The sequence below is a fragment of the Triturus cristatus genome, chromosome 7, assembly GCF_964204655.1.
Source record: "Triturus cristatus chromosome 7, aTriCri1.1, whole genome shotgun sequence".
Lineage (NCBI taxonomy): Eukaryota > Metazoa > Chordata > Amphibia > Caudata > Salamandridae > Triturus > Triturus cristatus.
In genome coordinates, this window is record NC_140590.1 from 1,082,088,407 (window position 1) to 1,082,665,122 (window position 576,716).

A 576,716-nucleotide genomic window follows, 5' to 3' on the forward strand; every position below is an offset into this window, starting at 1 on the left:
GTTTGCATAGCAACGGCCACCGTAAAAGATGTGGAATTACCGGAGGAATATACCAGTTATGCCGATGTCTTCAACAAGACGCAGGCGGAACGCCTCCCCCCACATAGGCCTTTTGATTGCCGGATAGACTTGGTGGACGGGGCGGTCATCCCCACCTGCAGGGTGTATGCGTTGTCGGAACCAGAAACGCTCCACCTAAGGGAATATCTAGATCGCTACCTGGCTCTGGGGTTCATTAGGCCTTCCCGCTCCCCTGCGGCGTCGCCGCTCTTTTTCATAGCAAAGGCAAATGGGGAATTGAGGGCGTGTTGCGATTACCGGATGTTAAATAAAAATACAGTAAGGAACAGGTATCCTTTGCCACTAATCAGTGTCCTGTTGGATCAAGTGCGAGAGGGGGTTATCTATATCAGGCTAGACCTCCGTGGGGCATACCATTTAGTGCGTGTCAGACAGGGGGACGAGTGGAAAATGGCGTTTAAGACCCGTTTTGGGCTGTATGAATACCTGGTGATGCCGTTCGGGCTCTGTAATGCCCTGGCGGCTTTCCAGTTCTTTTTAAATGAGGTGCTGAGAGAGTATATGGACATCTTTGTAGTAGTCTACATTGATGATATTTTGATATACTCAGCGGCAGTGTAGGAACACTCACGGCATGTCATCTTGGTATTGGAGAAATTAAGGGCCAACCGCTTGTTTTGTAAACTCAGCAAATGCGAGTTTGGGGTGACCACGGTAGAGTTTTTGGGAGTGATTCTGAATCCAGAGGGATTAAGTATGTCTGAAAGGAAGGTACAAGCGATCCATGATTGGCCCACTCCACGTTCAGTGCAGGATGTTCAGTGCTTTTTAGGGTTTGCTAATTACTACCGCCGATTCATACAGGATTTCTCTCACATTGCGGTACCCATAACCCGGCTGCTTCGTAAAGGAGTGCCTTTCACATGGATGACGGAGGCCACGGCGGCGTTTGAACTTCTGAAAACAAAGTTCACATCTGCTCCTATACTAAGACATCCGCAGACAGATGTTCCGTTTATAGTGGAGGTGGACACGTCCGAAGACGCTATAGGGGCCGTTTTATCACAAAGAGATAAAGTCACTGGTCGGCTGCACCCAGTAGCGTATCTATCCAAGAAATTAGACAAAGCAGAGCTGAATTATACCATTGCCGAGAAAGAACTCCTGTCGATAAAGAAGGCATTCCAGGAATGGCGCCACTATCTGTGGGGGGCGCGACATCCGGTAACGGTATATTCAGATCATAGGAATCTGCTATACATGAAAATAGCTTGTCACCTAACGCCAAGACAAATGAGATGGACGCTTTTTTTTGCGGAGTTCGATTTTAATATCACGTTCAGGCCAGGCACAGACAACCGAAAGGCAGACGCTTTATCCAGACAGTCCATGGGTGAAGGGACCATAACACCAGCACCGGTAGCTATTATCAATCCCGCCAAAGTGATCTGTATCTTGCGAGCCGACAGGTTCTTGGAAGAGATACGAGTCAGCCGTTCCACCGAGAATTGGAAAAGATGGGCCGATAAGGATATGGTACGTTCCATCAAAAGCGGTCTTCCTTTTTACAGAAACCGGCTGTTCCTTCCTACAAAGATACTACGAACAAAGGCGTTTCAATGGTGCCATGTCTCTCCTTTGGCTGGTCATCCAGGGATCCGAAAGACAACGGAGGCAGTGACCAGGCATTTTTGGTGGGACTCTCTGACCAAAGACATCCGTCTCTGGGTTACCTCATGTGAGGTGTGCGCCCGAAATAAGGGAGAGCGCTGTAAGAAAAAAGGGAAGTTGCTTCCGCTACCCACTCCGCAAAGACCATGGCAGAACATAAGCTTGGATTACATCACCGGATTGCCAGTCGATAGTGGTTGCTCAGCAATCCTTGTCGTGGTGGACAGCCTGACCAAGATGGGTCACTTTATCCCCTGCCAAAACCTACCTACGGCTGGACAGACAGCTCAGCTATTGTTGACACATGTGGTACGACTACACGGTGTGCCGGCCGGGATAGTTTCTGATAGGGATCCACAGTTTATAGCTAGCTTCTGGAAAACATGGTGCAAGGCTTTACAGATCGAGTCCGCAACGTCCACCAGCTTTCATACGCAAACCGACGGACAGACCGAACGCCTCAATCAGACGTTAAAACAATACCTGAGGTGTTATGTGTCACAGTCCCAGGAGTCGTGGGTTTCCATGTTATGATTGGCAGAACTGTCTTACAACGACGCACTGCATTGCTCGATAGGGGTGTCCCTGTTTATGGCGAATTTCGGGTACAACGCCAAGACTCTCCCGGTGGCTCTCCCTGTGGAGGTGGGCAACCGACCTGCCGTCCAGACTTGGTTGCGGGAGCTGCAAGTTCTTCACCGGAAAACACAACAAGCCCTACGGGCGGCCAAACAGATGTACAAGAGTTGGGAAGACCAGAAAAGAATCGCGGGTCCTACATACGCCGTGGGAGATCGAGTTTGGTTATCCACCAGATACATATGTTTCAAGTTACGTAGTGTATTCCACCCCAGGTACATTGGTCCATACGAGGTGGTGCAGCAAATTAATCCTGTGGCGTACAAACTCAAGCTGCCTGGCTCTCTTAGGATCTACCTGGTTTTTCATTGCAGTCTGCTGAAGCCCGCAGGGGCATCCAGAAGGAGAGCCCTGCCACCGGTGTGGGGGGACGGGGGTTTTGAATATGAGGTGCGGAGCATCCTCAACGCTCAATATCGTAGGGGCAAGTTATGGTTCCTGGTCTCGTGGAAAGGCTACACCACGGAGGATGATTCATGGGAGCCCTCGGATGTGGTGCACGCACCGGCGGCAGTGAGTCGGTTCTACGCCAGGAATCCGGAGAAACCTGGAGCTAGGAGGCGCTTGGGGAGGGGACCTACTGTGAGGAATCAAGGTCCGAGGCGCCTACCCAGCGTCTAGGAACTACATGTCCCATCAGCCCTAGAACCAGGAAGTGGGTGTCTATATTAGGACGCCACGCACGGCAGGAGGCGTGTGTTATTTTGAATCCAGCGGATCAGAAGACAACACCGTTTATCTTGGCTTCGGTGCCACGGGGGAAAAGGATATCGTAGAAGGAGTCATTGAAGCGGTATAATCAGGTGAGCGTTCCGCTTATGCTCGGCTGAGCAAGAACCCTCGAACAGCAACGCCGCAGCCGCGACCCCTACCTGGGTGCTCGCCTTTCCTCCACGGCACGTTAGACGGCTCGGACGAGTCGTCTCCCGTTCTTATTGAGAAATCGGTGCTCGGAGGAGCACGATATCTGGCAAGGCTCGTAGGAGCTGACCTCAGCCCGGCTCAAGCGCGGGTGAATCGGAGTACTCCTGAGAAGCTCCGGAGAACAGTGCTCGGAGGAGCACAACATTCTGGCTTGGCTCGGAGGAGCTAAACTTAACCCGATACAAGCGCGGGTGAATCGGACAACTTCCTTAATATAGCCTTTACTAAGGAGAGCAAGGCTCGGAGGAACACAAACAGAAGGGGTATTCTGGGATCAGTGACTGTCTCGGCTGGGATAGAATACCAACTAATCCTAAATCGGATATAGGGAACTTAGCGTGTTGATCCTCACCCTTGTGAAGGAGTGCTACTTCGTGTGTACAATAAGGCGGCGGTGTACTCGCCGTGGAAGCCATCCTTCGTTACTTTTGAATACTTTTACATTGAGGGGGTGTTTTCAACAATGGGAGCAATGGTCTGAAGGAAGACCTCAGCTCCTCCTTATCAAATCACAATCCCCAATAAAGATTGGTTCTGTTGGATGCTCAAGAAGAGCTTGTGTAAGGGGTCATGATTGAGTACTACTGGGAGCGGAATCTCAGATAGTGATTTACTCTGCATACTGGAACTAAGGGTAATAATATATACTAGTGAGATCTTATGAGAGTAGACTGTATATATGAGCCTTGTGTGAATATGTCTTCTTTATCTTTTCAGATTCTTGTACCTGCTGACCCTTCCCTCATCCTTTCCCTCGCCTGATCACCTCTGGGCTCCATAACTCTTGGTTGGAGTCCGGGGATATCAGGAGGTGGACATATATAGCATCGCCCGGATCCTGAGGAGCTCTGTAAGCCTAACAGTGGCTGCGTGTCTGCCTGTGTGCCCTAGACCCAGTGGGTGTGCCTTCTACCCCCTGAGTGTGCGTGACTGGAGGTGTGCACTTGCCCTTCCCTGTTGGTGTGCTGGTTGTGTCTGGTGTGGTGCCTGCCTGGGAATGTGTGTGTGTGCTTGGGACAGGCATGGGAGTGGGAAGTGTGGATGGTGCAGGGGTAGGTGGGGGGACCAAGCGCTGCAGGAGACCCACTGCTGCATCAGTGACGAGTCCATGGAACTCAGCAACATCCGTTGGTCAGACATCGCTGATGACATGCCCTCCATGTACGACACCATCTGTGTCAGCAGTGTGGTGTGGCCATGGAGGACAGTCAGGCTCGATGTCTGCCTAACCTGCAACTGCCGCTGAATGTCCACAGACTCGACAGTGAGGGCAGCAAGGGAGACAGGGGCAGGGGGTGCGGTGTCTGGCATGAAGGAGACACGTTGTTGCCCTACACGGACAGAAGGGACCGGAGCAACTGGGAGGGCGGTGATGGGAATGGAGGGGGCGGTGACAGTTGTAGTGCTGCTCCCCTCAGGGAGTTCAGCCTCGGACCTGTCAGCATCGTAGTCTGTGTTGGAACTACCCAGGTCCTCCGTTGCACTCCCCTCGCCCTCCATGCCACTTGATGCTGACGACTCGCCAGGAGTGGTGGCATTGGTGCTGGATCCCTCCTCCACGTCCATGCAGGTATCTCCCTCGGTGGCCCCCGAAGATGCTGTGGGCAAGGTGAAGAGACAGGAAATAATCAGTCACCTGTGTACATCTGACACATGAGACCAAACATAATAGGTCACAGTGCATATCATGAAATGCATCATGAGTAACATCTAGATGACTCCGCACATATGTAAGCCCTGCACTCCCCAGTTGGTTCACGCACCATGCCACCTTAAATAAGGAAAATCAGGACACAACAGCAAATAACTGGAGATCAAATTATACAGACAAGCTAGTGTCTGGGAACAGTGGAGCACAGCCAGACTATGAAGGCATGCCACCCCTTGCTCACTGTGAACGAAACAGTATTGGTGCACCCAATGCCAAATTACAGACGCCAATGCTGAAGGTGTACCCACACTCATAGACCTGTGAGTACTTTAGAAAATCCAAAGAAATACTTTCTGATTCATTGGGAATCACAAAACTTCACACAATTGACAAGTTTGGAATCTGTGAATGTTCCACTTTGGGAACTGAACACACATGTGCATGAATATCAGAAGTCACACAAGGAGGTGCACACAAAACTACATTTACATTGTATGAGCTGCCAGCCTAATGCCAAGAAGGCATTGTTAAGAATAAATGTGGTATCAGGAAGTACATATACATGGCACCACGGTGGTCCGGATGACTGGACACCGGTGAGTTGGCATCAGCAACAACCAAGGACTGACCCTAATGCAAACACACTGTGGGAACATGGACATGTATAATTTGTGAACAAATTTTGGACAAAACTGTGCCTTTGTGTGAAATGTGCCAGCGTGTTCCCCCAAAGTGTAAAGGTGGTTTCTTGTGCACTTCCTTGGGAGACATCTGTAATGCAGGCACATTATTGCCCTTCACAATAATCAAAGTGAAGCATCGAAACTATTGGGACATGTTGACAAGTGTAGTGAGTGCCAAGGTACAAGACTTCTTGAATGACAACTTAAAACATGCCAACTGTCACATGGCCATCTGTACCATGATGACACAGTTGGCAACACATCTGACCCACTACCTGTCATGTGGATTGGCAAACATGTCCAGACACAGGACAAATCCATTAGCCAATGGCCCTGAAATAGTGTTGGAATAAGGAGCACCTGCACTGAGGAGACACCCTGATAGGAACGAAGAATGTCCACACAGATGTCAGCACACACAGACCAAACCACATAGCATTGGGAGCACACACCGGTGCCAATAATGGATGAGCTCGAAACATGTATTGTAACTTTTGACACATGCTGCAAAGCACAAACGTGACACCCTGCACAACATGTCTGGGTCACTGCATGTTGAGTGTCAGTCCAGACAATTAGCACACACAGGTCAGACCTGGCAAGGAGACATAAGGTTTTGACATTTATGCCTTTCCTGCACAAACCCCCCATACATGAGACAATGTGATTGAGACAGAGCAAGTAGTTACACCTCTCAATCTGTGTTTACTATAAGGGGAATCAAGAACTCCTAAATGTATTCAACATCACCTCGTGAGGCAGACCACACATATATCTGTGACAAACAACCATCAACTGATAGTTGTACATAGACACACAGGCACTGCCCAGTGTGAGTATGCACAAGCCTAATGGGGCCACCCTGTACAGTGAACACATGTAGCACACTTTACGTTAATACAAATTAGGGCAGGGAACAATGCCACAGAGGCCAAACTATGCTGAACACACAGAGACTGGCCACAGTGTGTGATGCCACACATGATTCCTAGGATAAGGTGTCTCATGGGACAGTAGTGGGCACACTTCTCCATGGTCCTGGAATTATCTGACTGTAACTGGAGCAACCGTCCCGGCCCTATGCATATCTCCCACTCATGCACATCATGTCTGAGGCCACTACATTGGTCATCCATGCTGCAAGGGTGTGTATTTAAAACCTCACACTACTATGTGGAGCCTCAGGACAGTGCCAACAATTATGGACCCCCAAATAAGTGGACTGGACAGGGCACAGGCAAGGTACCAACACATGTCACAGACCACCCCCACACATGATGCAGAAAGCATTGTGCACCGTGATGAACTTGCAGCCTAGATGACCATGTGCAATAGTGATTACACACAGACCAGGGAACACATGTCAAGGAGGGGAAGGGAGGAAGAACAGCAGCGGTTCACTAGGGGGAACAGGAGATGCACTGCACATATAAACCCTGGCAGTGTTTCCATGCAACTGAGCACTTCCAAAAGCTTGTGACACACAACAGACATACATGTACCAACCCCCTTGATGCTGCTGCTTCTCCTGTAACCGCCTATCCATGTCAGGGAAGACCACCGCCAGGACACGCTTCATTTGGTGGGTCAGGCACCGGCGCCCGCCGTGTTTTCGTGCTGGTGAGTCCCCCAGCAGGACCCGGGCGATCCTCCTGGTTCAGCACCGGATGTCCTGCCAGCGTTTCCTCACCTGGGCCAGGCGCCGACTGCGACCCTCCACGGAGATCACGGCCCTGACGGCCCGCTTCCATATCTTCCCCTTCACATAGGCGGTTACCTGTGAGGATGACAAAGTGAGAATAGATCACTACACCTGCTCCATGTCACAGAGACACACATTAGAACATCTTTGATTTGTTGAACAGGGCATAGCATGCTGCAAACTAATAGCACCTTCGTCATAGGGAAATTCGCCTCGGTGTAAGCCCCAATGCACTACATGGCATTGAAAGTACACAGGTGGCATGAGGGGTGCAACACACTCCGTGATCATGGCACACACTGTACATCAAAAGCAACACAAGGCTGATGGACAGCACCTCCAAGCAGTCACATGCCCCAGGCCACTGACCCAACCTCAGCAGAGTACACAGACACACACAGGCACAGATAAATCACCTGCCAGTGGCAACAGCGGATACAAACATCACTCTGCACATGTGCCACTTGCCTGGGGGATGTCACAGGCGTTGGGCTAGCCCAGCTAGTCAGACACACAGCACGGCTTACTTCTTACATCAGATGGGTTGAGCAGTTGCCTCCTCCATGCAGCTGTGGTGCAACACTCCACATAGACACTCACCCACATGACAAGGAACATTCACACACATCAATGTCCAGGTGGCGTACACATCATTTGGTCACTCTCACCACAGCTCCACTCAACTCACACACATCTGTGAGTACAGTCACCTGTCACACCGGGGGAACACTGAATCACCTCAGGACTATAGAACAATAATGGCCAAGAGGATCAGCCATGCTGAATGTGCCATGCACCATGCAGTGAATGTCACAGTAAGCACAATGCAAGTGAGGAGTGCACACATGAACCACATCATGCTCTGCATGACAGACATAAGCCATTCCTCTCCCCCTGGGACCCACTCTAAACAACATTGCATGTCTGTCACACCTGGACACAATGCCAGAAGTGCCAGTCACAAAAAGAAGGGGCACAGTCAAAGGGAGCGGAGTCAGCACTCACCTGCTGCCCTGGTCTACCATACAGGCTGGGGAACTGTGGGAGGATGACGTCCAGCAACGCCTCATTCTCCTCCTGGGTGAAAGGCTGGGCCCTCTCCACAGTCCTTGACATGGTGCCAGGAGAAGCCAAACAGCAGCAGTGGTGTCGATGAAAGGTTGTGCAGGCAAGTGCCCTCTCATGGGTCCTGGCTGACTTATATCTGCCTTGCTGGGCTATTTCCTTTACAGGTGTACCGAGTGATTGGTCAGACTCATTAGCATCCTACGTTTCCTCCAATCCCTTTGAACATACACCAGTGACAGCATTAGCATTTTTTCAAATTTGATGCATCATGTAAAGTCAACAACCACTTTGCAACAATGTATCAGCTGGCCAACTGCTTTTTCCAGGCCACATCATGGAAAATGTTGATATTGAAACTGGGTATCCATGACAACCAGCATGCATTTAGGCCCTAATACTTGTCCCTTATGTGTCCCCATTGTGATTTTAAAATACCCACACCGGTACGGTGCGTTTCACACGTACCCCTAGGGCACCACTACTCTAGTGACACGGCCCGTACACATGTGTGTAGGGGTCCCATCCCTATGGGAGTGTTGCCGTAGGCATACGCCATAGTGATACGGCCCGTACACGCGTGTGTAGGGGTCGTATCCCTATGGGAGTGTTGCCATAGGTGTACGCCATAATGATACGGCCCCTACACGCATGTGTACGGGCCGTATCTCTATGGCGTACGCCTAGGTCAACACTACCATAGGGATACGACCCCTACACACGTGTGTACGGGCCGTATCTCTATGGCGTACGCCTACGGCAACACTCCCATAGGGATACGACCCCTACACACGCGTGTACGGGCCGTATCTCTATGGCATACGCCTAGGGCAACACTACCATAGGGATACGACCCCTACACACGCGTGTACGGCCCGTATCTCTATGGCGTACGCCTACGGCAACACTCCCATAGGGATGGGACCCTTACACACACCTGTACGGGCCGTATCTCTATGGCGTATGCCTACGGCAACACTCCCATAGGGATACGACCCCTACACACGCGTGTTCGGGCCGTATCTCTATGGCGTACGCCTAGGGCCACACTACCATAGGGATACGACCCCTACACACGCGTGTACCGGCCGTATCTCTATGGCGTACGCCTACGGCAACACTCCCATAGGGATGGGACCCTTACACATGCGTGTATGGGCCGTATCTCTGTGGCGTACGCCTAGGGCAACACTACCATAGGGATACGACCCCTACACACTCGTGTACGGGCCGTATCTCTATGGCGTACGCCTACGGCAACACTCCCATAGGGATACGACCCCTACACACGCGTGTACGGGCCGTATCTCTATGGCGTACGCCTACGGCAACACTCCCATAGGGATAAGACCCCTACACACGCGTGTACGGGCCGTATCTCTATGGCGTACGCCTACGGCAACACTACCATAGGGATACGACCCCTACACACGCGTGTACGGGCCGTATCTCTATGGCGTATGCCTACGGCAACACTACCATAGGGATATGACCAGTGTGTACACGTACGTGTGTACGGTCTGTACACACACGCATACTCCTACCCAACCCCATATAGTGATACGACCGTACACATGCCCTCAGAGCGTGTGTACGGTGCGTTTCACAGCTTACACTGGTGATAGGAGGCGTACAGGAAAGAAATGGAGGTGTCAGACTCGCACAAGGATGGACATCAAGTCATTGTCAGTGCAGTCCTACATGTGTAGGGCCTAGGTGTGTCAGGCAGTGATGTGGCACATGTCTCCTCATGGTTTAACCCAATAGTTGTGTGATGACCTGTGTACACATGTCATGTGTGATGGGGCACTATGTGGGACACTTCCCCTTCACACCTTTTACATGCGTGCATGTAGTTCAAACTTGTCATGCACTGCATCAGTGGCATGGCACAGTCACCAACACCCGCAACTGTCCCCTGATGCCAGGTACACAGATGATGACACCTGACATCTAACTATCAGCATGCCCCGATGTGACTATGTCATGTGTGTGTCATGTGTTCCCATGAGCTTGCTGTTGGTGTTCCGTCAACTGCATCTGCTGTAGCTGCATCCAACATGTGTCTGTGTGTAGATGCCCATGTCACACTATTACGCACACCAGGACACATGTGGAATCACACGTAACGTGTGTCTGTATGCATCGAACAGAGACTTGCGAGCTGAGGACATATTTGCGTAGTCTCAATGTCTGTGTGATCAGTTTTGACATGTACCCCTTCATGGCAAGGTGTGTGGTATGTCCTTTTTCGATGACATGTGACCTGTGCGTCTAGCTTGCTGCCAGCTGTCTGTATGAGATGACATCCTTCAAATGCACATATGTGGATGTATGTCACTCCTGTAATTTGTCTGGCTGTTCACTCACACTGGCCCACAGCTACTTTCATGGCATGTCATGTAGACCTTGACAATCCACGTTTGTAGCTGGCTCTTGGTTGGAGTATCACCTGGCTGGCATACGTGTGCAGATTGTATTGCACAGTACAGACTCTGTATGTAGCATATGTGTATTAGCTGTTGAACATGTGCTCAGTTCATTGACATTGGTGTAGTAATGTACTCAATCTTCGTTATTCCTTCCAAATTTCTGCAGGGCACCGCCTCTCCCCCGACCAATGCCAGACTTGGGTGCCATGAGGGAACGTGACTGCATATGCCGCTACAGATTTCCCCAACAGTTAATTGAGGACCTGACAAACAGGCTGGCACCACACCTCCAACCGCGACACAGTTATCCGACTGCGCTGACCCCCAAGATCAAGGTGATGTCAGCCCTACATTTCTTTGCCACCGGTACGTTTCAATTCACCATAACTGATGTGGGTGGCATGTCCCAGACCATGTTCAGCCGTGTCCTGCATGATGTTTTAGAAGCCATGTTGGAGCACCTGGATGAATTCATCCATTTTCCAACTCGTGAGCAGTTGACAGGTATCAAGGGTGAGTTTTATGCCCTGGGAGGGATGCCCCATGTAATTGGGTCCATTGATGGGACACATGTGGCTTTGGTACCACCACAGGCACAGGAGGTAGCCTATCGAAACCGTAAACATTATCACTCCATTAATGCCCTTGTGGTGTGTCTTGCTAACATGCTGATTTCCCATGTCTGTGCACGTTTTCCAGGGTCAGCACACGATGCCTACATCATGAGGCGTAGCAGGGTGCCAGAAATGATGCGGCAGCTGCACAACGAACGAGCATGTCTTGTTGGTGGGTAGACTCTGTTTGTCCAGTATTTAGCGGTGTTTTTGTATGTGACGGCATCTCCTGACCCACTTCTTTACATGATGTTTCCATGTAGGGGACTTTGGCTATCCCAACATGCCATGGCTGGTGACGTCTCTCCGCAACCCCAGAACAGCTGCAGATCACCGTTACAACAACGCCCATGGGCAGACCAGGCGAGTGATTGAGAGGACAGTTGGCCTCCTGAAGAGCCGATTCCGTTGCCTCCACAAGACAGGCGGGTCCCTCCCATATGCACCGGTGAAGGTCTGCAAAATCTTCCTCGTGTGCTGCATGCTGCACAACATGACAGTGGAGAAAGCTGTGCCACTCATCCTGGATCCCGATGAGCAGCTAATACGCAACTTCTTCTCATAACGGTGAGTCCCTGGGTCTGAGTGTGCACGCTTGGAGCCTTGTGTGGCATGTGTTGCAATGTGTGTGTCCAGCTGACTGTATGCTAAGTGACTTTGAGGTGTGTTCTGATGTGTCACTCGAGTGCTGATGTCATTCCACACATTTCAGCTGACACACTCATTTGACAACTAGCATGGTGTCAACCTTAGTCATGTAGAGTACATGACCATGCATGCGGATGACTATGTTTTTCTTGACTTCTTGTGTGTCTGTCATCCCCAGGTAGTTGGGCATGCTGTCTGCTCGTGGCATCGATGTGCTCCTGCTATTCCTCATGAGTATTGCAACGTGTACTGAATCAGCGTTACATGCACGGACATGGTGAAATGTCTTCTTTGGGTAAGGATTGCAGCAAGGCATTTTGGGTGTGGTAGTTGTTTGGAATATGTGGGCACTGCTCCTGTGCAGGTTTTGTTACTATGCATACATGTCGACTCACCATGGGGCACATGACATGTAGCTTGACTCACATGAATTGATAGTCACACTTCGGGACAGTCATCTGTTATGGGATTGTGGATTTTGATGAAGGCATCAATGTGTGTACAACTCCCCTCGGAAACATACGGGAGGCTACGGGTGGACATATTGCGGGACATACCCATAAGAGGCTCAATGGGGAATTTCAGCCTCTCCGTGTGCAGCAGGGGATGTTTGGCTCACCCCCTTCACTTGTGTGCCAGTCCAGTGGATTTACAGCATCTGTGGTGCAAAGGGGGTGTCCAGTGTAGGTCCCACATGTTAATCCAATAGACCTGTGAGTCTGTTAATATTGATGCATTTCCATAGGTGTGAGCCTGAGTAATAAAGGTGTTTCTCAGCCTCCAAGGTGCCTCATCTCTGTCAATGCAGGTCTCTTGCCACTGTGCATGCGGCATCTCTGGCATGGTTGTCAAGGATTGTGCATATGAGTCTATGTGTAGATTAGCAACCTGCATGCTGTTCTTCATGTATTTGATTCTCTATTGTGCATGAAGTCCATGGCTGTGTATGTGTTTTGGCATGTTGGTCACCACAACGGGCTGTCAACACCTTCTGGGTTGTGTTTCCTGTGCGCAGCTCGGCATTCAGTTTCATGATCCGGTGTCAGTCATCTTTGGTGATTGTGCATCCTTTGTCTCTGGGTGTGCCATTGAAAACCGGTAACTCCTTCCTTGAATACACCTGTTGCAGTAGTCCTTTCTGACATCGTAGTCTTTGTGTGGAAATTGTGGCATAGTTCCCAGGACATGCCACCTGCTGTTGCAGCCACTGCAGCAAGGGCACACATAGTTTCCAGATTTGGCAACACACACACATCAAAGATGCTCCTCACTTCCTCCCTCAACCCATTCATTTGGCTGTCATCAGCTTGTCTGTGCCACAGTGGCGGCCACGCGGTGCCAAAGGCTAGACCGTCTGCACATGCAACGTACACATTGCACGACCCTCAGGTCCTTGCATGACCCACATCACACTACAGTCTGATGTTGCAGCCACCCTCCAAGCAAGGTCTTTCCACACATCTCCCGCCTGCTCTCAGGCATACACTAAGCGCACACACAACACCTTTGCATGATGAGTGTGCAACTCCGACTGCCTACACAGCGCTGCCACGCCTTCCAGGCCCTGTCACATCCACCAGGTCATGTCCCTCCTACTCCCCACCGGCTCTGTAACCCGGCAAGGCCATGGGAGTGGGACTCAAGGCTTCTGCATGTAGTATGCTGTCGTCGTGAGGCACATGGCACAGGTATCATCTCTCAGCGTGTCAATCTACAATGTGTCCAGGACCCCCCTCTCCACTATCACATGCGCACACAACCTCATCATCAACTCGTATGCCATTGACAGCCAGGTGCTCCTCACCCTCACCAAGGACGCAGACATTTCCAGTTCCAATATTCAAGATTGCATGAGATCCATTGATGAATGGCAGAACAGCAGCCACCTGAGGCTGGACTTGTACAGGACTGAGGTCAACATCTGAGGGTTGTCCCCTTACAGCTGGGTCAACTGCTTGTGTCCCACCCGCAGAAGCCCCGCACAAGCACCCAGTGTCCACGCACACAAGATGGTGTGCATCATGGATTGCTTGCTCACATTTGCCATGGTAACCACCAGCATCTGTACCTCAGACTTCAACACCCTCTGCATTATGCACATGATCCCCAGATAGATCCACTCCAAGGAAAGACGGACCATCCCCCAGGTCCACGACAACATCCGTGTCAAATACTGCCCTGCCCTCTACGGAGCAGCCACATCCAAACTCCCGGGACACTTGTCCACATCCAGGCTGCATCTGCACACCTCAGCTGCAACTTCCCGCGCCCCAGCCACATCACCGTCCAGCAGAGATAGCTGCAATGGATCACTGTGTGCTGCAGGATGACCTTCAGACTCCCCACCCACACTCAGGAGGCAGGCCACAACCCCGACCCAAAACCAACCTTGTACCACTGTCTTCCGAGACCCCGTAGTGCCATCTCCGTGCATCCAACCTTGACCTGGCCACCATTCTTCAGATCCACCGTACTCCAGCATGCAGGACATAGTTCTCCCACCTGGGAACACATACCTGGGACTCCCTCCCCGGGAACCTCCAAATGAGGCATGACCTCTACGCCTTAATGTTACTCTTCCAAATAGGTCTGTCCGCACAGTATTGCAAGCACCCACTCAGCAGCTTGAGGCCATCACAGGTGAGTATTGTGCTCCATGTCTGCATTGAATGATAAATTGTGACCCATGTGTGTCCTGTACCAGACTCAGATCCCAGGGTATGGATGGGTGGAGTTAGTTCAACACTCAGGCAGAGTTTTACATTTACACACACATATGTTGTGGACTAATGCCAAATGACAGCAACATCTCATGTCAAAAAAAAGATTTTATTTTTGGTGGGGTAAGTCTTTTGGTAGATGTACTAAGGTGCTCTACCGGGTGCATAGAATCCAAAGTTCACAGGGGGAGATGGCATCCTTGTCAGTTGGAGTCATCTGAGTCCAGACCACAGTGTTGGTCATCATTGGTCAGACTGTGACCAGCAAGTCCATGTGGCAGAGAATGTCATTGGGTGAGGTGCTGCTGTTGCGCCAGAGGGCCAGGTGCCAGGCCAGGTGACCTGGGAGATGTGGATGGTCGGCTGACTCTCACGGTCTTTTCTGTGGACGACCCACCTTCCTGAGGGGACCCTCAAATGCAGGCCTTGACGATGTCTGTGATGCTCCGTCGGATGAATCCTCCGCCTCCTCCCTCCCTGTGGCTGGTGGTGGTCTTTGCCTGGTGTCACAGGGAGGGTTGCCCATGTTGTCGGCGATCTGACGTAGTGAACGGCTCATGTCCGTTTGCACTGACAGGAGCGCAGCCAGTCGTGCCTCCATCTGTCCTTGGTGTTGTTGTTGACTGGCATGTTGCTAGGCCTGCAGGTTCTTCATCTCGTCGAGGGTCCCCTTCATCTCTATGAGGCTCAACACTACCTGGCTGATGCCCCTGGTGTCACGTGGGTATGTGTCCAGGATGTGGCGTATGTGTGACATACCGGTTCCCTCAGCTGGCTGGTCAGGTTCTCGCCTCCGCCTGCCTCCACTCCCACCACCCCTGCCCACACGAGCCTGGCCTGCCGTTGTGGGCACATCGGGTCTACGGGACCCCTGAGGGATGGCATTAGCGGGGTCGTCTGCCTCCTCCTGGGTGCCCGGAGAACCTTGTCCCTCCTGGTCAGACTGGCTGTGTTGTTCAGTGCGAGCAGGGCTCCTGGGTGTCTCCTGGGATGTGGCAGGAATGGGGGTGGTGGTTGGCACTGATGTACCTGACGCAGGTGCTGCAGGGGCTTGGCCCCAGAGGGGCCTGGTTGGTCGGGGTCATCCATGGAGTGGTGAGAGTCGTCGCTGCCGGTGGGATCATTTTCACGCTGAGCCTGGGACTGTGATTGTTCCCCCCCGTTGTTGGGGGAGGTCGATGACGTTGCCCTGTGTGTGAGAGAGAGACAATGTTAATGCTGTTTCATGCCACATCCATGTTTCATACATATTCAAGTTGTCACAGTTCCTCCAGGTAGTTGGATGTGCCTAGCATTCCTCTCAATGTCCACTTGGAGATGGGTATGTTGCGGGGGACGGATTGGTATGTTCTCCTGAGTGTTTGACCAGTAGAATTTTGGCTCGGATGCTTATTTGGCTATGGATTGGTCTTGTTGTGTCACATGTCCATTGTGAGAGTGGGTAAATCTGTTGCCTGCCCTGGGGGTGTGTGCTTGTGTGAGGGGGGGTGTGTGACCGGGCCTGCTGTTGGGTGTAGTGTGATTTGTCATTGGGTCTCCCAGGTAATGTGTCTGTCCCCTCATGGTGCATGCTGGCATGACAGTGTGAGAGTTCCTGTGCTAGATATATGAGCTTGTGGAGTTGTTGTTTGAGTGTACAGTGGTCACAAGAGGGCCTTGTGCTGCCTACAGCATGGCCAAGTGTCAGCTACCTTGTCAGTACTTTGCCAGTCCCTGTGCATTGGGCATGCTGCATGGGTATGTACCTAGGCCATATGGGCTGTGGGCATTGGTGTCTGCTTCTGAGTTGCACAATGTGTTGTGTGAGCCCCACCCTCCCAGCATCCCGGACATCCAGTCTTGGGTTTATGGTTGGTGTGGCCTGGGACATGGCATTGCCTTTATTTGTGAATGGGGCATGGAGACGTTAGTGGCATGAGCGTGGTTTTTGAGTGTGGTTGTGTGCGGTGAGGGCTTGGGGGAAGTTGCGTGCATTTGGTGTATTTGTGGTGTGGATGCCATTCCCCCCATGTTACGTGAGTTGTTTGTGTACTCACCAGGCTCTGCGGCTCCTTCGACTCCGTGTACTCCCACCGGCGGAAGCATGGCCATCACCTTCTCCTCCCAGGGATGGTAATGTACGGGTCTGCGGGGCAGCCCACCTCCAGTGATGTTACTCTGGGAGTATTCCTCGTTCCTTTTCCTCTTGACTGCCCTGCGCAGATCGTACCACCTGGATTGGCATTCATGCCTGGTCCTTCGGATGGGTGCAACAGCATTCACCTTATCGACGATCCTCTGCCACAGGCTTGTTTTTTGGGCTATGCTGGTCTGTCTGACCAATGTTCCAAACAGCTGTGGCTCGACTCTGATGACTTCGTTGACAAGGAGGTCCAGCTCCTTGTGAACTTTGGATTCTTGTCTGTGGGCATGGTGTGGGGTGTGGGTGTGGATGGTTGTGGGTGTGTGGGTGTGAATGTGACGGTGTGTGTGTGAATGTGAAGAGGGGGTGTTTGTGAAGGAGGTTGTGTGAAGGTGTGTAAGTTAAGGTGTAGTTAAGGTGTAAGTAAGGTGCAGTTGTTTGTCTGTGGGGTCTGGCAGCAGTGGGTCTGTTGCAAAGGCTCATGGGTTGTGTGTGTGGGCCCTTTTTATTGGTCCTTTTGTGGGTGTGGCTGGGTTTGAATTTGTGGTGGGTGTGTTATAAGAGGTGGTTGTGATTTAGGACCTCTGTTTGCCTGTTTGGATGTGCCAGGTCAGTCATAGAGATGTATTTTGTCATGTAGACGTGTTTTGTGGTGTTGTGCGAGTCGAATTGACCCTCCTTGGGCTGGTTTACAGTGTCCTGGTTCTGTACGAGTATTTTTCGCGTAGCTAAGGTCCGTACATATGCGATGCTGGGTGAGGGTGCTGGGGTACGGTGTTGGGGTACGGTGCGTACAGGTGCGGGGCTGTGCTACGGTGTTGGGGTACGGTGCGTACAGGTGCGGGGCTGTGCTACGGTGTTGGGGTACGGTGCGTACAGGTGCGGGGCTGTGTTATGGTGTTGGGGTACGGTGCGTACAGGTGCGGGCTGTGCTACGGTGTTGGGGTACGGTGCATACAGGTGCGGGGCTGTGCTACGGTGTTGGGGTACGGTGCATTCAGGTGCGGGGCTGGGCTATGGTGTTGGGGTACGGTGCGTACAGGTGCGGGGCTGGGCTATGGTGTTGGGGTACGGTGCGTACAGGTGCGGGGCTGGGGTACAGTCCTGGGGTACGGTGCGGAGGGGGGTACAGTGCTGACATACGGGGGTACGGTGACATATACGGGGTGAGGGGGGCTGTACGACTCGTATCCGGGCACAAGTTTACCCATGTACATGTGTGCTACAGCGTTCGCTCCGTACGGGGCCTTTTACATGCGGTTGTGTATTCGGACGGGCGGTACGGATCGTACTTGCGCGCTCGGACTTCTGTTTTACGATTTGCACGTAAAAATGTCCGGCTCCCTATCGTACACTTTTCCCGACGCTATTCGGACGTAAAAATTTCCGGCTCCCTCTCGTACCCTTTTCCCGACGCTATTCGTACGTATTTTTCACGTACGAATCATACTTCGCAGTTTGTAAGGTACTTGTATGATTCGTATGTGAAAATATACGGATACGAGTCGTACGCAATTTTTTTTAACAGGATCGGAATCGGCACCAAAATGTTAGAAACATAAGAAAAGTTATACATACATATATATACATAAACCTGTAATATAAATATTAAAATAAAATATATATATAATACATTAAAATATTAAAATTAATATTTATTTAAAACTATATATTTTACACTAAATTACCTATAAAAGTAGGGAAATGTTGGATAGTGTAGCGGATAAAATGATTATTCACACTACAGAAAGCGCAACAGTAGTGAAAGTGTTGGATAGAGGGTGGGTAAAAATTACTATTCCCACTCCAGCAAGTGCAACAGTAGGGTAAGAGTTGGATAGCGGGTGTGTAAAAATTACTATTCCCACTCCAGTGAGTGCAAAATTAGGGAAAGTGTTGGATAGCGGGTGGGTAAAAATTACTATTCCCACTCCAGCGAGTGCAACAGTAGGGAAAGTGTTGGATAGCGGGTGGGAATAATGTACTATTCCCACTCCACAAAGTGTCACAGTAGGGAAAGTGTTGGATAGCGTTTGGGAATAATTTAGTATTCCCACTCCTGTAACATAATAAACATTAATTAACAAATAATTTACCTCCCACTGTATTCCCCTTAAACATCACCACCAATATTGTAAAATATTACACAATTAACTCTTAATTAATTAATTTAATTAAATAATAAAAATTAACAAGCACATTATAAACAATGAAAAACAAAAAAGTTTACACAATTAACTCTAGGAAACAACTTTAAATAAATATTGTATATACAAAATATTTACAATTTTATTAAAATTAAATTACTTCCCACCATACTCCCCTATCAACCCATAGCCAACTCTTAAAAAAATTACACAATTAACATATTTACCAATTAATTACTAATAATTAATATCAAATTAGTAACTAATTCATCAAATTTCTTAACACAATTAACAATATAAAATATTAATTACATAAATATTAAATAATAAGATTATTAATACTTAATTATAATTAAATTACTTCCCACCCTCCTCCCCTATAAAACCACAACCAGCTCCTCAAGAAATTACACAATTAACATATTTACCAAATAATTATTAATGATTAATATCTCATTAATAACTAATTAATAAAAAATTGTAACACAATTAACAGTATACAATATCAATTACATAAATATTCATTAATAATATTATTAATAATTAACTATAATTAAATTACTTTCCACCCTACACCCCTATAAAACCACAACTCACTCCTCTAAAAACTACATGATTAACACATTTACCAATTAATTATTAATTATAAATAACCAATTAGGAATTAATTAATAACACATTAATCAACACAATTAACCATATAAATTATTAGATACAAAAAACATTAATTAATACAATTATTAATTAATTAATTTAAATTAATTTGCTTCCCACCCTATTTCCCTATAAACCCACAACCCGCTACAGAACTAAAATACGCAAAAATTAATTTACATAAAATGAATTACTTGTAAAAAATTCAAACATACATTACAAAAATAAGCTATACTTTTAACACATATGCTAACATACAAGACACAAAAAAAATTATATTATTAACAACAATATTTTTACTAACGTTATTACTAACATCGCTTTTAAGTAAAACAATATTTCTTACCTGCTTGTCGATATTCTGGTTGATGATATTCTTGATGGTTGATATTCTGTCATATCGATATTTAAACATTGATATAATGGTATATTGATATTTAGACATCGATATCATGTCTGCATACCGGTACATACACATGCCATTCCTACCTTTGATGCATGTGCCCCGTAATCCCTTTATTGTTGTGTACTGCTAATCCAGTTGGAGCTCTTACAACACAAGATAAATGTGATTCTGTAGTTTTGTGTAGATAACTGGTCAAAACGTTAATTGAGAAACGTTTTCCTGTTCCAGCCTGACCACTGATGTACATTAGAGTAGGTTTAAATGATGAACATTGGCATTCTTTTTTTCATGTAGCGAACCATGTTGTATCTGTTCTTTCACTTGTAGATATATTTCTTTCTGGTCAATATTTAGTTGTTCTTCTAACTTTTCCAAAGGAATATTATCCTGTTGTGCTTGTTGCATTGCAGTTTCTACCTCTCATGGCTATTGCTGCTTTATTTTCGATAATTGGTTGTCCCAGTGGATCTTGACTTAGTGGACCATAGATAGTTGACTATCTTGAGAACTGTCTCTAGCTATTTCAGCTGCAATAGTACTTTCTTGTTCAGTCTCCTCATTTAACATTTGTAGGTATGTAGGGAAAATTGAGCATTGAAGGCTATGTTTACATGCATTAAAAGAACCTTCATAGCAGTCGAAATCTCCAAGTAATTCAGTTTCACTTCGCTATGGCTTGAACAGTTGCAGAATGCTTAATAGAATAATTCCCTCCTATGTGGACTTTTGCAACTGAGTTTTCTGTGGTTAATAAGATTTCCTTTGGCATGTTTTACTAAACATCCATCACATCCAATTACTGCATATTTATCTCCTTTCATATTTTCTTTAGCTTTTCTTTTTAAAGCTGTAATGTTGAAGTATTTCATACAGACATAGGTTTTCCAGATGTGGACTCCTTTTGGGATAGTATGTATCTAACGTATTAGTTTTAATAATAGCTGTACTTTCTTGTTCAGTCAGTGCTAGGTATTGGATTTCTTGTAATGTTTTCAATCCTCCATTTTGGGGTCCATTCCGATTCCGGCAGCAAAACGAACCGACCGAAACGGCCCCGGGCCGAATACCGACCGACACGGACCAGCGCCGTACGACCCGCGCAGTACGATGCAACGCGAGTGAATTACAACCGACACGTACGGAATACAAGCCGCACGACTGAGCCGGAGGGAAAATAGTGATTTTCACTCGACACAAACCCGGAATCAACCCGACCGACCCGTACCCGTGATGTACGATTAGGGCAGTACAATGCAATGCGTGTAAAACCAGACCGACTCGCACGGAGACCAAGCCACACGATCGACACGCACAGACAACCCGGCACACAAGCAATACAGACCGCCGCGAATGACGCCTACCAAACACAGAAGACAGGCAGCGTGAACGAGGCGGAGAAGCCCGCACGAGACAACAGCAGCGTCCGTTTCCGTCACATGAACATCTCCTACATGCCTACAAAACACAAAGGAAAAAACACTAAAAAGGACCAAACAAGCAATGACTAAGCCAATAAATACTCAACACAAATTAATTGGACAAAGACACACCCAGAACTACAACTATATAAAGGACTACAATCACTACAATCATCCTTTGCAAACAGGAGACACAGCCAGCAGCAAACACCAGTACACAGCAACCACAGACACACTCACAACTCACACATCACACACTCACACACCATCAGCACCTCATACAAAAGCACACACACATACACACAGCAAAATCAACACCAAACCAACATCACTTGCACCCTCACACACACATCCCTCACCACCACCACCCATCACCATGCCTCCAAAGAAGAATCCAAAGTTCACAGATAGTGAGTTAGAAGTGCTGGTAGACGAGATCATCAGAGTAGAGCCACATTTGTTTGGTACATTGGTTCAAAGGACCCCCATCTCACAGACAACCAAGATGTGGGCGAGGAATGTGGACAAGGTGAACGCACAAGCACCAACGTTGCGCACAAAAGACGATATCCAGAACAGGTGGTATGACGTGCGCAGGAGGGTCAAGAAACTTATCGAGAAAGATCACTCCTTGAGTCAGCGCACCGGCGGTGGCCCTCCTGCCAAACCAGTCTACTTCAGGACCTGGGAGGAGAAGGTGCGGGACATCCTACCACCAGAGAGCGTCCATGGCCTAACAGACATCCCAGAGACTGGTGAGTACACAAACAACAAACCCAAGATTGTGTGGCAAGGGGACAGTGAAACCAGGCACCCCAAGCAAACCTACACTAACCAATAAATAATCAACCGAAGATTTGTATGCCAGTCACACAAACACAATACCTGCCATCTCAGAGTGACTGGGGACTGTGTCATGACATGCACCAACCTACAAACACATACAGCAAGCCACTGGCACTAAGCCAAATACATCCAGCAACACAGTTTGCCACCACAAACACACCACCTCACAGTGCACCTGTCAGGAAGGAATAGTGGGGATGCAGGTGAAGTGAGTGTAGACAAAAGCATGATGGGGCCTGTAGCCACAGATAATGGTCCCCCTCCAGATTGGGCCATCAAGACCTCTCTGAAACATGCCCACATCACAGGGAGTAGAAAATGACTGACAAGATGGCTGACACTGGGTCCTGCTGTGGGGAGCACAAGGCCCTGCTAGGGCATGTGTGCAAATCAGAAGCAGGACACCACTGACTGACATCCTGTAAGACAACTTGCGTGCCCTACAATGGAAGCACGTGTCATGATGGGAAGGAGGACTGACAGCCCTGACCATACTAATCAGCATGGGGAGACACCCCCCCAACACAAACTCCACACACCTCACCGGGTACAATGCATTGACACACACCTCATTGAAATATCAGCAAAAGATCCCCCGTACTGGGTGCTGCTGTGTGAAGCACAGGGGCTCACTTGGGACTTGTAGCCAAACAAACACCAGGATTTCACAGTCAGCAATCTTGCCTTTGCTGTCACACCCCCTCACAGGGAAGCAGAGTCAAGAGGGAGGAAGCATGGGCATGCTGGGAAGGAGGGTGTAGCCAAGAGTATGATGGGACTCGCAGTCACAGACAGCCTACACCCACCCACATGGCATAGCAAGATCAACCTGAACCATACTTGCCTCACAGGGAGTGGGAAGGGACTGACAAGATGTCTGACACTGGGCTCTGTTGCGGGGAGCACAAGGCCATGCTGGGACTGCTAGCCAAACAAACACCAAGATTTCAAAGTCAGCCATCTTGCTATTGATGTCACACCCCCTCACAGGGAAGCAGAGTCAAGAGGGAGGAAGCATGGGCATGCTGGGAAGGGGGGTGTAGCCAAGAGTAAGATGGGACTCACAGTCACAGACAGCCTACACCCACCCACATGGCCCAGCAAGATCAACCTGAACCATACTCGCCTCACAGGGAGTGGGAAGGGACTGACAAGATGTCTGACACTGAGCTCTGTTGTGGGGAGAACAAGGCCATGCTGACAAATGGCCAACAGCAAGATCAAACTCTGTCTGTGACAAGCTGGGAAAAAGCAGTGTACAGGCAGGCATCTGTTATAAAAGTAGGAAATGTCATGTTTGTGAACCAACGATGCATGTAGAAACATAAATCACATTGTGTGTCTCTTCCGAACACAGGTCGTGCTGGGCACCCACTGACAAATGACGAGGATACCCAATCCCAGACTCTGTTGGACACTGAGCTCTCTTTTCTGACTCTCTCACTGTACTCTTCGGATGACGGCAACCAACCTGGCCCCTCCGGTGTGAGCCAATATGCAGCACCAGCAGCAGCAACATCTGCCCCCCCTGTACCCACGTCTCCACCATCTGGACACTGACAGGGCACCCCCGCCAACATGGACAGACCAAGGACAATCAACACCCACAGCACAGGGACACAGGACCCCCCGGAAGCTACAGCCAACACCACCAGCAACACCACCCAAGGGGTCCCAGGGTCACCTGTGCGTACCGCCGCTTGTCCTGCCCATGTGGAGAGGGGTGCTGGGAGGGGTGGGAGGCACAGGGCACGCCTTGCAGAGGGGTCTGGACTGCATGATGACCCCCAACTGGCACGCATCATAGATGCGTACCAGGATAGCACCGGAGGATTTGGCCAGGTAGTGAGGATCCTCAAGGACATAAAACAGGAGCAGGTCACCCACCATGTCCGCATGGAGGCAAAGTGGGATGCCCTTACTGCGGTGCATCGGGACATACTACAATGCCTCCGCCAGATCAACACCAACCTGTCCCCATTCCCTTGTGTGTCCACAACATCTGTCGCAAAACCATCTGCCAGCGACACAGGAAGGAAGGAGGACTCTGGCGGAGAGTCCCCTGTGCCGCAGAGGCCTGCACATGAGGATCCACCCTGGAAGAAGAGGGGTCGTCCGAAGAAGGACATTTGAGAGGCAGATGTCCCAGCACATCCCCCAGGGCCTCTAAACCTGTTCTGGACAATGTTCTTTGTGCGCAACCCGTTCACCTTGTCCAATGGCACACAACTTGCCCAAATGACATGGAGGGTTCATGTTGGGCCAATGTATCAGATGACTGTGGACTTTACTCTGGACATTTCATCTACCAGCACTTCCAACTCAGATGTGAACTTTGGATTCCTAAACCACTGTACAGCACCCACCATCCTGTGCACCTCACTCACACATGTTTGTAAATAAACTCACCAGTACACCATACTTGCCTCTGTTGTGATTCAAACTTGTCATGTTCAGGGCGAAGTCGATCTGCCACACAACACAGTGCATGCCAAATACTGCAACAATGTGACCAATGTAAGGTCAGTCATGGGGATGTGACACATGTGAGGGAGACACACCACTCTGGCAACACAAAACATACTCACCATGGCCATGTGACTCATCACACACAATGATGTTGACCTGAAACACATTGGCATGCACAGACACAACACCAAGCACAGTCAGTGGTAACAAGTCCACAGGTGAGGTAGGCAGATATCACTCAGATGTGGGAAGACAGACAACGCACATAACAAAGCGTAGCCCAGGTTCATTACACATCATCAACACGTTTATTCCCCAAAAGTTGCATGGTAATTCTACGTAACAGTGGACACACACTCACAATGTTTTGGAGAATGGAAGTCAAGGGATGTGTGGTACATCAGTTGATGGGAATTGTCAACTTCCACACTGGTGTTGGCTTCTGGGTGTTGGGGGTCAGTGTTGACCACACAACAGGCAAAGGACCCTGGGAAGGACAGACAAGATACAGTCAAAAGCACAGACGAACAGGAGAGAAATGCAATACACATGCACAAAACATGTTGCAAAACACCTACACAAACACTAGTTAGCAATACTACCCTATTGTGGAGTACACACCACCTGAATGGACACATCACAGTATGCATCCAGTCAAGTGGCACACAGACACACTGAGACAGCAACAGAGCTGGCTCAACACATTCCTGGCTACCTCCATACATTGACGTAACAAACCCTGGAAACTCACTTTCAGGTGAAGAAGTTGTTGATGAGCTGGGAGCGGACATCACCATCATCTTCATCATCACTGGCATCTTGGCCCAGGCCGGGATCATCCACAGGTGCCGGACGTTGGTCGTCGTCATCCTCATCCAGGATGAGAGGCACCTCCTTCCGCACCGCCATGTTGTGTAGCATGCAGCAGACCAGTATTATTTTGCACACCTTTGCAGGCTCATATGGGAGGGCCCCTCCGTTCTTGTCCAGGCAGCGAAATCGGCTTTTCAGGAGGCTGAATGTCCGCTCATTTACCCTCCTGCTCCGACCATGTGCCTCATTGTAGCACAGCTCAGCTGGTGTCACAGGGTTCCTGAGGGGTGTCAGCAACCACGGCATGTTGGGATATCTGGAGTCACCTACACACACAAAAATTAGCAAGTAGATGAGTTTGGTAGGAGTGCAGAATACAACACTGACAAACACACACAATAAGAAACAGTCAGTACACACCGACAAGCCAGGCACGCTGAGCTGGCATCTGTGACATCAGCGTTGCAATGTGACTACTCCTCATTATGTAGGCCTTGTGCGCCGAACCAGGGAACCGTGCACACACATGTGTGATTGACATGTCAGCAAGACAGACCACCAAAGCATTGATCGCATGGTAGTACTTCCTGTTATGGTATGCCTGTTCATGTGCCTGTGGTGGTATCAGGGCACCATGTGTCCCATCAATAGATCCGATGACGTTTGGCATACTCCCCAGTGTATAAAAGGCATCCTTAATTTCAGGGAGTTCATCTTGGCTCGGGAACTTGATATACAGGTCGATGAATTGCAACATCCCCTCCAAGACATCACGTAGCACCCGACTAAACATCGTTTGCGACATACCACCAGCAGTAGCCACAGTGTACTGGAATGTACCAGTAGCAAAGAAGTGCAGGGCTGCCATCACCTTCACCTCTGGGTCAGTGCTGTAGGGTATGTCCGGCCAGGTAGCAGATGTGGCGCCAACTGCTCCGCCAACTCCTCAATCAGTGGCCTGGTGAAGCAGTACCGTCTGATGCTGTGGCGTTCCTGCATGGCTGCAAGGTCTGGGAACAGACAATGCACAGCTGGTGCCCTGCAGTCCAGAGATGCACAAAGGACGATTGTCAGTACATCCCCCCATGTGGCCATGACCATGATCACTCTCACATGCTAGTACATGACATTACACAATGTACTGAGGTGTGTGCTGTTGGTCATGGACACATATGTCACCTACAAGATGACCACCTCACATCTCAATTCCACATGTCCACATGAGTCCCATGTAGTGCAATGGGCTAATCATCTGGCTGTGTCACCCAACCTATGTGCTGCTGCAACGTTCAAAAAACCCACCCCAGTGACTAATGAGGACTCATGTCTCCCAGGCATCACAGATCTTTGCCATGCAGAAACCCAGGCTCCCTGTATTGCCACATCAACACAGCAATGGACATGGCATAGCACGTACACACCACAAGGCAAGCGTAAGTCCCACAGGTAGTGGCCACTGTTGTTCATGCCGGCCCTACATGTACGTCTCTTAGACACACACCCCATCAAGGTTGATGCATATACCACAAGGATGTGGAGACTGTCACCCATTGGTAACATGTGATCAGACACATCTGAGACACAACATGCACACAGACTGTGGGTGCACATCAGTATTTGGGCTACAGGTCTCACTGTGACATACATGCCATCACCCCCAGGACTCAGGGTGTATGTGACATGCCCCAAACATATCCAACCTGAGACTGTGGCCTTCACTCATGCCCATTACTGTCCAATTGCACATCACAGTGCTAATGTGCAAGATAACCGCCTGGGAGTACCAGACAAAAAAACTGCTGTGGCCCCCTCAAACACCCAGGGAATGCAGCCTCACATGCCATGGGACACTGTGTTGTCAATGCTATAGTGTGCCAGGTGTGTGCAGGTGTCCATGGCGAGTATATGTGTGTTGCATCCGTCTAATAGTCACAGTAATGCGGTCCGACGCAGGTGACAGTGCGTACGCATTGCACGGATCATGTCCGAGCCATGCGTACACCTTGTCATTGAATGCAATGATGTCCAGCGCAGGTAACAATGCGTACGCATTGCATGGGTCATGTCCGAGCCGTGCGTATGCCTTGTCATTGAATGCAATGAGGTCCAACGCGGGTGACAATGGGTACGCATTGCACGGGTCCTGTCCGAGCCGTGCGTACGCTTTGTCATTCAATGCAATGAGGTCCGACGTGGGTGACAATGCGTACGCATTGCACGGGTCATGTCCGAGCCGTGCGTACGCCTTGGCCATTGAATTGTATGAAGACGGGTGCATGTGTATATTCAAAATACGCATTGTACAGTTAGTTGAACGAACCGGGCGCACCCATTGGCTTAGGACTGTCATGGAGACGGATGCGGATTCAAAACTTGTACGCGTTGTGCACTGGAAATTCAGTTGGATGCCTACAACAATGTTGCAATTTCAAGTGTTCCATGAAGGTGAAGATTTGAACGATGCGGAAGGCGTGTACGAGTCGTACTTTTAAATGGATTGGCCAGATTCATAGAATGCAACCGTGTTGGACCTATCACTTTGGACACATGGCACAGAGTCTGCCTCTGCAGCACAGATTTAAGGCTGGCTGGACCCCAGGGAGCTCACTTGCCTGCACTACATGCTACTGGACCACATCCCTGCTACCACTGCTGCTGTCTATGCATCCTCTGGCTCCTGCTATGACACGTACACTGGAGAGGGCCCCAGCCTTCACTGAGGAGGAGAACCAGGCCCTGCTGGACAGGCTCCTTCCAGAGTACAGAAAGCTCTATGGGACACCAGGGGAGCAGGTGAGTGTGCTGTCCACTGCGTTCCTAATTAAGCATGTTGTCTGACTAGCAGTACTAGCAGTGTGTACAGCAGTGGCAAGCATTATCACTGACTACTTTCATCCCCCAAAGTGTGTAGGGACATGTACTGAATATTTTTCCTGCTGCTAAAGTGCATTTTTGCCATCTTAAACTATCCATGCATTGTTAACATGTCAGACATGCATGTGAGTTTTCATTCCCCAGGGTTGCACTACCAGTGTAATTATTTTCCCTTTGTGATGATGACATGTATATCTAATTGTGTGCTGCACAAATCTGGGGCATGTGTGTTAATGTACTTTTCACTTTGTCCTCCTCACAGGTTGATGCCCACCAGAAGCAGGAGATCTGGCTGACCATCGCCCGGGCTGTTCATTCAGTGGGGGTCTACAAGTGCCGCATCCGCAACTGCCAGAAGAGTTGGCAGGACCTTTGGGGCTGGACCCGGAGGATAGCTAGAGTCCAGCTGAAGCTGTCACCTCCATGCAGGAGGGGCAGACACCGGACCCTGACTCCCCACATGCTCCGGATACTGGCGGTGGTGTTGCAGGACCTGGATAGGCAGCTGAAAGCCAGACAGCATCAGGAAGGGGGTAAGTCCATGCCTGATCTGTGTACTATGTCTGACATGCAAATAGCAGTATTTTGTCCGGGTCACACTTCCACATTACGTAGGTCTTGTAGTCCCAAAATCAGGTCACTCATCTGTGCGATGCACCCTCCTCATCTGTTCCACAGGTGTGGCCTCTACAGTCTTTTGATTGTGTCACTAGGGAACTGTGTCCCTGCAGTCAGCTATGTATCAGGTACCAGTCAGTATTAGTTCCCGTGACTCTGTTGTGTGTGTCATGGGTGGGTCAATTGTTTACACAATGCCAGAGAACTGATATGTGAACTGTGTGTTCCCTTGAGATGTGTACCAATTGCTACTCTGACTCGCAACATGTTTCTGGGGTATTCAATACAAAACCATGCAGCAGGGTACTCCAATTTTTGGACATCAGGAGTAGGTATCGCAAGTATTCCACAATTGCTTAGCCACCTGACTACTGTAATCCCACTCCTGTGTGTGAAATTGCAGGTTGTGCTTCGTGACATGTGCCCTCAGGTGTCTGCCTCTGTTTCATTAGGGTGTGGCTTGTTGCTACGTACAACTGGGGTGTCTATGATTCCGAGGGTCAGCATGACATCTGCAATGTGACTGTGGGAGACAAGACCTGTGTGACATATAGGTATGTGAGCATCTGACAGAGCACAATGGTGTATGCAACTGTGTCCCTCATGCAGCTGGGTTATATACATGGCAGACTGTGATGTGTTAATGTACATGGATTTGTGTTTGCTGAGACTCATATGTCTGATTTCAATTATGTGGGGTCTTCTGGGTCGTGGATATTTTGTTTGCATGGGATGGGCAAGTGCGCCGGTCATCTGCAGAGTCATATTTGCCCCTGAGCTAGGATTGTGAGTCAGTGCATATTGTTGTTGTCTGGATGCCCTGCCCCTGTGACAGGAGACAGTGTTGACTGACTTACAGGGCATCCCAATGCCATGGCATTGAACTTGCTATGAGTGAGCCTGCGTTGTGTTCAAGTGTGCACCATGCACCCCATTGTGGCCTTGCCCATCAGGACATGAGTACATCATAGTGTGTGTTGCTGGCATGCATCCCAAGCATGTGAAATGAGTCTCTGCCCATCCCTTCATCCGGACACCTGTGCTGAGTCAGTCGCAAGAGATGTGCTGTGGGTTTAGTGACATACTCCTACATGTTCACTTGCATATACAACTAATGTGTGTGTGGTGCATGTTGGCACATTGGGGTATTAGCATCCAACATGCAACAGACATATGTGTGCAAGTCAAGGAGGGATATGTGTGCCATGGTTGATGTTGGAAATGACAATTGTCTTATTCTAAACAGTGTTGGCCCTTTGAGCTGTGTTCAGCTGATGATACCAGTGCTTGCCCTGTGATGTGATGTACTCACTGTGGTGTGTGCAGTCGGTGCAGGTGACTGATGTTGTTCTCTTACTTCCTATTCCTATCCAGATACATCCACGGCCACTGGTGGGGACAGCTCCACAGAACAGGAGGAGCCACAGAGCCTTACAGGGACAGAAGGAGAGGAGTCAGGTGGACCCAGTGGCACGGAGGGTGAGTTGAGCCACAGAGAGGAGTCGTCAGCACCATCCCCCCCGGCTGAAGGCCACAGCAGCTCTGAGGATGACTCCCCTGTGGAGGTGGGTGTCAGCAGCCACCAAACCTCAGCTAGTGAGGCTGTCTCTGCCACCACCACCTCCTCCCATTGGCTCCCATCCCAGCGGTCCCTGGGGGCTCCTGTGTTCGTGAGCATGTCTCCTTTGTGCCAGGCACCGCACCCCCTGCCCTTGTGTGCCCTGCTGCCCTGAGTGAGGAGTCTGTGGACTTACTTCGACAGATGCATGTGGGGCAGACGTTGATGCTGAAGGTCTTCCATGCACACACAGGTCTGTTGACACAACTGGTGTCATTCATGGAGGGCATTTCCTCGGGCATGTCTGCCCTACAGAGGACCAACCAGTCCGTGGCCTACTCCCTGACGGCAGCAGTGTCCCTCCTCCAACAGTCCCACACCCCTCCTACCCCTGCAGCACCCACAATTCCTACCACACTACCTGTCCAAAGCACAGAAACCCCCAAACCAAGGTCTAGACGTGCACACAAGCAAGCGCATGGGACTGATCCCACACTCACAAGGGCTGGTTTGCTGACACACACACAGTCATCCACAACCACTCCACAGTCCTCCGAGACCTCTCCCTCCCAGCCCCTTCCCTTGCCTCACCTGCAACCCCATCCCCCTAGAAGCTCTTCCTCTGTGACCTTGGCATCTTCCCCACCGACCCAGCAGATCCTGATTACGAGGGAAAAATGAAGTCCCCACACACAGAAGGGAGTGCCCCTCACACCCGGACACCCTCCCCCAGGTGCAGTCAAACCGGGACACCCACCAGCAAGTCCCCCCGGCGCAAGAAGAGCAAGACCCCCCCGCCAGCACGCAGCTCCAAGGCAAAGTCTCCGTCCTCCATCCCCCAGGCCACCACTCCAGAGGTTCCCATGCCACTCCCTGCCCTGGGTTCCCCCACACACAGATACACCATCCCCAAAATGCTAAGGCCATCCCCCCAGCACTTGCTCCTCCACACCTGGTCAGACAGTTGCTGCCACTGATGTGGGGACCGTGTCACCACCCCCTGCCCTGCAGACCTCACCTGTCCCCCATTTCGCTCCCATGGATGTAGGCACTGCTTTGGAGTCCACGCCCACCCCGTCTGACTTGGGCACTGCAGTGGTGAGCCAATCCACTCCATCTGACCTGCCCACTGGAGTTGTGCCGGCACCCACCCCATCTGGCTTGTGCCCCACAGTTGTGACAGCACCCACCACTTCAGTCATCTCCACTGCAGTTGCAAGTGTCTCCCCTGCATCCCCCACCTCTTCACTGCCTCCTTCTGCTGCGCCCTGATCCTGTCCCTGCGGTGCCTGGCCTGCCCCCATGCATGCCCCTCCGAGGGGATGACCCCGGTTCGTAGCAGTGCAGGCAAGCAAGGTGTGACAGTTGTCACTCTAGTTCACTCCTTGGCAATTTGACATGGACTGGCCATTGGCCTTTTGTTTGCACAGACGTTTCGAATTTCATATACTGAATTTGTGACTCTAGTTCACTCCTTGGCAATTTGACATGGACTGACCATTGGCCTTTTGTTTGCACAGACGTTTTGAATTTCATATACTGAATTTGTGACTCTAGTTCACTCCTTGCTCTTTGGACATGTACTGGCCATTGGCCTTTTGTTGGAACAGATGTTTCACTTTTCATATGCTGAATAAAGCTTTTTACTTTGACCCTGTGAACTTGATTTAGCTGTACATCATGTTGAGGTTGTTTTAGATGCCCTTGCACCTGTAATGCTTGGTTTACAATGTTTCATACTGATGTGTTGCTGTGAGGAACTCCCTGTGGTCCATGAGATATGTATCCTATTCTGGTGGGTATTCTTGTCATCCTTTGCAGCTACCTGGGTGTGTCTGGATCAACTATTTGTGTACATCTCTCTGTGAGCATTTAATTGGCATGGTCACATCTGTGGCTTGCACCCCTGCACATATGATGTGCTTCCCATTGTCCAAATTGTCACCTCCACATACTTCGTGCTCATCAATACTGGCCCTTCAGGTGTGGGCATCATTGTAATAGGAGAAACTGGGTCCTCTCTGCAACTTGCTAGACATATGTTTGGGATATGTGCAGCTGACTTAGGGGTGACTCCCGTACCCAGGCTGTTGTGACCAGAGCCTTCAGTGTGCGGTAACTGATGGCTGACTGACCAAGTGTTCTTCAGACATGAGTGGGACTTGCGGTGAATATGTTTGGCACAGCTGGGCTCCCATAGGAGTTGTGTCCCCTCATGTTAGTGTGTTGTCCAGTGACATGGCCTGGGCCCATGGTGTGTGTTGTATGTGCATGTGTGTGTGTCCACATCCCTGTTCATACACTGACAGTGTTCCCTTGATATGTTCCTGTTGTTGATGCTTGCTGAGTGGTACTGGGTTAATCCCACTACTTTTCCAATGGGCTACCAGATGTATGGGTGCATGACTCACTACTGTTAATTGGTGTATCAGAGCCCGCGGTGACGCATCAGGCCTAGGATATCCTGGCCTCAGACCCGGACTGGTGCAGAGCAGCCGGAGGGGTTGCACCTCGTTGCTGGTGCTACACTGGGTAGGGCATTAATATAACGCGCCAGTGGGGAGAGATTGCGGCTGCTGGGAGTGCTAGCAAGTCAGTGAAACACCTGGACAGATCGAAGAGGGCGGTCTGGTGGGGGGGCATTTTCTTGTGACCTTTGCAAGCAGGACTTACCAGGCACACTCCGCAGAACTCAACACGGGACGCTGACGCTGTGTGTCCCCCCGCCGCCACTCCTCATCATTGGCCGCAGTTGGAGGGGACTACAGCTCCCGTCATCCTTTGCAGCAGCATCCCGCCTCCCTTCCGGCCAGTAGCGCGCCCGGAGGCGCTTCTTAAACAGCGGCTCCCTCTGCGTCGCGGGACGCGCGCGGGCGGCGCCGGTCTGAGCCCGGGCAGAGGGCGGGCCGTCTGTGGCCGTAGGAGGCTGGGCTGGGCCACATCTCTTTCGTTTGCATACTGTAAGTAGCCCGATCCTGTGAAGTTGTGTGTTGCTGGGACTGAGTATACCAACTTTTGTGACAGCCAAAAAACAATTTACAAACTCCTGTGTGAGCTTCAGAAACTGCTATTTACACCCATATACCGTTGTACAGCTGAAAGTTTTCGGGACTGAGTAATTTGAAGTGTATAGTGCCTTGGTCTGAGGATGGGGAAGCGGGCTTGCACTGTGAGACAACACGATCCTACCCCTTCAACAGCATGTCCAAACCCATATCCATAGATAGAATGTTGGAGAAAGCCTTAGGTGTAGTGGCCACTGAAATAGAACGCACTGAACGGCGTCTCTCTATCACTCCAAATCTAGAGCAGATTACTCAAGTTTCTGATTCTCTAATCACCACACGATCACTAGAAACAGAGCCACCCAAAGAACATTCCCTAATTGAGGTGATCCAAACCTTAGATTGTCCAAGAGAGGAGGCTCCCCGCTGCTTTGGTCGTAAATGTAAAGAAAAAACCAAACACATTACGAAACCATCCACAAAAAAAAGCAAGGGACAGGCCGTGTCCTTGGAGAAGGGGAACCAAGGTAGGCCTATTGAGGCTGATACTGCAATTGCAAATGTTCAACCTGAGTGGGTCACTGCTCTGAGGACGAATCTGCAATTGCAGATAAGACTCATCATTAAAGAAGAACTAACCCCTGTATTAGCAAGGTTGGATAGCCTGTTATTAATGTGGAATGCACGGGCACAAAATCAAGAAACGTCAATCAATATAAATAATGAAAGGAGTATGGCGAATGCCCCGGACCCAACGAGTAATAAGCAATCTGGGTCGACCTTAGCAACTAAAGCCCCTTCCAATATGATCCCACAGGGAATAACTGTTGACGACAGGGTGGGTTCTGTCCTTAATGTGGGTTGTAGTCTGGCCCCAACCAACTTGGCGCCCCAGGTTCGACCGACAGCGCCATTAGAGGTCACACGTAGACGGGGGCGGGTCGAAACTCTTCCAAATCAAGATTACAATGATTTTGTTCCAAATACTCAAACACAGGGTCCTCCAACTATCAATCTACCACCCGAGTCTGCACCTTATGTTCTGATTCTAGCAGGAACCCCTGCTTTAAGGGAGGGTACATTCGAATCTCATGAAGAGCTAAAATATAAAACCATCCATTGGCTTGCTAATCACAGTAATTTTAGCTATGAGTTTACCCATGAGATCTTGACCACAAGAAGGGTGGGATGGATTGGTAAACACCAAAAGGACATACAAGGAGACTGTGTAATAATTAATTTTAGGAATTCATGCATCATTGAGCACATTCTAGCGACAGAGCACGGAAAAAACAGGGGGTCCATTATTTTACTTTCTCTGGGATATTTTTACCCCCCGATAAGGCCTCTCCACCAAAAACATCTATTCCAGTTAAAAAGGAGAGCGCCTTTTACAAAGATGGATCCTCCCAAACCGGCTCAATTGTTTTATAATTATCCAATTTTTAACATCCCCACCAGTAATAGGTATAGTTCCCTTGAAGGCGTGGATTGACATGGGGACCCAGACACTATCACCAATGTGGGAACAGATACGACAACACCCGATTTTGAGCCCCTGGATAGGATAATAGGGATGATTTCTATGACTAGGGAAGAACAAGTTAAAGTGAGTCAGAGCGGCTCCAGTAACTTAAGTTTTTCTTCCCTGTGTTGTGAACTTTCTGAACCCATAGATCACCTGAGTCACCTTGTTTGTAATCCTATTGCCAGTGTAGAACCATCAAATGTTCCGCCATATAAAATAGCTATGTTACCGTATAAGAACTTTTCTATAGCCGAAATCACTAGGGTTTTATGTTGGAACATAACAGGATTGACCAGTAAACTTGATGATCCTGAGTGGGGCACGTTCATTGATGGGTTTGAAATCTGCATGTTCCAAGAAACCTGGACAAGAAAAGAGGTTTTCAAACTAGGATATGCCAGTTTTAACATCCTGGCATCCTCGAGGGGAAAAGGAAGACCCTCTGGGGATCTTATTATTTGGGAACGTTCCCATCTGGGGTGTTCTGCAACCGTAATAGACACAGGCTCTAATGATATTTTATGTGTGAGGTTACAATTTCCGGCTAGACCCCCTGTTGTTTTAATAAATGTATATTCACGTCCTTCTACAAAAGGCATTGAATCCAATACTTTGGAGGAATTAACTACCTTCCTTGGTACTATTGATACTAACCAGTTGATTATATTAGGTGGGGATTTAAATTGTCAATTTGAACCGCTGGAAGGTTTGCCACTGGATGGTCTGTATGAGGAGGACCAGTTTTTAAAAATCCCAGAGTCAGGATGCCCCAAAGTTAAAATGTGGTCCCCTTTGGCGATCCAGATGAGTTGTCTCACTATGAGGCATAGTTTTCGTGCCTGTAATGGGAGAGCAACATCTGTGACATCGAATAGCTATACATTCTATAGCAAGAACAAGGGGTCTATACTAGATTATATCTTAATCAACTCATATTTTTGGGACATGATGCTGGATTTTAAGATAATTCCCCGCACTGACAGCGATCATTCCGCCCTTGTGGTGGAACTTATAGCGCTGAACACAGGGAGTTTGCTGGACATGGGTAACCCCCTTGACCCTAGGCTTGTAGTCTCCTACTGTAGAAAGAGAGTGAAATGGTCTAATTTTATCCAATCAGAAACAAAAATGGCCACTTTATACGATGCCTTGCTCCCAGTTTTTATAGATGCATCCAACCTATCGAACTTGACTAAAGAGAGTTTAGACCTTCAGCAGGCCCAATTAAACTTTGATCAACTAAGCAAAATTACTTATGATTTAATTTTCCCGTCAAAAAAACGGAAAAAAGATAAGCAGCCTATCCATCATTGGTATAATAGCTCCTGCCGTAAAGCAAAAAAGGTATTGGTATCAGCTATTAAAAATAAAGATCGTTCTTCAATAAGGATGGCTAGAGCACGCTACAAAATAGTTATAAACCAAACAAAACAAAGCTGGGAAGTAGAAAACTGGGCTACTATGAAAATCGCTTTGGGTGACAGAGACATGAGGACCTTCTGGGGAATAGCCAATTCAGGCACACCTACTTTACGCAGTGCGGTCGAACCAAATTTAGATGAACAGACCTGGCGGACCCACTTCGAAACCTTGTATGCCAAGGAACCTGAAGTTATCCACGCTCTTGGCTGTGATCCACCAACCTCTGGCCCAGCGATTAATGAAGATTTAAATCCTTTATTTGAAGATGATCTGATATTGACCATCTCTATAAAGGAAATAAATACCGCATTAGCTAGTATAGCTCCGGGCAAAGCCCCAGGGTTGGACAAGATACCCGGTGATCTATTTAAAAGCGAATCTGTTATTTGGGCTCCTTATCTTTGGATGCTTTTTAATTCAATTATGCAAGGCATGAAGATTCCTAAAAGCTGGTTAGGTGCGGAAATAATTCCGATTTGTAAAAAGGGTTCCCCACTTCTCCCCACCAATTACAGACCCATAAGTTTAATAGACATCCCCCAAATTTTTTTTTCGAAAGTTCTCCTCCTCAGACTACAGTCCTGGATGGAGGAGAGGGACATCTTGTCTATCCTCCAGGCCGGGTTCAGAGAAAAATTATCAACTCTGGACCAAGTCTTAAGACTGCAATTATTATACTGGAAAACTGTGTGCCTGCAGGGGGGTAGTCTCTTTTTAATATTTGTTGATCTAAGATCAGCATTTGACCTGGTCCCAAGGGAGAAATTATGGTCTGTTTTAGGTAGGATGGGGGTTCCTGTTTATTTAATAGATCTTTTTAAACGTTTGCATGAATGCAATTACGCCCAAATTAGGTATGGGAAGGATGGAAATCTCACTGCTCCTATTCCAATCAATCGTGGAGTTAGACAAGGTTGTGTTCTTGCACCAACCCTGTTTAGTCTCTACATCAATGGCCTAATTGATACCCTGTCAGCAGCAAAAGACCTAGATGCCCCCAAGCTAGCCACTCGTAGAATTTCGGCCATGATGTTTGCCGACAACACCCTTTTGGTTGCCAAATCATCTATGGGGATTCAAAAGGTTTTGGATGAATTTGAGGAGTTTTGTAGGGATCGTGGTTTAGAAATAAACCTTCAAAAAACCAAATTTATGGCATTTAATTGCCCAAAAAGTACACGTCCCAATCCATGCCTAAACGGTAAACCCCTTGAAAGGGTGTAATCTTTTGTGTATCTGGGACTTACAATAACCAAGTCTATGGACTGGGGGGCACACATTACAAAATCTACGTTAAGACTAGCACAAACTTCAGGAGGAATCATGAAGGTTTTCAATAAGTCCAGCAAAAGAAATGTTAGTCCAGCTGTGGAAATTTATAGGGCTCAGGCAAGGGGTGGAGCATTGTATGGTGCAGAGTTATGGGGCCACCTAAACGCGCCAAAATTATTGCAGGTGGAGAACCAATATTTAAGACAGCTATTTAAACTGCCCCGTAGTACCCCTCTGGTCCCGCTTCGCCTGGACACAGGCATAACGCCAATAGATGAAGTAGTGGGACTTAAACCCATTATGTATTGGCGACGCCTGTGGACAACCCCCGAGCTTACATCATACAGGGAGGAGCTCTCTGAGGTACTAAGGTCATGTGGTTCCTTGAAAATTCCATGGTTTGACCATATAAGACTTCTCCTAACTAGCCTGGGCCTTGGAGATTGTTGGCTTCATCCCGAGTCTGCTTGTTTGTTAATATCAAAGGATCAAATGAAGGCTTGTTATACTGACTATAAACTAGCACAACTCAATAATTCCTCTTGGACAGGGAAATGTACTAGTGCCTTTTTAGAAATCAAAGCTTTTTCACGCTTTGAACCGGCAATTGATCTCATTACTCCACCTGCAGCCAGGAAGCTCTTTTTACAATTTAGATACGGGGTACTTCCGCTACGTTGTTTTACATCTAAATGGAGTAAACAAAACCCGACCCATTGTCCAATGTGCGATCACCCTGAGGAAACAGAGCTCCACGTTTTTTTCTGTTGCTCTGGGCACCAGAAGGCAAGCAGCCGCTGGTTGGCCCAGATCTGCAGGAATCTTGGCACCAGGTCTTGTTTTGAAGCATTTAGGATACTGAAATCTGATACAAGTATCCCAATAGTCTATTCGGTGGCCGGTTTTTTATTTTCGGTATGGTGCACTAGAAGGGCCCATTTGAGAACCCAGAATGTAAATTGATTGCGTTAGCAATTGCTGTATTTTTATCTCTTATCTACCTATTCATGCATTAGTTTTAATTATAGGAATCTTTCTTCCTATTTTTATTGGAAAATTGTTTTTAGTTTAATTTATATATTTATTGTTCCATGAACTCTCTAACTAAAACCGTGATACCTCTGTCCAAATTTTATGATGCAATGTTTCGATGATTCTCTAAATTTGGAATTGTATGCATAACTGTATTGTTTTTATTTATTTACATGTACTTTCTAGGACATTTTGTCCGAAATAAAGTTTTTGACACACACTACTGTTAATTGGTGTATCATCATTGTGATTTGTCAGTTCTGAGTGTTGATGATGTTCTCAGACACAGATGAGACACAGTGAGGGTTCCTCAAGGCACTTGTTTGTTCGCAATATCACGTAGTTGCCCCTAGATGGTAGTTTTCAGTGATTGAGACATTTTTATGTGTGTGTGACTGCTCCCACTTGTCGGGTTCACGGCAGCAATGCTGGCAGGTGTCAGCATGGGTGCCTTGTGCTCCTCCTTGGCATCTGCATAGTCCTGGGACTGTGGCAGGAATTGTGAAAGTCATATGAGCTTTGAGGTCATGGCCATGTACCGCATACTGTGCAGTGTGTCTGTCATTCCCCAGGGTTGTAAACAATAAGGGTGGGCGTAGTGGGCGTAATGGGGCTACGTGAAGCAGCACGTAGAGTGCCCAAATCTACGCACACTACGTGCTTCGCGTAGCCCCACTACGTGCCACCCGCCTCCCGCCCGCCCTCCTTTTAAATCAAACCCCCGGATTTACAATAAATACTAAATTAAAGAAACTTACCTGAAACGCGGCATCTCCGGGGCTCCCTCTTCCATTTCAAACTTCTTCTGACAAATGCGCATGCGCGGGCGTCCGCGCATGCGCATTAGTCAGAAGACGTTTGAAATGGAAGAGGGAGCCCCAGAGACGCCGCGTTTCAGGTAAGTTTCTTTAATTTAGTATTTATTGTAAATCCGGGGGTTTGATTTAAAAGGAGGGCGGGCGGGAGGCGGGTGGCAGCGGCAGGCAGCTACGCTTCGCCCTGGGTGTGCGTAGCACTAGCCTGCTTCGCCTACTTCGAAAACTGCGAAGCAGGCAGCGCTACGTACACTACGTGGGCGAAGCGTAGTGTCTCGCCCAGGGTTAGTAAACAGTCCTTGTGTGATGTGTGTGTGCACCTTAGTTCCTGCCAACATTCCTGTATTTGTCATGTGGGCATGTGCAATGTCACCTGTCCATGTGGGCTTCACAGATACACATTGTTGCAGTTCAGGTGTGTGGTGTTGAGGGTGGACTGATGTGAATGTTTGCATGGATGGTCCCCTAGCTCTCGTTTGTCCATGGATGAGGGGCCATTCTGAGTGATTTGTGTTTGTGTAGTTGTGATGTACGTTTGTGGCACAGGACACATGTCTGGATTTCCCAGTTTGTCATCACAGTGGAGGTGTCATGCATGCTTGTGTCACACCAATGTCTTGTCCCTAGGGATTGTGCTGTTGTGTGTCAGTTTCTTGCTGTGTTAGTTGGTGTTCATTCCAGCTAGTGTCACATGTGTCTGTTGTGCTTCCTCTCATCTCCCAACACCTGATTGCCCACTGAGGGTGTCCCAATGAGTGTTTACTTTTGTATGGCATGGTGTCCACATCTGTGTCACTGTGGTTCAGCCCCCCCTCATGTGTTGTGTAGTTGCCTGGAGACACTGAGACACACACACACACACATGTTGTGTCCGATGTGCAGTGTGAGTTTGCCCTTTTGTGTTTGTGCATCTGCACCAGTGCATTGGTATTGCTGTTGTGGGCCTTTGTCTGTATGCTGTTTCTGTGATTTTGGATGCTGTCCCTGTGAGTCATTTCACATCATTGTGCACATTCATCCTGGTTGTTGGGTGCCATTGCTGGCATGGAATGTGAGTTAGTGAGCTGACACCTACAGTCTACACATGTTGTTTTGGTTGGTGTGTCTATTTTCGAGATGTGTGCATGCTTGGTGATGGTCACTTCTGCTGTTGTGTCATTGTACGCTGTGTGCATTGTCAGCTCCCATGTGTTGTGCTTGTCTTCACATGGCCGGAAGTGTTATGTTTTCACAGCACTGTTTGCCTCAACACATCTCTGTGTGTATGGGACACATCCACTATTTTCCCCCAGAAGTGTGTTTGATGTGTTGGGAGCAGGAATCATACATGCTGTTTGTTATTTGCAGTTTTGACCATGATGAAATTTACCTTTTGGTCACTGAGTTGAGGGGGAGTTGGTCCCCATCACCACAATGCTCCACATCTGCTGCATTGTGTGAGCCCCCACTTGACTTCTGTTCTACACAGTGAGGGGGTGTTCTTTTTACATTGCCACAGTGTTATGGTGATGCTTGCCTTGTGTATATCACACTCATGTGTTGGTCACACATGTGCTGTTACTTACATTGTATGCTCGTAGCCATATTCACTGTTGTGGGCATTTGTCACAGCCTACACACTGTTGTCATGATGTCGTGGGGGATGCATTTTGCGGACATACCTGATGTTTGCTTATGCTGGATGTGTTGTGTATCACCCATCCTATGGCTGGGGGTGGCAGGGGTAATGGCCAACAGGTCCCCTATGGGTGTGGGTGGCAGGGGTGATGGGCAACATAAGCCCTGTGAGTGGGGGTGGCAGGGGTTATGGGCCACATAAGCCCTATGAGTGGGGGTGGCAGGGAGTGATGGGCAACAGGTCCCCTATGAGTGTGGGTGGCAGGGGTGATGGGCAACATAAGCCCTGTGAGTGGGGGTGGCAGGGGTGATGGGCAACATAAGCCCTGTGAGTGGGGGTGGCAGGGGTGATGGGCAATATAAGCCCTATGAGTGGGGGTGGCAGGGGTGATGGGCAACAGGTCCCCTATGGGTGTGGGTGGCAGGGGTGATGGGCAACATAAGCCCTGTGAGTGGGGGTGGCAGGGGTGATGGGCAACAGATCCCCTATGGGTGTGGGTGGCAGGGGTGATGGGCAACATGAGCCCTGTGAGTGGGGGTGGCAGGGGTGATGGGCAACATAAGCCCTATGAGTGGGGGTGGCAGGGGTGATGGGCAACAGGTCCCCTATGGGTGTGGGTGGCAGGGGTGATGGGCAACATCAGCCCTGTGAGTGGGGGTGGCCGGGGTGATGGGCAACATAAGCCCTATGAGTGGGGGTGGCAGGGGTGATGGGCAACAGGTCCCCTATGGGTGTGGGTGGCAGGGGTGATGGGCAACATAAGCCCTGTGAGTGGGGGTGGCAGGGGTGATGGGCAACATAAGCCCTATGAGTGGGGGTGGCAGGGGTGATGGGCAACAGGTCCCCTATGGGTGTGGGTGGCAGGGGTGATCGGCAACATAAGCCCTGTGAGTGGGGGTGATGGGCAACATAAGCCCTATGAGTGGGGTTGGCAGGGGTGATGGGCAACAGGCCCCCTATGGGTGGTGGTGTTAGTGGTGTTGGCCATGCAACTCCTATGGTGGGCTGTTGTTAGTGGCCAGGATATGTATCCCCTGTGTGTGTGTGCCATTTTGCGGGTACGTGTTGTTTGTTTATGTGGTAGGTGTCTGACTTACCGTCTGCGCCGTCATCGTCGGTCCCTGATCCGGTCATAGATGTAGAATACTGGTATGACCTGCGCGATGGGATTCATGATGTGTTTGTGTCGTACATGCTGCTTGTTGCTCCGTCTCGTACACGCAGCAAGCTGTTCCGTCTCGTAGCCGTGTATTGATTTGTGGCGCGAATCGTAGCTGATATGCTTGCTTTCCAGATGCTGTGACATGCCATACGTGATGACCCATCCGGCGCGTAGGAAGTATGCATCGTACTTGTCATGCCAGAAACTGCTATGGATACTGCTTCCGGGTGACACGGTTCCTCTTTGGGTGTTACGGCTCGGACGGAGAATGGGTCTTGATTCACAGCCTACGTGTCGGTCGTGTTTTTGGCAGTTATGCGCATCGTACTTCCTATACAGGACGGACTGGCTCCGGGTACGTGTCGGTCGCAGGGTAAGGCTACGGACAATTGTCCGTCCGGCCATCGAAATCGGCCCCTTTGTGTGGAGGCAAGAACTAAACTTACCCAAATGATTCCACTTGACTTTGAATATAAACTGGCAGAGCTCAAGCGATCCGAACATTCATAGGATCCAATCTATCGATGGGAAAGCATTTTCAAGCTAAAGCTGAAAAAATTTCTTTGTAAGACTCTTTTCTTGTGAAATTTCTTCCAACATATTTTTCATCTCTGTCTTCTCAGATTTGGTTATATACGATGAAACATAGCGAGCAACAGCAATTTAATTATCTGCAACATATTGAATATCCATGTTTGCATTCCACATTTTCAAAATCACCAGATTACAGTCATTAATATACTTTTAATCGTTTGTTCTTTTTAGGTTTTATGTATTTTTCAGGGATTTCCAAGTTATTGTATACCTTACTGCTGACAAAAAACTATTTACTCTTCGTTTAGAAATTATTGGATGTGGGAATCCAAAACAACATTTTGAATAAAATTTCCCTTTAGACTTGTATTTTTGTTGACAGTATTTTCCACATTGATGACTTTGAAACCGTAAAACTTGCTGTCTCAAGCTTTTTTCTCCTCCTTCTCTTGGAGTGGAACAGGTAACATACTGTTCGATGAAAGACAAAAATCTTTCATCCGTATCAGTTCCAAATTTTGGAGCATTCTTGATCCATAATAGCATGTGTATATGAGGAGCACCTCTAGCTTGGTACTCTTATCGCCAAAAGAAATCCGTAACTTCTCCAAGAGGAGGAATATTTTTTTATTGCAGATAAATGCCATCATACTTTGAAACCTATGGTTATCATACCTGCAGACATTTACAGGGTACAAGCAACAAAGTTCTCCAGGTGTCTTCAATTCAATATTTCTTACATTTGAATTTGCTTCTTGTAGAAATTTAAGTAAATTTTCCTAGGCATATTCAGCACAGCTAAGGGGCCGATTCCAATTCTGACCGCAAAACGAACCGACCGACATGGCCCCGGACCAAATACCGACCGACACAGACCAGCGCCGTACGACCTGTGCAGTATGATGCAACGTGTGTGAACTACGACCGACGCGTAGGAAATACAAGCCGTACAACCGAGCCTTAGGGAAAATAGTGATCCGGCCGGAAAACCGACACGATTATCACCGACCGACACGAACCCGGAATGAAGTGGACCGGCCTGTACTCGCGATGTAAGATTTGCGCAGTACGATGCAATGCGTGTAAAACCATACCAACTCGCACGGAGACCTAGCCGCACGACCGACACGCAGAGACAACCCGGCACACAAGCAATAGAGACCGCCGCGACCGACGCGTACCAAACACAGAAGATAGGCAGCGTGAACGAGGCGGAGAAGCCCACACGAGACAACAGCAGCGTCCGTTTCCGTCACATGAACGTCTCCTTCATGCCTACAAAACCCAAAGGAAAAAAGACAAAAAAAGGACCAAACAAGCAATGACAAAGCCAATAAATACCCCCCAAAAAAACATGGGATAAAGACACACCCACAACTCCAACTATATAAAGGACTACAATCACTACCATCATCCCTTGCAAACAGGAGACACAGCCAGCAGCAAACACCAGTACACAGCAACCACAGACACACTCACAACTCCCCATCACACAACTCACACACCATCAGCACCTCATACAAAAGCACACGCACATACACCCAGCAAAACCAACATAAACCCACCATCACCTGCACCCTCACACACACATCACTCACCACCACCACCCATCACCATGCCCCCAAAGAAGAATCCAAAGTTCACAGATAGTGAGTTAGAAGTGCTGGTAGACGAGATCATCAGAGTAGAGCCACATTTGTTTGGTACATTGGTCCAAAGGACCCCCATCTCAGAGAAAACCAAGATGTGGGAGAGGATTGTGGACAAGGTGAACGGCCAAGCACCAGCAAGGCGCACAAAGGACAATATCCAGAACAGGTGGTATGACGTGCGCAGGAGGGTCAAGAAACTCATCGATAAAGATCACGCCCTGAGTCAGTGCACCGGCGGTGGCCCTCCTGCCAAACCACTCTACTTCAGGACCTGGGAGGAGAAGGTGCAGGACATCCTACCACCAGAGAGCGTCCATGGTCTAACAGACATCCCAGAGCCTGGTGAGTACACAAACAACATACCCAAGATTGTGTGACAAGGGAACAGTGAAACCATGCACCGCAAGCAAAGCTACAGTAACCAATAGATTATCATCCCAAGATGTGTATGCCAGTCAGACAAACACAATACCTGCCATCTCAGAGTGACTGGGAACTGTATCATGACATGCACCAACCTACAAACAAATAGAGCAAGCCAGTGGCACTAACCCAAATAGACCCTGCCAGACATTTTGCCACCACAAACACACTACCTCACAGTGCAGCTGACTGTCAGGAAGGAATAGTGGGGATGCAGGTGAGTGTAGACAAAAGCATGATGGGGCCTGTAGTCACAGATAATTCTCCCCCTCCTGATTGGCCCATCAAGACCTCTCTGAAACATGCTCACATCACAGGGAGTGGAAAATGACTGACACTGTGTCCTGCTGTGGGGAGCACAAGGCCCTGCTAGGGCTTGTGTGAAATCAGAAGCAGGACACCACTGACTGACATCCTGAAAGATAACTTGCACGCCCTACAATGGAAGTATGTTTCACGATGGGAAGTAGGACTGACAGACCTGACCATACTTATCAGCATGGGGAGACACCCCCCCTCAACACAAACTCCACACAACTCACCGAGTACAATGCATTGACACACACCTCATTGAAATATCAGCAAAATATACCCCGTACTGGGTGCTGCTGTGTGAAGCACACGGGATCACTTTGGACTTGTAGCCAAACAAACACCAGGATTTCACAGTCAGTCATCTTGCCATTGATGTCACACCTCCTCACAGGGAAGCAGAGTCAAGAGGGAGGAAGTATGTGCATGCTGGGAAGGGGGGTGTAGCCAAGAGTATGGTGGGACTCACAGTCACAGACAACCTACACCCACCCACATGGCCCAGCAAGATCAACCTGAACCATACTTGCCTCACAGGGAGTGGGAAGGAACTGACAAGATGTCTGACACTGGGCTGTGTTTTGGGGAGCACAAGGCCATGCTGGGAAATGGCCAACAACAATATCAAACTCTGTCTGTGACAAGCTGGGAAAAAGCAGTGCACAGGCAGACATCTGTTCGAAAAGTAGAAAATGTCATGTTTGTGAACCAACGATGCATGTAGAAACATAAATCACATTGTGTGTCTCTTCCAAACACAGGTGGTGCTAGGCACCCTGCACCAAATGATGAGGATACCCAGTCCCAGACTCTGGTGGACACTGAGCTCTCTGGTCTGACTTTCTCACTGTCCTCTTCCGATGACGACGACCAACCTGGCCCCTCCGGTGTGAGCCATCATGCAGCACCAGCAGCATCAACATTTGCCCCCCCTGTACCCACACCTCCAGCATCTGGACACCGACAGGGCACCTCCACCAACACGGACATTCCAAGGCCAATCAACACCCACAGCACAGGGACACAGGACCCCCTGGAAGCTGCAGCAAATACCACCAGCAACACCACCCAAGGGGTCCCAGTGTCACCTGTGCATCCTGCCGCTGGTCCTGCCCATGTGGAGAGGGGTGCTGGGAGGGGTGGGAGGTGCAGGGCGTGCCTTGCAGAGGGGTCTGGACTGCATGATGACCCCCACCTGGCATGCATCTTAGATGCGTACCTGGATAACACTAGAGGATTTGGCCAGGTAGTGGGGATCCTCAAGGACATGCAACACGAGCAGGTCACCCACCATGCCCGCATGGAGGCCAAGTGGGATGACATTACTGCGGTGGATCGTGACATACTACAATGCCTCCGCCTGATCAACACCAACCTGTCCACATCCCCCTGTGTGCCCACAACATCTGTCGCAACACCATCTGCCAGCGCCACAGGGAGGGAGGAGGACTCTGGCAGAGAGTCCCCTGCACCGCAGAGGCCTGCACATGAGGATCCCCCCCGGAAGAAGAGGGGTCGTCTGAAGAAGGACATGTGAGAGGCAGATGTCCCAGCACATCCCCCAGGGCTTCTAAACCTGTTCTGGACAATGTTCTTTGTGCGCAACCCGTTCACCTTGTCCAATCGCACACAACTCGCCCACATGACCTGGAGGGTTCATGTTGGGACAATGTATCAGATGACTGTGGACTTTACTCTGGACATTTCATCTACCAGCACTTCCAACTCCAATGTGAACTTTGGATTCCCAAACCACTGTACAGCACCCACCATCCTGTGCACTTCCCTCACATATGTTTGTAAATAAACTCACCAGTACGCCATACTTGCCACTGTTGTGATTCCAACTTGTCATATTCAGGGAGATGTCGATCTGCTACACAACACAGTGCATGCCAAATACTGCAACAATGTGACCTACGTAAGGTGAGTCATGGGAATGTGACACATGTGAGGGAGATACACCACTATGGCAACACAAAACATACTCACCATGGCCATGTTACTCATCAAACACAATGATGTTGACACAACACCAACCCCAGTCAGTGGTAACAAGTCCACAGGTGAGGTCAGCAACATTTTTATTCCACACTAGTTGCACAGTAATTCTACGTAACAGTGGACACACACTCCCAATGTGTTGGAGAATGGAAGTCCAAGGATGTGTGGTACATCAGTTGATGGGAATTGTCAACTTCCACACTGGTGTTGGCTTCTGGGTGTTGGGGGTCAGTGTTGACCACACAACAGGCAAAGTACCCTGGGAAGGACAGACAAGATACAGTCAAAAGCAGAGAAGAACAGGAGAGAAATGCAATACACATGCACAAAACATGTTGCAAGACACCTACACAAACACTAGTTAGCAGTACTACCCTATTGTGGAATACACACCACCTGAATGGACACATCACAGCACGCATCCAGTCAAGTGGCACACAGACACACTCAGACAGCAACAGAGCTGGCAAAACACATTCCAGGCTACCTCCATACATTCACATAACAACCATGGAAACTCACATTCAGGTGAAGAAGTTGTTGATGAGCTGTGAGCGGACATCACCATCATCTTCATCATCACTGGCATCTTGGCCGAGGCCGGGATCCTCCACAGGTGCCGGACATTGGTCATCGTCATCGTCATCCTGGATGAGAGGCACCTCCTTCCGCACCGCCATGTTGTGTAGCATGCAGCAGACAAGGATTATTTTGCACACCTTTGCAGGCTCATATGAGAGGGCCCCTCCGGTCTTGTCCAGGCAGCGAAAGCGGCTTTTCAGGAGACCGACTATCCGCCCAATCACCTACTTCGACCATGTGCCTCATTGTAGAGCAGCTCGGCTGGTGTCACAGGGTTCCTGAGGGGTGTCAGCAACCACGGCATGTTGGGGTATACGGAGTCACCTACACACACAAAAATGAACAAGTAGCTGAGTTTTGTAGGAGGGCGGAATACAACATTGACAAACACACACAATGAGAAACAGTCAGTACACACCGACAAGCCAGGCATGCTGAGCTGGCATCTGTGACATCAGCGTTGCAATGCGACTACTCCTCATAATGTAGGCATCGTGCGCACAACCAGGGAACCGTGCACACACATGTGTGATTGACATGTCAGCAAGACAGACCACCAGAGCATTGATCGAATGGTAGTACTTCCTGTTATGGTATGCCTGTTCATGTGCCTGTGGTGGTATCAGGGCAACATGTGTCCCATCAATAGATCCGATGACGTTTGGCATCCTCCCCAGTGTATAAAAGGCATCCTTTATTTCAGGAAGTTCAGCTGGGCATGGGAACTTGATATACAGGTCGAGGAATTGCAACATCCCCTCCAAGACATCGCATAGCACCCGACTAAACATCATTTGCAACATCCCACCAGCAGTAGCCACAGTGTACTGGAAGGTACCAGTAGCAAAGAAGTGAAGGGCTGCCATCACCTTCACATCTGGGGTCAGTGCTGTAGGGTATGTCCGGCCAGGTAGCAGATGTGGCGCCAACTGCTCCGCCAACTCTGCAATCAGTGGCCTGTTGAAGCGGTACCGTCTGATGCAGTCGCGTTCCTGCATGGTTGCAAGGTCTGGGAACGGCCGTTGGACATCTGGTGCCCTGCAGTACAGAGATGCACAAAGGAAGATTGTCAGTTCATCCACCCATGTGGCCATGACCACGATCAATATCACATGCTAGTTCATGACATTACACAATGTACTGAGGTGTGTGCTGTTGGACATGACACATATGTCACCTACGAGACCACCACCTCACATCTCAATTCCACATGTCCACTTGAGTCCCATGTAGTGCAATGGCCAATCATCTGGCTCTGTCACCCAAAATATGTGTTGCTGCAACGTTCCAAACACACACCACAGTGACAATTGAGGCCTCATGTCACCCTGCCATGCAGAAACCCAGGCTCCCTGTATTGCCACATCAACACAGCAATGAACATGGCATAGCACGTACACATCACAAGGCAGGCATAAGTCCCACAGGTAGTGGCCACTGTTGTTCCTGCCGGCCCGACAATTACGTCTCTTAGACACACACCCCATCAAGGTTGATGCATATACCACATGGATGTGGAGACTGTCACCCATTGGGAACATTTGATCAGACACATCTGAGACACAACATGCACACAGACTGTGGGTGCACATCAGGATTGTGGCTACAGGTATCACTGTGACATACATGCCATCACCCCCAGGACTCATGGTGTATGTGACCTATCCTAAACATATCCAACCTGACACTGTGTCCGTGACTCATGCCCATTACTGTCCAATTGCACATCACAGTGGTAATGTGCACAACACACAAAGGATTCTGCCCCATGTGCACGTGCACAGCCTGGGAGTGGCTGCACAAAGTGCCGGCCAAAAAAACAGATGTGGCCCCCCGAAACACCCAGGGAATGCAGCCTTAGATGCCATGGGACACTGTGTGGCCAATGCTGTAGTGTGGTAGGTGTCCACAGGAGTCCCTGGCCAGTATATGTGTGTTGCATCCGTATAATAGTCTCTTTTTTTTTTTTTTTTTTGGTCCTCATTTTCCGCCCTTGATTGCTAAGTGGGGGCGCAAGAAATTGCTCCTCACCAGACAACCATTGGGGACAGAGAGAAGGAAGGTATAGCTGCAGTCGGGTACCCATTGCACACAGTCTCGAGGGCGCCCTAACGGATACGCAGCGCCTAGAATACCTCAATCATTGGACCATGGGGGGGAAAAAAAAAAATATTGCCCAGAACCGCAGTTACACCCAATTCAACTGAAGCCAGAAACTTCTTTTGGTAGAATTCCCAACTCTCGTTAGATCAGTTTTAGAAGTTTGCAAAACTGCGGAACGCCAGTCACACTCAGTAGGAGGAATCGGTTCCTTCCAATTCCTGCAAATTTCCCTATGGGTCAGTAATATGCAATAAAAAAGAAGGTCCTTCGCCGGACTCCAAACTTCAGGAGAAACCCCAATAATTACAAGAGATGAAGTTATCGGGACATCAAGGCCCAAAACCGATGAGAGTGAAGTACTAATCGCCTTCCAATACGGGGTCAAAAGGGGGCACTCAAAAAACATGTGTATGTCTGAGGCAGCAATCAGACCACATTTAGGGCATGCCACTAGGGCACCATTAGAAAATTTAGAGAGTCTTTGTGGCGAGTAATAGGCCCTATGTAGGGTAAAAAGATGGTTCCTACGGAGCCAAGCAGGTTTCACAATGTCCCACATGGTTTTAAAAGATGTAAACCACAAATTCTCGATATTCTGGTACATAATGGTAGAAGCCCACAACATATCTGGCAGTTTGAATTCGCCATCCAGCTCTTCTAATAATAGCGCATACCATATTGAGACCTCCTTTCGGGCTGGTGGTTTGTCCAGTAGCTGTGTCACTAGGTTGCTAGCTCCTCCTAGCAAACACCTGTTCCTAGCAGAGATCTGTGAGTGTGTCCAGCTTGCAATTTGAAGGAACTTGAACCTGGAGAGGCCCGGTCCTATTTTAGATACTAGAGCCTCCCATGGAAGCAAACTCCCTTCCCCCAGATCCCCCCAAACCTCCAACCCCGCCTCCCTTAGAGGTAATGCAAGGCTGTCCATCAACCAAGCTGGATAGCCTGGTGATTCCCACAATGGTGCCCTACTAGTGAAGTAATCAATCTTTAACAAACATCTGAGTTTACTCCACGTTTTTGCCATGTCTCGCAGCACCTTCAATTTCACTTTTTTTAAAAATTTCGGGTCACCAAATTTAAACAAGAAGCCCTGCTGGGTCGCCCCCTCCTCTCTAAGCAATGCTGCAAACATACAACCAATGACTGAGTTTGAGGGCATTTTTAGCAGCATCCTGGCATGGGAAAGCTGAAATGCCCATGCATATAGTTGAAGATCAGGTGCCGCCAAAACCCCCTTCTCTCTACGCCGCCTAAGTTTTTTCCAGGCAATCCTGGGTGTGTGGTCATTCCAAATAAAAGAACTAATATGACTTTGAAGTTTAATAATTAAGGAAGGTTAAAAAAAAGAGGAATGGTGTTAAACAAAAATGATATTTTTGGTAATATGGACATTTTTATTAAGACCAAGATCGCATGAGTCTCCTACATTCTTCAGCGACAGTAGTAAAGTTTAAAGATGCAATTTCATTTATATCTCTGACGATATTAATCCCTAAATACCATAGACTGGCGCTCAATTGTACCCCCTCCGTGGATACGGGATCATTCCAAACCATGATGTCCGTTTTGGAAGCATTAATCTCGTATCCAGAAATGTTCCCAAAATCAAGTGCCAGTGCCGTACAGAAGACAAGGATATCATCCGCGTACAAGGCTACCCTCTTCTCCCAACCCCCAAACATGAAGGATTTGATATTACGCTCATCCCTCAATCGTTGAGCGAAAGGTTCAATGTATAGATCGAATAAGAGGGGGGAGAGAGGGCAGCCTTGGCGCGTTCCACGCGATATATTAAATGGATCAGACAGCTCTCCGTTTATCAACAAAGAGGCAGAAGGGCTTTGATATAGGACTTTCACAGTTCGAATCTCTCTCCGATGTTAAACCTACTCAAGACCTTCGACAGGTAAACCCAATTCACCCTATCGAAGGCCTTGGTTGCATCCAATGTGAGAATAGCTAATGGGAGAGACTCTGTCGTAGCCATATCAATGGCTGCAATGAGATCATATATCAGCTCGTATAGTTGACGGCCCCTCACAAAGCCCTTCTGGTCTGGATGCAGTACCCCAGTCACTACTGCTCCCAACCTGTCTAACAGAACTGACGTAAATATTTTATAATCGGAGTTTAGAATGGAAATCGGTCTATACGAACCACAACTAGAAGCTGGCTTTCCTGATTTCAATATTAAGGTTATGGAGGCACTGTTCCAAGAAGATGGAGGAGGTATACCTTCCCGAAGAATCTGATTAAACAGTACTGTAAGATATGGGAGGATTTTCGACTCCAAGGACGTGTAGATTTTAGATGGCAAGCCGTCCGGACCCGATGCCTTACCTTTTTTACATTTTTGGATAGCCCGCTTAACCTCTTCCTCCGTAATCTCACGATCTAGAGAAATACTCTGTTCAAGAGACAATTCTGGAAGTGATATATCCTTCAACCAGTCTTCCACTTGCGCTTCCTCGATATTCTTATCTTCATGATATATATTACAGAAGAAGTCCCGAAATATTCGTCTGATATCTTCGTCAGAAGAATATGTTTCCCCCCCAAAAATGACTGCATCGATATTGTTTCTTATCTGGTCAGTTTTTATTTTCCAAGCTAATAGCTTCCCAGCTCCCTCTCCATATTGAAAGTGGGCTAATTTACTCGCTTCCCACCTCTCAAGCATCCGTGAATTCAAGACAGAATCCAATTCACCTCTCAAAACAACTATCTTATTCTGTCTTTCCTGTAAGATGTTAGCCGGGGTGTCCGGATCTAGCCATATTTCAGTCTGTATTTTGCCCATCTCATCTTCCAAAGAGGTTACTAACTCCCTATACCTCTTTTTCTTATATGTGGCCTTATTCCTTATCATGCCCCTTAAGAATGGTTTGAACGCATCCCAGACGCACTCGGGGTAGGCTGAGACAATATTATTGTCCATAACGTTCTGAACTTCAATTTGAAGAGAGTCAATAATTTCTGACGAAAAAAGTAGGGATCGATCAAAAGACCAGATTTTCGTAGGGCTTTTAAGGAGCCCACCTAGTTCTAAATAGACTGCCGTATGATCCGAAAGATGAAATGGGAGATATAATATACTTTGTGTCGAGCTGACCAGTTTTTGGCTGATCAGAATTTAATCGATTCTCGTCTGATGGTGGTACTTATAGTTTCGAAATGAGATTGCTCTTTGTTGCCCAAACTTTACTCTCCAAATGTCTATATATCCTAACTGCTTCATATTATCAAGCAGGAAGGACCTAGTTCTAGATAAAGCTACAGCTCTACTAGACAAAGATTTATCCAGTAGGGGGTCTAAGACTATGTTAAAGTCTTCTGCAAAAATAGTTGGCTCTGGAAACAGAAACAGGTGAGAGAAAATAGTTTTTAAAGCTGACAGGTCATCACAATTGGGGCCGTAGTATCCTACAATAGTAATAGGTGATCCGGCTATGAATTCTGATACGATAACCCACCTGCCACCTGGGTCCACCATCTTTGAGACTAATCTAGCCTTTATGGATTTCTTAAAAAAGATTGCTACGCCCCTAATGTGTGATGTTTGTGAGGTCGATACCGAAAAGTCGATCCATCTATTCTTTTTAACTACTAAGAGTTACTCATTTTCCGTCAAATGAGTCTCCTGGAGTATAATTACCTGCGCGTCTGAGTCACACAAATATTGCATTATCTTCCCCTTCCTTGGGCTAGTGCGCAGACCATTTATATTCCAAGAGATGAACCTCAAGTTACTCATAATTGAAATGACCTCTCCCCATCAACGTCACCATCCTCATGTTAAACAGAGTCCTATTGCTACACTCACTCTTCATCCCTGCAATTCTGCTACTGTACCCCCTATTATAACTATTATCACTTATACAATGACTAACCCCCGAAAAATGAGAAAAAATAAGAGCGAAAGCGAGGAATTTTTTTGTTTTTACCCAATGCACACCCCCCATGTGTCCTCCCCTACCCCCCCTCCCATGGAAAACCCCAACCATTACCCTACCTATCTGGAGGATCCAGAAGGCAGTGCAACCACTCGCTTACTCCCGTCCATAATCGGCTAAATCTAGATGCCATCTGTTGGTTTCGTGCTAGAGAAATATGTGCCAACAACTATATATACTACTGAGTATCTTCCCACAGCATCAATATTACTTCTCTTTACAACAGAATTTTTCCATAATTACACTACACCTGTCCCTGCCCTGATGTTCCCTTATCCTTCCCCATAGTCATTAATAGCTCATCTGCCGCAGGGACCGATGTTATATTGTGCGTATAATAGTCTCACTAATGAGGTCCGACGCGGGTGACAATGCGCACGCATTGCACGGGTCATGTCCGAGCCGTGCGTACGCTTTGTCATTGAATGCAATGAGGACCGACGCGGGTGACTATCATGCATACGCGTCGGACAGGCATGGTCCGAGACAGGCGTACGCCTTGGCCAGTGAATCGTATGGAGACGGGTGCATGTGTATATTCAAAATATGCGTTGTACAGTTAGTAGAACGAGCCGGGCGCACCCATTGGCTCCGGACTGTCATGGAAACGGATGAGGATTCAAAACTTGTACGAGTTGTGCACTGGAATTTCAGTTGGATGCCTACAACAATGCTGCAATTTCAAGTGTTCCATGAAGGTGAAGATTTGAACGATGCGGAAGGCATGTACGAGCCGTACTTTTAAATGGATTGGCCAGATTCATAGAATGCAACCGTGTTGGACCTATCACTTGGGACACATGGCACAGATTCTGCCTCTGCAGCACAGATATAAGGCTGGCTGGCCCCCAGGGAGCTCACTTGCCTGCACTACATGCTACTGGACCACATCCCTGCTACCACTGCTGCTTTCTCTGCATCCTCTGGCTCCTACTATGGCACCTACTCTGGAGAGGGTCCCAGCCTTCACTGAGGAGGAGAACCAGGCCCTGCTGGACGGGCTCCTTCCACAGTACAGCAAGCTCTATGGGAAACCAGGGAAGCAGGTGAGAGTGCAGTCCACTGACTTCCTAATTATGCATGTTGGCTGACTAGCAGTACTAGCAGTGTGTACACCAGTGGCAAGCATTCTCAATGACTACTTTCATCCCCCAAAGTGTGTGTGTACATGTAATGAATAGGTTTCCTGCTGCTAAAGTGCATTATTGCAAGCTTAAACTATCCAGGCATTGTTAACATGTCAGACATGCATGTGATTTTTCCTTCCCCATGGTTGCACTACCTGTGTAATTAATTTCCCTTTGTGATGATGACATGTATATCCAAATGTGTGCTGCACAAATCTTGGGAATGTGTGTTCATGTACTTTTCACTTTATCATCCTGACAGGTTGATGCCTACCAGAAGCAGGAGATCTGGCTGACCAAAGGCCGGGCTGTTTGTTCTGTGGGGGTCTACAAGCGCCGGATCCGCAACTGCCAGAAGAGGTGGCAGGACCTTCGGGGCTGGACCCGGAGGATAGCTAGAGTCCAGCTGAAGCTGTCACCTCCACGCAGGTGGGGCGGACACCGGACCCTGACTCCCCACATGCTCCGAATACTGGCGGTGGTCTTCCCAGACCTGGATAGGCAACTGAAGGCCAGACAGCATCAGGAAGGGGGTAAGTCCATGCCTAATCTGTGTACCTTGTCTGACATGCTAATTGCAGTCTTTTGGCCTGGTCACACTTCCACATTACGTAGGTCTTGTAGTCCAATACTCAGGTCCCTCAATTGTGTGATGCACCCTCCTCATTTGTTCCACAGGTGTGGCCCCTACAGTCTGTTGCTTGTGTCACTAGGGCACTGTGTCCCTGCAGTCAGCTATGCTTCAGCTACCGGTCAGCATCTGGTCCTGTGACTCTGTTATGTGTTACATGGGTGGGTCAATTGTTTACACAATGCCTGAGATCTGACATGTGATCTGTGTGTGCCCTTGAGATGTGCACCAATTGCTGGTCTGACTCGCAACATGTGGCTCGGGTATTCCAAACAAACCCATGCAGCAGGGGACTCCAATTTTGGGGCCTCAGGAGTATGTATATCAAGTATGTCACACTTGCTTAGCCACCTGACTACTGTCCAGGGTCAAACACTGTTTCATGTAGACCTGGCCAGTCATGGCTCCTTAAGGGCATTTAGAAACACTCTGTAATCCCACTCCTGTGTATGAAATTGCAGGTTGTGCTTAGTGACATGTGCCCTCAGGTGTCTGCCTCTGTGTCATTAGGGTGTGGCTTGTTGTTATGTACAACTGGGATGTCCATGATTCAGAGTGTCAGCATGACATCTGAGATGTGACTGTGAGAGACAAGACCTGTGTGACATATAGGTGTGTGATCATCTGTCAGCGCACAATGGTGTATGCAACTGTGTCCTTCATGCAGCTGGGTTACATCCATGGCAGACTGTGATGTGTTAGTGTACAGGGATTTGTGTTTGCAGAGACTCATATGTATGATTTGCATGATATGGGGTCTTCTGGGTCCTGGATATGTTGTTTGCATGGGATGGGCAAGTGCGCCGGTCATCTGCAGAGTTAGCTTTACCCCTGAGCTAGGATTGTGAGTCACTGCATATTGTTGTTGTCTGGATGCCCTCCCCCTGTGACAGGAGATAGTGTTGACTGACTTTCAGGTCATCCCAGTGCCATGGCATTGAACTTGCTATGAGTGATCCTGCATTGTGTTCAAGTGTGCACCATGCACCCCATTGTGGCATTGCCCATCAGGACATGGGGACATCATAGTGTGTGTTGCTGGCATGCATCACAAGCATGTGAAATGAGTCTCTGCCCATCCCTTCATCCGGACACCTGTACTGAGTCAGTAGCAAGAGATGTGCTGTGTGTATAGTGACATACTCGTATATGGCAACTTGCATGTACAACTAATGTGTGGGTGGTGCATGTTGGCACATTGGGGTGTTAGCATCCAACATGCAACGGACATATGTGTGAAAGTCAAGGAGGGATATGTTTGCCATGGTTGATGTTGAGAATGACAATTGTCTTATTATAAACAGTGTTGGCACTTTGAGCTGTGTTCAGCTGATGATGCCAGGGCTTGCCCTGTGATGTGATGTACTCACTGTGGTGTGTGCAATCGGTGCAGGTGACTGATGTTGTTCTCTTACTTCCTATTCCTATCCAGATACATCCACGGCCACAGAAGGGGACAGCACCACGGACCAGGAGGAGCCATAGAGCCTGACAGGGACAGAAGGAGAGGAGTCGGGTGGACCCAGTGGCATGGAGGGTGAGTGGAGCCACACAGAGGAGTCATCAGCACCATCACCCCCAGCTGAGGGCCACAGCAGCTCTGAGGATGACTCTCTTGTGGAGGCGGGTGTCAGCAGCCACCAAACCCCAGCTAGTGAGGCTGTCCCTGCCACCGCCAACGCCACCACCACCACCACCACCACCCTCCCATTGGCTCTGAGCCCAGAGGTCCCTGTGGGCTCCTGTGTTCGTGAGCATGTCTACTTTGTGCCAGGCACAGCACCCCCAGCCCCTGAGTCCCCTTCTGCCCTGAGTGAGGAGCCTGTGGACATACTTCGACAGATCCATGTAGGGCTGATGATGCCAGGGCTTGCCCAGTGATATGATGTACTCACTGTGGTGTGTGCAGTCGGTGCAGGAGATGCTGAAGGTCCTCCATGCACACACAGGTCTGTTGACACAACTGGTGTCATTCACGGAGGGCATTTCCTCAGGCATGTCTGCCCTACAGAGGACCAATCAGTCCGTGGCCTCCTCCCTGACGGCAGCAGTGTCCCTCCTCCAACAGTCCCACACCCCTCCTACCCCTGCAGCACCCACGATTCCTAGCACGCTACCTGTCCCAAGCACAGAAACGACCAAACCAAGGTCTAGATGTGCACACAAGCAAGCGCAGGGGATTGATACCACACTCACAGGGGCAGGTTTGCAGACACACACACAGTCATCCACAACCACTCTGCAGTCCTCCGAGACCTCTCCCTCCCAGCCCCCTTCCCTTGTCTCACCTGCAACCCATCTCCCCAGAAGCTCTTCCTCTGTGACCTTGAACTCTTTCCCACCGACCCAGCAGATCCTGATTACAAGGGGAAGAGGAAGTCCCCACACACAGAGGGGAGTGCCCCTCACACCCGGACACCCTCCCCCAGGTGCAGTCAGACAGAGACCCCCACCCGCAAGTCCCCCCGGCGCAAGAAGAGCAAGACCCCCCCGCCACCATGCAGCTCCAAGGCAAAGTCTCCGTCCTCCGTCCTCCATCCTCCAGGCCACCACTCCAGAGGTTCCCCCCCCACTCCCTGCCCCGGGTTCCCCCACCCACAGATACACCATCCCCAAAATGCTAAGGCCATCCCCCCTAGCACTTACTCCTCCACACCTGGTCAAACAGTTGCTGCCACTGATGTGGGGACCGTGTCACCACCCCCTGCCCGGCCGACCTCACCTGTCCCCCATTCCGCTCCCATGGATGTAGGCACTGCATTGGAGTCCGCGACCACCCCGTCTGACTTGGGCACTGCAGTGGTGAGCCAATCCACTCCATCTGACCTGCCCACTGGAGTTGTGCCAGCACCCACACCATCTGACTTGTGCCCCACAGTTGTGCCAGCACCCACCACTTCAGTCAGCTCCACTGCTGTTGCAAGTGTCTCGCCTGCATCCTCCACCTCTTCACTGCCCCCTTCTGCTGCGCGCTGATCCTGTCCCTGCGGTGCCTGGCCTGCCCCCATGTATGCCCCTCCGAGGGGATGACCCCGGTCCTTAGCAGTGCAGGCAAGCAAGGTGTGACAGTTGTCACTCTACTTCACTCCTTGGCATTTGGACATGGACTGGCCATTGGCCTTTTGTTTGCACAGACGTTTAACTTTTAAAATGCTGAATAAAGCTTTTTTCTTTCTCCCTGTGAACTAGATTTAGCTGTACATTATGTTGATGATGTTTAACATGCTCTTGCACCTGTGATGCTTTGTTTACAATGTTGAATACTGATGTGTGGCTGTGAGGTACTCTCTGTAGTCCATGCGATATGTATCCTATTCTGGTGGGTATCCATGTCATCCTTTGCAGCTACCTGGGTGTGTCAGGATCAACTATTTGTGGACATCTCTCTGTGAGCATTTCATTTGCATGGTCACATCTCTGGCTTGCACCCATGCACATATGATGTGCTTCCCATTGTCCAATTTGTCACTTCCACATACTTTGTGCTCATCAACACTGGACCTTCAGGTGTGGGCATTATTGTAATAGGAGCAACTGGGTCCTCTATGCAACTTGCTAGACATATGTTTTGGGTATGTGCAGATGACTTAGGGGAGACTCACGTACCCAGGCTGTTGTGACCAGCACCTTCATTGTGTGGTAACTGATGGCTGACTGACCAAGTGTTCTGCAGACATGAGTGATACTTGCGGTGAATATGTTTGGCACAGCTGGGCTTCCACAGGAGTTGGGTCCCCTCAAGAAAGTGTGTTGTCCAGTGACATGGCCTGGGCCCATGGTGTGTGTTGTATGAGCATGTGTGTGTGTGTCCACATCCCTGTTCATACACAGACAGTGTTCCCTTGATAGGTTCCTATTGTTGATGCTTGCTGAGTGGTACTGGGTTCATCCCACTACTTTTCCAATGGGCTACGAGATGAGTGGGTGCATGACACACTACTGTTAATTGGTGTATCATCATTGGGATTTGTCAGTTCTGAGTGGTGATGATGTTGTCAGACACAGATGGGACACAGTCAGGGTTCCTCAGGGCACCTGTTTATTTGGTAAATCATGTACTTGTCCCTAGGTGGTAGTTTTCAGCGATTGAGACATTGTATGTGTGTGTGACTGCTCCCACTTGTCGGGTTCATGGCTGCGATTCTGGCAGGTGTCAGCATGTGTGCCTTGTGGTTCTCCTTGGCTTCTGCATTGTCCTGGGACTGTGGCATGGATTCTAGTGGTTACGTGAGCTTTGAAGTCATGACCATGTACCGCATACTGTGCAGTATGTCTGTCATTCCCCAGGGTTGTAAACTGTCCTTGTGTGATGTGTCTGTGCACCTTAGTTCCTCCCAACATTCCTGTGTTTGTTATGGGTGCATGTGCAATGTCACCTGTCCATGTGGGCTTCACAGATACACATTGTTGCAGTTCAGGGTGTGTGGTGTTGAGGGTGAACTGATGTGAATGTTTGCATGGATGGTCCCCTATCTCCCGTTTGCCCATGGATGTGGGGCCATGCTGAGTGATTTGTGTTTGTGTATGTGTGAGGTACGTTTGTGGAACAGGACACATGTCTGGGTTTCCCATTTTGTACGACATCTGCCTTTGTCATCACAGTGTAGCTGTCATGCATGCTTGTGTCACCCCAATGTCTGGTCCCTAGGGGTAGTGCTGTTGTGTATCAGTCTCTTGCTGTGTTAGTTGGTGTTCATTCCAGCTTGTGTCACATGTGTCTGTTGTGCTCCCCCTCATCTCCCAATGCCTGATTGCCCACTGAGGGTATATATGAATCAAAAGGAGGGAGAAAGAAGGGGTTGCAACCCACTCAGCTTCTTTTACAAATGTCTAAATATCAGGTTGAGAGTGGATCACTGGTCCTGAAAGAACCAAGGTTAGCATCAACAGTTCCAGGGACTGTTAAGAAACCCTCAATCACGTTTATCGCAGGTGGTATTGCAGCGGTATGTTCGGTTATCCGCTTGTGCTTAACAACGTGACAGCATCATCATCGAGTTACTGTGTGCTTCCTCCACCCGGAGGTTTTTGCCTCTGGTTTTTTCAGTAGTGATCGTAGTAGTGAGAATGTGAAACCGTGTGTGGTGAGGTGATCCAAATGAGTGTAAGTTAAAAAACTCGTAAAACCAGTCAATAATTTTAATAAAACTGGGTTTGAGTTTATTAAAAACGCTTTTCGTGCAGAGACAGACGCTTTAGGGTCTGGTGCACTATGTGAAAATGTCCAAAAGAGAGGTCGACATGTTTCAGCCCTATCTCGTGCCCCTAATGGTCAGGTGGGCTTTCATCAGGACCTAGTGTAAGTGTGGAGGACCCTAATATTCATGGGACTCCTTGAAAAGGATGGAGTGAGTTGTCCAACCAACACAAATATGTTCAATTTGAACCTGTTTAAAATTAGTAAAAAAAGGGGGGGGGGAGAAAAGAAAGAAAATGATGAAGACTGTATTCAGTCAAGATGTATGCTGTAGCTGTGTTCAAAATTAGAGCATCAGCCGTTGTTGCAACTGAAAAATGACAATACTTTAATTGTAATAATGCCAATCGACACACAGGCTCATATTGACATTAAGTAACGGCAAAATTAGCCCTCTTTTTGTATTAAAAGCAAGTTGCAAGGAGAAAAACAATAACACAAACCAATATCCATTTTGTCATGAAATGATAAACACAAGGACCATTCGCGTTAGGCGTATAAGGCGCGGTGTGACGTCCTGGTATCAAGCTGTCGTTTCTGATTGAGTGGTGTTATACTCAGTAGGGGAAGAACTGGTGAGATGCATCTATACAAGACACAATACTCTGCATTGCGGATATCGCTTAGTGAGAACAAATGAAATAGCGTTGTAAATGCCTGTATAGGTATTCCTATGTTACGCTGCAGTTAACAACGGGGAGTGTACTGGGGGTGTTACCATGAGGGGTATTGGATCATAATGCGCACAGCTGTGAAGCTTAAAACGTTTGACTAATAGTTACGCTATTTTTTGGAACCTTAACTCCGTGAAAATTCATTCAGGCGTTTTTTCATTCAGTCAGAAGATAAAAGGGAAGAGAATACCTTGTTTACTCAAGTTGAGGATACCATCGGGTACAAGAGGCTAAACCCCGCTCTTGAAATAAGGAAAGAACAGAGAAGGTATTAAGAAAAAATTATACATTACGTTCCTTCGCTGGCGTCCTCGTGTGTGTTCAAGCCGGTACCTTGCGCTGGGGAGTTTGTGACTTGTTCTGCCGCCGCCTCTCTTTCCCCAGTATGCAAACCAGTAAAGCCGGGTCAGAATTTAAAGAGGCAGGGCCATCACACGAATAAACAGAAAGGATGGACAGAGTTATTACTAGCTTCTGTTTAAAGAGGACTTCGTTGACAAAAAGTTTCGCTAACAAAAAAATTGTAGCAACGTATGGACTGCAAAGTGATTGAACTCAAGTAACATGAAATACATCCTGTCATCACTCGAAACGGAGTGTTCATATCGCTCCGCAACTGTCTCAATAAAGTTTGATGTGATGCAGAAGTGCCTTCCGAGTATATTTTTTCTTCCAAAAACATATCATGGAGCTGTACAATGGGGCTCGAAGCTTTTGTAAAAAAAGGAAGGAAAGAAAGGAGGGGTGTTGGTCTGGATCGTCTAACGTTCCTTTCAGGGTAAAATAGTACATTTCTCGACCTTTGATGTGGCCAAGATCATTGATAATGGAAAACTATCATATGTGGCGATGCTCATGTAACCAGATAGTGGGGGATGGTATAAAGTTAATTCTGGTGTTGTCGTAAGCTTCATCAAAATAATCAGGTGCATCCTTTATCCACGGTGTGGTTCATGATTCATTTTTTACACTACAGTTGTCATTTGTTAATGCTTAACCATGGGATGTTATCATTTAATCCATGTACATGAGTACATAAACGGTGGACCCATCTTTGTTCTTTTTCGAACAGGATGTTTTCTGCGTTATGATTTTTGACGGTAAGTGTTTCCAAAATTACCCACTGTAGGTGATTGATTGTGTGTCCTTTCTCCAGATAATGGCTACTCATTTTGGTAGTACTCTTTTTACATTTGACATTGCTCCTGTGTTCGCAGAGTCGTTGTTTGACTCTGCGGCATGTCATCCCAATATAGCGTAGTTCGCAAGGGCATGTAATCATGTAGATCACATGGGTAGTATTACAATTGGTATGTGTTTGGATTGTCCATTTTAGATCTGGCAGTAGTTGTAAGGTTTTGGTTGCCGTAGTGAGATGACAAACGGAACACGTGCCACATGGGTAATGGCCAGTTACTGGTGTATTGCTCCAGAGACTCAGGGTCGTTTCCAATCTTGGTTTTGGTGGGGGTCTTGTGTGTACCAGTATGTCTTTTAAATTCCGGGTTCTCTTGTTTGAGAACCTTGGTTTGGGCCATTTCAAGGCACCTGACATTAAGATTTTCCAATTCTTGTTGATGATTTTCTTAACGTCGTTGGATACCGGACTGTAAGTGCTGACACAGGCGACCAGATCTTTCGTAGGTTCTTTCACAGTTGTTTCCATCAGTGTTTCTCTCTGTTGGTTTCTAGCACTCTTTTGACATTTCTTGATGGTACGTAGAGGGTAATCTCTGTTCTTCAGTTTCTCGCTAAGATCTTTCGCTTGTTCTTTGTAGTCCTGAATATTGCTGCAGTTGCGTCTTAGTCGGAGAAACTGACCATACGGAAGGTTCTCCCTCATTGGGCGGGGATGGAAGCTTTTAAAGGAGAGTAAGCTGTTCTTAGCAGTGGGTTTGAAAAAAGTCTTTGTCTGGATGGTATTGTTGTCAATAAAGATGGTGACATCCAGGAAGTCGAGTTTGTTTGGACTTGCTGAATAGGTAAATTTCAGCCACTCATCTCTGGTGTTCAGCCACTGATGGAAATCGATGAGGGTTCCCATGTCACCTTCCCAAATCAACAGGACATCATCGATGTAGCGTTTCCAAAAGATATTCCGTTTGAGGAATGGATTAGTAGGACTCTGTACGAAGTTAGCTTCGAAATCGCTCACGTATAGTCCGGCCACGCTCGGCGCGAAGGTACTCCCCATGGAAGTACCATGGCATTGTCGGTACATGGTATTATTATACTCAAAATGGTTCTCGGCAAGCGCTAGTCTGCAGCATTCCAGAATTAAATGTCTAGGTGTCTTATGATTCCACTGCTGATTGAACAGTAACTCTTCAAGGGTATCCAGTGTTTTCTTCTGTGGGAGACTGGTGTACAGACTTTCAACGTCTAAACCAACTAGTAGCATTCTTCCTTCTGTGAATTGTTGGTCTCTTAGGAGGTTAAGGAGATCTTTTGTATCCTTGAGATAGGTAGTCGTCTGTTGTACTAGTGGTTTTAGATAGTGGTCCGCAAACTGTGACAGAGGTTCCAGGACAGATTCGATCCCAGAGACAATCGGTCTTCCCGGCGGTGGTCTTCGTTCCTTATGAATCTTGGGAAGGGAATAAAAATACGGCATCCTAGGTGTTCGGGCTACCAGGAACTCTGCTTCGCTCTTGGAGATCCAGTTGTTCATTTCAGCTTCATCAACCATCAGTGTGATGGTTCTTTGTAGACGTTCTGTAGGATCTGTTGTAATAATCTCATAGAACTTCCTGTCAGATAAAAGGTCCGTACATTGTTGATCATACCCTTCTCTGCTGAGCAGTACAATCCCTCCGCCTTTGTCGGCAGGTTTTATTACCAGGTCACCATTTTTCCGTAGTGTATCCAAAGCTAGTTGTTCAGCTCTGAATATATTCACAAATGGTCTCTTTGTTTGGTCTTTGAGACCTTCTACTTCTCTCATGAGGGCTTGTTCGAATGCCAGGATCTCCACTGGGACTTGATGGTTGAGAGGGCAAAATCTAGACTTTCGGCGTAAGGTGGTATCGCCGTCTCTCATTGGTTCTTCTTGTTCCTTGAAGAAGGCTTTGAGCTTGATTTTTCTACAGAACTCCGCCATCTCACATTGGAGTTTGAAGATATCCACGGGAGGAGTGGGGACATAGCTCAAGCCTTTATTTAGAATGCCTTTTTGTTCTGTTGTAAGGGTAATATCAGTTAAGTTAAAGACGAGGTTGTCGCGCTGGTCCCTGGTTTCGCATTTGTCATGGTCCTGGTGTGTACTTGGTGCTGTTGATCTTCCCAGGTTACTCCTTTTCTTCTTGTTCTGTTGTTGGTCTGGCCTCTCCCTAAAAAAGGAGGTCTGTGTGTATAATTTTGACTCATATTCGGTGGAATTCCCATCTGTGGGGGGCCAGGGTAGAAGGGGGTGCTCCAGCCTTGAAAGCTCGGATTGAATGTCTGGAAGGAGGCTGGATGTGGCGGGGCACTGAAATATGGGTTATACCAATTGTTAGACCTTCTTCTATTCTGGCGTCTATATTGTCCTCTATTTCTCTATTTCAAATGGATTATCTTTTGGAAACGCTACATCGATGATGTCCTGTTGATTTGGGAAGGTGACATGGGAACCCTCATCGATTTCCATCAGTGGCTGAACACCAGAGATGAGTGGCTGAAATTTACCTATTCAGCAAGTCCAAACAAACTCGACTTCCTGGATGTCACCATCTTTATTGACAACAATACCATCAAGACAAAGACTTTTTTCAAACCCACTGCTAAGAACAGCTTACTCTCCTTTAAAAGCTTCCAACCGCGTCCAATGAGGGAGAACCTTCCGTATGGTCAGTTTCTCCGACTAAGACTCAACTGCAGCAATATTCAGGACTACAAAGAACAAGCGAAAGATCTTAGCGAGAAACTGAAGAACAGAGATTACCCTCTACGTACCATCAAGAAATGTCAAAAGATCTAGAAACCAACAGAGAGAAACACTGATGGAAACAACTGTGAAAGAACCTACGAAAGATCTGGTCACCTGTGTCAGCACTTACAGTCCGGTATCCAACGACGTTAAGAAAATCATCAACAAGAATTGGAAAATCTTAACGTCAGGTGCCTTGAAATTGCCCAAACCAAGGTTCTCAAACAAGAGAACCCGGAATTTAAAAGACATACTGGTACACACAAGACCCCCACCAAAACCAAGATTGGAAACGACCCTGAGTCTCTGGAGCAATACACCAGTAACTGGCCATTACCCATGTGGCACGTATTCCGTTTGTCATCTCACTACGGCAACCAAAACCTTACAACTACTGCCAGATCTAAAATGGACAATCCGAACACATACCAATTGTAATACTACCCATGTGATCTACATGATTACATGCCCTTGCGAACTACGCTATATTGGGATGACATGCCGCAGAGTCAAACAACGACTCTGCGAACACAGGAGCAATGTCAAATGTAAAAAGAGTACTACCAAATGAGTAGCCATTATCTGGAGAAAGGACACACAATCAATCACCTACAGTGGGTAATTTTGGAAACACTTACCATCAAAAATCAGAAAACATCCTGTTCGAAAAAGAACAAAGATGGGTCCACCGTTTATGTACTCATGTACATGGATTAAATGATAACATCCCATGGTTAAGCATTAACAAATGACAACTGTAGTGTAAAAAATGAATCATGAACCACACCGTGGATAAAGGATGCACCTGATTATTTTGATGAACCTTACGACAACACCAGAATTAACTTTATACCATTCCCCACTATCTGGTTACATGAGCATCGCCACATATGATAGTTTTCCATTATCAATGATCTTGGCCACATCAAAGGTCGAGAAATGTACTATTTTACCCTGAAAGGAACGTTAGACGATCCAGACCAACACCCCTCCTTTCTTTCCTTCCTTTTTTTACAAAAGCTTCGAGCCCCATTGTACAGCTCCATGATATGTTTTTGGAAGAAAAAATATACTCGGAAGGCACTTCTGCATCACATCAAACTTTATTGAGACAGTTGCGGGGCGATATGAACACTCCGTTTCGAGTGATGACAGGATGTATTTCATGTTACTTGAGTTCAATCACTTTGCAGTCCATACGTTGCTACAATTTTTTTGTTAGCGAAACTTTATGTCAACGAAGTCCTCTTTAAACAGAAGCTAGTAATAGCTCTGTCCGTCCTTTCTGTTTATTCGTGTGATGGCCCTGCCTCTTTAAATTCTGACCCGGCTTTACTGGTTTGCATACTGGGGAAAGAGAGGCGGCGGCAGAACAAGTCACAAACTCCCCAGCGCAAGGTACCGGCTTGAACACACACGAGGACGCCAGCGAAGGAACGTAATGCATAATTTTTTCTTAATACTTTCTCTGTTCTTTCCTTATTTCAAGAGCGGGGTTTAGCCTCCTGTACCCGATGGTATCCTCAACTTGAGTAAACAAGGTATTCTCTTCCCTTTTATCTTCTGACTGAATGAAAAAACGCCTGAATGAATTTTCACGGAGTTAAGGTTCCAAAAAATAGTGTAACTATTAGTCAAACGTTTTAAGCTTCACAGCTGTGGGCATTATGATCCAATACCCCTCATTGTAACACCCCCAGTACACTCCCCGTTGTTAACTGCAGCGTAACATAGGAATACCTATACAGGCATTTACAACGCTATTTCATTTGTTCTCATTAAGCGATATCCGCAATGCAGAGTATTGTGTCTTGTATAGATGCATCTCGCCAGTTCTTCCCCTACTGAGTATAACACCACTCAATCAGAAACGACAGCTTGATACCAGGACGTCACACCGCGCCTTATACGCCTAACGCGAATGGTCCTTGTGTTTATCATTTCATGACAAAATGGATATTAGTTTGTGTTATTGTTTTTCTCCTTGCAACTTGCTTTTAATACAAAAAGAGGGCTAATTTTGCCGTTACTTAATGTCAATATGAGCCTGTGTGTCGATTGGCATTATTACAATTAAAGTATTGTCATTTTTCAGTTGCAACAACGGCTGATGCTCTAAAATTTTGAACACAGCTACAGCATACATCTTGACTGAATACAGTCTTCATCATTTTCTTTCTTTTCTCCCTCCCCCCCCCTTTTTTTTAACTAATTTTAAACAGGTTCAAATTGAACATATTTGTGTTGGTTGGACAACTCACTCCATCCTTTTCAAGGAGTGCCATGAATATTAGGGTCCTCCACACTTACACTAGGTCCTGATGAATGCTCACCTGACCATTAGGGGCACGAGATAGGGCTGAAACATGTCGACCTCTCTTTTGGACATTTTCACATAGTGCACCAGACCCTAAAGCGTCTGTCTCTGCACGAAAAGCGTTTTTAATAAACTCGAACCCAGTTTTATTAAAATTATTGACTGGTTTTACGAGTTTTTTAACTTACACTCATTTGGATCACCTCACCACACACGGTTTCACATTCTCACTACTACGATCACTACTGAAAAATCCAGAGGCAAAAACCTCCGGGTGGAGGAAGCACACAGTAACCCGATGATGATGCTGTCACGTTGTTAAGCACAAGCGGATAACCGAACATACCGCTGCAATACCACCTGCGATAAACGTGATTGAGGGTTTCTTAACAGTCCCTGGAACTGTTGATGCTAACCTTGGTTCTTTCAGGACCAGTGATCCACTCTCAACCTGATATTTGCCCACTGAGGGTGCCCCAATGATGGTTTACATTTGTATGGCACTGTGTCCACATCTGTGTCACTGTGGTTCAGCCCCCATCATGTGTTGTGTAGTTGCCTGGGGATACTGTGACACACACACACACATGCTGTGTCAGATGTGCAGTGTGAGTTTGCCTGTTTGTGTTTGTGCATCTGCACCAGTGCATTGGTATTGCTGTTGTGGGCCTTTGTCTGGATGCTGTTTCTGTGATTTTGCATTCTGTCCCTGCGAGCCATAGCACATCATTGTGCACATTCATCCTAGTTGTTAGGTGCCAATGCTGGCATGGAATGCGAGTTTGTGAGCTGACACTTACAGTCTACACATGTTGTTTTGATTGGTGTGTCTATTTTCGAGATGTGTGCATGCTTGGTGATGGTCATTTCTGCTCTTGTGTCATTGTACACTGTATGCATTGTCAGCCCCCATGTGTGGTGCTTGTCTGCCAAGAGTGTGTTATGTTTTCACAACACTGTTAGCCTCACCACATCTCTGTGTGTATGGGACACAACCACTAGTTTGCCCCAGAAGTGTTTAATGTGTTGGGAGCGGGGATCATACATGCTGTTAGTTATTTCCAGGTTTGACCATGATGACACTTCCCTTTTGGTCACTGTGAAGAGGGGGGATTTAGTCCCCATTACCAAAATGCTCAACATCTGCTGCATTTTGGAAGCTCACACTTAACTTCTGTTCTACACAGTGAGGGGGTGTTCTTTTTACATTGCCACAGTGCTATGGTGATGCTTGCCTTGTGCATGTCACACTCATGTGTTGGTCACACATGTGCTGTTACTTTCATTGTATGTTCGTAGCCATAATCACTGTTGTGGGCATTTGTCACAGACTACACACTGTTGACATGATTTTAGGGGGTATGTATTTTGCGGACATACCTGATGTTGGAGTACGCTGGATGTGTTGTGCATCACCCATCCTATTGCTGGGGGTGGCAGGGGTGATGGGCAACAGGTCCCCTGTGAGTGGGGTTGGTAGGGTTGATGGGCAACAGGTCCCCTGTGAGTGGGGGTGGCAGCAGTGATGGGCAACATAAGCCCTATGGCTGGGGGTGGCAGGGGTGATGGGCAACAGGTCCCCTGTGAGTGGGGGTGGCATGGGTGATGGGCAACATCAGCCCTATGGGTGGGGGTGGCAGGGGTGATGGGCAACAGGTCCCCTGTGAGTGGGGGTGGCAGTAGTGATGGGCAACATTACCCTATGGCTGGGGGTGGCAGGGGTGATGGGCAACAGGTCCCCTGTGAGTGGGGGTGGCATGGGTGATGGGCAACATCAGCCCTATGGGTGGGGGTGGCAGGGGTTATAGGCAACAGGTCACCTGTGAGTGGGGGTGGCAGTAGTGATGGGCAACATGAGCCCTATGGCTGGGGTGGCAGGGGTGATGGGCAACATCAGCCCTATGGGTGGGGGTGGCAGGGGTGAAGGGCAACAGGTCCTCTGTGAGTGGGGGTGGCAGTAGTGATGGACAACAGGTCCCCTGTGAGTAGGGGTGGCAGGGGTGATGGGCAACAGGTCCCCTGTGAGTGGGGGTGGCATGAGTGATGGGCAACATCAGCCCTATGGGTGGGGGTGGCCAGGGTGATGGGCAACAGGTCCCCTGTGAGTGGGGGTGGCAGTAGTGATGGGCAACATTAGCCCTATGGCTGGGATGGCAGGGGTGATGGGCAACATCAGCCCTATGGGTGGGGGTGGCAGGGGTGATGGGCAACAGGTCCCCTGTGAGTGGGGGTGGCAGGGGTGATGGGCAACAGGTCACCTGTGAGTGTGGGTGGCAGGGGTGATGGGCAACAGGTCCCCTGTGAGTGGAGGTGGCAGGGGTGATGGGCAACATAAGCCCTATGGGTGGGGGTGGCAGGGGTGATGGGCAACAGGTCCCCTGTGAGTGGGGGTGGCAGGGGTGATGGGCAACAGGTCCCCTGTGAGTGGGGGTGGCAGTAGTGATGGGCAACATAAGCCCTAAGGCTGGGGGTCGCAGGGGTTATGGGCAACAGGTCCCCTGTGAGTGGGGGTTGCAGTAGTGATGGGCAACATCAGTCCTATGGGTTGGGGGTGGCAGGGGTGATGGGCAACAGGTCCCCTGTGAGTGGGGGTGGCAGTAGTGATGGGCAACATTAGCCCTATGGGTGGGGGTGGCAAGGGTGATGGGCAACAGGTCCCCTGTGAGTGGGGGGTGCAGTAGTGATGGGCAACATAAGCCCTATGGCTGGGGGTGGCAGGGGTGATGGGCAACATCAGCCCTATGGGTGGGGGTGTTAGTGGTGCTTGCCATGCAACCCCTATGGTGGGCTGTTGTTAGTGGCCAGGATGTGGATCCCCTGTGTGTTTGCCATTTTGCAGGTACGTGTCGTTTGTTTATGTGGTAGGTGTCTGAGCCGTCGGCATCGGTTCCTGATCTGGTTATAGATGTAGAGTACTGGTATGACCGGCGTGATGGGATTCATGATGTGTTTGTGTCGTGCAAGCTGCTTGTTGCTCCGTCTGGTACCGGCTGCAAGCTGGTCCGTCTCGTAGCCGTGTATTGAGTTGTGGCGCGAATCGTAGCTGATATGCTTGTTTTCCGGATGCTGTGACGTGCCGTACGTGGTGACCCGTCCGGCGCATAGGAAGTACGCATCGTACTTGTCATGCCAGAAACTGCTATGGATACTGCTTCCGGGTGACTCGGTTCAGCGTTAGGAGATACGGCTCGGACGGAGAATGGAGCTTGAATCACAGCCTACGTGTCAGTCGGGTTTTTGGCAGTTGTACGCATTGTACTTACTCTACAGGACGGACCGGCTCCGGGTACGTGTCGGTCGCACGGTACGGCTACAGACAGCTGTCCGACTGGCTATCGGAATCGGCCCATAAGTGTTACAAACCATGTGGGTGTACCTAAGTTTCCTAACATATATTTAAGTTCACCGTGATGACAATGCCAATATTCATTGGTACCACGTTGACATGACATTAATTAACTCTGATTCTAAATTTACATCTCTTTGTTGAACTTTGTCCATGAATTCTTTTGCAGAAACATGTGGAAGATGAACTCCTGCTTTTAATATGTGGTCCACTGCATATGAAAGTGCAGACAAATCACTTTCAAACAGAAGATGAAATATATATGGAATGCACTGATGAAATTTTGGAACTTTAGAGTACTATCTTGTCGAGCGGTATTCTGAAACTGGAATCCGTACAGCTTGTTCATCCAATCATCCACCTTCTCCAATGGGGACCAACTGTGGAAAACAACAAGCTTCTAAACCTTTTTCCCATACACTCATGGGAGTTCCCTTCCTTCATTTAAAATAATTCAATACTGTTTCCTATCACTTATTTTGAATGTAGAAGATGTATAGTGTAATGTTCATAAATCTCTTCACTCCTAGACTTACCACTTTTTCTATTTGGCCACTTGAAATTTCTCTCTCATCTTCTAAACATATTACCTGTCCATCAGCACTTACATTCTTATAATAAATATTATTCTTTACCAGATATATTGTAGCCTTTATTAACATCTACAAACTCTTGCCATATTTTTCGACTCTTTGGGGCCGATTCCGACATCGGTCAGGAGCCGGTTACGGCCCTGCAAGTATGATGCGACCGAACAAGGTTCGGTCGCACTCGTATACTTCACAAAGACAGTTTCCGACTGCCTTTTCGTGCTGGAAAGACCGGCACGAAAAGGCAGTGAAAAACTGCCATCGTACTCCCTCGGTGGTAAAGAGGCGACCGGGGGAGTACTGAGGGATTTCCGGACGGCGGAAGGGCTCTCCGAGCCTGTCGTCAACCATCCGGAAATCCGAGTCGGATTCCTTTCCAACCGAGCCCATCGGAATGGCTCGGTAGGAAAAGGAATCTGCCCGGCACGTTTCGATTCGGTCGAAAGTGCTCTGACCATCGTTCAGAGCCCTTCCGGACAAAATCGTATTCGGCCCCTTTGTTGGTACACCATTAACTAGAATAACTACGGGCTCCTTTTCCTCCCTGTCTGCACCATCAGTTTACATTTTTTCTTAAAATCTAATGGTACATACACAAATCTTCCTTTCAGACCTCTTAGTAAATCTGTTGGTGGCAGCTTACCTGTTTTATGCTCCACACAAACTATAGCCTGAAACGGGTGCACCGCCTGAATAAGAATGTGCTCATACGCATTCAAATCTGCCAGTTCCAGAGGAACAGCTACCTACTCTAAGTTGTTATGTACTGCTCTAGCTGGCATAGCGGTGGCGATCTGCCCACCATAATCCACTGTCTGCCACCCAATTCCCCCACCATATTGCTTTTCCGCCCGGTTGATGAGTAGACACCGCCGTCCTTATTAGGATACATTTGGGGATTTGCCTTTCCGTGGCAGCATTCCTGCCACAAAAAGGCATGCGGTCCTTGACATTGGGGGCCCGTAGCAGGCCCCCAGGTATTTTGGGGGTGGAGAGGGTGCACATGGGGGGTACCAATGGTACCCCCCTGCGTTTGAATGTACAACGTGGCAGGCACCGCGCGGTGCCTGTCACATTATGTATTCAAATGCACAACTTGCATTTTTAACCTTGCGGTGGGTGCTGCTGGCGGGATGCGGGCGGTCCCATTCCCCAGGACTATCAGCCCCAAAGTTTGGTTTTTCAGTTGAAACTATCTTAAACTTTGTAATTTCTTCTGCAAACTCATCAATAAAAATATTGTCCACCTATTCTTTAGCACCTCCACTTGTCAAGCTCTCACTTTCTCTACACTCCTCTTGCGACCAAAAAAACTAAACTGAATATCATCACAAGCGTTTTGTGCATCTGATACTGAACTGTGCAAAAGAGCTGTGTTCATTTCACTTAAACTTAATGCACAACTTTTTACATAGTAGAGGCTCCATACTAACTTCCGCATTTCTGAGTGGTGTACTGCTAACATTCTTGAATGAGGAAAAGTACTTTGACACACTTTTCTTGAAAAACAAGCCAGAGTATGACCCTGCAAGTTAGTATATTTTCTTACTTTACATGGATCTAGTCCTTGTAACATCTTAATCTTCTATTTAAGACTTTTTTTGGCATATTCTCATAAAAGAATTCCTGTCGTATACTGAAAATACTACTATGATCCCCTTAAACTTCTTCAGCTATTACTTCTTACACACTCCTAACAACCATCTTTTCTTTTGGAATGGGACAACCGTCTTTCATCTCATAGCATCGACCGCTAGTATCAACTGCATGAACTAATGTGTTCTGTTGAAAATAGCTTTCTTCATTGAAGAAAGGCTCAGTACTAGAAGTGTGCCTCCATTCACCAGTTTAACTAAAGTTACTTCTATTAACCAATCTTTTTCTTTTGCTTTTCTCCTTCATAAACAGCATTGTTTTATTCAATGTTTTCATTCTCCTTAACCCCTTCGGTGCTCATGACGGAACGGTACCGTCATGAGCCACGGTTGAGCTGTGCTCATGACGGAACCGTTCCGTCATGACCACGCCCGCGCAAGAAACCGTCAGCACAGCGGCGGAATTTGCGCAGCATGGAAGGGGTTAATATTAATATGAATAATTTTCGCTTTATTTCAAAAGCTTTATCAACTACACTTTCAATCTGTTCCTTTTTCTTATAAGCTGCGGGTCTTCTTTTATATTGTTTACAATCTTTCAATACATTTTTTAGTAGTCTACTTCTATACATTCTCTTCCTTATGTCTCTATGTTCTTTTAACCATCCTTCAACATGCATTGTTTTCCCATAACATGATTTTCTTTCTTTTATTATCTCCTTTTTTCCTTTCCTTCTGATTTCTTGCTGAACTTTTCTTTTTCTTTTCAATATTTTCAAATTGTTTCACATTCTGTAAAATTCTTTTAACACACTTTTTAGTTCTATTACCAGAACTCTTTTTCTTCAGTGTAACATTTTGCCCTTCCTCTAATTTCCTCTTCTCTCTTTCCTTTAAATAGTACTGTTTTTTTCTTGTCTTTTCTTTTGATCTTTTTTTTCCCATTCTCAATGTTTTTTACCAATAAATGTAAATATCTGAAAAACAGAGATAAGTTTCAATAGTTTGTTATATAATTTTATATGTTTGAGATATTTATATATTAATAGTTTGGAAAGGTACACTTGAAGTAGGCAGTATAAGTTTATGTGTCTGCTTAAAATTAGAAATGTAGTTAGTCAAATGTATAACTGCATGCTCTTGTGAGTAAGGTATGTGTCTACTTCTACATCTATTGTCTCATGTATATACCAATACACATTCATGCCCTTGTATCAGCTCTGATGCTCAGCCCCAGGAGCTCCATAAAGCTTGTCCAGGGTGTGGGATTATAATTCCAAAGCTTCTGTTTCACACCTTAGAGAGGGCTAGAAATTCCGCTGTAAAGTTGGGGAATGATTTAGACACTACAACCTGGAAATGTGCCCCGATGAATGTCAGATCGTTGATTAAACATAGCACACAGAGTGCTTTATTCATAGAAGATGAAAACATCAAGATAGCTTTTATTACGGAGTCCTGGACGGATAATGCTTCTGGCCCGGACCTGGTCAAGGCGACTCCCCCTAATTTTGTTTGCTACACTTTAAACAGGCCAAAGGGAAGAGGGGGAGGGTTCCCGGTTATGTACTATTCTTCCCTTTTCTCTTCCTTTAGCCCGAGTGAGGTGGAAGGCTGCGAGGCGTTAGACTTCTCCTTCTGTTTATCTCCCCAGTATACTTTTCAAGGCTCACTTGTCTATAGACCACCAGGCCCTAAAGGCCGCATCATTGAGCAGGTGGGCAAACTTATGGAAACAGGTATTATGGCTCAGTCCTACACTATCTTAGGGGATTTTAATTTCCATTTGGACATTTTATCAGAGCCAGAAACAGCCAAACTGCTAGACTTGATGAAGTGTAGTAATTTAGAGCAATTGGTGACAGATGCGACTCATCAGGCAGGATATATACTTGATGGCATTTTCTCTAATAATCTACATTTACGAGTCACTAATATCATTACGCTACCTTGGTCGGAAAATAAGGTGGTTTTATTTAAACTTAATATTCCTGAGCGCCACCCTCAGAAGCCAGGTTAAAAAAAACAGGAGAAAAGAGCGTGGAATAAAGTTGTGGCCGAGGAATAAGACCGTAGTTACACTGCCCGTAAATTTAGAAAATGCAACATGTTCCTATACTTGCTGGCTAGAAACAGCAGGTAACAAGCTAGCTCCTAGAAAAAAGTTCTATCCCAGTAGACGGCAACCCACCGCTCCTTGGTACTCACAGGAACTCAGGGAAAAAAATTGAGTTGTAAACATCTGGGGAGAAGATGGAGAACGAAGTACAAGGATAGTGATAAGGAGGAGTATAAACGGGGTCTTGCCATATATAAACAGCAGAATCATCAGGCAAAGTTTCTATTTTCTTCCATGAAGATCTATAGGGCTAATAACTCAGCTAAGGAATTATTCAATACAGTCACTAGGCTGGCCAACCCAGTGGCCATTACATTTACACCTAGTCAGGAGCTCTGTGAAACATTGGCCAGTTTCTTTTATGCGAAAGTGGATGCTATTTTCTCCACTTTCACTAATGTAACCCCTAAGACTATGGCGGGCCAAATCCTAATTTTAAGACTTTCGGTATTCACAGAAGGCATTTAGGAGTCCTAAAGTTAGGAGTCCTAACTATACTACTACTAAACTGAAAAAAATCCTAATTTTAAGACTTTTGGTATTCACAGAAGGCATTTAGGAGTCCTAAAGTTAGGAGTCCTAACTATACTACTACTAAACTGAGAAAAATCCTAATTTTAAGACTTTCGGTATTCACAGAAGGCATTTAGGAGTCCTAACGTTAGGAGTCCTAACTATACTACTACTAAACTGAGGAAAATCCTAATTTTAAGATTTTCGGTATTCACAGAAGGCATTTAGGTGTCCTAAAGTTAGGACTCCTAACTCCTGTGAATACCGAAATGAGTAAGTGCCTTCTGTGAATACCAAAATGGTAGTAAGTTTAGGATTTTGTCTTAAGTTAGTTCTGTGAATCGGGCCCTAATACTTTTGCCAACATATCTTGAACCTCACTTTTCATTTGCACCTTCAGTTTTCAAGAACTGCCTAGAATCTTAGGCCTAGCCAAATTTAAAACAGCAACCCTTCCCATATCACTGTTATAAGTCTCACAATGTTTCTCGAAGCATGCATGCATGTGTCTGTACATTTTGCTAGTAGCATCATATATAAAAGAAACATACAAATAGATGTATGCCTATGTTTTATACATCTAGCATCTAATCCTCTGTCACTGTTATGTGCAAGCTTCACTACTCAGGGTCTACTCAGAGTATTGGGACAACCAAATATAAAGCAGAATCCCATTGCATGTCTCTCTTGTAATTCTCTCCTAATTCCTGTATCCATGTATGCATGTGTCTGTGCCTTTTGCTAGTGGAATCATATATCAGTAATCCCTCTACCAACATGTCTTCAACCTCACTTTTGAGTTGCAGCCTCACCATTCTACTACTACTCAGGGCGTTGGGCCTAGCCAAATATAAAGCAGCAACCATTTGCATGACTCTGTTGTAAGTCTCAGCATATTCCTGTAAGCACACATGTCTGTGTCTGTACCTTTTGCTGGTGGTATTATATGTAAAAGAAACATACAAACAGACATACACCTCTGTTTTATCTGTATAGTATCATCTGATTCTTAACATGTATTAGAACACATGTGCAAGTAGTGAAATACCTCAGTCACAAAACAATGCAGACCGTAAAACTTGACAGACTGCACATCACATTTAAAACACACACCTAGATTTATGTGCTGTACTTCAAGTGTACCATTCCACAGACTCATACAAAGTAGTAATCAGTAATCCCTCTGCTAACATGTCTTAAACTTCACTTTTGAGCTGCAGCTTCACCATTCTGTGACTACTTAGGTTGCCAGGCCTATCCAAATATAAAGCAACAACCTTTCACATGTATCTGTTGTAAGTCTCACAATATCCCTGACACCATGCATACATGTGTCTGTACCGTTTGCCTTCATATATAAAATAAACATACAAATAGACGTATACCTGCGTTTTATATGTCTAGAATCTTCAAATACATAAGGTATGACAATACATGTGCATGTAGTCACAAAGCCATGCAGACCTTAAAACTTCACAGACTGCACTTCTCATTTCAAGCAGACACCTAAACGTTTGTGGCATATGTCAAGTGTACCTTTCCACAGACTCATTTAAAGTAGCCTAATCAGTAATTCTTCTACCAACATGTCTTAAACCTCACTTTTGAGCCCCACCTTCACCATTCTGCAACTACTTAGGGTGTTGAGCCTAGCCAAATATAAAGCAGTAACCATTTGCATGTGTCTGTTGTAAGTCTCACCATATTCCTGAAAGCATACATGCATGTGTCTGCATCTTTTCCTAGTGGCATCTTATATCAAAGAAACATACAAATAGACGTATATCTGTGTTTCATAAGTTCAGCATCTTCAGATGCATAACAAGTATGAAAATACATGTGCAAGAAGAGACATCGCTCAGTCAGAAGACCAGGCAGACCTAAAACAAGACAGACTGCACTTCCTATTTCTAAGAGACACCTAAACTTATGTGGCATACTTCAACTGTACCTTACCATGCACTCACAAAACTACCATAGTCACTAGTCCATCTACCAATGTGCAGATGTTAGTATGCACAAACTATTTCAATCATCATTTCAGTACAATAAAAATAACTACAAAACACTTCTATACATTTCATAACATACTTCAAACATCACACTTCTATAGCAATTGCAAAACTTTGAAAATAATGCTTTTCAAATCTAAAAATATCAGTACAAAGAGTGAAGCACTACTACATAATAGATAACACACCTTAGAAATGTGTAACTCACCTCTGTAATGGTATTGCAGAATATGAAATATCTGTAAGTCATAAAAGATTTTCTTTCTCACACAATAAATGTAATGCTGCACTCACAAGGTAAACCCAGTAATGGCAAACTTTCCCTCTCTTTTTCCACACAGAATAAATGTAAGTTGCAAATCAAATGGCTTCCTACATTATTTCAAATTGTAAAAAACATTTCTATTGGTTAGACATATTAACCCTTTCTAAATGTTTTCTAAAACTGCCCAAACTGCTTCTGTAATTAACAGGAATCACGACTCCACTGCGGTGCCGAAGTGTATTGCCACAATTGAGCCACGAAGCCTTACGAGAGCTCCAATAATACTAGTATTTTTTTTAACATCACACTACTTCTAAACATAGTACTGATTTGGGAAAACTTACTGCAGTAGCATATCACTTATATATAAGTTGGCATTTTATATCTTCAAGCCACAGTTAAGTTTCAACACTTTCCCCATTCTGCTTAATCCTATTTTCCATAGTAACACTTTCTGCAACATTTAACTTCACTCTTAACACCATCACTGCACACTCACTGAACACCATCTGCTCCACTGTAATCAGACGTCGCAGCACACCTGAGGCACACTTGGTGCCTTGGGTGGGGCCCGATGATGAAGCATGCCACCAACTAGGTTCATAAAAACTAATATGTTTTTCTGACACACACTACATGAGCATCACTAGTATAGCTAGTTCTTTTTGATTATTACCTACATTCCATGGGGAAGTGAATTAGCTACCTCAGTTCCTCACTCTCCCTCTTGATATATATCATTCCTATTAAGTCCCCTTGAATTCTTAAGGTCCTGGTGGCCAAGTAGCCCAGCAGGTACATCCAGTAAACGCCACAGAGCTGTGTTTCAGAGAGGTGTTCTGAGGCCACGCCCCTATTTACACAACGCTGCAAACACGGCTTCTGGTGCACTGCTGCTCATAGGATGAAGTTCACTTATGTCTTGCGATCCTCAGGACACAAGAGGACCTCATCACCCCACCAGCAGTGCCCTAGAAGCCGTGTTTGCAGAGTGGTGTAAAAAGGGGCATGGCTTCGGAGCACCTCTCTGCAACGCAGCCCTGTGGCGTTTACAAGAGGTACCTGGTGGACTAGTTGGCCCTCAGGGACCCTCAGGATTGAAGTAGAATTAATCCCCCAACTTAAAACGTGCCACAGGGTGCGTTTGCACTGTGGTGCAGGGAGAAGTGCGGGTCCTGCTGTGACAAGTGTGCAAACGCGCCCTGTGGAGCGTTTTAAGTTGGGCGATTAAGTCCCCTTGAATCCTGAGGGTCCCTGAGGGCCAACTAGCCCACCAGCTACCTCCAGTAAGCGCCACAGAGCTGCGTTGCAGAGTGGTGTAAAAAGGGGCGTGGCCTCAGACCACCACTCTGCAATGCAGTTCCCTGACACTTACTGGAGGTACCTGGTGGGCTAGTTGGCCCCCAGGGACCCTAAGGATTGAAGGGAACTTAATCCTCCAACTTAAAACGCACCACAGGGCACGTTTGCACACTTGTCAAATCAGGTCATGCCTCCTCCCTGCACCACTGTGCATACACACCCCCTGGTGCGTCGTAAATTGAGAGATTAAATCCCCTTGAGTCCTAAGGGTCCCTGAGGGCCAACTAGTCCACCAGCTACCTCCAGTAAGCGCCACAGAGCTGTGTTGCAGAGAGGTGTAAAAAGGGGATTGGCCTCGGACCACCTCTCTGCAAGGCAGCCCTGTGGTGCATACTGGAGGTACCAGGTGGGCTAGTTGGCCCCCAGGGACTCCCCAGTATTGAAGGGGAATTAATTCCCCAACTTAAAACGCGCCACAGGGTGCGTTTGCAGAGTGTTAATGGGAGGGGGCTGGGCCTCTGGCATGATGCCGGTCTTTCTTTTTTTGTTAGAAGGGGGCTGTGTGGCCCCCCTTCTATTTACTTTTGGGCTCTGGGTACCCCATCCCCCCAGGTCCTGACTCCTTTTTAAAAATAATAATAATCTAAAGGGGTAGGGGCCACGCGGGCCCCCCTCCCGTTGCCAATTTCAGCACCGGGGACTCCATTCCCTGGGGCATGGCCACATATATTATTTTTTTAAGGAGGGGGGCTGCTGAGGCCTCTATTGGCCCCGGGGTCCCCATCCCCCAGGGCCTGCCTTTATTTATTTATTTTTTGGGGGGAGGGGAGCCACGTGGCCCCCCTCCTTGGACACTTCTAGCCCCAGGGACACCATCCCAGGGGCCTGGCCACTGCGTTGGGGACCGTAGGGGGGAGCCCCAATGCCCCCATGGTCCCACCGGCTCCCCGCCTCCTACGAGAGCCGGCATTGCTTTTCCACATGGGGAGCTGCTGACATGCAGCTCCCAGTGTGGAAAAGCAATCTGTTTTGGATTTTGGAAGTGAGAGCAGTAAAACTGCTCTCGCTTCCAAAATCCAAACCAGAGTTTGTGGCTCTTGCCCTGTCATTGCAAACAGCAGTGTCCCGGGGGTGGGCACCTCAGAACACTGCAGGAGCCGGCAGTGGGGGGTGGCGCACTCCATGCCCCTCTCCCTTCAGCCCCAGGGAGGTGGTGGTTCCAGGTGTGTGTGGGGGGCTCGAGCCCCCCCACAGGTTTACTTTTTAATAAAAAAAGAAGGCCCAGTGGGTGGCTGTGGGGGCCCGTGTGCTCCCTGCAAATATTTGAGAATAGCCCCGGGGTAGTGGTCCCCGGGGCATGGGGGGCACTTGGAGGCCCCCCACAAATTAATCAAGTCACGGGGGTGGCGGTCCCCCGGGGCTGCGGGAGGGCTACGTGCCCTCCCGCATATTATAAACAGCCCTGGGGAGGTGGCAGTCCCCAGGGTTGCAGGGGCCCCTGCGTGCCCCCAAATTGACAACTTATAAATTAGGACAGTGTCCTGGGACCTGGCCCACTCAGGGGCTTATAGAAAACGAAGCGCGGGAGCCCGCACTTGTTAAAAGCTGTTCTAAGTTGAGACATTAAGTCCCCTTGAATCCTAAGGGTCCCTAGGGTCAAACTAGACCACTAGGTACCTCCAGTAAGCGCCACAGAGCTGCGTTGCAGAGAGGTGTAAAAAGGGGCTTGGCCTCAGAACACCTGTCTGCAGCGCAGCTCCCTGGTGCATACTGGAGATGCCTGTTGGGCTAGTTGGCCCTCAGGGACCCTCAGATTTGAAGGGGAATTAATTCCCCAACTTACAACTGGCCAGGGGGCGCGTTTGCAGAGTGCTGCAAGGAGGGGGCATGGCCTCCAGTGCGATGCCGGTCTTTTATTTATTTTATTTTTTTAAGAAGGAGGGCTGTGTGGCCCCCCTTCTTTTTCTAATTTACTGGCCTTGGGGACAACATCCCCCAGGGCCAACACCCTAATTTTTTTTTGTTGAAAAACATTATTTTGGCCCTCCCAGGTCATGGCCTTTTTAAAAAAAAAAATCTTTAGGAGGGGGCTGCGTTGCCCCCCTCCTCAGGCCACTTATGGCCCCGGGTACCCCATCCCCGGGGGCCGGCCTTTGTTTTTTATTATTTTAAAAAACATATATATTTATAGAAAAAACTAGGACATGCTGGACAAACCGTATGTACCTATCACCATGACGATTTGCGTGATATTCATTAAAAGGTGACTATGCATAGAATGAATCCACATGGAATGTATTTACACCGCTAGTGAAGCTCTGACGTGTCTGACGCCCTACCGTGCCTAATCCTGGCGCCCCCGCCGGTGGGTACTCTCCAAGTAGACACCCTTGTCGTTTATTTATACAAACATGGGTAGCTATTGACGAGCACATTTAATATACACGCACAACAAACCATTCAAAGGAGATTCGACAAAAATTCGACCAAACTATGCAAGAAACCCCCCTCACGGTTAATAAAACACACATCCACCGCCGGATGTGTAATACTTTTTATTTTACTCTCTGGAAAGGAGACGAACCTCACTTGAGAGTCACAGCGTGCTCCTGGCTGAGCCCAATGCTGTGTTACACCCACCAGTGCCCGCAGAGTGCCTCACACCTCTTTGTTGTATTCCACCAGCTAGTGCGTATGCTATGACACTCTCTAGCCCATGTGCACTGTAACACCACCCCGTGAATATGTCATGCCACACTTGCCTTCGCACGGGTTATATTGACCCATCTAACGTGCCTTCCTCGATGCCTATGTTATACCGCACAGCGCTATGCCATACATATTACAATCTGGGATCCATATCTTTGTCACAGTGCATATGCAACGTTACACTCCCCAGCACATATTTTATATTACAACTTTAGAGACTAGTTAGGTTACACGACTCTGCCCTGTGCATATTACACTCCAAGGCGCATATCACATAGCACGCGCTAGTGCCTGTGCTATCTCGTGCTCTCCAATGAATCTGCCATTGCGCACAATGTATTGCATATTATATTTCACGCCCGGTTCATCTTATATCACACTTTTTGGTGCATAGTTTATACCATATACTATATCTAGTTTTCATTGTCAATCGTGCTCTCAGGACTATGTTCTATATAACACTGCGTCCACCTACCCTTTTCACGGGCATTACATTTTGCAATGGGGGGTGGAGGGTCAGGGGATGTTTAAGCCAAGTGAGCCCGGAGTCACAGTCACAAACGTCCTCTTCTTCCTGAATAAAAGTGAGATTATGCTGCATACTTGTTCATATTTTAAGTAGTTCGCACAGACACACATTTTAAAAACAATAAAGTTCCTAATACCCACCTTCTCTGAACAGTTAGCTTGCTTCCCCATCCACCTCCTCCCTATCCTCTGTGGTCTGAATCCATGGACTAGCCTCCTCCCTCCTGCCATGCATGGTCTCAGACATTACATCATTCATGACCATGTCATGAATGATGTAATGTCTGAGGTCATTAGCAGTACATTGCAGGGGCGTAAGTTATAGTTAGCTCAGGTAACTATAACTGCTGAATTTCACTGGTTGGGTATGAGTGAAATCTGAGTCTAACTATACCGTCCCTGTAATCTTTATTTTTTTCAGCAAATTTCTAGGTTTTTTTTAACGTTAAGTAAGATGCATATCACAATGGATGGTGGGGGGTTGGAAGCAGGGCCTGGCATTGTGCTGCACCCACCCAAGCTTGCTGCTCCTGTCTTCCCTCCTCCTAGCCATCCATTGTCCAAGTCCATGTCCCTGCTCTCTTATTACAGCCCTGTGTGACGATTGTTCTGCCACTGGCCTTCCTGCCTTCTCTGAACAGTTAGCTTGCTGCCCCATCCACCTCCTCCCTATCCTCTGTTGTCTGAATCCATGGACTAGCCTCCTCCCTCCTGCCATGCATGGTCTGATGTGCTGCCACTGTCCTCCATTTAGCATGATGTACCAGTCCACTCCTCCTGCCCTCCATTGCCCAATTCTATGGCCCATCATTGACCTCCTGCTTAGCCTCTGTGCTTAGCTTGCTGCCCCTATTCTCCGTCCCCCTGTCCTCTGATGTCTTTGTGCATGCCCCTGCTCCATCCTTTTTGCCCACCATGTTCCTTGGACCTGCCACTCCTATCTACTCTGAGTGTTCTGTTGAGCTGCCACTCCCCTCCCACCTGCCTAGCATTGTCAGATGACTGTAACCTGTCCCTGCCACCTCCACCCTGCCTGTCCACATGCCCTGCCCCTATCCCCTTCCTCCTGTCCTCCATGGTCCATTTTACTGCCACACCCTCCTGCCCTCCCTGGTCTGTTGTGCTGCAACTGCTCCATCTGCCTGCCCCGCGCGGCTGTTGTGAGGCCCCTTCCCCTGAACTCTCTTGTCCGTGCCCAGGTTCTGACCCTCCCTTCTATCCTTCATGGTCCTTTGTGCATGCCCCTGCACCCTCCTTCTTGCCCATCATAGCCATTGTGCTGCCACTAACCCTCCCGCTTGCCATGCATGGTCTTCTGTGCTGCCATGGCCCCTCCCACCTTCCCTGTGTGGTCAGCTACCTGCCCCTGACCCCCTCCCACCTTCCCTCCATGGTCTGTGTGTATGCCACCATAGTCTCATTGTTGCTCTCCATGGTGTGTCTTGTTTATAGTGCCCATCCTGCCTGACCTCCATGGTCATCTTGCTGCTCCTGCCCTGCCCCCTTGCCCCCAGCCCTCTGTTTCCATGTGCAGACCCCTATTCCCTCCCTCCTGGCTTGTCTGTTCCATTGTAATGCCCCTGATCTGTCCCTCCTGCCCTTTATGGTCTGTATTGCTGCAGCTTTCTCTCCTGTCTGTCCATTATGGTCAGCTAGCTACCATTGCCTCTTTCCCCTCTGTTCTCTGTTGTCCATGTGCATGGTCCTGTCTCCTCCCTATTGCTTTCTATGGATTGTTGTGCTGCACTCCCGTCCCGCATGCGCTGTGTGGTGTATTGTGCTGCTGCAAACCCTGATGCCTGCCCTGTAGGGTCAGTTTGGTGCACCTCTCCATGTCCCTCCTGTCCTCTGTTATCCGAGTCCATGTCCCTACCCCAATTCCTCCTGCCTACCATGATCCAATGTACCATACTTGCGAACACTTTGAACTTGGTAAGAGGGAGATTTTGAAAAAAAACTGGGGTATTGATTTTCCCCTTTGAGTTACATTGAAAAAGAGGAGATTGTAGACAGGAGACAGATCAAATAAAGCCCATTTGAGCTTAAAAACATTGGAAGTTTCCTGGCTGAAACGGGTCTGTTGGCATGTATGGTTGTACTACCACTGCCTCTTCCTTCTGCCCACAATGGTCTATTATATTGCCACAGCCTCTCTTGCCAGTCCTGTATTGTTGGTTTGTTGCCCCTGCCCCCCTTTCCACTGCCCTCCATAGTCTGTTGTGCTGCCACTGCCCTTCCTGCCGGCCCAGTGTGGTCAAATTGTTGCCTCTGCACCCTCCTACCTGCCTTCAATTTTCAGAGTCCGTGCCCCTGGCCTCTGCCTATTAACAGAATCCTAATGAACAACTAGATTGCTAACATTCTATATTTATTACAAAAGTGTGGAATGCCTGACATCATCTTGATGTAATCAAAACTGTAATACCTAGAGCATTTCCTTTAGAAATTACATATGTGAGAGGCTCTTATTTGCATCAAAATTATGGTTAGTGCTCTAAAAAACTAAAATGAGGACATATTTTCTGAGTTTTCAAATAGCGACAAAGAACTTTAAAATTATTTGTAATCTTTATGTTTTTAATCCAGTTGACCACTTGATTAAATGTTGCACCTAGGGGAGAGGATGTGGTGTTACTTCCAGAGCTGCAGACTTTGCAGCTGGGGAACCAGGTTGGAGTTTCTGCTTCAGCTCAACATTCTGTGATTCTGGTCAAATCACTTAATCTCCCCATGTCTACAACCAAAATAAATGTGATCTTGTGTGATGTAACCAATGCTCATGTAAAGCACTCCAATACCTGACAAGTCTGCACTATATAACACTGCAAATACACAAAAAATAAGTGTTTTGCACACTTCTGTCATTGGGCTACATGTGGGCTACATCTGGGTGATATTTGTGCTGCATTTTGGCTCTTTTGTCTCTGGTGGCCATCTTGGGAGATTTATTTGTTATGAAGTTTCCTAATTTCTTCATTTACTGCAGTCTCCTCAGTAGGAAATGCTTTCAGTTTTTTACATTGATTCCATCAAGAAGGTTTTCAGATATGTCACACATTTGCCATAAATTCTGAATGTTAGCACTCTAGTTGCTCATTAGATCACTGTAGTAAAGCTACTGCTCACCACGGAAGTCTGCTGCTGGTATTAAAAGTGCATGTTTCAGTCTGCATATCAGAATTTTTTTATGAAATAGAAGAGGATTTGAGAAGTCACTCAAAATGTGCCCTAATTTTTCTTTCTGCAGAACTAATCATAATTTCTATGGCAAAATGAACCCCCTCATTTTGTTCCTTTGTAAATTAAATGTTTTAAGTGTTACCACTTTATTCCAATCAAGATGGCTTCAGGTGTGCCATACTTTTGTCATAAGTAAGACTGTTAGCGCTCTAGTTGTTCGTTAGAACACTCTGGGACATTCTGTCATCGGGCTATACTTGGGCTACATCTGGGTGATATTTCGGCTACATTTGGGCTCTTTTGTCTCTGGTGGCCATCTTGGGAGATTTATTTGTTATGAAGTTTCCTAATTTCCTCATTTACTGCAGTCTCCTCAGTAGGAAATACTTTCAGTTTTTTACTTTGGTTCCATCAAGAAGGCATTCAGATGTGTCGCACATTTGCCATGAATTCTGAATGTTAGCACACTAGTTGCTCATTAGATCACTGTAGTAAAGCTACTGCTCACCAGGGAAGTCTGCTGCTGGTATTCAAAGTGCATGTTTCAGTCTGCATGTCAGAATGTTTTTATGAAATAGAAGAGGATTTGAGAAGTCAAAATGTGCCCTAATTTTTCTTTCTGCAGCACTAATCATAATTTCTATGGCAAAATGAACCCCCTCATTTTGTTCCATTGTAAATTAAATGTTTTAAGTGTTACCACTTTATTCCATTCAAGATGGCTTCAGGTGTGCCATACTTTTGCCATAAGTAAGACTGTTAGCGTTCTAGTTGTTCGTTATACTTGGGCTGCATCTGGGTGATATTTGGGCTATATTTGGGCTCTTTTGTCTCTGGTGGCCATTTTGGGAGACTTATTTGTTATGATGTTTCCTAATTTCCTCATTTACTACAGTCTCCTCAGTAGGAAATACTTTCAGTTTTTTACTTTGATTCCATCAAGAAGGCATTCAGATGTGTCACAAATATGCCATAAATTCAGAATGTTAGCACTCTAGTTGCTTATTAGTTCACTGTAGTAAAGCTACTGCTCACCAGGGAAGTCTGCTGCTGGTATTGAAAGTGCATGTTTCTGTCTGCATGTCAGAATGTTTTAATGAAATAGAAGAGGATTTGAGAAGTCACTCAAAATGTGCCCTAATTTTTCTTTCTGCAGCACTAATCATACTTTCTATGGCAAAATGAACCCCCTCATTTTGTTCCTTTTTAAATTAAATGTTTTAAGAGTTACCACTTTATTCCAATCAAGATGGCTTCAGGTGTGCCAAACGTTTGTCATAAGTAGGACTGTTAGCGCTCTAGTTGTTCTTTACAACACTCTGGGAAGCTGCAGTAGAACACAAAGGAATCAACTGACAGTCTCTGCCCTTGTTGGATGTACATGTTTTACTGAGAATGTCAGACTTCATTCTCACATGACTGAGAAAGATAATGTGAATTTACAGAAAATATGCTCTCAGTTTAGCTTATAGATCACCTTCCAAACCTCTGTGGGAAAAGCATGAGAAAATAGTTTTCTCTCAAACATGATTCATGATATCACAGCAGAAGGCTTTTTCACATGGTAAAATCACCTTAGAACACACCACAATTCCTAAAATGAGTATGGTACCATCAACAAATGTTTTATAATGTAACTAAAGTCTAAAACCTTCTATTAACTGCAATGCTTTTAATTAGGTGCTATCATGTATATTGGTCCCAAGATGGCTGCCAATACTTCTTGGATGAAGTGCTGACAGACAATCCGATCTCACTATGAGATGTGTGGTTAGGCTCCACCCAGATATATATGTGATTTTACTTTTGATTTTCTCAGGAACTACTGAACGGATTTACACCATTGTAAATTCCATTCAGCACTTCGGGCTGTAGCTGCGTCAACAGGTCCTATGGGAAAATGCATGGGGAAAACGCGTTTTGGGACCCCCCTTTTTTCTCGGCCCCCGCTTGACGAATCACCGTGAAATTTACAGGAAAGGAGCGGACCGGAGCTGGCCAAAAGTTTGGAAAATATCGCGAAGATTCTTCAATCGACGCCAACGTTATTCCAAATAGAATGTTGCGGATTTCCTATGGAAAATAGGTCCTACCTATAACTACCTACTGGCGACTGCCAGTAGGTAATATATATATATATACCAGCAACCACTTCCAGCACTTTCTTTCAGTGAACATGGAAAACAATGACCCACAATGAAGCTTGAAATGACAGGTGAGTTTATTTCTCCTTTCTCTCACTCCTCACATGACGCGTTTCGGGCATCCAGTGCCCTTGATCACATGGTGAGACAGCGGTACGTCATTTTTGTTTTATACCTTCTTTTTTTCTCATTGCTACACCAAGTGATAATAGACAGTGACAAAATACTTAGAGTATGGGGCTTTTTTCTGTGTAACCATGTCTTCGGTCTTTGTCTGAATCTATGGTATTTACACACAGTTACATAGTGAATGCATTTACATATAGTACCCGAGAGATATTATCAACATATTGCATGCAAATTGCACAACGTTTTTTTACCCTGTGCAAATTACGCAACAAATATATATTAATTACGTTATGTGTTCCAATTATGAGACGATATTATTAACTCTCCAGGGTTAATGCATGTCCAATGTACCCAATGTACAAACACATGTACAAATTCCAGCATAAGTGTGAAAATTGTGCAAAATACGCAGCCAACATGTGCAAAATACGCAATATATATAATAACATTGAATCTCCAAGGATATCAATAGTGCAAATTACGCATGATATAACATGTGCAAAATATGCAAATATACGTGCAACTATATATATATAAAACCTACTGGCGGTCGCCAGTAGGTAGTTATAGTTAGGACGTATTTTCCATAGGAAATCCGCAACATTCTATTTCCAATAACTTTGGCGCCGGTAGACGAATCTTCGTGAAATTTTCAAAACTTTTGGCCAGCTCCTGTCTGCTCCTATCCTGAAAGTCTAGGGTGATTCATCAAGCGGGGGCCGAGAAAAAAGGGGGTCCCAAAACGTGTTTTCCTCATGCAATTTTCCATAGGAACCTTAAGCTACAGCCTGAATTGCTGATCGGAATTACACCAAATTTGGCAAAAAGGTAGCCCTTTTGGTTAAATGGTGGAAATCCGTTCAGTAGTTCCAGAGAAAATCAAAAGTAAAATCACATATATATCTGGGCGGAGCCTAAGGAGCCTAACCACACATTGTGAGATCTGATTGGCTGTCAGCACTTCATCCAAGAAGTATTGGCAGCCATCTTGGGACCAATATACATGATAGGACCTCATTAAAAAAGCATTGCAGTTAATAGAAGGTTTTAAGACTTTAGTTACATTATAAATCATTTGTTGATGGTACCATACTCATTTTAGGAATTGTGGTGTGTTCTAAGGTGATTTTACCATGTGAAAAAGCCTTCTGCTGGGATATCATGAATCATGTTTGAGAGAAAACTATTTTCTTATGCTTTTCCCACAGAGGTATGGAAGATGATCTATAAGCTAAACTGAGAGCACATTTTCTGTAAATTCAGATTATCTTTCTCAGTCATGTGAGAATGAAGTCTGACATTCTCAGTAAAACATGTACATCCAACAAGGGCAGAGACTGTCAGTTGATTCCTTTGTGTTCTACTGCAGCTTCCCAGAGTGTTCTAAAAAACAACTAGAGCGCTGACAGTCCTATTTATGACAAACGTATTGCACACCTGAAGCCATCTTGATTGGAATAAAGTGGTAACTTTTAAAACATTTAATTTAAAAAGGAACAAAATGAGGGGGTTCATTTTGCCTTAGAAAGTATGATTAGTGCTTCAGAAAGAAAACTTAGGGCACATTTTGAGTAAATCCTCAAATCCTCTTCTATTTCATTAAAAAATTCTGACATGCAGACTGAAACTTGCAGTTTTAATACCAGCAGCAGACTTCCGTGGTGAGCAGTAGCTTTACTACAGTGATCTAATGAGCAACTAGAGTGCTAACATTCCGAATTTATGGCAAATGTGTGACATATCTGAATACGTTCTTGATGGAATCAAAGTAAAAAACTGAAAGCATTTCCTACTAAGGAGACTGCAGTAAATAAGGAAATTAGGAAACTTCATAACACATAAATATCCCAAGATGGCCACCAAAAACAAAAGAGCCCAAATGCAGCACACATATCACCCAGATGTAGCCCACATGTAGCCCAATGACAGAAGTTTGCAAAACACTTTATTTTTTGTGTTTTTGCAGTTTTATATAGTGCAGACTTGTCAGGTATTGGAGTGCTTTACATGAGCATTGGTTACATCACACAAGAACAAATTCATTTTGGTTGTAGACATGGGGAGATTAAGTGATTTGACCAGAATCACAGAATGTCGAGCTGAAGCAGAAACTCCAACCTGGTTCCCCAGTTGCAAAGTCTGCAGCTCTGGAAGTAACACCACATCCTCTCCCCTAAGTGCAACATTTAATCAAGTGGTCAACGGGATAAAAAAACATAAAGATAACAAATAATTTAAAAGTGCTTTGTCGCTATTTCAAAACTCAGAAAATATGTCCTCATTTTAGTTTTTTAGAGCACTAACCATAATTTTGATGCAAATAAGAGCCTCTCACATATGTAATTTCTAAAGGAAATGCTCTAGGTATTACAGTTTTGATTACATCAAGATGATGTTAGGCATTCCACACTTTTGTAATAAATATAGAATGTTAGCAATCTAGTTGTTCATTAGGATACTGTTAAGAGGCAGAGGCCAGGGGCACGAACTCTGAAAATTGAAGGCAGGTAGGAGGGTGCAGAGGCAACAATTTGACCACACTGGGCAGGCAGGAAGGGCAGTGGCAGCACAGCAGACTATGGAGGGCAGTGGAAAGGGGGGCAGGGGCAACACACCAACAATACAGGACTGGCAAGAGAGGATGTGGCAATCTAATAGACCATTGTGGACAGAAGGAAGAGGCAGTGGGAGTACAACCATACATGCCAGCAGACCCGATTCAGCCAGGAAACGTCCAATGTTTCTAAGCTCAAATGGGCTTTATTTGATCTGTCTCCTGTCTACAATCTCCTCTTTTTCAATGTAACTCAAAGGGGAAAATCAATACCCCAGTTTCTTTTCAAAATCTCCCTCTTACCTAGTTCAAAATGTTCGCAAGTATGATACATTGAATCATGGAAGGCAGGAGGAATTGGGATAGGGACATGGAATCGGATAACAGAGGACAGGAGGGACATGGAGAGGTGCACCAAACTGATCCTACAGGGCAGGCATCAGGGTTTGCAGCAGCACAATACACCACACAGGGAATGCGGGACGGGAGTGCAGCACAACAAGGGAGGGGACAGAACGATGCACATGGACAACAGAGAACAGAGGGGAAAGAGGCAATGGTAGCTAGCTGACCATAATGGACAGACTGGAGAGAAAGCTGCGGCATAACAGACTATAAAGGGCAGGAGGGACGAATCAGTGGCATTACAATGGAACAGACAAGCCAGGAGGGAGGGAATAGGGGTCTGCACATGGAAACAGAGGGCTGGGGGCAAGGGGGCAGGGCAGGAGCAGCAAGATGACCATGGAAGTCAGGCAGGATGGGCACTAGAAACAAGACACACCATGGAGAGCAACAGTGAGACTTTGATGGCATACACACAGACCATGGAGGGAAGGTGGGAGGGGGTCAGGGGCAGCTAGCTGACCCCACAGGGAAGGTGGGAAGGGCCGTGGCAGCACAGAAGACCATGCATGGCAAGCGGGAGGGTTAGAGGCAGCACAATGGCTATGATGGGCAAGAAGGAGGGTGCAGGGGCATGCACAAAGGACCATGGAGGATAGAAGGGAGGGTCAGGACCTGGGCACGGACAAGAGAGTTCAGGGGAAGGGGCCTCACAACAGACCACGCGGGGCAGGCAGGAGGAGCAGTTGCAGCACAACAGACCAGGGAGGGCAGAAGGGTGTGGCAGTAAAATGGACCATGGAGGACAGGAGGAAGGGGATAGGGGCATGGAATGTAAACAGGCAGGGTGGAGGTGGCAGGGACAGGTTACTGTCATCTGACAATGCTAGGCAAGTGGGAGGGGAGTGGCAGCTCAACAGAACACTCAGAGCTGATAGAAGTGGCAGGTCCATTGAACATGGTGGGCAAAAAGGATGGAGCAGGGGCATGCACAAAGACATCAGAGGACAGGGGGAAGGAGAATAGGGGCAGCAAGCTAAGCACAGAGGTTAAGCAGGAGGTCAATGATGGGGCATAGAATTGGGCAATGGAGGGCAGGAGGAGTGGACTGGTACATCATGCTAAAAGGAGGGCTGTGGCAGCACATCAGACCATGCATGGCAGGAGGGAGGAGGCTAGTCCATGGATTCAGACAACAGAGGATAGGGAGGAGGTGGATGGGGCAGCAAGCTAACTGTTCAGAGAAGGCAGGAAGGCCAGTGGCAGAACAATGGCCACACAGGGCTGTAATAAGAGAGCAGGGACATGGACTTGGACAATGGATGGCTAGGAGGAGGGAAGGCAGGAGCAGCAAGCTTGGTTGGGCGCAGCACAATGCCAGGCGCTGCTTCCAACCCCCCACCATCCATTGTGATATGCATCTTACTTAAAGTTAAAAAAAAACTAGAAATTTGCTGAAAAAAACTAGGATTACAGGGACGGTATAGTTAGACTCAGATTTCACTCATACCCAACCAGTGAAATTCAGCAGTTATAGTTACCTGAGCTAACTATAACTTACGCCCCTGCAATGTACTGCTAATGACCTCAGACATTACATCATTCATGACATGGTCAGTTACATCACTCATGACATCACTCATGACATCTCTAATGAGCTGTAAATGGAATGGAACTATAACCGCTAGAACTTTATTTAGGGATAGTGTGTGTTTATTAACACCCCTTTTTTTCCTTTTCTTTCGTGTAAGAACCATTATAATACGCAACGTGCCCAGATTAATATGGCCGATAGCCTTTCACTTTAAAGTAATGTGTAGTCCATTGTTTATGTTGATGTTTGCAATTCTAAGGATGTTTATTATGAATAAGTCACGTTGACGAACATACAAGTATGGCGGTCATGGGGAAAGATATGCTGAAATGACATTGTGTGCATATTAACACTTGTTTTCTTTTCTTTATCGTATCAATTCCTGAATTGTCACATCGTGACCAGGCCAATATGGCCGCCAGCTTTTTGGATTAAAGTAATGGACTGCTGATGACGTCACATATTACATCACTCATGACATGGTCAGTGACATCACTGATGACATCACTGATGACATCTCAAATGACATCACTGATGACATCATCTACGTGATCATCTGATGCACCTCCTCTCACCCTAAAATACAGATTACCATTCTCGAAACCAAAGACACACCAATACTAGTACAACTACAATATTCTGTGCACTATGCATGCAGACCTCTAATCAGCTACATAGCTTTGATACAGTCTTTTAAATACTCAGTTAGTACCTATGCAGTCTAGGAATCCTTCTGTCTGTCCCATGCACTTCTCCATTCAACCATCCAGCACTATCCCTGTATCCTATCACTCTGCCAATACCTAAGCACTAATACATTCAGCATGCACTCTCTTTGCAGCACTGACATTACTCCAGTTATTAGTCATATACTTAAGGAATGGCCTAGCCTCTAACACAAGTGCAGGTACAATATTTTGTACACTATGCATGCAGATCTCTAACCAGCTACATACTATTGATACGCTCTTCTAAATACCCAGTTAGTACCTATGCAGTCTAGGAATCCATCTGTCTGTCCCATGCACTTCTCCATTCACCCATCCAGCACTATCTACGTATCCTATCACTCCACCAATACCTAAGCACTTATAAATTCAGCACGCACTTTCTTTGCAACACTGAAATTACTTCAGTTATTAGTCATATACTTAAGGAATGGCGTAGTCAAAAACACAAGTGCAGGTACAATATTTTGTACACTATGCATGCCCACCTCTAACCAGCTACAAACTATTGATATGCTCCTCTAAATACCCCGTTAGTACCTATGCAGTGTAGGAATCCTCCTGTCTGTCCCATGCATTTCTCCCATCACCCATCCAGCACTATCTACTTATCCTATTACTCCACCAATACCTAAGCACTTATAAATTCACTATACACTCTGTTTGTAATACTGTAATTATTCTAGTTACTAGTCATGAACTTATGGAATGGCCTAGCTACTAACACAAGTACATCTATAATATGTTGTGCACTATCCAAGCAGACCTCTAACTAGCTACATACTATTGATACACTTTTCTATATACCCAGTTAGTACTCATGCAGTGTAGGAATCGTCCAGTCTGTCCCATGCACTTCTTTAATCACTTATCTACCACTATCTACTTATTCTATCACTCCACCAATACGTAAGCACTTATAAATTAAGTGTTCACTCTGTTTGCAGCACTGTCATCATTCCAGTTACTAGTGGTATTCTTATAAAATGACCTAGGCACCAACACAAGTACACATAAAATATTCTGTGCATAATACCTACAAATCTCTAAGCAGATACATACTATTGGTCCACTCCATTAAATACTGAAGTAGTACCCATGCAGCGTAGGATACCTCCTGTCAGTCTCATGCAATTCTTCAATCACCCATCCAGCACTATGTTCTTATTGTATCAGTCTGCCAATACCTAAGCACTTATGGGGCAGATTTACAAGCACCCTGTGCCACCAGTACGTCACTTTTTGTAATGTAGTGATGGCGCCAGGCACTCCTTCATATTTACAAGGAGAGGAAAAGCCACCCTGCGTGGTATTTACTCTCCTTGTAAATATAACCTGTTCATACACAGAACTTTGCATTGAAGGGACGTCCCATAGGTGTTGCTGTGGGTGTTCCCATGCAACACCCATAGAATAAGACATATCTCCAGATTTATGAGAAATCGTAAATCTGGAGATGTGTGTAAATGCTGCGCCATCCTAGAGTTGGTGTAGCAAGGCGCAACGAGGACAATTGTTTTCATTTCTCCTCATTTTTTCCTCTTTCAATGCATGCTGCATTCCACAGCATACATTGAAAGAGGAAAATGCCTTTACTGATTGTTTTTGTGCAGGAAGGTGTCCCTTCCTGCACAAAAACAATCTCCACATGACACAGACATCCTTGCACCATTGCGCAAGGGTGCCTGTGTCACCGCATGGCTGCAGTTTGTGCAGCAGTGCAGAGGGATGCGCAGAGTTGCAACATATTCATGTACATATTTCACATCCCTGTACTTCGCAGCTAAAGAGCTTGCAGTGTCACGCTGCAGTACTTCATCATAAATCTTCACCTATAAATTCACCATACACTACTAATGCAGTCTTTCGGTCAATCATTCTGTATACATATATTCAACCAAACTTCACACATTACCTTGCAATTATAGTTCTTTCCTTAACCATATAAAGTAGCTCTGATAAGAACTTTTTCTTCTTCTTTTTTCTTTTGTATTTTTTTTTAACAATTTTTATTTTTTTTGGTTTTTTCAAAAAATTAACAAAAAAAAGAACAAATAAAACAGGAAACATTTGGAATTACTTATCATTCAAAAACAAAATTAAAAAATTAACAACAATGGTTGCGTTGCGCAGCACAAACTGCATCCACCGACTGCTCGCCGAAGCTTATAAGTTTCTTACACTTCACGCAGTGTTGCTCGAGAAAGACAAATTCTGGCCTAATGTCCATTGCAGGTGTTCCTGAGGACGTTCCAGATGTACTTGCCACAGCAGGTGAGGGGTTCACAGCAGCTCGCCTCATTTCCTCCCGAGCAAGATTGAGAGGATGTGTGGTCCGGAGATGCTTCTACATAGAAGCAGTGCCACAAGAGTATTTTTTTTCACTGCCTCTTGACAGGACTCGGTCACAAATTTTGCACGTCACCTTTCTCGCATTTACTTTCTTCTCTCCAGGTGGAAAACTGAAGAATTTCCTCATAACAGATTCTGGCCTCGGTGGACGTGGTGCCTCCTGCAAGAATTCTTCTTCAGAAGATACTTTCTCCTGCTGCTGCTGCTGTCCAGATGCCATTTTGTTTGATATTTTTTGAAAAACACTTAAAAAAACAAGCAAAAAGGGTTCTTGTAGGAAAAGAGATGTCTCTCTAAAGATGCTCCATCAAGAATGATTAAAATGGATGGGACAGTGGGAAATGTTATGAACCAATGAAATCTCTTTTTGAGGTCACATGGGATCCGCTCACTCTGCGCTCACGAAGCACGCACCCGACACGACTTTGTGTGGTGTTGTGTGTATAATTGTGTAAGTGAGTAAATGTAAGTGTGATTAATTTTTTTCATGAGTGAGTAGGATGACTGCATAACTGACTAAGATGACTGCTGATGTGTCAATGTCTATATATGTGTATAAGTGCATTTGATAGTGTCCTATTAATTAGTGACTGAATGTATAAGTGATTCTGTTGTTGAAAGGGTATTTGTGTGTGTAGACTCAGGAATCAGTGCGTGGGTACATAGTAACTGGTATTGGTGTGCCAATGGTTTCAAATATGGTACTCTGTATTTTACAATGCATGATGAAAGGTTATACTAGTGTATGATGAGGTGTATCAGATTGTCACGTGGATGATGTCATCAGTGATGTCATTTGAGATGTCATCAGTGATGTCATCAGTGATGTCACTGACCATATCATGAATGATGTAATATGTGACATCATCAGCAGTGCATTGGAGGCGCCCGAGTTATAGTTAGCAGAACTAACTATAACGGAGGCATTTCTATGGTTTTGTACGAGTGACATGTCCAGCTAACTATAACACCCCTGAAACCTATATTTTTTTCTGTGAATTTCTAAGGTTTTTTAAATGCTAATTTCTAACTATAACATCTCTGAAACCTATGTTTTTTTCAGTGAATATATATATATATATAGCTCGGTTATAGAATGTAATGATTCCAGGAGGAAGAGCAGGATTTTTGTTTGGAACACGGATGTTCTATCTGGTACAGGAGGAATCAGCGTCCATGAGGGAAATTGTTCGTAGCTCATTGCTCACGCACAGCTTCTCATCAATGCTGATGTAAAGCACATAACTAGGTGTTTGTTCCTCATATGCATACACCAACTAATAACATCAAAAAGGTGTGTAATCTAGTAGGGTGAGCTTTTGCATTTATCCCTGCTGAATTTGTAGATTAAAACAATCAATCATGGTTTTTGTAAAGCTGGACAACTCACCCGATAAGGTCTCAAGGCGCTGGGAGGGAGGTGGAACTGCAGTTCAGTCAAAAATCCAGGTCTTGAGGTCCTTCCTCAGTTGAGGCAGCAACAGTGATGGTAGCCGGGGCCAGTTGGATGGAGCGGAGATGTCTGTGGGAATGTAGAAGGAGAGGTAGTTATTGAGGTATGCAGGTTCAGCATTGTGGAAGGCTTTGTAGGTGTGCATGAAGAGCTTGAAGCTAATCTTTTTGTTGATAAGTAGCCAATGAAGGTCTCTGAGGTGACCAGTGATGTGGCTGTGGCAGGGGATGTTCAGGATGAGTCTGGCGGCAGCTTTCTGGATGTTCTGCAGTTTCATTAGAAGTTTTTGGGTAGTGCAGGCGTGAAGTGCATTGCCGTAGCCGGGTCTGCTGCTAACGAGCGCATGGGTAACTGTTTTCCTGGACTAAGTGGGGATCCACTTGAAGGTCTTCTGAAGCAGGTGGAGCATGTGGAAGCAGGAGGACGAGACAGCATTGAGTTGGCGGTTCATTGAGAGCACAGAGTCCAGGATGATACCAAGGTTTCTTGCATGGTCCATGGGTGTGCAGGGTTCCGAATGCTGCAGGTCACCAGGAGTCATCTAAGGCAGAGGGGGAAGATGCCCAGGAATAGGGCGTCAGTTTTGTCAGAGTTGACATTGAGTCAGCTGTCCTTCATCCCGGTGGCGACTGCCTGCATCCCTTTGTGAAAGTTGCTCTTGGCAGCTGTGGGTTTGTCTGTGAGGGAGAGAATCAGCTAGGTGTTGTTTGTATAGGAGATGATGTTGAGTTCATGGCTTCTGATGATGGCTGCAAGCAGTGCCATGTAGATGTTGAAGAGGGTGGGACTCAAGGAGGATCCCTGAGGCAATCCGCAGCTGTTATCTGTGGATTCTGAGTAGAACAGTGGAAGTCTGACTTTCTGTATTCAGCCAGCGAGGAAGAATCAGATGCAATCTAGAGCTTTGTTGTGGATTCTCGCATCGTGGAGTCTTGCGCGAAGGGTATGGTGGGAGATGGTATCAAAAGCGGCTGAGAGGACCAAGAAGATGAGGGCTGCAGTCTCGCCTCAGTCGAGGAGGGTGCGGATATCATCTGCAGTGGGGAGGAGAGCAGTCTCAGTGCTGTGGTTGCTTCTGAAGCCTGACTGGGAAAGTTGCATGATGTGGTTTGTTTTGATGAACTCAGAGAGTTGGGTGTTGATGGCTTTCTAAATGACTTTGGCCAGGGAGGTGGGTAGAGAGATAGGCTGTAGTCCTTGACGACTGTCTGGTCAGCGGGGAGTTTCTTCAGCAGGGGGTTGATCTCTGCATGTTTCCAGTCTTCAGGAAACATTGCTGACTCAGTGGAGCATTTGATGTTGTGGCAGAGCTCAGGTGCAATGGAGTGCCGGCTCTGTTGAAGATGTGATGAGGGAAGGGATCAGTTTGGGCTCCGGAGTGGCTGCTCTTCATGATCTTAAGGGTGTCGTCAGAGGTGAGGCTGGTCCAGTTGGGTAGTGTCTGCTGAGGTCTGGAGCTATTGGGTGTGGTGGCTGTGGGTGGGGTGGATGGGTTTTGTATTATGAAACTGTCATAGAACTCCTTGATCTTGCAGTGGAAGAAGGTTGCGAGGTTGTCACAGAGGTCTTACGAGAGGAGAAGGTCTACTCTCTCTGCACTGCGTTTGGTGAGTTCTTTGATCCCGGTTGTAGTGATAGAAGCACTCTTGTGGTCTGACACCCTATGATGACCTTTGACTGCCATTATTTTAACTGACTTTGGTGTGTTATTTTATCCTAGCCTGAAAGTACAATGTCCTGCATATGTCTGTTTCTCTTAAAAGTTTCTTTCTTGTCATCTTGCAGTCTTTCAGTGGGAGCTGTCACAGAGTAGTACAGCCTTGCCAAGAACAGAAGGTGTGGGATGTGCATTTGAAAGCATGAGAGGGAGAGAAAGGTGTGGAATGTACTTTTTGGTCGTGAAGTGCAGTGTTGTGAGCAGTGATGCACAAATATGCTCGGTGTTGTACATCGAGAGATGAAGTATGTGAATCTATAAGCAGTTGTGCACAAATGTGTATTGTGTTGTACATTGATAAGTTCTATGAAGTTCTTACTATTAGCTTTGACATGGCCTCATGTCATCCTGTTTTCTGACTCTGCCTTGCTCAGCTTTTCTGTGTGCACAGCAGCGCTTGCAAGTTGTTTGGGTTAATCACGTTCAAGGATTGTTTTGTGAGTGATTGTTTAATGTACCCTTGAAGGCTTTCATGAGCTTCCTCAAGATAAAGGCTGGAACATGTGATATTGGAGAGGGAACGTGGGAACTCCATCCTGCCATTGGAATGATTTCTTGGAAGCTGGCCAGTTCTGGTAAAATTCCTGTGGCACGGGGGGAGGTTTCTCTCAAACCTTCTGGTGTGTTTTGAGATTATAAAGCTGAGGGTTGTTGACTTAGAAACCTGGATTATGGAATCCGAACGGGGACAGTTGAATCCACTTCGGCGGGACCCTGGTTGCTGAGGCTCTTAACCACGGCTGTTAATACCCCGGTCAGGAGTAGGCTAAGATGCAGTGTTTGCACCAGGTGAAGTGTTGAGTTTTGATTTTTGCCATTGTGATGATTGGCCAGTGGCTTCGATCATTTGAGGTGCTTGAGCTTTGATTATTGCCATTGTGATGTTTGGCCAGTGGCTCTGATGATGTGAGGTGCTTGAGCTTTGATTATTGCCATTGTGATGTTTGGGCAGTGACTTTGATCATTTGAGGTGTTTTCTTTGTGATGTGTGAGTGAGTTGAGGTGCACATCCAAAGTAATCATTTGATGTATCTAGTGCATATATATCTTTCTGATCTCTTGCAGGACGTCCAGCATATTATATTTTCTTCAGTGTTATCTCATATTATTTGCTGCTTGTTTATTCATGGTATTGTGTTATTATTGCCTGCATATAAACATATATATCTCTTTGTGTATTTGAATGTTCTGCATTTGGCATCGGGGAAAGCCTTTCTGTTAGGGAGCATTGTGTAAAATAAACCCCAAGCCTTATTCTAAAAAGAGAGTCTTTGCATTTTGTAAAATAAAACCCTTTTCTAAAGGTGTTAGTTGTGTTAAATGTATTTTGCTTCATTGGGTTGAGCCACCGTGAGGGAGATTCTGTATTATCTGATAAGCGAAACAAAACACCACTGAAGAGTTCTTTGCTGTTGTGTGCGTTGATGCATTCATGTATGGCTGCTTTCTTGACTATTCTGATGAGGTGGTGGTATGTGGTGACAGCAGTTTTGAAGGCTACGTAGTCTGTCATGATCTTGCTGTCACTCCATCTTTTCACAAGCCGTCTGCAGGTGCGCCTGGACTCTTGGAGGGAGGGAGAGAACCAGCTGGCTTTCTTGGAAGACTGCTTGCCTGAGGCTTTCCTGAGGGAAGCCAGTGTGCCGGCGTATTTGGAGATCCAACGGTGGAGGTTACATGCTGTGGCTTTGGAGTCTGTGGATTTCAATGGTGGGGTTTTTCTGAAGAGGGTGGTGTTCTGGTTTTCGGTGACCTTGTTATTGCTTCTGGGAGGATAGTGGTGTTGTATGGTGGGTTTGGTGAAGGAGAAGTGGATTCAGTGGTGGTCGGTCCAATGTGGCTTGGAGTTGTGACTGGCGGAGATGTTGTTGCTTGCGGTGAACATGGGGTCTACCGTGTGCCCTGCTGAGTGTTTTGGAGAGGTGACCAGTTGTTTGAGTACTATGGTTGCAAGGTTATCCAGTAGGGTTGAGGTGTTGTGGTCGTCTAAGTTGTCCAGGTGGAAATTAAAGTCGCCAAGGAGGATGTAGTCAGCAGAGGTGAGAGCGTGGTGAGCAATGATGTCGGCTATGGCTTTGCTGATGGGGACCAGGGGCAGGGTCTGGGAGGGCTGTGGATGCGGGCGCCATAGAGGGTGGCATTCAGGTTGGTCTGGATCTGGTAGTGGAGGTGTTCCATGTCAGGTGAGTGGTCACCGGAGTTGTATGTAAGGTGGAGGGTGTTTTTGTGTACTATGGCGATGCCTCCTCCCAGCTGGTTGGCACGGTACTTGTCGGGGATGGTAGTCGCAATGTCCAGGGCTGATGTTGGGTTCATCCAGGTTTCGGTGAAGATGGCAATGTCAGGGGAGATGGAGTCAAGAAGGTCCCATATCTCCACGGCGTATCTTTTGAGGGAGCGGGTGTTGAGTAGGATGAAGCTGAGATGGTCGGTCCGGTTCTTGAGAGTCGTGCGGTCGGTGAGCTTACTGTGTGGAGGCAGGAGAAGGCATATTTTGGGCAGGAGAACAGTCATTGGGTGTTCTTCGGTGATGCGAGATGGCAGGAGATGGAACATGTGAGGTTTAGAGCATGGAGGGTGCTGGCGTTGTAGCAGGAGAGGCTGCAAGAACAAGGGTCCATGGTGCTGGGCAAGGTCCAGGGACACAGGCGGGGACGGGTTCAGCTGGGCTTGCCTTTTGCATGCCAAACACATGCCCTCTGTGCACCAACCATGAAGTAATGATAGGAAGGAGGGAGGGCTGGACAGGTGGGATGCGGTGAAACAGTGCTGGGAAGGGGTCGGGCCGCAGGGAGCGAGCATTGGTGAGAGTGATTGAGAGGAGCAGTTACCAGCTAAAGATACACACAATCCACATACTTACCTGGGCCCATAAACATTCATACAAATGCTAGTAAGCTCTGCTCGGATCAATTTAGTGTGATGATACTTGCAAGGTAAATTTATCTTACTAATTCTTACCAACTCTTCCTCCGTATATAATTTCCTCTGATCAATGGATCTAGTTGTTAGCAGTATAGGTGTAATACCATCTAAATATACACTTCAAAAGACCACTGACTCAAGAGAGTTTTAAATGTTTATATAGTAAGTTTCATGTGAGCCAAAAAATGCAAAGTACAGTTTGAACACCGTTTTCTTAAGGAAGGAAAATCAATTTAAATCAGAGATTTCAGACTAAGTTATAATAATTACAGTACCTGTAAAAGGAGAAGAATAGAGCGAGCAGTACAATGACATACTACACAGAATTATATTTACTTAGAATGGTGTGGAAACCAACCTCTTGGCCTAGGGGCAGGACTGGATCCCCTGGGACAGGTCAGGAGACCAAAGGATTCAGGACAGGATTCAGGACAGGATAGGTGACCTTTTCTAGATCCGACGCCTGTATCGCACTCCTCTCTAACACTCTCTTCCTCCTTGATTCGTCCACGATGTTCATCTAACTGCTTTCCTACTTCCCTCCTCGATTCTCCCGCAATGTTCTTCTAATTTAGCTTTGGTTCTAAGTTCTGTAGTTCGGTTCTTCTTTAGGATCTGCTTAATTCTTGGACAGCATCTCGGTGGTCTCTCAGCATCTCTGCAGTATGAGCCTTGTCTAACTAACTAAACTACCTCAATTATACTATTCTGATGTTAACCACCAGCCCTAAATGTTTCAAGTTCATGAAATGCTTAATTCTGATTGGACAAGCAAGGGGAGATAATCATCACACCATGCTAAGTTTTAATAATTTTCTAAAGCTTATTGTTTAATGTTTACTTTCCAAAGCTTTATTTCCCACGCGTATTCACATCTTAATCAATACATTGTATACAATTTGGTTTCTGTTCACAGGACATTACGCTTGTTCCCAGTAACATGTTGCTGTTTTCTTTTGGATGGCATTCAAGGCTTTGCATCGCGGTTCCTGGTTTGTCATTGCTGCACATGTGAACTAGCCACAATATACACGAGCTTCAGTCACTCTTGGAGGCCCAAATACAAACTAATAGAGAGGTTGAAGAAAAGAATATTAAAATAAAAAATAAATGCTTTCACTGTATACCACCTATCTCTACTCCCATTTACTTATTATAATCTTTCGCATTAGCATTTAAGTAAACTTACATGATTTAGTTTCAGCAAATCATGCGCATTATCATGTGGGTTTCAAGAGGCCATTTTAAGAGCATCTGCGCAGCTGCAAAGATTTCCCTCCAAGCGATAGTACGTCATACTACTTAGATGCAGTAGACGCATGCGTAATGCAGAATCCAGCATTTAGCAGCCATTTTAGAGACACACAGGTTACTTATTAGTAATACACATAGGCAAGCTTCCCTTAGATTCACATGTACAAATTCTGGTGCAGATTAGTACTTACAAACACAATTATTATGGAGTTATGAGTTATTTGAGGGAATTGCTTCCGAGGCAAGTCTCCTTTTATACGAGTCCTTGCTCAATCAATCCCCTCTCTGATGGCATTTTATTCCATCACTAATTTTCCCACCACCAAATCAGATGCCAACTTTAGCACATTTCAATTCCTTCTTTTCGATATTAATCTTCATCTTTTTGTATGGATCTCCTTTCATTTCCTCTAACTGTATCTCATTACGTTTTCTCTTCTTTCCCTTTTCTTTTACTGTATATCTTTTTCTTTTCTTGCAACACTTGAACAATGTCATTATTGCTAAAACTAATAGTGTTATCCCTAATACTGGTGGTATTATTTGACCTATAAGACTATTACCTAAGTTAGAAAAACAGCCGCCTATGGTTTTAATACTAGTTGTTAATTTCTTCCATACACTGTCAACTTCCAGTGGTTTCAAATATTCCTCTAATTTCGTAATGTTTTTAATATATCTTCCAATTTCGACACTTTTGTCAGGAATGTAAGTGCAACAATGTTGCGCTTTCAACATTTTACAGACTCCGCCCTCTTTTGCTAATAATATATCAAGAGCAAGTTGATTTTGCAAAACCATAGATCTAATCGCAACCAATTCTTTATTAATCATAAAGAACCCTTCAGCAGTATCAGTCGATAGACGATCAACCACTCTCGATAATTGGCAAATCCTGCGTGAGTTCAGAATTACACCCACTGAAGGTATCAATGCACTGAATATATCACCTACTATTTCTGAAATACTAGCTCTCTTCATGCGTGTTAGTTCCTTTTCGTTTTCATTGCTACCAGTGATTCTTTTTACATGGTACACTTTTGGGAATACTATTCCAAAATAGCAACTCCCGTACCAATGATCAGGCAGCGTAAAATATGCTTTGTCTCCACAAACATAATATATTCCAGGAAATACTGGATCTGTTTCACCTTTTAGTCCCATCCCCCAATTACAAGAACATTATGTTCACATTCACTGGAACCAATAAATACATTGTTATATTCAGTCTTTGATCTATGGAGGCAGATCTTCCCTTTCTTTTCAAAGTCTAGGGACATAGCAGCATGAGTCTTGCCAGTTGTATACACATTTTGTTTCTCAGCCCATTGAGGTATCTGAGGTTTCGGTTCAGAGGCCCTTCTTTGGAGGTCCTGTCTCCTTTGCTCAACTAAATTCAAAAATATCTTTTGTTCTTCAAGTAATTTACATGTTAAATTGTGCTTGTGTGCTTCAGCTAAATCTATTGTTTTTATAGTTAGAAAATATTCTCCCATAAACTCTGCATCCCTTGTACTAAGAACTTGGTTCATGGTATTTCACATAGGAACTTCAGAAAAAATCACATCTACATTAGAATAATAATATTGTAACTTTCCTGTTCTATAAAACAAACTTGCTAACATGTTACAAGAAATACCATAGGTCAAGGGAATTTGATGGTATATTACACCTTCCGCTACTGATGCCGGTAATTTCATACATACATAACAATCACCCACTTCCATAGTGTCTACATATTGCACTAATAGATTTGTGAAAACATTTAAAGCAGTGTCATTACTTGTCACAGTATGGTGTACATCTAACTCATCTGGTGCTCCTAAATCTACTCTATCTCTTTCAGTCTTGGACTCATTCGGTGCTCCTAATTCTACCGTATCTCCTTTAATGTTATCTACCCTTTCATGCGTACTTGTGTTATTCTTTTCTTTTGTAACCATCAAATAAGGAATGGCTACTGTCAGTACTAACCAAATTATGAGTACTAAAAATATATTACATATACATATTTTACAACATTTTTGTACACAATTTCGTTTCGGTTTTCCAGCAGCCCTACCATCAGCCATCTTGGCTAAAAAGATCTCTCTTCTTTAATTCAGATTAAGATTTTAAATATAATTTCTTGGGAAATTTTCAAGTTGGTCTCACTTCTTCGGCAATCTGTTCAGCACTTACTTCTCCATCACTTTCTTCATTTAAATCTAAATTCTCGAAATCTTCAAGAAATACATAGGTCCATTTAGGACCTTTGAACTTATTGTTCAATACTCTTAATCTTTGACTTTGTCATCTGGGCTGTTCAGCAGATGTCCCAGACTGACTAGAAATTTTGTTTACTTGGTCAGGTTCTAGATTAACTGTTTTTAAATGAAACTTTAACCTTTTCACAACACTTGGCCAGTTATCACCCCTTCTGACCCTTTTTGCTTGTACTGCACTGTCACTGTCTTCAAGTGTTCTTTTATTTTCATTAAGTTGTGGCACACTTTGATCATTTTCGGTTTCAGAAACCCTTTCTGTCTGACCCTGTCCAGGGCTTGTTTTTTAAATGTCTTTTTCTGCCTGGATGCATTTTTCTTCCCTGTCTTGGCCATGTTCAGGGTTTATTTCAGTTTTGTGTTCTTCTTCTGCCTAAACTTGTTCTTCTTTTCCTGTCTGGTCCTGCTTAGGTCTTACTGCACTTTGAGTTTCTGCAGCCCGAATGTGTTCTTCTAGACCTATCTGTCCCTCCCCAGACTCGTGAATTGTTTCATCCACTTTCCTTATCTGATCCTGCTCAGATTCTCCAATAATTATATTTTTACCTTCCTGAGCTTCTTCTTCTATTCCTATCTGATCCTCACTAATTTCCTGCGTTTCTTTTTTTTTTTCTTCTTCTTCTTTTTTATTTTTGAGGTTACATCTCATCTTGAACGAGGAACATGGCGGCAGCTAGCTAGACGGCCATGGCTCGGCTCTCCCTCTGGATTTTTTTTTAATCAACCAACAATGGGTTCTTGCTAAAGGAACTTATCCAACTTGTTTTTTCTTTCTACATTTCCCCCTCCTTTTTTACCTTCTGGTTATGCGTGTGGAATTTGCTTTCTCTGGTTTCGGGTGCCTGGGCAGCCCCGCAGATCCCGGCAGTGGAGCTAGCAAAGTCGGTGACGTGGTCGGCGGTTGGTGCTGGGAGGAGGCGGCTCGGATCCACCGGAGACTTGGCTTGGCTTTCTTTCAGTTCCGAGTCGTAGGTGGTAGAGCCAGTACCAACACAGGTGCGTCCTCAACCCCCCGGGTCTGTGTTGCCCAGACGGTGCAATCTGGATACCAGGTAGGGAGTCGACATCAGAGCCTTACTTTGTACGAGGACGTCATCCCTACAAAACATGAAGAAGGTAAGAAAAGGTATTTTTTACTGTTTGGGGACATTAAAGATAAAAAGCTAACATTCTCTGAGTGGGACCTCGTAAGTCTAAAAACTTCTAAGGTGGAAGAGGCCCCACTTAATTGTATAGAGATAAGGGAAGGAGGGAAGACAGGCGGGTTAGCTGCTGTGGCTGCTGTGGATGCCCCCGGCGCATTCCACATCAAACAGACATTATTAAACCTATTTTTCCTCCGCATGTCTCCCCCACGATCTCCAAAGTAAAAATATCTACAAGACAGCGCAAGCAGAGGGGGGTTACTATGGATGATAGACTCGACTCCAAGCGCAAAGAGGTGGAAGTAGGCAAGAGGAAAGGAAGGGGCAAGAAGGCGTCATCGTTAAAAGTCAAAGTCACCCCCTCATTGAAATCTTATTATAAAGTCATGTCCACCTCTATTGCCTCAGCATGTGATCCCTTAAAAAACGTGATTCAAGACTGCCCCACGGAAAAAGCATCTAGTTCCCCGAGTTCCCCAAAGGCGGGGTTGAGTAATACTCCAAATATAACAGACACAGCCTCCGACAGGGACACTGGGGTGAGTCTCAAGGGGATCTCAGTAACATTCCTAGCAGTGAGCCTCTCGAATAGATATTCCGTACTGGCAAGGGACGAAACTCCGGAATTGTCCCAGAAACCTTCCAAGACCTCCAACATCACATAAGACAACACAACAACAGATACTACAACAAGCTCTCTGGCTGACATATTATTGGCATGAAGGTTGAAATGACAAACAGATTTACTGTGTCCGAGACTAATCAGTCCGAAATGACCAATAGATTCTTAGTCTCTGAAGCAAATCAAGCAGCCATCCAAGCCTCCTGTGAAATACTGGCTAAAAGGCTAGACGAGGTCGCATTAAGAATAGATGCAATTGAATCAGAAATCCCCAAAATTAAAGACACCATGCATACCACCTCAGTGGAGTTAGCTAAGTTATCGGCCCAGAATAGAGAACTCAAAGATGATCTTGAGCATTTGGAGAATCACTCCAGGAGGAATAATTTAAGACATTTGAATGTGCCCGAAGCCCTGGAGGGTTCATATATAAGGGGTTTTGTGATTTGCTTATTAAAGGGGATAGTATTGAAGAACTTACCAGAAGTAGATCTAGCGCGCGATATACAAAGGGTACACCGCGACCCCTTTTAAAGGAACACTGCTAGACAAAAACCTAGGAAGATCTTGTTTAACTTCCTAACTCATTCTTTTAAGGAGCTGATTTTATCATCTGCCCTTAAGGAAGGCACCATAACCTCCAACGGATGTAGTCCCTTTTCTTTTCACACAAAATCTGACATCTCCCACATGACTGCAACTCGACATTGGGAGCTGGGGAAAAGGCTAGAGGAGTTGAATAGCATTGGGGCAAAGGCACAGCTCAAGTTTCCTGCACAACTTCGTGTAATGTGGAATAACCACATACATCAGATACGATCTATTGAGGAGGCAGACACTCTCATTGCAAAAATTAAAATTGAGCTGGGGGAAAGAGAAGGGGGCCATTGAGATAAAGGGGGTGCATCAGACATCATCAATAGCAAGAACCTAGATCTAATGTATTTTTCAATCCCAAGGGAAGAGGCAGGCCGAATAGGCTTTGCCTATTGGAAGGGAGGGTTCCTCATGGGAAGGGGGGTCACTGGGTGAGGAGTGAGGGGGGTGGGAGGGTCACTTTGGGTGGGGAGCAGAGGGTAAAATAAAAAAAAGGAAATGAATCTTATCTCACCTCAGATTTAAGGAAACTTCAACTTGCACACACCTTTTTTTAGGCCCACACACCCACATGCACAACTGCGGCATCTCCTAAAAGATTTCCGACAAAGAGCCCTCTCACAGGGCACGTGGGGGACATCAGCGCCACCCCCACGAGGAGCAGTTCCCGATGATGAAGCATGACACTCGCAAGAGTATGTGAGGGCACTATTTTCAAAAAGATAAATTTCCCCACCTTCATCAGATTCTCACCACATGCATAAAGACGACTATTTATTCTTTTTTGTTTTTTCTTTGCTTCCTTTTCTCTCTACGCAACCAAAATAGGTTGTTACTTGCCTTGTAGGAACAGTTACCCTTCAGTGATTATATGTTAGTATTCAAGAGCACTGGTACTGGACCTATCTTTTTCTTCATCGCTCCCTGTCCCCCCCTCTTTTCAGTGTTTTGTACATAAAGGCACCTTTCATATCACACGATGTCAAGGTGCAGAGCGGATGCAATGGTTTGTCTGGAGCCTTAGAGTTGTCTCCAATGGGCACTATGTGGTGTCCTCTATCTTTAATTTTCTTTGTTTGTTAGTGCTCCAGAACTGTATTAGGTAAAGCATAAGTATAGATTCTGTTCCAGATGTTTATGTGTTGTTGTTCAATTGAAATGTCATTTGGGGAAAGGTCCAGGTCCCTTGTGTACTCAGCATGTTGGCTGGAGTTCATATGCAATAAACTATTTCAAGACTCCTTGGACTTAAGTCTGCTACGATACTGTTGTATCTTGGGCCACTAGGCCCGCATGCTGGACAAGTAACCACACAGACACTGTAGTGGGGTACTGGAACTGGCCTCGGGCACGTGCGCCCGGCCCCTTTTATTGACAGGGTCACCTGACTGGTGACGCCTGTGGTCGGTGGGTGTAGAGTGTATGTTACATCATAAGCAGAACACTAGAACGGTGATCAGCCAATCTCTACATCCCTCCCAAACATTAATTAAAAAAAAAAAGTCCAACCTGGAAGTAAAACAAATAGACAACACATAGCACTAAGGGAGTCTCTTCAGGCCAACTGCCAGGCAGCGCTGGAGTTTTGGCCCGCATGGTCAGGATGCTTTCACCCGCCTTGGCGATGTTCTTTATGCCGGCCTGGTCTTGCGCTGTCGAAGTCTATGTACAAGATTCCAGTGTTGGTGCATCTGGAGCTGTGGTGGAATCCACTCTGAAAGATCTCTCAGGTGCTCAGGTCCCAGTGGACGACAAAACCTGCAGCTGTTGGAGATTATCTCTGTAAGTGAGGCCTTCCTCTGGAGGTGGCGTGCTTGACGACCCTTCTTACTCCCAGCTGCTGAGCAATGTCCGACTTGCCTCTCTTGCCTGGACTCCTCTCTCACTGGACCCTCTTGGAGGACTTTCCTGCTGGCTGCCATGGGACCATGTGGACCGTGCGGGGCTTTGTGTGAGCCGCGCGAAGGCATCGCTGAGAAACTGCCAACGGACTCACAGGCAAGTCGCTCATGTAGCCTCCAATGGTGGTGTCTTCATCTGGGCGTCCTCGCCATTTGGACTAGAGTTCTGCGCCTTCCTCTGACGATCTTGTGGGTGACCAGTCTTCAACCGCGACCTCCATGTTTCCTGCGCATAACGTGGAGCTGCGGCCGACGCATCTCTCCTGCTCAGACTCCCTTCGCACAGGATCTCCGTCGAGGCCCTTGCCCCCTGGACTGCCATGTGACCACGTGGGCTGGGTGGGCCTTTGCGTAGGCCTCGCTTACTGGTTGCTGTGGAACTCCCAACAGGGCCACGGCCAAGTCGTGTGTAGTCTCCAAGGGCGGATCTTCCAATGGCCGGGTGTGCTCGACTTCGGCAGGCTGTAGGTTGACGGGGTGCACAGAAGGTTCCTGGGAGATTCGCCTCATTGACCTCCGGTTGTTTAGGGCGTGTGTGGATTCACTCGGGTGGTGCGGTGCTCCTTGGCGATGATGCACCTGGATGGTGATAACAGAATGTTTTGTTTTTTCAGTGGGCAAACAGTGGGCGATCTTCTGTTGGGGTGACTCCGTTGTCTTCAGGCAGGTGCACTGTGAGGTGTGGTGCTATTGATACCAAGCAGCTGGTGACAGGTGAGAGGACGGTCGAACTGCGAAGCGTGGGGCCAGGACACAGATCGCGCTTGCTAGCAGCTTACGGTAGGTCCTCCTGCGGAGCTGCCTCCAGTGACGTCTCTGCACCCCAGTGGCTGGCACGTGCTGATGAACACCTTCCTCGGTGCTGGTCTGAGTCCTTTGTCCTGTCGCTCTTCTCTGTTCCATCTTGCGCACCTGTGGTGGTTGTCATGCCAATGTTCTTTCCTCCTATGTGGAGTGGCATCATGCCACGCTCTTCTCCTTCTTCCGACCAGGCTTTCACGTGGATGTGGCGTCCTGCCACCTGTCTCATGTTTGCTCCACATGGACATCTCACTGGTCACGTCGCTCTTGTGACGGTCTTTCCTTTTCTTTTGCGGACCTCATGCAGGCCTGTCCTCTTGGGGACTTCCAGTGGCACCATCCCCTCCTAGGGGATTTCACGGTGTCCCTCTTCTCTTTGCTCGAGGGCGTCATGCTTGCTCCTCAAGGCTGCGCCGTCGTGGCGGCTGCTTCTTCCTTTCTTCCGGTGCGCTTGTCCGGACTGGTCACTTTTGCGTGACAGGCTCCTTTGTCGCTGTGCGCTGTGACGTCTGGTCAAGTGTCGCCATGCTGTCGGAGCGCCTGTTGCTGTGTCGCCTGCCACATGGAGTGTGCGACTCCTCTCTTGCCTGTCGTGGGTCACTGCCGACTCCGTCCTGAGGCAGTGCGAGGGAGGACACTCTATGTTTTCTTCAGCCCACTGCGGGGCTTCGTTGAGGCAGTGGAGATGTAGAGGATCTCCCTCCAGCAGTGCTTCTTCGTTGCGACCGTCTGGCAGGTTAGCTTCTTCATTGCGACCGTCTGGCAGGTCGGCTTCTCTTTTGGTGCGCATCCGACTGCTCCCTTTGTTTGCTTCACCGGACGCGCTGGCTGAACATTCTCTTTGGTCTGTCACTCCTGGAACAGTAGCAGCTGTCCCTGTGCTGCAGTGCACTTGCTTGGTGCTGTGTTCTCCTCTTCAACCTCGGTGCAGTAGAGATGTGGTTGCTCTCTGTACTGCGTTCAGCAGTGCTTCGCTGTGGAGAGGTCTCTCTCTCCTGGGCATCTGCCTGTGCTGACCCACTTCTGGGTGCCTGTTTCGCGCACCTCGGACCTCATACCCTGCATCGTGTGCGCTCTCTTCTGGCACTTGGTGTGCCTGAACTGGAGCCTGCGGTGGTGTCCGTTCACCATTGAGGGTGGGTGGCACAAACTTCTACGCTTGTTATGGCATCAGTCGCTACTGGGGGTTGTGTGTGCACAGCGCATGTTCTCCTTGTGCCCCTTCATGGGGCCTGGCTGATTTTTGGTCCTATCACCTTCACTGGACCTTACTTGACCCCTTGATGCTTCTCTTGGCCAGGGCAGCTCTGGGCTTCTAGGCAACGTCCTAGGTGTTCTGTGCAGAGCACTGGATGTGGTAGGGCAGCTGTGTGCATCTTGTGGTGCTTCTCAGCTAGTTTCTATACCCTTGTATAGGCATCATTAGGGTGTTGTCCTGGTGCCTGCTAACTTGGGACAGACTCTTGATGGCTCACAGGGTCCTTTCCTCTGATTCTGCCATTGGTGATAGTGTGCATTTCCTTCAGTGGTGTTCCACCTACCGGCTCTCTCTCCTCCAAATGACAGTCTGATCACAGGGAGTGTGTTTCTGTCTTCACCCACTGACATGGATGCAGAGTTGAGGCAGGGAGTTACTCAGTGTTTGGGAATGTGGCTGCCCAACATTTTCGGATCTGTACTCCCATGCTTACAATGTTGGGGTGCAGTACTTCCGATGGTCACTAGGTGGCACTGCAGCGATTCTCATCACGGACCCCGGCAGTCTTTTCTTGAACTGTGGGCGTCTGGTGACATGGGAAATGCCGGTCCGTGTGCTGTTGAAGTGTCATTGTCCTGCTGCTCAGCCCTTGGCAGTTGTTATGTATTTCACTGGGGGCCTGGCTCCCCCAAACACGCTTCTAGCAGCAACAGGCTCCTCGAGTTGACAAGCGCAGACTTCACAAGCAGGCTATCTTTTCTTTTTTGGGGGGTTGCTGACAAAACCAGCGCAGTGCTGGGGCTGCTGGTGCAGTTTTCTTCAGTGCGAGCGCATTGTAGCCACACGGCCACCAGGTGGTGCTGCAGGCTGACTCTACACAGTCAGCGGCAGTCTTTGAGCGACACAGCGGGCCTATACGGCCACGAGAATGCTGGTATTGGGCTAAGTGCTGCACTGTTGCGGTTGCAGTCTTTCGAGCTGGTGCGGCCTCGCCGTTAGCAGGGACACACAGCGGGACAGTTCTCTCAAGGCCACAACACGTCTTCGGGTGGCAGACCCCCCTACAGGACCAGGTGATTTGCGCTTGGGCATTAAAAGTTTAAGACAGTGCCGCATTGCTTTGTGTTGCGCTTGTGCACAGTTCGCGGGAGCGGCAGGGGTTGCCGCTCCGATGCTCTCCTCCTCTCACCATGCGGCTCGGGCCGCTACATAGTGGTTGGATAGTGCTGCTGCTTACTTTAAGTGCTGAGGTAGCTGTTTATCGTAGCATGGGGAGCTGTTCCTGCGGGCACTTTGGCCGCTCCACTACAGCTGCAGTCTCTTCTTTCCGTTGCTGGCACTTGAGCGCAGCCTGCTCGCCCAGCATGGGAGTTTTGGGTTCAGGAGTGGGGGTCCAACTCTCACGGTGCGGGTCACTCCTCGCACGCTAGGTTGTTATTGTGTAGGCACCTCAAGCATCGAGGGCCTACGATGCTAGGTGCGGCACCTTATCCCCTCCCAATCTCTGTCCCTAGGGCCAGTTGGCACGGCGGCGTTGCATGGCATGCAGGTGGGGGTCTCTGACCTTGTTGGTGGATGCCGGCAATGTCACTCTTCGAGAGGCTTTAGTCTCGCCTAGCACCAGTTGCTGTCGGGCTGTCAGTACATGCGGGGATGCCAGAGTACCTGGCTACTCTTTTCCCCACCAGGAAATAGCTGTGAGCATACACGTAGGCCGTACCGCTCGTCGCCATTGTCGTATCTTGTGCCACTAGGCCTGCATGCTGGACAAGTAACGACACAGACACTGTAGTGGAGTACTCTAACTGGCCTCGGGCACGTGCGCCTGGCCCCTTTTATTGACAGGGTCACCTGACTGGTGACGCCCGTGGTGGGTGGGTGTAGAGTGTATGTTACATCATAAGCAGAACACTAGAACGGTGATCAGCCGATCACTAGAGATATAACAAAATTGGCTTCGATCTGGGATTGCCTCATACCTCATCGAGGCTTACTGGACTTCAAAGTATTTTTTTTTGCTTTTAACATTTCCCAAGGGCCCAGAGACCACCACGTTTCCTGCCTACATGGACAGCAGTTGTAATCTCCTGATTTTCTACCAAAGTGATTCTCCCTTCATAGCGACTTATTTTTATCATGTTTTAACCGTTTTTGAGAGATTTAGCTCCTTTAACGAACTACATGCTGTTCCGGCGCTTGTCAGATATTCTCAGTATTCTGGCAGTGCGCGCTATTCTAGCTCGTGTCAAATCTTCACAAAATCGTGAAACCTTCGGAATTTTACTGGAGCGCTGTATTTCCTTCAAAGTTGAAGAAGTCTTATTATTATTTTTTTCTCATTCGAGTGCCTAACGCCATTTACATAGCTCTAAAAGCTAACGTGGAGAATCACATACAGTCAGTGCGACTGCTCCAGTATTTGGTCAAGGGGTCCTGGCATCGATACTGAAGATTTATTTCTAGCGGTTACTAGCGCTAAATACACACTTTATCCTATGGCATCATGAGTGTTGAATGCCATGTATATTTGTGGTAACTAAGGCTTTTTTGTCTTGTTTTTCTTCCTTGTGCTGCACTTCAATGGAACCGAACACACATTTGAATTCTTACCTTTTATTGATGTAATCTTTGCCAAGCTCTTCACCCTCCGAATGTTCTTGTGTTCAGCAGTTTCAGGTGGTCAGTTTCATCCTTGGTAATCCACTTTCTATGATTTCCGATCAAGATCACCTACAATGCTTTCTAGGCTTTCTAGCAAGTGATACTTTAGCTGACACTGCCATCTACTGTCTGTTTGTTGGAATTGCTCAGTGATCAAAATACTTTTCTATGGCTGGTGTTTTACAATGATTAGTACATTTCCTTGCGCTGATTTTACTGTGATTGGCACGCTGCTTATTTTATTTTTTCTCCTTATGATTTTCTTTTATGACCAATGTTAAATTTTGCAGTCAAATCATATTTCTTTTTCATGATATAACATCTGTATACTGTGGTTTGGATTTTCTTTCTTTCTCTTCTCCTTGTTCATTCTCTTTTTTATTTTCCTAGTCTTGTGTTAATACTTATTGGTCATTATGCAAGCAGTTACACCTCCTGCTCCAATTTTACAGGAACCGGGCAATCCTTCTTTAAAATAGAGAATTTCATTCGGCTCTTTCAATGCCTGCTTGGGAGCCATTGATGGGTTAGAATTTAAACCTGACAGAAAACGTAATTTGTTATACTATTATTTAGGTATGGAATGCCAAAATGTGTCATCTACCTGAATATGTGTGCAGTGATGACTAGGACTACGATGAGTTTGAGGTAGCTGTGAAACAGTTGGAAATTTATTTTGAAGGGAAGATCAATTTGGTTGTACGACGTCAAAATGTTTTGAGTAGAGTACAGGCTCCCAATGAATCCATTAACACCTAGTTACAGCTCTCAAGGTGCTTGCTGCATATTGTGAATGCGAAGAGTTTACTTCCCAATTCATTAGGGGTCAAATTGTTTCCAGATTTCATGCTAAAAAAATACAACAAACATTATTGGCCAGCAAAAACATATCTTTGGATGAAGCAATAGACATTGCTAAAGTTTTGAGTCCTCTCCTGAGGATTCTGAACAATTAGAACAGGATCAATCAGAAAACTGTGTAATTAAAATACCACAAGTTAATCCAAACAATTACCGCATACAGCATGCATCTTTTCCTAAACAGTCAGGTGCTCAACAATCTACTGTGGGGTTCAACAGAGGCAAAATGCTTGCTCGTTGCATGCACCTATTAGTTATCGGTGTAGTTCACTTTCCCATGTGTTTAATTTTAACAATTGTCCAGCCATAACCCATGTGTTGGAAATGTAAGAAGATTGGGCATTTTGGGAAAGTATGTAGAGGAGGAATTAAACAAGTAGGTGGTATAAGTGTTACTGTGGATGATGAAGATGACATAGCCAACAAAGTAGAGAAATTAGTACTATCTGTAGATTGTATTGAGGTTAACAGTTTCATAGCAACAAGTACAGTGATCCAAAGTTTCCTATTGTGATTGATGGCATTGAAATTCCTTTATTGTTTGATTTTGGAGCCAGAATTACTATTATTTCAATTGATACATGCAAGGAATGTTGGGCAAAAAAGGCCTTCTGCCTTCTGATGTCCTAACAACAGCATTTGAGGGCAGCAGAATTGATTTGGTGAGTTACTTCTGGGCAAATGTATCCTTGGAGAGAAAAAACCATCAAGGACATGGTGTGTGTTGATCATAGAGGAATTAATGTGCTGGGTTGGTGGCATCAGGCAGATTTCAATTTATTGATCAGACCTAGACACAAGCATCCAGTAACACTGGTCAATTTTGTAATGGATGTTGTCCTGAAAAATAAGTTCAAAGAGTTTTTTTTTTTTAGGTTGGCAAAGTAAAAAATGTTGTGCACAAAATAAAAGTCAAGCAGGGGGTGATGCCTGTAAAGCACAAGCTTTGAAATGTACCTCGTAGCGTGAGGAGTGAACTTTCTGCTATTTTACAAGATAATAAAAATGATGGAATAATAGAACCTGTTGATGCTACTTTGTGGCTTTCTCCGATTGCTATAGTGAAAAAAAGTCTGGAGAGCTAAGGTTATGTGTACATTTGAGATCAGTAAACAATGTCATATGGGTTAAAAATGTTCTACTACCACGCATTGATGATCTCATTAATGCTGTTGGTCAGTCCAAGTGGTTTTTGAAACTGGATCTTAGAGCGGCATATCATCAGACTCGGTTACTTTCTGGGAGATTGTAAATTCTCCCTTCTTGACGGGCCCAAAAGGCAGTGGAACGCTTGAGTCGACCATCTCTGAACAAGAATGGGTCAGCCACTTCTCAAAAATATTTTCAGCCCCAACAGATCAATCCCCACAGACGTCAACTTTACCACCGGCCAAAACTAATCTTGTAGCGATGAACTTCAATCTTGCGGAGGTACAGCAAGCACTGAACGGTAGTAGATCAGGAAAGGCCCCAGGACCAGACTCGGTTCCTATGGACCTCTACAAATCAAACATCGACTTATGGGCCCCCCTGCTACTAAACGTTCTAGTGGCTCTGGGACAGGTAGGACTGCCAACATCCTGGTCAGACTCGATTCTAGTCCCTATTTTTAAAAAAGGAAACAGGAACTGCCCTACGTGCTACAGACCTATATCCCTACTAGACTCCTTTGGTAAAGCAGTAGGTAGAATTCTATTAGTACGACTACAAACTTGGGCAGAGACAAATAATATTTTATCTGACATCCAGTTTGGCTTCAGAGCAGGAAGAGGCACCACAGAACAGGTTCTTAACCTCACCCTCCTGAGAGGGAAGTATGTCCATGCAAAGGGTGGCAGCCTTTACATGGCATACGTTGATCTATCGGCAGCCTTCGACTGCGTAGACCATAACAAGCTCTGGGCCATAATGACTAATCTGGGAACTGATATAAACCTAGTCAACTATATCAGAGAAATCTACTCGAATACTACAACAAGAGTTAGATTTGGTATAGGGGGCCAGCTTACTTCATCTTTTGGCATTGAACGGGGAGTCAGGCAGGGCTGTGTCCTGGCGCCTTTTCTTTTTAACATTTACACCAATGGTCTAGAAGCAGCATTGCTAAAAGGTAGCCAGGACCACCCGCATATCCAACTGCGCCCAATCCCCGCCCTTCTTTATGCGGACGACGCAGTTATAATAGCCCGCACCCCTCTGGAACTTCAAAGGACCTTGGATAGATACACAAATTTTATGCACTCATTGGGTTTAAATATCAACGCCAAGAAAACCTTTACAATGACTTCAGGTAAACAACTGCGTAAAAGGAAAAACATCTACTCAAACGACTCTGAAATAGAACACACTACAACCTATCCCTACCTGGGAGTCATAATAGATAACAAATCCACCTGGAATAGTGCCGTAGAGAATAGAAACCTACAATTCTTAAAAACAACAACGGCACTGAAAATGTTTGCTCGGAGACTGGGAAAAAGAGCATCCAAAGAAATGCTTGACATTTACAATTCAAAATGTCTCAGTGTGGCGATCTACGGGGCAGGGATCTGGGGCAATGCACGAGTCTCCTCAATTCAAAAAACAGAGAACTCCTTCCTGAAATTTCTGCTGGCAGCCCCGCGATCCACTTCAACTTTTAACATTCACAGTGAACTGGGCCTCCCATTTGTCACAGACGTAATACGAATGCAGCCAATTCTCCTATGGCATCGCATCTGGTCCACACCGGAACTAAAATTTACACAGACACTTATTTTAGATTGTATGAAATTGGAATACGGATCACGCATTACTTGGCTCACCTATGTCAAAAATTTTCTCACTGACTTGGGACTCGAACACTTTTTTACCAATCCCCTAAATACTAAACAAATCTCCAGAAAGAAAATACGTGACATATGTTCAACCCACCTAACAGACCTACGTCTGGCACTTGAAGCAAACAAAACTACTGTGCAACCGTTTCTTCATATCCAGACAACAGATCAAATAGAGCCTTATCTGAACTCCGTCTTAACCAACTACGAGAAATTCTTATTGACCAGACTGCGTTTGAACATATTCCACCGCCTAATTACATTCCCTGTGACAAACGATTGGTCAGCCCAATTGGCTCTATGCCCCTGTGACGACTCCTCTGTTCAGTCGACCCTGCACACAATTATGTTTTGTAGATTTTATACCGAGGCAAGAAAGCTATACCTGATTCCTGTTTTGAAACACCTGGGCTTAACCCAATGCAGACCAGCCTTCATGACTCTTCAAATGTTAGAAACAGAAATGTTGGCAACTAACGTGGCAAAGTTCCTAAAATTTTGCGTGCGACACAGAGCAAACCTATAAGTGAAATTTTATCCAGACGGCCCCTCGAGCCACTTAACTATTCCCTACGATGAACTGGGATTAGCCCCCCTCGCATCCTAAACCTGCATTAGGGGGGTTCTGTTTCTCGAGCACTGTCTGTACATTTTTACATTTTTAATGTTTTAAAATACTTGTAAGGAATTGTTATTAACCAATCTATATGTATATTTGTATGTGCTTTTATGGTATGCAATTTCCTTACCGAATAAAGCTTTTCATTCATTCAAATGAACAAAGTCGCCATCTCACAGTCTTTGCCACACCTGATGGTACATTTCAGTTTTGCTGCATTCCATTTTGGCTGGCCTCAGCTGCTTCTGTTCTTCAGAAAGTTATGACCCGATTGTTTGCTGATGTGTCTAATATTGCTATTTTTCAAGATGATATTTTAGTTTTTACAGAAACCACAGAAAACACAATGAGTGTGTAGAATTATTTTTTATCAATCTTAGATATCAACGGAGTTACTATGAATGAAGACAAATGTCATTTTGGGGTAAATGAAAAAGAGTACTTAGGACATGTGTTAACTGCAAACGGTGTTAAACCCAAACCATGTATCATTGATGATATTATCAAAGCTCCACATCCTACTGACAGAGAACAACTAAGATTTTTTTTAGGTCCGTGTGAATTTTACTTCAAGTTCGTTAAGGATTTGGCTGCAATGACTGAATGTTTTAGGTCTCTTCTTAAAAAGAATGCTAACTTTGAATGGTGTACCAAGTGCGAGCAAAGTTTTGAATGTATCAAACGTAGTATATTAGCAGCTCCATTCTTGCCACTGTATCTTGAAGGAAGATAGGCATTTGTCACTGTAGATGCCAGCTCCTATGCCATGGGTGCTGTTTTGTCTCAGTTGGATGGTAACAAGGAGGTAACTGTAGGTTTCTCATCCAGGAGCATGAAAGAGGTGGAAATATGGTATTCCTTAATAGAAAAAGAGATGTTGGCATGTGTTTGGGGGGTAGAGAAATTCAAATCCTTTCTTTGGGGCAGAAATTTTGCATGAAAACAGATCGCAGACCATTTGTGGATATTTTGTCAGGAAAAAAAATTAAGTCTACAGCAGGATTGGCTAAGTTCACTACTAAATAGTTAGAGTTTAATCTTTGTGTGGTTCACATTACAAGTGCCAGAGCAGATTTCTTGTTATGTCTTCCTGTTACTGATCAATCTGATGATTGTGAAGATCATGAGGAGATTAGAGAATGTATTATTGCTAAGGTTGAAGATTTGGTGATTTGCTCAAATATGGAGACGTGGCGTACTCAATTGGAGAATTATCCCATTCTTAGTCAGGGTATACATTTTGTGAAAACAGGTTGGCAGAACGAAAAAAAGTCTAGAAATTGATTTACAACATTTTAGTGAAGTGGCCAATGAATTGTCTTTAGAAGGAGGACTGTTAGTAAGAGGAGAGTTATGGTACCCAAGGAAATGTTTCGTCAGAGGAATTTGGAGCCAGCTCATGTTGGTCATTTAAGGATGACCACTACCAAACGTAGAGTAAGGAATGATATTTGGTGGCCTGGTATTGATGGAAATGTGGAGATTTTGGGGAAAACTTGTGTACAATGGTGTTGTAGTAACAAACATTTAGTAAATGGCATTCCAGACATGATTCCATTTATATCTCTTGAAAAGGTCTGGTAAAGAATTGCTGTTGATTTTCTGGGACCATTTAATTTGTTATCACACAATATGAAATATTTGGTAGCAATGATTGATCATATCTAAAGGTGGGTGGAAGTACGTGGAGTGACTGAACCTAATTCTAATGCTGTTATACGATTTTCGTGTGATGTTTTTAACAAAGACGGTGTGCCTGGAGAAATTTTGACCGATAATGGTGTGTAATTTACTTCAATTGCTTTATCGGAATTTCGGAAAATGTATGGTATTAAACATCTAGGCATGCCGCTCTATTATCGTCAAGCAAATGGCAAAGTAGAGAGATTCAATATAGCAAAGTAGAGAGATTTAATAGGGTGTTAGTGGAATATGTGCAAAGTGCCATGAAATCTAGACAGGATTGTGAAGTAGTGGTCAGAGATTTGGTTTGGGTTTACAGAACTACTCCTCATTCAGTCACAGGAAAAGTTCAATTTGAACTTATGAGGGGGAGAAAGGTTACTTCTTTATGTCCATCTTGGAAAATGGTAATGAAAGACCAGAGTTGTGATGTCATGGTGTCTTGTGGAGAAGCTAAAAGAATGAGTGATGATTTTAGTATTGTAAGATTTCAGAGAAGTAAAATTCTTAAAAAGGTCATCCAACAGGAAAATTAAGTTTGGCATAGGAGATCCTGTATGCATCAGAGAACCTAGGGGCATATTTACAAGCAGGCGATAAAAAATTATCGCCGCTTTTGCGGCCGTTTTCGGCCGAAAAGCGGCGATACTTTTATCGCCTAATTAGCAAGGCCACGCTAACGTGTGAAACCTTGCTTTAGTGTGGGGATTCTTTACGCCCAGCTTTGCATCTCTAATGAGATGCAAAGTGGGCGTTCCTGACCTGACATGACAGGAGTAATGTCGCTAAGCGACATTTCTCCTATCATCAAGCCCCATGCTATGAAGCATAGCGTCAGGAAAAGTAGCTATAACCCCTGTTATCGCTACTTTCCTTACGCCTGCTTCAGGACTGACTTAGCCATGATATCCTATGGAGGGTGGAAATCATGGCTAAGTTTGGGAGTCCCTATCAGCAAGCTAACGCCACATTGCGTGAGATTATCGCTGGGTTTCCAGCGATAATCTCACGTTAGGCAGTTAGCGTGAGGATTTTTATTGCTGAGGAGATAAGCGTTGCTAATAGCACGCTATCTCAGCGATAAAAATCCACATTACCCGGCGATAATTATCCTCACGCTAAGAGCGCTGAGCGATAATTATCGCTGGGTGTTGCTGATATGCCCCCTATTCTGCTAAAAAAGGGTTCCGCAAAGTTTTGAGATCCTGTCAGCATCATTGGCATTAGAGGAGATGGTATAAGTGTTTCTTATGGCCAATGGTGGAAAATGGAGAGAGTCGCAAAAATTGAAAAAACTGAGATGATGGGTCTGGATTCAGTGGTAGCTGTCTGTGAACAGGAGTGATAGGGCAGGAGAAGGGATGAAAAAAAACAACATTAAACTACCTTCTTTGCCGAATGCCTCCACCACACGCCTCTCGCTCGACTCCCCTCCAACTTCTTCTCTGCTGGAAGAAGCACGGAAGCACCCAGGCTCCCGGACTCTGTCAGCCAATCACGACGCTGCAGGAGCAGTGTCGTGATTGGTCAGAGTGGGCTGTTTGGCCGCCCATGCAGTGCCTGGGAAGGCTAGGCATGTTCTCCACGGGGCTGTGCAACACTGCCCAATGGAGAACATGGCAAGCATGCATGCCGGTTTTGCTGGCCCTAGAGAGCCGGTCAAAGCGTCATGTGCACATAGCAAGGGAGTGCAAACAACTCCTACTACCTCTGCGGTGAGCCATCCCTGCCCGGCTGACCTGGCTGAAGTTGCAAAGAAAAATAAAATGATAATAACTTCTTTTTCATATAATTGTATTTTTTATTTCCACTGCTCAATGAGCAGTTGGGCGACGCTCCTCCGCCTTAGCGGAGGAGCTGTCTCTGTCTGGATTCTGGTTTTAAAAGTCACAACAGCAACAGTCAAAATGATCAGAAGTCTGCATTAAGAAGAAGCACCAGAGTGTGCAGATTACCTAGAAAGTATTTGGATTGAATCAAATATGCATTAAGTGGTCTACAGTCATGTACATAGAATTCTGCTGATTGACCATTCAATGGTTGTTGCTTCTTTTGTTGTGAAAAATATTTTTTCTGTTTATTTTGTTTTTCTTGTTTTTTTCTATTTTCCCTCTTTGTTCTCTACTTTTCTGTTTTGTTAAAAAAAAAAAGAAAAGAGAAAGATTTGTGGTATGCTCTATCTTTCATTTCCCTTGATTGTCAGTGCGCCAGAACTGTATTAGGTAAAGCACAAGTATAGATTCTGTTCCAGAATGTTTATGAGTTGTGCTGCAATTGAAATGTCAGTTGGGGATAGGTCCTGGCCCCTTGCGTACTCAGCATGTTGGCTAGAGTTCATATGCAGTAAACTATTTCAAGACTCCTTGGACCTAAGGCTACTTCAATACCAGACACTACAACACAAGGGCATCGCATTGTAAGTGCCTAGCCTTGAACAGAGTGTATAGACAACAAGGCTGCAATGCTTACTAGGAATAAGATGCACATACAGTAGCTTTTCAGTACATTATTGTGTTAATGTAAAACATGTAAAAAATCACCATTAGAAAAATATGTCAAGCTAAAACATGAAAACTAAAATGGAGACTCAGCACGGGCCCTAATATACTTCACTACAATTCTACCTCCTCCTTAGGTTCCCTTCATGATCTTGAGTGTCTCAATTAACCGCTCCACAAAACCATTGGTTTGTGGGTGGAATACCGTGGAGAAGTGTTAGATCGCACCAGCTTGCTCCTACAGCCCTTTCATATAAGAGGATATAAAGTTGGAACCCTCATCAGAGATTGCCATCCTCTGAAATCTTATCCTAGAAAAGATCTGCAGTACAGCTTTCACTGCCACCCGTGCAGTCATGCTCTACAGAGGTACTGCCTCCGGATACCTGATAGCATGATCCACTGCAACCAAAATATACTTGTTGCCTGACTGGGAGAGGTGTCAAATGGACCAACAATGTCTACTCCCTTCTTCTCAAATGGCACACTTACAATTGTTAGAAGCACTAGCGCTGCTTTGTCCTCCCTCCTGACTTACCACGCTTCTGGCAAGTTGGACAGGTTCTACAGAACCTTACTTTGTCTCACCTCTGGCTAGTAGAACAGTGTAGGAAAGTGCCTCTTTTTGCATGGTTACACCCACTTTTTGCCTAAAGGTTGATGTACTTCGATTGAGTGTGCCCTGGGCTCCTGCCAAACAGGTACCGAGGGCCTAAATTCTTTACCTAAACTGTACTGTTGTAAAACCCAATTGGCAACTCTCTGGCCACATGTACGTCCCTTACAAAAGGTATCACAGGTACCAGGGGCACTGTGACCAGAGAAGGCCTCTAACGGCTGCAGCACCTATTGTGCCACACTTAGAGGACCTGTACCCTTACAAACACACACACTGCCATTTCAGGCTGCGTGTTTTTGTGCAGAACAAAGTGAAGAGGCTACATGGCACACATCCTTGTGTGCCATGCATACAAACCACTGCCCTGGTATAGGTATGCCACCCCTCTAGCTGGGTGCACTATACCACTGGTGAGGGTACAGGTGTATGAGCCATGTACCCCTACAGTGTCTAAGTCCATTCTTAGACATTGTAAGTACAGTAATGCCTTAAAGAGTATGTGGTCTGGGCGTTTGTCATTACAAACTCCACAGCACCATAATGGCTTTACTGAAAACTGGGAAGTTTGGTATCAAACGTCTCAGCACATTAAACCCACACTGATGCCAGTGTGGGATTTAATGAAAAATGCCCTCAGAGGGCATCTTATAGATGCCCCCTGAAAAATGACATAACTCTAGAGGCCTGGCTAAGTGGCTGCTCACCAGCTACCACCACCAGACAAGTTTCTGGACCTGCGGGTCGAGAGCTTGCCGCGCTCGGGGTCCTGAAACAAAGCACACCTTGGGTCGAGGTGCCAAGCCTCCTCCTCCAGGATGGTCTGGCTCCCTGAAAAGGATGCTTCAAAGGCCTGCCACCTTTGTGAGCTATCACAGCCCTTTACTGCTCCCAGCAACTGGCCCCTACCGGTTCTGACCCCCACTTTGGGCGGGAGAATTGGCAGGAAAACCAAGATAGGAAGAGAGGCGTGCCTACCTTTGCCGACCCCACCACTCAGGTGGAGGAGGCGAAGTGAAGCACAACTTTCAGTCCCTGCCATCTTGCAGATGGGGGGACCCAACCAACCAGAGTGAGGCTTATGTCCCCTTCCACTGGAGGAATGGCATAATAGGGGGTCTACCCACCCAAGGAAGGGACCAATTTGTCTTGACCTGTACCTACCTGTAACACCCCTAAATTTAGTATTTAGGGGCTGGCCTCCTGCGAGAAGAAGAATCAAGAAGAAGCCTGAAGAAGACGGACCGAACAGCCATGCTGAAAGAAGAAGAGGACACCCACTGACCGACTCCGTAACCGAGGCGGTCCAGAAAGACCAACTGCAACTGTCTGACCGACACCATCTCCGAACACTTGCGGTCACATGGCGATGACTCCCAATGGCCTCATCAGCCGCTGACCGATTCTGAAGGATCCTCGACCAAATCTGCAGCATTAGCCAAGACCGCATCTGTTAGACCTGACATCCTTGGCGTGGGTTTTTCCCCTATCTTTTGCCTCTGCTACATGGATTTTTTGATGCTGTGCTGGATTTCGTTTTGCTGGTTTAGATGCTTTGGACACTCTGCCACTGCTAATCAGTGCCAGAGTGTAAGTGCTCCCTGTGTAAAATATCGTATTGATTGGATATACCTGATTGGCATATCTGTATCACCATGAAGTCCCTAGTAAAGTGCACTGTGTGTGCCAGGGCTGGTGATGACAGATGCTACTCGTGGGTCTGCAGCGCTGATTGCGCCACCCACCTGTGTAGCCCTAAAACAGTGTCTCAGGCCTGCCGCCGCAGGCCTGCCTGCAGTCCCCCGGACTGCCATGTCCTCCTGGCCAGTGTCCACACTGGCCGGGCCTAACCCTTCCCTTTTCGTACACATCAGTCATCCCTATGGAAGGCCCAAGGTACCCCCCTGGGCAGGGTGCAGTGTATGTAGAAGGTAGAGCATGTACTAGTGCAGGTAACATGTTCTGGTAGTGAACACCGGCCATTTTGTGTGTTCACTACTGCAAGGTTATCTTGTTCCATAGGCTAACATGGGGGAGGCGGGTGCCAATGGCTATCCGCCTATCTTCTCATAGGAACAAGATAAGACATGAGTGTTTGATATCCCTGAGCTCAGCATTTAATAACACATCTTTTCGGAGAGGTTGTTTTTAAATCCTGAGTTGGAGAGTAGTACTTTTTAGAAAGTAGCTGTTCTCTTGTCTGACCCTTCTGTGTGCCTGGGCGCGCTTGTGGATTGACTGTCTGGTTTGAGAGTGACAGGGGCTGGGGATCCCCCGGGAGGTTGGCTGAGTCAGCCCTCTGCTGAATGGAGACATTTGCAAGGAGAGTGGAGGGAGGAGATAGCACCTGGGATTGAATAGGGCTGTGCCTGCCTGCCACTCTGCTGGCTCCACCTCCTGCTGGGCGGCTGACGACTCTGCCCCTCGCTCTGAAAAGAATGTAGAGGCCAGGAAAACAAAGTGCTCCAGCCACACCCAGAAATGGATCAGACCGGGCTCAGGACCCACTTGCACAAAGACTTCAAAGACTTTTAGGGGTATAAGTACAAGACCCCTGACAACAGATTTTTAGATTCGACCATCGAGAGGAACTTCTGCTGAAAGACGGACCGCTGCAGAACTAAAGGAAGATTGCCGTGCTGTGTGCTCTAAAGGCTGACCTGTTCGGGCGTACAACTGAAGCTGAGGAGGAGAAGGGGTCCTGCTGTGTGCTGATCCTATCCACTTGACCAAATAAGACTTTGCTGTGTGCTGTGTCTTCAACTGAATCTCCAAGGGCCTGAGAAGAGCTGGCCTCCTGTTTCGCAACCCAGGGATAGAAAGGTTGCCAAGAACTCAAGACTCTGCTGTGTCCCACCTGCGCTGCTGTGTGCCGCAGGGACCGTGGACTGTTCTACCAAGCTTCTCAACATCTGCCTGTGAGGTGGGCTGGCTGCTCTCTGTCTTGCTGGAGAGTACCGCACCGATCCGGGCCTGACGCCGGTTGCCGCATCAAGAAGATCGACGTGCTCATCGGCACGTGCCTTGCCGCGACCCGGAGGCCTGAAGCAGATCGAGAGTCGTATTTCCCTGCTCTACGAAGCCGCGCTGTGAGTGGCTGACGCCGGTGACGTCGACATCGTCACTGGGGGCTCGTCGAGGGAGTTGGGGAATCCTTGCACCGAACAGCCCGAGGAGCGCTTGTACAACGAGTGCAGCGACACCGCCGGAGCAAAGTAGCTGCCTAAACATCGAGAGCCTACCAACTGATTCATTCTCAGTGAGTATCGAATCACTCAAGAGACTAGAGACTATCATCTTACGATCCCGACCAACCAAGAAAGCGAATATTGTGTAAACCTGTGATGCTTGATTTCAACTGCGGAAACTAGATAAAGATATATTATTTTTGATATAACTCACCTGTGTGGTCTAAGTTTGTGGTGTGCGGAGGGGGGATCATTGTGGTGTCTACGTGCAAATACCTTACACATTGCCTTGGGGATAAGCCTGTCTGCTCGAGCCAAGCTACCTAGGGGGTGAGCAGGGGTTATCTACCGTGTGTGTCCTTGTACCCTGACTAGAAGCAAGGGTCCCTATTTGGCCTAAGGTGAATACCTCTGCCAACTAGAGACCCCCAGATCTAACATTGGTGGTCAGCGGTGCGGATTAGAACCAGTATTTGCACTTGACCTGCAGTGATTCTTCGTACATCACTAATCTAGTAAGCAGTTGCATCGCACGAAGCTTTTGCGAAGACTATTCTTGGAGGATCAACGAAGCATCATGTCTCTGAATGGAGTAGGTGAGGAGTCGGAATTGCAATTCGAAGTGAAAAAGTTGCTCGAATATAAGAAGGAGCAACTAAAGCAATTCTGCAAGCAGCTTGGATGCCCAGCGAAGGGCAGCGCCAACAAGACGGAGCTACAGAAAGCTCTAAGGGCCTGGTGGGAGGCCAAGAATGGCGCAACCGAGGAAACTACTGAAGGGGATGGCACACCGGAGCACGGATTTGGATCCGATGATCTGCCAGTGAATAGGCCAGCGTCTAGGGCTGGCAGCGCCCATTCCAGTAGGAGCCTCTCTCCAGAGGAGCTGGAGGAAAACCAGAGGGTTAGAGCCCATGAGATTGAACTTTTTAAACTCAAAGCTCAAGCGGAAGAAAGGAAACTGCACCTTGACAGTGAGAAAGAGGCGGAGGAGAGGAGGAATGCTCTCGCTTTGGAAGAGAAGAAACTCCAGTTGGCTCATGAGTTGAGCATGAGGGAGCTGGACATTAAAGCCAAACAAGTGGCGTCCAGTCCGAATGGTGGCAGCGCACAACCAGTACAGGCGGGCAAAGTATACATACCGAAAGATTTGGTGCAGAATTATCAGAGGGGTGAGGATATCTATGCATGGTTTAGATCCTATGAGCTTGCCTTAAAGATGAATGAAGTACCTGAGAAGAGTTGGGGAGCAGGTTTGTGGAAGCATTTTGAGGCCTCTGGGAGGGATGTCTTAGCACCCTTAGAAGCAGCAGGGACCTTAACCTACCCCACTATGAAGGAGGCCTTATGCCTCAGGTATGGGCTTACACCAGAACAGTACCGCCAGAAGTTTAGGAACTTCAAGAAACTTGATTCGAGTACGTGGGTGGAGTGTGTGAGTATGTACACGTGTGCACTGGAAGGTTGGATAAAGGGCAGCAAAGTTACTGATTATGTGGGGTTGTGTCACTTGATTAGTTGGGAGCACTTGAGTAGTCTATGTGTTCCAGAGCTGCTGAAGTACTGGGTATTTTAGACCCAGCGGTGCAGGGGCACACACCCTATGACTTCTGGGTTTCACCCTGTTCCGGACCTACAGAAACACAGAGTCTTCTGAGTGAAGTCAAAGATTCGCTGCAGACCAATGACAGGTATCCTAGAAGTACAACAGCGTGTATGTTCTCAGGAGACTGCTGAAAATCATAGGAACGGACTTCATCTTAAATACACTTTTCCTTGCCTCAAGCATACATTCCTAGGTTTTATGATACGGCAATATACAAGTGTACATTACAAAGAAAAGGCAGAGTCATGATGACCATCCCACATTCCAGTTCGGCCAGCCCACAATGATTTACACAGTAAGATTCAGATCCCATGTTTGATGTGAAGAGACCCCCCAATAAACATGAGCATCTCCTGTTTTGGGAAACAAGTCATAAAGCAGGAACAAGCAGGTGTGGAAGAGATTAGCCGGGGGATTGTGTAGAATGAAAGGGCTTTATGACGGATCAAACCCTGATGCTAATCACAGGTGGAAGGAGGAAGGGGAGCTCGTGAAACCGGTTTGACCTGGGGCAGCAGAGCCAGCTGCCCAGGTCACAGAGAAGTCAGAGGGAAAGCCCATGTACTGTGAGGCCCGTATTTACTCCATTATAGCCTATGTGAGGGCAATGACAAGATGGCCACTGCTTCCAAAATGGAACCCGCGTAGTGGAGCAGAATAACGTGTACACAGTGCATTCACAGCTAGAACGATGTATAAAGCACTCGTACATGCCGCATTTACCATTTGCGGTTCGCTAATACCAAGATAGACAGGGGTAGGGCCCTGTTCCCTACGCGGTCCCGAATATCAAAGTACGACAGACCCTCCTTTTGCCCTTACATAGGCAATTACTATACTCATCTTAATCCGAGTCTAGGTCAATGTCCGCAAAGTCATGGAGATGTTGCTGTAGCATCATCCTATTACTTAGCTCGTCCCTCGATACAGGTTTCCTTACACATAAGGTAGTACAGAGACCACATATCGCGGGAGCACACTGTATACACAGGCAGAACAGGAAAAGAATGGCTAAGATCATTCCAACGACCATCAGAACTTTCCAACCCCAGGCAGATATCAATTCCCAGAACCATCCCATCAGTGACCAATCTCCCTTATCCACGTGTATGGCTTCAGATATTTTATGGAGTTTGGAGATGGCTTGATACACTGTTGGAGCATTATCTGGTATAAAAATGCAGCAACTGGATTGGATGACCTTGCATACCCCACCGCGGTCTGCAAGAATAACGTCTAGAACCATGCGGTTCTGCAGAGTCATAAGGCGATCCGCTTGGAGCTCAGCTGTCAGATTACTAAGGGCACCAGCCGTTACATTGACAGTGGATTCAACCACACGAGTCAGCTGTCTCAGGTTCCTACTATTGACCATAGGTCCCCAAAACGGCAGGAAACCCAAGAAGAAGTCTCCTGCTTCCTGACCGGCAGTATCCTCCTTACTAATCACACCTCTCACAACTCTGGTCTTGTGATAGTCAGAGGCAGCAGTAAAAGTCGGCGGTAGCAAGTTCGCAATATAACATGTGCCCGAGAAATCAGGGGGCAACCATGTATATGCTCGGTCATGACAGATGAAATATGTGCCCTTAGCAGCCAAAAACGCAGGGGAAAACTGTGACGAGAAAGTGTACGTTTCAGTACAGTCACTTCTTCCCAGTTGAGCTCTAGGATTCTGACCATTACCCTGTAAGCAGAACCGACCCATGTGGGGTACGACCCAGATTGGAGATGAGATTTTTCGCTGTCTTTCACCCAGACTAATACTATACCCCGTCGCGTTCCATCCTACATAAGGTCTCAACTCTTCTTTGGGAATAGAGGAGTATGCATTAATATCCCTGCTCATATCGGCAACTCCTTTCATCAAAGCCTTATTATTGGTGATGGGTCTGATGGAACGCGGTTGGCGAGGGGAGTATGTATCTAGAGCATAGAGAAACATGGTTTGGAATGCCCATGACGATCCATTGTAACTGTACGGTAGCACCAGGTAGGGAATACCTTTGTTAATGGTATGGGGCATTAACCCACACACCCAGCAATTGGTCGTATTCATTACCAGTTGGTGCTGGTGCAAGAGCTGGATAAACGAGTTATTTACGAACTCTGATCGTCTGGTCTGTTCGTGCTCAGGCAAAGGGTGAAAAGAGTGAGAGGAGGCAGTAGAAAGAGATATAGGCTGTTGAGTGGGTTCAATGGGCTTTTGAGCGGAGAAAAACACAAATCCTACAATAAACATTATGATACTACACAATGTAAAAAGGCACGAAAAGACAAAACATTTACTTTTTACAATTCTACACATCCTTGCGTTAAAGTTCATTTCCTCAATCGGTCTCTCCATCTTAAAAAACTCCATCCTCTACTCGGGCCGCTCGCGGTGGATGAGTTTCTTCTGCTAAAGAGTACGCCTGTCAGTCCAGGGAAACGCCCTAGACCAACCAGAACCGTCGACCTAGCGTCTTCGGCCTGTACCCCAAAGTCTTGGCACCGCGACCCTGCGGCAGAACCCGGATGGGGGTTCGAAAAACAAAAATCAAGAAAGTCCTTCAGATGGGAGAGCAAAAATGTCAAAAGGGAAATAATGAGGAAATCTTTATTTGTCCATGGGCCTAGGTCTCAAATTATAGCGGAAACAGCCAGGTGCTGTTTGGTTTTGAAACAAAAGTTCGGGCTCAGTAGTGTCCAGTCGACTTGATGGTGGCACAGCTTCCTGCAGAATATTGTCACTCTCTTGGTCTGAAACTGTGTCTTTTAAGCGTGCGTCACTGAATGGTACAAAGCGAGGTACAATGTCTGTCTCTGAGTCGGCGATACCCTCCTTGACCCACTGGTCATATGGCAGAGGCAAGGGGACTACTTTGCAGTGAGTACCATGAATCCAGTGCTTCTTCCCTTTCACTCGCACTGCTGATCTTGTCGAAAGAAGAACAAGATGAGGGCCGATCCAGCGAGGCTCGTCGTTGCTCTTGCGCTGGAAATTTCGGACCAGGACCCACTAGCCAGGGTTGATAGGGTGTCCAGGAGGTTCAGAGGCTTGGGGAAGAGTATCATGTACCTGTTGGTGCAAAACACGCAGTTTAACAGTCAAATCATACAGGTAATCGAGCAGTACTGGATGCTCTATTTCACTGAACTTCGTAGGTCTCGGTACACCCCATACGTTGGCGGGACGGCCAAAAACGACCTCGTAAGGACTAAGTCCCACTCGTGAGTGTATGGTCATTCTAGTAGACAGGAGTGCTAGAGGCAGAGCGTCAGGCCATTTAAGACCGGTGCTCGCCTGGATTTTGGCCAGCTTGAGCTTTAAGGCTCCATTGTAGCGTTCTACTAATCCAGCTGATTGGGGGTGATTTGCAGCGTGGAACTTCTGCTTTATCCCTAGCCCTTCACATACATTCTTCATCACTTTACCCACAAACTCACTTCCGTTATCACACCACACCATTCTTGGCATCCCAAACCTAGGAAAAAATTCCTTCACAAGGGCTTTGGCTGTGGATAGGGCAGTGTTATCTTTCAGAGGATAAGCCTCAATCCATTTTGAGAAAGCGCAAACAACCACCAATACATATTTCAGGTTGTTGCATCTTTCCATGTGAATAAAGTCCAGCTGCAAAACTTCAAATGGACATGATGGGGGTGCAAAGTGACCAGCCGGAGTTGGGGTTCCCCTACCAGGGTTGTACTTCAAGCATACTATGCAATTCTTGACCACATTCTCTGCACACTTGGGAATCCCAGCATTCTGCCATACTGGAGCTAACAACTTGCATATACCTTTCGTACTGATGTGTGCCATTCCATGTGCCATAGTAACTACTGGGAGCACATATGCATCAGGCAACAACCATCGCCTATGTTCTGTCAGATCAATCCAACAACCATTCTCATCCAACTTACCCATGCTTTCTCTCCACTTGCTTAACTCTTCCTCTGTGGCTTCAGCTTGAAGCGACTTCACACTCTCTATTGTGTTCTCACACATTCCCACATCATTAACCCATCTTGCGGGACCTGCAACATACATTCTAGTCTTCACATTCTGTGCTGTTTCTCTCGCGGTCTTATCAGCAAACGCATTCCCACGTCCAACATCATCCGTGACTTTCTTGTGCGCACTGCATTTCATGATCGCAACTTGCAACGGTAGGGTCAGTGACTCAAGGAGATCATTTACCAACTTGCCATTCTGAATTTTAGCTCCATGCGACGTCAGGAACCCACGCTCTTTCCACAAACGCCCAAAATTATGAGCCACGCCAAAGGCGTACTGGCTATCTGTGTATATGTTCACTCTCATTCCTTCAGACAACACACATGCTCTCGTGAGGGCGATTAATTCTGCTGCTTGGGCCGAATTATGTGGCACTCGTGCAGTTTCCACGACTGTGTGTAAAGTCGTGATAGCATATGCAGCAGTCGTGTCACCATTAGGGAGCTTGAAACAGGACCCATCTACCCATAAAGTGCCATCACACTCAGTCAGGGGAGTATCCTTTAAATCTACTCTCCCTTTCGTCTCTTCTTCTGTCCTGAACAGACAGTCATGCTGCTCAATCTCATCTGAGTCTGCTGGAATTGGCAACAATGTAGCTGGATTCAGCGTATTGCATCTCTTTATGCGTATGTGATTAGCTAACAGTGTAAGTTCATAACCCGATAGCCGCGCACTAGTCAAATGTTGTGTCTTGGTCCTATTTAATAATGTGTCTACAGCATGTGGAACCATAACAATCAATGTATTATCCATTACCAAACCAGCCGATTGTCGGATAGACATCGCTGCAGCAGCTGTCGCTCTCAGACAGCTTGGCAATGCCCTCGCTACAGGGTCCAAGGTTGATGAAAAATATGCGCATGGGCGCGGTCTGTCGCCAAAAGGCTGTGTTAACACTGACAACGCACATCCGTCTTTCTCGTGAACATACAATGTAAAAGGCTTACTGTAGTCGGGAGTACCCAACACAGGTGCTGAACATAATGCATTACGCAATTCCAGAAAACTTTTCTGGCACTCTTCAGACCATGGGATAGGATTCGGTGTGCCTTTGCATGTTAAGGCTAACAAAGGTTTTGCCAACAAAGAAAAACTAGGGATCCAATGCCTACAGTATGAAGTGATGCCCAAGAAAGCACGCACTTCTCTCTGTGTCTTTGGCACACTCAACTGTGCAATGGCTTGAATTCTTTCTGGGGTCAGTTTCCTTCCCTCCTTCGATAAGAGATGACCTAAGTAGGTCACTTCTTGTCGACAATATTGCAGCTTAGAGAGAGACACTTTGTGATGGAAAGCTGATAAATGGCGCAACAGTGACAATGTGGCTTCTTTACAGATCTTCTCAGTATCCGCAGCGATCAGTAAATCGTCCACGTACTGAATCAGGATAGCGCCACTAGGTAAAACAAGTGCATCAAGCTGCGCTTTCAGAGCCTGACTGTATATTGATGGACTCTCACAGTAGCCCTGGGGAGCGCGTTTGAAGCGGAAGCTTCGGCCTCCCAGACTAAAACCAAAAATATCTCTGCTCTCTTCTGCAATTGGGATACTAAAGAAAGCATTCTTTAAATCGATCACTGAAAACCATGCAGCAGAGGCTGGAATCATCGTTAACAAGGCAGTTATATCGGGGACAACCGGAAACTGTGGCACAACAATCTTATTAACTTCTCTGAGATCGATCACAAATCTGTAAACAGGTGGCTGTGAAGGATCCGTCCGTTTTAAGACAGGTAAAATCGGACTATTGCAAACGTTGCCTCTTGTTTCCTCGATCACACCCTTCATAATCAAGTCGCTGACAATGTCTAACAATGCTTTCTGCCCTTCATTAGAGATCTTGTACTGGGGAATACGTGGCAGTCTGACATTAGCCTTTAAAGTCACCAAATATGGCGGTATCTCCAAGAGGCCCACGTCATTGGGACCAATAGCCCAAAGGGCATCCGGAAGGGATGACAGTTCAGGCGGCATTGTATTTTTAGACAAGTACATCGGGGAAATCACTTTCTTGCCTAATGTAAGTTGTACTCCTGAAGGAGAACAATACAGTGTAGCGTGCAATCTTTTCAACAAATCTAATCCCAGTAAATTCTCACCACAACCTGTTGTTAGGATCAGGGGTGCTTTCAGCTCGCAAGGTCCAACAGAAAGTGACATGGGACTAGAAATCGGGTTCCTTACTGGGGCGCCAGAAAAACCTACTGAAACATTTATCTCGCCAGACAAAGGTGCGCCAGGGAGTTTTGAATGCATAATTGAACTCTTTGCAGCACCAGTGTCTAGCAGAAAAGGCTCCGTTACATTTGCTGTAGTCACCTCAACATACGGTCCACTCTGATCCACTGGCACTGAAACAACTCCCTCTCTCTGTCTATGGCTGTCCTAGTAATCATTACTTTCTGCATCACCGTCCTCTGCATAATAATCACCATTATAATACTGGGCCGTATTACTAGTCGCGTTAGCTTGCTGATCAAAGCTATTGATGGTACTTTGAGGCGGCAGAGGACGCGCGTTCTGGGGAACACTCCCACGCCCTCGGCCTCTAGGAGCTTGCTGACCACCCCTACCTCTTGCGCCATACGCATTACCGTTCCGCTGCATTAATTTAGGGCAACTATATTTATAATGACCTTCCTCTTTGCAGTATGAACATTGGTTGGGACCTACAGGGACACGTGGTTGATAATACCCGTTCATCTGCTGATTGTTCTGAAACTGTTGGGGTTGGTGATAGACACCTTGGGGTTGCCTATAATTATTCTGACCTCCACGTGGCGCATAGGCCTGCTGTAAAAGGACCTTTGTCTTTAGTTCCTTCGTTTTCTTCTCCGTTCTATCTTTCTCGTCTTTATCTCTATTTTCATAATACTGTGCAGTAGCCAGTATTTGCGCGGAAGAAGAAACAGCCCAAGAACTTTCCGAATCTTTCAACTTCTTACACAGGTCAGGAAGTAAATTCTGCACAAACTTATCCACAAACAACCGTTGGCCGCCCTCAGTACTCATATCCTGCCCACTGTGGTCAATAAACGTTTCTTCAAACCTAGTAAAGAAGTCTGACACTGTCTCATCTTTCTTCTGCTTGCATGCCGATAACTTGTCCCAATTTACGCGCATCGCAGGCATTATTGTCCTCATATACGTGATGATTCTACCAGGCAGTTCAGCTACTAAAGGTTCTGGTTTCGCACCACCCGTTTGTCTAGCATCAGCAGCAACAATGTTAGCCCATGTATCTCCTAGTTCTGCATTATGATCTACATTACGAATTGATCCCCATAGAGGCTGTGGAACAACATTGCCAAACAACATGTCTATGTCGGCCAGATTCATAATGCATGACCCTGCCGTCTGTGACAACTCTTTATAATAACCTGCTGGGTTTTTACGGGGATCAGGCAAGGACTGCTTAAGCGCTAACACCTCAGAGCGCTTCCATGGAACATGCACCCAAACACGCTGGAAATGCGCTGCCACAGCGGGGTTACCACCGACAGCTGCAACCGCTTCCTTCCATACCGGGGGAACTTCTCTCATAGGGTATTGTCGCGCTTTTGCCTTTTTCCCCACAAGGACCTCTTGTTCAAACAATGACTGTTGGCAATCGTCATTCCTAAAGGACAATACAACCGCAACTGCTTTATCTACTTCGCGGTCCACAATTATACCAGTTCCAAAATCGAACCTCACTCTACACAACTCCTGCAGGTTCGGATTTTTACCACTATCCTCCAATTCTTCACAGAGAATTTCGCACATTTTCTCAAACACATATCTCTGTTTAGGGGCATCCCATTGATGGAAAGTGTTGACAACTGATTCCACATCATACAGTGAAGGGAAAACGATCCATCTACGCGCCATATGATCTATTACCTTTTTCTCATCGGGGTTAGGCAATTGGCTGCGCAACTGCTTACGCTGTAAACCAGGAGTTGCACCAGATGACCCAAAGAGAGGAGACATTAATGTAGTAACCACGTTAGCTAAGCGCTGTCGCGTTGAAGGAGAAGTTGAGGCGAGAACAGGGGGAAAAACAGAGGGAAGAAAAGAGGATGTAGAGACAGGTACTGGAGTGGTGGAAGGAAGAGTGTCAGGGGAGGCAGTTACTGGATTAGGCAAAGTCGCAGGAAGTGCGGGGGCAGTGGGAAGCACAACTGGCGGCGTTTGAGAGGGCTGCGCTACAGGAATAGGAACTGACTGCAAAGCAACTGGCGGTTGCGGCAAGGCTTGCAGTATATGCACTGGAGGTGGCATATTTACAAGCTGGGGAGGCGCCGTGGCAGTTTGAGCATACGGGGGTGGCGAACTCAATAAATGTGACATCAGGGGATCTTTCTCCTTTTCTTCTGACTCACTCTGCTTAGAATGTGGCAGAGCTGGGTAACATTTGTCAATTCCTAACTTACGCTGCCTGTGCAATTGCTCATTCATTTGCTCCTCTTCATTGTCTTTAAATTGTACAGCTGCTTGCATTACTGTCATACCTTTCTCTCTCTTATTCTTTTTTGCTAACTTAATTTCCTTCTGTTTGGCTTCCTTTCGCCATAAGCGGAAAGAGTCAAACATCGCCGGCCGGGCTTTCTTCTTAAACAATTTAATTTCCAAATTATCTAAAATATCGGTATCAAAACTACCATTTTGGGGCCATTTTAAAACACCATCTTTCCTGGTGTAGTGGATCCACACTTCGTTATATGCAATGGGGCCTACGCCATGTTTTACATAGAGCTCATAAGTTGGAGTTCCAACCGGAGGAACCGGACATGATTCCTCTAGCTGGAAATCTTTTCCACAACCCAAACAGAATAATCTACCAAATATTCCAGAACCAGGCATCTTCGCTCACTAGTCTAGCTCCAAACGTCAAAGGATTATCGATTACGATATTCTCGTGAATACACGAGTCCTCTGGTTTTGGCGTTTGCAAACTCCAAAGTACCAATTTACCAAGTCAAACGATCCCGAAGGATACCAAAAAACAAATAGGAGACGCTCCACTTATACTTAACTGAATATTGCTGATCGATGGCGTCACCAGAAGACTCTCTCGATTGTTTCGCTCTCTCAAAACTCGTCAAGGGTCCAAAACAGGTCGATTAATCAGGGCAGCAGTCCTTCGTAGCCGTCGGGACGCGGAGAACCTCGCAGAAAAGACTTTCGGACCACGTCGACATGCAGGGGTCGATGAAGTGGCGGCCTTCCTCCGGAATTTCCACACGAAGCTCCTCACGAACCTCTGGCTTGGACTGGTACCGCTGAAATCGTCCCGAGTTGGGCGCCAAACCGAAGTACTGGGTATTTTAGACCCAGCGGTGCAGGGGCACACACCCTATGACTTCTGGGTTTCACCCTGTTCCGGACCTACAGAAACACAGAGTCTTCTGAGTGAAGTCAAAGATTCGTTTATTGGCTGCAGACCAATGACAGGTATCCTAGAAGTACAACAGCGTGTATGTTCTCAGGAGACTGCTGAAAATCATAGGAACGGACTTCATCTTAAATACACTTTTCCTTGCCTCAAGCATACATTCCTAGGTTTTATGATACGGCAATATACAAGTGTACATTACAAAGAAAAGGCAGAGTCATGATGACCATCCCACATTCCAGTTCGGCCAGCCCACAATGATTTACACAGTAAGATTCAGATCCCATGTTTGATGTGAAGAGACCCCCCAATAAACATGAGCATCTCCTGTTTTGGGAAACAAGTCATAAAGCAGGAACAAGCAGGTGTGGAAGTGATTAGCCGGGGGATTGTGTAGAATGAAAGGGCTTTATGACGGATCAAACCCTGATGCTAATCACAGGTGGAAGGAGGAAGGGGAGCTCGTGAAACCGGTTTGACCTGGGGCAGCAGAGCCAGCTGCCCAGGTCACAGAGAAGTCAGAGGGAAAGCCCATGTACTGTGAGGCCCGTATTTACTCCATTATAGCCTATGTGAGGGCAATGACAAGATGGCCACTGCTTCCAAAATGGAACCCGCGTAGTGGAGCAGAATAACGTGTACACAGTGCATTCACAGCTAGAACGATGTATAAAGCACTCGTACATGCCGCATTTACCATTTGCGGTTCGCTAATACCAAGATAGACAGGGGTAGGGCCCTGTTCCCTACGCGGTCCCGAATATCAAAGTACGACACTGCGCCAGCATCTTTTAGACAGCAAGTTAACTGATCCCAGTGAGCTTGCTAAAGAGGCAGACCGCTGGACTAGCACCAGGGTCAACAAAGGGGTGGTAAGTATGCCAGCCAAGGGTGGACAGGGTCCCCAGCAGAAAGGTGGGGAGGACAAGGGTAACAGTAAGGAGTTCTCTAAAGGGCCCCAAAACAGTTCCCAGGAGAAGGAGTCCCAAGCCCCCAAGCCGAAGAGGTCTTGGCCCCCTAAGGGCAACAGACCACCGCCTACTTGCTATGCTTGTAGGGAAGGTGGGCACATCGCCCCTAAATGTCCCAAGAAACCCCCAGCACCAGCTGCTGCTCCAGTCCCAGGGTTAGCTAGTGTAGCTTTGGGAGGGGATTTGATTTCCAGTAGGGAAGAGGGATTAGCTATGATGACCCTTGTCTCATTAGGAGACCAAGAGATGGTCCAGGATACCTTGATACCCGCTAACACTAAGAAATACGGGCAAAAGGTGACCATCAATGGGAGGGAGATAGAGGCTCTGAGAGACACCGGGGCTAGTGAGACATCTGTCAGGTGTCAGTGGGTGTCTGAAGAGCAAGTCATTCCCAATGTGCTCCGCCCAGTAGTGGCAGCTGACACTTCAGTGCGCCTCTGCAAGATGGCGCGTGTTCCCTTTACATGGGGGGGAGTCTCTGGTACCTTGGAAGTCTGTGTCAGTGATGCCTTGCCGGTAGATTGTCTGTTGGGTAACGACCTGGAGAGTTCTCCTTGGAAGGACGTAGAGCACAGAACTCACTTAGAGATGTTAGGACTGCCAGCGTGGATCTGTGTATCCACACGTGCAATGACAGCCAGTAAGGGTGGATTAGTAGAACCGGAGCCTGGAACAATGGCCCAGGGACCTGTCAAGAGAGGAAGGGGAAGAGGGCGCGGGAAACCGGCCCCCACTGTTCCCATGGTCCAGGAGGAAGCAGAACCTGAGGGGGATGCCCTGGAACCTACAGGGGAGCAGGTGGCCGAACTGGGAGAGTTGCCTGAGCTGACCCATTGGCAGCAAGAGGGTGGCCCCTCCAGGGAGGAATTCTGCCAGGCTCAGAAGGAGTGCCCTTCTCTCGTCGGTGTGCGGCAGCAGGCTGCAGACCAGGCAGCAGGCCTAGGGTCCAAGGAACATTTGATTTACTGGGAGGATGACTTACTGTATAGTGAGCCTAAGTTCGCTGAGCCCGGTGCAGCCCGTGTGCTGGTGGTACCCGAGCGCTTCAGGAACTTCTTACTGGGTCTGGCTCACGACGTGCCTCTCGCAGGACATCTGGGGCAAGACAAGACCTATCACAGGCTTGTCACCCACTTCTACTGGCCCCAGATGAAGAAGCACGTCGGTACCTTTTGTAAGTCTTGCCAAACCTGTCAAGCCAGTGGTAAGAGCGGAGGGAAGTGCGTGGCGCCCCTCCAGCCGTTTCCTGTAGTGAGCACCCCTTTCGAGCGGGTGGGCATTGATATCGTAGGGCCCCTGGATCCCAAGACCGCCTTAGGCAACAGGTTTATCCTGGTCTTGGTGGATCACGCCACTCGGTACCCGGAAGCAGTCCCTCTCAGGACAATCACAGCACCCGTGGTGGGCCGTGCATTGATGGGGATCTTTTCCCGTGTGGGGTTCCCCCGAGAGTTGGTCTCCGACCGGGGTACCAACTTCATCTCTAGGTATATGAAGTCTCTGTGGGAGGAGTGTGGAGTAACTTATAAGTTCACCACTCCTTACCACCCTCAAGGAAATGGGTTGGTTGAAAGGTTCAACCGCACCCTGAAAGGTATGATTATGGGCCTAGCGGAGCCCATGAGACGGAAGTGGGACGTCTTGTTACCATGCCTGTTGTTTGCCTACAGGGAGGTGCCTCAGAAGTCCTTAGGGTTCAGCCCCTTTGACCTGCTGTATGGCCACCCTGTTAGAGGACCTCTCACACTGGTGAAGGAGGGGTGGGAGAAATCCCGTGGGAAAACCCCCCAGGATGTGTTCAGCTATGTGCTGGCCATCCGCAACCAAACGCAGCGCTTCAGGAAGCTCGCTCAGGAGAACCTAGAAGCCAGCCAGGAGGAGATGAAAAGATGGTACGACCAGAATACCACTCTGGTAGAATTTCATCCTGGGCAGAAAGTGTGGGTAATGGCGCCGGTGGAGCCTTGTGCCCTCCGTGACAAGTGGACCGGGCCATATGAGGTGGTAGAGCGCAAGAGTGAGGTGACCTACCTGATCAACATGAAGACTCCTAGGCAGCCCCTTAGAGTCTTGCATGTGAACCGCCTCAAACCCCACTTCGAGAGGTCTGAAGTGACGATGCTCATGGCTACAGACGACGGTGGGGAGGAGGATAGTGATCCTCTCCCAGACCTCCTGGCAACCATGGAGCAAGACGGGTCAGTGGATGGTGTGGTCCTCTCGCCCACCCTGACCCCAGAGCAGCAGAGAGACTGTCGCCAGGTGTTGGGTCAGTTTGCCTCCCTGTTCTCCCTGACACCAGGTGTTACCAATTGGTGCGTCCATGATGTGGACACTGGAGATAGCCTGCCTGTGAAACAGAAGTTTTACAGAGTAGCTGACAAGGTCAGGGCCAGCATCAAGGAAGAAGTTTCCAAGATGTTGGCGTTAGGGGTAATTGAGCCCTCTAGCAGTCCCTGGGCTAGCCCAGTGGTCCTCGTTCCCAAGAAATCTGCTACACCCGGTGGCCCGTCAGAACTTCGGTTTTGCGTGGACTACCGCGGGCTCAATGCGGTCACCAAGACTGATGCGCACCCCATCCCCAGAGCTGAGGAGCTCGTGGATCGGTTAGGAGCTGCCCGGTACCTCAGCACCTTCGATTTGACTTCGGGGTACTGGCAGATTGCCTTAACTGACGGGGCAAAGGAGAGGTCGGCATTTTCAACGCCAGAGGGGCACTTCCAGTTTCGCGTCATGCCCTTTGGATTGAAAAATGCCCCTGCCACCTTCCAGAGACTGGTCAACCGGGTACTGACCGGGCTGGAGCAATTCAGCGCCACGTACCTGGATGACATTGCTGTGTTCAGCTCCACTTGGGAGGAACACTTACAACACCTCTGTGAAGTGTTGAGGGCGCTGCAGAAGGCAGGCCTCACTATCAAGGCCAGTAAGTGCCAGATAGGGCAGGGATCGGTGGTGTATTTGGGACACCAGGTGGAGAGCGGCCAGGTGGCGCCCCTACAGGCGAAGATCGCTACCATTCTGGCTTGGGAACCCCCCAAGACGCAGACAGAGGTGAGAGCCTTTCTAGGACTCACCGGGTATTACAGACGATTCATCAAGGGATACGGCACCATTGTTGCCCCCTTGACGGAACTAACCTCTAGAAATCAGCCCAGGAAAGTGAATTGGACCGAGGCCTGTCAAACTGCTTTTGATGCCCTGAAAACTGCAATGTGCACAGCACCGGTGCTTAAGGCGCCTGACTTTTCGAGTGAGTTCGTAGTGCAGACAGACGCTTCAGAGCAAGGCGTGGGAGCAGTACTCTCACAGATGGACGACGAGGGCGGGGACCAACCCGTAGCTTTCATTAGTAGGAGGCTACTTCCCAGGGAACAGAGGTGGAGCGCTATTGAAAGGGAAGCATTTGCTGTGGTCTGGGCCCTGAAGAAGCTGAGGCCCTACCTGTTTGGGACTCACTTCCGTGTTCAGACCGACCACAGGCCCCTCAGATGGTTAATGCAGATGAGGGGTGAGAATCCAAAACTGTTGAGGTGGTCCATCTCCCTACAGGGAATGGACTTTACGGTGGAACACCGACCCGGTACAGAGCACGCCAATGCTGATGGTCTGTCCAGGTTTTTCCGCCTTAGCGATGAGAACTCCCAAGAGGGTGGGTAGTTCTCCCCACTTTCAGCTGGAGGGGACACGTGTTAGACCTGACATCCTTGGCGTGGGTTTTTCCCCTATCTTTTGCCTCTGCTACATGGATTTTTTGATGCTGTGCTGGATTTCGTTTTGCTGGTTTAGATGCTTTGGACACTCTGCCACTGCTAATCAGTGCCAGAGTGTAAGTGCTCCCTGTGTAAAATATCGTATTGATTGGATATACCTGATTGGCATATCTGTATCACCATGAAGTCCCTAGTAAAGTGCACTGTGTGTGCCAGGGCTGGTGATGACAGATGCTACTCGTGGGTCTGCAGCACTGATTGCGCCACCCACCGGTGTAGCCCTAAAACAGTGTCTCAGGCCTGCCGCCGCAGGCCTGCCTGCAGTCCCCCGGACTGCCATGTCCTCCTGGCCAGTGTCCACACTGGCCGGGCCTAACCCTTCCCTTTTCGTACACATCAGTCATCCCTATGGAAGGCCCAAGGTACCCCCCTGGGCAGGGTGCAGTGTATGTAGAAGGTAGAGCATGTACTTGTGCAGGTAACATGTTCTGGTAGTGAACACCGGCCATTTCGTGTGTTCACTACTGCAAGGTTATCTTGTTCCATAGGCTAACATGGGGGAGGCGGGTGCCAATGGCTATCCGCCTATCTTCTCATAGGAACAAGATAAGACATGAGTGTTTGATATCCCTGAGCTCAGCATTTAATAACACATCTTTTCAGAGAGGTTGTTTTTAAATCCTGAGTTGGAGAGTAGTACTTTTTAGAAAGTAGCTGTTCTCTTGTCTGACCCTTCTGTGTGCCTGGGCGCGCTTGTGGATTGACTGTCTGGTTTGAGAGTGACAGGGGCTGGGGATCCCCCGGGAGGTTGGCTGAGTCAGCCCTCTGGTGAATGGCGACATTTGCAAGGAGAGTGGAGGGAGGAGATAGCACCTGGGATTGAATAGGGCTATGCCTGCCTGCCACTCTGCTGGCTCCACCTCCTGCTGGGCGGCTGACGACTCTGCCCCTCGCTCTGAAAAGAATGTAGAGGCCAGGAAAACAAAGTGCTCCAGCCACACCCAGAACTGGATCAGACCGGGCTCAGGACCCACTTGCACAAAGACTTCAAAGACTTTTAGGGGTATAAGTACAAGACCCCTGACAACAGATTTTTAGATTCGACCATCGAGAGGAACTTCCGCTGAAAGACGGACTTCTGCAGAACTAAAGGAAGATTGCCGTGCTGTGTGCTCTAAAGGCTGACCTGTTCGGGCGTACAACTGAAGCTGAGGAGGAGAAGGGGTCCTGCTGTGTGCTGATCCTATCCACTTGACCAAACAAGACTTTGCTGTGTGCTGTATCTTCAACTGAATCTCCAAGGGCCTGAGAAGAGCTGGCCTCCTGTTTCGCAACCCAGGGATAGAAAGGTTGCCAAGAACTCAAGACTCTGCTGTGTCCCACCTGCGCTGCTGTGTGCCGCAGGGACCGTGGACTGTTCTACCAAGCTTCTCAACATCTGCCTGTGAGGTGGGCTGGCTGCTCTCTGTCTTGCTGGAGAGTACCGCACCGATCCGGGCCTGACGCCGGTTGCCGCATAAAGAAGATCGACGTGCTCATCGGCACGTGCCTTGCCGCGACCCGGAGGCCTGAAGCAGATCGAGAGTCGTATTTCCCTGCTCTACGAAGCCGCGCTGTGAGTGGCTGATGCCGGTGACGTCGACATCGTCACTGGGGGCTCGTCGAGGGAGTTGTGGAATCCTTGCACCGAACAGCCCGAGGAGCGCTTGTACAACGAGTGCAGCGACACCGCCGGAGCAACGTAGCTGCCTAAACATCGAGAGCCTACCAACTCATTCATTCTCAGTGAGTATCGAATCACTCAAGAGACTAGAGACTATCATCTTACGATCCCGACCAACCAAGAAAGTGAATATTGTGTATACCTGTGATGCTTGATTTCAACTGCGGAAACTAGATAAAGATATATTATTTTTGATATAACTCACCTGTGTGGTCTAAGTTTGTGGTGTGCGGAGGGGGGATCATTGTGGTGTCTACGTGCAAATACCTTACACATTGCCTTGGGGATAAGCCTGTCTGCTCGAGCCAAGCTACCTAGGGGGTGAGCAGGGGTTATCTACCGTGTGTGTCCTTGTACCCTGACTAGAAGCAAGGGTCCCTATTTGGCCTAAGGTGAATACCTCTGCCAACTAGAGACCCCCAGATCTAACAGCATCCTACACCCGGCCGCCTCTGTTCTGCTGGTGGTGTAGTTCTTCTGTTGCCCATTGGACCCTACAGTGCTGACCTCAACACCAGGAGCTTTTTGTTATACCTAGTTGGTGGCCTGCTCGCCTGCAGTCCCCCCTCTAGTGACCATGCCTAACCTGTTGGCTAACGTGTGGTCTCTGCACTCAGCACCCTGCAGCCTCTGTGCCACTGGCGGTGTGACTCAAGTGCCCATCTGACCAATTCTTACTCACTGACCCGCAACCTCAGTTTCATACTCCCAGGGCTAAGTATTTACCGTGAGTAATACTGCAAAACTGTACTTACATTGCAAAGCACATTACATCCTTTTCCTTTCTCCTAGGAAATGTACCAGCCTAGCATCTAGAGATACTTGGCTGTGTAAGAAAAGTAACTGAAAAGTATCACCAATTATTGTAGGGTCAAGTATCTTGTCTTTAACCAATCCAATTGCATTCAACTGCATTTAAACTGTATTCGACTGTCCCCCTCTGAATAGCTCTGTGGATCATATCGAATTGACTTTGGTAGATGTAAAATTGGTACACGGTTTTGTTGCTTTTGAAGCAATTTTCTGCTCTCCTATGAGAACTTGCATTCAACTTAAATATCAGCCTTCGAACATGACAAATAATACCTTTCCTGTGACCATGTATTCTGGCCAAGATTCGACCCTTGCCAGAAACGATTGACTGAACTAGTCTGCCCCAAGCTCTGGACTGTAGTGTAAGCTAGCCCTGCTAAAGACAATCTGTACTAGTTACACTGGACAGGAAGCCCCCGAGGACCCAATTATATCTGGGGATCAGCCCTTGAGGGGTGCTTCTTTCCCTATACTTTGTCAGTACCCGCCACGAGTAGAACCATTGTCCCCAGGGCCTAGTTTGCCTAAGATCGGCATGCAAAGGGACATGCGCCAGTTTCGGCTGGCATCATGGAATCTGGCTCGGCTGTGGGCTAAGATGATTTTACTGCATTGGATCAAATTTATGGAAATATTTGACAACTTTATACCACAAGAAACCTGGAGTACCATACCATTGCATATGCCAGAATAATGAACCTACATCTCTCCTGCTTTCCAGTGCAAAATATGCCGTGCCGCTGGGGGACTGTTAATATAGGTAAAGATTGAACTAAACTGTCAGGTTTGTAAGCTCCCCTGCAATAACCCTGACATTCTGGGTATCCAACACAAAGGCAAAATAGGTAGTACTCTTGATATCTATAAGTTCTATGCGAGCGGTACCAGGGGAGGTGGCAGATCGCTTACTCCTCAGGCTCCTGAATTGTTTTTGGTGGGGGGGTGTTTTCCGTATCCCCTGATTATAGCAGGCGATTTTAATGTCACATTTGAACCTCTGGGAGGGGATGCTGTTTGTGAGGAGAGGGAAGTCGATGGTCTTTGGCTGATCCCACAACTCGACTTGCTGCCAATTGGCAAATGGTCGCAAGTGGGCCTCCAACTAAATGCCATCACGTTGGGATATGGACTGAGGGCCACTAATGGGCGGAGCAAGTCAGACAAATCAGTAATCAACTCCTTTATTAGATCTATGGGACTAAGCCACATCAATTATTTCCTACTCAACCCGAGGCTATGGCCTTTACTGATCGACATGATCGTGGGTACTAATATATACAGTGACCACAATCCCCTGTGTTTGAGCCTCAAATCTCCATGGGAAGACGTCCCTAACAGCTGTAGAACCCATCTATTAACTAGAGATCTGCTCCCATCGAACAACAATCGGCACCTTAAATGGCGAAAGGTGGCTCTGGACGAGGCCAAGCTCCAGTGCCTCAATCAGAAACTGATGGAGAGTCTGGTGGACTTTAAAGCCATCCTCGAAGAAGCGAGGGGGGAAGAAGATATAACACACAGACACTCCAGCTTCTTCATCCAGCTGGCTGGGCATTTTAGAGATTCCTCGCCCTCTCTCAAGCGTAATGCCACGGCATCGCCTCAGACTCTATTGCTTTCCCAAGAGTGTAGGCAGTTAAGACGGCAATTGGCTTCTGCCATTAGATCCCACTAAATGAACCTAGTAAGAGTGTTGAGAAGGCCCTACAAAAAAGCACAACACAGAGCAAAAAGGGAGTGAGATGAGAATAGGTGGAGGCTTATTGGAGATGCCTGTGCGCGTAAAGACTCTAAATGGTTTTGGCATTTAGTGACACGTGGGATGCCAGGTAGCCCTTTCACCCAGCTAGGAACATTGCAATTTCGGCCAGGTATGACCATTTTAAGCTTCTGTACTTGGGCCCATATGATACAGGTTTAGAAACATCTCAGACAGACTACTCTTCGATTTACACCAAGGAGCTCTTTACTAGTAGTGAAATCCAGGCTTCTATTAAATCAATTGTTCAAGCCAAGGCCCCTGGCCCTGATAGTATTCCTGGTGATCTGTTTTTGCATGATCTTGACAATTTGGTAGTATACATCCAGATTATATCCAAAGCTATTGCAGGGGGTGCCCCAGTACCCCAGTCCTGGAGGGGTGCTGAGGTAATCCTAATCTTTAAAAAGGTGACAGATCCTCCCCAAGGAACTATAGACCAATTAGCCTCATTGACTCAATCCTAAAAGTGGTGAGTCAAGCGCTAGTGGCCAAGATACAGGTATGGATTAAGGAGAACAATATCTTATCCCCATACAGAGCAGGTTTTAGAGCAAACATGGATACAATAGATCAGGTGTTTCAATTCTTTCTACTCTGTTTGATCTTGTCTCCAGACAAACATTTTGGCAATGTCTAGCAGAAATGGGGATGTTGCCAGAGTTACTGTCCCCAGTAACTCTCCTCCATGCAGCAAACTTTGCCAAAGGACAGTTTACTGATTCAATAGATGTCTGAAGGGGTATCTGTCAAGGGTGTGTTTTGGCCCCCACAGTCTTTTTGCTTTATATAAAAACTGTTGTGCAACATCTGCAGCAGGACCACTCTGACGCGCCAATGTTGGCGGGGGGAGGGTTACAATGCTGCTGTTTGCGGATGACACCCTGTTGGTGTCAAAACCTCCTGGGGGGGCTAAAGAAATTGCTTACGTGATTCACTGCTTTCTGTTGTATTTGTGGTTTGGAGAGTAATACCTCTAAAACCACATTTTTGACAATAAACCCCCATAAGTCATATAGGGGTAAACATGCTCTGGGTGTCACCTTGTTGGAGAGAGTCAACACCTTTGACTATTTGGGAAATACTGTAGCTGATAGTATGTCCTGTAAGCCCCAAGTAGCTAAATCCACTTTGAGGCTTTCCCAAATAGCCGGGGCTCTGAGTAAAGAACAGAGCTTTTCCTATAGCAAACCAGTGGCGGGACCTCTCCAGCTATGCGAATCGAAAGTAGTGAATGCAGCCCTCTATGGTGCAGAGTTGTGGGGTTTCAAAAGGTTAGACAATCTTGTCAGAGCTGAGAACAAATTCTTGATGAGCACAGTTCAGTTGCCCCAGAGCACACCTCTACAGCCCCTAAGGCTTGATTTGGGCAAAAATAAAATTGCCAACAGGGCTATGTTGCACCTACTGCTGCTTTGGCGGGGGGTCTGGTCTACCCCAGACATAACCTCCTATGCTCGGGCTTTAGCTTAAGTTATTTTCCTAGACAAGCAGACAAAGCTAGGTTGGCTAACCATCAATAAACTTCTATTAGCCAGCATTGGGCTAGAGGAACAGTGGGCAAATAGGGACCTAGCCTCAATTCCCAGTAAAGACCAAATTAAACTGCAGTACTAGGGATGAGTCGCCCAGACGGCGGCTACTAAGCTAAATGGTGGCCAGTTAAGCTTGAAGTGTACAGATTTTAAATATGTTGCCCTCTTAGAACCCTACCTAGATATCATCCAGAATCCTTTGGACAGGAAATTATACATGCAGTTTAGGTTCCGCACTTTTCCACTACATGTATTCACTAGATCATGGTGCAACCCTACGCCATCAACACGTTTCTGCCCTTTGTGCACCACCACCCCAGAATCTCCAGTGCACGTTTTATTTGCTTATCCAGCCTACTCGCGTCCCAGAGCACAGTGGCTTACACCATTATGCAAGCCGCTAGGGACGCACGACCATGGTGATGCCCTATGTATACTTAGATCCGATACCAGCCAAGTGATAGCTTGTGCACTTGCTAAGTTTCTGGGTTGCTTGTGGGGCATAAAGAGAAAGCTACTGAATAGTGGAGGAGAATGATTATTATTTACTTTATCTGTTTTAAACTTACCTAACGCATCTGTGGCATAATACCTTGTGATGGGAATATTCAGACATGAGATGGCCTCTAGGCTGCATAGAGGATCTAGTCAGAGGTCTAAGCCCCCTTTTTTATTCCTGGGTTTACAGTGAGAATTTGATACTATTAGTTACTTTTTAAAAATATTAACTGATAGAACGAATTGTATTCTACATTTTAAGATCGCTGTGTATTTTATGTTCTATCTTGATCCTATTAATTTGTAACACAGGAGCAAAATTGTACAGGGCACTCCTAGGTTCCTATGTCTGAATAATGTATGCTGCTGCTACTATTGGACCATATCTTTTTACGGTACCAAATGGATTGCGGATTTTAATATGTGCAGCTATTCTCTGACAATGTTTTTAACTGAAAAAAAGCTAAAATGATGGTATTCGACTGCACTATTCTTGCAAAGTATTCTCAAAATTAACTATACCAGGCTTGGCTTGGTTCTAGGAAATAAAATAACTAAATAATCTTTTTATACAAACAAATTGGTCTGAAGTTCAGGCTTTGAGTTTGTGCCATCACTTCTTGCTTAAGTGTGAACAACAAATGCTTTGCACTACCCTCTTATAAAGCGTTGCTGCTCACCCACACTACCACAAATAGAGAGTAAGGTATTTTCTACTTTTACCTCTGCCAACCTTTGGGGTTCCACTGGACTCTGTGCACACTATACCTTACTTTGCTATAGTATATACAGAGCCAGCTTCCTACAAACAGAGGGTCCAACCTAATACCCAAGTGTCCTGCCAAGGGCGCTTCGTGGGCCAGTAACAACAGGAAATTCCTACGTACTAATAGAGCCACTAGTTTTTCCCTAGATCCTGGGTCAGGATTCACCGGCTTACTATAGAGTAGACCATCCTCCCAGAACACCCAGTGTTTACCAAGCACTCCTTTGCTGACCTATTCAAGGGCTGCATTCGGAAGTCCCCCAAGCATAGGGCACACATCCTATGCTTTGTTAAAACATCCAAGGTTGGCTCTTCAGCAGCTAATAAACTCTGTAGCTCTGGAAGCAACCCAGACTCTAGCACCTAATCCTCTTCTGGAGCCTCATTCTCTTCTCCCTCTGGAGAAGAAGTGATTGCCTCCAGAGCTTGGGCCTTCCTGAAGTCTTCCCTTTCCTGCAAACAACCTTGTCCTGGTTCCTGTAAATCGGGAATGGATCTGGTCTCATCCTGAGACATACAGCCTGGTCTCTGGTCAACACAGCTGATGTGGTCCAAGACAAAAATGATTCTGGTCCTTGTCCAGGAGATATCCAGCACCTTGCTTTTCCATTACCCCAACATTAACCATGGCCGCCTTGTCGTTCAGCTCAGTCTCAACTTAGGCAATCGAGAACTCCATGCCCTCTCCATCGGCTGCCACTTCTGTATTGGTACCAATGAGAATCTCCTCAGGATTAAGGTACTTCCTCTCAACTATAGTGTGGCAAGATCCAGTATCTCTAAAGTCAGGCATGTTCCCCTCTATTTGTACTAACTTCCTGCACAAAACCCATCGTGCGAGTACGAATGGAATTCAAAGCACCTGGGTCCCTCTCCCAGAGGCCCATTACCATTAAGTTTAGCACAACCCTGCCTTCTCTGGTTCCTTCACTCATGTGTAGGATGCTCGCTATCACAGGTGCAGGTGGTACAGGGTCTTTTACCTGACAGTCCCTATTGTAGTGTCCCACCTCATGGCATGTATAGCAAGTCCACAATATGTTTTACCGTGGTGCACTCCTCTTAACTGTTATATGAACCTTTCCTCAAAATCAATTACTTGGTGTGTGTCCCAGTCAATAGCGCTGTGTCTGGCGAGCGCTGGAAAAGAAAACCATCAAAAGTTTGCCAGGTGCGGATAGACCGCTCCCAAGCTGACGGGCGCACTAAACTTCAAACCTAACATGTTTTTCATCCAACCTTCAAATTTTATGTGCAATATTTACAAAGAATTTGCAACTTTCAATCAATTATCATCACTTTTTATTGGTTGTGATCTTCCTTGTTATTCTATATCCTTCATGGTATACAGTGTTTAGCAGTTTATTGTGTAATCACTCCAAAACCCAATGCATTTCGGATCATCAAAGACCCTTCATCAGGCGCCTTTCAATTACAACATACAACATAAATGAAACAGAAGACAGCTTCATCTAGGCCTCAATACTAAAACAGGTACACAAGAATTAGCTCAAACAAATATATCCAACGTTCTCCCATGTAATTGGATTAAGCTCCAGGGTTGGTCTGGACCACCAAAAATTGTGTGATGAAAGAGAAAACCATCCAGTTATATTCCAGTTATAGCAAGTCACCTACTTGGACTTGGAAGAACCTTCCTGTCCTCCCTTCTCACTTCTCATGATGCTCCTTCCTGGACACACCATTTCCACTTCCCCAGGGCCCTTTGCAGGTCCCATAGGAATTACCCTGGCCCTTGCCCTCTGGTTTGGAACCAATCTGTGGAGAGTTCTTCTCCCCCTTTGGCTTATAAATGTGCTGTTATAGCCCCTTGAGAACCCTGTTAGCTAATGTATAGAGGCTACAGGAGAAGAGCCCTTAACCTGAGCCAGGATGGTAGAGAGGTATTCCTTGGGGGTATACGTCCTCCCAATTCTTAATACTAATCCAATATGGTATCCCACCTGATATTGAGACTGTCGGGCACTATTCTCAACTATTGGGGCACCATCCACTCAGACGCGGGAAAGGAAGCAATTCCTTTTAGTTAAATAACCCTCACACACTCTAGTAGTGTCATGCTTCATCACCGGGTTCACCCTGACTCCTAAAGGTCAGGGTGGACTTAACCATATTTCAGGGAGCACTTAGGAGATATAGGCCAGGGGGTTTAAAGATTAAAACTCATCCTTCGACTCCAGGTATCCCTTTATTCTCGGAGTCGTAGGGGATATTAAAAGTGAAAAAAGACGGGGTCGTAAGGAGGTAACAGTCCTATGACCGGAATGCAAATATGGCGTCTAAGCAGATGGTGCCCCGATAGTTGAGAATAGTGCCCGACCGTCTACATATCAGGTGGGATACCATATTGGATTATTAACCCTGTTAGCTAACCACTTGTCAGTCAACACTGCAAACTTTCTCTGGATCCCTATCAGTCAGATCGGCAGTGTTAGACCGGACACATTTGGCGTGGTCTATGTGCCTTCACAAGCTTGTTTTTGCAGAACCTGTTTTGTTGGCATGAGGACACTATGCACTTTACATCTGATAACCAGTGCTTGTGCTCTCTCCTCAAACATGGTAAAATTGGCATACTACTAATTGGCACATTTAAGTTACTTAAAAGTTCCTATATATAATGTACCCAAGACCTGTAAATTAATGTTACCAGGGGGTTGGCACACTCATTTATTTTGTACACACTGAAGTAGCACTGTAAAACACGTGTCAGGCCTGCCACTGCAGCCTGTAGTGCAGTTTTAAACTGCCATTTCAACCAGGCAAAATAAATCTTGCTCAAGGCCTAACCCTTCCTTTTAATACTTATAATTCACCTCTAATGTATGCTCTGAAGTCTCATAGGTAAGGGTGCATGTAATTTAAAATTAGGATATGTGTATTTAAGTTTTACATGCTCCTACAGTGAAAAACAACTAACGTAGTTATTCACTCTAGCAAAGCTAACTTTCCCATAGACTAACCTTATTACCTCAATAAGAGATAACTTCAGTTTGGGACTAGATGGAGAAATTCTTCTCCCACTCATTTGGGTAGAAATGTAAAATCCTTTTTAATGGTAAAGTCAGATTTTAAGTAACTATTCTATAAATGCCACTTTTTTGAAATTCTTGTAAACAACAGTGGTCCCTAGAGAAATAGGGATAAAGACACAAAGATGAATATAGACCCAAACAGTACTATATTGCTTGGACAGAGGTCTAGTATTTAATTTTAACAATTCATAGAGATAAGTACAAACGAGAATACAAGGAGTGGGACACAAGCCTGCAACCTACTACAAGAACAGGAACAAAACAATTAGGAAACATACATGGAGGCTCAGGCAAAGCTTACGGTTTGTTACAGAAAAGAATTTGCAATGTGATAAACAAATCCCAAGGAACACCTTTACATATTAAATTGAGTGAACTTCTAGAAATTCGGCATTTAACTGCCTTAACCAAATGTGCCTTTCTTCCAGGATCAAGGGTCACATGACAGTACTGGCTCTCCAATGGTGTGATGTGTATTCCTTCACACCGGGAACAAAAGCGCCTTGGAAATGGGGAAGGGTGTTCTACTCTTGATCAGGATGTCCTTATAACCCAGCCCTTCCGGAGCTTTTATGGTTATCTGAGGGCTGCGCCCACTGTCTTCCTGATGTATGAAGCTGGCTGCTCTGTCTCAAGAAAATGCAGCTGACACCTGGGCCCACCTGCCCTTTGTTACCCTGGAAAGTACAGCTCAGAGGTGGCATGTAGCCCTCCTGACCTTTACATGTGGGCACCCTAGTGAACAGCAGCACTGGGCTGCTGTTTACTTGACTTGGAACTATGGTTAAAAAGATGTTAAATAAACATACAAGCCTTTATTTAAACATGAATTGAAGTTAAAGAAAGGAAGTAACTAGGTTGTCCTGCAGTGGTTAACTTTAGGAACACTGTCATTATTAAACAGCAAAAGCGTAAAAATATGATAAGATCTCTTCAAAAATCAAAAAGCATATTTCATTAACATGCAAAACCTTTTCACCTTAATACATCAGATTATTTCAGTGTATTAAGGAGTATTTTCTTTTTAAGTGATAGTTTTCAAACATTTAGGGGCCAATTACGATTCCGGATCATGTCGGACGGATTCCTTTCTGACCGAGCCATTCCGATGGGCTCGGTCGGAAAGGAATCTGACACGGATTTCCGGATTGCGGAAGACAGGCTCGGAGAGCCCGTCTGCTGTCCGGAAATCTCCCCGCATTCCCCCAGCCGCCTCTTTGCGACCGAGGGAGTACGATGGCAGTTTTTCGTGCTGTTTTTTTTGGCACGAAAAGGCAGTGGGAAACTGTCTTTGGGGGCCCCCAGTAGGGCCCCCTTGGGTGCGTGGCTGCCGTATGGTAGCCTGGGGGCACCTATGTATCCCTGCACCCGGTGGCAGGCACCTTGGGGTGCTGCCCACAGGGTGCAGGTATGAACTGCACCCCTGCTTTCAAGGATGCAGGCATGCATTCCGCATGGAATGCATGCCTGCATTGACTTGTATACGAGTGCGACCGAACCCTGTTCGGTCGCATCGCACTAGCAGGGCCGTAACCAACGACAGTAGGTCGGACAGACCTGAGTCCGTCCGACATCGGAATCGGCCCCAAAGTAGTAAACTAAGAGGCAAGTCAGTAGCTATGTGCACGCTTTGGGTAGCCAGTGTGCCTATTATACAACATTATAGTTTACTAAATAAAACACATGGGAACATTTTGTACAGCGCAGATCCTGAAGTCTTGCATTTTGTGGTTCTCCTATATGCGATAATGAAGAAAAAGGAGGGAAAGTGAAATAAAACAATTGCCTAGAATCACACTATTTGGGAAAGTGGGGAAGCCAGGATTAATCCCAGGGTTTCTGGTTACACATTGTGCAATTCAGCCACTAAAAGTAAATGCTTCACTTCCCCTAAACCTGCCATGATTTCACAAGCCCCCTCCTCCCAAAACGCCTCCTTCATGACCTCCACTGTGCTAGCATTAATGCAGCCCTCAGTCACATCAGAAACCAAACTTTGTGTCCCCTGGAAAAAAGTTTGCGAGTACTCATGGCCTAGACAGTTTGCATCCGAACTTAGGGGAACGGGCAGAACTAGCCAGAATCCATTTAGGGGTGGACAAAGAGAGGACCCTCACACACAGGGTGGCGCTGGATATAAAAGTGGGATCCTCGGAACCTCTCATCATGACACTCCTGTACATGAGGAATATTCCAAAGAAGTACTGACCTGCTGTCTGAAGACTGGACCTCCTTGCTTTAAACCCTGGATCTCCAGAAGTGACACCAAGGGTCAGTGGTAACCTCCTGTTTGGACTACAGGGACACAACAAGCTTCTGGAGGCCTTCCCTGCAACTGCCTAGCTGACCAGCCATAACTGGACCTTCCTGAGCTCTACCAATAGCCTCTGCTGGAGTGAGGCCTGATCCCTAAGAGATGCCCCATCAGGAACAGGACCCTTGGCTGTCATCGGAGTGTACTCCTCCTACTTCAAAACTGCAAAGACTGAGCTACAGGTAATAATCCTAAAGTTTTGTGCTCTTCTCGACCGCAAGCAGACCATAGGTGTTAGCAAAAATCCCTGCATCTCCCACAACGAATTTCTGATAATGACCTTTGCACCAATGAGAAGCTCCAGCAGCAACATGCTCTTTGTGCAGACAACGATCTCCTCATGGCTCCAGCCAGTGCAAAGCTCTGGCTAAGACTCCCCACGTGGGCTTTTCTCTGGGATAAACCTGGTTCCTGTATCTGAACTGTGCTCCATTGTGGCCAGCCTCAACTTGTGACCTGGAACTGCTCCAGTGCAACCAGAAAACCACAAGTGGCTTTTTCGCTTTAGTGCTGTTTGGCACTATTTTCACCTAAAGCTTTAAAAATTCATTAGTTTGGTTTTACTAATGGGATATTTGCTGTCTTGGTGTTATTTTACTAAATTTTACTCTATTTTTCTAAATTGGTTCTGGATTTTTCTTGTGGTAAGTTTTCACTCTGATACTGTTCGGACACTGCATGAATGGTTTATACATTGCTACTGAGTTACGCCTGACTGCTTTTGTGCCAGGTAACCAAAGGGGTAAGCACAGGATTATTTTGCAGCTTTTGTGGTTCACCCTGACAAGGATTGTGTTTATTTCTCGAGTGCGCTCACCTTTCTCTCAACTTATACCTCAATGTCTTACAGGCAGGTATTGCCTAAGTTGTGTGAGAGCTCTGCTTTGAGTCGCACAGTCACCATCAGCTAGTTGAGTAACTTAAAGTCCCGGGCCTCCATCCCATTCACCCACTCATTCTGATCATGCAATATGCGTTGAATCCATCTCTCAAATGGAATGCTACCTGCTTTATTGCATTCCTTGAACCGCTAAAGGTACTGAGCTGACTTCAGGCCAGCCCTTCGAATCAGAGCTTCCTACATTCACTCATAGGCCATCTGGTCTGTCACAGTTATCCTTCCAAAGATGGCTGGCCCTTCCAATTGCATATTTCCCAACATCGTTGACTTTGTCACCCCCTTCATCAACAACACTAATATCTACATCCTATTAGGAGATTTTAACTTCCACCTGGAAGATAGAAACAACATCAACCGCACCATACTCCTCGAGAGCCTAGTGAACCTGAGATTGATACAACATGTCACTGAGCCTACATACTCTGCCGGACACGTCCTCGACCCTGTCTCCACCACTTTCTACGACATCGAATTACTTGCAGCCAAAAGTAACCAAGCCTCTCATCTCTACCTACCATGCCACCATCCAATTCAAAATCAGCATCCCTCACCAAACAAAACCCTTCACCACAAAGTTGGCCAGACGCAGCTGGTGCAGCATCTCAGAATCCAGCTGCTCGGCACCCTGTGCCAGCACTAGCCATAACCTACCAACAAACTCAATAGCAACATCAAACATTTCAGCGAGTGGATCACAACATGCGTCGACTTACTTGCACCTCGTAAACACAACACACATAGGAGGACACAAAAGCAGGCCAGCTAGGATACTGAGGAACTCAGTGCAAAAAAACAACACTGCAAACAATTGGACAGAAAATAGGGAATGAACCACCATGAGAACAACAAAGAGACATACAGAGAGTTCCTGAGAGGCTACCACCTGCAAATCAAAGAAACCAAGAAGATGGCCCTAGCAGAAGGCATAGACAACAGTTCCAGTAGCAGCAAAGAAATCTTTGGATTCATCAAAGACTTCCACCACAAACTGCATTACTCCCTCACAAGAATTATGTGACATCCTCTCAGACTTATTCAGCAACAAAATAAAAGCTATGTATACCAACTTCGATCCCAAACCGAACCCCTGCTTCCTCGCCATAAGCTTCCACAGTAAAACCCTGACTGTCTGGGAAACTTTCACCGTGGAAGAAACAGCCAACATCATAAAGACAATCCACTCTGAGTCTCCAACGGACCCCTGCCCCATCACATCTACAATATGGGTCAACTCCCCTATGAGCGAAGTCCTTCCCGCATCCTGAACAACTACATCACCTCCAAAACATTACAGAATGCCTGGAAACATGCGAGGATCAAAGCACTGCACCAGAAACCTTAAGTAGACCCCACTCAACTAGCAAACTACAGTCGGATCTTCTTTCTATCAATTTTTCTTTCTACCCTGCCCAAGCAAGGTCTTGCAGAAAGCCATCAACAAGCAACTCGCTTACTACCTCAATGCTCACCAGCTCCTTGACACCACGCAATCCAGTTTCCTGCTTAACCACAGCACCAAAACCGCCCTCATCGCTGCCACATTTGACATCAGGCTGATCCTCAAATGTGGAGATACTGAGGCCCACATACTGCTTCGGCGTTTGACACCTTGTCCCACTCCACCCTGATCAGAAGACTACATGAAGCATAACTCACCGATGGGGTGTACCCTGAACGATATCCTCACAAGGGGCTCAGGTCATGTGTTCATATAAACCACTCTTCTCCAATCAAATTCTTATTCATGAACTGCCAATCACAGCGTGTTCTCCCATACTGACTCTCACTCTGGTGATGAAAATCGACAGCAAATGGCAGTGCAATGCTAAGTGATTTTAGATTTGCTCAAATCTTTTGATTACCCCTGAATTCATTTACCTCCATCAAGCCCTGGGGATGGTCTCCATGAATCACTAATAAGGGTACCAAACATCACAACAATATGAGCAATGGAATGCGGTACAGAATCTGGATAAAGGAGGAGATTCAAGTTCTATTTTATAAAATCATTAGCGGTGGATATTCTACCCTTTAGCCCTTTGGGCTTGCTTCATTTAACTATCTAAATATATACATATATATAAAATACAACACACATGGACAAACTAAAAAAAAATATATCTATATATACCTATATCTCAAGGAATTTCGCCAAGAATGCTCCTGCACACCAACAATCACACGGAGAGCAGGAACAGACGAACGCTGACCCAGGATGCAAGTGAGTAATTTTTATTTTAGTCTTACAGCAATGCCTGCATGACGCGGTCAGCCTACAGGAGGCCTTGATAACATGACGCCGAGGCTAAGCAGGTTTAATTTAAAGTGCAAGTGCAAATGAGGAAAGTGCAATGATTGGCTGGCGCATGAATAGCACAATAGACATGGAAGAGATATATGCAAAAATACATTTACAGACAGTAAAATACGTCAATGCATAGAAAATCAACATCAGACTGACAAGCATATGTAGACAGTTGGTTAAAATATTCCTTAAAAACAGAGCTTCATTTAACTATCTAAATATATACATATATATAAAATACAACACATATGGACAAACTAAAAAAAAATATATCTATATATATATATCTATATCTATATATATCTATATATTTTTTAGTTTGTCCATACGTGTTGTATTTTTGTATTTCGACTTTTTAGAAGGAAGTGATGATAGGGTTCAATTGTTCCACCCTAAGAGGGACATGAATAGGGTGCCTACATACTAAAACTTTGTTCTACATTAATCCTTTCACTGTCAGGCCTCCTCCTTGCCACTCCCTTTTTTGGCTATTTGAGGTAGTTTTCAGTTAGATCCCCATAACATTTTGTCAACATAAGGTATCCACACCAAAATTGCGTTCTTTTCTTCCAACATCCTGCGGATTCTCAAGGTACCCTCGGTTTGTGGATTCCCCTGGAGAAGACTGAGAAATTAGGCAAAATACAGCTACAGTTAAGAATTTGAGGGAAACAAGTGCTGCAGAAGAAAGCATTTGATGTTTCCCCTGCAAATGGTGTCAATGAAGGGTTTATGGTGCTAAAATCACCATCTTCCCAGCTTTCAGGAACAGACAGACTTTTGTCAGAAAACCAAAATGTTCTACACAGTATTGGCATTTTACTGGAACATTGCCTATTTTTCCTATTTTTTGTGCTTTCATCCTCCTTCCAGTTAGTGGTACACATGGGTGTGAAACCAATAATGGATCTCGAAAAGCTAGACATTTCTGAAAAGTAGACACAATTCTAAATTCAGCAAGGGTTCATTTGTGTCGATCCTTCAAGGTGGCCTATAGATAGTAACAGTTGAAATAAAATAATATTGAAAGTGAGTTGAAAAAAACAGCCATTTGTGCATACATTTCACTTGTAACTTCTTCTAACTATGGTAGACTTTTTAAATCAATATACCGTTACATCCACAGGACCCTTCTGGTTGTGGAGATAAATAGGGCTGGTAGGTTCACAAAGAACCTGAGCTATCCAGAGCCAATAATTGAGCTGCACCTTGCAATGGTTTTTCATTGTGTGCCGGGTGTACAGCAATTCATTTGGTAAAATATAAAGAATACCCAGCAAACCTCAATTTTAGCAACAAAAACAAGTTCACATTTTCCCTCACATTTCTGTGTGGGAAAGTAGTGGGATCACCAGACTGACACACATTTCCTACCAGTCACCGTTCCTTCAGATCTTCTGATAAAAATGGTACCTTACTTGTATGGGTGGGCCAAGTGCATGTGACAGGGAAGGGCCCAAAACCTATTGTGTATATATGTACGGATTGTGATTGGTTAGCAGGCTATTGGCCAATCTCGTATTCTTTTCATGTCTCCCATCGTTCACTGAACCAATATTTCAGAATTTCAAGACAAGACCGGAGGCTAGCATTATGCTTATTACTTTTATTGCCAGCTCCTTGCAGCACTTCAAAGTATTACATCACTAACATCAAAACTCTGGAACTTAGAATGTCCAACAATATATAAACCGTGTCACAGCAGCCATCTTCCTCTTTTATTTGCTGCTCCTTGCAAGATAAGTATGCTGTTCTGTGTTTAGTTTTGGAAGATGACTTTAAGTTAGAGTTTATAAAGTGTTTAGAAATAATGTGGAAATATTGTATTATTATGATAAGTCGTTTGTTTAAATTATTTGGCTGTATTTGGTATTGATTAATGTTTAATTTGTGATTTATTTGTGTTTTTTTAATTTGGACGAAAACCCAATTTATGGGTTTTAAGTGCTTTTGTTATCAGGTAAGTCCGTTAGGTAGCTTATGCTGGGTTTTTTCTGTAGATACAAAAACAAGGGTTGTTTTCCATTGCACTGCGAGGGAGCGTCTTTAAATTCAGTTTGCGGCGTGACGGAAACGTTCTGTATGAGCCGTGTACTTCAATGGCGGCTCGGTGTGTCACAGAAGACACTGCGTAGGCTGAGGTGCGTCATCATGCATATGTGTGTGGTGACACATCGCGGCCATGTTGGTAGGCGTCTAGACTGCTCATCGATGAGCTGAAGTAACACTCAGATATCGGGTAATAGTGCGCTTGAGTGTTGACAGTTTAACTGCCATATCATCATTTTAGTCAGCCGACAGTCTTGATGGTGACGCGCATGAGTGGGTAGAACTTTTATCAAGTAGGTAGATGATAGTTTAGAATTAGTTTGGTGAAGTATTTGGAGAAGGAATTTAATACATTAGCAATAGTAGTTGTTTATGAGGAGAATTATGGAGGTAGTTGAAGGTGCGCAATCTTCAGGTTCTCAAGATGCTGATTTAAGGAAATAGTGCACGAGGAGGTAAAGAGTTCAATGAAGGAGGTTTTGCAGAGTTTTCTAAGGAAAAAAAGAGAGCGGAAGAGTGTTCAGAGGATGACTATTGGTCAATGGAAGCTGAAGAAAGTAATGAAATGACAGGATATGGAAAGAGAATGAAAAAACAAAGAATATAGCAGTGAGTGTTACATATTTAATGAAAGGAAAAGGGGAGCCTAGCGCCACAAAAGGAGAAGGTGTCCTTCGTGGCACAAAAGAAGGTGTCCTATGCGGCATGAAAGATCTTGAAGGTGTGCAAGAGGAATTCTTGGAGCAGGAAAGTGAAAATAAGGAAGATAAGTTCATATTAGATGATTACTATGATGATGGATGAGATATGGATAAGGATAAGGTGGAGAACGAAAGAAAGGAGAGGAGTTTAATTAAGGATCCTCAGGGTGAAGACATATTTAGTCCAGAGTTGATAAGGCATCCTAGGAGCGCAGACTTCTGGCCATTGCCTCACGTGGCAGAATTTTTGAAGCTTTGGATAAAGAGGCCATTGGAGAAGGAGGCAAGAGCTGAATATTCTCGTCCTGTGCTTGAGGGTACATGTTGCATGACTCCAGATCTTGGTCCTGATTTGATACATTTTTTATTTAAATTGGGGCGTGAACCCAGGAAAGGTTTAGAGAGAGCTCTCAAACAGTGTCAAGATAGATTGTTGGATGTTTTGGGGCTTATGGCCAGAATTCTGGACATGGCAGAAGAGGCAAAAATGAAGAGTGTGCACGTGGACATTGACCTTTTGAGAGGTTTGTCACAAAGGGCAATTTGTTTGCTAGGTAATGCAAACACAGCTTTGTCAGTGGAGAGGCACAAAGCTATCCTGATGAGGATTAGTCCAAAGTTAGGAGTTTTCACTAAAAAGGAACCGACAAAAGACCTGAAGGGTTATTTATTCGGAGAAGGTCTGGTGAAAGGAGTAGGGAAGTATGTGTCTGCTTTCACCAGTCTGGATAAGGCACAATCTTCTTTGAGAAGAGTCTTTGGAAGAGGTGTTGTTGACCGGGCCGGGGCAAGGGCCCTTTTCCCTGGCCGGTCAAACTCAAGGGCTCAGTACCAATCTCATGGACATGCCGCTTTCAGGGGTTTCCAGTTCGTGTCTGGATTTTATCCCCAAAGAGGAAGAGCAGGCAGGATGCATCAAGCAAGGGGACAAGCGCAGTTTGCACAAGGATCCCAGGGTAAGTATGAAGACTGTTTTTGGTTCTTCCCAAGACGGGGAAGGTTGAAATGGTTTGTGGAAATTTGGAAGAAGAAAACCAAGAACAGTTGGGTTATTCACACTGTGAAAGGTTATATGTTGGAGTTCCAACAAATGCCAGTACAATTGAAGGAACCAAATCAATTGGTTTTTCACGAAGAACTACAGAAAGTAGAAGGGGTAGAGGTTTTGGAGATGTTGCAAAAAGGGGCAATAGAGAAAGTATCAGAGAAAGATCGATGTTACGTGAATACTATTTTTTTGTTGGAAAAGAAAAAAAAGGTTGGAGACCGATGATGAATTGGAGAGGGTTGAATCAGTTTGAGGTTTACAGGTACTTCAAGATGGAGGGTATCCATCTTTTGAGGGATATCCTGCAAGCAGATGATTGGTTGATGAAGTTGGATCTGAAAGATGCTTGTTTCACCATTCCAATAGCGGAAGGGAGTCGCAGGTTTCTGCAATTAAGGTGGATAGGTCAACTGTATCAGTTTATGTCGCTTCCATTTGGTCTAGCTTCGGCACCAAGGTGTTTCACAAAGGTTTTGAGACCTGTAGCAAAGTTTCTCAGAGAGAGAGGAGTGCAGATGTTTATGTATTTAGACAATTTTTTGATAATATCTTAGTGTCAGGAAGAGTTGAGGAAGCAGTTACTTCTGACTGTTCGACTATTAGAAGGTTTGGGTTTCTTAGTAAACAGAGAGAAATCAGTTTTAGTTCCTAGTCAATGTTTGGAGTTTTTAGGTTTTGTGGTAAACACCGTGGAGAAGACTCTGAACTTACTGGAGAAAAAGGTAAAGAAGATAAGGTCACAAGTGAAAGGGTTGTTGAGAAAGGAACATGTCATCCTGAGATCTTTGGCAAGAGTGATTGTTTTTTTTTCTTCATCTATTCAAGCTACGTTTCCAGGGCGACTTCATTACAGGGCTTTGCAGATGATAGCAGTGGCTCTCAGGAAGGGGTTCTGATATTGAGATCAGGTTTTAATCTCAGCAGAGGCTCTGGAGGAGTTTGTTTGGTGATTGGAGAATCTGGAGGCATGGAATGGCCGAGCTATATTTGTAATATGCCCAGATTATGTGTTGGAGACAGACGCGAGCCTCTTTGGCTGGGGAGCATGTTTGGAGGATCAGGAGACAGGTGGGAAATAGTCCTTGGAGAAGAGGTCGGAGCATATAAATGGTTTGGAGATGAGGGAAGGTCTTTATGCATTGAGGAGTTTTGGAAGGAAATCGGGAAGTTTCAATGTTTTGCTGAAAATGGACAACGTTTTGGCGGTTCGATATATAAACCGCTTAGGTGGAAGCAGATTGAGGAATCTGACTCAATTGGCCAAAGAAATTTCGAATTTTTGTTTAGAAGAGAACATTGGATGGCAGGCAGAGTATTTGCCAAGTCAGAGCACTGTTGTAGCACACTGGAATTCAAGGTATCTCTGGGATTATAGCGATTGGAAGCTGAATTTTCTATATTTCCAGAGAATTTTACAGGTTTGGGGTCCATTGGAGGTGGATCTGTTTGCGTCAAGGTTGACTTTCCAGTTGAAACTTTATTACAGTTGGATACCGGATCCGTTGGCAGAGAAAGTGAATGCGTTCCAGCAGTATTTGCTTTAATACAGAGAGTGTTGGTGGTGAGGAGACAGAGATGTTGGCTAGTGCTAGTGATGCCATTTTGGGCTGGTCAGGCATGTTTTCCAGGTCCTTTGGAGATGGCGATAGAGGAACCATTTTTGATTCCGGATTCAGAGGACATGAAGGGGAAGAGAGAGTTTTTCATCCTCTGGTTATGGAAGGGGCTTTGAGCCTTCTTGTTTGGAGGATTTCAGGAGAGGAAGGCAGTTTGGAGGACTTTTAGAGCAGGCTCAAGAGTTGCTCAGGGAGTCTTGGGCATCAGAAACAAGGAAAAGATATGTGGGAGCATGGAGGAAATGGGTTGATTGGTGCTTGGAAAGGAGTTTGGATCCTGTGGAGGCATCTGCTGTAGAGTTGTCTAATTGTTTATCTTCGTTATGTGAGAGGGGTTTGAGTTACAGAACTATTAACTATTATAGGTCTGAAATTGCTGCAGGGCATGGCTTGGTAGGGTGCTGTTCTATAGCTACCATGCCACCATCCAATTCAAAATCAGCATCCCTCACCAAACAAAACCCTTCACCACAAAGTTGGCCAGACGCAGCTGGTGCAGCATCTCAGAATCCAGCTGCTCGACACCCTGTGCCAGCACTAGCCATAACCTACCAACAAACTCAATAGCAACATCAAACATTTCAGCGAGTGGATCACAACATGCGTCGACTTACTTGCACCTCGTAAACACAACACACATAGGAGGACACAAAAGCAGGCCAGCTAGGATACTGAGGAACTCAGTGCAAAAAAACAACACTGCAAACAATTGGACAGAAAATAGGGAATGAACCACCATGAGAACAACAAAGAGACATACAGAGAGTTCCTGAGAGGCTACCACCTGCAAATCAAAGAAACCAAGAAGATGGCCCTAGCAGAAGGCATAGACAACAGTTCCAGTAGCAGCAAAGAAATCTTTGGATTCATCAAAGACTTCCACCACAAACTGCATTACTCCCTCACAAGAATTATGTGAGATCCTCTCAGACTTATTCAGCAACAAAATAAAAGCTATCTATACCAACTTCGATCCCAAAACGAACCCCTGCTTCCTCGCCATAGGCTTCCACAGTAAAACCCTGACTGTCTGGGAAACTTTCACCGTGGAAGAAACAGCCAACATCATAAAGACAATCCACTCTGAGTCTCCAACGGACCCCTGCCCCATCACATCTACAATATGGGTCGACTCCCCTATGAGCGAAGTCCTTCCCGCATCCTGAACAACTACATCACCTCCAAAACATTACAGAATGCCTGGAAACATGCGAGGATCAAAGCACTGCACCAGAAACCTTAAGTAGACCCCACTCAACTAGCAAACTACAGTCGGATCTTCTTTCTATCAATTTTTCTTTCTACCCTGCCCAAGCAAGGTCTTGCAGAAAGCCATCAACAAGCAACTCGCTTACTACCTCAATGCTCACCAGCTCCTTGACACCACGCAATCCAGTTTCCTGCTTAACCACAGCACCAAAACCGCCCTCATCGCTGCCACATTTGACATCAGGCTGATCCTCAAATGTGGAGATACTGAGGCCCACATACTGCTTCGGCGTTTGACACCTTGTCCCACTCCACCCTGATCAGAAGACTACATGAAGCATAACTCACCGATGGGGTGTACCCTGAACGATATCCTCACAAGGGGCTCAGGTCATGTGTTCATATAAACCACTCTTCTCCAATCAAATTCTTATTCATGAACTGCCAATCACAGCGTGTTCTCCCATACTGACTCTCACTCTGGTGATGAAAATCGACAGCAAATGGCAGTGCAATGCTAAGTGATTTTAGATTTGCTCAAATCTTTTGATTACCCCTGAATTCATTTACCTCCATCAAGCCCTGGGGATGGTCTCCATGAATCACTAATAAGGGTACCAAACATCACAACAATATGAGCAATGGAATGCGGTACAGAATCTGGATAAAGGAGGAGATTCAAGTTCTATTTTATAAAATCATTAGCGGTGGATATTCTACCCTTTAGCCCTTTGGGCTTGCTTCATTTAACTATCTAAATATATACATATATAAAATACAACACATATGGACAAACTAAAAAAAAATATATCTATATATACCTATATCTCAAGGAATTTCGCCAAGAATGCTCCTGCACACCAACAATCACACGGAGAGCAGGAACAGACGAACGCTGACCCAGGATGCAAGTGAGTAATTTTTATTTTAGTCTTACAGCAATGCCTGCATGACGCGTTTCAGCCTACAGGAGGCCTTGATCACATGACGCCGAGGCTAAGCAGGTTTAATTTAAAGTGCAAGTGCAAATGAGGAAAGTGCAATGATTGGCTGGCGCATGAATAGCACAATAGACATGGAAGAGATATATGCAAAAATACATTTACAGACAGTAAAATACGTCAATGCATAGAAAATCAACATCAGACTGACAAGCATATGTAGACAGTTGGTTAAAATATTCCTTAAAAACAGAGCTTCATTTAACTATCTAAATATATACATATATATAAAATACAACACATATGGACAAACTAAAAAAAAATATATCTATATATATATATCTATATCTATATATATCTATATATTTTTTAGTTTGTCCATACGTGTTGTATTTTTGTATTTCGACTTTTTAGAAGGAAGTGATGATAGGGTTCAATTGTTCCACCCTAAGAGGGACATGAATAGGGTGCCTACATACTAAAACTTTGTTCTACATTAATCCTTTCACTGTCAGGCCTCCTCCTTGCCACTCCCTTTTTTGGCTATTTGAGGTAGTTTTCAGTTAGATCCCCATAACATTTTGTCAACATAAGGTATCCACACCAAAATCGCGTTCTTTTCTTCCAACATCCTGCGGATTCTCAAGGTACCCTCGGTTTGTGGATTCCCCTGGAGAAGACTGAGAAATTAGGCAAAATACAGCTACAGTTAAGATTTTGAGGGAAACAAGTGCTGCAGAAGAAAGCATTTGATGTTTCCCCTGCAAATGGTGTCAATGAAGGGTTTATGGTGCTAAAATCACCATCTTCCCAGCTTTCAGGAACAGACAGACTTTTGTCAGAAAACCAAAATTTTCTACACAGTATTGGCATTTTACTGGAACATTGCCTATTTTTCCTATTTTTTGTGCTTTCATCCTCCTTCCAGTTAGTGGTACAAATGGGTGTGAAACCAATAATGGATCTCGAAAAGCTAGACATTTCTGAAAAGTAGACACAATTCTAAATTCAGCAAGGGTTCATTTGTGTCGATCCTTCAAGGTGGCCTATAGATAGTAACAGTTGAAATAAAATAATATTGAAAGTGAGTTGAAAAAAACAGCCATTTGTGCATACATTTCACTTGTAACTTCTTCTAACTATGGTAGACTTTTTAAATCAATATACCGTTACATCCACAGGACCCTTCTGGTTGTGGAGATAAATAGGGCTGGTAGGTTCACAAAGAACCTGAGCTATCCAGAGCCAATAATTGAGCTGCACCTTGCAATGGTTTTTCATTGTGTGCCGGGTGTACAGCAATTCATTTGGTAAAATATAAAGAATACCCAGCAAACCTCAATTTTAGCAACAAAAACAAGTTCACATTTTCCCTCACATTTCTGTGTGGGAAAGTAGTGGGATCACCAGACTGACACAAATTTCCTACCAGTCACCGTTCCTTCAGATCTTCTGATAAAAATGGTACCTTACTTGTATGGGTGGGCCAAGTGCATGTGACAGGGAAGGGCCCAAAACCTATTGTGTATATATGTATGGATTGTGATTGGTTAGCAGGCTATTGGCCAATCTCGTATTCTTTTCATGTCTCCCATCGTTCACTGAACCAATATTTCAGAATTTCAAGACAAGACCGGAGGCTAGCATTATGCTTATTACTTTTATTGCCAGCTCCTTGCAGCACTTCAAAGTATTACATCACTAACATCAAAACTCTGGAACTTAGAATGTCCAACAATATATAAACCGTGTCACAGCAGCCATCTTCCTCTTTTATTTGCTGCTCCTTGCAAGATAAGTATGCTGTTCTGTGTTTAGTTTTGGAAGATGACTTTAAGTTAGAGTTTATAAAGTGTTTAGAAATAATGTGGAAATATTGTATTATTATGATAAGTCGTTTGTTTAAATTATTTGGCTGTATTTGGTATTGATTAATGTTTAATTTGTGATTTATTTGTGTTTTTTTAATTTGGACGAAAACCCAATTTATGGGTTTTAAGTGCTTTTGTTATCAGGTAAGTCCGTTAGGTAGCTTATGCTGGGTTTTTTCTGTAGATACAAAAACAAGGGTTGTTTTCCATTGCACTGCGAGGGAGCGTCTTTAAATTCAGTTTGCGGCGTGACGGAAACGTTCTGTATGAGCCGTGTACTTCAATGGCGGCTCGGTGTGTCACAGAAGACACTGCGTAGGCTGAGGTGCGTCATCATGCATATGTGTGTGGTGACACTTCGCGGCCATGTTGGTAGGCGTCTAGACTGCTCATCGATGAGCTGAAGTAACACTCAGATATCGGGTAATAGTGCGCTCGAGTGTTGACAGTTTAACTGCCATATCATCATTTTAGTCAGCCGACAGTCTTGATGGTGACGCGCATGAGTGGGTAGAACTTTTATCAAGTAGGTAGATGATAGTTTAGAATTAGTTTGGTGAAGTATTTGGAGAAGGAATTTAATACATTAGCAATAGTAGTTGTTTATGAGGAGAATTATGGAGGTAGTTGAAGGTGCGCAATCTTCAGGTTCTCAAGATGCTGATTTAAGGAAATAGTGCACGAGGAGGTAAAGAGTTCAATGAAGGAGGTTTTGCAGAGTTTTCTAAGGAAAAAAAGAGAGCGGAAGAGTGTTCAGAGGATGACTATTGGTCAATGGAAGCTGAAGAAAGTAATGAAATGACAGGATATGGAAAGAGAATGAAAAAACAAAGAATATAGCAGTGAGTGTTACATATTTAATGAAATGAAAAGGGGAGCCTAGCGCCACAAAAGGAGAAGGTGTCCTTCGTGGCACAAAAGAAGGTGTCCTATGCGGCATGAAAGATCTTGAAGGTGTGCAAGAGGAATTCTTGGAGCAGGAAAGTGAAAATAAGGAAGATAAGTTCATATTAGATGATTACTATGATGATGGATGAGATATGGATAAGGATAAGGTGGAGAACGAAAGAAAGGAGAGGAGTTTAATTAAGGATCCTCAGGGTGAAGACATATTTAGTCCAGAGTTGATAAGGCATCCTAGGAGCGCAGACTTCTGGCCATTGCCTCACGTGGCAGAATTTTTGAAGCTTTGGATAAAGAGGCCATTGGAGAAGGAGGCAAGAGCTGAATATTCTCGTCCTGTGCTTGAGGGTACATGTTGCATGACTCCAGATCTTGGTCCTGATTTGATACATTTTTTATTTAAATTGGGGCGTGAACCCAGGAAAGGTTTAGAGAGAGCTCTCAAACAGTGTCAAGATAGATTGTTGGATGTTTTGGGGCTTATGGCCAGAATTCTGGACATGGCAGAAGAGGCAAAAATGAAGAGTGTGCACGTGGACATTGACCTTTTGAGAGGTTTGTCACAAAGGGCAATTTGTTTGCTAGGTAATGCAAACACAGCTTTGTCAGTGGAGAGGCACAAAGCTATCCTGATGAGGATTAGTCCAAAGTTAGGAGTTTTCACTAAAAAGGAACCGACAAAAGACCCGAAGGGTTATTTATTCGGAGAAGGTCTGGTGAAAGGAGTAGGGAAGTATGTGTCTGCTTTCACCAGTCTGGATAAGGCACAATCTTCTTTGAGAAGAGTCTTTGGAAGAGGTGTTGTTGACCGGGCCGGGGCAAGGGCCCTTTTCCCTGGCCGGTCAAACTCAAGGGCTCAGTACCAATCTCATGGACATGCCGCTTTCAGGGGTTTCCAGTTCGTGTCTGGATTTTATCCCCAAAGAGGAAGAGCAGGCAGGATGCATCAAGCAAGGGGACAAGCGCAGTTTGCACAAGGATCCCAGGGTAAGTATGAAGACTGTTTTTGGTTCTTCCCAAGACGGGGAAGGTTGAAATGGTTTGTGGAAATTTGGAAGAAGAAAACAAAGAACAGTTGGGTTATTCACACTGTGAAAGGTTATATGTTGGAGTTCCAACAAATGCCAGTACAATTGAAGGAACCAAATCAATTGGTTTTTCACGAAGAACTACAGAAAGTAGAAGGGGTAGAGGTTTTGGAGATGTTGCAAAAAGGGGCAATAGAGAAAGTATCAGAGAAAGATCGATGTTACGTGAATACTATTTTTTTGTTGGAAAAGAAAAAAAAGGTTGGAGACCGATGATGAATTGGAGAGGGTTGAATCAGTTTGAGGTTTACAGGTACTTCAAGATGGAGGGTATCCATCTTTTGAGGGATATCCTGCAAGCAGATGATTGGTTGATGAAGTTGGATCTGAAAGATGCTTGTTTCACCATTCCAATAGCGGAAGGGAGTCGCAGGTTTCTGCAATTAAGGTGGATAGGTCAACTGTATCAGTTTATGTCGCTTCCATTTGGTCTAGCTTCGGCACCAAGGTGTTTCACAAAGATTTTGAGACCTGTAGCAAAGTTTCTCAGAGAGAGAGGAGTGCAGATGTTTATGTATTTAGACAATTTTTTGATAATATCTTAGTGTCAGGAAGAGTTGAGGAAGCAGTTACTTCTGACTGTTCGACTATTAGAAGGTTTGGGTTTCTTAGTAAACAGAGAGAAATCAGTTTTAGTTCCTAGTCAATGTTTGGAGTTTTTAGGTTTTGTGGTAAACACCGTGGAGAAGACTCTGAACTTACTGGAGAAAAAGGTAAAGAAGATAAGGTCACAAGTGAAAGGGTTGTTGAGAAAGGAACATGTCATCCTGAGATCTTTGGCAAGAGTGATTGTTTTTTTTTCTTCATCTATTCAAGCTACGTTTCCAGGGCGACTTCATTACAGGGCTTTGCAGATGATAGCAGTGGCTCTCAGGAAGGGGTTCTGATATTGAGATCAGGTTTTAATCTCAGCAGAGGCTCTGGAGGAGTTTGTTTGGTGATTGGAGAATCTGGAGGCATGGAATGGCCGAGCTATATTTGTAATATGCCCAGATTATGTGTTGGAGACAGATGCGAGCCTCTTTGGCTGGGGAGCATGTTTGGAGGATCAGGAGACAGGTGGGAAATAGTCCTTGGAGAAGAGGTCGGAGCATATAAATGGTTTGGAGATGAGGGAAGGTCTTTATGCATTGAGGAGTTTTGGAAGGAAATCGGGAAGTTTCAATGTTTTGCTGAAAATGGACAACGTTTTGGCGGTTCGATATATAAACCGCTTAGGTGGAAGCAGATTGAGGAATCTGACTCAATTGGCCAAAGAAATTTCGAATTTTTGTTTAGAAGAGAACATTGGATGGCAGGCAGAGTATTTGCCAAGTCAGAGCACTGTTGTAGCAGACTGGAATTCAAGGTATCTCCGGGATTATAGCGATTGGAAGCTGAATTTTCTATATTTCCAGAGAATTTTACAGGTTTGGGGTCCATTGGAGGTGGATCTGTTTGCGTCAATGTTGACTTTCCAGTTGAAACTTTATTACAGTTGGATACCGGATCCGTTGGCAGAGAAAGTGAATGCGTTCCAGCAGTATTTGCTTTAATACAGAGAGTGTTGGTGGTGAGGAGACAGAGATGTTGGCTAGTGCTAGTGATGCCATTTTGGGCTGGTCAGGCATGTTTTCCAGGTCCTTTGGAGATGGCGATAGAGGAACCATTTTTGATTCCGGATTCAGAGGACATGAAGGGGAAGAGAGAGTTTTTCATCCTCTGGTTATGGAAGGGGCTTTGAGCCTTCTTGTTTGGAGGATTTCAGGAGAGGAAGGCAGTTTGGAGGACTTTTAGAGCAGGCTCAAGAGTTGCTCAGGGAGTCTTGGGCATCAGAAACAAGGAAAAGATATGTGGGAGCATGGAGGAAATGGGTTGATTGGTGCTTGGAAAGGAGTTTGGATCCTGTGGAGGCATCTGCTGTAGAGTTGTCTAATTGTTTATCTTCGTTATGTGAGAGGGGTTTGAGTTACAGAACTATTAACTATTATAGGTCTGAAATTGCTGCAGGGCATGGCTTGGTAGGGTGCTGTTCTATAGGTAGAGAACCGTTAGTTTGTAGGGTGAAGAAAGGCATTAAGTTGAGGAGACCCCCAAAGCCAAGATACAGTAGTTTGTGGGGTGATAACAAGCTTTTTAGTGTGTTTGAAGGATGGCATGCTAATAAGTATTTGAGTCTAAAACAGTTATCTGATAAGCTATCAAGTCTTTTGTGTTGGATCTTTTTCAGGAGAGTTTCTGATGTTAGAGCGTTAGATATTAGTAACAGGTGTTATAGTCCAGACGGGGTAAATTTTACAATTACAAAAAGGACTAAATGCATTTCTTCTTCAATTTTTTATCCAAGATTTGAGGAGCATCCTAAGTTGGATGTGGTTAGATGCCTGAGAGAGTATTAGGGTAAGTTGAGTGAATTCAGAAATCATGGAGATGGTCAACTGTTGATTTCTTATGTGAAGCCTTACAGGCCGGTGACTACAGCTACTATTGCTAGATGGGTGAGATTGTTTATGTTTGAAGCTGGTGTGAGTCTGCAAGAATATGGTGCACATTCGATGAGAGGTGCAGTGGCAAGTAAATTATCTTGTCAGGTGGTCGTTTGGAAGAAATTTTGTGTGCAGCAGATTAAACGGGCGCTGATGTTTATGCAAAGTTTTATTTAAGGCCTTTGAGTCATGTATCATCTGTGGTTTTATCACAGCTTTGCACATACACAATGCTAGCCTCCAGTCTTGTCATGAAATGTAGATTCTCCAAGTTTGTGTAGAGAGAATAAGGATTTCATTAAAGACACTGAGGCTAGCATTATAGATATGATTTTAGGAGGGGGTGTGGACTTGTTAAGGTATGTTTTGGTTATTAAGGAAATCTCTATGAGGATCAGCTTATTTATGGAATTTTTGGTTTGTTTCAGATGTCCAGTAAAGGAGGTCACAAAGATGTTTTTGTTCATGTGAATAAGTTGATGTTTGCGTCCAGAGCAGCTTAAAAGCGGAAGATGGCTGCTGTGACAGGGTTTATATATTGTTGGACATTCTAAGTTCCAGAGTTTTGATGTTAGTGATGTAATACTTTGAAGTGCTGCAAGGAGCTGGCAATAAAAGTAGTATGCACAACGCTAGCCTCCGTGTCTTTAATGAAATCCAGATTCTCTCTACACAAACGTGGAGAATCTTCATTGTCTGCCATCTTATCAGTATCTTGCTTTGTGACTATGTGTGCAAAGCTGACTTACTATATCATGACTAACAAAAAATAAGGGTTTTAATGATTTCTGTAAGGCCAACAATCCGAAGTGCTCTCTCAATTCCAGCCTCCTGCTTCTTAGTCCATTTCCTTCCATCTAAAAAATATACAAAAGTCAGATATTGTGATGCTCGTTTTACTTTATTGAAGAATTAACACAATAGACAGCAGAATCATAAGAGGTTTCTACAGAATAACATATTGGGTGAGAAAAACTGAAGATGAGCCCTGGTGTGGAAAGTTGGAAAGGGAGAAGATCCAGCAATTGGTGTTGATGCAGAATCTGTCAGTGGCTTGAAGACCAAGGTTAGCGCTCCCCTGCAAGAGACAAAATCAGACAACAGTCAGAAAACTACTCATGGTAAAAGGCAAATTCATAAACCTCCCACTGAACAACTCACTGGTGGACAGGTACCTTAAGTCTTTTGGGGCATCCTGTGGTAATATTTGCTGAAATTTCTTCTGTGCTGCTTGAAGTGGTTTAATTATAGTGGAGAGATGGCTCAGAAGGTCATATTCTGAGATCACATAGAGAAAGTGACCATATGTGCCAGTGGCAGTAGTGCTGGAACAATTTTCAGACTGGGGCTGCTGCCATTAATATCACATCACTGAAGTCATAGGGATTGTGAAAAATCCAAGCGTTACACAAAAAATAAGTGTAGCTAACTTGCCATGCCCATGCAGTATTAGTAGGGGTGGGGTACGTATCTGGTGGAGCATTTTGGAGCATGGGTGTGTTAGTGCTCTGTCGTATACAGACCACATTTTCTATTGACATGCCCGCTAAATTTGCACAGATATACAGTGTTATCTGGAAAAAATATATAGCACACAAACGATAATGTGTGGATATCGGACTTCAACAATATTTATCATTTGCTCATTACTAAGTAAAGTGTCTTGATTTGTTTTGATCCTATTAAAATATTTTTTTTATCACACTTAAGAATTACCAATCTTATATGCTTCATTTGTGCTTTCCTAATTGCTTATATATTTTGAATTATGTGTATAGTTCATTTACAGGTATTTAAATGTTGTTGTGTGTTAATAAAAGCTGACATCCTGAAGCTCTTCTTTTCACTTCCTGTACCGCAGCAAGATTGTCACTTTGTTCATTTTTGCAAAATCGTCTCCCTTTGCAGTCAGAGAAATAAAAGTAAACACCAGTTTCCGAATACCACAGAAGACATAGCCTGACATTTAACTTCGAAGCGTAAACAAATCTGACAAGATGAACACAAAATTCAAAGGCATCTTTATTGCTCAAAACCCCTTTTGAGCTCCAGCATGGATATTTCTGGGGTGCTACAGCACACTTTCCTCCCCCCCTGTACCCCTACTTGTAGCGCCTATGGCCTCTACAGTATGTCACCAAGGGCCATATTTATGAAATGTGTGGCACTACCTTGCATCACAGGGAAAGGGCAATAATGCACAGTATTTATACAAGACAGTGCATTCCTGTCCTTCCCCCTGCTCTGGCGCCAGTTTGGAAACCTAGCACCAACGCAGGCCACCTTGCACCATGGTGCAAGGGTGCCTGTGTTGGAGGCAAGATTGTTGATGTGCAAGAAGGGGCAGCTTTCTACACAAGATCTATCCTGAGAGGCTTTTTTCCTCAATTCTATGTGTGCTGCAGAATCCAGCACACATATAAAGAGGGAAAAACGAGGAGCAATATAGATATTTCTCCTTGTTACGCCTCTCCTGGGGAGGAGTATCTTTTTGGCGCATTTCTAGATTTACAAGTCCCTGTAGATCTGGGAATGTGTCAAAAACCATGGGAGTTACGTGGGACCCACCATAATGCCCGTGGAATGCCTCTCTTGCGCAGAGTGGGGCAAAGCAGAGATTCTCACTGCATTGCATTGCTCCAGATTTTTTAAGTAATCCAAAGCCGCGCAAAGTGACTTTGTTTGGCTTCATAAATCTGACCTAGAGATTTACGTCACGCATGTACCACATTGCATGGTGCAAGCATGATGCAAAGATCTCATAAATATTCCCCCTAGTGTCTCAGGGCTTAGAATGGTTGCTGTTGTGGGGTGCTATTATGAGGTTTTACCTTTACAGGATAGTTTCTATTCCTGTGAATTAATGACCTCTTTTATCAACATTTGATGTGCCGCATGAGTTTGGGCACTGCATTGGTGCAATTTTGTGCAGCTGTTTGGTGATAATTGGATTATAACAATGCTCAGTTGGGCCTCTAATTGGACTAGAGGAAGTGATGGCTAGGCTATGGTCAGGAAGCAGGAATTTGCAAAAGCTAATGCTGGGATTAGCAGTAGATGTTCACTTTCTGTTTTCTTTATCAGCAAACCTGGTGATTGGCAGGCTTGTTTTGGTGTGCTTGTTTGACACAAATGCACAGTTTTTAAAACAGATTTTATATTGCTATATTCTGTTAGGTTTCACTTATAGAAATTCAATACCACCATCTAAAATGACGATCTATCATGCGTCTCTTAGTGAATATGAACAGCACCGTTTTTTACAGTGGCAAAAATTAACTAGTCTCTGAAACATTCAGAAAAAAATATGTTCATGGGTGCTTAATAGAATGTATACTACTGGTGATGTACTAGATTTTTTCATATTTCATTAGTCTTCTGTACATGGCCGTATAATATGAGGAAATAACTATTTTGCCATGTTGGCTTTGTGCAGACTAATATCATATGTTGCTGCCAACCTTATGGTATTACTTCATTTCCTGTTTTAGTGTTTTTTCTTACAAAGTCCTCCAATGCTTGCATTCCCCCATTAACTTAGCACACATTAAAATTCACACTTTATTCAATTCCTCTCCTTCACCTTTTTTGATAGATGATTATATGTCAGTCTATATTCACTAACTCCTGAATCCTGTATCTGACCGACTAAGATTAGCTGCAGTAGATCCCTCATCTTGAGGGTATTCAGAGACCTAACACTGGGTGAGGGAGGATCTCTAATGAAAGCATGTCTGTGATTTATCTTGGGATATTCTAGGCAAATTACTTTTTCAGGACATGGTCAGTGGAACTGACCTCACCTCCTCGATCTGAGCCCCACTCCTGCAGCAGCCTTGTTACTGACACACTGTTTTACTATTGGTGCCCCTGGGAAGTCATAGAACTGGTCAGTGTCACAGTTTGGGTTCAGTTTGTTAACACCTGTCCAGCTGCTATTATTTGCAGACTAAAACAGAGGCATCCAGTGCTTGATTTGTAAAATAATAAGATTTCAAAGCTCTGCTCAGAAGACTGCAGCCGGCGCCATTAAACGTCAGCACGACAGACATCAAGTCTGCATAGTCTTGAACTCACCTTATGCTTCTTTAATCCATTACCAGCCACACCCTGAATACTTATTACACTCTTGCAGGTTTCTACTTTCTACCTTAGTTTTTTTTTTTTTCATGAAAACAACAGTGTACCATACATTCAGCACAACCGACCAATTTTCCAGTTGTGTCCAGCTAGGATCAATACAAAGCACCTATTTACATTATAACAAATAAATAACAGGTTACTGATGAAGCAGTACATCCGAGTCTCATGCCGGATCACTCGTCATTTTAGAAGAATTTGGACTGATCTCAGGCCCCACCCAGCAACCCCCACACCAGGCGTGTTTGATTTCCATATTTATTCATGTCAGGTTCTCATCCGGGACCACATCGGGCACTGCAGAACCTTCCACTCCTCCCCGCTCCTGGGCACAATCAACAAATGGTCCCCAAATGTCTCGTGGTCTTGAGGCGGCCGGCATCAAATTCCAGAAAACACTCAGTTGAGAATGGCCATATGTCACATCTTTTATCCAATCTTTAGCCAAGGGTACCCTTCCCCTCCCCCAGTGCACGGCCACTTGACGTTTAGCGAACAATAAAAGGAGTGCATGGAGTTTGCGTTTTTTCACTGGTGTGTCTTTAACGTAGCCCAGCAGGCCCAGCAAAGAGGACGGCGACAGAGGCAACCCTATAATCTGATTGATGGATGTGAATAACGTGGACCAGAATGAGCCAAGAGCTGGGCAGTCCCAGGCCATGTGTAAAAAGGAGGTGGGAGTATATCCGCATCGCCAGCAACCCTCATCTTCCTTAAGCCCCATACGATGTAATCCTATTGGTGTCCTGTAATACCTGTGGAGGAATTTAAAATGAACCAGTCTAAGCCGATAGTTAGGGGACAGCTCGGTTAGTTGACGGCAACAGTATGTCCATTGCTCCTCCGTGAGTGCCAAAGGTAGTTCAACGTTCCACCTCTGTAGCGCACTTGGCCGAAGGTGTCGGCCTGCATGTGTGTATATAAGCGTGTAATTAATTTGCGTGGTGATGGGGAACGCAGCAGGTTTTCCAGGGCAGAAAGAGTGGGAGGGGGCAGGGAAGTCTTCATGTAAGGCACGACATGCAGAGCACAGTTTATGATAGAGAAACGTCTGCAAATGACTCACCCTGACCTTCAATCTCAGCTGGAGGCTCTCGGAATGTGTCGTTGGGGTATAAGTCTGCAAACGTGTGTAATGTCAGTTTCTGAGCCATCGTTTTGCTGGTCCCGTCTTTGACCCTGGGCAACATTGGGTTTTGCGCTAGTGGTATAGAGGGAGCGTATAGTATCCCAGCACCCGCCCATCTTCTCAGCCTGTCCCACGCCCAACACAGTGTCTCAGCAGTGTCAATGTCCTCTCTTGATCGTCTATAGGGCTGATACAATGCTACCCTTACAGGCACGGGCCTGACCGCGTCAGTTTCAACCGCAACATGCGGCTGAAATGGTGTAGGTTGAACCCAGTAATGGAAAAGCAGTGCCTGCGCACATAGAGCGTACAGCTTTACATCTGGGGCTCCCAGACCCCCCTGCGACAACGGCAGTGTCAATAATGCCCACGACACCATGGCTTTGACTGCCAGCCCACACCAGCGATATCAAAAGGGAGCGTACCTGCTTTCTACCTTTATGACAGTTTTTCCATCTTTCTCTTCCCTCTTTTTCCCCTTTTGTGTGTTTTCCCCTCTCTTGCTCTCAGAAATATATGAGAAGACAAAATGAGGGCCTGTAGGCCCCACCAGCAACCATCGGCTCAAAATAAGCACTGGAGACAACATTTTACAGTAGAGTGAACTCAAGATTTTTCTCCTATACCTCTGATACGTCATCTTAATGGTAATGCATCTGATTTTCTCTGGCCCTTTCATGAGTTTCCTAGGCGTGGTTGACAGAGTACAGTGGTGTGATAATTACAATAGCTAACTTTTTCCAGTGCTGTGGAAACAAAAGGATAAGGTGTTTCACAACTAGGGACAATCTTGCATTTAAACTCTGCCTTTCTGCTCAAATAGTTCTAGCAGTAACGATTTCCCTAGTTCGAATAACTCCACCAACTGATTGGTGGTTTATGGCCCGATGTATACGATCTTCACCTTGCACCTCAAGTGGCTTCTTTCCTCACTCAATTAATCCATACTTCAATCACTTAATACCTCTATGTGACTTTAGCAAGGTAGATATCCACGACAATTCAGCCTCCCAACATCTGACAAACTCTCAGGCCTACTTCAGGTAGGCAGATGTTCTTACTTCACACGAAAACGTTATGCATGTCATGCCTTCCAGCTGTGAAGATTCTGTGCTGCAGGAGTTCCCAGCCTTAATAGGCAGTACATTCGGAGCCATCAAACTATGGCTAGACATCCGCAGGTAACTGTTTCCTGTGTGAGAGTAATGGCCTTCACGTAGGGATCCCCAGAGGTCGCAGCTGCGACACCTGGCTTTCTCCTTGCAACCCCCTGCACTGCTTATGTGACTCCTTGCTTCAGAGGTGGCAAAGTGAGTGCCTGGAACACAGAGCTGCTCGTCATAATGGACGTCTGTTGGGACTCCGCTTTCCTGGTTTCCTGTCAATTCTTTTGTTACCCAGATAGTGAAAAATATTATTCATTATTTGTTTGGTAAAAATGGAGTAGAATTAGCTGGAATAGAACTCCTATCTGGCAGCTAAGGTAAGTAAAAAACGCTTATAAATTCAAGTTGTATGCATGCTTGCGGGTGAGAGTGTGTTTATGTAAAAAAGAGTGTGTGTGAATGTGTGTGTGTGTATGTAAACGTGTGTGTGAGTCAAAGTGAAGGTCAAAGGCCTATGCTGTCACCTTCACTACCCCTGGCATTTTGATGAATTGACACCCAAGGAGAGAGATAAATGGTCCCATTAAGTGATTTAGGAATATTGTCAATCTGTTGCCTCCTATCGAAATCTCTTACTACAATGAAGGATCACAAAAGATGCTTCTTGGTTTTCTGTTTTGAAAATTTGAATGCATGACACACACTTCTTGAAATTTGCAAAATTAAAAAATATACATGTATGCACATTTTCAAGTCAGCAGACTATCCAACTTTGCACACCTGTAATAACTGCTCATACTTTCAGAAACAAGGAATTATTTTAACCGAATCTTCGGTTCATCTTTTTGAGAAAAAATAGGAGACTATCATTATAAATAAAATTGATATATGTGATTGGGGTAAAGTACAGTATGTAATAAATGTGATTACTGATTAATGTTCAAGAATACTGCCTTATAGTCAATGTCCCCGACAGCCGGATTGTTGCAGCCACCCATATGCTTGGTGAAGCTTCTGCATGAAGTAACTAGAGGGAAACTGCACTTCCTGCAAATATTCAATGACATGAAATATGAAACAGCTCAGAAGAGAAAGGTGTCCTTTGTAGATCATTGTTCAAATTTGTCTTTTAGAGGAAGTCTACAGTAAAATAATCGCCTCCATTCTTAAACAATGCGCTCTTCTGCGGGATTCCCAATTCCAGCTCGTCAGCGATTTTTCAATATCATTCACGAACAAAAGGCCGCAGAATCAATCTCTTACCACCATGGCATTTGAGGATGCCAGAATCGATGTCTTAAAAACATCAATAGAAAGAAAAAAACAATTGGCGACATGTGACCTCCCTGACAGCTGCCACTATATCTAGAGATTGGCTTTGAAAGAGCCAGCAGATGCACATACATTGCTCACCAGTTATCTGCACAGTGGTGGTCTCAGTTGTATTTTCATTTGCCATCAGAGGGAAAGAGAATACTGGCAGAATTATCTTTACATAAGGGCTTGTTATTCCACTTGTGATACAAGATGAAATTGACCTTACCTTCTCTTATATCTCGAGGCCTCAGGATATTTTAAGAGAGTACATGTGTAAGCTTCAATTACAATCTGAGAGCTCTGCCATATCATTGCCCTAGGCTTGCTTAAGATTGAGATTTTTGTTTTCATGCCCTAACTCACAGATACTTTTGATCAAAACGGGATTTTATGCTGTTAAGGCTCATGAGGAGGGGGTCGTAGGTGCTGGTTTGTATATGTGTAAAAGCGTGCTTAATGTATCTATGGTGTAATATTGACGAGGGCATAATGGTGCTGTTACATGTATTGTGGGCATTCATGACTTGATGCTGCCCTCCCCTGGAGTAATGCAGGTCCTGACAAAATGGTGGCAATTGGTTGCATACTAACAACATCATTTGTTGATGAGCCCTACCGCTGGCACCAGTGCTTAATTTGTAACATTATAGGTGCCCATACCCAAAGTTTGCTTAGAAGTCCGCGGCCGGCACTATTGAAGGTCAGGTGCCGAATACCATGGCTGCATAGTTTTGATTCCACTTTATAACTCTTTTTTCCACTACTGAATACTCCCTCACTCTTTGTCCTACTCTTTCAGAGTCCCTGCTTTCCTCCTTTGTCAATGTTTTTCCATTTTTCGCTTCCTCCTTCTTTCCCCTCTTGTGTGTTTTTCTCTCTCTTGCTCTCATTGGAAGTCTAATGAGAAATATAATTGCTGGTTTCCATGAATAAATGCCGGGGGCCCACCTGCAACCAGTGGCCCAAATTAAGCACTGGCTGGCACATTGCTGGTCCTAAGAAAACTCTTTCCGACATAGAGTGATGCATAAATTATGCAAAAAAAAGAAGCAGAGAACTCTGGGTAGTTCTCAAGTTTAGGCGGAAAGCAGCTCCAGTATAGAGCACTCTCAACACCAGCGACACTCTAAATTTTCTCACCTCAAATGTCTGCTTTTCTATCAAAGTCTTTAAGCGTAGGATTAGCGCAGTGCCATCCACGCCGAGATAGAAAGGGTCAAAGTGTTTTACCATTTCTTCTTTTGCACATTGCTGGTCCTGACATAATGGAGGTATTTCTTGACATAAATTGCACTTCTTTGGCATAATGGTGTCCCTCCCTGGCATAATTCTGCTCCTGATATAAAAGTGGTCATTCTTGGTATACTCTGGACATCTATAATGTGAGAGTGCCCCTTGGTATTATGCTGCTACTGGGCTAATAGTGATAATTCTTATCATGCTTCGCACAATTGTGGCCTGATGGTGCCTGGCCCCTGTGTGATGCTGGCCCTGGCATAGCAGTGACAGTTCCTGGCTCATGATGGGCATACACAGCACAGGATGTTGAGGTATCAGCATGCAAGGCAAAATCTATCCATGTTTGGCTCTCGAACATGATCAACATGATAATCTGACAAAGGGCCACCAAAAGTCAATAAAAAGGAGCAATATTTCCTAAAAATGGTAGGATTTTGTTTTGTGTAATTTCGTTTTATCGAGTGAAAAGTTTGTATGTGGTAGTAAAATGCATGCATTCTTTATAAACAGGTTAAGCCCTTTCTGGGGGAAATAATATGTACATTCTGATATTTCACTGATAATCATTATTGCTTTCGATATCCTCGCCTGTAACGTTAGTGTAACAAGTCTGTTCTCTGAACCTCTAATGTACCCCTATCTAGAGCAATAGTACTGCTGTTTGAGTCTGTCAAATCTGACTAGCCAGCCATTGTCCAATTTGTATATTTTTACCACCCGATCCCTATCAGGGACATTCTCAATTAAGAAATGTGTCTACGGATTTCTTTGGAAGGAGCTGGATGGAAAAATGGGACCGAGGGAAATGCAAAAATGAAGAAAGAAGTTATGAAAAATATTAAGGTCGAATTGCACTGCATTTTTCAAACTGACTGGATCACCTATGATTTTTTAGCTCTCTTATGGAATTTTTGGCACTACTATCTCAATCATTTCCTGCAGCGTGTGAACAACGATACCCACTGAGAAGGTCAGCTTAGCTTGGGGCACCGTGAAAGTATTAGAACGTTTTATTAGTGCTCTTCAGAGTATATGGCTTTTTTGCTCAATTCTGTGAGAATGGCGCTGTATCACGTTCTAGCTGGCCCCTTTTTTAGGTCGAATCTATAGCGGAAGTGCGCATGCGCTGCTCGCTTTGCGAGGCATGCAGTAATGGAGTATGGGGTGGAAGCTCCGCCCACTCTCTGCCCATGTTTTAATTGGCTCGTGTCATTGTCTTTCGTAAATGCTGCCTTCCGATTGATTATGAGGCTTGTTAGTCCCTCCTTATTATGGCCATGTCATCATTTGTACCCACCAATGGCTACTTGCCCCTTTAATTCGAGTGTTACACCATAAGGTATGTGGTATTTAGACTGTGATCACGACTTTGTACTGCCTTCTCGCCCCCTTCTCCCCCTTACCCCCGCCAGCACTCCCGTTGTCCGTTCTCCCCCCGTTGTCCGTGATGCAATGCAATAGGTCTTGCGTATATGCGAGTCCTATTGCATTGCAAATGCTTGTTTCTGTATCAGCCTGTCACAGATCCAACCCTCTCTGGGAGGAGTCAGCCTCGCTTATCGCTCAGTGCAATTCTGGGCGTACCTTAACTCCCCGATACTCTCAACAATCATTAGGTGTTCCTGATCTCTGCATCTCCATCGTAAGCACAAACATGTAGGACTATCAAGGCTCACTTCTTACAGGACTTGCACTGTCCGCCACGTGGGCTGAGGTTCTGTTTTATCCTGAGGACTTCTTGTTTCTACTCACTTTTTTGGCTTATTTCTTGTGACCTTTTTGTTGGAAATTCTTTAGAACTATAGTGGTTAGTTAGGGCTCATAATGAAAGTGTCAGTGCTGGCTGTAAGCAATGTCAGGGCATGGAAAATGCACTAACTGGATAGTAGAACTGTAGTGACATTTTGTAGTGTAAATGCCATCCTGTGATGCCTATGATGCTTATAATAGTAACATTCAAACCTGATTTACTGATGCGGAGGGCATTAAAGTGGATGAAATGTGAGAACAACTACACAGCTATTGTAATTTGTTCAAAACACAATAAAATATGTTTAGGAAAAAAACCTTTGGAACACAAGCATGATGTTATCTAGTCAGGCATTTGAAATCAGGGTCTAGGCTCCAACTTGGGATAGTAGAGACATATGCAGTATCCAGGAATGGACATGAAAGCTCTGTCTTCTCTTCAGTCCAATAACTGGTCACAACTGGGTACTCTCCACTTCCAAAATGCAGATTTCAATTCTGATTCATGCAGTCCGGCATACTTGACTGGACTGACTCTATAACTTGCTCTCAGTACCTCAGTGATCACAGTTTACCATTCCTGTCCCACATAAGGATGTCCACCATTTTCGTGCATTTTAAACATTCCAGTCTGCAATGGAAGCCTCTAAATGTGTTGGAAAACCTTCCCTGAATATTGAATGTGCAGCAATGTCTGTTATCACTGCATTCAAATGTAGGTGATACACTATAGCTCCCTGAAATACAAAATATCCTCCTTCTTGGGCTTAGTCCCACAGAGGGCATCAAGGACTCTTTGAGTGGAATGTAAATGTAGGAACTCTGGAACTCAGACACAATCAGATGGCTCAATAAAGCCTTGTAAATAAGGCAAAGCCCCTATCGCCACAGAAACTTCACTAAAAGTGACGTTCCCATGTCGATAGGGGCTTGTACATATGCGCCCAAATGTCTCAAATTTCAGCATGTGGTGGTGCTATTGTGCTGCGCACCGAGCCATCTTAGGTGCAAATTAGCCACACCTTTTCGGCATTCATCGTACCCTAGACAGGGCGGAGCGGCGGACTTATCAAGATCACGCAACACACTTCCCCTGGATCTCCAGAATATTACACGTACTGGGGATTCCATTTTATGAGTTAATCCACTATTAGGACAACCGTTTTTCATATATCGTTCCAGAAGGGACTCTAGAAATAGTTTGGACCTTTTCTTTTTAAATTGAAAAAGTCCAGTAGGACGAAACACTTGTCGGCTGCTGTTGGACAGGCCACACGAAGGGCTCGCTCCCTCCCCGCATGACAGGGCCCCAGCCCCCACCGGCTCCCCCGGCCGGGTCAAGCCGCCATCTTGGGCCCTGCACCACGAGGCCGCGTGGCCTCCACCCGACCCTAACCCTGGGCCTGGCCGGCCCCGACATCCCGGCACCACCATCCACCCAGGAGGTGAGCGGACCACTTGGCAGGTCAATGGGAGAACGAAGCGTCAAGGGCTCTTCCCCCCGCCAGGTGCCGATCGCCTCCAGCTCCCCCAGGTGCTGGCTCCACCCCCTGCTGGGTGTCTGGACACCTTCATCCCGGGCCCTCCGACCTCCAAGCGCGAGGGTCCGGACATCAAAGGGCGCCTGCCCTATAACTGGGGCAGCTCCGGAGCAGGAAGGCAGTTGTATCCTGGAGTCGAGAGACACCGAGAGAACTCAGCCTTGACGGACTACTGGCGCTGCCGTAGCCCTATCTTGCGAACTATCGTCCTGCCTGCTGGCGCTGCCGCGGCCTTCTGCAACATCCATCCTCGTCGGGACCTGCTGGCGCTGCCGCGGCCCGTTGTATCGACCATCCTCACCGGGACCTGCTCGCGCTGCCGCGGCCCGTTGTAACGACCATCCTCACCGGGACCTGCTGGTGCTGCCGCGGACCGTGTACCGACCATCTCTACCGGGACCTGCTGGCGCTGCCGCGGCCCGTACCAGCTAAACCACCAAGCTCGAGGATTGTGAGCTAATCATCATTTCATCCGAACTACCAGACTGGTAAACAGACTGTCCCGCTACCCTTTCCCTATCCTGAGAGACCTAAGTCGAGGGGACCCCTGAGTCCAGACCTCCTTGTACTATTTCATCGTACCTTAAGAAGTGCATATAAAGAACGCTAAATCTTCTCCTTGTGTGGTGTCTGTCTGTGGGGGGGAAGTTATTTATCTGTACGATCGCTGGAGACGGCTCTCCCCGGAGACCTCTCCCCTTGTCCTCGGCCGACCCTCCCGGTCCGTCTAACATTGGTGGCCAGCGGCGCGATCCGAATCAACGCGTAATCGTACAGAGAGTAGCTCACCCCACGACAAAACCACGATGTCAGCCAAAGATAGCGGTTCCACTGAAAGATTCCAAATGGATAAGTTGGAAGAATACAGCCACCGCGAACTAAAAGAATTCTGCATGGAACTAGGCATTGCTACCACCGGCCTGAGTACAAAAGATGATTTGAAGCGCGCCCTTGAGTCGTGGACAGAAACTGGGATCGCCGGGCCCTCCGACCGAAACAGTGTCACACCGGAGGGGAACGCCACGGCTCCCGAGGAGCGGGGAACGGGCCTCTCGCAGGAGGAGATCCAGGAAAGAGAAAGAACCAGATTACACGAGTTGGAAATGGCACGACTCAAGATGGACGGTGAACTCAAGTTAGCCGAGCAGAAACTAAATCTAGAGCATATGCGGCTCCGAGAAGAACGAGAAGAAAAGCAGAGACAGAGAGAGCTTGAGGAAAAGAGAATAACACTCGAACACGAGCGCAAACTGGCGGAAATAGAACTTCGGAAACAGAATAAAGAACCGGGGGTGCCTGAGCGACCGCACACCCCGGGGCCAACCGAGAAAAAAGTCCACATCCCCAAGGATGTTGTCCGAGAGTATGTCCGAGAAGACGACATACAACAGTGGTTCAAAGCCTACGAGATCGCCATGACCTCCCACCGGATCGACCGGAGTGATTGGGGAGCCGGACTATGGGGGAGGTTCGTCAACGAAGGTCGCGATGCCCTGCTGCAGCTCCCAGATCACCAAATGTCGTCCTACGACCACATGAAGGCTGCCCTCCTCACCCGCTACGGCCTCACACCCGAGATGTACCGCCAGAGGTTCAGAGATTGCACCCGGATCCCGGGTAAAACTTGGGTGGAGTACGTTAACTATTTCAGCCGAGCCTTCGAGGGTTGGATCAAGGGGAGCCAGGTCACGACCTACGAACAACTCTTTAACCTTATGGTATGGGAGCACCTGTCGAACAACTGTTTCGTCGAGCTCAGGCAGCACCTCCTCGACAGTAAATTGACTGACCCCCGGCAGCTCGCCGCCGAAGCTGACCGATGGGAAAGCACCCGAGTGGGCCGGAGAGGGCCACACGAGCAGAACCGAAGCAACCAAGGCCAGCACCGTCCTCGAGGAGGAGGAGGCCAGGGCCGAGGGAGAGACACCATCCCGGCAACGCCCGTGGCCAGCACCCCGCCCCCGGCTGGCCGGGGCAACCCCCCGATGCGTCCTGGGTTCCGAGCCAACGTCACGTGCCACCGATGCCAGCGAGTCGGCCACTACGCCAATGACCCGAGCTGCCCGCAGAACCAAACACCAAGGCCCCGCCAGGTAGCTGCCGCCGCCCTGGGGGAAGAACGACTATCAGAGGAACAGGAAGAATATGAGCCGGCCCGGCCAGAATGGGAACCGGCCGCCATGGTTCTAGCGTGCCTCGGGGGAAAAGACATGGTCCCGCGGGCTCCCCTACCCGCCAACACCCGGAAATACGGTCAGTGGGTGACCATTAATGGGCGTCGGGCCGAGGCCTTACGTGACACGGGCGCCAGTGTGACGGCCGTCCGCTGTCACCTGGTGAAGCCCGAGCAGATCCTGCCGAACATTCTCTGCCCCGTCCGCTCAGCCGACAATTCCGAAAGTCTGTGTCAAATGGCCTGCGTCCCATTCGAATGGGGAGGGGTCTCCGGCCTGTTGAAGGTGGCGGTCCGGGATGATGCCCCCGTGGACTGCCTCCTGGGGAATGACCTCGAGAGTTCCCCGTGGGCCACCGTCGAGAGAAGAGAGCACCTGGGGATGCTGGGCCTCCCGGACTGGGCCTGCATAACCACCCGGTCCATGGCCGCCCGTGCTGTCCCCCGATCAGAAGAACCGGAATGGCCAGCACCTCCACCCCCGGTCGCCCCAGTAGAGGACAACGACGAAGCCAACCCCCCAGAACCAACGGCCGAAGGAGTCGCGCAACCCCAGGACCTTCCCGGCCTGGCTCAGTGGCGTCAAGAAGGGGGGCCCACCCAAGAACAGTTCCGCCAGGAGCAAAAGACCTGCCCCGCCCTCGAGGGACTCCGACAGCAAGCCAGCACCTAGAGCGCAGGGGACGCCACCGGAACTCATTGGGTCTATTGGGATAATGACCTGCTATACAGCGAACAGAGAATCGCGGAGCTAGGGGCCGGTCGGGTGCTGGTGGTACCTCTCCGCTTCAGAGACTTCCTACTCAACCTGGCCCACGATGTCCCCCTGGCTGGACACCTGGGCCAGGACAAGACTTACAGTCGCCTAGTGACCCACTTTTTCTGGCCGAAAATGAGGAACGACGTCCTGAACCACTGCCGGTCCTGCCCCACGTGCCAAGCCAGCAGGAAGAGTGGCCGTAAGCTGAAAGCCCCTCTGCAACCCTTCCCTGTGGTCACCACCCCGTTCGAGAGGGTAGGAATAGACATTGTGGGGCCCCTGGACCCCCGCACGGCACAAGGACACAGGTTCATCCTGGTACTGGTGGACCACGCCACCCGCTACCCCGAGGCGGTGCCCCTACGAACCGTGACGGCTCCGGTGGTTGGCCGGGCCCTAATGGGGATCTTCTCCCGGGTGGGCTTCCCCCGGGAAGTCGTCAGCGACCGAGGCACGAACTTCATCTCCAAATACATGAAGTCCCTCTGGCAACAATGCGGGGTCACCTACAGATTCACGACCCCCTATCACCCCCAAGGGAACGGACTAGTGGAGCGTTTCAACCGCACTCTCAAAGGGATGATTGGGGGATTGGAAGAGCCCCTCCGTCGCCAGTGGGATGTACTACTCCCGTGCCTCCTCTTCGCCTACCGAGAAGTTCCCCAGAAGTCCCTCGGCTTTAGCCCTTTCGAACTCCTGTACGGGCACCCTGTGCGAGGGCCCCTCAGCCTAGTCAGGGAAGGTTGGGAGTTGGCCCCCCTAAAGACCCCTCCAGACGTCTTCAAATACCTCCTGGCCCTACGCAATCAGATCCGGCGCTTCAGGGAGATGGCCAAGGCGAACCTCGAGGCCAGCCAGGAAGACATGAAGAGATGGTATGATCACAATGCCTCCTCCGTCGAGTTCGAGCCTGGTCAACAAGTGTGGGTGATGTCCCCCACCGAACCATGTGCCTTGCAAGATAAGTGGACGGGGCCCTTCAAGGTGGTCGAGCGCAAAAGCCCCGTCACTTACCTCATCGACATGGGGACCTCCCGGAACCCCCTTCGGGTCCTCCACACCAACAGACTCAAACCACACTTTGTGCGCTCAGAACTCAGCCTCCTGATGGCTACGGACAGTGGGGCAGAGGAAGACTCCGAACCCCTCCCGGATCTCCTGAAGACTCAGGAGAATGACGGTTCCGTGGATGGGGTCCGGCTCTCCGATGCCCTCACCCCGGAGCAACGCCAGGGCTGCCAGAACCTCCTGCTGCGGTTCGCTACCCTGTTCTCCCTCACCCCCGGGGTCACCCCTTGGTGTTTGCACGACGTGGACACCGGGGACAGTCCCCCTATCCGACACCGGGCCTACCGCGTACCAGATCGGGTACGGGCCTGCATACAAGAGGAAGTGGCCAAAATGCTCACGATCGGGGTCATCGAGCCCTCGGACAGTCCCTGGGCCAGTCCGGTTGTATTAGTCCCCAAGGCCGCTGCCCCCGGCACCACACCTGAACTGAGATTCTGCGTCGACTACCGGGGCTTGAACGCTGTCACCCGGACCGACGCTCATCCTATCCCCCGAGCGGACTTATTGATCGACCGGCTGGGGGCCGCCCGCTACCTCAGTATCTTCGACCTAACAGCGGGCTACTGGCAGATCGGTCTCACACCCCGGGCTCAGGAACGGTCAGCCTTCTCTACCCCCGATGGCCACTACCAATTCAGGGTCATGCCCTTCGGCATGAAGAACGCCCCCGCCACGTTTCAACGCCTTGTGAACCAGGTCCTGGCGGGGCTCGAAGAGTTCAGCGCTGCCTACCTGGACGATATCGCTGTATACAGCCGCCACTGGTCCGACCACCTCCTCCACCTCCAAGAAGTCCTACAGGCCCTCCAGCGGGCCGGACTCACAATTAAGGCCGGCAAATGCCAAATTGGCCAAGGGTCCGTGACCTACCTTGGGCACCAAGTGGGAAGCGGGCTGGTGGCCCCGCTGCAACTTAAGATTGCTGCCATCCAGTCCTGGCAGCCCCCCGTCACCCAGACCGAGGTCCGAGCCTTCTTAGGGCTCACCGGCTACTACCGGCGGTTCGTGAAGGACTACGGCAGCATCGTGGGGCCCCTCACGGGTCTCACGTCCAAAAACCAACCAAAGCGGATTAACTGGACCCCTGATTGTCAAGCGGCCTTCGAGAAGCTGAAGGCCGCCCTGTGCACCGCCCCTGTGCTCCAGGCCCCCGATTACGGTCGGGAATTCGTGGTGCAGACAGACGCCTCCGACCACGGCATCGGAGCGGTTCTTTCCCAATTGAACCCCGAAGGTCATGACCAGCCGGTGGCCTTCATCAGTCGACGTCTCCTGGCCCGAGAACAGCGCTGGAGCACCATCGAGAGGGAGGCCTTCGCAGTGGTGTGGGCCCTCAAAAAGCTCCGGCCCTATCTCTTCGGTACCCACTTCCGGGTACAAACCGACCATCGACCCCTGCAGTGGCTGATGCAGATGCGGGGGGAGAACCCAAAACTATTGCGCTGGTCCATTTCCCTGCAGGGAATGGACTTCACCGTGGAGCACCGACCGGGCCAAGACCACGCCAACGCAGATGGCCTGTCACGCTTTTTCCGTCTCGACGAGGAGAGTCCCCAAGAAGATGGGTGACTCTCCCCGCCTTCAGCTGGGGGGGACGCATGTTGGACAGGCCACACGAAGGGCTCGCTCCCTCCCCGCATGACAGGGCCCCAGCCCCCACCGGCTCCCCCGGCCGGGTCAAGCCGCCATCTTGGGCCCTGCACCACGAGGCCGCGTGGCCTCCACCCGACCCTAACCCTGGGCCTGGCCGGCCCCGACATCCCGGCACCACCATCCACCCAGGAGGTGAGCGGACCACTTGGCAGGTCAATGGGAGAACGAAGCGTCAAGGGCTCTTCCCCCCGCCAGGTGCCGATCGCCTCCAGCTCCCCCAGGCGCTGGCTCCACCCCCTGCTGGGTGTCTGGACACCTTCATCCCGGGCCCTCCGACCTCCAAGCGCGAGGGTCCGGACATCAAAGGGCGCCTGCCCTATAACTGGGGCAGCTCCGGAGCAGGAAGGCAGTTGTATCCTGGAGTCGAGAGACACCGAGAGAACTCAGCCTTGACGGACTACTGGCGCTGCCGTAGCCCTATCTTGCGAACTATCGTCCTGCCTGCTGGCGCTGCCGCGGCCTTCTGCAACATCCATCCTCGTCGGGACCTGCTGGCGCTGCCGCGGCCCGTTGTATCGACCATCCTCACCGGGACCTGCTGGCGCTGCCGCGGCCCGTTGTAACGACCATCCTCACCGGGACCTGCTGGCGCTGCCGCGGACCGTGTACCGACCATCTCTACCGGGACCTGCTGGCGCTGCCGCGGCCCGTACCAGCTAAACCACCAAGCTCGAGGATTGTGAGCTAATTATCATTTCATCCGAACTACCAGACTGGTAAACAGACTGTCCCGCTACCCTTTCCCTATCCTGAGAGACCTAAGTCGAGGGGACCCCTGAGTCCAGACCTCCTTGTACTATTTCATCGTACCTTAAGAAGTGCATATAAAGAACGCTAAATCTTCTCCTTGTGTGGTGTCTGTCTGTGGGGGGGAAGTTATTTATCTGTACGATCGCTGGAGACGGCTCTCCCCGGAGACCTCTCCCCTTGTCCTCGGCCGACCCTCCCGGTCCGTCTAACAGCTGCATTGTTTTGGACACATATTGTATGAGAATTTATCTTCAAGTAAAAACATTGAGGAAGACTCTGACTCTTGTGGACTGGATCTGATCATTTCATCATAACTTTATCAAGAAGAGCCTTACCACCATAAACTGTACTGTGTGTGCTGGAGTGCAATTTCTTTTCTTCCTTGAAAATAAGGCGAAGCCCCTATCGCCACCTCAGCATCACTGAAAGTGACGTGGTGGCAATAGGAGCTTGTAAATATGCCCCTTCAGCTCTTCTTGATGGTCATGGCCTCTAGAATGTCAGAGCATAAAAAGATTCTCTCCTGCACAGATGATGCTTTGATTGTGGTCTTCACTATGCAGTAGACTAAGATATGCTGGGGAGCAGTTGCACTCTGGTGATGGGGAGCAGTTGCACTCTGGTGATGCACATGCGCTTGTCATTGGTTGTCATTTCTAGAACTGAGTTAAGGTAGGTTCTCAACATTGCTAGTAGTCTATCTCCTTCTCTTCTGCTCACTGCAATAGTAGACTTCCTAGCCACAAAGCCTATGCTTGGTTCTACAAGAAGTGATAAACAGAGTCCTTCCCGTGGTTCACTGCTTCCTCTGTGCTCATGCTCATGCACAAAGCTTCACTGATGAATCTATTGTAATGATAACCTGGTCTCAAACAACAGCTTGCATGTCCAGGCAGACAATACCAAGTTAACAAGCCATTCAGATGCTGACCTGCAATTGCAAATTTTTAAGGAGCCAGCCTAATCTGTATGCCTTTTTAGCTGCGCACATGTATCCTTATTATATGCAGTGTTTAACATCTAAATTGATAGTAGAAACCCCATGATACTCCCAAGGGGTGTAAATTGGCATGTCTTAGCCTGTCACAGACAGTTGCTTGGAATGCAGCTCATATTCCTGAGCTAAATACATGGTATGAGGGATGGGCAAAGAAAACATCACTTTGTCGCAAGCTTAGATACTAGATTGCACTTGATCAAGTGAGGGACACTCCTTGCCAAAACCCACAAGGCCCTGCAACAGCCTCTTCCTGACTTGAAGAGATGCATATTCTGTTCTGGTGCTATGGGATGTGTGCAATCGTAATCATGGAGCCAGAGAGACTATGAGCAGTATGGAATGCTAGTTCCCAAGGGAATGTACTCACTGTCTGAGGAGGAGGAGCCTTCTCAAAAGCGATGCTGATGCCCACAAACAATTACATCTGGTAAGGTATAATCCAGCCCCACTCCATATTTTCCCTGTGAGAGATATAGACACTGTTAGAGCAGCACCTCTATCATGAGTACAAAAATCTCATGAATACTGCACAATGAATTCCTACTTTTCAGCAGGAATACCAGTGGAGCTCCTCCCCCACAGCAGTTACTACCCCCATCATTGCTTCCAAGGTCTTCCAAGGTTTGCTGAGCTTTCTAAGCTTTGCTGCTGCTCGGCACCCAATGAGTCTTGCTGCTTGCCATGACACATGCTCCACTTGCTTTCAGACTATGCTTCCTGTTCCCCTAATATTTATAAGAGTGGGGGGGTTGGCTCGTTCGTGGCACCTAGGCTGAGACTCTTTTACAAAACTATTAACAGTTGCGGTGTCTAGGTGCTGAAATCAATTAATTATTTTTTACTGTAAGAACCACATTTACCAATATGGTGACCTTCGTGATTTATTTCACACTCAGTTCTCTGTTTGGAAAACAGTTACACACATTTATCGCATGCCTTTTTTGATGGGCGACCTTTTTTTCTTTTTTTCCCATATAAACATTTTACAATGGTGATTGAACATACTCAAACAATAATATTTACAAGAAAAAACAATACAATTGTGAAAAATGGCCCTGTTCCCATAAGGCAGAGAGAGGATGTGGTCTCACGGCTAGACTGCCGAATTTGGAGCTGGGAAACCAGGGTTCGAGCTTAGGGGTCGGCTCAACATCCTGTGATTCTAGGAAAATCACTTAATCTCCCCGTGCCTACCACAACCAAAATAGAAATGTGTCCTTCTATAACTTAACTGGTGCTCATGTAAAGTGCTATAATACCTTTTGCGCTTTATAAATCTGCAACAAAAAAAAACACTCCTCGACAAGAATACAGTGCTTAATTTATGAAAGTAAGAGTGCCGGTGCCCAAAGCTCTACTCAGAAGAACTTGGCACACTGAATACCAAGACTTTTAGTCTTAAAATCACCTCTTGCCTCTTTAATTAACTACCAGACATTCTATGCCTCTTCCTCTCTCTCTTGTAAGTTCCGGCTTTCACCCCATTTAAAGGTTTTGGCACCTTTCTCTTCCTCTGTCTTTCCAATCTGTGTGTTTTCCTGCTCTTTCATTCTGTAATTATCTGATGCAGAAAAATAAGTGCCGGTCCCCATTACTAAGTTTTGGTGCCCCCGCCGGCAACCACCTGCTCAAATTAAGCACTGCAAGGATGCATCACACAGCAAGCTCTGCTCAATGGGAAACAGCCTTTACAACTCGGACAGAATTACGCATTGCCATTACAACGCAGGCACTACAATGAACGCATTGTTACCAAGCATTCCATTACAACGCAAGTCATTACAACGACTTGCTTTAGGAAACGCATTGTTGGATTTTGAATCCAACACCTTCCCTACTGTTGCACAGACTGGAGTTGGAATAGTAAATTATACTATTCCAAAGTCCAGTGCTTCCCTAAGGCAAATCGTTGTAACGACTTGCGTTGTAATGGAATGCTTAGTATTTCCCCACGTTGTAAAGGCATGCATTGTAAAAGCATGCGTGAATACATCATATACATCATATATCTGTGCTCAATACTGAAAGCATTCCATGAACCACACAAACCCAGCTACTGAGGACTCAAGTCCAGGATAGCATGGTCTCTCAACAGCATTAGCACTGCCATATACCCTCAAGTGAAATTTTCCACAAAGATTGGGGAGGCCTTAAATTCCCAAAAGCATACCAAACATGCAGCGCCCAGGCCTGAAAAGCATGTTTCCCTCTCAACCGTTCAAACATATGTAATTCTTCCAAGTGCATAGGAGACAGAAAGCTCTCATAGTTGTGTTAACTGTGAAGCTTTTGCATTAATACAACTCTACTGAAAATCAAATGCTAAAAAAGTATGTACTTTGGCAGTTCAATGAACTTGTGGTAGGAGCTGATTCCCTGGGATCTGAAGCAATATGAAAACCGCCATGATTTAGAGTTTGTCAGGAAGGCTATTTTGTCACAGCATAGTACCTCCTCCCCCAAACCCTCAGTCTACCTGCCCGATTAAGGGCAGGCTGACTGAAAGCATGTTGTCGACAGACCCAACTGGTCCTTCATTGTTGACATAATCCTTCGAGGACCCCACAGAGTCCTGGCCGTCACAGGTTAACCACCCGGCCTCCCGGCCAATTTAGGGTGGGCGATGGGATGGCGTTTTTTCCTGCTGTGTGTCCCAGGATACAGTAAAGAATACAAAAATAATGATTATTGTGGCAATGGCTTTTCATTTTTTTCAAAAACAAATTCCCACTTTGAGAGTTTGTTTTTGAAAAATTAAAACCTGTGTAAAGGTTTGATGTTTGGCCGTCGTTGTCTCATTTTTGCACCATTGACAGGAATCACTGTTATTGCTGAAGATTGTCCGTGGGGGTGGTGAGCAACTCTAAAGTTGGAAGGTGGAGTTCCCTTGGGTTGGCGGGGGCAATGTCAGTTGGAAATGCAGATTTCCATAGTTTTACTCTACAAAGAGGAAATTGTTTTCTGTGAGAAACATCATCTCACATTTCTTGTGAAATTTGTGGGTTCTCCCTACCTATTTTCACTCAGTCAACATGGGTTGCTGTATTTTCAGGACCAACTTCACAAGTTTCTTCACAGTGATAATGATCCTCAACATGTTTGTCAATGTTCGTAAATGTTGCAGTTTGTGCCTGATCCGTGCAAGTGCAAAACTCTTGATTGTCTCCCTTTCTTGCCCCAAGCACTAAACTTACAAGCTGTGTCATCACTATTGTATTTGTAGTTTAATATAACTTTAAAATGACATCTTTATGATTTTGGAAATTATGATGCCGACTTTGGAATCAAACATGTGTTTTTGGTACCACTAGCTTGCACTTAGTCCCACTTTCATTATTTGGTTGCAATACAAAAGTCGGTAGTAGTGTTTTTTGGAGGGTCGCACTTCAGAAAGGTATACAATCAGACTGGACAGTCACAAATATGGTTAATTCTCATATTTATCCCAGACAGTAGAACAATTATTTATGGTGCCACTAGGGGTAGAAAATGTACCCTACTACCTTGGGTACACAAATGCGCAGGTACTGCCAACAGTCACTGTACAGACAAACCTAGTTATACCTCGGCACTCTAGATATCAAATCTTTTCTCATGTACAACCTTAATAAGCTGTCTTCACAAAACCATGTACTGAATATATCACTGGTCAAACAACAAAGATAGGTGGTTATTTTCTGTACTTTTGAGACGAGTTTGGAGGCCACCGCTGCGCATTTGCTCTAATCACTAATATGGGCCTAATATAGCCCGAGCCGGTATTCCCGAATATGGATGCGACTCTTGAAAAAGCAGAATCTTAGAGGGCTTTTACACTTTTAAGTACCAAATACTGGAATGCTCATTAGTGCACAGGAACAAACACCATTGGTATCTGAATTTGGGCTTCCACTCGAGAATACGCTTTGGACATCCTTCAAACAGTCATATTTAAGCACCTTTGAGCTACATATCCACTTAATACATGAAGAAGCAGGATCGGTCATTATCACGAACATTATTTCTTGTCTTGAAAGCCTTGAGAAAGTCACTGGATGTGACGAAACACGTGTCGGCTGTTCTCGCGTATCTTGATCAGGACTGTACAACTGTGAATTTTCTGTACAACTTTTCCCCCATCTATATGTTCTCTGCAACAGGGGTCTTTTTGCAGTCTTGATTGAATTTGTGATGTCTCAAAAGTAAAGAAAATCACCACCTATCTTTGAAGTTTGACCAGTGATATATTGATTACATGGTTTTGTGAAGACAGCTTATTAAGGTTGTACTTGAGAAAAGATTTGATATCTAGAGTGCCGGGGTATAACTAGGTTTGTCCACTTTCATTATTGTTGCACTTTCTGCTAGTGCACAAACTAATAACTGAATTATTTTGATTGCCAATGCTATCAGTACTGATCCTAGTTACTCAGTCACTGTCCCATGTCCCAGTACCACCAGTGCCAGTTGCTGAATGTCAACCCCCAGCAATGGCAGTACTATAAATTTGGTTTTAGTAACTAATGTTGGCAATAGTTCCCCATCAACCCCTTTCAAGATTTAGAAACGTAGGTGTTCATTTAAGCACAGGCTGCAGGCCTGCTTCACCTCTGTCACCTCATATGAGGCAGTGCCACATAATTTTAACACATATATCTCCTGCAAGAGAAATGGCTCTCATTTACATAACAAGGGCCCTTTCAAGGAAAAAAATAATAATCTGTAATGGCAGCTCCACCATGCAATTTTGACATGATGGACCTGTTATCTCTTATGTTATTCCGCGATACAGACTTTCAAAGTGGGAGTTCATTTAAAAAAGTAACTTAATTATTATCCCCCCCAAGTGTTGTTTTTTTCCTGCTAGTCAGACGGATATTTCATGTTTTTTTTGTGTCCATGACTATCATGGTTTACCCAATGGTGCAGAACAGAATGAGCATTAGTGGAAATATCATGAGAAGACTTTAATTGGAAAATCTTTCTCTGTGGCATTTCCAAGGCTATGATGTCACAAGGTGGACCCAAAAGCAACTCTGCCATCTTGAACACTGACTTTCCCCTCATTCTAAATGAGGCATTAGTAGGCCGGGGTAGGTGGTCAGGACAACTTTGTCTTCTTTGTAGATATTCCATTACTCCTATCTTTAACAACCGTCCCTAAATCAACATCAGTGCAGGACCATGAAGGCATGGTTTAGTACATTATTGCCAGATGTTCTTTGAAACTAGGTGCAAAAATCTGTCTCAATTACATATTGAATTCTTGTGACCACCATTTAATTTTGTGAACCAACCTATGCACTAATAGGCTGGATCACAAAATAACAAATCACAGAGGGTCACAGGATAACTTATCTAATTCATATTCATTAGGTAGGTCAGAATTTGCAACCCACTGTGACTGGCTACAATCATAGGGATGGTGGACTGCATGGGACACTAGACCAACATAATGGTGATTTTTTTCCAAAATGCGAAACTTGTTTGAAAAATAAATATCATGTGTTCCATAATGGGATGGGACTGCCTTTAAAAAACATAAGTTTTCCATTTTGAAAACTTCAGTGAGAGCAGGCAGGGCCTACTCCCCCTAAAGGTGGGGACCCTTTCCCTTTTGCTAATCACTTACCACCACAAACTTGGCCTTGGTGACTGATCGACAATTTGAAACCATAGTTAGTGCTGCAAACAAATGATATATATTGATAACTAAACTCAATTTGGAAGGAACACTACTAACGTGCTCATTTCAAATCACAATTTGGGTATGATTTCTAAACTGGTTTTGGGATTCTAAATTAGTTTTAATGAATTGCACAATAGGGCTAGTATGGATTTTTAGCAGTTGCAAACCCAGTATTTTACAGAATTGGAGGTTTTGAGATTGCAAAACCCTATTAACATCTGACTCTTCATCACCAGTATTGCCAGTACCACCATTACTTGTTGTGGGACAGGCTCAGGTATTGGTACATGGCAACAGAGCTGATTTGGTTGGGTGTAGAAATCTCAATAGGTTGGTAAAGGGGTATGGAAGTTTTAATTTATAAAACTGAATGGGCCCTGACAACAGATTGTGAGTCTGTTAACTCCTGGGTTGGTTGGTTTCTTGAAAAGGAGCTAGTCCTGCCTGTGTCTGGATGGCTCTTGGGACTAGGTCAGGGACACTGTGCCTATTATCTTTAAGGATGAACTGGGCCAGACTTTGTGGACTGCATGGATGAAAAAGGAGACTGCTTGACTCACCCTTAGCTCAATGGCTCCTCGGATTGGCTCAAGAATACATACATTACCTTTAGGGCTTGAGTAGATGTAGGTGTTGATGCTAGGTTTGAATTCTTGGATTTTTATTAGAGGTATGTGGAGAATGTCGTCTCTAGGCCCTAATACAATCAGGATGGCACAGATGAATGGAGTTTCAGTGAACCCAGAGAATTGACTCACAGTCAGACCATTGATCGTTCAAGTGAATGGCGCAAGGTACAAATCCAATCACGTTCAAGGCTGGGTTACTCCGTAGACAAAAGCATATATACAGAGCATGGGTCCTGAGTATCTAGATGTTTTTGGGGATCAACCCAACTACAGAGAGATTGTTATTGTAAGTATGTTGTTGGCTCAGAGGCTCGACAAATAGATATTGAGCCTGCCTCCTCTATTACCTGGTGATTTAGGGGCTTGACAGATATATTTATGGCTTACTATCTCAGAGTATGGATGAGCTTGGAAAATTGGAATGGGGATACAAAGTCTGTCACTACAAATGTTGGGTATGTATAGGGACACAGACTGTGATTTTACGGATTCGAGCAGCCTAAGGAATAATCATAGGGTAGAAAGCATCTCATGTCTAGACAGACATTTGACAGACTACTTCGGCGTTTGTCACCTCTATGGCTGGCTAGCTCGAAAGTCTTGCAAGTGTGCTGTAGGAATGAATTTCATAGAGGACTGACGAACACTACGGATATAAAGCCTTTCTCATCCTGAGTGAAGGGAGCAGCTTCATATTGCATTTAATTTCTTGAGTTCATGAAAATGAAGCACAAGGACACAGAACATATCATCTTTAGTGCTGGGTAGACGAAGAGGGCTGACCCAAACAACAACATTTTGCACATAAAAAGCGAAATATGAGACAACTTCATAGCATGCGTTTTTGCCTCGAATATTATTTTCACAAAATTGTCTAAAGTCAATCATCTTCTTTTCATTCACTCTGCAGGCGTTGTGAATTGCTTTCCGATTACAGTTAAACCTGTCCTTCACTGTAACACCTTGAATGCAGTGTTTCATCAAAAAGTGGCCGGCCTCTACTATTGTGTGAATGCTGCTCTCCACTCTTCACAGTGTCTTCTGAGGGACTTTTACAGAAGGAGGAAATCGCAACCCCTCCACCTGACCAGACAATTGCAGTTTTTGAGAAGGGGTTCTCTTCATCAGTGCTCTTTGCTCACAAGTGAGGATTAGCTAAACACAATTGTATGTCAGTGGTGAAGCCTGGTGGAGGTGAAGAATTCTTCTCTGGTCGATCCACCTTCTGCGTCTTTCATTTACGGCAATCCATTGAGACCCCTTGGAAATATGGCTGGGGGAAATCTATCCGAGCTGAACACAACATCCCTGTAATACATTAGTTGATAATCTGATCCCACCCAAGCTGGCCGCCGAATCAAACTTAGACACAGCCATTGCCAACGCACTAGACGAGCGAGGTCACAGCAGAGTGACTGGCGATAATATAAAATAAGGACAAAGCACGCAGAGCGGAGGCGGAGATGAGACAACTAGCGCCAGTTGGAATATAAAGACAGTATTGGACCGAGAGGTGCAGGACAAGGTAGACCAAGTCAGCGGGAGCCAAACCAAGAAGAAGGAAGCCAAGACAAACGCTGACGAAAGCCCTGAGGAAAATCCTGCGGAAACGGGACAGTAGACACAGGCAACTGACGCAGAGGAGTCAAGCTGTGGTCAACGAAGGGAAGAGGGAGACCACTCTGGAAGTACCGTCGAGAGGACGATACGGTGATCCGAGACACCACAGCCCAGGAGGACCGTGGTAGTAGCCAAGTGGTCACTTTTCTTCTGGGGTTGGTAAAACAGTGGTGGAAAGGTGTTCAAGGGCACGGAAAGGGGAGTTAAACTCCCACACACTGTGTGAACCCCACACCCAAAACACCCCACTGACAGTCACATCCACCTGAGCACTTAGACACAGATATAGGTATCATATATACTGATACGGGGTTGTTTTTATTTCCTTTTGAGCCTCTACAAGATAATCCCATGGGGCCACAAGAAGACTATAGCCACTGGAAAATCAGAAACCTTTGACAATCCCATGGAATTTAAGACATAGACGATGAAAATGAAGGAAGTGCTGACCAATCTCCCCCTTATGTTTCCTTTTCTGTACGATTATCAGTAACTTTTTTTTTCTTTCACAAAGGAGATACATAACTGCAATAAAAACAAAAAGTCTTAAAAGCACCTTTTGCCCTTCAGTGTGTCCTTCTGACCCATTAACCAATCACATTCCCATATTTCGATCCTGGAGCCAAGCTTTAAGCCCCCTTGGCTTTTGTTATATGTGCTCAATAAATCAAACACCCAGTGAAGACCAGAAGCCTAGGGGCATATTTATGGCTGGGCTTGCGTCGCTTTTGCAACACGCAACATGCTGCATATGTGACGCAAGCCCATAATGCAATTTATGAAGCCATGCAAGGCCACTTTGTGTGGCTCTGAGTGGCTTCATAAATCCAGGATAACGCAGCTCAAATCACTGCGTTGCATTAATGTGCCCTGGGAAGGCATTCCATGGGCGTTGCATGGGTGTTCCCACACAACTCTCATGGGTTTTGAGGCATTCCCAGACTTACCATTGCTGGTAGACCTGAGATTGCGCCAAAGAGATACACCTTCCCTGTTGAGGCATAATAAGAGAAATATCCTTTTTTCTCCATTGCCATTTAAAGTGTGAAATATTCGAACTAAACAGATGCAATAAAATAACCTGATTTTACCATTACTTGCTGGATGTCAGGGACTGCTTCACTCTTAGACCCCAAGGCTATCCTAAAAGTAAGTAAAAACACTAATTACTTTACTATACAATATATGTTCAAGAACTGTTACTTCAATCAAATTTAGGTGATACACAGAAATTAGTTTTCTATTTACACTCAGGAGGATAACAGTATTTCTGCAAACTCAGTACAGGTTCCATGCCCTCCACTTCCTTCCCTACCTCCTTGTCATGGCAGGTTTGGTTTGTAATCCTTAACATCTCTAGCAGCCCACGTGCACCACGCCCACCTGGGACGAATGGACCTGATCCTCATCTAACAGTGTCTGTAAGTGACAGGGTGAGTTTAAGTGTGAATTTGTTTAGGTGATTGAGCTGTGAGTGGACAGAAGAGTCTGATGTCATAGAGACATCAGGTAGGAAACAATAATGCAATATCACCCATGAGAATTTCCATATCATATATGAAATCATAGCTGCGCTGTGAAAGATATGAGAGTATCATAGCGCCATATATGAGCTGTGCCCCGGAAAAACATCCCAACTTTGAAGTGACATTTTGGGAGGTCCCAGTTCCCAGTGGCTGTGCCCCAGAAAAACATCCCAACTTTGAAGTGACATTTTGAGAGGTCCCAGTTCCCACTGGCTGTGCCCCGGAAAAACATCCCAACTTTGAAGTGACATTTTGGGAGGTCCCAGTTCCCACTGGCTGTGCCCCAGAAAAACATCCGACCTTTGAAGTGACATTTTGGGAGGTCCCAGTTCCCAGTGGCTGTGCCCCGGAAAAACATCCTAACTTTGAAGTGACATTTTGAGAGGTCCCAGTTCCCACTGGCTGTGCCCCAGAAAAACATCCCAACTTTGAAGTGACATTTTGGGAGGTCCCAGTTCCCAGTGGCAGTCCATTGCTGGTTCACAATCCAGGGCCCAAGTGGGATGTCCGGCTGGGCTTCCATATACATAAGCCAGGGCTCTCAAAGGAAAACTATGAAATTAGAGGTGAGGGCATAACACAAGTGCAAGGGGGCAAGTGCGTGTTAAAAATGGGGTGTGGCCATTTTACGGATAAATTACAGATGAAAGTTCACGAGGAGACAACAGGGATTGTAACAAATATGAGGGAAAGTCATGACTGCAAGAGAAGAGTTACTGATTGCTGCTCTGACACAAAATGTTTATTTGGAAAATGACAAAGCCTAACAACTGTCAAAAGGGTGAATGAGTGAGAAATGTATATTTTACGGAGGGCATGGAGACACAGAGGAGGGCAGGAGAGAAGTTATATACCCCCCTTTGCGACTATACTAATGCACCCTATATATAGTGACACTACTAACATTTTTGAACATTATAGGCCCAATTTAGAGTTTGAGGAGCAGGGTGCTTCATCATAATTACTGAGGAGTACCCTCTCCCACAAACTCTCAGACCGCCCACCTCAGTTCAAGGCCACTTGAACCTCACGTTTTCTGTGAGCAGAGTCCTTGTTGGCTCTGGCAACAGAAAATGTTCTCTGGCGGCCTGACAGAGTGGAGTTGTTGGAGGAAGGGCCTCCCACCGTCCACCCAATTTAGAATGAACGGCGTAGTACCTTTTTTTTTTCTTGTCTGTCACCATGAGTAAAAACCTGGCAGCGACGGATAGAAATAAAAAATAATGATACTCCAAACTCTGGGAGAAAATTCCCAAGGACAGGGTGTGATTAGTTTTTTTATTTTTTGGAAACAGACTCATCTTTGGAGAATTTGTTTCTGAAAAACAAAAACTTTATAAAAGTTGATTGATGGCCGTTGAAAGGGGAGTCGAAATGGGTGGCAGCCATCCTCCAATCTTCTTAGACATTGAAAGGAAACCTCATGTCTGTAGTTCCTTTAAGATAAAGAGGACTGCTGCCACCCTCTACTGTACTCCGTCCACCAAACTCTCAATCAAGCCCTGTCACTTCTTCATTACGATTGAACTAGATTACACACAAACTATTGTTTAAAATGACTCAACCTGTAGCGAAAATATAAAAAATAGTATCTCTCTTACCAGCTGAAGCGATAGATGTGCAGGAAAGAGCAGGAAAAAACATATTATGCGATTAGTGATGAATGCGTTTGAGATGCAGTACTAAAAATAACAATGAAGCACATTTTATTTTGAAACCTCCACCATGCTGCCTTTTGCTTATTTCTGCCCCTCTGCAGACCTTAACTGGTTAAATATTCAATAACCATGTCCACTGTAAACATATTTGGGAGCGCTGCTATGGTGAAAGCCTGAGGGACCGTAGGAGGTGGCAGCAGACACAGCAAGGCAATTAGCGGGGTGCTGCCAGATGAGGGTCAAAGACAATGGTTAATTTGTAAAAAAAAAAATATGAAGAAGTGCCGGGGCTCTTGTCAGGAGGCAGCGTGCACCAGTCCATTTCTCTTGTAAGCGCCGCCTAAAACAGAGCTCCCATGCCTACCAAAAATGAACGTTTCCTTGCTCCAATACCTTCGGATCGAGTTTGCGCTATAAGCTCCGATGTTCATGATTCAGTGCCGGTGCTGAGCACCAGAAACCACCGGCTAAAATTAAGCACTGGTCAAAGAGGTCACAGAATTCCAGATCGAGATTAAGGGGCCTAAAGGAGATGCTGGTTGCAATATATTCAGAGTGCATGTATTAACAAGCGTTTGCAATGCAATCGGTCTCGACTATGGGACCTTATAAGAATTTAGCCATGGAGTAGAAAGTATATAAATAGGGTGATTGAATAGTTACAGTTTGTGCACAGATGGAACTAACTTTAAAGCGTATTAAAAAAATCCACATCCTGGCTGCACCAAAATAATGGTATGAAAGATGTTAATGGTGCGCGATATATAATGTCATCAATGGTGTCATTTTTTACCTATGTCATCATGTGTGAGGCAATGAGTGGTGCCTTAGGGCGAAAAATTGTTGTGGATAAGCTTATGTTTAGATATTTATAGTGAAAAATGTGTTAAATTAGCTCCCGTGTCTCTGGCAGGATGTAAACGTCCACTCATACTAGTGAGGGCTATTCTGCATTCGAAAGCTGAAGCAGCAAACAGTGAATCAGTGATTGGCAGAGTCAGGGTTCCAAGCAGTAGAACAGATTACGGCCCAACTGCCACTCACAGAGCGCCCTTGTCACTCCTGCCCCCTGTAGAATCTTCAGGCGCCTTCTCTTGATACAAGAGCATCATGGGAGCTCCCTTTGCTGCTGAGGATGCATGCATAGGGGTGATTTACTCTGCATCGTTACACAACACAGAACTAAATGAACACATACAGGCTGAACTAAATTAAAATCACAACTAATACATTTTGTCAAGAATAGATAATTGATACATTATAAAACGTTGGTCAATAAATTCGAATTTCGGTGAAAGATTTTATTAATAGCAATCAAAGCAGATGGGAAGGCGGACTAGCGAACACTTGGTGTCCCGCTTACTTCAGAAAGGGATGTCAAATTCCTGTCCTTCTCGACTGTAATTTTTATTATCCGCCATAACACAGATTCACTTTATAATCCACACTCTAAACCGCAGGCACCTATGCTGAACCGACCACATTGGGCAGCTTAAGGCTGTTTCAAAACCAGTGACAGCTGTCTGTACCAACCCCATCTCTGGCAGTCCATCATTGGCAATCAAAGAAAAGTTCAATTGCAAGTTTTATTCTTATTTTTTTATGAATTGGTTTTATCCTTGGATGTTTTAATTATAATAACATTTATGTATGTATTTAACTGGATTTAGATCTGTGTGTTTTTTATGGGGCAGATTGTTCCTTTTGTTCATTTGGAGTACTTTTATATATACTATCCACAAATTTATTTTTAGGGAGAGTTTTCCGGATATCAAATGGATTATTTGTTCTATAGCTCTCTACCCCAGCCTTCTGGAACTATGTCCAGTATTTGTTTTTAAATCATTGTGGGCAAAGGTTTCATTCAAACATGTATTTATTCAATAGATTTATGATATGATGGGATTTAATTAAAGTGTAATTTGTCTTTCATTTTCTGTGGACCTCATTTGAGATCCAAATCTTTATAAAGAATTGAATTAAATTGACAAGTGGGTCCCCAGTAGACTTGATCCATTAAATCCCAGCTAATTCCCCTGAGGAAAACTAGGCACGGGCCGTGCCTGGGATGCATGAAGCCCGCAGCCCACCAGCCTTTCCCTAAGCTCGCTACATTGCTTCAGCTTCTGAGCTCAGCATTTTTTATGTCAGCTGTAGAATTCAGCTGCCTGTGACAGAGGCACGGACAAAGGCCCACCAATGCCAATAGACTTGCTATAGTGCTGCAATGGAGATGCACATAGTAGTTTTAAAATACAAAATGAACGAAAAATGCACAGCGTATTTTACATACCAGCAAAAAAAGCTTCACCATGTGAATTTATTAAGAGTGCGGGTTGGCTTGCATCATATACAAGCACACAGAAAACATGCTGCCAAAATTAACCTAAAAATATTGTAAGCTCGTGTTGTTTTTAGCCCCCTCATCATAGGTAATCATGTGCATTGTGATGGCCATGAGGAAAGATTAAGCACACGGCAAATGAAGCGAAGTAAACAAAATACAAACACACCCCACTGCAAGGGAGGCCAACAAAACAGCAAAAACAAGTTGTGTGAACAGGGAGCACTTGCGGTGACCCGTGCAGCTGGGAGCAGCGACATGGGAGGAAACATAGCTGTGTATAAGGCTGCAAGGCCCATATAGAGAAGGGAGGAGGGGCCGTCAATCGCTGTACACTATGATGGCCAACTAAAATGTTCTCTTAGTGAGACCGTGGGAGAAAAAACTAAGCACACAAAGGAGGGACATTTACAAGAATGCACCAATAACAAGCCAGCATTTCTGAATGCCACAGATAACAACCAGTGGCAATCAGTGGGTGTGTCAAAAGCCCACAGAAGAGATACAACAGGTTTTGCAGACTACGCAAGCGCTGGCAAAGCGCTCAACCTAAAAATGACAGTCAGGTACATGAGGAGAAGGGAAATAAAAACTAAATGATTTGCTCTTACCAATTTTTTCTGGAGAGATATAAAAGGGCAGGATAAAGAGTACAATCACACAATTAGTCACTGTATATGTACAAATTACACATAAGTAGGCAAACAAAATATTGAGGCAGACTCTTTTTCAACATTTTGGAAGCTCTGCTGCCACTGCGATAGTGCAATGCTGGTTCACAACACAGTCCCCAGTGGTTATGACTGCAGGTCTACCGCATGAAAACTTCCAAGCCCTGCTCACCTAAAAACCACAGTAACTGTGGAGGTGTTAGTGAAGCAACTAATGAGAGGGGAATCTACGGTGTTACCAGACAAGATAGGAGAAGGACACATAACCCCTGGAGTTTCAGGTGGGTTCAAGTGAAAGGCATAATTGCAAGAGGAATTTGTCTGGGTTCAAAGTTTGGTCGATGGCAGTTCAGGAGAAGGTAGTTGGCTCCTTAATAGGGCCTTCTAAGTATGGGGTGTGGAAGGTAGCACAGAGCATCAGAAACACTAACAGAAATGAAAAAATAAGAGTAAGGGAGGTCGGAAAAAAAAGTAGGGAGAGGGTTTGTCAAGGGATGTGGGTGAGAGCTTAGATGGGTAAGGTAGAGAGAAAGATAGTGGCAGAGAGACAGATTAGAGACGGAGAGGGGGTTTGAAAAATCTAATTGTTTGGGTAAATAATAGAGTGCGCTATAGACAGAAACAGGAGAAAGAAAGATGGTGGTGGAAAAGTGAACAAATCAGATATTTATATGTGCATATATATATATATATATATTCACTGAAAGGAACATAGGTTTCAGGCACGTTATAGTTAGAAATTAGCATTTAAAAAACCTTAGAAATTCACTGAAAAAACAATAGGTTTTAGGGAAAGTTATAGTTAGTTGGACATTTCACTCGCACAAAACCAGTGAAATTTACCCCGTTATAGTTAGTCCAGCTAACTATAACTCGCGCCCCCGCAATGCACTGCTGATGACGTCACATATTACATCACTCATTACATGGTCAGTGACATCACTGACATCACTGATGACATCACTGATGACATCTCAAATGACATCACTGATGACATCACTGAGGGGTAGCGGCCTCGGGGCTGGGGGGGCCTTTGAGCCCCCCCACCCATTTATTTTGTAGCCCCGGGGGGTGGCGGTCCCCGGGGCTGGGGGCCCCTCTGGGCCCCCCATCAAAATTCATATTTTTTACCCCCGGGGGCTAATTATTAAAGAAGCGCAGGATCCGCGCACCCTGCGCGCATTTTGCCGCTTAAAAAAATAAATACATAATTTTTGGGGCCCTGGGGGTCCTTGTGGGACACCCTAAGCAGGTCTAGAGGGTCAGGGTATTTCTACCCTGCCCCCTTTATACGTTTTGCACACTTGTTCCACTGATTTCTTGAGCCTCGCTTATACCGAGGCACAAAATGGCTGCCAACACTTCCTGGTTTGGTGTGTTGACAGCCAGGTGACAGCCAATTAGCATGCAGCTCGTGATCGGGAGGGTGCGCGCTGGGAGCGCATAGGGTGCGCGGATCCTCCGAGGCCATAGTTATATATGTGATTTTACTTATGATTTTCTCAGCAACTACTGAATGGATTTACACCATTTAACCGAAAAGCATGAGTGTGAACCAAGGGCTACCTCTTTGCCAAATTTGGTGTAATTCCGTTCAGCAGTTCGGGCTGTAGCTGCGATTAATGCATGGGGAAAATGCGTTTTGGGACCCCCCCTTTTTCTCGGCCCCCGCTTGACGAATCACCCCGAGACTTTCAGGGTAGGAGCTGAACAGAGCGCCCCATTAGTTTTGAAAATTTCACGAGGATTCGTCAACCGGCGCCAAATTTATTCAAAATAGAATTTTGAGATTTCCTATGGAAACTAGGTTGTAACTATAACTATCTACTGGCGACCCCCAGTAGATAATATATTATATATATATATATATATATATATATATATATATATATATATATATATATATATATATATATATATATATATATGTATATATATATATATATCACCACAAGAACTCCTCCCAAAAGAAAGAGCAGAGGCCACATCGGGGAACAGAGGAAGCTTCTTTATTTCAATTGTTTGGCGAATGCATTTCGGCCTGAATCGGCCTTCGTCAGCGCCGTGATGTGTCAGGGGGCTTTTTCACTCCGTGCCTAAATATATCTTGCCGCACTGCGATTGGTGCAAAGTCCGCTCCTCCCCTCAGATGTTATGCTCACCTGTCACAGATCCCAAGTTGCTGTGAGGACTGCGATTCCCAGGGTGCATCAAGCAGTTCCCAGGTAAGTGGTGCATGGGGTTGTGCTTAGAATTGTCCAAGTACTTCGCGGAAGGCAGGATATTCCTCACAACAATGATAGTCCCCTGCTAATTAAAGTCCAAGATGCCGCCTCGGGTCCCCTTTGACTGCTTCAGCCCTCTTGTTGAATTTCGAGTAGGCGGGGGCAAATATGCCGATGCATTTCACCCGGACCGAGGTTAATACCCTCGCTGCACCGCTGCGTGTTCATCCAACGCTGAAGGCGGGCCTGGATCATTCAATACCTTGAAATGAAAAGAATGCTGAAGCAGGAGCCAGTAACATCCAGGCCGCTTGAGAAACGGGTGCCTCTGAAACGCGTCTCTGGTTGACGCGTATACCATCACCTCAAGAACTCCTCCCAAAAGAAAGAGCAGAGGCCACATCAGGGAACAGAGGAAGCTTCTTTATTTCAATTGTTTGGCAAATGCATTTCGGCCTGAATCGGCCTTCGTCAGCGCCGTGATGTGTCAGGGGGCTTTTTCACTCCGTGCCTAAATATATCTGGCCGCACTGCGATTGGTGCAAAGTCCACTCCTCCCCTCAGATGTTATGCTCACCTATCACAGATCCCAAGTTGCTGTGAGGACTGCGATTCCCAGGGTGCATCAAGCAGTTCCCAGGTAAGTGGTGCATGGGGTTGTGCTTAGAATTGTCCAAGTACTTCGCGGAAGGCAGGATATTCCTCACAACAATGATAGTCCCCCGCTAATTAAAGTCCAAGATGCCGCCTCGGGTCCCCTTTGACCGCTTCAGCCCTCTTGTTGAATTTCGAGTAGGCGGGGGCAAATATGCCGATGCATTTCACCCGGACCGAGGTTAATACCCTCGCTGCACCGCTGCGTGTTCATCCAACGCTGAAGGCGGGCCTGGATCATTCAATACCTTGACATGAAAAGAATGCTGAAGCAGGAGCCAGTAACATCCAGGCCGCTTGAGAAACGGGTGCCTCTGTAACGCGTCTCTGGTTGACGCGTATACCATCACCACAAGAACTCCTCCCAAAAGAAAGAGCAGAGGCCACATCGGGGAACAGAGGAAGCTTCTTTATTTCAATTGTTTGGCGAATGCATTTCGGCCTGAATCGGCCTTCGTCAGCGCCGTGATGTGTCAGGGGGCTTTTTCACTCCGTGCCTAAATATATCTTGCCGCACTGCGATTGGTGCAAAGTCCGCTCCTCCCCTCAGATGTTATGCTCACCTGTCACAGATCCCAAGTTGCTGTGAGGACTGCGATTCCCAGGGTGCATCAAGCAGTTCCCAGGTAAGTGGTGCATGGGGTTGTGCTTAGAATTGTCCAAGTACTTCGCGGAAGGCAGGATATTCCTCACAACAATGATAGTCCCCTGCTAATTAAAGTCCAAGATGCCGCCTCGGGTCCCCTTTGACTGCTTCAGCCCTCTTGTTGAATTTCGAGTAGGCGGGGGCAAATATGCCGATGCATTTCACCCGGACCGAGGTTAATACCCTCGCTGCACCGCTGCGTGTTCATCCAACGCTGAAGGCGGGCCTGGATCATTCAATACCTTGAAATGAAAAGAATGCTGAAGCAGGAGCCAGTAACATCCAGGCCGCTTGAGAAACGGGTGCCTCTGAAACGCGTCTCTGGTTGACGCGTATACCATCACCTCAAGAACTCCTCCCAAAAGAAAGAGCAGAGGCCACATCAGGGAACAGAGGAAGCTTCTTTATTTCAATTGTTTGGCAAATGCATTTCGGCCTGAATCGGCCTTCGTCAGCGCCGTGATGTGTCAGGGGGCTTTTTCACTCCGTGCCTAAATATATCTGGCCGCACTGCGATTGGTGCAAAGTCCACTCCTCCCCTCAGATGTTATGCTCACCTATCACAGATCCCAAGTTGCTGTGAGGACTGCGATTCCCAGGGTGCATCAAGCAGTTCCCAGGTAAGTGGTGCATGGGGTTGTGCTTAGAATTGTCCAAGTACTTCGCGGAAGGCAGGATATTCCTCACAACAATGATAGTCCCCTGCTAATTAAAGTCCAAGATGCCGCCTCGGGTCCCCTTTGACCGCTTCAGCCCTCTTGTTGAATTTCGAGTAGGCGGGGGCAAATATGCCGATGCATTTCACCCGGACCGAGGTTAATACCCTCGCTGCACCGCTGCGTGTTCATCCAACGCTGAAGGCGGGCCTGGATCATTCAATACCTTGACATGAAAAGAATGCTGAAGCAGGAGCCAGTAACATCCAGGCCGCTTGAGAAACGGGTGCCTCTGTAACGCGTCTCTGGTTGACGCGTATACCATCACCACAAGAACTCCTCCCAAAAGAAAGAGCAGAGGCCACATCAGGGAACAGAGGAAGCTTCTTTATTTCAATTGTTTGGCGAATGCATTTCGGCCTGAATCGGCCTTCGTCAGCGCCGTGATGTGTCAGGGGGCTTTTTCACTCCGTGCCTAAATATATCTTGCCGCACTGCGATCGGTGCAAAGTCCGCTCCTCCCCTCAGATGTTATGCTCACCTGTCACAGATCCCAAGTTGCTGTGAGGACTGCGATTCCCAGGGTGCATCAAGCAGTTCCCAGGTAAGTGGTGCATGGGGTTGTGCTTAGAATTGTCCAAGTACTTCGCGGAAGGCAGGATATTCCTCACAACAATGATAGTCCCCTGCTAATTAAAGTCCAAGATGCCGCCTCGGGTCCCCTTTGACCGCTTCAGCCCTCTTGTTGAATTTCGAGTAGGCGGGGGCAAATATGCCGATGCATTTCACCCGGACCGAGGTTAATACCCTCGCTTCACCGCTGCATGTTCATCCAACGCTGAAGGCGGGCCTGGATCATTCAATATCTTGAAATGAAAAGAATGCCGAACCAGGAGCCAGTAACATCCAGGCCGCTTGAGAAACGGGTGCCTCTGTAACGCGTCTCTGGTTGACGCGTATACCATCACCACAAGAACTCCTCCCAAAAGAAAGAGCAGAGGCTACATCGGGGAACAGAGGAAGCTTCTTTATTTCAATTGTTTGGCGAATGCATTTCGGCCTGAATCGGCCTTCGTCAGCGCCGTTATGTGTCAGGGGGCTTTTTCACTCCGTACCTAACTATATATATATATGGTTGAAAGTAGACAGAAAGAGAGAAAGGAAGAGTAAAGGAGGAGAAGAGGAGAGAGTGGCAGAAATGAGTGATGCAATGTACCAAGACCAAGAGAAATAGAGAGAGAAGAAGAGATGGAAAGGGCAGGAAAGATAAAGAAAACGGGTGCAGGAGTGACAATGAGAGCAGATGTGGGAAATAAAGAAAAAGGGGTGATAACATACAGAGGTGGGGGTCGAATGCAAGACAAAGGAAAGAGCTCCAATTATGATAACAATTGGAGGAGAGCAGATAATGAGAGCAAGAGAGCATGAGGGAGAGAATGAAGAGAGCGAGAGAAAGAAACAGATGTGAGAACGAAGGAGCTGAGGGGAACAAAAATAAAAGATGAAGAGAGAGAGTGTGAAAGCATAAATGGTGAAAAGAGAAAGATGCAGCGAATAATGAAGGGGAGAAAGTGCATGTGTCATTGAGTGGCTGGGATACGTTTGTGGTGTTTAATAGATGTATTGGCAGTGACTGCCTTTTGTTCTTTCATGGAGAGCATCGCAGTGATGATAGAGTATCTTGGTCCTCCGGATCTGACCAACCCCCAAAACCCATATGGCCCTATCAGACAGTGCACAGTGAAACTCTGCTGTGCTTAGTGTATCAGCAGAGAGAGGTGAGCCAGGGACCATAATTGAACAGCTAGGGTGAAGCCCATTCATCAGTGTTACCAATTCTCTATGCCCCAAACATGCTTTCATCTTAAAATGACTGTCCGTACATACAGGTCTCTAGTTTCCCTCAAGGAGCATTAATATTATAGTTCGTCAAATACTGACAGTATTCCTAACACTTCACACACACAGAGCTCATTGAGATAAATTGAAATAAAAATGTGAAGAATATTGGTTCTGTCTGGTACAGGAATGATTCTTGGTTTCCTAAATAATAACAAAAAAGCAAACAACAGTACTCAAGCCTTTCAGTAATAATCAATGAAAAGGAAAAAGAAGAAAGGACAAAAATCATGAATCAAAAAACACAAAACAAAAAAAACACCTGAATTGGATCAATCAAAGCCTGTATTTAAGGATGAATCCATGTATTCTGTTACATTTTATGGTGTTGAAATGACATTAGAAGGCTGTCAGATGCATGAACATACAATTTGTTACAACGCCACAAGTGATGTGGTGACAAAAGGTGCAAAAAAAGTGCTAAATGTAAACAAGATATATAAAGTGCTGTACGAATTGTTGAAAGTGGTCATTCAAAGGATATCCATGCCTTGGTACATTAAGCTCCGCGCTGCTTGGGATTTTAAATTTCAATTTCACGTGGGGCGGAGGGAATAGGGTCAGGATTATCGCAAGCACGTTGATGTTTCGACCCAAAGAAGTGCGTGATTGACTGACATGCATGGCGGGTCTTCCTCAGGACAAGGCGATACAAGGAACAGCCAGAATTAATGAAAAAAGGTCTTCAGGGAATGGTCCACCGTGGGTTGGACTCAAAAGGCAATAACTGAAGTAAGGTCCTTGATGGTGATAAATCGCATCAGTGGGGCAGCATAGTTCCATAGCTCTCTGGCGCTGCACTGAAAACCTGAAGACATTTCTTTCATTAATTCTAGCTGGCCTCTATTTTTCTGACCTCATTTGTGCTGGCTTTAGGACTCTGTACTTTACCACTTTAAACCAGTGCTAAAGTTCTTGTGCTCTCTCCCCTAAACATGGTACATTTGGCTTAACCCCAATTGGCATATTTGATTTTACTTTAAAGTCCCTAGTTAAGTGAACTACAGGGTAAGTAAATTAAATTCTACTAGTTGGCCTGCAGCACTCATTGTGCCACCCACTTAATTAGCCCTCTAGCCAGGACTCCGGCCTGCCATTGTAGAACCTGTATGTGCAGTTTTACACTGCCACTTCGACCTGGCAAGATAAACCTCTTACCAGGCCTAAACCTTCCCATTTTATACATATAAGTCACCACTAAGGTAGGCCCTGTAAGACCTACAGGGCAAGGTGCGATGTATTCAAAAGACAGGACATGTACTTTTACGTTTTACTTGTCTTGGGAGTGAAAAACTCCCAATTTGTTCACTACTGCAAGTCTTAGCCCTCTCATAGGATAACATTAAAATTACCGTAGTACATATTTTAAGTGCAATTATAAAGAGATAGACTTTTCAGGTTTGGTGTCACGGAACTCATAATTTAAAATCACGAATTATGGTGAAGTTGGATATAAGTTACAGTTTAGGAAATGACACTGTTAGAAGGTTGACAATTACTTACTTTAGCTATTCTGTGCCTGCTGCCTGTCACTGTATACACATCTGGGGTGAGTACACAGCTGGGCTTTGCACATTCCCTCTAGACAGCCAAACACAAAGGGAGTTTATGTGTGACTGGGCAAGATGTGAGAGAGAGGCTAGCATTTACAACTGAAAGTGCTGTGTCCTGTCCCTACACAAATGTCTGTATACCCCACTGTAGTGAGTCTGGAGCGAGGGCAGAAAAGGAGGACCTTGTCCTCTTTAAAGCTTTCTTTTAAGTCACCCCCACTTTAAAGTCATAACTGGGTATAAGTATTGGACCGCTGACACCATGACTTCAGTACACATTTGGACCTGTGACTACGCTGCCAGGACGAAGAACTGCTGTGCTGCTGAGAGGAATGCCACTCTGCTGGACTGCTGCTTTGCTGGACTCTTGCCTTGCAGAGCTCTTCCGTTGCTGAGCTGCCCTGCTGCCTGCTGTTCTCCTGCCTGGGTGAGAAGGAATGGACCTGCCTCACTGCATCCCAGAATGACTCCAAAGGATATCTTTCTATGGAAGGCTGTGATGGGGATATAATCCTGCAGTGGGTGAGTTGGTGTGGGGAATTTTAAATGGTTGCGTTACAGAGCAATTCAACCAGAAGATACTGTATGAACCTGTTACAACTGATTTGCCTCGAAGTTTACTGAAAACTTTACCTCTGTATTGTTACAATGTTTTTGATATGCATCTCTGTTGTTTGTTCATGATATGGATGTTATTTGAGGCTTTACGAGTATCTGACTAGTAGGTTTGAATTATGCTGATGTTTTTATGGAGAGACAGACCTAAGGATTTGGAGGAGATGATCGAAAATGGATCAGGTAGGAAGAGAGATAAATTGATTTTTTAGAGAATGAATGATGAGTGTGGGATCTCTTATGTTCAAGAATGGTTGAGCTTTCAGGAGAGGTCTAGGCAGAGCGAAGACATGATATTTACACATTCAGATGGATTTAGAGTTACAACATCTAATTTATTGGCTGTGATGAGAATAGCTCTAAGGGCTGTTGGGCTTCAACAAGCATAGGTATGGAACTTATTATTTTAGGATTGAGGCATCAGCAGAAGCAGCTAGGTTGGGTCTGTCATGGCGTGAAATAAAGCAAATTTCGAGATTGAGTTCAAAGTGCTGCAAAATGTATGTCAGGAAATAGTGGGGCTGTTGTTTTTTGTTGATATCCTGATGACATGTGTTAATTTCCTGTTTCTAGGATGTGTTTGTGGATATACCATTGCAGAAATGGTGACGTGGCTCATGGGACATTCGTTCATAAAATGTCCAATGCAATTTGCTTTTCAGCAGTGTTATGGCAGAGGCCTTGGACTTCCTATCAGTTACCACCTAATGTTTTGGTGGGGCAAGAGTGGTATCAGGTTGGAAGGGTTTATTGTTATTGTTAGCTGAACTATTTGCAAACAGAGGTTGTGTGGACATGCTTTTTATTCATTTGGGTGAAAACAACCTAGGGCAAATGTACGGTTTGTTGAAGGATGATTTACAACTGGTTACAAATATATGATCAGTTACTAGTGTTGTATGGACTGAGTTTGTTCCGCGTAGACACTGGTGGGGTGCCTTGTAGCATTCGGCTGTAGATACAGCTAGGCGTAAACTTAAAAGGGCGATGAGAGTTTTTTGCCCGTCCATTGGGGTTACAGTTGTGGCTCACAATCACATCAAGGAAGAGGGGAAGTATTTTTTTCAGTCTGATGGGCTTCATCTGCAGAGGTTTGGAAATGTATTTTACATGTTGGAGCTGTGGTAACTGTTAGCGAACATTTGGCAGGAGAAACCATGTTCCGGTTGAAGTTCTGTGTTTTTGCTATTTTGAGTTCTGTAGGGTGGGACAGGAAAATGCCTTACAAGGGTTTTCCTAGGTGGCTGAACTTATGGGGATAATGGAGTGTCAGGTGGGGGCAAATCCACCCCTGAAGGGGATGGGGAACCCAGAGGAAGGGAAGAGGTTCTTTGAATATGTGGAGCAAGACAAAGGGGAATTTGTTTGGAGGTGATTGTTGGGATAGTGTGAGAGACAGAGGGATTTGGGAATGTATAGAAAGGGCTGCAAATGAAGTTGAAAGAGTGACCTTGTGGGATATAGGGAGATGTTTGGGGCTATGGTGCATAAGTTGAGGACTTTGAGGAAGCGGGATGTCAGGTTTTTATTATGTATTAGCGAGAACAGTTTATCTGTTCTGCAGTCTGAAAGTAATTACATGATGACATCTACTAGCCTGTCTTAAAGGGGCCTTTTATGCTATAACAGGCTGGTAGTTGATTTGTATTGCACGACTGGTACATTGAAACTTTCATTGGACTCATTACAGCTTTTTCATAAATACATTTTGTAGTGGCTGCTATGACTATGTTTATGACTTTTATGGATATATCTGCAGTAAAGTTAAGACTATGGGGAGCTCAGTTCCAATGCACAGAACATCGGCTGAGTACGGGCTAATGTGCTTCTCCCAGAGCACTGCTTTACGTTTCGACAGAGTAACACTGGAATTAAAGAACAGTAGTTTCACGTGGCGAGGAAGTAAGTTGAGCACTGATTTGAAAAGCACTGACCACTGTCTGGTGAGGGGACCTATTTGACAGTCATCTCACACCAGCTGATACCATGTTAAACAGTAAGAGGGTGGGAGCTCGCTGCCTACAATCCCAGCACTCACTTTGCCTTAATGCATCATGGCATAGTTTTAAGGTGCAGTTAACTGAAGAAGGATTATGTGGTTATCAGAACAGATAGAACTGTCTCGAGGAGCAGGCTAACACCAGAGGCCAAGTAATCGGTATTTGTCCAAGAAAAAGCTAAATGTTGTCAATCTCAAAGTAGACTCCTCTCAAAAACATTTTTTTTCCAATAACTAATCAAAGTGTAAATTGTTGGCTACTCCTTTGAAAAAGGGAAGGTGACAGGAATATAGATGCAAAAAGAAAAATTGATGGGCAGAATGCAGAATAATGTCATACATTCACCCCAGTACAGAGATCTGGGACTAAATCTATCGTTTTTTTGCTCACCATGCCATCTCAGTTTGAACCCAGCCGTATCCAGATCAGTCTTCACCCTACACTCAATGGGAACAGTCCAGCCCTAACTGCCAGGCCAGGTTCTCCCTGGACTGGAAACAAGCATCATAGGTCCGGTTTCAGGGTTTCTACCCTCATCAGCCATGATAGCTTGACTCTAGTGGCATGGAGAGCCTGAGGACCCACTTCGGGCATACCCGTCCAACTCTGGGTTACAAATGCAAAAAGAACAATTGATGGACAGAATGCAGAACAATGTCACCAGTCCTAGGATGGTTGTTTCTGGTCCAGGGAACCTGGCTTGGCAGTTTGTGCTGGACTGTTCCCATGAGGCTTAGGGTCAAGACTGATCTGCATATGGTCAGGTCTAAACTGGGGTGACATTGTGAGCAAAAGAATGATGGATTTAACCCAGATCTCTTGACTGGGGGTGAATGTTTTGCTTTGTTCTGCATTCCGTCCATAAACTTTGTGTCTTGCTTTCCCAAGGAATATAGACAGGGCATAAGTGTGAGTAATTGGGAACACAGAGACTTGGTGTGGAATGCCCAACATGCAGATCACTGATGACTGGCATGAAGTGAGCTGTTCACCCAATGAATTGTGCAAAGCCACTGTCCAGTGAAGTGACTGTTCACACAGTGAAGAGTCCAACTCCACTATGCACAGTGAATCTCGATGTAGTGCATGATCTCTGTGACAGGTTCATACAAATTCAAATTACTTGTCAGGCTTTAAAGTAGTTCCAAGGCTCCTGTTCTCTATGATTTGCCAATATACATTTGAATTTGCTTTCATCTTTAAATGGCTCTGTACATGGCATTGGCAAGTATCAAACATTTTCTTGCCAGCAGCATTAATATTGTAGTCTGTTGCATGTTCATTGAATTATTAACAATGTAAAAAGAAATGTTCTTAGAGAAAGGCACTCAAAGTAAAACACAAGTTGAGAAAGTCTGTTAGAAGGCACTGCATTGTCTTACCAAAGCCTCGTCAATATTATCCTAAAGATATTTAAGAAACAGGAGAGCATAAATGTACATAATTAGTCATTGTATTAATACACATTGCATGCAATAACACAAATAAAATAAGACACAAGAATTCCTGTTGGCATTTAAAAACCTCCCACTTCCTCATGTGACAGCCCAGTGCCATTTTACATAGAGGACCCTGCATCTATCTATATCTGCAGTCCCACCACCTTGTAATTAGGATTGCTAAATCTCAGCCTGCAGGTCCTTAGTCAATCCACACATGAGGTGCCTTTAAAAGGCTGTCCCCGTTCCCTCCTCTAGCCTCATTAGCTCAATGAGCATGGTGTAGCATCAAGCTCCCATGATACCTCCTGCGCTCCAATCTATACCTGCCTTAAAGTTCCCTTCAGACTGGAGTGAGATCCCCAGCCCTGAAAGTGTCTGCGCGACTGAGCATTTGGGTCCACCATTATTCAGAAGTTGCAATGCATTAACTTACCTATCTGTCATTCTGTCAGCAAGATTGCTGGTCCTCTTTTGTGGTGCCTGCACCCTAAGTGTTGCATTTACCTCTCAATTATGACTTTCTCTCTCGGCATCCCAGGAAAAGACAACATTCTGTCTTTTTAGGGGATTATGGCCGCCGCAGAACTAGGGGCCATTCATTGTGTTTCTGGTCGAGCATGCGAGACCTCTTGTATATACTTTAGTATATACCTATATGTGTATGTACTTTGTGGGATCTGGAGATCAGTCATAGGACTTGTCTACTTCCGCTTAGGGACTTTTTTTCTGTTCAACTGCTTCTATTTAACTGTCGTGCTAGAAAAAGGCCAGTAGAGGTCAGTAGAATACCAGGATTGCTTTCTGCTTGTTCAACTGTCTCTATTTAACTGTATTAATAGAAAGCGACCAGTAGAGGTCAGTAAAATACTAGAATTGCTTTCTGCTTGTTCAACTGTCTTGATAGAAAACGACCAGCAGAGGTCAGTAAAATACCAGAATCACTTTGGCATTCTCTAGATTCCAGTCCATGGAAATTGTCTTCCACGAGCACCCATAGACAATAATTTTTTTTCAAATCTTGGATTTTCAGTGATATGACCACCGAAGGCCCTGATTGTATATTAAAAACAGAGCTTTGGACTATACCATTTCCTACTGAAAGGCAATATTTCTCTCCATGTGTTCCCATACCTGGTGTGTCACTCAGTTTGGTGCTTACTTTCCCTCATGTTAAAGAACAGTAGATGTTTGAGCACCCAGGCTAATGTGCTGCATAACTAAATACATATAAGGTCCCAAAGGCAATCCTGATTGGATTGCAAATGCTTGTTTCTTCTGCAACTCATTTACACCCTAGTCCAATTACTCCACTATTCCATATTGTGAGTAGTGAAAGTCATGCTGTCTTTCAAAAAACTTTGCAGATTGATCAATTTCAATATACCTCACAAACCCGCACAATACTTAGTGCCCCATGATTCATTTTGTCCTGCTAACCTTCATAGATAGATAGATGCGATTATTGTGTGATTAAATAAAATTGTTACAAATTTCAATCGCAATTATAAGATAAACTTACAAAGATATGTTAAAAACAAAACTATACTGTGTAGTGTTTTATTAAAATGGTGCCGTCAATTTTTGTTTCGGTAGTAACTGGTCCAGGAAATTTTTTTACATTTTTTTTTTATTGGTATGTTTTGCAAAACATAAACAGTGCAAGTAGTGTGGCAACATAATTCAGCATGACGTAACGGATGGGGAAGATGAACGGAAAATCACATTCCACAGTATGCAGATTATTAAAATACATTTCCGTGTTATGATATTTGACACTGGTTGAAAACATATACTGAGATCACAGCGGCTTGTAGAAGAGTTACATGCCTCGTTTAGGATATGACAATGCACCCGTACACGAAATCCATTAAGATACAACACATAACATCGCTAGAAATGGTACAAACCTAAGAGTTCGACCTCAATTTTAGCAAGTTCTCAAGGGATCCCAAAAATCTTGTTGACGGAGTGTCGGTGGCACCAGTTTTGCTAACTTCCTCGACCATTCCTCACAAAGGGCCATGTCCTTCTGCCACTCCCTAAATTTCAGGGCAAGTCTGCTACCCCCATCTCATGGCCACTCTACTCTTCCTCAAAAGTAACCCAGTGGCAGTGAACTTACAAGATGATTTAATAAACTCTTTGACATACTCCAGCAACACCACAGTGGGAGTGAGGAAGCAGGCCTGTCAAGTCATCTCGAGTAAGGCAGTTGTAAGATGAGACCGTAAACTGGCCAATGCTGGGCCCAACCATGCTAAAGGAAAGAAACTGTTCCCTCAATGCCACCCCACCTGCAAATAGGGTCAACTTCGGGATTACATTGTGCAAGATCCATTGGGGAGCGATACATTCTCTGTAGAAACTTATAATGAATCAATCTGTACCTGCCATTGGGGGAGACCTCTTTAGTTTGCTGGCGGCAGAACCCCCATTGCTTACCAGTTATATCCTGTCCTAAATTGCCCACACAGCCTGGCGAGCCCTGGGAATCCCCAGAATCAGACAGTCCTTTACTTCTGCATACAATCTTGATATGAGTCTTCATGATGGAGGGCTGGTTAGGATGATATTCAACATCAGCCTCTCCGGGGACTCTTCTGGGAACAAATCCAAAAGGCGTTGAACTTCATGTGAAGTTTTGCTGTAAGTTAGGACATCTAGCATAGTAGCTGGGACATATGTGCAAGAAATAAATCTACCAGTGTTACTATGTGTCTTTTCCCCATGGACTGTATAAACCCAGGAAGGTCGTCCAGTTGTAGCCTGTGGTAATGTCTAATGGGTATGTGCTTGGAGTAGGGTAAAGGTATGTTACACAGGTCTGCTAATCGTTTCCATGCCCAATCTGTGCACCGCACAGTCTGACTTTTCTAAGCTGGCCTGTGGAGTTGGGTGTAGGGGATCTTTGGAAGGGGGATAGGAGCCACCAGACCTCTCTCTAGAACAACATGGGGGTATGCCTGCAATTATGAAAGCTATGGTGGATGAACTGTACTTGTGCCACCAGATAATAATCTTCAAAGTGGGGTGCTGCAAACCCACCATGTCAACATGGCAGCTGTAGTGTGCGCCAACTGATCCTGGTCAGCCTGCCCGCCCAAACCAACTTGATCATGAGGGAGTGGAGTTGTGTGAAGAAAGGTTTGTTTAGAGGCACCGAAAGTTTTGAAATAGATATAGTAACTTAGACAGTACACTCATGTTCATTAGAGCAACTGACCTGCCATTAACAAGGGGAGGGTTATCCCCTTGACGATGTGATGGTGTAAGGCCTCCATGCACCTCCCATACTTCGCCCTGATTATAGTAGGAATGTTAGCATGATAGAAAATACCTATATATTTAGTCAGTTCAGTCCGCCATTGTAGCTGACAGGGCATGTCGAAACTGGTTCAGGTATAATGTCAGTTAACTATGAACTCTTATCTCTGAACTTCGCCTGCATTAATCTTGAGGTGCTTCGCCCATTGATAGTATGCCCACCAACTTTTCCCCATCATGCAATAAAGTGCTGTTCTCTTGATTCAGTTCTTTCAGGGGGCATTTAAGAAACAAATTTGGCTCCCAGTCAATTAACTACTTCCTGGAAGCAGCATTCAATGGTCTTGTTACAACATCTTATGTTTAGGCTTCGGAAACTTGGAAGTAGCTGGCATCGTCTTTCTGTCTTCAATTTCTAGCAGATGCATACAATGTGGCTGAGTGGCACATAATAATTAACGCACTTTGATTCATGTTTGCTAGGAAAATAGCTTTTAACCCATGTGAAGTCAAACTTTTTGACCTTTTTGACCTATGGTTTGGAACTCTTATTTGCACTGAGCTATCCCAGCAGAGAACAAGCATTTGCAATGCAATAGGTCTCACAGTTACGCGAGTTTGGGGTATTGGCATTGTAAATGGCTATGCCTTTTATTTTGGTTTTGGTTTTTAAAACGTAAATAAAAGACATTGTTATTTACAGTGGCAATAGCTTAAACTCGCGTAAATGCGAGACCTATTGCATTGCACATTCTTATTAATATGCTGAAGAAGCGTGGTGGCAGAAAAGGAGTAGTAGGGGTTTAGCCTACTCTGCTCTTGCAGGGTTAGAAAATACACCATTCCACCCAGTGCCTAATTTGAACCGGTGGTTGCAGGTGCATGCGCGCTGACTCAGGCTCGACCTAAGTAGTTTACAGAAATATTGAGCTCTCGTAGTTATCCCACAGGAACACTGCCAATTAAAGTGTCTTTTTGTTATGGTCACCCTGTGGGAACAAATTTGCAGTCCATCCTTCACATTTGTACAAACACACGCACACTTGCAAGGAGATCCGATTACATGACCCACCAGTGATAAACATGTTGAGGAACTTGGAGTTAGGAGAGCAAACCCCGGGCTCAACCATGCACATGGAAATCAAAGTGCGATGCAAAAGAGAAAGACTTCCTTTTGTAGTCTGCTTTACATGACAGCTTCGAGGCACAGAAGCTGACGTCAGCGCATATGGTTTTGTTTCTTTCGATACACTTTGGGCTGCCATCTTTTCATAGGCAGACCCGTCTCTGCAGCAAGCAGTCAGCCTCTTTTGTTGCTGTGCTGCGCGGAGATCCTGAATATTAAATTAAGCAGGCGCTGTGATCACGCGCCGAGCCCGTGCATATATTAAACAAGTGACGGGGTCCTTGTAAAATGAAAGTGCGCACGGTTTAAATTGTCATGGACAGCAGCCTATCGGAGACCCACTAAAGGCATTCCACTGCCCCAACATCAGCATCTCATGACCAGCGCACCGCAGGCATGTCACTGACAAAGACTGAAGATCAGCTGCTTCCATGTGAGTTATAACATAAGGGAGAATTAAAACACCACGTATATTACCATTAGTTAGATTTTCGCGCGAGGTTAAGCCCCACGATAAAGCTTTCTCGCTCTGTGGAGAATAGGGTATGTCTCAGTTTACACACGGAATTACCATCCACTAACTGAAGGGGTTTTCTTGCGGTGCATGCAATATGCTTATTTGTATAAACTGCCAGGCTCTGAAGAGCTGACTGTTAGCAAGATTCACCCTCAACAAAGTATTAAAGACACAGCAAGATCCCCCTCCCGCTCTGCCGAAGTGTCGATTATCAGCAAGGGATACAAATGTGGTGAGGATAGTATAATGCCTGGTTTCCATAAGGCATGCAGTCCAGGCCGGTCCTTGTTGAGAAACCAAGAAGATTCTGAAGAAAAAAAAAAGTTGCGGTCTCGAGCTCATGGACAAAAAAGAAAGGCAACATTTTTAGATGTCTAGACTGTAAACATAAGACGTTGAGAGGCAGTCGAAGAGGGAGCTCTCTCTCTCCATCAAGAAGTCTCTAGCTCTAGGGAATGAAACCAGAATTTAGATAACCAAGATATCTATCAGTTTATAGTGTGTACCTGTGCGGTAAACATGCAAACATACCCGTTTTTTCTCTTGTAAGAAAAAATTTACATTAGGTTTCCTAAATCATACAAGCATTTGCAATGCAATAAGACTCGCATTTACGCGATACCTATTGCATGGCAAACGGGAGTGCGGGCGGGCAGGCGAGAAGGAACGAACAACGGGAGTGTGGGGGTGGCAAGAGGGCACGGACTGCGGGAGGGGGGGCACGGGAAGAAAGCAGTGCTCACAAGTTAAAAAAACATACTAGGCAACACTCAAAGTAAAGGGCCAGTAGCCATGGAAGGATACAAATGATGACATGGCCGCAATAAAGAGGGACTAACAAGCCTAAAACCAATCGGAAGGCAGCATTTAAGACACAAGTCAACGAAATAGATGGGCGGAGAGTGGGCAGAGCTTCCACGGAACTTCCACTCCCTTCCAACCACCCTCTTTCATGAAAATAAAATTTGTCCTGACTTCTGCCGGACAAAGCAATCTGTGGCTCCACCTCCCTCTCCTCCACCTCTTCCTTTTCTGCCAATTCCTTCTGTCTGGGGCCAGGCCCTCTCAGTTCTTATAGATCAAAAATCTCTGTAGTTAACCTCTCTTCCCATTTCTTTTCTTTCCATATGCTTCTCACCACTAATTTAGGACAGGAGTTTAGTAACAATAAACTTGACACTGAAATCATGGAACTTTACACCTTGGAATCAACCCCCTATGTGCAATCCTCACATTGGTCAGCTGTCCGCCTTCCGAACCCCACACTGTCAACTACCACTGCTCATCCTCCTTCAATCTATGATATCCCAGAGCCGAGGAAACCTTACCTCCCCAGTAAATGACAATATCCTTCAAACTTTGTCAAGATCTATGTCTCCTGCAATCCCTCTAATGAATCTGAGCACTACAGCACCCTAAATTGTGCTTACTTTAGGTCTGCATTCTCCATCTGCACTAACATCGCTGTTGTTATCCTGGTCCATATTCTTGATATTTTCTTCTTAACTGAATCCTTACTCAACCACTCTTCTCACCCTCTCATAGACATTCTAACACCCTTTTAACTAGTCTTTCTCTTCTAAGAATCAATAAGAGAGCGAGGAAGAAAAAGGAGAAACAGTTCACTTCCCCTAGGTATAAGTATAATTAATCAGCAAGAACTGGTCCCCAGAGATAACAGGGAAAGGTATGTGTACGTAAATACTGATTAGTTCAGTGGAAAACCATTAGGTTTTTTAGGAAAGGCCTCACCCACCAACCTAGTTGGTGGCATGCTTCATCATCGGCCCCCACCTGAGGCACCGAGTGTTCCCCAGGTGTGCTGCGATGCCTGAACTACAGCGGAGCGGGTTTTTTTGTAAAGTGAGTGTGAAGTGCATGTGTAATTTAAAAAACAGCTGTCCCAATGGTCCCAGATATCAAGTAGATTAGTTTAATGATGGGCCATGGGCAGTATTAAAAGGAAGGCGAAGGATGGTTTAGGAGGTATCAATGGCCACCACCATCCTGTGGGGTCAACATGTTTCAGCCAGTGCCTAGATACTGGTGCTGGCTTTCATCAGGACCAAAGTGCAAGAAGTGAAGAATACAGGGTCTAGCAGAATGTTTAGAACCGTCTATAGGGGGTATAGATTTTACGAAATAAAAGAAAGTGCTTGGTGAATTGATGTGTAAGGCCATTAGAGGGCAATGGTGGAAGTCAGGAAAACCACGTGCCTTAAATTAATTTTTTATACTATCCTCTTTTCACACTTTTTATTTTATGTTTATGGATTTCTTATATAGCTTCTGTAGTAGTAGTAACATAGCTTTATTTTGGTTACGAACCTTATAAAGCACAAGTAAGCATCTAATAAAAAAGCAAAAAATACAAGATCATGTTATCTAAAAGCAATTAGCACCCTTTACAATCGTTCCCATGTTTCTTTAGAATGTAACAATGAATTCAAAAATCATTATCGATTAACAAATACAATCGAACTTGCAGAACTATAGCTGCTCTATATAACTGTAGGTGGTGGTATTTTTAACCAAACTATTGTCCCAGGCCTAATGGCGAAACAATGTATTCCCTCACCACTTTTTTCACTGCTCCTGAGCAGTATCTAATCAAACATTCTGCTTTGTTACGACACATATATGTTTATAAAGTTTTCTGTAAGCCCTGCTTGTACTGATATATTTTTCTTATTCTCTTTATCTTGTCCATGGCTGTTCTCAGTTCCAGTCTCCTGTTCTTCTGTCCCAACACACCTGTGGCGTTTGCTGCACCCCTTTTCCTTTGACCAGATACCTGCTCCTCGTTTACCACTCCTCCAATCAACTACATGCATTTGCTCACCCATGCTCAAGGCCTCACTATTATCACAGTGCCAATGTTGCCACCCTGTGCTATCTGAATAACACAGGGGCTGAACATGTTTTCTCCTGTTCTTTGTGTTACAAGATCATCTTGCTATTCCAATTCCAGATATGTCTGAAGAGGACATGTGTCTCTCTCCCACTTTATGGTTATTACTGTTTGCTGCCATTTTACTTTGCTCTTTAAACCTCACCCTTGATATTGCTTCACAAGACCAATGAACTACTGCCAATTTCAATTCAATGGCGATGACTTGTTACTTTCAGCTGTGAAATGCTTTCAATCTGTGTACTACAAGTGTATTTGCTTCTGCAGCTACTATGATAAATTCTGTACCATTTTAAAATGTGTTTGTTTTGCCTCCAGAATCAATATTTTCACAAACTGTAGGTATTGGTCTTTTACAAATACTACATACAACACGAACATGAATGGATGTATTGCTACATAAACAACAAATAAATAAAATAATACAATTCGGAAACCAGGGATGTATCTTGCAGGCCTTCTCAATACATTCCTCTGAGCTCTGCTTTCATATTAAAATAAAGAATTCATAGTTAATGACGACAGAAAAGGTCCCAGGAGCCAAGGTACATAATTACAAGTGCAAGGGATTTAAAGTTGGAGAAGCCGCCAGTTGAGTGTAGAAGGGAAGGACTGAAGGAGATGGCGGTTAGAGTTAAAACTACAAGAGGAGGGAAATAAAGGGAAGCGATAGAGGGGTGACAACACAGAAGAAAGGTCATTGGCTCCTGATATTAGGCAGCAGAGGTCTAGGTGTTAGACGATCAACAGAAAATGTAAACAGCACTAAAAGGAGAAAGAGGGAGAGAACGCGAAAGAGAGAGATAAGAAACACATGGTCGATGGGCACTTTTAGTGGGGCACTTTTGATTTCTTTTACAGATATGTTGTCAGTGACTGTGTTGCAATAAACAAATATATCAGCAGTGACTATCTTTACGTAGGCCCTAGTTATGAATCGAATGTCAATATTAATAGACTGTCATTTCAATTTTGGCTAGTAAGGAAAGGTACTGGCCAAATAGGGAATTACAATTTATGTGACAAAACCACAATTCCTATGTTGCTCACCTATACTTTTCCCGTCTTAAAATAGGGTGAAAATAGGTTTTAGGAATGAGGAATAAAATGCTGCATTTAGAGCAGAAAGTCCAATTCTTGCTATGTTTTACAATTTGCCAGAGAGGAAAACTCTGCAGTTCTGGGAGCAGAACTTCTTAACTTACAATCCAACCCTTTGTCATATTTAATATAACCTGTTACATCAATAGCGTTCCTAACGTAATTTATATAAAACATTAGATAGGAAATGCAACTCTGAATGCAGTAAGAGAACAGAATGTAAGCATAGGAAGTATATCGTTCTTACCTGAATACTTCTTAATGCCTAAATTAATTTAGAAGAGCAAAAGAGAATGTATGGATTCAATTAGTCAGCATAATAAAACAACCTCCATGTCGATCCTTACATAAAACAAACAATCGCGGTTAAATGAACGAAACTTTGACATTTTAAATGTTCCAACTTCCTCTGGTAGGGGCCTATTTCTATTCTACCTGAATGGCTACTTTATGGCACCTAATTAACAAATGTTTCATTTTGTGCCAGCAGTTGATCACTTGTCATGCTACAATTGTAACATAACACATTTGTTTTTTTATAATTTCGGGGTACTATTGTGGATTTTTGCTTGATCGAACTTGTAGGGCCTATGAACCATTAGAGATTGATATCTCAGGTAACATGTGACACTTTCAGCCTGTCTTGCTTTTTACCCAAAAGTAATTTTCATGCTGGTTGTTTTTAGACCATCAGTAAAAAGTTGTGATACTTAATTTTTTTTATCACTTATCATCTCAGTCTTTTTCATCTTGGTCCTTGCTCCATGATGGTGAGTCCTCACTCTGAAGACTTGCAACTTATTTGCCCTTACAAGTCAGTTCCTTCTCTTCAAACCTAAATAAACTATGTGTTTTAAATGTCAAATTCCACCCACTTGTATATATGGAGGTTACACCCCTCCCACCTCCTGAATTATACCATTTTTGCAAATGCATGGCCAGAGGGCAGGTGCAAAGGGAGGGCAGACAGGGCATTGAACTGTAATGAGGATGACTGATTTCAAGGTGATGGAGGTTACCAGTAAGCACTTGTAGCATTACCACCTTTACTGCTGTCTCATAACTGTCTGCACACTGTGAAGAGGTCCTAAGTACCAAGAGTCTCAGGTATGCATCTGACCCAGAAACGAAACAAGGCATCATGTGGCATGCCAAGGCCATAGTCACTAAACCAGAGAGGGAGAGTCATTCATATATCCAGCAGCAGGGCTGGAGTAGGCCGAGGTCGAGTTCCCACCTAAACCAAACAGCACAGTTTTAATACACCAGCAAGGCTGGGAATGATAAAAACCTCATTGTTATCAGACAACCAATTGATCAAGTGCAAAAGAATCGACTTATGATCGAAGTTAAGCTAATAAGCCAAAAAGGAAAAAACACAACATGCATCAACCAGAAATGACATGCAGCACCCAAGGACTCAGGAAATAACTACATGCCCAACCATAGGAATCCCATGGGATGCAGCGGGGAGAAGAGGAGCTCGGAGAATCCAGACTCCTCCAACCCAGGCAATTGCAGAGGATCAAGAACCCTCAGCTGGAAAGGAACCAGGACTAATGATCCACAAAAGAAACCTATAAAATGTGTCCTCATTTGAGTGCAACTCTAGGAAAATAGCTACTAGCCCAAGAGACTCTAACTCTCACTACTAAATAATGAAGACGATACTGTAACCATCATCAAAAATCACCCCGGAGCACACTGGGCCATTCGGGCCTAGCTGGTCCAACTTCAGATGAAGACTACAGGCCAAAATCTTCTTTTGCTTTTCCTCAAAGCAACTACTGCCTGAAGAATCTCATGACACCCATCTATCTTGGATAAGGCCTTTTCTGATGCAGATCACTTGTTGATATAGGTTTATGGGTCACCATATATCCAGTGTTCCTTACCTGCGTGACCTCTATCATTCATTTAGCAATTTTTTCTCCATTTAAAATATCATCTGTGACACTGAAAATTCGAGACCATTTCAAAGATTGTATGATTCTGATGGTCTTTCCCAGAACGATTTTGGATCATTGTTGCCAATCATTGTTTAAGCTAACATTGAGAACTTTTGTTCACACTGTTGTTATCTGCCAATTCCTAGCCCTCGCAGATCTTCATAATGAAAAATTGTGCTGGTAATTTTCTCTCAGAATGGTGAAACCCTGTTACACATCCTGTTTCCCCATGCATTACTGTGACCGTATTAGGGTCTCTTACCATCATTTAATTGTCTGCTATAATCCTTTCCTATGCCATAATGTGTCTCATTGTAACACCAGAGAATCATTTGCACAACTTTTGGCCACACAATTGTGCAATACAAGACCCAGCTTCTATAACCATTAGACTTGGAAAAAAGAAGCTTAAAACCTAAGGACTCTTTGAACATTCAGAGACTTTAATTTAAAATAACTACCAGAACTTCTGTCAGTATGTAAAAACTACTGGTCATCTATTCTACACAACTGATATCCCTGTCTGAATAGATGCACTCCAACATTCTATATTAAACTAAGTCGACCACATTAATCCCTCGTAGAAAGAAACATACCTGTTCATCATGCTCAATACCATCAGCTCTGCACATTAATATCAACAACAGCAGCAAGATCATGATACAAGGCAAGCAATCGATCCATCTAAAATGTGAGTACAATTTTATTGATGTCTAGGAAAAAACTAGTTCCCTTCTCAATGGACACTCTGCCACTACTTCAATTCCCTCAGTCGTTTCTCATTGCACCCTCACTAAAGCCTTCCAAGCCACCACATCCTCCAACATCCCTAGCTTACACCCTCCCCTCTCCATTCCACTACCACTTCTGAGACCAAGGGCCGTGGCTGGCCTGCCATTCTGCCAAGGGAATGAGGTAAATTACTCCATCCCTATGGTGGAGAGGCTACACACCTAATTTATAAATGACCGCCAAGCAGGCTAACATTCATAAAAACATTGCCAGGAACTGCAGTGATGGTGGTTCATGGTAATGCATATTATTCTGTGCTACGGGGCTGCAGCATCAGAAATAATCCATTTATTTTTTCAAAAAGAAAATTCCTAATGAAATCCAATAATTGGTTCACAGACAAAATGCTGCATCTGAAATGCAAATGCAGGGCTCTTAAAAGACAATGGAACAAAACAAAACTCCTTACAGAAGAGATGGTCTGCATAGTACATTCAAGGGGGTACAAGATAACCTGTATTAAAGCTAAAAGGCATTCTTTCGATTTCGCATCAATGGCACTAATAATTCACTTAAATATTTATTTGCATATTCAAAGCGATGGTGACTCACAACTTTCTGTTAAAACTCCAGCTGCCTTCCTTTGAAACTTGTGACAACTTATTTTTCTATTTCACTAATAATATCTCAGCTCTAAGAGAGAAATATCCACTTCAGCTCATTGTCTCAATGACCCTCTGATACCCATTGCTCCTGCTCTCTCAGACTTTACTTCAACCTCAGAGAAGTAAGTGAGAAATAAACTTAAATCATTTAAGAAAACCTCCAAGCACCACGACCATTTGTCACTGTGTAAATATTTAACTTTTCCTTCACCATTGGATCCTTTCCTTAACCCCCCCAAACATGCTAGCAACATTCTCATCCTTAAAAACATTTGAAAATCCAGTGAATTTGACAAACTATAGACTATTTCTGGACCCCCCTTTGTTGTCAATGCATTGCAAACTGTTGTCTGCCACCCACTCTAATTCCACCCTGAAGAAGATAACATCTTCATTACCTTCCAATTAGATTTCAAAGCACATAAGGATACCACAACTATGTGAAAAATATTAGGGAAAACCTTCTTGACTCCATGGATAAAGGCTTTCCTTGTGGCTTTATACTCCTGTATATGTTGGCAACATTAAACATCATTGAGCAACATATCCTTCTCAAACAGCTCTCAATTTTTGCGGCATGACTGGAGCTTCATTTTTATACGATTACTACCACAAACTCACACTGGATACTTTAATATCCAGATGAATCAGTATTACATGTGGTAAGGCTAAGGCTTTTTTCTAACGTTTTTTAATGTCTACGTGCATCATCTCATGAAGATTCTCACCCCCTATGATACTGGCTCCCATATGTATGTGGACGACACACAACTCCTTTGCAAGCTTGATGGCAACTTCATTACCCAATCCACAACATTGAATTGCCTCTACCATGTTCATCACTGATGAAGAAAAAATGTTTTTTTTAAATGGGGACAAATCTGAGATGCTCCTCGTGGACGGCCAGCCCTCACCAACTGCACCTCACTTAACCTGATTCTCCCTTCCTCAAGCTGTGTCAAAAACACATATTCATGGAGTCTTGTTTAACAGTGTGCTTTCTTTTATACAACAGAAAAAACTGTCTCTAAATATTCCATTTATTACCCATGTCTGCTGCTTCATGCCCTTCCTGTCCTCTTCATCCTCTGAACGTTGCTATTAAGCTTGCTGTTGTGATGTCTCACCTTGACAATTGCAATAGCTTGTGTAAAGGTCTGCTGAATAAATCAGTCAGCAAACTCCAAATGCTCAAAACAAAGCTCTCCAACTACTGTTTGGCCTAAATTACCATGACCTTATTAGGACCATTCTCAAAGCCTTCCACTAGCTCCCTGTACAGGCCAGAGCAAATTTCAAAGCACAATGCCTTTTAACAAAGCTATACACAGCAGGTCCACTGACTACTTGTCCGAGCTATTCTTCTGCATAATTCGACTGCAAGTCTACAATCTAGGAGCCAGAAATTAGTGTTAACCCACTAAGTTTGCCATCAAACATTTTGCAGATGATCATCTCATTGGAATTCACCGCCATTATATATAGAAGACTGAACAAATGACTCTGTGAAATTCAGGGCGCTCTAAACACCACTTTTCTACCTCACTTCCACATAGGTGCTTCCAGACAATCAAAGACCTGGGTCTGTTATTGAGATGCCTAAAACCATCCACTCCATCATGCCTTACCCACTACAGAACCTTAATCTTAAAGAAACCTTACAACAAATGTGTGCTTAACATATTTATTTAAAACTGAATAATATAGTCGTGAACAACGCAACAACACTTGCACCACAGGAATGATCAATGTATGCACAATTGCTGTCCCTCTGCTAGATTTTGATCTGTTGGGGGCAGTCCACACCTGTTGCTTGTCCCATATCTACCAATTTGCCAGCGCCCCAGGACCAGCACTGGAAGATGGTCTTCCTGACAGTAGCCTCTTCCATTCTGCTGAAAGTATCTCACAGGACACAATCAATTCTTGATCCAGGGCAGTGAGATTCAAACTTTAATATATCAATATCTCAATGGTTTGTGCATATCAAGTTATTTACCAGGCCTTAAAGAAGAAGTCATGTTTCAATTTACTGTAATCATTTTGTTTGACTAATTTCCATTACGAACTATGCTCTTCCACATCTAAATAATTCAGCTCATTTTAGTGTCATACTCTTCACCAACAGGTTTAAAAGTAAAATCATTGATATTTTGTTGCAGGCTTATTGCAATCTGAACACACATAACACTCAAAGGTTTTACTTAGGAAAAGTTTGAAAGCACAATAAAAGTACAGAAATTCTTTACGGAAACAGTACATCTTTCTTACCGGTTCAGCCAGAATTGTATCCTATTGAGATTTAGGAGACAAAAGCAAAATCCATTTATCATTAGTCAGTGTTCTGATGCACACTCCAGGTGGAACATTGAATGAAATATCCACACACACTCATCTAGAGATGGACCAAAAACGCAACCCCCTATGGTCTGACTAGCACACCACTGTTTCTTGAGAATTTTATAAATTACCTATGTGACATACACCATCTAAATACCTTCGCCATGATGAAATATATTGACAACGATTGATGAATAGACACAGGCGCCACCTAAGGTGGCATCAGTCACTGACTCCTCTAAGATTGATACTGGGAGTTCACTGCTGTGTGGAAGGTCTAGGTGGTGCACCATGGCAGCCACTACCAATTTGCATAAAGCTCAGTAGAGGTGGCTAGGGTTATTTAAAGATGTATTCCAGCTACCCTGAATTCCTTTTACTCAGTCCACCTTGACTGACAGTGGGGTTTGCATAGAGGCATGCCATATACATATCCGTCTCTGCCCACTCTCACCTTCAGATCATTTTATTAATTGTGTTGTTGTGAAACTAAGCTCACACAGGCCCTGCTGACTGGATGGTGGATGACTGCTGAAGGTATTATTTCAGCAGAGACAAACCAAATCCACATGTGAATACTTCTTGCATGCAATAAATGATTTTTATTGACTTTGAACTATGAACAATGTTTGAAATTTGTATAGTAATCCTTTTTGCTAATGTGCATTACACAAAATGTCCTGTCACCTCCAAACCATTCTGTTTATGACTGGAGCCTCTACCTGCTGATTTTATTCAGTCATGTTTTTGAGATTCTTAACACACTTGACACACGGGGGGGGGCGGATTTCAAAAGGTTCAAACTTCAAGAGAATATGACAAGACCTGCATGTACGAAATATATTTTTCTTACCGACCACGGATCGATGGTGGTCTGAGAAAAGATTCAGAAGAACAGAATAGAATGCATAAATTGGATTATTCAAAGCATTTATAAAAACAATCATCATTAACATATAAATACATTAATAACCGTACTGCTAGATGTTTAAAGCTCATACTGCCCCATAAGCAAACTGTTCACTATACAGTGACCTGGGATCTGCTCTTAGACATTTAAATACCATGGAATTCCATTTTTGAAAGTCAGCCGAAGTGTCGTCAACATTGATTGGTTTCATATTTGTATGGATCAACTGAGTAGTTAAATCGTGCCTTCTCAGAGATCATTCCCTACACACCTTATATTATTATTTTTTTTAATTATTATTGAGCATAGCAAGGACAGAACATTATTGTTATAAATTTGGACATTAGGAAAAGTGGTGATACACATTCTTAAATATTCTTAAACATTTTTCGACATTTGTAAACAAGAACCCTTAAAAAAATACCACATAAGTCCAGTAGAACCATCAATTCATTAAAAAAGCTATCCAAAACGACCCAAAAATCTAGCCACAAAAATCTAAAATACATTTCCTCCTAAAATTATTACACCGGCTACCTCTTAACAAACATGTTTACAAACATAGGGGCATATTATCAAGACAGGCGATAAAATTATCGCCGCTTTAGCGGCAGAAAACTGCAGCTAAAGCGGCGATAATGGGCTTGATAATATGCTCTATGGAATTCCAATTGAAGCCCATGTTAGATGTGAAGGACATCTAACATGGGCTTCAATTGGAATTCCATAGAGCATATTATCAAGCCCATTATCGCCGTTTTAGCGGCAGTTTTCTGCCACTAAAGCGGCGATCATCTTATCGCCCGTCTTGATAATATGCCCCATATTTACTAACAAAAGGAGCATTTGATTAAATATTTCTGCCCTCATATTGTTCTTTTCTAAAAAGGAAGGAGCCGGGGACAAATAGACCCTCCCCTTGCTACGAGGCCCTAAAATGACATATGCATTATTGCCTACAACGGAACTCATAAACATAAATAAATGATAAAACGAACACACCTTTTAACTGGAGTTGTCTGTGGTGGTAGGTGATATCGTCCTCAGCTGAGTAGGTATAACCTATGTATTGGCTGTTAGTTGTTCAAGCTTGAAAGGATCTGATTCCCACTGTGTTAGCCTACTCTGTAATTCATTTCTTACATAACATGGCACAAAGCATCTCTGAAAACTGCAGGCATGCTGTCACTCAGAAACTACTACAAAATGGCCTCACACTATATGGTGTGGACGTCAGCTTGGTGGTAGAGGCACATGAAGCATATAGAACAGATGTATTTTACTCCTGGGTTACATTCCCAGCCGCAGAAAATGCAACGTGGGTATTTCACAAATATGAAGTAGGTGAAACACCAGATGAGTACACTCCATATGTGGCCATAGAAGTCCCTCTAACATACCAAGAACATGCAAATTGGTTTAAAGGTGCCCTACCCATACTACAGAAAACATGAGACCGGGCCCACTCAGCAATAAGGGAGTGAGATGGCCAGTCCTAGCCGGATACACACTGCATTCCGGTACAATAATTTGACCACAGCTCCGCAGCAGGGATTATACAATAATTTAGTAGCAATATACAGATGCCTTACACAGTTCGTAATGCGAACATTAACAGTTACCCCTGAGCGGGCAGTTCAAGCTGCACTGCCACAATTGGTTACACTAGGTATTAGCCCACAAACATTGAATGCAGTTATGGGAAAGGTTCCCACCAAGAGGGAAGAAATTCCGTTCTGGATTGCACAAAAAAGAAATCAGCTTTAAGCAGTATTTCCCCATATAGGCCAGCAGGAAAAACACAGAATACTAACCATTTGTTTGCCAATGGGGATGAATCCCCCAGTAGAGGACTGCGCTACTTGGGGTATGGTCTTTGCTGTAGTATATACCAGAACATATGGTACCCCTTCACTAACAGTTCTACCTGACGTATCCAGAATGAATGTATGACGTTGCATTGCATACATTTACAACTAATGCCTTTATAATGCAGTTTTTACATCGTAACATCCTTTACAACACATTCCATTACATCGCATTATACCTTTACAACGCATACCATTATAATGCATACCATTACATCACATTTAAGGTAAGTGTTGGATAGTATTGGGGTAATAATTAGTATTCTAACTCCAGTGAGTGCAACAGTAAGGTAAGTGTTGGATAGTGTAGGGGTAACAATTACTATTCTAACTCCAGTGAGTGCAACAGTAGGGTAAGTGTTGGATAGTGTAGGGGTAAAAATTACTATTATAACTCCAGTAAGTAGTAGTGTAGGGGTACTATGCGTTGTAATGGTGTGCATTGTAATGAAATGCGATGTAATGGCTGCGTTGTAATGACATGCGATGTAAAGGATGTTGCGATGTAATGACTGCTATGTAAAGGTAGTGCGATGCAATGACTTGACTGCGTTGTAAAGGTTGTTTCCCGAATATGCGATGTTACAATTCAAACAATTACAACGCGTGCCATTACAACGCGTTTTTTACATCGCAACTACCATTACATCCCATGATTTAACAATGCATGTCATTACAACGCATTTGTAAAAACTACTATTACAATGCATATCATCACAACGCATACCATTACAACGCATACCTTTACAATGCATAATACTTTTAGGGTAACAGTGGGATAAGTGTTGGATAGTGTAGGGGTTAAAATTACTATTACCATGTAACCCAAAACCCATACCCACCCTAAAATTTAAAATCTCCATTACTTACTTTATAATGCGCTGTAATGGCATGCGTTTTAATGGTATGGGTTGTAATGGCATGCGTTGTAGTGACATGCATTGTAATGGCATGCGTTCCAATGGCATGTGATGTAAAGGCAGTTGCGTTGTAAAGACTGCGTTGTAATGTTTTTTTCCTGAGCCAGAATGGATTCAGAGATTCACAAGGTTGCACAGTGATGCACAAGTTGCTTTGGAAATAGGTGGCGAAGCTGAAAGAATGATTGTCACTGGCTCATGTCATTCATACATTGAGTCAGCAACATGTTAGCGTTCACATTGCAGGGAATTTACTGGCTGCAGTTGCTGCAATCATTCGTTTGAGTACGAGGATAGACATAGACATCTTGGTTGCCCTCAATGTTGCGCACAATGACCCACATCTGCCAAAAGGATTTGCACTAAACCACTCCTACAAGTTAGATGAACAAAACACACTGTATGCTCAGATTCCAGGAGTGGGGGACAGAGTAATATTAAACAGTGACTGCAAACTCGAATTAATTCTAGATGCACATGAGAGTCTGGCTTCTGCACATGCAGGGGTAGTTGATACAGTTTCATTATTGCAGCAACCCTACTGGTGGCCAGGTCTATTCAAACAGGCCAAGGACTTGGCATCAGCACATGAAGAGTTCCACCATGGCACGTCCACCTCAGATGCCTGTGCTGATTTCAAACAAGCCCCTGGCTTGTGTTTATTTAGACCATTGAGGGCCCCCTATCACCAGACAGGGCTTACAAGTATACCTTGGTGGCAGTGGATTCCTGGTTTCAATTCCTTTGGGTCTGGCTACAGTGATCGACTGATGCCTGAACTATTTTAAAGGATCTGCGAGTCTTTATCAGGACATATGCAGTTGGCACTCTACATTTTGACCGTGGTCTGGCGTTTAGCTCAAGGGTTCCAATGAGGCCACGGAAAGTTTTGGTGTGACCCTGCTTGCCTCATCTCCATACCATCCCAAGGAAAACAAGGTAGTGGAGAGAAAAAACTGGGACTTAAAGTAGTCTTTAACAACAAGGGTCTTAGAGCCAGATGTATCAAGCGTTTTCCTGTTCGCAAATGGGCCAATTCCCAAAACGCAATTTGTAAAATAGGTAATCACAATTTTTGCGATTTCCTATTTTGCGAATGCATTTAGGGAATCACAATTTGTGATTCCTTGAATGCAATGCAGAAAGCAAGAAACATTTGCGACCTGGCTTTAATGAATCGCAAATTACCACCAACTTCTATTTGGTGGTAATTTGCAAATTCCTTTGAAAAAGCACTTTTTAGCATTTTCCTTAGTGGCATGTGGCGCACATACATGCCCCCTTGGGCCTGTATCTGGGCCACATGTGCACACATGCATATTTCAGGGGTGCAACAGGGTGTCCTTTTGGTACCCTTGCACCCTTGCAATTGCATGCGCAATTTGCGAGTACCTATTTGGTTCTCGCAAATTGCGAATGCAATCCTATTCATTCCTAGTGGCCTCTAGTCCCATGGGAATGAATGGGAAGATATTCCTTAATACACTATTAAGGAATATGTAGGGTTTGCATTTTTTTTTGTGCAAATCCTACATTCATTGCATTTTGCGATTCTTAAATAGCGAATCGGTAAAATTCACTATTGATTAATCACAAAAGCAAATCTTGATACAGCTGGCCCTTAGGCTCTGGTCGCTGTTGGGTCCACCACCTTTATGGGGCCCAGAGGGCTTTAATAAATATGCTAAGAAAATCTCCGGGTGGTCGGCCCCCTTATGACATCCTGTTCGGGGTTAAGTTGTGGGTCCCAGACCTCGACAATGCCAGCACAGTGGCGGCAGCAACACATTTGACATCAATTAACGTTTGGCTGTTTTACAGGACTTGAAAGACTTCCAGGACAAACAAAGCAACGTCGAAGTAAAATGCACCACCACTGGTGAGGTAAAGGTAGCTCCAGCAAGATCCGTCTGGATCCCAAAAGTCAGGGATCTGGTCAGAGAAAAGATTGTGGACAAGAAAAAATGAAGGCCATCTTACAGAGTGACTGTTCCTGTGCTGGCTGTTGAAGGTTCACAAACAGTACTTCTACCACCACTGTCCTGATGTTGAGACAAACAATGTGTCTCAATTGATCTGATCCAATCACGCTATGTGGCCAGTTCTCAACAGTAAGCTGTGTGGACTTATGGGTAGCTACCATTCTCCTCTCGCTGCCATACAGGAGGTTCAGATCGGAGCCTTAATTACAAATGAAGCTTGCTCTCTTCAACAAGAGACAACAGTAAACAAGAATGAAGTATGTCTTTTACCTGTTTCAAAAACAACACCAACTGTGCAGTCAATGAGTACAGAAGCACAGATTTCAATACGGAATCCTAAAAATAACAAGGTCTATGTCAATGTAACACAGATTGAGTCTTCATTAAGTTCGACACAGCCTGCTGAGCTGCCAAAGACAGACTGGACAGCCTCTGGATATTTAATCGACTTTGATGACTTCTCTTCTGACGCATCGGAACTGCCTTTGCCCCCTCCACCCCTACCTTTTTAACCGAAGGTGGGTGTCTTCTATCTTTGGTTGAAAAGAACATACTTTGTTGCACCTTTGGATTGCAATTGCATTACTTTTCCTGATACTCTGTATTGGTTCTGTGACAGTGTTCTTTTTCGGAGACTTGTCCATCATGAACATTTCAGCTGTTCCTGTTCTGGATGAGATTGTATGGGATAAGGTATCGCTTGATATTTATGGTTCCACATTTGTTTTAAATTCCTTTAAGTGACATATTACTATTTCTGATGATTGGAGCATTGATACAGTTTTTATGAGATGTTTTGTATTCAGCATTACGGTGATCATTTTCTACAGATAGCTAGTATTCCTCGTGAAGTTTTTTAACTTTACACAATGCGAACATGGCCCTACACCACCAAGGGGTAGTTCAAAAGTATTTTCACAGAATTTCAACTATTTTTGTGGTTATGATACATCTGACCCAGCCTCGTTTTATTATAGGCTTGCACCGTCACCTGCAAAGAAAAATATGTTAACAACACAAAGATGATTTACTTTGCTTCTTTCCTCTCCCAACTGTCTGAAATAGGGTTTGACTTTTGGAGGGACACAATAGATGTGAAATTAGTCTGGAGGACTATAGATTGGCAAGTTCAGGGAACCAAAGCTTTATTTAGAGCCTGTTTAATATGACAAAAAATGATATTTCTGAACAAAACTGTGCAACAGACAATGTGTCTTGGCCTTGCCAAGATAAAAGATTTGAACACACCACGTTTTCCCACTCGCAGCACTCGCATCCCTTAACACCATATGATTAGAATACTATTGACACTACGCTACATGAGTAAGCATAACTCATCAGGTCCCAATTGGAAGGTATGGTTAGTTTGTCCATTAGACTCAAACACATATCAGGCTCGATTCCTAGGTAACAGCAAGGGATTTACAGCAAATAGGCCGACATGCGATATGTGCAGACTGAACAGTCGGGCATGGTAACAAATTACAGTGTTGGGAAGTTGAGTCTTGATTGGCTAAAAAGCTTGCCACTGTCATAGGAAATTGCAGGGTAGGTCGATTACACTGGACACAGTGATCATCCAAGTAAGTGCTCTACACTCTGAGCAGGCCATTCCCTCTCCCACAGAACACTTGCCTCATCTTTTGATTTCTCGCCTTGTACGTACCTCTGCTTTCGACCCAAAGTGCAAAACATCCTTGATTTTAGGGTAAGAAAATATCCCTGCACTCACCTTGATTCACTTTACATGTGTTTTGTGTGTCTTTGTCTGTTTGTAAAAGTCGGATTTTTATATTGTTGATTACGTAAACCTCACTCATCTAAATAAGTGGGATGTGTGACACTACGATATGCATGACAGGAGCATTGAATTTGTACTTCTAGCATGCTTAGATTCACGCATTTCACATCAATGTTATTAATTGCTCCCTGCAACCCCCCCCCCCCCCCCCAGGGCCTGTACAAACCCTCACAAATTAACATCACATGATCAAACTTGTTTTTATCTTTCAGGGTGGATTGGGACACCCCATTTGGGATATTTAATGTAGGCACTTGCTTGACTTACTTACCTACTTATTTGCTGTACAGTAATCATTTGATACCCATAAGCCACGCACCTAAACCTGTTTAAAGGTAGGAATACCTATCATTGTTTTCTGGTCCTGAAGAAATGGCATGGATCCCTCTTAAACTCCAGAGGCATGAAACATGTCGACCTACACACACTGATAAACTGCCATTCTTCATAATTAGAAGCTAGCAATCTACACATAATCATTTTTAATCCATACCAAGGGGACTCCTGATTACATTTGACTCATGTTACCCCTTAGGTAGTTTTAATTTACCATTCCACTCTCCCCATACACCCACACTCATCATGGCTATATTTAAACAATCTCTACCAAAGCGCCCTCTCGCGGGGCCCATAGGGCACAGCAGTGCCGAGCCCATGAGGAGCTAAGCCTGATGATGAAGCATGACATCTTCACGGTTGTGTGAGGGCACTACGTTCTGATAAGGAAGATCCCCTTGCTATTATCCATCCTGATACATATTTTTGTAGAAACAGTTGCCCTCCAAGTATTTGCACTACAACATGGACAGTCCCATCCTAGGTCAATCCTATTGTTGAGCTAAACACTTCAGATACTGTGTTCTGGCCACATGCCATGGTGAAACATTAACTTCACAAATCTGTTTTCACCATGCTACTTTTCAGAACAACAGATAGCTACGGCCCGGAAAAATGCAAAATACACAATGTTATATCTTGAAAAACTAGAGAGATTTCCTTTTACCACTGCTGAGACAGCATCCTTGGATTGGATAATTCATGGGAAAATTACACTACCAATCTCGACTTTACACTTTCAGTACTGTCTAAAACACCATCAAGTGCCCAGATATGTAGCATTGGGTGAAGGGTACATACACGAACAATGGGAGCTTCCGTTCACATTCCGGTGTTGGAACAAGGATACTGACGTTTTTGTGAGTGTCTCTGACTGCGAGAATACTTTAAGTGAGTCCCTAGTTTGCAAAGACGTTCCTGTGCATGAAGCATGTAATGCATCTGTGGCAAACTTGTCTTTCTACTTGAAAGGTTCTCCAGCAGCCATGACACATCCGAATTTCAGATTGCTCTCAAATGGGAATTACCTGATGCTGAACAGTCAAGGTTGCTGTGGGAAGCAACCAGAGGTTGCCTATGTGGTGACCGTATCTTCCATTCTTACTTGCTGTACGCAAGTCCTGTTTCCGCCTGCCCATTCAGTTAGGGAGGATACGCTGTGGCCTTCAATGAATCTTACCACTGTGCATTTTGACGCCATGACCAAACGAAAGCCTTATTATTTCAAAAAGATGTGGCCTTAAATTTGGCCAAGGAGATGTTTAATCTTCAGGTGGTGCATTCCTCTTCGGAGATACAGGCAATCTCCATACCAACTTCCCACAACATTTTGGAGAATTGGTTCATCGCATTTTTAACATGTCTAGTACGACTGGAATAGCAGGGTTTTTCGGGATCATTGGCTCTGGGTTGGTCAGCATCTTCCAGACGGTGTTTGAAGTTATTCCATCCTTTATCTACTCCCTCCTCTAAAGTACATTTGGAGAATTTCCACTGGTCCTGCTTCTAATTGAAGAGATATTGCTTTCAATATTTTTTCTCCACAGTGGATGTCCCAGTTGGAGATCAAATGGAGCTGGCACTGCCTCATGTCCTTTTGTGCTGTGAATGCATGGTGCATAACTTTGGCACACCCTTATTTTTAAGAACTTGATGAGCATTGGTTCCTGCCATTTCGGCCTGTTTGGCTTCATTGCATACAGCCTGTGTTCCGCTGCCTCCTGTGCACTTACGAGTGAGCCCTGGACCTGTGCATGGCATCGCAATTGGTTGAAACTTCGGACATACATGTACTGGTGGACCCACTGAAGGCCCATCTGTGGAGCTGTCCCTTGCGATTCCATTGCTCCTGGTTTGACCATGTGTTATAGTTGAGCAAGGGGCCTCATCAGAGAATAGAGCACACAAGTGCGAGTGTCGTAACCTCTCTTCTTCCTGCCGTGCTCCTTCCCGAACCCCGCAACATATGAGTGGCATCGCCAGACAATACAACTTCGGACAGTTGCATTGCTGGGAGAGGCCTGCACCCCAGCTGAAATTGTCCTGCCGGTGGTAAAGCACAAAGAGAGGCCCAACTTGTGCCCCTTATGCACATTTGTTTAAACTGAGATGAAGACCCTTTATGGCCCTAAAACTGACTTCAGTCAGTCACCGTCAGCCCCAGAGGACTTGCCATGCAGATAAATTGCTAATTGTTTGTACGTAATTCGGAGAGTGCTTAGACTAACACTATCATCACAGCTAACCTCTAGAGGGTCTAATTGGTAACAAAAGCGAAAACAATGCGATTGGTAGAAGTGGTTTCAAGTCCTCACCTCTTACAGCAAGTCTATGTGGAGGTATCTATCACTCAAACAGCAGCAGGTTAGTTGGGTTGGTGCTTTTGTGGTATCAAGCACTCTACTACAAGTGGTGCCAGCACACATTGGTCAAAAGATCCTCTGTGTAAACAATATAAACGAAGATACCAAAGCACTCAATGGGAGTCCAAACACATTCAGTCCACAAAGTAAGGATTCTTGTAAAATTTGAAATCTGTAATTTGTTGCAGACAGGAGCCAAGTAACCGTGATCATTGGTACAAACGTGTAGCAAACAGAAGAAAACAACTGACGTGTTTCGTCACAAAGTGACTTCTTTAAGGCTGTAAATGTGTATAAACATATGATCACTCAGGTGTATCTTTAGAGTTACATGCATGTTTCAAGAATACAAGTTACATTTGTACTCAGGTGCCCTAGAATGGAAGGGGCTCTTTTCCCTGTGCTCCCAAAACATTTTAAAATAATTAAAGAATTTTGAAGCATGTGGTGAGCAACGTTAAATCCAAAAGTGTGTAAAATAAGTAGAAGTGAGGCTGGTCCAATCAAAACCCATGGATAAAGATGAGACACCTTTGAAGTGATCACCAAATTTGCAGTAAGTGTGAAATCCAAGTTTTGTAGACATCCAGTCCGACACAGTAATTACTGCCACCAACATCCACCCAGTCCATAAATAAGAGAAAAATATGCCCAGTTAGACTTAGAGGAAAGAGTTACGGAACTAAGCAACTATTAAGATCCTAGTAAGCAATTCCAAGTAGAAAGATTTGGAGAGCCAAAGAACCTGAAAAGTAATAAATATGTTTACTTCACTGCAAGAAAAATGAGTTAAAAGTTAATGTATGAAGTTTGCTACATTGCAAAAACTTACAAGAATCGTGCAAGAAAAAGTCCATAGCCATCAGATTTCAATGGATCGGTTTTTGCATCCAATTAGTGGAGAAAAATGTATTTCATAAATGTAGTCTTGTACTATTCAAGAGCCACAGGTAACTGAGTGATGTAGGTAAGTGAAACATAAGATTAATGTCTCCCTACAGAGTGGGGTAATTTAGGTTGAGGGAAATTCTTAATATATCAAAGAATCAACCTGTGGTCCAAAGACGCAAAGTTAGATTGCCCTCTGTACCTATCAGATGCACTACAGTGAAACTGGCTGGGATTCCAAAGACCATGACGATGTAAAAAACAAGAGGTGGGGAAAGAGAAAATAATGTAAGTCAAGTGCACGTCTGTGGGGACACCACATTATTAGTCTTACAAATCTCTCCTGTGGGCCATAAATATCTGTTGATGGTCCAAAATTCATACGTGATTCACGATGTAACAGCAATGGGTCAAATACAAGTACTTAATCATAAGTTGGGTTGCACCTACTATAAGTAAAATTGACAGTGGGTATAGAGAATAAAATGTATATTCAAATCTGGGCGATTAATGTGGTATAAGTATTACCTATCGAACCAAAAGGAGTATGCACTTGTCAAAGCCTGAGTAGCAGTGAAAAAGACAAGTTGGGGACCTTGATAAGCTTCTGCCTGTGAAATAAAAACTTGTAGTTATCTCCTCCACAGTGTAAAGTATGGTGAATGTCACCATTGTACATATGGTGTTATAAGTAGCAATAAGATGCCAGAGTCTCAAAATAATTTATGGCAAATGCCAACTCAATACAGTTAAATAGAGATACTTCTTCACCAGTCAATGAGCAATAAGCAATCCTAAAGCCTTCTAGTTTGGCTGTCAAAGCTTGTAACAAAACAGAGCACTGTAAAATTGAAGAAAAAAAAGTAGAACCCCCTTTGTGTGCTAAATAAGCAGTCCAAGGTGGCGAGTGCCGTGTCCATAAAAGCCATAATGGATGTAGACGGTTTATGCACAAACCGACAAGTACAGCGCATATATTTAAACCATCCTGAAGGCCAACGTGGTGTCATGTATAAGCCTTGTAGGCCACATGATATGGCTGATGAGGGACTGTCATGTTTAGAAAACATAAAAAGCAGTGAGCAAAAATTATACAATCTCAGTAATAGAACCCCCCCTCCCAGGTCCAAAAGTTTATTATGCTCGGAAATGCAGAGGGCATTATTGGCAAGAAAATAATGAAATCGCCGTGGTCAGTTATCTTTCAACGTGAAACGTCTGCGCGCAGTCTCGGAGTCCTGAAAGTAACGATTGTAATGTAACATAATGCTGAAGTACTTACGTGATCAGTGATCAGAAAGTAAAAAGGGACAAGCACTCCCTAATGATTTGCATAGTCATAAGATCCACCATTATGGCCAGTTGAAAATAGTATGCAGACTCCAATGATTCAAATCTGCGCAGCATTTGAAAAAAGTGTTGGGAGTCAAGGAATGAAATCAAATTGAAGTAAAAGAAAAATGGATGAGAACAAAACGAATTCCCAGGCAAAGTAAGATCCACAAGATAACATCCACTGTGTTAGGTAAAATTGTAAAATAATAGTATATTGAAACTGTGGAAGTATTCACTGGGGTCCCGCTCAAAATGGGTAAAAAGGAAAAAAGGATAATAGTTTGCAAAATACTATGAAGCCTGGTAACGTTGGGTTATAGGATCCCAGTAATAAGGATAGAGCCCTAGATTCGGCCATATTGGAGTGGCTCACAGAAAGTGCATTTCATGGTAGTTATTATGTACAACAGATGTTAGAGACAGAAATATAGAGCCAGCCACTCCCTGTGGCCCCAGACATTGTAGTATAAAAGGTTATCCAAAGTTAGTATTCATTTTCCAAACAGTGTTTTTTCTAAGTTTTTATAACAATATGTTTCTTTGGGTTGATAAGGTGTCATACCACTAACAGTTCAATTCTAAAAAGTGCATAACATTGTATGGGCAATTGTGAGTGACAGAAAAATATGATTATATACGAGATATTAAAATCGGCCATGCCTTGTGGCCATAGACAGTAAATTCTCCAAAATTAATAATTGTATTCAAAACAATATTTTTACAAAGCTCTTTTAACAATATGGTGGTTTATGGTTAGTCAGGTATTGTACCGCTAACAGTTAAATTATGAAAGCACACAATATTATGTAAAGAAATCATACCCTGCACAAAGCATAATGCCTGACATAATAAATGATCCTGACCAGTAAAGTTTACAAGATTACCACATATAACAATTTGGGTTGCCTTACAATTGTTTATCAACTAAATAACTGGCAAAAAGACAATTGAGTTGTTGACATGAGAAGCTTCACATATCTACTCGTAGGGTCTCTAACTCATGAGTGCCCTGTGTAATTGGCTACTGATGGCTGAGAAATATTGTTAATTTAATCTGTGAGAAATAAATGAAGTTCCCTGTTGTTGTTACGGCGCCTATCCACAACCCTAAGTTTGGTGATCCATTTGGTTTCTGCTCTCCTTAAGGTCATGTTCCTATCACCACCTTTAGGGTCACATTCAACATGTGCTATACCATGAAATGTAATTCTAACACAAAAAACAAGAAGGGGGAGGCACAGTGTTAGAAATGGTGGTCTCTAGTTGGCAGAGGTAGGTACCTTTGTCCAAATGGGGACCCTTGCTTCTAATCAGGGTAAGGGGGATACACTTCTAAAATAACCCCTGCTCACCACCTTGGTAGCTTGGCACGAGCAGACAGGCTTATCTCAGAGGCAGTGTGTAAAGCATTTGTGAACACATACAGTAATACAGTGAAAACACTACAAATGGACACCACACCAGTTTAGAAATATAAGTAACCTTTATCGGAACCAAACAAGACCAAAACAACAAAAATCCACAATACAGTATTAAAAATATGACTTTTAAATGGTAGAAATAGTTCAGTTCAAAGCAAATTGTAGATGCAACACTTTTCACACGCAGTACCTTGCATGCGTCGCACACACAAACAAAAAGGGTCACACGGAAGGAGATGCGTTGGTTCCTTACACTGATGGAAGGCGATGAATTGGTTTCTTGCTCTGGGGGAGGTTATGCATTGGTTCCTTACTGCTGGGCAGGGGAGGTGATGTGTCGGTTCCTTACCGGACAGGAGGTGAAGCATCGTTTTTTTACTGCATGGGGAGGTGATGCGATGGTTTCTTATTGCGTCCCCCAACGATGTGACACACTTGGCGCCTCGATGTGGGGCGACGATCTGGGCCAATGCATGGGTTCTTGCAGCCGCACAGCAGGCCTTGCATCGGAATCTGTGCGGTGATCTTGGACTTCTGAAATCGGTACAGTCGATGCACCGTGCAGCACTTTCTCGAGCCGTGGGCAGGCGCCACAACAATTTCTGTGGCTATGCGTCGGAAACAGGTGCGGATGCATCACGCTTCTCGAAGTTGCGTTACTTTTTCCAGCTCCCAGCAGCAAACAGCCTCCAGAGGTCGAAAACAACAGCAAGCACCTCTTAGCAGGTCAGAACTCCCAGCAAGAAAGTTCAGGGGAGCTGGTGGTGAAGTCTTTGTGACCCTGAGACTTCAGAACAGGAGGCAAGCTCAAATCAAGCCCTTGGGGTTCTTCCTCAAGCAGGGGACACAGCAAAGTCCTTTCTCGTTTTGAAGCAAGTGACCAGACTAGGGCCACCCGGGTCGCCGGTGACCACCTCTCAGCCTTCCATACCAAATGAAGAGTCAGAGAAAAGAGTGGAGAATATACACCATTAATCAACTATTCTACACACTCAGAGCAGGCCCCGTCTGCACAGCCTCGAGAGAGTGTTACAGAGGACACTGAGAAACTGTAAGCATAAAGATACATTATATGCACTGCATGGTCAACTAATTGCGCGCCCACAGTGGAATTTTCCAAACAGATGTGACTGAGCAACGTAAAGACAAAAAAACTTCTTCTCTTGTATCTTGAACATTTTCAAAGCCATTCCACCCTGCGTTGCGATTAAACTGCTAGACAGGTGGGAAAGGGCCTTTACTGAGAGGGAAAGTTACGCAGTGGCACTAACAGTTCTTTGTTGCAGAAACAAAACTTGGCAAGGAGCATTTCACGGAATTCAGCAGGATTAGTTTCGAACAGCAGGAAAATGGCATCTAAAATAAAATGGCGTAGCAAATGCTAACTTACACATTGCATTAAAAAGCATCAGCGAACATAATCTAAAAAACCCTTTTAGCATGAGCTAAAGACATTTTCTATTGGGAAAGTAGATAAGACTGGCCCATATTCAGAGGGTAACTGTGACATCATGATTATTTGATACAGCATCATAAGTAGACATGTGATCTAGGTGGAACGATGGGCACTCTTATCTATTGTCATTGGATAGTGGAACAGCTCTTAGGGATTTCTCTTCAAATATCCCCTCATCGATATTCATAAGGTCATCAATATCATTCTGTAACATCATGGAGGAATTCGTAACAGAGGCAGATATCTTCTGTTTGGGTGTTAAAACAGTGACTCAATAGGAACAGCAAAGCGGGAGACATTGGATGAGAATACTGCTAGGAAATAAACTATGTCCTTCAGGATCCAACCCCAATTACCAAAGAAAGACTAACTCCAATTTCCGCTTTCCATGCCTTTGATATTATCAATGATATCCTTAATGTGCTGTGTTATGTTCTTTTCCAAGTTCTCTATACTCATAACACACTGGTCGCCAATTATCATGCAAACACCACCGCTCTTGGCCAACATAAAATCCACTGCATATCTAGTCTGTTCCGAAAACCCCTGCATGCTTTCTAGCTGAATAGTAATATCTATCAAGGCTGCCACCGTAGTGCTGGATAGAATCTGCAGTTTACATCCAAAATACTCTCTAGCTTTCCTACCCCTGGCCATAGCAATGCCACCTAAGGTAAATATGGAGGACAGTATGTATCCAAATGTTATACTGTTGCTATAGCTATTAACTTCCAAGTCTGTTACCCCTTCACAAAATTCTTTTGTCAGTGTCCTTTTTACCCATCTTGTTTTAGGTCGGACATTTTTACATGGTATACCCAAAGGCAGTACCATTCCGAGAGCCACATTATCAGTACTGTTGTAAACATTTGAATAAGTCCCATTGGGCAGAAAGAAAAACCCTGGGAGGGCATATATCGGCCCCTTATAATTCACTGCAGCATATCTAGTATTCATTCCAGAAGTATTTGGATCTAATTTATTTACTAAGGAAAGGGTATTTTTAAACAGTAGTGTCCCAGAACAATTAATGTACAAAACATTGCATGTAAAATTCACTATGGGACAACAGGCAGCATAATAATCAGCTTCTTGAGGTACTGTTAATTGTTCATAATGCCAACCCACGAGAGTAATATTCTGTTCTTCCATTTAAAATTTCTCACAGCCAGAGGAACCCTCACCATTTGGCTTTTGGTGATATAGACATGGTCCGGGGTAACCAAATCCGTATGTTCCTTTTACCTCCACAAACTGTGGTGGCCGAGTGTACGTGTAGTTAACAAGGAACAATGGGTACGCGGTCCAAAAGCTGGTATCAGACTGGATTGGATAGCAAACGGTCTCCTTCCCAAAGAATCACTTATGAGTATTCACAAACACATTATTCATGGCAGCCCTCCTGTTGTGTTTTATGATGAGGTGTTCAATCAAACTAAGTGTGCGTACACTATGTGTATCTTACATGAACGATGATACCCAACATACTGGTATTACCACAGTTACCAGAACAGACACACATATAGTCTTACTTTGAATAGACCAAATCACGCTGCGTCGTCTGGGGGTAATTGGCTGATCCTCATCATTAATTTGTCTACCAAAAGGATGCATAATGGAACAAAGGATAAAGCACAAAAAGTATAAGAAATGTTCCCAGTGTCCTTTAGTGCCTCACTGGTACAGGCTCCTATCGTCCATCAGTTGGCACTCTTTTAACCGGCGGTGGAGCTTGCTCCGTCCTAAGCTCTTTCCTAATTAATCCCACGTCGATGAAGGTGGTATACTTTTCGAGGAATACTTTCCTAACTAATGTTCAAACAACAAGCACAAAACGTAGGCAACTCCTTCATCTATCCACTCTCTTGTTGGTACTGCTACTTTCCTACCTTATGCAGTTTATCCCTTGTCTTTCTTTTCCTTTGACTAGGTGGTCCTCGGCCGAGGACGTAAGTTGTACCTAGCAGCTCCAGGCACTGTATGATCACAGAACAGAGGCTCCGGGATAGTTAGTATTTCTGGTGGGACAGCCTTGTTCAAAACATAGTCGTTCTCCTTGTCTGTTGGTGTCCAAATTAACTTTGCATCACTAAAAGGCACAAATCTGGGCACCTGCTCATCTTCAATGTCTCCTATTCCCTCCTTGTTCCAGTGGTCATAAGGCAATGACAAAGGTATTCTTTTGCAGTGGGTCGCGTGGACCCAATTCTTTCGACCAGCAACCTTTACAGCCATCTGTGTAGCCAGAAGGACTTGCGCAGGACCTTTCCACCTGGGCTCCAATATTTTCTTCCTGGAAAAAATTATTTAATAAGTACCTTTGCTGTTGTGATAGCGGTATTGTCTTTAGTAGGGTAAGCCTCCACCCATTTACTGAATGCACATATGACCACTAGAACATACTTGAGATTATTGCAACACTCAATTAAATCCATTTGAAGGACTTCAAAGGAGAATGTAGGTGGTGCAAAGTTACCGGATTGTGTAGGGTTACCTTTCCCAGGATTGTGCATCAAACAAATCATAAAATGTTTCACTAAGTGTGCATCAATTTTGGAAATATTGTCATTACACCAAACCGGGGCCAATAGTTTACAAATACCTTTTGCACTGATTTGAATCAGGCCATGAGCCATAGTAACCACAGGGAGTTCATTTGCATCAGGTAGCATCCATTTCTGCTTTCCTGACAAAACAATCCAACACCCTTCTTCATCTAAACGTGCTTTTCTCTCTTGCCACACAGCTAATTCTTCTATCATGGCCTTGCTTTGCATCTCTTTCACACTCTCAACTGTGTTTTCAAACATAGTGTTCTCGGGAACCCATAAAGCTGGGCCTGCAACAAACATTCTCTTCATCCTACTCTGAGCCGTCTCTTTGGCCGTCTGATCAGTGAACACATTCCCTCTGCCTACGTCATCTGTCACTTTCTTGTGGGCACTATACTTCACTATAGTCATCTATTTATTTATTTATTCAATTTATACGGCGCAACAGCTACCCAAGGGTTTCCCAGGGCCTGGACGGAACTGGATGTAGCCAACAGTACAGAAAAGGAATTATTGATTAAATAACCAAGTTTTTAATGAACGGCGAAACTGGGTGTAGATGGTTTCCTTGCGAATAGCAAGAGGAAGGGAGTTCCAAAGGGTAGGACCGAGAAACAAAAAGGATTTGCCACCCATTCTGGCAAGTTTGAACCTAGGCACTGAACATTTTTCAAGAGTGACAGAGCGGAGATGGCGAGTAGGTACGTAGGGGCAGACAAGAGTGTGCAAATATTCAGGTGCTAAGCCCCACTTGATCTTAAACATGTAACTCAGTGCTTTAAATTTTATCCGTTTATCAACTCTGAGCCAGTGTAGATCTCAAAGGTGGCCAGAGATGGGAGAAAACCTGGGGACCCTACAAAGGAGTCTTGCTGCTGAGTTCTGCACCAATTGCAATCTACGGGTCACAGCCTTGTTAGCTCCCAGGGCATGGACTACTGTTTTCTGGGTGGCATTAGGTAACATCCAAAGGGATCTTCCTAAGCCATTTTAGAATGGTAAAACAAGTGGCTGTGACCATGACTGCTTGATGGTGCATCGTCAGGGAATCGTCGATATAAAAACCCAGGTTACGGACATGATCTACTGGCCGCAGAAGTGCACCCATCTCATCAGGCCAGTGGAGCGAGCCCCAAAGGTCTTTTTTTTTCCCAAGGATTAAGACCTCGGTTTTATTACCATTAATCTTCAGATAATTTTGGCTCATCCATGTTGCAATTTGTCGGAGACCCATTTGAAGACCAGAAGAGGAACAAGAATCAGAGTTGGAAAGTGAAAAGATGATCTGAGAGTCATCTGCATATGTAAAGAGAGTCAGACCAACTTTATCGGCAATGTCCGCTAAAGGCCTGACGTATAGATTGAAAAGCAAAGGACTTAGTACAGAGCCTTGGGGTATCCCAAAGGGCGACGAGAGGACATTAGAGCTGTCTGAAGCAGAAAAAACCTGAAAGGTACGATCATCCAAGAAGGAGACAAACCAATCCAGGGCTGAGCCACAGATACCGAAAGACCTCAACGTGTTTATTAGTATAGGATGGGAGATGGTATCAAATGCCGTGCTCAAATCTAACAGTATGGGCGTGACTGTGTCACTGGCATACAGGTGAAGGCGTAGTCTCTAGTAAGTGCTAACACAGATAGTAGTCGTATTATCAATTGTCTGTGTTGTATTTTAGTACCATGCGAAGTATGGATCCGTCTCTCCACCCACATTCGCCCAAAATTATGTGCAAGCCCAAATGCATACTGGCTATCTGAGTAAATATTGACAACTAATCCTTCACTCAATTCACAAGCTCATATAAGGGCAACAAGTTCTTCTGCCTGGGCAGATTGATAGGGAACTTGTGATGTCTCTACGACTATGCGCAATCTAGTGATAGCGTAAGCTGCAGTGGTGGTGCCCTCTGATAATTTAAAACAAAGGCCATCGATATATAGTTCTCTTTGGGGATCAGATAAGGAAACATCAGTCAAGTCAGTCCATCCTTTTGTCTCTTCCTCTGTTCAGAAAATACAATCATGTTTGTCAACTGCATCATTCTCGGAAGGGAGGGGTAGTAACGTGGCTGGATTCAGAGTGGCACATCATTTGATTGTAATATGTTTGGCAAACAATGTCAATTCATAGCTGGTAAGACGTGCACTGGTGAGGTGCTGTGTCCTTATTTTATTCAAAAGGTGTCCATACCATGAGGGACCATAACTGTGAGGTCAGTATCGAGTATGAGTCCAGCCGATTGTCTGATGGAAGAGGCCATGGCCGCAACTTCTCGCAGACAGCTCAGGAGGGCCCTTGCGACAGGATCAAGCAAAGCAGAGAAATAAGCGCACGGTCTCTGTCTTTTGCCAATTTTTTTTGTCAAGACCGAGAGAGCACAACCATCCATCTCGTGGATGTATACCATGAAGGGCTTGTTGTAGTCAGGCGTGCCTAGTACTGGAGCAGGGCAAAGCTCAGTTTTTATTTCTTCAAAGGATTGTTAACAATCTAGGGTCCAAGGTAAAGGCTCATGGACGTTTTTCGTTGTTAATGCAAGCAGGGTTTTGATTTGTAAAGAATAATTAGGGATCCACTGTTGACAGTAGGAAGTGATGCCTATAAAAGCACGCACATCTTTTTGATTTTTCTGACAGGGCATTTTATTAATGGGACTGATGCGTTCTGGCGTTAACCTTCTACCCTCCTTCGACCGAAGGTGACCTAAATAGTTGACCTCCTGTCGACAATACTGAAGCTTTGAAAGAGAAACCTTGTGACCATGGTGTGCGTGGTGTAACAATAATTTCACCGTACTATCTTTGCAACCTTGTTCAGTATCAGGAGCAATTAACAAATCATTGACATACTGTACCAAGCATTGCCTGGAGAAAGTGAGAGTGAATCCAACTGACCTTTCAATGCTTGACTATAAATGCTAGGACTTGCAGTATAGCATTGAGGAGCTGTCGTAAATAAAGTATTACGCACTCATAATTTCTATAATATCAATATGATCATGCATAAAGCAAGAGGCTGAGTCTGTGGTATCAGGTTCAAAAGGGCTTTATTCCAATAACTCGAGTTATAGGGAGAATAGTTCCATCACCACAAGGGATCAGGAAGGGTCTTCTGTTCAGAATTCTCAGAGTACAGTATATATACATTCAATATTACACGTAAGCAGGAGCGCTTCAGGCAGAGCAAGAGAGAATGAGATAAGAGCATGTGGGTGTGTAAGTAGGCGTGAAGGTGGGCGTCCATGTGGGCGTCCACTTGATGATCATAGGTGAATGTCATAGGTGGGTGGATGCCTAGAAGGGGTTGCGTGATCAGCTGGAACTTTACTGGAACTTTGCCTTACTTGTGCGCAACTCGAGCATGACGTGTAATTGACGTGTGACTGGGGGAAGGCTGCTGTGCAATCGGGAAGTCTGGAAGTGAGGCCTTCAGTGTCAGGACGACCAGCACATCTTGTATTATCTGATATCTAAAGTCTGGAGCAGGGACTGATTTGTGACATAGGTTGCCCATCACCAAGAGCCAATGTGGCATCTATTTCTTCATTTACTGCGTAGGCCTTACATGGGGGCTATGGGCTTTTCACTGACGTGAGCTTTACAATCACACAAAAAGAGACAGAAAGGCTAGGCTCTATCCTTTGCAGACGGGTCGTGTTTATTCCTCCTTCTCCAGGCAGGAATGTGGTTCAGTAGGAGTAAGCAGATAACCGTACTCAATACTGTCTCGGCACCTCGGACAGGGCCCCTTTGGCTGAGGCCCAAGTGTGCAAGGCCAAGGATACGCAGCTGCAGCTCTTAGAGCGTCTGAGGCCTGAAACCTCTTTTCGGCTCTGGCTGAGCCACAAACATGGGTTTTCATGAAAATACAGGAAAACATGATGCAAAACGTGTAGGCCTCAGTGCAGATTTGTCGTTTCTCTCATGGGAGACTGGATGATGGCAGGCCACGTTATAGCATAAGCATCATGATAGACAGGCCATGGAGGGGAAATGCATGGGTTACATGCATGTGTACATGAAGCGTTGGGGGGGCACATAGGGGACATAATTTTTATTTCCTCAGAGCTCTGCAGAATTGGAAATGTTTCCCAGCTAGTGAAAATCTGAACAAATTTCTGCTGACTGGGTGTATGGGGATGCTAAAGAATGCATTTTTCATATCAACAAAAGAGAAAAACGTAGCAGTAGATGGAATCATTGTTAAAAGTATAGTGATATCAGGAACCACTGGGAAATGCGGGATCACTATTTCATTGATCGTGCGCAAATCAATCACAAAATGATATACATCACCAGCGCTGTTGGTAGAGTCTAGAGGCGCCCTTTTTAAGACCGGAAGAATAGGACTATTGCATGTGTTATCTGTTGTCTCCTCTACAACCCCCTTATGTATAAGGTCCTGAACAATATCAAGGAGAGCTTGATCTCCTGCCTTTGGTATTTTATATTGGGGAATGTGTGGGGGTATTTAATTGTCCATCACTCGGATAGAAACTAGGGGTATGTGCATAAAGCATATATTAGTGTCACCAGTGGCCCATAAAGTGGGTGGTCCTTGACCAAATTCAGGTGGATGGGGAACATCTTTAGATAGACATTGTTGAGTAACCACGTCAGGCTCCATGGTAATATAAACACCATCTGGTGAACAATATATGGTACCATGCAACTTCTTTAATAAGCCCAAGCCCATCTAATTTTCACCACAATTAGATGTTAAAAGGAATATAGGGAATCCACAGTAGAAGGGCCAACAGTAAGAGCAAGAGGGCGCGAGATGGGGCTTAGAACCGGTACCCCTGAGATATCCACCGAAACATTATTATGGCCAGACAGGGCCGCCCCAGGGACCATGTGTTCGGAAACAGAGCTCTTTGTGGCACCTGCGTCAACAAAAATTCCTTAGTAGATCCTTGCAGATCCACTTTGACATAAGGGCCACGCTGGTCTACAGGTATGTCAACTGGTCCCTTTCCCTGTCCTTGGCTATCCTAGCTGAAAGATATCCCTGTCACATCATGAACGTCATAATCGTCATTGTAGTACTGTCCTTCCCTGTTGTCGTAGGATCAATTGTCGGTACGGCCAACAGGGGCAGTAGTGTGCTGTTGTCTATTGTTCCCACGGCCCCTGTTGCCCAGACCCCGTCCTCTACTGGACAATTTGTTTTCCAAAAGTTCAGGGCACTGGCTGTGCCAGTGACCTTCTTCCTTGCAGTAAGCACACTGATTTTGTCCCAAAGGTGTCATTGGTGGCTGTCTAGTGCGTGGAAGTTGTCATTGGGGTCCCCGCCCTCTAGTGTTACCTCGATATGCCTGTTGCAATAATAGCCTTGTTTTCAGATCCTTATTTCTTTTATCTGTTTTTTATTTTTCTTCATTGTCTCTATGCTCATAATATTGGGCCATATTCAAAATCAAAGAGGGGGATGACGTGGACCAGGTGCTTTCAGATGCTTGAAGTCTAGACATTATTTCAGGAAGCAGATTAGTGACAAACCGATCCACAAATAAACGGTCTCCCCATTCTGTAGACATAACTTGCCCTCTATAATCCATAAACGTCTCTTCAAATCTGGTGAAGAAATCAGAAACACTTTCGTCTTTCTTCTGCCGACAAGCAGTCAGTCTGTCCCAACTAACCTTCTTAGGAGGAGTAAGTGTTTGTATGTATGTTATTATGCGACCGGGTAAGGTAAGTAACTCAGTACCTAGTTTGTACCCTGGCTTTCTGTCTTGATCCCAACCCCTAATTGCGTCCCATGTTCCACCCAACTCAGCAGTGTGGTGTGGTATTTGTTACCAAATATCAACTGGGACTAGTAGGCCAAAAAACATTTCAATATCTCCAAGAGTCATCACACTGGAAGAGGCGGCTTCTGTCAATTCTTTATAATAAGCAGTAGGATTGTTCCTAGAATTAGGCAAGGAAGTCTTCAGGGCCGGAACCTCACTTCGTTTCCATGGGGTATAAACCCATTGTTCCTGAAAGCGGGCAGCCACAGCAGGTCTGGTAATCACCCCATGTTGATCCGTCATTGCAGGGATTTCCGGGTGGTAAATGGGGTGAACTTCCAGCATTGGGAACTGAGTTACGTGAGTGGGACTCTTATCATGTAGTCTGCCTCTATACATAATTAGAGTGGAAATATTCCTGAACACTTGGGCCGGCTCCATGTTAATTACATAAGTGCCTTCATTAATATCAAATAGTATTTGGGGTGCTTCCATTTCGATGTGTGTGCGCTAAAGGTCAATTAGTGTGGCGGATATATTTTAAGGGCATGTTGCTGTATAAAAGGGTCAAAGTCTGGCATTGATTGCCATATGTCCTCAAGACTATAAATTGGGTTGTGAGACCACCATAATGCCTGTTCCGCTATTACTCTTTTCTCTTTATCCCCCACATCAGAGCACATTAAAGGACCCAACCGTTCCCTGAATCCAGTCAAATCTCTATCTTCTGAAGCACTGGTGTGTCAGCAACTAGTTTTAATGAAGGATGAATGACTGTAACTGGAGTAACAGGAATTTCTGCAGCCATTTGTTGGGATGGAAGGGGAGGAGCAGGGGGTACGTTAACTGGGGCGGAAGGGGTAGCGGCTTCAGAGACTTATGCACCAGGTGCATGTTGTTGTTGCTGATGGGGAACAACGGGATATATGGTGGCAGGTGTCGGGTATCTAATAAGGTCTCCATAAAAGTATCACTATCTTCCCGAGCTATATAGGACTTATCAATATGCAACCAAAATCTTCTGTCTTCGCGTTCTATTCCTGTCTCCTGCTTGTCTTTATTATGAGCTACAGCCTTTTGTGTAAAGGTCTGCATTTGTCTTTTTCTGGTATCTTTCTTTATTTTTAATCACCTCTGTCTGGCCTCTTTCTGCCGAGTACGAAGGGAGTCAAACATGGACTGTCTACTACGTCTTTTAAATAACTGTTCCTGAAGAAATTCTATCTTCTGTTCGTCAAAAGAGCCTGTCAGAGGCCATTGTAACTATGCATTGTCCCTCGTAGATTGTGCCATAACGTACTAAACATAATAGGGCCAAGGCCATGTTTCACATACATATCAAAATTAGGACTACCTTCAGGAGGTACAGGCTGGGATTCTTCCATCCGAGCATTTTTAGAACAACAATAACAGCACAAACTCTGAATATTACTGAAACCAGACATTGAAAAGAAAAGAGAAACAAGATTTTTACTTTACCTGGCAAAGTATTTGCAAATATTCAGAAGGTAGGATTATGCTGTTCCTCTGCTGTCAGGGTTACAGAGTCAGAAAAGACCAGAACCAACCATGCCCCAGCAGGGGTTTAGAGTTGGGAATCCATATGTTGAACTGTAATGCCCTCACACACCCTTTCAGGTGTCATGCTTCATCATTTGGGCTGCTCCTCGTTGGGTCGGCGGCCTTTGGTAGGGGCACTTTATCGGAGATCTTTTATCCAACAGCTGTATGGTGAAGTGCGGGTGTGGGGCCAAAACAGTGTAGATGTAGGAAGGTGCTTTAAAATAGGATTCGAAATACCTAGAAGGACATACTTTTATTCTGGGGGGTCTCCTACCCTAAGTAAAAACATTTAACAAGGCACTCGCCCGAGTATAATGTCTCGCGTAGTGGTGTCCTTGTTTAGAAAGTGTGAGTCAACATGTTTCTCGCTTATAGTTAATTATACTAGCGATTCTTCAAGACCGGAAAGAATAGACTTTCTACACCTAGAATTAGTGGTACTAAATTTACTCACAGTAAAAGTGTCTACTTATTAATGTGGAAAAAAAACCCGTCCCTCCTTTTTGTATACAAAGTATTTGCAAACACTTTTCACCAAAATAATCCTAATGCTGAACCAAAACCCATTTACAGTGGTACCACAAACTAAAACAGACTCACCAGTTATCAGGCTGTCACGATGCCCCAGCTGTTGACCTGCCGGGGGAGGAGGACTCCGATATGTTCCCACGTTACCTCTCGCCCCTCCTTTCTTTTCAGTCCTCCACCGCATCAAAGGTACTGTGGGCCTTCAAGGACCTGGATATTCAGAACTCTAGCCCCGCCCAACAACCCGGATCTCGGAACCCTATTGGTGGAGACGGACCCACCTAGGAGGCCATAACGAGGCCAGAGGAGGAATTCAGGGCGCAAGCTGACCGGAGAAGCGAGAACCTGCGGCAGCAGCTAACCGGTCTTCCCTGCGCGATACCGGACGCCGGATGTCAGCCGAGTGGACCAGGCGAGAGCACCGAGAAGGAGACGGACCTCTCTCTAGTCAAGGGGGTGCCAGACCCGATTCAACACTGCGAAGAAGCCAGCCACGTTCCCGGAGGAACGTGGCTACAGCAGGTACGTGCTCGCCTCAGGGCGGTGTACTCCAAGGAGCCACAGGGCGGGAAGTCAGCTAGAGGGGTGGAGGGAGGCACGCAAACACCCCGCTAGCGCCTATACACCATTCCTGCTGTTGTGCCTCGCTGCTCTATCCTACACTGGTGACGGATGGTGGTGTGCTCTCTTTTCCCCCTCACCTCCCTTCTCCTTTTGTTGGACAGGACTAAGAAACTGACAGCAGTTCTCTTTTTTTTGTTACATTCCCTTCCCCTGCTCCTTCACGACGTTCTCAAGTGATGTGAAGACTCACAGCCGGAATGTCTCTACTCGAAGACCCACTGACGGAAGTGGTGACTCCCTCATTTGATTTGACTGTCCCTCATGTCATTGGCCTTTATCCAATAAACTTACCTCTGAAGCACCTTTCCTCTTGTACCTGTTCCTTGACTGGCCCACATATGGTGGAGAATGCGGGCAGACTAGTTCCATAGACAGCATGGAAAACCTATTGCAACAGACAATTACTGGACAGCAGAAGCTAGAATGGGCCGTCGAGAAACAGATGACGTCGGCCCAGGCCAACCGCGAACTGTTTCAATCTTCTATGACCCAACAGGTAGAATGTATCCAGAAGTTTGCCATCGACCAGCTCCAGCTGACTACCCAGTTGCAAAATCGTATCGGGGGACAACCAACCAACCCCCACATTGCCTTACAAATGTACATCCCCGGAGAGGATCCTGATGTGTTGTTGACTAACTTTGAGCGGGCTGCACATGCCTGTGGATGGCCTGTCGCTAAGTGGCCCTTCTTTTTGGCATCTTTACTGAGCGGAAAAGCCCAGGCCGCCTACCAAGTGGCCAATCCTACGGGAAATACTCCATATGCTGAAGTAAAAGCCATTATTCTTGATCATCTAGGTGTGGATTCCGAGGCATATCGGGTACGCTTTCGGAAGGAGAATGGAATGCCCGGGGACAACCCTAAGACCCTGTACCTCAAGCTCAAAGCCACAGCCGACAAATGGCTTAAACCCCAGGAACGGTCCAAGGAAGAGATCATGGAAATGATCTACCTGGAGCAGTTCTTGGAGTCCCTCCCGTACCCTACACAACGTTGGCTAAAACAGCATTCGAATTTAACGGCCACACAAGCAGTGAATATTGCCACCACTTTTGCCCGGACCCAGCCCCGTTCATTACCCATGGATACCAACAAACAACGTCTGGCCCCGCCTTCTCAAAGAACCGAGAAAAGGGCCCCAAGACCAATACCTGAATCACCTCGCTCTCACTTCCACCCTGAGACCCCAACATCAAAGGGACCGCAGTGTTTTGATTGTGGGGAGTGGGGCCACATGCCCGGTTCTGCCCCCTAAAAAAACAGACACAGGAACCCATGGATGTTAGCTGTATCCCCCACACAGTCCTGTATACAGAGGAAATGGGACTGTGTTTTTACGTGAGTGTGCAAGTGAACGGGATGCCTGTAAAAACTCTACTTGACTCGGGTGCCGTCAATCAGTTGTCTGAGAATCCCTGGTATCTTCCTCTGTTCTTAGAACCACTGAATACATGCCCATAAGATGCGTCCATGGGGATGTTCATGCCTACCCGGTCGTACACCTCCCTATCCTCATTCCCGGTGGGAAGACCCTACAGGCTAGACTCGGGGTGTTACCATACCTCCCAGAGGACTTGATATTAGGGATAGACAACCCACTTATTATACACCTGCTTAAAATAAATCTACAGGACCCCAACCCCTCCTCCTCAGAACAGGTCACTCTCCTCACCCAAGCTCCTTGACTCTCTGACCGGAGTTTCCGGTATTGTCAGGAACATGACCCCACCCTACAACACGCCTGGACACAGGCTAAACAAACCCCTACAACACAAAACCCGGTCTATCCCCTATTCCACATCATGAACAGTCTTCTCTATAGAACAGAAAAGGATAAGGCGTCCCCCCAATTACTAGTTCCACAGACCTTTCGAGACCAGTTTTTTTTTTTGCGTATACACACCTACTGGCCGCACACCGGGGAACACAGAAAATGACCCAAATGATCTTACAGAACTTTTATTGGCCTGGGGTATACTCCCAAATTTCCAAATATTGTCAGGAATGTGAGGTTTGTCAACGCAAAAACCCCTACCGACCTCCCGCTGCTCCGCTGCAACCACTCCCTATCATAGGGAATCCCTTCAAGCGCGTCGGAATGGACCTGATAAGCCCCCTCCCCCGTACAAAGAAAGGCAACCTGTACACGCTAGTCATTTTAGATTATGCCACCCGCTACCCTGAGGCCTTTTCCCTGAGAGCACCCACAACCACCAACATTAGTGATCGCCTTGTTGAATTGTTCTCACGTGTCGGATTTCCTAAAGAAATACTTACCAACCAGGGAACCCCCTTTGTCTCACGTTTGATGTCTCAAGTTTGCAAATCTCTCGACATCTCACACATAAAGACCTCGGTATACCACCCACAAACCGATGGGCTTTGCGAGAGATATAAAGCCACCATAAAACTTTCTCTAAAAAAAAATGCTAGCCTTAGAAGGAAGAGAGTGGGATATGCTCCTCCCTTTAGCCGTCTTTGTAATCCACAGGGCAGTTTGGGGTATTCACCCTTCGAGCTTCTTTTTGGGAGGCATCCGCGTGATCTTTTGGAGATCACCAAGGAAGCTTGGGAACAAGAAAAACAAGTAGAAACACGTTCTTTCCTTGATTATACCTCGGCATTACGTACCCGCATACATAAACTAAGCGAGTTCACGGACGCCAACCTTGAAAAAGCTCAAACAAAACAACAGCTCTTTTATGATAAGGGGAAGAGGTGGAGACATTTGAAAGTAGACGATTGGGTTTTGGTGCTCCTACCCTCTACCATATCAAAAGTCCGTTTGTTACATTCCCTTCCCCTGCTCCTTCACGGTGTTCTCGAGTGATGTGAAGACTTACAGCCGGAACATCTCTCCTCGAAGACCCACTGACGGAAGTGGCGACTCCCTCATTTGATTTGACTGTCCCTCATGTCATTGGCCTTTATCCAATAAACTTATCTCTGAAGCACCTATCCTCTTGTAGCTGTTCCTTGACTGGCCCACACAGGCGTACAGGTAAACCTATTCTCCACTGCCGACTCTTCGGACCAAACAGTCAGTTCACATGTTCGCCATTCAGGACTCCAGTCGGGAAGCATATCTCTTTGTGCATGGATCCCTGAGCCGTCAGTCTGACCTGGTGATGTCCTCGTCCTCCCTTCCATCTGTGGAAAATGGATGGGTCACGCCCAAAGGAGCCCCTGTTCAGGCACCAATTGAAGGAAGTGACCCGGCTAGGGCCACCTGGGTCACCATTAACCACCTCTCAGCCTTCCATACCAAATGAAGAGTCAGAGAAAACAGTGGAGAATATACACCAATAATCATTTATTCTACACGCTCAGAGAGGGGCTCCCTCTGCACAGCCTCGAGACAATGATACAGAGGGAACTGAGAAACTGTAAGCATATAGATACATTATATGCATTGCATGGTCAACTAATAGCATGCACATTTTCCAAACAGATGTGGATGAACAGCGTAAAGACAAAAAAAACTTCTACTGTCATATCTTGAACATTATCAAGGCCGTTCCACCCTGCGCTGCGATTAAACTGCCAGACAGGTGGGAGAGGGCCTTTACTGGGAGGGAAAGTTATGCACTGGCACTAAAAGTTCATTGTTACAGAAACTAATCTTAGCAAGGAGCATCTCTTGAAGTTCAGCAGGATTAGTTTCGAACAGCAGGAAAACGGCATCTAAAAGAAAATGGTGGAGCGAAGGCTAACTTATACATGGCAGTAAAAAGCATCAGTGAAAATAATCTAACAATTTCCATGACAGCAAGTAGCCACAGTTCTTCTCCTTGGCAGAGGTTCCTCTTGATTCCCAGAAGTGATCTAAAGTTCTGGAGTCTGGGCCCTAATACTTATACAGCAAAATCCTTTGTTCCCTGGTGGCAGAGAAGCCTTGTGCCCAGTCAAAACCAGTTCTGTCCTCTCTGGTGCAGCTTCCTGGCAGGAGGTGGAGACAGCATTGTGGAAGGCAGACCAGGTCCATTCAGGTGAAAGGAAATCCCCCCTACTCTAAATGCAGCCCAGGTCTATTCAGCCCAGCCCTGACTTATCCAGGCTCTCTGGAGCCACTGGTCCCCCAGCCTCTGCCATTCCAAAGCTAGACATGCAGTACACACACCTAGTAGAGGCACACTGGATGGCTAAGCAAGAAAATACCTACTTTCTAAAAGTGGTATTTTCAAACACAAAATGTAAAAATCACCCTCACTAAAAGATGCATTTTAGCATTCTGAGTCCAGGCATATCAAACTTTATTTAGCTATATTGTTCCCAGGGGTAGTTATTTTATAAAATGTTATAGGCAAACTCCCTATTCTATCCTATGGGAACAGATAACCTTGCAATCGTGAAAAACGAAATTGGCAGTAATTCACTATCAGGACATGCCACACATATCAGGGCATGTCCTACCTTTCACATACACTGCACCCTTCCCACAGTGGTACCTTGGGCTTACCTTAGGGGTGACTGACATGTAAGAAAAGGGATGGTTATGGCCTGGCAAGTTGGTGCACTTGCCAAGTCAAAATGGCAGTACTAGACTGCACATAGGCACTGCAATGACAGGCCTGAGTTACATCTACAGGCTGCTAATGTGGGTGGAACAATCAGTGCTGCAAGCCCAATACAAACATTTGATTTACAGGCCTTGGCACACACAGTGCACTGTATTAGGGACTGACTAGTAAATTAAATCAGCCAATCATGAAAACACCAATGTATAACAACAATTTACAAGTGAAGCACTTACACTTTGGCACTGAACAGCAGTGGCAAAGTGCTCAAATCATCTTGACCAGCAAAACGAAGATCAGCACACAGCAGAAATACAGGAGGCAAAGGCAAAAATACAGGGGAAACCCACGGCAATGATGCCAGGTCTAACACACAGCAAATGCTCTAAAAGGGGTAACCACCAGGTCAGTGTTCTGCAATCAGAAGAAGTGACAATGACACCTAACTCTGTTCTAGATACAAATGTTGTCCAGACTTTAACAGATAATGTATCAATTGTCAATCTGTCATACTATACTTTGTCCAATCAATAGAACGCTGTGTTATGAAAAGGTTTAAACTTTGGTCGAACATCCATGCCAGACTTTGCACAGATACATGTTGACTTGCTTAAATGTACTAGGTACCTTAAATTAAAGAAGCTTTTTGATGAGCAACCAACCTATGTCTTAATTTTGATTCCACAGACACTGGAATGTCATAGACCCATACAAGACACACATCATCTTCAGCTACTCTTATTGCTAGATGACACAGGCAGCCCACCACCCTCTATGCTTAATCTACTTTCTGATTTAGACATCTCCTCCAACCTCAATCTAGGCACTCGGTTAAAACTCAAGTCTACTTTTATTCCTAACTTACCATCTGACATCCTGATAGACATATTTGACAATGCAGTCACTAGTGAACTATACATACTGGAGGACAAATGTCATAAGGGACAAATATATAAAAACAATCTGAGAAGGGAGGAACGTGTGGCACTTGACACTCTTTCTAAAGTTCCAAACATTATCATAAAGGAAGCAGACAAAGGGTGGAACATAGTGGTTATGAAGGACAGTGAATACATGAAAGAGATTGATAGACAACTATCGGGTGGTGTAGAGTCCATTAGATTGAATAACAACGCACTGAAATACATAACTAAAAAGATTGATTTCTGGTTGGTCCTTTGCAAGATCTTTGTCTTATCAGTGACATGGAGTTCAAATTCATGTTTAATCAATCTCCATGGACGCCATGTATGTACGTACTGCCAAAGATTCATAAAGCAGGGGACATCTCACCAGGCAGACCCATAATTTCAGTTGACAGAACCTCAACCGAGCGGATCTCTGAGTACGTAGATGTTTTTTTGCAGCCACAAATCGTACATTTTATGGTTTAAATATTTTTATTAAGTATTGTGCAATCATAAACATTACACCCACATACAACCACCAGCCAGCGGGGAACGTACTTCTATGGTTTATATCGTTTATCGAGATTTATCAACAGTCGACATGTTCTGTATTTCAGAGAGCTGTAACATAAACCCAGGCCTACGGTCGTCATGCACCATAGCTGGAGGGCAAAGCATGTAGGAACATGTCACAAAAGAGTCAAACACAACCAAAGGAAAGGATAAACTTATTCTAACCCCCCCCCCCCACTGCCCCCACCCCATTCCTTGTCCACGAAAGAGATACACCCAAGAGATGCCCGAGTCCTGCTATGGAGATTAAGGTATCATGATCCCTTAGGTTGCGGGGTAGAGAGCCGCAAGCGGCGTAGATATCTGGGACAGGTGATTTCCCAGAATTCAGAGGACAAAAATGGCTGCCACAGATCATCGAACATGGATCCCTTTCCTGCTGCAGTTAAAGTCAACTTTTCCATTCCCAGAACATGCCAGAGCCGATGTAGCCAACCCGTGAGGGTAGGAATCTGGGGGGGTGTGCTAGTGTGTAAGAAAGTTTTGTACTGCCGAGCCTAGCGCTATTGCGATCAGGCGGCCTCTGTGAGATTTTAGAGGGTAGGTCAAGGGGTTTGGGAGGCCAAGCAGGACATATGCTGCGATGCGCGGTATTTGTGTGTCTAAGTGCTTGTCCACATCGTCAAGCACTTCAGTCCAATATGCCTGACGATGGCTGCATTCTCACAGTAGGTGTACCAGGGTACCCGTATTCCCGCATCGCCGCCAGCACTCCGACCCACAGGTGGGATCCATCGAGTGGAGACGCACGGGGGTGTAATACCAATAAGTAACCAGTTTTGTGAGGGTTTCCGTCAGTCCCATGTGGTACGCTGAATGACGGGCTCTGTGATATACCCCTTCCCATGCCTTATGGCTAAGTGTTCTACCCAAGTCCTTTTCCCACCTCACACGGCTAGCATTGTATGTGTGAGTGTTCCGGGAAGCAACATCTTGTATAGGTCCGAGATGAGTTTGTTATCTGATGCGCGAGTGAGAAGCCATCTCTCATAGGCAGAAAGGAGCCTATTAGCAAACGGCTTAAGTGTGGAGTGCAGGGCCCAGTGTCTGATCTGGGACTATCTAAGCCTTTCAGTTTCGGGCAACCCATATTCCTTTCTAAGCCGCTGAAACGTGATGATCCCATCTACGTCAAAGAGATGACCTAAGGAGCGACATTCTAAGGACCTCCAATGTGTAAATGTGGCTGTGTCCATGCCTGGCTGGAAGTCGGGATTATTGAGCAGAGGAGTAACAAATCGTACATTTTGCCATCCTACATACAGGATTCCAAGGACCTTCTTAGCAAACTGGTGGAAATAGAATGGGTGGATAAATTTGAATTTGTAATGTTGGATGTCAATTCCCTATATATGTGTATCCCATTGGAAAAGGGAATACAAGCTCTCGCCTCGACCATTTTGGTTTGAGATGCCACACTATATGAACATACTGAGATGATTCTTGATCTAACCAGACTTATGCTTGAGAATAAGGCGTTTCTTTACAACAGCGACTGGTTTCGACAGGCCCAAGGAGGCTCCATGGGTTCCAAATTGTATCCCTCGTATGCCAACCTCTATAAGGGCAATTAAAAAAAAATACATGTGTGGTCACATTTCCCACCGGAGATTGTAGAACACATAATATGTTGGAGAAGATATAAAGACATTATTTTTGTCATCTAGACAGGCAGTTTGACTCAGCTCACTCACTTTTTGAACTTCTTAACAACACTGTTACAACTTGACCTTTACACGTGTTAATCCCAGGCAAATAGAATTTCTAGATGTTACTCTGTATACTAACGGGACCAAAATAGCTTCAAAACCTTTTAGGAAACCCACTGAATGTAATTCTACTTTACATGCAGCGAGCGCACATACCTATGCACAAATTAATGCCATTCCTTTGGGAAAAATGAATTGGCTTAGGCAAAATAGTAGTGATGACCTGACTTTTATGAAAGAATTGGACCAACTGGAGCACCTTTTCAGCCAGAGAGGTTATTCTGACATGAATCTAGCCAAAGCAAGAAAGAGATTTATGAAAGCAAAACGCAATTCCCTTCCAAAACGGAAATCTAAAGTATACAATACTGACCTGATACTGACCCGGATAACTAAATACTGCACACAAAGTCATGATGTGTATAAAATCCTTCACTAGCACTGGCATATATTTAAGTTGGATTCTACCCTGATGAAATACATATCTCCCAAACCTAAAGTTACATATAAAAGGGGGACCACACTGAGAAAAATCTTGTGCCCAAGTTACATCATTCCCAGCCCCCCAAAGGGATTGGTTCGTTCTTCCCAGCCAAACCAAAAGGCTTCAATAAATGTATGAGATGCAACGTCTGTCAATATGCAGCTGAGAAAAAAACATCTTTTCAATATAACACGGCGATTAAACGCTATATTCAGCGGTTCATAAACTGCACTACCAAATATGGGGCATACTGTATTGTTTGCCAATGCCAAAATATATATGTGGGTATCCCTTACAGACCCTTGAAAGAATGCATACAAGAGCATATAAGAGCCATAAAAAATAACAATGCAAGTTACCCTTTGGCCACACACTACAACATGGCACACTCAGGATCTGAGCTGATTAGGATTACATTTCATTGTATAGCACATGTTGAATGTGACCCTAGGGGTGGTGATAGGAACATGACCCTAATGAGAGCAGAAACCAAATGGATCACCAAACTTAGGGCTGTTGATAGCGGCCTTAACACCGATAGCGAACTGCATGTATTTATCAAGGATTACATTTACAATATTTCTTAGCTATCAGTAGACAATTACACAGGGTGCATTGGAACTCATGAGTTAGTGATCTTATGAGCAGATATGTTAGGTTCTCATGTCAACAACTCAATGTTCTTATTGCCAGTTACTTAGTCAATACACATTTATAAGGCAACCCAAATTGTTGTATGTGGTAATATTGTACACTTTACTCTTCTGGATCATTTATTGTGTCTGGCATTATGGCTTTGCGCAGGGAATAATCTCTTTAAATAATATTGTGTTCTTTCAGGATTTAACTGTTAGGGGTACAACACCTGACTAACCATAAACCACCATATTGTTAAAAAGCTTAGTAAAAATATTGTTTTGAATATAAATATTTATTTTGGAGAATTTACTATCTAAGGCTGATTTTAATATTTCATATTTATTCATATTTCTCACTCTCTCACATTTGCCGATACAATTTTAGGCACTTTCAGAATTGAACTGTTAGTGGTATGACACCTTACCAACCCAAACTATCATTTTGTTACAAAAGCTTAGAGAAAACACTGTTTTGAATATGAATGCTAACTTGGATAACCTTTTATATACTATACTGTCTGTGGCCACAAGGAGTGGCCGGTTCTATTTTTCCACATTTTCCCAGATTTTCTGTCCCTCACACCTGTTGTACATAATAACTAGCATGAAATGCACTCTCTGTGAGCCACTCCAATATGGCCGAATCTAGGGCTTTCTACCTATTACTGGGATCCTATACCTCTTACCGTACCAGGCGTCACTGTATTTTGCTAATTGCTATCTTTTTTTCCCTTTCCATTCATTTTGAATGTGACCCCGGTGAATACTCCCATGGTTTCAATAAACTATTATCTTATAAATTTACCTTACACTGTGGATGTTATCTTGTGGATCTTACTTGGCCTGGGGATTCATTATGTTCTCATTCATTTTGCTTCTATTTCATTCCTTGAGTGCCAACACTTTTTTTCAAAAGCTGCACACACTCAAGCATTGGAGTCTGCATACTATTTTCAGCTGACCAAGATAGCAGATCTTATGACCGCGTAATTCATTAGGGAGGGGTGTCCCATTTTTCTTTCTATCTACTGATCACTTAAGTACATCGGCATTATGTTAGTGTCCGCTCCATTCTTCCGGGACACCAAGACTGCACGCAGACGTTTCTTGTTGTATGGTAACTGGCCACAGCAATTTCATTATGCTCTTGCCAGTAATGCCCTCTGCATTCCCGACCACAATTTGTTTTGGACCTGGAAGGGGGGGTTCTATTACTGAGATAGTATGATTTTGCACACCGCTTTTTATGCTCTTTATTTTTTGTGTCATGACAGTCTCTCATAGGCCTTGTAATAATTACACATATCATGTGGCCTTACATTGCATACACATGGTTTAAATGTATTCGCTGTACTTGTTGGTTCGTGCACATACCATCTACATCCATCATGGATTTCATGGACACGGCACTCACCTTAGCACACAAAGGGGGTACTACATTTTGTTTCTCTTAAGGGTGTATTTGATTTGTCATTTTGCCACATTTATTTATAGTACTCTGTTTTATTACACGCTTTGACAGCCAACCTAGAAGGGTAATGGGTTGCTTATTGCTCATGGAAACTGGTACTGGAGCAACCCAATTTATTATCAGGTACTTGTCTTTTACCCAATGCTGTCACATATGAATTTTGGACCATCAACAGATATTCATGGTCCACAGGTGAGATTTGTCAGACTAATAATGTGCTGTCCCCACATTCATGCTCTAGCACTTACATTATTTTCTCTCCCCCCCCCCCTTATCTTTTACATCATCATGGTCTTTGAAAATCCCAGCTGTTTTCACTGTACTGCACCTGATACGTACAGAGGGAGACCTACCTTTGCGTCTTTGGACCACAGGCCAGTTCTGTGATATATGAAGAATTCCCTCCCCAACCTACCTTAGCACACTCTGTAAAGGGACATTAATCTTATGTTTCTCTTACCTCCATCACTAGGTTACATATGGCTCTTGAATAGTAGAAGGCTACATTTACAACAGAACATTTTCTTCACGACATTGGATGCAAGAATCGATCCATTGAAATCTGATGGCTAGGATCTTTTTCTTGCACGATTCTTATAAGGTTTTGCAACGCAGCTGACTTAATATATTAACTTTTAACAGATTTTTCTTGCTGTGGAGTAATCTTACTAATTACTCTTCAGGTTCTCTGTGTGAACCAGACATTGGCTCTCCAAATCTTTCTTCTTGCAAATTGCTTACCAGGATATTAATTCTTACCTAGGTCAGTACTTCTTTCCTCTGAGTCTATCTTGGCATGTTTTACTCTCATGTATGCACTGGGTGAATGTCGGTGTGGGTGATTACTTTGTCAGACTAGAAGTCTAGAAACCTTGGATTTCACACTTTCCACAACGTAGGTGATCACTTCAAAGTCATGTCATCTTTATCCATGGATATTTATGGGACCATCCTCACTTCTACTTACTTTACACACTTTGGGATTTAACATTACTCATCAAATGATTTAAAATTCTTTTAAAATGTTTTGGGACCACATATGCAGGAGCCCCTTCATTTCTAGGTCACCTGAGTACAGATGAAACATGTATTCCTGAAACATGTATGTAACTTTAAAGATACAACTGAGAGATCATATGTTTATACTCATTTTAAGCCTTGAAGAAGTGATTGTGACAAAACACCTGTCAACTGTTTGCTCCTGTTTTCAACACATTTATACCGATGATCACAGTTACCTGGATTCTGTCTGCAATAAATAACAGGTTTGAAATGCTACAAGATTCCTTACTTTATGGACTGACTATGTTTGAACTCCCATTGAGTGCTTTACTATCTTTGTTTAAACAACAAAAACATGGTAGTATCTAATTTAGATGCTGGGGCCTTGACGTTTGGTCGTTAATGGTAACTTTGTGTGCTCCACTTATGTTACATATGTTTTGGATGGATTCTAAAATGTATGTGCATAAAAGAGCAGAGACGTAAAAAAGCCGACTTTGAGTCGCCAGTCACAGTTTCAAAGTACCTGCCAGACTAAACTTCAGTTTGCTAATCATTCACGGGCTTCTTGAGTCACCGAGTGAGGAAAGCTTAGTTTGTGTACCACATGGAGAGATGGTGCTATTTAGCAGTCCTGCTATAATTCAAAACCGGGAATTTGGTGTTACAGGACCAGTGGTTAATTTGAAGAAAAATAAGGGCCGGGCCCCAAGTTTTGCTCAGATGCCATTGGCCACTGTTCTCGAAGGTTATGGTGCTGAATACCGAGGCTGTGTAGTATTGACTGCACCTCAAGCCTCCATCTTCCACCACCAGGCACTCCCTGCCCCTTTCTTGCAGGTTATTTTTCCTCCCGCTTACTTTGTCACTTGTTTCATGTCTTTCTCTTCTTCCTCCTTTTATCTTTCTGTGTTCTCTTCTCCCTTTTTATCTGGGTCAAAGTCTGATGAGGAAAAAGGCATTCACAGTCTTAAAATAAGCACTTTGCATTACTGAATTGACGCTGCTCACCATTTCCCCAGATGTGCTTGAAAATCTAGCCACTTTATTTTATAGGGATGAATTGGAAGTAGGCCGGGTTTTCAGGTGAATATAAAGAACATTCATTCTTCTTTTGGCAAAGTATTCAGAAAATCCCTCTTAAATACCACTGAATGTTCATGTTTTTAGGCTAGACCAGCAAAAATGAGCACTGTCATAATATTTTTTTTTAAATGGGAGGCTGTGGAAGTTGGTGAGTATTTACAGAGAAAATCCCCAAAAGTATTCTTGCATGCTTCTGAATTTGAAGATTAGCCTGAGTGATAGGATAAATACAGTCTTTTGCTAGCCTTGCTTGCTTTATATTTAGAAAAATCACTTCAAATTTGAGTTACAAACTGAGTTTGAATTACAGTTGACAAACGTATTTTTGTGTTTTTGCCTTTTTGAAACTGCATTTTCCCCAACACATTACAGTGGGATTTGTAATATTCCTCATCATTGTAAATCAAAAATATCCCATTTTGTGTTTGAATACATGATATTCTGTTACTGGGGAGGGCAGCTGTTAAGATTCCCACAAGCCGTTATATCATAATTTGAAAATAAAATAATTGAAACCCATTCAGGATTCACAAATCATAATAAGGAAAATGATATCTTGTTTTTTAAGGCATCCAAATCTTGTGTATCCACGTGTCATGGTGACCACTGTTAGAATAAGCCAATTCAAAGGCACACCTTCACTACCATTGGAATGATAAAAGGCTGCAAAATCTCATCTGGCATTTGACCCTGTTACCTATTTCAAATGTACTTTTTTCAGACCCTTGGAGGAATAAAAGTCAGCCCTGCTGGAAATGAAACACGTGATTATAGGTCCCTGCAAAAGATATATTAATATTGCCACCTGCCTCATTGATGTTACATGCGTGGACATGCTTTGCACGAACATGTTTGTCACAAATACATTAACCCACTTAGCTAACTTGCTGCCATCAGGGTTTTGATATTTAGGTTACCAATAGATCTTTGCAGTAGGTACAAAAACCAGTCAAACTTTAGAACTAGCATTAGAACTTGTGCAATGCAAGTTACAAAGAAATCTCTGCAGCTGACTCATAAACTCATGAGTTATCTGACTTGGATTAATACCATTGGCCTCCAAGTTTCAGAAAGAAACCAGAAGCTCCTACATTAGCTCCTGAGCTATCTACCTGGAATTTAAACATGCGACCCATTGTTGCATCCAGGTCTCAGCAGCAGATGCCTTTACGGACAGAGCTAGACTACTGGATTTTAAATTTGGGACCTGGAATTTACATTTAACCAAGGTGTGTGCAAAGCTTAACTCCCGGCCATCTCAAGTATAGTCCCAGCACCTCTCCGCTACCCCTCAGGGCCATCTTTAACCCTGGTGGCGCCCTGTGCGACAATGTTTGTTGGCACCCCCAAAGACCACCTCTGCCACGGATTCCCTCACCACTGCCCTTTAACAGTGCCCTTCAAGTCTCCCGAACCACTGTCTCTCGGATTCATTTAGTTTTATAGCACCACTCATACCACTGTAAGGTGTCAGAACACTTTGCATCTCACACACACACATTGCACAAAGACAATCATAGGTGTGTAAATCAGTGTATAGGAACTGTTACAACTGACAGGACTACAAGGTGTAGTGTAGGAGAGACATGTTAGCGATGCAGGTAGACAACATAGTTTAAGAGTCCATATTTTGGAAAAGCAAAAATTCTGAATTTAAAATGTAACACCATTGTTAGGGGTTTTCTTTAATAACAACCATTGTATTCTACCCAAATGAACCATTTTGGCAAGATTAGGATAAGGAAACACTGGGCAAAAAAAACATATAGTGCTAACATAATACTTGCAGTTTACATGCAGCTGTTTGATGGCAGTTAATAGCTCAATCTTCTATATTACGATTTTGCCTCACAAACGACAAGTAACAAAAGGAGCTCTCTTGCAGAAGAGTAACCCTCTGACCTATTTACATTACATGCACTTTGTTATCTGCATGGTACACATTCTTAGCAACAGTCATTTTAACCCACTGTGCTACCTTTGGATGAGTTAAAACTTCCACTAGACAGGAAGACATTAATCACCGGAGTTATGTTGACATTTTAATTGGTGCCTGATAATTGCTGGAGGCCAGGAATGTGGCAGCAGGTGCTTTTCAAATGACAATGTACTTGCAAAAATGGCACCCCCACCCCGTCAGCGCACGGTGCTGCTACCCCTTTCTCCATATATCACCACTCTTCTTTCAAACCCATCTATTTTTGCCCCAATTTATAGCCTCCTATCCCTCTACAGCCATTGTCTTCCTCGGGCCGTCTGTTTTCCTACACCCATCTTAGTCTTTTACTACCTGCCACCTTCCGTACTTCCCACTGTCCTTACTTTTCCAGCCTCCTTTTCTGATCCATACATCAAGCTAAACTCCCATCAAATGCCTTATTTTGCATCCCTTTCCTACCTCTATTATGTCCTTTCCATCCAGCTTCCTGTACACTCCCAGAAGCTTTCGTCTCATTTTCCCTCTTCCATTTCCAGAAACTTTATTTTCTGTTTGTTCCCCTCTCCTCTCCGTGCTCACGGAATCCTCTCTTGTGGAGAGCTGGAGCCACACATAGATGTACTTGTGAGTTGTTAATCAGTGCTTATTGTTAAACCTTGAGACCTGGTATGGCAAAGAATCTGGGTATGTGGTAAAAATCAATGCATCCACTCCTGGCAGCACCGGAGGCTCAGACATGCACCGGGGGGGACGACAAATCATTGTATCCACTCCTGCTTCTTACTTTAATGTTCCATATTATTTCTAAAGCAGCTTTAATGCTTGCACTAACACCTTAGAATATGAATAAAACTGTTCCTTGTTGACTACCTCCCCGGTGACTATTCCCACTGCTCCCCTAAGAGGTACAAACATAACTTACAACAAAAAACAGCTTTTTGTTAATAACAAAGTTGAAACCTAATGCAATTACCAATGCTTGTTCTAATTGTAATAAACCACCTGCTAGCTACACACTTATTAATTGCTGACTTGCTGAATTAATACTTGATCTGACAGTGCAACTCTTTCCAGAAATGGATAATTTACTGATAGCCCTACACTGATACATTTGCAGATCTGGAAAGGAAATGTTATTTTGAACTGAACATCATCAAGACAAACAAATACTCTATGAGTTGAACTGCAAATACCACATACAATGACATCCACCAACCTCCCATGAATCAGCACAGTTCGCCTGCGATGTTTGTAGCAGGCCTAAGTACCTTAGTACTTGGATAACCACGGAGGTGGAAGTGAGACAACTCCATAGTCCACTACAGTATAGGTGAGAGAAACCAATATTCAATGCGGGTTGGTGGATATACACCCCTATACTGATAAAAGGGAGAACCAGTTGTGGTGTTAAAATCTGGTTTGCGATGTCAACATAATCGGCGCCACCTTGTCCCCTCTCAGACCCGTACGCTCACTTAAGCAGTAGCCATTTTGAAAGCGCCATGGCCCCTCTGCCCCTCGCCGATCACCAGCGCGTTCCCTTGGCGCTGCGAACACCCCCCCGCTCTCTCGTGCATTGACCATACACCCCTCCCCAGCGCGACCCTACCTCGGAAGCGAAAAACCCCCCCGGGGCCAGCACCTCCCCGTCCTTTGATGAAACCCCTTCCTCTGCCCTGCCCCGCTCCCAAGCCACCACCTGGTCCTGCAGCTGCCATTTATTGGCCCCCTTCCTGTAAGCAGTTGCCCCGATTCAAAGGATCTCCGACTAATCAAAGGCCTCCCACCCCGTGCGATCCGATCAGATACCCCGTTCCGGGAATCGACAGAGTATCCTGCTGTGGAATAGCCATCACTTACTGTAGATATGTGTGGGAACGAGCTTGAAGTGGGGATTCCAAGGATGTCTTTCCGTACATCAAAGTCTCAACAAGAATGTGTCACGTGTAATAAAGCAATAAACCTGTGTATAAGAGGCCAGGCCTCAGAGATGTGGTTAGAGCACCTCCCGAAGACATTCTGTGTGCGTGTCCGAAATGACAGGCTCTCCTCATGAGAAATAAACCCTGTTCTTGCGTTCCAGCTTCCAGCGCCTGTCTCTTTATTTGGTAACTATTTGCTATGGGAAATTAGAGGCGTCCTTGCGCCAACAGCCTGGGCGTTCAACAGTAACTGCCTGCTTTTCCACAGTGGACCCTTACTTAAGTGTCAATGAGGGCCAGAATGTTGGTGATATTTTTCAAAGAAAATCTGAATGTGTCAATAAAGACCTCAGTATGGCACATCGACATTGGGGAAACAACCTTTACAACGCAGTCATTACATCACACTACATTTACGACACAGTCATTACATTGCAACATCCTATACAACGCATACCATTACAATGCATAGTACCCCTACACTATCCAACACTTACCCTACTGTTGCACCCCCTGGAGTCAGAATAGTAATTTTTACCCCTCTACTATCCAATACTTACCTTATATGCAATGTAATGGTATGCGTTGTTAAGGTATTATGTGATGTAATGGAATGCGTTGTAAAGGTAGTTCCTAAAAATGCGATGTAGTGGCATGCGATGTAATGGAATGCGTTGTAAAGGATGTTGTGATGTAAAAACTGCGTTGTAAAGGCATGCGTTGTTAATGTATGCGTTGTAACGTCATACATTCTCAACATTGCCATGAGAGTCTTTATTTGCAAGTTGGTTTGGCACCTAGCCCTGGCTAACCAGGTTGAAACACAAAAATGAATGTAGGTTCTTGTATAGGATTTTGTCTCAGAGGTTTCCAGCGAATGGACTCTCATGATAATCTAAATTCCCTCCTAACCACTGGTCTGCACAACAATACTCCTGCATGGTAATCAATTCTTAATAGAAGCACAGGAAAGTGCAGAAAATGTAATGTCCTCTTGAGGACAGCACTAGAGAGTGGGTGACACAGAGGTAAGAGGAATAGGGCCCACCTGCTCTATCCTGACTTGGAATGTGAATTAGCAATGAGAGATTCATATCTTAAAGATAACTTTAGCTGAAGAGGTCCTTCTTTCTTATAACATTGTTCACAGCTTTAATGTGCTCCCCTACAGAGATCTGTGAATAAAACACAGGCTTAAACCTGCTGCATTTACTGAACCTGCCATCATTTTGAAGCGGGTAGAAATGATTAAGAATGAATTAGGAAGCAACAGTGGCTGCCATTAAACTCGGCATGCTAATCCATCCTGGAATGTTAAATGTGACTCTAGATCGGAATATCAGTCACTATGGTCCTTGCAAGACGCTCAATGTCACAGAAATGTGGTGAATTAACGTGAAGTTATAGGCAGCCCTAAAGTTTGAAGAAAGTCTAAATGGTCAAGAATAATCTTTGGGACAGATGGAAGAGTGTCTTATAGGATAGCCAATTGGCCAAAGACTACTGACAATTTGATTTCTGAACATGATGCACCTAAATTAATAGCAGTGCTCTATGAGGAAGTCAAACAATATGAACACATTTCTTTCTATTTCCTTTGACAGTGATACACAGTGGTTTGGAGGACTTACCAATGTAGGGCAAAGGACGTACTTGTATACAACATCCAGGAGATCTTTGATAGGGGGGATTTCGTTCTGAAAAAAAATAAATGAATAAAAGAGAGATATAGATACATCTTCATTGTGTTCTATAGAGTGAAATCATCCGAATATGTCCCCACTCTTCACCATCTTCCAACCCCGGTGTTCATTACTGAAATTCAAGAAGCTAGCCCCCTACGTCTGAAGTACTATCACTGAGACTGATCAATTATTTCACCTTCCAATAGATATACTTTCATCTACAAAAATTACACGTAGTTGCTTTCCATAGAGCTTCATTCCCTCGATGCTTAGAGAGCTACACTGTCATAAAATCAGAGTCATTCCAAGATGTCACTTTGCAGAATGTCAGAGAACATGTATCAAAAATAACCCAAGGGGGCTCAGTATGTGAATTCATTCTCTTAATGGTGGGGGTACTTTATGCTACAAAGATAGTTCACAAATCAACCCCACTCACCATTTCCGCCTGTTGTAGTCTTTTATATTAAAGCTTTTAGCCCTTTCTTACGGTTCACCATAAAATGTAGCCAAGATTTTACTATTTCTTCCTCCCAATTTTAAACCCCATGTGCTTTTAAAAGAAAATGCATTTATGCAAGCCCCATGGATCCTTTTTACTACTGGCTAGATGCCCAATGAATTAGAAGTGACTACTTCTATGCTATCACTGTGTTTCATAAGAAATATATTTTATGAAATTATGCACTTAATATTAGCTTAATTATTATTGCAGCAACTCTACTTTGAAGAAGTTGGAAACTGTTACCTGCCAAGAAAAATGGATATTGGTTTTAAGTATTCTGAGGACTGTAATTATCCGGAGGAAAACTTTTCAGTAATACCTAAGCTATATCTTTAGTATCAAGGAAGATATAGAGACATTGTAAATGGCAACAAGAATGCCAATGTAGAAAAACGTTAATCAATAATTGGACTCCCTTGAGGATATTAACAAAATGAATTGGATGCTCTTTATGAGAGATTGAATTACAGCAGAAATGTCCAACGTTAGGGAGACCAGTAGAATGGTGTAGAGGTATATATACCCAGTCCTGCTCCCAAAGAAGAAGGCACGCACACGAAGATGTCAGGATTCGGCTTATATATTGCACCCCGAGCTCAGAGAGACGCGTTTCGCCTTCACAGTAGGCTTTCTCAATCTATTTGGCGCCCAAAATGCATAGATATTTAAAGCCCTTCCCGCTAAGCGCAGGCATCAACATAGAAAAAATACTCTTTCGTAGAGATCTTTACATTAATAACAGCATCAATGCAGTATTATAAATGCTTATGACATCACTGATAAATGAATGTGCAAAAAATAAAAACACATCATTGTACATTTCACAGCTCATTGCCAAACCAACATAATATGCGCCTTTTATCTTTCAATAGGCACATAAACATAAACTTAAAGTCGCCTGCCATGGTGGTCAGGCAATTAAAACACGGCGCCAAACTCTCACATCGTATCACCAGCCTTATTATTATACATATATATATAGGAGCAATCAATTAGAATCATGCTGCACAAATACTCAAATGTAACGGAGATGAGACAAGATCGATTTCACATTTCGAAGACATGAGTCCACCGGAAATCAGCATTTGTCACACATTGGGATAAAGACATCCTCATATCCTCCGAAATTTTCACTGGTCGGTTTTTCAAGTCTCCAACAGCAAAAACAGAATAATGCTGACACTCGCACCATGGGGCCAGAGTAAGCACAAACTTGTGAAATGTCATCTTGAATGACTGCCGCCAGGTGCGTACTGAGCTTGCTGGGGGACTCCCACTCCCATAATGCATCATGGAAACTTTATAAATGTTAGTGGCGACCACATGAAAACAAATTTCAATGCTAGGCATGTGTCCCAATTGTAAATTCATGTCAATATTATATTAGTCCGGTGGCCAAATGCCAAAAAAAAACCCATAAAAATGAGTGTCTCAAAAATGAATGTCTCCAAATAAATGGTAACAAGCAGCAAATTTTGTCCATTCCAACCAGGCACAACAACTCGAGGTAGAAGGAGACCAAATTAACAAAGTAGTATATATATATAGATAGATTTTTTTTCTATTTTATGATGGATTCATGTCCTTTACATGACACAGATTATTTGATAGTTTAAAAATTCAATTTACATAACAAGCTGACAATATTTTACGAATATTACTAAAATAAGGAGAAAAATAAACATTTGTTTCTGATATAGAGCCAAACTACGAGTGAGTATGTCACTTATGCATGCCGTTGGGCTCTCAGGGCAGTGGCCATCTTAATATTAGTGTCATTTCTTTTTACATAAAAAGGTATGCACTGGGCTGAATATTACATTATTTTGTCTTGTATAATGCTTTCCGAGCTCTTGCTCCACACACGTCCACCTTGAGAAGCCTGTAGCTGCTTTCTACTCTGAGTGTCAAGTGCAGAAAGGGGTGTACCTGCCCAAGTTGCACAGCCACAATAGGATGGACCCCAGGACATCAGTGACACAACCTAAACCACAACCGTTGTGGCCTGGTTACCCTTCTCTGTTCTGTAATCAATAGAATGGGGTCTTACATGCTCCCCTACAAGTGATGGCTGCACTCTTTTACATTGCAACTGGAAGCTAAAGAGATGTTCCCAGTATGATGTGTAGCAAGTTTGTGCATACCAGTCACTGGTACTATCGCTTAATATTAGGGTGAAATCTTACATCACATGCAGTTTAGGCACTAAGAAAGTTCACGTGGACTGTCATCATCGTGGGTATTTATTGAGACCATAGTAACAAAGCAAATATCAACAGACATGTCAGAGTGAAAATACAAATGTATGTATAGAAACCACATGCTCTCTGTGATTTGCCATGTGGAAAATAAAGGCTGTTCCCATTGTTCCTTTTTAATTTCAACAAAGGACATCTGTTCTATTCATAATTCTTTTGTATCCTGAGACTAATGGAGGAGATGTGGAAAGCTGTAGGACACCTAGAAAAAACCTAATGAAATGTTGCCTACAGGAGCAGGCATTAGTGTCTGATGAAAAGGACCTTTAATATTGGTCTAGCAGCCATGGAGTGCTGCAAGGAACTTGTAGTAATGGTTTAAGGTACTGCAGCTTCATATGGTAAAGACTCTTGTGTCTGACCGGAGGGCACTCCAGTAAGGGCCTGAGTTACTGTAGCTGAATTAGGAAAGTGATGGTTCCAATTTTTCAAGGGACCTTGAACATGTGCCTTCAAAAATTGTGAGACTTGCTGGCTTTGCCATTTCTTGTTTGCAATTGTTTATTTTCAGAACATACAATTGCAACAAATACAAACACCCAGAACTTTATCTAGCCTCCTATCTATCCTTGCTCCGGACACTCTAACGAAGAAGAGTAAAAAGTTGTTGATGGGGTTCTCTTCAATGGGAAGCACTCATGCTCTATTTTGCAAACACTGATTTTACACAAAGTAAATGTTCAACAGCTGTTTCAGGTAACATTCATGACATCAGTCTGCTACCGTTTGAAAACCATTTGCTCTAGTCATTTTTTCCAATGTTTACAAAGGGGTACCACAGAAATTATGGTGCCTAATTTTCACAATTGCTAAAAATATTCACAGAGTTGTATACTTCTGCCCCAAGCCTCTGGACTTAATTTACATTAAGAAGCTGTCAGATAGCTTTCACTCAGGGCTTTCAGGGAACCCCCCCAAAAAAACAATTGTGCCTCCACCAGCCGGGTCAGGTGAGGCGTGTTCAACGGTTCTACCCTCTTGAGTGTATTGGTAGGCAAACAATGAAGCCCTTCCTCTTTCAGGGTTCATCAATAGGACAAACCAGAGGAGCGATAATCTATTGTTTGCAATGTTTGTTTTATTTAGGGCCCCCACAAACTGTTTCCAAAAAGGAAAATCAAACTTTATGAACAAAGAACAAAATGTTCCACCCCCACTGCACAGTGCATGAGGGACATTTATCCTTACCTGCAGCACTACTCACTCTGTCCGTCGAATGGGGTAATCTTGCCCGTGTCCAGGTAGCACCACAACACCCCAAATAAGGACTTTCCTGGGTCTAGGACAACAATTTATAACTGTCTGTCTGCATTCTATCTGCTGCTATCTGCTTCTTCTCAACGTCTTGTGCTAGGACCGGAGCTCCATCACATTAAAATACCTTCTTTTAGTGTCTTTAAATCACTGCTTAGTTCTGTAAGCCAGCGATGAGAGCAGAGTTGTAGATACTGCAGAAGTGAGTTGTGGTCTTGGGGTGGCAGCCTGTGGACTACCTGTCACATCCCCTGTGCATGACAGTGGGTAATCAAAGTAATCCTGAAAATCCCACGATACTGTTGCACTTCCGGCTGGGCAATCAGGAATCCTCAGATGAATTACAGATGCAGGTCCTGAAATAACTGCATCAGTAAAGTTCTCTAGAGTCTGAAGGGACACAAGGGTACTAGGCAGAACCTTTTATTTGGGGGTTGACTCTCAGAGTAGAGAAGTAAAGCAGTCAAAGCTTCCTCTTGGAGGGCGATGAAAGGTTAGAAATACACAAATGAGCCCCCCAATACGAGTCTTCTTTTAGAAATAAAATGTGACTTTAATTTACATTTAGGTAAAATAGAATATCAATTTATGATATTTCATGAAACAGTGAGATCTCCAGGTGGGGGATCTAGATTCATTACCACAGTTGTCATTGACTGCACTGCTTACAGCAGGGCTACATGACCGTAAGACGACATTGTTTGGCACAAAGGCGGACGCTACAACTGAATCCAAAATGTAAACCACCCAAACATTGAGTCCTAACTCAAAATAGCCTATGAGTGAGAAAGTGCATTTTCTTTCCAGGCGAAATGTAAAGGGGTTAAGTCTTCAGGCATCAACCCCTCCTTCATGAATTCCTGCCAGGATTTTTGAGGAAGTCTCATGTGGAGGAGCACCAGATGGCCTTTGATGGTTAAACACAGTCAGGGGTACTTCTTGAAAGCTACCAGTGAAGGAAAAGCACCTTCCTCCACTTTCAATAAAATAAATGATTCAAACTCAATGTTCCTAAAGTTTTCCCATCCTCTGACGTATCCTCAGGTTAGGGTGGTATCTTTTGCTGCTCAACTACCTTTTTGTGGCAGGGCCTTTGTGAGAGGTATTTCCTTATCTTTGTTGTTTCTCCCAGGCCGAATGCTAGACAGAAGTGACTCTCTCCAGGAAACATGTAGAGATGGGCCCAGATATGATCATATCTGTGACTCTGCACTTCGGCAGCAGGAGCACTCTGGTATGGGCATAAGGTCTACATTCACAGAGGGCAAAAGGTTTTCACAGCAAGAACCTTGATGATGGACCCTTGCTGTTCTTGAAGATGAGGTGGGGGTTTGATTCCTGCTTCTCTCAGTCAGATCTACTGAAAATCACTAGTTTTCAAGGAGGTGGCAGCATGGTGCCAAGTTCTCGTGTGCAATCCTTTTTCTATGCATGTTCACAGTGTTTCCAAGAAGTCAAATAAGAATTGATATATTGGTCTCAGACACCAGCTTATTTCATATAAGCGTGGAAGTTAGCAACAAGTCATCTACATACTGAAGTGGCAAGCTGTATTGGATATTTAGAAAAAATCAACTAAATTCTACTGCCTCTATCTGTATGTCGCATGGTTCATTGATAAGGAGGAACCTCATAATTAATAATAATAATCCACATTTGTAAAATGCGAACAATCACCCGTAAGGGTCTCTAGGCGCTGGGGGCTATCGGGAAGATTAAGCAAGCTATTGCCCAGAGTCACATGGTGCTGGGCTAATCTGCCGCCAGCGATCGAACCGTGATCCCCAGATTCAAGAGTCAGTCACCCTGGCCGCGGCGCCACAACAGTGGCTCAGGATCCATGTTGATACAAAACATTATAATAGACACACTCTTTTGTGGAGTCATTCCTGATTGGATTTCACCAATCAAACACAGTTGTGGGACTACAGTTCTTCCACCTTACCTGGCCAAGGAAGTGAGAGGATTGATACTGAGCACATTGCAGCTGTGATCAAGTGGACAAGCCACTGACTTTCTTTGTTATGGTTCAATTTCTTGCAGACCTCAACCTCATTTAATGAAGCCAATATGATTAGCTCAAAGGTTTCTTCCTTGCTACACTGTGGACCCAAATCAGAAACTCCAACACACTGGCCTTTGCAGGGTATTGTGAGAGAACAGCTACGTGTAAATTCCATAAGGGCTTCAAGTAGCTTTCCATATATTTGGACTTCAAATACAGAACCCCAGAAACATTTACCCCATTTCCTTGTGAACTCACAACTATAACACATTTGGAGCATCCATTTATGATGGACTGTGTGTATTTTAACAAGGGACAGTCAGTAGGGCGCCTCCCCACCTTTAGTGAAGATATACATGTCTGTGCCCTCAAATTGCAATCAGCTGCTGCTGCCTCCAGTCTCTCTCTAGCTTGAGCCTTTCACAATATTCTGCTCTGATACTAGTGCCTGAGTGGTTTCACTGTAGGTGCACCCCTTTTCCTACGGAGTCTAGCTCTCTACTGAGGAGAAACCATCAAAATCGGTCGGTCATAACAAGAAAACTAGGCCTCGGCGAAATTCCAATTATGCCAGCATAATTCACATACTTTTGGGAATTTCGCTTTACGCTTGTTATGCGAAATTCCAGAAATTAAGTCATTATTCAAGTTGCATAATCACACTGCAGTTCATAGTAAAAATACAGCATGGGAGCACCGGAAAAATACAAAAAATATCTCTCAGTGGTGGATTTGGATTTTTTTACACGTAATTTCTACAAAATGAAATGCAGTTATGAAAAATGACTGCTCTAGACATAACCAAGAGGAGAGCATAATAGGAAAATATGGCAGGGACTTCAAACTCAATAACCTGCCATACATGGACCATTTCCTTGAACAGAGTCAATGACAGCAGCAGATATAAAGCACCAAACAAATTTGTAGGGTTCCTAAGGGGCAGATTAATCTAGAGGTAGAGTTGATTGGGATCTGTAAATGGTCAAGGGTGTCTGGCAGTTGAAGAAATGTTTATGAACAGAAAATAGAGCCACTGAACTCAAAAGGCCCACAAAAGACCAGTTAATACAGCCAAAGAAGGGCTGCAGATTTCTGCCAATGTCAGACTGCAAACTGAAACTGATTAGAAACCTATGAAGTGTTTGCTGCAGTCCTTTGCAGGTTTCATGTCTTTTAGGGATATCAGTATTGCATCCTATAATACCAAAACAGGAAAGCTAGAGGGATGATAAAGGTTGGAAGAATGGTATCTTCCAACTTTAGGCTAGCAGATGCAAGATAATTCTTCGAAAATTATATTATAAATCTGCAAGAAATATGGCGTACTGATGATTATAGGCTTAGCAAATTCATGTTATTGATGATAAAATGTAGGTTCTCAAAGAAAGGTAGTTCTATAGGCTTCTTGAGTTCTCTGCTAAAAAACACTCTATTTGTGGCTGGTCAAACTAGACAAAAATAGTTTTGTAGGTTGCTGCTTCTAGGTCCACTTCCTAGACCTACCACTACATTGAAGCCACTGCATATCAACACAATGTATATAATGTTAGAATATAAATAGCCACTAGATCAACCACACTACTTGAAGGAACGAAGTTGAGGGCAGTTTGGAGCAGGTAAAAACTCTTTATTAAGGAAGTCGACCATTTAGCCCTCACGTTGACAGCAAAAGCAGCATCATTTTTTGGCAGTGCGCACTCTAGCCGTCAAGAAGGCCCTATGCTTAAAGTTAGGGCTGATTCGTGGATGCTCCAACTCTAGGTTTGTTTTGCACAGTATCACTATTGTTTTTACAACTGATTTTAAATAACTGTGTTGAAGTTGATTGTACACTCGCACTTCTTTGCACAACTTGAGGGCTTCTAAGTAACAAAGTACAGGGCGGTTAGGAGTAGCTAAAAACTCTTTAATACGGGGGACATCAATTTTTCCCTCACGGTGACAGCTAGAGTTGCCATTTTTTGAGTGCTCTTTAACTGTCAAGAAAGCCATATTCTTAATGCTGGGGTCATTGTGCGGATGAGCCAAAGGCCCGCAACAGGCAAGCCCGTCTGTGCCCATCAGCATGCCGACAGTGGCCAGCGACAGCCACCCTATCAGTAGTCTACCCGGAGGTATCCTGCATATTTGCTACCCAAGGGACCAACTGTGTGGTATAGCCCCGCACAAAAATGCACTTCACTAATCCTATCACTCATATTGAAGGACAGCCATTCCTGTACTCAATGTGGCTTTCAAGCAAATCTTTCCCCTCACACCAAGGAGATCGTCCTTGTCCCTCAAGTTAGTAAAAGTAACGCAAAGTTATCAGCATCCTTGATTAATCTTCATCCACGGCAGAAACGTGCTGCCGACATTTTTGATTTGCTCAGTGAAGAGCACCCAGAAATGCTCTTAATGACTGAAACCTGGTTGTCTGAGACTTCTAACCCCTCTATTGGGACAGCTATACCTAAAGGCTACAAAATACTCAACAAGCACCGCCTCAGCAGAAGGGGATGAGGGGTGGCCTTAGTAAGGAAGGGAAAATATAACTGATATTGGAGACATAGATTGAGCAGAATTGCTGGACTTCTGTCTCTCCCTATCCCCTTGGAAATCTATTGAAGGGTATTATTACTCTACTATCCCCTGGCCCTGCCGGACCCTTTCTTAACTCCCTGGGCAATACTCTAGTGCACCTGCCCTTAGATACACACACTTCATTTTACTGGATGGCATTAGTTTTCAAGTGGTCAAGCAGGAGATAACAAGGTGTTGGCACTAATAGACACTGTGATATCTCTTGAACTTTCAACTTACCCAATATGTGTTTAGTCCCACATATAAAGCAGGTCATGTGCTGAACCAAATGTTTTCCAATGTCATTCTGCAGACTTGTGAATCTGCCCCTCAAGTCTGGACGGATCACTATTTGATTAAATTCAGCTGGTCTGTCTTATTGAAAGCTCAAAATCCGATGGCCAGAGTTCCATATGTGTCTAGAGCATGCCATAGAGTAGAGCAGTTGGAGATCATTCGCTCTCTGGAAGGATCAGTCGCGGAAAATGCCAGCCTGCTAGACAGCTGGATTCGAACTACGACCAATAATCTGGCGCCTGCCTCTTCACATGCACCCTCCTGAATTAAGACTTTAAGTCGCTGGTTTACAGACAGTCTCAGGAGAGAGAAGAAATGTTGTAAGACTCATGAAAGACAATGGCAGACAGACTCTAGAGCCAATGACTAATTCATATACAAGGCAGCCCTAAAAAAGTATGATCCATTTGAACAGCCGTGGTCAAAGGAGCTAAGAAACTCAATGTTTAAGAAAATATATAGGTAGCAGAAAATAAATCAAGGGCATTTTTTAAAGTGGTAAAAAGCTTTATGTCCACGGTGGCCTCTACCAGAGTCCAGCAACCATCAGTTGGATGGTGTGAACAGCAGGCCACCTATTTTCAAAATAAAATTTCAATTATTCAAGTGAGTCTTACCTCCTGCACTTTGTCAGGAGAGGGCTTGATGGACTCAGTGCATGTGAATACGGTCACTGTAATGGAGTCCACACTATCAAGTTTCCACTACATTCCCTTGGAGGGGAAAATGGCAACCATACATAGCCTTCAATCATGATCTCCAACAGATCCTTGCCCTCGTAACTTGTTAGCGCTATGGGTTTCCACCTTCGACCCACTGGTTAACAAGGTGCTCAATGCGTTGCTGTCCTCGGCATCAGTACCCCTTTCCTGGAAGCAGGCAAAAATTCTGATACTTCTAAAACAAAAGCACAGCTGACCCCAGAGAGCAGTTTAACTACAGGCCAATATAGTGGCATCTCTGTGAAAAGTGCTGGAAAAGTTAGTAAATCAGCAGCTTTCCTAGTATTTGGAAGACAATGACTTGCTTCATCCTAGCCAGTCGGGCTTCAGACCAATTTAGTATGGAGACCAGGCTAATGGATGTTACCAAATACATCAGAGATACCCTGGATGCTGGGGGGAAGGCAGTGCTGACCATGCTAGATCTGTCAGTGACCTTCGACACAATTTCCCACTCCAGGCTTTCGGTGTGTCTCCAGCCTACTGCGGCAGTAGGACAGGCCTTGGACTGCCTTGCATTTGTTTTAATGGCAGAGGACAGGAGGTATGTGTTCCCTCATTTCTCTTCTAAGTCATTGGAACTTACAGCAGGGGTGCCTGAGGGCTCCACTTTAAGCCCCACACTGTTTAACATTTATCTCATGCCATTAGCCCAGCTGGCAGAAGCATTGGGGTTAAAAGAGGTCTCTTACGCTGATGACACACAGCTGCTGTTCTCCTGTGACAATGGAGAAGAGATTGCAGGCGAGTGTACTAAATCCTTCCTATCGGCTGTATTTTACAAGGTGACTGTTAGATTTGGGGGTCTCTAGTTGGCAGAGGTAGGTACCTTTGACCAAATAGGGGCCCTTGTGTCTAGTCAGGGTAAGGGGGTACACTCCTAAAATAACCCCTGGTCACCCCCTTGGTAGCTTGGCACGAGCAGACAGGCTTGTCGCAGAGGCAGTGTGTAAAGCATTTGTGAACACATACAGCAATACAGTGACAACACTACAAATGGACACCACACAGGTTGTATTATCAAAAATAAGTATATTCATCAGCGGTGCGACAACAGCTGCTGCGGGAGCAAAACGCTTTTCCGGTGATGCTACGGCATCTGCTACGATGGGGACACTCTTCTCCGGTGATGTAAGGTGCTTCAGCAATGCGATGGCGACAGCGGTGGCACACTTTCTCGGCGATGCAACAACAACTGTTGCAGCGGCGACACGCTTCTTCATCTTGAGTCACGCTTCCAGCTTCCAGCAACACGCAGTCTCTCAGAAGGCCCAGCTCAACAGCAGGCACTTCAGATTCCCAGCAAGGGAACCCAGGGGAGCTGGTTGGTGAAGTCTTGTATTCTTGAGACTTCAGGCAGGAGGCAAGCTCTAGTTTAAGCCCTTGGAAATCTACTTACAAGTTGAGGAAAGTAGCAGAAAGTCCTTTTCTCCTTTCTTTGGCAATCAGGTAACCACTGCAGGCCAATCCTCAAACAGCACACAGCATAGGGATAGTCTCCTCCTGCAGTCTCTCTCTCTGGTTCTCTCCTCAGCAAATGTTCTTCTTGCTTCCTGAAGTGATCTAAAGTCTTAGGGTCTGGGACCCAGTATTTATACTCATATTGTCTTTGTTCTCTGGAGGCAGAGAGGCCTTTGCCTAGTCCAAACCAGTTTTGGTCAGTCTTGGAGCACTTTGTTTACAGGAACCCTTCTTTCCTTTGGCAGTGTGGGCCAGGGACATCAGACGCACCACAGGAGGTGGAGCCAGCATTGTGGAAGGCAGGCACAGTCCTATTCAGGTCCCAGGTGCAACTCCTCCCACCACTCTACATGCAGATCTCTCTATTCAGCCCTGTGCTGACTCACCCTGTCTCCTGGAATCTCCCAGCCCCTGTCACTCAAAATCCAGACAAGGAATACACAACCTAGCAGAGGCAGGCTTGGATAGTTAGGCAAGAAAATACCTACTTTCTAAAAGTGGTATTTTCAAACCCAGAATGTTAAAACCAACTTCACTAAGATATGTATTTTATCATTCTGAGTGCAGGCATACTAAACTCGAATTTCTACCATGTTCCCTGGGTCAGTTAGGATTATAAGGTGTTATAATCAAACTGTCCATTCTGGCCTATAGGGGAACAGGTAGCCTTGCAATAGTGAAAAACAAGAATGTCTGTAATTCACTATTAGGACATGCAACACACACCAGGGCATGTCCTACCTTTTACTTATAATGCACCCTTCTCTTGGGCCTACCTTAGGGGTGTCTGATATGAAGAGAAGGGAAGGTTTAGGGACTGGCAAGTGGGTGCACTTGGCCAGTCAACATGGCAGTCCCAGACTGCACATAGGCTCTGCAATTGCAGGCCTGAGATACACTTTACAGGCTGCTTTGGTGGGTGGCACAACCAGTGCTGCAAGCCCACTAGCAGCATTTGATTTGATTAGTTCTCTTTAGATGGTAAATGCGACACTTAGCTTTCAATGTACCTTTGGATGCGTAATGCGACACAAACAAAAGAGTTGCAGGGAAGGTGACGCGTCGATTCCTTACATGCAAGAAGGGTGATGCGTCGGTTCCTTGCTTCGGGGAAGGGTGATGCGTCGGTTTCCTACTGCTGCGTAGGGGACAGTGGTACGTCGGTTCCTTACCGGAGAGGAGGTGATGTGTCAGTTCTTCACCGCGTGGGGAGGTGATGCATCGGTTTCTTACTGCGCTTCTGTGGCGATGCAACTAGCAACGCTGCGATGCGATGACGACCCGGTGCAATGAACAAAAATGGTGTCTTCTTGATGTTGCGACAACGAAGGGGTGATGCATGCATGCCCGACAACCGTGCGGCGACTCAGTGAATCTTCTTGAGCCGCGACAGGCCCTGCGACATGCATCTCTGGTGTTGCGATGGAGTCTGCTGAGGCGGCAACACTCTTCTCCAGTGATGCGGGGCGCTTCAGCGATGCGATGGCGACCGCGGCAGTGGCGGCACACTTCCTCAGTGATGCAACGATAGCTGCTGTGGCAGGACACGCTTCTCCGGTGATGTGACGGCGACACTCTGCTCTGGTGATGCGAGGTGCTTCGGCGATGTGATGGTGACAGCGGCAGTGGTGGCACGCTTTCTCGGTGATGAGACGACAACTGCTGCAGCGGCGACACGCTTCTTCGTCTTGAGTCACGCTTCCAGCTCCCAGCGACATGCAGTCTCTCAGAAGGCCCAGCTCAACAGCAGGCACTTCAGATTCCCAGCAAGGGAACCCAAGGGAGCTGGTTGGTGAAGTCTTGTATCTCTGAGACTTCAGGCAGGAGGCAAGCACTAGTTCAAGCCCTAGGAGATCTTCTTACAAGTTGAAGAATGTAGCACAAAGTTCTTTCTCCTTTCTTTGGCAATCAGGTAACCACTGCAGGTCAATCCTCAAACAGCACACAGCATAGGGATTGTCTCCTCCTGCAGTCTCTCTCTCTGGTTCCTCTCCTCAGCAAAGGTTCTTCATGTTTCCCAGAAATGACCTAAAGTCTTGTGGTCTGGGCCCCAGTATTTATACTCATATTCTCTTTGTTCTCTGGAGGCAGAGAGGACTTTGCATAATCCAAACCAGTTCTGGTCAGTCTTGGAGCACTTTGTTTACAGGACTCCTTCTTTCCTTTGACAGTGTGGGCAAGGGACATCAGACGCACCACAGGAGGTGGAGCCAGCATTGTGGAAGGCAGGCACAGTCCTATTCAGGTCCCAGGTGCACCTCCTCCCACCACTCTACATGCAGATCTCTCTATTCAGCCCTGTGCTGACTCACCCTGTCTCCTGGAATCTCCCAGCCCCTGTCACTCAAACTCCAGACAAGGAATACACAAACTAGCAGTGGCAGGCTTGGATAGTTAGGCAAGAAAATACCTGCTTTCTAAAAGTGGTATTTTCAAACACAGAATGTTAAAACCAACTTCACTAAAAGCTGTGTTTTATCATTCTGAGTTCAGGCATTCTAAACTCGAATTTCTACCATGTTCCCTGGGTCAGTTAGGATTATAAGGTGTTATAATCAAACTGCCCATTCTGGCCTATAGGGGAACAGGTAGCCTTGCAATAGTGAAAAACGAGAATGGCTGTAATTCACTATTATGACATGCCACACACACCAGGGCATGTCCTACCTTTTACTTACAGTGCACCCTGCCCTTAGGCCTACCTTAGGGCTGTCTGATATGAAGAGAAGGGAAGGTTTGGGGACTGGCAAGTGGGTGCACTTGGCCAGTCAACATGGCAGTACCAGACTGCACATAGGCTCTGCAATGGCAGGCCTGAGACTCACTTTACAGGCTGCTTTGGTGGGTGGCACAGCCAGTGCTGCAAGCCCATTAGCATCATTTGATTTACAAGCCCTGGTCACCCATGTTGCACTGTACTAGGGTCTGACCAGTAAATTAAATAATCCAATCATGGAGTCACTAATCCATACATCAATTTACAATAGGGAGCACTTGCACTGTGGCACTGATTAGCAGTGGCACAGTGGCCAAAGCATCTAAAACCAGCAAAAACATATCAGGCAACAGCAAGAAAACGGAAGGGAGACCCACACCAATGGTGCCAGGTCTAACAGTGACCGTCAATCAACTAAAGTGCAATGCAAAAAAAACTGACACTCTATACTTCTGTCAAAATTTCGCTCAAATTGGCAGATCTTCTGGTCAGAATATGCCCACCTTCCAGGCTCCTAGGGGGGAGTAGTGAAGAATCTGGTGTCAAATTTGACAACTGTCTATCTTTTCAACCACAAATTAATACTGTGGTAGGCGCATGCTTCTGTCTGTTGCGCATTCTAAAGAAGTTTTTGCACTTCCTCTCATTCTCTGCTAGAAAATTGGTCATCCAAGCACTCATAACCGCAAGGCTGGACTGTGCAAACTCCCTGTATCTGGGACTTCCCAACTATCTGATAAAAAGACTTAAGGTGGGCCAGAACACGGGAGCCCACATTCTTCTTAACCTACCACGAGAATGCATTGTCCCCCTACATTTGCGCTCTCCTCTGGCTTCCAATAAGGAAGAGAATCCTTTGTAAAGTGCTGATCCTAGTCCACAAAGGGTTCCATTACACAGATGCTGGCTACCTAAGGTGTAAGAATTCGTTTTTACTTCCACACTAGGAACGTGCGATCAGCCATCAACCTTCGTGCTAGGATTCCTGAGATTCGCTGCACCAGTGCAGAGGGGCAGGCCTCCTCTTATCTGGGTACTTCAGCATGCAATAAGCTCCCCATCGAGTTACGCTCAGTAAACTCTATGCCCCTGTTCTGAAAAAGGTTGAATACATGGCTTTAGAGGCCCTGTGAAATCTTGTAAAGCTATCTATGAGCAGAGCGCCGGTACACTCCTTGAAGTAGCTATGGGCTATATAAATCTCATTCTATTCATTCACTCACAACTAAATTGATCCTAAAACTAACCATAGTATTTCTCTTTTCACAACCATTAACATAAAAGCTTACTGTAGCATACACTTAACTAACCAAAATATACCTGTTATTTTTTGTCCAAGCTATTCCCAACCTCACATCACACTGTAGCTCAACCTTACCTTATAAAACACTAACTCTAAGCCTAACCTACCTTATGTATGATCCCTTTGGATCACTTTAGGCCTTATTCTAACCTGCCACTACTAATAATCCAAAATCTAACCCCACCCTGACTATTGCAATTACCATTAAACTTAAGTAAGTAACTGTGATTTTTGGATGTGGTGCTTTAGATGAAGTGGTAATTTGAGGTTTTGGACTCAATATGTTGTGATGTACAGTGATGTCCAAATAATATCTAGAAGAACTCTGCCTTGCAATGTCCCAGTATGGAGACATTTATGTTAGTACATGTGTATGCCTATCCCTGTATGCAAACTAGTTGTTTAATATTTATGGGTCTAGTTAGGAACTTAAGAACTGCTATTGGTGAGCTGGTAACACAGGCAATTTTAATCCATGAATTGTTGAGGATATTTTAACTACATAGGCTAATGCCCCATCAATAACATTATCAATAAATTAAGCAAAAGGACATATTGCAGAGGTACCAAGGTTGCAACTGTAAGTACCATCAACCCAAAAAAGCTAACTGAACAGCCTTGGCCCTAATAAGCTTATAGTTAAAGTCACTTGTCATATGAAAGATAGACATCTGATCACTGTTCTTCTTGAAAGCTATTGGGGTCCTTTGCAGGCTGAAAGTGATCACGACTCCTTGATAATATCACAGAAAATTTCAAGAGAAGGAGAAAAAGTGATACATATGGCTAATATCCTAAAGTTAGTAGCAAGTGCATTAAAAATGAATCTGCGGATGAATCCTTATAGAGCCAATTGTCCATGGAGAATGATTACAGAGGAAAATGTATTTTTTTGGTGTAATCTCCTTATAAAGTGCATGTGAGCTAGGCGTTACATTGTCATTATAAACAATGGAGCAGGCACATGATTCATAGTACGTTTACTGTGGCCCTGGCTGTATTTATATTATCAATATGTCCATAAATCTAGCATGCAGATGATGGAGCCCGTCAACTGTCCTGCTAAGGCCTGGTCTGTCCAGCTGGGCTGGAGCAGCAACAAAATAATAACAAGTGTCGGCATAGCCGATAGGTCTCGCCTATCCAAGAGCTATTGACTGTGCTAAAGTGTTTTAGCCATGTTGTACAACGGCATGGCTGCTATTTTTTGGCCATAAGTTAGTGGCGTAGAGAAGAGTGGCATGGAGTGGAGTGTCTTAGATTGTAGTGGAGTACAGTAAAGCAGAGTGTTGTAGAGTGGAGTGGCGTAGTTTGTCATGGACTGTCATGGAGTGGAGTGTTGTGAAGTGCTATAGAGTGCCTTGTTGTAGAGTGGAGTGGCATAGATTTGATTGTCTTGGAGTAAAGTCAAGTGTATTAGAGTAGAGTGGAGTAAAGTGGATGGTCGTGGAGTAGAGTAACGTGGAGTGTTGTGGAGTATCAGAGTGTTGTGGAGTAAAGTGGAGTAGAGAGGAGTGTTGTGGAGTAGAGCAAATGGGAGTGTTGTGGAGCTGAGTAGAGTAGAGTGATATAGAGTGGAGCAGAGTGGTCTAGAGTGGTGTAGATTGGAGGGGTATAGAGTTGAGGGGCATATAGTATAGGGACATAGAGTGGCATAGCATGTTGCAGAGTGGAGTTGTGTAGAGTGGAGCAGAGTGTCGTAGTGGGGAGTGGCATAGAGTGTCATGGAGTGGAGTAGTGGACTAGAGTGTTGTTGAGTAGATTGGAGTGGTGTAGAGTGCAGTAAAGTGGCATGGTGACGGGAGTAAAGTGGTATATAGTGGCATAGAGTGTCATAGAGTGTCATAGAGTGTCATAGAGTATCATAGAGTGAAGTAGAGTGCAGTAGAGTGTGGTAGAGTGAAGGGGCGTAGAGTGGTGTGGATTGATATGGAGTGGACTGGAGTGAAATGGAGTGAACTCGAGTGGAGTGTCGTAGAGTCAAGTGTGGTGGTGTTGAGTGGAATAGAGTGGAGTGGGATAGAGCGGAGTGGGATAGAGTGGAGTGAGAGACAGTGAGGGGACATAGAGTGGCATAGAATGAAGTGGCATAGAATGGCCAACAGTGAAGTAAAGTGTTGTAAAGTGTCAGGCTAGGGGGTCGTAGAGTGGAGTGTCATAGAGTGAAAGGTCACCGAGTGGAAGAGCGGAGAGTGGAAGGGCCTAGAGTGGAAGGGTATAGAGTGGAGGGGCATAGAGTGGTGAGGCACAGACTGGAGTGGAGTGGAGTGTCGTAGGATGGAGTGTCATAGAGTGGAGATGCGTAGAGTGGTGTGGAGTGTTGTGGAGTGGAGTGGAGTCGACTAGACTGGATTGGAGTGTACTGGAGTGAACTGGAGTAGGGTGTCATAGAGTGTAGTGTCACAGAGTGGAGTGGCCTAGAATGAGTGGCATAGAGTGGCGTACAGTCAAGTAAAGTGTTGTAGAGTGTCATAATAGAGGGTCGTAGAGTGGAGGGTCATAGAGTGGATGGGTGTAGAGTAGAGGGGCATAGAGTGGTGAGGCATCGAGAGTCGTAGAGTGGAGTAGAGTGGAGTGACGTGGGGTGGAGTGGCATAGAATCTCAAGGCATAAAGTGTTGCAGAGTGAAGTAAAGTATGGTAGAGTGGAGTGGCATAGACTGTCCTAGAGTAGAGTAGGGGAGTGGAATGAAGTTGTGTAGAGTGGAGTCGAGGACCGTACAGTGGAGTTTTCGGGAGTAGAGTGTCATATAGTGCCAAAGGAGTGGAGTAGAGTGTCTCAGAAATGGAGTGAAGTGGCATAGAGTAGAGAGGAATGGAGTTTCATAGAGTGGCTTAGAGTGGAAGGACATAGAATGGAGGGTGAAGAGTGTCATAGAATGTTATGGTGTAGATTAGAGTGTTGTAGAGTTGATTGGCGTAGAGCGAAGTGGAGTAGAGTGGATTGGAGTAGACTGGAGTGGTCTAGATTGGAATGCTATAGAGTGGAGAGTCATTAGATTGGATTTCTAGAGTGGCGTGGAATAGAGTAAAAGTAGGATAAAGTGGAGTGACGTTGAGTGGAGTACAGTTGCCTAGAGTGAAGTGCTATACAGTGGCGTAGAGGGAAGTAAAGTGTCATAGAGGGGAGTTTTGTAGAGTGTCAGTGTAGATAGATGTAGATTGGAGAGTTGGACAGTGGAGGGTCTTAGAGTAGAGGTAAATAGACTGGAAAGGCATAGAGTGAAGTGGCATAAAGTGGAGAGGCATAGAGTGGCATAAAAAGTCACAGAGTGGAGGTGAGTGTCATATAATGGATTGGTGTAGAGTGGCATAGAGTGTTGTAGAGTGAAGGGGCATAGAGTGACAAAGCATAAAGTGTCATAGGTTGGAGAGGTGTAGAGTGGCATAGAGTGGAGTAGTGTAGCGTAGAATGGTGTAGGTTGGCATAATGTTGTGGAGTGACAAAGAGCTGAGAGACACAGAGTGGAGTAGAGTGTCATTGAGTGTAGTACTGTGTCATGGAGTGGAGTGACAAAGTATGGAGAGGCATAGATTGAAGTGTTGAAGAGTGACACAGCAAAGAGTGGTGTGAAGTGTCGTAGAGTGCAGCAGCACAATGTAGGGTGGTATAAAGTGTCATAGAGTGGAGTGGCATAGCCTGGAGTGTCATAGAGTGGAGAAAAGTGGAGGGGGGTACCATAGAGTGGAGTGGCATAGAGTAGCAAAGAGTGGCATAAGTGGTAGTGTCGTGTCATGGACTACAGTAGGATAGAGTATAGTAAAGTGGAGTGTGGTAAGATAGAATATCGTAGAGTGGAGGGGAGTAGAGTGGCATAGAGTGTAGTGTGATAGAGTGAAGTGTCGTAGAATGGAGTGGAGGGGCAAAGAGTGAGGGGCACAGTGCATAGAGTGTCATATAGTGTAGTGGTGTACAGTCTAGTAGGGTGTTGTAGAGTGGAGTGGTGTATAGTAGGGTGGATTTAAGATGTGTGGAGTGTAGTAGTGTGGAGTGGCACATGATTTGATAGAGTGGAGTGTTGTGTTGTGACGTGGAGTTTCATAGAATGGGGAGTCATAGAATACCGTATTGAAGAAGTGGGCGGAGTTTGTGGAGTTGCACTATGCAGAATTCCGCAGAGTTGCATAAAAACTCTGTTGAAGTGCGTGGAGATCCGCCTTAGTCACCTCTCACCATGCAGTGTTTCCTTAAAGGAGCCCTGGAGTGTGTGAGCAATTGAGGCCGCCAAGGAGACATCACTAAAGGGAGAGGCAGGATGGGAGGGGGGAAGTGGGTGAAGATTGCTATCTAAGAGAAGGAGGGGGGCTTTGAGAGCGGTAGATGCACTACTTGAAAAGAAAGAATGGGCCAATATATGGGAAGAGCTGGGCTTCAGTGCTTTCATTCACTGCAATATCTGGTCTTTAGCCCTTTTGTACTCCCTGAATCGCTGTTCGTTGCCGAGGGGCTGTTCTTGCCAGTGCCCTCATGACCCTGGAGCACGGCAGACCTGTCAACCTTTTTTTTAAATTGGATATTGTTCATTAATTTTCAAAAATGTGTACAAATGTAAAACTTTGGCAATAATATGCTCAGCGTTGCACATACATTTACAGCTTTGGTCGGGTGCCAAGCAAAAACAACAATATATAACAATTATTGATATTATCGTTCCTCGCTGCGAGTACCATATATCCAATTATATGAACAATGCACTAAGAATACTGTCCAGTGTCCGTTAGATGCCCACACATGCCTAATATGTGGTTCTATTGCTTGACCCACCAGACCAGATCGGGGATATATCTAGACATACGTAGATGTCCATGCAGCACCAGCGTATGTGTGTGGGGCGGGGGTGTGTATGTTTTTGCTAAATAGGGTTCTGCGTGCTGGAGGATGCTCTGTCCGTGTGCCAGAAGGGGGTCTCCTGATGCTTGTGAGCACCTGGGGCCAGCGGTGCGAGCAGCGTGGCACGTGGACCGTCTGTCCCTGACAGATAGCTGCAGGGCTCTCAGGCTGCATGCATCCTGATGCTCCTGCCTTCTCTCTGGCAGAAGAGGTGCAAAATACCCCGGGAGGACAACTGGGGCTGGTTGTCTCCCCTGAAATCTCTGCCCACAGCCGGTGTCCCTTAGTATACGTAGATGACATAATTCCAGCTGCATGTTGGGATTTGCTGTTTGTTTCCGGCTGGATCCCGCTATTGAAGCTCAACAGCCCGTCAAGACTGAGTGTAATCCTGCTGTGTGTGCGCCGATGTTTGTAGCCTGGGGCTGAAAGCACCTCTATGAATCAGCACTGAACTCAGCTACAGGAAATGACTACTGTAGTTAAAGTGCAACTTGTGTGTTTCTGTATCCTCCTTTTTGCCACAACTCAACACTGACATTTGAAACTTCTGCCTCTCAGTTATATGTGGATGACCCATAGCTGTGTGGCTCACTTGGAAACACTGTCTTTGACGTTCTTGATTATGAGGGGTTGCAATTACACAAGATGCTACCATCCGATTTCTGTTGAAAACAAACACCAGCTATCCTCGTAGGGGTGGGCAGCGGGGGCAAACTCCGCTATGCGGTGGAGTAAGAGTTTTTGGCCGGAGTTCACCGCCCACCCCTATTGTAGAGTGGAGTGGTGTAGACTGTGTGGCGTAGAGTGGAGTAGAGTTGCGTAGAGTGAAGTGGCGTACAGTGGCATAGAGTGGAATAGAATGGCCTAAAGTAAAGTGACTAAGGGTGGAGTAGAGTGGTGTAGAGTGGGGTATAGTAGGGTGGTGTAGAGTAGAGATTAGAAAGGAGAAGAGTGAAGTAGAGTGGCATAGAGCAGAGTGAAGTAGGGTGTCATAGGTTGGAGTGTCATAGTGTGGAGGGCCATAGAGTGGAGGAGCCTAGAGTGGAGGGCATAGGAATGCAGGGGCACAGAGTGTTGTAGAGTGATCTGGTGTAGAGTAGAGTAGTGTACAATACCTTGGAGTGGTGTAGAGTAGAGTGGAGCGTTGTAGAGTGTTGTGAAGTAGAGTGGAGTGTTATAGAGTGGAGTGTTGTAGAGTGGAGCGGGATAGAGTGCAGTAGGATAGAATGGAATGGCGAAGAGTGGAGTAGAGTGGCCTATAGTGAAATGGCATACAGTGAAGTAAAGTGTTGTAGAGTGACAGAGTAGAGGGTCATAGAGTGGAGTCTTGTAGAGTGAAGGGTCATAGAGCAGAGGGACAAGAGTATGAAGGGGCTTAGAGTTGCATAGAATAGTGTAGAGGTGTAGAGTTAAGTAAAGTATCATAGAGTAGAGTGTCATATAGCGTTAAAGAGTGTCATAGAGTGGATCACTGAAGAGTGGAGTAGCACAGAGTCGAGTACAATGCCACAAAGTGGAGTAGAGTTAAGTGTAATAGAGTGGAGTGACATAGAGTGGAATAAAGTATCATAGAGTGGAGTGGCGTAGTGGAGTGGCGTTGAGTGCAGTATCAAGACGTGGAGTGTCATAGAGTGGAATATCCTTGAGTGGCATGTCCTATATTGGGGTGGAGTAGAGTGGAGTGGGAAAGAGTGGAGTTGGATACAGTGGAGGGGTCTGAATTGGAGAGAAAAGTAGAGTGGGATACAGTGGACTGGTGTGGAGTGGAGTGGCATAGAGAGGAGTAGAGTGGAGTTGAGTACAGTGTTCTAGAGTGTTCTAGAGTGGAGTGGCTTAGAATGGAGGGGATTGGAGTGGAGTGGATTAGAGTGCAGTGGTGCAGAGCGTAGTTGCATAGAGTAGAGAAGAGCAACATAAAGTGAAGTGGCGTAGAGTGTCGTCGAGCGTCAGAGAGTGGAGTGGCGTAGAATATCATAGACTTGAGTAGCATAAAGTGTTGTAGAGCTGAATGGCGCAGAATGGTGTAGAGTGCAGTAGAGTGTCATAGAGTGTCGTAGACTGGAATGGAGTATAGAGTCATAGTGTGGAGTAATGTCATAGAGTGGAGTATCGTAGAGTGTAGTGTAGTAGAGTGGAGTGGAATAGAGTGGAGGGGGGATACAATGAAGTGGGATACAGTGGAGTTCCGTGGAGTGGAGTGTCACAGAGTAGAGTGTCGTAAAGTGGAGTGTTATAGAGTGTTGCAGAGTGGAGTGGCGTTGAGTGTCATAGAGTAGAGTGTCATAGAGTGGTGTGTTATAGAGTGGAGTGTCGTGGAGTAGAGTGGAGTGGAGCAGAGTACAGTAGAGTGGAGTGGAATAAAGCAGAGTGAGATATAGTGGAGTGGGGTGGAGTGGAGTACCATAGACTGAAGTGTTGCAGAGTGGAGCAGTGTAGCGAGGAGTAGAGTGTCCTAGAGTGAAGTTGCATGGAGTGGCATAGAGTGGAGCAGAAAGCCTTAGAGTGAAGTGGAACAGAGTGGAGTAGAGTGTTGTAGAGTGTTGTAGAGTGGAGTGTCGTAAAGTGGATTGCTTTAGAGTGTCATAGAGTAGAGTGACATTTAGTGGCATAGGGTGGATTGGCATTGAGTGGTGTAGAGTGTAGTGCCGCAGAGTGGAGAAGCGTAGAATGGAGTAGAGTGGAGTAGAGTGGATTAGAGTGGAATGGAGTAGAGTGGAGTGGTGTAGCGTGTCATAGTGTGGAGTGGAGTGGGGTAGAGTGGAATGGAATAGCGTGGAGTGACATGGAGTTGAGTGTCATTGAGTGGAGTGTTGTAGAGCGGAGTGGCAGAAAGTGTATTAGAGTGCCTTTCATTGGTGTGGCACAGAGTAGAGTAGAGTGTCAGGGAGTGGAGTGAGGTGTCGTAGAGGTGAGTGACGTAAGGAAAGTGGCATAGAACGCATTACCACAACCCAGCAATATTGTTACATAAATCCTCTAACTTTGAAGTCAGAAAAAAAAGTAACCATCAAGCTCTCTCGGAAGACAGAGCTTGACATTTGACCTCTGTCTTTGAAAGCACATCAAATGTGACTTAATAACACCAAAATGTACAGGTATGTTTACAGAAAGCAAGCACTCGTGGAAGAATAGAAGGAGCCAGTTAGAGAGGTGCTAAACTGGCACAGGGGAGATAAAGACATGCTGGACAGCCTAAAACAAATAAAGCCAGCAAATTGAAAGCAAGCAAATGTGAATTACAAAGGCGGCAATGGTAAGCAATGTGTGGAATGCACTCACAGGGAAGCTTCCAGATTCTCCCCAAGAAGGCTTTTGCAAGATGACAGCTGTGCTGTCTGGTAGGCTTCACCCTAAAAACAGGTTCCACCTCCTGCACATATACAATGAGTTTCACAGCCCTGGACATTTAAAAGTTCGGGAGTTTATAAAACTTTAAATTACATAAACATTTTGGATATTCAAACTAATTCAGGTTTAGTTCTCCCACAATATCCTTGAGGCAATGTGTAATAAGTTTTGCGCAACTTAACATATAGATATATATATTCTTGTCTCAGGGATATTTATTTTTAACACTACTTCACTTTCGGTATGACAATGTCCCATATCTATGAGTTGTGCTGTCTGAGAAATGTGTCCAGTTTTTAAGTAAGGTGCAGAGTTCATCTCAGCTTTCTATGTGAAGCAGGAGGTCTGAAGATAACATGGCCTGGAGGACCAGTCTGTATCCCAGTATCTGTTTTTATGGTGTCTTCAAGTTAGAGCAAGAGTTTCTGCCACAAGGTGATTTCTTTCTCTGTTTTCTGAGTTATATGTTTGCACGATAGGCAACTCAAGCACATAAAACAGTCTCTCAAGTATTCACTAAGTCAACACAACTGTTCCTAACATGGTCCAAGACATGGTGTTCTTTAGCAACAGCCACCCCAATCACTGTATGGCTTCTGTAATGGGGCTGTGTGGTAATGTATCATTATCTATGCTTTTGAGCCCATCACAATGCCTTCTGCTTCAGTGACTAGACTATATTGCACAAAGAGGAGGGGCTTCATTCTTCTCTACATGGACTATACCTTGAAATGCGAAGAAGCTGAGGCAAATTAGTTTCTAATGCCACATAAGGGAATTATGAATACACTGCCCTGGTTAAGCCTTAACACGGAATATATCATAGCCTTATTGCTAGCTGCTATGGACTATATCGGGTTTTAAAGGCCTTGAATCCAAGTTATAGGCCCAATTTGAAGGCAAGGGCCTGTAACAAGGGTGAGAGCCTTTAACAACTTGTATAGCCAGAAGCATAAGGGCTGTATGGTTCTTAGAACATTCCATTCACTGTGAATTATATGTTTTAAATTAAACCAGGAGAAACAAACGATGGGATATTAGAGAAGAAGGCTTATACCATCATAGCCCTGATGTAATTTATGTTAAGTCATGCCTTGGAACACGTTTCCACAAATCACCTTTAAGCTAAAATGCATGCTTGACCTTTCACCTGGAAGTTCCCTTAGTCTTTTGATATTTCTTTGGCTATCAAATTGGTCACCCCTAGTTTGAATTTTTCCGTTGAATTTTGTTCATATCTTCGGAATGTTTTGGGTGAGGTCATGCATTTTCAGCATTTTTATGGACACATTCATAACCCAGTTTTTCTTGTATGTCCCCTCTTTAATGCCTTAGGTGGCTATTTATGGAAAGGTGTAGGGAACATTCTTTCTGTGCAAATCTTTGCTTCTTGGACGCCTGGCGTAGCCATGCAAATTCAATACTCCACATTCATCACCCTTTTTGGGAGATTAGCTTTACAGGATGTCGTTTCAGCACTTCCCAAGTCCCAGACTCTGTGTTGGTAGTAAAGATATTACAATACGGGTACATCCCATCCTTTCCTACTGATAAATGTAGTTTAGTTTAGAGCGGATCAACAACTGTCTATGTCCACTCTCTTCACCAGCGTCTTTTTTCTAAGTTTTATGGTGAACCTCCAGAGGTTTAATGCATATTAGGCCTGCAACAAAGGAAAGATGCAAAAGTGTGGTGCTCTCATGAACATGTGGTTAACTGCATTACACTACGACTTGCATTAAATGTGGCCTCATATATAGATACGGGCAAAATACATTATACTGCCATTTTGGCATTATAGGACACTCTGTAATACTGCATGTGGTATTTATTAGCACATCCACAAATGCCATGTGTTTCAGGGCCAAATTATCCAGTTCAAATCGGTAGGGATATGCTCCTGCTAAAAGGTCCTGAAATTCAGAAGTGATGCATTGAAATTATTGCAGTAACATCAATGTCTAATGCTATTCCAAATTCTAAATTGTTTTCTTATGGGATTGGTCTTAATTCACTAGTATTTGTGTCATATGGAAGTACCAGGTTATTCATCATGCAGCCAAAGTCCAAACGTATAACCAGAATCCAGGTTTCCTTCTCTTCTTGAGTGATCTGTGGCTTCTGTCATTGTGGTACTGCTTACTTAGAACAAAGAGGATAAAAAGTCAGGAAGTTATGTCCTCAGGCCCAGGTAAGGAGGTTAACTGTAATAAGAGTAAAGGGCTGGCAATGGGGCATGCCACTCCCACATAATGCTAGGACTGTGATGTTGAAGGCAGGGCCAACAATATTAATAATACATTTATCCTGTTATTTTTAAATGTTTAGATGTTGTGTGCCCACTTAACATAAAACAAATATTACCCATTTCTTTGGCCAAAATAATCTATGTGATTGAATGATGCCCATTGTTTCTAAACAGATTTGCAGATCCAGTATTTCATAAAGCAGTAATTAACCAAGGCCTTAAAACGTTAACATGAATACATTGCACTTACCACTAAATCAGCAAGTTTGAGCCCAACTTCCTTTACCAGGTCACCTGAGCCACTTAGTAATGTTTCCTACAAGGCAATATCAAACAATGAATGCACATAAAATGTTATATGAACTCTTAATAGAGTCAGTATACATTCTGGTTTATGTTCGCTTCAATGAGGACCACTAGTGGAGTAATGCATGCATGTTGTCCAACAACGACTCCAATAAGAAAGAGAGTCAGTCATGTTGGTCTGTATTTTAGCACATCGTTTAAAGATGGACAAAATAAAGTGCATTAAACCAGGCTGAACATTGTTTTTTTCTGTAATGATTTTATTGATTTGCATGAAAACTGTCTGCACATTTGTTGTAAGGTGTATATTGTAATGATTTATTCTATGTTCTTATTTGGAAGGCTCACCATGTAGGTTTGTGTTGATGATCTGAGAGTTCTAGGGTTCCACTGCTGTCAGATCTCAAGCTCCGGCTGCACCTTGTGGGCTTTGTATATGAGCAACTTTAGTGGACTAAAATCTCTCCTGCTCCCTCTATATATCATTGATTGCTATGTGAAACTGATTTATGCACAACAGCAAGAACAGTAAGTGAGCACTGGAAGTGCAAATTTAAGGCACTCTCTCAGCCACAGTTTTGGGCTCACTTGTATCTTAAATAGATGAAGACCTGGAGCAGTGGTGTGTACAACCTTAGGCAGTGATAAATTGTGATTTGTCACTGGAACTTTAAATATTGTTTTGCATTGGAAGATGCTCTCAGACCAGGTGATATGAATGCAGAGTGTATTCTAGAACCGGGTTACATCAGAAGCCTCTCCTAACAAAACGTCATTATTCGGTCCTGAGAACATAAAAGTACAATACATAGACATTACACACCAATAGTTTAAATACATATATAAAAGTGTTAAACTTCGCGCAATTAAACACAGCAATTAATCAGTACGACTTAATCTCCTTATATCACAATTTGTAAAAGTAACATATTGCTACCTGCTATTCAGTTCACATGTCCCAAAGATGCAGCTAACTTTGTAAAATTATTGTATAAAAGGCAAGGGAGAGCTATTTACATTTAAAATGGGATGTAGTCAATGGGGCATAAAAATAACAATATCATGGGGGGTTGTTTGTTAATTGTTCCACCTGCCACACGGACTGCTTGCCGATTGTGAGAGGACCATCAGGGAGCTAGGGGACAATCCGCCTCCCGTGAGGAGCTGCTGACATCATGGGGGTCTCCCGCTGTTGCCGCTGGTAGCGGCCACACTCTGGTGAGACTCGGAGTCCCAGAGTGCCACGCGGCCAATCACCCACACCTGCTGAGGGTGGAGGCATCCCCCATCATGCTACAAAGTGCTGCCTCGCGCCCCGCTGCGCGGGACGCGCCGGGCGAAGCCCCGTCAAGGGCACGCCCGTCTGAGCCCGTCCGAGATCGATCGAGGCTGGGCTGGGCCCCCCCCCTTAAACTCGCTCCCTGCTAGCCCTAACGTTTGTTCACTGGCTCCCATAGAGCGAATTGATTTGGGGACAGCATTTGGGGGCCCCACAGAGGAAAATTGCAGACCTTTAAATCTCTGGAGTCCAGTGGGGTTAGCTCGTGCCCCAACCTACTGATTAATATCATTGAAAATTGTTGCGGGCAGTATGGCACGCGGCTAATGCAGCTATGGGATGGAAGGACCGTTTGACCCGAGCGTCACCGTTGTATGCGTCGGAGAGGCTGGGCTCTTTGTGGACCTCGAAGGGCTTCGAGAGGTGGGACATGATAGGCATCAGTACAGTGGGAGATCTCTGGACGAGGGGAGGATTCAAAACATTCGAGACGCTGCAGGCGGAGTTTCAGCTGCAGGGCAGTGAATACTTTCGCTACCTGCAGATCCGTCATGCACTGGGTTCCGTCTTCCCAGACGTGGCCTCCATCCCGGAGTCCTCCCCCCTGGAGGATAGAGTGCTAGATGGCCACGTTCCGGACAGTACGATCTCCCTCATTTACAAGAAATTGATAAATGACCGCTCGGGCTTACTGACTGGCCTCCGCGAGGCTTGGGTTGCCGATGGGCTGGAGTTGGACGACGAGGACTGGATTTCCGCGGTGGCCTCTCCGAAGGAGGTGGCCATCCCGGCTCGCCTTCGCTTCGTCCAGCTTAAGATACTCCACCGGGTGTATATGACGGGGCCAAGGCTTCTGCGTATGGGCTATGCCGAGGATGGATTGTGTAAGCATGGGTGTGGTGCTTTGGCGACTTTTTTGCACATTCTGTGGGAATGTCCGAGGGTGGAGCAATTCTGGCGTGGTGTGCATGAGGTCCTGCGAGCGGTCACGCATGTCGCGCTGTTGCCTGAAGCGAGGAGATGCTTGCTGAATGTGTGGGAACCGACCGATTACTCGGTTCCGCAGACGCGATGGGTGACTCTGGGATATATGATAGCTAAACGTGACATTGCTCAACTGTGGGGATCCCAGAGGCCCCCGGCGGTGTCAGCCTGGAAAGAACACATGGATTGGTGCATGTTCCGAGAAAAGGTGGTGTATGTGGCGCGGGGTAAGCCTGGGGCATGGGTGAAGATATGGGGCCCCTGGAACGCCTACCGCGGGGGTATTTGCGAGCCGCCGTCGTTGCCTCCCACTTCACCAGCTCCATCCCCCTAGTTGACCCCCTCCCTCAGCCCCGGGCACATTGTTCTCCCAGTCCCGGATCTGTTTCCCTTCCCCTCTCTGGATTTCTTTGGATGGTTGGGGTCCCCCACTGGAGGAGCACGTGTCGTCATTTTCGATCGCGGGTTGCCTTGCGGGTGTGGTTTTATGTTGTTGTGTTGTATAAAACGAAACCGTATTGTGGGCTCAGAGTCATGTGGCCTACGTTGTTGATACCTCCTGCTTTATCGTCTCTGCAAAGTCAGGTGCCTTATTGTATGTATGTCATTTGCTTCTGTCACTTTAGCGGCCGGCCGGAAGGTTGTAGGCCCATACTTGTATATAATTGAGATTGCAATAAACGGTTTCAACAAAAAAAAAAAAAAAAAAAGAAAATTGGTGCGGGGAGGCCTAGGCAGTAAATAATCATGGGAAAATGCACACCCCGCTCACAAGGCCAACCACCAGGCAGAAAGCTCCTATGCTAACTCTCATTGCCCAACCGACTGCTATCGACAAAATGCTGCAGCAGGCAATAGGAGCCGTCTCCAGTGAAATAGAATGCACTGAGACGCCTATCCCTCACACCGATGATCCCAAACTCCTCACCAATTATGGAACCAGAGCGACTTTACTCACCCAAAACATTAACTGTCCCCACTATTTTAGCACTGCCGTTGCACTCAAAAACCCATGGCTTCGGAAAATACTTTCAAGACTGGCACGGGTGGGGCGGTAAAAAAGAAAGGAGGACTTTGGAAGCAAAATGACCATAAGGGAGGAAAGCATGCGAAACATACTCCTGGGATGGCACCAAACCAACCATCAGGGGGATATTTTGCCAACGAGAGTAGCTACAGAACTTCGGAGTCCCCAGCATGGGTATCTCATCTGGTAACAGAGCTTAAAGGATATTTCGAACAGCTCATAAAATCCGAACTTGAAGTCACAATGAGACGTATTGACAACTTAACCACACGGATGGGCCCATGGGGGAGTAAAGTTGATGCCATCATGCATACCATCGAATCTATTAAATCCTCAAATTTGGAAATGGCCCCCCAACGAAACCAGGCAACTCCACCTGTCTGTATACCACCACCCCTCCTTGAAGGGCATAAACTAATTGTACAAATGCATGCGCCTACTGGGACTAAACCTCCAGCCCCATAAAATCAGGCCCCAGCTATTCTCCAACACAGGTCTCCCCATTGCCCTGATAACGCTCATGATTCTAGGTCTATAGCAACGACCTCAAGTCCTCTAACAAAACAACAGGCACAAAGATCCGGCGTTGAGGACAATAGGAACATATCTCATCCTAAACCAAGGGAAACAAATTCTACCCTCCCCTGTACAGATCTGCCCCCAGCCTTCACCCCCTATGTTGTTATACTAACTGGAGTACCAGAGCTGGAAATAGGCCGAGGGGAGTCAAATCCTGAACTGAAAAATAAAGTCATTTTTGGGTTAAATAAATACAGACCGCTCCCCCACTTAGTACAAAGCGAAATCCTATTTACACGTAGGGTTAACAGGCTGGGGCAGAGGCGAAAGGAAATTCCGGGGGACTGTGTTCTGATTAATTTTATAGATAGCAGGGTGGTCCAATATATTCTTGAATGGGGATACTCGAGGGAGTCAGGAGGCATTCAGACACTGCCCTTGGGTTATTTCTAGCCCCCAGTCCCTTGTTAGACAGAGTGGGAACTGTGTACAAAAAGTGGGAATCTAGAGCCCAGAGTGGTGGTATGCTAAATATGGGCCGGGGATGCGAAGACATCATGGCATTTAATATTCCCGTCAGCAACATATTTAGTCCCCTGGATTTGGTTGATTGACTGAATCCTACCTGTAAAAGTTTGACTTATATTAGCAAACAGTCAGTTGAGCCCCAAAACTGTGGAAGACATGAGAATGGTGACCAACTCTTTGAGAAAACCTATGAGGCTACTACAGCAATTAGTATTCCCAGTGCTTCTATTAAGACACTTTAGGACCCTGACTGTAGCCCACAGATCGAGTCAGGGACTGATGACCAAGCCAAGACCATGCACCAAGCAACACAACAGGACAGGCATTCCCTGCACACTCAGACTACCATCCTAGACGAAATACAGAACACCAAGATTTTATCCTGGAACATAGCAGGTCTTAGCTCAAAAATGGATCTCCCAGATTGGGGAGACTATATAGACACTCATGAGCTATGCCTCTTCCAGGAAACATGGTCAAGGTCAGATTTACATAGAGTGGGATATGTCACGTATTGTATCCCAGCCGCCCAGGTCGGCCAGGGGGAGACCATCAGGGGGCCTATGCACCTGGGTTGGCTCACATCTGGGATGCAATATCAAAATGTTAGACACCCTCTCCCCTGATTTTCTGTGCATCCTTCTTTCTTTTTATAACACCTTGAAGATTGTTATCATCATCTACTCTCGTCCAGCGAGGCAGGGGTAAACCTCACAGACCTTAGATTGTCTCGCCACTTTTCTTTATACTCTACCTGAGTATACCTATGTAAAAATCGGTGGGGATTTTCATTGTCATTTTGAGCCCCTAAATGGCATCACTACTACCATTACAAGTGAGGAAGATTCGGCTTGGTCAATCCCGGAATGTAACACCTACCCAATAAGGTGTTGGACCCCTTTAGTTCTGCAGATGAACTCTGTTACATTTAGCCACTCACTAAGGGCATGTAATGGTAAATTCCCCTCTGACAGTCCAGGTAACGTTGCCTTTAATAAGTTGGGACAGGTATCTATAATTTATTATATTATGGTAGATGTTGAATTATGGCACAAAATTAAAGATTTCTCAATTAAATCCTGACACGAAAGTGGCCATAATCCGTTGGTGTTAGAAATAGCTCTCCCTCTGCCCAAGGACCATCAGAGTATACCCACACAACCCATTCCAAATTTAGTTACAATTAAAGGAGGTAGAAGATTACGTTGGGGAACATTCGCACAGTCGACGGAAAAAGTGGCTAATCATTCCTTTTTTAGAAACTGCAATTCGATTGTTTGAAAACAGTCAAGGTTCTGAATCTCTGTTGTTATTAGGAAAGAACCACCAGGATATGTTTTTAAAATTGGCAGAGTTTTTTTATAATAGTGATAATACTAGTTCTGACCCTAAACCCAAACATCCCTGGTATAAAAAAATGTGTAGGAAAGCTAAACACGCTTTATTAATGGGGATTAAAGAGAATGACAATCTACATATTAAAGAAACCAGGGCACAATATTAAAAAACCCTAGCTGAAGCAAAAACCACCTGGGAGATAGACAAATGGTAAGCAATTAAAAAGGCTTTAGACAACCGAGAAATGAGAGGCTTTTGGAACCTAGTCAAAACTGGGAAATCCGAAGGCAACTCAGCAACCGAACCAAACTTGGGGGAAGAAGTTTGGAGATCCCATTTTAAAATGTTATACTCAAGGGCCTTAGATGGAGCTGTAGTCGCTAGGGAAGTAGCAGTAGATGAAACCCCTCTAAATATTAGTCCCCCCTTTTCACAATGAAAGAGGTCACTGTGGCACTGGGTAATTTGCTTCCAGCCAAGGCACCGGGGCTGGACAGAATTCCTGGAGACCTATTCAGAAATGAACAAGCTGTGTGGACACCCTACCTATGGATATTATTTAACGCTATCCAACAAGGTATGGCCCTGCCCCTGACCTGTACAGGGTCAGAAATTATTCCCATTTATAAAAAAGGCACCCCGCTCAATCTGGCAAACTAACGTTTAATAAGTCTTATAGACGTCACCCAAAAGATATTTGCCCGTGTTCTCCTTGGTCGATTGGAATCATGGATGGAAGAAAATAATGTATTAACACCTTTACAAGCTGGCTTTAGGACTAAAACCTCAACCATTGACTAGCTCTTCAGACTGCAATTGATCCATTGGAAAACTGTAATCTTGGAGGGTGGCAGCCTTTACCTAACCTTTGTGGATCTTAAATCCGCTTTCGACATGGTGCAGCGTGACCAGCTATGGGGCTTGCTCCGTGATATGGGAGTATCAGCCTACCTACGCCACCAGCTGAAGCGCTTGCATCAGGATACATTTGAGAGAATAAGAGATGGTAAAAAAGGGGAATTGACAGCTCCCTTTCCTGTAGAGAAAGGGGTGAGCCAGGGATGTGTTTTAGCCCTGACCCTGTTCTCCCTCTTTTTAAACGGTCTAATTGAAACTCTACTGGCAGTAAAAGACATAGATTCACCGAGGTTAGCGAACCGCAAAATTCAGCTTTAATGTTTGCGGACGATACACTGCTACTGTCCAAGTCTCCCATGGGCATGCAGCGGGTATTGGAGGAGTTCTGCTCATTTTGCAGGAAGAGGGATTTGGAGATAAACCTCCAAAAAACAAAATACATGGTCTTCCATGCTAACACTATCAATTGCCCACACCACCAAATGGAAGGCTGGGCCTTGGAGAGGGTGTCCATCTTAAATTACTAGGGGGCATATGTATCAAACCCTTTTCCCGTTCGCAAACGGGCCGATTCTCAGAATCGGACCGTTTGCGAACGGGAAAAGGCCTTTTGGGATGTATCATCCCAAAAGGGCATCGCAAATTAGAGAATCGCAAAATTAGCGATTCTCTATTTTGCGATTGCATTTAAGGAATCGCAAATTGCTTAAATGCAATGTATGAAGCCTAGAAAAATTGCTGTTTGGCCGTGAGAAATCGCAAATTACCACCAACTTCAAGTTGGTGTTAATTTGCGATTTAATTGAAAAATGCACTTTTTGGCATTTTTCAAAGTGCCATGTGACAAACAGACATGCCATTAGGGCATGTATGTGCGCCACATGTGCATACATACATATTTCAGGGGTGCAACAGGGTGTCCTTTTGACACCCTAGCACCCTTGAAATTGCATTCTCAGTTTGCGATTCTCAAATTGCGAATCGCAAAATGAGAATGTCTTCCCATTCATTCCTATGGGCCTCCTAGCCCAAAGGAATGAATGGGAAGGTTTTCCTTAATTGCGATTAGCAATTTGCTAACCGCAATTAAGGAATGTCAAGGAATCGCAAAACATTTGCGAATTTTTTATTACATCCCGTTTTGCAATTCTCAAATAGCGATTCCCTAAAAATCGCTATTTGAGAATTGCAAAAACGGAACTTCATACATAAGCCCTTTGGGCCTTACACTTAACGATAAGATGGACTGGGGGACCCAAGTGAAGAAAGCTAATCTAAAACTGACACAGTCCATAGGGGGTACCCTAAAAGTTCATAAAAACTGCACACAGAAAGTAGTAGGTCCACCTGCAGAAATATATCAAACACAGGAAAGAGGAGCGTCACTATATGGAGTAGAACCCTGGGGCCATTTCCCATCTAACATACTATCTATAACAGAGAACACCTTTCTTAGGCAGTTGCAGGGTCCCACCAAGAGTACCCCCTTAACACCATTAAGGATGGACTTGGGTATCGGCCCCATTGTTGATATAATTGCTTCACGACCACTCCTATTCTGGCGCCGTCTCTGGAGCACCCCAGAACTAATAAACTACAGGGAGGAATGGAAGGATGTTATGACCATCCTGAGAGCAGGGAACATACCATGGCTGTCCCACATTAGGAATACATGCCAAGCATTGGGGAGGGCGAATATGTGGTTAATACCAGAAGAGATCTGTCCCTCCATTCCCAAAAAATCCCTATTCCTTGCCTATAAAGAACACAAATTTGCCCAACTATCACAGAATATCAACTCAAGCAGTCTGACCTCCCGGTTTCTGGATGTCAAACAGCAATACAAGATTGAGTTGGTCCTGGATAGTATTCAACCTTTTATGGCAAATAAATTGTTCCTTCAATTTAGACACGAGCACTCACAAACAAATGGAAGGGAGCTATCAAACTAGATTGCCCAGGGTGTAATTCGACCGAAGAAACAGAACTTCATGTCCTTCTCTTTTGTCCCTCCTATAGAAGGCCAAGGTCCAAGTGGGTGCTTCAGCTTTGCAGAAATGTGGGGATTTGGCACCACATAGAGGCCTTCAGGCTATTAAAATATGAGACACACCCACTATTTGTATTTGCCATTTCCAGGTTTTTATTCACGATGTGGTGCATACGTAGGGGCATTATAAAGAAAAAAGAGCCTGGAAATAATCTAACCGTGCTCATCCATTAATTATGCTGCTAAGCTATGTTTGCACAACTCTTTAGCTAGAAAAACTGCTTTGAAACCTTTCCTTTTTGAGCTATTTTATCGTTTTATTCCCTTTTAAATATATATATTGTAATTGTTTTTAAAATTATGCTCATAGATTACCAGGCAACGATTGACACCTAAGGTTGCTAATAACAGGGTGATCAGTAGTAGTGGAGTCAGAAAATACTGTAAAATTTGCTTTATACTATCTCCTTCGGTTTTGAGAATATGTTGTATTTTTTTTTTATGTGTAACTTCTGTGTAGTATATGTTTTTGTAATACATGTAATGGTATAAATATATGTGCTTTTATGGCTGTATAGCCGAAATACAGTTTTTTTGCCTGACTGATATCAAAACATTCCTTCACCAGCATGATCCGGACATCTCAAGGACAAATCGGGTATTGTGTCAGGGCCTTCCTTCTAATCCACCAAGAATGGCCCAGGAACTTTGTGATTGCGCACACGAACAATGGTCTTCTGTCAGATTTTGACAAACGGGAATTAGCCATTTACCAATGGTTCTGTGTATGCAGTGCAAGCAAAGAGAACATGGCCTATTGATTCGGTCAAGGCAAGGCAGCAAGGGAAATCTTTGGGTTGGTCATCATTACATAGAAAAGCATTTGTGAATGCATTAACCGGCAGACTACCGTGCCTAAATTGTATGTAGAGCTTCCTCCCAGAAGGCAACTAGATGAGATCGAGATTGCTTTCTAAGGAGCGACTGATCTTGAAGTCTCTAAATTTGTCAGTCAATCTTCCCTGTTAACTATTGCTACAAACATTCTGCTCAACCCAATCCGAATACAATATTTTAATTTGTTTTTTAGTATACGTTGGTGGGCAATTAATGCTATGTCCTGGTAGCCCAATACTCAATACAAGGTTTCTAATGTGCTTAATCTAGCCTATTTTATTTGTGGCATCTAAAGCACAAACCTCATTAAATGCAGCCTCATATAATGCCGGTTCTGGGGTGGTTACAAGCCTCTGCCAAAATAGGAGGGGGCAGAGCTTTGCAAGATTATTAATTGGTTTAATGCCCATATCGAGCTTAAGTGGGCGAAGTGGAGTGCTTTGTGGAAGGGACACCAGATTCCTAAGAAACTCGTTCTCAGATGCTGTGAGATCACTTACTTTCTTCCATGCCCCAGAGCTCAGCCCCGTATAGGGCACTACTCACAGTTTTGCAATTATATAGCTTCAGGGCTGATGCGATTGGTCTTATGTGGGAGAGGCAATTTTCCTTTCTTAGGGCCCCAGTTACCTGTGAGAACTTGAGGTAGGCCTTGTTAAGATGTTGTTTCCAGACCAACCCTACCGACAATTTAATTCCTAGGTAATGAAAGCAAGTCAATTTCTCTAGGGGGATGTTATCCAGGGTCAAGCTCCCTTTAAAGGATTTATGGGTGTTCATCAACATCAGTTTTGACTTTTGTTGTATTTATTTTGAGGCGACACGTGTCGCAAAAAATCTTAAATCGATGTAGTAGTTTTTGCTGGCCCATGGGTGTTTTGGAAAAAAGAAAGGTATTGTCTGCGAATAGGAGAGTGGCGATTTTCTGATTTGCTAAAGAGGGAGTGCCAGCTGGAGTAACAGATAAAAATTCGACCACTTGTTTGATGTATAGTCAAAACAAAGTTGGAGCCAGGACGCAGCCCTGGCGAATCCCCCGCTGGATTTTAATGGGATTGGTGACTTGGCCCTGGCTGCCCCATCTTACCCTAGCAAAGTTCTCTTCGTGTATTCTTATTAGCAGCACCAGGATTCCTAGCGGCATGCCCATCTCCTTGAGCACCCGCCAGAGATTATACCTGGGCATAAGGTTGAATGCTGACTTCAGATCAATGAATGCTATGTATAAGTTCCCCTTGCCTAGTAGAACCACCTTACAATAGAGAAGGAGGAGGCAGAAAACCTGATCTATTGTTCCAATTTTCTGGCGAAACCCCTCTTGAAGGGATGAGAGGATATGATTCTTATCCATCCAGCCCTGGACTTTCGCTAAAAGTGAGCGACAGAAGACTTTTTTAACAGAGTCGATTAGTCTGATGGGCCAGTAGTTCGAGGGATTACTCCTATCGGCCTTTTTAAAAATGGGGATCACTTCAGCCCCCTTCCAAGATTCTGGGATACAACCCCTAGCAATATCATTGGAAAGTGACAATATATAAGTTGCCCAATTGTCCCTGTCACAGCGAAAGAGATCCCCTGGGATGCCGTCCGGTCCAGGCGCTTTGGCAGGTATAATTGCCTCTATAGAGGTCAAGATTTCCTCCTTAGTGAATAAGAGGCCTTGTGAAGATTGGAGTAGATCAAAGGGGATTGGCCCCATATCACGGCTATGAAAAATCGAGTACAAGGCGCCAAAATGCTCTTGCCACACATTCGGTGGTATATTATTAGTAAGAGGGGGTGAGCTTTCAAGGTTGCCCTTTCCCACAAGTACCCAGAATTTTCTTGCATCCAGTTGGGAGCAAGCCTCCCCTAGTTCTTCCCACCTCTTCTCATCCCAATCTGTTATTGCATTTGTTTGGGACAATTTGTATTGCCTCCGTAGATCACTTATCAGCGGCATATCCCTATGTCTTATGGCAATAGCAAGGCGTCTCCTCAGGGACCTGCACTCCTTTGTAAACCAGGAGTTCGCTTTAGCTAGTCTTTCCTGTTTTGGTCCATGGTTTTGTAAATGAACAATAAAGTTTCAAGCCAATTGGTCAAAAAACTTTGAGTGCAGGGCACTAGTGTTTGCCGATGGTGCCAACTCGTCTGATGGAGATTGTATCACTATCAAGTGCATCTCAACGTCTTTTTTAAAGTTATTAAGCTTGGACTCGTCTATCATAATTGTGGGCCATTTGAGGTGACGTTTATCATTCGATGGTATCCCCTCTTTGGTGGCAAGTCTGGCAAGTGATGTCCTACTCTTTTCGCCCCATGGACGTTCAACAGTCAGACTTATTAGATTGTGATCGCTTTCACAATAGTGGACTATGGACATATCAACCACGAATGGCCATAGAGTAAAGTCCACAAGTATATAATCTAGTCAACCCACCTCCTTTGTCAGAACGGGTTCTTCCATTCGTGGCCCGCAGCCTATGTTCTAAGGTTAATGCATTCATCTGTATGGCTGCTTGGGACCACTTCTTTATTGGTGGGAGCTCCAGGGATGGGACAGACCACAATTTATCCTCCTCGTTGGCCTCTTGGATATCTTCCCTATCAAGGGGCTCAAATTTGAAATTGACATTGCCACCCAGAATTAGAGGATAGACAGCTTGCCTTGTGTCTAGCGTCTCGTATAGAAATTGTAGAGTTGAAGATCTACCCCTCTAGTGCTCCTTGCATAAACATTGTAGTTGTCTAAACTCTTGCCTGTTTTGCCCCTTAACCTCGTCCCAAGGATGTCTGGATTATCAATGGAAAGCTCCTCAGTGTCACAGTTTAGTGTGATACTAATCAGGGTTAGCAACCCTCCTGAAGGGCGGCCTTGTTTAGATGGAACTGCTGATTTATGAAGTGTTACGAATGCTGGAATGTGAATGGGGGTCAGGGTCCAGGTTTCCTGCAAGGCGCATATGTCATGTGAATTGATGAGCTCAAGCCATAATTTGCCCCTTATTCTTATTTTAAGCCTCTGGTCTGTGGGCTGTGGAGAATCCCGGGGAGGGGGATAGAACATCGATTTCAACAGCTGGAGGCATGGTGTAGCTACATATACTTTTGCCTCCAGCCTGGTGATCATCTCTCATACACACTAGCCTCTGAGGAATGGAGGGGGTGACTGTGGTGAGAATCATTGGCTCAATTTCTAAGGGTAAACCCCCATGAAAGGAACAAACCATAGTGGGGTCAGGGTCAGGCTCAAAAGTTGTAGCAAGCACATGTTTGTGTGGGGACTGTGATTGTAGTCAGTCATTCTGGTATAGAGGCGAGGATGGAGATCCCCTTGGTGGCTTCAGACTGGACTTATGTTGTGTCACAAAACTAAGGAAATTCAGCTTGAGTTGGATGTTTGATTCCTAACAAAACATTCAACTAGCTACTCAACTGACTAACATTCTTTATGTAAACCTCCCAAGATTCTAAATATAGATTAACATTAGCATACAAACCACTTTTATTTAGATCTGGCCTCACAGCATAGCTGTCACTAGACCTTATATGATCAACAGAAAAGAGCTTTCAAAAGCACTGTTAAGAAAGTGCTGGAGCAGAGTTTTCTGTTGAAAATCTATTGGGTTTTTAAGCTCTGGTTTGTCTATTGTCGAAGAAATTAAAATTATTAATTTATAACTACTAATTATTTGTTTTGTGTAAATGTTCTGATTAATCAATACGAACTAATAAGAGAAAACTACACGTGGGGTTGCATTAATGTTGCTTTAAATAATGTGCGGGTTTAATTAAATGAATGTTGCTGAGTGCTGTTTATTTTAAAGCACAAAACGCTTTTAAAATGTTGTGTACTAATGCTTTTCTTGTGTTGCAAAGGCTAGATAATTACATACACATAAGGGTATTAGTGGGGTTAACACTGTTTAATCACTATGCTGTGGTAACGTTGTTTTTGTCTCTTTTAATTAAGATGGTACGTTTTGGCCTAGTGAAAAATGGCTGCCGTTTAAAGCCTGCATTTGAGTAGTCGATTTGTGATGAGAAGGCCTTGCTGAACATGGTCGAGAGTCATCTGACCACAGTCTTCGCCTGGTTTAAAATTTTCCGTGAGGACAGCAGCTCTGGGCGAATATCCAAGTGTCCTTGGAGGACAAGGGAGCCACAATGAACTTTGTGATTGTAGCGCTGGTTCTGAGGAAATGTGGATGTAAAAGAAACATTTGTAAACCTAGAGTTTCCTTCTTCCTTTTTTTATTTTTGTGATTTTTCTGAGCGGAGATTTTCTAAATGTAGCGATGCTACATCCTTTCCTTCTCGCTCTGCTCAGCGGTTCAGCGGACGTTTAGAACATTTTGTTTCTTTATTTTGTAAAATTCATTATAAATATTGTTAGCCTAGAGAGGGTCTAAGGCCACTTCTTCCCAAACCTGCGTTGGTGAGGATCGATGCTGTGAGGACGGCGACTCGGGAGACTTTTACTGAGAGACCTGTCCTGACCCATTTATGACATTTAGCTAGAATAGGTAATTATGAGAATAATGATTTACTTTGATTGATTTCCTTTGACTAATTTTAGATAAAGTATCATAATTTTAAATACAGTGTTGGTGGTTATTTCTTGTCAATTATTGAGTACTTTATTTGATTAATGATGTTTAGATTACTGTTTAGATCATGACTCAGGATGACATCAAACTGATCCTAATGGCCTCAGTGTAGATATAGGGTGTTTAGGAGTTTTCTCTCCACAGGTTCAGCGTTGATAGAGTAATTGAGTACATGTTAGTGAAATGGGCCCAAGTGTATGATGAGTGCATGTGCGTGTATCTGTGAAATTACTCTGTCCGTGGAAGTAGGGAGAATTTGTACACCCCAATCTGCACCAATTTCCTGGTAGCAGAATTTGATGGTTTTGATGGTTATCTTGATCTGATTAGATTGCTTGTATATTGGCTTTTGATTTATTGATTATTGATTGATGTTGGTATATGTACTAATACTATATGTTGGAGTCGTCGTGTTGAGTTATATGTAGTGCTTCTGGAACTTGGGAGCTAGTAGCAGTTCTGTAGTAGGGCAGAGGGAAGTATATACTGCTCTCGGGAAAGACGGGATTGTTGGTCCTGTATGTATGCAGGAAAAACGTGTGACAATTGAAGTTGCGCGTCACATTGTCTGGGTTCGGAATCAGTGACATTGTCGTATGCTACTATTAGAAATATATTTCTGGTATAAAAGGAGTGCGTATGGTAGCGAAGGTTATCTGTGAAACTCTGGTCTTAAGTCCCAGGGATCCGTAAGGTTCACCGTTAAAGCTTATCGCGGGAGAAGTAATAGGTATTCTCTGAGCTTGTTTGAAGGACTGGGCAGAGGTAAGCTGCTTGGTTAACGTGTGTTATAATTCTGTAGCGGGACAGATTGTTCGCTGTTCTCGGGAAGGATTCTGTGTGTATGTACTACATTTTTCTTGTATGAATGTGCGTGAATGTATGAGCATTTAGTTGATTGTAAAACTCTTTGGAGCAGTCCTGGAGGAAACAGTTAATGAATGCATGATAGAAGGGCAGAGTAGATGGATGTGCTACTGTGTCAACGAGAGTATTAATTCCGTACTGAAACAGAAGTGAGTGAAAGACTGGATTCTTGTGAAATAGATTTTCTTTACTATTCTATGGTTAGCGAAGCAGACAATGGAGATGTTTATATGTTGTAACTAATAGATTTTGTAGAATTTGACATGAAGTCTACTGAGAAGTTTTGTAAAGGAGGGGTAGACGAGTGACAGGAGACAGGAGTAAGAGAGACTGCAGCGACTGCTGACGTCAAACAGACCGCGCTCTGATTGGATAGTGGATCAGAACAGTGCTCGCGCTAGGATTGGTGCGTTGGTGTGAGCCGCGCAAGGATTGGAAAGGATACAGAGTGACGTAGACGCTCCAGGATTGGTGCGTTGGTGTGAGTCGCGCTGTTATTGGATAAATATCGTATTGTACAGTTGTAATACGGAAGGGATTAGAAGGGTTTGGTAAACGTTAAAATGTATTACCAAGAAGAGAAAAAGAAAAAATCTTTGTTCGGAAAGATTAAAAAATGGTTTGACAAGGATAAAGATGTTAAAACAAGAGAAGGTGAATTGCGACCTCCAACGAAAACGCCTGCATCCTTCATGGCTGCGAGATATGGGTATCATACCTGTATATGGTTAGAGAATTGGGTTAGGTATACTAGGGAAGATGGTGTCCTAGCATTCCCAGAACATGGTTCATTTAATTTGGCCGTGTTGAAAAATTTACGGGAAAAGATGTTGTGTCTTGACCCAAGATCAAGGCCGACACAGTTTGAGGCTTTAGTGGAATGGGAAGAGGAAGTACATGAGCGAGGTCTGGAGGAAATTATAGATACATGTTTGGAAGGAGGCATGATCGTGAAACTCATCATGATCGAATGAAGAGATGGCGAGATGCTAGCATGTCAGAGGGATTATATCCTATGAGAACAGTTGACGAGAGAGAAGAAAGGAAGAGTACGGAAAGGGTTCCTGAGGCAGAAGTGAAAAGATATGGAGTTAATGAGTATGAGGATGAGGTCTTGAAGGACATGATTTACAAGAGACCACCTCCATATAGACCAGAACCAGAAGAGAGCACACCAGTTGTTTCTCCGATAAGAGATACATTGCGTATCATTGAGACAGAAAATGTGACACCTGAGTTAAGAAGTGGTAATCCTTTCAGGGAAAGAGAGAATCGATGTGGTGACGAGAATACGAGAGAATTAGCCAGAACTACATCAGAACTGACTGAAAAGATTAGAGAGCTGACAAAGAATCTGGAAGCTGTTACGGTGCCTGTAACCATAGGTCCAGTTATGCCTGTTTTTGATAAGCAGAGGACAGGTGAAAATGGTTTGGTGATTCCGTATGTTGGGAATAAAATAACAAGTTTGGCTGGTCCCTCAGGAGATTCAGGAAAAAGGACAGAAAGTAGTGATCTGAGACAATCAAGACATGACACATGTAGTGAAGGATTAGAGGTACAGTCTAATTCGAGATTGGATGGTAGTGAAGCTAGTTGTTCAGGGATGCCGATTTTAGAACCGCAGAAGAAAGTGGTTCCAGTGAGAAAATCTACTGAAATAACAGCTGAAGATTTGAATGAATGGATGAAAGTTCTTCAAAAGAGGGATAAAGATTCACAGGCAATTGATGTGGCCAGGTTACATGTAGAATTAGAGGAGCTTGTTGCAGGGACAGTTCCTACAGAAATTCTAAAAAAATCATCATGATGGTGAACTGTTGTTCATGTGCAAAAATATCACCTGGAGAGCAAGAAATACACATGACAGGTTAAGAGCAATAGCGAATGAACAAGGAGTTGACATTGATAAGGTGAAAGCTCTGCAGAAGTCTTACAGGATGGATTTCACGGATAAAGACATTGAAAATCTGAATGGTGCTGGTAGAACAGGACAGATTAAGGAAATGGTTGCGTTGTTGCGAAGATGGGGTGATGTAGAGAAGTGGAAGGATAGGTGGTACAAGAAAAGGGAAGAATCAGGGGACAGGACTTATTCAGCATTTCCTGTGAGAGAAAAAGAGAAAACAGTGGATGCTTATCCTATGAGAGAAATACCTGGAGGAGGATATGTACATGTTCCATGGACCAGACAGGATATTTTATCACTTACGAATGATTTCCCTCGACTGAGAGAAAAGCCCGTCGAGTGGTATAGGCAGGTAGATAGGTTTGTGAAATTGTCAAAAGTGCTGTGGATTGACCTGAATAGTCTGTTTGATATAATTGTTCCAGCAGATTTGTGGGCTGAGTGTAAAATAGTTGTAAGTTGGCCTACTGAGGAATATCCAAGAGATCCGAGAACAGGAGCACCAGATCCAGAGGTAATGAGAAAGTATGATCAGGTGATGGTATACCTGAAAAGTAAAGTACCTCCAAAAGAGACAGATTGGGTTAAAATAGATCGAACACATCAGGAAGCAAAAGAATCAGTTCATGCTTTTTATGAGAGGCTGATACTGGCTTTTAAACAATTCAGCGGAGATGAGCACCTGGGTGACAAGGATTTGAGTCATTTTGTATACAGATTTGTATATGGCCTGAGACCTGAGATTAGTGAAAGAATTCGTGAGCATACAGTGGATTGGCAGAGTAAGAAAATAGATGAGATTCTGAGACATGCAAAATACTTCAGTGATGAAATTGAAGCAAAACAGAGAAAGCTGAAAGAAAAAGCAATGTGGGCACAAGTGAAGGTTGCGGAAAGACAGGAAGCACAGTTGGTGGAACAGGCGAATAATGCAGGAAATAATGCAGGGAATAGGCCCAGGTATGCAGGGAAAGGAAAGGGGAATCTAGAGGAAGCCAAAAAGAAATTCCCTTGTCACAACTGTGCCCAACTGGGACATTGGAGATCTGAATGTACCAATCCACCATTAGCGAATAATGAGGGTAAAACATTAAATCAACAGGTGCAGAACGAGGGGAATAATCAACAGCAGCAACAACAGAAGGTTGTGAGACAGCAGAGTCAAGAGCCAAAACCGCCCTTGCCGCAGAATAGAGGGTCACAAAAGTACAATCAGGATTCAGGATTCTACAATGATGAGCAGGTAAACAAACAAAGGCGTTCTAACCAGGTACAGCAGTACTTGTTAAAGAATGAAGGGAGTGAGTCTGAAGGTGATTATTGACGGTGCAGAAGAGAGGAGGAAGAGTGCATACTTGGTGCAACTCTAGAAATAGACCAGGCAGGACCATTTGTAGATGGGAAAATAAATGAAGAAAGTGTTACTTTTTTAGTAGACACAGGTGCGACAAGATCAACTGTCAGGTCAGCAGATATTAGAAATCTTCCTCTCTCGGATGAAGCAATCCAAGTAGTTGGTGTAGCCAATACACAAATCAAGACACGTCTTACTGAACCAGTAAGAGTACAAATAGGATAATTTTCAGACATGCACAGATTTATTGTCTGTGACACTAGTCCAGTGAACTTGTTAGGCAGGGATCTGCTTTGTAAGATGAACTGTACAATTTTTTGTACACCGGATGGAATAGCTTTTGAAACACCAGATGAGGATGTTTTGTACCGAATGACTCTAGGAAATAGAGAGAGTGAAATGTTTGGTGCATATGCTGTGTTTGATCCGGAGGATTTGCCTCAAGAGCTGAGAGACACAGTGAAAAGGACAGTTTGGGATTTTACTGGAGAGGATGTGGGATTGATGAATAATGTAGATCCTGTGAAAATTTCAGTGAAAGAGGGAATTACTTATCCTAACATTCCTCAGTACAAAATGACACCGGAAATAATTGAAGGAATAACTCCTATAATTTAGAAAATGATTCAGCAAGGAGTTTTGAGAGAACTACTGAGTAGTCCATGTAACTCACCGATAATGGGGCTAAAGAAACCCAATGGGAAGTTCAGGATTGTACAAGATTTGAGAAAAGTTAACAAAATTGTGGTGGCATGTTGTCCCATTGTGCCAAATCCGTCAGTGATTTTGTATCAGATTCCACATGATGCTGAGTGGTACACAGTGATTGATTTGTGTCATGCTTTCTTTTCAATTCCATTGCATCATGACAGCCAGCCGATTTTTGCATTTAGGTTTGGCCAGCGTATTTTAGTATGGTGTCGTATCCCACAGGGGTATACAGAGAGTCCTTCGATATTCAATCAGTTATTGAAAAAATCATTGGAGAGTTTGATTATGCCTGAAAACTCAGTACTAGTGCAGTATATTGATGACCTACTAGTGGCATCAAAGACACGTGAAGCTTGTGAAGTAGATACTATAGCTTTACTGAATCATCTGGCAGATGGAGGGTTAAAAGTGTCTCCAGCCAAATTGCAATTTTGCAAGAAAGAGGTGCATTATCTTGGACACAATATTGAAAAAGGTCTGAGAAAGGTGACTGATGACAGGATCAAAATTATCAGGGAAATGAAGGCCCCAACGACCCAGAGGGAAGTGAGAATGTTCCTGGGGATGGTGGGTTATTTTCGTCAGTGGATAATTAATTTCTCCCTGATAGCAAAGCCATTGATTAAGCTGACAAAAAGTGAGATGACAGACCCATTGGAACTAGATGGAGAACAAATGGCAGCATTTGAAGAGCTGAAGAGCAGAATGTGTGAAGCCCCTGCTTTGGGTATGCCAGACTATGAAAAAGAGTTTGAGTTGTACTGCAGTGAGAGAAATGGTTGTGCACTTTCAGTGTTAATTCAGAAGCATGGACTACTGAGGAGGCCTATTGCGTACTTCTCATTGACACTTGACCCTGTAGCTGTAGGTTTACCGGGTTGTTTGAAATCTGTGGCTGCAACATGCAGAAGCCTGGAACAGAGTGAGGGAATCATAATGGGATATCCTGTAAGGGTATTCGTACCTCATAATGTGGCAATTCTTTTGACAAGAAGCAGAACCCAGTACATGTCACATAGTCGGCTGACTAAATATGAGAAAGTCATTCTGGGAGCATCAAATGTGACTCTTGAGAGATGTGTGAATGTGAATCCAGCGACATTTTTGCCGGAAATTGAAAACGTGGGTGTGAAAACAGAAGATGATCACAATTGTTTGGATGTGCTGGATTACTGTACAAAACTGAGACCAGACATAAGGGATCTTCCCTTGCTTGAGAGTGATCATGTGTTGTTCGTGGATGGATCATGTCTGAGGAATGATGAGGGTGTGCTGTGTGCAGCATATGCAGTGTGCAAGGTTTCAGAAGTTATGGAAGCATCACCATTAAAAGGAGTGAAATCTGCACAAGTTGCTGAATTGGTGGCATTGACGAAAGCTTGTGAAATTGGGAAAGATCTGAGAGTGACTGTGATAACTGATAGTCACTATGGATTTGGAGTTGTGCATGATTTTGGCCAGCTTTGGCTGCAGAGAGGTTTCTTGACGTCGAGTGGGACTCCAATAAAGAATGCTGAAGTGATTGGAAAATTACTTGAGGCGATACAGCTGCCTAAAGAGTTAGCAGTTGTGAAATGTGCTGCTCATGGACAAGGAGATGATTTTGTAACTGTTGGCAACAGATTTGCTAATGACATTGCACAGTATTGTGCTAAAAATAATCACTCGATTAACAGGGAACGAGAAGGAGAAATGTCTTTTTGTTCTGTGATGTTTACTAATGTCCTAGAGACGTGGGATGAAGTGAAACATTTGCAGGATGAGGCAGGAAAGGAAGAAAAGAAAGACTGGATCAAGGCAGGTTGTGCCCCAAGGGAAACAGACCATGTTTGGGTCTATAGAGATGGTAGACCAGTCATGCCTAATTCCATGTTGTCGACAATGGCAAGGATGTATCATGGCCAGGGACATTTGGGAAGGGATGCGATGATCAGGTCTTTTAAGCAGACTTGGTACAATGCAAAGTTCAGGACAATTGCAGAGAGTATCTGTCAAAGATGTTTGATTTGCCAGCAATTTAACATTGGGAAAAAGAAAGTGGTGAGTTTGGGAACGATAGGCAGAGAAGGTGGTCCTTTCACGAGAATGCAGATTGATTTCATTGAAATGCCCCAAGTGAACAGATTGAGGTATGTTCTAGTGGTAGTCTGCTTGTTCTCAAGATGGGTGGAGGCCTATCCGACTAGGAAAATGATGGAATAACAGTGGCAAAGTTACTGTTAAGAGAGTTGATTCCTAGGTACGGATTTCCAGTAACGATTGAGTCTGATAGAGGTGGACACTTCTATAATGAGCTCATGAGTTTGATTTGTGAAGCATTGGGCATACAGCAGAAGCTACATTGTGCATACAGGCCAGAGGCTTCTGGCGTTGTGGAGCAGATGAACGGCACAATCAAGAATAGAATTGGTAAGATGTGTTTAGCCACTGGAATGAAATGGCCTGATGTCTTGCCTCTAGTGCTAATGACTATTAGATCTACTCCAGATAGAACTACTGATTTTGATGGGACGTGCAATGCGTCATGCATTTGTACCTGTCAATAAGTTGATGACAATAACTGATGACATGATTTTGGATTACTGTAAAGGCCTGGCTGACGCAGTTCATTCTGTGTTTCACCAGGTTGGAGAAGACGCTACCACACTTGAGAAGAAGCAAGCTCATGATCTGAGTCCAGGGGACTGGGTGAGAATCAAAGTACACAGAAGAAGAAATTGCTTGGTTCCAAGGTGGGGAAGGCCAAGACAAGTTATTCTGACTACGACAACTGCAGTGAAGTGTGCTGGTGTGAAAAACTGGGTACATGCGAGTCATACTCTGAGAGTTCCAAACCCAAAGGATGGGACTGGCAAGGAGTATTTTGAAGAGTCAGATTCCAGTGATGATGAAGACACAGAACCAGTGAGAAAGAATCAAAGTTCAGGAAAAGAAGCAGAAAAGGCTTCAAGAGAACCATTGAGAGTCTCAGAAGGGAGATCAGATTCTGTAAGAGAGCCTGAAGTTCCAAAAAGCAGTGGAGGAAAAAGAAGAGAAAAGAGCAATTCCACAGAGACTACTCCTGAATCAGAAGAGGAGATTGAAGAACCACTTGAGATTATACCTGAAGAAGTAGGGTCAGAAGAAGATAGAGAGGGACAGATTGCGGAAGACCCCCGAGGAGGTGTAGGGAACATTCTTGACAAGCTAGGTGAAGGGACAAGTAGACAGCAAGAAGATTGCGTGTCGGAGACCCGAGGAGGGACAGAAATAGGGAAGTCTCAAACAGTGGTGAAAAAGACTGTGGAGCGAAAGAAAACTGCTGAAGAACAAGAGGCATTTGAAACAGAATCGGATGAAAGTGAGAATGAAAAATCAGAGGGTCGAGTTCTGAGAAAGAGAACTTGGATTGGAGAAAGAAATAATAAAGAAATAAGGCCGAAAAAGGTTATAAGAGGAGACCTTTGGCCTAACAACAGAATAAAGAAGCTGAGATATAGACTGATTAGAGCAAATACCTCGAAAGCTGAACAAGTGAATGAGGTGTCGAGTCAGAATCCAGCAAAAGGTGAAAAGAGAAAAGAGTCAAAAGAACCAGAGGAGATCAAGAGGATAAGAAAACCTAACCAGAAGTATAGGTCGCCAGAATGGACGTACGTGGCACTGTCTGAAGGTGAAGAGGAAGAAAGTCAGGGAAATCCAGAGGAGGCCATACGTGAAGTGGTTGAGGAAGATACAGGTGAAATCCTGAAAGTAATCTTGACTGACATTGGAGAAAAGTTGGATACTGAGGATGATGTTGGAGATCTAATACAATTTGATGTCGAAGAAGTTGAAGTGAAGAATGACAAGTATCCAAATTGAATGAACAGAAGAAATCACTTGGGAGAAAGTGAAAAGAAGAAAGTCTGAAAATTAATTGTTGAAAAATCCAGAGTTCATGAAATTTCAGTAGTGGAGTAGTAGAGGCTAAGTCAAAAGACAGGGTCAAAGTAGTAAAATGGCTAACATAGAGAATAATCAAAGTAGATGTGCCTTTTTGGAAAGATGGTGTAGAATGTGCTGTTGCTGTACTGGATTATTAATACTACTATGGGGTGTTTTAGCTTTATTAGTTACTTTTAGAGTTACAATAGGTACATTTGAGATGCATACAGAGAATGTGACTAATATAGGGAAGAATTCACAAAAAGTAGTTCCAACTAGAATTAGTAATACTTACATACATAAAGATAGGTCAATTAATGATTTTTCTACCAATGTTTTTTCAAAATTGTTGTATGAATACGTGAAGACAATGGAAGTGAGGGATTGCTACGTATGTATGCAGTTACCTGCATCCGTTTCAGAGGGTGTTACTTATCATCATTTACCAGCTACGTATGGAATTTCATGTAGTGTATTGAGTAGTGTTTTTTATTTGTTAGGGAAAATAGATTATGTGATGTCTAACAGAGATAGTATTTTTGGGCAATTGCCTATGAACAAAAAGCTGAATCCAGCTAAAGAAGCTAACATTTTTGGTGAGATTTTTATTGAAAAAGAAGAATTAACATTAGATTATATTTTTAAGAATAATTTAACTTGCAGTCTCAAAGAAGAGGAGACAACTTTCCTAAACATGGTAGAGGAAAGGAGAATGAGCATGCATGAGAAAGCAGGGAAATACAAAGTGAGTGAGACAATTTGGGACATTGAGATGGGGAAAGAATTGAGAAATGGGGCTAGTCCAACTTTAGCTCTAGGTGCACCACAGAAGGGTAAGCTGTGCATTACAAGGAGGAAATCCCAATATGATACATATTTTGTTGGGACTAGTGAGTGTCATGATACATACTTCATTGCAACAGGATGGGGTTTCAAGGGAGGAGAAGATGCAATTTTCCCAGGAGTGTATTATGTTTGTGGGAACAAGGCTTATTACAGGTTGCCTGACCATTGGTATGGCACGTGTTATGTGGGCCTGGTCTTTCCAAAGATCTTTCATATAGATAGAATAGAAGATGTAGAACATATTAATTTACTAACACGTTTTAAGAGAGAAACTTGGTCAGAAATAGTGGGTGACATTTTTGGAGCTTTAATTCCAGCAGTGGGAATTTCTTTGAATGCTTATGGAATTCGGAAACTGTCAACAGTGGTGGATCACTTATCGACAAATACCGCTGGAGGGTTTCTTTTGGTGAATACGGAATTGATTGCCGTACGTGCCATGTCTATGCAAAATCGACTTGCCCTTGATATACTATTGGCCAAGGAGGGTGGAGTTTGTGGAATGCTGAAAGTTCAACATTGTTGCACTTACATTCCAGACGAAAGCCAAGACCTGAAGGTCTATATCAAAAATATTACTGATTTGCATGAAGAATTAGTACCACTAGAAGCTGAGAGTATTTGGACTAAAATAGCTAATAAAATAGTTGCTGATAAGAGTTTTATTGCAAAAATAGGTAGTACTATTATAGGTAAGATATTGTTTCCTTTGACTTGTATAATTGTTGCTTTATTGATACTAAGATTGGTGTGTTTGTGTTGTAAAAACAGGGGAGGGAAAAAGAAATTAATTAAAAGAAATATTGAAAAGAGAAATAAAAGAAAAAGAGAACCACAAGAAATAGAACTAGAAGAATTGAGGGAGAGTGTTTATTTGGAAACAAAGAGGGATGATGAAAGGGAGTCTGGTGTGTAGTGTTGTGTAAGGAGAAAAAGACATTTCCAATTTCTGCTAAAATGGGACTAACTTTTACTAATTTTTTTTTTTTTTTGGGTTGTTTATTTGGTGATAATATCACCAAAGGGGGGATTGCTGGAGCAGAGTTTTCTGTTGAAAATCTATTGGGTTTTTAAGCTCTGGTTTGTCTATTGTCGAAGAAATTAAAATTATTAATTTATAACTACTAATTATTTGTTTTGTGTAAATGTTCTGATTAATCAATACGAACTAATTAGAGAAAACTACACGTGGGGTTGCATTAATGTTGCTTTAAATAATGTGCGGGTTTAATTAAATGAATGTTGCTGAGTGCTGTTTATTTTAAAGCACAAAACGCTTTTAAAATGTTGTGTACTAATGCTTTTCTTGTGTTGCAAAGGCTAGATAATTACATACACATAAGGGTATTAGTGGGGTTAACACTGTTTAATCACTATGCTGTGGTAACGTTGTTTTTGTCTCTTTTAATTAAGATGGTACGTTTTGGCCTAGTGAAAAATGGCTGCCATTTAAAGCCTGCATTTGAGTAGTCGATTTGTGATGAGAAGGCCTTGCTGAACATGGTCGAGAGTCATCTGACCACAGTCTTCGCCTGGTTTAAAATTTTCCGTGAGGACAGCAGCTCTGGGCGAATATCCAAGTGTCCTTGGAGGACAAGGGAGCCACAATGAACTTTGTGATTGTAGCGCTGGTTCCGAGGAAATGTGGATGTAAAAGAAACATTTGTAAACCTAGAGTTTCCTTCTTCCGTTTTTTTATTTTTGTGATTTTTCTGAGCGGAGATTTTCTAAATGTAGCGATGCTACATCCTTTCCTTCTCGCTCTGCTCAGCGGTTCAGCGGACGTTTAGAACATTTTATGTTTCTTTATTTTGTAAAATTCATTATAAATATTGTTAGCCTAGAGAGGGTCTAAGGCCACTTCTTCCCAAACCTGCGTTGGTGAGGATCGATGCTGTGAGGACGGCGACTCGGGAGACTTTTACTGAGAGACCTGTCCTGACCCATTTATGACATTTAGCTAGAATAGGTAATTATGAGAATAATGATTTACTTTGATTGATTTCCTTTGACTAATTTTAGATAAAGTATCATAATTTTAAATACAGTGTTGGTGGTTATTTCTTGTCAATTATTGAGTACTTTATTTGATTAATGATGTTTAGATTACTGTTTAGATCATGACTCAGGATGACATCAAACTGATCCTATTGGCCTCAGTGTAGATATAGGGTGTTTAGGAGTTTTCTCTCCACAGGTTCAGCGTTGATAGAGTAATTGAGTACATGTTAGTGAAATGGGCCCAAGTGTATGATGAGTGCATGTGCATGTATCTGTGAAATTACTCTGTCCGTGGAAGTAGGGAGAATTTGTACACCCCAATCTGCACCAAAAGCAGCTCAGCTCCAGCCACATGTTTGTTTACCTTCTGTACAACATTTGATTGGGCATGGGTTGTATGCTTCCACTGAAAAAGAGAACTTGTGTTGCTGCGTTTTGGCTTGTGGGAAAGCTTAGAATCAATGCAGCTGGACTGAGATGGTTATTGTGGCAAGGCAATGATCAATGATATAAGCAAGATCTGTTTACCATGAAGGGGATGATAAAGACACAAGGCCCCACACATTTATTGCAAAAAACATATGTTTAAATAATTATCATTATGCAATTAAAGGTGGATTTGTATTACTCAATAATAAAGCCTTTAGAGTGGAAGTTTGTTAAATGCAATCACACAGATTGCATTAGTAGGCAAAGGTTTTGGTGTTGGCTACCCCATCTGACAAACTGTAGAGCTAAACGATTTGAACTGTGATCATTCTTGCCAAGCCTTGTTAGGAAATATAGGGGCAGATTTTCAAAGCATTTGCGCTGGTTTAGCGTCACAAAAGTGACTCTAACCAGCGAAAATTTGTGTTTTGCTATTTTCTTTCCAGCGCAAAACTTGTTTTGCGCTGGAAAGTACCCTGTAAGTAGCACAAAGCAGCGCCAAGCACTGCTTGGCATTACTTTGCGCTGAGGGGACGTGACATAGGTGCTAGATGGGCGTTCCCATGCAACCACCCATGCCTTTTGACGCAATATTTGTAACATTGGTTTTGTGCCAAAAGTTAACGCTCCTTCAAAGGAGGCGCTAGCAGGAGAAATGCTTTCATTTCTCCGTGCTTTTCCGACTTTCAATGCATGCTGCACTCTGCAGCATGTATGCAAAGTGGGAAAAGCTTTGCATCATGCCTTGCATAGTGTTTTGTACAGGAAAGGTACCCTTCCTATACAAAACCTATACTACACTCATGCAAACACCCTAGCGCTGCGGCGCTAAGGTGTGGGCATGGTGCATGGCTGCTGAAATCAGTGCCAGCGCAAGCGAAAGGGTACGCGAGAGCCATATCTCTGAAGATATAGCGCTCTCCTGCTCCCTCCCTTTCGCGCAATGCGGCACAGCCTGGCGGGGGGCTGCGCTGCGTTGCGCGACTTTTTTGAAAATCTCCCCCATAATATTTTCCATTGCTAACTATAATTTTATATGCATTTTATGATTTTATGCCTGATGGTTGTCTTGTAGGAAGGTTTCTGCTGAACACAATAAGCATGACTTGGTTATGGTGACAAGCCAACGATTAAGGCTGCATTCCTCATTGGTTCTTCGGAGAAAGTTATGTCCAATGCCATATGTCTGATCTGTTTATTATGAAAAATTATGATAAGGGAGCAGAGCCAACTGCCTTGGCCTGAGGACGCGGGCGGCTTGAGCTCTTTTCCGCCTGTGATCCCATGGCCGCTCTAGAACTCCACACTTGACCCTGCCGGCATGAGAGTGGTGCGCTTAGGCATGCGACGGCCATGGGGCACCCAAGGCAACCAGTTTTCTGACTGTTAGAGGAGTGCAGCAAGACGGAAGGCCTTCAGCACACTGCCTTGTGCACGTAGACTGCGCTAGCACTGCATTAGGGATCCCTCCCTCCCTCCTGCACTGACTGGCTGGGCAGAGGACCACAGGAGTGTCATGCCCCTGCTCTAATACGTTGCCCAACCTGGAGGCTGGGGTGAGTTGTGCAGAGCTGCGAACGGGTCCAACTAAGGACAAAATGGCGGTCCCATTCTGAGCATGGCAGTTGCATGGTGGTTGCCTTCTCTCTTTGTGGATGCACAAGCATTTTCCACTCCCTGCTGCCCTGGGGGGCAGAAGCGGAAGTTGGAGGCCTTGCTGGGACAGATTACTTGCCTTTTGCTACATCGGAGGCCCCGGGACATACAGACCCTTGGGATTAAACTGATGGTCTGCCCCATGGGCCTGCCTCATTTTGGGAGTCAACTGGGTCAGGATTTTGGTCCAATCAACTTGACAGCCCGCGCTGAATGAGGGGCTGCACCTTCAGCCTTGGGAACACTCTGTTGGTGCCTGGGGCAGGCTTGAGTGCTGGACTGTGCTGTCACTGAAGCCCCCTGGATGTGGGGGAGAGTGCCCGGTATTGCTGGTGGTGCTTTGCCTCATATCATGCTGAGGGTCCTGGCTGCTGGCAGGAGTTACTGGACCTGGGCCCTCTGGGATGTGTTTGGCCCTCCAATTAGTTAGGCTAAAGGAGCAACTGAGAGACTCCACCTCACCCCCATTGGGGCCCTATGGTAAACATTTCTGTTATTTGTGGTGTGTTGTGGTACTGGCTTGGGGGGCTGTTTCCACTTCATCATGTCTATGCTGTTAGTGGGACTGATTGTCTGAATTGTTCCTCGTTCCTGCACAGTTGCGCTGCTCAGGCTACCGCCCTGTAAGCCTGCTTGTGGTATTAGGCACGTGTGCGATCAGAGAGGAGTTGGGCCTTGTAGGTTCGGTGCCTCCTCGGGCCCCCACACAAGCTGTCATTTGGCAGGGTGTCTACTTGGAGCTCCCTTCTGCTTTGCCAGGAGCATCATGGGGCACACTCGAAGGCCCAAAGAGGATGTGGCCACCAGCACCCCCCTGGAGGGGATAAGGCCTATATGATTGGCAACTTTGAGACACTCTTGTAAGCCATTGATTCCTCTGGTGAGTGCTTAGAAGGCAAAAACTATTTGCTGTGAGTGGAACTGGGTCTAATCCATGAAAACTCGTGAAAACTGTCAAAGATGGTCAACTCGCTGGAGAGCACGGTGCAGTCTCCCCCAACCCCAACCGTCAAAACACAGCATCATGACTCTCAAGGGGCAAACTCGATGCCTGGTGGCCCAGCAGGATGATCAGGAACTTAAATGCTGCAATAATGTCCATATTGTTTGACTTCCCGAGAGGGTAGAGGGGGACTCACTGCTGGCATATCTGGCACAGGAGGTGGTGGTCCCGGATGCCCATTCCAAATTCTTTGCCTTAAAGCTTGCACACATAGGGGTCTATTAGGATGGCGATCGGAAAAGCACTCCGATCGCCATGGTAACGGGAAAACGCCATCCGTTCAATTAGTATGCTCCACAGTCGAAATCCGACCACGGTGGTACGGTTGTGGCTTTTAACATTGCGGCGGTTGCTACTGCCAGCAGCACCGCCGCAATGTCCAAAAAGGCATGTCCAGCATAAACCTGCACTGCATGGCAGGCACTGCACAGTACCTGCCACCTGGTACAGGGATGTAGGGGGGTACTATGGATAACCCCCAGTGCACCCACTCCCCCAAACACATTGGGGGCCCGCAATGGGCCCCCAGAGACATTCTCCGCATGCCTTTCCATGGTGGTTATACCGCTACGGAAAGGCTGGCTACCGCCGGCAGCATAATCATGCCAGCGGAACCTGGCCCTACACCGGCCCCATTTTAGCGGTCCAGCTTGGCACGCCAGGCAAGCGTGCGGACTGCTACTGGCGGAAAAGTGGCGGGCGGAAAATCTAATGGGACCGGCGGTTTTCTGGGTTGCGAAAGCGGGCGAATGACCACCGCCTGCCTGTCGGTTGCCACCGCCTACCTAGCGGCAGCCATCATAATAGACCCCTTAGTGTCAGCCCGCAGCCTCACCCTGGGGCCCCATACTACGTCCGGCGGTGGCACACCATTTACATTTTTGTGAATGAGACCACCTCCTGCAACAAGCATGTGTGCATTGCCCTTTTGCCATGTCAATGGGAAAGTACTACTGCACCCTGAGTTTACTCTTCAGGTCCAGACTTTGTGCAACATGAGATTGATTTACTCACTGTTTTTTCCCACCGGCTGTGAGTTAAGGCTGAGGACAAGACACACTTCTTTACTGACCCTTCAGCGGCTTGGGATTGGCTTGAGCTATATGATAAGGGTATGGTGCACATTTGAGATGCGGGAGCTGCAGCAATCCTTGAGCCCACATTGTCAATGTTCAAGGCGTAGAGGGGTGTCCCTGCCAACTGCCTCGTTGGTGGCCTTGTAGCAGGCGAGGGTTGTAGAGACTGCTGCTTTGTTAGGAGTCCATGAGGGATCACTGACATAATATCGACTAAAAAAATATCGTGGTACCTAAATATCGGGACATAAATATCTTTGTCAAAAATATTGCCATCCTATCTTTATAATGGTAAGTACAAAAATATCGAGAAAAAAATATTGTTGTTTTAAATGTATAAAATATAATGTCAAATAAATTAAATAATACATATACTAAAAAAACATATTTAGAAATAGAAAATGTTAAAAATGATAAGTAATAAATATAATGAAAAAACAAATTAATCATACATATATAAAATATAATATATATATTTACTTAATATTAATACATACTTATTTTAATAAATCATAAAATGTTAGAAACATATTAAAAATTATAAATATATATATATATATATATATATATATATATATATATACACCTGTAAAATAAAAATTTAAATAAAATATAGATATAATACATTAAAATATTATAATATTTGTTTTTTTTAAACTACATTTTAAACTACATTAACTGCAATAGTAGGGAAAATGTTGGATAGCGGAGAGGATAACATTTCTATTTCCACTCCAGGGAGTGGAACAGAAGGGAAAGTATTGGATAGCGGAGGGGAATAATTTACTATACCCACTCAAATGAATGCAACAGTAGGGAAAGTGTTGGACAGCGGAGGGGAATACTTTACTATTCCCGCTCAAGGGAGTGCAACAGTAGGCAAAGTGTTGGAAAGCATAGGGGTAAAAGTTACTATTCCATCTCCAGGGATAGCAACAGTAGGGAAAGTGTCGGATAGCTTAAGGGAATAATTTACTATTCCCACTCAAATGAATGCAATAGTAGGGAAAGTGTTGGATAGCGGAGGGAAATAATTTACTATTCCCACTCCAATGAGTGCAACAGTAGGGAAAGTGTTGGATAGCATAGGGGATAACATTACTATTCCCACTCCAGGGAGTGCAACAGTAGGGAAAGTGTTGGATAGCGGAGAGGATAAAATTACTATTCACACTCCAGCGAGTGCAACAGTAGGGAAAGTGTTAGATAGTGAATGGGTAAAAATTACTATTGCCACTCCAGAGAGTGCAACAGTAGGGAAAGTGTTGGATAGCATTGGGGGGAAAAATTACTATTCCCACTCCAGGGAGTGCCGCAGTAGGGAAAGTGTTGGATAGCGAAGGGGTAAAAATTACTATTCCCACTCCAGGGAGTGCAACAGTAGAGAAAGTGTTGGATAGCGTAGGGGTAAAAATTACTATTCCCACTCCAGGGATGGCAACAGTAGTTAAAGTGTTGGATAGCGGAGGGGAATAATTTACTATTCCCACTCCAGCAAGTGCAACAGTATGGAAAAAGTTGGATAGCGGAGAGGATAAAATTATTATTCACACTCCAGCAAGTGCAAAAGTAGGGAAAGTTTTGGATAGCGAAGGGGTAAAAATTACTATTCCCATTCCAGTGAGTGCAAAAGTAGGGAAAATGTTGGATAGCATAGGGGTAAAAAGTACTATTCCCACTCTAGGGAGTGCAACAGTAGGGAAAGTGTTGGATAGGCGAGGGGAATAATTTACTATTCCCACTCCAGCAAGTGCAACAGTAGGGACAATTTTGGATAGCGGAGGGGATAACATTTACTATTCCCACTCCAGAGAGTGCAACAGTAGGGAAAGTGTTGGATAGCGGAGAGGATAAAATTACTATTCCTACTCCAGCAAGTGCAACAGTAGAGGAAGTGTTGGATAGCAGAGGGGGAAAAGTTACTATTCCCACTCCAATGAGTGCAACAGTAGGGATAGTGTTGGATAGCAGAGGGGATAAAATTACTATTCCCACTCCAGCGAGTGCAACAGTAGAGGAAGTGTTGGATAGTGGAGGAGAATAATTTACTATTCCCACTCCAGGAGTGCAACAGTAGGGAAAGTGTTGGATAGCGGAGGGGATAAAATTACTATTCCCACTCCAGATAGTGCATCAGCAGGGAAAGTGTTGCATAGCGGAGGGGTAAAAATTACTATTCCCACTCCAGCAAGTGCAACTGTAGGGAAAGTGTTGGATAGCGGAGGGGAATTATTTACTTTTACCACTCTAGCAAGTGCAACAGTAGGGAAAGTGTTGGATAGCGGAGGGGAATAATTTACTATTCCCACTCCAGCAAATTAATTAACATTAATTAACAAATATTTAATTAATTACAAATAATTTACATCCCACCTTATTCCCTTATAAATGACACCACCAGCGTTGTAAAACATGACACAATTAACATAATTAATTAACAATTAATTAATTAACTAATAACAATTAACAAGCAAATTAAAAACAATTATTAATAAATTAATTCACACAATTAACACTATAACCTTGAATACATATTTTATAAAAAATATAAAAAAATATATCAAAATTAAATACTTCCCACCCTACTCCCCTATCAACCCACAACCCCCTCCTTAAAAAATGTCACAATCAACATAAATAACAATTAATTAATAATTATTAATAACTAATTAATAAAAACTTAATAATAAATGAATTTCCACAATTAACAGTATAAAATATTAGATACATAAATATTATTTAATACAAAATAATAATTAATTAATTATAGTTAAATTACTTCCCACCCTACTCCCCTAAAAACCCACAACCCACTCCTAACAAAATGACACAATTAACATAATTACCATTAATTTATAATTATTAATAACCAACGTATTAACTAATTAATAATACATTAATTACCACAATTAATAATATAAAATATTGAATACATACATATTAATTAATAACAATTATAAATTATTTAATTATATTTAAATTACTTCCCACCCTATTCCGCTATAAACCCACAGCCCGCTACGAAACTAAAATGCAAAATGTTATTTAAAAAAATTAATAAATTCTAAAAATATATTGACATTGTTATTATAATTAAATTAATTCCCACCCTATTCTCCTATAAACCCACAACCCGCTATGGCACTAAAACACAAATAATAACTTCTGAAAATTGAACACATATATTAAAAAACAGATGCAATACTTAGACAAAAATATAGAACACATATATTTAAAATACATACTACAATACATAACACTAGCTCAAACAACGATATTTTTAACAACGATATTTTTGTAAACGATATTAATGACCTCATTTTTTTTTAAACTATATCACTTACCTTATACTCGATATTCTTGACCACGATATTCTGACAGTCGATATTTTTGTATCTCGATATTTTGCACTCGATATTAGTGCAAGTCGACATAAGCTACTCAATAGTATGTCTGTTTCCCCTCCATGAGGGCTCTTCTCCACTTCCTTCCCTGGAACATCATACTCCGCCTCCTAGTCTGGGAACTCAGTTATCCCAGGGCACGAGAACACTCTACTTGGGTCACTCCTGTGTCGTTGGATGATATTGTTTAATAATGTTTGTGCTAGCAATGTTCTTTTATATTTCCCTATTGTTCTTCTTATTTGCTTCTGCTAGTGTGTCTGTGTGAGGATTGCATGTGTGGTCTATTCCTCCTGTGTGTAATCCGCACATGAGATGGTCCTGCGCTAGACCCACGGTCCCCACCTGGCACTTTGATCTGGCAATGCTAGAAGATCAGGCCTTCCCGGTCCTGTTGGGTGATCTTATCTCGCATTTTTGATTCGACAATCCGGGCTTAGCCTCAACGATGGAAGTTGAATGGGAGGCCATGAAAGTGGTACTTAGAGGTTATTGTATCTATAATAAGGAGAGGCTAAGGTCCCACCTTCGGTCAGATGCCCGGTGGTTATTCAGCTCCTGCGGGAGCTAGAAGGGACTCCAGAGGTGGCCCAAAATGCTGGAGGAACGAAAGAAGTTGTTTGAATTGGTTGAACGCATGCAGTGCTTTGACTTTAAGTCATCTGTGACTAAGGCTCATGTTGATAGGGACAAAGTCTTAATGGATGTTGCCTTGGCTTCTTCAGGCTGAGAACCGGGAGCATACTATCCTTCAGGTGCGTGACTCTTTGGGCAGAACGTCTTAACCAAGCACGAGATTGGTGAAGCCTTTCTCATCCATTACTATGAGTTGTTTTCGGCAGAGCCCAGGTGTGGTGAGGCAGATATGTTGGATTATATTGCAGATTCCATGCTGGTTGTACTCAACCCTACAGAGACGGAACATTTGGAGGTGGAAACCACTGAATAGGAAATCAGGGGTGCCTATTAAGGACATGGCCCTGTAGAAGGTGCCGGCCCTCCATGGTCTCCCAGTAGTGTTTTAATCTGCGTATTCTCCAGTTCTTGTTTCCAACTTGTGGCCCTCTTTAATGACTACCGTCAGAAGGGTATGCTTTCTTTTACCTCTCTGTGACGCTGCTATTGTGTTTCTCCCAAAGAAAGACGAAGATCCTCCCCTCCTTGATTCCTACCGCCTTCTCCATGCTAAACACAGATTATAAGATTTTGTGCAAAGTGTTGGCTTCCCCATATGTGCTCCGTGGTGCATGCCAATCCGACAGGCTTCATTCCTATGCATAGTACTATGCCTAATATCTGGCAGTTGCCCCTCGCTCTGAATCAACGTGAGTCTGCCATAGAGAGCATTGGCCTTCTCGACGGACATTCGAAAGGCCTTTAAATCGCTCACGTGGTAGTTTTTATATGCTACTATGTTTGGCATGGACTTGGGTCTTGCCTTCCTCCAGTGGACAAAGCTCCTTTACACTTGTATGCTCTAACTCACACTGGCCCTCTGATATCGGAAGCCTTTACAGTTTAACGGAGTACCCTGCAGGGTTGTCCTCTTTTCCCCTTAATATTTGCTCTAGCAATGGAACTGTTGACTCGTACAGTTGGCTTAGGCTATCACGATAGTGGGCTGTGTCCAAGTGCCGAGTCCATGTTTCTTTCCTTATCTGCGGACAATATGTTATTCCATTTGAGCAGGGAGGATACTAATCTATTGGGGATGGTGGAGAGGTTGATGGAGTTTGGTCTTCACTCAGGGCTAGAAGTTAACTAGAGTAAGTCCTTTGTGTACCCTTTTCAGGGAGATGTGGTGGAGGGCGGTCCTTCACTTGAGGCCCCATCTCTGCGCTGGTAATAGCACACTATCAGATACCTGGGAGGCTCTATCTATCAGTCGCCGGATTTACTCTTCAATGACAACTGTGGCAGCGCACTTGCTGGATTGTGGCAATCAGTGGATTTTGGACTATGATGCTGCTTCCCGTGAGTGGCAAGGTTGTTGTATCCAAGATGGCCATCCTGCCCAGTCTCCTCTATCTGTTTGTGACTCTCCTGCTTCAGTTGCCCCGGAGTTTCTTTTGAGCACTAAATAGTTTCTTTTCGACCTTCTATTGGGGTGTGAGGCGGAGCTGCGTGGTGTTTTGGGAACTACACTTACTGGTGCAGGAGGGCTGTTTGGCAGCCCCAGATCTGGAATTGTATTATCTAGCATGGCAGTTGTAATGGGTGGCATGCTGGCGGTCCAACCTATGGGATGCTGTGGGTGCTCAGTATAGTGGTTCCCCAACTAGGGAGGTACTGACCAGGATCTTTTTGAGGCCCCCCGGCATCTGGTATGCAGAATTTGAATTTGCTCATTAGAACAGCATGCTATGTCTGGGCTAGGGCCCTGAGGAGGACGCATGCCAGGATGCCCCATACATGTGAGCTCCCGCTCTTGGTGGCTCGATGTTGGGAGTGACATGGGAGTTGGTCTGGACTCTGCTGATGAACCTCGGCCGGGGTTGTGGTGCAGGGCGATTTCTTTGTGGGGGGTGAATATTGGCCCTTCTTAACCCTCTGAGAGTCTTACAACTCCCCAGGTGGGCATTTCTTGCTGCACAGCACACTGGTATGTATAATCCGCGAGTGAAGGAACCTGGGATCAGTGAAGCCACCAAGCATGATTGTCTTTGACTTATTTTCCTCTTCACGGGGTGGCTGAAGGTGGTCACCCTGCTGTGCAAGGCACTCCTGCAAGGGACCCGGTTAGACCTTGCAGAGCTCTGGGTGCATTGAGACCGGCATCTTGGAACACCACTTACTGATCGGTCATGGGGGTGGGGTTGTGGGTGCCCTGGAATGCTTGATTCAGACTTATTCATTTTTTGTTTTTTGCATCAGACTTACCATACTCCGCTAGTGCATACACGCTTCCTGCGGGTTCATCGGTGTGCCCGCAGTATGCCTCTGAGGATACTGGATTTCTGCATATGGTGAAGACTTGCCCCTTCTTATCGACATATTGAATGTTGGTTCTTCAGGTGGTTTATACGGCCACAGATCGGGAATTTGCATTTAGTCCTCAGCTGTTCCTCCTGGGTCTTCACGAGCGTGATGCAGGCTGGTAGGTCAAGAATAGGTTTCTAGACCTGGCCTCAATTCTTGCTCGTAGGCAGATAACAATGAGCTGGAAATTGGCTTGAGGACCTAATATATGTTGATGGGGTTCAGGGCAGATGAGATGGGTGGACTGTGAAAAGGAGGTTCTTCGCGGAGAGGAAGCCAGGGGAGTCAAGAAGGTACCTATTATGCCTGGTAGTGATGCCATAATGCTGGCTTGTCCTCGGGTGAGTCATGAGGATCAAGTTGTCATGGATAATTCAGACTCGGTATTTACTTTGCCTACTATGGGTGGGTTGGCCTTGACGCAGGCTTGTGACACTCTCTCATATAGGGTGGTATCTTCTGGGGCAAGTCTTGCTGTGGGAAGTAAGGGTAGGCAGCATCTTGCCTGTGCGTGGACAGATGCTTGGGTGAATGGCGGGGAGGGTTGTATATAGGCTCCGTGGCGGGACCACAGAGCCACAGGGCTGTTGGCCACCCCTCCACAGAGTCACAGGACTGGTGTTAGACCTGACATCCTTGGCGTGGGTTTTTCCCCTATCTTTTGTCTCTGCTACCTGGATTTTTGATGCTGTGCTGAATTTCGTTTTTGCTGGTTTAGATGCTTTGGACACTCTGCCACTGCAAATCAGTGCCAGAGTGTACGTGCTCCCTGTGTAAAATATCATATTGATTGGATATACCCGATTGGCATATTTGTATCACCATGAAGTCCCTAGTAAAGTGCACTGTGTGTGCCAGGGCTGGTGATGACAGATGCTACTCGTGGGCCTGCGACGCTGATTGCGCCACCCACATGAGTAGCCCTAAAATGGTGTCTCAGGCCTGCCACCGCAGGCCTGCCTGCAGTCCCTGGAATGCCATGTCCTCCTGGCCAGTGTCCACACTGGCCGGGCCTAACCCTTCCCTTTTTGTGCACATCAGTCATCCCTATGGAAGGCCCAAGGTACCCCCCAGGGCAGGGTGCAGTGTATGTAAAAGGTAGAGCATGTACTAGTGCAGGTACCATGCTCTGGTAGTGAACAGCAGCCATTTTGTGTGTTCACTGCTGCAAGGATATCTTGCTCCATAGGCTAACATGGGGGAGGCTGGTGCCAATGGCCATCAGCCTATCTTCTCATAGGAACAAGATAAGACATGAGTGTTTGATATCCCTGAGCTCAGCATTTAATAACACATCTTTTAGGAGATGTTGTTTTTAAATCCTGAGTTGGAGACCAGTACTTTTTAGACAGTAGCTGTTCTCTTGTCTGACCCTTCTGTGTGCCTGGGCATGCTTGTGGATTGACTATCTGGTTTGAGAGTGACAGGGGCTGGAGAGCCCCCAGGAGGTTGGATGTGTCAGCCCTTTGCTGAATGACTGCATTTGCAAGTAGAGTGGAGGGAGGAGATAGCACCTGGGAGTGAATAGGGCTGTGCCTGCCTGCCACACTGCTGGCTCCACCTCCTGCTGGGCGCCTGACGACCCTGCCCCTCACTCTGAAAGGAAAGAAGAAGCCAGGAAAACAAAGTACTCCAGCAACACCCAGAAATGGATCAGACCGGGCTCAGGACCCACTTGCACAAAGACTTCAAAGACTTTTAGGGGTATAAGTAAAGGACCCCTGAGAACAGAAAACCAGATTCTACAATCAAGAGGAACCTCTGCTGGAAGACGGACCGCTGAAGGACTGAAGGAAGATTGCCTTGCTGTGTGCTCTAAGGGCTGACCTGTCCTGCTCTGCAACTGAAGCTGAGGAGGAGAAGGGACCTTGCTGTGTGCTGTGACCCTGCCTACTTGACCTAACAAGACTTTGCTGTGTGCTGTGTCTTCAACTTTGAATCTCCAAGAGCCCGAGAAGAGCTGGCCTCCTGTTTTGCAACCCAGGGACAGAAAGGTTGCCAAGACTTCAAGACTCTGCTGTGTCCCCCTGGGCTGCTGTGTACCGCAGAGATCGTGGGCTGTTTTTAAACATCTGCCCCGTGAAGTGCACTGGCTGCTCTCTGCTTCGCTTGAGAGTGCCACGCTGATCTTTGCCTGAAACCGGCTGCCGCGTTGAGAAGACCGAAGTGCTCATCGGCACGTGTATTGCTGGTGGGGGCTTGGCCGGAGGAGCCGCGCTGCGAGTGGCTAACTGCCGGTAGCATCTGACATCGTCACTGGGGGCTCGTCGAGGGAGTCGCGACCTGATTGGCCCATCGCTCGATAGCTGCAGAAACCCTGCACCGGAAAAGTTGCTCCGAAGCGCCGAGTCATGGCGCCCCTGCCCGCATCCTGGTGAGTCTGTGCCGGGAGGAGGAACCTTGCCGGGAACCTCGTTCACTGTAGGGGCATTTTTAAGTCACATCTCAATCCCCGAACGTCCTGCATAGCGCGTGGGGCCCGGGGACTGCCGCCCATGGTGCAATCTTGTGATTACAAACAAGAAGAGCAGCCTGAGAGGAGCGCTTCGGTTTTAAGCGCAGGGCACAGCTGGAGAAACGTGTTTTAAGTACTGAGAGCCTACAAACTTATTCTTTTCGAATACTAATTCCCACAAGAGACTAGAGACTATCTTTTTATTTTCCTAGCAACCAGAGAAAGCTGAAGAGAACCGGAAACTAATGTGCAATGCTATGGTAGTTGATTTTTATTGCTGAAACTAGATAAAGCTATATTTTTAATATACTCACCTGTGTGGTCTGCATTTGTGGTGTACTGGGGGGTCATTGTGGTTGTTACTTGCAAATACTTTACACATTGCCTTGGGGATAAGCCAGTCTGCTCGAGCCAAGCTACCTAGAGGGTGAGCAGGGGTTATCTACAGTGTGTGTCCCTGTACCCTGACTAGAAGCAAGGGTCCCTATTTGGTCTAAGGTACTTACCTCTGCCAACTAGAGACCCCCAGATCTAACAGCTGTTGTTCTATATTAATGGAGGTTTGGGCCCCAGTACTGCTAATATCTCCGCTTATTAATAATACTGCCTCCACATATGCTGCCCGCTGCCTTTTTTCTTTTCCATTGTGCTTGTTATCCTTTTTTTGTTTTTCTAATTTGTATGGTTTTATTATCATGCAAACTTAATAAAAACATTTATAAAAAACACACAGTTATGACTTAGGCGACTTATTTATTGTGAAAATGCCTGCACATATCCATGCCACATAGCATATCCATTTTGCTTATGCCAAGCTAAGTACTTCTTTCTAGAGTGTTTTGGTACGGTTGTAGATGGATTCATGAGTTGTTGTATTGTGATCCATAGAAAGAACAGCATGATCATAATAGGATATTGGCATTTCGGAGGTTGTTGATGTTGGACTGAGTTACGACATAGAGGTCATTGATCATTATTTATGTATACGATGATAGTAATTGCCTATTATTACAACATGGATTTTCTACTAATTGGTATCGCCTAATTGGTCCATGTGATAGACCTGGGATTTTCTTTTAATGTTCCTATTATTATACATATTTTATTTTTAGTTTTTCTATTGTGCATATAGGCATCTGTCATCCCGAACAAATTAGAAGATCAGATTGTCGGAATATTTTATCCCAACCGAAATGATTCGCTACTCCGTAAAAATCGAGCTGTCAGCTGCATATTTTCGTGTCTAGACGGTGAGGCTCCCACTTTGATGTTATAACAGCACTTGGATAAATTGATTACTTAGAATTATGGTTTTAGTAGTCCAATGAATAATTAAAATATTTTGTCTCTGCCTGAAATTTTTATTATGCAAGCCACAAATTGGAACGCTCACAGGAATTGTAGTGAATGTGTATTGTTTGATTTTTCTCTTAACTCACATACCACAGTATTTTTCTATGTCTTTGATGGTTTTGCTATTTATTTTTACCGGTTGTGGGCTCATTTTGCTAACCTGAGAAAGGTTTGTAGCCAAAACGCGTTGTTTGAGCACCAAATAAAGTCATGTTGGAACTACAGTGGAGAGCTGTTTTCCTATTTTCTGTTTTTTTTATTTGTGATGGGACTCATAGCCCGCCAACGAACACCGGCATCGACAGTGAGGGTGAGATCGCTCTATTTGGGGACTTTGGTTGTATAAATATAGCAGACTTGCGTGGCTTTGTAAAGAAAAAGTACGCAACTCAGCTGCTTGTTCTGCGTTCTGTTTCACAGCATTAGGAAGACGTTCCATGGGTTGAGCAAGGGTGTTCCCATTCATCAACCCATTGATTTTGGTGCATTCCTAGATTTACTAAAGCTAGTAAACCTTTGAATGTGTCAACATGTTACGCCTTTCCTAGTGAGGCAAGACAAAGAGAAATGTCTTTATTTCCCCTCATTTATTCCCCTGCATTCCGCATCACACTTATAAAGAGAAACATGTCTCTATGGATTGTTTCTGTATAGGATGGTGTCCCTTCCTGCACAAAAGCAACCATGCCCATAACTCAGGCACCCTTACACTATGGTGCAAGGGTGCCTGTATTAGAGCAAGGCTGCATGCAATGCACCAGCGGAAGGAGAGAGGAGAAATGCTCCATATCTTGGTAAATATGGTTAATTGCTGCTCTTTCCCTGTTATCCAACACAGCATACCAACTTTGCTTGCTGCCCTGAGTTGCATGAAAGGTTAGTAAATATGCCCCTATGTTAGAAAAGAGGGAATAGAGGCACTCTGTCAGAGACAAATGAAGGGAGGTAAGCAAAAATTGCCTGAGAGGGTGAGGCAGTGGGAACATCTTTCATTACCTCCTGTCAGGTCATTCCTTCTTGTCGATGAAAGTCAGACCAACTGGTCAATGCTTTTAACCCATCTAATAATAAAGTGTTTATCGTTTCATACTGCACTTCTGCAATTTTTAAGCACTACACATAACACATGCTATTATTAACTGTGCATGATACTCAATGAACAGACCTTCAGGAGGCTGGAAGGCCCAAAACTACTTGTTCCTGCAGCGAATGTTCAGCTGATTGACTATCCTATTGTTCCAAAAATCTCAGAAACCATATATTACCACAAGCTTAATGAATGACAAGACCTTTCGCTTTGAGATTTGACTCTCGGGATTTGCAAAGAATAGAAGTAGACATCTTCTTTTGAAGGATGGTGGGGGTAGATAACTTGGGTATGATTTAGTTAATTTAACACTATTAATGTGAAGACTCTGGCTTTTGGGGCTAATCAGGAGAACCCTTAAAGCACCTCTACCTACTAATATAAAGAGTAAGCAATAATTAGCAGTATTGCACAGTGACAGTGTTTGGCCTGCAGGCCAAAATCAGACAGTTCTGAGTTCAGGATCCTTATAAGTCTTACTGTTCTTCAGGTAGACACATGAATGAACATGGAATCTATCAGTCAGCCACTTGTGCTTCGAATGAACACATTTAGATTTCTCCAGACAGATGGATGTGCTTCTGATATTCATGGTCAGAGAACCATGGGTGGTCACTTGTTCTTCCAATGATTTAAGTCAACATTCATTATCCGCAGAGTGTGTCATGATATGGGATCATACAACGTGCTAGTTTATAATTCTGTATCTGGGTATATATAAGGGCAATAGTAAACACTTTTCTGGACTCAATTTGCCACATTATATCTGCAGAGAACAAGACTTGAAGGGACACAGTCAGGTACTCAGAACTACTGCCACAGTTACATTTGTGTTAGGATAAGCTTAGTTTGAAGTGCAGCCTGTCTGACTCCTATAAATGATCATTCCAAATTTCTGCTCAAAATTCGGCCCTACGGAGATGGTACTGAAAACATAATATTACTGTTTTTGGCAGACTCAACTTAGTCAGCTCTTCAGTCAGCCATGTGCTGGTCCACGTCCTGTCCTATCAAACCAGGGCCTAAGGGGGTGAGTATGAGAATCAGCACATCTCCGTTGTCTAAACCAGTGACCTAAGTTTAAAAGGTATCCCCCGGACCATTGAGATTTTGTCAAAACCCAGACTGAGATTCAGGGTAGAGGGCTGAGCATTTCATTTCTCTGAACCTAAAAATCAAAACACAGACCAAATTTGCTTGGATATATACAGATACCCCTGTTAAAACCATGCCTTAAGCCTTTAATCACCCTAGACCTCTACTGCCCCTCCAGCTCACACTTTCTACTTGTTCTGAGCAGGTAAAAATGTCAGCATTTTTCTTTCTGAAATGGGGAAAATGCACACAGAAAAGAAAGATTCTAGTATTATTAAGTCCATGCAGATATTTCATATTCCAGGGAGAAAACTTTCAATTGCTGGAATTAGGCATCAGGATACCAGACCGAATCTGAGATTCAGGTCCCCCAATAATCCACCACAAATGTTGGCACACTCATTATAAGGACCTTAGTGTATGACTTACACATTTTACATACAAACATGCTTCCAACAGTGTAACACACACACTTGCGGAAGCATTGCATGAACGATTACATGTCTTAAAATGTATGTGGCATGTTACCGTGCCATACTAACTGCAAGATCTCAGTTTGTAAAAAGGGAATCAATTTCAATCACCCTTAATTGTCTCTGACTTCGAATTTGGCGAAGGGGTTACTCCTTCACAGTGTGACGGATATCCCATCAACCTTGTTATATGTGTCACAAGATATAATGCACTTGTAATAAAGCAGATGGGATATTATTCTAATTTGTGATGGAGTAACTCGTCAGCCAAATTCAAATTCATGCCCTTAGCCCATTTACCACAAGCTCTTCTAATTTTTTTGTTGGCATATCAAGGACTATTTTGTCTGTGACAGCATAATCTTGCACCGCTAATCTAATGCTGAGCAGTGTTGCCTTCGACTCTTGGGCCCTTATTATGATTGACCACAAAATGCTGATGGAGCCCTTATCTACAGTTTCTGGACGCATCAAAATAATGATATCTGTGAGAACTGGAAAGGTATCTTTCCTTTCACCTGCAGATTTTATGTTTAAGCCGCCAAATTCTCTGGGTGAAAGATTGTAGCAAAATGTGCAATTACCCAGCAAATGGGACAGGAATAATGTATTTAACAGTAATTTCTCTTTTCTCCGTGGTACTCAGAGTCCAGCTCTTAATTGGCATGATTTCTAAGACTTAGGGGGAGGAGCGTCACCCCACTGCTATTTTAGCAGTGCATAAAATTAAAATAAAAAGACAATAACAAGACGTTATTATCATTTTATTTTTCTATAAGGCACTCAGAATTGGGGCGGGGCTCTGTGATGCCAAAGCAAAATGAAGAGTGGTTTGCACTCCTCTAAATACACATGGTGGTTTGGCCGGCCCTTAGCATGTTCTTCAATGGGCTGTGTTGCACAGCCCGGTGGAGAACATGCCCAGTCTCCCAGGCACTGCCTGAGTGGCCAAACAGGCCACTCATACCAATCACGGCACTGCTCATGCAACATCGTGATTGACTGGGAGAGCCCAGAAGGCTGGGAGCTTCTGGTGCTTGCAGCAGATCTGAAGATGACAGAGAAGAGAAGTGCGGCGGCGTGGCGGAGAAGGTACATTTATTTATTTGTTTTTTGATCCATTCCCCCCGCCGCACCACCCCCGTTTTGAGGCAGCCGCCACTGCCACCACTAACATTGTTTATCACTTATATCTGGCTGGGAGTATGTGTCAAAAGGGAAGGGATTCCAAATATTCTTCAAACCTCCCCACCCCAATTTCTCATATTCACACAGTGAATACTTTTACAAGTTAGTAAGGCCTAACTAACCAGAATAGTATGTTTGGCTATCATGTATTTAATTGAATTTTTCAAATAGGTAACATAACTTAACTGCAATGTTTAAATAAGTCAAGCCATATTTCTACATTGCCAATTTAATAGAATAATTGTGAAATATTTCTGGGGTGGGGGCACTGATTTTATTTTAACAATGGAGGGGCATGGAATTAACAAGTTTGAAGACCAGTGTTCTAATCCCTGCACAGGGGGCTGAATTAAACAGCACATGTTTTATCAGGGCCTAAGTAGGAACATCTTAGTGACAAAGTATCTGGTTCAAGGGGGTGTGGTTCACAACTACTCACTTCGGTTCCCTTCCAAACTTTTCAAACTGTAGTAACATATCTTAGGAAAGGTATACTGGTAGGGGTCATATGCACACCCATAGAAGTTAATCAACTTACTGGATGTAGTGCAAGTACCCTGTTCTGAAAGTCCACCTCTAAAACAATGCATAAATGCTGTTTTATGGGGCTCACAGAAGTTCACATCAAAACACAGTAAGATACAGTAGATATTTCATCTGCACCTCCCAGCCAAAGAGCTCCCAACGTCTAGCTGCAAAACAGTATAACTCCAAAACATAATGCAATAAAGATCCAGAAAACAAATGCCAACCACCTAATAGTAAAAGAACCAGAAAAACTGAATAGGTGATCCAAACGTAAAAGCTGCAAATCATTTATTGCAAGTGAGCAAAAATATTAAACTTTCTCATAGGATCACATTTCCAGTCTATGAATAAAAAACTCTCAACAATCAATTGAAAACAAGCTAAATATAGCCAAAAAAACACATACTAGGCTAGGTTGTACAGCTTCCAGCGATTTGAGTGACAAACAGGTGGCTTATGCAAGAAACATACTCCTCCACTCGATCCACTTGTCACAGTCTTTGCTTCTTTGTATCCTTTGGATAAATGTATCTTGACAGCTCAGCCACATACAATGATGGTCTATCATTTGTCAACGCCACCAACATAAGTGACATGATTGCAGGAGATGGATAAGTTGAAGGAGATGGAGGACAATGATAATTTGAAACCATTTTTAAAGCAAGAAGAACCTCTGCAGTGACAAGATCAGGGAGTAGATTAGATTCTGCAGTACTGTCACCCACGAGCAAGAGATGATTAGAGGCTATTATTTGAGTTCCACTCTATGATTATCACACAAGTTTTTTCTCTAAAGAAAAGATTCAATCGGGTGGTAATTAAGCTGTCCTTATACCCAAATTGCAAGTCTATTGGCAATTTTGATATTCTTAAACAGTGGGAAAATAGGCAGGCTCCTGCAGTGACAACTTTTACTTTCACTTGATCAAATTTAAAGGGCAAATTAGAGCCCCGCGATGATGTAGCTCTAACTTTTCTATTGAATATATTTTATTATTTCAAGAAACTTGGTGATTTCCGAGTCATCTTTTTTTATACCAACAATACATTCTTCAGAAAGAGGTGGTGTTCATTGGTGTCTGTCAATGTATATTGCATGCCATTGCAAGCTTGATGTGTTCAAGGTTAAATTAGACATGTGTTTAATTCTGCTCCGCCATATAGAAAACTGGAGTCTAGAGCTGCATAGTACATGCATAATCTTGGTCAATGGTACATTTTTGTTGGAATTAAAAAGGTCTTCTGCATTGCTCAAGAGAGATTGCATCCCTGCCTCAAGTTTACGATAGTAAACAGTAATATCTTTGCTCCCTACCGCTGCATAAACAACAATCACTTTTGTGCACTGTACCTTATTTTAAAAAAGGAGTGAGACCCATAGTGAGGCTCTAAGATCAGAGGGGCACGCCAAGTGCATCCTTCTTTTGTGAAGATGACTACCATCTCGTCACCAGGCTTTAGAGACCTGATAGTGGTGGCAGCAAACCCAATTTAAGTCAACAGGACAGGCCTTTTCCTGACACCTGCTAGAGTTAGCGTTCCGGCATTACCCATGCCTTAAACTGTTTACCACCCCCATGCAACTGTAAACCTTTGCCAATACATGGCGAAAATGGAAGATGCGTTTGTGTATTGATTGATAGTGGTAGATGTATGTGGAGAGCATGTTGTGCCTGTGATCATAGGCACACTGGCATTCAATTTGTGTGATATAAAATACAAGTGGTACCTATAATGGAGGATTTGGGAGAGCCCAGCCAGCAAGTGTGTATTAAAGCACTCTACACAGACATTCCAGAAAGTAGTTTACTGGGTCAGATTTTTGTGTGTCTATGAGAGGAAACAGAAGATCCCTGTGAAGCTAAGAAGTTTCACCTACCCTTTTGTCCTCTGGAAAGCTGGTCCTTCACATGTTAAGCGGTAGTTGGATTGAAAGAGTTCATATATTTTATGTTCTAATTATGCAGTTCTCCTTCCTCATAGCACCTTAGTCCTCCCCATCATCATGCTTAAACTTTGGACAACAACCATGGCTGGATCAGTCTACTTTGAAAAAGCAAAAGTGCGGAACTGCCCATAACCAATACAAGAACAGATATGCTGGAATACACAATCTCACAGTGGAGAATGGGAGAATTTTAAGACTCTAGGATTAATGTGCCTACATCCTACTTTCCTTTCCAGGTTTGGGATGAGTATTCGAAAAAGATCAGTTAGTCTGCTTGGAACCTGCTTCCTTGGATGGTGGTGCTCTTGCTCTAGGATTATTCTGCTTTGAAGGAGGGTTCACCCAAGGCAGTGCGTATCACTTAGATATAAGGGAGTCCTGTACCTCTGTGCTGAGGTGGAGGTCAGACGCCCCCAGAAGAGTCTTCAGCACAGACAACTGCATCAACCCCCAGAATTAAAGGGAGTAGGAGAACTCACTGGAGTAAGTTCTGTGGCCCAAATCCTACAGCCAAAAAGTAGACGGCTACTAAAAAAAGTTGACTTCCATCCTCAGTTGAGCAGCGACCAATAACTCACCAGAATCATCATGACAATGCATGCTCAGGCAAGAAAAAAACACCACTGAAATCTGGGGTGAGCACAAAGCATATTTCGTTGGTGGGCTGTGTTTGGCTTGAGGAAGAACCCAAGCTGCAAGGCCACCAGGACCGCAAGTAATATGACTGGGCTGCAGTGTTCTCTTCACAGGTGCTGGTGATGCAGGTAATTGCCTGTGGCAGGCAACAGGCTTTACCATGAATCTTGTAGTCTTTTGTAGAATGTTATATTGATTTTATATTATATTTTATATCATTGTATTAAATATCCTATATTTCTCTCTTGGTGTCAACCACTTGTGTGTGCAGTGGTCATAACTTTAAGCTATTAATAACCTTTTGATTCCACAGACACATCCCTTGACCATACCTTTTCTCCTGAGAGCAGAAAATGACCACCATTCTACTTGAGAAGCATTTAGTAAAACAATCTACATCAAGAAAGTAGAGGATCCAGGAGAGGCAAAGGGGTTGGAATCTCTCAGTGCCTAGAGTTCATGGTGGAAACGGTTTTTGTTAAATTGGTATCAGAAATGCAATGGCCAGAGTGTAAGGATGTAAAGATGTAAAGATAGACAGCTGCAATGACAAGACTCCCCCCCCTCCAGCAGGAAAAGATGCATAGGTCAGCAGCATTGATCAGTTGCTGGGACCTATAGCTTTTCTATTTGAGCTTGCATCTGAGAGACATCAGTATGATACTGGTGTCTGCCAATGGTGCGAGAGGGGAGACGGAGGATACCTGAGGGATAGAGACTGCAATGTCGGTGACAGACTTTTGTTGTATTTAATGTTTGGAAGGCAAGGATGATTGTTCATTCAACCGTCTAGAGCATGGGAAGAGAGGACAATTCCAGTTGTGGTTTGTAATTAGAGATTCCTCACATCATCCCCATGGAAATAAGACATGAGGCGCCTGAAACTTTGCAACTGGTGTGCATGGCATGAACTAATAAAATAAATAGAACGGGAATCACAGATAAGGTTGAAACCCTTCTCTGTTCTTTTGTCGAGCCCCACCAGTGGCCCTGGTTGTCCAACCCAATACTTATCTTGTCCTTATCGAGAAGGTATGGAAGGAAAGGGAGAGCACTGAAAACCAAAACTCTTCAGACTGAGATAAAGAATACGAGAACTGAATTCTGGTCATGCCAACACCATAAAGAGATGTAAGGAGACTGTAAACAAGATGAAACTGTAGGAATAAAGTAACTATTTGGTGGTAGGACACTGGATTAAATATTGTAGGAATATCATTTTGTCAGAGAAGTGTACATTTTGAACAGTAGTGCTAAAAACTGGAAGAATGGAAGCTTGAAAAGAGGACAGTCATTTTGTGAAGCTGCTTGGACTCAGGTTAGCTAAAAAGGCCAGGTACCATGGGCCATATGTATGAAGCAAAATTTTACTCGCAAATGCTGCGAATCGCAAAAAACAGCGTTTGCGGCAAAAATTTTGCTAAACGCGATGTATGAGACATGCTCGCATCGCAAATATAAAGAATCGCTAAAATAGCGATTAATCACACTGTGAATCAGAAAGTCTGCGAATATTGGTGCGAATGCCAAAATTGCGATTAGCTCCTAGAAAAATCGCAATTTGAAAATTCGCAATTTTGGTAATCGCAATGAAATGTATGAAAAAATCACAAATTGCGATTTCATCATATTCGCAAATTTGAGAATCGCAATTACCACCAAGGCTGAGCAGGTGATAACCAGGTGCAAACTATTTAAGGAGACCCACAATGCAACAGATTGTTCCACAATGGCTGGACTGTATGTGATAGCCAGGAGGCTGCGAATCAGAGCTGCTGCACAGAGGAGGAGACGCCAGGAGAGGATCTTTCATGCGTGCATAACCCTGTTCCAGCGCACTGCAGAGGAGACCCATACAAACTACAGGCTGGATGAAGAGAGCATCCTTGATTTAATTGAGGAGCTCAAACCTATCCTTGAACACCGCACACACAGGACACACACCATCCCCACCCACATCCAGGTCCTGTGCTCACTGCATCTCTTGGCATCAGGTAGCTTCCAGGGGGTGATAGCCTCAGCAGGAGGGGTCTCACAGAGTGCATTGTCGCGCTTTTTCCACACGTTCCTTGATGCCATGCTCCAGAGGCTGCATCACCACATCCACTTCCCCAGGCACTAGACCAGACCAAGCAGGAGTTCTATCAAATAGCCTAATTTCCCCACATCATTGGATGCATAGATGGGACACATGTCGCAATATCCCCCCCTTCACAGAACGAGTATGTGTTTAGGAATCGCAAATCCTACCATTCCATGAACATACAGGTGGTGTGTAATGCCAAGCACATCATCACCGACATAGTCGCAAAATACCCAGGAAGCACGCACGACGCATTCATCTTCCGCCACAGTGGGATACACCGTTGACTCGCAAGTGGGGAGTTTGGTGAGGGATACCTACTAGGTAAATGCATTTTTACAAAGGACACACAAGTAAAGGATAGCATTGTCAGGACAGTGTTTAACCATATTCCTCCCACCCCACAGGTGACAGTGCGTATGCGGTCCGTGACTTCATTCTGACTCCCTTCCTGAATCCTACCAACGCTGGGGAGTGGAGGTACAACAGTGCCCACATAGCAACCAGAAGTTCCATTGAGCGGACCTTCGGGATACTCAAGAGCAGATTCAGATGCCTACATAAGAGTGGAGGGGCACTACAATACAGCCCCCAGACCCGTTGCAAGATAGTGGTAGCATGTGCCATGCTGCACAACATCGCCACCAGGAAAGGCAGCACAGTGGAGCTCAGTGAATCGGATTCATCCGATGATGAGGGGCCAGCGCCAGGACGCATGCCGGCCGGTGTTGTTGGTGCAGCTGCTGGGCGCCAGAGATTACACGATACTATTTCTAGGTAAGAATATATGACACAATGCTAAAAATCAGTTGGGAGGCAGTGTTTAATTTCCTTAACTTCAGGATAAATGACGGCACACAGCCTGTGTTCCCCACAATATATAGTCAAATGCACGGCACATGTTATTATCACAGTGTGATTGCACAATCCGGATCAAGTGTCCATGCGAACTGTGTTGAGGCACCCAACTCCTGGCCCAGCTTAGTACACCTCAAGTGCGGCACTGTCGCGCTGGAGCCCCTGGCAAGGGGTGCACACTGCCCTCCTCACATGTCCCTGCAGCCTGCTGTGACACCCACTACGGCGCTTCTCCGGAGGGGTGGGGTGCTGCTTCTGCCTGATTGTGCGTCCTCATCGGTTGGAGTAAGGACTCCTGGTCCTGTAGTGCGAGCTGCCCGCAGCTCATCCACAGCAGATGTGATCTGTACCAGGGCCCTTGCCATGCCCTGGCTGTTGTGTGCCACCTCACGCTGCATACATATGCTTCACCTTAACAGCACATTTGTTGCTGAGGCCAGCCGGTTAACTGCCCATGTGTACAGGTCTAGGCGCTGCATCTCCCTATGCGTAGCAGCTTGATCTTCCCTCAGTTCCGCACAGAGTGCCTCCAGGGCACCCGTCATGCCCATAATGCCAGCCCTGACCTCCCTCTGTAATAAGCGTATTTTTTTTGCCTGAAGGCACTGTACCGCCAACATTTGGCCCTCCAGACCACCAAAGACTGTTTCCTCTCTTGGGGCTGCTCCACTGGTCGATGGACGTGCACTGCGCCTTGTTGGAACTGGCGGGATCGGATCAGCACGGTGTTGTGGCTCTGGCTGTGCTGGGACTGGTTCTACATCGCCATCGGTGTCCTGGCCTTCATCCTCCAATGGGGGCAGTGGTGGCACTACAATACGCCTGCGGCGTTTTGGAGGGATTACTGGGCTGTCCTCCTCCTCCGTTTCCTCCTCTTGCCCTGGTGCCTCTGGGTTTTGTGATTCGTCCTCTCCTCCTCTGACTAGTTCCTGTGTTTCTGATGGTGCTTTGGACGTAAATGCATACATTAATTTTCTGTACAGACTTGCACTTGTCATGCATTCAATTTCACTGTTTGGATTTACATGGGTACTGTCTGTCTGCATTTTGCCTTTCCTGATGTGCATATGCTTTTAGGGACTGGCTCGGTGTAAATGCACCACTGTAATGTGCATGTGACTACATCTCCCATAATGCATTGCTGTGTGTGCTTGGGTACCTGCACCGGTGGAGAAGTGTGGCTCAATGGTTAGAGCGGCAGACCCTGATGCAGAGGTCAGGCCCGGGACCAGGGTTCAATTCCCGCCTCGGCGGGTCTTGGGCTCATAATTCCTCGGACCTGATTTCTCGCCTCGGTGCCTATTCTAATCATGGGTCCCACGCTGCAACTCTGGGCAATAGCTTGCTTAATCTCCACAACGGCCCCAACAGTGCTGGGATGCCTGGCTTCACCCTGGGGATGCCCAGGAGTGGACATTTCACAGGAAAAGCCAGGAAGGGTTCCCTAGCGGTATGAGTACAGCGCTGGGAAACCCGAAATGGGGTAGCTGTGAGCTATATAAGTAAGTACAAACACACTGGAGTTTTTGTTTTATTCTGCCCATGGGTCGCTACTGGGTGTGTGGGTGTAGTTGAGGGGTATCAGTGGGGTGATGGCATGCTTCTTACCTTGTCTTGGTGCCGGGGGGTCGGAGCTGTCCAGGTCGGACACGCCCATCACACTCTCTGGTAGCAGGGTCCCCTCAACCAGTTCCTCAAGTGGTGTGGAGTCAGTGGCGGTGGAGGGCCCAGCACCAGTCTTCTTTGCTCGCTCCAACCTGGCAGCCACCTTCTCCTTGGAGCGCTGGCGCATATCATACCAGCGCTTTCTTAGATCTTCCACGCTCCTGTGGGTGACACCTACTGCATTGACTTTGGGCTGGATGTCAGACCAGATCCGGCGCTTGCGTGTCTCTGGCACCCGCAGGGACTTCTTCCCAAAGAGCAGTTCATGGCTCATCACCATTTCTTGTTTTCTCTTCCTGCCTATTTCCCCCTGCGGCTGTTTGTCCTGGCTGGCCATGTCTCCAGTGTCTGCCATTGGTTCTTGCACTGCAGAGTTCCCTCACCTCCACTCCTTCTCTCACACTGTACTTCAGAAACTCAGGTGCAGCATGGGAAGTCACACTTCCTGGTTGTGATGTCATCATGCTGCACCTGAGTTTCCGATTCTCTAATTTGCGAATTTCGCAAATTTGCGATTTATTCAGATAAGGAATCACTATTTCACATCTCGCAATTGAATAGCGATTTGTACGGAATCCCTATTTAATTGCGATTTTTTATATACATCCCGTTTTGCGATTCTCAACTTGCGATTCGCTAAAAATCGCAAATTGAGATTCGCTAAAGGGGGGTTTGATACATATGGCCCCAAATGTCATATGACGTTTTTACATACATCTCCACTAGTTCAATCAATTTGTGCAAACCCCATGTAATTTGTCTGTGCTTGGCAACTAGCTTTTTCTCATGCCTCCTAGATTTGGATTAGTGTAAACATTCTGTGATTATCAAATATTTACACTTAAAAGGCCCCCTTTGGAATCTGCCAAAATCACTGAATAACCTTTCGTTACATCCAGGAAATCAGCTTTGACAAATCCAATGTGTCTGATTTTAATATGTTAATGCTTGCAAAGAGCAAGGGCGCATGCTTGTGTTGTATTAAATAGCACATTACCATGGGCCCGATTCACAGAACTAACTTAAAACAAAATCCTAAACTTACTACTTTTGGTATTCACAGAAAGCATTTAGTAGTTGTAAAGTTAGGACTTTGTCTTAAGTTTGACTTAAGGCAAACTTAAGACAGACTTAAGACACACTTAAGACAAACTTAAGACAAACTTAAGACAGACTTAAAACAGACTTAAGACAGACAAATTAGGATTTTGTCTTAAGTTTGTCTTGAGTCTATCTTAAGTTTGTCTTAAGTTTGTCTTAAGTCTTTCTTAAGTCTGTCTTAAGTCTGTCTTAAGTTTGTCTTAAGTTTGTCTTAAGTCAAATTTAAGACAAAATCCTAAACTTACTACTACTAAATGCCTTCTGTGAATACCAAAAGTAGTAAGTTTAGGATTTTGTCTTAAGTTAGTTCTGTAAATCGGCCCCAGAGAGTCCTATTAGCTTTACCAGTGCTGGTCTTGTTTCTATTTTCTACACAAGCTCAAAGCGGACCTGTACCACCCAGCGTATGTAATCTGATTGGAATGATATAATCATTCTAAACTCCAACTACCAAATATGGGTGTCCATCATGAGAATGGCTCCGAATGTGAGTGATCCACAGGGTGGATATTAGACATGACAAGAACCTAAAATTGCATGATAATTTATTCAACATGCTGTTCCTCATTTACACTTGGAAGCTCACAGCCCAGTCAGGCTTTGGTCAATGTTTGTAGATGCAGACAGAGCAGTGAGATACAGCGGTGCTCCCCCTCTGCTTGTGGGCACTAGATTTGCTGCTACTCCAGACAACAAATCAATTCCTACTTATTATTTTAGAATGGACCAATCAGCTGCACATTGTTACAACGGGCAGTGCCTCTGCTACAAGACTGCCGAGTCAGTCATGTGATTTCTAGGGACACTGAAACACACGAATCTCTCAGCATATGAAATATGTGAGATTGTTGGTAATAACTCCTTGGGTGCTTCTTATCTATTGCACCACATTGGATGTGAAAGTCATAGAATAAACTTACTTCCTTCCTAAGAAACTGAGGCAAAATGCTAATTCCTTCACACATGGGGGCTTATTTATGGGGAATTGGCTTAGCACAGCAGTGCTACCATATGTCAATGTGAAAGGGCAGTAACACACCGTATTTAAGCAAGCAAGTTCCTGTCCTTTCCTCCTGTGCTGGCCCAAAATGTGCTGCCTAGCGCCAGCACAGGCAGCCATGCAACATGGGGCAAGCGTGTCTGCGTTGCATGCAGGATTCTTTTTTGTGCAGGAAGAGGACCTTACTGTACAAAAACAATCCTGAGAGGCATTTTCCTCTTTGTGCAGCACACAAGGAAAGAGGAAAAACGAAGAGAAATAAAAACATATCTCCTTGTTACCACTGCTCTGGGAGGTGTAAGTTTTTGCCGTTTCTCCAGGTCTACGTAATTAAGTAAATCTGGGACAGCGTCAAACCCCATGGGTGTTGTGTGGGAACACCTACTACAATGCCCATGGAACAGCTTCCCTGGTGCAGAGAATGGCAACTCTGCGACTTTAGCTGCTGTCTACAAAGTGGCTTTGCGTGGTCTCATGGATATAATTGAGAGGGTTGCGCCACAGGAGTGTTAGAAAAAGTGATGCTCTGGCAGCGCAAGCCTCTCATGGATCAGCCCCATAGTTTGGACCTCTGTGACAGTGGAGCGGAGAGAAGAGCAGCAATGTGGTAAACCAAGCTGGTCAACTGTCATTTGGTTTGTTGAAACAGATCACTCATGGTCAAACATATATCCCACCATTTAGCATCATTTTATAACGAACCATCACGTAGAATTCTAAACAAGACGGTACATACAACTTATCTACAAGGGGTCTGGAGTGACGATAGACAGCAAAAGCATGTGGGCAGAGCAGGGATATCACAGGGATTAATACCAAACATAGTCTTCTCTAAAAGCAATATAAACACATACAAGCCTTTCTGCAACCATCTTTCCATCCCCACTACTGGCAATTACCCAAAAACATTTTGAGGATCATTTGTATACAAGTAAGTGACCTCTTTAGAACAAATGTTAATTTCCTATATGTTGTTTTTCCCAAATGTGAATATTTGAAAATGTGAAAACACAGAACAGGTGGCCACCCTGAGAGATGCTGGGAAGCAGGAGGAGAAAAGAAAGTGCAATACTACCATCCTTCCCATGTTACCCTCAGGCCTTCTATCTTTTAATGGGAGTCAGGGAGCATTGCTATATAAGGCTGTGGTTACTTAGCAGTGTTCAACTTCTCCCACACAACAGTTGTATTAAAAGAGACGAGGTCATGTTTATTTTCAATGTGATATAAGTTTACTTACAATCTCAGGTTCTGTGCCCATAAACCATTCCACTGCACAGCCAGTATCCTTCTAAAAAAGACAATTTGAAAGCAATATTTACAATAAAAGCAAGGATCACTTGAGTATTAGTGAGTGCCATTAATAGCAATGGTAGATAACTTGTTGGAAGTTTAGTACATGATCCCAAGGATGTGACATACAAATTGCTCACTAACAACAGTTTAGTTTGCACAGGTGAGCATGTGGCGCATCATCTAATAATAGTCATCATTCCATTGTGCTACAAAATAAGTCAACACTAACAGAAAAACGAATAATGACACTTAAAAAAGGTAAAAGACTTGCCAGACGTGTGCCTAGCACAAAGAATCAGCATTGTAAACAAACAGCCAATAACATAGCAATGAATACCAAAATAGTGCATCGGCCTACTAAGATTGTCAGAAAATAAAATGTGTCAGCTCAATCAGAAAATGTAACATATAATAACCGGGGTTGCGTGGGAATATGGCTTAGATGCAGAATAAAATGGCTGCAGCTAAATTCTCTGAGGTCATATTCGCAATAGCCATCTTTTTTCAAGACACAGATATGCTGTAACCAGATAAGAGATGTAGATGCAGGTGTAAAAACTCTGAAGGCATTATGAAAGTTGTTCAGTGGGCGTTGTAGATGGCATTTATGGAGATGTTCCCGAATTTACATTCCCAACTCAGGTGGAAATCATCTGCCGTTTTGTTTTTGCACCTAGAATTTCCTTATGCCAGAAATGCATGTTTAACGTTTACATTATATGGATTTGGACATAAGGCACATTTGTTTTACCAATGTGGGGTTTATTTTGTTTCTTAATACTTAAAGGAAATGAAGTCATTTTATTATTTCCCACAAATGCAGCTCGTTCTCACAAACATTTAACATGTATGTTAAAAGCCAGTCTTCAGACAGTCGATTGATGCACATTGCTGCTGAGTAGTTTATTAAATGTATAGATCATGAATTGTCATGCAGTTTATATTCTACTATGTACTGAAAAGGCCGATAACAGAAGGATCAAGCACTGTGTGCTTCAAAACATATCATCGCCATGCACAGTATAACTCTTTTTGTCCTTTCATTCATAAAAGACTTGCTCAGCTATGCACATTACAGGCCAGTTTCTGATTATAAGGAATCTGATGATCCACCTTAAAAGTGATAACTATAATTGTTTCTAGAAAGCCTATCATTCTATTAGACAAACTCAGATCACTCAGACAATTTATGGAAGACACGATCATAAAAAAGGCAGAACATTGACCATTAATGATTTGTAATCGAAAAAAGGGGTTCTGATGTGTAGCATTTTTTTCCCTGCAGTTTTATATAGCGCAAACTTGAGCCGAAGGTATCGGAGCGCTTTACATGAGCACAAGCTGCATTACATAAGGACACATTCATTTTTGAATGAAGGTGATTTAGTGATTTGCCCAGAATCACAGGATGTTGAGGATCATTGCTGAGACTCGAGCCCGCTTTCCCAGATTTGAGATGGACGCCATAGCCGTTAAGCCACATCCTTTCCCCAGTGTATAATGGATGAATAAGTAATGCTGAAGAATGTGTCTCTAGTGCATCTACCTTGGATGTAGATTTGAAAAGCCAGGCACAACACCTTGAAAAGAGAAATAGTGGAAGGAGATGAAAGGAATGACTTAATATTATTTTTTAAATCATTCTTCTTAAAAATCTTTAAAGGAACCCGATCTTGTTAATGTCAGCATTCAAAACACACATCGTTGAGGAAGTCAAATCAGTTAAATATCATAGTCAGAATATCATCTGATATAAATATGTTGTCATAAATGTTGTTTAGAAAAATATCACCCATTGGTATTAATACTCGAAAGTATTCACCCAATGGGATGATATTTCTGTAAGTGCTATTTAAGACACACCATTTAAGTCAGGCAATATTTCTTTAAGCAGTACTCTGACATTAAAGCACTCAGAGGCATAACTGTTTTTCTTTTGTTGGATATAAAGGACCCAGAATAATAATTTTAGCCTCCTTAGGGAAAACAACAAGCAAACGTTGATGGAAGGAAAGCTGCAGTTAATTGCAGCCAGGGCTGAATTCCACTCGATTGTTTTTTGCTTACTATGCCACTCTAGACAGCGACCCAGCCATATGCAAATCAGTCTTGATCCTGCTCCAATAGAAACTGCACAGCCCAAAATACTAGGCCAAGTCTCCTCCACATATGAACACAGCAACCCCATACCAGGTTCAGCCTGCTTAGTCCTAAACAGTGATGTGTCGCTGGAGTCTTGTGGCACACTGAGAATGGAACCCTTTTCTGAGCATAAATGTGCCACTTTAGCATAAACAGCAAACACTGATGTCCTCCATAATTGTTCCTGCTCAGATAGAGCCTGGACTGGAAGTTCAGGCTGGGCTGTTTTTATTTGAGCGGGGTCAACACTGATTTGTATATAGGTGATTCGTGCCTGAGGTTGTATGATGGCACTCCAAAGTATACAAAAAGTGATAGACGCAGTTCTCAAATTAATCTCAGCAATTATTCGGGGCACATCCCAGCCCATCGTTATTTTGCATACTATAATACCTGAGTTTGGAGCCAGCCATATGTAAATCAGTCACAACCCTACTCCAGTGGGAGCAGTCCAGCTCGAACTGCCAGGCCAGGTACTCCCAAAACCAGAATTCAATCAACCCAGGACCGTTTTCGCCCTAGTTAAGGCTCAACAGCTAGATATAGTTTTTTTGTACACTTTGGTGTGCCACCCTAAGTAGGATGGTGTGCCCACCCAGATGTGAGCACCATGCACACTCTGCCACTGGAACTAAGCTGTACCTTGCTGAAGGGTGTTTGCAAACCCAAAGGCTCCCAATTGTAACAATCTCTGGATTGTGTGAGTACTGGATGGGATAGAGGGACCCCCCAGCCCTTCCAGTTAATAACATCATGGCTTCTCTCTTGTGCCCCAAAGGAGTACCTTTCTATGGGCTTTATAGTGGAATGGGCACATCGATCGTTGACCGCTATGCCCCCGAGCTACTCCCCCAAGCCTGTTCAAAGTCCGCCTCCTTAACTACAAGAATTGTGATGCCATTCTCCAAGCGGGCATGAAAAGTGGGGTGCCGCCCATTGACTCCAACCTCATTATGATATTTCCAGACTAAACCCTCAGGCAACAGCACAAACCCTTCTCCGATGTCAAGCAAAAACTCCAAATGATGATGTTCATCTACATGGTGCTTTTCCCTCCGTGGCTCAAGGTCCTGCACAACATTAAAGCATGATTCTGTGATGCAACTGAGGGGGCGTTGGACTGGCTGCAGGTAGGCAAAACCATGGGCACTCTCTTCTGTCTAGAGAAGATCGTCTTTGTGACAGATGGGCTGCATTGGTAGACGTGGCTCCCGCCAGGGGAAATATTGTATTGGAGAAAATGTGGCACGAGACAAAGATCCACACAACCCTGAAGACCTCCGTAATGAGATCCTAGGCCAGACAATGGAAAATGCTTATTCTAACTGAGAGTGTTCTTCCTGTGTATACATTTACCTATTGATGGACTGGGTTCATATCTGACCGCAGATGGTAGAGGAGTTAGGTGGATGTGTCGGGACGTGTGCACATGTGGTGCATCTTCCTTACATAAGCAGCGGGTCTTGAGCTGTGCTATCCCCACATCACAAGTGTACCCCACATGTGAACTAGAGCCGAAGTGCTAAGCCATGGGTTCAACTTACAGTTCTAGTCATAACAATTTAATGGGCGACAGTTGCTTTTTTAGTGGAAGTGTGGGGATGGGGAGGTTCATTTAAGAGGGGACAATATTCCCATACTTCAATGTAGGCTTCCCGCTGCGACATTTTGGTATTTTATCTAGTGACCTAAGCAAAAGACACAGCCTACTTCAGTACATTCAAAATTCTTTACTGGAATGTGAATGGCCTTAATGACAAGATTAAGAGGAGTACTGTCATACATTTTGTCAGAAGGCATTCCCTGATCATCCTCTTCCTCAAAGAGACTGACCTAAAAGGGACCACATGGGCATTCCTCGGTAGATGGGGTATGACAGGGTATTTCATTCTGGATTCATGTCCTGCTCTCAAGGGGTTGCCATACTCTTCGAAATAAACTCCTCAATTATAGTGCAACAATCAAAAGAGAATCCCCTAGGCAGATATGTAGCAAACATTGGTCCTTGATCTGTGTGTACTCCCCACCCTCCTCACTCAGCATCACTTTGCGCACTTTCACTGATCTCATGGCCGAATTACCGCCTGAGAAACTAATGATAGGTGGAGATTTCAATGCTGTTATGAACAAGCAGAGAGATGTATGATGCATAGGACCTGAAAAGACCTACCATCCAACATGACTCTCAGATTGGAGGTCTACTGTAGGTCTGGTTGATGTTTGGCATGCAAGGGGGGATGGGAAGAGTGGATACACTTATCGATCAACAGCACACCACTATGTTTCCCATCTAACTACTTCTTCCTACCACAAGAATTCTCATTAGACGTCTCTCAAATATTCATGCTCCTCAGAGGAATCTCAGACAATTCACTCCTCCTACTGTAATTACAAAGCCTCAAATGCAGACCCAATTATTAGTAGAGGTTTATCCCGTGGTGGCTTATGTCTGACGACATAGTCGCCTCGCTGCATGAAGACCTAGAGGAATCATTTTTGCTTAACCTCAAATCAGTGGGCTCAACAGTGACACTGTGGGAGGCCATTAAAACTGTCATCCACGGGTTTGTAATGTCACTTGTCAGGGCAGAATGCTGAAAACACATGGCTAACATCATGGCCCTTGAGTTAGAGGTGCTGAGGCTGACGATAGAGATTGTCCAATCAGTATCCTCCCTCTACTTTGACAGCTTGAGATATTGAGGGCTCAACCGAGGACTGTAGCAATAGATACTGCCAAGCAAGTGTGGCTGGCTTCCCAAAGCTGCATATACGAGTTTGGCAACAAGTTTTGTTAATTGCTCCATAGGCTGGCAGCTGGCACCCTACTACCTGTAGCGGTTGCCAATAATGTGATTACAGATTCATTAGGTATCCCGGACGCATGTGCAGCTTACTATCAAGCCTTGTATGCCCTGGTTACACAACTGCATAATGAACTTATAACCCCACCATTGCAGATTTCCATCTAAACCCACTATCATGAGCAGACAGAGAAGCCCTAGAATCGCCCATGTTTCTGAAAGAGATTCTCAACTGCAAGGCAGCGTCCGCTGCCTTAGAATCAGGAAAAACCCTGGGCCACAACGTCTCCCCAATAGAATTGTTTTTTTTTTATATTTGTTTCTGATGAGCCCCCATTTTCATCATTATTTGCAGAATCAACACAGAAAGGCTGTTTCCCCAGCGACAGGCAGATGACACAATCATGGTCCTACGTAAATCAGGAAAGCCTCCAGATCTTTGCTCATAATTTCCTCATTAAAGTTAGAGACAAGGATTTATGCCAATATCCAGGAGAATAGATTAATAAAAGTCATCACCTCCTTAATTAATTGGGGTTGCAATGGCTTAAGGTGGGTCAGGTGGGCCCTTTTATTCCAAGTCTTGGCGAAAATGACTCTCTGTCCCCGCTCCCTCGCCTACCTCTACACACCAAAATCCGGAACCCGAGTGGGAATACTAGTTAACAAATGTCTATTCAGTTCATTCCAGATCAAAAGGGGTACGAGCAAGGGATGCCCACTGTTCCTCTCCATCATTATTTGCAGAATCAACACAGAAAGGCTGTTTCCCCAGCGACAGGCAGATGACACAATCATGGTCCTACGTAAATCAGAAAAGCCTCCAGATCTTTGCTCATAATTCTTCCAATTTCCCTCATTAAAGTTAGAGACAAGGATTTATGCCAATATCCAGGAGAATAGATTAATAAAAGTCATCGCCTCCTTAATTAATTGGGATTGCAATGGCTTTAGGTGGGTCAGGTGGGCCCTTTTATTCCAAGTCTTGGAGAAAATTACTCTCTGTCCCCGCTCCCTCGCCTACCTCTACACACCAAAATCCGGAACCCGAGTGGAAATACTAGTTAACAAATGTCTATTCAGTTCATTCCAGATCAAAAGGGGTATGAGCAAGGGATGCCCACTGTTCCTCTCCTCTTAACCACAGTGATTGAGCCCCTGGCCGAATAGCTGAGAAGAGACATGCAAAATAGGGCATTGGGTGGTGCAACCTCCCAGAAAACTGCATCTCTCTCTACACAGATGACATGCTGCCTTTATCCTATCCCCACAACAAGGAGGCTTGTACAAATATTAACAGTATATGAACAAGCAGCGGGACTGAGAGTAAAGAGGGACAAGTCCCTTTTAGTACCGATTGTGGGCACAATAGTAGAGGTGCCATGGCAACCAAAGGTTCAACTCAGAACTGACCATTTTAAATACCTAGGGATTCATGTTGCCTGATCGCCTTAGCAGACCTGGCATCTTAATATCCCTTTACTCATGGAGCAGATTACTAAGTACCTGTACAGATGGTGGACACTCCCCTATTAATTATGGGCAGAATACCACTCATAAAATTATACCACTTTCTAAGCTCTTGATACTCTGCAAAACTTCCCACAGACTGTCCTGAAATCCCTCATTATTAACTTACATGCCACAGTTAGGACATTTCTATAGATGGGCAAGCAACCATGAATATCAGTGAAATGCAGGTGATCCACATTCGAGGAAGGCCTTGGAATGGCAAGCATCCAGCTGTTCTTTCAGGCTGCACACCTCACAACTGTTAAAGATTGGATATTTGGAGATAGGTTAGACTTAGGGTATTGACAGGAACTAGATCTGCTCTACAACAGGGGTCCACTGCATATATTATATCAAACTAAAACCTCAACTCACCTCTTGAGACCCACAACAACAAGGTTGCATGCTTGACACGCAGCCTTAAAGGTGAGTGGATGGCACTGCAAACCACGCAGGAGACTCGTCTCTGGTTGAGCAATTGACACCCCTAAGAAACTCTAGCCCTAGCAATTAAAGGCTGGGAAAACATAAAGATTTTTACATTGGGAGATGTGTGTAAGGGTGATGCCATGAAACAATACAAGGACCTACATAATGAGTATAGCCTACTTAGGTCCCAGTTTTTTCACTTCCTCAAATTGCATCACACACTGCACCCCCTCCAGGAGGAACTCCAGTGACGACCTGAATTTAACCCTCTAGAAGCCAAACTGATCTTAGTGCCACTAGGGAAAGGCAGTATATCACAGTTTTGTAGATCAGTGAAAACTAATGCTTCAGACCTTTTGGTCGATCTAGGGGCAACTTCGGAAACCGAACTAAGAACATTAGACAATGATAAATGAAGAGAAACCTTGGCAGCTCCCTACACTCTGACAAATTCAGCCCAAACCTGACCAAATATTATATTGCCATAGGTTATATTATACCCCAGATCAGCTGCATAAAATTAATCGTGCATACCCATTGGTATGCGCCCACATCAGATCTTCAATAGGTACTTTACTACACATAGCTTGGGAATGCCAGACATAGAACATTATTGGAGATGATTCCAGTATTTCCTATCCACATCACATTACATCACTTGGGCACTCGCTAGATCTCGCACCCAAAGTGCATTTCCAGGGGATTATGAAGAAGCAAGGCGGGAACTGCACTAGCTTCACCCTTATAGATCTTGGTTACCTAGGGCCAGATGTACGACCCTTACATTATGCGACTTGCACATTCCATCACTTTGCGACTCACAAAATGCAATTTACAGCAGTGTCTCAGACACTGTTAGCGATTCCTAATGGGGTCGCAAATTGCCTGCCTCATTAATAAAACATGGTACATTCCATTGTATCTAATAAAGAGAGTTGCATATGCTATTTTGCGAGTCACCGACTCGCAAAATAGCATTTGTACATGCCAGGGCCCATTTTCCAGTCTCAAACGGGACAATTAATCGTTTGCGACAGCAAAAAACGGCGGTACATCTGAGGAAATTCAGTTTTCGATCTCGATCATATTGACCCGCCATTTTGTATTCCGCCGCCATTTTATGTTGCCCTCACTCAGGCAGCACGGCGAACGAAGTCCTTTCTGCTTTTACTGCAATATCGTGTCAAAATAGCCTTCTGTCTCTGTTTACAAAGCTGGTGTCAGGGACTGGCCGAGTACACTAATCCCCGTCTGGTTTTCCTAATCCTTGTCTCAACTATCTGCTGGCTCATACTATTCTCTTCTAAACTTTATCTTATCTTCTGGCCTTCACTGTTCTCTGCTCGTATTTTCTCGTTTCAAGACTATCCTCCAAAAATACACATATGTATCTTGCCATCTGCAAGCCAGTTACAGACATGTTAATACATTAACCTGTGGGGAGGGTGACAAACACAGTTGAAGGAGAGGCTTCTTCGAGTTACTCGATATCTTGTTTTTAAGTTCTCTCTATTGGTCATGTCTCATTTTTTGACTTCCCTTTTTGGCTCTCTATGTATATATTGGGTGTGTTTCTGGTTAATATATATGTCATCTATATACTGTATAAGATTGTGCGCCACGGAGTGAAGTGGCAGTCTCCTGAGAACATACCGTGTGTACTTCTAGGACAACTGTACTAGCTGCAGCTAATAAATCTGATCTTTTACGCCTGACAGAGTGTCCCGTGTCTCTGTTACTTAAAGCAGGAGAACTCAGGAGATTAAGGCGTGTCCTGCGCCGCCAGGCCCATAAGGTTCTGGTTCTTCACATCTGGCCCTTAATCACTAAGTGCGATATAGCCAAACACTGGAGAACTCCACTCCCCCAAGCTACTAGAATGGAAACAGGGAATGGACCACTGTTGCACACTCGAGAAGGCTGTTTATACAGCCAGATGTTGCCCCTACAAACACAACAAAGTCTGGTGTCCATGACCTCGCATACTTTAGTCTGATGCACACTTTACACACAATTGTTATATACCCTAGAGGACCGATGGAGAAAGTCATGATGGGTCCACTGACAACATTAGCTTTCTGCACTGCGAATAAACCCTTTAGCACTCAATCTCTTATCGTATTGCACGTTACGATTACAGACGTTTGGATTAACACATATGTAAATCATACTGTAATCACTTATGTCACCCATATAAGCCATATTTGTTTTACTTGTCCTTCAAGAATTCAAAACAATAAAAATGTTTAAAAGAAAAGAGATCAACAGCTATCTCTACAACCGTGGATGGTGCTTCATTAAGAAGAATGTGTTATGAACTCCTGATCAGAGAGAACATCACTCAGATCTTTGGTGATGAGCAACAACTGATACTGAAGCATGTCACAATAGTAGGTGAGGGATTTGCATCCTTTTAATAAAATAATTCAGTAGAACTAGTCAGTCAGAACAAAGTAGTACTTTACTGCAAATGATTCTGCTGGAACAAACCTGTCTCACCTTATTGTCGGTTGAATTCCCTTCCGGGTACATATTTATCTACTTATTGCTTTCGCTATTGAACACATTGTATTCGGTTGTAAAGGAAATACTAAAATTCCGTATTTGACTTGTTGAACAGTATTTGTGTCAGTAATAAAAGAGATTGAAGTAATGCTTGCAATTTGTATAACCACAGGCATTCACTCAGAGAAGCATCCCAACCCATAATTCTTTTGCATATCATGCCACCTCAGTTTGAACTCAATATGCAAAGTAGCCTTGACCCTGGCCCTCATGAGAACCGTCCAGCCTGAACTGCCAGGCCAGGTCCTTAACGTAATATAAAGAAGCAGCCTAGGAACAGTTTCCTCCTGATATCCTGATAAGACTTGGTTCCAGTAGAAGCGTGAGCATGGGACCCATGTCTGGGCATACTGTTGCCATGTAGGGTGGTACATCAAATGCACAAAAAGAGATGGTAGGAATGCTTGCAATTAGTCTAACCACTGGCAATCAATCTGGGTAGCATCCAAACCCATTGTTCTTTTGTTCACCGTGCTACCTCAGTTTGGACCCAACCATATGCAAATCAGCCTCTACCCTACTCCTCATGGGAACAAGTTTTTGTATACTTCAGCAGGTCACCCTAAGAGGGATGGGTATACCTAGACATGGGTTTCATGCACATTGTTTTACTGGAACAAAGATAATCATGGCTGATGAGCCCTTATCAGGGTGAAACCTGTCCTTGATTGCTTGTGTTCTGAATCACGGAGGACCTGGCCTGGCAGTTCGGGGTTGACTGTTCCCATTGGAGCAGGGTCAAGACTGATTTTCATATGACTGGGTCCAAACTGTTGTGATAATTTGTGCAAATAATGATATATTGGGATAGGGCAAGTGTGATTACCGGTGGCAGAGATCATTTCAAGCATTCCATCCATCACTTTTTGCCTACTTCAGTCTGAAGAACGAACATCCATAAAGTAAAATAATACACCGCTCCTAAATTGATGGGTAAAGTTTCTAAAGCAGCATTCTTTTGCCACTGGTTTATTATAAACAGCTTACGTTTGTAGGGAAATTGTGTCCTTCTACATTGTAAAGATGGTGCACTAGTAATAGCTCAAAAGATATATCCTGGAGAAGCTTTCAGAAAAGATAGATACAAGATTTAATATAGCTTACCAATGTAGTGCGTAGGTCTCTGAAAGTCGTTTTATATTCTTCTATGTTAATGTCACCATTCTAAAAGAAACAATGAGAAGGATGGATTATTGTAACAAAAAAGGTAATATAAAACATCTACAAAAAAATAGATTCATGCAACTAACATCCATCAAGACAGGGAACAGGGCATCAGGATAACTGCACAGCTGGAACGGAATTGCACAATGATTCCCTGAAAGATGCTCAATTAGGCAAAAAGCAAAAACAACAGTTGATGGACAGAATGCAGAACAATGTCATACATTCACTCCAGTACAGAGATCTGGGCCTAAATCCATCGTTTTTTTGCTCACCATGCCATTCCGGTTTAACCCAGCCATTTGCAAATCAGTCTTGACCCTGTGTCTCATGGGAACAGTCCAGCCCGAACTGCCAAGCCAGGTCCTCCCTGGACTGAAAACAAGCAATTAGGCAAAACAGCATGATACTCAAAATTCAGTGGTGGCTCAAGTATTCTAGATCATGGAAAAGGTGGAATTTTACAGACAGACTGGCCAGTGTGTTTATGCACTGTGACTGAATGCATCCAGGCCAAGAAGCCATGTTCGAATCTGCTGGTGTTATCTCTAAAGAGGTGCATGACCTGCCCATTAGAAAACCTGCAGCAGTGGCATGGGAATGGTCTTACTACAAAAAAGGGAGGAAGGCTTCGCTGTGGGCAACTATATCTAAAATTTCAGGAGTTTGAGATATTGTGGATCTATACTGAAAATTATGTATCGTGAAAGCTTTTGTGCATCATGTCTGAGATTGCCTGGTAAGAATGAGTCAGGCAGTCACATAAGCTAACATGTCAACATTTTGAAACAAGGAAGAGGGGATTTAAGCAAATAAAATCGTGGGTCTTAATTTTTCTCAATGACGTATATTGAAGCAAAGGCGATTTCTTGCAGTTTAAAGCTGAAATTAAGACAAAATTAGCAGTCTCCAGACTGAATCGGGTCAGTTGGCATGTATGCATAAGTGGCATGTCCCAGCCTTGCTGACTTTCGGTTTCTCTGGCCTGAAGTCTAAAATCACCAAGAAGCTCTGTGCTGAATCATTTCAATTGCTTTCTGCACCTGTTTATTTCCAGCAGTCAATTCTCAGTGTGTGGAGAACGGAAGCTCTGTAAAGGCATTAATCTTGATAATTGGCATTTCAAACAATGTTGAAACAGAATATCATAATTATTTAGTCCCATGCCAAAATATTCAGAAACCTACATCAAACTGCACTCACTGAATAAAAATGTTGCATTTGTATGAGAATCAATCAATCAATCAGGTTTTATAAAGCGCAACTACTCACCCACAAGGGTCTCAAGGCACTGGGGGGGAGGGGCGTCTCTGTGGCGTGCTGGGGTCATCTGAAAAACTAGGTCTTGAGGTCTTTCCTGAACTGGGGCAGTGTGTGGGTTTGAAGGAAGCGGATGGAGAGGTTGTTCCAGGCCTTGGCTGTGAGGTAGGAGAAAGGCTTCACTTCCACTCTGGTCTTGTAGATGCGTGGGACGGTGGCCAGAGAGAGGTCAGCTGATCGGAGGTGTCTCTTGGGTGCGTGGAAGGAGAGGCAGTCATTTAGGTATGCTGGTCCGATGTTGTGGAGGGCCTTGTAAGCGTGGGTGATGAGCTTGAAGGTTATTCTTCTTTCGATGGGGAGCCAGTGGAGATCGTGGAGGTGTTGGGTGATGTGGTGGTCGCGGGGTATGTCTAGGACTTATCTGGCTGTGGCAATCTGGAAGGTCTGGAGCTTGTGAAGTACTTTCTTGTTGATTTTGGCCTAGAGAGCGTTGCCGTAATCCAGTTCGATGTTGATGAGGGCATGCGTGACAGTTTTTCTGGATTCGGGAGGGATTCATCTGAATGTTTGTTTCAGTACGCGGGGGTGTTGAAACATGCTGAAGATACGGCGTTGATCTGGCGGTTCATCGTGAGAGCTGAGTCTAGTATAATGCAGAGGTTTCGTGCATGGTCCGTCGTGGTGGGGGGGCTTCTGAGGGTGGGGACCACCTGGTGTCATCCCAGGCGGATGGGGTTGGGCCAAGGATGAGGACTTCTGTTTTCTCTGAGTTGAGTTTCAGGCAGCTCCTCTTCATCTAGGTGGCGATGTCTTTCACCCCTTCTTGGAATTTGTGCCTGGTGATGTTGGGTACTTTGGTGAGGGATAAGATGAGCTGGGTGTTGTTGGCGTAGGAGACTATGTTGAGCCCATGGTTTCTGACAATGGTTGCGAGGGGGCCATGTAGATGTTGAAGAGGGTGGGGATGAGGGAGGATCCCAGGGCACTCCACATCTGGTATCTGTTGGTTCTGAGAGAAAAGGCGGGAGTCTGACTTGCTGAGTTCTGCTTGTGAAAAATAAGCATATTCAGTCAAGGGCCTTTCTGTGGATGCTGGCGTCGTGTAGTCTGGTAGCTAGGGTGCAGTGGGAGACAGTGTTGAAGGCAGCTGAGCAGTTGAGGAGGATGAGAGCTGCTGTTTGGCCCTGGTTGAGGAGGGAGTGGATGTTGTTGGTGGTGGCGAGTATGTGTACTGTTGGTTTTCCTAAGGAGAAGTGGATGCAGTGCTGGTATGTCCAGAGGAGTTCTGTTGTGTGGGCTGTAGGAGATGCTCTTTCCATCTGCGAAGACTGTATCAAGTGTGTGTCCCGCTGTGTGCGTGGGGGTGGTGACAGGTTGCTTTAGTCCTATGTTGGCAAGGTCTCTAGGAGGCGGGTGGTGTTGGGATCGTCGTGGTTGTCCAGGTGGAAGTTTAGGTCTTCAAGTAGAATGTAGTCTGTGGAGGCGAGGGCATGGGGTGTGATGAGGTCGGTGATGGTGTTGGTAAAAGGAACGTGGGGGCCAGGCAGCCCGTAGATGAGGGTTCCGCTTAGAGTCATTTTGGGGTTGGTTTGGTTCTGGAAGTGGAGATGTTCCATGAGGGTCATAGCGTCGTCCAGGTCTGTGGTTGTAATGCGGAGAGAGCTTTTGCGGACGATGGCAATGCCTCGTACTGGGCGGTCTTTTCTCAAGATCTTGTATCCTGGGGAATGGCAGTTGCGAGGTCGGGCGCAGAGTTGGCTTTGGTCCAGGTTACTTTGAGGAAGGCAACATCGGACGTGTGGGTGTTGAGGAGGTCTCAGATTTCTATGGTGTGCTTGTGTAGGGAGCACATGTTGAGGAGGATACAGTTCAGTGGTTAGTTTGCGATGATGTCCGGTAGGCTGGGGGCCGCTACAGGAGTCCGGAGGTGGGTGAAGGTGCAGCAGCAGTGTCGGCAGGAGATCGGGCTTTGGGTGTCGCTAGGTGTTGAAAGCTGGCATTTGTTGCTGCGTCTGAAGTTGAGAGAGTGAAGGGTGATGGAGTCGTAGCGGAGGCGGATCAGAAGACCAGGGTCCCTGGTGCTGGTCGTGGTTGGGTCACGAACGGGTGCAGACAGGCGTGCCTTTGGTGCACCAGTGGCGCAGCTGCCCAGAGGCTGCCATTAAGTAGGGGTTGGGGGCGGTCAGCTGGGAAGTGGTAGCAGGAGTGGGAAGGACACACTGGAGGGGCCACCAGGGCTGCAGCGGCAGGGAGAGCGAAACTGTAAAAGAGAGAGCAAAAGAAAAAAAGAGGGCACATAAGAGAAAATAGAAAGTAAAAAGGGAAGGGGAAGGGGAGAGCAAAAGAGAGAAGAGGGAGCAAAAGAGAAAAGAGAGAGCACAAGAGAAAATAGGGAGCAAAAGGGGAAAGAGAGAGCACAAGAGAAAAGAGGGAGCAAAAGAGAAAAGAGAGAGGAAAAAAGAGATAAGAGAGCACAGGAAAAAAAGCGGAACAGCGGAAGAGCAGAGTGCTCTTAAACTGGACCACTAGGGATGAGGTGCAGGCAGGAGCCTGCAGGTGGAGGAGGGCCTTAAACCTATGGCAGAACGGAGAGCACAGGTCTCTTAGGACAGCACTTAGTGGTGGAGCTGCGCGGGAGAGAGCAGTCACACTGATCAGGTCAGTGTTTTTGTTCTTCTTGCCGCACATCGGCCACCATTAAGTAGGGGTCGGTGGAGGGCGGTCAGCTGGGAGGTGGGAAGTACACGCTGGAGAGGGAGAGGCCACAGGGGCCAGCAGCAGCAGAGAGCGCAAAACTGTAAAAGAGAGAGCAAAAGAGAAAAAGAGGGAGCAAAAGAGAAAAGAGAGAGCAAAAAGAGAAAGGAGAGAGCAAAAGAGAAAAGACGAAGCAAAAGTGAAAAAAGAGCGCACAAGAGAAAAGAGGGAGCAAAAGAGAAAAGAAAGCATAAGAGAAAAGAGAGAGCACAACAGAAAAAAGGGAGAAAAGAGAAAAGAGGCTGCAGAGGGCACAGAAAAAAGCAGAACAGCAGAAAAGCAGAGTGCTTTCCCACTGGACCATCAGGGATGAGGCGCAGGCATGAGCTTACGGGTGGACAAGGGCCTCAAACCTATGGAAGAACGGAGAGCACAAGTCTCTCAGGGCAGCACTTAGAGATGGAGCTGCGTGGGGTAGAGCAGTCACACTCATAGCTTGGGAAGTGTTTTAAAATAAAAATGTATTTTAATATTTTAAAAATGTGTATTTAATATGTATATTTTGTAATTGGTTAGTTGGATTATTGTTAATTTTATTTATAAGTGAATGTGTATGTAATTTTTTTAAACTTTTTTAAAGTATCACATTTAATGTGTTTTAATATACATTTTTGTGTCATGTTTGTGCATATTTTATAAACAATAGATTTTTAAACGTTTATTCAATCCTATTTTGCTTTTTGGGGTAGGTTGTTGAGTTTGTAGAGCAGGGTCAGAAGTATTTTAAGTATATGTTTTAATGCTTTAAATTAATCAATTATATGTTAATATGTTAAGTTGTTAGCTAAATATGAAAATTATCTACATATGTTTTTGGGGCACAATTCATAATTATTTCGGTCTTTTGTATAATTGTTGAACATGTATTTCAAAATTTGTTTTATTTATTTCTTTTGAATATTTTTTGTTTATGTTTGTTCTGTATTATAACTTATTATAATTAGTTTTTGATGGTATATTTTTGTTGGTTTGTTTGATTTGCAGGTAATGCTTTGGAAGTATTTTCAAATATATCTGTATTCATTCTAAATTGCAATTATGTATTATTAATTGGTAAAACTGTTTCACAATTATGTCATTTAAGTGATAAGTGATTTATATTGATTTTATACATTTTTGGTTATACCTATTTATTTTTAAATTTATAAATACCTGTTTTAGGTAATTTGCATTTCCAGTTATCATGCTTATTGTTATGTCTGTCTATTGATCTATATTTTAACTTTTTTACATTTATTATTAATATTGTGATTTTAAATGCTACATTTTATTTACATTGATTCGTATTTATTATTTTGTATATGTTTTGTTCTCAGCTGTGATAATTATTCAGGTCTTTTTTTTACAATATGATTATATTTATACTTTGATTCTCTGCATTTGTTTTATTATTTTGGTTTTGAATAATAAATGTGATTATTTTAGAGATCTGCATGTTCTGTACTGCTGTTTATGTGCACATGCAAATAGTAAATCTAACTCTTCCAAAATCCAACATTTTCACTAATGTTGCTCAATTTAGAGTGGAAATAATATATCTGAGCCCTTGAAGTCCAACACTTTCTGTACTGTTGCTTATGGTGTAGAGGGAATAGTAAACCTGCCCCCCTTAAGTGTCTAATATGTTCCCCACTGTTGTATACATTGGAGAGGGAATTTTAAATCTGACATCTCCAAAGTCCAACACTTTCCATGCTCTTTCTCAGGTTGTAGTGAAAGTAGTAAATATAACCCCTACAAAGTCCAACACATTTACCAATGTTCAGTTCGGAGTGGAAATAGTAAATCTGACTACTACAAAATCCAACGCTTTACTTGCTATTGGTCAGTCAGGAGTGGGAACATTATTTCTAACCGCACCAAAGTCCAACACTATCCAAACTGCTCCTCATATTTTAAAAGCCACTTGAAATTGTGTGTTTCAAGTGTTTGTCTCTCCTCTTAAGGCACTAATTAGTACCTCTCTTTCTACAGCAATAGTGTCTGAACATTGGAAGTCCTCGTGGTCAAACCCTTTAAAAAAGCAAATCTCATCCCACAGAGGCCAGTAATTATAGACCTATTTCACTTATCACTGCTATTGCTAAGTTAGTTGAGAAGTTTGTAGCACATTGGATTTATAACTAGATGGAAAAGCATAATTTATTGGATGAGACTCAAAGGAGATTTAGACAGCATTGTTGAACTGAGTCAGGCTTAGTGACTGCACTGGACCAGGATAAGGGAAACAAGACTCCTTGATAGAGCTAGACCTTGTCACCATTTTTTACACAGTGGATCCTGCTTTCCAAATTAGGCGGTTAGAGTGAATGGGTATTATGCTGCTGCTCTCAGCTGGTTTGACTCTTTTTTTGATGAATAGGAAAGCAATACTGAAAATACCTTCAATTCCTGCTGTTCTATTTAAATGTATATGAGACCATTTGCAGCAGTATTCAAAAGAATTGGATGTAAAAATATTTTATATGCAGATGACTGAGAGAGATTTTTCTGGTAGTGAAAAATGTATGGATAGAGCCTGCTGGGACTGAACTCTTCAAAGACAGCAGTGATTGCCTTTGGAAAAGTCAATCTCTGGTCCCCGTTGATGTTGCCTACCATTTTGGTGAGCCCTCCTATAGCATTAAAAAAGTAAAAAGCTAAGGATTCCCAATGGATAAACATCTGGGCTGTCTTCCGCAAATAAGTGTGGTGGTCTCTTGCTTGTTTTTTACAACTTAGGCTACTTCGTGAGATCTTTCCATTCATCCCAAATAAGGGTACAGTGGTTGTGGCTAATGCAGCAATCAATTCTTTGTAAGCTTCAGCAAGTGCAAAATGCTCTGAGAAGTGCACTTTTTAGCATACCTAAATGGGAAAGTGTCTTTGGATTTGGAAATTCTCTCTTTTGGCTTTCAGTGGGGCGACCTAAATAATGTAAAACTCTGTGACTTTGCCATAAGGCAGTTCACAGTACAGTTCAAAACGCTATGCAAAATCTGCTAAGAATAAAAGTACTAGAAATCTACACTCAGATAATCTACTCCTTCTGCATGTGCCGACAGCGAACTATAACAGAACTTGGGGCAGAACATTTTTGGTGCTAGCTGCACAGCTGTGGAATGAATTTACAATTTATCTTCAAGCTCAGAGCTGCTTGTTGTCCTTTTTAGAAAAGGTGTGAAAACATATCTGTTTACTTAATGAAGGGCAATAGAGATATCAGGGTATGTATCACTGAAATATTCAGGCACCAAGAAGCCTTGGGGCAAACGTTGGCACATAACAATTACAAATTCCAATCAAATCAGTAATTGTATTTCCTCCAGTGTCCAACATTTTCCCTACTGCTGCTTATGATGCAAAATAAATCTTTTCCTAGTGTTGCTTAGGTTGGAGTGAGAGAAATACATTTTATTTTCTTGATGTATGTGCCTTTATACCTTTGTTTGCATGGTGTTAAACAGTGTGTTTTTTTATTTTATATTAAGGGCCTGATTCTGATGCGGTTGCTCTGTTTAAATTGGATCGAGAAGGCGTCTTTCCAACCGACTCGGAAAAGTTTTCAACCAGCTGAGTATGTTGCGAGTTAGGCATTAAGAATACACCAATCCAAACCAGCGGCATTTGGAATGACCAAGCCGTACGGAGCAGAATTGTACATCTCTATGTCCCGTGTTTCCAAAGGACTGAGTATAAAGCTGGATTTGGACATCCTTTCCAAATCGTGCCGTCCGACTCGAATCGACAGTCGGAATCAGACTTTGGGGGCCATTGAAGTCAATGGGAGTCCAACCAAATTGTATCTGGAAGCATCCGGATGCATCATACTCGGCTGGTTGGACTCTCCAGATCCGATTCAGTTGGAAACCATTCCCAAACCCATTCAGTTGGGAAGCTTCCCAAACCGCATCAGAATCAGGCCCTAAGTTGGAGGTAAAATGGTAATAATTTTTTTTCTTGTTTTTAAGTTGTATGTATTTTTATTTATGTTTTAGGATTTAATTAAAACAAGTACTTGTGATCATATTTTAAGTTTCTTTATTAAAACGTTTTTAAACGTCTATTTGTTTTAGTAGTTATTGATTATGTATACGTTAGTTTAACTCTTATATTTATATTTTATGTTTTTTAAGTGTTTTTCTTTTATCTTTGAAGAATTTTAAATGTAGTCATGCTTTTTCAGATTTTTATGATTTAATAAGTGCATTTTATAATTTCAAATATGTTTCTTTTTTAATTATATATCTATACATTATATATACACATACATATAGATATACAGTTTATTATAATGTACTTTTATTAAATGATTTAATTATCCTTTAACTGAGTTTGGAGTGGGACTAGTATTCTGAACCCCGCCAAAGTCCAACATTTTCATAGCTGTTGCTCATTATGGAGTGAGGATAGTAAACCTGAGCATCCAAAGTCCAATACTTTCCATACTGTTGCTTGGATTGGATTTTGTTTGAAGTTATATATTTATTCATATGTTTAACTTATTACATTTATGTTAACTTTTCTGTATTTTATATACATACATATATATTATATTTATATATATATCAATTTGTTGTTAAACTTAATACAGTTAGTTTTAATGATAAAAACAATTAAATATATACCTATCTGTTTTTTTGATATTTTGTCTACAGAATTATTGTAGTCAATATTATTGTACTTTACTTAGTAAATATTTAAAGTTGATATTTGAGGATTGGCTGAAAATTGTGAAAATATACTATTCTGTGGGAAACTAAAAAACATGTGGAACTGAGAAACCTACTATAAATCCACATAAACTTTGCAGCAGAATTGGATACTTCTATTCACAAAACTCTGTTGCTGCTATTTACCATAAGACCAACACAGATCACCACAGTAACCTTCAGGCAACATGTATAAAGCAATGCCAAGTCCTATAAAGCAGACTTTTTTTCTATTAGATCATCTTAGGATATCGGAAACATATCATAGATTCCCCTGAATGACGTCACAGGAATAGAATACATAGGGGGATATTCTCAAGAACAAGTGTTGTTATTCATCGCAAAATTTGCTTAACGTGACTTTGCATATCGCAGTCTATTGCGGGAAAATAACACCGTCTCAACACGGCTGCACCATGTGATAGTTCCATGATAATGCACCAAATGACCGCGTTAAAACTAACGCAACGCAGGAAAAACGCGAAAAAACGAACGCGGAAAAAGTTGCAATGTCCCAAATCACGATACAAAAATCAGCGATAACCAGTGACAGCCCTGCAATTCCCATGCCTCATGCGTGAACATGCACCATAAAAGCAGTCAAAAATAAAAAAAATACATAAATAAACTGCGTAGCACCATGGATGTACACGGACCGAGTGCAGAAGACAACGCAAACCCCACAAGCCCCACAGACGACCAGGCCAGGACCTCGGATCAGGGAAAGACAAGGGCAAGAAGAAGAGGAAGACGCGGTTCAGACCGCAAGAAAACAGGATCCTGATAACGGAGGTGACAGAACACCATCAACCACTGTTCGTCAACTCCACTGTGTCATTGGCAACAAAAAGTGGGATATGGCAATCCATCGTGGACAAGATGAATGCAGTCTGAGTGCTGAGGAGGACAATGGAAGACGTCAAGAGGCGCTGGAATGATGTGAAGCGCAAAACCAAGCAGAAACTCGCCAACAATCAGAAGCCAGCAATGCAGACAGGAGGCAGGAGTCCAGCGCCACAGGAGGAGCTGGATGAAATGGAGAAAATGGTCTCCACAGTCATCAGTGTTGAGACGGTGGCAGGATTTGTGGGACCCCACACTGCCCAACAAGACCTGACACAAAAGCAACAGGGTGAGTAATGAGCCACGTGTTTTCTAAGTGATGTATTGTCTTGACGCTCACTCTATCCTGTAGTCACTTCCTTATCCTCACATAAACCACTGTCTCCCCACCCTCCATTCCTTGTTCCCTTCTAGGGGCAATCTCATATGTAATGATGTGTAAGTACTGTCACCAATGGATCGATGCCCAGTGTGAATAAAACACTGTGTGCATCAAATATCATTTGTCCTAGTGCTGATTTTGAATTTATGTTTTGACCAATGTGATTTTTGTGAATTGTTTTATCACTTTTTGGGACCTCTGTTCCTACGTACTGTCCTTTTCCCAGGTTCCAGAGACTAGTTTTGGGTTTACCCATCTTAGGTAACACATCTGTAAAGGAGCAGGTCACACTCGGACACATCCACATGCAAAACAACCCCTGACATCAACAACACATCTGCAGACAAAACATGCCCCAGACTCCCAACTCCCACCAAGAGACCAATGTACCCAAGTATGCAACCTCTCAGCACTGTAGAGGCACAGAAGTCAAACGCACACCACATGAAAGGGATAAGGGGCAACAAAATCAGAGCTGCAGGGGCGACTCTCCCAAAATGCAGCACACACACATAACATGCAGAGCACATCAACATTGACAACAATGTGGTACAAACCGCAACATGTCCAAAACAGAACAGGGGACACAATTGGGGCCCCTTGTCTGTAGAAACGGGCCAATCCCTCTTGGCATGGCAGGGAAATGTGAGTTGAAAATGGCCAAACCGCGTTGAATTGTTCACTGGCCCGCATCAAATAGTCAGCTCCTCACAAACAGTCACAATGTACAGTGTCATGCAGTCTGTATGTAAACTTGTACAATGCGTCAACATACATGTCAACACAATATTCACATGCATCTCCCCTTCACATGGCAGAGGGACAATCAACACCTCCTGCAGTGCAGACCAGACAACTCCTCAGTGATGATGAAGAGGACCTCAACACCGTCGCCCTACAACAGCTCATGGACATCTACGGCAACCCACCTCCAGGAGCAAGGCAGCCCAGCTGCATCCTGGAGGCCCCACCCCCTGCACAGACTACACAGCAGGAGGCACACACCACCATGGGTGGCTCCCAGCACCTCACCCAAGCACACATCGCATTCCAAGGCCAGGTGTTAGAATGCAAGAGGGAGGTGGCTGAACAGGTGCGGGTGGGGATCAAACTCATGGCAACCGTACTAGATCACATACACGGGTGCCTAATTCCCATCATGGACCACTTACACTCAACAACGGATACACACACTGCGACATAGAAACACGCATTTGCACATTTCCAGGACTGAACCACTCCCAAAGACCCGGGATAATCATTCACACCAGTCCACTCCTCTAATGTATTGATGGGAGGACGACTGAGCTACATGTCCAAGGTCTTACCCACTGCTTGGGGTGACTAGGTTGCGTCCGCTGTACACCGCACAATGTAATTGGTAGGGCCAAGGGCCACCATGCATACGTAATGAGCACGCAGACACACTGTGATAGTCAGTTGAACTGGCTACGGGCATGTGCGCCCAGCCGCTGTTTATTACCAGGACCACATGACCAGTGACACCTTTGCTGATGGATGTGAGGTGAGTGTGATCCAGCCCTCAGGGAGTGGTTGGAGCTGGCAACAACTACAACAGTGATCACTACTGAAGTGGATACAGAAAACAACCACATAACACAAACAACAAACGAGGCATGATGGTGGTAGCCGGAGCAAGTAGAGAGGTTACCCAATATTCAGTCAGAAGGTTCAGTGAGTTGCAGTGCACTGAGGTAGGGGCACCAGAGCTGAGCGTTCTCATGTGAGAAGTTGTCTCGGATTGTGTCCCTTCGGGATATCCCTGTTGCAGCTGCAGTAGGGTGTGTTACACCTGCCACATCTTACCCATCATCGTCCCAGGTCCTCCACATTGCCTGAGGTGACATAGCTCCTGGTGTGTAGCTGGACTACCACCTCCAGTGTGCATTCCTGCCTTCTGGTTGTTGCCTCCTGCCCTCCCATTGTCTGTGCCTTCTTCTGTCTGCACACTTGCCTCATCTTCCTCATCATCTTCCCAGGTCTTCCCCACTGCATGAGGTGGCATTGTTGCGTGAGCTGTCCACAAAACTCAATCAGAAACGGTCCATGAGTTGTGGGGAACTGAGTTAGTGCACCTGAAGAGCTGAGCAGGGTATCAAGATGATGATGGCATCCAAGACAGGAGTGTGCAACTCTGTTAGCCTGGCTGTAAGACTCTTTCGACTCCGGCAGTTGTCGATGGGAGGTGGTCCTGGAAGTGGTGGCATGTGCATCCTGCGGTGATGCGTCATCCGGGCAGGTCAGGACTGGATTTGATGTGTGAGCCCTGGTGGACCGCAGTTGTGGACTTAGAGGCCACACAAAAGTCAGTCAGACGGTGTCCATGACTTGAGCTGCACAGAGTTAGTGGCCCCGGATGCAGTGTGGCCGGCACAGGCAAACCGCCACGGAACGGTGACTTGCGGTGCACTGAGATAGGGACACCAGAGCAGAGCAGGTCCTCATCGATGTCCAAGGTGAATGTCGCAGATTGATTCAGGGGACAGTGGAAGGTGTTCTTCCAGGGTATGATGCAGAGTGCAGAACCAGGCAGAAACAGTCAATATGGAGGTGATGAATGCCACAGACTCATTTTTAACACCAAGTCAGTATCAGCTACATGATGATGAAGACAACCCCCGGCCATAGACTCAGACGCCACCAAAGTTCAACCAGAGAGTGTCCATGAATTTCAACCAGAGCTGAAAGGGGATGCAGTCTGCGATGAGGCCTTTACAATGGTATAAACTCTGCCATGAATAAATCAAGACTCAGTTCCAAATGTGTGACCTACTGGACCGCCGTGTGGGCCAGAGCCAGCGGTCATCGCGGGCCAAGAGCTGTTCAGCCAGCTGCTCCTGGAAGTCTCAAACATGGCATTGGAATAGCATGTGGCGATGATTTGTGGTTGACGGAGGTAGAACCACCGGAACTGAGCATGTGCGACAATGCCGTGTCCTGCCTGATCCAGACTGGATTGGATGTGTTTGAGGCCGGGTGGACCGCAGTGTAGGCAGTACACAGATAACACAGCGGTTCTGGACCGCAGTATAGGCCAAAGGCAGTAGTCAGCAAGCTACCACAGACACATGTCTTTGGAATGCTATGCACAGAGTCGGTGGCACTACATCAAAGGGAATACAGTGACATAAAATGCCCCATTCACATATAGACTCGGCCATCATGAAATCAAGACTCAGTTCCAAATGTGTGACCTACTGGACGGCAGTGTGGGCCGGAGACAGCGGTGGAGTACGTCAACGAGAAATGAGTACTGCAGACCTGTCTCGCGGAGGCCAGGGATGGTCTAAGGAGGCTGCCAAGGTCACAGGCCTCGGGCTTGGAGCCTGCGCCGCCACGTGGTGGGCCCTCCTTGACACACGCCAGTGTCGGAAGGTGTGCAGTGAGGCCTGGATGCGCAGGGGCAGGCAAGACGGTTCTGGGGACCAGCGACCTGGGGTGCTGCAGGCGCACAGGATCGCAGGCACCACTGTTCACTGTGTTGGCCTCATGGCAGGGTGAAAGGCACCGCCCTGTCAGACACATTGGCGATTGTGGAAGAGGACCACGCCCAGAACAAAGGGCTTTTTATTCACACTCTTATGCTGGCCTGGCATACGACGGGCCAGCCCACTCCGCTAACGCTTACAGGGGGGGACGTGACAAGCTACTATTCCACGATCTTCCCCACTGGCTGAGGTAACATGGTTGTGTCCACTGTCCAGTACACTCCAAACACCAGCAGTGTATGTCAACATGGAAATGTTCATGGTCTGCATACTCAGGTCTGTCGGGCAGAGCCACACCACACTTGGCATTGTGTACATTCACGTTCATAGGTCAAATGCCCCCTTCTCACATGCCTGGTTCCCACCTCGCCCCACATTCTGCTATTGTGGGGCTGAGGTGCCATGCCATTGCTGGCTTGTTTACATGGCTAGCCCAGGTTGCCACAGTAAGTTGTGTTGTCGTGTCTGGTATGTGGGCATGTTGGTTGTCATGTTGTATGTGATTTTGTTATGTGTGCATTCCCAGAGTTGTGAGTTGTAAAGTTGGTGGAGTTGAGGTGTGCTGTGGTTTCAGTTGTTACTTACCGACGAGCAGTGCATATCAACAGGTGCCAGCCTCAAAGCGCTGGTTGATGATGGACTGTCGGAAGATGATGGGATCATGGCAACTGCCTGGGTAGTTGGCGACAACATTGGTGAAGAGTTCCCGGTGGTCCACTATTGCCTGCACATTGATGGAATGCGTGTGCTTCCTGTTGTGGTGATTGTGTGCAGTGGCGGTCGGGGGCACGAGGAGTACATGTGTGCAGTCGATTGCCCCCAACACGTTTGGGAAGCCAGCTATGGTGTAGAAGACTTGCTTGGTCTCCAGCGGTTCCTGCGCAGTGTGTGGGAAGTGCAGGTGCTGGGGTACTGAGCTGATGATGGCATCCAAGACAGGTGTGAGGAACTTGGATAGGGCTGGCTGTGTGACTCCTCCGACTCTGGCAGTTGTTGTTTGGAAGGTACCAGAGGCCAACAAGTGCAGCACCGCCAACGGCTTTGTCTGCGGAGGGATGTTGATTGTCCTGTGGGTGGTGGCGGTGGGTGTTGTGGCCCTCTTGGGTGTCCGAGCTGCATGATCAGTGGCTCCATGGCATCTGTTGCTCTTTAGGTGTGGCTGTGGGTAGGGCTCCCTTTCATGGTGCAGGTTGTTGTCCGACTTTACACCAGGTCAGAGCAGATGTTAAATCCCTGCTGCCAACGCGCCTTATCACCTGTTTTGTGATCTTATCGCAGATCTGGCTGGTCATTGAGAATGTTGCGAAGTGGTGTTTTCGCTGCTTTTTGCACAGGAATGCCTGCTCTGCATCTCATTAGTGTTAGTTGCCGGTGTGAGAAAGTGGCCTGATATATGCTGTCCACTAGTTCTAGTGGGCACCTTGTATCAGTCCAAACAATCCCTTATGGTGAATTGGTTAAAGACAACCTTTATTGAAAGCTATCCTAGTGGTAGCTATGGAGAGCAGCCTTCAGGCTAAGTCTTGAAGGAATGTAAAGCAGCTTGCTTTACCAGTCTATAATCTCTTGGATCATCACATGAAACAACCACACCAGGTATATATTAAAAATATATGTATTTAGGATAAAACACACCCCTCTAGCATCTTTATGAGACTGGAGTTTTAAGTACTTAATTTACAAGTTAGGAATCAACAGTAATAGCACAAATTCATGGGCCCTAGGGGCGTACCAAACCATATACCACTAAAGTGGTATAAGAACCATGACAGAACGAGACACAAGGCCTAGAGCCTGTAGAATCGCTGGGACCCCAAGGAACCACCCAAGGTAGTGACACGTGTGCAGTGTGTAAACACAACCGCGGGTTCCCGTTAGCTCCTATGGCCAATGTCGCGGTTGGAAATTTAAAGATTAGGGACACTTAGAATCGAGTCAGGACCAAACCCTTTTGGACTTAAGAGGTTCTAGGGCTAGCACCCATGGGAGCACCGGAGTACTCAAGTTACCTCACCCAGGGAAGCCGGGTGCATAGGTGTCTTTTGGTATCGGGTCGCGTCGTCGATTGCAATGGAAGCTGGCAAAGAACTGCTGCTGCCGTGAAGAGGAGAAGTGTCCAAAGAGATCCAAGCCTGGATCTAGAATGGAAGGAACCTGAAAGCAGAGGGGAAAGAGTCTGGGTCACTAGCCAGTGTCCGAGGGCAGGATGCACCAATGCCCACAGATGTCGGGTGCTTCAGGTGAGTTGATGGGTGCCTTGATTCTTCAGCCACGAGGTCCAGGAGGCGTCGACAAACTCCACGAGCCGGATTCGAGCTGTCCCATAAAGTCTGTTGAGTGCTGCGGTATCGGCGACCAGAATTGACCCAACAAGCATTGGCAACGGCAAGTCACTGAAAATCAGAGAAAGGACTGCTGTGCAGACCAGCAAGGTTTGAGGGACTAACCCAGCAAGGGTAAGTCAGGGCACGTCTGGAGCAACCAGGAAAGCCCAAGCAGAAGAGGAGTTACCTTCGTGAGAATCTACTAGCCAATGGGCTAGCGATCGTGAAGGAGCCTCAAGCGGTCGCACTTGAAACTGGCCCACGGGTCACTCGTGGAGTGGAGGCCAGTAATCTTCAGTGCAGGAGGTGCTCAAGGCTGGGGCTACTCAGAGCCCAAAGCACAACTTTGAGGAAGTCCCAGAAGATAGTGTTGCTGCAAAAGTTCATGGTGTCCAGGGGTCATGGTTCCACGTCACCCACGATAGCTACGGGCCTCAGCTTTGTGGTGGACTCAGGGTAGCCTCGGGGAAGTCTGGAAATCAGCCTCTGGGGATACAAAGACTTCGGCGTCCGGCGGGAGCTTCAGCGATGCAGACCGGTCAGTTGCTTCTTTGGTGCCTACCAAGCAGATGAATCACTCCTTGACCCCAATGGAGATTTCTTCAGTTTTCTAGTCAGGATAGAACGTCGAAGGTCCAGGATATATGTTGCAGAGTTTTGTCCAGGGTAATCGAAAGTCGCAAGGACTGGGTTCCCATACTTATACTAAGTTTGGGGGTTGGACATACTCTAGGGAGCCACCTATGGGAGGGTTTGGAAAGAGGGGTGGTTACACCCATTTCCTTTGTCCAGTTTCACACCAGAGCTGGGGCAGGTAGCCCCTGCAACCGGTTTGAACTGAACTATGCTCAGGGACACCAAGTGTGCCCCCAGTGCAGGACTTCAAAGCACCAGAGAGTGCTCCAGCCCAGCCCCAATACACATCTGCCTGTCTGGGGAGGTGGTTACACCTCCCTGGGACAGGAAACCTATTGTCCAGGCCTCCCCTGCTGGAGTTTCGGTCAGCAGCAGGAGGCCAGAATCGTGTCTGTGGCAGAGGCATCCATTTTGTGATGCCAGGGCTCAGGAAAGTCCTACCGGGTTAGACCAGTGTGAACATGTCTCTCCCTCTAGAAGGGTGGAATGCTACCCCTGCCACCAGAACTGGCGGGGTGGGGGGGTAGTATTCCAAAGCGGTTGACACCAAACACGACATGTTTCCGTGCAGCCATCCCAAAGTTAGCATTTACCGCGAGGTTATAATGCACTTAAGAGTATATGGTCAGGCTGCACCACAAACAGCATCAGAGGAGATACTGCGAACGCTGCAGAGGGGCTCTGCTCATGCAGGGGCACCCCCTCACATAAAAACTAAGCACTCTGCCTTCAGGATTAAGGCCTGCCATAGGAGTGACTTATAGGTTTTATGTGTGTGTGCAATGATAGTGATATAGGTAGCCTATACCACTGTAAGGGGTGCAAGCACACCCTTACCCAGGCTGCAGTAGCAGACCGGTGGTGCCATTTTGGAGTGCTTCCCAGGGGTGGCATAATACATGCTTCAGCCCCTGGTAGGCCTCTGAGGTACCTATGCCCTAGGTACATAGTATACCATATACTAAGGGCTTATAAGGCACTCCAGAGTCCAATTAGAAATGTACCTAATGTACATGGAAACCATTTTACAGAGAAAGCAGTACTGGGGCCCTGAATAGCAGGATCCCAGTCCAACTAAGTCATAAACCAGCAAAACACCAGGCAAAAAGTGGGGGCAACCATATAGTCATATTCCACCTTCCTACAGCCGGTGTCATCCGTGGCGATGTTTTTTGCGTCTGCTATCGCAGGTAAACTGTTGATATCGGATGTTAGCACCAGCTTGTGAATGGTGAGATAAATTTCTCACCACTTTGGGGGCGATAAGTGCCGCTAACTCGTCGATCGTTCTTGAGAATATGCCCCTTAGTGTGCTAGTAAGTAGTTCCCTTCCCTCAATATTTCTCTTTATTTGACCCTGCTTGTGGATTACACCTACTTACACACTAATAATTCGAAATCACTTGGGCTTTAGTAGGATCGATTTCTTTAAGTTAGACGTCTCCTGATTCCCTTTTGAGCTTTATTTGATTATTTGGATCTGGCACAAACCTAATTAGGTTGATTTGCACCTCTAAACTTCTTCTCAACAGGTACTGAGTTGAAAACCACAAAACCGCTCTGCCTCAGCATTGTTCCTATACTTTTTTTAGCATTTGACCAAGTAAGTATCTAGAATTTCTCTATAACTAGTAATATCTATTTTAAATCAGACTGGGTCCTGTCGACCAAGAACACACAATGTGAGAACTTCATTGAAAAACCAGGCATCTATGCAGGGAACCCTTCCTAGATAGTATTCATACCCTCTCGGGCAGGACTAACATTTTTTGGCCCTCTAGATGACGTGTTACGACTTCCCACAGGCAGAATGAATGAGCGATTTTATGTGCTGACCTGAGAGTAAATGGCCTCTAAGGCATGACCCCCCTGAAGCTTTATCTAAACACTAGGGTTGAACAGATTGCCTAACCAATGTTTCTACGTAGAAGTGTAGAGAGGTTAAAAGAAAATAATTCTGACTTACTTTGTCCGTGAAACAGCATATGAAGGACCTGCAGTCTGAAATAGAATTGAAGGTACAAAGTGAAAAACAAGCATTATATCTACAAAATTGATGATGACTTTTGCTTTGACCCCAAACATAGGGGCAGATTTACAAGCCCCTTGCGTCACTTTTGCACCGTTGTTGCGTCACTTTTGTGACGCAGCGGCACCGTAAAAGTTGCGGCCCTTTTACAACATGACGCATCTAGGGAGCTGCGTCACGTTGTGAAGCCCTGCGCCACATTAAACCTGCGTCAGGTTTAATGTATGCAGGGTGGGTGTTCCGTTGCAGGAAGCCCCGTAAAAGTGACGCAGTGAAATCTACAAGATTTCACTGAGTCACTTTTACGTCCATGCTGCGTCAAAACCCTGCGCCTGTTTGAAGCAGGCGTAAGGAGTGATGCAGCATGTTAGGCATAGGGCGCCCCTGAGCATTGCTGGAGTTGCGTCGTGCTTACGACACGACTCCAGCAATGCGGGACTTTTCCATCAACATGGTGCGCCGTATTGTAAATACGGCGCATCCATGGTGACGCAAGGATTTGGCATGTTGGTGCAGGGAAAGTGATGCATCTCTACAGATGCGTCACTTTCTTGTAAATCTGCCCCATAGTTCGGCTCAGATAAAAATGGTCACCAGATGGATCAACCTACAGGATTTTTTTTGTTTAATCCCTCTTGTTTGGTTGAGAAGATTGGTCACGATTCCCACAAAACTCAATTAAAAAGCAACCTACACATATTTTGGCACGCAGTGTGTACAGTTTTTGCCTTTGGGAGCTTTCCCTTGCCAGTTGGACTCCTCAATCTTATTCTTGAGCAATAATGAGGATCTGGAAGATTCTGGCTGCACTTGGGGTGGTGGTGAACACCACCCAAAGCTTGGCACAAAAGGAGGTTTTTGCAATGTTTTATGCATGAGTATGCAGGACACAATGTTAGCTGATTTGGCGTTTTGCATTTTTTTTTTTACACCAAGTTCCAGGGTGATACAATTCTCACTCGTGTGGCTGTATCTGTTGCCTCCAGGAATCTTTCCATGCATAAAATCATGCGCTTTCTCTCCGTTTTATGTCTGGCCTAGAGACAACTTTAGCTGTCTTGCCAGACTATGGGACATATTTAAAAGGCGGCGATAGAAAATTATCGCCGCTTTTGCGGCCGGTTTCGGCCGAAAAGCGGCGATAATTTTATCGCCTAATTAGCAAGGTCACGCTAACGCGTGAAACCTTACATAAGCGCACCTATTCCTAATGCCCAGCTTTGCATCTCTAATGAGATGCAAAGTGGGCGTTCCTGACCTGACATGACAGGAGAAATGTCGCTAAGCGACATTTCTCCTATCATCAAGCCCCACGCTATGAAGCATAGCGGCAGGAAAAGTAGCAATAACCCCTGTTATCGCTACTTTGCTTACGCCTGCTTCAGGACTGACTTAGCCATGATATCCTATGGAAGGTGGACATCATGGCTAAATTTGTGAGTCCCTATCAACAAGCTAACGCCACATTTCGAGAGATTATCACTGGGTTTTCGGCGATAATCTCACGTTAGGCAGTTAGCGCTAGGATTTTTATCGCTTTTGAGATAAGCGTTGCTAATAGCACGCTATCTCAGCGATAAAAATCCACGCTAGCCGGCGATAATTATCCTAGCGCTAAGTGTGCTTAGCGATAATTATCGCCGGTTGTTGCTGATATGCCCCTATGATTTTATAAAAATTCATAAATAGAAAATAAACAAATATATTCGTAGGATGTGGGGTTACGTCCAGAGCTGCTAATTGTGGAACTGGCATGGCCGCAACACCCTGTGATTCTGGGCAAATCATTTAATCTCCCAGCGCCTAAAAACAAAATAATGTGACTCTGTGTAATGTAACTGATGCTCATGTAAAGCGCGCTGATACCTTTGAATCGAGTTGGTGCTATATAAAACTGTAAAACAAAAACATAGAGTGGCTTTCGGTTAGTGGTCTTCTCCATTGGTCTGTTCAGCTGCCATTCACATTTTGCTACCACCCACCACAGCATACAAAAATACAATTTTTTTTGTTTAATCCCTCTTGTTTGGTTGAGAAGATTGGTCACGATTCCCACAAAACTCAATTAAAAAGCAACCTACACATATTTTGGCATGGAGTGTGTACAGTTTTTGCCTTTGGGAGCTTTCCCCTTGCCAGTTGGACTCCTCAATCTTTTTCTTGAGCAATAATGAGGATCTGGAAGATTCTGTCTGCACTTGGGGTGATGGTGAACACCACCCAAAGCTTGGCACAAAGGGAGGTTTTTGCAATGTTTTATGCATGAGTATGCAGGAAGAAATGTTAGCTGATTTGGCGTTTTGCAGTTTTTTATTTTTACACCAAGTTCCAGGGAGATTCAATTCTCACTCATGTGGCTGTATCTGTCGCCTCCAGGAAGCTTTCCATGCATAAAATCACGTGCTTTCTCTCGTTTTATGTCTGGCCTAGAGACAACTTTAGCTGACTTGCCAGACTATGGGACATATTTAAAAGGCGGCGATAGAAAATTATCGCCTAATTAGCAAGGTCACGCTAACGCGTGAAACCTTACATAAGCGCACCTATTCTTAATGCCCAGCTTTGCATATCTAATGAGATGCAAAGTGGGCGTTCCTGACCTGACATGACAGGAGACATGTCGCTAAGCGACATTTCTCCTATCATCAAGCCCCACGCTATGAAGCATAGCGGCAGGAAAAGTAGCGATAACCCCTGTTATCGCTACTTTGCTTACGCCTGCTTCAGGACTGACTTAGCCATGATATCCTATGGAAGGTGGATATCATGGCTAAATTTGTGAGTCCCTATCAACAAGCTAACGCCACATTTCGAGAGATTATCACTGGGTTTTCAGCGATAATCTTACGTTAGGCAGTTAGCGCTAGGATTTTTATCGCTTTTGAGATAAGCGTTGCTAATAGCACGCTTACTCAGCGATAAAAATCCACGCTAGCCGGCGATAATTATCCTAGCGCTAAGTGTGCTTAGCGATAATTATCGCCGGTTGTTGCTGATATGCCCCTATGATTTTATAAAAATTCATAAATAGAAAATAAACAAATATATTCGTAGGATGTGGGGTTACGTCCAGAGCTGCTAATTGTGGAACTGGCATGGCCGCAACAATCTGTGATTCTGGGCAAATCATTTAATCTCCCAGCGCCTAAAAACAAAATAATGTGACCCTGTGTAATGTAACTGATGCTCATGTAAAGCGCGCTGATACCTTTGAATCGAGTTGGTGCTATACAAAACTGTAAAACAAAAACATAGAGTGGCTTTCGGTTAGTGGTCTTCTCCATTGGTCTGTCCAGATGCCATTCACATTTTGCTACCACCCACCACAGCATACGAAATAGGGTAGTATGTCAGCCCACTTCAGCCTTTTTCCTCTACTCACTGTGAGCAACTGCATTTTCAACTACATATGTACTTGTCCATTTTAAAAGTAGTCCACTGTGACAGGGCTGGTGGGCTAATCTCTGTATATATATTTTTTAATTTACATTCTCTTTTTTTGCTTTGTCAGTGTTCACTTTTTTATATTTGCAGCACCACCCTGTAATGCAAACTGATGTTCTAAGGAGCATGTCTTGGTTGCTCTGTGAGTACACCTACCAGTAGTGCTCAACTTGACCCCGTGGTTTCCGTTGCTCAGCACTGGCACTTAATCATCAACAGCGGCGCTTATAGCGTGAACTCGACCCAATGGTATTGGAGCGTTTTTCATGAGCACCAGTTAGGGACACATTTATTTTTGGTAGGCACCAGGAGATTAAGGGGCATATTTACAAGCAGGCATTAAAAAATTATCGCCGCTTTTGCGGCGGTTTTCGGCCGAAAAGCGGCGATAATTTTATCGCCTAATTAGCAAGGCCACGCTAACGCGTCAAACCTTGCTTTAGCGTAGGGATTCTGAACGCCCAGCTTTGCATCTCTAATGAGATGCAAAGTGGGCGTTCCTGACCTAACATGACAGGAGAAATGTCGCTAAGCGACATTTCTCCTATCATCAAGCCCCACGCTATGAAGCATAGCGTCAGGAAAAGTAGCGATAACCCCTGTTATCGCTACTTTCCTTACGCCTGCTTCAGGACTGACTTAGCCATGATATCCTATGGAGGGTGGATATCCTGGCTAAGTTTGTGAGTCCCTATCAGCAAGCTAACGCCACATTGCGTGAGATTATCGCTGGGTTTCCAGCGATAATCTCACGTTAGGCAGTTAGCGTGAGGATTTTTATCGCTGAGGAGTTAAGCGTTGCTAATAGCACGCTATCTCAGCGATAAAAATCCACGTTAGCCGGCGATAATTATCCTCACGCTAAGAGCGCTGAGCGATAATTATCGCCGGGTGTTGCTGACATGCCCCTAGTTCCCCAGCTCCGAAGTCGGCAGCTCTGGCTGTTATGCCACATCCTTTCCCCACTTGTAGGATTTCATGGTTAGTTGCTTCTGTTTGGCGGCGCTAACAGGAGAAATGGGCTGTTGCATGATGCCTCCAGACAAGAGCCCCGGCACTTATTTTTTCAAACAAATTAACCACTGCCTAACATCGTGAATTCAACTCTACATATCTTACAAAAATGGCACCTGAAACCTGATATGAATGAATAGCCTTAAACCCACGTTTAAATGGCTGCTCTAAACACAGCTGAACTCCTGTTATCAGGACAGACACTGGAGGACAGAGAGGTAGCAAAGAATTGCAGAACATTTTAAATCATCTCAAAAAAGTAAACGACTACTGCCATACTTTAATGTGGCATTACAGTTCAATTAACGTTCAGCAGTATATGTTCTCATTTACAGCACTGTGCATCGTGCCCCTGAAAGCATTCCAAATAAAAAATTAATTCAAAAGAAACAACTCCTTTTCCAAAATGGACACTAACCGTACATTCTGGCACCACTAGGCATCTAACAAATGTGTTGTGTGTCCTTCCTCTGTGTTTAAGACTCAGGACCAGGGTGATGAAATATCCTGGTGATTTTGATGGGCGGGGCATCAATGGGAGGTTATTCATAGCAGAGAACAGTATTTCCAACTAGCCCACTGAATGCATTTTTTGTAGATACTCTCAGCACATTTTAGCTTTGTGTGTATTGACAGGTCGAGAGGCAGTGAGAACTGTACTGTATGGGCAGTATATTCATAATGTAATGTGAACAAACTACAGGGCAAGTGGCTCCAACTCCTATTCCATGAAGTTGGTTACAGATACCTATTTGCAGCATCTGAAAGCCCTTTGTCATGTTTTCTATGACTGCAATTTCCTACTGTGGGACAAAGGTGAGTACAACATGCACACATTTTGTGAATTAAGGTTTTCCGTGTCCGTCACTTTTGACTGAAGCGCACCTGAGTTGAGCTTTCTGCAAATAAACAGCAGGTGGGGAAGGCGGTCTCTTTTTGCAAAGTCTGGATGAGCAGTAGGCAGGTTTATATTGCCGAGCACAAAGCTGACACTGGCCCATTAGAGCAGCGGCTGCGGAGCGTCACCCCACTATTTTAAAACAGTGCAAAGGAAAACATAAAATGATGATAATGGAACAAAATTATCATTTTGTTTTTGTATTGCAGTTGCTGCTGAGTTAGGGCAGGGTGGACTCGGCTTCCCGCGTCACATGGAGGAGGAGTGGCTGTTGCTGCACCTTCTCAGGCCGACCAAACAGTCATGCGCACTTTGCATGTTCTCCACCCAGGCTACTACAGCCTGGGTGGAGAACATGCCATGGCTTCCACTCTCTCTCTGAGCGCCCAACCACGGCGCTCACACCAAAGACAACGCTGCTATCAGCAGCATTGTGATTGGCTAGGGGAGTCTGGAAGCCTGGGTGCTTCCTGTTCCTGGTTTCTGCTGAGGAGAGGCAGCAGCTAGCGACGATGACCAGCAGGTGAGCTTTCTTTTTTATTTCATTCCTACCCCCCCCACCTTCCCCTGCCCTTCCGCTGCCGTCCCTTACCAGTCGCCACTGCATCAGAGGTCAGCACTGGTGCTCGACCCTTTCCTCCTCTATGGACTGAAACGCAGAGCTACATATTGCTTGTGGGTTGTTGGGTCTTTATATTGCTATAATCTAATGCTAATTTCTAAATACCGTTTTCATATCAAACTGTAATTTTGAAGCAATGCTCTCTTTGTTCGAAATGAGGGCTTGAGTTAAGAGTAGTATTTATTTGGTGTGAGGTTGGCATCCTTTTATGTCTCTTAATACTCTGCTGCATATGTGTGTCTTTGTAAATGCAAAGACAACCTTTCCCACCAAACCCCGGCTTACTGGACAGTGCACACCCACACTTCAATGTGATTGCCCCTAGAAACACCCGGATAGGAGCCAGGCAGTCGCCACTGTCAAGGAATGTGTAATAGGAACAGTCTTGCACATCTTGGCAGCACCCTTCTCTCCTCTCCATGCCAACTGGTCGTTTGGCTTTTGGGAAGTGGTGAATATTTATTTTAAAATCAAAAGATGCACAGACTGCTGATAACAAAAGTGGTATTGAGAGAAGATATTGTAAGCCAATATTTAAAAAACGTGGAACAGTGAAAGAAACAAGTAGTTAAGAATAAAATATATTAAATATGAAAATCGCTTTCAAAAGGTATCAAAAGCATTGTACAAGAAATATATTTGAGTTGCAGATCGTAAAACATTTTTACGCGCAGCAACTGGCAAGGGGACTCGTTGATTTAATCGTTCCTGTCATCTGTATGACCAGCAGGCCACAAATATGAGTCATGACAGGACCAACTTGGCGATTCTTACTTCCAAAGTCAATAACATAAGCACATGAAATTTATAGTAGTAAACCATGTCACTTACAGCACTGTGAAACACCTAATCGTCAACAGCATCACTCAAAAACTTTTTCATTCATTAGAATATGCAGATAGAGAACATCGTTTGAAAAGATCAGTACGCACAAGATAATTACAGACAGAGAGTTGAATAAATGTACTGTTATGATACATGCTGATCATATACAATGAGTAGTATATGCGCCGTGACAGTAGGTTTTTGAATATATATTTTACAAACGCATATTTACATGCAGACCCAATGCCTATTGGGATACACAAATGTATCTGCCTTTATTCACTATTAACTTCAGTCATCCACTTGACGAGTGCCAGAATAATGCTTCCGAGTCACTTACTTGCTGCGCTACTACTTGTAGTGCATTGCATCCTGTGCTGGCAGTGCTTCAATGGATGACCATTTGCCTCTGCTTTCTTTCTTTGTCATGCTATTACTATTTCTAGGTAGCAACAGCAACAAACAGGATTGAGAAAACCAATTGGTGTTGACACAAGGCCCAACTTATTGACTTTGCCAATGCTTGTTTCCAGTGGGTGCCGACATGGGGGCATATTATCAACGGCCAGCGATAATTATCGCTGGCTGCGCATAGCGATAGATTTCTTATCGCAAGCTATCGCATGAAATTATCGCCATGCTAGCACTGTATCAACAACGCATAGCACAATGGCGATAATTATTCCTGCGATAGCGGTGTTTTCCATGGAACATCGCTGGTTTTCCAGCGATGTTCCATGGAAAACGTCGATAACCTTGCTGATACGACCCTGTGGTCGTATCAGCATAATCCACCCCCTATGTTGTGAATAGGTGCAAGATTTACAAGGTAGTCCGTCAGGGGTGCGCCCAGTGACACCCACTTTGCATCGCATTAGAGATTTTAAGCGAGGCGTCTGCAAAACGGCTGCTAACATGCACTAATGCATGTTAGAAACAGCTTGCAAATAGGGCGATAAGATTATCTCTGCTTTTTTGGCTTTTAAAGCAAAAAAAGCGGAGATAATGCCCTTGTTAATATGCCCCATAGTAGCCAGAACGTGTGATTAAGTGTTGGTGTGATTTTTTTCTGTTGTATGTGCTTTGAAACCTTATATAATACACCTGTTTTTGCAAATGTTGCATACACCTGATATATACTTTAAAAAAAGGTTGAATGCAGATGGAACGCCATACAACACACACATAATATTCATTCTTTAAATTGAAGAAGGTGAGAATCAGGAAATACTTGTACGGTGCAGCACTGTCAGGAGCTGGGCAATGTAATTACCGTAATGGTACTTGCAGTCAGTGGGGGAGAGGAGTTGGCCTAAGAGCTAGGGCGGGCTACCTCGAATCTAGGAATCTGGGGACCTGGGTTCGAGTCTCGTCAATGATGCAGAACATCCTGTGATTCTGGCCAAATCACTGAGGGGCATATTATCAAGGACTTAACGCCACTTTAGTGGCAATAATGGGCTTGATAATATACAATAATTTTAACGCTGTCCTAGATATTATGCCCCTTAATCTCCCCATGCCACACAAAAAATGAATTTGTGTCCTCATGTAATGTAACTGGTGCTATGTAAAGCGCTCTGATACCCGGTTCAGTTTAAGTTTGCGCTATATAAAACTCTGCACAAAAAAAAAAAATACACAGCCTGGCCCCTGACAGATTATGGAAGCAAGTTCCTCAACAAGAGAGCCTATGTGGTGTCCACCTGCAAGACACCAAGAGGGGAGGACTCTTCAGGCAGCGTGATATTTGTTTTCAAGAACACTGTAATGGGTCCATCCAATGTATTTGCCCTACTACACTCAGCGTTATGGTAATTACATTTTACCGCCCCTCCCAGTGCTCCGAAAATGAACTATGTGTGGGCTTTGATTTGAGTGCTTTTTCACCTACTGGCGTGTCCCTCATTCTGCTCTGCTGCCTAAAGAGGTGACAAAATTTGCTTGGTTTATTAATGGCTTAAAAGTTTGAAGTGAGTCGGAGGAGAATCTTGAAATGCAAACATTTCCCAGATTAAAACTCTTACATATTTTGCAGGTTGACATCTTAGTCTGAATGAGTTTAATATATAAGGAAGTCTCCCTGAAAGAAATGGGGCTCTTTCTTCTGGTCTGCAAACCAGAGTATATTAGAAACCCTTTATACTCATTCAGAATTAGGTCCTCAAAGAGTAGTAAAAATATGTCAGTAACCAAATTCTTCTACAATTGTTTCAAAGAAATTTGTCACAAGACAAAGAGAATGAGCTTGCGAGAAAGAGAGAGAGAGTGGGAGAGAGGGCGAGGGTGAGGAAGAGCCAAATAAATCAGCTTGACTACTACCTGGGGAAGGCTTCATCATACTGATCATTTTCTTTTTTGGGTCACCGGTGGAGGGCATTATTAAAGACAGATGGTCAATATTCACTGTAAGAAAAGCTTAAGCCTTGTGTTTGGGCATTACAGCAATGGAACACTTTGACACTGGAAAGATATTTATGCACACTATTCCACTGTGGTGATACAGCCTAGAAGGCCCTTCTCCAGTCCCTGAGCAACTTCAATCAGCAGATGTTGGGCCTAGCCTTCTCTGCAGGGTCACCCCCAAACGGTTTGCCTTCCTCCACCTATTTGTTTGCTGAATTTGTTTTTGTTGGCCATAGGACTTGCTGCACTTTACCGCAGCTAACCAGTACTAAAGAGCTTGTGCTCTCTCCCTACAACATGATCAAACTGGCTTATGCCCAATTGGCATATTAATTTACTTATAAGTGTGGTATACCATGTAAATTAAATGCTAACAGTGGGCCTGCAGCACTTAATGTGCCACCCATTTAAGTAGCCCTCTAAAACATGTCCTAGGCCTGCCATTGCAGACTGAATGCAGTGTCACACTGCCATGCCGACTTGGCATTTACAAACCCTTGCCAAGCCTAAAGCTCCCCTTTTATTACATATGTCACCCGTCAGATAGGGCCTCGGTGGCCCATAAGGCAGGGTGCTGTGTAAGGTTTACATGTCCTGGTAGTCAAAAATTCCCAAATTAGTTTTTCACTATGGTGAGGCCTACCACTTTCATAGGATAACATTGGAAATTCCTTATTACATTCAATGAGCTGTAGTTCCTAATTGAGAGGAGGTATTTTTGTCATGTTTGGTACCTATGGAATTATAATGATAAATCCACTTTAATGGTAAAGTGAAATGTGTCATTACAATTTAAAAAATTTCACTTTTAGAAAGTAACCAGAAGGAGATGATGGATGGAGCGCTGAAACTTTTCAGACACTCACCCCCAGTTACATATCTGGGTTGAATCCATCTCACTTTAGCTCACTTTACCACCCCAGTTCAGACCCAGCCATATGTAAATCAGTCTTGAATCTGTTCCTCAGTTCCTTAGAAAGTTGGAATTTTCCTCCACCCTGTGTGCCTGCAGCCTGTTTCTGATACACGTCTGAGAGGGTGACAGCTGTACTTTGTGTGTTCCCCCTAGACAGCCAGAGACAATGGGGGCTTAGGTTTGTCTTGATGGGCCATACTGGGAGGATGCGAGGAAGGAGCTGGGCTCAGCCTCGCACTTATACCTGAATTGACTGTGTCGGGTCCACGCATAAAGGACTGCCTATCCCCCTGTGGTGAGTCTGGGCCAAGGACAGGAAGGGGGGACCTCTGTGCACTTCAGAAAACCCTTCTTTGAAGTCTCCCCCACTTCAAAGGCACCACTGAGTATAAGAACTGGGCTTCTGACCATACCAATTCAGTACATTTCTGGGTCCGTGTATACTCCGCCAGGAAGAAGGACTGCTGTTCTTCTGAAGGACTGATATTCAGCTGGCCTACTGCTCTGTAAGCAGTGCTTTCTTGCTGTGCTGATCTGCATGCTACCTGCTGCCCTCCATGCCTGGGTGAGAAGTACTGGACCTGCATCACTGACCCCAGAACCCAGAGTGACTCCAAGGGCTAGCTGGCTGGCCTCCTTATCTGAAGCCTTAGGACATGAAAGTCTTCCAACCATCCCGCTTCAAGCACCTTGACTCTACCGTCTGTAAGTATGCCCTGCCAAGCGGTGCCACTCCAGTCCTGGATCCTTGGAAATGAGGCCTAAGGTTCAGCTCCAGCAGAACCAAGGCATCACCGACGCTGCAGAGACAGAACCAGTGCATTTCTTCCATTGCGTGGGTCGAAAATCGCACATCACCGAGTTTGCGTGGATCAGAACCGGTGCATTGCCCCTGTTTGCATGGACTAGAACCAGCACATCGCTGCCTTTTTGTGGGCAGAGACTCCATTCTGCCTTCGGGGCCACCACAGTGTGAAGCTCTTAAAGCCATGTCTCCGCATCCCCATTGATGACAACAAATCTCTGTGTCGCAACTAGGCCTGGGCGGTAAATTCCGTTCCGCTCGCGGAATTTGCGGAATCTGAGTAATTTTGCGTTCCGTGGAGAATGCGAAATTGCCCGAAATTCTGCTTTCCGTGGCTTCGCGGAATTTTTTCCTTGTTCGCGATCTCAAAATGCGTGTCCGCGAGATATATCCCCCCGAGCATGCAAATAGTGGTCGCGAACAGGAAAAAAGCATCGCGAACAAGCAATTCCGCTTGTTCGCGGAATTTCTGCATGCTCGCGGAGATTGTTAACCATTTCGCGGAGATTTGCGTAGCGCGACTACGCAAATTTCGCCCACCCCTAGTCGCAGCATAACTGACGCATCTTCGCTGTTGCGCAACAAAAAACACTGCATCACCGCCATTGCGTTGATCGACATCAGCGCATCGCACTCCGCATCTCCGTCAACAGAATCTTCAATGATGACGCAACCTGGGCTAAGGTACTTTTGCTCAGTGGGACCAATCTGAACCCCGTAGCCGGCCCTTCGCGGTCGGCCTGAACTTTTGACTTTGTCCTTGTCCCGCGCGACCTGATGTTCCTTGTTGGTTCTTAGTGCTTTTTGATGCAATTTCCCTTAAATGTTAAAAAATTAATTACTCCTGTTCTACTCATTGGATTTTTTGTCATTTTGGTGTCCAATAATTTATTAAAATATAATCTATTCTTCGAAATTTGGTTTGGGATTTTTATTGTGTTGTGTTTTCACTTTGGTTCTGTTTGTGTGCTGAATAAATACTTGCAAAAACAACAGTTGATGGACAGAATGCAGAACAATGTCATACATTCACCCCAGTACAGAGATCTGGACCTAAATCCATCGATTTTTTGCTCACCATGCCATTCCAGTTTGAACCCAGCCATATGCAAATCAGTCTTGACCAGGTGCCTCATGGGAACAGTCCAGCCCGAACTGCCAAGCCAGGTCCTTCCTGGACTGGAACCAACCTACCTAGGACCGGTTTCGGGGTTTCACCCCTCTTCAGCAAGGATAGCTTGATTCCAATGGCATGGAGAGCACGGGACTCACGTCTGAGCATACCCGCCCCCTTCGGGATGACAAATGCAAAAACAACAGTTGATGAACAGATTGCAGAACAATGTCATACATTCACCCCAGTACAGAGATCTGGGCCTAAATCCATCGTTTTTTTGCTCACCATGCCATTCCAGTTTCAACCCAGCCATATGCAAATCAGTCTTGACCCTGTGCCTCATGGGAACAGTCCAGCCCGAACTGCCAAGCCAGGTCCTCCCTGGACTGGAACCAAGCATCCTAGGACCGGTTTCAGGGTTTCACCCCTCTTCAGCCAGGATAGCTTGATTCCAGTGGCATGGAGAGCACGGGACTCACGTCTGAGCATACCCGTCCCACTTGGGGTGACAAATGCAAAAACAACAGTTGATGAACAGATTGCAGAACAATGTTATACATTCACCCCAGTATAGAGATCTGGGCCTAAATCAATCGTTTTTTTGTTCACCATGCCATTCCAGTTTTAACCCAGCCATATGCAAATCAGTCTTGACCCTGTGCCTCATGGGAACAGTCCAAGTAAGTACTGATGCAGAGTCTAAAGTTCAAGAGGAAGACTCTGTTGCCTTCATCTGTGAAATGTACACCGTCTCCTCTATAAATGCCTTGCATGTTGTAACGCAAGTTGTTGTGGTATATAGAACCCATACCATAGTCTCTGAGGAAAGCAGAAACAGACTTATTGACATGCTTTCTTGCTTTCTCAATCTGCGGACAATATTGATTGGACCAGTTCCTCTTTTGCCTTTGGCATATATTAGAATATACAAAGGTAGTTTGTGGAAAAAGTGACATCAATTGCACAAAGGTGTCCTTAACAAGCATTTCCAGACCTACCCCAGTTAAAGTGCCTAGGTCATTTCCACCACAGTGCACAATTATAAGGTCAGGCTGTGGGAGATGTAGAAAGGATTTCACCAAAGGCATTAATTGGTGCCACTTTAACCCTCTCTGACCAATCCATTTAATGTCTACATTTGGCAAAGCAAGGTCTGTCACAATATCTGTTTTTTCTGCATACTTTTCACTCCAGAAGACATAGCTATGACCTACAATCCACACTGTGAACATCTTTCAAGGAGCTCTGGATGCACTCAGAAGGTGTCTTTCAGTAGAATGGCAATATGAAAAGAAAGATAGTTGTAAAATGGAGGCTTATATACTTTTTTTTCAATAAAATGAACTCATTGGCTGTTTCACACCATTCTAGACTAAAAACTAGGCTGTATGTTTACATTTTTACAAGCATGTTTTGTATTGGTTCAGAAAAATGTGTTCCCACAGGACATTACTTTGGATTTGCTGTTAGGTTTGAAAAGTCAAGCACTCTTGCTCTTTGGATTAGAAACTTTGTGTGCTGAACTTCTGACCTCTCTGCTCACACCAGTGTTCCATGACCTGTTGCTATGGTAGCAGGCAGGAGTCATGTTGGGGGTAGGGATCATTTGGAAAGGGTTGAAATTTGCAACCAATAGAAATGTGTGTTTCCATTTGAAAAAATGTGGGAAGCACTGTGATTTGAAGTTAACATATATATGTGTGAAAAAAGAGAGGGAAAGTTTGCCATTTACTGGTTCTGGTGAGAGGTGTACAGCTCAGAGATTCTGGCTCTGACAATCTGCTGTGTGAGTGCCACATTTCTTTCTCAACTAACTACTTTTAAAGGTGAGTTATGAATTTGAGAGGGGATGTCTGTGGTGCATTTTGATATAAATAATAGAAATGTGATTTTTCTTTTAAAGTTGTATTTTACATTTTATGTTTTGGGAGATATTTAACTGCCTTGAACTTGTAAGATATTATGGAGTATGTCTTCACCATAAGTTAAGGTGTACTGCTATCTTTGAGGAATACTGTTTTGTGCCTAGAATCACATCATGAGTCTGTGTGCACAAAGGAATTGTTGTTTGAGATTTAATTTGTGTTGGTATGGTTCTGTAAGACTTGCATTCGTGGGAAAGGGGCAGCTTGTTTTCTTGAACTGTGATGGTTAGCATTCAGCCCAAATCAATATCTCACAAATGAGAGGCCAATGAAAACTAGTTCTGGTAAGAGGTGTACAGCTCAGAGATTCTGGCTCTGATAATCTGCTGTGTGAGTGCCACATTTCTTTCTCAACTAACTACTTTTAAAGGTGAATTATGAATAAAGAAAAACAGAATTTAACAACATTTGTAGAAAAATGTTTCAGAGAAGAGTGATGTCCAATATGCTAAAGGATATGAAAAAATATAAGAAGAAAGCTAAATTTTATAGGAAAAAGAAACATATTCAATCAATTGTTGCAAAGGCTTTGGAATTAAAAAGAAAACTATTCATTTTAATTTTGAACAGGATCCGTACATTAGATAAAATGGTCAATGTAATGAAGTCAAAAAGCAAAAGGAAAAGAGTAGTGAAAAAAAACAACTTTTGTAAAGTGTTCTTAGGAGAATGGAAGCATAGTTCAAGTACTGAACCATTTTTTAATGAAGAGAGTTGTCTTCAAAGTAATAGTTTGCTGCATGCAGTTGACACCAGAGGTCGTGCATATGAAGTTAAAGATGGTTGTGTAATGGAAAAGGAGAAAATGGTTCCAAGAAATGAGGAAGAAGTGTTAGTTGATGAGGTTATGGGGAGACGTCCTAAAGCCCCAGTGTACACTTGGAATTGTAGTAGTATTTGTACTGTATGACAAGAATCTATTGATAAATTACGTGAGTTTCTAAGAGAATATAGTAAAAAAAAGTATTAAACAGAAGATTAAGTTGCTTCAAAGACTAGATCCATGCAGAGTGAGAGAGAATACTGGTTTGCAAGGACATTCTCTGGCTTGTCTTTCTAGGAAAGTTTGTCAAAGTGTTTTTTACCATTTTAGAATGCTGGCAGTACATCATACTGAAATGAGAAAGCTTGTGAGAAGATTGTATTTTGCTAAAAGTCCAGCACTAAAGTTAAATGAGTTGAATAGGGCTCTGTTCCATGGATCTGTATCAGATGTAGAGAAGGTTACTGATAAAATTCAGTTTTGTTACTTTGGTCCAGAACAAGAAAGTGCAGGAAATGACACAGTTATTGAAGAAAATGTGGAAGAGAATGTAGAACCCACTGTTAGTAAAAATTTTGAAGATCAAATGACAAAATTTACTATCATCTCTAATGAAAGACCAAATATTACTTGTATTTGTTGCCGGAGAAGCCATTATAAAAGTCAAACAAGGAATGTTGATCTCTATGAAAAAAGTGAAAAAGAAAATAATTATGAGTGGAAGGATTTAGCTACATATTTGTTTCTGGAAAATTGTTTTGATTTGGGTGAAGATCAGCGTATTTGTAAATACTGTTATAACAAGTTAGAAGAAAATAAAATGCTAGCTAGAGCTGTACATAATAATTTAGAATTGGTTGATATTCCTGCAGAACTTAGTGATTTAAATACGTATGAGTCTATACTCATTCAATGTGTCTATCCTTTTCAGACTATAGTTCGTATGGAGTCCAAAACAGGTAAATTACCTCCTTCAGATTTACAAAGAGGTTTAAAAGGAAGAGTTGTCTATTTGCCGTTAGATTTGAAAAAAAATATTGAAACAATTGATGCAGATAATTTGGAAACTGAACCATTAGTTATTCTGGTTAATGGTGTACTAACAAAGAATAAGAAAATTTGGCAGGAGCTAGTAGATGTACGAAAAGTACAAAGAGCAAATTTATATTTGAAAAGAAATAATAAGTACTATGAATCAATTTATATGGATGAAGATGAAGAAGTTTTACTAGGAGACACAGAAATACCAACTGGACAAACTGAAAAAGTGGATAAGTCAAAAGAAGAAGAAATTTATGAACATTTCAGCATACATCCTCTTCATTCTAAAGAAGTTATGGCAAACACTATTGATCTGTTTCCGATGAAAAAAGCAAAAGGAACTCCTGTGAGTGTATGGGAGGAGAGCTTGGAAGCTCGATGTTTTCCCCAGCTGTTCCCTACAGGAAAAAAGGTGGACGATATGATGAACGTCCAGTACAGATTCCTGCTTCTGAGTATCGGACTACAAGATTATATGCAGAAGATCCAAGATTTCGTCAAAGTATTCCTTATTTGTTCCATCTTTTATTTGAAAGAGACTTGTCTGCACTATCTTATGCAGTAAATCACATTTTAAAAAGTGGAGTACATCTACATAATGTGTCTGCAAAGGATTTTATGAACAAAGTGCAACAGCGAGATGATCATTTGGAATCTCAATTGATTAATCTGATGGCTTGTCAGCGTGGAACTAATGAATATTGGTACCGACGCCATGGAGAATTGAAATGAATGTTACGGAATTTAGGAACTCCTGCATGGTTCCTTACCCTAAGCTGTGCTGAGTACGCTTGGAATGATTTACTGGATTTTCTTCGAGAGGCAAATTCAAATATTGAAAACATCCAATACAAGACAGCAGGAGAATTGTGCTCATTAGATCCGGTTAATGTTTGCAGATATTTCAATCATAGATTTGAGGCTATGATGTCCTTCATTTGCAATAAAAAAAATCCACCTCTTGGAGAAGTTGTGGATTTCTTTTGGAGAAAAGAGTACCAAGCAAGAGGTGCTCCTCATATTCATATGCTGTTGTGGATCAAGGATGCCCCAAAATTTGGAACAGATTCTGATGATGCAGTTTTATCTTTCATTGAAGAATATGCAACATGTGCTATACCTAAAAGCACAGAAGAGAAAAACTTAAAAGAGCAAGTTTTACGTTTCCAAAGTCATCGATGTGGAAAATACTGTCGACGAAAGTACAAGAGAAAAGATAAATTCTACACAAAATGTCGATTTGGATTTCCACGACCTGTTCTTTCAAAAGAAAGAGTAAACAGTTTTAAGTCAGCTGTGCGACATACCATTACAAGAAAATCTCCGAAAAATACTTACAACCTAAGAAGAAAAGAAGAGTCAAAATTTATAAATGACTACAACCCAGTCATTTTATCCATGTGGAATGCTAACATGGATATTCAGTATGTAGCTGACAATTCTATTGCTGTTACTCGGTATGTCACATCTTACATCACTAAATCTGAGAAAACGGAATTGAAAGAAATGTGGGAAGAGATTTCTCACGAGAAGACTGTCAGTAAAAAGCTATACAGTTTCAGTTTAAAGATGTTATCGCATCGAGAAATTGGGTCATACTAATGTTCAGATAGATTATCATTTTTAAGTCTGTACTCCATATCCAGAAGAATAATTTGGGTAAGTTTAGGCCTTGCAGGAATGTGAAATCGGGTACTGAAATCTGTTTGAGAAATTGAATATTTAGCAGAGAACGAACCAGAAAGTACAGACATTTTGAAAACAAATATGTTGGACACATATTACCCAAAAAGAAGTCATCATCTTGAGAACATGTGTCTCTATGAAGTGCTGCAGAATTAAATTTTTACACGGAATGCCACAGAAGACATCAACAATGGAAAATATAAAGTCATTGGTGAGGAAGGATGTTTGGTGAAACAAACAAAAGGAAGTTTGATTAATCACAGGAAGCTGAGTTGCGACACTCCTGACAAAAAGGAATTTTACTACTTAGCACTTTTATAGCTGTTTAAACCATGGCGTTCAGAGGATGATTTACTTGGAGATTTTCACAGCTACGAAGATTCCTTTAATGCATGTAAAGATAGCATAGAATGCAGTACTTTCACAAATTATGTACAAATGTTAAATGAAGAAATTGAACAAGAAGCTACAATTGCAGCTGAAGTAGCTAGAGACAGTTCTCAAGACAGTCAAAGTTCTGGAACGCTCAGTCAAGATCCCCTAGGACAACCAATCGTAGAAAATGAAGCTGCAATAGCCATGACTGAAGTGGAAACAGCTATGAATTAAGCTCAGGAGGATTTTATAGACTTACCAAATTTGGTACAACAACTGAATGATGAACAACAACAAATTTATGAAGAAGTCACAAAACAAATTGATCATGGATTACTACATGAAAATAAAGAGTGCTCATGCACATCATTTGAACCAATCAGAATGTATGTGAGTGGACAAGGTGGAACTGGAAAAAGTTTCTTAATTAATGTAATTAGAAGCTACCTACAGGAAAAAACTTTGTCTTGTGTTGTTACTGCTCCAACTGGGTTAGCAGCATATAACATAAAAGGAATTACCTTACATCGTTTGCTAATGTTACCAGTAGAGCATGAGAACAAAATAGAATATCACAAGCTAACAGGAGAAGCATGTTTTGAAGTTTCAAGAGTGTTAAAGAAAATGCAAGTTCTCATTATTGATGAGGTAAGCATGGTATCAAACTTAATGCTTGCCTTTGTGCATTTAAGAATGCAGCAAATTCTAAAGAGAGTCTATGACGTGTTATTTGGTGGAAAACATGTTATAATTTTTGGGGATCTACTCCAGCTCACTCCAGTTAAAGGACAACCAGTATTTAATACCGTTACACATGAAGACACGAAAAAGTCATTAGGAAGTATAGGTAATGTGAATATTTGGTCATTCTTTGAGTACAAAGAACTCATTACCAATATGCGGCAAGCAAATGATGAAGATTATGCAAGTATTCTGAAAGATATCAGAATTGGACTATTCACAGAACATGGCAGAAAAGCTTTATAGAGTCGATTGCTATGTAATTTGTTTCCAACAGAACAAATCGTTCCAGAGAAAATATACAATAAAATTGCAGAAAAAAATACTGTAATCTGCTTAATGCCAACACTACATGAATGCTCTATATTCAATGAAGAACTTTTGAAATTGGAAAATGAAGAGATTATGAAAATGGAAGCAGTGGACAAAATACAGCATGAAGGAATTACTATTACATTGACAGGCAAATTGAAAAATAAATTGGATTCTCTAGAGAATTTTTTTTCGAAAACAGCTGGTTTAGAAAAGAATCTTTATGTATCTATGAACTGTCGAGTATTTTTAAAACGTAATTTGAATGTAGAAAAAGGTTTAGTGAATGGAGCTATGGGTAAAGTTGTGGGTTTTGTGAAATACCAGAAAAAAGATGGAATTGAATTTTTAAAAATAAAATTTGATCAGATTGAAGAGGTTAAAGAGATTAGTCGTTGTTCAGTTCGTTTTTTGCTTGTGAAAGACTTATATGTACGTAGGAAGCAGTTTCCGTTTTCTCTAGCATATGCTGTAACTATTCACAAATCTCAAGGATTAACTGTAGATAGTGCTTTTGTAAACATTGGATCTAGTGTGTTTAAAGAAGGTATGGCATATGTTGCTTTGTCACGAGTGAAAACATTATCTGGTTTATTCATGATAGACTTTGATGACTCAAAAGTTAGTGCTGATGCAAATTGTGTAAAGGAGTATAATAGATTAATAAGAAGCTATGCTCCTCATTTAGGTCAGTATCCTGTGTTTGAAAAACGTGTTGTTTGTCGGATAAGGAGAATTGAGAATATGTGTAATGAGGATGTACAGAAGAGAAAACAAAAGGAGAGTGATGTGATTGCAAGCAAAAAAGAAAAAGGACAATGTTGAAGAGGTTGTTGGTTGTCATTTTGAAAATAGCTCTGGTGTCAACTGCTACGCTAATGTAGTGCTGAATGTTGTATTTTATCTTGAAAGTTTGCAAGAGCAGATAATACTAAATCATAAAAAAAGATTTTGTTCTCTGCTGAGTTTCCTTTATGAGAAGTTGAGTAATGATAAACCTAGAATAAAACGTGCTTCTGATGTTAGAAATCTTTTAGATGTATGTTCTGAATGTACACAGTTTACACAAAATGTCCAGCAAGATGCACTGGAATTCTTAATGTATATGCTTATGGTACTGGAAGATGAAGGGGTAGAAATAGAAAATATGTTTGGTCTCTCTTATAAATGGGAACATTGTTGTGAAAACTGTTTGAACACATGCAGCTCTAATGTTGATTCTGAAAGGTTCATATATTTAACATTACCAGAGAGTAAATCAGTGACTTTTAGTAAATTAGTTAAAGATGCATATCACAACATGGAATGTTCTCAATGTAAATCAGAAATGTTATCAACGTTATTTTTAAAGAAATATGGACAGTATATAATTTTAATGATGCAACGTTGTAGAGCTGATGGAACAAAATTGGACACATTAATAAAGAACTTTGTAGGAAATCAATTATCAATATCAGGAAAGACTTTTGTTGCAGTTGCAATAATTTTCCATGATGGACCTTCTATAACTTCTGGTCATTACACAGTTTATCTAAAATGTGAAAAAGGCTGGACACTGTGTAATGATTCTCAATTGATTTTCAAGCAACGTTTGCCTGCAGAATTACCAAATTCCTACTTAATTTTTCTAAAACCAAAATTTTAGATACAAATTGCAGCATCTGAAGAAACCATTATTTTGATTTTATTGGATTACCATTGGATATTTCATCAAAAACGAATTTAAAAATTACCATTTGGCTTCATGGAAAGGTAACTGTTTCTATTGTGGACTTGTTTGACAGAAATTAATTTGGTGTATGTGCTTAAGCAACAAGATTTACAGACGTTATTTATTGTAAATAGTTATTGTTCTTAGAAGATATTTTTAATATATATGTTACATTTCTATCAAGGTATTTTTTACTGAGGAGAGATTCAGGGCTTTTTTAAACAATCTTTCTGATTGTTTATTTTTTTGCCCCCTGTTAAGTGATGAATGCAATTGACCTCACTATTTGCAGTGAAATTCAATATATTCTGAAAACAGCAAAAAAAGGGCAAAACATTACTTTTTTAAATATGAAAATATGTGTACTGTATTCTAAAATGTATTCTATTTTTTTTTTTTTTTCAGATCGAGAAAGAAAACTTAGGAAATTGAATCCATTTCTCTTGTAATTGAAAAAAACCCATTTATTTCTAATTAAGTTATTTTGTTGGTCAGGTAAGTTTAAAATATCTGTATTTGTCACCCCTTCACTTTCATGCTCCCTTTTCTTCACTTCTCCCCTTCCCTCTCTCTTCTTCCTTTACTGCTCTTTCGTAAGACCCTCACTCCTTCTCTACTACTCCCCTAGGTTTATCGCCTCCATCACTATTTTTTCAATCATGTTTCTCTCCCTGTCTCCATATGTCTGAGTTATTCTAACTGCCTTACTCCTTCTCCTTGCTCTCTGTCTCTGTTTCTGTCTCTCTCCCTTTGTCTGTCTTACCCTTAATTTCCTTAACATCTCTGGGGCAGATTTACAAGCCCCCTGCGCCACCACTACGTCACTTTTCATGACGTACTGGTGGCGCAGGGGCCTCCTCCATATTTACAAGGAGAGGAAAAGCCACCCTGCGTGACTTTTCCTCTTCTCGTAAATACAGCCACTTCACACGCAGCACTGTGCGTTGAAGGGGCGTTCAATGGGTGTTGTTGTGGGTGTTCCCACGCAACACCCATAGAACTACACACATTTCCAGATTTACGAGAAATCGTAACTCTGGAGATGCATGTGAATGCTACGCCATCCTAGAGGTAGTGTAGCGAGGCACAACGAGGAGAAAAGTTTTCATTTCTCCTCGTGTTTTCCTCTTTCAGTGCGTGCTGCATGCTACAGCACGCATTGAAAGAGGAAAAAGCCTCTTGTGATTCTTTTTGTGCAGGAAGGTGTCCCTTCCTGCAGAAGAACAATCTCCCCACCACGCAGGCATGCTTGCAGCATGGTGTAAGGGAGCCTGCCCCGGCGCATGGCTGCAGTTTGTGCTCCAGCGCAGGGGAAGCATAGAGATGTGACATATTCTTCTAAATATGTTGCATCTTTGTGCTTCGAAACTAACACAGCGCGGCGCAGCAAAATTACTTGCTGCACCGTGCTGCGTTAGTTTGTTATATATCTGCCCCTCTGTTTCTACCACTCCTCCTCTCTCTATCACTCATTTTCCATCTATGTTAATTTTTTAACCTTCTCCGTCATTCTCCTTCCCTCACCCTCCCTAACTGTCACTATCCTTTACTCATAGTCACTCCTATTCTCCTACTTCACTTTCTCCTGTCTGTATCTCACACCCCTTCACCTTTTCGCATTCTTTCCTTCACTCTCCCTCACTCTCCTTTGCTCATTGAAATCCTGACTCCCTTTCTCTCACTCCAGTTTCCTAAATCCCTCCATCCACTCACTCCCCATATCTCACTTTCTCTTACCCCCTTTTCTAATCCTCATACCCCTTATCTCACCATCACTCTACTTCTCTTACTTTCAATCTCTTTACCCTGCTGTACTTCATCCGCTTCATCTGTTACTCCCTATGAACCAATGAAAAGTGTTGTTTCGTAATCACATGACTTGCCATGCGCGCACCGTACGTGCACCATGCACGCACCGTGCGCGCACGGCGGGAAAAAAATCATTAAAAAAAATAGAATTAAAAATAAAATGTAAGTGTTTAGATGTTAGGTGGCTCTAAACAGAGCCGTTGTATTAATTGAGGGACAGAGGAACAAAAGAATGGCAAAATTATAGGGTGCCACACGTGTGCTGCTGTATCTTGCTCTCTATTAGGGGAATGCTGGTGTCCCCATAAGAGAGAAGAGCATTGCACGAATTGCACCGTATATGCACCCTCTTAAACAGAGGGTCAAAAACCCTTTAAAAAAAAATATTAAATCATTTAAGTGTTTATAAGTTTATAGAGGATATTAACTATGCTGTTCAACTTTATCCAAATAAAAAAAAAAGAGCTGAGCCATTCCATATTACAGGATATAGTTAATCTATAACTATATACATAGGTAGTTTATTGTAAAATAAATATATAAAAAATATAATAATACACACATAAATTAGCATTTAAAAAACCTTGCAAATTCACTTCAAAAACCATAGGTTTCACACACGTTATAGCTAGGAATTAGCATTTAAAAAACCTTGCAAATTCACTGAAAAAAACATAGGTTTCACACACGTTATAGTTAGGAATTAGCATTTAAAAAACCTTGCAAATTCACTGAAAAAACCATAGGTTTCACACATGTTATAGTTAGCTGGACATTTCACTCATAAAAAACCATTGAAATTCCCCTTTTATAGTTAGTTCAGCTAACTATAACTCGCGCGACCGCAATCCACTGCTGATGACGTCACATATTACATCATTCATGACATGGTCAGTGACATCACTGATGACATCACTGATGACATCTCAAATGACATCACTGATGACATCACTGATGACGTCATCCAGTGAGTATGTGTTTCTGTAAAGTTTTAATATGTTTAAAATATCTAGGGAAAGGCCTGTTGAAGAATGAGTTGGTGTACAAGTGTGTGAATGGATGATTTTCTAGGTGTATAACTGACTCTATAAGTGAGTCATTAAAGGTATCTTACTGCAGACTAGTGACTAAACTGTGTGATTGACTGTATGTGTCTGTGTGTTGGTGTATAAGTGGCTGCATGGTTTTGTGAATAGCTATATGAGTGTCTATATGGGTTATTGATTGGTTGTCTGAGTATCTGTATGGGTGCCTGAGTGTTTGTGTGGGTAGGGTGTGTGTGACTCTCTGCATAGATGTGTGAGTGGGTGATTCTATGGGTGCATGGTTTTAAGAGTGCAACTGTGATGGACTGTATGGTTGGGTGAGTGTATGTATGGGTGTGTTAGTGATTGAATGTATATCTCAATTGTACATTTGTCAGTAACTATATATGTGAAATGCAGTGTATATGTGTGTAAGAGTATATAACTATCTATATGTGAGAGTGTGTGATTGCAGGAGTGGCTGTATAGATGAGTATGTGCTTGTATCAGTAATTTTATAAGAGCGTCAGAATTTGTTAGTATTTTTATGAGTAAGTGAACTTAAGTGTGTTTAACTGTATAGGTGAGTACATTGGACTGTGATTAATTATTTGCATGACAGGACTAGGTGTGTCAGTACCTCAATGGATGATTGGCGGTGTGTGATTGTCTATATAGGTGTATAAATGCATATGATAGTCCTGTACGGAGTGACTGTAAGTATGGGTGACTGTACAGGTGAGTGAGTGGAGATGTATGTTGACCTAAGAGTCAATGAGTGGGTATGTAGTTATTGGTATTGGAGTATTTATGGTTTTCAAAATGGCAGTCGAAAATTTTGAGTCGGTGTATCAAAGGTTATATTAGGGTGTGAGAAGATGCACTAATTTATCACATGGATGACGTCATCAGTGATGTCATCAGTGATGTCATTTGAGATGTCATCAGTGATGTCATCAGTGATGTCACTGACCATGTCATGAGTGATGTAATATGTGACGTCATCAGCAGTGGATTGCGGTCGCGCGAGTTATAGTTAGCTGAACTAACTATAACGGGGGAATTTCAATGGTTTTTTATGAGTGAAATGTCCAGCTAACTATAACATGTGTGAAACCTATGGTGTTTTCAGTGAATTTGCAAGGTTTTTTAAATGCTAATTCCTAACTATAACGTGTGTGAAACCTATGGTTTTTTCAGTGAATATATATATATATATATATATATATATATATATATATATATATATATATATATATATGTATATATATATATGTGTGTGTGTGTGTGTGTGTCTGTGTTAGTCTGTGTGTGTGTGTGTAGCTAGCTAGCAGGATAGATAGATAGATAGATAGATAGATAGATAGATAGATAGATAGATAGATAGATAGATAGATAGATAGATAGATAGATAGATAGATAGATAGATAGATAGATAGATAGATAGATAGATAGATAGATAGATAGATAGATAGATAGATAGATAGATAGATAGATAGATAGATAGATAGATAGATAGATAGATAGATTCAGGTTAAAGTGAATAGGTAATGGTAGCGAAAGGTAAAGCTCACATGGTGCAGCTATTCTATCTAAGTAATCTCTCCTTTATAGCGGTGAAAGTCTGATGGGTCTTTACAGGTATTACCAAGAAGTTGGAAATGAAAATGTATACTTTCCTTAAAGTGTATGCCCCTCCTGGTTACAAAAGGTATTCCTAGCCTCTCTACACAGATTTTTGTTTTTACTATCTTCAAATACAGGCTCTCATTTACCTTAAATGTTTAAAGAAGTTGAAGTCATTACAGAACTGGCTATTTACCGTAGACATGTAACCATTACTGTTGTATATGGTAACCCTGGGTTGACTGCTCGTCGTGCCACCCGATGTTGCTCCAAATTAAAATAGTGGGCATACTGTTAGCAACATCTTGCCTACGGTGAATACAAGTGTGATTCTCCCAGATCAATCAAGCTTTTGGCTTCAAAGATCCACATGGCTAAAACAATATTAGAGCCTTGGATGAACAGCGAACAGCTCGTCCCTGTGACTCCAAAAGGGTGATGGCTGGTGATGTTTATCTCTGGTGCTGGAACACTTTGTGTTCTACTTGATATTTCAGGCTTAGATCAACCTCCTGTACTCAAAGTCTACTGCAGTTTTAAGGGTGAGCTCTTATGTATGTTTGATTTGTGAAGGGTTATTAGGCTGGGATGCCCATCACAACCACTCTTAAATGGTTTATCAAGAAAGCCTCTGGCATGCTGAATTAGTTTGGTGGCAGGAATCTGTGGTTTTAGATTAAGGAGAAATTGGGGATAAAATTGTGTGAATTATATCCTGTTGTTTGCTGTGGGTGCCATTCAGTTGATTCTGCACATATTTTTCAGCTCTCATAAGCTTGAAGAATACTCCCATCACCAGATCATTTAGACAAAGGCCTTTATTTAGAATACTATGACACAAGTGTGGCAGAGCACCCTGTTCTCTTACCTCCTGGTTCATCAGCTCTATTTAGAGTCAGACAAATGATCATGTTTCCACTGGCACAGCTTTGTATAATAGCTCGGCTGAAGCAAGGCCAACAGGCAAAGAAACTCAGACCATCTGCCCTATTGCTCTATTGGTCCTGAACAGGAATGTACATAAATGACCAACAAACCCATAGTGTGTGAGTAACATATATTTTGTTTTTCAAAAACAAACTCTCACATTGGGAGTTTATTTGCAAAAAAACAAAACAAATGCTGTGCAGTAGCATTGAGCGTGGAGCCTCCAAAGCATAGCTTTGCCTGCTTCAGAGAATCCCCTATGCTGGTTAATCCTGCAAATAGGTGGTGGGGAGGAAGCTGAGCTTAAAATATAGCTATCAACATGACTCTGAGGCTATTAAGTGCTAGGTGATGGAGGAAAGAGGAAATATGGAGGGCTTACTAAATCAAAATCTGGAGGTGGCTCTTTCTGCTTTTCAGACTAATGCATAAATAACTCAGAAGTTACTGATTTCATTGATTGGGGGAACTCATTTCTAACATAATACCCTTCCAAAGCCTCTATATGTCTTGCAAAAACATTTTATATGGTCCCAGCTATGTTGCGGACCGAAAGACTAGAAACTGACTTATTCTTCTCCCCTAAGGATGGTATGTCTCCTCACATGTCACTGAATGCTCTCTTAAGATTAGTCTTTGCTCGATCATTGCACTTGCAATATAAGATAGTCCTCTGAGCCTCCTGACTGTGAGTGAGTGGTTACAAGGCCGAGTGAAGAACACTCAATATCTCTTGATATGTTATCTGTGAGTGTTAGCACTTATGTGCATTGCCTGTATGGAGACAAATCACACAACTGATTGTGACAAACAGTAATACAGACTTGGCATAAGGCTATGGCACTTCGTGGCTGGAGTAGGAAAATCACAGTTGGAACCACTCTATTGGTGGGAAAATTGTTGAACGATATGGTCAGGATGAAGGGGTTGGCAAGATGGGATACTTTGAGCATTTCTAAAACATGAGATATACTTGGGGAGAGCAAAGTCAAGTAATTCACAGTATTAAAAATAATTTGAAATACCTCCAACTACACCATGCAATCAAACCCTGTTCTCTAGATGGGTTTAATTTATCAGAGGCAACTCATCTGAAATGTAGAGTTCTAATTGAGAAACTTTTTTTCGGTGTCAAAGGGCTTCTTTTAAAACTCCACTTGTCAAACTGCATGCAGGGTGTCCAGCCTCATGGAAAAGAAGCACGGATCCTTTGAGGAAACTGGATGGGAAGCCACATTGATGCATCCTTGGGAGGTTGCTATATGGGATAGCCTGAGAGTAATTTAACTTAAACCTTTACACAAAGCCTGCTATCACAGGAGCAGATTGTATATGATATACCAAAACAACAACGTCTCAGCTGGATATCATTTTTAGAAAGGCCAAATATTTTAGTGATATAAATCACAAAGGGAGGGGGGAAAAAAAGGGAAGGGAGACCAAAGGAAAATAGAAAAGCATTGTATATTGTAGGTAGTTTTTACAGCACTACAGTACAATAAAAGTACAAATGACCAAAAGCACACATAAGTGAGCACTGGGCGTGCTAGTGATAGTGAACGGCGCAGTGACACAATGAGTGAAAAACAGCGTGAACGGCGCAAATTAAGATAATAACAATGTGGTCAAAAGGAATAATTATATACAATCTGCTATGGATACATTTTTTTCTCAATGACCACAAATAAGCCAAAAAGTTCTTTGCTGGGTTTTGTCGACGGCGTTTCAGCCTGGTTGGTTTCAGGCCATCATCAGGACAATGGTCATAGTTTTAACGTGTGCTGGGCGTAGTACAACTAAAGTACAAGGAATCCTTTGAGATTGGTGAAAACGGACATAAATAAGCGTCTGATCAGTCGTTCAAGCACTTAAGGAACAACATCCGGAGTTTGGAAAGTAGCCAGGAGCAATAAAGGTCCAGGGCTCGAAGGGAAAGGATCAGATCTCGTGAATTATTCGTGGAAGAGGAGTCCAAGAATTGGGAATCCAAGGGACGGGAAGTAAATCCCACCGTGAAGGTGCGCCAGGACGAGTGAAGTGTCTGTACAAAATGTATCCATAGCAGATTGTATATAATTATTCCTTTTGACCACATTGTTATTATCTTAAGCAGTTGGGGGGAGCCTTTGGATTCACACTAATGGCATCAACGTGGAGTCCAGGATGGGTCAGCCGATGCTGGACTTGGACTTAGAATTGCTGGGGAAGCTGTTCTGGGTCAGCGGGCCACCTGAACACAGGATGGAGGTGTCAGTGCAGAGTGGTCAGTGATCGGGGGTTCGGTGGGCACCAGAGTCCTTTGTGTTGCTTTCTTTTGGACAGAGCCGCAGTTCTTGGGAGTTGTAGTCTTCTTCAAAGGCTGGAAGCCCTCCCAGGGGTTATGGAGGTCGCTAACTGCAGAACAGGCTTCATTACTTCGCAGGATCTGCGAGGGCTGCAGCTGGCTGGTATGGCTGGTATGGCTGGGGCCAAGTAAGAGGGCAACAACAGTCTTGTCTGCATCGCATCTTCTTCATCCTTTTTCTTCTTAGGTCGGCAAGCACTACTTTCAGGGTCTACTGGAGCCACCTAAATACTAGATTTAGGGGCATTTTAAGGGAGGGACAGGTAGGGCCAATAGGCACCTAATCTGGTGTGTCTACACTCTCAATTATGCCACCTTCCTGTGAGAGTGGGCAGAGTCCTTGCCCTGATTGGAGGAGTCCCTCCATCTTCAAAATGGCAGGGGCTGAAAGATGTACTTCACCTCGCCTCCTTCAGGGGTTGAGTAGGTAGAGGTGGCACACCTCCTATTATTCCTAATTTTTCCTGTTGGTTTTCCTGCTCAAAGTGGGGAGTAATCCGGGGGCTGAAATCTGCTGCTAGAAGCAGAGGCTGAGGGTTGCATTACTAAGGCGGCAGGCTTTTGAAGCTTCCTTCTCGAGCATGCTGCACATCCTGGGGGAGGAGGTGTGACACCTCCACCCAGGATGTGCTTTGTTTCTGGTCCCGGAGAGCAGGAGCTCTTGACCCAGGGGTCAAGAAACATGTCTGGTAGTGGCAGGGTGCCGAAAACTGGTCTCTGACCGCACCAGGGTTGGTAGGTTTTTTGGGGGCTCCTCTGATGTGATCTCTAAGTACATGTTTCAATAAATCCCCCACTCGCATTAGTGTGGGTATATTGAGAGGAGTAGTTTGGTACCAAACACTCCTGGGAGCAGAAAAGCTATCATGGTGCTGGGGAACTAAAGTTGTCGAGATTCCAGCCCATGAGATCTCCATGGTTTCCCTGGCACTTACAATATCCAAGAATACACTTAAATGTTGTAGGAGCATATCTGCTCATGAAGATTTGCCCACACCTGTGATATAGTGCACCCTGCGATAGGGCGGTAAAGCCTGCTAGAGGGGTGACTTACCAATACCTTAGGCAGTGCTAGTTGGCATGGCACACAGGCAGTGTGCCATGTCGACTTTGTCATTTTTGTCTGCGCCAGGGCATGCATTCTGCAGTGGCAGTCTGCATGGCCTAGGTGAGTGGGTCCAAGGGGACCCTATTCAGTTCCAATGCCCTAGGTACCCAGGTACCATTTAGTAGGGACTTACAGGGGGCCTGAAGAGCCAATTGTGAAACAGTTTTAGGGAAGAAGCACTGGGACAGGGGACCTGATTGGCAGGGACCCTGTGCAATACAATCAAAACCACATCAACTACCAGGCAAAAAGTGGGGGCTACCTATGTCAAAAGACACACTTTCTCACACGGAGCATCCTATAATTGCCTAGCGGAAATCCTCCCTCAGATACTGTTATGGGAAACTCTTATTAAGTGCCTGAATGGTGTTTGTTACTACCCAACTGAACCAATTCAGTAAAAACCTGCAAGGACACAAACGTCTGCTTACATGTGACATGCACTAGGTTTTGCGGTGCACGACTCACTGAGCTATATTACTAGGACTCTAACGTCTTACCTACAAGTTAAACAAGGTATTGGTCAGCAACAAAAGCAGTAACCATCCAACTAAGAATACAAATGTTTGAACTAAAGGTATATGCAATGAACTGGTAGCTTGCACATTAAACCTCCAAGATATTTCAGGAAGCTATAAACCTGCCACTAAAAATTGCACTCACGAAGTGCATTAACCAACTGTGCATCAATAAGCATGAGAAACCTGCAATATTACAGACCTTCAGAATGTCATTGCTGCATGAGGCACTAATATCTAAATTAATTATTTGTGGAGTAGTGAGTTGTGATTACAAAATACCTTTCTCTAGATGTGATCAAAGTGATTTACGGACAGAGCTCTACTGAGCCCCTGTTTCACCTCACATACCTAAAAAGGTGGGTGACAGGACATGCTGCAGGAATACCTGAATTCATGAAGCAGAGGTGCTTTGGGATTTTCTGATCATGTCCGAACTGAGGTGTCACCAATGATAACTGGCACGCTGACCTGATGTGCGTACACACACAAGTGGGTACAGAGTGAAAGCAGACACTACTTCACAGGCAACTGCTGCTCAAAGGAGTAGCTCCACATGGTACACAGCTCTTGTGCCGCCATTAGCCCGTGCACACCAGGGTCCATATTTCCTAACATTTTGCTTGAGGGTGGTATCACGTTTTTGGTGCTGCCCCAGCACAAAATCTAATTTAGCATTTACAAAGCCATGCAAAGACCTGTTTGCATGGCTTTGCATGAATTTTGCAAAACAAATAAAGAAATAAAGCAAGGCAGCAGATACTGCTGCCTTTTGTTACCTTGCATAGGGGGAAGCATTACATGGGTGTAACATTGGTATTTTCATGCATCCACCCATGTATTTTGACGCAAACCCACATTTACTAAAGTCAGTAAAGATGAGTTTCCACCATAATGGTGTGCCTCCACAAGTCTGGCATAAAGAGGAAACATATCTTTATTTCTCCTCATCATTTCCTCTTTGCATGTGTGCTGCATTCTGCAGCTCCCATAAAAAGTGGTCTTAATCCCTAAGAATAGTTTTTATGCAGGAAGGTATCCCTTCCTGCACAAAAACCATCCTGACCACATTGCAGGCAGGCATTGCAGGGATTTAAAGAAAAAGCACACCTAGCCCAATCAGACTGGGCGCTGCCTGCAGTCACATGCTTGTTACCTTCCAAATGCTCACCATCTCAAAGCATGCTATCGAAAGTAAAGTGATGGTGAGGAAAGGACCTGACCATCACCTCACAAGTCTGTTGGGGGGCCTCCTTAACACGACTCTGAAAAATGAATGGGGGAGGTGGTGTTCCACTCCACACAACTCCCTGAAGATACCCCTCAGAATAGGAGAAATGGAGGAGCTACTGTTGGCTGGATGTGATTGTCATTCGTTACAGTCTAAATTGAGGTCTTCCAAAATAATTGGATTCTCATTAGTTGCATATCAGTCTCGTAATAGGAAGGCTCAAAATACGGGGTTTTGTGTATAGGATGTTTTTCCATCACAACTGCCCATAAGAGTATACAGTGTTATGCAAATTGACATGACCTGATGCACACTACAATATGGGTAGAAATGGTGATTCTGTGTTAGATCCTAAAGATTGCTCTTCTTTTCCGGTGCAAAGGGATTTTTTTATTTTAAATAACAAACTATTGTTATGGGCATTCTGGTGTTTTTTTTTAGCTTTTGCAGGTTGTCACTTGGTGAATCACCTGTTGTTGACTCAGCCCTTTAAGTCCCCATGTACCAGTGACATAGCTTGCTTTTCTGTACCTCCAATTACTTATGATAACTAAGTGGGCCTTCCTGCACTATGTTTTGACACGTTAAAGCCATTCGTATGCTGGGCAGACATTGGGGCATATTTAGAAGAAAGTGGCCAAAATCGTTGGCATTATCAATGTTTATTTTAAATAGAATCAGAGCCCAGAAATTATGTGCTCACATTCAGGTTATAAATCTAGAATAGCCTTAGCTCACTGCACTAGTCCTGATGTGACTGCTTCAGGAAAAATGTACCATAAATTCTCTACTACTTTGAAAAGTTCACAGAGCTTCCACTGTTTTTCTCAAAATATTTTGTTGAAGCTGTAATTTTAGTCATCAGTATACAAACACGTAATTGAAAAGATATGCATCACATCTTTGTGTACTTTTATTGCCCGAAATGAAGTGTTAAAAACCACATATTTTACATGCACCTGCGAAATTTGAAAAATATTTCACAGTTCAATTTGAAATATGGGTTTTATGATCACAATGCCCGCCCTATAACCCTTTGTGGAGCTTTCCCATTGTCACAATAACTAGCATTATGCTGCAATGGATGATCACATTATCTATCAGATTCTACCAAATTTTGCAGAAGAAACGTAATATGCTGCATTTTGCAGCATATTGTATTGCAATATTGTATTGATCTATTAGAACTAGAAACGCGTTTTGTTGAAAAGTAAAAACAAATGCAACATATACCTGTTTAACTAACTCATTCTATCAAACTGTTCCTGCAGTAGATCATTCCTGTTCAGACTTGTACAAATGTATGCATTTAATTGCATGCAAGAAATAAATACACCTATTCATACCTGCAAACTGCAGTATGGCACTCAAAATCAGTTACAAAAACGCTAAAATATTGGAACAAGCTTTTTACATAAATATTAATAACATACACATCATTTTCAAATATTATTTCAAAAGTAGAATCAAATATATATGAGTGCATCTAAAATAAGCGATGTATTTACCAGACACTGTGTGAAGCATTTTTGAACGTTGGTCGCATTCATGTTGAAACCAGCTAAAATGCAGACAAAAATCAAATAATTAGAGAATATCGGTAAATGAATCCAAAAGTTTTAAATTGCATGCAGCCACAGAGTAACTTCGTAGTTGCCTTTCTCGCTTCCTATTTGTATTAAAACACAATTTTCCAAGGGTGACGCTAATATATCTGTAATTCCGTTTACAATGCTTCATTGGACAGGATGGACGATATCTGCCTGCAACTACATCCCTTTGGAGTTGTGTCGGAGGCCTGCTCTCCGCTTCTGTCTCTGTTTCTCCCAGTGCTATGGTTCCTTTACACAAGTAAGTTCCAAAGAGGAACATTTTGGTTTGATTTCTAAATACCAGAGTACCCGTGGCTGACAAACAGTGAGAGCAGAAACTTCTAAAATAGCCCTAGGCTTCAAAGTAAAAGAGTACTTTCCACAACAAAGTCCTCAACCCTAAATTCATCAAACTGTATTTGCAATTAATAGGACATCTCCTGTTGGGCAAATAATGCTCACACAGTAAAATGTTTCCATTGTGATATTCATCAGTCTGTTGACTGTTAATGGCTCCTGATAATAACACACGCTCCTTTTTAGGTCGAGCCTAGGCAGCGCTTGAGCTGTCTCTTTGAGACATGCTTTATTCACTCTGTGGCGTTACATAGGTCCCACTGCTTTGAATTTGTTCATTTCAGTGTCCTTTAAAAATCCTTGCTTCCAAGTGGGTATTTTCCCTATTTATCCCTCCTTTTTCATTGTTTGTTCCCTCCCATGGAGCAGGGCCCTATATCTTCAAGCATTCCACTTGTCACATTATAGTTACTAACTCAGGGACAATTTTGTTAAATCTGAAAGAGCATTTCACACGGTGTCCATGTTTTGACTATCTCTCGTGTCTGTTTCTTAACCCCTCCCCTCCAACCAGTCCCTGACAATTTCTTCTCCTCCCCACCCTGCTTATTCATGGCTGGCCTTCTAGCTTGTTAGCAGCATTCATATCTCCGCCTTAGAAACAAAAGTTCTTGTAAGCGCTCTATGAAGCAGCTCGTGCGATGGATCTCTCGATAGTCTATTTCCCCACATGGCCGCTGAGCTGTATGTCCTAGAGTCCGCCTCAGTCCATTCCCCACTCCCTGCCTCCCCCCCTTGCACAGGCTCTGGTTCCCTCCCTATTCTTTGTATCAAGTATTTGTACAACTGAGGGGAGGAGAAGTATTGAAGTAGAGGGCGGTACTCACTAACAAAATGGAAAGAGAAGAAAAACGGTTTATTGTGAAAGAATAGCCTTTCTTCCCAGCTATTTGCAACTGGGTATTTGGGTAATCAGTCACAGGTAGCAGAAACATCAATAATATACGGACAGGGGCGAGGAAAAAAGACAAGGCGGTAATGCTTACATTTCTTCACTTCTGAAAGGTATCCAGAAGTATTGGAAAACTTTTGAAAATTCCCCTTTTTAATTAAAAATAATTCTCATTCCTCATTATACATAGTATGCAATAGCATCGAATTATGCATGTGGAAATGTAGGTGTGCAAGAGCACCTTTTTTTTTATCCACTTTAAAAATTGCTTTCAGTTTTGAAAAACCTATTGCTTTACACGCCCAACAATTTGAGGAGTATTCCTTCACATCCTCATCCCGGTAACGTATAAAGGGGCATATTAACAAGCCAGGCGATAAAATTATCGCCGCTTTAGCGGCAGAAAACTGCCGCTAAAACGGCGATAATGGGCTTGATAATATGCTCTATGGAATTCCAATTGAAGCCCATGTTAAATGTGAAGCAGACTAAAAAAAGCCCCATGATAAGAGTAAGTCGATCAAAAGAAAACATTCACCTATGTTTGGTTTAAAATGAACGGACAGTGGGAGTTAAGTCTCCACTTCACACGTCCTCCCAACTGGAGCAGGTTTCCAGAGGGCAGTGAATGGGACAGAAAAGGCTGGTATCGATTTCACTGCCCTACCCCAAGGGTATAATGATGATTGGGACCTTCTTCCAGTGCCCTGTTTGCCAGCAGGAATGTTGGTGGGTTGTACTACAAAGCTCTTATTTTATTCCAGGGGCGTACAGAGCCCCTAAAAGACTATGGTGGAGATTTACAAGCTTCTTGCGCCACTGGTGCATCATGTTGCGTGACGCACCAGTGGCGCAGCCTGCTGAGTGATATTTACAAGAATAGGTAATGTCACCCGGCATGACTTAACCTGTGCTTGTAAATATCGTCCCTGTTGACGCAACACTTTGTGTGTTAGGGGCGTGACAATGGTGTTGCTGTGGGTGTTTCCACGCAATACCCATGTCCACTGATGCATTTCCAGATTTACGAGAATTCGTAAATCTGGAAATGCGTCAGAATGCTACGCCACCCTAGCTCGTTCAATGCATGCTGCATTGTACAGCGCACATTGGAAGAGGCAATCACTTTTCAATTGATTGTTTTTTGTGCAGGAAGGTGCCCCTTCCTGCACAAAAACAATCTCCCCACGATGCAGGCACCCTTGCACCATGGTGCAAGGGTGCCTGCGCCTGCGCAGGGCAGCAGTTTGTGCACCAGCGCAGGGGGAAGCACAGAGATGCAACATACTGTTGTAAATTTGTTGCATCCCTGTGCTTCGAATCTAACGCAGCGAGGCGCAGCAAAATTACTTGTGGCACCGTGCTGCATTGGTTTCTTGTAGATCTGCCGCTATATTCTCCCTTTCGCGTCCGGGCTCCATAATGCACCTCTGCAGGCCCTGCCAAAGACACTAATGTGTTGCATGTGAAGCGTTGGTGAACTTCAGAGGGTCCTGACATTCTGGCAATCGAGGGTACATTAAACACAAATGCCCCCAGCCCCACTCTGAGAAACAGAGTCGCAAAACGATTTGCACGTGTAGGTCTGACATGCACAAATTCTGCAATCTATTCATAAAGACGTGTCCTTGTGCAAAAGTGATCTCATGCATAATATTAGTCAACAATTGAGTAAATTCCACTCAGCAGCTGAAAAAGGATGAACCAGATGGGGTCTTCCACGAAAACTTTAAAAACACTGACAGATTTCAGAGTTTGTAGGTATTCTCAAACTTTCCTCTCACCCCGTCCATCTTGAAGATGATGGGAGATTTTGCCCTGTCAAGAGTATGAGTCAAACGTTATCCGGAATGTGAAGGAACAGCCCAGAAATTCCTGCGGGTGTTAGAGCGGTTTACTTCATGGCAAAAATAGTCTTTGAGTAGGAAAGATAAACTAAAAACTGTCATTGCACAAAGACACTGGCATTTCACTATGCCCTGTTGTGCAAGGCGTCCAATTGGACATAAGAGAAATGAAACCGCCACAGAGCGAAATGGTGCACACAACCTTCCAGTAATTTGGCATGAAAAGGTAATATTGCACTGGAAAGAGTTTGTGAATTTCGGAAAGTTGTAAATCTGCCTCCAAGCGAGTTTGTAAATGTGGAAGTGCAGATTTGCCCCTTGATCTGTGAATCAGGATTTATGAGGATAGAAAGGATGCTCACCATGGCTGCTGCTCACACCCACCAACAGGAAAACGAGAGCGATCTTCATGGCTGAGAGATGGCAGGGTATCGAGATGTGAGCTGCAATACACAAGGTTCAATCTCAAGGTGTCTCTCTCAGCCCAGAGCTCCTCTACTTATACTGGAAGTGACCAGTCAGTCTCCTCCCAGCAGATCTGATGTCAGGTCACGTGACAATTGTACCAGTTTGATTCTTGGCCGTGGCATCAATCAATGTTGACTCAACAGGCGCCAGTTTCTCTCCACCTTCATTCTCATGTTCCATCCAAAGGGAAGAGTTATTAACTGTAATTGAAATCTCTCTGTTTTGTTCTAAATGACAGGACAGATAAGCATTTGTGGGCATTTCTATTTTTAATAAACTAGTTGTTTGCCTTACTTCATTGTTTTAAATATCTCTTATTTCCAATTTCTCTTTGAAAGTCTGTTTCTGAGGGGCTCAGTGCAAGTTAATGACAAGCACGGGCCAGCCACGGGATTTTAACTGCAGCAGAAATATTCAAACACTGGAAATTTAAAAGAAAGTCAACATTCACTGTCGAAGCCATCTCAAAAAGTAATGTTTAAGATGGAAACCCCAGACTTGTCTTCGTTAACTCACAGTCTAATTTCCTGTCGTTTGTTGAGTTTTGCCCGGTAGCTCCTCTTATAGGTCCCATGGGGCTGGCAACTCCAGTTACTGTTCCCAACTGAATTAAGAGGTCACTCGTAATGGCTTTTCATCACCCATGGTCATAATTTAAAGCCTTTTCATTTGTAGGATTATGTACGGCGAATGTTTAATCTTTAAGAAAACATTTTGGGCCTCATAGTGACTGCCCCAGATTTCGGTGTGCGGGTTCTAGAGGGTTTGGAGCTCTGCTTCTGCCCAGTATGCCCACACCTAAATCGAAGTATTACTAGTTATTTTTTCTCAAATGCAGCATAACCTCCTCCTCGTGTAGCAGGGCCCCAAACAAGATGGCTTCAGAAGGCATCCCTCTCTCCCAGCCAGGTACACCTCACTTTATGCCTGTCACAGCCACAAGGGTACAAGTGAGATTCTCACGAAGGAACAAGGTATTCAATGTATCTAGTACACATATGCTGAGGCAACATCCTGATAATAAAGGGAACGTGTCTGTGATTACCACTTAAATATACACACCTCTATCATGTAATTGTCTCCATTGCAGGCCCTGAGCTGCCAGCCCCTCTGCCACCCGCCACTCTCCCCGCTGCTCTGCCATTCTCTGTGCTGACCTGGGTATTGTCCTCTAGCATCAGACAGGCTACAGACACTAGTAAGTCAACATCAATGACAATATGTAATATGTATTTTGTCAGTGCCCCTACCACAACTTCATTCACATGGATGGCTGCCTCAAACTGACTTTATTTTACCTGGACAGTCACCTAGGGCATGACTCTGTAGATGTTCAGTCCTTTAACCACTGCAAAACAATGACAAAGACCCACACTTATTAACTATGCCCTTCTCTCCACTACTGTAGTCACCCAATGTTCTCTGCTAACCACATTATGGGTTAACGTTTGACCCACATCATGGGCTACCCATCAAGCTAAAGTTTGACTCTTTGCCCTCCGACACTCTGGTAGACCTGTGGCTCTCACCCAAACACTACTGTGTACATCAATTTGCATATCCTTGACCCTCTTTGTGATGTCAGACAAATGTCAGTCCAATTATAGAGTTATGAATGTGTAAGGGATATGCTACCTCTGTTTCTATTTTACCAACATAAGTTGTTAAATCTATCATAGCTGTACATTCATATGAGGCTGATATCTCTCATTTTTGTTTTCATTTTTTTGCCATTGCCAACAGCTGACATCACAGTGTCTATTCAGAGGCACCCGTGACACTCGCTTACCATAATGTTGTGTCCTATCTGTCTATGTGAGTATGTCATGTGGGCCTTAAAGTTACATTTGAAGCAATTTTAGATGCATTGTATAAATACACCTCACTTTTGCAGCAAAAAAAGCAACATTTTCAGGCCGAAACCTAAAAATTCATGGTATTTTTGCGGTGGGCAAAAAATGTGCCTGCCACACAAATACTGAAGGCCTGCACTCTGCCACTACTGGAGTCTGGTATGTCACAGTCTGTAATGTTGCTGAGGGGGGTGAGGTGTGAAGAGAAGGTTGAGGATATATATATATATACACCATTAAGCTCATTTTGCACATATATTGCGTAATTTGCACATTATTGGTAAATGAAGTTTCTTCTATGTACATCTCCCCATTCAGTTCATCATACTAATTGGTAGTTTGTATGTGAGTAAACTACCTTGTTTTTACCTATATTCATTATATATGGATACATTCATTATAACCGTATATTTCTGGAAATTGTCGAACATGCTAGCATACAGGATTGATCCCGGTATATACCTATGAGAGAGAATCTCAGCTAAGCGACAGTATTTTTTCTATGCCTATACGTAAAGTATTTTTTTCATGTCTGTACGTAGGGTGTCATACATCTTGTTTAAAAGTATCACGTTCTGTGCGTGTCAATCATGTGATCAAGACCGTTGCGTCGGTCGAAACGCGTCAGAACCGAATGGAGTTTGGGAGAAAATAAACCGAGCAATTTATTTGTACCAGCATACCTGTGTCCGTGTCTTGCAGCAACACCGGCTGGTGTTGCGAAAGGAGGAATTGATATATTCGAGGAATCGACTTCTTCTCGATAACACGGACCCCTCATGATCAAGCAGGCCGACGGATTTGGAGTCGGATTGGAGAAGTGCTCATCCATGAGCAATGTGAAAGTTGGCCCCCTGCATCCGGCATTGAGAGTCTGACAGCGAGGCGAGAAGGCGAGGAAATACGAGTCGGAGGACCTGTTTTGCTTACCGAGTAGCACGCAGTAAGTTCAGATACGTGCCAAACTGCAGGAGTGAGGTGCTGGTTGACTGTCGATACAATATATCCGGCAGTGCTTGTAATATTGACTCTGATATTATACAAACTTCGGGGTGACATGTCGAGTGATATTATCAGAGAACGTGAGATGGCAGCAGAGGAGCTGTTCTTAAATTTACCCGTAATGAAACAGAGCGGTAAAACCAATGCTAATGAAAGTTTGGAAAACGGAGATGTAAAAAGCTTGTTGAAGTCTTTGGAGAAACACAGCCGTAGTGAAATGACTAAATGGTGGGAAATCACCTCGTTGGAAAAATATCATGAGGTGGGTCGAATACCGAGGGGTTTAAGAATAATGTTGGCGCCAAGTTTTGACAGCCCAAATCCTATGCTCCTTAAAGAGTGGGCTGAGAGCAACTTGGAAGCCTCAATGCGATTAGTATGCCTGCTATTCAAATATGCCAAAGTGGATAGAGCAGCCAATATGGAGGAAATTGACCGGATTCAAAAAGAACTCAATAAACCAGAATTCCTAGCAAATAAGGACCTCATTGAAAAAAGTACAAATGAAATGAAGGACCGCATAAAGAAACAAGAACTGGTCATCAAAACGAGGAAGGCGTACAAATTTGCCAGAGACAAAGGCGATTACGAACTAGGACAGGTGTTCACGTTTGCCCGCAAGTTCGATAAGTTACGTAAAAACCAAAGTGGACAACGCAAAACTACATCAGCACCTGTGCCTTCTCCATGTAATCAACCTGAGGCTGACGATGACGCGAACTCCAATATATCAACAGAGAGTAGCGCCATGACTAGCGCAACCACCAGTGAGGTGGATTCGGATAACCCAAGCTCAGGTAATGAAGCGGGGGACCTAGGGCTTTTAACTTTGGCAGAAGAACTGGATTATGTTCGCATGCAACGCAAACAGACCCTGCGCCCACGTCAGCAGCAACCACAACCCGCCAGAAGCGAAACATCAGAAGGCGGCAAAGAAGGAAGTGCAAGAGGGCGAAATCGTCGGGGACAACAATGGAGGCAGTACAGAAAGTAAGTGACAACACTATCATTAATCTTACGGATGTCGAATGGAATACGGCGGAGAAACAACTGCTTTCATTAGGCCTTTCGTTTTGCCCAGAAAGTAACTTTAACTACGTGCATACGAGAGTGGACGTATTCAAGTTCATTAGGAAGATTAAATTAAAAAAATACTTTACCATTAAAAACAAATTAAGTGAAGAGTCCAATAAGAGATCTGAACTGGATACAACCACAAGCAATATATGTACGAGTGAGAACAACACAAGAGGACTGGTGGTATCGGACATGCAAGCTATAAATATCTTAAACGCATTGGGCAGAGGTCAGGAAGTTATAAGTGCTACACAGGAGGTGGCAGACTATGAAGGGATTAACATCTCCAAATCTTGTAAGAGTCCTTTCAAACCGGCCTCGACATTTATGCCTACAATGCCGCGTGATTCCATAGACGTATTCCAAGAACGAGTCACTGACGAACTGAAAAAGTTACAACACCAGACTCTAAGCAACAAGACAAAACCTACCCAGAGAATGAGAGACTATTTCAATTTGATGTCCAAATTGAAGGAAAACAGCAATATCATTATCAACAAATCAGATAAAGGAGGTAACGTAGTTTTATGGGGTAAAAAAGAATACAAGGAGGAAGCATACCGTCACCTCAACAATTCAGAATGTTATCGTAGGATACCTAGAGCATTGATTGCCAGCACAAATAAACAGTATAAAGATGAATTACATATCTGGCACAAAGAAGGGCTGCTTACGAAGGAAGAACTACAATTTTTGAATAAGGAGTATCCGGTTCTTCCGAGTATATATTTTATCCCCAAGGTGCATAAGGGAGTCAAACCGATCCCAGGACGCCCTATAGTATCGGCAATCAATGGCATATTTGAGAACACCTCGAAATACATAGACTTTTTCCTCCAGGAGTTAGTGATTAAGTTGCCTAGCTATATAAGAGATACCATGGACTTTTTATATAAATTGAACAATCTTAATTTACCTTCTGATGTTGTTTTAATGACTATGGACATCACAGCATTATACACCAGTATAGCTCACGAAGATGGGTTGAAGGCTGTGGAACATTTTCTGGGTGAAAGAGACATTGAGTTTTACAACCACAATAACATGTTATTGAAAATGATCCGTATTTGTCTGAACAATAATATGTTTCAGTTCAATGGTGAGATGTTTCAACAGTTGAGAGGCGTGGCGATGGGGGCATGCTTCTCTCCCAGCTATGCATGTTTACATGCAGGCTGGTAGGAGAGGCATGTCCTCAGAGCCCGCTTTGCGAAACAGTGGTCGAACAATGTCTTGGCATGGTGGCGTTACATAGATATTGGTTTGTCATTTGGAAGGGTACGATAAATGAAGCATTGGAATTTGCCAAAAATATCAATGATAATGACCTGAATCTGGAATTCACAGTAGATGTGAGCACCAGTGTTGTTAACTTTCTTGATGTAACTGTTTATGTTAAGGACGGGAAATTAGAGACCAGTTTGTTTCGTGAAAAGACATCAGGGAATACGGTACTGCACGCAGAGAGTTTCCACCCACAACACACTATAAAAAGTATTCCATATGGGGAATTCCTGCGTATCCACAGAGCGTGTAGCACTATAGCAGCACGCGACCAACATCAGTTGGATGCTAAGAACAGACTGTTAGCGCGTGGATATGAGGAACAAAGCCTAAATAAAGCGATGATTAAAGCAAATCTCAGAAATAGGGATGATCTTTTGGTAGTTAAAAATACTACGAATCAGGAAACTCCAGCAGCTACCAGTACTGCTCCTGATGTCGATTCGAACAAAAGTGAAATGAGACTGATTACAACCTACAGCAGACAGGCCAAGAAAATCAAAAATATTATCTGTAAGCAGTGGCCCATTGTGCTGACTGACCCCACCCTGAAGACAGTACTTCCCAACACTCCCACCGTCACATATAGACGTGCGTTCTCTATGAGGGACGAACTGGTCTCCAGTAGTCCGGAAGTATCAGTAGGAGGCACTTGGCTCACTCCCACAAAAGGATTTTTTAAATGCTCCTCCTGTAGAGCTTGTAAGTTTGGAACCAACACCTACCACTATATGACACCTTTTAGCGACAAGCCTAAATATTTGAAGGGACATTATACCTGCCGCACAGATCACGTGGTTTATATATTGCAATGTACATGCAAACTTCAATATGTTGGCAGTACAAAGCTACAAGCTTACAACAGAATTCTGCAGCATTTACGTGCTATAGTCAACTCCGATCCCACGTACCCAGTAGCCAGACATTTTAAAGCTTGCCATAATAACAATCTGAGCTGTCTGAGCTACTTCATCATAGATTCGGTACCAAAGCAAAAGAGAGGGGGTAATCGTGAAAAAACCCTTAGGCAATTGGAGTGTAAATATATATTGGAGTTAGACACACGTATACCAGGAGGATTGAACAATGGGGAGGATCTGCACCATTTTTTATGAGAACTGTATTGCAGTCTGTTGGGTTCATCAGTTTTATTTGTACATATGGGTTTTCTCTCTGTTCCCTTGTCAGTCCACATATATTCATATGCATAGCCATATCAGAGTGAGTTTATCAACTATCATGATGGTTTAAGAGGAGTGACTAGGGCATCGTATATATATTTTTTTCTGTATACCTTAGGTCTGTGAGTGAATATTAGTGGTATTTAAGTATTTAAGCTTCCTCGGGGCCAACACATATATATACACAGTGTGTTTTTAGTTGTGCTTTTATACTATTTTTGTGTGCCATCTTTTTGTGATTTTATCAGACATTAAGTGAATGAGTATAGGGGTTTTTCACCAGTTTTCCAGACTCATTTTAGAATTGTACCATGAATAATGTATTGGGTATTTATTTTGGTTTATAATGAATGCTTTGCATATTTTGCACACCATATTGAGGATTTGTACATTGAGCCGTATTTGCACATTCAAATGTAAAACTTGCCGGATTTGCACATTTTCTTTGCAGATTTGCACATCTTGCTGTATTTGCACATATATTACCATTAAGCTCATTTTGCACATATATTGCGTAATTTGCACATTATTGGTAAATGAAGTTTCTTCTATGTACATCTCCCCATTCAGTTCATCATACTAATTGGTAGTTTGTATGTGAGTAAACTACCTTGTTTTTACCTATATTCATTATATATGGATACATTCATTATAACCGTATATTTCTGGAAATTGTCGAACATGCGAGCATACAGGATTGATCCCGGTATATACCTATGAGAGAGAATCTCAGCTAAGTGACAGTATTTTTTCTATGCCTATACGTAAAGTATTTTTTTCATGTCTGTACGTAGGGTGTCATACATCTTGTTTAAAAGTATCACGTTCTGTGCGTGTCAATCATGTGATCAAGACCGCTGCGTCGGTCGAAACGCGTCAGAACCGAATGGAGTTTGGGAGAAAATAAACCGAGCAATTTATTTGTACCAGCATACCTGTGTCCGTGTCTTGCAGCAACACCGGCTGGTGTTGCGAAAGGAGGAATTGATATATATATATATATATATATATATATAAATATATATATATATATATATATATATATACACAACTTTTGATAATTAAGGATTGTAGTTGTGACAGTTATCTGGCGGTTTTGCTGTTACCGCTATTTCAACAGACCTGCTCTTCAAACGCGGCTGGTTTGTCTGACAGCTGATATCGTCTTGGCGATTGGTGTTTAACTCAGAAGGAGTATTTTGAGCCAGCCCCCCGTGGTCGTATGAAGACAACAAGCCTATAGCTACATTACTTTTCGGCGTATCCAGAGGAGTGGTTTTGAACGGGTCAAGGAGTCGGAGGACGCAGAGAGCGATCGAGCCATTCCGAGGTGAGCCATTGGTTTTAGCTTAAGCTCGTAACGACTATTACGGGTGAAGAGAACAGCAGAATATATCACACTTAACTACCAGCCTGAAAAGTATTGCTATTCAGGCGTAGTTTGTGCAAGTGCATAACGAATCCCGCTACAATGGCGGCGGCAGCGGACGTGCTTCGAGACCGTGAAGCAGTGGCAGACGCATTATTTTCAAATCTGCCAGAAGTTAAAGACAATAAAGTGATAAATAACAGTACTACTGGGGAGAAGAACAATGTGAAAAGTATGCTAAAGAAACTAGAAAAGCTACAGCGTACTGAATTAACCAAATGGTGGGAAAAGAAGTCCCTCGAAAAATACAAGGAAGCAGGCAGAGTCCTGATTGCACCATCTTTTGAGAATCCCAATCCCCTTATGTTAAAAGAATGGGCTACCAATAACCTCGTTTCCTCCATGAACATGGTCTGCATTTGAATAAAATACGGTGAAATTGATCGGGCAGAGATTGTCAAGCAGATTGATATACTTAATAGTGAACTAGATGCCTTAGAACAACAAGAGACAGTCAATAAAGGAAAATAAGATATTAAAAAGCGCTTAGAGAAACATGAAGGCATTATAAAACAACGAAAAGTGTTCAAATTTGCGAGAGACAAAAAAGACTACGAGGCTGGTAGAATTTTTACTTTTTCAAAGAAGTTTGAATCAGTTGAACGACAAGCCTTGGTATCTAAAACACTGCCTGTCCACGTTCAAAATCAGGAAGAGAGTATAACTTCTAATACAGACCTGAGTTCAGCAATCAGCAGCGGTGATTCAGATGAAGGTTGTTCAACATTAGATCAGTCACAACCCATGCACAGTTTCACTCCGTCAGAGGAAGTGGGGTTTATGATAGAAGATCGGAGACAGACTTTGAGGCCGAGAATACCCCAAAAAATAGCAGGCGAAATAACCGTCGTAAACAGAGGCGCAAGAGGAGGAGGCAACAGTAGAGGAAAGAGGGGGAGAGGCAAGTTCCATCAGATCTATAAATTCAGATGTTGATAACATCAACAACATGGTTATCAATTTAACCACCATAGACTTAAATGCCACAGAACTCCAACTTTTGTCCTTGGGACTTTCTTTTTGCCCTCAAAATGTTTTTATATATGTTCAATCACGAATAGACATATTCAAGTTCAGACGTAAACTGAAGTTAATTAAATATCATAAACTAAACAAAGCAAGCGTCATGGCTACTTCGAGAAATATAGAAAATCAACCGAGTGTACAACTACAAGTATCGGATGTTTCTATGCTTAAAACCATGTACTCTTTGGCAGGACATAGTGATGAGGGCCCAATTAATACCCAGCAAGAACTTCATCAAATGGGAGTTACTAGTACAAGTCCAGCAGTGAGCCCGTTTCGTCCACCCTCTTCGTTTTGTCCTATGATGCCGAGAGATGCCATAGACATTTTTAGCGATTGTGTCATTGAAGACTTAAAAGAGTTAAACAGAACAGTCATACAGAGGAACAAACACCGCAGTTATTCAGAACAACAATATTCCAAACTTATGCGCAAAATCAAGGACAATAACAATGTTATAGTTAATAAAGCCGACAAAGGTGGTAACATTGTTTTATGGACTTGTGAAGCGTATTTGAAGGAGGCCACCAAAAATTTAAGTGATCCTTTATGCTATAGAAAAGCAGCATTCAATGACCTTAAAATGATAAAGGATCAAGTGTTTAAGGAACTATCACAATGGAAGAGGGAAGGTCTAATCAATAAAGATGAATATAATTTTTTGAGAACAGATCATCCTATCACCCCGACTTTGTATTTTAGTCCTAAAATACATAAACAAACTAGTCCTGTGCCGGGTCGACCAATAATTTCTGCACAGTGAAGTCTGTTGGAACCCATGTCAAAATATGTGGATTTTTTTCTACATGAACATGTGGAATCACTTCCCTCTTATATTAAAGACACGGGCCACTTTTTAAGCAAATTAAGAGAAGTTTCTTGGAATACTGAATACTGCTTTATAATCATGGATATTTTTTCCTTTTATACCAGTATCAATCACATTGATGGGTTAAATGACATACAGTGTTTTCTTTCTAGTAGAGAAGTACAATTTAACCAACATAACAAAATGTTATTGAGAATGATTGAATTATGTTTGACTAACAATTTATTTTTATTTAACAAAGAGATATACCAACAACTTCGAGGTGTGGCTATGGGGGCATATTTTTCTCCCAGCTACGCATGTTTGCACGTTGGCTGGTGGGAGAAGCATGTCCTCAGCCACACCTATAGTGACACATTTGCAAACAATATTGTCAGATGGTGGCGTTTTATAGACGACGTGTGTGTGATTTGGCAGGGATCTAAAGAATCCGCACAAAAGTTAGTCGATGAAATCAATAGCAATAGTTTTAACTTGGAATTCACAGCTACTATTAGCAATGAGAGGGTTGAATTTTTGGATGTTGAATTATATGTGAGTAATAACATCATTCATTCTAAACTCCATAGAAAGGCCACGGTCGGTAATTCGACTTTACATGCTAGTAGCACACATCCCAGACATCTTGTTAAAAGCATCCCCTACGGGGAGTTTTTAAGGATAAAAAGGATTTGCAGTAATGAGAAGGACCTGAGAGATTGTCTAAATGATTCAGTGCAGAGATTTTTGGCACAGGGCTACAAGATGAAGGATTTGCAGTTAGCTCTGACTAAAATAAATAACACAGACAGACATATAACAATATTAAACGATGAATTTAATGAAGCATCTATTGAAAACAATAACTCTAAAAATAAAAAGTCAGTAGTCAGACTTATCACTACTTTCAATTGTCAAGAGAAATAAGTAAGAAGAATTATCAACAAAAGCTGGCCGATTCTTAAATCTGACATTACCCTTGCACCTGAATTGGATGCCCTGCCAGCTATTACGTTCAGAAGGGCACCCTCCATGAGGGATGCCCTAGTAAAAACCAGTCCAGAAGTATGTAATACCAGCCACTGGCTATCTAATAGAAAAGGTTTTTACAAATGTATTTTGTGCAGGGCTTGCAAATTTGGAGTTAACAAACAAGAATTTTTAGATGCTTTTTCCCTTACCCCTTTTAAAATCCAGAGGTTATTCACTTGTAAAACCGACTATGCCATCTATGTATTGGAATGCACATGCCATTTGAAATACATAGGTAGCACTAAACTCCAGGTTTTAAATCGTATTTTACAACACTTACGTGCCATTGTTAATTCGGACTCCACTTATCCAGTCGCGCGTCATTTTAAATTAGTACATTACAATAACTTGAATGACCTTAGTTATTTTGTAATTGACGCAGTGCCTAAATTGATAAGAGGAGGAAACAGGGAGAAAAAACTACGACAATTGGCGAGCCAATACATCTTACAATTAGATACTAAGATGCCAAATGGTTTAAACACTGGAGAAGATTTATACAATTTCTTATATGGCAGTTTTTTATCTTTAAATGAGCATTTTTGTCCCTTGAATTATGATAGATATTATTTACATTTGGGATTAGTGTTTCTCGGAATTTTAACCTTGCATTTTATCAGATTTCTTACTGGTTCTACTATTACTTGGTTTTACTGGTTTTTTATTTGGTGTCTGTGAGATATGGGGTTCCGATTTTTATTGATCTTGGGTGTATTTATATATTTATCTATTATCTCAGTTTTTAACATGATGTACTGATGATGTTTGATGAACTGTAGATGATTTCCATCTTGAATATCTGTTTTGCACATATTTATTATACATTGGCAATGTACATACTCTGCTCAATTTTGCACGTTCAAATCCTTTAGTAAAATGTTATTTCATGAAGTAGAAAAATTATTCTGACAGTATAAAATAATATTGCACTAGCATTTAATATTAAGATGACTGATTAACGGTCAAACTTAGGCGTCTTTTCACTTTGCTTCAAATAATTTGCACATATACTATGCAGGTGATCTATGGTTTCAATAGTGAAGTAGCATTTGTATTTATTTATTTATATATGTGATGTTTAATTTGCACAAGTCTTGCATTAAGCACTTTACTCCTTTTTCATAGATATGTATGTTTGATAGATTTATGATAATGTGATGATATGAATGCTAATAGCTTGGGCACTTGCCCTGCATTCTGAATATTTTGAAGAAAATTTTGGATATTTTAGATACCCTAAATATTGGAATATTTATAGAATTGATTATTCAAATATTTATTTAAATATTTATGAATGGCACTTAGCTACAATAGAAAATAGCAATAAGATTACCAGCAGGAAATCTTTTCTATTTGAAGTTGTATTATGAGCTCATCACGGACATATTTTTATACATACATAGTCTGTTTTCCATATCTATGAAATTAATGGGAGGAGTTTTGTATGCTTGATACTTTACTTAATCACAAGAAGGTCTTGACATGTCATGTGATCAAGCCCGGGTAAACCCGGGCGAAATGCGTCATGTTGCTGTGAAGGGGAAAATAAAATGCACCTTGAAGAAATCTTATCTGCGTGGTGGTCCGTTCCTGGTTGTGATTTTCACAACTTTCGGTAATTAAGGATTGTGGTTGTGATATATATATATATATATATATATATATATATATATATATATATATATATATATATTTTTTTTTAAATATATTTAGGGGTCTATTAGGATGGCAGGCAGACTCCAGTCTGCCCGCCACCCTAGTGGTGCTGGGAGCGGCCGCCAGTGGTGCGGCTGTTGGCTGTTGCGCTGTGCCAATTAGGATGCGGTCGCATCCTGTATATTTAACATTGTGGCGGGTGGTGCTGTATTCAGCACCTGCCACAATGTTAAAAGGGCATGTAGTACATTTGCATGCACAACGTGACAGGCACCGTGTGGTGCCTGCCACCTTGTGCATGCAAATGTCTGGGGGTATCATGGGTACCCCCAAGTGCAGCCACCCACCCCCCCAACACCCTGGAGGCCTGCAATGGGCCCCCAAAGGCATTCTCCGCATGACTTTCCATGGCTGAGTCTCCGCCATGGAAAGGTATGAGATCGCCATCATCTTAATATGGATGGATATTGCAGGTCTTTTCCACCCGATAGGCAATCAGGTGGCTTGCTTACCGGCGGAAAACTGGCGGACGGTCTTTCCGTCCACCTGGGTACCCACCGCCATCATAATATGGTGGGGGGATATGTTAGGCGGACGGAGTGAAATGGCGGGTGGATCACCACCACCATACGGGCAGTGGCAATCCGCCTGCCATCCTAATAGACCCCATAATGAGGAGAAAATGGGGGGGTTAGGGGTTACTAGGAGACGGTTAAGGGAAAGCAGTGTAGTGGACAGTGGTGGGGGGCAGGAGAGCCTATCAAGGGCCTGGAGAGCTCGCAGGGGGTACACAAATGTGTACGGTGGGCTGAAGGCTAATTGAACAGTAGGGGGCTTTTGTGTATTTCAAAGGCAGGCAACAGAGGAATTTAACACTGCTGCCTGCTGGCCTATTGCTTACCCTCCCTTTACTGGCTCAGCTACAGCACAGAGCCAGTAAAGTGAGGGTGAATGCCAATGTTTTTTTAAAACATATTTGGGGGGGCTTGGCCAAGATGGCGACTGTGTAGGACGTGGGACTCGGTCTCTCTGTTCTCGGCGCCGCCTGGCTTCACCACCAGCCTGTCTAACAGTGGCAGGGACATAGTGCGGGCTACACATAGCAGATAGGGGGAGTGGAGACTCCCGCCACATGGTTTGATGATCTGATCTGGGGAGGCTCTTTACTCCCATTGAAAGGGGCGCGGCGGAGGCCTGCGGGGGTGGGCCCTGAGAGTCCGAGCACTGTGCAAGCGGCCCACGCGGGTGGTGAGAGACTGACTTTCTCCTGTGACATGCCACCAGAGCCGCCAAGAGAGGTGTAGGGCTGACCCCTGCCTATTGGGAGCTGACAGGGACAGCAGGCAGAGAAAGGGATCCAGCGGCCGCCTTTGGGGGAGACGCAGTGAGCGGCCGGCCCTCAGATCACTGTGGAAGAGGTGGCAGTGAAGGGCAAGCTGGAGAGATATGAAGGGCCTACCCCCAGGGTCCCTGAGACGTGAGGGTGCACCGCGAGGAACGGAGATCAAAACAAGATGGTTCTCTGCCCTCGGAGGCCATTGGGGACTGAGGGAGGACCCTTCTGCCCGGGCGGCGTTCGCAAAATTCCCTTCGAGCCAGCAGAGGTGCGAGAAGGCCTGACTCTGCCGATGGTCCCTGCAGGAAACGCAGAGAGCAGCTATTCCCACTCCAGTGAGTGCAACAGTAAGGAAAGTGTTCGATAGTGGAGAGGAAGAATTTACTATTCCTACTCTAACTACTGCAACAGTAGGGAAAGTGTTGGATAGCGGAGAGGTAAAAATACTATTCCCACTCTAACTACTGCAACTGTAGGGAAAGTGTTGGAAAGCTGAGGGGAAAAATTACTATCACCACTCCAGTCAGTGCAACAGTAGGGAAAGTGTTGGATAGCGGAGAGCTACAAATTACTATTCCCACTTCAACTACTGCAACAGCAAGGGAAGTGTTGGATAGCGGAGGGGTAAAAATTACTATTCCCACCCCAGTGAGGGCAACCGTAGGGAAAGTGTTGGATAGCGGAGGGTAAAAATTACTATTCCCACTCCAGTGAGTACAACAGTAGGGAAAGTGTTGGATAGCGGAGAGGTAAAAATGACTATTCCCATTCCAGTTAGTGCAACAGTATGGAAACTGTTGGATATTGGAGAGCTAAAAATTACTATTCCCACTCCAACTACTGCAACAGTAGGGAAAGTGTTGGATTGCGGAGGGGTAAAAATTACTATTCCCACTCCAGTGAGTGCAACAGTAGGGAAAGTGTTTGATAGGGGAGGGGTAAACATTGCTATTCCCAATCCAATGAGTGCAACAGTAGAGAAAGTGTTAGATAGCGGAGGGGTTCAAAATAATATTCCTACTCCAGTGAGTGCAATCAATTAATCAATCGGGGGTTTATATAGCGCACTACTCACCCGTGAGCGTCTCAAGGCGCTGGGAGGAGGGGGGATCTCTGGATCAGTCGAAGAGATAGGTCTTGAGGTCCTTCCTGAAGGTGTGCAGGGTTGGAGAGCGTCTGATGTTTATGGGGAGCTTGTTCCAGGTCTTGGCTGTGATGTAGGAGAAGGCTCTCCCACCTGTTCTACTTCTGCGGATGCGGTGGACCTCTGCCTGGGCGAGATCGGCGGAGCGAAGGTTCCCCTTGTGTACGTGGAAGGATAGTCTCTCGTTGAGGTATTTGGGTCCGATGTTGTTTAGGGATTTGTAGGCATGGGTGAGGAGTTTGAAGGTGACTCTCTTCTTGACAGGGAGCCAGTGGAGGTCTCGTAGGTGTTGGGTCATGTGTTTGTGACGTGGAGTTCTGAGGACAAGTCAGGCGGCGGCATTTTGGATGGTCTGGAGTTTACGTAGGAGAGATGTGTTGATTCCTGCATAGAGGGCGTTGACGTAGTCCAGTCTGCTTGTTATGAGTGCGTGGGTGATGGTCTTTCTGCTGTCAGGAGGGATCCATTTGAAAGTCTTGCGGAGGATGCGCAGGCATTTAAAGCTAGTGGAAGCGACGGCGTTGACCTGGCAGTTTATGGAGAGGGAAGAGTCGAGGATGATGCCGAGGTTGCGTGCGTGGTCTGTAGGAGTGGGTGTGTTCCCAAGGGCAGAGAGCCACCGGGTGTTGTTCCAGGCGGAGTTGCAGGGTCCGAGGATGAGCACTTTGGTTTTCTCTGAGTTGAGCTTGAGGCAGCTGTCGTTCATCCAGGTAGCCACATTCTTCATTTTCTCCTGGAAGCAGAGTCTGGTGTTTTCAGGATTCTTTGTGAGTGAGAGGATGATCTGGGTGTGGTCTGCATAGGATATGATGCTGAGCCCATGCTGTCTGACGATGGCGGAGAGGGGGGCCATGTAGATGTTGAAGAGCGTGGGGCTTAGTGATGAGCCTGGGGGCACTCCGCAGTTAATGTCGGTGGGTTCGGAGAGGAAGGGAGGGAGTCCGATCCTCTGGGTTCTGCCAGAGAGAAAGGATCAGATCCAGTCAAGGGCTGCTCCTTGTATCCCGGCGTTGTGAAGCCTGGCTGCAAGGGTGCAATCGAAGACGGTGTCGAAGGCTGCGGAGAGGTCTAGAAGGATGAGGGCCGCGGTGTGTCCTCGGTCGAGTAGCATGCGGATGTCGTCTGTGGCGGCGAGGAGTGTGGTCTTGGTGCAGTGGTTGCTGCGGAATCCGGACTGGGAGGCGTCTAGGATGGAGTTCTGTTCGATGAAGGTGGTCAGCTGCATGTTCACGAGTCTCTTGGTGACTTTGGCTGCAAAAGGGAGGAGAGAGATGGGTCGGTAGTTTTTCAGGTCCGTTGGGTCGGCTGTGAGCTTCTTGAGGAGAGGTTTAACCTCCGCCTGTTTCCAGTCGTCTGGGAAGATGCCGGACGTGAAGGAGGTGTTGATGGTCCATTCAAGTTCGGGTGCGATGGCGGCGGTGGCCCTGTGGAATATGTGCGGTGGGCAGGGGTCTATGGGGGCTCCTGATTGGGTTTTAAGCATGGTTGCGGTGATGTGTTCGACGGTAGAGGGTTTCCAGGTCGAGATTGCTGGCTGATCGGCCGCGACGGGGGGGTGATGTTCCGCGTTGGTTCGCTGAAAGTTTCGTAGAGGTCCTTGATCCTACGGTGGAAGTATGTGCTGAGCTTGTCGCAGAGTTGCTGGGAAGGTGTGATGTCCATGGCTTCGCTGGTTGGCTTTGTGAGCTGCTGTATGATGCTGAACAATTCCTTGGCGTGGGTCGCGTTGGCCTGGATTAGTCCGTTTGGTGTCCCTAATGCACTGGTGGTATTCCTTCATGGCGCTCCTGTGGTTGTTCCGTGCATCCGTGGTTTTCTGGTTTCGCCAGGTTTTCTCTAGGTGTCTGCACGATCGTCTGGCTTCCTGTAGTTCCGTGATGAAGCAGGTGGGCTTCAGTGGGCGTTGCTTGGTGTGGTGCCAGAGGGGTGCGAATGTGTCTGCGCAGTGGGCGATCCAGCGGTGGAGTTCTGTGGCTGTGGAGTTAATTTCGGTCGTGGCGCTGGGGGGGTCTTGGCAAAGGGTGGTGTTTAGGAGTTCCACTGTGACCTTGCTCCAGTTTCTTTGTGGTGGTCGCGGGCGGGCTTGGGTGCGCTGGTGGTGTTGAAGGTGAAATGGACGCAGTGGTGGTCTGTTCAGTGCGGCTGAGTGGTGTGGCTGAACCGGAAGTTTGTTCCTCCCATGAAGACAGAGTCCAGAGTGTGTCCTGCTCTGTGCGTGGGTGTGTTGACCAGTTGCTCCAGTCCGAGGTTGGCGAGGCTGTCGAGGAGGATGATGGAGTGGGGGTCGTTGTGGTATTCGAGGTGGAAATTCAGGTCCCCGAGGAGGATGTGGTCCGTGGAGGTGATTGCCAGGCCTGGGCCAAAATTCCGTTCCGTTCGCGGAAATTGCGATAATTTGGCATTTTCGCGTTCCGCGGAAAGCGCGAAAATGTCAAAATTTCTGCATTCCGCAGCTTAGAGATAATTTGTTTCTTGCTTGCGCTGTAAAATAATACATTCTCGCGTGCACGCGATCGCCTTACCTGAATCCCCGCGTTCGCCGACAAGTTTTCCCGATCCGGTCGCGTTCTCCACAAGATGTTGGATTGTTGGTAGCCATTTGCGCTGTCTCGCGACAGTTCGCGCCCGCAGTAACGTCATGCAAGTGAAAACAAGATGGCTGTGCCCGCGAGCAACCGCATGGGTAAGTTGGCGAGCCGCAACCACGCAGAAAATACCGCGACCGGGCGGGAAAAAAAACGTCCGCATCTTCGCGATATTTCCGCGTGTTTGCGGAGATTTTTAACATTTTCGCGATAATTTGCGAAAGTGAATTTCGCAAATTCCGCCCACCCCTAGTGATTGCGTGGGGTGTGACGAGCTTGGCGATGGTGGTTAGGGACTGGGTGCGAGGGCCTGGTGGTCAGTCGATGAGGGTTCCGCATAGCATGGTCCTGGGGCTGGTCTGGATCCCGAAGTGGAGGTGTTCTGTGTCGGAGTGGGGGTCACTCATGCTAGACGCAGAGTCGGGGGGGTCTTGTTTGTGATGGCGAGTCCTCCTCCTGGGCTGTGGGGGTGGACTTTTCTCTGGACCTTGTAGCCATCAGGGATGGCCTTAGCGATGTCGGAGCCGGAGATGGCATTGGTCTAGGTTTCCGTGAAGAAGGCGTGAAGAAGTGTTGGACAGTGGAGGGGTAAAAATTACTGTTCCCACTCCAGTGAGTACAACAGTAGGGAAAGTGTTGAATAGTGGAGGGGTACAAATTACTATTCCCACTCCAGTGAGTGCAACAGTAGGGGAAGTGTTGGATAGCAGAGGGATTAAATTAATATTACCAGCAAAGTTAATTCAAAATAAAAAAGAAAGAAAATATCAACTACAATACAAAAATTGTTAATAACACAAAAATAAAAATTATATACAAATATTAAAAATAACAAAAGATAGAAACATAATATAAAGGGGAGAGGAGTTGGCCTAATGGCTAGAGCGCTCAACCTCGGACCTGGGGAACTGGGTTTGAGTCTCAGTAATGACACTAAACATCCTGTGATTCTGGGCAAATCACTTATTCTCCCTGTGCCTAACAAAAAAAAAAAAAATGAATGTGTGTGTAACATAACTGGTGCTATGTAAAGTGCTCTGATACCTGATTGGATTCGGGTCAAGTTTGCGCTATATAAAAATCTAAAAATTACCTACAAACATTATTTTATACAAAATTAAAAAAGATTTCACAAACAGATAACTAAATTTAATATAAATTAATTAGAATCAAAACCATTATTCATTACACAAAATCAATTTTTATTTCCTACCCTATAACACCACACATTTCACAGCACACATCTACATTTCTAAAAAACGGTACCTCCATAATTAATATAATTAATTATCAAATAAACAAATATTATTAATTAAAAATTAATTTAAAACATATAGAAATTAATTTACTCACCAAACATTACCCCTATAAAACCAAACTCCACACACAAAAGAAAAGTAAACAATTACCATAAAGATTTATCAATTAATCTTTGAATAATAATGAACAAATAATTATTAATTAATAAAACTTAAAATACTTTCCACCCTCTACCCCAACAAACACCACAACACACACATAAAAATAATTACAGAATTTCCATAACTAATTTTACATTAATAAATTATTATCAATTAACAACAGCTTATTAACTAATTGAAAATATTTTACTTCCCACCCTTTACCTCTATAAACCCCACAACTCACATCTCAAACTAATTACACAATTTACATAAGTAATTTCTAATTATTTAATTACAATGTATTAACAATTATTTATTAATTATTTTTAAATAAATTACTTCACACCCTATTCCCCTATAAACCCACAACCCACGCCTACAAAATTGACACAATTAACACAATTACCAACTAATTATTAATAATTATCAACCAATTAATAATTAATTAATAATAAATGAATTCCCACAGTTAACACTATAAAATCTAAATTAGATAAATACTAATAACAAATATTATTTAATTTATTATAATTGAATTACTTCCCAACCTATTCCCCTATAAACCCACAACCTGCTCCTAAAAAATAACACAATTATTATTATTATTAAATAATAAAAAATTGACAATCTAGGGGGCGCTAGGTGGCGCGTGTGTGGAATGGCCACCTCCTAGAGCGGCTCCCGCATGCTGGTGTGATTATCCGATAATGATATGATTGATTTTAACTTATTTTGTCTGACATATTTTTTTCTGTATACTTGTTGCATTCTTTTATGGTCCCAGTGACCGAAATAAAGTTGATAAATGAAATGATTATCCGATAATTATCCCCCCATTTCGCATGATATCTGACCGAAACCCGTGGAATATGGCGAAGATAACCTAGTGACCCGAGCGGTGCTGAGTGGGGGCAGTGGGAGACGTCACGGCGGCGGCGGCTGTGGGACCTGAAACCTGATAGCACAGAATAGCAGTGGATCGTCTGGTGCAGGTGGGCGGCGACGCTGAGTACGTGAGCGGCGGGCGCTCCACTCGGTGGATAGGCCGCAGAGAGGGGATCGGCACAGGCTGCATTGCTGGCGGAGGTCGCCGATTGCCGCCGGGCAGTGAAGCGAGCTCTGCGCACCACGAACCGCACAACATGAAGTACGCGGCGTGATCTGCAGTGGGGAAGCACTGAAGACGTTGACCAATGCTGGGACAGACGTTGGTGCGTAGCGGTGAGACTCCTGATCGTTGGTGGGGGCTCCGCGGACTGGACCGGACGGCAGGAGCAGCGGCAAGTCAGTGAGGAGGCATTGGGCTCTTGGCAGAAGTGGCAGAGGTGGTGAAGAGACGGGAGCCTCCCCACAGGCTAAGTGCGACGCACGTTGTGGACTGGTGGTGAACCAGGTTAAATACGAGGCACAAGTTGTGGCATAACTTCGAGCGCTATCAGTTGGGCTGCTGGAATAGATCCTGGTGTAGCAAAGTAGCGGTGGCGGCGGGAGCGGAGGAGAGACCCCTCTGATAGTAGCCTCTGGCGAGTAACACGGGACTGCACTAGCCCCTATTGGAGGGAAAAGACTGCCCTATCTGTTGCATATCATACTGGAAGTGTTAGCCTGGAGACGGCAGACTGGCAGGCGTAAGGGTGCTTACAATCTGCAGAGAACACTCATCCTCTGAGCCAGTGGGTGTAGTTGCACCCGCTGTGCAGCGTGACAGCGCATATACAGGCTGCAGGAGGCCCCGCGACGCGAGTGGGCTCTGAAGTCGGAGGTGGAGATTGGGTTCGAGGTGAGACAACGTGGGCGCCTAGCTCTCCTCAGGTGATGGGCAGGAGTGCATGAGGTGCTTTGGATCATTTACATCATTGCACTGCTAGAACTCTCTTTCGGCCCGTGTGGAAGGCTTACAGTTCCTAGAAGACTAGGGCTCCGGTCTCGCATCCCAGTGGTCACACGATGGGGAAATCAGAGGCTTGTCAGCAGAAGTTGACTTTTGATGCACGGAAATTGTTGAGGCAGCCGCAGATGGAGGCGGGTATGGAGGCGGCATCCTCGCAACCGGAGCAGGTGGTAACTCCGGAGAACGATTTGACAATAGTGCTGGCGGAGATGAGACAAGGATTTGCAACCGTCACTGGGAAAATAGACACACTGGCTACCCGTATGGATGTGATAGCTCAGAAATTGGAGAGTCACGAAACTCGGCTGAACGAGGCGGAGCAGTGAATCTCTACTGTGGAGGACACTACTGCCCAAGTGCAAACAGCAACAGAGCAGCTGGACAAGCTGCTCAAAGCAATAGCAGCCAAGAATGAAGACATCGAAGCGCATAGCCGCCGCAATAACATACGCGTTTTGGGGATTCCAGAGAGCACAAACACAGGTAGACTGGAGGACTATATTGAAAAGCTGCTCATGGAGATGGTGGGAAAGGACTCTCTGTCTTCACAGTTCATAGTGGAGCGAGCTCATCGCTCACTGGGGCCCCGGCCACCCCCTGGAGGCACGCCCCGGCCAATCGTTGCCCGCCTACTTAATTACAGAGACAGAGACGTGGCTCTCAGAGTGGCCAGGGAGAAGAAACAATTGTCATATGGTGGAGTAAATTTCACCATGTACCCGGATTTCACAATGCACGTGCAGGAGGAACGTCGCCGCTTCTTGGTGGTGAAGCAGAAACTGCGACAGGCTGGAATTGACTATGCTCTACTGTATCCTGCTCGTCTCAGGCTGACTCACCAGGGAACGCAGACATTTTTCACTAATCCGCAACACGTGGAAGAATTCTTGAAACAGGTACGGAGGCAGACCAGAGTGTCGCCGCCGCGGACGGGGTCGGAACGTTCTCCCAAGCCAGAGAGGGAGTGAAAGATGAGGCGGAAGAAGCAGACAGGAGGAGACAATCATTAATGGGACTGGCGGTAATAAAATAACGGGAAATGATGGGGGAGGGGGCAAGTTGGACAACGTCACAGCTACAGACTGTATATTCCTGTAGGCCATGCATGGCGAAAGGGAGTGGAACATTAAGTTATCACCAGCCAACCTCTATGTCTGGTCTGGGCCTGGCGGATGCTGCGGTCGGGCCCAGGGCTGACTGGGGGCTATTGCCTACCACCTAGAAGAAACGCCTCATTGGGGAGTACCCTTATGTTAGTTATGTATTGCTTACAGTTCTCCCATTTGCCGTCCTGTAATGGAAACTAGGCAATGCTAAGGTTATCAATCGGGATGGGGAGGCTTTTGGGAGTTGGGGTGGGGGGAGGGTTTTTTCATTCTGGCATGTTTGGGATGCTCCAGTGGGTGGGGGTGGAAGGGGGTAGGAGATTGCATGGGAATGGTTCGGCACGAATGCAGATCATCTTTTATGTGCAGTTTAACAGTTAGATGTGTTGGTGGAGGTACGCGGGATCACAACAAACAGGATTAGCTGGTTTTGGAACTGTGAATGTCGCGGGAGGGTGGCAACATGATTAGAACATTGTCGTGGAATGTGAGAGGCCTGGGAGACCCGAAAAAGCGGAGGAAGGTCTTGGCGTCTCTGGACAGGCAGCAAATTCAAGAGGCACTGTTGCAGGAGACTCATTTGGACCCTAGGGCTGGTAACAATTTTGCATGCAAATGGGCGGGACATCGATTGTTCTCATCATACTCTTCTTATGCCCGTGGGACAGCGATTCTTATAAAAAAGCAGGTCCACTTCGAGCAGGCAGGAGTGATTGCAGATACACAGGGGCGTTATGTCATTACATGGGGTAGACTGGGGGGACTCCATAACGATAGCTAATTGTTATGGCCCCAACACCGATAGCCCGTAATTCTTTACTGATGTATGGGGTAAAATCTTGACAGTTGGCTCCACTCACGTAATATGGGGTCGGGATTTTAATGTTGCCTTACAGCCCCAGCAAGATAGGTCCAGCACCATGAAGCACCATTAAACTAAATCAAGGGAGGTACTCGGTGACATACTCGAAGAAGGGGAGTTACTTGACAGTTGGAGATATCTCCACCCACAGGGGAGGGAGGGTACACATTTTACTTCTCATACAGGAACCTGGGTAAGGATAGACTATTGTTTGGTGTCCAGGGGGCTGGGACCAAGCATACACACTGTGACACATTTGGCTAGAACTCTCTCAGACCATTGCCCGGTGAAGATGTCCTTTACTCCACTGGGATACGCCAGCCCCAGGCCGCGCTGGAGACTACAACCCACGGTTTTATTAGATGCAGCTTTTCAGGGGGAACTGGAGGAAGAGATCCGAGACTTTTTTGTGAGAAATAAGGGATCGGTGGATAGTGTAGAGGTGATTTGGGAGGCCTTCAAGGTGACGATTAGGGGGTTCTGCCTCTCTAAGAGCTACGGGGTATTACAAGACATACAGCGCACGCTGAGACGTCTGGAGGAGGAACTGAAAGGGTTGGAGAGGCAAATGGAGCAGGGGCAGACAGGGAATATACATAGCACATTTCGAGACACTCTAACAAAGTATGAAGCTGAGGCGCAATGCGAACTGAAGTTCCGTGGGAAATACTGGGTGGCTCGTAGGTATGGCGAGGGGGAGCGCCCTGTGAGAGCGCTGGCGGAGGTGACACGAAATCCTCGCTTTAGCGCATACATATTGGAGGTGCGAGGCCCTGATAATACAGTGCATCGAGACTCGACAGCTGTGCTTGACACGTCTCAGAGAGCGGGGGCACTTGAGATGGAGGAATTTCTGGGGGAAGTTGCACTTGGCTGGCTTGGTGACACACAACGCGAATTCCTATGTCACCCATTCGAGCTCGATGAAGTACGAGAGGCAATCATGCAGTTGAAAAACGGGAAAGCGCCTGCCTCGAATGGGCTACCGGCCGAATTTTACAAAAGCTATATTGACATCATGGCGCCAGTCCTCAAAGAAGTATATGAGGAGTCCTTGGAAGTAGGCGCATTGCCACCTTCGATGAGGGAGGCAGTAGTCACATCATTGTTGAAGCCTGGAAAGCCCCCAGATTCTTGTGATTCATACAGGCCGCTCTCATTGATAAACTGTGACGCCAAGATACTGGCCAAGCTGCTTGCCAACCGCCTCTCCCTGCTGATGGGAAAACTCGTACTACCAGACCAGTCGGGGTTTGTACCGGGTAGGTCAACATCACACAATCTTCGAACATTGTTCTCCTTGATACAGACGGTGGACCCGGAGCTCCCACTGGCTGCAGTGTTTCTAGATGCCACTAAGACGTTTGATTCGGTGGAGTGGGATTACCTGTTTGGAGTCCTGCAGAAGATGGGTTTCCCGAAGTTGTATCTCTCTTGGCTCCAGTTACTATATCATCGACCGAGGGCCCCTATACTGATTAATGGTCATTTGTCTCCCCCAGTTGTCATCTCCAGAGGTACTCGTCAAGGGTGTCTGTTGTCGCCCCTACTGTTCGCACTGGCTGTAGAGCCGCTGGCCGCCCGTTTGTGGCAGGTGCTCAATGATAAGGCATTCCGCTGCTGTATGCGGCAGATATTGGTATCCCTATTGGTATCACTATATGCGGACGATATTACACTCTATATCAGAGATCCACAGAGTAATATCAATCCCATATTGCGGGAATTTATACGGTTTGAACGGCTTTCTGGGGTGGGCATTAACTGGGGGAAGTCTCAGGTGTTCCCGCTCACATCGGTTGTGACCCCTTTACCGCTTGACTTTCCGTTGGAATGGTGTCAGGATGACTTGCGATACCTCGGGATTCGTGTGGCTAGGGATAAGGAGGAAATTATTCGGGCGAACTATGGCACGGCAATTGAGCGCCTCAAAACCAATATAACACGCTGGGTAGCTCTGCCCCTGTCCATGGTGGGTCGAGTGTCACTCATTAAAATTAAGATACTCCCACAGTTTTTGTACCTGTTCCTCAACTTTCCTTACCACCTGGGGCGAGTCTTCTTTGCCATGCTGCGCTCGGAGCTCATACGGTTGGTGTGGGGAGGTAGACAGCCGCGACTGAAGTGGTCTATACTAACCAGGCCATATGAACAAGGGGGGTTTGATGTTCCAGACCTCGAGGTTTATTTTTTAAGTGCTCAGGCGCATTACGCTTACTATTGGGTGTACCCTCCGCGATACATGCCGCAAGTGGCGGTAGAGGACTGGCTCGCGGCCCCTATACCCCTTAGTGGCCCCATCTATGGCCCAGCGAACACGCAGGTAGCATCCCCTACCACCATTACCTGCACGGTGGAGGCGTGGTGACGCATAGCCGCCCTTTTAGGGGTCTCGTTCCTCTATTCTCCTAGGCTGCCGCTCACGTACCACCCAAATTTGACGTTGTTACAGGAGAAAGGATTTCAGGATTTGTGCAAGCAAGTACAGGTCAAAACATGGGGGGACCTTTTTCAAGAGGGAACCTTCCGCACGTCTGCGCAATTCTTGCAGGCAGAGACACACACGCCACTAGACGTTTATTTATACATGCGATTGCGACAGGGTATGAGATCGATACTCCCGGACTTCCCCCGGGAGCCGGAGAGTTTTGAGCCACTGCACCCGATGTTGCGACCGGCGGATGGTGGGCACTTGGTGTCCAAGCTGTACACCGTGATACGGGAGTATAAACCAGAGGCCGACAGTGTGTCCAGGAGGCGGTGGGGGGAAGAGTTAGAGAACGAAGTCACCGAGGATCAGTGGCAATATTGCTGTCTTCAGATGGCGCGGATATCTGCTAGCAGTAGGTTCCGTATAATACTCTTTAAGTTTCTGCACCAACTATACTACACGCCGGCTAAGAAGCTGCGTTTTAAACTATCTGACAATGATTGCTGTGGGAGATGTGGTCGGCCGGGCGTGGGGTTTCTGCATCTAGCCTGGGACTGTGAAAGGGTGCGAGAATACTGGGAGCAAGTGTTTATAGCACTAGAGGAAATGACTGATACTTATCTAGCCAGGGATCCGGTACTTGCGCTCTTGGGGGTACACAGCACAAATACCCACAAAACACAGGAAATATGTCGCCATCTCTCTCTTGCTGGCAAAGAGGAAAGTAGCCTGCAGATGGGGCAGAGGCCGGGCCCCAAAATTTAAGGAATGGTTGGCGGATATGGTATACTGTCAAGAACAGAATAACACATATGCTGAATTGCTATGTAACTGTTTAAAACCATAAATAAAGTTTAAAAAAAAATTAACAATCAATTAATAATTCATTAATAAAAACGTAATTACCACAAAAACCACTATAAAATCTAAATTAAATAAATACTAATGAATACAAAATATTACTTCCCACCCTATTCCCCTATAAACCCACAACTTGCTCCTGAAAAAAATAACACAATTAACATATTTATCAATTAAGTAATTAATACAAATTAATAGCCAATTATTAATTAATTTATATTAAATGAATTACCACAATTAACACTATAAAATCGAAATACAATAAATATCAATAAATAAAAAATATAAATTAATTTATTAAAACTAAATTACTTCCCACCCTATTCCCCTATAAACCCACAACCCACTACAGAACTAAAAAACGCAAAAGTTCATTAACTTAAAATTAATCACTACTAAAATTTCACACATATATTTAAAAACAAAAGCAATACTTAAAAAAAAATGAGATCACATACTTTTAAAATGCATACTAAAATAGATAATACTAATATAAAAATCGATATTTTAAACAACGATATTTTTGCAAATGATATTACTGACATTGATATTTTAAAAAACGATATTTATCACCTTAAAGTCGATATTCTGGACCACGATATTCTTGCTGTCGATATTCCTGTATAAGAATATTTGCAACTCGATATTTTTGTATATCGATATTAAAAACTCAATATTCTCTCTGCACCTGCTGCTTCAACACTCCAGAAACGGAAGGAGTTTCATCCAGTCACGTCCTTGCAATGGGGTCATAAGATTCCCTACTTCTGGGGCCACCCCTTTAGGCTGACATTTTGCTGGCAGGACCGACTCCATCACCTACGCTCCTTGACGGAGGCATGCGCACTGCTGCAGATCGACATCCAGGGTCCAGAGAAAAAAGGAGCGGAGAGGCAAAGGGGCCAAAACAAGTGGTCACCTGAGGTGGAAACGGGTGACCCCTGGATGGGGGGATCCAGACCGGACTCAGATATCATTGCATCGGAGAGGAGAACCCTGTTAGGGAAGCTATCAGAAGACTCAGGTTTCCCAGACTCTACCTGAATACATGAATCATCTAGTGGGGGGTGGTCGGGCGGCTGGGGGTGCCTGGGAAGAGAGGAGGATGGTCACATTCCCGTGCTACAATTTTGCACTGGACTGGAGTTGGATCTTCGTGCCCATCCTACATTCCAGTGACAATTGTTGTTCTTTGTTTTTTAATTGGGGGGGTTCAGGGTGCTCTACTTGACATGCTCTACATGACATTACTTCTTTGAAACAATACAATTATGGTGAGGGGAGTTTATACAGAGGTAGGACAGGGAAGAATGCGACATGTAGGAGGGAGGGTAACAAATGGTATGTTAGGCTTCTCCCAAGATCCATAGTGGGAGGTTTAAAGGTGCTGTCTCTCAATTATAAGGGTCTTAACAACCCGTTCAAGAGATGTGCCATCATTTCTTAATTGGAACAGGAACGTGCTGAATTATGCTTACTCCAGGAAACCCACCTGCAGTCTAGCAATTGGCAGAGGTTATGAACCAGGGCCTTTCCTCAACAGTATTTCCCTTCCTTGCCATGAAAGGCGGCAGGGGTGGCACTATTTTTCTCATGCTCATTTAAAGGGAAAGTAGGGATAAAAATCACAGAACTCAAAGGCAATATTTTGGGGTTTCGAGTCCATGTGGGTATACAAGCTTTATTTATTTATTTTATTTTATTTTTTGAACTTGTAAGGCGCAACAGCTACCCAAAAAGGGCTTCCCGGCGCCGAGATACAGCCAAGACAGTCAGGGGCGAAAAAACTGGCTATTCAAGTTATTGTTCGAAAAGCCAGGTCTTAACATTTCTTCGAAACCTGCCATAGTTATCCTCTTTTCGAATGAAGGGAGGAAGAGTGTTCCAGAGGGACGGACCAAGGTAGGCAAATGATTTGCCTCCCATTCTTGCCAATTTAAATCTTGGAACACAGAAATTTGAATGAGATTGTGAACGGAGATTACGTTTGGGGAAGTAGGGATGGGCCAAAGCAAGAAGGTATTTAGGTGCTGTACCAGCCTTGATTCTGAACATATACGTCAAGGCTTTGAAGCGAATTCTGCTATCAACCCTGAGCCAGTGAAGCTCACGGCGGTAGCTAGAGACCTCGGAGTTTTTAGGAATTTTACACAGCAGACGGACTGCGGCATTTTGAACAAGTTGCAGTCGACTGACAACAGCTTTATTTGACCCGAGATACAGAATGTTACCATAGTCAAGCCGGGAAGTGATGAGGGCATTGACTACAGTCTTCTGGGTGGAAGGGGGCAGCATCCAGATAATTTTCCTCAACCATTTGATAATGGTGAGGCACAGCCCAACAACTTTATTGACCTGTTTGCTCATAGGAAGGGCACTGTCCAAGATAAAACCCAGGTTACGAACTTGAGTCACTGGTGTTGGAAAAGCGGCCAGTGAATGGGATTCCAGAGTTCCTGCTGTTTTCCCAAGAGAAGAACCTCTGTCTTGTCTCCATTAAGTTTTAATTGATTTCTCGTCATCCAATTAAGGATGTTTTGAAGACCAAGTTTGAGGGGAGATGGGGAAGATGTGACTGGTTGGGATAGGGAAAAAATAATTTGGGAATCATCTGCGTAGGTCATAAGGGAGAGTCCGGATTTTTCAGCAAGGTCAGCCAGGGGCCTGAGATAAATGTTAAAAAATAAGGGGCTCAGAATTGATCCCTGAGGCACGCCGTGAGGGGCGTTGAACGATTCAGAGCAGGCCGTAGAGGATGTTATTTGGAATGTCCGGTCTCCCAAAAAAGATCGAATCCAATCAAGCGCTTTACCCCGGACACCATTTCTATATAGTGCCTTAATGAGGATATCATGTGATATAGTGTCAAAGGCCGCGCTCAGATCGAGGAGCACAAGCGCGACCGTCTGACTTTTGTCAAGGAGATTGCGAATATGTTCCGTGACTCCAAGAAGAGTGGTTTCCGTCGAGAAACCAGCTCGGAAGCCAGATTGTGAGGGGTGTAGGAGAGAGTTCTTTTCGACAAAGGTGGACAAAGCCGTGTGAACATGTCTCTCCAAGCACTTGGAAAATGCAGGGAGCAGGGAAATGGGTCTATAGTTTGCCAGGCATTCTGGGTTAGCTGTAGGCTTTTTTAACAGTGGTGTAACCATAGCGTGTTTCCAGAGAGTCGGGACTGAAGAAAGTTCAAAGGAAGCGTTGAGCATATCAACTATAACTCCTAAGGACTGGTCATCAAGTTGTTTGAGGAATTTAATAGGGACAGGATCCCTGGGGGAACCGGACTTGATGTTTTTAAGGATGGATTTCATTGTGTCTACCGTTATGAGTGGCCACGATTCCAAGGTAGTTTCACCGAATGGGGCAAAATCCAAGTCAATAGAGGAGGGAAATATGGTGTTGTTAGTTTTAATGTCCCTGAAGATTTTTTCAATTTTATCAAAAAAGAAACAAGCAAGGTCTTGGCATTGTTGTGAGTTTAATGGGGGAGCCACAGCTGTGGTGTGGGCACCAGCTAGATCCTTGACCAAGTTAAACAGAGTTTTCGATTTGTTTGAAGCTTCAGTGATAGACTGGGACACAAAAGCTGCACGTGTTTTAGCACAGGCAGAGTGGTATAAATTCCTGGCCATGTGATAGATGTTTTTAGCTTCAGGGTCATAGTTTTTACGCCATTTTCGCTCCAATGCCTTACATCTTGATTTTTCTATTTTTAGTAGGTCATTAAACCATGGAGCAGGATGGCGGTGTCTGTTACTTTTAATAGAAGTGGAAGATAGGCAATGGTCAGCAGCATCGCTGAGCCATATATGAGTGGCTTCAGCCAAGCTATTCATGTTATGGCCCTTCTTAGGAGGGTTTTCATGGAGTGCCTCATTTAATTTGCCCATGTCAAGTGATTTCCAATTTTTCCTGGATATGGCAGGAATGTCGGGTGTCGTAACAGCGGTGGGTAGAAGTTTAATACTCAGTTCAATTAAGTAGTGGTCCGACCAACAGATAGGAGAAGTGTTATGCCATTTGAGCTCGGTCAGGTTGGAAAAAATGGGGTCGAGCAGGTGACCTTTATTATGTGTCGGCCCAGTGTTAATTAAGGACAAGCTAAGGGCCTTCAGGTCATCCAGTAAATTAGTGCAAGCGGGAATAGATGGGTCCTCCAAATGCAAATTTAGGTCGCCAATAAGTGAGAAATTTTTCGATGCCAAATAGTACGGAGTAATATAGTTTGCTAAGTTTGAAGCCCATATGGAAAAATTTCCGGGGGGCCGGTACATCAATATGCCGGACATTGTACAATTGGGATTTAGAGAGATTTGGTGGTGGGTTCAATCTACACCCCAAACGAGGGTAAGGAAACTTTCCTACAAGGGGCGGTGGTGGATATTATGTCAACAGGGGGCCGCTGGGTCATCCTGGGGAGGGACCTCTATTTAGTGTTATACAATGTGGACGGCACGGTTCAGAGACAAGGGAATGCAGGGGCATTATCAAAGGATGTGTTACGATTTGTTGCAGGAGTTAGGCTTGAGAGATCTCTGGAGGGATAAACACCCAGACACGAGCAACTAAACCTTTAACTTCCATGTGCACAAATCCCATACCAGACTAGATTATTTTTCAGGGTCCCGGGAAGTACAAGAAGCTCTGGAGTCGATAGAGATTGAGCCGCTTACCCTATCAGATCACTCTGCGGTTTGTATGGAGCTGTCTCTCCCGAGGGTGGGAACCCGAGAAAAAACCTAGAGACTATACAAGACTCTTCTTGCCAGACAGGAAGTGGTCGAGCAGATAAAAGTAGCAATAGAGAATTACTTGCAAACTAATGAAACGCCGAAGATGAAAACCTGAAAGGTTCGGGAGGCAATGAAAGTGGTGTTAAGGGGGGAGTTTATTGCCATTTCGGCAGAGGATAGCAGGATAAGATGTGAAAAACACTCCCAGTTTCAACAACATGTGAGCGAGCTGGAATGCATCCATCACCGCACAGGGGCGCCTGGAGTATGAAGGCAATTAGAGGCAGTCCCTTGTGGTGGAATCTCTGCAGACGGAGGATGACACTCTGGTAACGGGAGATGAGCAGATAGCGGAGAGGCTTAGATCCTACTAAGCAGCCCTGAATGCCTCTCAAGCTTGCTCCATCCCAGATCTCAAGAGCTACCTGGTGGGTGCCAAAGTCACATGTCCCACAACAGACCAGGCATCTAGCCGCGATGCACCGATTGGAGTTGAAGAAGTGATAAAAGCGATTTCAAGGTTAAAAATGCGTAAGTCACCGGGTCCGGACGGCTTCCTAGCGGCTTTTTATAAGACATTTTGCAGGGAATTGGCCCTGCATCTCACTAGGGTCTTTAACTCCATTAAGGGCCAATATACCCTTCCATCATCAAAGGAGGAGGCTTCAATTACGGTCATAGCCAAGCCAGGGAAGGACAAATATCATTATGGGTCTTAACGACCCATCTCTTGAACGTGGACTTGAAGCTACTGACGGGCATCTTGGCAGCCTCCCTGACTCCATTCATGCCGCGATTAGCCAAGGCCAATCAGGCGGGGTTCATTCCATCTCAAGAGTATATGGATAACACGAAGAGAGTCTTGCACCTGATAGATAAAGTCACCCTTTTGCATAGGGAGATAATGAATTTCTGCACAGATGCAGAGAAGGCATTCAACCGAGTCCACTGGCCTTATTTTGCAGAGAAACTCGCCCACTTTGGATTGGGTGAAAGGTTCCGAGCCTTGGTGTTCAGCGGATATGGCACCCCAGTGGCCTTGGTCAAGTAAATGGTCGCAGTTTGGAACGCTTCCCGATTCGACGAGGTACCCGCCAGGAATGCCCCCTATCTACCCTCCTCTTCACGCTCTACATGGAGCCATTCGTGCAGAGAGTACGAGACAGCTCAGGGGTGACGGGAGTGAGCTTTGGGCGGGATTAAGCTATACACTGAAGACGTGTTGGTCACATTAGAGGATCTGGTGAGGATGCTTCCGAACTTCTTGGAGGAGGCACGGCAGTTTGGGGAGGTCTTAGGGTTTCACATTAACATTTCTGTATGTATGTAAAAACTTTATTTTGGCCGTTCAGGCCATAAAAGTGCAAAAAAACAAACAATTCCCAAGTTTATACAACAATTACATTTTCATAGTATATGCACAATTAAAAACACATAATACCAAGTTCAGTTTTTTAAAAAAATAGCCGGACAATCATTAAATACACTTTAAGAATAGACAAGGGGTGCCTCCAGTTGATCCTCTCCTATTGATGCTTTAAAAGACCTCTCCTAATATGCCACATGGCATTTAAAAACCGAGATACCGAGAATACAATTGGAGGATCAGTATCGTATTTTAAAACTCTAAAAGCCTCGGCACAACGAATAAATGAAAGTTTTTTCATAATTGGGTTACTCAGCGTTTGCGGGGTAGCACATATGCCGGGCAGAAAAACAGCACATGCAGATCAGTTTCAGCCGTTAGTTTACAACTAGGGCACACACTCGAATTCTCCGGAGCCCATGAACTAGTGTACTCTGCCAAAGGTAAATTCCCCCATCTAAATTGCGCGTATAGTTTCCTCGCCATAGGTGGCTTGATTGCATCCAGAAAGGGTTCCTTCATGTACACCTCCTTTACTTGCAAAAACTCCCTTGTCAACCTGCCCTCTTTAGCGTTCTCCTGTAAAGACAGCCTAAAATGTTTTACAAGTTCCACCCTAGAAATCATGGGACAGGATAGTTCAGGTGATGACCAAAGCTCAGGTCTCCCAAGCCTATTCAAAAGGCTTCTAATATGGGCCAACCAAGGTGTTTTACTAGGATTGAGTCTGGGGACGAGCTCCTTCAGCTCTTCTTTAAACGCATTCAGCTCGGGAGTTACCCATAACCTCCGCCAAAATGTCAAGGGCCTCAGGGCAATCTCTTGATCGATTGGCCTCATACCCAAGTCCATGCGGAGGGGAACCAGTGGGGTGCTGCATGGTAGACCTAAGAGCTGTCTCATGAAGTTATTTTCTAGCTTCACAAAATCCATAGTAGAACTATGCCCCCAAAGCTCCGCCCCATATAGTTTGGCCCCTCTTGCTTGAGCCTTCTATATCTCCACCACAGGGGCTGCTGGCTTGAAAGCAGATGTTCTGAGCATTTTCATTATCCGCCCTACTGACTGGGTGAGTCTAAGCCGTGCTTTGGTCATCTGAGGGCACCACCCGAATTGCTCGGACAATGTTATGCCCAGATAATCAAATGTCCTTACTTTGTCAAGGTGGATGCCATTGAGAGAGGGGTTTGGGCGTGTGCTCTTTGGAGGGTTGAAGACCATAAATTTGGTCTTAGATACATTTATCTCCAAACCTCTCATATTACAGAACTGTGCAAACCCATCCAGGATGCGTTGAATGCCTAGGGGTGACTTGGACAACAGCAAAGTGTCGTCCGCAAACATCAACGCAGGTATTTTCCCGGTGGCCAGTTTTGGTGCATCAGTATCTTTTATGTTGTTTAAAAAAGCAATAAGCCCATTGATGTAAAGACAAAATAATGTAGGGGCTAAAACGCAGCCCTGTCTAACCCCCTTTCAGACCGTTAAGCGCGAGGAAAGTTCCCCATATTTACCGCATCTAACTTGTGCATAGTTATCTGTGTGTAGCCTCACCAGCACATTGCGAAGGTATGATGGAATCCCAAGCTCACCAAGCACCTCCCACAGCTTCTTTCTAGGGACAAGATCGAAGGCGGACTTCAGGTCAACAAATATGAGATAGAGGCTGCCATCCTCCATCCTCACCGTTTTCCAGAAAAGTAGCTGTAATATGAATATCTGGTCCACGGTGGACATACTTGATCTGAAGCCGGCCTGGTATGGGCTCAAAAATTCCTGCTCCATGAGGACCGCGTGTCCCTCTACGCCGACGACATCCTGTTGTACTTAGCCTCCCCGCGTAAATCACTGATTGTCCTGGTCGATGTTCTGCGCTCCTTCGGCCGTAACTCAGGTCTTGTCATCAACTGGGCTAAATCCTGTGTCTATGTGCTTTCCGGGGAGGCTCCTGTTCTCCCGCGGGGCTGCTCGATCCAGATTGCCTCGCAGGGGTTTCGTTACCTGGGCGTCTATATTACGCTGGACCCAGTGGCCCGCTACGAGCGGAATTTGCTTCCCCCCTCCAGCGCTTGAAGGAGGACGTCGCGCGCTGGCGGCGCTTGCCGCTTTCGTCGCTCGGCCGGGCGGCATTGTTCAAGATGATGTCGTTACCGCGCTTTCTGTACGCCCTCCAGAACTCGATGGACCTGGTCCCGGCGCGTTACTTCCGTGAGGTGGAGAGTTTGCAGCGCCGCCTGTTCTGGGACGGGAGGCCGCGTATAGCCCTGGCAAAGTTGACGCTCCCGTGGTATGACGGAGGGATTGCCCTCCCGGATATTAAGCGGTATTACTGGGCCTCCCAATTAGCTGCAATTAATCACGGCCTCTACGGGCCCGCCTTAAACCCGGCATTTGAAATGGACAAGATGCTCCTGCCCGGTGGCGATTACAATCGAGCGCTCTACACTAGCGTGCCCGACTCCCGCCTGACGGGACCCACGCGTGTCATGGTACGAGTATGGCACGCGGCCAATGCAGCTATGGGATGGAAGGACCGTTTGACCCGGGCGTCACCGTTGTATGCGTCTGAGAGGTTCGGCTCCCTATGGACCTCGAAGGGCTTCGATATGTGGGACACGATAGGCATTAGTACAGTGGGGGACCTCTGGACGAGGGGAGGATTCAAAACTTTCGAGACACTGCAGGCGGAGTTTCAGCTGCAGGGCAGTGAATACTTTCGATACCTGCAGGTCCGTCACGCACTGGGCTCTGTCTTCCCAGACGTGGCCGCCATTCCGGAGTCCTCCCCACTGGAGGATAGAGTGCTAGACGGCCACGTTCCGGACAGCACGATCTCCCTCATCTACAAGAAGTTGATTAATGACCGCTCGGGCTTACTGACTGGGCTCCGCGAGGCTTGGGTTGCCGATGGGTTGGAGCTGGACGACGAGGACTGGATTTCCGCGGTGGCCTCCCCGAAGGAGGTGGCCATCCCGGCTCGCCTTCGCTTCGTCCAGCTTAAGATACTTCACCGGGTGTACGTGACGGGGCTTCTGCGTATGGGCTATGCCGAGGATGGACTGTGTAAGCGTGGGTGCGGTGCATTGGCGACCTTTTTACATATTCTGTGGGAATGTCCGAGGGTGGAGCGATTCTGGCGTGGTGTGCATGAGGTCCTGCGAGCGGTTACGCATGTAGCGCTGGTGCCTGAAGCGAGGATATGCCTGCTGAATGTGTGGGAACCGACCGACTACTCGGTTCCGCAGACGCGATGGGTGACGCTGGGTTATATGATTGCTAAACGTGACATCGCTCAACTGTGGGGATCCCAGAGGCCCCCGGCAGTGTCGGCCTGGAAAGAACACATGGATTGGTGTATGTTCCGGGAGAAGGTGGTGTATGTGGCGCGGGGTAAGCCTGGGGCGTGGCTGAAGGTGTGGGGCCCCTGGAACGCCTACCGCGGGGGTATTTGCGAGCCGCCATTGTTGCCTCCCGCTTCACCAGCTCCGTCCCCCTAGATGACCCCCTCCCTCAATCCCGGGCACAGAGTTTTCCCAGTCCCAGACCTATTCCCCTTCCCCTCCTTCGATTTTAGTGTATGGTTGGGGTCCCCCCATTCGAGGAGCGTATGTTGTCATTTTCGCTCTCGGGTTGCCTTGCGGGTGTGGTTTTATGTTGTTGTGTTGTATAAAACGAAACCGTATTGTGGGCTCAGAGTCATGTGGCCCACGTTGCTGATACCTCCTGCTTTAGCGTCTCTGTAACGCCAAGTGCCTTATTGTATATATGTCATTTATTCCTGTCATTTTAGCGGCCGGCCGGAAGGTTGTAGGCCCGTACCTGTATATATTTGAGATTGCAATAAACGGTTTCAAAAAAAAAAAAAAAAAAAAAAAAAAATTCCTGCTTCTCCATCCACCCCTGTATACAGATCAATAAGACCCTGCCCATCAGCTTTTGGGTGTTATCAATTAGACTGATGGGTTTATAGTTGGTGGGTAGAAGAGGGCAACCCTTTTTAAGTATGGGTACTATCTCCGCACCCTTCCAAGTATCTGGGGGATTCATACCCTTCAAAATTGCATTAAATAAGGCACACAGATATGGGACCCAAACAATGGGCTCTTCCCGGAAGAGATCCCCCGGGAGTTTGTCATGACCCGGGGCTTTATTGGGGAGCAAGCTAGTTAAAGCATTTCAAACCTCCATCAGCGAAATGTCCCCACCTCCCTCCTGACAATACTCCAAGATGTTACTCAAGATTTCTGGGCTTCCGCCTCGCAATCATACAGGTACCCAAAGTATGACTCCCATACTTCGGCCGCTATATTAGGCTCTATGGCTGCACATCCCCCCTCCTCACCAGAGCTAATTAGCCTCCAAAACAGTTTAAAATCGTTAACCTTCAGGGCAGTCCCCAAGGCCTCCCACCTTTCTGTTTCCTAATCTTTCTTTTCCTGGTGCAAGATTTCCCTATGCTTTATTCTGGCTAACTTAATATTTGGCCTATCTTTGGCTTTCACCACATTTACAAGTTCTTGTTTTGCTTTACGGCATTTGCTATTATACCAGGAGCATTTAGGTCGATCTATTTCCCTCTTAGATGTTTCCGGGTAGAATACTTCTGCCAGCTTTACTACTAGCTCCTCGTGGATTATTTTAGCTTTGTCTCTGTCCTCTACAGGTGTCTCCACCTGTCCCAACTCTCTCATTCTGTCTATTATAGGTATTGCAAGCTGGTACACCTTTGCCAGTTTGGGGGGTGATTGCTGGACACGATTCCATCTCACTTTCCTTCGGTTATTAGTGATTACTAAATCACAGGTGTTAGTCGATTGAATGTAAATTCACCAGGGAGGTCAGACTTGGTCCTCCCATTGCATGCCCTCAATGAGTGGGACAGCGTAAATGAGTAGATTTGTAAGGCTAAAGGGGACCAGGCTTTAATTGGGGTGATCTGCGGTTCAGGAATTGACCAATACAGGCCTTCTTCTGATGGATCTTCCTGGAAATTGTCAGTTAAAGGTTCAAATTGACAATTAAAGTCACCTCCTATAATCCTATAATCAACAGAATTGCTGGATCCAAGCTAGAAATATAGTGGCCAAGCTGGTCTATGGTGGCAGATTCTAGTCTATTGATTACAGGTCTGGAATAGACATTAATTAAGGAAATTTCATCTTATCGGGGAATGACAGCAAGGCGCATTGAATGTTGTTGTTAGGAGTTATCAACTGCTCTGCCTTGCACCCAAGATGTGTGCCCACCCAGATCGTGAGTCCACCAGACGGGCGCCCTCTCCCGCCCTTTGTGGCCAAGATATTAAATGGGGCAAATCCTACCCTATGGTGTTCTTCGCAAGCCCAGGTTTCTTGGAATAGGCAAATGTCTAGATTGTCCACAAAAGACCCCCAGTCAGGACATGGTAGTTTATTTTTCAGCCCTGCTAAATTCCACGAAAGAATTCGTAGCTCACTGCTCCTCAATCCTGCCGCTGTTGGTGCCTCCCTGGAGGAAGAATGGGGGGAGGGATATACAGCCTGGTGGACCTTATCCGGTCTTACAAGTGCTACACTTAATCCACCCCTATCAATACAACCCACATGGGTATCAAGAGAGATATAAGTAGCCTCCTCACTCGGATGGCTACCCACTGTTTGTGTACTACGCCAGTAGTCCAATACCGGACCGCTTACTCCATTCGCACCGCTCTCAATGCAGCCTTCTTCAATAGATCGATCGGGTTGCTGTTTCTCTCGAGTGTCGCCAATGAAATGGCCCACCCCTAGTCAGTCAACCTCCTCGAGATTTTCATATCTTACTGCAATGTTATACAGAGGGCGCCTGGAAGGGTTACTCCACCTTCCTTCCATAAGGGGACCGGGGCCCGCAGTGAGGAGTGACGGAAGTACACTGTCTCTCTGATACGAGTTTAGTTGGGGATAAAAGTAATCCAGCAAGCGAAGGCTTATTCCTGTGGGTGTGTGATGGCCTGCATTGGGGGTGGATAGCAGTCTGCTTGCAGTATGAGGGTTGTTGAAGTTAATAACAACACACTCCCCTACTTCAGTTTTTCGGGCATCGCCCAACCAACCTACTCTGCGAACCATGATTATCTCCCCCGCCCGGGCATACTCAAAATACTTGAACCTAGCGAGCCAGAATAAGCATTTGTTCCTAAGGTCAATCTGAGATTCCTTAGAATTGTGTGCAATTAAAGGGATGCCTGTCATTATGGCTACATAGGGGGCACAGGCTGGGGGAAGATTTATACAAGGGAGGGAAGTCACCTTAATCTCACTAGGAGAAACCTGGGTCGGTTGCGCAATTTGTTTGCTAATAACCTCCCGACTCAAAGCCTTAACCCCTCCACTTACTTCCATTGTACTCTTCCTATGACTAAGCTCGTGGGTGACTATTGTAGTTTTAGTGCTTGCTTCCCTTTGTAGACCACTGGTTGTGGGTGTCTCAGTTATATGCACCCCCCCACCTTGTGTATGAGTTGAGCACTGGGTAGCATCTTGACTTCCAGTGTCAGACCCTCCCCCTGTGTTCCTAGTCACAGGGTCAGTTCGTACTAAAGCTCCTAAGCCCTCCCAAGCTCTCTCCATTCTATCTAGACGGGCTACTAAAGGTGCTATTTCTTCTTGGATGGTGGCTCTTAATTTAGTTAAAAGATCCGCCATCAGATTGTCTACCCATGTTGTGTGTTCTGCAGCTGGATTATCTATTTGAGTTTTACCCTTTAACAGTTCTGATTCGTATAATTCCAGTATATCAACCTGTTTAGTCACACATTGTTTTCTGCTTTTTGGCCCTACACCAGGTACTGCTTTACGTTTCCCTTTATTTTAAATATTAGTGAGCGTACTGGCCCTATGTGGTTGCTTCCTAGTTCGAGCAACCCGCGGCGAAGGCACCCTACTATGTGTCTGCCTATCTTGGGCCCCAGTTGTCATGGTGGGGGAATAACCAGAGGGGGGGAGTGACAATGAACTATACTGCAATATTTGAGTGGTGGTTGGTGACGGAGTCGCCTCACATTCTTGTATGAAAATATCCGGAGTAAGGGATAGCCTCCTTTCCGTGCGCTCTATTTCTGTGGACACCACCCCGATAGCCCTCTGAAACATTTTATCTATAGCAGTGGTTGGGGGCTCACCTGCTGTTTTATTTTTATTTGTGACTGCCCTTTTTCCCATTTTCCCAATAGGTATTGTTACTGCTCTTTTGCAAGAAGTACCTCGTTTCCCCACTACCCAGATGTAACTAAACACCCTTAGGGGTTCATATAGGGCTCAGATTCAAAGTATAAACCACCTGTCTACATTAACATTTCTAAATCTCAGGGGCTTGACCTCACTGTGGTCCGACTCGGGAGGGTCTCTCTGGGGCAATCTCAATTAAGTGGGCTTCGCGAACCATCTCATATTTGGGCCTGCTGATCACCCGACAATTCAGGAGGTGTGGGCGTTGAACTATCATGACCTGTTGCAAAGGGTGAAAGTGGACTTAGCGTGTAGGAGGCTTTACCCGCTGTACTGGTTGGGATGGACAGCTGCCTTAAAAATGACGATTTTACCCAAAATCTTGTATCTGTTCCGGACCCTCCCACTGCAGCCCCCAAAGGGGATGTTACATCATTTGCAAGAGGAGCTGCAGCAATTCGTATAGGCCGGTAAGCTCCCCTGGATGAGCAGGGACCATAGCTGGTGTTCGCCTTTGAGGGGTGTTTGGGGGTCCTGTGTCTGCTCCATTATTATCAGGCCGCTCAGCTTTGATACTTGGTGGAGTGGGCACGATCAAAGTCCCAAAAGCAGTAGTTATTTATGGATAGGGTTATAGCAGGAACAGACCTGTGGAAGGTTCCCTTCTTGGCACGCACCCATAGCCCAACAAATCTTTATCTATCACTGGTAGATTTGCCCACTCTGCAGGCTTGGGATGTAGTAGCGAGTCGAAAAGGGCAGGCATGCTTCACTTCCCCCTCACTCCTGTGGTGGGGAATAGGGACTTTACCCCAGGCCTGGACGTTAGTATGTTCAAGGTCTGGCAGAGGCCAGAGTGTTGTTCAGTGTTGTTTTTTGATGAGGAAGACCCCTACTCTTTGATTACCTGCGTGCAGAATTGGCAATTCCTGAAGGAGTGAGATATCAGTACACCCAGATAAGGCGCTGACTGATGCAACCACGGTGAGAGAGGCGGAACAAAGCCCTCTAACCCATTTCGAGAGATGGCTGCTACGTAAGGACACAGACAGGGACCTAATCACAGAATTATGTAGGCTATTACCGGAAGAGGAAGCTGACCTGAAGTCACCCTCACAGCTTCAGTCGGAGCGAGGTGTGGGTAGACAGTTATCAACGAAAGAATGGCTATGTAGTGCCTGGGTGTGGGGATTACCGGACATGATGACTAGGCCGCAGTAGTGGCCCGTGGCACTGCAATGACGTACACACACACTGGGATCTGCTCATCGGGCCAAGACCCCGAGCGGTCTTGCGCCCCTTTATTTAAACCCTCGGGAGAGCGCGCCCTCGGGGTGCGTGGGTGCATGACATGCGTAAGTGAACGGGACGGGTGGCTCCGTCACTAAATCCCTCCAATCTTTTAGATACAACAACTCTTTCTAGGACTTGCTCAGTCTCTTTTGGCACACCACGCAAAATCTATCAGTCTCTGACTCTGGACCGGATTCGGCCGGAGACCATACTTCTGGCTCCGGGAGTTCTTTCTTGGTTCCGACCCTTCTGATTCCTTCTCTGATTCAGGGGAAACGTCTTCAGGGCTCCTCCCGTCTTCCCTGCTCCTGGTTCTCTTCCGGGGTGTGGTCGCCCCTCCTCCGGCGGACCTCTCGAGTCTTCAGCAGGGCCTGCTCCCTCTCCACCTTCCAGCTCTTCCATGGCTTGGTCAGTTGCTGTCATGTCCTTTGCGACCTTCTTGAACCATGAGGTGTTTCTTGTGACTACACGGGCTCCCCGCATGACCGATACCATGGTGCCTTGTACGTTGATTACTTCCCACACTTCGGGCACTCATGGGGTGCGATACTTCCAGCTTGGGTAGCGGTCTTTTACCACGACTCTGTCTCCAACTTGGACACTCATGAACTGGGTCCTTCGAGCATGGCTCGCCGTATCATTGGACAATTTCCTTCTGTCTTGCGCTGCACCTTGATCTAGCTCTGGGGGACTCCATGATGGATTGGCAGGCACGCTGAATCTTGAAGCCCGTCAAAACAATAGATGAGCAGGCGCGCACCTGGTGGTGCAGTGTGAGGTTTGACGATACGCGCTGAGAAACTGCGAGAGGCACTGCTTGGCATCGTCTCCTTTATCCACCCCAATCCTGAGAGCCCGGTTCATCGTGCGCATGAACCGCTCCACCTCGCCATTCACCTGGGGCCACTGTGGAGTGATCTTCCGTGTCGGGTGCCTCTGGAGGTCAGGTAGTCTTGGAAGTCTCTGCCTTGGAATGGTGGTCCATTGCCAGACTTGATCTCCTCTGGCAGACCCATCATGGCGAACATGCGATCCAGAGCCGTCTTCACATGGGAGAACGCCGTTGACGACACTAGCTCCAACACCGGGAATTTTGAATGGGAATCGACCAGCACCAGCATGTTCCATTCATCCGGGAATGACCCAAAATCAATGCTTATTTTGGACCACGGCTCTGGATATAGGTCTTCAGTGATCACTGGGTGAAGCGCAGTATCACCGCCTGTGATGCAGCATGAGTGACAGTTGTGTACAACTTCCTCCACCATGGCGTCCATCCCTGGGAACCAGACCTTGTTCCTGAGTCAGGCCTTGGTTTTGGAAATACCCTGATGATCTTGGTGCGCGAGACGGACCACCTCTTTCTGCAGACTATTCGGAATCACAAGGGAGGCTCCCCTGAGGATCACCCCATGAGGGCCTTCGCTGAGTTCACTTTGCACCCTCCACACTTGTTGCCGGAAAAGCTGCTCCTCCGCCGTGAGGGAGCTGACACCGTCCAGAAAGTGGCGCCAGTTCCGATTGACCAGCATGTCCTTGACTTTGACGCTTTTCCAACGTCTTTGAGCGTGAGTGCAACAGGACATGCTTCTTGGGAGACCATGCAAATGAACTCTTCAGTGTACTCCTCATTCGCCGGTGCATGGAGTGGCTGGAGTGGGCCAGTGTGTCGCGAAAGAAAGTCGGCCAGGTTGTTGGCCCCAGGCCAGAATATCACCTCAAAGCAGGACGTTTGTAGCTGCACTGCCCATCTCTCCATCCGTGGGGGGGGGCAAGTCGAGCTGTGATGGCAAAGAGTGGGACGAGGGGCTTGTGGTCTGTGACCACCCAGAATTTGTGCCCATACAGGTACAGATGGAACTGCTGGCACACCCATTTTATGGCTAGGGCCTTCCGCTCTATCCACACATACCGCATCTCGATGGCAGACAGCGCCCAACTGGCATATGTGGTGGGAACCTATTCTCTGGACTCGGTTTCCTGCATCAGGATGGCTCCTATCCCTACGGGGCTGGCATCCACCACAACCTCCGTGCATCAATGTGGGCGAAAATATGCCATGACTCGGTCGTCGATGAGTGCGCTCCTGATTGCCTGAAATGCCAGATCTTCTTTGGCGGACCAAACCCATGGTTGGCCCGCCTTCGTGAGGACATAGAGGGGCTCGGACAAAGACGCAAAGTTGGGGATGAACTGGCCACAGTACGTGACCATTCCCAGGAAGCTCCGGACTTCGGTGGCTGACGTGGGTCTCGGAGCAGATCGAATGGCCTCCGCTTTCTTCGGGTCTACATACAGCCCTTCACTGGAGAAGATGTACCTGAAGAAGTCCACCGACTCCTGATAGAACGAGCATTTGGATTTGTGCAGGGTGAGTCGGTTGTCCGCAAGTCGCTGCAGGGTGGCTCGGAGGTGTTTGTTGTGTTCCTCCAGCGTCTTGGAGAACACAAGGATGTCATCACTTAAGTTTATTACACCTTGCAGTCCTGAGAGTGTTTCTCTTATGGCGTTTTGGAACATCTCCGTGGCTGATGAGATGCCAAAGCTCAACCTCTTGTAGGAACGTAATCCAACGTGGGTGGAGAATGTCGTGATGTTCCGGCTGTTGGGGTGAAGTTCCAGCTGGTGATACCCCACATTGAGGTCCAGTTTGGTGAACCATTTGGCGCCATTCAGGTCGGCCACGATGTTGTCCATCATGGGTGTGAGATGACATTCCCTCTTTACGGCCTTGTTCGGTAGGCGCATGTCGACGCATAATCAAATTGCCCCCGGCTGCATTGGTTTCGGGCCACGATGAGGGGGAACACCCACGGGGTAGGGTCCAAAACTTTCTCTATCACCCCCAGGTCCTCCAGCTTCCTCAGTTCTTCTTCCACCTGCGGCCGCAGGTGGAATGGCACCCTCCAATGCCTCAGCGCCATGGGCTGGACAGTTGGATCTATGTGCAACCTGAACGTCTTCCCTTTTAAACATCCCAGGCCTTCAAACAGCATGGGGAAGTCTTTGAGCATCTCTCGAGCGTGCAGATCGTGTACCTGGTTCGCAAAAAACACAAGTTCCAGGTCTTCTGCCATGTGGCAACTGAGTAGGGTACCCCGTCTTCCTTCGGTGACATGGATTTTCGTGCTCAGACTCCGGCCTTCACTGGTGACCTCGACCTCCATGACTCCTCATAGAGGAAGCAGCTCGTCACTGTCGTATGTGTATATCCATGCTTTGGATGGTAGAAGTGGCGGGTGCGGCAGTAGTTTTTCATACTGGTCACTGTCCATCACATTGACTGACGCTCCAGTGTCTATGAAGGCTCTCACGGGGGACCATGCGACGGTGATTTTGCACATGGGCGGCGGTCGGCGTTTTGTCCCTTCTCTGCCGACAAACGACACAAAGAACACTTGGTCTTCTTCCGTTCCAAAGTCTAACCCTGGCGGGTGTTGTCCACTTGGTCTTTTGGATCTTTCAGCGTTAGCTGTCATACAGTCGTTGCGAGCCCACGCTGGCCTGGGGCGTTGCTCCGTCCTCTTCCGCTCCTGCAGACCTTTGCGAAGTGGTTGAGTTTTCCGCATTGCGAGCACGTCTTCCCTTTTGCGAAGCACTTCCCCCCTGGAGGGTGATCCAGGCCGCAGTTTCCGCACGTGTTCTTCTGCGGAGACCTCGTAGCTCCTCTTGACTAGGATGGCCATCTTCGAATTACATCCACTCTCTCCTCCTTGACTGTGGGTGTCCGCTGTGTAGCAGAGGGCCGATTGAGGGCTGCTTCCAATTTGTCCGCAAGCGCGTTGGATAGTTCGTGGGACCTGGCGAGCACCAGAATTTCATTGAGGGTGATGCCAGACTGGCGTAGTATAAGGCGTCGCAACGGGACTGACTGACATCCCTGAATGAGCTGCGCGCGGATTTCTGATGGCAGCGAGCACGAGGTTGCAAGCTTCCGTAAGTGGGCGTTGAAAATGTCTATGGTCTCAGCCTCTCTCTGTCGCACCTGCCGGAGCTTGAACCATTCGATATCCGGATTAATTTGAGGATCAAAGTGGCGGTTTAGGGTCGCAACAGCCCCAGCGTAGTTGTCATCTGCCACTCTATCTGGCAAAGTCTCGAAAAGATCGTATAACTCAGCTCCTCCATAGCACATGAGGAGTGATCTCTTCACTCTCCCGTCGGTCTCCCGCACACCGATGAAATAATGGTCCAGCCGACCAATCCAGGAGCGCCATCATGCCGCGGCAGTGGATGGGTCCGAGAGCTCATTGAAGGGTGGCAACAGGGCAGCTTTGGCTTGACCGGGCTGAGCGGGAGCTTGTGGGGCGGTCTGCTGAGGGGGCGGTGCTGCTTGGGGGGCACCCCCAACATCAGCGTCCGGGTTACTTATCCTCTACTGGTGGCCTGCTTCTTGGCGCAGCAGAACACAAACGGCCGTTGGTGCAGGGTGACATGACGGTGGGAAGCCCTGGCCCAGGGCTGTTGTAGGTGGTGCTTGGTGGCCTTCGCTGTGGATGGGTACTGGGGAAAACCTGACTGGCTCTGAATTACCACTGTAGACTGTCTTTGCTGAGGTGAGCGTTTCCTTTCCGCAAAATTCCTCTTCTTTCCTTTTCCCCCTTTTTTGTGTGGGTGTTGCTCCCTTTTCTGAAACTCACGCTCCTTGTAGCCTGCTCCCAGTGCTGTGGCAGGTGCTGGAAGGCTTCTGTGCATGCTTGCAGTCGATGCCTTTGAAGATGTTATGGGGCGCTGGCCTGAGGGCCCCTTGCAGGCGAGGGCCTCGATCTCCAGCTGCGTGCGCATGTGCAGCCTCGCTGCAGGCGGCCCAGGGCTTCACAGGCCGGCTCGACCATGTGACTGTGGGAGCGTGGTCGGGCTGTGGCGCTATGCGGAAGCTGAGCGCGGAGGCACAGCGTCGGGTCTTGGCAGCGCTCGCAAGCAGAGCAGGCCTCGCCTCCTGGCACCGACCATGCGCTGAAGATGCCAATCCGGGATGACGGCGGCAGCGGGGGCGCGCCTGCCGAAGCGGCGCACACCAAACCCGCTCCGCTGCAGGCACCCGCCTCAGGCACAAGCGGCACTACGGGTGAAGACTGCGCCGGCACCAGGGGCACAGCGACCGAAACACAGTGGGACCCTCCAGGTACCAGGGCTGGCAGACGTGGGTACGGCGAGGCGTGGGACAGACCGCCTCGTCGCCAGTGTAGTGTCTGGGTGTGGGGATTACCAGACACGATGACTAGGCCGCAGTAGTGGGCTGTGGCAATGCAATGACGTACACATACACTGGGATCTGCTCATCGGGCCAAGACCCCGAGCGGTCTTGCGCCCCTTTATTTAAACCCTCGGGCGAGCCCGCCCTCGGGGTGCGTGGGTGTGTGATAAGCGTAAGTGAACGGGCCGGGTGGCTCCGTCACTACAGGCTAGGTATCTTTTACCGAGCAGGACAAACTGCATCAAATACGGCCAGTATAGAGACAGCGACGAAGATAATTTCATACTGGTACCTGACTCCTGAAAGATTACACCGGATGAACCCAGAACGGAGCGATATGTGCTGGAGGGGATGTGATTCCCGGGGAACATTGCTACATATACTCTGGGAGTGCCCCAATTTGGTACAATTTTGGTAGAAGGCATTGCTTGATATAGACACACACTTTGAAACCCAACTACCTAGGTTTCCCTCATATAATGCTGGGTCTCCCTAATTTGCTTACGTTTCGGCTGAGAACTAGACGAGGCACGCACATAGCCCTGGCACTGGGTGCGGCACATCAATCCGTATTGGCTACATGGGAGATGGAGAGAGCTCCGACTTGATTAAATTGGTTGCATAGGTTGTGGCATATTCTGGGGATGGAGAGACTTTCTTTGACCCTGGCGCAACATGGCGACGCATATCAGGGACTATGGAAGCCGGTCCTCTGACTCCTCTCACAGGAATTTAAGGAACTCACCTGATCTTAGGTATTTGCAGCTGCTCCGCCTTCCGGCGCAGATGGTGTGATACCGATGGGGGGAGGTCAGTGAGATATAATACTACACCAGACCTTTTCCTTTTTTTTGGCTGACAGATTTTTGTATAGGCACCTGGAAGGAGGAGGAGGGTAAGTGGGTATGGGAAGGGGAAGGGGGAGATACATTTAAAAGTTGTTTGAGTGGTCCAATATAAAAGCATAATGGTATGATTTAATGTGACTGTATTGCCTGACCCTTGGTTCCAATAAAACAAATTTAAACCTTAAACATATTGTGGGTCACTTTTATAAAAATCATGGTATTTTTACAAATGTACAGATTTTGTGATTTTTTTTCAAATCATGAAATCCTGCGGGGTCTGTTCATTGGGGATTTAGCACTGTGAAGCATTATCAGAGCCCTATTTCTACATGGACACACTACCCATACGACAGAACCTCCAAGCAAGCATTGGTAATACCAATAGTTTGGGGGCTTGTAGTTTCAAGATGGGTGCTGCCTTGAGTGATATCTGTAAGAAGTGACATGTGGGTGGTACTAGTGAATGTTGACTTTTCACAAACAGGGAATTTTGAGTTGCTGTGCTCCTACACATTGCAACTCTTCTGTGTCTGAGGAAGAATTCACTTCTATCACTGGTACTGTAATAGTTGTTTGTGATTAGGAAACCTATACAGAATCTACCCATGCCGGTTCTGTACTGTATGTTGGTGATGACCGGCGAATACTTTTTAATTATGTAAAATCCTCAAGGATTGACACTGTGAAGGAAGTAAGGGAGAGTATAGGCGGAATCTGGTTAGATGCACAGCCTGAAACGGGAGGACGACTTAAGGTACAAGAGAAAACAGAACAAAATGCTTCCACCACATGGTTCAAAATGCAACAGGATACAAGGGAGTGAACACAGAGTAGCATACTGTGCCAAAAAGGAGTAGCTTAGTCTGCAGATAGTAAGGGCAATCAACATGGATGCGAGGAGAGACAATGTACAAAATGGAAAGTAACAATGTCAGAGTCCCACTAGTGAGTTCAAGTCTTAGAAGTTCCACAATGGCTTTAGAAAAGTCAAAGTTTCTTACTGACATTGCGCTTTAGTCAGAGCAATTTCCCCCCTCATCCAAAGACCCAGTATTCAGTCTTACTCACTCTCACTGGAGTGGTGGTGTGAAAGGTCTGGGTGCGTGTCAGCAACCTGCCAGAGAGCATAAATCTGAATGCTGCAAGTAAGGTGGTAAGCGCTCATAGCTCACCTCCAGTCCTGTTGTAAGTTTTCCCGAGTACAGTGGCAGGTCATGGGTGCTTCTGGGTTTTGGTGGTTAAATTGATGCTCTGCTTCCACAGGTCACAACTCGCCTACTTTTCACTGTTGCATGCTACTCCAGGGCAACTGAGCTCACTCTTCAACGCATCCTTGACCTGGCATACGAGGGTAGCGAACAGCGGCACAGAGGATGATTCCCCAATTAACAGGGTGACTCACAGCACTGAACAGGGTGACGGCATCTTCATATCCCAGCGATGCACCAGGGCGAGAGCTCTTAATCTTTACTGCGGTCCATGCCAGGCAATTGGGTACGGGCAACAGCATACATAAGGCAACAGCCCAAGTAGTGGTGCAGCGGTCCCAACATGGACTGGAATCTTAGACTCTGCTTCAAACCTCTAATCGACAGGATCCCCTCTAGACCTCGCTCCCTCCAGGTGCCTTTGTACTCCTCACATGATCCTCTGGTCTTGGCAGGCATCTGCTAGAGCTCCCTGCTCCAGGCCGAGTGGTTTTAATTCTCCTAGGTGATGTCCCCTCACCCAGCAGGGAGACTGGCCAACGTTCAGTCCCCAGTCCTGGTTGAAACAGGGAGAAGTTGAGTGGAGCTTCAGTATGACAATTTTGGGAGGCTCAAGATCCCCATTTTGTAATCCATTTCCACACACTGATGTGATTTAATGCATTAGTCTTTCAAGTTTATGTTATTGGGGTTGTTCACTTTGAAATGCCCCCTACTCTCTTCGGTTCATTTTTTGGGAAGCAGTTGGAGTGGCCCAACAACAGAGATCATGGGAGTGACTAGTGTATCACACATGGATGTCAGCCTAACTGATGTATAGCTATCAAAAGATTACAAAAGGCCCCTACACGTTATGATTCCCTAATCAGCCACACCTCCTTCCTGAGATCTGCCTGAGTCTCACTGATGAGTGACCTTTTCAGAATCAAAGATCCCTTTAGAACTGCACAAGAGAGCCTATCTCTCCCTTCCTCCAGTGTGTGTTTCCAGTCCAGCTATCAGGAGTGCAGGCATTCCACAAATCTGTCTGGCATGGATTCTTCACCTCCGCATGCTTCTCTAAGGCCCTAAGCTTCCAATATGGAACCCACAGGCTTCGATGTACTGTACCTCACACGGGTATACATATATTACAGCATGCACACACAATCACATATGCGCTGCACAGTGCTGCATACTAATAAGATGTAGGCCAAGGGAGAGTTAGGTACACAGTAGCAGAACTTTACTTGATTCGACACGTAGGCCTTACTACCATAACAGATGGAAAAAAGGCAGATTCAATCCTACAAATCATTATTACAAAAATGATATGCTGCCACCACCTTGCTCGTGCTACTTCACTCTTGGTCAGGGCAGTAACCCTTTACCATTACCAGGATAATGCTTTGTGCTGTGCACCTGTCCCAGATTAAAATGACCACAATACCTGGGACAGGCCTAGTTCCTGGTGCAAATGTATGATTTGTGTTAAGTAATTATGAAAAATATCTACTAAGGATGAAAATATCATTGCAGATGGGATATTCAGGGAAGGGATGCACATCCATCACCATGCTGGGGTCATTTCTGTAGCAACAAACAAATATTCAAACAAGTAGCAATTCAAGATGCAAACTTTTCATGTGAAAATAAACCACGTACATTGCACACAGTGCCAGTTCATGATGTTCTCTCTTACACACACACACACACACACGCACACACACACACACACACACACACACACACACACACACACACCCACACATGTGCATATACACACACACACAAACTGTTAGAAATGGGGTTTCTGGTTGGCAGAGGTATTCACCCTGTCCAAGCAGGAACCACTACTCTAGTCCGAGTAAGCTAGATACACACCTAAAGATAACCTGTGCTCACCTTCTGGTAGTTTGGCACAGAGCATTCAGGTTTATCTGAAGTGGCAATGTGAAAAGCATTTGTGCAACACACACACATCCAGTAACACAATGCAAGCGCCACAAAAATACTCCACACAGGGTTAGACAAATAGATAATAGTCTTATGAGTATGGCAAGACTAAACAAACAAATAATCCAATAAGTAGTACCAGAATTATGAATTTTTAAACATCATATCAAAATATAGTGCACAGAGTCATAAAGTGCCAACCGAGGACATCTGGACATGGTAGAACTGGGTAAATCCAAAGTTTAGGCCAACCACAATGGACGGCAGCCTGGCTACAGAACTTGCACAAGCCCCACTGAAAAAGCACCTTAAATGGAGGAAGCGTCAACGTCAAAGTCTCGATGCAAGGAGCAGAGGAGGCAATGCACCGTCATCGATCCTGTGAATGTAGACAATGCATCGGTTTTGATCCGAGCAGTCAGTGAAGTCTCGTTGACGAACCCCTTTGCGATACAGGTGATGCATCATTGCTGAGTTGCGCAGTCCACCGTCGTCGAGTCGCACAGTCTGTTGAATCGATGTCATACTGGAGCAACTGTGTCGCGTCAAAGGGATATGTGCCAGCTCAGATGGGCACAAAGTCGTAGATGTGTAGATTCTGCTGGCACATCACAGAAACACGCACTTCCAAGGACCCAGGATTGGATTAGCACCACTTGGTAAGGCAGGACTCACAGATGGAAGAGTCCGGGTGCAGTTGCAGGGTTGTAGCAAGTCTTAGATGGCACTAAGACTTCAGAACAGGGGACAATCCAACAAACCCTTGGAGTCACTCTGGGTTCACGTGAGATGTGTCCAGACCTTTTCTGAGCAGGGACAGATGGTAGCAAGCACCTGGCAGTGGCCAGCACATCAGAGCAGAAAATCAGTTCTACCAGAGCAGTAGTACAGCAGAGTGGCACTCCTTGTAGCAGCATAGCAGTCCTTCTTCCGGACAAGGTTCTTTACAGGTCCAGTACTATACTGTATTGGTAGGGTCAGAGACCCAGTACTTATACCCAGTTGCGCCTTCGAAGTGGGGGTGACTTCAAAGAAGGGTCTTTGAAGTGTACACTTGTCCTGTCTTCACAGACCTTGCTCCAGACTGTCAATAGGGGGTAATCTGCTCTTTTTGTGGGAAGCAGGGCACTGCCTATTCAGGTGTAAGTGTAAGTGTGAGCTCTCCCTTCCCTGACGGCAGTCATTTTTGGGGACTGGCACTTATGTTCCCTCATCAGAACTTCTGATTGCTGTGGTTTCCGCTTCCAGTTCACAGCAGACAGAGCGTGCGGAGCAGAGTTTGTGCTGCATTGGAGCCGAGTTGGCGCATCCCCTTCTGTGTGCACAGGGAAGCCCTGCACACGATAGCCGCAGACTACCATGGCCACGGTGGACGGTGGACGGTGGTGCGATGGCACGACAGTCTTGCAGCACCACGGGAGCAGTGGTGAGGCAGGTGAGCCTTGCGGTGGAGAGATAAAGTGGTGAGAGCAAGGTGGGACCAAGAGACGGGGCAGGGCTGAGCAGGGCATCTGTGCGAGTGCCGGAGTGTGGGGTCACTGCTCCCTGCGTGTCTTTGCTCACCTCAACCAAAACATGAGAACCTGAAGCCCCAAGGGTATTACGCCCGGAGTCAAGCAGCACTGAGCAGGGGCAGTAGTGTGCACTGTTTAGAGCAGTGAGGAGCAGTGAGGTGCAGGTGAGGAGCTGGTGAAGAGCTGGCAGCAGGGTGTAAAGTGTAGCGCAGAGCTCACAGGAGGCCACGAGAGAGGGAGGAGGAGATCGCGACCACCTTTAGCGGAGGTCGGGGAGTGAAGAGCCCAGGTAAGGCTGCGGAGGTGGCCTGAATAGGTTGGGTGTGGCTTGCCGTGCTTCCAGCGAACCCTGCTCTTCGTTCCTCTCTCTATCTCTCTCCGCCCTTCTCGCTCCTCTCACCCCTCCGCATTTCCTCTCCACGCCACCTCTCACCATCATCACCTACTGGACTCAGTTTTCCTACCATAATTTCTCGCTCCCCCACGTCTTCTGGGGGGGTCGGCCAGTGGAAACCACAAACGGCATTACGGCATTACAGCGTTAAGAGAAAATCAGCAAAAATGGGTGAGGGCATATAACACACAGTGGTCAAACGGGACTATTCCATGGTGCCGCTATTAATATCGCTGCTGCGCTGCTAGTGTCCCCATTCCTCCATTCCTTTTCTGCCAATACCAACGTCAACACCCTAATTTGTCTGTCCTTGACGCCCTTGATACCCTTGACACCCTTAATTTAAACGGCTGCCTCATTACCTGTTACCAGCTACTGCCTTTGCTGTAGCAGTCACCAGTCACCAGCCATCTCTTCCAGCTTGCCACAACCCTGCAGCAGCTCAGGTGGTATCCTAGCATTTTTACGGCTCTCTTACGCACCCCCAAGTGGGAGAAAAATTCGCAATCGGTGGGACTGGCCGGATTGGAACCACTGCATAGAGCTGAGCAGGTAAAAAGGAGAGAATAAGAAGAAGAGAAAAGAACAATAGAGTAAAAGCATAAACAAAAAGTAAAAAGCAGAGTAATTAGGTCAGGGAAGTCAAGGGACCAGTCGGCATCTGTTAACCCCCCCAAAAGAATGAGGAGAGCAAACAAAAAACTCAAAAATGACCTAATGAAGGTCAGCGAAGATGGTATTGGGAAAAAAGAGGGAAAGAAGGAGGATGAGGAGGGAGAACTTCTCTTGATATCGCCTCTGCTCACAAGTCCCAAACCTTCGTCAGATATTAAGGCGAGAGGGGCTGCAAGTTCATTCCCCATGAATTAATCCGGCTCTCAACCTAAAATCTATACGAGGTTTTCATTTATTAAAGATGCCGGCTCAGCCCTTTGTTCGAATAGTCATAATGCAAGCAATCTGCCAACTCCGCTACAACCTAGAAGGGCTTATCCCTTGAAGCAGCAACCACAGCCGGGGTCAGAGAGGGAACCAGTTGAATCTGGAGAAGTTCGGGACCGTGTGGAAGAGGTTGCCCACACAAGTAAAGAAGAGCCAAATAAGGGACTTGAAAAGACTGCCCCACGCATTCAAAAGGTGCGGGAACAGGGATGCGGCAGGAGCAGGCAGACCCAAACCTAAAGATAAAGCCAAAGGGCCGTGGGTGCGGAGGCAAAAAGGAGCATGAAAGAGAGTGTCAAAACCCTATTACAAGTCCCGAATCTGTTACCTCAAAAAAATGGAAGAGGAGTCCTTCAAGCCTTGATAGTCCTATAGCTGGCGAATCTTTAGAATCTTTAAAGGGTGGACAAGGGCAAGGACAAGGACTACCCGGAAACACCGAGAGGCAAGAAGGGCTGGAGGCAGCAGCACCCAGGGGGCCCAGGTACCACACCTTGCAGCACACGGGTGATGCGCAAATCAGTGAATACACGCAACATGGTGATTTATCATCTCAAACAGAGCTAGTGCTCTGTAAGAACACACCTCCAATGCCAGAGGACATGTTGGCTCTGCAAGAACATAAGAGAACGAGGGAACTTACAACAGCGGCTGACAGGATAGAGGGGGGGTAACTTAATACACTAACCATACTGAAAGCCACAGTGCATGAACGGCTTGCACCTACAACAAATGATCGACATCTTGAGAAGCAACTTGAGCAAGTCGAGCCAGGCGGTGCCTCAATACAAATTAAAATTCACGCACCTTGCCTAGCCACCCCAGCTATTACACAACCTATACCATTTCAGGTCACAGATTCTGAAACTTCATACCTCACCCCAGAGGAGTGGGAAGAACTGGTAGTGTTCTACCCCGCGGCCCCCCATGGGAAATTACCAGGAGGAATTAACACCTCAACTAACACAAATTCCGGGAAGGAAACACTACAAGTAAAAGAAGATATTTGGTCCTAGCTTCTGGACACAATGCAACTGTCTGTAAATGCCATCCAATATCATTCGGACAAGATGAATCTCCAACTATCCGTCCTTAACTCCCTGTCAATTTTTGTTGCCAATATTGACGACAGGTTAGCAGAGCTTAACAACTTGGTTAGAAGGGCGCAAACAGAGACTCAATTCATGCAATCCAACTGCTCCTACATAACAATTGTGGACAAGTTGGCAACACTCCCATCGGCAATGGACAATCTCCTCTCTGATATTAGAGAGGCCGTGCTCGGACGAGAAGCAAAATGTGGCCGCATCTGATAGCAGGAACCCAGGTATTAGCTCAGGAGTGCCCAAGCCCGACTCAAGAATCACAGCAGTATAGGGAAACCGTGGACACAAGAAAGGCGGGTCCTAATATCAGACAGCGAAACAGAGGAATCCAACCACCACCAATTATGAACACAATGTTACTGGACGAAACCTCGCAAAACTACATTTCACCGGAACACCTCCGATCTGGAAAACTGGGGAGAAAGCAGAAAAGGAAGAGCCGTAACCAAAAGAGGAAAACCCCCGTAATAGTTTGGGGCAAGAATAACATTATTGGGAACACGATACCGGACCCAACACAAGATAGGCCTGTCCATACGAGCAATGAAATAGATATGGACTATGATCGAAGAGCAACTGGAAAACCAGGAAGGGAGGAAAAAAAACAAAAGAAATACAGAAAGTCTGCCACTAGCGCCATCCAAAAAAAGGAAGACGGATTCCCTTGAGGTGACCCACAAGGGGCCATAATTGCAGCAAGTCCCACCAGCTCAGAATCAACGTATGTGAATGAAATGAGCGCTCAGAGGCAGGGAGAATTAACTGAGGAATGCCAGGGCTCAGGGGAAGACCTTACTATTGCGCAAAACAGCCCAACACGAGAGAAGGGGCAAGCAGGCATCCACACAATAGTGTTTCACCCAGATTACAAATCTAAGGGCGCGCTAGACATTTTAAACAGGGGGAATATATTACGCCTACTGACATCCATAGACAGCCTAAAAAATATATCCACCAGCGACCTAGAGTCAGTAGAATTTACAGAACAGCTTGTGTACTCAGGGGTAGAAGTAACAAAAACAGTGTGGGCTACAGCAGAATTAGCTGAGAGACTGGTAAAAGAACAAGCAAAGTTTAACTCCTGGGGAATAAAGCTTCGACCATTCTTAACCCCTTCAGTGCCCGCCCCTTTCCCCGCCCTGTGCCGGCCGTTTCATTAGCGGGCGGGGTTTATGACGAGCTGGTCTCGTCATGGGCACAGCGCAACCGCGGCCCATGACGAGACCAGCTCGTCATGGGCATTGAAGAGGTTAAAACCAAGATACCCCGGATCCTCTGACTCTTGATAGACAGCAACGGAAAGAGAACAGACGGACCAACCTGAATCCTCTCTCTCTGTCAGTACTGCGAGGGGCTCAGAGCAATACCCCCGAGATCGTAGATCACAGAGAGCAGTGTAACAAGAGACCACTTGCCATGAAAAACCCTACCTTCCAAGACTAGAGTTGGCTCTCCAGGACCATAAATGTTAAAACCAAAAATCAATGACAAAGCAAAGCCAATGCCGGGAACACGCTCAACATCTTTAACCTGTGCTCCTGGAACATCAATTGCTTAGGTGACAAGCTCATGGACTCGGAATTAAACACCTATCTGCAAAGATTCTACATCATTACACTGCACGAAACATGGTCCGACTCTCCACCTGCATTGTTGGGCTATAACTTAAATTTTCTGCCTCATACACAGAGCTCATCGTTTGGCCACAAGAAGGGTGACCTTGCCACATACAGCTCCATAAAGAGCATTGCTGCAGAAGCGCCCTTGGCTTACAAGCCCCTCCGAACACAATGCAAGCCCTTCGATTTTCTACTCATGAGCGGGTAAAAAAGGAGGATATAGTCCTGATAAACCTCTATCTACACCCCCGGGAAGAAACCAAGGGAGCACCGCAGTTGAAGGAAGAACTTATACAATTATTAAAGGCCAAGAAAACAAACAGCTTGATCATTAGTGGGGACTTCAATCTAAATATGCTCAGCAATTTAGCCACAGATATTACTGATGAGGAGGACCCATTTGTATGGGAGCCAAGTTATCAAGACAATACCTCGGGAGGTAGAAGCTCGAAAACAGCAAGGAGACTCCTGGCAACATTAGAAGAGTTGGGCTTCTGCACAATCAATGGCAGATTCTCAGGGGAACGTCCACAAGCAGCTACGTTTCATAGTACTATGGCTAGCTCCACAAACGACTTTACATTCCTCTCACGCAGCTTGTATCAAAGGGCAAGAGATTTCCACAGCTAACACACTTGGCTCAGAAGGCGGATAAAGTGCAGAACGAACGACCCACAAAGTCTCCTATCCCAAGCTAAGCAGGCTTTAGGAGAAGCACAAATAGCAACATCAGACTTAATTGAGAGTTGGGAGCTGTTTACAAAATCATTACGACAAAAGACCGGATTAAAAAAAGGAAACGTCTGGCCTGAAGGAATGACCAAAGTCTCGAAAGATAAGAACCATCAAAATTTTAGAAACAATGCTAAGCTAAAAAAGTTAATGACCTTGATTAACCAAACTCTTCAAAGACTGAGGACAGACCCTGCCGCGTATCAAGAGTTGAGACAGTTAAAAGTAGTTCGCAGGAAGCTGATCTGGCGACTTAAAAAAGAAGCCGATGAGGCCTTTTGGTCAAAACGTTTACACAATGCCAAAGCAAATAATAGTGAGCAGTTTTGGCAAAAGATCAGCAATCAGACTAGCGAGCGGAGTCAGGGTATCGAATCCTATGCCACTGAAGAGGCTCAGACAATTTTCCTTGACGTACATTTTAATGAAGCTCTAGAATTAAGGAAAGGGACACATAATTCCACAAACGTTCTTGGGGCCTGGCCACCACAATTCAAAGAAGCTCTAGTACAAAACCAGGAATTCCCAATCACAGATACACAGATCTGTAAAAGAATCTCAAAGGTGAGACGTGAGAGCGCACCAGGTCCAAACGGTATCCCCCAATATTGTTTAAACAAGAGCCGGAAAACTGGGCTGTTGTTTTCAGACCAATGTTTGAAAAAATTCTGCAATTATCAACAATCCCATCATCCTGGAGGGGAGCAATTATCTCCCCAATATTAAAAAAAGGTGACAGGAACGATCCAAGAAATTATCGGCTTGTAGCCCTACTCGATAACGAGGCCAAATACTATGCGGGCCTCTTACTCCAGGAGCTAACATCGTGGGTGGCAGATATCACAGAAATTCCATATAATCAAACCGGCTTCTGTAAAAAATGGGGACGACCACTAACATACTAGCCCTATCTCTTTTGATTGATGCTGCACTCACAGCAAAAGCAACCTCTATATCTGTGCTATATTGATTATAGCTCTGCTTTTGACCACGTCAATTGAAATCTCCTGTGACAAAAATTAAATAGGTCGAACATCCCGCCGCTGCTGTTAAACCAATTAATTCTCTTGCATAGTGATACCTGGGTCCAGGTCAAACTAGGTGCAGGAGAATTTCTATCCAGGAAGATCCCTACAAGCACAGGGGTAAAACATGGATGCGTGCTTGCACCAACACTTTTTAACCTTTTCATGGCTGAGCTGTCAAGCTTGCTGAACGAAAGCAATTTGCACGCACCCAAGTTAGGGGGCACCCAGCTGTCCAATTTATTCTACATGGACGACCTAGTGCTCATCAGCCAGACCCCGATAGGCCTACAGCGGCTGCTGGATATCACATCCCGATACTCTATAACAAACAAGCTCAGTATCAACCAAGAAAAATACAAAGTTATGTGTATCAGCACTCGTAAAATGAGAATAACTAATAATTGGTTCTTGTATTCAAGGAATCTGGATTTGTAAGTGAAAAGATACCTGGGGGTCATTATAGATACCAAGGGCAACTTCAAGCCATAATGTGAGGCCATGAAAAAGAGATGATTAATGATCGCGGTATCTCTAAGAAACCTAAAAAGCAAGATCACTGGTCCAAGCCTCCTCCCCCTAATAAAGGTGATTCAGGCAAAATTGATTCCATCTATCACTTACCGCAGTGAAGCAATGAGAGGGAGGGATGCTGAAACTGTAGATGGTACGGTAGCAAAAGCACTGCGCATGATCTTTGGCTTGCCGGGGTACACATCCCCTGAGCAATTGAGGCTTAAATTTGGGCTACCAAGGGAAGAGCTGGCACACTAAGGAGTATATCTAAAAAGCTGGCATAAAATAACTTATAAGCAGGGGAGAAGCGAAAACACTCAATGCTCTCCTGTGAAAGGAATTGCAAGCTAAAGAAAACTGCCCTGCAAGGCTTTACCGGGAGGATGCAATCAAACGGTTGGGGCTGCGTCAACTATGGGATCTCCCAGGGCCTTTGGCGGGCTTTAAAAGAGCTGTAAATAACATCGTCAGGAAAGAATCACTCTTGCAGGATAAAGCCTCTCTGGCTGAGCGTGCACATGGATGGTTTACAATACAATCTTGCACCAAAGTCGGGCCTCAAAAATATGTTCAGACCAGCTTCTCAAAAAGGACAAAAGAGAAGTTTTTGAAATTTTGCCTAGGGCTGTTGCCCTCTGCAAGTCATTTGCCCCCTTGGTTGTGTCCCCCAACACCACCAATCTGCCGCCTCTGTGGCAACGGCGAAGAAAATATTGTACACCTTATCAACATCTGTAGGAAACTATTACAAGAACGCTGGACCCTTTTTAGACCGCTTTTTAATAAAAAACAGATAAAGTCATGCAGGCAAGCGGTCCTGGCATGCTTCTCTGGTGATGAAGTCCAACTGAGCTGCCGGTTGGTATAACAACTTGAAGTTTCAGAAGCTCACCATAATAAAGTGAAAGAATGAACAAAAAGTCAAATTGATGTGGTTGTAGAGTGGAATCTAGCACTATAATCCTCATTGAGAAGGCCTCTCCTCGCACAAGCGGAGAAGCAGGAGGGACAATGTCGGAATCCAGCGTAATCTTGGAAACTTGGTCCTCATTGAGCTTTACTGTTATAAACTTTAAACTTGAAGAGTTAACGGTATAGAGTTTAAGAACTAAACCATTACAGCTTAGATGCCTCTCTGAAACTCTTGTCCTTCAAGCATCTAATTCTACGTACATTTCAAGGGCATTTTTGTTTTCTACTCTATTGTTTGCTCTCTTTTAGCACACGTGGTAATCTTCTCTTGGGCTAGATGAAGTAAGCATACATTTATGCGGTGGATCATCTCTTGTGGCCCTGGTGCACTATGGGCTGCAATAATAATTGGATTGAATGGGAGTGCAAGCTAGCCCAATCTATGCAGAGGGCCAACCCCGCAAAGTTTTTATTGGCAGAAAAGAATTGAGCCACTTTTTAGTCCAATCTTATACTCTAGCCGCTTTTCAACAGCTTTAGCTTTATTATTTTAATAGCAGTTTTTACTTATGGTTTACAACAGCATTATCACAATTTGTTATGTCTGTCTTTAATCAGGAAACTGTTTATATTGATGATGGTTTGTAAAGGTTTTAATTAACTGTAGAATAATGTATTAACTTACCTTACCCCCTTCCCTTCCTGTTCAGGAAGAGCTATCAGAATGCAGATGAGCATGAAGACACACCTAACCACCCTGTGTTTATGGCTGTCCAGAAGTGTATTGGAAACAGGCTGCAGGCACACAGAGCATAAGGAACAGAGAAATTGCCACTCTCTATAAGTGACATTTCTAAAAATGTAATGTTAAATCCAACTTTACCAGTAAAGAAGATTTATCTTTACTATTCTAATGATATAAAACATGATGCAGCTACTCCTTTTAGGAATTATAGCTTAAAGATGTATGAAGAAATTTCCAGTGTTAACCTATGAGAGGAGTAGGCCTAACAGTAGTGTCAAATGAATTTAGATGTAGTCACCACCAAGACATGCAAGCTTAACAGCATATGTCCTACCTTTTACTTAGACAGCATCCTGCCCTATAGGTTACCCTAGGGCCTACCTTAGGGATGATTTATGTGTAATGAAAGGGGAGTTTAAGGCTTGACAGGTAGCTTTAAATGCCTAGTTGAAGTGACAGTAAACTGCACACACAGGTCCTGCAATGGCAAGCCTGAGACAGGTTTGAATGGCAACATGTGTGTGTGGCACAACCAGTGCTGCTGGCCCACTAGAAGCATTTAGGGTATAGGCAATGGGTATATGGTGTACCACCTTACAATGGACTTACAAGTAAACTAAATATGTCAATTGTATAAACACCAATGTTGGGGAGAAGCACATGCACGCTTGCACTTGTCACCAGTGGTAAAGTGCTCAGAGTCCTAAGGCCAACTTAAAGAAGCAGCAAAAAGAAGAGGTGAGCAGGAAAAGGTATGGACAAACCACCCAAAAGATGACAAGTCACACACTCACATACTTACACACAATGGAACATTAAAAGAAAGTAAAGGGTTGAGAAGAAGGATGCTGTGAAAATGTCATGTGAAATAGAATTTTCCAAATTGCCTCTATTGCTCTTAACCTTTTGGACATATATAAGAAAAATAGAGCTGGTAAAAATCATGGTACAGCCACAATTTCCTCAAACCTTTTTTGGGGGTAGCAAATACCTAAGAGCGCTGGTGAGAACCAGGGATTGATTGGCACATTATAAACGTATTAAGACGTTTTTACAAATCGTGCAGTAAAACATAGCATCTGATACAATATTTTCTTTCAGAAAGGAAAATCTTCTGAACTTTCCTGGATAACACTGGGCTCACAGGCAGCCAGCTCATCAAAATATTAACAAATGGAGATGAGTCGTTTACTTGTGTTTCAAACTTCACATCACAGGAAGTGTGGATCGAATGCACATCTAAAATATATCAGTCAAATGCAATGTATAGCAAGAAATGAGCACTCAAAGATGATTGTTGTTCAGAAACATCCTTTGACACAATGCTGTCACCATTAATAACTGGGGTTGACTGAGGTGTGAGCCCTGGTCAAGCAACAGCCACAATTTCATGCAGGGTGAACCACAACAGTTGCTAAATTAACCTGTGCTCAACCCCGGGTAGCTTGTTACAGAAAATAGTCAGGCTTAACTTAGGGGCAACATGTAAAGTATTTACCCAGCACACAAACAGCAATAAAGTGAAAACACAAGAAAAATCCCAAACAACTAAGAAAATAGAGAACATTTAAATAAATTATTTGACACCAAAACAACAAAAATCCAAACATTAAAGCCGGAGTTATGAATTTTTAAAAGTTTTTAGTAGAAACTAGCACATAAAAGATCAAAGCACCAACCAAGGACATCTAGTTGCGCAAGACCGGTTCAAAATCAGGAGTTAAGGCTGACCACGATGGAGTGCTGTTGAGATACAAGAAGTGGATTGAGTTCGGTCAGTGCTTAACTTCACACTTAGATGAAATATTTGAAGAAAAATGTCCGAGAAGGTAAAGTTCAGTAGGAAAAGTCTGCAGGATGTGTCTGAGGAGAGAGATTTGTCATCGGATGGCCTTGGGTTGAAGGCATGGTGAAAGTTTCTACGTTCAAACGTAGTTGCCAAAATGGAAGTTAAAAAAGTCCAGAGAAACAAAGCAGAGGGCTGTAGTTGAAGACAGTACCCCCCTTGGCGAAGGATCACTGAAACAGATTTGCTGCTGCAGAGAAGAACATAGTGGGAGAAGCCAATAAGTTATATTTTGACAAAGTGCTCAGTTTTGGAAATGGGCCATCTGGGCACATTTAGCACCACAACCAAGGGCCAGGACTGGTGGGACACCTCTTCGAGGTTCAGGATCCACTCAGGCTGGCTCTAGGTGCATGTTCAAGAAGGTGGGAGCCTTTCATAAACCTGTGGCTCTGTCAGGAGGCCAGCGAACTAGCCCTTGGAGACACTTCTGACAATCCTGTGTGCTGTTGAAGATGCAGAGCTCAACAGTAGGACTTTGAAAAACTCCGGCGGAATGAAGCAGAGGGATGTAGCCGAAGACAGTTCAACAAGGTTGGATACCCCTTTGGCAAAAGATCGCTGTAACAGATTTGCTGCTGCAGAGAAGAACATAGCAGGAGAAGACATGAAATCTATCCGACCGGTGATGCACCTCGGGTAGAATGCAAGCAGGTTGGTCCAGTTCTCCTCCTGGTGCCCAAAGCACGTTTTGGAATTTGCCCATCTGGGCACATTCAGCCTCATAACCAATGGCCCTGAACAGGTGGGAACCCACTTTGGGGTTCAGGACTCCATCAGGCTGGTTCCATGTGCGTGCTGAAGATTGTGCCACCTTTTATGTCCCTGTGACTCTGAAATTAGACCAGCAAACTAGCCCTTTGAGTCACTCTGGCAATCCTGGTTGCAGGGCTCAGCAGTAGGTCTGCCCTCCGAAGGTTCAAGGCAGGCTCCAGACAGGAAAGCAGTCCTCTGAGAGTCCTTCTACAGGTCTAGTAGTGTACTGAAGAGTGGGTATGAAGGTCCTGTTTTATACCCTGGTGACCTTCTTCTGGAAGGTAGGAGAAGCTCCTGGAAAGGTGCTTTGAAGTGCATGGAATTTTCTGACTCCTCTGCCCTGGCCCCAAGCTGGTTGCAGTGACAATACAGAGTTGTTAGGCCCTTGGTGAGAAGGCATAGCACAGGCAATTCAGTTGTAAGTGGGGCTGGGCTCATCTCAGCACCCATCCTGCCAGCACATGACCCTTTGAGGCACACCTAATCCCTGTTTTGCAGGAAGAATCCACAAAGTCTAACTGTCAGCTATGACCAGTCATGTGACCCAAGACAGCCTGCAGGCACAAAAGAGCTAAGGACAGGAAAATGCCAACTTTCTAAAAGTAGCATTTTCAGAATTGTAATGAAAAACCCGGCTTTACCATTAATGAGGGTTCAACATTAACATTTTATAGATACCAAACATGAGATATCTTCCTACTCCTAATTAGGAATTTCGTCTTATTAAGCATGATAAGAATCCTCAGTGTTATCCTAAGGAAGGGGTAGGCCTTTCAGTAGTGAAACACAAATTTAGGGGGTTTTCACTGTCAGGACATGTAAAACTTAAAATAACTTGCCCAATCTTTTAAATACAGTGCACCCTGCCCTCTCAGGTACCTAGGGCCTACATTAGGGGTGATTAATATATAATAAAAGTGAGTTTAAATGCCAAGTCAACATGGGCGTTTAAAACTGCATCCAGGCTGCAGTGGCAGGCCTGGGGCATATTCTACAGTGCTACTTAAGTAGGTGGCACAATTAGTGGTGCAGGCCCACTAATAGCATTTTATTTACATGCCCTGGGTATATGGTATACCACTCCACAAGGGACTTACTATTAAATTAAATATGCCAATTGGGTATAAGCAATTGTACCATGTTTTAGAGGTGAGAGCACAAGCACATTACCACTGGTTAGAAGTGGTGAAGTGCTCAGAGACCTAAGGTCAACAAAAACGAATTCAGAAAAGAAATTGGAGGGTAAAGGCAAATTGTTTGGTGGTGACCCTGCAGAGAGGGCCAATTACAACAACAGCTATTCCTCTTCTGCTAAACAAATTCATAGACAATCCTTTGCTGACACACAATGCATCAGCCTCTTTCTCCAATAAGGAAACTACCACTGACGAGAAGCTTGTTCAGAGGGTTAGGCACACACTGGATGCCACACTCAGGAAGTTGTCTATCTCTCACCTTTCAGCTTCCAACTAAGGAAGATATTGTCCACTTGGCACACCATACCAGGTTGGGAACTGGTTGATTATGGTGTAACTATGCCTGGCTGTTTTATCTCAATTGGGTTTCCCATGGTTTCACCAGGACTGGAAAATGAGGCTAGAAAGATATTGGGCAACGACAATGGTTAAGTTCTTGAACTGCATATATAGAGCTGCTACTATTTAGACTTGCAATAGGCCCATGACAGAAAGATAATCATAGTTAAAAATGGAGGTCTCTAGTTGGAAATAGTTTGCACCTTTGTCCAAGTAGGGACCCTTCTTCCTAGTCAGTATAAGGAGGATACACTACTGAAATAACCCCTGCTCACCGCTTTGGTAGCTTGGCATGAACAGTCATGCTTATCTCAGAGGCAGTGTGTTAAGCATTAGTACATAACCACCAGTAACATAGTGAAAACACTACAAAAAGACACCACACCAGTTTAGAAAAATAACCAATACTTTATATATTCAAAACAAGACCAAAACGATAGAAATCCAACTACAGTACTTAAAAATATGCACTTTGCAAAAAAACTCTAAAAATGCAGTTCCTTGAAGTCGGTAGCTCCGTCCGGTGCTACAGTGGTGCTGAAAACAACAGAATCCAATAGTTCTCTCCGACCGCATCAGTCGTGGTGTTGGAAGACTCATAGACAGTTTCTTTTTGTTGCTATCGATCATGGTGCAAGCCGGTTGTGGCAACTTCATGGTTGCGATGTGAAGCATAGTGGAACGGCGTGCGGTGCTCTCAAGGGGCGGTGCAGACAGCAGCTAGGTGACGGTCATCGAGCGGAGTTGGTGAGACCAGGACTGCGGTGTAGAGTGAAGGCCATGCTCATGCCGGTGCTGACAGATCACAGTGCAAGGGACAGAGCTGGTTGTTGGGAGCTGGCGTTCCTCGGTCCGGTCTGCATTGTGAGACTAACGTGCGGTGCCCCCAAGCCACGGTGCGGTCATGAGTGTTGAAGACAGCATGCAGCGCGGTGAGACCAGGTTGGTGAAGTGAAGTGAGGTGGTGTGGAGTGCGGCGGTCACAGGACATGGTGCAAGCAGCAGCATGGGGATGACGGTTGTGGTCCGTGAGATAGGGTTGCAGTACAAGATGCAACGGTGCCCTCTTGGGTGCCTTCAGGACATGGAGCCAGCGACAGAGTTGGTTGCTTTCCCCACTCTGTGGCAACTGAAACCACAGTTCCAGAAGTGGTACCCAGAGGCTGGAGAAGAATTTGCATTCCCTGAGACTTCAAAACAGGAGACAAGCTCTACTTCAAGCCCTTTGAGATACTCAGCAACAAGTTGAGAAAGTTCAGTCCAGTCCTTTCACTGCCCAAGGCAGAAGCAGCAACTGCAGGCCAACCCAGCAAAGCAATAACACAGCAAAGGGGCTGTACTCCTCCTGGCAGTTCTTCCAGCTCTTAATCTTGGCAGGTTCCTTGATTCCAGTGAGTTCTCTGAAGTCTTTTATCTCCCTGAGACTTCCAACAGGAGGTAAGCTCTACTTCATCTCTTGGAGAAAACTCTAACAACAGGATGAAGAAAGTACGATTCACTCCTTTCCCTGCCCAAGACAGAAGCAGCAGGCCAACACGGCAGAGCACGCAGCAAAGTGGCAGTTACTCCTGACAGCTTTTCCAGCTCTTCTTCCTGGCAGATTACTTAGTTCAGCAGCAATCTAAGGTTCTGGGGTCTTGGCCCCAATATTTATAGTGCTGCATTTTTCTTTGTTCTCTTGTGGCAGAAAGGCTCCATGCTCAGACCAAACCAGTTCTGTCCTCTCAGGTCAAGCTTCCCAGAAGGAGGTAGAGACAGCAGTGTGTAAGGCAGAACAGTCCCATTCAGGTGCAAGGAAATCTCCTCCTCCTACTCTAAATGCAGCACAGGTCTATCCATACCAGCCCTGACTCATTCAGGAAAGGAAGCACACACAACACCCCCGCCCCAGTGGCTGTCAGAGAGTGTTGCAGGGATTCAGCACATACACAGAACTATGCGCAGGAACGCAAGGTCCAGCTGGTTGCGCTGCAACCCCAGGTGCTCCCACCTGGAAATTGCGGGAAACACATTGTACTAGAACCTTATGCACCTCGATTAAGGAGGTGTGCAAGACACTCAGTTCATCTGCTGGGACTGCTAGATAACGTGGATGTGGTGTGTACCCGGCCAAAACTGGCCAAGTGGCCCCTGGAATTGATAAAGGGCCTAACTGGACCGGAGTCACTGTGTGGGGTAGGGCGCCATTAAACCAAATACGGTGTTGCCATGCCAAAATTGGAACTTCAAGAGTTCTATAAAGCCGATATACGTTAGGTGTTGCAGTGTGAGTGTATACATGGAACAAGTTATCATCTCCGTTCACTGCTGGAAAGGCTACCCAACAGTAAAATACCTCAAAGTGGTAAGCTGGATCAGCACCAACTACAAAAATAAGAGCGATACCCGCCTCATGTGGTCAAATGACGACGGAGTGGTGCGCGGCTATGAGCTGCAATATCGACATCAGCCATAAGGACTAAGAAAGGACAACAACTTAATGCATGGCAGCGCAAAAGGGTAGCAATTCAAAAGAATATCAAAACCTTTTAACAATATCAAGCTTGAAAAACCTATAAAAATGTCACTATGGGTAGGTTATTCCGTCACAGCTGTTTTCCAGAAAACAGAAGCAAGGGTATTGTGGACAAGCACAAGTACTACTAAAGTGCCTCATAAATGAGTACCAGACCAAACGCTAGGTGCACCATGTTGCAGGGATTCTGCACATACACAGAACTATGCGCAGGAAACCAGGACCTCTGTGAATTGTGGTACCAAAAAACCCACCTCGGTACCTAGAACCCCAATCTGACTAGCAATAGTGTCTCATTCGTTCTCCGTACTACAGCGAAGCTACCAATGATTAGACAACCTAGAACATGCGACTTCGTTCCTCTCAGGAGTAGTGGGAAACAAGAACACTCTTTCGCTTAAACACTCATACTTGTCCACAACGTGAGTAAACAGAGACACGGTATAGTTTAAATTGTTTATTTTAACTAACGTGCTCTATAATGCAGTACACGAGCCAATACTAGCAGCAAAATCCATAAGAACAATATAATCAGCATTGTTACAATTCCATAAAGCACAAAAGGGGAAATCATATTATAATGACAGTGGAAACAGGACTACAGCGCCGTACCACCCTCCCCGTGCCAACAGCTAGTTTATTATAATTATAGAAGACCTCTAAGCTTTGTCAGGGGGACCCCATACCTCTAAGGTTAGATGCAATGAATTACATCTCAGGATAAACACAGCTCTTCTTCATTTGAAAGGTTTTCTCCAAGTGCCCTCTCATGCATGTTGCGTGATGCTCAATAAATCTCCGTTGTAGGAAATCCTGTGCCGCTGCACAGATATCCCATTCTGCCAAAACCCCAAGCGCAGCCGCGCAGCCCATAACCCCAACACCGGAACATTCTTGCTCATGGGCCACTAAGGGACTCATTAGCAGGTCGAAATCCAGTGCAGGAGATACCGTATTGGAGAGGCAACGATCCAATGCCCATTCAAATGAACATTCCAAGCAGGTGAAGACTGATTGCACGCAAGTGTAGTAATCGAAACAAAAGGATTATCCATAAGCCACGCTGAGTGTGGCCAGGGGCAGGGTACCGCAGCATTCAAGCATACGGCTGCGAAGCATCATCTGCCATGCTGGGATGTGAAGGGCCACAGGAGGAACAGCCATTTGGCAGCAGGCAAATCAATAGTAGAACTCCAGCAGCTAAGGCAAGTAATAGTGGCAAGCCGCCAAAGACACTGGAAAAAATATAATGAATTAATACCGGTAGCACACCAAATATAGTTTGGAAAGAAGTCACAAGGCCACAGCCCACAAGTTTAAAAAAATGGGCCAAGCCTGTAGTATTAGAGGCATTGAAAATGGTATGAATCAAGGGACCGAAATGCAGTGGGAGGTCAGTATTAAGAAGGGCTTGCACCTCTATTCGAGTGTTTGCCACTTGAAGGACGAATGTCTCAAGAGCAGATATGAGCGCAACTTCCTTTTGGGAAAATTCTGCTCAATTTATTGAACTCAGCCTTCAAGGTCGGAATGGAAGGCCAAATTGAGTTATTGAGCCTCCAATGTGGGGGTGGAAAATGTAAATTTTTATAGCAAATCACACGTTGTGAGACCGTCACAATGTAAGGGATGCCGGTAAGCATGACACCACAGTCCTCATTATTTAAAAGCAGATAACTACCGTATGCAAGCAGAGTAAAAGTAGGTGTGATAGCTGGCACTGGATTACCCTTCAAACCACACGCCAGATTTGGGGCCGTAAGGTTACAAGTGCCATGCAACTCCATATTTTTGCAAACAAGAGAGTGATCTAGCGATGAATCACATGATTCCCCAGTAAGGTACTCCTTGTCATCCCGTAGGCATCTGTATGTGAATGGTAACGACCACACCTCGTGAAGGAATTCACTACCTAATGGTTTGAAGCGGCCTAGGGGATAATGTTTCATACATGAACTAAATTTAAACAATGAAAATGGCAGTGTTATTACTCCATGGATGAACCATACCGCTGAGTCAGTTTCGGCCACAGAGAATGGTAAAGAGTCGAACTTTTCAATATGTAAAAGAGTGTATTGAGAATTCTCATAGAAGCCCATGTTCTGGTGTCAACATGGGCTTCTATTGGAATTCTCTGCGGCATATTATCAAGCCCATTATTGCCCCTTTAGCTGCAGTTTTCTGCCGCTAAAGCGGCGATAATTTTAACGCCGTGCTTGATAATATGCTCCATCATTTGTAAACAACGATTGCAAATCTTCAATGGCAAAATCGATATGATTGCTCCAGTTCTGATAAGTAGCGAGGGCTGGAATTGTAGGGGAATTAATTTGCTTTGAGGTAGCCAATCCTAAACAAGTTCTCTGATAGACTGAAATTATTTAAAAATAGAATCTGAGTTGGTATGAGGCACGCGCGATGTAACGCTTCTGTGCCTTGCACCTGCCAGGATCTAGAACCCCAGACAGATTTAAAATCTACTGTTTCTTTCCACAGTTCATAGCCACCCACCGATAATTTACCAATAAAGGATTTGGAATACACCAATTTAGTGTGGGTTAGCATGACTTTCGAATTGGATGAAGTATTTAATCTAAAATAGAATGACCCTGGTCTGGATTTATTAAAATCAGTAAAATAAGTACATTTCTTCAAAAGTGTTTTTGAGCTGCCTTCCAAGGGAGCCGGGCAAAGTTCCCACTGTGTGTAATTAAAAACATGTCTAAAAGAATTAGCTTTATGCAGATAATGATGGCCATAATGCTGATAACAAAACAAATCAGCATAATTTGCAGTGTTCAAATATAAATCTTCAGCACCAAATGCAGCATAATACTTCAAATCTGAAAACAAAAATTGTACGGCCTGTACATCCCAATCATCAGAGAGTATGTTGTGTTTCACTACATCTCCCATAGAAACACGAAGTACATTTGGAACATTAATCACCTCGGTAGGGCCATGAATTTGGAACTGCATTTCATCTCAAACTATTCCATTTTCAACCGGCCAGGCGGAGATGTTGACAAAAGTCCGGTCACTTTTCATGATGTGAGAAGAAGAGTGCGGAGCCAAAGTTCCATCAACCAATTTTACAGCAGAGCGCTTAGATAGGTAGGGACCATTGATCAGAAGGAAAAATTAATGTCACAAATCCAATTGACATGAACAAAAAAATGGCGATGAGCACCAACCAGATGTATGTCCAAGGCAGAACCAAATTAGTCTGTTTAAACCAGGTGACAAAAATAGCGAATTTGGTAGGGGCTATTGTTGATGTGGAGTTTGAGTCAAAAGAAAAACATGACTGGTTAAGGGTATCCAAATGTAAACCAGGCAATAACTCTGTAGTTGGATACGCATATTCAGTTTCTTCATTTGGACTGGAAGCCGGGGGGTTTAGCAAGGGATCAGTAACAGAGTCCATCTCTATGGCAGTGTCACGCTGGATGTTGTGCGAGGCGGCCACAACTAGAATCCTGGACATTGCTGGACAGAAAGCAGCTGGTGTCATACTAATTAGGATCAGCCAGATGTTGTAGCTTGACATTATCCACTGAGATGTATCTGTTGTCTTTGCGACCAGGAAGTAGTGGTAAAATGACTGTACGAGTACCCTTCAAGCAAAGCACTGGGACAGGTGCACAATAAGAGGGGCCAAACTCTTTTTTCTTCTCCACCTTCTCTCGGACCAGGTCTCCGACATTAGGTAGCCAGCCAACTACCGGAATCTGCAGTGCAGCATCAGTGACGGAGGGTATGTGTTCCTTTGCAAGACTGTCACGAGTCTTTTGTAGTTTCTGTAATACAGCAGAATCATTATCTACGTCAAAGGATGAGGCAGTCGCCGCCATGTCTAGACCATCAAGGTCTGGCACAAACATTTTCATGCCAAACAGCATTTCGTATGGGGTCTGCCCACCCAGAGATCTTCTAGGGAGATTATTTAGTGCACGTTGCACGCTATACAAATGGGCAAACCAGTTTCTGCCAGTACCTAAAACTCTATCTGTCAAGGATTGCTTTAAGTCACGGTTCATTTGCTCCACAACTGAGTTGCCCTCAGGCCTGTATGGAGAGGAAAATTTGACCTGCACCCCCAAAGACCTCATGGCATCCTTGTACGCCTTAGAGGCGAACGCAGGACCCTGGTCTGAATGAAAGGTGCCACATGCAAAAATTCCCACAAAGACACGCAAATCCCTCATGACAGTTAGTGCGTCAGCACTGCGTTGTGGCCAGACCCAAAGAAAACGTGTGCACGAATCAACTGCAACTAAGATGAATTTGTAAGCAGTATCTGATAAAAATAGACCGCAGTGATCTAAATAAACACATCTGAAAGGTTTATTAGAAATGCACAGCTGTGTTTGTGGTGGGCGTGTTACAGTTGAAGGTTTAATCTACTGATAAATGTCACAAGAAAGCACATAATTACGGGTTTGTTTATATAAACCACGCCACCAGTAATGCTGCAGTAGATTGAAACAGTCGCAGAAATGCCAGCATGGGCTGAAGCCATGCCTTTGTGTGCGGCTGTTATCAGAGAAAGTCTGCGGTCCGCGTTGGGACTCAACCTGTCACCAGCATCATAAATTCTCACATAAGGAACTTTATCAGGACTTAAATGATAAGAGTATTTTGAAGAGAAACCCTGTGGGTAATTATCTCCCTTCTCAGTAGCAGCTATCGCTGCCAAAATGTCATTAACAATCTTACTCACGTATCTTGTAACTGCTGCATCTGAACACATGGCTACTGCTGCTTTAGCTGCTTCATCAGCCAAACTATTGCCGGCCGTGTGTACTCCTACGCGCTAGTGGCCAAGAGTGTGAATCACATGTGTGAGAGGCAGATGTTCTTTAAGATCTGCAACTCAAACCCAAAGCATTTTATGCTTAATTGCGCTCCCTTTAGAATCACAATAGTCATTCTGAGACCAAAAGAATAAGTTGTCATTAAAAACTGAACTCAGTAGTAAGAGTCACTTACAATCAAAGTAGTCACATTAGGATCAGCAAACTCCAGTGTAAGAACCAGAGCGTGCAGTACTGCTAACTGGGCGGTACAGTCACCGAGTGCCTGCGTGTGCACAAAATTGGACTTGAACTCACCGTTCACTATGGTACCTGCCACAATAGAGCATGCTACTGAATACGAATGCTTTGACCCAGTTGCCAGTTGCGCTGAACAGTCGGTGTAAATGATACAATGGTACGCCTCAAGTGGGTGCATGGGCAGAGGAGGAGGATGAACAAATTCATACTCTAAAAACTACTGAGTCTGCAGCGAGGAGTCAAAGATAAACGTGACATCAGGAGAGGTCAAGGAAGTAGCCCATTATATCCAACGCGGAAGCAAAGCCTTTGAGTTTGGTACACTTGCTTTTGTCACTGCATCAAGAGCAAGATATGGTGTCACAACCAACATGCGTTTCCCCTGCGCCAGTGCGTGTTCCTTCAGGACCGCCATCTGGACCGCTGTCAAGACTTTTTCAACAGTTGAAAAACGCAGTTCAGCCGAAGTGTACAAATGTGATTTGTAAGCAATAGGTACTGCGTCACCTTCATTAACTGTCAAGTAAGTAAAACCCTCTGCACCTGGCACAATTCGTATCACCGGGTTTGTGTCAACAAGTATTGAGATTCAAGAAGATCAGACTGCAAAGATTGCAGGATAGTTGAATGTTCCGGAAGCCAGCAGGGTTTTGAAAAGTTAGGTTGTATCAAAGCATACAGCGGCTTGATACATTGGGCATACTCATAAATGTAAGTTTGACCGAAGTTCAAAAATCCCAGCAAAGATTGCAATATTTTCAGGGTTGTAGGAGATCGCAAACGTGCACATTTCTCCAAGAAGTGAGGCGCTAAGCCTCAACCTTCATTATTGAGCTCATACCCCAGGAACAACACTGTGTACTCTGCAATATGTGATTTTGAGCAGTTAAATTTATAGCCGTAGTCTGCAAACAAAACTATGATGCTGTCCACACGGCAAAATGCAGCCATAATTCATCGTCTGTGAGATAAATATCATCAACGTACGAGTACGCATCTGGGTCTATGTTGTCTAACAAAGAGTTAACACTGGCGGGGAAAACGCCCGGGCTGTTTTCATAGCCCTTGGCCAATTGTCTAAATTGTTTTTGTTTTCCGCCAGAGGAAAATGATGTCCATTGACTGCTTATAGGGGACAGATTGTGACTGAAAGCCGTTGGAAATGTCTAGCATAGTTTTATATTTTTTACGTACAAGACTGTCTACTAGAGCAGAACTATGGATATTCTGAACCGCAGAGGTGCAACGATGAGAGTTTAAATGTTGGTAATCCACATCTGGTTTGGTTTGGTAACTGTAAAAAGAGGGTTATTCATCGGTGACACACATGTTTCAATCACTCCTTGATACTCTAATTGATCTAGAATATCAGAAACAGGATCTTTTGCCTCCCATGGGAGGGGATATTGGGAATTGTGGCTGTGGCTTTGACCGCAATGGGATCTCATGCGGGGGAGAGTCTTTATCCCAGCCCACCTGAGTACGGTACAGAGCCAGTGCAAGCACCAAAGCCCACTCTTCTGCAAAAGCCACCGCTTGCTCTTTGGAGACGTCGTGTGAAAAACTAGGGAGGATTACCTCCTCCCCTCGCGGAGCGGCCAGAACAAAAGGAGGGGCCCAGTCTGCCTCTGAAAACAAAATGTCATATGAAGAAGTCAGATTTTCCCCCAAAAATCCCTTTAACTACAGGTTGTATATCACCTTCAATCAGAAGTACAAATTCATATAATCTGTCAACGGGAGCCACTCGGGTGTCAGCCGTTTCATCTGTGATGAAGGTCTCAGTTGCAGTCACCTCCAGAAATGGACGCAGTGCTTGCCGCACTATTGTTATCTCCGCTACGCTGTTACTGCCCATGTTAGGTTCCAGGGCTGGGTTCTCACCGTCTGTGGCATATCTCGCTGTTAAAGCAGCAACTTTCTTTTTCTGAAACAGTGGGCGCTGATGAGGAAAATCGTCTTGCTTCCCTTTTCCGTCAGTCTGACAAGGTTGCTTGCATCCTTGCAGGGCACCTCGGCCTCTGCCGCGCTCCTGGCGTTCCCCACCACCGGCGGCCTGTGAGCCTGATGTTTCCTGTGAATAACGAGGAGAAGGCTGATCAGGAACCTGAAACCTGTCAGGAGACGTAATTCTCGTGCGGTCGCGCAAATCATAAGTGCGCTCAGAAGACTCGGGTACTGGTGACACTGCACGTGACCCTTGTTTCTGTTGTTGCTTCCCCTGCTTTTTATTTTTCCAATTCTTCTTAAGAAAAATAGGACGGTCGTCTTTAGTAGAATGCACCGTCTGAGTTTGCTGTTGTGCTGGTATTCTAGCAAAAGGATTAACACCCAAACTATTGTGTCCAATGGTCTTATAAGCATCTGCAAAAATTTTAGGTAATTTGCGGGGTTTCTCTTCCTCTGGGACAAGACGCAAAGCATTAGACACTTGAAAGTTAACTGCATCTTCCTTGACGTTCGCAAGGATGAGATCAGCAACTACGTTGAACACTCCTACTAGCCTCATTCCTAACTCAACTGCATCCTCCGGGCAGTGCTCATCCTGAACACGCTTAATCAAGGAGGGCAGCACCATCATAGAGGGTATGTCAAAACACTTTGCATATACCGCCACAAACACTTTACCCCAGTTTTCACAATCGGTTACTTCTGGTATTAAGTCTTTCTGCAAACTAATTGTCAAGATTCTGTGTTTTTCCACAGGAGTGGTTTTCGGAAATTCCGCTTCCAGCTGGTCAAATTTCTCAGCAAGCCAGTAAGGTAAATCATCCTTATTCTGTGGACACTTTCTCATAACCGAATCAACCATGACGGGACAAATAGTCAGTCCGCAAGGTCCAGCTGCTTGCGCCGCAAACCCAGGTGCTCCCACCTGGAGATTGCGGGGAACGTATTGTACTAGAGCTCTATGCACCTCGATTAAGGAGGTGTGCAAGACACGCAGTTCGTATACTGGGACTGCTAGATAACGTGGATGTGGTGTGTACCTGGCCAAGGGCCCCTGGAATCGATAAAGGGCCTAAACGGACCAGAGTCACTGTGTGGGGTAGGGCACCAATAAACCAAATACGGTTTTGCCATGCCGAAATTGGAACTTCAAGAGTTCTATAAAGCCAATATACGTTAGGTGTTGCAGTGTGAGTGTATACATGGAACAAGTTATCATCTCCGTTCACTGCCGGAAAGGTTACCCAAAAGTAAAACACCTCAAAGTGGTAAGCTGGATCAGCAACAACCACAAAAATAAGAGCGATACCCGCATCAGGCACTCCATATGTGGTCAACTCAGCCATAAGGATTAAGAAAGGACAACAACTTAATACATGGCAGCGCAAAAGGGTAGCAATTCAAAAGAATATTAAAACCTTTTAACAATATCAAGCTTGAAAAACCTATAAAAATGTCACTATAGGTAGGTTATGCCATCACAGTTGTTTTCCGGAAAACAGAAGCGAGGGTATTGTGGACTAGCACAATTACTACTAAAGTGCCTCATAAATAAGTACCAGACCAAACGTTAGGTGCACCATGTTGCAGGGATTCTGCACATACACAGAACAATGTGCAGGAAACCAGGACCTCGGTGTATTGTGGTATACCAAAAAACCCACCTCAGTACCTAGAACCCCAATCCGACTAGCAATAGTGTCTCATTCGTTCTCCGTACTACAGCGGAGCTACCAATGATTAGACAACCTAGAACATGCGACTTCGATCCTCTCAGGAGTAGTGGGAAACAAGAACACTCTTTCGCTCAAACACTCATACTTGTCCACAACGTGAGTAAACAGAGACACGGTATAGTTTAAAATGTTTATTTTAACTAACGTGCTCTATAATGCAGTGCACGAGCCAATACTAGCAGCAAAATGCATAAGAACAATATAATCAGCATTGTTACAATTCCATAAAGCACAAAAGGGGAAATGATATTATAATGACAGTGGAAACCGGACTACAGCGCCTTACCACCCTCCCCGTGATAAGAGCTAGTTTATTATAATTATAGAAGACCTCTAGGCTTTGTCAGGGGGACCTCATACCTCCAAGGTTAGATGCAAGACTTACATCTCAGGATAAACACAGCTCTTCTTTGTTGGAAAGGTTTTCTCCAAGTGCCCTCTCATGCATGTAATGCCATATTAAAAACACTCGAGTTTCAGTAGTGCGGCTGTGTTTCATGTTATGTCTATGGGCATGGTACTGACCAAAGTGAATCAACAGCATACATTGTCTTTCAAACACGGTGTACAGATAGATGTGTGAAAGGCAGACAGTTCTCATGTGAAAACGCGCAAGCAGAGTATTTACGAGAACAGAGCCATGTAGTGTTGTGTGAAAAAAAAGGCAGAATGGCGGCCAAGCATATACTAACTTATGCTAACTTAGCAATGTCCACAGTTAATCCCATGTCCTCACTACAAGAAAATGCACAGCCCCAGCCCCTGTCACTCCAAAGCCAGACAATCAATCCACAAACCAGCAGAGGCATACAGGATGGCTAAGCAAGAAAATACCCACTTTGCAAAAGTGGTATTTTCAAACACATGAAATAAAAATCATCTTTACTAAAAGATGCATTTTTATATTCTGAGTTCAGGCGTACTAAACTCAATCTTTCTATTTTGTCCCAATGGGAAGTTATATTTATAAGATGTTTTAAATAAACTCCTTTCACTATCAGGACATGTCACACACCTCAGTACGTGTCCTACCTTTCGCATACAATGCACCCTGCCCACGGGGCTACCTTGGGCCTACCTTACGGATGTCTTACATGTAAGAAAAGGGAAGGTTAGGTCCTGGCAAGTGGATGCACATGCCAGGTCGACATGGCAATTAAAGCTGTGTGCAGACACTGCAGGGGCAGGTCTGAGAACCCTTGAAAGGCGACACGTGTGGGTGGTACAATGAGTGCTTCAGGCCCGCTAGCAGCATTTGATGTACAGGCCCTGGCACACTCAGTGCACTTTACTAGGGACGTAAAGGTGAATAGGTGAATCAAATAGGCCCATCACGGAAACACCACTACATAAAAATGTGCATGGAGAGCATATGCAATTTAGCACTGATTAGCAGTAGTAACGTGCCAGAGTCCTAAAACCAACAAATATAGGGTGAAAAAAGGAGGCCATAAATCAAAAAGTCCGGGGGTAAACCTGATGAAAAAGCCAAGTCTAACAACCATTCAATGGGCTTGTCTTATTTTTTTGAGAAATGTGTATGTTAGGTAGAGATTAGAGAGTGCTGCAGTTCAGAACCTTGGATCATAAATTGGGCTCCAGGTTTTATGGTATTCATTTTTTTTACATTTCTGTCTGTATTTATCCATATTTATTTTTGGGCCATTTTATTGGAATTTATCCATATTTATTTTATGTTTTGAGAATAAAATGAGATGTAAAATAATATATTTCCACATTATATTAACTGATCATCATGCACTCATACTTTGATGCCTGTCGGGTTTTAGCAAATTAGGCAGGCACTTATAACAGAACAGAACTCAGACAGGTAAATATCAGCATTATATACAAATACATGTTAACATTTTCCTGTATTTAAGGGAGTCTCATCTCTTTTTAAATCCCTATGCTGTCTATCTTCTTAGTCTGAAATTCATGAAGGTCAAGAGGAAGAAGAGTCACTCACAAGAAGCACAATTTTCAGTATTTTTCTGCTTTTAAAAACAAATACAGAGAGGAAATAGATTGTAATTTTGTCTGTATTTATCTGTAAAAATCAGTAAAAAAGGAAAACTGTAAGTCTTAATCATAAATAGCTATACTCCAAATTAAATGGCAAGAGAATCTGAATTCCATTAACGACACGGAGGCTAACATTATGCATTTATCCTTTAATGGCACTCCACGCAGCACTTGAAAGAACATTACATCATAAACAAAAAGCAATCTAGAATAGAACATTGGCAACATATAAGTAGACCACACACAGTATATTCTTCCTCTTTAAAATGCAAAACTTGAACTCTCCTTTCTTGGACGAATGAGGATTTAAGAAACAGCAACTGCGTAACTCTCCATAAGAACTGAACTACTGATTGTTATCTGAAAAGAATAAGAATTTATTAAAGACTCAATTCAACAGGAATTGGAGAACAAAGGAAAATCACCTACATCAGTGAATAATTACATCAAGCTTTATATTCTGTATTTACTACCGTAATAGTATTCTTAACCTTTTATAACGTTATTTATTATCATAAATTTTTTTTTTGCATCATTAGGAAAAAATCCAACAAGACTGGGATGGGAGGGCGGGATAATTTTAGCTTCAGTGTCTTAAATGATATTCAGATTCTGCTGTGCCTTCTAAGCAATGCTTGAAACTCATGAGAGCATAAAGACCCGCTGTTAAATCCAAATATTTTATATGATGTAACCTCTCTGTAAACTAAAAAAGATGTTACCCGTTTCAGCCATGAGAGGATCTATCCATACATAAGAGATGATTACAAACCTCAGGAGAACCGTCACGAAATGACAACTGACGATGATTCATCTGATTCAGGATCCAGTGGATCTGACTCAAGTAAAGGGAAATACCAACAATACAGAGGTGGGAGGAGCAACAACAGACGTCCTTAGTTCCACGGCCAAAGAGGATGGGGACATTACCAGGGCCCACTCCCATACCCCATGCACCCCTCAGGACCTCCAATATACCCACATCAACAAGGAGCCTACCCTCAATGGAACTACCCTCCGCAGGATTACCCCTTCTATGAACAGCCCCATTTTTTAGGGCTATGCCAAGGGAGAAACAGAGGGAGGAACCGGAGAGGGAACAATGTTCACTGGGCTCAACAAAACGAAGAACCAATCTGGATGGCAACAAGGAGCATGACAGGGGCCTCAACCAGCAATAAATGAATCTGGTAGTCAACCTTACAAACCACATTCTAACAACGGCACAGATCAGAGTCCTAGAAAAAGGATTAGGCTTTGTACCAACGGCAAAATTGGATAAATTCCAATTATGCAAAGAGATGAAAGAATTCATGAGGAGACTTAAGTTACAAACCTTTTTCAAGGACAAGCAAAATGACCAGCAGGATGGAGACACTGGTTTGAGACCAAAATCTAGTTTCACTCCACCCGAAGCCAATCTACCAGTAGAACTGATCGCCTTTGAAAAAGCTGTCATGAAAGATCTGGGAGAAATAGATCCAGCAACCAACAAGGTCTTTCACAATATCACCAGAGAGGAAAGTGAGGCACTCAGAGAACTAGCAAACAACCCGGAATTGGTAATAAAACCAGCTGATAAAGGAGGGGTGATTGTAATACAATCAGCTGAGAAGTATGACCAAGAGTGACTACGCCTCCTCCACGATGAAAGGAATTACGAGGTCCTCAACCAGGACCCCACAGAGCAAATACGAGTGAAAATTGCAAGTATGGTGGAAGAGGCACGATCACATGGGTGGATATCAAAAAGGAAGGGGATTTTCTAACCACGACTTCGCCAAGAACACCTTACCTGTGCACTATACCAAAAATCCACAAAAATCTGGTCTCCCCACCGGGACGTCCAATACTGTTTGGAATTGGATCCATTTTTGAACCAGTCTCCAAATTTGCAGACGCGTTCTTAAGGCCACTTGTACAACAAACTTCCACGTACCTGAAAGACACCAAAGACGTCCTGCAATTGTTAGAAGGGCAAACATTTGACCCAGAAAGAGAATTATTGATAAGTTGTGATGTGGAGAGCTTATATACGAGCCTTCCCCACAACGAGACCCTCAACATCATAGAAGATGTCCTGTTTGACACCGATTGGGACTACCAGACACCAAGAAACATGATTACGGAGTGCTGCCAATTGGCACTCAAAGAAAATTTCTTTGAATATCAGAACACTCTCTATTTGCAAAAACACGGGACCAGCATGGGGACCACCTTTGCTCCTAGCATAGCTGGTCTCTATGTACATCAACTTGAAAAACAGTAGATCCTCAATCCCAACAATCCATTTCGTAACCATATACATATATGGGAACGATATATAGATGACATATTGATCATCTGGGAAGGAGATGAAACCACCGCCAGACGTTTTCTAACATGGTTGAACTGCCAAGACCAATTTTTGAGATTCACAAGCACTATCTCAAATGAAAAACTTGTCTTCCTTGATCTAAACATATATGCAAAAGAGGGAAAACTAAGAACTGCTACTCATTTCAAAGAAACCTCCAAGAACTGTCTACTATTGTACAATAGCTTCCACCTTCGACATATCAGCGATAACCTCCCTTATGGGAAATTCCTACGCCTACAAAGGAACTGCACAGAAATCGAAGTTTTAAAAAAACAATCAAACGATCTGAAAAAGCCAATCCCCTAAAAAGGTGATTGATAATGAATACAAAAGGGTACGCAACAGTTGCAGAGACAGCCTTTTGGAACCCAAAATCCATAAGGAGGAAGAGAACCGCCCAGTATGTATAACAACTTTCAACACAAACTCCAATGGTATCACAAAAATAGTAAACAAACACTGGCGAATCCTCAACAGTAGAAGCATCAATCTACCATAACCTATCTTCTCTCATAGAAGAGGTAAGAGTATCTGTGATTTGCTGGTACACACCAGACCAAAAGAAAGAAGAGAAGAACAGACAATGCAAACCACTTTAATGCCCCCAATCTCTGGGCATCATCCCTGTGGAATGTGCAATGTGTGCAAACTAACTAAGAAAAGCAAAGAAATCTTGTTCCATGATGGAACCAAATGGGACCAAAGAAGATTCACAACATGCAATTCAAAAAATGTTTTTTATCTGATCACGTGCCCGTGTCTTTTGGAATACGTAGTAATGACCACACGCCCTGTCAAGGTAAGGATAGGGGAACACAAAAGTAACATTAAATGCAAAAAGAGTACCACCAAAATGGCAGCCCATTTTTTGGAAAAAGGCCATAAGTGGGAAGATCTCTCGTGGACAGTAATCGAACAAATCCAAAACGAAAGGTATTTGTTCGAAAAAGAACAATGGTGGGTGTTCCGTTTGAGGACTCATGAGAAAGGCCTGAATGATGAGATTCCTTGGAACCAGCTCTGATGTATACAAAATCTAACACAGGAATCCCCTGGCAACTAATGATCAACCACAAAGTTGCAGACTCATAAGGAGTATACAGTACTACAATCACCCCCATAACTAATACTGAACAAAGAGGAGGTTTATGCCCTTGGAAACTGGGTTTCTTCCTTTTTCTTCCTTTTTCTTCTTTTTTAGAGAAACTATAATTTTTTTAACCTGAGTGTACACACACTCTATTTTTAAATATACATGGTTTTTGCTTTTCAATCCTTATCCTCTGACAGGAAAATGTTTCCAGTTAATATTTTTCCAGCCTCTAGTGTTCCACTGCTGGGATTTATTCTTTACCCCTCTTTCCATTAGGTTTAAAAAAAAAAAAAAACACATACATGAATGCATGTCTGCGATGTCTCTAGCACAGCAATTTGTTTTTCTTTTTTGTTTAATAATTCCTTTGAATTCAACCTCCATTTGGCTGCCTTTTGAAACTCCTCCAAAATAATCCTCAAAACAAACATATATATGCTTGCATTTTCAGACGATTCAATGTTAATCGTTCCAACAGGAAGTGGATCAAAATGAACCCTGTTTTGGTTCCATTTACCGGCGGCCATCTTTAAATTGTTAAGGTCTAGTGTTTCCAGTCACATCTGTTTCCTATCAAGCATGCCTCCTTACACTTTAAAAGACCGGGCTCTGGCAAACCTCAGTTAGGTTCCGACGAGCCACGAGAAGGTACTACCTTGGGTGATCGCGCTCCTTCCAGCATGTAAGTAGGATAATGGCATGTCCTTAAAAAAGCCAAAGAGACCACGCGTGTTTGTTTAAAAACCACCCTGGCGTTAAAACCTTGTTTTTCCTTCTGTTCTTTTAAAATAACCACGTGTAAATCTGTTCAGTATTTCCTGAGAAAATAGCATTTAAAACCATATCAATATCTATAAGTGCGCACCGTGTGCGCACAGTGCGCGCACCCTGCTGTGCGCGCGCGCCATTCTGATTGGTTGTTAGATGTCGGTAAACATTCGAATCGGTCGAAACCAGGAAGTGTCGGCCGCCATTTTGTCTCTCGCAGTCTGAGGGGGTGAAAAACAAAGGTGGAGAACGTGAAAAGGGGGCAGAGTGGACAGTTCCTGACCCCCTAGCCTTGGTCAGGGGGTCACAGAAGGCCCCCCAAGGGAGAAAAACATTTTTTTTTTTTTTTTTTTAAATCGCGAGGTGTGCGCACCGTGCGCACACGGCATGCACTGCGAACCGTGGGTGCTCGGTGCGCGAAGCGCACCGAGCGCCCACAGCACGCGCACGGTGCGCTCACAGTGAAAAACCTGAAAAAAAAATAAATTAATAAATACATAACTTAGCATTTAAAAAACCATACAAATTCACTGAAAAAACCATAGGTTTCACACACGTTATAGTTACGAATTAGCATTTAAAAAACCTTGCAAATTCACTTAAAAAACCATATTTTTCACACATGTTATAGTTAGCTGGACATTTCACTCGTAAAAAACCAATGAAATTCCCCCGTTATAGTTAGTGGAGGCAACTATAACTCACGCGACCGCAATCCTCTGCTGATGACATCAGATATTACATCACTGATGACATATGTGTCTTTCTGAAAAATAAATATTTGTAATATATGTATAGCTAAAGATTAATGGAAGAAGACATGGGTAAATAAGTGTCTAAATACAGTGAAGTAATATCTGACGTCATCAGCAGAGGATTGCGGTCGCGTGAGTTATAGTTGCCTGCACTAACTATAACGGGGGAATTTCATTGGTTTTTTACGAGTGAAATGTCCAGCTAACTATAACATGTGTTAAACCTATGGTTTTTTAAGTGAATTTGCAAGGTTTTTTAAATGCTAATTCGTAACTATAACGTGTGTGAAACCTATGGTTTTTTTCAGTGAGTATATATATATATATATATTCACTGAAAAAACCAAAGGTTTCAGGCACGTTATAGTTAGGAATTGGCATTTAAAAAACCTTAGAAATTCACTGAATAAACCATAGGTTTCAGGGGCGTTATAGTTAGCTGGACATTTCCCTCGTACAAAACCCTAGAAATTCCCCTATTATAGTTAGTTCAGCTAACTATAACTCGCGCCCCCGTAATGCACTGCTGATGACGTCACATATTACATCACTCATGACATGGTCAGTGACATCACTGATGACATCACTGATAATATCTCAAATGACATCACTGATGACGTTATCCATGTGATAAATTAGTGCATCTTCTCACACCCTAATATAACCTTTGATACACCGACTCAAAATTTCAGACGGCCATTTTGACAACCATAGATACTCCAATACCAATAACTGCTCACCCACTCATTGACTTTTAGGTCTACATACATGTCCACTCACTCACCTCTACAATCACTCATACTTACAGTCACTCTGTGCATTTATACACCTATATAGACACTCACACGCCGCCAATCATCCATTGAGGTACTGACACATCTAGTCTGTCATGCAAATAATTAATCACAGTCAAATTTACTCACCTCTACAGTTAAAAACACTCAAGTTCACTTACTCATAAAAATACTAACAAATTCTGTGTCTTCCTGCAGAAACAACAAACAGCACATGACACAGATATCCTTGCACTATGGCGCATACAGCCACTCCCAAAATCACACACTCTCACATATAGATAGTTATATACTCTTACACACATATACACTGTGTTTCACATATGTAGTTACTGACACATGTACAACTGAGATATACATTCAATCACTAACACACCCATACATACACTCACCCAACCATACAGTGCATCACAGATACACTCTTAAAACCATGCACCCACTGAATCACCCACTCACACATCTAGTCACAGAGTCACACACACCCTACCCACACAAACACTCAGGCACCCATACAGATACTCAGACAACCAATCAATAACCCATATAGACACTGATATAGCTATTCACAAAACCATGCAGCCACTTATACACCAACACACAGACACATACAGACATTCACACAGTTTAGTCACTAGTCTGCAGTAAGATACATTTAATGACTCACTTATAGAGTCAGTTACGCACTTAGAAAATCATCCATTCACACACTTGTACACCCACTTATTTTTCAACAGGCCTTTCCCTATATATATTAAACATATTAAAACTGTTCAGAAACACATACTCAATGGATGATGCCATCAGTGATGTCATCAGTGATGTCACTTGAGATGTCATCAGTGATGTCATCAGTGATGTCACTGACCATGTCATGAGTGATGTAATATGTGACATCATCAGCAGTGCATTGCAGGGGCGCGAGTTATAGTTAGCTGAACTAACTATAACAGGGGAATTTCTAGGGTTTTGTACGAGGGAAATGTCCAGCTAACTATAACGCCCCTGAAACCTATGGTTTTTTCAGTGAATTTCTAAGGTTTTTTAAATGCCAATTCCTAACTATAACGTGCCTGAAACCTTTGGTTTTTTCAGTGAATTTCAAAGGTTTTTTAAATGCCAATTCCTAACTATAACATGCATGAAACCTATGTTTTTTTCAGTGAATTTCAAAGGTTTTTTAAATGGTAATTCCTATCTTTAACTTATCTCTGACGATGTCATGTTTAATGATTTTGATTGGATTTGTATATTTTTCAAATTCAGTGTGTCAAATTCATTAATTTTGTTCTTTTTTTACAGACTTTTTTATCACCACTTTTTAAACTTATTTTTTCAATTAATTCTTTTAAAAATTAAAAAATATTATTTGAAGTTAATTGCTTTTTCAAACATATTTTTTTATATTTTTCAAAATATTATTTGAACTATATGTGCAAAACTTTATTTTATATATATTTTTTAAAATGTTTTTGGATCCGCGCACCCTAAGCGCACCGTTCACGATTCCTACGCGATAGCGTCCGCGCATGGTAATCTTTATCTCCCAACAATTTCATTATTTTTTCCTTGGATCCGCGAACCCACCGCGAGAGGATCCGTGCATCCAACGCGATAGGATGCGCGCACCGTGCGCGCATTTTGCCGTATTTTTTTTTTTAAAAAGGGGCCCCAGGTGGTCCTTCTGGGACCCCCTAAGCACCTCTAGAGGGTTAGAGTATTTTCACTTTGTATGTTTTACACACTTTTTCCCCTTGCTTCTTCAGCCTCGCTTCTACCGAGGCAGAAAATGGCCGCCAACAGTTCCTGATTTCGAATGTAGAGAGACACTCGACAGCCAATTAGCATTCAGCGCGCGATCGGGAGGGTGCGCGCTTGGTTCGGGGAGGGTGCGCTTACGGTGCGCTTAGGGTGCGCGGATCCTCCGAGGCCATAGGTATATATGTACTTTTAACTCTAATTTTCTCAGGAACTACTGAACGGATTTACACCATATATGCAAAAGGCACGAGTCCGAACTGGGGACTACCTCTTTGCCAAATTTGGTGTCATTCGGTTCAGCGGTTCGGGCTGTAGCTGCGACAACAGATCCTATGGGAAATTACATGGGGAAAACGCGTTTTGGGACCCCCCTTTTTTCTCGGCCCCCGCTTGACGGATCACCGCAAAACTTTCAGGGTAGAAGCGGAGCGGAGCTGGCCAAAAGTTTGGACAATTTCGCGAGGATTCGTCAACCGGCGCCAGACTTATTGGGAATAGAATGTTGTGGATTTCCTATGGAAAATAGGTCCTAACTATCACTACCTACTGGCGACCGCCAGTTGGTAATATATATATATACACATATCTATATGTGTGAGGCCAGTACCAGGCAGACCCATCATTTCGTCTATTGGGAGCATCAGCGAAAATGCGAGTAAGTATGTGGATTACTTTTTACAGCCACTAGTCCGCGCTTTACCAACGTACATTAAGGACACTGGTGACTTTATCAGGAAACTAGCCAGAATTCAATGGCATGAGGATTTCTTGTTGGTCACTCTTGACATAGAGTCCTTGTATACAAGCATAGAACACAGTACAGGGATTGCCGCCACTAAACACTATCTGGACTGCAGACCAATCAAATTTTACAATCATAACAGTATGCTTTTAGAACTTATGCACTGGGCATTGAACAACAACTATTTTATGTTTGAAAATGAACTGTACTCTCAAAAGAGGGGAGTCGCCATGGGAGCTTGCTTCTCCCCCAGTTATGCCTGCTTGCATGTTGGCTGGTGGGAGGAGCAGGTTCTCATGGGAACCCATGCTAAGGTGTTTGGATCCAAGATTGTAGAGTGGTACAGATACATTGACGATGTTTTTATGGTTTGGAAAGGCGATCATGAAAGTGTGATTGATTTTATTGAGGTTTTAAATGATAACGCTTTTAATCTCAAATTCACTTTCAAGGTGGACAACACATCAGTTGAATTTGTAGACACTACAGTCACGATTGTTGAGAACCATGTAGAAACATGTCTGTATAGGAAATCCACCGCTGGCAACTCTATCCTACACGCCAGCAGTGCCCACCCACCACACCTTATAAAAAGCATCCCCTATGGGGAACTCCTCAGTATTAAACATATTTGTAGTATACCGGAGGAGAGGGTTCAATGTTCAGAAGAAGCAATGAACAGGATGAGGCAAAGGGGTTACTCTGAGGAGATCCTTAGGGAAGCCTACAACAAAGTGGAATCCACTCCCAGGAACTCCCTACTCATAGACAAATCGGTCAATAAGAGTGAACATAGTTCAGTGGATACATTTGATAATGCAAACTCCAATGTACCACGTTTGATCACAACGTTTAACAAACAGCACCGTAAGATCAGAGCCATGGTAAATAAAAACTGGCCAATTGTATTGACTGATGGTGTCCTGGCCCCCATGTTACCTTCCAAACCTGTACTGACGTTTAGAAGGGCCAGAACCATGAGAGAGGAGCTCATAAGACCAAATAATCCAATCCCGACTGGCAGCTCATGGCTAAAACCTAAAAGAGGTTTTTTCAAATGCACCAGCTGTAGAGAATGTAAATTTGGCCAGAATACCACTCAGTACTCAGTCCCGTTCAGTGACAACCCTAGACAAATTAAGGGCCACTTCACATGTAGATCTGAATTTGTGGTGTATGTCCTTTCCTGTACATGTGGTTTGAATTACATTGGGAGCACCAAATTACAAGCCCATGTCAGAATTTTACAACAATTAAGGGCAATTGTGAATAATGACTCCAGCTACCCAGTAGCACGGCACTTCAGAAAACTACATAACAATGAACTTAGTTGCCTGAAATACTTTATTGTCGACGGTGTCCCCGCACAGCAAAGAGGGGGCAACAGGGAAAAAGCCCTTAGACAACTCGAAACAAAATACATACTCGAGTTCGATAGTAAAGCACCCACGGGTTTAAACACCACTGAAGACTTACACAATTTTATGAGTACTGACAGACCATACGGGATTGATCTTGCTCGTTTTTAGACTTGCTTTTGTCTTACGTGATTGATATCTGCAGTGTATATAGTGTCATTTTCTCATGTCCGAAGCTATCTTACTGATTGATTTATCTTGTTTGTTTTACCTGTATCCTCATCAATTTTACAAATGTCATCTTTTAATTGCATTCTAGAACTGTTAGCCAGTCGTTTGGACTAATTTGTTCCTTCTACATTTTTCCTATTTTTGTCTTTTGATTCCAAAGGAGTAAGGCCAAAGACAAGAAAACAATGAATATCAAACGCTTTCTCCATATAATGGTGTGTTCCAGTTCTTCACATATGAGGATACTCTCAGCCAAGCTCCCTCTACCCTTAGGTATATTACAATTTAGGTGTAAGCGGCTCTGGGGACCCGCTATAACTTTGGACCCACTTTTGCTAGAGATCAGATGTTTGGTTGTCTTTATGTATTTGTTAATTCGGAACCCCATATAGGTGAATAGTATTTTGGAGTGTTCCTCCTATGCCCTTCCTCGCTTGATCCCCGCAGTGTTTTATCATCATTTCACTATTTGCACTTTTCTCACTTCTTGATTAGTTTTAGTATTTTTTACATAGGCTATTGGTCTTAACAGCATTGCCGGGTCTTTTATAGGTTTTATCGTTAGATATTACTTTAACATATGTTGAAATGTTGCAATGAATTCTGATTGTGCATTATTTAAGGACATCAATTATGGTCCGTAACACAATTACCATATGTATACATATGCATTTGTTTGCACTTTGCACTTTTATTGCGTATTTTGCACATTTGCATTTTGTTGCACGTTGATGGCACTATTTGCACTTTATATATCAGGATTTGCACCTACAATTTGCGTATTTGCACAACCTACTACTGCACCTTAAATCTTTGTAAACCACCAAGCATTTACAAGGTCGGGATATTTTCCGTGAACAAAGATAGGTATTTAGAAGCAGGTATATCTAATGATACAACTATGTAATATCTTAGACCCATGCTGTCACAAGTACTAACGTATGTGTATTTGTTACAAGTTTTTCATCACTAAAAAATTATTTTTAGACCAATGTATTTTTTCCATGTCTATGGTCACAAGCATCACGAGATTATAGAGTGCTCTTGAATTATAAAAGCTAAATGAATCAGCAGTTACTTCATGTGATCAAGGCCATCTGGTGGCCGAAACGCGTAATGGCGTGCTGTGTGGGCGCTGATTGTCATTAAAAACCTGTGAAGCACGATTTGGTGTCCGTGTGCTTCTTCCTCGCCGGTCGGAGGTGGGAGACAGCCTGTTGGATCTCATATATATATATATATATATATATATATATATATCCACATACGTACATACATTCATGCATACATATATATGTATATATATACACACATTCACACACACACACACACATGACAGAGAAGAGGACTTTATGACTTCTGGCCAGATGCCATAATAAGATGTAAATGTCATGAATAGGTCTGGGCCTATGCATATATACTAGGAAAAGGAATGTTTTATGTGTTTGCCATTTAACTTGCACTTGATTCAGGCGCCCTAGTCCTCTGATACCAAAGCTCGACACTGAACAATAAAAGAATTGACGCTGTTATAAAGTAAACCAAATATCCTTGCTGCGTTTCTATTTGCATTTATAGGAGTGAGGGTAAATTTTTTAAGGATTCATCCTTCAGTATTCTTAATACCGTTCCTTAAATTAACTTTGCTCCATGCATGTTCTTTTGAAGTACCTATCCTTGAATGCACCCTCTGTAAAAACAGACAACATTTTAGTGGATACAAGAACGTTATAAAATCTTCTGTTCACACACATTATGCCCGGTCTTGTGTCTCTATGAATCTGAAATATAATAAATATAGTGAGGGGTGATGTCATAAATAAGCTACAGCACTTGCTGGGGTGAGGGAGTGAAGGTAACTCTATTAATGCAGCTAGAGTTAATACTAAGGGTGGGCGTAGTGGGCGTAGTGGGGCTACGTGAAGCAGCACGTAGTGTGCCCAAATCTACGCACACTACGCGCTTCGCGTAGCCCCACTACGTGCCACCCACCTCCCGCCCGCCCTCCTTTTAAATAATATCAGCAATGTAAAATAAATTAAAGTAAAGCGACTTACCGTAAGCGCGGCGTCTCCGGAGCTCCCTCTTCTTCGTTTCTAATTTCTTCTGACAAATGCGCATGCGCGGACGCCCGCGCATGCGCATTTCTCGCAAGAAATGCGCATGCGCGGGTGTCCGCGCATGCGCATTTGCCAGAAGAAATTAGAAACGAGAAAGAGGGAGCCCCCCAGACGCCGCGCTTACGGTAAGTCGCTTTACTTTAATTTATTTTTCATTGCTGATATTATTAAAAGGAGGGCAGGCGGGAGGTGGGTGGCGGGTGGCAAGCAGCTACGCTTCGCCCTCGGCGTGTGCGTAGCGCTGCCCTGCTTCGCCTACTTCGGAAAGTGCGAAGCAGGCAGCGCTACGTACACTACGTGGGCGAAGCTTAGTGCTACGCCCGGGGTTAGTTAATACATGGAGATCCAAGATGCAAACGTTGAAGTTGGAAGAAAGTCACCTTAATTTAAATGAGCAGGAAATGGACAGCAAATGATCTATACTGCAAGAGGACTAGATTACTTGAATTGCACCTTCATTGAAATGCGTTGAGTGGTGCTCCGAGATTACATTGTCTCCCCTCTACTACAAATTCAGAACAAAGAAAAACAAGCATTGGCATAGCCAATAGGTCTCGCATTTGGGACCTTATAAGTATTTAGCCATGCAGCACATGTTCCTGGGTGTTGTGCAGCCAGGAATTGAAGAGCTATACAACTGCTACACAATAGTTCAAGTAGTCTGATTTAGAAATATATATATAAGTAAGTTACGTGCCACTGGAACAGGCTATGTGTGGTAACAGCTGCTTTGTAATGACCATTTCCCCTCCAGTATGCAGTAGCTTTGCCAATATTATATGGTTTCCAGATAGCTCTGTGTCACGTAGGCCGCAATTCTTCAGTCCTGGATTTTCTTTGAATAATTTTGTGCATTCTGGGAGTTGCGGACAGTTCCGGTTCATTTACGTTGATTGAATCGAACCAAGAGGCCACAAACAATAGTGTGTAAATGAAAATCTTTTGTGTTCCTGCTTTTGTGCTGCTTGAAAGGCGAGCTAAAAACTACTGTGCTTGTGAAATTGCAGCTCTAAAATCTATTTTTGAAATAAAATGAATGCTCATAAAAGTTAATCCTACCTTACTACCAAGAGTGTATTTTTTCAATAAATCACCATAACTGAAAAATTTTCAAATTGTATTTTAATTACATTTATATAGCGCTTACTACATCTGTAGAGTCAAGGAGGCTGCTCTGACACTGCAGAGGTCTGCCTGCAGTCTCATTTCTGCCTTCTCGAGGGATTCGGCTCTCAGAGATGAGGGTAAGATATGGTAGCGGTGTGGGAGTGAGAGGGGCGGGAGGGGTGGAGGGCTGAGGCGCATGGAGGGTTGCCGTTGCCCCCGAGCTCCATGTGCCCGAAGGGAAGCTCCCGCCGCAGGAGAGTACTCGAGAGGCTGATTCATCAGGGAAGGAGAGACAGCAGTGCCAGAGAAGGAGCTCAAAAGACTGCTTCAGCTGAGAGAAGAGAGACAGCCAGGCCAAAGAGCAAGCAAGGGAGAGAGCTTAAGAGTCCGCATAAACTGTATAGTTGAAGACTGCTTCAAGTGGGACAGCAGAGACAGCTGAGGCAGAGTGATAGCTCAAGAGACAGTTTAAGTTTAGAAAGCAAAAAGAGATAAGAGAGATTGAGAGACTGCTTCATCAGGTGTGCCAAGCAGTTGCATGCGAGAGTCCAAGTCAGTACCTCAGCTGAGAGCAGAGGCAACTGGCCAGAGAGAGAGAGGACAGGAGACTTCTCCAACACTAACCCTATATATAAGTGAAAGACAGAGTTCAAGTCACTAGCAACCAAGGAGCCGAACCAGCTGTTTGGGAGAGCTCGGAAAACAGCTTCAGCTGAGAGATCAAACAGACATAACTGCATCAGAGAGGTAGCGCAAGAGACTGTTTCAGCTCGGAAAATGGAGAGAGATGAAAGGCAGAGTGCCCTGTCAGAGCTTGGAGACCCCCAGTTCCCCCAGACATTGCAATTGTTGCCCCAATGCAGCTCACTGTGGATAAAAGAAGAGTCTTCAGCTAGTTTTAGTACGTCCGAGAGGCGCTGAGCTGGAACTTGCAGGAGGGGGAGGGGAGAGAGGAGGGGGTTTGCGCCTGTTTCCCTTGCGGGAGCGAACAGGAACCATCTGTTAATTACAAACAGATGGTTTCAAAGCTCGCTCCCGCAAGGGAATCGACAAACGCGCACGCATTGCCATTGAAAGCAATTCAAAGCTTGCACGTTTTTGGCAGAAAAAGGGAATCGATTACTAAAGGTCTCCTCCTAGGCAGCGCATGTGCGCTGTGTAGGCGAGACCTAACAAAATGAACCCAATATTGGCCCTAGGCTTTCTAAAAGACTTGGGACATGTTCTGTTACTGCCCACCAGAGAGCAGCATTCTTACAAATTGATCATTTCTAAAAAAAAATCAATGATCAAACTAGCTCTACATTGGCTCACTGCTCGGTAGCTTAGTTATTTTTTGCTTTTAACGGATTGGTAAGGAACACACAACCCAAGGGGGTTTTATATAGTTTGAACTGACATATTACTGGAGGGGTAGACCAAAATAACAACTCTTAAGCTCTCTGAAGTCAAGTAGGAGACAATTTCTTCCAAGCAATAGCAAACCTACTAGGTCTGGCGTTGGCTGCCAGCCTTTTGACATTTCTTGTTTAGTTTTATTGTGGGTTTTGCAAAAGCTTACTGTTCGGGAAGCTGCCAGGCACTTGTCAATCTAAAAAAACATTGACTAAAGGCAATTTATTTTATCTGAAAAGCACACATTAGCAAAGTACTCCCGGGCACTGAAGGGAACAGCTTTCTTGTGTACCTTGTGAAATGGCAGTTTGCAGTAACCAGTAGATGAAGAGAGGTGGCTGAATGCTCCTTTAAGTAAGCATAATATGCACATATAATTTTAGTGAAGCCAAAAGGTTTTCTCTGGCTCCGACCTGAAAATTGGCCACCCTGTTCATTTTACAGCACAAAACGACTGGTGAACAAATCCATAGGTTTCACAGACAATTCTTAAAGTACTCTTTTGTCATACTCTTTGATCACATGCTTGAGAGGCCAATCCTCTTGAATGCCCAGTTTTAGTGGGAGTTCCTCCATTAAAAAACGTTGTAAAGACGGGTGGCAAAATTTAGCCAAATGGACTAAAAAGTCCTCCGTTTTACACCAAAAACAAATAATCTAAGTGCAGAATTTGACATATCCTGGTTTCTTCACAAAAGATGTCAGAGCATCTTTCTTAATTTTCACTTTCCACCTACTTTCATTTTAGCATACTGTCCATTCCAAGTAGATTTTCGGTCATGTATAATAAGTAGTAATATTCTTAGATTGGTTGGGGAAGGGATAAAGAGATCCCCACAAAGCTCATACTTTGAGTCAGTAGACAGCAGTCTTTCTCTTGAACTACTTATCCGGCAATCTCATTCACCACAGCTGCTCGTCAAGTTACTGAGATTTTACAGCCATGCACAACATAGAAACACACCAGGGGTTATAATATATACGGTCCCGGTGCAAAATGGGCATGTCCATGCATTTTGCAACCCCTGGGGTACTTTATTTATTTGTGAGTTTTATATAGTGCAAACTTGACCCGAAGGCATCAGCGCGCTATACATAGTGAACACAACAATAACATTAGATGCAGAACTCGTGCATAGAGATATATATAGTCATGGCAAAAAGCACAAGAATAATAAAATGTGGTACATAAAGGGTACATGAAAATATATATAGTAATGGTAAAAGTGAAAACGGTGGCAACAAAAATACACAGCAACAATTGTATAAAATAAGAGTCAGAAAGACAGTAGTATACATGAGCGCAGAAAGTCCTGAGGTAAATATGAAAGGGAGTTGCCAGGGAAAGGAGAGTGGATGTATAGATTCACCCGTGGTAGTGAAGGCACATGGCATCTTAGCACTATTGTTCAAAGCAACATAGCGCTTTACAAAGTAGGAACAATATCAATAACACGAGACTTAGAGACAGAAAATACAAATAAATAGGGGCATATTCTCAAGTACTTATCGCCAAGTTATCGGCACTTTAGCACAGCAAAAGTGGCGAAAGAATTATCGCCCCATTCTCAAGCTGGTGCAAACTGCCGATATTGCCAGTTTTCCAGCAGTAGCGTCCGCAAAAAAACATCGCCACGGATGAGAGCGACAACTAATGCTAATGATATGCAGAGTAGGCGTTCCAGTGCAAAAACACACGAAAACACCACTTTGCGATATTCTCAACGACCAGCCAGATCTGCGATGCGATCCAAAAACAGGCGATAAGGGGCATTAGCAGCAGGGATTTAACACCTGCCTTTTGTTGGTGTAAAGCAGGATGACTACCTGCGGTATGAAAGGGAGCCCAGCCCAGAGCCACATCTGAAGACCAACACATGTCATGGAGACACTGATCATGTAGCTCGCAGACCCAAGAGGTCCCCAACACCCATCGCTACCATCCCCAGGACCACCCCCACCCCAGGACCCACACCCCCGGACTACCACCGCACAGAACAAGACAGCAGACCTTCCGAAAATGCACCAGCATCAGAGACTCAACGCCAGAGGATGTCATTGCCCACAACAGGACCAAAAGAACAACCATCCTCCGCATTCTTACCCACATTGCCCACAGGCTGACGGTGCCAAAACAGCGGACAACCAACATTCCTCCGCAGACAAAGCTGCTGGCGGTGCTGCACTTGTTAGCCTCTGGTACCTTTTAACCAACAACTGCCAGAGCCGGAGGAGTCTCACAGCCAGCCCTATCAAACTTTCTCACACATTTCTTGGATGCATGTCCACAAAAGCAACGGCGGCCACCTGTACCTGCACCACACGCTAGTCCCAATTTGTAGTGTTCCTGCGAAACCAACCCCAACCCCAGCCGTTGCCTATGCCTCTGTTCTCCAGATCCAAGATTGTAGTTACTGAAATAGGTGTGCGCCAGGTCATGAAGTCCAGTAGTCAACAGTAGTGGAAAAACAGTTCTTTATTACAAAAACATAAATTAACAACACAAAAACATCAGCCAATGCGTTCCATCCCCAATAGGGAACTTCATCAGGGCAACTTGTGGATCAAATCAACTGCATATGGACCTGGAACTCCCCAACACAACCCTAAATTCTGACAGTCCATATTCAGAAACCTGGTGGATAAATGGTGACAATGGTCAAGCGTCCTTATAGTCAGAAACGTAATCTGGTACAGTGTTTTGCACTTGGACAAACCGGAATACTTACAGGTATGATCAATCCTGCACAAAAAGCCTGTAACAGAAATCCGTGTGGTCGTAACCTTCGTAGGAAAGAAAAGGAAGGTTATGACCACACAAACTTCTGTTGCAGTCTCATTAGGCAAGATTTATCACACTTGTAAGCATCACGGTTTGTATCAGCATGACACCCGCACCTTCACTTCTCCCACACTGCGCAGGAACAGCTGGTGACCAAGCAAGGGAACTACACCTTAGGAGGCTTCCCTCATGTGTTGGGGGTGATTGACTGCAAGCCATGTACTACTTGTGCCCCCTGCCGACACGCAACACAATCACTGCAACAGAAACCACACACATTCCATCAATGTGCAGGCAAAAGTGGACCACCGGGGCCTGTTCACCAATGTTGTCGCAAACTTCCCAGGCAGTGTGCATGATTCATACGTTTTCCGCAAGCACCCCAGCTCTGGTCACCAGACCAGTCCGCCACCCAGCAATGTCTGCCCGACCCTGCGCACCCAGCCTCAATGCTCACCTGCCACCACCGACGTGTCTCCAAGAGGGCCCACCACATGCCGGTGCAACCTCCTCAGCCGATTGCTGGAATCCGTTCCACTGGCCCCGAGTGCACCCTGCTGCACCGCACCGCGGAGTCACGTCTGTGCAGCCTGCTGCCTTGGACGTACATGCGGTCCAGCTGGGCTCACTATTCAAATTGAACCTTGATTGGCAGGACGGCGTATCGAGGCCTACGCATCATTGCAGCTGCACACCCGCTCAGCTCTGGTGCCACTAACTCAGTGCACCTAAAGTAATCACCACTTGGCGGTAGACCCATGCCGGACAAAGTGCCTCGGCTGACACCAACTCTGTGCACTGCAAATCATGGGCCCTTTATGATTGAGTCACGTGGTGCGGACGCCATCATGTCACCTGCGGCAGTGGGGAATTTGATGTGGCAGGGCCCTAGGCCCTCATGCATAAATATTGACCACACGGACAATCTATCTGATAGATAGCGGAAATAGCCTCAAGCACATGCTCCCAGCCCATTTTATTGGCAGGTTCACATGTCCTGTGATGCCTATGCTGGATGGGTGTGGTTTGTGTGTAAACCAGCCCTCAGGGAGTGGCTGTGGCATGCTGACAACTAGACCTGTGATCAGCAGATCACTACAGGGAAGACCTGGGACATGTAGCGTTGTCGTCCCCCCCTGTAAGTATAAGCGGAGTGGACTGGCCTGGCATATGCCAGTCCAGCGTAGGGGTGTGAACAATGACCCCGGGGCTCTGGGCGTAGTTCCATTCTGGCCTGGACAAGGAAGTAACTAATGTGTGTGTCTCTGTTGTAGTGTTGGTGCCACCGGGACCGCAATCTGCAATGTTGCACCCTGTGACTCAAGTCCCACAACATGAGCAACATGGACGTAAGGGGGAATCACGGACCCTACATTGATCCGTATTTTCACACTTGAATGAACATAGACATGACACAACTGTGTAAATTTGAATGTTTAATGCACATTCAGTGGAGTGTTGTAGCTGTAACAGTATGGATCATTGGAGAGCATGGAGTGGACTGTGGGTGTCCGTTAGGGACTGTAAGTGGTCCCTGATGGGACTTAGACACCCACTTATGGCATCTAGTTTGGCTGCCAGGTGGTCGAACCCCATCCGCACCTGTTCAGCCATCTTCTCCTGGCACCCGAACACACTTCTTTGGAAGACCATGTGTTGTTCATGTGGATCCTGAGAGACAGCTGTGGTGGTTGGTGCTTCCTGCTGTGTGGTCTGTGCAGGGAGTGAGGTATCCTCTATGCAGCAGGGCTGTCCTGCTCCTGGGTGTGGGGTGCAGAGAATGTCCATGAGCTGTTGGAGGGCATCAGTGTCGAAGTTGGGGAGGTCCTCCTAATCATTAGTGAAGAGTTGTTGGGTCTGCTCTGCAGGAGGTGTTGATTCTCCTTCTGCAATGTGAAGGGGAGATTCAGTTTAACATTGTGTTCACATGTATGTGGACGCATTGTACAAGTTTACATACAGACTGCATGACAATGTACATTTTGACTGTTTGGGAGGAGCTGCCTATTTGATGCGGGACAGTGGACATTTCAACAACATCACAGATTTGTGTTTGTACTTGTACATCATCATCTCACATTTCCCTGCTATGCCAGATGTGATTGGCCAGTTTCTACACAAAAGCGGCAGCAGTTGTGTCCTCTGTTCTGTCTTGAACGTGTTGCAGTTTGTACCACATTGTTGTCAATGTTGATGTGCTCTGCTTCTTATATGTGTGGGCTGCATGGTGGGAGAGTTGCCCCTGCAGCTCTGATTTTGCTGGCCCTTATCCCTTTCAGGCAGTGTGCCTTTCAAGTCTGTGCTTATACAGTGCTGAGATGTTGCATACTTGGGTAAATTGGGCTCTCGGTAGGAGTTGGGACTCTAGGGCATGGTTTGTCCGCAGATGTCTTGTTGACGTCAGGGGTTGTTCGTGCACATGGATGTGTCAGAGTGTGACCTGCTCCTTTACGGATGTGGCCCACACTCAGCCACATCAGTGTTGTGGCGTGCACCATGTCATGATAATGGGACTGCAGCCATGCTGATCCTCATGCAGTGTCACTTACATTGTCAGTGTGGGTCATGGACTCGCAGCTTTGCTGGGTTCAGCACATGTGCATGGGTTTGTTGTGAGATTAGTGAAGGGCCCCCTCTGGGCACGTAGTCGACGGGGGCCTACTTGCAGTTTCTAGGAGTGCTGCAGTGTGCCAAGGGGACCAGGGACATGCTCCAGAGTCATTGTGGATGTGCACTGTGCTATGCTTAATTGTGCATGTGTGCCATTGTGCCCAACTCCCACCGTCCCCCCAGTCCCTAGTCGTTACTCACCCTGTTGCTGTTGTGTAGGCTCATGTAGAGCAGTGTCCGGTCCCCCAACTCCTGCCACCATCTCCACACTGATGACTGTGGACACCATTTTCTCCATCTCGTCCAGCTCCTCCTGTGGCGCTGGACTCCCACCTCCTTTCTGCATTGCTGCCTTCTGGTTGTTGCAGAGTTTCTGCTTGGTTTTGCGCTTCACATCATTCCAGCCCTTCTTGACCTCTTCCATTGTCCTCCTCAGCACTCTGATTGCATTCACCTTGTCCACGATGGACTGACATATTCCATTTTTTGTCGCCAATGACACATTGGAGGTGACAAACAGTTGTTGATGTTATTTTATCACCTCCGTTTTTAGGATCCTGTTTTCCTGCGGACTGAACCGCGTCTTCCTCTTCTTCTTGTCCTTGCCCTAGCCTGACCCCGAGGTCCCGGCCTGAGCCTCCGGGGTGCTTGTGGGGATCTGGTCGTTCTTTGTTCCTGCTCCGGCTAACTCCATTGTGCTTTGCAGTTGTTATGTTTTTGTTTGTGTTTTTTTCTGCTTTTATAGTGATTTTTCCCACCTGACGTGTGTGAATTGCAGGCCTGGCAGAGCTTATCACTGATTTTGTCATCGCGGTTGGGCCCAAGGCAAGTTTTTTCGCGTTCAGGTTTGGATTTGTATTGCCGTCCCGGTAATGTTATCGCGGACATTTGACGAGTTATCGGGACACTATCGCTTATTACGGCCATGTTGAGAATGTGACGTTAACATTAAGTTATTTTCCCGCAATAGGCGGCAATGTGGGAGATTGCGTTAACCTATTTTGGTGATGATTATCGCACGTTCTTGAGACTATACCCCATAGTACACTAGGAATAGTGGGATATATAAGCAGAATAGCAGTAGTACACGTGTTACATAATAGCGTAAATAGCCATACAAATCGGCAGCAAGACAAAATGGAGGGCGAGGTCAAAAAGGGAGTGGGGTGTGGCCAAATCTTCAGCGAGAGAGAAATTTAGTGGACAGGAATTTTTGTTGCTTCTTTTTTTAAAAAGGATGTGGATGATTTACATCTGATTACGTGGGAAGATAGTTCCAGATATTAGGGGCCATTCCAGAGAATGTAGGGAAGTAGGTTTTTTTTTGTTGAATTTCTGCAGCTTGAGCAGTAAGGAGCTTGTACTTCTGGAGGTTCTGTTCCCACCCAAAGCGGTCAGTTTCTGGACCAGGTAGGAAGGGATGTTGTGGTGCAAAGTTTTACAAGTCATGCAAGCAATTTTGAGATGAATCCTGGCCTCAAGTGGCAGCCATTTCAGTGCACGAAGGTCAGGGGTGATGTGAGCACTTTTATTAGATCCTGTGGTGGACCTGGATGCTGCATTAAGAGTAGCCTTAAAAAGAGCAAGTGAGGTTTTCAAGAGGCCCACAAAGGTAGTGCTACCATAGTCCAGTTTCAGAAGCACAAGTACCTTAGTCGCAGGAATGAGGTCAGCCATAGGGAGGAAAGTTTTAGTTTTCTATGGATATGCAACTGATGGCTGGCTCCTTTTATGATGGCACTGATGTGTTTATGCATAGAGAGGTCTTTATCTAGGGCGATACTTAGGGATTTGCAAGAGTCAACGATGTGTGGGGTTTAGTTTAAGTCAGCGAGCAGGGCAACAATTCTTTGCCGTTAGAGGTGGAAGTGGGTGGGGCGATCAGTAAGATTTCCGTTTTAAGGGCATTGAGGTTGAGGTGATTGCGAGTCAAGCATTGTTGTCTTAATTTTAGGGTGTTATTGAGGGTGTAGATGTTCTCAATGGAAGTTACTCTTTTATAGAGTTGGATGTCATCAGAATACATATGGTAGGAGATGCTGGAGCATTTGAGGATATCAGTTAGGGGCTCCATGTAGATGTTGAACAGTGACGGGGAGAGGATAGGTCCATGGAGGACGCCCAGCGATAGTGGGGCCTGCTTGGATAAGGTGTGATTAAATAGGAAGTGCTGTGATTTGTTGTGTAGAAAAGAGGTGAACCAGTGTAGCACACTACCAGGAAGGCCCATCCTCAGTTCTAGATTTTCGGGCGGGATAGCATGGTTGATGGTGTCAAAGAGTGCTAACAGATCCAATAGGATCAGGAGGCAAGATTCATTCTGGTCAAGCGAGGGTAGGGCATCATCGGCAATATGGAGCATGGCTGTTTCAGTGCTGTGACCCGATCGGATGCCAGATTGCCACTGGTCAAAGAGTTGGAATTGTTCAGTGTGATTGTGAAGCTGTGAGTGCACACATTGTTCTAGGAGTTTGGCCAGAGTAGGGATGTTGGAGATGGGGCAGTAGTTGTTGGGGTAGGAATGATCGGAGTTTGTTTTTTTAGGATTGGGGCATCCTGAGGAAGTTGGGTAGGTATCCCTGGGAGAGAGAGGCATTGATTGTCTTAGTCCACAGTGGGAGTAGGAGGTGAATGGGCTCATTTAGGAGTTAGAGGGGAGGAGATCAATGAAGTGTTTTGAATATTTGAAGGAGGTCAGAAGACTCAGAATGCCAATCTCATAAAGGGTTATGAAGATAGACCAATAGGCATATTTTTGGGGCTAGAAGAGGCGGTTACATTGGGGAGCTTTCTGATCCATTGTGGTGGTAAGCTGGAGGGGTTGCGGAGGTAGAAGACTAAGAGCGGTCGTGAAGTTGTTGGTGAACAACATTTTTTCCACAAAAAAGGAGGAAAAAGTTTTAACCTTGGGGGTGCTTGTTATTTGAGGAAGTAGGATCACTTTTGAAGGTGTATTGATTTCAGATGATTTCAAACAGTTTGTTAGGTCTATTAGCAGCAGTGTCAATTTGATTTTGAAATAACCCTGCTCTAGAGTTCCTAATTTGCCAATTGTAGGCATGGCTTAGTATGAGGTTAGCCAAGGAGGGACTGTGTCTTCATGCTCTTTCATTAAGCCTAAGGAGATGCTGTTTTTCTTTAAGATCACTGTTGAACCAAAAGTTGAATCGATTGTACGGGATTCTTTTTACCTGTTTAGAGACGATGGTATCCATGATGATTGACATAGAATTAAAGTAGTGATCAATGAGATCTTGGGCTGAAGAATTGCAGAAGTGGGCTGCAGACACTTGTGTTGACCGACTGAACCGCGTCTTCCTCTTCTTCTTGTCCTTGCCCTAGCCTGACCCCGAGGTCCCGGCCTGGGCCTCCGGGGTGCTTGTGGGGTTCTGGTCGTTCTTTGTTCCTGCTCCGGCTAACTCCATTGTGCTTTGCAGTTGTTATGTTTTTGTTTGTGTTTTTTTCTGCTATTATAGTGATTTTTCCCACCTGACGTGTGTGAATTGCAGGCCTGGCAGAGCTTATCACTGATTTTGTCATCGCGGTTGGGCCCAGGGCAAGTTTTTTCGCGTTCAGGTTTGGATTTGTATTGCCGTCCCGGTAATGTTATCGCGGACATTTGACGAGTTATCGGGACACTATCGCTTATTACGGCCATGTTGAGAATGTGACGTTAACATTAAGTTATTTTCCCGCAATAGGCGGCAATGTGGGAGATTGCGTTAACCTATTTTGGTGATGATTATCGCACGTTCTTGAGACTATACCCCATAGTACACTAGGAATAGTGGGATATATAAGCAGAATAGCAGTAGTACACGTGTTACATAATAGCGTAAATAGCCATACAAATCGGCAGCAAGACAAAATGGAGGGCGAGGTCAAAAAGGGAGTGGGGTGTGGCCAAATCTTCAGCGAGAGAGAAATTTAGTGGCAGGAATTTTTGTTGCTTCTTTTTTTTAAAAAGATGTGGATGATTTACATCTGATTACGTGGGAAGATAGTTCCAGATATTAGGGGCCATTCCAGAGAATGTAGGGAAGTAGGTTTTTTTTTCTTGAATTTCTGCAGCTTGAGCAGTAAGGAGCTTGTATTTCTGGAGGTTCTGTTCCCACCCAAAGCGGTCAGTTTCTGGACCAGGTAGGAAGGGATGTTGTGGTGCAAAGTTTTACAAGTCATGCAAGCAATTTTGAGATGAATCCTGGCCTCAAGTGGCAGCCAATTCAGTGCACGAAGGTCAGGGGTGATGTGAACACTTTTATTAGATCCTGTGGTGGACCTGGATGCTGCATTAAGAGTAGCCTTAAAAGGAGCAAGTGAGGTTTTCAAGAGGCCCACAAAGGTAGTGCTACCATAGTCCAGTTTCAGAAGCACAAGTACCTTAGTCGCAGGAATGAGGTCAGCCATAGGGAGAAAAGTTTTAGTTTCCTATGGATATGCAACTGATGGTTGGCTCCTTTTATGATGGCACTGATGTGTTTATGCATAGAGAGGTCTTTATCTAGGGCGATACTTAGGGATTTGCAAGAGTCAACGATGTGTGGGGTTTAGTTTAAGTCAGCGAGCAGGGCAACAATTCTTTGCCGTTAGAGGTGGAAGTGGGTGGGGCGATCAGTAAGATTTCCGTTTTAAGGGCATTGAGGTTGAGGTGATTGCGAGTCAAGCATTGTTGTCTTAATTTTAGGGTGTTATTGAGGGTGTAGATGTTCTCAATGGAAGTTACTCTTTTATAGAGTTGGATGTCATCAGAATACATATGGTAGGAGATGCTGGAGCATTTGAGGATATCAGTTAGGGGCTCCATGTAGATGTTGAACAGTGACGGGGAGAGGATAGGTCCATGGAGGACGCCCAGCGATAGTGGGGCCTGCTTGGATAAGGTGTGATTAAATAGGAAGTGCTGTGATTTGTTGTGTAGAAAAGAGGTGAACCAGTGTAGCACACTACCAGGAAGGCCCATCCTCAGTTCTAGATTTTCGGGCGGGATAGCATGGTTGATGGTGTCAAAGAGTGCTAACAGATCCAATAGGATCAGGAGGCAAGATTCATTCTGGTCAAGCGAGGGTAGGGCATCATCGGCAATATGGAGCATGGCTGTTTCAGTGCTGTGACCCGATCGGATGCCAGATTGCCACTGGTCAAAGAGTTGGAATTGTTCAGTGTGATTGTGAAGCTGTGAGTGCACACATTGTTCTAGGAGTTTGGCCAGAGTAGGGATGTTAGAGATGGGGCAGTAGTTGTTGGGGTAGGAATGATCGGAGTTTGTTTTTTTAGGATTGGGGCATCCTGAGGAAGTTGGGTAGGTATCCCTGGGAGAGAGAGGCATTGATTGTCTTAGTCCACAGTGGGAGTAGGAGGTGAATGGGCTCATTTAGGAGTTAGAGGGGAGGAGATCAATGAAGTGTTTTGAATATTTGAAGGAGGTCAGAAGACTCAGAATGCCAATCTCATAAAGGGTTATGAAGATAGACCAATAGGCATATTTTTGGGGCTAGAAGAGGCGGTTACATTGGGGAGCTTTCTGATCCATTGTGGTGGTAAGCTGGAGGGGTTGCGGAGGTAGAAGACTAAGAGCGGTCGTGAAGTTGTTGGTGAACAACATTTTTTCCACAAAAAAGGAGGAAAAAGTTTTAACCTTGGGGGTGCTTGTTATTTGAGGAAGTAGGATCACTTTTGAAGGTGTATTGATTTCTGATGATTTCAAACAGTTTGTTAGGTCTATTAGCAGCAGTGTCAATTTGATTTTGAAAGAACCCTGCTCTAGAGTTCCTAATTTGCCAATTGTAGGCATGGCTTAGTATGAGGTTAGCCAAGGAGGGACTGTGTCTTCATGCTCTTTCATTAAGCCTAAGGAGATGCTGTTCTTCTTTAAGATCACTGTTGAACCAAAAGTTGAATCGATTGTACGGGATTCTTTTTACCTGTTTAGAGGCTATGGTATCCATGATGATTGACATAGAATTAAAGTAGTGATCAATGAGATCTTGGGCTGAAGAATTGCAGAAGTGGGCTGCAGACACTTTTGTTGACCGTTCTGCGATACAGATAGAGCTGTTGCTATATTTAACAGGTGCTAACTCATTAGCATGGAGAGCTACATGAGGCCCCATGCTAATGAGGGAAACACTTTTCCTCTGCACGCGCACCATATTATTGACATGGGTGCAGCGGCAAAGGGACCGTCATGAGGCCCACTGACTGTTCAAGCAAATGAGTTGGTACAATGTCAGTACACCCTACAGGGAACCCTCTGAACCCCCAGACACTCCCCTTCAGGCGAGGGAAGTCCCTCACTGCACCCACCTCTAGGGACATCTTTATCCCCTCTAGGATTCGCAGGTCGGGTGCCCCCTGCACTGTGAGAGATGGAGCAGCTGGTTCAAACAGGCGCTCCATCCTCATTAATGCATCGCACTCCATCTTCACTAATGCAGTGCACACCATCTTCACTAATACTCAGTCCTCTGGGAATCCATGAGTTTGTGGCTGCTGTGAGGGTAGCACAGCATATGCAGCAGGGTCCCTGACGCAACTCATTACAGAATTTCTATGGTGCAAACTGGGATTGTGTACCTCAAGTGTAATATAACCTTAAAACAGCCTGCACAAATCTTAACCCCCAAAAGCGGCACACATGCCCTACCAGTTTAGGCAGGAGACTACTGTTTTTCATTCAGCATTACTGTCTATCAACTTTACACTATATAACCTGATCTTTTCATAAAGCTTTTTCCATCTGCGAATTGAAACACTTCTTGGTGATCTTGGGACACTTTTCTCATATTTCAAAAATGACCTTATATGAGGTCAAAGGTGGCCTCTGGGCAGGTTTGGTAGATGTGCATCCCCATTATCATCTGCATGGCTCAGGCCTGGAACAGCCTTACTTTAGAGATTCACATAGAATCCAATGTCATGCAGTTTCATAAATTATCTCATTGTAAGATATATGTTTCTCCTCAACATTTCCTCACCATAGCAGCACATTTAGTAATGTTTGGAAACGTTGCATATCATAGACAGGAAGACTGAAATGTAGGGCATTACAATAATCCAGACAAGCCTGGATTACAGTTTTTATGATCGGAAAGTTAAGAGCTTAAGCTGTTGGAAACAAGAATAAGTAAGTCTGCTAATGTGAGTTTATTAATAATGACCTCAACATTCCTCACCGTCTTGACTAGAATAGGTGGTGAACCCAGGGGTGTTGGCCACCACACTCAAGACTAGGAAGAGGTAGAATTTGGAAGGATGAATACCTCAGTTTTATGTTGAGTGTTTAGTTTCAAGCAGCCGAAAGGCATCCAAGGCCTTATTTATGAGAAGTGACACATCGCTGCGTGAAAACATAGGTGTGTCACTTCTCAGTGCACCCTCCTTGTGAAATGATGGATGCGTCATATTTACTGTATGACACATCATGTTGCAAGGAATGACAGATACATCAGTATTACTGACGTATCTGTTGGCGCAAAACTGACACATTGCTGGGGGGTGTCTGAAAACAGATGCAAATCCAGCAATGTGTTCTATCACATGGGGAAAACCCCATGTGAAAGGGCCTGCATCAGTCTTATGCCTGCTGTGAGGCAGGCATAAGATATTGATGCAGTAGCCTCCTTGATACGGCGCAGTGAAATCTGATAGATTTTACTGTTCCACTTCTATGAGGCTTGGATGCGGGGGAAAGCCCATTATACCTGATGATTGTATAATGTAGCACAGGGTTTACAAAGTGATGCATCTGCATCGATTGCGCATTTTTCACACCACCAGAGGGTCAGAAAAGGTGGCGGAAAAGTGTAGCAAGGGCTTATAAATGAGACCCCAATCTGAAGCCGCTTTTAATCCTGAATGAAACTCATACTCAGTCAACCCTGCTGCATCGTCCAATTTTAGGATGATTTGGGTATTGTCCGCATAACACATGCATAAAAAAATGACAGCTCCTAATTAGCACTGCTAATTGCGTCAAATAATGATTATATAAAATGATAAAATGGAGCTGAGGGAGGAGCCCTGAGGAACTCTGCAATATAGCTGATGAGAATAATTTGCCCATACAAAGAAACAGATCAGAAGGACAGGCATGCTCTTTCATAGCTCCTAAAGTGAGGAACAACCTCCCACTCCATATCAGAGCTTCCTCCTCTTTTCTTGAATTCCGCAAGAAGTTGAAGACCTGGATTTTCAATTAACCACCCTACCATATGCAGGGCTAGAAACACATCTGATCAGCCCCAGAATACCCTGGTGAGCGATGATGCACTTTATAAACTCACATAACATAAAATAAAATAACATAGGAAGATGAACAAAAAGGGAATTTGAAAACCAGCAGGCTGCAATACAAAAAATGGAACCAGGATAGTCCCTGCTTAGTGATTGTTAGACTTGGCATCTTTTGGCTTGTTTTCCCTGAGTTTTTGTTTTCTGACCTCCCAGTTTTGACTCTGTTTTTGCTGGTTTAGTGTCTCTGCTCACTTCCTCACTGCTGATCAGTGTTAAAGTGCTGGTACTCATGTTGTAAATTGGTATTATGGATTGGTATTTACATTATTGGCATGTTTGATTTACTTGTCAGTTCCTAGTCAAGTGCACTGAGTGTGCCAGGGCCTGTAAATCAAATGCTGCTAGTGGGCTGCAACACTGGATTATGCCACCCACACAAGCAGCCTGTAAATGTAACTCCGGTCTGCCAATTGCAGAGCCTGTGTGTTGTCTGGACTGCCATGTCGACTTTGCAAGTTTACCCACTTGCCAGGCCATAACCTTTCCTTTTCTTACATGTTTGTCACCCCTAAGGTAGGCCCAAGGCAGGGGCAGGGTGCAGTGTATGTGAAAGGTAGGACATGCCCCGGTGTGTGTGGCATATCCTGATAGTGAATTACTGCCAATTTTGTTTTTCACAATTGCAAGGCTACCTGTTCCCATAGGACAGACTGGGGAGTTTGCTTATAACATCTTATAAACATAACTGTCCCTGGGAACAAGGTAGAAAAATAAAGTTTAGTATGCCTGAACTCAGAATTTAAAGATGCATCTTTTAGTGAAGGTGATTTTTACATTCTGTGTTTGAAAATGCCACTTTTAGAAAGTAGGCATTTTCTTGCTCAGATATCCAGTAGGCCTCCGCTGGGTTTGTGGATTGACTGTCTGGGTTTTGGATGACAGGGGCTGGAGAGGAGCAGTGGCTCCAGAGAGTCTAGATGGGTCAGCGAATGGCTGAATAGACCTGGGCTGCATTTAGAGTAGGAGGACGAGATTTCATTTCACCTGAATGGGCCTGGTCTGCATCTGACAATGCTGTCTCCACCTCCTGCCAGGAAGCTACACCAGAGAGGACAGAACTGGTTCTGGTTATGCACAGGCACTCTCTACCTGAGAGGACAAAGGATTTTGGGCTATAAAAAGTGGGCCCCAAACCCCTGAACTTTAGAACTCTTTTGGACCAAAAACACTGTCAAGAAGAACTGCTGGAGAAGCTGTGAGGAAGAACTACCACTTTGCTGTGTGCTTTGCTGTGTTGGCTTGCAGTGGCTGCTTCTGTCTTGGGCAATGAAAGGACTGGACTGAACTTTCTGCAACTTCTTTCTTTGAGTATCTCCAAGGGCTTGTCATAAAGCTTTCCCCCTATTCAAAAAGTTTCAGGAACAGCAAAGACTTCAAGCTCTTCTGCCATCAGCAGTGGGCACTGCGTGTTTTGTGCTGCAACAGAAGAAAAGCAACTCAATGTCATCTACAACGCCTCTACTGACTCCGTGAAGACACCGCAGAGGGCACGGCCACAACGTAGCACTGTGACCCTGGTTACACCGACTATGCCATCATATGCCGCCAGCGAGCCGCTGCTCGCACCGCGACCTGTGTGCACTGCACTTCACATCGCCTTGCTTCATGATGCCCCCTTGGTATGCCTGACGATGCCTCGCCAAGCTGAAATCGACACTTCTGCTTGCACTGTGGTTCGAGGGCACCGCTCGTAAAGTTACACGACGCACCGCCCCCATCACGCAATGCAGCCTTGGCCTACTGACGCCGGCACCATTGACTCCAGTTCGTCAGCCGTCGACAGCGCTTCAGCAACGACGACGTCCCTGCTTGCACCGTGACCTGCCAGCACCGTGGCGAGTACCGCATCACTTCGCACCGTGACCCTGGTCTCAAAGACAACGCCATCTGACATCGCCACTGAGCCGCTGCTCGCAACATGACTTGAGGGCATCGTATGCTGCACCTCTGCACTTCGCACCGCAGCACCCAACGCCTGCCTACGCCAGGGCTCCTGACTTAAACCGCGAGGAGTTTGATCTGCAACGCATGTGGCTTCAAGGGCCTGACGACTCCTGCACCGACCTCCGGAACCAACGCCTGCAAACCCCGTGCTTTTGGAGCTCAACGAGAGGTCGCCTACGCCCTGCCTTTCTAAAGGTACTGTTTTGTGGGTCTTCCCGACACCGTAGCTGGCCCGTGACACCATGGTCAGCCAGCATTGGTTGAATTTTTTTGTTCACAACGCCGTGATAGCGCCGCATGGAACAGTATTTCAAGGTTATTTTGATAACTGAAGATTTTTAAGTACTGTATTGTGGATTTGTATCATTTTTGGTCTTGTCTTAAGTATATAAAAGTATTGAATATTTTTCTAAACTGGTGTGGTAACCTTTTGTAGTGCTTACACTGTGTTACTGTTGGTTATGTGCAAATGCTTTACACACTGCCTCTAAGAAAAACCTGACAGCTCGTGCCAAGCAACCAAGGGAGTGAGCAGGCATTATTTTAGGACTGCAACTTCCTTATCCTGACTAGAAGGATGGGTCCACGCACCTACCTCTGCCAACTAAAGCCCTCAATTTCTAACAGTGATACCCATTCAAGCAGGTTTAGTTAATAGCCTCTTGTAACATACAGTGTGAAAAACTGCACAAACGTTGGCAGCTCCACCTTGCTCCAGAATCCTAAGTAATTTGTTTAAAACTGCAACAAATGCAATTTATTTACCATAATAAGAGCGAAAACCGACCTGGACAGAGTCTAGTAATGAACTGCGTGCACATACCAATATATTCAGTCAGTGGGAGTTAACAATACTTCATGTGTGATTATTGCAAAAAGGAAGCAACGAGATTGGGCAATAACTGATCACGCAAGGAACCACGTACCTAAGGGACACATACAAATGTCAGCAAAGAAGGTGGAAAAACAGACTAAAAGACTGCTTGAGGAAAAACTACATATGCATCTTTGGTGGACGGTGGCAGAAGAATGAATCCTGAAGGAAGTTTGAAAGTGGGAACTAATCAGTCAGTCAGTCAGAAAACTTTATTTCGGCTTACAGCCCTAAAAGTTCATAAAATGACATAATATAATATCGACAAGTGTTAAGCTAATCAGTTTAGATGAATTTTAGGTTCAATTTTCACTACATTTCACAAGGCACCATGAACAGGAGGAAAGAGATGCAGGTGGTCACAATCAACTTTCAAAGCTGAAGGTTTATATCTCAAATTTATGTTAACTTGTGTCCTTAATTATCAGACAAAGTCGAATTTGCACATAGTGTGTTCACCTGAAATGGGCTGAGAAATATTGAGTATGCCACACTCACACTGGCAGGAAATTACAGGAGTGCTGCAGCTAATTTGCACAGTCTAATGAAGAAGAAGAAGAGATTTGGTAGGGGGAGCAATAGAGAGACATGTGTCAAGACACTGATTTGGTAGGACATGAATGTGTAGATATAATTCAGATGTTTAGAGGGAGGGAGGCCCACAGTGGCACCTGTTTGCCTTAATTTGAATCCTGGAATGCAGCTAGTTGTGGATGGTACTCCAATAAAATATTTGAGGTGGGTGGGCATAGCTGTCTGCATATATAGCCTGTTGCCTGAAATACCTGTGATGGCTTGATACCCCACCTTCACGATGATACTCTAATTAATGTTTTGTTCCCTTAAGTGGTAGTGTTTGGAGGGTAGGGGGCCATGTCACATCAGCATAGTTTGAGTTGTATTATGATTTCTAGCACTGATTGGCTCTGAACATGGGATATCCAAAAAGTTGTAACATAGTTAGCATGAAAAAGTGATACAAAATCCTGGATAAAAGTCAAGTCTATGGTGCCCCCAGAAGAGTCGTGATGATGATGACAATGACTCATCTCATGCACAGGGATAGATGTTTATTTAACTATAGGATTTACCCAAAAGTTTGTTGTTTGTTGGTGAAGTCGAGACTCTTCTGTCCATTGGTGGGCATTTTCAAAGAGATATCCATGTTATCCCAGTGGATGATTTCAAGGCTACCGATGAGTGGAGGTTTATCATGCTTAAGGTAAGGATCAAAGGAGTTATGGAATTATTCCAGCAAGTCCTGAAAAACCAATATGCAGTTGTGAACCATACCACAAGAGAGAGATGATCAGAACACATCACTCCTGTCATTATCTCACTGAACTGGCTCCCAAATGCGGCCAGAAGCATCTACAAAATAGCCTGCATTATCTCTGAAAGCTTAAGCAGTGGCAGACCAAAGTAAATGGCAAATAAGCGCACTCTATCTACGGGTAACCAATTGCTGCATAGCTCAAAATTCATAATCCTTGAACCTCCAAGATTCAAGAAAAAAAGGACCATCTGTTGACCCTTCTCTGGAAGTGCCACCAAAATCTGTAATTATGATTTCTCCAGCGATACTCACAAATCCTTCCTTCAAATGATTCAAGAAGAACCTAAAAGTAATGCCTCTCCAAAATCACCTTTTAAGTTTATCTTTCTCTTTGCAGCAGATCTTCGTTATGCAACTTTGTTCTGTAGTATCCCTGATTTTTTCATTTGTTGTAATTTTCCTAATGTTTTGTATGTGCCCAGAAACAATCCTGTTGTTCTAAATCTCTGTGTTTTTCCTGTTCTTTGCATTCTGTTGTGATTTTCCTATTGTCAGTGTAAAGCGCTCTGGAACTCAGATTCTAGTTTGTGCTATATAAAACAACAAAAATTAGTGAATCAATAAAAAAAAAAAAACAATAAATAGAGCACAAGATGAAAGGAGAAATACATTGGAAGGTTATTTCAAACTAGTTGGGAATCTCTTGATGTAGTAACAACTGCATGAAAGGTACACAAATGAGGTGATGTCAAACAAATCTTACTGTGCCCTGTTGTAGCGCCTTTCACTTCTGGCTCTTAGAGTCAAGAATGGTGTCAGTAACTAAGGACGCAGAGCATATGCATTGTCTCATTGAAGGGCATGAGAGGATAAACCATTAGGTCCAATAACACAAACAGTTCTGGCCACTGTTTGGATTGAGTCAGCAATTCTCTTACAAGTAAAAAGCCATTGCCAAATTCACCTTGAAGCGGAGTGGACTGGCCTGGCATATGCCAGTCCAGCGTAGGGGTGTGAACAATGACTCCGGGGCTCTGGGCGTAGTTCCATTCTGGCCCGGACAAGGAAGAAACTAATGCGTGTGTCTCTGTTGTAGTGTCGGCGCCACCGGGACCGCAATCTGCAATGTTGCACCCTGTGACTCAAGTCCCACAACATGAGCAACATGGACGTAAGGGGGAATCACTGACCCTATATTCATCCATACTTTCACACTTGAATGAACACAGACATGACACATATGTGTGAATTTGAATGTTTAATGCACATTCAGTGGAGTGTTGTAGCTGGAGCAGTACAGGACCATGCAAACCCCACTTCACATTGTTGGCCCTTGGTGGGCCATCCAGAGTCCTTCAGGGAATGACAAGTACATCAGAAGAGGAAGAGTTCAGTCCGCAGTCTGATAGCTGTGTCATTGGTGACCAAACAGAATATGGCAGTCCATGTCGAGGTCCAAGGTGCGTGTCTCAGAGTGCATTCGGGGACAGTGGAAGGTCATGATGCAGAGGGCAGAACCAAGCAGAAACAGGCCCTATGGGGGAGATGAATTATATTGCTTCCTTCTTACCAGTACGGCAGGATCATCTGCATCCTCGTCCTCTGATGTTTCATGTGCCTCACATGTGGGTGGTGGTGTTCTGTCTCCAGCACTGCGTGGCACTGACACATCAGGGTGCGGAGATGTGGAGTCGAAGCAGCAGCAGCATTCATCTGCGCCAGGCCTTGTAGCAGCAATGCCATGATGAGGGTCTGCAGGGATGGTAGATCCCAGCTACATCACGCTGGTGTGCAGCAGCTGTGTCAGCCATTCTTTCCGCCTGCACCCGCTACATGTTCACCATGGTCCTCTGCATGTGTCCTAACTCCAGGATGACACCGCTGGTGCCACTCAGACTAGACAGTTGTCCTTTTCTCTGAGTCAGGACTCCATCGATGTTATCCATGGATCATTGGAGATCATGGAGCGGACTGTGGGTGTCCGTTAGGGACTGTAAGTGGTCCCAGATGGGACTTAGACACCCACGTATGGCATCTAATTTGGCTGCCAGGCGGTCGAACCCCACCCGCACCTGTTCAGCCATCTTCTCCTGGCACCCTAACACACGTCGTTGGAAGGCCATGTGTTGTTCGTGTGGAATCTGTGAGATAGCCGTGGTGGTTGGTGCTTCTGACTGTGTGGTCTGTGCAGGGGGTGAGGTGTCCTCGATGCTGCTGGGCTGCCCTGCTCCTGGGTGTAGGGTGCAGAGAGTGTCCATGAGCTGTTGGAAGGCATCGGTGTCGAAGGTGGGGGGGTCCTCTTCGACATCATTGAAGAGTTGTTGGGTCTGCTCTGCAGGAGGTGTTGATTCTAATTCTGCAATGTGAAGGGGAGATGCAGTTTAACATTGTGTTCACATGTATGTTTATTTATTTATTTTATTTTGAGATTTTTATATAGCGCTGGCTAGACCCGGAGGTATCAGGGCACTTTACATAAGGTTCCACAGAAATTACAAAATTACATCAGTTACACGTTACATCAGTTACTAGAAAAACATTTCAAGAGAGTAGAAGACAAAATACATGGAGCTTAGAAGGGTAAAGGGGTGGGGAAAAGGGGTAGGAGGTAGATAGGATGGAGAGACGAAGGAGAGTCTGCTCAAAGTCCGGCTGGGTAGGTGACGGCCGAGGAGGAAGTCTACAGCCCATCTCCTCTTTAGCTATCGCGTAGCTCCACCGGGCATCAGCCAAACAGCTAGGTCTCAACGGGAAAGGAGCAAAGAGGAGGGATAAATGGAGCGCAAAGGAGAAAGGGGGTGGAGTAAAGGGGTAAGAGGGAGAATACTTCAGTACAGGAGTTAATAGCGAATACAAGAAGCAGGATCCAAACAGATCAGGGAGAGTTGGGAGTCCAAAGGAAGGAGACAGCAGCGGAGGAGAAGACAAGACAAATGTCCAAAAACCAGCTGGGTAGGTGGCAGCCAAAGCGGTGTGCCAGAGCCAGTCTCCCCTATAGGAGCAGCTCCACCGGGAATCGGCCATGCGTTTCGGACTCCGCCAGCATAGGGTGATGAACAGGGGTAGGTCGAGGTTGTTGATCACTGTAGCTCTGAGGCTGGGGGTTTTCAGCCACGAGGCTTGTCCATGTGAGATCAGTTGCAGCCATTTTAGGGTCAGGCGCTGAGTGTTGTGCAAGTCTTTTGTTGTTAAAAGACAGGCCAGTTCCCTGGATAGAGATTATGGTCAACCAGGAGACTACAAGATGATCCAGGGCGGAGGTCACCAGTTGGAGAGAGCCGTAAGGTCCTGCCCTAAGCAAAAGCAGCCTGGGTGCCATGTGGACGCATTGTACAAGTTTACATACAGACTGCATGACAATGTACATTTTGACTGTTTGGGAGGAGCTGCCTATTTGATGCGGGACAGTGGACATTTCGACAACATCACAGATGTGTGTTTGTACTTTTACATCATCATCTCACAATTCCCTGCTATGAAAGATGTGATTGGCCAGTTTCTACACAAAAGCGACTGCAGTTGTGTCCTCTGTTCTGTCGTGAACGTGTTGCAGTTTGTACCACATTGTTGTCAATGTTGATGTGCTCTGCTTCTTATGTGTGTGTGCTGCATGGTGGGAGAGTTGCCCCTGCAGCTCTGATTTTGCTGGCCCTTATCCCTTTCAGGCAGTGTGCCTTTCAAGTCTGTGCTTATATAGTGCTGAGATGTTGCAAACTTGGGTAAGTTGGGCTTTTGGTGGGAGTTGGGACTCTTGGGCATGGTTTGTCCGCAGATGTCTTGTTGACGTCAGGGGTAGTTTGTGCACGTGGATGTGTCAGAGTGTGACCTGCTCCTTTACGGATGTGGCCCACACTCAGCCATATCAGTGTTGTGGCATGCACCATGTCATGATAATGGGACTGCAGCCATGCTGATCATCATGTAGTGTCACTTGCATTGTCAGTGTGGATCACAGACCCGCAGCTTTTCTGGGTTCAGCACATGTGCATGGGTTTGTTGTGAGATTAGTGATGTGTGTGAATGGCCCTCTCTGGGCACATAGTCGACAGGGGCCTACTTGCAGTTTCTAGGTGTGCTGCAGTGTGCCAACGGGATCAGGGAAATGCTCCAGAGTCATTATGGATGTGCATTGTGCAATGCTTAATTGTGCATGTGTGCCATTGTGCCCATCTCCCCCCGTCCCCCCAGTCCCTGGTCGTTACTCACCCTGTTGCTGTTGTGGAGGCTCAAGTCGAGCAGTGTCCGGTCCCCCAACTCCTGTCACCGTCTCCACACTATTGACTGTGGACACCATTTCCTCCATCTCGTCCAGCTCCTCCTGTGGCGCTGGAACCCCACCTGCATTCTGCATTGCTGCCTTCTGGTTGTTGCCGAGTTTCTGCTTGGTTTTGCGCTTCACATCATTCCAGCCCTTCTTGACCTCTTCCATTGTCCTCCTCAGCACTCCGATTGCATTCACCTTGTCCACGATGGACTGCCATATTCCATTTTTTGTAGCCAATGACACATTGGAGGTGACAAACAGTTGTTGATGGTATTTTATCACCTCCGTTATCAGGATCCTGTTTTCCTGCGGACTGAACCGCGTCTTCCTCTTCTTCTTGTTCTTGCCCTTCCCTGACTCCGAGGTCCCGGCCTGGGCCTCCGGGGGGCTTGTGGGGTTCTGGTCATTCTTTGTTCCTGCTTCGGCTACCTCCATTGTGCTTTGCAGTTGTTATGTTTTTGTTTGTGGTTTTTTTCCTGCTTTTATAGTGACTTTTCCCACCGGACGTGCGTGAATTGCAGGCCTGACACAGCGTATCACTGATTTTGACATCGCAGTTGGGCCCAACGCAAGTTTTTCCGCGTTTGGGTTTGGATTTGTATTGCCGTCCCGGTAATGTTATCATGGACATTTGACATGTTATCGGGACACTATCGCTTGTTACGGCCATGTTGAGAATGTGACGTTAACATGAAGTTACTTTCCCGCGATAGGCGGCGATGTGGGAGATTGCGTTAACCTACTTTGGCGATGATTATTGCACGTTCTTGAGAATATACCCCATAGTACACTAGGAATAGTGGGATATATAAGCAGAATAGTAGTAGTACACATGTTACATAATAGTGTAAATAGCCATACAAATTGACAGTAAGACAAAGAAGAGTATGATCTACAGTGTACCTAAAAGTACTGGGGTAGTTAAGGAGGGAGGATGCAGGATGAGGGACTAGAGGCACAGTTATCCCTGAAGTAGTGATGCGAGGGGAGTGAAGTGAGACATAAGTCCAAGACTAGGGCAAGTTACAGAGTGATGGAAGGCAGTGGGCAAAATGGAGGGCGAGGTCAAAAAGGGAGTGGGGTGTGGCCAAATCTTCAGCAAGAGAGCAATTTAGTGGACAGGAATTTTTGTTGCTTCTTTCTTGAAAAAGGATGTGGATGATTTACATCTGATTACGTGGAAAGATAGTTCCAGATATTAGGGGCCATTCCAGAGAATGAACAAAAGAAGGTTTTTTATTCTTGAATTTCTGTAGCTTGAGCAGTAAGGAGCTTGTACTTCTACAGGTTCTGTTCCCACCCAAAGTGGTCAGTTTCTGGACCAGGTAGGACCCGTGCAAGTTTGCTCAGCTGTTAGCCCTGTGAACGCCGATCTTGCCTGCTAATTATTTTGCTCTTTGCACATTTGTTTAGTCCTGTAGAAACGAAATGAAATGATGCCACTCTTTTAAAATAATCTTTTGGGTGTTGTGATGTTCTAACTTGATTTTAAAATAATTTTAACTTGAAATTGGAAGTATAGGGTACGGGGGGAATCGAACTGTGATCGAGGGAACAGGAAGTGGGGATTCTCATTTGTTGAGACCCGCCATCTTGGTTAAGGCGCGGTCTAGCTCCCAAATCACGGAGGAGATAAAACGGGACGCTGCGCTAGCGCGCGCGGACCCATGCAAGTTTGCTCAGCTGTTAGCCCTGTGAACGCCGACATTGCCTGCTAATTATTTTGCTCTTTGCACATTTGTTTAGTACTGCAGAAACTAAATGAAATGATGCCATTCTTTTAAAATAATCTTTTGGGTGTTGTGATGTTCTAACTTGATTTTTAAATAATTTTAACTTGAAATTGGAAGTATAGGGTACGGGGGCAATCGAACTGTGATCGAGGGAACAGGAAGTGGGGATTCTCATTTGTTGAGACCCGCCATCTTGGTTAAGGCGCGGTCTAGCTCCCAAATCACGGAGGAGATAAAACGGGACGCTGGGCTAGCGCGCAGCGGATGCGCGCAGCGGGCGCGCCGCTAGCGCGCCAGAGGCGCGCCTAAGGCAAACCCGTCTGTTAGCGTCTGTTAGATGTCTATTAGCGCATATAATCCTCGTATTAGTTATAAAATTGGAGATCTTAAAAATCTGAATGTTGGTGCAAAATGTTGCCCCCACTCTCTCTCGGTGAGCTCCATGAAAGCATGGAGTTGTGAAACATGCCATTGGACCCTCCCCCTTCCCCCGGCCACTGCTGATATATCCTTTCCAGGTGAACGTGTGCCTGATCAGTCCATATTTACTAATCAGCGAGCTAGCAATGATTTAAAACTGATACTCTTGAATACTCGCTCTATGAAACAGCACGAACACCAAATTTTCGATCTTCTTTCTGAATCTAAGCCTGATGTGCTGTTTCTCACTGAAACATGGCTTCAAGAAGGGTCTAACCCTACCATCGCCAATGCCATCCCACCCAATTATCTTATCTTAAGGAAAGATCGTGTAGGGGGACGTGGTGGAGGGGACGTGGTGGAGGAGTGGCGATTATTTATAAAAATACTTTCACCTGTACTACCCTTCCCAATTTTGTTTTAGAGAATACTGAAAGCCTGAGTTTCCTTTTAAAAATATCTCCCCATCATTCTATTGCAGGGGCTTTAGTCTACCGGCCTCCCGGTCAGGCTAAAAGCTTCCTGGGAGGTTTGAACTTCGCCATTTCCCCCATGGCCGCTAAATATGAACAATGCTTAATCATAGGTGATTTTAATATCCATATGGATCTGCCACATAATATGGATTCGACAAAATTGTACGAATCATTAAATATGCTAAATTTATTTCCATATGTTACTCATCCCACCCAGGAAAAGGGACATATATTAGACCAAGTTTTCTCAACTAAATTAATTGAAATGGTCTTACCTCTCCCCCTGGTGTAGTCAGATCATCACCTATTAACTTTTAGCATTAAGGAAGCATCGGCCCCATCATCTGAGTCTTATGCACTATGGACTAACAGTTTTAGGTCTTTTAAATCAATGACCTCGGCAGCCGTAGGAGCTTTTCTGGAGGCACATCCTTTTTCGTTTATGGATAGTCTCACTCCTGATGTATCCTCCCTAAAAAGTTGGCTCGAAACTTGTGTAAACAACATTGCCCCTCTCAAAACACGGGTAGCTAATAGAGGTAGACCATCTGCTCCCTGGTTTACGGAAGATCTCAGGAAGAGCAAGAGCCTCAGTAAATGTTTAGAAAGGAAATGGAGACAGGACTATGATACACGGGCCAAGCAAACTTATAAGACTACACTAAAAGCTTACTATAATAAAGTTCTCCTGGGAAAAAAGAATTTTCTCAATGAAAAAATTGAGAAAGCAGGAAATAAAAGTGAAGAACTTTTTAAAGTTGTAAAAGATTTTACGGCCCCTAATGCCATAAAAAATCCTTTCACTCCAACGAAAGTATGGACTGAGAGCATTGCTCAATTTTTTTTCACTAAAATTTCCTCTTTACAGGCTACTTTCGTAGCTGCTGGCCCCGACTGTCATGGGAATTTGGATAGGCTTTTCCTACAGCAACCCCAGTCTGTGAACTGCCTACTACATATTCCAGAACTCTCGTTAGAAAAATCCTTACACCTCCTTCGCTCTCTTAAGTCAGGCTCCCCAGTAGATCCCTGTCCGGCAAAGATTTTGGCCTCAATAGCAGAGGTAATCAACCCGGCAGTTAATCGGGTGCTGAACCTTTCATTATCTAAGGGGACAGTACCGGATAGCTGGAAACATGGGAAAATTCTTCCTCTTTTAAAAAAAAACCTCTGCTGATCCCTGGACAGCAAGCAACTACAGACCCATTTCACTGCTCCCTGCCTTATCCAAGACTCTGGAGAAATATGTAAACCAGGTTCTCGGGGAGTTTGTAGAATCCAATGGCGTCCTTCATTCTAGCCAGTCAGGCTTCAGTGCTAACTATAGCACCGAAACAGCTCTCCTCGAGATATCGGAGTCCAAAAAAGTCACCTTGGATAAAGGTGGGAGAGCAGTATTGGTATTGCTGGATCTATCTGCGGCCTTTGATATCGTACCTCATGACCTTCTTCTCGATCGTCTTTGGAGGTGTGGTATTGGGGGCAAGGCCCTACAATGGTTCCGGTCTTACCTTACCAATCGCCAGCAAGCAGTCTGGTCACCCCCTTTCGAGGCCCCCATTCAATCAATGAATGTGGGAACTCCCCAGGGATCCATCCTGAGCCCCACATTGTTTAATGTGTATGTGGCTCCCCTGGCACTGTTGGTTGAACCTTTTGGTGCTAGAATCGTCTCTTCTGCTGACGATACGCAACTACTGTTCACATGTGCCAAGGGTGAAGCTTTGGATGGGAAGATGATTAACCTATGCCTCTCGGCGGTGTTTAACTGGTTTAATGTAAACCATCTACGATGTAATTCTGAAAAATCAGAAATGATTTTTTTCCGCTGTTCAACGGACGATGAATGGCGTGAATGGTGGCCATCTAATATGTCTCCCCCTACTGTCCTGGCCACTACGGTCAAGAACTTGGGGGTTAAATTGGACAGTAATCTTTCCATGATTGCCCAGGCTCAATCGGTGGTGGGCACTTGTTTTGGACTGCTTAGGATGATGCGAAACTTCTTACCGCTACTCTCTATGTCCCACAGGAAGGTAGTCGTGCAAGCCCTGATACTATCTCTGCTCGACTATGTGAATGTTCTATACTTAGGCCTCCCTGAGTATTTGTTTAATCGGCTTCAGGTCGCCCAGAATGCTGCTGCCCGAGCGATTTTTTAGCTGACTGTCGTACTCACACGACCCCTCTCCTTAGAACACTCCATTGGCTCCCAGTGCGTAAGAGGGTATCCTTTAAGGCACTGGTATTGGCCTTTAAGGCCTTTCATAACATCGGGGCTCCTTACTTAAGGGCTAGATGTCAGCAGTATGAACCCGCACGCAATCTACGGTCCTCATCCTCCTGTTTGCTATTTACCCCAAGATTCTATCGTGCCCGGCAGGGAGGTCATTCTTTTCAGGTACTGGTGTCTGTACTCTGGAATAATCTACCTATTGAGTTACGCTGGGAAAATGATCTTCTGCGCTTTCATCACAAACTAAAAACGCTGCTGCTTTCATGATCGGTGTTCTAGGTTCTGATTGCTGAGGGTTTTTTTGTTGCGGGTTTCCATGTTAGCGCCGGGACACTCTTGGGAGTAGCCGTGCGCTCTATAAATACCCAGTAACATTAACATTAACATTAACATTAACAAGGGATGTTGTGGTGGAAAGTTTTATAAGAGATACATCTTGGCCTAAAGTGGCAGCCAATTCAGTGCACAAAGGTCAGGAGTGATGTGAACACTTTTATTAGATCCTGTGTTGGACCTGGATGCTGCATTAAGAGTAGCCTTAAAAGGACCAAATGAGGTTTTCAGGAAGCCCACAAGGGTAGTGCTACCATAGTCCAGTTTCAGACGCACAAGTGCCTTAGTCGCAGGAATGAGGTCAGCCATAGGGAGGAAAGTTTTAGTTTCCTATGGATATGCAACTGATGGTTGGCTCCTTTGGTGATGGCACTGATGTATTTATGCATAGAGAGGTCTTCATCTAGGGTGATACTTAGGGATTTGCAAGAGTCAACGATGTGTGTGGTGTAGTTTAAGTCAGCGAGCAGGGGCAACAATTCTTTGATGTTAGAGGTGGAAGTGGGTGGGACGATCAGTAAGAATTTCGTTTTAAGGGCATTGAGGTTGAGGTGATTTCGAGTCAACCATTGTTGAGTGAATTTTAGGGTGTTATTGAGGGTGTGGATGTTCTCTATGGAAGTTATTCTTATATAGAGTTGGATGTCATCAGAATACATATGGTAGGAGATGCTGGAGCATTTGAGAATATCAGTTAGGGGCTCCATGTAGATGTTGAACAGTGTCGGGGAGAGGATAGTTCCATGGAGGATGCCCAGCGATAGTGGGGCCTGCTTGGATACTGTGTGATTAATCAGGAAGTGCTGTGATTTATTTTGTAGAAAAGAGGTAAACCAGTTTAGCACACTACCAGGAAGGCCCATCCTCAGTTCTAGATTGTCGAGCAGGATAGCATGGTTGATGGTGTCAAAGGCTGCTGACAGATCCAATAGGATCAGGAGGCAAGATTCATTCTGTTCAAGCGAGGGTAGGGCATCGTTGACAATATGGAGCATGGCTGTTCCAGTGCTGTGACCCGATCGGATGCCAGATTGCCACTGGTCAAAGAGTTGGAATTGTTCAGTGTGATTGAGGAACTGTAAGTGAACACATTGTTGTAGGAGTTTGGCCAGAGTAGGGAAGTTGGAGATGGGGCAGTAGTTGTTGGGGTCGGACTGATCGGAGTTTGTTTTTTTTGGGATTGGGGCATCCTGAGGGAGTTGGGTAGATATTCCTGGGAGAGAGAGGCATGAGATCAATGAAGTGTTTAGAATATTTGAAGGAGGTCAGAAGATTCAGAATGCCAATCTCATAAAGGGTTATGAAGATAGACCAGGAGGCATCATTTTTGGGCTAGAAGAGGCGGTTACATGGGGGAGCTTTCTGATCCAATGTGGTGGTGAGCTGGAAGGGTTGCGGAGGAAGAAGACTAATGGCGGTCTTGAAGTTGTTGGTGTTGGAAATGGGTAGCGTGGTGCAGAGCGGGTGGGCCAAACTCTGGAGGAAATGTGCAAAGCATCCACGCAGTACACACAGGTGACACACAAGGCACACTCCAAAAAGACTGTAGAAGAATGCCGTGCACACCATTTTAATGCTTTTCCTCATCTTAAACCAATATTTCCAATTTAAGTCTGTATGCGTGCTCACTGGATAACGTGATCTGCCCTCTTATCACGTGAATATAAACAACGTTCAAAGTGGAGCGGAACTGCACTCCAGATCCAGGTGCACAGCTGAATGTCACATGATGAATGACTTTTACCATTTCTTTACCGTTTAATCCAAAATTAATCCATGTACTCCAAAGCTTTTAATTTCATTTCATTTTATTTCCTTTGATCTTTCCACACGTGATTAGCATTTACGTTCTTTTTATATAAAAGCTTCTCATGCCGTGGATATGCACATCCATGCCTTTTTCCAGGCACGCCAAAAGACGTAAATCATCCTCAATTGCTAGTGAATATATTTCCCAATGCATTTCGGGCTTAACAGATGCCCTTCCTCAGGGGTTCACTAAGAAATAAAAGAAAGTGGCTGTTACAATTTAGTTTCAAACCTCTATACATAACATGCCAACACTGTGCTGTATAGCAAATCAACCCATAAATGGCGCTTACCCTCTAAAACAGTAACTACGATACTGCCATGATTAAACATGAAGAACTCATTAAGCTACCCATTTTACCGCATGTTTTAAACCCACACTCCAAAAAGAGACACTACACCAGCATGTGTAAGAATAAGTTCTGTATTAGCAAAACACAAGGTATTTCTGGGCAATCTCTATACTGCGCCAACTGGCGCTGGGTCAGAATTTACGGGGGGGGGGAATTATATACATGGCAGGGCATATCGGGCCCCTGCCGAAACCATTGCGACATACAGATAAAATCATTGTACGTGAGGAATAAAGGTACAGTCCATCGGCCTCAATCCTGCAATAAAATACACCACAGCCAGGGGCTGCTGGTGATTAACGAACTTCGCATCAGCACCTTAGCATACCCCACATTAACAGTACACTTTACGTAAATGCACCTGGGCATGGAGGCATCAACATTGACCTATAACCGCATTAACATGAGGCAGAAACCCATTACACTCGGCATACAAACATGGGCATAGGTCACATGGGGCATGGACACATGTGCATGAATCATGAGGCTCCTCCCTAGGCATACATGCCCACCATCAGCCTGGCAACCCTGTAGGGAAAACATTAGGTAACATTATGGGCATAAGGCATTACCAGATGCATTGTGTCCCGTTACCACTGCCCACTGTCCAGCGGGGCTGTGGGGTATAGCCAGTCCATGTCGGGCAATCAGGAATATCCAAATCAGGAATGCCCCTTCATTGCAGCTGCCGCTTCAGCGATGAAGCTGTGTCAGGCCCAAGAAGGAACTGTCCCCAACCAAGTATGGCCCCACGGGGCCCTTTGTGCAGGTACCGGGGGCGGGCACTGACTGTGTACCCCGACACACCCTCCAAGTGCGCCCCACACGGTCCCCAAAACGTGCCTCTGCCCGCTCCTAAGCGGGGCAGCGGGGAAGCCCACACGACCACTTTGGTCCTTTTAGAAGGATCGCCGGGGCGGGCACCGATAATGTGCCCCGTTACCCCCCACGCCACTGGTTCCCCCAATGCCCCACTCACCGGCTCTTGGGGCTACAGGCATCTCGGCGGCCTCCCGGCAGCAGGCTTTCGCTCTCTCCGGCTGCAGGCGCAGCCACACGCAGGCGGGTGGGCTCTCGCCAGGCCCAGTCTCTCCTTCTAGCAGGGGACAGGCACCGATATGTGCCTCGACAGTCCCCTGCTCCTCCAGAACTCTGGCCGGCTTCCTCTGCCTCTGGTAGCCGGTGCGGGTACACGCGGGGCTCTCCCACGCTCCACGGGAGCCCCGCCAGCAACAGCAAGTTCCCTGGCTTCACCCGGGCCTTGGAAACGGAGCCCGCGAGGCTCCCGATGACGTCCGCTACTCCTGGGGCTCTCCTCAGCGCACGGAGAGCCCCGCCCCTTATGGAGCGAAGTCTCCGCCGACGGGGGTGCTGGATCAGTGCAGGATAGGCTCCCGCCTGACTTCCAAACCAGTTCGGGGCTCCCTCGTCCCCACGGGAGCCCCGCACCACCACACTGGCTTCCGCCTTCACCCGGGCCTCAGTGCAGCTCCGCCCACGTCCCGGCCGGGCTGCCTGACCTCCGCGTTGCGTCTGTGGTGCGGCCTCTACCCGGGCCGCAGCGGTTATTTTGGCAGTTCCTCTGCGGGGCAATGAGGGGTAGGCTCCCTCCAAAGGTACGGCACACACGCGGGGTAGGCTCCCGGAAAAGACAGCCAACCTCTGACACAATCAAAAGCGCAGATGCTACAGCATCTGAATACCGGATGCACAGCTTGGGGAATTGAAGAAAACGCTTCACAAATTAGTATTGTTAACCTGAGTAACTCGTTAAACATTAAGAAATTAATCATCACAGTGTGTCAAATTTGATCAAACGAAATGCTCTTTTAATTATTGAGCTGTCAAATTCATGAAAAATAGAAAATACTACACATTTGCTTTGAACAAAATCATTAGTAATCAAATCTGCAAAAAACAGTCAATACTCAATATATCCATTATTACGATCACTTTAACAAAAGTAATTGGTGACGAAATCGAAGTTGGTGTTGTAGTTAATGCCCAATGCATTTCGTGATTTATTCGAAATCCCTTCTTCAGGGGCCTGTATCAGAAAAAATAAATGAAAACAAAAACAAAAATACACTATTTTTCCAGTGCTTGTTTATTCCATATAAGGCTCAATGGCCACATGGTACATTCAATCCCAGAGTGAACAGACCCTGTATGCACAATAATCACCACAATTATCGATTAGAAACCGAGAAAGTCCATTGGAAAACCCATCACCAGTGATAATGAGTGAAATCATCGAGTAAGAAAACACTACCAAGAATAAAGAACAAGCCAGGAAAAAACCATTCATGATTGTTCTATTAAGTACTGCTAACAGAGTAAACCATGATAGCACCTCAATAAATGACTCTTACTTGACAACACCAGAAACTCTTGGCTTAATGATCGTTTCCACGTGAAAATATCCAAAGCTATCACAACCATTCATTAATGATTCCTGGCCTTGCTAGGAACGAAATCCTCATGCTGAATAAAGAATGAAAATGTTATAAGTAGAGATCTCCCCATCTGTAAAAATTATGTGAAATCACCAGCATCTAGTAGAAACATCGTATAGTTACCGTGTCCGCAGAATCACTGTTGTTCCAGTCAGAAACAATTAAAGCCTCTCCGCTCGAGACATATTCAGTTTAACAGAGAGCCGACAGAAAGCCGTGGTCGAACAGGTTTGTTCTGTAACCGCCACCTGTGAATACAACATGCACTATGAGTGGCTCGTTGCTATTCGTGACTGCAATAATTACTCTCCTCTGCTCGATGCCATTGTAGCTTAAAAAGGCAGCGCTCCCGCGCGTCTGACGTATTCCCAATTGGAACCAAGTTAGCATAGAAAGTGGACTGACCTGATACTATGCTAGCGAGAATGACATAGAAAACGGACTGAACACAGTGATACCCATATCTGGGTTGTGAAAACCACCGAGTTTATTCTGTTCTGTGCTCAACATCCGTGTCACGAACATTATAATCAACCAAGCCCAAACTTAGTGTATCTAATTAATTCAGAGGAATTAAAACCTTAATCGCTCGAGCTGCGGTGTATCTGAGTTTATGCATGTAATTAACAACAGAGAATCCTATTACCCAGAAACTCACTTCTGAACATTAAACATTGATCCTAATAACCTCAATACATAGTTTATTTCAAAGACTAACTCCCTATTTAGCCTACTGGAAAAAACCTCAGCATATTATCTCTCCCGAAATGGAGAGACTCGCTGACTTTTAAACACTTACTGCCTAATGTCACTGTCCATACTCCTGGTGGAAATAAGTAACATTCCCAAATAATGTTTAAAAACTGTAAACCTGTTGATGTTATGACCCAAAATAGGAAAACATAAACGAAGAGAACCACCCAGTGTTAAAACCAAATGTGAACTGAAACCCTACTGAACTGAAAACAAAAGTGAGAACAGTGCACTATAGAAATCAAATACCAAATTAAACTAAAGAAATACAAAGTGTGAATAAAATTTGAGTTGATGCGATAATTGCTTTAATATGTGCTATACTTACAATCTAACTTTTTTATAAAAAACACGACATTTCCAATTTGTCATTGAGCCCTGCTGGTGCCAACGTGTTCAAATATTTGGTCCACCATACTTCCCTTTGAGCTAACATCTTGGAATTATCAATGCCTAGTTGTACTGAAATAATTTCTAAAATCATAAATTTCAACTGGGCAATGGTGTGTTGCTGCTGTAACCAATGTGTGACTACATAGGACTTAAGACTTTGTGTTCTGATTGAACTTTTATGTTCAGAAATCTTAATTTTAATCTTCCTGGAAGTTTTGCCAACATACAAAAGTCCGCAAGGACATTTTATTGCGTATACCACGTTGGTGCTGTTGCAGTCTCCGTTGTATCTAAGCAATATTTTTTTGCCTGAATGTGGGTGATTAATAGTGTTACCTGTTATCACATTGTGACAATTAACGCAGTTCTGGCACTTTCGCATACCTATATAACTTTCAGACTTTGAGTGGTATGTTTTTCTCAATAATTCTTTAAGATTATTGCTTCTTGTGTATGCAAACAAAGGTTGGTTTACAAACAAACCATTAAATTCAGCTTCTTGTTGAAGTAAATCCCATCTTGATTTTATAATCCTTTTTATCCTTGCTGAATCAGTGGAATATTTAGAAACAAACACCAATCTTTGTTGTGTATCCTGTGTTCCTGAACTAGGAGAGAGTAATGTGCTGCGTGAAATTTCCTTTGTTTTGACAACTGCTTTTTCTAGAACGTGGTTAGGGTAACCACGTGATTTGAATTTAGCGCACTGCTCTTCAATTGCCTTGTCTAACTGACTGCTGTCTGATGTGATTCTTTTAGTTCTTAAAACCTGCGAGTAAGGCAAATTTTGTAATAGTGAGGGTGGATGAAAACTGGAGAACATCAGCAGATTATTGCGATCTGTTGGTTTGGAAAACACAGTAGTTTTTAGCACCCCATTTCTCTGGGTGATCAACACATCCAAGAAAGGTAATGACTCAGAACTGATGTTATGTGTGAATTGTATCCGTGTATTCTTGTTGTTCAATTCTTTAATGCAAGATTCAAGTGATGACTGCGAATTCTTCCAAACCAAAAAGATATCATCTATGAACCGGACATAAAATGCCAAGTTCGTAGACCATTCTGAATTCGTAAAGATGTGATCATATTCGAATTTAGACATGAATGTGTTAGCGTACGATGCTGCCCCTGAAAAACCCATGCTAGTACCACTAATCTGTAAATAAAATTGATCATGCCATTGAAAATAACCGTGTTGCAGACAAAAGGTCAAAAGTTCCAATATGAAAACTTTGTTTACACCTTTCTCTGGTAACTGTAACAGTGCCCATTCGCATGATTCAATACCTTCTTTCAATGGAATAGAAGTGCATAAAGATGTTACATCTATAGTACACAGTGACCATGACGTTGGGAATTGTACAATAGTTTCACTCAGTAAGTTCAAAAAGTGGGTAGTATCCTTGACATAGCTGCACCATGTCTGTACAAATTTTCGTAAAAAATAGTCCACAAACTGCACCAATGGTGAAAAAAAGGGAATCACAGCCTGACACTAGGGGTCGAAATGGTGGATCGTGTTGACACTCGTGGACTTTTGGCAACATATAGATTTTAGGTCGTCTTGGATACGTAACTAACAAAAAACTATGTATCTTGGAAGAAATCCAACCCATGTCCTCTGCGTGCTGCAAAATTAGTTGAAGAGTATCTTTGATCATGTTAGTAGGATCCTGATCTAGTCTAAGGTAAGTCGTTGTATCCTGTAAATACATTGTCACCTTATTCTCATAGAAAATTTTGTCCATGACGACTAAGGCGCCGCCTTTGTCTGCCATCTGGAATGTGAACCGTTCGTCCCTAGCTAACTGCTTAAGGATAGCAGCTTCATGTTTTTTTAAATTGGTGAAAGTGGGTGCCTTGCTTTTCAATTTAGATAAATCATGAGGTAATAGAGTTTCAAAAGTGTCTGATGTCTTGTGAGACACAGGTGGCATAAATGAACTCTTGGGTTTAAAGATACTTAGTTCTGTTTGTTGATCATCATCAAGGCCAATCTGGGTTGGTTGACTCGAAACCACATTAGCAAAAAAATGTTTCAATCGTAAATTTCTCATGAACTTGAAAACTGAAACTTCTAGCTCAAAGGGGTTCATGTGATGTACTGGTACAAACGATGTACCTTTGTTAAGAACTTTTAGTTGAGCTTAGTATGAGGTTAGCCAAGGAGGGAGTGTGCCTTCATGCTCTTTAATTAAGCCTAAGGAGATGCTGTTCTTCTTTAAGATCACTGTTGAACCAAAAGTTGAATCGATTGTACGGGATTTTTTTTACCTGTTTAGAGGCTATGGTATCCATGATGATTGACATAGAATTAAAGTAGTGATCAGTGAGATCTTGGGCTGAAGAATTGCAGAAGTGGGCTGCAGACACTTGTGTTGACCCTTCTGTGATACAGATAGACAGTGGCGGCTGGTGACAGTTGAAAGTGGTGAGCGTTAAACAATTGTCGTACTTGACTGCGGCGAGCGAGCGTAGCGAGTGAGCTTGAACCACCTGGATTCTCTCCCTGAGTAAATTTTGTAAAAAAGAGTAGGCAAATGGTGCATTTTCAAGCCAATTTGAGAGTGTGACACTATCCCGGAAGTGCTGCAGGCTGTGCTCACAATATATATGCATCACATATCATTGACCTTGTATTGAACCCCCATCCCCCAGCAGGCCCCTGCGTAACACCCCTGCTGCCTCAAGGCCCCGTTTAAGGTATTGCTATGCTCCTGAGAAGTGCCGGCTATCACCTGGCTTATGAGCAAGGCTCTGTTTCAAGCTTGCCATGGAACCCCCCCAAGCCATTACGGCGCTACACAACCCGTGCATCTATTTTGACAAAATGAAGCACACCGTAGCATATCATCACGTAAGGAAAAACCACACAGTTTAATAAAAAGATTTGTAACATAAAGCAATGTAATTTACATAACATAGTGCATTCTAACAAACCATTGCACAGCATAAAGTAGTATAACACAAAATAATATAATGAAATGAATTGTAAAATAAAGAGATGTAATGTCTATAGCTTAACAAATAGCACCCCATACTAACGTGCCAGAACCAAAAGAAGCATAACATCGATTAACATAATGCATAACAACGTAACATAACAGAAAGACATGCATCATAAGGGAATTCAAACAACACAACGTAAAGTGGTCCAACGTAACACAACCTAGGTGCATTCGTACTGTCACCAGCAGCGCTGTTGGTGGTGCAAGCTGCAGAGGCCTCCTGAATCTTATACTTTTTTTTTACAAATTAGGCACTGGTTGATGCCTTTATGTACGGGGACCAAGAAAACAACGCAGCATATAATGAATTGCAAGAAGCTGTTTTCTACTGCAGATTACATTAAAAAAAAATCACAGAATACTTCAGCAGCCATACCTTAAAGACGTGCTTCTTGAGAATCCGTGAGAAACCAAGGAAACAGATAACTCTGCAACACAGATAATGTGTGAACCCTTTATCACAGCTGTGTTCGTGCTCCAGCTCTCAATGAAAGGGCGTCGGTATGGAAGTCCTCGGGATAGCTCCCCTAATAACTGAAGTGCCCAAGGGTTGATTATGTTCTCAAAACGGGTGTCAAATGCCCAGCTGTGCATCCACAAAGATATCCAGATATTTTGATCAAAAAGAAAAAAAGACAGTTGTGCTCTTGCCCAGAAAAAAGCAAATCCCTGTGTAAATGGAAAGAGATATGTTTCCATATAAAGTGACTTTGGAAGTGCATGATGATATCCAGAACGCATCCAAATCATACCAAAAGCGAAATGCAACAGGGGCCAGGCCCTGCTGGTATGCACTTTTCTATCAGCGAAAGTCCACTTTGCAGCCTCAACTATTAAAAGAGAAAGTCACAATATAGGTGCCGATTCCGATCCGTTAAAATTTTCCCCCGTACGAATCGTATCTGGATTTTTTTCCGTACGAATCGTACAAGTACCGTACAAACGGGCAAGTACGATTCGTATGTAAAAAACTCCATACGAATCGCATTGGGAATATTCCCCAACACGTCCTCGGGTCGGAAAAAGTGTCCGACACGTCCCCGGACGGTTTTACGTACGACTCGGTAAACCGACGTCTGAACGCGCAAGTACGATCCGGCCCGTCCGTCCGAATGCACAACCGTATGGTAAAAACACCGTACGGAGCGAACCTCCATAGCAACCATGGAGACATCCAAACATGTGCCCGCATACGCGCCGAACACCCCCCCAACCAACCCCCCCATGTACGTGCCGTACCCCCACCCCACCCCCGTAGGTACGGAGCGTATCACCACCCCCGTAGGTACGGAGCGTACCACCACCCCCATTTGTATGGAGCATACCCCCACCCCCGTAGGTACAGTGCGGACCCCCACCCCCGTAGGTACGGAGCGTACCACCTCCCGTAGGTACGGAGCGTACCCCCACCCCCGTAGGTATGGTGCGGACCCCCACCCCCGTATGTACGGTGCGGACCCCCACCCCGTAGGTACGGTGCGGACCTCCACCCCCGTAGGTACGGAGCGTACCCCTACCCCACCCCCGTAGGTACGGTGCGGACCCCCACCTCCGTAGGTATGGTGCGGACCCCCACCCCGTATGTACGGAGCATACCACCACCCCCCCTTGGTACGGAGCGTACCCCCCCGCATGTACGGTGCGGACCCCCAGCGCGTAGATAGCTGTGGGTCCGCATCGTACCTACGGAGGTGGGGGTATGCACCGTCCATACGGGGGGTCGGGGTACGCTCCATACCTATGGAGGTGGGGGTCCGCACCGTACCTACCGGGGTGGGGTGGGGGTACACTCCGTACCTACGGGTCGGGGTGGTACGCTCCGTACCTACGTACCCCCAGCATCCCGTATGTACGTGCCGTACCCCAGGCCTCCACACCAGCACCCTCAACCAGCTTTCCGCATGTACGAGTCGTACCAAGCCATAGCAAATTTGAGCACTGTACAACAACATGGCCGATGTACGCACCTCACAGACGCGAAAAACACACGTACTGAACCAGGACTGCAAAACACCACAAGGAGAGTCAATTCGAATCGCACAAGACCACAAAACACGTCCAACAAGCCCAAATACATCCAATACACTGACATGCAACAGCCAAACAGGTAAACAGAGGCCCAAAACACAACTACTCCTTATAACACACCCACCCAAAGTTCAAACACAGCCACACCTACAAATAGACCAATAAAAAGGGCCCACACACACAAACCATGAGCCTTTGCAACAGACCCACTGCTGCCAGACCCCGCAGACAACCCACAGCACCATACCTGAACCCTGACTACACCTTACATTTGCACACCTACACACAACCACCTTCACAAACACCCACTCATCACATTCACACACACACATTCTCAACCACTCACACCCACCCACAACCATCCACACCCACACCCCACACCATGCCCACAGACAGGAATACAAAGTTCACAACAGCGGAGCTGGAGATCCTTGTCAACGAAATCATCAGAGTCGAGCCACAGCTCTTTGGAACATTGGTCAGAAACACCAGCGTATCAGCAAAATCAGCCATGTGGCAGAGGATCGTCGAGAGGGTGAATGCTGTTGCGCCCATCAGAAGGACCAGGCATGAATGCCAAGCCAGGTGATACGATCTGCGGAGGACGGTCCGCCGCAAAATGACGGATGAATATAACCAGGGGAACATCACTGGAGGTGGCCCGCCCCGCAGACCGGTACACTACCATCCCTGGGAGGAGAAGGTGATGCGCACGCTGCCGCCGGTGGGAGTACACGGAGTAGAAGGAGTCGCCGAGCCTGGTGAGTACACAAACAACTCACCCCACATGGGGGGAACCGCATCCACAACCCAACTCCCAAAAATGCACGCAACTACCCCAAAGCCATCACCGGACACAACCACACTCCAAAAACACGCACATTCCACTAGCGGCTCCATGCCCCATGCACCAAGCACGGCCATGTCAAGTCACAGGCCACACAAAACACCAACACAAGACAGGACGTCGGTGATGGCGGGAGGGTGGGCCTCCAAAATCACATTGTGCAACTCAGATGCAGACACCAATGCCCTCAGCCCATATGGCCTAGGGCAGAGCTATACAAACAGTGTGTCCTGACACTGTACTGTGTCGCCTGCAAATGGCGGCCGCGTCGCAGGATGACATGGGTATGAAGGCTCAATTTGCACATAACAGCAGCTAATGAAGATGCATCACTGTGAAAGAGTGTCAGCACACACCCCCGCAGCAGCGCAGACTCAGAGACACTCCGCACAATGGGGGCCGGGAGATTCTAAACAAAGCCACATGAACAAGCCAATGGCATTTGAAAGACCTGCAAAGTGTGTGTGCCCAGGAAGCTGGGCTGAGGTGACAGAGGGTGACAGACAGACGGAGGGAGAGGGAGAGAGAGGGAGGGAGACAGAGGGCGACAGAGGGAGACAGACAGAGGGAGGGAGAGGGAGAGAGAGGGAGGGAGACAGAGGGCAACAGAGGGAGACAGACAGAGGGAGGGAGGAGGGTAACAGAGGGAGGGAGAGAAGGGCGACAGAGGGAGGCAGACAGAGGGAGGGAGAGAAAGGGAGGGAGACAGAGGGCGACAGAGGGAGACAGACAGAGGGAGGGAGGAGGGTGACAGAGGGAGGGAGAGAGGGCGACAGAGGGAGACAGACAGAGGGAGGGAGAGGGAGAGAGAGGGAGGGAGACAGAGGGCGATGGAGGGAGACAGACAGAGGGAGGGAGAGGGAGAGAGAGGGAGGGAGACAGAGGGCGACAGAGGGAGACAGACAGAGGGAGGGAGAGGGAGAGAGAGGGAGGGAGACAGAGGACGACAGAGGGAGACAGACAGAGGGAGGGAGAGGGAGAGGGAGAGAGAGGGAGACAAAATGACCCTTGGGTGGTGTGGGCATGTCCGCTCGTCAGCAGGTGGACTGTGTGCATGCTGACAAGGACAGGCAGAGCCTGAAACACCCCTTATTCGTTTTGAAATCACTGGGCCATGTGCCAAACTGTGCACGAGTAGATCCCTGCTGCAGGCAAAAAGCTAAACTTACACCCAGTATACACACTCACTGTGTTTGGAAGAACCCAGTCACAAATGCATATCTTACCTACCTGCATCCTCCAATAGATATGATAAAGCACCATTTGGCCACGTACAGTGCAACACGTAAGCCGGTTCTGCCTCGCCCGCCATGCACGCTCACTACACTGCTCACTGTGTTAAAAAATGATGCAACAACAAAGAGTGTGTCACACTTAGGAAAATTTATGAAAGCTGTGGCCAAGGGACATACCCATGCACCATGCAAAATGCACAGGGACCTGCCAAGTACAGACAAGGTAGATGACACTTGGCCCTGCTGTAGACAGCACAAGGCCCCCCTGTGACCACTGTACACTCAAACACCAACTCCACATGCCACCTACCTACCACAGGAACTCACATTCACTGTCATGCCAGCATGCACCATGAGGGGATAGACACATCACCTGGTAGACCCAAGGACAAATCACACCACACCCAACAGCATGCCCGGTCACACACACACACACACACCCTTACACAAGCACACCCCCCCCGGGGCAGCCAATGCAAATAGGCACTTCCACAATGGATATGTGACACAACAAGACCAATCCATAGACAAATAAGCATCTCAACACTCATTAGACAGGCCAAATAACCAGGAGTACATATCAATCTGTCCCCCGCAACATACCCATCCACAAGTGCACTGTGAGAGGAATGCTAGACATATCCAACTACCCAGAGGAACTGTGCCAACTTGAATATGTATGACACATGGATGTCGCATGAAACACCATAGTCTCTCTCTCACACACAGGGCAACGTTGTTGATCTCCCCCCAACACTGGGGGGGAAGAATCACAGGACCAGGCTTGGCGTGACGAAGATCCCACCGGCAGCGACGACTCTCACCACTCTGTGGATGACCCCGACCAACCTGGCCCCTCTGGTGCCCAAGCACCTGCAGCACCTGCATCAGGTACAACTGTGCCAAGCACCACCCCCATTCCTGCCACATCCCAGGATACACACAGGAGCCCTGCCCGCACAAAACAACGCAGCCAGTCTGACCAGGAGGGACAAGGTAATCCGGGCACCCAGGAGGAGGCAGGCGACCCCGCAAATGCCATCCCTCAGGGGTCCCGGAGACCCGATGTGCCCACAACGGCAGGCCAGGCTCAAGTTGGCAGGGGTGGTGGGAGTGGAGGACGGCGGAGGCGCGAACCTGACCAGACAGCTGAGGAACCGGTTATGTCACACGTCCGCAACATCCTGGACACATACCGGCGTGACACCAGGGGCATCAGCCAGGTTGTGTCCACCCTCACAGACATCAAGGGGACCCTCGAGGAGATGAAGACCCTGCAGGCCGAGCAACATGCCAGTCAACGACAACAACAAGGACAGATGGAGGCAAGACTGGCTGAGCTCGTGGCGGTGCAAACGGACATGACCCGTACACTCAGTCGGATTGCCGAAAACATGGGCAACCCTCCCTGTGCCACCAGGTGAAGATCAACACCAGCCACAGGGAGGGATGAGGAGGAGGAGGATTCGTCCGACGGAGCATCACAGACATCGTCACGGCCTGCATCTGAGGGTCCCCCCAGGAAGGTGGGTCGTCCACGCAAAAGACCGTGAGAGTCAGCAGACCATCACCATCTCCCAGGTCACCTGGCCTGGCACATGGACCTCTGGCGCAACAGCAGCACCTCATCCAATGACATTCTCTGCCACATGGACTTGCTGGTCAACGTCTGACCAATGTTGACAAAGACTGTGGCATGGACTCTGATGAATTCCAATGGCAAGGATACCAACTCCCCCTGTGAACTTTGCATTCTAGACACCCGGCGAGCACCTCTTTTCATCCCCCCAAACACGTACCCCACCACTAATAAAATTCATCAAAATCATGAGATGATGCCGTCATTTTGCATTATTCCATAACATGTGTGTGTCGTAATGTCAAACCATGCCTGAGTCTTGAAGTAACTCCAACCATCCATACCCTGGGGTCTGAGTCTGGCACCGGACACACATGGGTCACAATGTATCATCCAATACAGACATGGAGCAACATACTCACCCGTGATGGCCTCAACCAGCTGAGGGGGTGCCTGCTCAACTGTGCGGACAGACCTATTTCGAAGAGCAACAGTCATGCGCAGAGGTCATGGATCATGTGGAGTGTCCTGAGGTGGGAGTCCCAGGTATGTGTAGCCAGGTGGGAGAACTATGTCCTGCATGCTGGAGTCAGGTGGATGTTGAGAATGGTGACCAGGCCAAGGTTTGATGCATGGAGATGGCACAATGGGGTCTTGGATGACAGTGGGACAGGGTTGTGTTGGGGTCGTGGTCGTGGCCTGCATCCTGAGTGTGGGCGTGGATTTTGAAGGTCTTCCTGCAGCTGACAGTGATCCATTGCAGCTATCTCTGTTGGACGGTGATGTGGCTGGGTCGCCGGATGTTGAAGCAGAGCTGTGCAGATGCACCCTGGATGTGGACAAGTATCATGGGAGTTGTAATGTACTTGTCCCTAGAGGGCAGGGTAGGATTTGACACGGATGTTGTAGTTGACCTGGGGGATGGTCTGTCTTGCCTTGAGGTGGATCGAACTGTGGATCTTGTGCATAATGCAGAGTGTGCTGCAGCCTGAGGTACAGATGCTGGTGATCAGCATAGCACATGTGAGCAAGCAATCCATGATGCACACCAGCTCGTGTGCGTGGACACTGTGTGCCTGTGCAGGGCCCCTTGCAGGTGGGACACAAGCAGTTGAGCCACCTGTAAGGGGACAATCTGCAGATGACCACCTCAGTCCTGTCCAAGTCCAGCATCAGGTGGCTGATGTTCAGCCATCTGCCAATGGATACCATGCATCATTCAACATGAGAACTGGCAAGGACTGCGTCTTTGGGGAGGGTGAGGAGCACCTGGCTGTCAATGGGACGCCAGATGATGATGAGACGCAGTGCGCTGTTCATGGTGTAGAGGGGGATCCTGGACACATTGTAGACTGATACGCTGAGACATGATACCTGTGCCATGTGTCCTACAACGACAACATACTACATGCAGAGGCCTGGAGTACCACTCCCATGGCCTTGTTGGGGTACAGAGCTGGTGGGGAGTATGAGGGACATGACCTGGTTGTTGTGACAGGCCCTGGAAGGCGTGCCAACGCTGTGTAGGCAGTTGTAGTTTCACACTCATTATGCTAAGGTGTTGTGTGGGCGATCAGTGCATGGCTGAGTGCATGCAACAGATGTATTGGATGGACATTGCTTGGTGGGTGGCCTCAACATCATGGCGTAGCGTGATGTGGCACATGCAAGGACATGAGGCACGTGCAATGTGTACGTAGCATGTTCAGACGGTCCAGCCTATGCCACCGCAACTGTGTCACACACAAGCTGATTACACACAAATGAATGGGTGCAGGGAGGAAGGGGGGATGCATCTCAGAGGCGTGTGTGTGATGCCAAATATAGAAACTTCGTGTGCCCCTGCTGCAGGGCCTGCAGCAGCAGGCGCCATGTCCTGAAAACCATGCCACTAGTTGCACACAAAGACAATGATGTCAGAAAGGACTACTGCAAAAGGTGTATGTGAAGGAAGGAGTGTCTGGTTCAACATGGCACACACACAGACAATGGATGCACAATCAGCAAAGTGGCCGTTGTGGGAACTGAGATGGCAAAATACCCACACAGCCATGGACTTCATGCACAATACAGATTCTAATCCCTGACAAACAGCTTGCATCTTGCTACTCTACACATAGACTCATATGCACAATATGTGATAAATCTGCCAGACATGCCGCATGCACAGTGGCAAGACACCTGCATTGACAGAGATGAGGCACCTTGGATGCTGAGGGACACCTTTATTGGTCATGTTTGCCGGAAGGCAAATGCATCTATATGCACAGATCATGTGGATGAACATGTGGGACCTACACTGGCACCCCTCTTTGCACCACAGATGCTGGAAATCCACAGAACTGGCACACAAGTGGCGGCTTTGAGCTGAACACCCCCTGCTGCTCACGGAGAGGCTGCAATTCACCATTGAGCCTCTAATGGGGATGTCCCACACTATGTCAGCCCGGCGCATCCTGTATGTTTCCGATGGCAGTGTTACACACATTGATGCCTTCCTCACAATTCACAATCACATTACAGGTGACTGTCACCAAGTGTGACTATCAATTCATGTGAATCCATCTCCATGTCATGTGCCCCATGGTGAATCTACATGTATGCAAAGTAACCAAACATGAACAGGAGCAGTGCACACAAATTCCAAACAAATACCACACCCAAAAAGCCGTGCTGCATCCCTTACCCTAAGGAGAATTCACAACATGTCCGTGCATGTAACGCTGATTCAGCACATGTTGCTGTAGTCATGAGGAATAGCAGGAGTACAACGATGCCACCAGCAGACAGCATGCACAAATACCTCGGGAGGAGAGACACACAAGAAGTCAGCCAAAAGAAGCACATCCGCATGCATGGGCATGTACTCGACACGTATAAGGTTGTCAACATGCTAGGTCAAAATTGTGTTTCAGGCAAAACATCCTATCATTACACCATCACTCCAGTGACACATCCAAACACACCTCTGAGTCACTTAGCATACATGCAGATGGACCCACACATTGCAACACATGCCACACAAGGCTCAATGCGTGCACACTCAGACACTGCAACTCACCACTAAGCAAAGAAGTTGCGTATGAGCCGACTCCGGATGTCCTCTTCCTCCTCCTCCTCAATATCTCTTGCCTCATCACCAAGCCCCTCATCCTCCACGGGTGGATGTTCCTGCTCATCCGGATCCAGGATGAGTGGGGCAGCTTTCTCCACTGCCATGTTGTGCAGCATACAGCACACGAGGAAGATTTTGCAGGCCTTCACCAGTGCATATGGGAGTGCGCCGCCGGTCTTGTGGAGGCACAGGAATCGGCTCTTCAGGAGGCCAAAGGTCCTCTCTATCACTCGCCTGGTCTACCCATGGGCGTTGTTGTACCGGTGATTGGCAGCCGTTCTGGGGTTGCGGAGAGGCATGATCAGCCATGGCATGTTGGGATAGCCAGAGTCCCCTACATGGAAACATCATGGACAGAAGTGGGTCAGGAGAAGCAGTAAGACAGTATGATGACGCTAAATACAGGAGTAACAGAGTATACCCACCAACAAGACATGCTCGTTCGTTGCGCAGCTGCAGCATCATTTCAGGCACCCTGCTACGCCTCATGATGTAGGCATCGTGTGCTGATCCTGGAAAACGAGCACAGACATGGGAAATCACCATGTTAGCAAGACACACCACAAGGGCATTAATGGAGTGGTAATGTTTCCTGTTTCTATAGGCTACCTCCTGTGCCTGTGGTGGTACCAAAGCCACATGTGTCCCATCAGTAGACCCAATGACATGGGGCATCCCTCCCAGGGCATAGAAGTCACCCTTGACACCTGTCAACTGCTCAGGAGTTGGGAAATGTAGAAACTCATCCAGGTGAATCAACATGGCCTCTAAAAAATCATGCATGGTTGTGTCGCCGTACGCGTACGCCATAGTGATATGGACCGTACACGCGTGTGTAGGGTCCGTACCACCATGGCGTACGCGTACGGCGACCCAACCATGGTGATACGGACCCTACACACGCGTGTACGGTCCGTATCACTTTGGCGTACGCGTACGCCATAGTGATACGGACCGTACACACATGTGTAGGGTCCGTACCACCATGGCGTACGCGTACAGCGACACAACCATGGTGGTACGGACCCTACACACGCGTGTACAGTCCATATCACTATGGCGTACGTGTACACGCCTGTGTGTGTATAGTGAAATTACATAGGGGACACATGAGGGACAAGTCTAAGGGCCTAAATGCATGCTGGTTGTCATGGAGACCCAGTTTCAAGTTCAAATTTTTTCATCAGGTGGCCAGCAGAAGTCGGTTGGAGACAATTTACATTGTTGCAAAGTGGTTGTTGACTTGACATCATGCTCATTTTTTTAAACATGCAAAGGCACCCACTGGGTTAGGTTTAAAGGGATTGGAGGAAACGTAGGATGCAAATGAGATTGACCAATCACTCTGTACTCCTGTAAATGAAACAGGCCAGCAAGGCAGATATAAGGCCAGGACCCATGAGAGAGCACTTGCCTGCACAACCTTTCATTCCACACCCATGCTGCTGCTTGTGATTCCTCTGGCACCATGTCCAGGTCTGTGGAGAGGGCCCAACCATTCACCCAGGAGGAGAACCAGACCCTGCTGGATGTTATCCTCCCACAGTACCCTTGCCTGTATGGGAGACCAGGGGAGCAGGTGAGTGCTGACTCCATTAGCTTAGACTGTGCCCCTTTTGTGTGACTGTCACTTCTGGCATTGTGTCCAGGTGTGACAGACATGCAATGTTCTTTAGAGTGGGTCCCAGGGGGGGATGCCTCATGTCTCCCATGCAGAGCATGCTGTAGTGCATGTCTGCACTCCTCACTTGCATAGTGCTTACTGTGACAATCACTGCATGATGCATGGCACATTCAGCTTGGCTAATCCTCTTGGGAATGTTGTTTCTACAGTCCTGCTGTGATTCCGTGGTCCCCCCAGTGTGACAGGTGACTGTACCCACAGATGTGTGTGTGTTGAGTGTACCTGTGGTGAGAGTGTCCAAATGATGTGTTCGTCCCCTGGACATTGGTGTGTGTGTCAGTCCCCTGTCATGTGGGTGAGTGTCTATGTGGAGTGTTGCACCCCAGCTGCATGAGGGATGCATATACCCTACCCATCTGATGTGAGCAGGGAGCAGTGCTGTGTGTCTGACGTGCTGAGCCTGCCCCACACCTGTGACACCCCAAAGTCTAGTGCCACATGTGCAGAGTGATGTTTGTACCCGCAGTTGCCAATGGCAGGTGATTGTCCTGTGCCTGTGTGTGTCTGTGTACCCTGCTGAGGTTGCGCCAGTGGCCTGGGGCATGTGACTGCTTTGAGGTGCTGTACATAATCGTGGTGTAGCTTGTGATGCACAGTGTGAGCCGGGATCATTGATTGTGTTGCACCCCTCATTCCACCTGTGTACTTTCAATGCCACGTTGTGCATTTGGCCTTCCCCAGAGGATAATGTCCCTATGATGAAGGTGCTATGAGTTTGCTGCATATTATGCCCTGTTCAAACCAGCCAAATTGTTCAAATGTGTGTCTCTGTGACATGTAGCAGGTGTATTGATGTTTGTCATCCTCACAGGTAGGCGTCCATGCCATGGGGGAGATCTGGAGGGAAGCCGTCAGTGCCTTGAGGTCGATGGAGGGTCGGAGGCGGCGCCTGCCCCAGGTGAGGAAACGCTGGCAGGATATCCGGTGCTGGACCAGGAGGATCGCCCAGGTCCTGCTGGGGGACTCACCTGAGAGCCACAAGAACCGTGGGTGCCGGCGCCTGACCCACCAGATGAAGCGTGTGCTGGCGGTGGTCTTCCCTGACTTGGATAGGCGCTTACGGGAGAAGCAGCAGCAGGAAGAGGGTAGGTACATGTGTGTTTGTTGTGTGTCACCAGCTTTTGGAAGTGCGCAGTTGCATGGATACACTGCCAGGGTTCATATGTGCAGTACATATCCTGTTCCCCAAAGTAAACCGGTGCTGTTCTTCCTCCCTTCCCCTCCTTGACACGTGTTCCCTGGTCTGTGTGTAGTCACTCTTGCACAAGGTCATCTAGGCTGCCAGTTAATCCAAGTGCCCAATGCTTGCAGCATCATGTGTGGGGGTGGTGTGTAACATGTGTTGGGACCTTGCCTGTGCCCTGGCCATTTCAGTCAATGTGGGGTCCATGTTAGTTGGCACTGATACTGAGTCCCGACATAGGAGTGAGTCTGAAAAGTGTACTGCCTTACAGCATGCATGACCAATGTTGTGGCCTCAGACATGATGTGCATGAGTGGGAGATATACATAGTGCAGGGACGTTTGCTTCTGTTGCAGTCGTATCCATCCCGGACCATGGAGGAGTGTGGCCACTACAGTCCCCTGGGGCACCGTATTCCTAGGTATCATGTGTGTCATCCAACAATGTGGACATTCACTGTGTCTTCAGCATAGGTTGGACTCTGTGGCATTGTACCCTGGCCTAATTTGTATTTACATAAAGTGTGCTACATGTGTCCACTGTACAGGGTGACCCAATTTGGCTTGTGCATACTCACAGTGGCCGGTGCCTGTGTGTTTTGGTACAACTATCTGATGATGGTTGTTTGTCAATTTTATGTGTGGACAGGCGCACAAGGGTTAGTTCATGTACATTCAGGATTTATTGAAGGGCATTTTAGTAATCCCTGAGTAAGAGGTGTAAGTACTTCCTCTGTGTCACTCACATTGTCTCAGGTAGGGGGGGGTTTGTGCGGGAAAGGCCTACATGTCCAAACCGTATGTGTCCTTGCCAGGTCTGGCCTGTGTGTGATGATTGTCTGAACATACACTCAACATGCAGTGACCCAGTCATGTTGGGCAGGGTTTAATGTATTTGCTAAGCAGCATGTGCCAAAAGTTAAAAGACATGGTTCCTGCTTGTGAGACCGGCCTCACGGTGTGGGCCCTTCCGACCACCAAGCCAACCTGCAACCACCCTGAGACACGACATCACCGACTCCGGCCGCCCCAGCCCCCCAAACCTTAGGGCCGGCCAGAGCCCCCGCCGGATTCAACACCCTACCACGCATGCCCGACCAAGGGAGCGGGAACTCCCCCGAGCCAGACCGAGAGGCGCCAGCCCAGTGACACCTCGGATCGCCTTCCCCCCGGGAGGGTTCGATCGGCCACCCGGCCCCTGGGACTCAGGCGCCTTGCCTGCTGAGCGTCTGAGGCCCCTCCCAGACCAACCTGAAAGGACCAAAAGATCGAGCGGCGGAAACTCCCGTCGAACCCCCTCAGTGACCAAGACCCCTCTCCGCGAGGACTCCGGACTTCAAAGGACAGGGGGAGTATAATAGGGGGTACCGAAGGGACGAACGGGAGAGAAGACCTGGAACCATCCGAGCCCTGCTGACACTGTCGCGGCTCCCTGAACTCTGAACCATCTGAGCCCTGCAGACGCTGTCGCGGCTCCCGACCTCCGAAAACCTCCCGAGCCTGCTGAGTGACTCGCGGCCCCCGAACTCTGAACCACCTGAGCCCTGCTGACGCTGTCGCGGCTCCCGGACGCTGAACCATCTGAGCCCTGCTGACGCTGTCGCGGCTCCCGAACGCTGGACCATCTGAGCCCTGCTGACGCTGTCGCGGCTCCCGAACGCTGAACCACCTGAGCCCTGCTGACGCTGTCGCGGCTCCCGAACGCTGAACCATCTGAGCCCTGCTGACGCTGTCGCGGCTCCCGAACGCTGAACCACCCGAGCCCTGCTGACGCCGTCGCGGCTCCCCGAACTCTGAACCACCTGTGCCTGCTGAGTGACTCGCGGCTCTCCCCTCCAGGAAGATTGGCAAGCGGTTGCCGAGAGAAACAACACCCTCCAGCTCAAGGATTGGGAGCTGTCCGCAGGGTACTCCGCAGAGACACTGTACTCATAGACTGTCCCGCTACCCCCCATTCCCCTATCACAAGATTGCCGTCCCTTGTGGCGCTAATGTATTACTCACAACTTGGGTCATAAAGACCCCTGCAACCTTCGATAAAATCTATCGTCCTAAGAAGAGATACGGTGTGGTGTCCCTCTGTTTCTAGTGTAAAGCTCAGGGTGTGCGCGCCTGGTTCGGCCTACTTGGGAGAGGTGGGTCAACGGGGTGGGTAAGACGTGATCGATCCCCCCCTCCGGCGAACGCCTTTCCAACATTTGGTGGCAGACGACGGGATCCGAGCCGACACCGAAAGAGAGCGCGCAAGAAACGACTGACGCACGACCAAACAGAGATAGAGGGAGAGACCTCCCTAGGTGCCGCGTGTACCGAAATAAGCTCGACATTCCGAGAAGATCAATTGGACTATTACACGCATAGAGAATTAAAACAATTCTGCAAAGACCTTGGAATCGCTACCACCGGATTAAGCACAAAGGAAGATTTCCAGAAAGTATTGAAGACCTGGGTTGAGACAGGAGCATCCCTGACCCAAGCAGAAGGAGATTCCGCCAATGAACCCCGAAGCAGCCCAGTGAGAAACAGCGGGCCAAAGGGGAACCTGTCCCCCGAGGAACTGGCAGACCGAGAGAGAGGCCGCAACCACGAACTGGAACTGGCCAAACTCAAGATAGAGGGAGAAATAAAACTGGCCGAGAAAAAGTTAGCCGTCGAGCAGTTACGGCTACAAGGGGAACTCGAGGAAAAGAGACGCCTGAGAGAGCACGAAGAAAAGAAACTCCAGTTGGAACATGAACGCAGCTTAAAAGAGATCGAGCTAAGGGCGAAAAGTGAGGAGTCGCGGCCCTCCGGGGATCTGCCATCCACCCCCGCCGTGGAAGCCAAGGTCCACCTCCCCAAGGATGTGGTAAAGGAGTATTACAAAAACGACGATATCCAGCAGTGGTTCAAGGCCTACGAAGTCACCATGACCTCCCACCGAGTGCCGCAGAAGGATTGGGGGGCTGGGCTATGGGGCCGGTTCTTAAGCGAAGGAAGAGATACCCTGCTGGATCTGCCCTCCACGGTACTGAACTCCTACAGTCACATGAAAGAGGCCCTAGTGGGCCGGTATGGGCTCACCCCCGAAATGTACCGGCAACGGTTCCGAAATTGCAAAAAGATACCCGGCACCACATGGGTAGAGTACGTGAACTTTTACAGCCGAGCCTTGGACGGGTGGATCAAGGGCAGCAAGGTCTCCACCTTTGAAGAACTGTTTGACCTGATAGCCTGGGAACATTTGGCGGCCAATTGCTTTGTGGAACTGCACCAACATCTCCTGGACAGTAAACTTACTGACCCTCGAAAGCTGGCCGTCGAGGCTGACCGATGGGTGAACACCCGGGCCTCAAGAAGCCCCGTAGGAGACTACGGTCGCCACAATCAGGGACCCCCCCGCCAGAGGGGCGGAGGAACCACAGGCCGGCCGAGAGACTTTAAAGGGGGCTCCCCGCACAGCCTCCCCGGCGGCCAACCGTCGGCAGGTCCAGCCCCGCCTCCCACCAGCACCGGAGCACCGGGGCGGCTGGGGCCCCGAGCCAGGGCCACCTGCTTTCACTGCCAACAAGCCGGACACTACGCCACTGATCCCCAGTGTCCCATGTATCAACGACCTGCAACGACCACCCCTCCGGCCCGGCAAATGGCCTCCGTGGCCCTAGGGGAAGAGATGGAGGACTCCGAAGAGTGGGAACCAGCTGCCATGGCCCTGGTCTCCCTCGGGGATCGAGAAATGGTCCCCGGGACGCCCTTGCCTGCCAACACGAAGAAGTACCGACAACAGGTGACGATCAACGGTCACCGAGTAGAGGGCCTGCGCGACACCGGGGCGAGTGTCACCGTGGTCCACCGCCACCTCATCTCCGAAGACTAGATCCTGCCCGATGCTTTCTGTCCAGTCATATCCTCCGACAACTCCGAGAGCCTCTGCCAGATGGCTCTGGTGCCCTTTGAGTGGGGAGGAGTCTCCGGTGAATTGAAGGTAGCGGTCCGGACCTCTCAGCCCGTAGACTGCCTCCTGGGCAACGACCTTGAGAGTTCCCCGTGGGGGCAAGTGGAACGAAGAGCCCATCTTGAAATGATGGGCCTACCCGAATGGGTCTGCGCCACCACGCGCTCCATGACTGCTCGACTGCCTTCCTCCGAGGGAGTTGAGGCCCTCCCCCTGAACACTGTCCACGAGAACCGGGACACCCTGCCAGAGCCGGACAACCCTCCGCCGGGAGGAAAGGAAGAAACTAACCCTGGCGAGGGGTCGGGGCATTCCGCCCCTGAGACACTGACTGAGCTCGGAGATCTGCCTGAGATGGCCCAGTGGCGCTGCGAGGGAGGTCCCTCCCGTGAAGAGTTCTGCCAGGAACAGACTACCTGCCCTTCCCTCGCGGGGCTCCGACAGCAAGCCGAAGCCCAGACCGCAGGTGACCGGTCCGGAACCCACTGGGTATATTGGGACAATGACCTCCTATACAGCGAACAAAAATCGGCCGAGTTGGGGGCAGCCCGAGTGCTGGTAGTACTCCTGCGCTTCCGAAGCCTCCTCCTGGGCCTTGCCCACGATGTACCCTTGGCAGGACACTTAGGCCAGGACAAAACACATCAGCGACTAGTTACCCACTTCTATTGGCCCAAGATGCGAGCAAATGTAGAGGTCCACTGTAAATCCTGCCTTACGTGCCAAGGCAGTGGGAAAAGTGGCGGAAAGCGCAAGGCTCCATTGCAACCCTTTCCCGTTGTGAGTACTCCATTTGAGCAGGTTGGCATCGACATCGTGGGGCCCCTGGATCCCAAGACCGCCCAGGGCCACCGATTCATCCTCGTCCTGGTGGACCATGCCACCCGCTACCCCGAGGCCATTCCCCTCCGCACCGTGACGGCCCCCGTGGTGAGCCGGGCTCTCATGAGGATCTTCTCCCGGGTAGGATTACCTCGCGAGGTTGTGAGTGATCGCGACACTAACTTCATATCCCGTTACATGAAGTCCCTGTGGCAGCAGTGCGGAGTAACATATAAGTTCACGACCCCCTACCACCCCCAGGGCAATGGCCTGGTGGAACGATTTAACAGGACCCTGAAGGGGATGATCCTGGGCCTCGAGGAGCCCCTACGCCGAAGATGGGACGTCCTCCTCCCTTGCCTCCTGTTCGCATACCGGGAAGTTCCCCAAAAGTCCCTGGGGTTCAGCCCGTTCGAACTGCTATACGGACACCCCGTCCGGGGGCCCCTGAGCCTGGTCAAAGAGGGCTGGGAGACAAATCCCCGGGGGGCCCCCCCCGATGTGTTCCGCTACATCCTGGCCCTCCGCAACCAGACCCGGAAATTCAGAGAACTAGCCGAAGCCAACCTCGAGGCCAGTCAAGAAGAAATGAAGCGCTGGTATGACCAGAACGCAACCTTTGTCGAGTTACAGCCGGGCCAGCAGGTTTGGGTCATGGCCCCAGTGAAACCCTGCGCCCTACAAGACAAATGGGCTGGCCCCTTCAAGGTGATCGAGCGGAAGAGTCAGGTCACATACCTGGTCGATGTATAGTCCCCGCGGAACCCCCTCCGGGTTCTCCACGTGAACCGCCTCAAACCCCACTTTGTGAGGACGGAGTTGAGTTTGCTCCTGGCCACCAACGATGGGGCAGAAGAAGACAACAAATCACTGCCCGACCCCCTGTGCGCCAAGGAAACGGATGGCTCCGTGGAGGGAGTGAGACTGTCGACCACTCTCACCCCAAAACAGTCCGACGACTGCCGCCAGCTGCTCAGGCAATTCGCAGACCTCTTCTCCCTGACCCCGAGGGTCACCGACTGGTGTGTCTACGACGTGGACACCTCCGACAGCCCCTGGGCCAGCATAGTAGTCCTAGTCCCGAAAGCGGCCGCCCCTGGAGTCGCCCCCGACCTGAGATTCTGTGTAGACTACCGGGGCCTCAATGCGGTCACCCGGGCGGACGCCCATCCTATCCCCCGCGCAGACGCACTCATCGACCGCCTTGGGGCCGCTCGGTTCCTCAGCACCTTCGACCTAACCTGCGGGTACTGGCAGATTGCACTCACAGAGGGAGCCAAAGAACGCTCCGCCTTCTCCACCCCAGATGGACACTACCACTTCAGGGTCATGCCGTTCGGAATGAGGAATGCCCCGGCCACCTTCCAGCGGTTGGTAAACAAGGTCCTGGCCGGACTCGAGGAGTTCAGCACAGCGTACCTTGACGACATAGCAGTATTCAGCTCGCAATGGCCCGAACACCTCCAGCACCTCCGGCAAGTACTGATGGCCCTGCGCCAGGCCGGCCTAACCGTGAAAGCCAGCAAATGTCAGATCGGGCAAGGCCCCGTGGTCTATCTGGGACATCAGGTAGGCAGTGGGCAAGTCACCCCCCTCCAACCAAAGATCGACGCCATCAAGTCCTGGGAGCCCCCCACCACTCAGACGAAAGTCCGGGCCTTCCTGGGCCTCACAGGATACTACCGAAGATTCATTAAAAACGATGGTAGCCTCGCAGGGCCCCTCACGGAGTTGACCTCCAAAAAGCTTCCGAAAAAGGTGCAGTGGACCCCCCATGCCAGCAAGCGTTCGACGCTTTGAAAACCGCCATGTGCACCGCCCCAGTACTCAGGGCCCCCGACTACTCTCAGGAGTTTGTGGTCCAGACAGACGCTTCCGAGCACGGCATCGGGGCAGTCCTCTCGCAGTTCAACGACAAGGGCATAGATCAGCCAATAGCCTTCATCAGCCGAAGGCTGCTACCTCGCGAACGGCGTTGGAGTACCATAGAACGAGAGGCCTTCGCCGTAGTCTGGGCCCTCAAGAAACTACGGCCCTACTTGTTCGGAACCCACTTCCGAGTGCAGACGGACCACCGGCCCTTGCGGTGGCTGATGCAGATGAGAGGAGAGAACCCCAAGCTGCTACGATGGTCGATCTCCCTCCAAGGGATGGACTTCACTGTGGAGCATCGCCCCGGGACGGACCACGCCAACGCCGACGGCCTGTCCCGATTTTTCCGCTTCAGCGAGGAGAACCCCCCAGTGGATGGGTAGTTCTCCCCGCCTTTCAGCTGGGGGGGACGCGTGTGAGACCGGCCTCACGGCGTGGGCCCTCCCGACCACCAAGCCAACCTGCAACCACCCTGAGACACGACATCACCGACTCCAGCCGCCCCAGCCCCCCAAACCTAAGGGCTGGCAAGAGCCCCCGCCGGATTCAACACCCTACCACGCATGCCCGACCAAGGGAGCGGGAACTCCCCCGAGCCAGACCGAGAGGCGCCAGCCCAGTGACACCTCGGATCGCCTTCCCCCCGGGAGGGTTCGATCGGCCACCCGGCCCCTGGGACGCAGGCGCCTCGCCTGCTGAGCGTCTGGGGCCCCTCCCAGACCCACCTGAAAGGACCAAAAGATCGAGCGGCGGAAACTCCCGTCGAACCCCCTCAGTGACCAAGACCCCTCTCCGCGAGGACTCCGGACTTCAAAGGGCAGGGGGAGTATAATAGGGGGTACCGAAGGGACGAACGGGAGAGAAGACCTGGAACCATCCGAGCCCTGCTGACGCTGTCGCGGCTCCCTGAACTCTGAACCATCTGAGCCCTGCGAAAGCTGTCGCGGCTCCCGACCTCCGAAAACCTCCCGAGCCTGCTGAGTGACTCGCGGCCCCCGAACTCTGAACCACCTGAGCCCTGCTGACGCTGTCGCGGCTCCCGGACGCTGAACCATCCGAGCCCTGCTGACGCTGTCGCGGCTCCCTGAACTCTGAACCATCTGAGCCCTGCGAAAGCTGTCGCGGCTCCCGACCTCCGAAAACCTCCCGAGCCTGCTGAGTGACTCGCGGCCCCCGAACTCTGAACCACCTGAGCCCTGCTGACGCTGTCGCGGCTCCCGGATGCTGAACCATCTGCGCCCTGCTGACGCTGTCGCGGCTCCCGAACGCTGGACCATCTGAGCCCTGCTGACGCTGTTGCGGCTCCCGAACGCTGAACCACCTGAGCCCTGCTGACGCTGTCGCGGCTCCCGAACGCTGAACCATCTGAGCCCTGCTGACGCTGTCGCGGCTCCCGAACGCTGAACCACCCGAGCCCTGCTGACGACGTCGCGGCTCCCCGAACTCTGAACCACCTGTGCCTGCTGAGTGACTCGCGGCTCTCCCCTCCAGGAAGATTGGCAAGCGGTTGCCGAGAGAAACAACACCCTCCAGCTCAAGGATTGGGAGCTGTCCGCAGGGTACTCCGCAGAGACACTGTACTCATAGACTGTCCCGCTACCCCCCATTCCCCTATCACAAGATTGCCGTCCCTTGTGGCACTAATGTATTACTCGCAACTTGGGTCATAAAGACCCCTGCAACCTTCGATAAAATCTATCGTCCTAAGAAGAGATACGGTGTGGTGTCCCTCTGTTTCTAGTGTAAAGCTCAGGGTGTGCGCGCCTGGTTCGGCCTACTTGGGAGAGGTGGGTCAACGGGGTGGGTAAGACGTGATCGAACCCCCCCCTCGGGCGAACGCCTTTCCAACACTGCTCATCCCTTTTTTGGCTACGATGTGTGGTCCAGATGCTGTACTCGACTGTCCCCAGAGACTAGCTCCTCTGTCTAATTTGATATCAAGTTCTTTGCTGTTGTGTCATGCTCTCCATTGTTTCTCAGTGGCATGGTGGGTCAACCAACTGTGTGGTGCAGGGCCTACATATGTGCGTAGTATTGTAGATGTTACTCATGTTGCTTTTCATGCTATGCACTGTGACCTATGTAGTTTTGAATCATATGTCATATGTATACAGGTGTCTGATTATTTCCTGTCTCTTCACCTTGCCCACAGCATCGTCGGGGGAAACCGAGGGAGACACTGGCATGGAAATTGAGGAGGGATCCAGCAGCAGTGCCACCACTGCTGGCGAGTCTGGCTCAGCGAGTGGCACGGAGGCGGAGGGGAGTGCGGCGGAGGACCTGTCCAGTCCCACCACCGACTATGACGCTGACGGGTCCGAGGCTGAGTTCCCTGAGAGGGCGGATGCTGCTCCCAGAGCTGAGAGCAGCACTCCATCTGTCGCTGCCCCCTCCATTCCCATCACCCGCCTCCCACCTGCTCGGGTCCCTTCCCTCCGTGCTAGGCGCCAACAGGTCTCCTTCGTGCCAGGCACTGCACCCCCTGCCCCTGTCTCCCCTGCTGCCGTCAATGCCGAGTCTGTGGACATTCTGCGGCAGTTGCAGGTTGGTCAGACATCGATGCTTACTGTCCTCCATGGCCACCACACCACACTGCTGACACAGATGCTGTCGTACATGGCGGGCATGTCAGCAGCGATGTCTGATCAACGGATGTTGCTGAAGTCCATAGACTCCTCACTGACTGCAGCAGTGGATCTCCAGCAGCGCTCCGTCCCCCCCTACCCCTGCACCATCCACACTTCCTACTCCCATGCCTGTCCCACGCACACCCAGACGTCCCCATGCACGCACCCCACCAGACACAGGCAGCACACCACCAGGGAAGGCCAAGCGCACTCCTCCAGTCATGCACACACAGGGGGAAGTAGGCACACCCACTGGGTCTGGGAGCAAACAGCAGGCACGCAGCAACAGTGGGAGTCCGCAGTCCTCACGACCCACTTCCTCCAAAACCACTCCCCTTAGCTCCCCTGTCCAACAGTCAGACAAGGAGTCCTTCATGGCCAGTGTGTCCCTCAGCCCCAGTGTGACACCACCCCGCAAGCGGTTGAGGAAGTCCCCAGGCAGGGGAGTTGAGTCCCCCCCTGTCCACACCCTCCCCCAGTAGCGCTGCAACCCATCCCTCTGACCCCCCCCCTCCTTGGGGCCTGTGGTTCATTCGGGTGCAGGGGAGACGCTGGGCGACCTGGCAGTAGTGTCTAGCGCCGTGCTGGAATCCACCTTTGGCGCTGCCCCACCCCCTGTGGTGGAGTCGTCCGTCCCTGCACCCACAACACCTACCCTTGCCCCTCCTGTCCCTGCGGTGCCTGGTCCTTCCTCCCCCACATGATGCCCCCCCTTCTGTGGATGAAATGGACATGTGAACTGTGCAGGCAAGCTAGGGGACACACGTCCCGATGTGTACCCCCCCAGGACTTTGCTGATGGCCTGGCCTATGGGCCTTGTAAATAGTGGACATTTAAAACAATTTCTTTTGAATGCTGAATAAAGCTTTTTGTTTTTCTTTTGCACACTAATGCTTTCCTGGACTTGCTGTTGGTGGTGCTGCTCCATGATTTGGGGTGATGATAATGTGTTAGGTGTCTGGGAAATGTTGTAGTGTGCTGCTCATGGGGTGGACCCTGGTATCTGTGTGCCATCACAAGGGCTCTGCAAATAATCTTTGGTCATGTGTGCTCTTACTGTATGGTGATATTGTCCCAAGGTGTCTTCCTTCCTGTGTGGACCCTGACATCTTCCCTGCAGGCTGTTTCCCAATTGTTGTGCTGAGCTGCGTCTACATATCCTGGGTGTGTGACGGATCCCTTCAACTTTGGCCAAGCCTGCTCAGCAATGTCTCCACCTGCATCATTTGTGGCATCCTTGGTGGTCACTGTACTAGTGTATGGAGTACATTGACATGACTTCATGTGGACATGTTCCCTTTTACGCCCTATGCATGTGTGTACTCCCAGCCTCGCACACATGTGTTACGTGTTCTGCAGGGTCTTTGGTCACCTGACTGACAATTGTGGGCATTGTATCTGTGGGTACTCTACCCTTTTCCTTCCATGGGAGGCAACAACTTGTTGGCTGCCCCAGCACCTGTACATTCCTATCAGTCCTGGAATGTGCGTGACAGTGTCTGTTCCCTTTGGGTCTCTTAGTTTAGTAGGGTGGCACATGAGTATACAGTCTTGTTGCATGCTCTCATTGTGTGTATTGTGCTGCCTGCACCAGGGGTGGGTATGCATGTGTCATATGTCTGGGCACTGCTGGGGGGACTCTGCACCCACCCCTCCTATGTCTGGGCACTGCTGGGGGGACTCTGCACCCACCCCTCCTATGTCTGGGCACTGCTGGGGGCACTCTGCACCCACCCCTCCGATGTCTGGGCACTGCTGGGGGGACTCTGCACCCACCCCTCCTATGTCTGGGCACTGCTGGGGGGACTCTGCACCCACCCCTCATATGTCTGGGCACTGCTGGGGGGACTCTGCACCCACTCCTCATATATCTGGGCACTGCTGGGAGTGATAGGCACACACCCATCCTATGTCTGGGCACTGCTGGGAGTGATAGGCACCCACCCCTCATATGTCTGGGCACTGCTGGGGGGACTCTGCACCCACCCCTCATATGTCTGGGCACTGCTGGGAGTGATATGCACACACCCATCCTATGTCTGGGCACTGCTGGGAGTGATAGGCACCCACCCCTCCTATGTCTGGGCACTGCTGGGAGTGATAGGCACCCACCCCTTATATGTCTGGGCACTGCTGGGGGGACTCTGCACCCACCCCTCATATGTCTGGGCACTGCTGGGAGTGATAGGCACACACCCCTCCTATGTCTGGGCACTGCTGGGAGTGATAGGCACCCGCCCCTCCTATGTCTGGGCACTGCTGGGAGTGATAGGCACCCCCCCTCATATGTCTGGGCACTGCTGGGGGGACTCTGCACCCACCCCTCCTATGTCTGGGCACTGCTGGGAGTGATAGGCACCCACCCCTCATATGTCTGGGCACTGCTGGGAGTGATAGGCACCCACCCCACATATGTCTGGGCACTGCTGGGAGTGATAGGCACCCACCCCTCATATGTCTGGGCACTGCTGGGAGTGATAGGCACTCACCCCTCCTATGTCTGGGCACTGCTGGGGGGACTCTGCACCCACCCCTCCTATGCCTGGGCACTGCTGGGAGTGATAGGCACCCACCCTTCCTATGTCTGGGCACTGCTGGGGGGACTCTGCGCCCACCCCTCCTATTTCTGGGCACTGCTGGAGGTACTCTGCACCCACCCCTCCTATGTCTGGGCACTGCTGGGGGGACTCTGCACCCACCCCTCATATGTCTGGGCACTGCTGGGAGTGATAGGCACACACCCCTCCTATGTCTGGGCACTGCTGGGAGTGATAGGCACCCACCCCTCATAAGTCTGGGCACTGCTGGGGGGACTCTGCACCCACCCCACCTATGTCTGGGCACTGCTGGGAGTGATAGGCACACACCCCTCCTATGTCTGGGCACTGCTGGGAGTGATAGGCACCCACCCCTCCTATGTCTGGGCACTGCTGGGGGACTCTGCACCCACCCCTCCTATGTCTGGGCACTGCTGGGGGGACTCTGCACCCACCCCTCCTATGTCTGGGCACTGCTGGGGGGACTCTGCACCCACCCCTCCTATGTCTGGGCACTGCTGGGAGTGATAGGCACACACCCCTCCTATGTCTGGGCACTGCTGGGGGACTCTGCACTCACCCCTCCTATGTCTGGGCACTGCTGGGGGGACTCTGCACCCACCCCTCATATGTCTGGGCACTGCTGGGAGTGATAGGCACACACCCCTCCTATGTCTGGGCACTGCTGGGAGTGATAGGCACACACCCCTCCTATGTCTGGGCACTGCTGGGGCTGATGACCACACACCCCTATGTGTCTGTCCACTGGTGTGGTACGACCCGTACCCACGTCCTACGGCCTGGGTACGGCCCGTACCACCATTGCAGTGTAGGGGTACGCTTGGTACGAACCTAAAGGCATGGGTACGGGTCGCCGTAGGGGTACGTACCATACCCATGCCTTTAGGACGTGGGTACAGCTCGTACCAAGCGTACCCCTACATCACCACTGCAACGGTGGTACGGGCCGTACCCATGCCTGTGGGACGTGGGTATGGGCCGTACCACCATTGTGGCGGTGACGTAGGGGTACGCGTGGTACGGGCCGTACCCACACTCTGGGGGCGTGGGTATGGGCCGTACCACCATTGTTGGGGTGCCGTAGGGGTACGCACCGTACCCATGCCTTTAGGACGTGGGTACGGCTCGTACCAAGCATACCCCTACATCACCACTGCAATGGTGGTACGGGCCGTACCCATGCCTGTGGGACGTGGGTACGGGCCGTACCACCATTGTGGCGGTGACGTAGGGGTACGCGTGGTACGGGCCATACCCACGCACTGGGGGCTTGGGTACGGGCCGTACCTCCATTGTTGGGGTGCCATAGGGGTACCCACCGTACCCACGCCTTAAGAGCGTGGGTACGGGTCGTACCACGCCCACCCCTACATCACCCCAAGAATGGCGGTACGGCCCGTACCCATGCCTTTGGGACGTGGGTACCGCCATTGTTGGGGTGACGTAGGGGTGGGCGTGGTACGACCCGTACCCACGCTCTTAAGGCGTGGGTACGGTGCGTACCACAATTGTTGTGTTGCCGGTTCGCGTCCATGTTGACTTCCGTTGTGGCGGACGCAGGCCTTGGTGGAGATGCCCCCACCCCCGAAGTCACCAGGCCCTGGGAGTCAGGTATGTACAGGGCATGTTTGATTTTGGACTTGGGTGGGGGTTATGTTTCCTGCCCCTGCCCCCCCCCTTGACCCTGGGTGTTGTTCTGACCTTCTGCGGCATCTGCGTCGGTTCCTGTACACCAGGTGGACTGCAATGAGGGCCGGGATGACACGTAGGTTCGGGTCCATGGCTGTTCGTCACGTACAGGTGCTCCTTGTGCGCGTCGTCCTGATTTCCCGGCAGTTTTTGGCTCCCGTAAAATATTATCCGTGCGGAGTGACGTCGGTACGAATCGTACTTGCTGGTTCGTGAAACGCTGGCTGACTCCGTCCGGACGTCACGTCCGCGGTGTCCCGGATCAGAATTGTGGGTATTTTTTGTTCGGTCGGTGTTTTTTACGATTCGTACGCAAATGGTGTTTGCGTACGAATCGTACTTGCATGTTTGCAAGGTATTTCTACCGGGTACGAGTCGGATGGAGAAAACGCTCCGTCCGACGGTTCGTTCCCGGTTTATCCAGGATCGGAATCGGCACCATAATGTCATAAGGTGTAAACAGCATTATGTCAGCTCGAGCTAAACATCTCTCCGAGGTGCTGGAAAATTGTTGGAATTGCTCTAGCTAGAGTGTTTTTTTACTGAGTGAGGATGTGCATTGCCTAATGAAGCCTTTGCTCGAGCCTCGAAGCAAGGCTGAAGACACTCGAGAGGGCGGCGGGGTTGCGCAGATGTTCATCATGCACGTGTGCACAGAAACCGGATTTTGAAAGCATGCATTATTACTTCCCGCACAAAACACCTTTTTTTTTTTGCTGAAGTGATGGTCGCGAGTGCCATGGGTTGCCTACGCCTCGGTTTATGCTGTGTCCCTACACAACCCAGCAAGTAAACAGCCCACAGAATGTACTTACCTTAGCCCGCTTTCACACCAAGTTGCCACCTTAAACAACGTGTGTGAAATGTTTGCCTTGGAGTTTTGACCCTGCGCGACTATTCAGTCATGGTGCAAAAAGCACTATAATCACTACGCTTTCTCCCTGAAACACCCAGTGCACAAAGACAGATCATAAACCTCGAGCAGCAGATGCACCCCACGGCCTGTTCGCCATTAGGGAAGCCATCACAGGGCATTGTCCGGCAGGACAACACAGGCCCATCTCTTGCTGGACCCCGGGCCATGAAAGGAGAGCGCTTTCCGGCTGGGCTGTGCGGCCTCTTTTATGGAGTGCGAGCGGAGCTTGAATTGTCTGTCCAACCTGGGCCTGTGTGCTGCTATGAAGCCATGCCAGAAGCTGCGGCTCCCAAAGACAGATGTCCGTTGTACCTTGGCAGATGCATCTTTGCTTTGTCCGATTCTTTGGCGGCCTATAATTTATTTTTATCGCCTGAGAGAGGGCGGTATCTTCCAGCCTTGTCCCCCTTCACCCACCAGCAGAGCGGCTCAGACCATTCGCGGCCGGCAAACCGGGCAGATTCGCGGGGGAAAGGGGGGGGTCAGATTATCTATAAAATAAAGAATTTACCTTACGTGCTTCCTGCGAGACCGCATCACGCACCGCCTGAGCCGCGTTTTAGGCAGCCTCCCTCCTCCTGCTTCGATAAGCCAATCACAACGCTGCAATGGCAGCGTTGTGATTGGTGAGGAGCATCGGAGAGCGCCCCAGGCGGGCCATTTTCTCTATGTAGGCTGCATGTAGCAGCCTATATAGAGAAAAAGGGGGAGTGCGTATGGCTGCTTTGTTCGGCCCTGGGGCCAACCAAACAGTCAAGGCCCATAACATTGGGCAAGCCACTCGCCCCCTGCCGTCGAGCAGGACCGCCCGCCCGCCCCCAACCAGGCACGAGGCACTTATGCTTTCTTGCAGTGCGAGAAACAGAAACATAAATGGTAGTTTTTACCATTTATGTTTCTGCCTTCTCGCACTGCGAGAAAGCTGTGGGGCGACGCCCCCACGCCCCAATGGGGGAGCCCCCACTGCAGATAGAGTTGGTGCTATATTTAACAGGTGCTAACTCATTAGCATGGAGAGCTACATGAGGCCCCATGCTAATGAGGGAAACACTTTT

The 576,716-nt window shown here is 45.4% G+C and overlaps 1 protein-coding gene across 1 annotated transcript; it reads right to left on the bottom strand.

Annotated features, from left to right (window-relative positions):
* Window positions 1-172,911: 172,911 nt before the first annotated feature.
* Window positions 172,912-422,408, bottom strand: LOC146811132 (uncharacterized). Its single transcript, XM_085614493.1, has 12 exons — window positions 422,314-422,408; window positions 418,772-418,824; window positions 387,941-387,968; window positions 386,012-386,046; window positions 367,587-367,646; window positions 356,975-357,025; window positions 302,056-302,121; window positions 276,240-276,305; window positions 232,922-232,942; window positions 231,965-232,020; window positions 200,666-200,717; window positions 172,912-173,107 (listed from the first exon to the last, which is right to left on the bottom strand). Exons 1-12 carry the CDS (start codon window positions 422,360-422,362, stop codon window positions 172,976-172,978), a joined length of 669 nt encoding a protein of 222 aa, XP_085470619.1. The 5' UTR covers window positions 422,363-422,408; the 3' UTR covers window positions 172,912-172,975.
* Window positions 422,409-576,716: the final 154,308 nt, after the last annotated feature.

Bases quoted from the DNA above. Each gene is read 5' to 3' on its own strand.
- LOC146811132 (XM_085614493.1), bottom strand. From the start codon at position 422,362: ATGAAGATCGCTCTCGTTTTCCTGTTGGTGGGTGTGAGCAGCAGCCAT. The intron at 386,047-387,940 runs GTATCAGCGCGC...ATTCTATTTCAG, and splicing joins AGCACCAACTCGATTCAAAG to ACTGCAGGTCCTTCATATGC. The intron at 200,718-231,964 runs GTACTTTTATTG...ACTTACTTTTAG, and splicing joins TGTTTCCGTAAAGAATTTCT to GATAGCCTTGGGGTCTAAGA.